The 449,992-nt window shown below is 41.0% G+C and overlaps 4 protein-coding genes across 16 annotated transcripts; 1 reads left to right on the top strand and 3 right to left on the bottom strand.

Annotated features, from left to right (window-relative positions):
• Positions 1-74,869: 74,869 nt before the first annotated feature.
• NOX3 (NADPH oxidase 3) lies at positions 74,870-106,102 on the bottom strand. The gene is made up of 13 exons (XM_072144096.1): positions 106,023-106,102; positions 105,471-105,600; positions 101,461-101,571; positions 101,292-101,376; positions 90,535-90,680; positions 87,561-87,742; positions 84,563-84,692; positions 83,218-83,310; positions 82,885-83,138; positions 80,237-80,399; positions 79,648-79,794; positions 76,468-76,592; positions 74,870-74,996 (listed from the first exon to the last, which is right to left on the bottom strand). Exons 1-13 carry the CDS (start codon positions 106,100-106,102, stop codon positions 74,870-74,872), a joined length of 1,773 nt encoding a protein of 590 aa, XP_072000197.1.
• Positions 106,103-186,920: 80,818 nt separating this feature from the next.
• TFB1M (transcription factor B1, mitochondrial) lies at positions 186,921-256,952 on the top strand. Of its 4 annotated transcripts, none has more exons than XM_072141088.1 (8): positions 186,921-186,950; positions 191,714-191,846; positions 196,853-197,004; positions 202,831-202,939; positions 206,569-206,720; positions 236,606-236,725; positions 250,297-250,424; positions 256,620-256,952. In XM_072141088.1, the coding sequence occupies exons 2-8, from the start codon at positions 191,732-191,734 to the stop codon at positions 256,861-256,863; spliced, it is 1,020 nt and encodes a 339-aa protein (XP_071997189.1). In that variant the 5' UTR covers positions 186,921-186,950; positions 191,714-191,731; the 3' UTR covers positions 256,864-256,952. The 4 variants fall into 4 exon arrangements, with proteins under 4 accessions (XP_071997189.1, XP_071997190.1, XP_071997187.1 ...); XM_072141089.1 differs by lacking the exon at positions 186,921-186,950 and adding an exon at positions 190,586-190,704; XM_072141086.1 differs by lacking the exon at positions 186,921-186,950 and adding an exon at positions 190,733-190,822.
• Positions 243,563-246,233, bottom strand: CLDN20 (claudin 20). Its single transcript, XM_072141090.1, has 2 exons — positions 246,055-246,233; positions 243,563-245,079 (listed from the first exon to the last, which is right to left on the bottom strand). Exon 2 carries the CDS (start codon positions 245,011-245,013, stop codon positions 244,348-244,350), a length of 666 nt encoding a protein of 221 aa, XP_071997191.1. The 5' UTR covers positions 245,014-245,079; positions 246,055-246,233; the 3' UTR covers positions 243,563-244,347.
• A 997-nt stretch (positions 256,953-257,949) lies between the features above and the next one.
• TIAM2 (TIAM Rac1 associated GEF 2) lies at positions 257,950-442,998 on the bottom strand. Of its 10 annotated transcripts, XM_072141076.1 has the most exons (29): positions 442,804-442,996; positions 409,278-409,356; positions 372,505-372,590; positions 371,553-371,673; positions 369,623-370,808; positions 368,398-368,833; positions 365,274-365,446; positions 363,397-363,621; positions 352,508-352,693; positions 351,866-352,012; positions 348,873-348,944; positions 331,360-331,524; positions 326,165-326,269; positions 324,303-324,381; positions 322,079-322,171; positions 319,996-320,256; positions 299,758-299,864; positions 286,957-287,136; positions 286,241-286,309; positions 279,942-280,067; positions 277,419-277,527; positions 277,089-277,268; positions 275,115-275,233; positions 274,925-275,033; positions 271,369-271,427; positions 270,308-270,413; positions 263,198-263,285; positions 261,252-261,406; positions 257,950-259,272 (listed from the first exon to the last, which is right to left on the bottom strand). In XM_072141076.1, the coding sequence occupies exons 5-29, from the start codon at positions 370,802-370,804 to the stop codon at positions 258,602-258,604; spliced, it is 5,202 nt and encodes a 1,733-aa protein (XP_071997177.1). In that variant the 5' UTR covers positions 370,805-370,808; positions 371,553-371,673; positions 372,505-372,590; positions 409,278-409,356; positions 442,804-442,996; the 3' UTR covers positions 257,950-258,601. The 10 variants fall into 10 exon arrangements, 9 of the variants coding, with proteins under 9 accessions (XP_071997177.1, XP_071997176.1, XP_071997178.1 ...); XM_072141075.1 differs by lacking the exon at positions 371,553-371,673; XR_011854100.1 differs by lacking the exons at positions 257,950-259,272; positions 261,252-261,406; positions 263,198-263,285; positions 371,553-371,673 and adding an exon at positions 263,300-263,435 and having other exon boundaries at positions 270,203-270,413; positions 442,804-442,998.
• Between the last annotated feature and the right edge of the window lie 6,994 nt (positions 442,999-449,992).

Here is a 449,992-nt window from a genome sequence, read left to right on the forward strand (position 1 = left end):
CAAAGACATAATATTTTCAGGGAAATTATAATGAGTGATGCATGTGGTGTCTCTAATCTTCAAATTCAAAATTAAATTAAAAATTTCAGACTTCAAATTCATTTCAAACTTCAAACTCTATCATTGTGCCACACTGTGGCCTGCCATGTTGCTACCAGATCCAGCATTTGTCATTGTGTCACTCTCTGACCTCCTGCTCCTTTTGCTGCTGCCGCCTCCACGATCTATCATTGTGCCACACTGTGGCCTACCATGTTGCTCCCACACAGCATTGTTTGAAGATCAAACCTTGCTCCCTATGTATATTTGAGCATGGAACAACGTTCTAAAACACCCTACAGGTTCTGTGCACCCATGAATTACCTGCTTTTAAACAAGATTCGACATGATTTGATTTGTGCCGAATCAGATTTTTTTGAAAAATTTGGAAATTGGAACTTTTTTTTCATACTTTCTAGGGTATTTTTTTACCATAGGTTGTCTGATTAATCCTACCATATACTGCCACAATAAGGTATGATAGTATGTGGGGATTTTCCACATCATCTATTACAATGTGCAAATCACACATTGTAATAGATAAGCTAAACCTAGACAGACCCAAGGCTGTCATAGCAACAGATCATAGCAATGACATCACAGGGAGCAATGATGAAAACAAAGATGTGGCGGCCTATCCCGCAGTTTTTTAAATGCCACTGGAAGCTTCAAAAGCGCCAATTGAAGGGTTAACACCCACAATTAATTGCAGGTGTTAGTGGTGGATGTTATCTATGTGGATGTAAAGAGGTTATCAGGAGATATCGAGTTATGCCGTCTCCATGGGGCCTAACTTGCTGATCCGTTGGGGTGCCAGTGATGGGACCCCATAGATCATAAGAGTGGGGGTCCATCTGATGGAGATTTTGGGATGAATAAACAGTTGCTCCGAAACTCGGTGATATGAAGGCCAGGAGGGTTACTCTGTGTGTAAAGGATGTTTGTGAGTGGAAAAGCCGGATATGTGTGCAAAGGGGTATGGATATGCTGCTTATATATTTTTAATATTTGCAGGACGTATTTATCACTCTGTAAGAGACAATGCTGAGTAGAAAAGAGAAACCATAAAGCTTATAAAGTGTCTTGCACAATTACAAATTTACATGTGGGGTGATTTGGTAGCTGATAGACTATTTCTGCTGGCTCTGTTTCTCTCCTTGCATAATATTTCTCTTAGTCTCTATCATTTCTTCTCCTTTTTAACTGGTTTGCGGCGGCGGTCGTGTCCCGCTGCATGGAGAGGGCTCACGGGCTGTGCCCTCTCCATAGCCAATAAGTCTTTGCTGCATATTGCTAACACCGATCGCGGGTGTTATCACAGCGATGGCTGCCAGCAAAGCCGGCTGCCTATGATCGTCGCTCCCCGTGACGACATCGGCAAGCGGCGATCCATCTCCATTTTCTCCATCTTCAGAAGACCCGAGGCTATTTCGTTTTAACCCCTTCATAACAATGTGCTGATAGCACATTGTAATGAATGAGGAGGAAAATCCCCATATACTGCCATACTGCAGTATGGCAGTATATGATAGGATGGATCAGACAACCTAGGGTTAAAGTACCCTAGGGAGTCTGAAAAATAGTAAAGTTTAAAAAAAAATTATAATAAAAAAACCTAAAAATTCAAATCACCCCCCTTTCCCTAGAACTGACATAAATATAAATAAACAGTAAAAATCATAAACACATTAGATATCAACGCGTCTGAAAATATATTAACGGTTTTCAATGCGTTTAACCCCGTAACGGAAAATAGCGCCCAAAGTCAAAAATGGCACTTTTTTGCCATTTTGAAAAATATAAAAAAATCTATAAAAAGTGATCAAAAGGTTGTACAGTCCTAAAAATGATATCATTGAAAGTATTATCAAATGTCGCAAAAAATGGCACCACCCACAGCTCCGTACACCAAAGTATAAAAAAGTTATCAGCGCCAGAATATGGCAAAATCAAAAAAATTATTTTTGTACAGGAGGTTTTAATTTTTGTAAATGTATGAAAACATTATAAAACCTATACAAATTTGGTATCCCCGTAATCATACCAACCCAAAGAATAAAGTAGACATGTCATTTTGGGCGCTCAGTGAAAGACATATCCAAGCCCACAAGAAAATGGCACAAATGCGTTTTTTCACCATTTTCACTGCATTTGGAATTTTTTTCCCGCTTCTGAGTACATGGCATGGAATATATATTTAATACCATTACTATGAAGTGCAATCTGTTATGTAGAAAACAAGCCGTCACACAGCTCTTTACGTGTAAAAAAAAAAAAAAAGTTATAGATTTTTGAAGGTGGGAAGTAAAAAATGGACATGAAAAAACAGGAAAGGGCCCGGTCCTTAACCGGTTAATAATACTATTACACTTACCCCATCAAAGACAAGCTCTTATCAAATGAGCTGAGCAACATGACAACAGCTATAGACAGACAATCCTTTCTTCAGTAGAAAATTCATACAAAATGGTGGTGGTCCCTTTAAGCAAAATCATTTTATCTACTAGTTTGTACTGACACAAAAAACTATAGACCCTTTGGAATGGCTGGATTGGAGATATACTTACTTGAAGTTTTGTAATCCAACTTTTCCTGAACAGAACAAGTCTATATTTGGATTGTTAAAAGTAAAGTACAAGATAGCTACAACATGAAAAACATGTCTATAAAGGCAGACTTTATGGCTAGGGCCTTGATTTTATTGGCAATGTCAATTGGCCTTAATGAAACACCCAAACAGGTTGTGGACCCACTGTTCTATACAGCGAGTTTGACTTTGGACTTCCACTAGTTCCATTATCCTGGACATCTCTGGAATTCTCACTTTCACCTCTGTATAGGCAATCCAGCCAAGGTACTGGTAAGAGGTTGGATCTGCAGATATGGATCAGTCAGATCAAGTCAGAGTCATCAACGAAGCAGAACACAGAGCCACAATTTGAGTAAAGGAATAGAGGCAGTATCAAACACAGAGAATCTAAACAGATATGTTCACCTTTGCAAAAATCCAAAAAATTGCATCCTCAAGTACCTCCCAGGGGGGCGGGTTCCTTTTTATCACCAAAATAATAAAGAAACACGTCAGTTAAAGCTGATTTATTGAATAATGCGGGGTGCAGGGCCTAAAGGGAGAAGCTTGACTCATTTTCTTTCTATTCCTAGAACCTCGAATGAAGCTTCTCCCTTCAGGCCCTTTACCATGCATTATTTAATGAATCAGCTTTAACTGAAGTTTATTTAATAGGCGGGTGACAAAATAAAAGTGTGCCACTTGTGTTTTAATTTTCATTGACTGTCACAGATCTGGCCCAGAAGTCGACAACCAAGAGGATGGTGTCTGAGGACCCAAGCATGCTGAGGAGCAGCAGCTATAGCTGGTAACAAGGCAGTGGGTATTGACTGCCACTGTTACATATTACACTCTTGCCAATGTTTGCACATATTGGGGCAGATTTTCTTACCCGGTCCTTTCGCGATCCCCAATCTGGACGGTCCGACGAAGATGAAGTCCGGCGCGATTCACCAGTCCGCCCAAGATCCTGCATCTGTCGCTTCCCCGCTGAGGTCCGCCGGAGTTCACCTTCTTCTTCCCGGTGCTCGTAAGTGCATGTCTTGTGACACGATTTCCGATGTTAAATCCTGCGCGTTGTCCGAATCCGTCGGATAGTCGGACGGCCTGTCCCCCGATTTGTGTTGCATTAAAGCCGGTAATAATGCGCCAAAAAACCCTGTTAAATGCCGCGCTAATTGTAAATTGTTGGGAAACCCGACGAAAATGCGGTCCACGGACCCTTAGTAACTGAGTCCCATCGGGTTCAATTAATATTAGGAAAACCTGCTTGTAGACAGAGATTGTATGGTTGTGATCACAGCATTGCCCTGCAGTAGTTTAAGTAGCGTCTGTATCCTTCCCAGCAGTATAAATAGTATTATTATTATATATTATTATTTCTCCAGTAATTAGTTTCAGGCTTTGTCGAAAGTGGTCACAGAAGTGTACAGGTCCTTCAACTAAAATCAACATGCCATATTTCCTTCAGTAGTTGTTAAGGACTTGCTTATATATTCAAGTCTCTGTTGTTAAGAAGTTTCTTCCAATGATGGCTGATAAAGAACTTTTGCAACTGCTCGGACTGAGAGGGGAAATCTTTTTTTTACTTTAGCTGCTGCCCTAGCAATATTCTGTAATGATACATTTCCAATATATGGAGGTTCAGTGCTTCCAACAGCTTTAGCATAGTCTTTTAAAATGCCACTCTTGTATGCAAAAAAATTACCTGCTCTACCTTTCGTCCTTTTAAATTATTTGGTGGAACATTTTCTGTGTCTGTTTATGTTATACCAAAAAAAAGTAACATTATCAAACTGTATTGCCACTTTTCAATCTGGTATTGAAATATATTGGGATAAACAGAAAACAATTGCTTCTCTTATTTGAAGATCTGTTAAAAGTAAAAATGCTGACTAAAATCTCATGATAATTAAAATATATTTCTCTTTCTGAAGCAGAACCTTCATTTCTGAACTGTGACATTCAATATAGTTTTATCACAGCAACTAAAATGCGCTCAATTATTTGCACTGCAGGAGAGTTCTATTAAATTGTTATTGTGTTCATGTGATCAAATAAAAATAAAAACAGTGAATTTATCAAATTGGAAAATAAATTAAAGGAATAGAAACTCAAGACAAGCCAGCTATTTTCACAATTTAAATCCACAGAAACCTTAAAGAAATGAATTGTGATAGATCTGAGTGTAATAAAAGAATATTGCTTGTCTTTTAAAGCTCCAAATAAGGAAAACAATTATAGTGACAAATCAGAAAAAATCTGAGTAGAAATGATACACATAGATTATATTAAAGATATTGGATTTGACAGTATCTTGCTGAAGCCCATATGACATATGCAAAGCCCATGAGATATGGACTGCATCAACTATTCTTCTCATCACAGTTCTGTTGAATATTTCCTACCTAGTTCCTGCAATTGCCTTGCAGACCCAAGTTGCTTTTTATTATAATGCGCTACCACAGTAAAGATTTGGTACTATAACTAAGAAAGAGTATTAAACACTATCAATCCAAACAACATCTTAGATGGATATTCCCTTTTCATCAAATGAATGTTATTATTTTATGATAAAAAGTTATAAAATTTTCCAATATACTTTCTGTATCAATATCTACTTCCGGTGGACAGAAATCTATCCACGGTCACACAGGTGCACAGATATTTATGTCACAGAGAATAATCAGAGCTGTGTGATGTAACGAGCTGTACTTCTGTCCACTGGATGTAGAAGCTTTCTATAGAAGGACAACAATCAGGGATCTAAAAAACAATGAGTAATTGATACAGAAAGTATATTGTAAAATTGTATAACAATAACATTAATTTACTGTAATGGGAATACCCCTTGTGTTGCAACAATGTCTAAAACAGAACTAATGTCTTAAACATTTGTGTATAAATCTCTATAACAAAAACTGATGCCGCTAAAAATACCATGGCCATCATAATAATCCGACAGCCTCAAAATCTCTGATATCGTGTTTGCCAACGAACATTAGTGGGGGACATTATTATGTAGGTTTGGCTGTCCTTTAACTAGGAGCTTATGGATTACTAACTTGACACACCATAAAGAGCATTCCCCAAACATTAATCCCCCAATAATTATTAACTCCCAATACAAGACAAACTGGTCCTATCCAACACTGGATTGAAACGTTCCTACAATGGCACCATGTTACACAAATAAAGAGTTGCTTCAAAGTTTTTGGATAGCCCAGTAATTTAAGTTGTTATCCACAGGCAGTAGATGTAAAATAACAAAAGATAGTTTACTTACGGTTGAAAAAAAAATATTTCCATCTAGTTCAACCAAAAGAATGAAGCATAAGAGATTCAGTAAATTTGCAACTCAATAATGTATCATTAGAAAATGAGCTGTCGAGTTCTATAGCACTGCTGACATATGCACATCCTCAATACTCTAGTCTCATTAAAACACATATGATTTAATATGCTGCAATGAGCTGCTATTCTTTTGGATTTTGCATAAAGCCTTTAACAACACATGAGGATGTATGCAAAGTGATCACTGACTGAGTCATCTCCATACAGGGCAGGTGTGTGCTGTATTTTACATCAGACACCTGCCACTTACCCTAGGGAGCCTATTATTATTTATTTAATTCATGGTACTATACAATCAGTAAGTGATTTGAATACATTACATTAATACAAGAACAAATGTAAATACTACAGAGATTTGGAAGAAGTAGGATGGGGAACCTGCCAATGAGAGCTCACAATCTATATGGGAGGGTAGATGGAGACATGAGATGATGGAGCAGAGCCATGCAGCTATTGTGTGTTGTAGGCTATGATAAACAGGAGGGTTTTCAGGTAACGTTTGAAAGGTGAGGGACAGACTTACACATTCTGGTACAGAGTTTACAGAGTAAAGATGGTTATAAGAAGAGAAAATCGTAATAGAGAGAAGCAGATGGTCCTGTGAGGAATGGAGATTACCTGTGGGACAGTAGTAGCTGATTAGTTCAGAGATTTATGGAGGGGACAGATTGTTGACGGATTTTTAAGTCATGGTTAGTATTTTAAACTGAATTTGTTGTACAATAGATAATCAGTGGAGAGACTGGAAAAGAGCAGAGGCAGACCAGAAGCAAAGAGACCAATGGATTAGCCGGGCAGTATAGTTAAGGATAGATTGGAGGGATTTTAGAGATTTAGCTGGGAGACCACAGAGAAGAATATTCCAGTAGTCCAAGTGGGAGGTGATAAGAGGAGAGCAGGTTAGTGGTTTTGAGCTGCATAGGGGTTAATTCCCCATATGGTTTTAATTGTAATCCCACCCACCATGTTACATGGTCATGGAGAGGGTATTTTTAATAATTTGACTTTTTTTTTCATATGAAATCAAGAGTAAGACATAAATTGCCGAAACACGTCTACCTTATATGCGAGTTATCTTTTGAAGCTGATTTTTGGAGTGCTGGATTCCTTTATCTTGTAGTGCAATTGCCTGTGAAACCTCAAGCCATTCCATGCAGCAAAGTCTTCTAAGTCTTATAACCATTTTAGTACCAATAAATTCAGTTTTAACCTTACTACATATATACATATAAAAAAATATAATTTGGTAGAACAAAACTACCTAGAAATTAGCACTCATTGTAATAAATAATACATGTTAATAGTACCCTAATTCACTGCTGCTCTTTGTACAGCATAGCCATCTGTGACGCTATGCAAAGATCTGGGACTTAACGATTATCCTGGATGCAGTTCAATGAGAATTAGTTATACTTTCCTCAGCAAGACAGCACTTAGTTCATGCTGTTCTCCAGAATCATGTTATTAAGAATGGAAGTTTATTAACCAAGGCGGCCTATTCGTTAATACACTGTGTTCCTTTTCATCAAGATTTTCTTAATTGGGACACCCACTCAACAGAGGTGCATCTCTGGAAACAGATTTTATATAATGGAATCTCAAGCTGTTTAAATAGAGTGCTAATTCCTTTAGTATTATTTAAGTGTGCCATTTCCCTATCGTTTCAATATATTTTTATGTTGAAGGAACACTGCAGAACTATACATTTTCAAGTATAATTTCTTCTTCAATTTCAAATATCTTTTTTACTTTGGGATAAAAAGCATTTATCTTAAGTTCAATTAAAGGGAATGTGTCACCAGAATTACCTACATGAACTAACTTCTAGGTTATGTAGGGCTTTGCCTGCACATACTACCAATTTAGTTGCTTTTATTGTCTAGCTATTACTTCCATGTCAAAACCATACTTTAGAAATATGTAAATTAGGCTGAAGTGCTTTGTGGGATGTGAGCAGAGTGCCCCATATCACTGGGCCTAGAAATGACAAAGCTGAATGATGGATGCCCGACTGGGGCGTTTTTATTGGAAAATTTGATTCTAGCTCATACATAACTTAGCTCCTTTCCTTTCATCTGTTATTGGCTAATATTTTCTGTCTCTAATGCAGTAGTTGATCTGTAGTTGTGTCCTGTCCTTTCCTGACGAGGCACTTGTGCATGACATTGATTTACTTCTTATATGCATAATAGTTTTTTAAATTCTTCATCCCCTCACTTATGCTTTTTTTTCTGACCAGTTACAAGCTTACATATTCCATACTGTTGTTCAAATGACCTGCAAAACCATGACAAAACTTTTCAACAGTAGTAGACTACAGTAGGGTCAGTACTAGTAACAAAACAATTCAGCAAAATGTCTAACCTACCTCTACAGTATAAAGCCCAAAGACCCATTGCTAGGTTTAAAATTATTTCAATTTACTCTTCATTCCTTTTAAACTGAACCTATTCTCTACCTTTGAACCTTACATTTTTATGTCCACTAAATCCTCACATAAAGATTACTGGGAATTGTTACTTAGAGATTACTTTGGGCAAGAATACATGAAACAGTATGTAAAAGACAGTCAAATAAATTATAGTTCATTGAGTGAAAGTGAAATTTTTAATAATTCTCAGTTATTGAGGGAATGACTAGAAACTGTGGCTGTAATAACCAAGTACTCCATCAACACAGGTCTCAGTGACACCTAGAAATATCAGATGCCGCTTTCAGTAGATTATTGTAGCAGTTAGAACATTCATCATTTGCCATATTATGCGTCTTTCAGGGTTGAAAGAAATTGCAAATGTTCTACTGCTACATAATGATAATGATGATGAACCCATTGGCGCTACTACATTCATTTTAAGATCAAGAGACCTTGGGCTGACAAGTGATGTGCTGGTGTTAGCAAACTTAAAGGAAAGTAATATTTTGTGTAGCAAATCATACTCAGCAAAAGCATGTGTCACATAAAATTATGCCTGTTTAAAAAGTTAAACCTTTTAAACTTTTACACAAGCAGCTTAAGTTGAATATGACCTTTAAATAATGCATTCTAAAATCTTTTAGGATTTTTACACTTATTTTTATGTGTGGATTAGTATTTTATGGTGACAACCTTTTCATAGGGATAATGGGCCACATTTATCAAAAAGTGTGAAAACTGATCTATGTGCAGTTTGCCTGTGAAGTTTGCAGAGTGCGCCAGATTCATGATTTGTTACAACCTTCTTCAAGTATCTGGCACCCCCTGCACTACTCCTTTTTGGTGCACGTATAACATGGGGGCGTGCGACACACTTCTGTCTGACTCTGCATGATAAATGAGTTGTACGGTCTGACTATGCATCGGAACGCCCCTTTCAGTGCAGAAGTTTGTGTTGGGTTATTGTTAAATTCATTAAAAATTCAAATTCATTATTGAATTTCTTACATGTAGTAATACTACGGTTTATGTTGAGTCACATATTTAAAAAAAAAAGTATAGTTTTATGACCAAAACACTATTCACAGATACATACACTACTTGGCAGCGCCACCTCGCATTGGTAAGACAAACTGATACTTTGTGAATAAGAGATCATCACACATGCTGACAGTTCTCTAACTGACAAGAAGGGTGGTCAGGAGGTCTTGAAAAGGTTTGTGAGGCATATGATTTTCAATTGATAACCAGACCTTCCCTTATGAACATAATCCAAAGAATTTTATTATGAAAAGTATATTTTTCACAAAAAAGTCCATAAATCAAATAACAGAATCAATAGAAATCAGGCTCTTGTAGTTCCACAAGCCAGCAGAACGCAATACAGATTGGTGGTTACAATGGGAGTGTATACAGTCGGTATAGGATTTCTGTGGTGCTCTATTTTTCTTTAAAAGTAAGCCTAGAACATATAAGATGCAGACATAGAAAAAGAGGAAGAAATGGCACTCACCACCTTGGAATCACCACCTTGTGCTGGTTAGTACAAAGGGAATGAGGGAGGACAGGTGCAGTACAACACAAAAAACAAAATCGACAGCCGTTTTGCGCTGGAGTGCGCTTCATCTGGAGTGTTTGTGTGTAAGCTCAGCTATTTATGGCTTCGTTCAACCCACCTCATGTGACTTGTGTTACCAGTGGTCAAAACGGAACTTATTCATCCGCAGACATACCTATCAATCATGAACTGTTGGGTAATGCACGCAGACTGCAGAAGTGGAGGCCTCATCCACCTACCTGACGTACGTCTTGACCTGGCCAGAGGCATGGCCCAACAGTGGGGGTGGCACCCGGAGTGCAGCTCGCACGTCACGCGAACTGAGCATGCGCACTCGGCGCTGCTCCATGCACAATGATGTAGGCGGGACTCCCTGGGGACCTCCTACAAGGCGAACCCTGTTAGGACCAAAGTAGGTGTATACCAGTCAGGAAGGTATGGGTGGGCACTGAACAACAAATAAGGACACGCAGTAAGGACACGCATGTAAGGCAGGAATGAGCTTCAATGAAGTATGCAAATATTATGCGAAAATCAATGTATCTGTTTAATACCATCAGAGCTAGAAGCTGAGCAAAGCTTATAGTAAGGATGTGGACTAAGTACGCATCAAGGTATTTTAGGGACCATTTAACCCCTTAGAGCACAGTGACTTAGCGCTCAGTGGCATATATATCCGCCACTGAACTGATGCCGGCTCGGCTCTGGAACGCAGCCGAACCGGCATCGGGAAACAGAGGGTGCTGGCTGTAACTAATAGCCGCCACCCCAGTGTAACACCCGCAATCAGAGTGAGCTGAACGCTGACCGTGGCCTCTAACAAGCCTCTGGGGGATCTTTCCCCTACAATCGCCCCCCCCCGAACCGATCAGGCCCCAGAAATGCCGGAAGGCAGTGCCTGAAAGATGGCGTCTGTGATGTCATCTTTCAGGCACAGTGCCAGTTTATGCATGTGCATAGGCTGACACTGCTAATACCCTGCAATACATGAGTATACATGAGTAAAAATGTTATTCAATAAAAGTAATAAATCAATAAAAATGCCCATAAGCCCCATAACATATAAAGAAACATACACTCACCGGCCACTTTATTAGGTACACCATGCTAGTAACGGGTTGGACCCCCTTTTGCCTTCAGAACTGCCTCAATTCTTCGTGGCAAAGATTCAACAAGGTGCTGGAAGCATTCCTCAGAGATTTTGGTCCATATTGGCATGATGGCATCACACAGTTGCCGCAGATTTGTCTGGTGACTGTGGAGGCCATTTGAGTACAGTGAACTCATTGTCATGTTCAAGAAACCAGTCTGAGATTATTCCAGCTTTATGACATGGCGCATTATTCTGCTGAAAGTAGCCATCAGATGTTGGGTACATTGTGGTCATAAAGGGATGGACATGGTCAGCAACAATACTCAGGTAGGCTGTGACATTGCAACGATGCTCAATTGGTACCAAGGGGCCCAAAGAGTGCAAAGAAAATATTCCCCACACGTTGACACCGCCACCACCAGCCTGAACCATTGATACAAGGCAGGATGGATCCATGCTTTCATGTTGTTGACACCAAATTCTGACCCTACCATCCGAATGTCGCAGCAGAAATCGAGACTCATCAGACCAGGCAACGTTTTTCCAATCTTCTAATGTTCAATTTCGATGAGCTTGTGCAAATTGTAGCCTCGGATTCCTGTTCTTAGCTGAAAGGAGTGGCACCCGGTGTGGTCTTCTGCTGCTGTAGCCCATCTGCCTCAAAGTTCGACAGACTGTGCGTTCAGAGATGCTCTTCTGCCTACCTTGGTTGTAACGGGTGGCGATTTGAGTCACTGTTGCCTTTCTATCAGCTCGAACCAGTCTGCCCATTCTCCTCTGACCTCTGGCATCAACAAGGCATTTCCGCCCACAGAACTGCCGCTCACTGGATGTTTTTTCTTTTTCGGACCATTCTCTGTAAACCCTAGAGATGGTTGTGCGTGAAAATCCCAGTAGATCAGCAGTTTCTGAAATACTCAGACCAGCCCTTCTGGCACCAACAACCATGCCACGTTCAAAGGCACTCAAATCACCTTTCTTCCCCATACTGATGCTCGGTTTGAACTGCAGGAGATTGTCTTAAAGTGGCCGGTGAGTGTATAACCCAAAAAAGTCTAAATCATAACAAAACCCCCACATATATAGTATCACCGCGTCCATAACAACCCGTAGAATAAAAGTAAATAATTATTGAACCCGTACAATGAATGCCGTTAAAAAAAACTGTTGAAAACCCACCAAAATGATTATTTTTACCTAATCAATCTTACAAAAAATGCAATAAAAAGTGATCAAACAAACATGTACTCCAGAATGATACTGCTGCAAAGAACAACATGTACAACAAAAAACAAGCTATCAACCAGCTCCGTAGCCAAAAAAGTAAAAATGTTATGCCACTTGGAAGACGGCAATGCAAAAATGATTTTTCCTCACATTACAATTTTATTTGACAAATTTTGTAAAATGTAAGAAAATATATTCAAGCCTGGTATCCCCTTAATCGTATCGACCCATAGAATAAAGATAACATGATTATTAGGCTAAATGGTGAACGCGGAAAAAAAACCCCTTAAAAAATCCAGTACAGAATTGATGCTTTTCTACTCCTGCCCTCAAAAAAGAGTTCCTAAAATTTTCAACAAAAGGTGATACCAAAATGGCAACACTGGAAAAACCATCTCATCCCGCAAAAAAAATGCTGTCACATGGCCCCAATAACGAAAAAGAGAAAATTTTATAGCCTACAAAAGGAGGCAACGAGAAAACTATAATCCTGGCAGCTGCAGGGCGCTCCTTCCGTTCTGCGCCCCACTGTGCACCCATAAAACAAGTCACGGCCACACGTGGGGGGTCTCTGTACTTGGGAGAAATTGCAGATTGTATTGTGGGATTTCTGTTTTTATCTTTTGGAAATGTGTAAATTTAGGGCTAAATGAACGTATACAATTTGACCATTCTAAATTTCACCTCCATGTGATTCAATTACTATTAAGATCTCATGGGGTTAACAATCTTCCTAAAAGCTGTTTCTGATAGTTTGAGGGATGCAGATTTGAAAATGGGTTGGTTATATAGGGGGTTTTGATGCTAAATATGTAAAATTTCATTCAAAACAGTATTTATCCGCAAAAGAGTAAATTCTGAAAATACGGAAAATCGCTATTCAATTTGTAAGCCGCGCGACATCAAAATATATTATCCAGACATTTCAAAAATTATGAAAATGTAAAGTATACATATGAGAAATGTTATTCAGCAACTTATTTAAGTGGTAAATCTATCTGCCTGAAAATGTAATGATTTCAAATTTCCAAAAAGTGAAATTTTTCAAAAAATTCATCATTTTTTTCTTTTTTTGGAAAATAATCGCAAAACTTATCAGCCAACATTTGCCACTAAAATAAAGTACAACATGTGATGAAAAAAAACAATCTCAGAATTGCTTTGATAAGTAACAGTGTTCAAAAGTTATAACCATATAAATTGACGTCAGAATCCAAAAAATGGGGCTGAGCCTTCAGCTGTAAAATGGCTGCGTCCTTAAGGGGTTAATATGTGAACAGGGAGCCTATTTTGCTAATAAAATATCATATGTGGTGTTTTTACAGACTCGCCACATAGGCACAAAAAACTTATGTTTTACAGACTTATGTTCAGTGCAATAAATAAGTAGATTATTTAGTCTGTTGCAGACATTTTGCCAAAGTAGGTTACTACATAGTAGGTTATTCTTCGGCATATGAAATGGTGTGGTATACTTGTAGGGCATTATCATAGAAAAACACCCACATCTAATTTATCATTTAGGCCAGCTGGTCCCAACGCTCCTGTCTTAAGGATCCATCTGCCCTCTTTTTGTAGCCCTGTTGGTAAGATTGGTTCATGTTCTATTCCTACTAAAGAAAAGCAATTGGGATTTGAATTGTGACTTGTATGTATATGTTCTTTGAGTCTGAGTGCTCCACTGCCTGATCTTATTGATCTCATATGTTCGGCAAATGGTATGTTCAAATTAAGTATGGTTTTGCCTATATAGAATCTCTTACATGGACAGAAAATTACATACACCACATGATTTGTTCTGCATGTGAGGAAGTGTCTGAAATATCAAAACCCGCCATGTTATATGCTTTGTCTTCATGAGTTGTGCCCACTAATTGTGGCGGTAATTACAATTGCCGCATGTGAAGCAGCCTTGTGGTAGTGTGGATTTTAGCCAGTGATCCCTCTCGGAATTAAAACCACTGGTCACTAATTCTGATCGCAAGGTTTTGCTCCTGCAAAAGGTAATGAGGGGTCCTCGGTCTATCATTTCCTTTAAATCCTTATCCCCTTCCAGGATGTGCCAGTTCTTTTCAAAGGTCATTTTTATTTTTTTTTTGCCTGTGGAGAAAACTGAAAGGAAAAGACAAACCTTTTTTACAATCCTTTTTTCCTTGTTTTCCTTTTTTCCTTGTACTTGTTCTATTTTTGTTTTTACTAGGGAATTGGGACTTTTTAGTGCTCTCTTATAGGCTTCCTGTATAAGCATATCTGGGTAAGCCTTAGCTCTCAATCTTATTTTTAGGTCTTCTGCCTGTATGAGAAATCCCTCATGGCTACTGTAAGTGCGTCTCAGTCTGACAAATTGGACATATGGAAGAGGCTTTTTAATGTAATGAGGGTGGTAGCTTTGAAAATGGAGCAATGCTTTTTTAGAGGTCGTCTTTCTGAAGACCTTGGCCTCTAAAACATTTTGCTTGACTTGGACTAGTACATCTAGGAATTTGTGGGTGTTGTTTCCCATATTGTAAGTGAACAGCATGTTCATATCATTTGTTGAGGAAGTGGACCATTTCTTTAAATTTTTCGCTTGGCCCTCTCCAAATTATGAACACATTGTCCACATATCGTTTGTATATTATGATGTTCCTGACATATGGGTTATTTTCATAGCAGCCCCGTTTGCTCTCCCGCCGCATAGAACTGCTCCTTCAGAAACATTCTCTTATTATCCGCCTGTTCTAATAAGTGGGCCATAAATTGTTTTTACGCCTCCTTCTGTATCTTCTGATCCATTCAGTAAATGATTTTCCTCTGCTACTCTCACCTGGAGTTCTCTTCCCAGCTGCCTGGACTTATTCTGGACTTATTCTTTACTCTCATTATTTCCCCCATGTAAGTACATCTCAACAATACCTTCTCCCCATCCCAAAGAATGTCCCTAGGCACCCTGTCTCCATTCAAAATATTCAAAATATTCTGTCACACATCCTTTAACTTTTACTTTATCAATGAGCTGGAGCCAGAAAGTGTCCATGCGCCATTCACCCCTGCATCTAATATCCATCTCTCCACTTCTCAACTTTAGCAGCAGTGGCGAGTGGGCCAATATCATTTGTGGTTATTATGACACTTCCATAACCATGGGGATTACACTTCCGGAGCCTAAAACCATGTCTATACGCGACAGGGAGCCATACGCAGAAGACACACAAGAATATTTACGGACACTTACATTTTGTTTCCTCTACAAGTCATGCATTTCGAATTCCCCACACCACCACACAAAAGACGTTAGTCCCCCTATTCCTCTATAACCTCCCCTCAAATCCATACTCTCATCCAACACAGTATTAAAATCTCCTATTATGATTAGTGGGGCCTCTGGCATGGTAACTAACTGCTCCCACAGGGATCTAATCGGCATACTGGATCATGGTGGGGGGATATAAAGAACTGCTATAATACAATTCAATCTGTATATTTGACAGTCTTCTGTCAAACTGGAATACCATTTAAATGGCTCCATTCTACTAAGAAGCAGGCTGACTCCCCGTGAATATGAGTTATGATGGGAATTAAATTCATGGCTCATCCAGGCCCTATGAATTAAATCTCTCATAAGGTGCGGTTCCTGTAGTTTTATCACACCAATCATCTTATCTTTAACATAGTCCAATATCGCAATTCTTTTAGATGTATCTACTAGGCATCGGATATTCCAAGACTGGCAATTAAGTATCTCCGCCATATGAATCGCAGCTACTCACTCTCTCTCCCCCCATTCATTCCAAGCAGGACCCCCATACTTACCCATTCCTCCTAATATTCTTGGCCAGACCACTTCTACCCCCCCCAATCCTAAAAAAAACAGTAAACCTCCCCTCCTCAGAGGGTCAGGGCAAACATATATCCTCCCAGCCACACACGGTGACCTGTGTATCACAGCTGTTTTTGCCATGGCTTCACATGCAATAGGGCCCTCCCTTACACCAGAAGGCAACTATTTACTATGAGAAGTAGGGGATATCACACGCTAACTGTTCCTCCTCCGCCTGCCCTCAATCATCTTAGTAGTTTCAAATTGTCCATCTCTCTCTCATCTCTATCCCCAACGTTAGGAAAAACAGACAAGAGACAGCAACCAAAAAATTACCACTTATTAAATTGGCTGATGCACGCAGCTCAGGGTCCTGGTGTGTAGGATCCAAAATCCAATATAGAAAGGAAAAGGCCACAGCATCCAATATGATGAAAAAGTTAATAAACCTTTATTCACACAGGCATGAAAAAACTGCAATGTTTCGATTCGCCATTATCTTAGCAAATCTTGCCATTATCTTAGCATATAACTTAAGGTCTGTGTTGAGTAGGAAAATTTGGCCAAAAATTGGCTGGTCTATCCGGGGTTTTGCCTGGCTTTGGGAGAGTGACTATGGAGACAGATAATAACATTTTATTGGGGATATGTCCCATGGCCTGGATATTATTAAACAATGACTCCAGTTATGGAGTCAGCATAAGAGAGTAGATTTTATAATATTCGTTGCTTAGCCCTTCTGGGCCAAGAGCTTTGTTTAGTTTTAGGGACCTGATAGCACTCTTAATTTCTTCTGTGGTGAAGGGGGATGCCATTTTTTCCGCTTGTGCTAATGAGATTGTAGGAAGTTTTACTGATTTTAAGGATGACTTTATTTCAGATTCAGAAGGTTGGGTGGTAGAGTTATCTGTTTTAAGATTATATAAAGTCGAGTAATATTTAGCCATCTCTTCTGCTATCTGAGATACATCAAACACCTTTTCGCCCTGTGTGTTCAAGAGAAACAGACCGGAGGGTGCTCTGGCTATCAACAAGGGAATCTTCTTCCCCCGTCTCTTGTGACAAGCGCAAAGCTTCCGACTTCATGCTGACCAGACAGTTTTTCAACAGGCCAAGCAGCAGGATGGTGAGGCTGATGATGGCGGCATCGCCGGTGACCATCTGTGTTGATTCCTCAAAGTTACTCAGCACCTGACAGATATCAGACATCCACGTCCACTCCTCATTGTAGACCTGAGGAAGCTGACTAACCTGACTAGCAGTTCTGGTGGAAGTTGACATCTGGCAGTCTACAATCCCTCTGCGCTGCTGGTAAACTCTGGATAACATGGTAAATGTGGAATTCCATCTCGTGGGCACGTCGCACAACAGTCGGTGAGCGGGCAGTTGGAGGCGACGCTGCGCTGCCCTGAGAGTGGCAGCATCTGTGGTCAACTTTCTGAAATCCGCCACTACTTTTCCCGGTGTGCCGTCCCAGCCTTGCACCAGCACGTGTCAACATCATCTGTGCCATGACCAATGCCTTTTCTGACAAGGTCCACCGGACACGTGGATGAGCGCTGCCGGGCAGGGTCACTATATATCGCTGACAGCACATTGGGTTAACTTGGTGGAGACTGGGACCGAGTCTGACCCTGGGGCCGCTTATATACTGACGACACCGAGGATTGCGGGGCCTACCTCGGTCACGGTCTCTCAGGCCTACTATGCCTCCTCCTCCCACCCCTCCTCCACTTCCTCCTCCGAATTACCATCTGTGGGCATGGCGCCATCAGTCAGTAGCTCTAGGCGCAGCAGCAGTGCCGTCGTTAGCGACAGCAGGTGTTGTTCAAACTGCTGAGCCTAGGCGATAAAAGGAACAGCGCCCAAGAGCTATTACAGGGCATCACGGTGCAGACCAATCTGCGGCTGGCACTGCTGAACCTGAAGCCAGGCATGGTTGTGTATGACAACGGCCATAACCTGGTTGCGGCTCTGCAACTCGGCAGACTGACACATGTGCCATGTCTGACCCATGTGTTCAATCTGATAGTTCAGCGGTTCCTCAAGACATACCCCAATCTGTCTGATTTGTTCACGAAGGTGCGCGCGTCTGTACGCATTTCAGAAAGTCGACCACAGATGCTGCCATTCTCAGGGCAGCGCAGCACCGCCTCCAACTGCCCGCTCACCGACTGTTGTGCGACGTGCCCACGAGATGGAATTCCACATTTACCATGTTATCCAGAGTTTACCAGCAGCGCAGAGCAATTGTAGACTGCCAGATGTCAACTTCCTCAGGTCTACAATGAGGAGTGGACGTGGATGCCTGATATCTGTCAGGTGCTGAGTAACTTCGAGGAGTCAACACAGATGGTCAGCGGCGATGCCGCCATCATCAGCCTCACCATCCTGCTGCTTGGCCTGTTGAAAAACTCTCCGGTCAGCATGAAGTCGGAAGCTTTGCGCTTGTCACAAGAGACGGGGGAAGAAGATTCCCTTGTTGATAGCCAGAGCACCCTCCGGTCTGTTTCTCTTGAACACACAGGGCGAAAAGGTGTTTGATGCATCTAAGATAGCAGAAGAGATGGCTAAATATTACTCGACTTTATCCTGGTGTGGGACAGGTTGTACACCACATTCCGTCGGTCATCCGCTGTTTCTTTAAAGAACCTCCAGAGAAAATCTAGCCCTCGCCATGGGAGCTTCACTACGTGAAACATTTGGCGCTGATGCACCAGCACTGGCCCTGCCTCTCCGTCTGGTCCCACCACTGCCTCTTCCAACCTGTTCTGGTATAGGACTCGCCTCCGTCTCAGAAACACTGTCTTCACCTGGCCTATCAACCCAGCTTGGGTCTGTCATCTCATCATCCTCCGATCCCACAGTCTGCTTGCCCCTCGGACTTCTTGCCCTGACAACAACTTCACTACTGTCTGACAACCGTGTCTCCTCATCATCCGACACCGCTTTACACACTTCTTCCACTACGTCAATAATGTCATCATCACCCACAGACTGCGACTGGTGGAAAACCTGGGCATCGGGAAAGAGCTCAGCAGCAACCTGAGAAGGGGTTTGTGACTCTGGGAAGGGTCCAGAAAACAGTTCCTCAGAGTATGACGGAAGAAATTCCAAATTTTCCTGGGAGGGGGCAGACTGTGGGGAAGGAGGTTGAGCTGGAGGAGTGCTCACTTGGGTAACATGGGTGGACTGCATGGAAGACTGACTGGTGGACAAATGAGTTTGTCCGCAATCCACGACATCACCTGTTCCCATTGTTCTGGCCTCAACAGTGCTCTACCACGAGTCCCAGTAAGTTGAGACATGAAGCTAGGGAGTGCAGCTCTGCGGTGTTCCCTTGCTCCCTCATCAGCAGGTAGTGTCTCACCCCGCCCCGGACCACGACCTCTGACCCCTGCAATAATTGGATGCCCATGCCCTCGTCCTCTACCCTTAGCCCTCGGGTTCAACATTTTCCAAAATAAATGTCTATTTTATAGACAAAAGACAAAAAATTTTTTGGTCATGTTTTTTTTTAGGTTTGTTTTTTTTAGGAATTATAGAAGAACAAAGCATGCAGAAGAAATCAGACAGCAACCTCAGAAGAAGATTGCTATGGCTAGTTTCTAATCAACACAGTCAATTTTTTGGATTTCTGGAGACTAGCTTGCTAAACAGTAGCAGGCGGACTAAGCTAGATGAAATTGGATTTGCACCACTGACAGCACACAAAAGGATTTTGTGCTGTGACTTTCACTTTTGAAAAAAAAAAAATCGTCAGTCTGTGCTTAATCCAATCAAACCCCCAATAAATTGTCCCACTTAGCTGTTTGAAATGGATATGTGTGTCATTAAGAGCCAAAAATAACGTTCGCAAGTCTCCCTGCAAATTCGACACAATATGGTAGTAGCTGCACTACTAGTGCAAGCAAGCCCAGCCACAAGCAAATGAAAAAAAAAATGGAATTGTAGCCCTAAAAAGGGCTGTTGGGTTCTTGTAGAATAACTCCTGCCTAACACTACTCTAATAGAACACCCTAACCCTGACCAGCAGCAGCTCTATCCCTAATGACATCCAGATAGAGACTGATCCGAGCACCGCGGGCTGGAGCTAGTATATTCCAGGGTCACCTGATCAGGCCTGCCAACCACTGCTATCGACTTGTAAGTGTACCACGTGATGCTGGGTGTACTGCAGAGTCTCCTGGCTTGTGATTGGCTCTGTTTCTGGCCACCAAAAATCAAAAAGAGGATGCCATTTTCTCGAGCTGGCAAAATATTTGTCCGAGCCACGAGTAGTTTCAAGTATGCTAATGCTCGAACGAGCATCAAGCTCGGACGAGTATGTTCGCTCATCTCTACTTGTAGTGGGTGTAGGTTTCGCAGCATGTTATGTAATTTGGTTTTTACCCCGAAATCTGGCCACTTGGAGTCAGGTCGCACAGAGCTGAGAGAAACATGTCTCACTCCATGAGCTGCTGGCCACGCCCCGCAAAACTCCTTTGCTTGTAGCGCTAATACAGCTTGCCATTGATCTTGCCATTTTCGCCTCAATGGAGGAATGACTCTTTCCACCTCCTGTACTCTCTTTTCCACTGCAGTCGTCCTCTCAGCCTCTTTATGGACATCATGCCTCACGAGTAGGATCTCTTCTTTCAAACTCCCCACTTCGCCTGTCAGCTTTACTAGGGCTGAAATATTGTGCTGTACTGCCCTCAGCACGTCTGCTAGTGTGGGTTCTGGTGTGTCCTGCTCAGCATGATCCTCTGCTGGTGAGGAGTTCTCCACTGCCTTATCCTGCATGTCTTCCTCCTCCTCAGATAACATATCTCCCAGAGGGGCAAATCAGGAGCCACGGGTGGCCTGCACTGGCTTTTGTGGGTTATTTAGTACCTGGCTCTGGTCTCCTGATCCAGATCTTGCAAAGCTCCCCAGATGCACTGCAATCTCCGCTCTCAATGATTTAGGTGCCACTCTGTTGCTAGCGGGTGCCATCTTGGATTTGCTGCTCGATCAGCTTTTCGGAAGGTATTTGTCTTTTAGGACCCACATGTCGATCCCAAACCACTCCTCCATTTCCCTGACTCTTTTATATTAACAGTAAGTACCGTTTTTTAGCTGTAGGCAGGCAGGGGATAAGGATTCTGCAGGAGTTTGGCAGCGGAGCTCATCACTGCATTTCCTCATTAACCAAAACTCAGACACACTTGATAACACCAACTTTACACACTTCTATCTAACCCCCACTATTACTACAGGATGTCAACACAATATACACAACCACGGCTACATCAGAACAAGCAGGTGTTCATTCAGACATACAACCACATTTACCAATTCAATCTTATTCACAGAACATCATAACAGGAAAAGTTCACGTAAAGAAAAATAGAGTTCGAAGAGGTAGAAGTGATAGAGGAATGACTCATAACCCCAAAGAAAAAAATGGAAAAGTTCCATTAGTAAAAAAAATGATTTTTTAATCTCACTCTCAAAGGACCAAGTCAACCCATAAATAAATGTAATATGTATATTTGGGCAGAGAAATCTCTGCCTGACAAAAAACATTTATTAATTTTAAAAAACCAATGGAATTTGGTCAAAAGCTAGAAGGACCTTATTCACATAAAAATTGAAAGAAATGGTTTGTTTCCGGATATTTGTAGAATATGATCTGAGGAAAATAAATACAAAAACAAATTCATAAAATAATAATTTATCCTGAATAGAGTTACAGGCAATGAAAGAGTTAAAGTCCAAAGATAAAACAATACACCCGGCCAACAGCTCTATGGTGCAGAGGTGCAGGGAATGTATGAAGAGGGCTCACGGGGCTGAGTCCTCTTCATACAAGGGTGGGGGTTGTTGCATATTGCAGCAAACCCCCACCGCTAATAACCGTGGTCAGTGCTATTAACCCTTCCAATGCCGCCAGCAAAGTCGCCGGCGGCATTTAAAAGATGGTGCCGCATGGGTGTCGAACGTCATCGGGGGGCGGTGATCGGTTGCCACGACAGCCTTGGGTCTTCGTTTGGCAAAAATGCCATATACTGCAATACAGTTGTATTGCAGTATATGGTAGGAATGATCTGACCATCTAGGGTTAATGTACCCTAGATGGTCTAAGAATTAGTGAAAAAAAGGTTTAAAAAAATGTAAAAAATTTATAAAATATTAAAAATTTAAATCACCCCCCTTTCCCTAGCACTGATATAAAACATAATAAACAGTAAAAATCACAAACCTATTAGGTATCGCCGCGTCCCAAAATGCCCAATATATCAAAATATAAAAACAGTTATAACCGGCGGTGACCTACGAAACGGGAAATGGTGCCCAAATGTCCGAAATGTGACTTTTACACTATTTAACATCACATAAAAATAGAATAAAAATGATCAAAATGTTGCACAGTCCTCAAAATGGTAGCAATGAAAATGTTGGCTCATTTCGCAAAAAAATTACACCTCACACAGCTCCGTGCACTAAAGTATGAAAAAGTTATTAGCGTCAGAAGAAGGCATAAAAATTTTTTTTCTTTTTTGTACACATTCGTTTAATTTTTGAAAATGTATTAAAACACAATAAAACCTGTATAAATTTGGTATCACCACAATCATACTGAACCAAAGAATAAAGAAGAGGTGTTATGGAGTGAAGAGTGAAAGTCGTAAAAACTGAGCCCACAAGAAAAAAAAAATTTTTTCCACATTTAGAATTTTTTCCAAGCTTCCCAGTACACGGCATGTTAAAATAATTAACATTACGGGAAAGTAAAATTTGTTACGCACAAAATAAGCCCTCACACAGCTCTGTACACGAAAAAATTAAAAAGTTATGGATTTTCGAAGGTGGAGAGCGAGAAATGAGCAAAAAAGTCCTTAAGGGGTTGAGGATACAATTACAATTGTACAATATGATTATTAATATATTAGAAACAGTAAAATGAGAAAAGGATATTTACTAGTAAATTTAGATGCAAGTTCATTGTATAAATGTATAAGACATGAAGAGGAGGTAGAAGCAGTCAGATATATTTTAAAACAAAATAAAACATTATTGGTACCACTAGTGTCCTTTCTATTGTAATGCATAATGTTTATATTTACAACTATTTTATGTTTCAGTTTGATTTTTATTGTAAGTAGTCTGGTACGGCCATGGGCACCAGGTTTGCACCCAGCTATTCCAGTTTATTTATGGCTTATTGGAAAAAATTTACCATCGCCTTTTTCTAGAGCCTGGTGCTATGGAAGTGTTATATCGATGACATTGTTATGATTTGGAGGGTTACCAGGAGATCATTAGAAACATTTTGAGTGAACTAAAATCAAATAATTCATTCTTAAATTTACTCCTTTAAGATTGTGTTTCAAAAGCACTTAATGTCATTTGACCAGGGTGATGTCATCTAAGCTCCTTTAAACCAGTTACATTTGCAACGTCTACCCCATGTATTTATCTGATCACATAAAATCAGTCTGCCTCCATGGAGGCAGGGGGAGGACTAGGAGTTTATGGAGGCAGGCTATGATTTGATGTGATCAGATTCAAATATGGTATAGACATTACAAATGTAACTGGGTAAAGGACCTTAGATGACATCACCCTGGTCACATGACACATTAAGTGCTGAATGCTGAGTAAAGGTATTGGACATAGGGAGGAGTTGGTAGCAGGAGCTGGCTAACCAGGACATGCAAACCTCTGATGCCAAAAAGATGCCAGTAAAAGATAAAGTTCATTTAAAAGGATGTGAGGGAAACAACTTTTAGCTAAAGGAAGGGTGTCAGTTAGTTAATATGGCTCTATGGGAACCTGTCACAAGCTTTATTCGTGAAAATGTGGTGACTGGTTTCCTTTAAGATCATCCTGCCAAGACTTTACTTTGGAGGTGAATCAATACCATCTGCTGGTGACATAGATCCACACCAATGTGAGATGACCTCAATTGACATCTTTTCCAATTTTATTAACTAGATGATAGTTTGAATATATCAATGCACTGCATCAAATACACATAAAATAAATGTCCACCTTTTTATGTTTCTATATAAATTTATTAGCATGTTAACCGTAAAGTAAAGATATTACCTAGAGGTCCTCATCACAAAGGAAGCACCATAGTAATAAAATGTCTGTACTGTTTTATCATGTAGATGTTGTCTAATATTTGTGCATTTTATGATGATATTCTTGTGAGGAAGCTCATTATAGAGCTCTGTAACCTATATAAGAGGTATTTATAGAAAGCTGTTAGCAATCTCATTTCTCATTCATTTTTAATTGACCCAATTATCATACTTATTTTAAATGTGTAAAATTGAAATCATGATGCTGGGTATGTGTCACTTATAACCGTTAATGAGTGTAGTATAACCTCAAAGTGTACTACTAGATTCTAAAACAAGGTAGTGAGAGAGTTTAGGAAACAGAAACCTAAATCACAGTAGTAACAAAGACGTACATGTGACAAAAAATGTGACTTTACGGTGGCAATTTTGCAGTTTTTTTGATGCAGTGGCAGATTTGTTGTTTTTTTGCGCCCAAGACGCATTCCATGCAAAGTCCCCAATGTCTGAGTTACGTTGTGTTGCGCCTTATTTAACTAGAAAAACACAAAAAGCAATAATTAACACATGCTAAGATAAATGAAACAATCCCAAAACTCTGAAAAGAAATGCAGACACACTGTTCCAAAATAAAGATAAATACCCCCTACACATATTTTACTTTCTTATATTACATTTATCAAAAACATCATGCATATAATTTGTGCAGGAAGTGAAAAGGAAGTGCTGAGACTTGCATAGATGTACATTATAATGCATAGGGGTTAATACCCAGGCCTTTTCTTTGTTTTTTCTTTAACCCCTTAAAGAGAACCCGTCATGCAAAATAACCCCCTAAACTAAATATATTTTCATAAACTGCCATTAGAAAGCATTGCCTCTATCCCTTTATTGTCCCTCTACATGCCTGTAAACCTAAGCATTGAGGTCCTAAAGCTGTATGCAAATGACCTGTGAAATGTCCAATGAGTCATTAGCATATTCATGCTGTCCAACTTATTCATGAGTGGGAGGCACAGCCACACCCCCCAGTGCATGACTGACAGCTGCTCCATGTAATGGCTGCTCCATGTGCTTGCTGGTGGCCACACCCCCTGCAGTCTGTGTGTGCATGTCTGTGTGTGTATGTGAAAGATACAACAGCTCCAGGATGCAGCCATGTGATAGCAGAACATGTCAGCTGATGTTTGTGTCTCTGTATATTAGGAGGATGCAGCACGTCAGCAGATGCAGCACACACACTAGCAATGCTTTACTATACATTACACACAGACATGAGCAGGGGGAGGAGAGGGGAGGGGTAACAGGAGTGACATCACTGCCTCTAACCATGTGACCAGCCTCATTTACATAATAAAGAAAAGATAATTTTATGATGATTAATGTATGAAATGACTAGATAAAGGCTGGGATGGATCCTTGTGAGCTGCTCCAACAGGTAGAGGGGACAGGACTAGTGACAGAGACCTGATGACAGGTGTCCTTTAATGACCAGACCCTTTTTCGGCTTTTTTTGTTTTTATTTTTCACTCCCCACCTTCAAAAATCCATAACTTCTTTATTTTTCCATGTAAAGAGCATGTGAGGGCTTGTTTACTGTGTAGCAAATTGCACTTCACAGTGACTGTATTTAATATTCCATGCTGTGTTCTGGGAAGAAGAAAAAACAAATTCAAATTCAGTGATATTGGTGAAAATACATTTGCTCCATTTTCTTGTGGGTTTGGATTTTATTGTGCGCCCCAAATGACATATCTACTTTATTCTTTGGATCGGCACGATCACAGAGATACCAAATTTATATAGGTTTTATAATATTTTCATACAGTCACAAAAAGTAAAACCTCTAAAAAAAACTAATTCTTCATTTTGCCATGTTCTAATAACATTTTTATACTTTGGTGTACGGATCTGTGTGCAGTTATTTTTTGCGACTTGAGTACATTTTGAATGCTACCATTTTGAGGTCTGTAAGGCCTTTGATCACTTCATATTGAATTTTTAATATTTTGAAAAATGACAATAAAAGTGTAATTTTCTACTGAGCGCTATATTCCGTTACGGGGTTAAACGCCAGGAATTACCATTATTATGTTTTGATAGATCGGACGCGACAATACTTTTTTATGCCGCCGCCAGCTTTGCTTGTAGTATTAGTAGAAGTAATATGTCATGCGTTGGTAAGGGGTTAATGCTGCTTCAAAGCTACAACTTTTTTTATTTCCAGACTCAATAGCTGAATGGAGTCTTGGTTATTGGACTTTTATTAACCCTTTCTGTACCGTATATTCAAAAAAGAATGCAAATCCAGTGTTGGTTCTCTTAATGAAATTTTTCTGCATTTAAGAAACCTATATAAATACTGGGGCAATATACATACAACAATACCAAATGTATAGGGTTTTTATTTTTCACATGATTATCATCATGAAATCCTCTTGGGGAAATTAAAACCTTTTACATCATCATTTTCCAAGCGCAATAAGTTAGAGGACCTGTCACCCATATAAAAGGCACTAGGAGCTACTTATTAAAGTAAAGAGCTCCTAATTCTACAACAGATGCAGCAGTGTTACACTGTAACCACTGATAACGCTAGCAGACACTGCCGCGCTGTACAATTGGCACTGCTTCTGCCCCGGACCACTCCTCCCTCTCCATAGGCCAGCCGTGACTGCCGTGCTTCATGCCTCCTAGTCCCGCCCCTTTCTATTGTACAGCGCGGCAGTGTCTGTTGGCTTTATCAGAGGTTTCCGCTAACGCTAGCAGTGCAACACTGCTACATCTGTTGCAGCACTAGGAGCTGCCACACATATTGCACATATTTTGTGTGATGAATGCTTAAATGTAAATTTTTGCATTGTTTTCCTTTTTTTTTTTTTTGTCATATACTTATAGGATAAATACTATTATAGATTTTTAGACTAGATTGGTATGGGTGTGGAAATACAAAGGGGTGGGTTGATTTTTATGTACTTTTCTAACTTTTATACACTATACAGGCAGTCCCCGGGTTACATACAAGATAGGGTCCGGAGGTTTGTTCTTAAGTTGAATTTGTATGTAAGTCGAAACTGTATATTTTATAATGGTAGATCCAGACAAAAAATTTTTTTGCCCCAGTGACAATTGGAGTTTCAAAATTTTTTTCTGTAATTGGACCTAGGATTATCATTACAGACACCTTACAGCTGATCATTGCAGTCTGGGACTAAAGAAAAGCATCCAGAGAGCTTCACCAGAGGTCACAGTGGGCAGAGGGGCCCGTCTTTAACTATGGGTGGTCTGTAAGTCGGGTGTCCTTAAGTAGGGGACCGCCTGTATTTACCCATTTATACATTTTTTAAATTACTTTGTCCCACAAGGGGTAACTGACAGGAACAACTAGGAGTTTCAATCCCCTTACTGACAAATTTTGAGCGCCCCCACCCGTACACAATATTTTCCCACCTTATACTATTATATCACATCACAAACCTACTTTTAAGGTTATATTATAACTAGTGGTGCCCGCCACAACCATAATTTATATCCATAAATAACTGTGACCGTTAACACAGGCTGCAGCAAGATGTTTGCCATTATAAATAATGGAAACTTAGTGTCAAGGAAACTTGGATACATATAAGTAAATGGGAACAAATGGCAAATAGAAGTGCTTCAGTTTACCATAAGTTTAAGATGTCCTTTTTTTGTTCCTTGACTGAACGGACTAATGACACTATTAGTGGTGGTGTGAGCTTAGCCTTACTTTTGGACTGTACCAAAGCCAAGCTTACTACATAGATATATATGTTCGTACTTGTAGGACGTGAATGGCTGGATGGCACTACTGAAAGTACATCAAATCGACTAAGGTGCTGGTATATATATTTCTATATGATCTCTATCAAAGAGTCCCAGTTTAAGACAGATGGATATTGGAACGTGGAACAGTTGCTTGGAGTGCAGTGGTTCTCTAAATTCCTAGCGTGAGGGCATACAAATTGTAGAAAGATAAGAAAAGGAATGGCACTCACCGCGTTGTCTCCTTCCAATGCGAATTTATTTGTGCATACTCACAACAAGAAACAAGAAGTGTGGTTTACAGATCGAGGGGAGGGGAGGACGTAGGGACTCAACACATGACAAATAGGACAGCTGTTTCGCGCGCACGGCGCTTCATATGGCTTGTCTGTGAGTATGCACAAATAAATTCGCATTGGAAGGAGACAACGCGGTGAGTGCCATTCCTTTTCTTATCTTTCTACTACATAGATATATTACCAGGGACAAGAAAGATATATAAATACTGAAGTGGAACTAAGCTTTCTACTATATAAATACAGGACCAAAACCAAGCAGAGTAAGACGGACATCCTCATAATCCAATAGATTTATCACAGTGTCTGATGCTGGATGACAAATCTGATAATCTCATATTAAAAGATAATAGAAAGTCAAAGCACAAAGGAGTTGCTGACAATATGTGTGCTCATAATACCGATACTTATTTTAAAACTTTTGACTGCCAGATGATGGGGCTCATTTACTAAGGTTTTGTGCTGCTCACTTTTGTCGGACTGTTCGCCTTTTTCAGGGATTGAGCGGCCTGGACAGGTATTTAACCCCTTAAGGACGCAGGGTATTTTTTCTCATTTCTCGCTCTCCATCTTCAAAAATCCATAACTTCTTCATTTTTCCGTGTACAGAGCTGTGTGAGGGCTTATTTTGTGCGTAACAAATTTAACTTTTATTGTTACAATGTTATTTATTATTCCCTGCCATGTAGTGGGAATCCAGAAAAAATGTGGAAAAATTGAAAAAAAAACGCATGTGCGTCATGTTCTTGTGGGCTCAGTTTTTACGACTTTCACTCTTCGCTCCAAATAACACCTCTACTTTATTCTCTAGTTCAGTGCGATCGCGAATTTATTTGGTTTTATTACGTTTTAATACATTTTCAAAAATTAAACGAATGTGTAAAAAAAAGAAAAAAAAATCTTCTGACGCTAATAACTTTTTCATACTTTGGGGTACAGAGCTGTGTGAGGTGTCATTTTTTTGCGAAATGAGCCAATGTTTTCATTGCTGCCATTTTAAGGACTGTGTGACATTTTGATAATTTTTATTACATTTTTTATGTCATGTAAAAAGGTGTAAAAGTCGTGTTTCGGACATTTGGGCACCATTTGCCGTTCTGGAGGTCACCGCCAGCTGTAACCATTTTTATATTTTGGGAAGCGGCGATACCTAATGTGTCTGTGATTTTTACTGTTTATTAAAGTTTATATCAGTTCTAGGGAAAGGGGGGTGATTTGAACTTTTAATATTTTATTAATCTTTTACATATTTAAACTTTTTTTTGTTCTTTTTTTTCACAATTTCTTAGACCATCTAGGGTACAGTAACTCTAGATGGTCAGATCATTCCTACCATATACTGCAATACAACTGTATCGTAGTATATGGAGTTTTTGCAGGTCATTCATTACAATGAGCACTGGCTCATTGTAACAAATGTGCAAAAGCCATTCAGCCTCAGGTCTCACGAAGACCCGAGGCTACCATGGCAACCAATCGCCGCCCCCCGATGACGTTCGGGGCAGCGACGATCGCAGGTAACATGGCGGCGCCCATGCGCTGCCATGCGTTCAGTGCTGCTGGCGACTTTGCCAGCGGAAAACAACAGGTTAATACCCACGGTTGGTGCAAGCACTGACCGCGGGTGTTAGCGATGTGTCTTTGCCGCGATATGCAGCAAAGCCCATCTCTGTATGAAGAGGGCTCAGCCCGTGAGCCCCCTTCATAGCTCCGTGGAGGATATATCCGTACATGCACCACTTAAAAGATGGTGAACTCTGTTGGACCTGTACGGACGTTCTTAATGAGACGCGGCACAATGCATTATCGTCGGACAATGCACTTTTCGATGAACTCCAGCGGACGGGTAAGTAAATGTGCCCCAATGTCTTTAATTGCAAGATTTCTCTTCCATTTTCTACATCGAGATGGCACCATATCAGCTTCTTTCAGCCACAACTTGCTCCATCACTCACAAGCCTCACCTCCCCCAATGACAACACACAAGCCCTTCTGTGCCACTCACTAGAGACAAGACCTCCTTTTGCCCCTCAGAAGTTCCACTTCCCTCATCTTCTTCTAAGGCTGTACTCCTCCATGCTAGCTCTCACGTGCTATGCTGTGAGGGAGTGTCCACCTCTTGTACTAGAGGTGTAGCCTAGCTCCAGCAGCTCAAGAGATTGTAAGCTGTAGGAAGCAGCATGAAGGAGAGTGCAGAGCTGGCCCTGCTGCCAAATGCAATTTATTATATTCTCCAGGTGCATTCCATGTACAAATCTCTGCTTAAACAGGTCTTGACACCACCCTTGCTAGGTCTAGGACATAAATACTTGTACTTGTTTCTATCAAATAACAGTTCTGGAAAATCTTTGCCATTTATCACCATTCCATGCTTCTGACAAAGCTTGCAAAAATGTTGAGGTGAAGTACTCCTAACCACATACTCCTGAGTTTTGTTAGAGTTTTCTAGATCTAGATTTTTTTATGCACATCAATGCCTGGTGATCCAATCCAACAAAATATGTTACACTTTAAACAAATATTAGATCCTGTGTTATATAAGAACAAAACCTACAGTTTTGTAGGTAAAGTTTCCAGCAGCATAAGCATGTCTCTCTCAAGAAACTATGTGGGCTGAATGTAGAAAAATAAATACTTATTATTTTTACATGCAAATGAGAATTTTGGTGTACCTATGGGTGTGGTTTACAAGCACCCTTTTTTGCCCAGTTTCACAGAAGGGGCAGTGCACCATCTATTTGGGCTTAGTGGAAGGTGCTGGCACCCTCATGACATGGTGCATCAGCCTTTCTGGCCCCACTCAAACTGTATTCATAAGGAGATGGGCAACCAGTGCAGTGGCTGCTGCATTAAGAATAAATTGTAGAAGAGAGTTTAGTGAGTGGAAGACTGTTTAGTAGGGAGTTGCAGCAATCTAGTCAAGATTGAATAAGAGCAACAATTAGTATTTTAGAGGTTTCCTTTGTAAGAAATGGGTGGATTCTGGAGATGTTTCTGAGATGCATGCAGCAAGTATAAGCAATAGATTGAATACACGATGAAAAGGATAGATGGGAGTCCAGCACAACCCCAAGACAGTGGGCCTGCTGCCTCTGCGCTATATTGATCCCACAGACTGAGATGGTCAAGGTTGGATCGGTTAGTAGATGGTGGAAAGACAGGAAGTTCAGTCTTAGAAAGATTAAGTTTTAGAAAGACAGACAGTCACATAGAAGTCATCCAGTTAATTAGTTAAGTAGCTCAATAAAGTGACATTCCAATGGGTTGGGACCAGCTAGGGACATCATTTACATGCCTGCCTTCCTTTATTTTTTTTTTTTGTGGAACCACAATAAACAGATGACATACGAGTAATGTGCGCCCTTTTCCTTTGTAGACATATGGTTCATAAAATACTGAAAACACATTGGGGCACATATACTAAGGCCATTGCGCCAGTTTTCTGTTGGACTTTGCACGTTCTTTCTTGTGAAAACTGCTTGCACATGTATTTGAGAAGTGGCCAAGACACATATATGTTGCAAGTTACTCATTTGTCTTGGCTGCACTATACCCCTGACGCAACACAAATTTCTGCATTTAAAGGGGCATTCCAGTGCACAGTTGGACCGTGTGACACATTCATCCGGCAGAGTCTGATATAACTGTGTTGCACGCCCCATGTTAAAGCTGCGCCAAAAAACATATTTCAGTTATTGATAAATGTGGGCCATTGACCTCAGATACAGACAAGAGATTTGTGATTTGAGGTCAGAGGGAAATATTTTTGTGGGCCAAGTAAAACAACCTTCCCTTAACTGAGAAATCTTAGAATAACCAACAGTGGCCACCGGTGGTTTCAAAAGTAATCCCTTTGGGAGCCTTTTTATCTGGCTGTCAAAAGGTCTCAAGAAGAAAATTACTTGGGAGGACTTCCCTCTTTATTAGAAGTGGAGTAAAACAAACAATTCATTTTTATTATTCACCATGTATACTAATGTTTTTGTTCTCATGCTAACTCTTCAATTGAGAAATTGCCTGAATGAGATAAGGAGATTTTGTTCTCAAAGTGGTCATAAGAGCTGAACGAGGACAGGTCAGCTTTTTACATTAATTTATTTTTTTTACTACATTCGGACTTTAAATGAAAGGAAAAGTGAGCTAATGTCAGTGGAGTGATAAAATTAGCAGAACATGAGTCCTCGTTATTAACAGTACCTTATCTGTAATCAAACTTTCTCTTTTTTTCTGGGAGCCAGACATCTGAAATAAAAGACAGCCATTGGAATACATAACAGAGTTTGCAGACAAAAACAGATCTCATCAATGAACCCTAAATCAGGACAAGCTGATTTACTCACAAATACAGAGTTTATATACTGATCAAGGGGTCAACCAACTTGAGAGACAATTGTTCAATTTATGTTCAGGGAATATTTACAGTGTGTATGGAAATTATTCAGACCCCAAGAAACAAGAAAAACCGAAATTTCACATGGTCATAAGTATTCATAAGTATTTAGTACAATCAACTTTTGAGCTCGTACAGCCATGAGTCTCCTTGGTAGTGATGCAACAAGTTTTCCCCACCTGGATTTGGGGTTCCACTCCAATCTAATCCTCTCAAATTCCCTCAGGTTAGATGGTAAATGTTGGTGGACAGCCATTTTCAAGTCACTCCAGAGATGCTCATTTGGGTTTAGGTCTGGGCACTTGCTCAGCCAGTCAAAAACAGTCACAAAATTGTTCCGAGACCACTGCTTTGCTATTTTAGCTTAGGGTCATTGTCTTGTTGGAAGGTGAACTTTCAGTCCAGTCTGAAAGAGGTTTTCATTAAGTATATCTCTGTACTAGGCCACAAAAATCTTTCCTTCAACTGAAACCAGTTATCCTGTCCTTGCAGCTGAAAAACTACCCCATAGCATTATGCTGCCACCACCATGTTTCACTGTTGGGATTGTATCTGGCACGTGATGAGCAGTACCTCCACACATACCGCATACAATTAACACCAAAAAGTTCAATGTTCATCTCATCTTATTTCTGATAGTCTGGGGTCATATGTTATGCTTAGTTTAGCTGGATGGCCAGAGGAAGAGTTCCGGTTTCCCCAATTCTTCCATTTAAGGATTATTGAGGCCACTGTGCGGAACTGTGAGGAACCTTGAATGCTGCAGAAATTCTTTTGTAACCTTGAATAGGTCTGTTCCTTGCCACAATTCTGTTCCTTGCCACAATTCCTTGGGCATTTCCTTAAACCGCAAGATTCTCATATGCTCAGACATACACTGTGAGCTGTGAGTTTTTATATAGACAGATGTGTGCCTAATCAAGAAGATCGGTTTAATATAACACAGCTGGAGTCAAATAAAGGAGTAGAACCATCCTAAGGAGGATCAGAAGGAAATGGATAGAATGTGAGTTAATTATGAGTGTCACAGCAAAGGGACCAAATACTTCTGACCATGTGATAGTTCAGTTTTTCTTGTTTAATAAATTAGCAAAAATATGTACATTACATATGTGCTATTACCAAATAGCATATATCATATTTAACCCCTTAACGCTCTGCGCCGTAGCTCTACGGCGCAGAGGTATAAGGAGTGTATGAAGAGGGCTCACAGGCTGAGTCCTCTTCATACAAAGGTGGGGGTTTTTGCATTTTGCATAAAACCCCCACCGCTAATAACCGCGGTCGGTGCTTGCACCGATCGCGGCTATTAACCATGTAATTGCCGCCGGCAAAGTCGCCGGTGGCGTTTAAAAACGCCGCCATCTTTATTGCGATCACCGCACCCCAAACGTCATCGGGGGGCAGCAATCGGTTGCCATGGTAGACTCAGGTCTTCTTTTGACACGAGGCTACATGGCTTCTGCAGATTCGTTACAATGAGCCAGTGGCTCATTGTAATGAATGTGCTGCAAAAATGCCATATATTGCAATACAGTTGTATTGCAGTATATGGTAGGAGCAATCTGACCATCTAGGGTTAATGTACCCTAGATGGTCTAAAAAATAGTGAAAAAAAAAGAAAAAAAAAGTTTAAAAAATAAAAAAAATTAATAAAATATTAAAAGTTCAAATCACCCCCCTTTCCCTAGAACGGATATAAAACATAATAAACAGTAAAAATCACAAACATATTAGGTATCGCCGCATCCCAAAATGCCCGATCTATCAAAATATAAAAGCGGTTACGGCCGGCAGTGACCTCCGAGGCGGAAAATGGCGCCCAAATGTCCGAAATGCGACTTTTACACCTTTTTACATCACCTAAAAAATTAAATAAAAAATGATCAAAATGTCACACAGACCTCAAAATGGTAGCAATGAAAACGTCGCATCATTTCGCAAAAAATGACACCTCACACATCTCCGTGCACCAAAGTTTGAAAATGTATTAAAACACAATAAAACCTATATAAATTTGGTATCACCATGATCGCACCGAACCAAAGAATAAAGCTGAGTTGTTATTTTGAGTGCATAGTCAAAGTCGAAAAAACTGAGCCCACAAGAACGTGATGCACATGCGTTTTTTTTCCATTTTTCCACATTTGGAATTTTTTTTCAGCTTCGCAGTACACGGCATGTTAAAATAAATAACATTACAGGAAAGTAAAATTTGTTACGCACAAAATAAGCCCTCACACAGGTCTGTACATGTAAAAATGAAAAAGTTATGGATTTTTGAAGTTAGAGAGCAAGAAATGAGCGGAAAAACCCTGCGTCCTTAAGGGGTTAAAGTGGGGGTAATTTAAAGGAAACCTACCATTTGATTTGATGCATTATTTATAGTAACTAAATGTTTTCTCTTTTATTCAAACTCTGATATTCCATAAAACATTGTTGAGTCTGTGCTTTGGACATAATAATATATTTTAGTTGAAGTTTTTTAATGTTGAGCCAACAACTATTCTGTATTTTTTATTATTCAGAGCAGTCTTTTTTTTAATGAAATCTGAACCAATTAGCTAAAAGTAAAAGCTAAATAGCACATAGTTTGTATCAGCATGTGCCTCTTTACAAAATGACAATGTACTAAATTCAGATGTCAAATGAAATTTAATGATATCTTATTTGAGTGCTATAAATGGTTGTATATGTAAATTTTTATGTCCTGTGTTAAAGTACTGAATTGAATAGCTGGATTGCAATTTGACTATAGAAACCTGATGCTTAAATTAGTAGCTGAATTCATCAAAACTGAAAGTTATACTTTTACTGTCAAAAATATTTAAGAAAAAAGCTATTTCAGTGGGAAATCTACAATGTTTGTATTGTAAAATAAAATGTTCATGGAATCTGGTAAAATGACCATTTCGTATATAAAGCAATACAGCTTAAAATATACATGTTTATTGTGTTTCATAAGCTAAGTTCAGATATGCCTAAAATTCATTCACAGTTCTGATACCACAGAAAATAAAGTGCTCCAAAATTTCCAATCATTTCACTTATTCCTTGACTTTTAACTGTTTTACAACTGACAGTGAACACAGTGTAGATAAGCAACTGTAATTAAGGTGCAGCATTCATAGGGGCATAGAAAACTTTATTCACACTTAGTTATACAATGCGTTTCGACACTGAACTTGAGCAATAACAACCAGATTCACACTGAGACTTCCAGACCTGACATGTAGCGGAATTGATGTACAACAGTGCTATTGTGACTGTGGGGAACAACTGAAAAGTACAAGTAGATATGTGGATTCACAAATGGCTGACCATTGCCTTTTTTATAGCGGGTGGTCATGATCCCGAAAGCCCACACAATAGTATATTTTACTATATATATTGGGGAGCTGGACGAGCGATTGGGCAGCTGAATGTGATAAGAGAGTGTCCCAGCAGTAATGTGATAAAATATCTTTTAAGCTTAAATGTAGTTTAAAGTTAAAGTTCAGACCCAAGTTATAAAATAAGAATCTTCCAAAAAACACCTCAAAAATCATGTAGCTAGCCCAAAATAAGTTAGGGCCCTTAAAAGAACATGCACAAAAACATTTAAAATGTGTCTTGTCCTCAAGCCACTAATTACCCTGGTCTTAAAGTGGTAAAGTGGTACTATCACCACTAATAGGACTTTTGCTTTTAGAGAGAACCTGTCAGCAAGTAGAACATGCTGAATTACATGTGATTGCCAATGTGAATTATTTATAGCAATGTTTCAGTCTGTTTAAAAGATAAAGCCCCTGGAGTCTATATGTGATTTAGCTCATACTAGGCAAAGGGGCGTTAACCTTTCATTTTCTGCGAGCTTCTGTGTGCAGTGTTAAAATAAAAGGTTACTGTCACCATGTGTTATATGAGCTAATTCTGAGGTGAACTAATTTAGAAGAAAAAGCAAACCCCAAAACCGAAGAATATGTATTTTTGAATTCGGCATGATTCAAAAAGAAAAAAAGGTGTAAATGCTACTTACAATGTAATTCACACTATCTACATGAGGGGGAAAAGAACAATGGAATTGAAGTACAAGTGTATTAAAACTAATTGGATTTATTGAATAAAAAGCTAATAATGTAATATTAGAAAAGTAACTTACAAATTATTATTTTCTTATTGTACAGAAATGAAAGTGGTTTATTTCTCAATGCAGAGTTTATGTAGTAAATCATGTATATGCAGTAGGGATCATGTTTTCATTTTGATGTGTTTTCTTAGTTGGGCTGGTTTCTGTGTTTTGCAGAATTTTGAAAAATTGTACATAAAGCTGCAAAACCCCGCCGCAGAACACCTGGCTTTAAAAATAAAGACAAATCCATAATTAGTATGTCTGACTCCTGACTCGTTTGTTTAATGCGTTGGTTTGAAAAGAGGCCTTCACACTGCCATTGCCTGTCGTACCGTAGCACGGCGACGCCAGGGAGAGGAGGATGTGAGCACTGCCGCCCCCTCCTATAAGGATATATGGTGCACGGCGCCATATGCTGAGAAAAGATAGGACAGCTCCTATCGTTTCACGACTACAGAGCAGTACGGTTCCGCACATGGCCTATGTGGGACGTATATGCGACGTATATACGTCCCCTGAACGACCGTGTGAATTCAGCCTTAATCCTAAACTAAAGTCCTGAGATGTATTTAACAGCATTGCATTTTGAAAAAAAACAGAGGAAAAGCAGAACTGCCATGATACAAACACATAGAAAAATTACTTAAAAAAGTAGCCCCTGATGATACATCAGCCGTATTTTCATAATTTTGACCATAGAGTGTTTCTGAAGTAGTTTTAGGCCTTGATCTTACTGCAACAGGGGACAAGGCTTATCCATTGTATTGCATAGATTTAATCAACGGAAATCAATCTTGTTTATCGAACATGCCCTATCTAAAAAACTGCTAAACAAATGACTTTTGTCTTGTGAATTTTACAGCATTTTGAATTTTTGGGAGCTTACCAGTACATTGCAAGGAATCTTATATGGTGACGCAAAGTACAATTTGTTAAGCATAAAACATGCCCTCATACATCTCTTCAAAGTGGAAAATTTTAAATGTTCTGGATTTTCTGTTACAGCAAACAATAAAAATGCAAAGATACAGAGAAGCTGTGGCGGCAAGGGGTTAATACAGTTTCCACTTAAATAAAATAAAAACACAATTAAAAAGAAAAATTGGAAAAGCATGGACAGAATTCAATAGTATATATACTATTACTATAGGTTATACTCTCACCTTTTTTGGCTTGTGCAGACTCGTAGCATCATATGTAAGGTTTGTTTTATAAAGAATTGCAATAATAAAGTACCATATATGTAGAGGCTGTGACCAATGCATTTCCCATCCCAGGCTTATACTTGAGTCAATAGTTTTTCCCAGTATTTTGTGGTAAAATTAGGTGCCTTGGCTTTTCCTCGGGTTGACTTATACTCTAAAATATACAGTAGATGAAAAAACAACCGCCTTAGGAAACTAATATGTAAATAATTGTTTATTATATATACAAATACTTCCACGGGACACATTTTAATAATGGGAACCTAAGGGATTCCTGAAAATACTCACCGGGGTGTTGGAACACTGGCTGCAACTGTTTTTATGAACAAATCTAATAAATCATGTTTTTCACACCTCTGTATGTATAAAAGCACTAACCAAACCATCTCACATCAAATAACAAATGCGGACTTGAAATGTGTTTTGCATTTTATTACATTTAATTAATCAAATTGTGTTGTACTGTATAGTAAAGCATTTTAGGATTGACAAAAAAAAAGTTGCCGTTGCACATTTTTCTAGTTGGTTTCATTTTTGTGGATTTCTTCTATTGATCAATATGATCATAAAAATACCATGTTGATATAGTTCTGTTTTATCTGAGTACCTTTAAAAATGTAATAGAAATTGCATTGCCATATTCTGAAACCCATAGCATTTTTATACGTTGGCATCATTTTTGCAGGATGACATATGGGATTTTATTCATACTATTTTGAAAACTTTTGATCACTACCTACTGCAGAGGTAATAATTAAATGTCAAATTTTACCCTGATATGGTACCAGCTGTCATTGCAATTGATTGGTGCACCCTAATGTCACCCATGTACTTCTGTTTAGGGTCCATAGTCGGGCTATTACAAAAATAACTTGAAGTTGACACTCTCATTCAGTCCTAGAAGGAATGAAGTTATCAAAGAGACAATAAGAATATGAACCATCCTGGCTCTCAAAGGCATTATGTCAGTACCTGTCCAGCAACCGCGCAACCATAACCAGGAATTTTTAACAATTTCGTTATGGATTAGTTTTTATTATATTCAGTGAGTAAAAGCATGTTTTCTGGGAAAACTTTTGTGTTACTATATTTTGAGTCACATTTAGTTTTTAACATTGTAGCTGTATGAGAGCATGTTTTGGGATGAGATAAAGGTTTTATAAACGATATTATAATGTACATTTAATTGAGTGATTAGTAATGATTTTTTTCTATTTCTTGGCATCAGTATGCAAGGGAAAGCAAAGATTCAACCATTGTTTTTTGTATGTGTACACTGAGAGGCAACCTATATGGTTATATTCCTTCCATGGCCTAATGGGAAGATAACAAAGGCAGGACTTAGTTAAAACATTAACCCTATAATATATTGGAATGTTACTATGTTTTGGAGTTCCAATGGCAAAATGTAAGTAGAGTTTACTCCATTAAAAAGCTTATATTTTAAAGGACAATAATAACCATAACAAACACATGTTATGTTTGGATTAGGGTTATCTTTGATTTGTCAGCTTCTGCCCTTAGCTTATTGTTCCAGCCCTAGTCCTAGTTTTGATGGTGCTTTGCCATTGTCCTCTCTACATACAAAGATCCTTTCAGCAATCCTGTTTGCAGCATACTATTAGGACGCAGGCCTAAGAGGTTATAGGATATGCACATTTTGGGGGTCTAACACCAGATCTTGTTTAATATATTAAAGTATACCTTTCTTCCCTTCTAAATATATCTAATAAGCATACGTTATTCAGTATCTCCAAAACAACATAAAGATAACTGATTACTACTTCTGAAAAGCTGAACACACCAATTAAATACATCTGAAATTGCACAGGCATGATTTTCCAAAGGACTTCTGCGGCAAAAACACTTTTACACTCTATTAAAAACAACATCACTTTTATTAAGAAAAATCCCAGCACATGAAAACAACAGCAAAAAGAAACTGATGAGCTTTCAGATTACCCTCTTTTGCATGCAAATCATATCAGAGGTTCTCATTAGCATAAATGCATGAGAAATTCTAAATGCTTTTAATTTCCAATCTCAGCCAGCAGTCGAGTAATTTGTCACTGTCAGGGTGAAAATCTAAAAAGAAAAAAAAGTAGAGCAAATGCAGAGCTCTGTACTAAATTGGAATCATACGATTTTTTGATCTACTAATTGACTAATGCTGCCGTTCAATCAACTGCCTTGAAGGTGTAAATAATTCAATGTACATTTGGAAACATATTCCCCTTCTGCACATTGTATATCTATTATTAGAAAAATATCTTTTCATTTCTTAAAATAATATGGGGCACATTCAATCTATGGTTTACCAATTATATATAGAGAGAAATAATGGATCTAGAAATCCAATGCATAAATTACTTTTGCCCATAAATTGTTATTTCTCATATTAAGTAACTTCATTATGGGCTTGGGTAAAAAGCACAAAAAGAACAACTTTGAGAAATATGCACGAGTGAAAACAGAAAGACAAGTATAGTCCATGTATTTTCTAATGAAAATTTGAACCCAGCACTAGGTAGTAAATAGGATTTTATGAAATCTGAACTTCAGCATGCCCCATTAGCCCCAGCATTGAGCTGTTTCTCTTTTGAGAAAAATGAACTCTCCTGGTCTGTTTTTTGAGTTGCATCCAATGCAATACAGGCAGTCCCCGAGTTACATACAAGATAGGGTCCAGAGGTTTGTTCTTAAGTTGAATTTGTATGTAAGTTGAAACTGTATATTTTATAACTGAAGTTCTAGACAAATTTTTTTCTTTTGTCCCAGTGACAATTGGAGTTTCAAAACTTTTGCTGTAATTGGACCAAGGATTATCAATAAAGCTTCATTACAGACATCTTACAGCTGATCATTGCAGTCTGGGATTATAGTAAAGCATCCAGAGAGCTTCACCAGAGGTCACAGTGGGCAGAGGGGTCCGTCTGTAACTATGGGTTGTCTGTAAGTCGGGTGTCCTTAAGTAGGTTACCGCCTGTACATTCAATTGTAAATTTAGAATAAATACTTTTATTTTTAACAGAGTTTTGTTTAAAACTGAACCAAGAGAATTTTTTGATGTGTAGAGGAAAGGCCATGCAGACATCATTACAGATATTTGTTCTTTAACAGAGCCTTACCCCAGTAGATACTGTAGCAAAAGTTGTAAGGTGTAATAGGGATTTAGGTAGAACGACAGATATGACAGTGCACCCTAAAACTCTGAACCCCCAAAAGCCAGGCCTTTTTGCCTCTGCATAACCACAAAGACAGTCACTCTCTACACCAAAAATGGAGACACAAAGCAAGACAAACAGATAAACACCATAAGGGTGGTAAACAATATGGGTCACAAATGAGATAAAATATTATGTTCAGAATAACATACACAAATATGATCAAGTACAAGAGCCAAATATTGGAAATCAGTACTGGTTATGATAAAGTCCTCAAGGGAGGGAGGACTAGCAGGACATGGTGGCAAAGTCGCCGGCAGCACTTAAAACATGGCGGTGCATGAGCGCAGAGTGAAAGTCGTAAAAACTGAGCCCACAAGAACGTGACGCACATGCAGGTTGTTTTTTTCAATTTTTCACCATTTGGAATTTTTTTCCTGCTTCCCAGTACACGGCATGTTATAATAAATAACATCACAGGAAAATTAATTATATTACGCACAAAATAAGCTCTCACACAGCTCTGTATACTGAAAAATGAAAAAGCTATGGATTTTTGAAGGTGGAGAGCGAGAAATGAGAAAAAAAAACTCTGACGCTCTAAAGATGTAATTGCAAATTAGTCCCAATTTGTGGCCACAAATTTAAATACCCCTGGTGACATTTAAACTGTCAGCCATGGTCGGAGTTTGGGTACCCAAACCTGGGCAGAATTTTCTAATTTTCATAGTGGTATTAAACCTATTAACAGTAATTGAAGTCTGAACATCTAGGTGAAGCATTTGAAGGAAGGAGAAAAATATGTTTCTGATGCTCCTGTGCCTAATGGTAGTTTCTAAAAATTGCCACGATACTGTGTTAAATGCTTTCTCTGAGCTGAGAAGCATAATTGGTGGCAAACGTTTATCCTGAGCTTGTATAGTGGATGCTAGAGTTGTTCTAATGTCTTTAGCAGAGTTTCAGCAGACGATAAAACTGATTGAGTTGGGGTAAGCATCATAGGGAAAATGGGTTGAAGCATTTCTGCAATTAGCCATGATTTTATAATTCTGGTTGAGTAAGGAAATACGTCTTTATGATTGTACCAGTTGTATGGTTGGGCTTGAGAAGCAGGATCATGCAGGCTTTGTGGAACCGTAGGACAAATTGACCATCTGTGTATATGGAGTTGTACAAATGCATCAGGGTAGGTGCTAGGTGAGATTTAAGAACCCTGTAGTACTTCTCAGGCAGACTTTAACAGGCTAGGCGTCTTACCATTTGGTAGTGAGGATATATTAAATGTTATACTAACAGGGACCTCTGTTAGTTTTAACTGGTGTGGAAAATGCAATATTTGCATTGTTACTTAAGTGATTGGAGGTGCCAAGTAATATTTGGTTACATAACCTATTAAAATTGAGTTAATGAGGTATTGGGGATATATCATTACTGCATTATCATACTCATTTATCAGTGTCACACAGTCCTAAGGTAGCATTTTTTTTCACCCTATCTCACAATACACATTGAGAGCTGCAAATTCATGCTGTGCAGTATAGATGCCACAGCAACTGCAAGACAGCCAACAAGTATCATGCACAAGTCCTTTTTAAGTTAATAGGTTTCCATGCATTCCCTTGATCGTGCTCCATATTGAGCTTCAACAACTATACAATTGTCAGGATAGGAGGCACAAGCCGACACCTGGGACCGGAATCTAAGTGGCATCTGGTCTTCACCAGAGCCTGCCGCAAAGCAGGATGGTCTTGCTGCGGTGTGGTACCACCAGGTTGTTCCATGGGCGTGACTTTTCCGCGGTGGCAGCCAAGGTCGAGGTACAGGAATGACAGGCAATCTCATAGTTGGGGACAGAAAGGAGGTCAGTACGGGCAGAGTCGGGGACGAAGCAATAGGTCAAGGCAGGCAGTAGAGGAGGGTAGTCAGGAATGGAACCGGGGTCACAACTGGAAATCACAATAACAGCGCAGGGCATCAAACAAAGTTTTCTCTATGGTACAAGGCTCGAAGATCCGGCAGGGTGTGATGGGAGAAGCACGTTTAAATAGCTTTCTGGGAAATGGCCAGTGCCAATTAATGGTGCACTGGCCATTTAAATTTCCTGAAGCCAGCACACACATGCCCTAGGGGGCGGGGGACACACATGCATGGGCCATGGACGGGAATCCATAGCGGGAACAGTTGAACAGCACAGGCACCAAGACAGAGCGGGCACCAAGGGGTCGTGGGTGAGCCCGCGACCCGCGATATGGGTCGCTGTGTGTTGTTGCATCTCTCTATATGCATCTATAATCTACAATATACTCATTTTACAAGATGCTGCTCAGGAAGATTCATGACAAGTAGCGTCAGAAAATAAAATACCATAACTCCAGAAAAAATGGGGTGAATCACATAATATGGGCATAATTCTATTTGTTTACAAAGGGGGAATCACATATGTCAATTTGGTAAAAATCATTATGATCAGATTTACAATTTAATTCAATACAACCATGTAATTTAGTGTTGATGAAAAAAAAATTAATAATTAACTATTAGCAAATACAAATAGATGTAGTCAAATGTGCTTAGGCTCATACTATTCTTCCCCTTCCTTAAGTTTAATATCAAAAACTTCCTGTTCGCTTTCTGGCTTTAAAATCCCACCCTTGATAGATACCATTAAAACATTATTATTAATGCTACCCACATTATGTTTGCTTCTGCATTATAATCACAAAAAAAATTGCACCTGCCCATGTATATCACATTGTATGATGGTTCTGACTTTCGACTTTTAACCCATGATAGTTCTACTCATTCTTTATTTGAAACCTAATGCCTATTTTGCTCAGTGACCCGCAAATATATGCTACATTATATCGCCTCTATGAGGGCTTCCTTACATACTAGCTTGGGAGAGTGATTTCTCTGAAGACTTTATTGGAGTGGCAAGATAATACCACTTTAGTTGTGACCAACTTTTAAAGTCCTAGTGATGTGGTTCCCCTTCCCACTAGTGAGTATAATCTCCATGGCATCCTCGCAATGCTTTAGGGGTTTTGGTATGGAGGGCTCTCATGCACATCTATATTGGCACTGTCCAAAGAAGCTTTTAGAGACGCATTTTTAATATGCTATTTTCTATAACTCAAATTAATTTGAAACTGTTTATGTGTTGCTAAACGGGACAGTACCTAGCCTTACAAATCATCAACACAAATTTGTTTCTTACTTATTCATATTATTGGAAAAAGGTCACTACACAGCCACAACTAGTACAATGCAAGTTAAACTGGATGATGGTTAATGATAAATTATGTAGTATGTTAGATGATAAGGAAACTTTCATCAACAATGTTTGGTAGAATTGGGTTACATACTCTACCATGGATTAATGAAGTTCAACGCTCTCTCCCACTCCCTCCTTCCTACTCCCTACCCAGGCCAGGGTTCCCTTTCCCTCCATCCTTCTGTTTTCCATACTTTCCAGTTATACTCCAACTGTGGGGTCCAAAACTGCTTACCATTACTGCAATCATAATGTATCCCCCTTTCTCAATAATGAATCTTTTTTATTATTGTTAATGATTATCCTTGTCAAGTTATCATTTGCATTGAAAAAAGTTATAATAAAAATAATTTAAAACAATAATTTGAACCTAACACAGTGCTATGAAATGTATATGTGCTGTATATACAGCTTCTATATAAATTAAAACTTGTATATTGTAAAGAGGTCACCCCTCATATTTTTTCTTAACTGAATAATCCCAAATTTTGTAAACTGTCATTGTATTCTAGTCCCCACATTCCCCTTAGAACATAATTGTACTTTTTGTTTCCATGGTCCAACTTGATTGTGTAAAACATCTATAAGGTAATCAATAAAAAAATTAAAGAGAAGGGGGCCCAATACTGACTACTGGCCCCTTTGCACCCCACTGCTAACATCAACCCAAACTGATAACATGTAATTACTCTGGACTGTGTTAGATGGCATTGATATATATATATATATATATATATATTGATATATATATTCTTATAGCAAATGTTTTCAGCACTCAAAGTTCCGGTGAAAAAATCGTTAATTTTATTCCATTAAAATCCATATCATCATACATAAACAGAGGTGAAGTCACGATCCAGGTACAGGTAATCGACCTACGCGTTTCGCTTACAGAAGCTTAGACCATGACTAAGCTTCTGTAAGCGAAACGCGTAGGTCGATTACCTGTACCTGGATCGTGACTTCACCTCTGTTTATGTATGATGATATGGATTTTAATGGAATAAAATTAACGATTTTTTCAACGGAACTTTGAGTGCTGAAAACATTTGCTATAAGAATTTGCTGGCTGAAGGTTCTCGGAGTTTTGATTTTCCTGCACCAGGACCGGAGAGAGGTGAGCTGAACTTTCTACTTTACATCCTATAATTGATATATATATATATATATATATATATATATATATATATATATAAAATATATACATATACTGTCATAAAATTATAATTATAGTTTTGCAAATGAGAACATAAGAAAAAATTCTTCCAAGATTCTTGGAATGTATTAAGATTAAGTAAAATCATCTACAACTCTTTTCAAATCTTTTTACCATGATTTTAGAATAAGAATTACCTTACTCTTACTGCTTTCATGGGAATTAATGTTAACTAATCTATTAATTGCTAGACATGCTATATTGTGTGACATTTTGTCACTATAATGGAATCTGCATCAAATCTTGGATGTTGTATACAAAACAAACAAACTCACAAAAGAAGGCAACATCCAAGGTTCACTCTTTTATTTGAAACTTTCTGAAATTATGTATGAAACAAAGAAAAACATATCTGGTGCACATCTATTCATAAATTGCCCCTAAGTGAGCAAGTATCAGCAAAGTGCTGCAAATAACTGATTTCACTGATTGATCATCAACTATTGTGACTACCAGGGGCGTCGTTAGGTCAAAAGATCCGGGGCACGAGTCCCGGATCTTTTGACTGGTGCCCCGAATGTTGTCACCTGGCTCCCTCTACTTTCAGCTCTATTTGCATCCTCTGGATGCTTATAGAGATGATTACTGTAGTGGAGCAGGGTGCCGTCAGCATCCTGCTCCACTACAGAGCACATACAGCAGTTCTGTGCTGTAGTGAGAGCTGCAGGAGGCGATGACATTGCGTCTCCTGCTTCAAGCAGTTCCCTCTAGCAGCCTGGAGCCGGAGACGCGATGTAGTGACGTCACCGCATCCCGTCCTGGAGGTGGAGGGGAAGAGGAAATCAGGAGTTAAGAGAGGTAAGTTTAACTCTTCTTTTTTAATAATACAGTGTGCATATGGAGTTTTGGGGTCATTACTTTATGTAGAGGCTATTCCTGAGTAGTGGGAGGCTATAATATTACTAATAATATTACTGAGTGTGTTTGTGGCTATTAGTGTGAGGGGGATATGTGGGGTCTTTTAGTGAGTGTAAGGGGACTATTACTGAGTGTGGGAGTTATAAGTAAGTGTGGGGGGCTATTAGGGAGTGTGGGGGCTATTTACTGTGTGTATAGCAGCAATTAGCAAGTGGAGAGCTATTACTGAATGTGGGGATCTATTAGTGTGACAGGGCTATGAGAGTTTTTTAAGTTAGTGTAAGGGGACTATCACTAAATGTGGGGCCTATAAGAGAGTGTAGGAGGGCTATTAGAAAGTGGAGAGCTATGTTACTGAATGTGGGGGCTATTAGTGTGTATGGAGGCTATTTTTGAGTGTAGGGGGTTATTAGCAAGTGGAGGGCTACTACTAAGTGTGGGGAGTATTACTAAATATGGGGGCTTTTAGTAGTGGGGTTATAAGTGGCTGTTTCGCTATTAGTGTCTGGGGGGGCTAATAGTGAGGTGGCTGTTACTGGATGTGGGGGCTATGTGGGGGTTATGAGTGAGTATGTGGGGCACTTAGTGTGTGGGGTTCTTTTTTTTTTTAAAACACATTTTATTTGGTTTTAAATACACATTAAATACATAGTATATCAACAGTATGGAGTAATCGGATATACATGCCTTGAATGAAACAAAGTAACAAGAATTAGAAACAAGTTCCAACATTCCAGCAGATTTGATTCACTGTGTTAATATTCTCATGCAAGTAGACCTCTAGCTTTTAAGGGATGTACCCCAGGGGGAGGCGATCTTGTTAGTCGTGATTGGACCCGCTACTTGTTTCCTGAGAGGAGGGTGTCCTCATACCATGGATATTACCTCCTACTAGATTACACCTGCAGAGCTCCCAGGGAGCCTCTTAGTTGTTCTGTATTGTACCATTGTGTCAAGCGGAATGGTGAGACCAGCTCAACTATTTCTGCTCTATCCATATGTGTAACAATAAAAGTTTTCCATTTCTTAAAAAACCCTTTTGTCTGCTTGTCTTTGTGTCTCAAGGTTTCTAGTCTGTCCATACGTATCAGGTATCTCATCTGGGCTATAATTTCAGTAACTGTGGGCATTGACTGTTGTATCCAGTGTGCCATTATGCACCTTTTTGCTACCAAGAGAAATGCGTGCAGGTCTAAGCGTATGGTGAAAACCTCATCCCTGTCTTCCTCCCCTTCCTCGTCATGCAAGATAAGAAGTAGTGGGTCCATGGGTAAGTCAATTCTCCAGTGAATTTTGATGTGTTCCTTAACTGCCTTCCAAAATTGCTGCGCTTGTTCGCATTGCCACAGGCCATGCCATACATCAGTGTTTGGTGAGGCGCATTTTGGGCACTCTGTAATCCTGTCTGGTTTAGCAGGCGTTTTGGGTAGGTTGAAACCATAGTAAGCATGATGTAGGATTTTAAAGAAAGTTTCTCTCCACTGCTCGCTCTGTACACACTTGCGTATCTTAGCCCATCCCTTTAGACACCCTTCCAGTACTTCCCTATCTGGGAATTTTCGTGACCAACATCTACCCACTGTCAGTTGCGTTCCTCGGAGTAATTGACTTTTTATATCCCTATATAGAATGGAGATGGAGCGCGTACTCTGTGGGGTTCCCAGTAGCGTGGTAAAGGACGTTTCGGTAGTTTCCTTTGTGATGTCCGCCACCCTACTCCTTAAAAAATTGTGTATCTGGTGATATGTAAATGGTATGCAGCCAGTTAGAGCATATTTCTGTTGCAACTCTTGCTCGGTAAGCCAGCGTGGCTCTGTCTCATGAAACAGATCCCCTACCTTCTTTAGTCCCCTTTCTTTCCATGGACGGTATAGTACACTTTCCATGCCTGGCGTAAATTCCCTATGTTTCCATAGGGGCATGTGTTTGGAGAGTAGGAAGGGTAGTTTGTACAACTTTCTTACCTCTTTCCATGCTATCAGAGTGTCCCTCAACACTATTGATTTTTTTGCTATCGTGGGCCATCGGGTATATTTTGTGTGTAGAAGCGCCACTAGGTCGCTGGGTGCTGCTAGTTGCTGTTCTAGCTCAGTATTTGAGACCTGGTCTGTGCCATGAAGCCAGTCCCTCACATGACGGAATAGGCTTGCCAGGTTATATCCCCTTATGTTAGGTAGATTCACTCCACCCTCCCATTTACCCAACATCAGCTTTCGTGCTGCTATACGCGGTCTCTTCCCTCTCCAAATAAAGGATTGGAAAGCCTTCATTACTTTGTTTGCATCTACATGTTTTAAAAGCATTGGGATCGTCTGTAGTGGATATAGGAGTCTCGGGAATGGGATCATTTTGATTAGGTGGCATCTGCCCATCATTGTTAAAGGTAGCTGTTGCCATCGTGACAGTTCCGTTACAATTTTTTGTATGAGGGGGGGATAATTAAGCGCATAAACCGAATTTGGGTTCCGACCTATTCGAATTCCCAGATATGTCAAATGTGTGCTTGCTAGTTTGATACCTGGTCCCGGGTTGTGCCAGATTGCGCCCCTGCCGTGCGGGATCAAATCTAGTACCTCGCTTTTTGAGATGTTGATCTGAAAGCCTGCAAATTTTCCAAACTCTCCTATGTGATCCAGAACCACCTGCAAATGTTGTTTAGGGTTGGAGAGAAAGAGAATGACGTCGTCTGCAAACAATGCCACCTTTACCTCTTGCGTTCCGACCCTAATCCCTTCAAAGAGTTTGGAGTCCTCCAGAGCCCTAGCCAGTGGTTCCAAGGCCAGGTCAAATAGTAGCGGGGACATTGGGCATCCCTGGCGTGTACCCTTATGTATTTCAAAGGTGGGTCATAGAAAACCCCCTGTGTGTATGCGTGCCTTCGGCTTGTTATATATGTTTTTTAGATAGGTGTGAAACTTCCCCGTGATCCCAAATCTTTCCAGGACTGCCCACATCCAGGGCCATCTGATGTTGTCGAAGGCTTTTTCGGCATCTAGTGCCACTAGGACTGGATGTTCTCCTGGTTGTGGGCAGGTTTGTACCCTATCTAAGACTGTCAGGACTTTCCTTATGTTAGTCACTGCGGCTCTCCCTTTTATAAATCCCACCTGGGCTTTCCCTACCAATGCTGGCATGTAGTGCGAGAGTCTATCCGCCATGATTTTTGATAATAATTTTATATCTTGGTCTATCAACGATATTGGGCGGTATGACCCTGGGTTTAGTGGGTCCTTTCCTTCTTTGGGTAAAAGTTTTATGTACGCCGTCCTCGAGTGGGTCGGAAGAGTCTCTCCGCGCAACAAGTTATTAAAGTATGGGACTAGGATAGGGGTTATCTTATTTTTCAGGGCCTTGTAAAACTCCGCCGTGTACCCATCTGGCCCTGGTGCTTTCCCAGTTTTTAAATTTCCTATAATTTTTTCTATTTCTTCCTGTGTAATATCTGCATTTAAGGTTTCTAGTTGGGATTGTGTCAGTTTCGGGAGTTTGACCCCCTCCAGGTAGGATTTTGCAGCTCCCTCCCCATTGATTTTATCTGTATACAGTGATGAGTAAAAACTCCGGAAGATGTTATTTATCTCCTTTGGGGATGTGGTCTGTTGACCTTCTGGCGTGCGCAGTGCGTGTATGTGTGCGGATTTATATTGACCCCTGGCTAACCTAGCTAATAATCGCCCCGACTTATTTCCATAGCGGAAAAGTTCTGACTCAAAGGATTGACGGTAGATTTCCTCCTTCCTATCGAGCCATAAGTCATAGTCTGATTTCGCCTCCTCCCAAGCTGTTTTATGTGCCTCTGATGCGTCATTCAGAAAGGCCGTATAGGCGGTACGCAACGTCTTGCTGGCTTTTACATACTGTGTTTCTACCTTCTTTTTGAGGTTTGTCACATATGCCATGAGTCTACCTCTGATTACAGTTTTTGCCGATGTCCAAAATGCCCCGGGGTCTTCTATATGGTTCTCATTATCTAGGATGTGTTCGTCCCACCATCCTTCTAATATTTTACTAAATGAATCATCCTTCGTTAAGAAGGAGGGGAAGCGCCATAAGATGTCTGTGCCTTTAGGATATGTATTGTGGAGTTCTACCCGGACCGAGGAGTGATCTGAGATGACTAGTTCTCCTATCTCTGATAATATTAGCCGTTGACACACTTTATGTGATAGCAAGATGTAGTCAATTCTTGACCAGCTATCATGTGGGTGGGAGTAATGGGTGAATTCCCTGGCATCTGGATGAGTTAACCGCCATGCGTCATTTAGTCGAGTCTGTGTTATAAAGTCCGAAAAAGCATGATCGTTTGGCCGCGTCTGTGGTCTTGCTATGTGGGGTTGTGGCCTGTTTCGTTTGCGGTCTTCCTCCGGAGACAGGGCCGCGTTCATGTCCCCTCCCACTAATATTAGGTCGTTGCCGTCACTCGTAAGGGTGTTAGTCAGGTTTCCGTAGAACAGCCTATTTGTCTCGTTGGGTCCGTAAACACTGTATACTGACCAAGTCTCGCCCTGGTAGTCTACCTGAATTTGTACCCACCTGCCCTCTTCGTCATGGGTTTCTTTTATTACTTTGCCTGTGAACTTTTTGTGAATTAGGATGATTGTTCCCGCTTTTCCATTTAATGCTGGAGAGCCCACCACCTGTCCTACCCAAAATTTTTTGAGACGGAAGAAATCTTCATCTCCTAGATGTGTTTCCTGCAATAACACTAAGTCCGGCTGAGCCCGGCCTAGGTGTCTCAGAATTTTATTTCTTTTCTGTGGGGATTTTAGTCCCTTTACATTCCAAGTGATGACTTTCATCAATTGACTATCCTATCAGTAGTTGATTGAGATGAATGTGCAATGCGCGCTGTTTAGAGCGGACAGGTCATGGGCTCCCCTTCTCCACTGCTTCTGTCTTTGATTATTTAGTCTCCCCCTAGGGCTATAAGTGTTCAGTGAGTGCGTAAAGTTACGGAATATTTTAGCTTGGAATATGTTGGCAATGAAGAAATACAAAACAATACAATGCAAACTTAACAGAATGACAAAAAAATACAAACATTTTCTTTCCTCCTCGCCTGTACTGCGCTTATAAGGAAACTGTAAAAGTACCCCCATATGAGCTTCCTGACCTCTCTTTTTTCGAGGTGTAAGGAGCTGCTAGCGCTCCCTGCCCTGTTTTACCAGCCATCCCGGATTATGTTTCTGGTATCTAGCGACTTCTGTTTAATGTGCCCACTTCACCCCCGTGCCTTAACTGCCCTCATAACTAATTATGCAACTTTCCAATGTAGGTAAACCTTTTGTGTAACTCTAAACTGATTTGCCGCTGTTTATCTAGAGCAGACCTCTCTGCGTGTAGCCCTTTTCTGGGACACTGTGAGTCTTACCCCACCAAGACCGACAGTCCGGGATCAAAGTCTGCCCGACGAGCGGGGGATATTGTGGCTGGTCTCTGGGGAGGAAGCTCTGGAGTCCTGGCTTCGGAAGCGTTGTCTCGATGATCTGCGTGGCGAGGGTGACGTAGTTCTCTTCCCGCTTTCTCCTCTAAGCTGAGATTGGGAGAGGACACGATGTTTCAGGAGTGCTTCTTCTGCCGCTTTAGGTGTAATATATGTCCCCATAGCTCCATCATCATAAAAGATTCTCAAGGTTGCTGGGAAAGCTAGTTGAAATCGCACCCGCTGTTCCACCAGTGCTGTGCAGATAGTGCTGAAAGCTCTCCTTTTTTTTGTTACTTCAGCCGAATAATCCTCGAACAGGAGCAGCTTTGAATTTCTGAAGAGCAGGGGTCTTTTTCTTTGACGAAAGGCCCTAATGATGTCGGTCTTATCATTAAAGTCCAGATATCGCATTATGACTTGACGTGGGCGTATCTTATTCAAGTCTCTGTTAGAAAGCTGCGAGTTAGTGATTTTCGGATCCGGACCCAGTCTGTGCGCCCGTTCCACTCTGCACCTGCCTGTCACTCCCAATACTTTAGGCAGCTCTAACTCACAAAAGGCCTGGAGTTCTCCCGGTGGGACTGACTCCGGCAGCCCGACCAGACGCAAGTTGTTCCTCCTGGAGCGGTTTTCAACATCGTCTAATTTCTCCGTTAAGCGTTTCACCTCCAGTGTGACATCATCCAGGCGGTGTTTCATTTCGTCTTGAGAATCTTCCGTAATAGCCACTCTTTGCTCTATTTCTAGCAGTTGCGTAGCCTGCTGCGATATTTCCTTTTTAAGTGACTGTATTGCCGCCTGCATGGAAGTTTCCAGGGCTTTTTGAATATCCGGGGTCAATTTCGCCACCACCTCTGCCGCCAGCAGTTGATAATTCATTTGTGGAGTAATTGGTAGAGCATCTTCTGCGCTTGTCGCTACTGGAGCAGCCCCTTCTTCTTCAATGTTTCTTTCACTTACATTCTGTGAGCCTATTATGGTTTCTTGTGAAGACATCTTTTTCGCCCTCTGTCGTTTCTGTGGTTTATTTGTGTTTTTTTGGGAGTCACCTTTTTTGCTTTTCTGTGCGCTCCTTTGTAGGTATCTCTCCATGCACCGTGTCAGCAGTGAGTCAAGTCAGGTGAGCGTATGAGTCAGGCCTGCCTTGGTTTTTACGTGGCAGCCCGCCTCAGGCGCAGGGAAAGTTCAGATATCAGTTGTAGGCCCCTTCTTGTGCTATACGGTTAGACTGCCTTGATGGCTATGTAACAGCCTGTCCATGTATTAGAGTAAGGAGCTACTGGATGGGTTCAGAACTGGACTGCCCTGTTGTTTGTGTAGCAGCCAGTCTGGTTATCGAGTGAGGGAACTTGCTTGGTCTGACTCTGTTACAGTGCTAGGCTGCCCTGGTATCTGTGTAGCAGCCTGCTTCAGTGAGTCCCTTTTCTTTGGCTCAGCAGTGTGTGAGGGGGAAGGTGAGGAGAACCCGTTGTCTGTTAGTCGCGGTGCCCTTTGTCCCTTTGTACTCCTGTTTAACTCCTGGTTAGGAGATCTCTAGTGTGGCGCTTGGGGACACTTTTGTTCTGGCGCACTATGGCCGTTGCGCCTCGTGCCCACCGGTCTCAGCTATGGGTGCGCTGGGCTGCTGTTGCGCTGCCTCTTACCTCCCCCACTTCTGTGGCTGGCACGTCTTTCACCTCGTGTCGCTTTGTTCTCGGGGTCTCCGGTTGTTGGGTGAAGGCTCCGAGGTATTTGCTGGGCAGTTTAAGTGCCGGCTGTTCCGCTCTGCCCCCGCTGCTGGCGCCCTCTCTAATGGCGCTGGCGTCCCACGTGGCTTCCCTCCCCGTTCTGCTGCTACCGCCGGGTTCACCGTTGTGGCGCTTGTACTTCAGCGGTTCCGTGTTCCCCGTACCCTCCTCTTTCGGTGTCCGGTGTCTGCGCTGGGGTGAGTGCCGGGATGGCGGTTGTTTTGCGGGTTTTACTGCGGGCGGTGAGCGCGAGCTCCGAACCTGCTGCCTTACATCCCCGCGCCGGAACCGGAAGTGTGTGTGGGGTTCTATTACTGAATGTACTTGGCATTGTTACATATCAGGCCACATTTAGGGATAATTATTAGGTGGGTGGCACAATGTGGGTGCTTTAGTAAGTGTAAGGGCCACAAGATAGGGGTGTGGCGGCATACAGAGTGGGGCCATAATTGTGGCTTAATTGTAAAATGTGCGGCTTAGAAAGGTGGGCTTTATAATCTGTTACACTGGGGACATTACTAGTATTTTTAGGACTTTGTGTGCAGCTGTATTACATTATTTGGTTGAACAGTTTTAGGGGTAGAAGAATGATAACACTGTTATGGGGACAAAGATTTAGGGACGATAGAAAAGTGTAGAACATAAGATGTGGTAATCTCCATAGGCACAGCGCATGTCTGCATAAAGAGAAATGATGATGGGCGGCTTAATGGAGAACATGAAGAACAACTACTGCTCTGGATATAATAGGTAGCATTTCTACTGTGTTTTCTGTAGCTCTACAGTTGTTTTTAAGTACAGTTTTTCAGGTGGAAGCACATGAGGTGGGGGGGGGGGGGTACGAAAGGGGACACAACTGAGAATTTGGTACGTATGCATTGGGGCCCGTGCCCCAGACATTTTGTGACCCTAGCAACACCACTGGTGACTACCTCTATAAATGCAGCTCTTGTTGGCAGTTTACTGGTCTGAAGCATTCAAACATAAATGCCAAAAAGAGAACACATCAGCAAATATCTTAGAAATCCATATGCTGCTGCCCATGAACCTGAGAAGGGAAAACATTCAATGCAGTTGACAACATTCTGAGGGGTGAATGTCCCATCAAATTCGCTTTATGCAATGCGCACAGAAATTTCAAATAAAACTTAAAAGTTCTGACTTCTCAAACACTACAGGCCTCAGTTAGAAGTTAAAAGTTTAAGTTCATAACAACTAGAGCCTGTTTTGGTAGAATAAAGTCTGTCTCTTTATTTTCTCTAAAAAATTTAACATGGCATCCCAGCTTAAAGGAAACCTACCATCACGGATTTATGTAATAAGGTAGATCCGATGCTCCAACCTTCGTCCCCATAGTATTTTTGAGTACACAAATTGGTCTAAGCAGATAAAGTAGCAATTTTTTTCAAGACTATCTATGCATAGCTTTGTGGCCTAAGCTCCGAAGCCGGAGCTACTGCGCATGTGCAGATCTCCAACTTCGCAGGCGTGCTGTAGACGGGATGGTAAGTGGCATCGAGTCAGGCTACTGGGACATCAAGTAGCCTTTTTTCCCACTCCCCAGAGAGACTACTCCAGGGCCCAGTAGCCTCTGCCAATAATTTGCATCAAACAAAGATACCTTAACAGGAATATCTGTGATGGTAGGTTTACTTTAAGATTTCTATTTTACAACTGAACAAAACCATGATACTTATTTACTGTAGCCTACAGAGTGTAGTGATAGTAAATAGAAGGACCTTTGATAGGAATTACAGCCTCCAGACTCATTGAATATAATGGGGCAGATTTATCAAGTGTCTGAAAGTCAGAATATTTCCCATGGCAACCAATCACAACTCCCCTTTAAAATATTCATGAGCATTGGTAAAATAAAAGCTGAGCTGTGAATGGTTGCCATGGGCAACTGGAAATATTCTGACTTTCAGACACTTGATAAATCTGCCCTTAACCAAGGAGCACATGGTTCAGTCTAGTCAGAGTGAGAGATACCATCTTGGAGCACATGTCAGCTCCAGTAAGCAGAAGAAAGAACAGCACATTTCAGGTCACTGTGTAGCACCCAAGACAAGTCCAGAGACTTAAGCCCCAGAGCTGAGATCCGCCACCCGACTCCACCACTCTCCATGACTCTTCCAGCTCACCAGCTTGCTGAATCTGCTGCTACCGTTTGGCCGTTGCCTGCTGTTTAAAGTTGAATAAAGAATGGTAAGTTGATTTGAACAACGTTGCCTCAGTCTGATCCCTGGATAAGGCTTACCACCACGGGCTTCCCCATCTATCACCCAGGGATTCATCCTACAGACACCTCAGGGGTTGCCCCAGGGAGAAACCACTGCATTAGCCTCTCCCTCCATATTTCTTCTACACACCACCTGTGGGAGACCTACCAGGCTGTAGGTCAGCCCTCCGGTCCCAATACCAAGCACCATGGCCACACTGGACAACCACTACAGTATTCTGGGCCCCGTCTGCCTCCAGGCTGTCTCCAGGACACAAGAAAAAACTAGGCCTAGGTGGGGGATGTTGCACATGCATAAAACTGATTTATTGCAGATTTGTGTTAAAGTATTAAATTACATTTGTGCCTTGTGTTTAGAAGTAAGTGGTAGGCCATTGATTGGCTGCAGCAGTGACCTTCCCCCAAAAAACAAGTCACATGACTACAGTCAGATGGTCATTGTAGGACATGGCACCAGTGCTGGAGCTGGGGGGTCAAATAAGAGTATTTTAATTATTGTAAGATAAAGCCATGTTAATGCCAGAATTCTCCCTCAATAATAAAACAGCTTGTTGTTACTGGACAATAGTTACATCTGTCATAGTGGCAAACAAGGGCCATTAAAAATTAATAGGGCCATTAAAAAAAAATAGTGCCAAACACTGATCTCCAGATATATAACTAGATATATAATGCCCGTCAAAAAACAAGTGCTACACCCAAAGCTCCCAAATATTATGAGATTTAATGGAGTGTCTTTCCACTTTGACTTTCTCAAACTGTCTCATATCTGAAAACTACCGCTCTGTGAGCCTGCCCCCTTGACATTTCCAGCTAAGAGTTGGCAGGTTAATATTAATATAAAATACACATATCAAGTAAAGCTGACATGAAGTTGATGCCAGTCATTCTGATTAATGACTTAACAAATATGACGTGTTATATTAAATTAGAAAAAACATACAAGAAAAGATCCCACATAGATGACACAGGTTCCTGCAAAGGGATCCAGTATAATAGTGTTTGCATGATCATTCATTTGAACGCCTTAATAAAGGAGAATCAACAGAATTCTAGGCAAAGATTCTATCCAGAAATGTATTCATCATCATTTTCCTATGCTATACTGCCATCTAGTGAGCTGCTCTGTTAGTGAATTGTTAGTAACTATGCTTTCTATTGTCAAACTTTAAACAGATGACAATTTATAAAGGGTTATAGCCTTACATACTGACAGTGTCCAAACAATGTTCATTGTATCACACTGTGAACAATAAGGACTGCGATAAAAAAGATTTAGATATTTTAGCACGTGATTGATTGCATAAAGTTATATATGAGGGCAGCGCGGTGGCTGAGTTGGTAGCACTTATGCCTTCTAGTGCTGGAGTCCTGGGTTCTAGAACCACCCAGGAAACCATCTGTAAAGAGTTTGTATTTTCTCTCCATGTTTGCGTTCATTTCCCCTGGGTACTCCGGTTTCCTCCCACACTCCAAAACACACTGGTAGGTTGTTTAGATTGTGAGCCCCATTGGGGACAGGGACCAATTTCTCATGCTTTGTGCAGCGCTGCGTAATCTGTGTGTGCTATATAAATAAAGTTTATTATTATATATGATTTATGTAATATAAATCAGTTGGTTGCATCAAATATAATTCGTAAGTCACATCACATTAAGGCTAAAAACAACTGTTATTGGTCCATGAATCTTGAGTGTGCATGAGGGATTTCAGGGACCAACCAGTGCCAGGACGGGACTCTCCATCATCTCTTCTTTCCCCTTACCACCTCCTGTTATAGTATGCGCTATAACAGCTGTTACAAGAACCAGCAGCTTCCTTATAAATACAAAGGGGACATTTTTGTTAATATTTAAAAAACTTAAAGGGAATATGCCACCTACTTTTACACCACTATATAACCTTTAATAATAATAATAATCTTTATTTATATAGCGCCATCAAATTCCGTAGAGCTTTACAATTCATAGGGGACATATACAACTATTTTACATTACACAGAACAAACAGTCAAATGGAACAATAGGAGTGAGGGCCCTGCTCACAAGAGCTTACAGACTATGAGGATAAAGGGGATGGCACGAGAGTTAAAAGAGATTCTGTAATGGTCAGTATAATATAATTTAATAAATATAAAATCATCCGCCATCTTATTTACAATGTCCAAGATGAAAGTGACTGCAGAGAAGCCTGGAACCGGAAAACAGACATAGGACATGTCTGGATGTATTACTAAAGGGAGAGTTTACATTTCATAGCGTTAGCGAGTATGATAGGCTTGCCTAAAGAGAGAGGGGAATTCCAGAAAATTGGTGCAACTCGGGAGAAGTCCTGGAGATGTGCATGAGAGGTTCGAATTAAGGTAGAGATTAATCTAATATCACTGGCAGATCGAAGAGCACGGGTATGGCGATAGACTGAGATGAGAGAAAGGGAGGTGCAGCATAATTCAGAGATTTGTGGATGGGCGTTATTATTTTAAAGTGAATACAGAAGGAGACAGGCAGCCAGTGCAGTGACTGGCAAAGACTGGTGGCATCCGTGTAGCGTTTGGTCTGAAAGACAAGTATGGCTACTCTAATAAGAATAGATTGTAGAGAAGAGTTTAGTGAGTGGAAGACTGATTATTAGGGAGTTACAGTAGTCTAGTCAAGAGTGAATCAGAGCAACAATTAACATTTTAGAAGTTTAATTGTCAGAAATGGTAAGATTCTGGAGATGTTGCTGAGAAGGATGCGGCAAGAGCGAGCAAGAGATGGTTTGTACAATGGGGGCAGTATAGAGGGGAAAAAAAAGTGGACCTAGGACTGAGCCCTGAGGAACCCCAACACTGAGTGGAAGGTGAGAAGAGAAAGACCCAGAAAAAGAGACACTCAAAAGTGCGGTCAGAGAGATAGGAAGAAAACCAAGAAAGTGCAATGTCCTTTAAGCCAATGGAGCGAAGCATCCTGAGTAGGAGCTGGTGGTCCACAGTATCGAACACTGCCGATAGATCCAGAAGAATAAGAAGCGAATAGTCACCTTTGGATTAAGCGATGAGGAGATCTTTGGAGACTTTAGAAAGAGCAGTTTCAGAGTGCATAGAGGGGAAACCAGATTGCTGGGGGCCAAGGAGGGAGCTAGCTGAGAGATAGTGGGTTAGTCTAGAATAGACCAGGCATTCCCGGAGTTTAGAGATGAAAGGGAGGTTAGAACCTTGTCGGTAGTTGCACTGGATGGGTCCAGGGAAGGTTTGTTTAGTAATGGGGTAAAAATAGCATGCTTGAAAGAAGAGGGGACAACACCAGAAGAAAGAGAGAGGTTGAAGATTTTAGTGAGGTGAGAAGTTGGGGAGAGGGTACAAGGTGTGAGAGGATAGGGTCACTGATGCAGGTAGTGGGTCTAGCAGAGGAAAGAAGCCTGGACACTTCTTCCTCTGTGACTGGCTAAAGGAAAAGAGTGAAAAAGGTAAGGCACCAGAGGGAAGGGGATTAGTGGGTTGAGTGGCTTGAGCAATTATTTCTTGACAAATGCAATAAATTTTATCTTTAAAGTTGGTGGCCAGATCTTCAGCCCCAAGGTCTGTAACAGGTGGTTGCACTTTTGGTGTTAGTAAGGAGTGAAGCGTATCAAAGAGACTTTTGGGGTTGTTAGAGAGAGAGGATATTAGATTAGTAAAATAGACTTGCTTAGCAAGGTGAAGGGCAGAGTTATAGGTTTTTAGCATAGATTTGAAGTATAAAAAGTCTGCAGATGTGCACAATTTTCTCAATGTTCACGTGGGTTCCGGTATGAGCGATTGGTGATAGGATTCTGAGAAGTTGAAGGATTATTGAAAGTAAAAGAAAAGAGGTCTGAAAGTGGAAAAGAAGAATTGGTAAAATTAGATATTGAAGAAAGTTGGGACTGTATACAGTGAATGCTGGGGGAGAGCTATATATAGTGATGTCTGGGGCTGTATATAGTGAATACTGGGTGCTATATATAGTTATTGCTGGGGAATTGTATATAGCAATTGCTGTTCCCTCTATGGCCCCCACCAACCTTAATCTGGCCGAGCACAGGATGCTGCTTTGCCTAACTAGTGACAGCCGAATAGTCAACATACAGCATAGGGATAACTTTTGGCTCTGAATTCCTGGGAGTCATGGCTCACGTACTACTGCCACGGCTGCTGTGGGGAGATTGGGGGGTAGGAGCAGTAGCAGCTCCATCAGCAGCAGCTTAAAGGAAACCTATCACTTGAAGTGGCAGGTTTCAGATGGAAATACCGAGCACCAGCTATTTTTGTTAGTGTTTTAAACTTTACAGCCGGCGCAGGGAGGTACGCGCTCAGCGCTTACCATGCGCGCGGCTCTCCTTCACTTCCTATGTAGCCGTGCGCACGGTCGCGCGCATGGTAAGCGCCGAGCGCGTACCTCCCTGCGCCGGCTATAAAGTTTAAAAAGTGTTTTAAACCGCGATACCGCGGTTTAAAACACTAACAAAAATAAGCTCCGGCACCAGCTCACCCTGAGCTGGTGCCCGGTATTTCCATCAGAAACCTGCCACTTCAAGTGGTAGGTTTCCTTTAAGTCTGGAGTCCTCGATGAGCAGCTTCCTTCACCCATCTAGTGAGGAGGGCAGCCGCCACCAGCAGCAGCAGGACATAAAGCAGACCCTGCGCTAGCAGGTGGTGGCCTACTTGGACAGCACTCTACCACCCCAGGTAGAGGATCCACTGGACTACTGGACAGCCAAACTTGATGTGTGGCCGCAACTTGCAGAGTTTGCATTAGAGAAGCTGACCTGCCCGGCCAGTAGTGTGGCATCGCCGATGCAATGGCGAAGGAGTGTTTGCGAATACGTCCCACCTGCATGTAACCACATCACACTACATGGTCCTGATAGGACATAGGGGATATTGCAGTGGTGAATCCTGCCTGGCAAGGCAGGAGTTAATCTGTGTATGATGTAAAATCTATCATCCAATGTCTTGTGTTACATCCTGTCCTCTGTAAGCTGAGATGTGATTGGAGGAGCAGCCACCACCTGACCAGAGGGGAAGTAATAAAACCCCTGGCCAGGAATGTTCTAGGAAAGAATTCTAGCATGTCTTTCTAGGAGCTTAGAATCCTAGAGATTCAGTGAGTGAGTGAGCAATCTCTGTCTAGCCCATACCAGAGCAGGAAGAGCCTAGCCCCTGCCTCTGAAGAGTGGAGCAAGAAGACTAGAGTTAGTATAGTGAGGAAAGGGGTATCATCTTACCTTTAAAGGTGATACCTGAAGCCCTACAGGACAAGCTGAAGCTTCCTACCAGGACACAGCTGCCTCCCAGCCTGCCCTCTACATCCAGGCTGGTGAACTATCTCCTGAGGCTCCCTCCAAAAGCATCTCAGCACTCCACCTACTTGTTAAAAGGCACGTTGCTGCGGTTCCTGCCAGTTCAAATAAAGAACTGTAAGTTGTTTTCTTCAACTTCTGTCTCCGTCTGGTCCCTGCTAATACGGCTGCCTTCATCGCAGGCACCCTGTCCATCACACCGAGACTCACACTCGGGACATTAAGGGGTTGCCCCAGGGAGATCCGCTATAGCAGCCTCTCTCTCATCATTTCTTGCCAACACCACCCTGCTGGAGACCTGCCAGGCTGTAGGACAGCCCTCCGGTTCCCCCCGTACCAAGCACCGTGACAATAGCGTGCTTAGGCCGCAACCGCCAGCCACTCAGGTACTGCGGGCCTCGGCTGACTCCAGGCCCCGAGAAAAGGCTAGGCCCCGGTGGGGGATGTTGCAAATACCTTATGCATCAGATTAGATCAACCATGACACTTCCCCCAAATGTTGAGAAATGAGTCTGGATTCTACCTGCCTCAGCCACTATTCTGATGCTGCCACCCACCTGAGGCCACACATCTGCTGCCAGTTGCTCCATCTGCCTCCCACCATCTTTACCAGGGACTGGAATTATCACCCACTTCCACAATTTGTCATTGTACCAATTTCTGACCTCCTGCAGCTGCTGCTGACACCTCTTCGCTCTATCATTGTGCCACTCTGTGGCCTACCATGTTGCTGCCACCTCCCTAATTTGTCATTGTGCCCCTCCTTGACCTCCTGCTGCTGCTGCCACTGCCGCCTCCATGCTCTAACATTGTGCCACACTGTGGCCTACCATGTTGCTGCCACCTCCCGAGTTTTTCATTGTGCTACTCTCTGATCTCTTGCTGCTGCTGCTGCCACTGTCGCCTCCATGCTCTAACATTGTGCCACACTGTGGCCTACCATGTTGCTGCCACCTAAAGAATTTGCCATCATGCCACTCTCTGACCTCATGCTGCTGCTGCTGCTGCTGCCACTGCCACCTTTGAGGTTCTTTTTTGGCAAAGACATAATATTTTCAGGGAAATTGTAATGGATGTTGCATGTGGCATCTCTAATCTTCAAATTTAAATTAAAAATTTCAACTTTGAATTCATTTCAAACTTCGAATTCATTTCAAACTTCGATTTCATTTGAAACTTCGAATTCATTTGAAACTTCAAATTAATTGTGCCACTCTGTGGCCTACCATGTTGCTGCCAGCTCCAGAATTTGTCATTAAGCCACTCTTTGACCTCCTCCTACTGCTGCTGCCGCCACTGCCGCCTTCACGCTCTAACATTGTGCCACACTGTGGCCTACCATGTTGCTGCCACCTAAAGAATTTGTCATCGTGCCACTCCCGACCTCATGCTGCTGCTGTCACTGCCACCTTTGAATTTATTTTTTGGCAAAGACATAATATTTTCAGGGAAATTGTAATGAATGATGCATGTGGCGTCTCTAATCTTCAAATTTAAATTAAAAATTTCAGCTTCAAATTCATTTCAAACTTCAAATTCATTGTGCCTACTGTGGCCTACTCATGCTGCTGCCAACTGACCACTGTCTCCCTGGAACACTCTGTGATTTCCATAATACTGTTTTCATCCTCCACCATTCCATGACGTTGCCACTATGTTTGGTTTTCCCCTTCATTTCATCTGTCAGAAGGAATGAAAAGCTTCAGGATTGAAAGCCAAAGACAGGAGTGGATACAGAACACAGAGGACATGCAAATATCCCATTTACTGGTCATCTCTGTTCTGGATCCACTACTGTTTGTTTTTGGCTTTAGCAATACTGATAGATTAATGACCAATTGAAAGCAGACACTGACGGAAGGGCAAGAAGATCAGACATTGGTGCAAAATTACTGTCGACACCCTCTCCACTCTTTTGGAGGATTTCTACATGTATCCGCATTTAACAGAACAGATTCTGTCATAATCTATGGAATCATCTGATATCAGTGTAAAAAGAGTGCACTCTTTGATGTTATAGTGGGATCTTGACCCTCAGTTCAGTCCTTTCGAGCTGGAACAGACGTTACCTTGTCAGGCTGCATTCTAGCTTCACTTATTTGGTGAAGTTGGTCCCTGTAAGTGCCCATGGAATTGAAGAGTGAAGCGATTCTAACTGCGGCGGCTTTCATGTGCATGTCATACTAAAACACAGCATTGTTTGAAGACCAAATCACGCTCCCTATGCATATTTAAGCATGGCACAACGTTCTACAATGCCCTACAGGCTCTCTGCAGCCAGGAAATCCCTATTTTTTATCGTGATTCGTGATCATTCGATTCGGGTCGAATTGTATCCGCCAGTGAGGCATAAATGTCAGATGGTAACCACTATTGAAGTTTTATCTCACTGCCATAAAAGATAAAATGCGATAAAAGGGCCCTTCCGCTCACTACCATAAAAGACACATTGGGCATCCAGACACATTTTTGATCTGCTCCTCTCTAAACAGGGAAACTGCCCAGCAAAAAATGGGTTGAGTAAAATACTTTAAAAAATAATTAAAATAAAATATAAAATAAATAAGAAAAATTAAAAACAAATAAAATAATAATTTTAGATGAGCATCAGAGGTCCTAGCTGGATGAGGAGTTGGAGGTTGATAGGGCGGTGTACATTGGTGTAAGAGACGAAGGAGTAGGAAGTCGCCAATGCAGCAGGAACACTAGCAAAGTGAACATGGCCACAATGTGGAAAGCCCTGTTCACTTCTCTTCAGTCTCCAAGGCCATCGGATCGGGCAAGTAGTACCAAGAAGAATGTGACTCATTCTTTGTGACTTATGTGTCATCTCCATTCAATTTCTGGGTGGCAAAAATGGACACAAGGCCAGAGCTTGCCCTCTATGCCTTCCATTCCAGAATGTAACTTCAAATTCAAATTTTTCAATTCCAGATTATTGGAACTTCAAATTCAAATATTACAATCCCAGATTTATGGAAATTCAAAAAATTTTAAATTCCAGATTAATGGAACTTTAAATTCAAATTTAAAGATGTAAAGGTAGCCACCCCTTCTTCATCTACAAGAGACCCCGCACCCACAGCATGAGCTGCTCATCCGGGAGAAACAGCATGCAAGAACAGGAAATATAAGGAACTAACTTGTGTGTAGTCAGTGCGGAAGTTGGGGAGTTGTCAGTGGGGAATGTGCAGTGTCAGTGTTGTTAGCGTGGGAGGAGTGTGTGTTGTCCAAGGGGAAGGGGGAGCTTCAATGTAAGTGGGGAATACTATGTGAAATTGTGTAAGTTTAACTGTAAAAAAAACTCCAAATTAAGTGAAAATTAGTAAAAAAAAACTGCCTTTTTGGGCCAGAGATGAGTCAGGCCCAGAGGCTCATGGAGGGAGTGTCACTTTTGATGCCTATATTTTGGGTCCTACATCAGCTAGAACCATGGTTTCATTTCTTTTATAGGTAAATGAGTGAGATTTCACATAAACAAGGCAATTCTGAAAAGGATATTTTATATTCTACCTTAGGGAGATGATATCAAACTCAAGCATGATAAACAAGGGGCACTTACACACATAGGCACTGTGACTAGTAATCTTATTATGCTTGTTATCCATGATCTCCCTCCTTTTAACTAAAAGGGCTTTGGCGGATGTTTTTTTTCAGAGACCCTTAGTGCTGTAGATTCACAGGATGTTACAATGAGCACAACAAGTCTCCCCCTGCACTTCCTGCTATTGTTAGATTGCACAGAAAGGGGGAGAAAGGAGAGAGCTGGGAGTTGTTAGACAGGTTCTAGCTATAATACAAGTTTGCCTGGTCAAAGAAGGTCTGCAAGTGAAATTTTTAGAAGTTATAGAAATTTTTTTGGTGCTTTTAAGATTCTCTAGAGATGTTTTGCTCTTTCAAGTACTATCCTCACATATTTTCTATCTACATGCCTATGTATACTGCTTTTTAGCCTCCGTATACCTACAATTGTGTAAAAGTTTGTTCCCTTACCTGTGTCTATGGCCTCTCACTTAGCTAAACCAGTACCTTACTCTGTGCTCATGAGATGCAAATACATTGTAACAGATGAGCATCAGAGGTCCTAGCTGGATGAGGAGTTGGAGGTTGATAGGGCGGTGTACATTGGTGTAAGAGACGAAGGAGTAGGAAGTCGCCAATGCAGCAGGAACACTAGCAAAGTGAACATGGCCACAATGTGGAAAGCCCTGTTCACTTCTCTTCAGTCTCCAAGGCCATCGGATCGGGCAAGTAGTACCAAGAAGAATGTGACTCATTCTTTGTGACTTATGTGTCATCTCCATTCAATTTCTGGGTGGCAAAAATGGACACAAGGCCAGAGCTTGCCCTCTATGCCTTCCATTCCAGAATGTAACTTCAAATTCAAATTTTTCAATTCCAGATTATTGGAACTTCAAATTCAAATATTACAATCCCAGATTTATGGAAATTCAAAAAATTTTAAATTCCAGATTAATGGAACTTTAAATTCAAATTTAAAGATGTAAAGGTAGCCACCCCTTCTTCATCTACAAGAGACCCCGCACCCACAGCATGAGCTGCTCATCCGGGAGAAACAGCATGCAAGAACAGGAAATATAAGGAACTAACTTGTGTGTAGTCAGTGCGGAAGTTGGGGAGTTGTCAGTGGGGAATGTGCAGTGTCAGTGTTGTTAGCGTGGGAGGAGTGTGTGTTGTCCAAGGGGAAGGGGGAGCTTCAATGTAAGTGGGGAATACTATGTGAAATTGTGTAAGTTTAACTGTAAAAAAAACTCCAAATTAAGTGAAAATTAGTAAAAAAAAACTGCCTTTTTGGGCCAGAGATGAGTCAGGCCCAGAGGCTCATGGAGGGAGTGTCACTTTTGATGCCTATATTTTGGGTCCTACATCAGCTAGAACCATGGTTTCATTTCTTTTATAGGTAAATGAGTGAGATTTCACATAAACAAGGCAATTCTGAAAAGGATATTTTATATTCTACCTTAGGGAGATGATATCAAACTCAAGCATGATAAACAAGGGGCACTTACACACATAGGCACTGTGACTAGTAATCTTATTATGCTTGTTATCCATGATCTCCCTCCTTTTAACTAAAAGGGCTTTGGCGGATGTTTTTTTTCAGAGACCCTTAGTGCTGTAGATTCACAGGATGTTACAATGAGCACAACAAGTCTCCCCCTGCACTTCCTGCTATTGTTAGATTGCACAGAAAGGGGGAGGAAGGAGAGAGCTGGGAGTTGTTAGACAGGTTCTAGCTATAATACAAGTTTGCCTGGTCAAAGAAGGTCTGCAAGTGAAATTTTTAGAAGTTATAGAAATTTTTTTGGTGCTTTTAAGATTCTCTAGAGATGTTTTGCTCTTTCAAGTACTATCCTCACATATTTTCTATCTACATGCCTATGTATACTGCTTTTTAGCCTCCGTATACCTACAATTGTGTAAAAGTTTGTTCCCTTACCTGTGTCTATGGCCTCTCACTTAGCTAAACCAGTACCTTACTCTGTGCTCATGAGATGCAAATACATTGTAACAGATGAGCATCAGAGGTCCTAGCTGGATGAGGAGTTGGAGGTTGATAGGGCGGTGTACATTGGTGTAAGAGACGAAGGAGTAGGAAGTCGCCAATGCAGCAGGAACACTAGCAAAGTGAACATGGCCACAATGTGGAAAGCCCTGTTCACTTCTCTTCAGTCTCCAAGGCCATCGGATCGGGCAAGTAGTACCAAGAAGAATGTGACTCATTCTTTGTGACTTATGTGTCATCTCCATTCAATTTCTGGGTGGCAAAAATGGACACAAGGCCAGAGCTTGCCCTCTATGCCTTCCATTCCAGAATGTAACTTCAAATTCAAATTTTTCAATTCCAGATTATTGGAACTTCAAATTCAAATATTACAATCCCAGATTTATGGAAATTCAAAAAATTTTAAATTCCAGATTAATGGAACTTTAAATTCAAATTTAAAGATGTAAAGGTAGCCACCCCTTCTTCATCTACAAGAGACCCCGCACCCACAGCATGAGCTGCTCATCCGGGAGAAACAGCATGCAAGAACAGGAAATATAAGGAACTAACTTGTGTGTAGTCAGTGCGGAAGTTGGGGAGTTGTCAGTGGGGAATGTGCAGTGTCAGTGTTGTTAGCGTGGGAGGAGTGTGTGTTGTCCAAGGGGAAGGGGGAGCTTCAATGTAAGTGGGGAATACTATGTGAAATTGTGTAAGTTTAACTGTAAAAAAAACTCCAAATTAAGTGAAAATTAGTAAAAAAAAACTGCCTTTTTTTGGCCAGAGATGAGTCAGGCCCAGAGGCTCATGGAGGGAGTGTCACTTTTGATGCCTATATTTTGGGTCCTACATCAGCTAGAACCATGGTTTCATTTCTTTTATAGGTAAATGAGTGAGATTTCACATAAACAAGGCAATTCTGAAAAGGATATTTTATATTCTACCTTAGGGAGATGATATCAAACTCAAGCATGATAAACAAGGGGCACTTACACACATAGGCACTGTGACTAGTAATCTTATTATGCTTGTTATCCATGATCTCCCTCCTTTTAACTAAAAGGGCTTTGGCGGATGTTTTTTTTCAGAGACCCTTAGTGCTGTAGATTCACAGGATGTTACAATGAGCACAACAAGTCTCCCCCTGCACTTCCTGCTATTGTTAGATTGCACAGAAAGGGGGAGGAAGGAGAGAGCTGGGAGTTGTTAGACAGGTTCTAGCTATAATACAAGTTTGCCTGGTCAAAGAAGGTCTGCAAGTGAAATTTTTAGAAGTTATAGAAATTTTTTTGGTGCTTTTAAGATTCTCTAGAGATGTTTTGCTCTTTCAAGTACTATCCTCACATATTTTCTATCTACATGCCTATGTATACTGCTTTTTAGCCTCCGTATACCTACAATTGTGTAAAAGTTTGTTCCCTTACCTGTGTCTATGGCCTCTCACTTAGCTAAACCAGTACCTTACTCTGTGCTCATGAGATGCAAATACATTGTAACAGCACTTTCCACTTTGGGAGTCTGTTCCTTTGTTATAGAAATACCGCTTTGGCTATTACCCTGCATTATGTCACTAGGCTTCCTAAGTAAGACATGCTTGATGCAAAGTTTTGCCACAAAGTTTTCCTTATCTCATCCTGGAAACAGTATATACTGTACATAGGTCCTATACATAAAATGTACCCTGTTTCCAGAAAACCTCTCTAAGGACTTGTGAAGAACATATAAAACAAAAAGAAATCCAGTATCCCAGGCTCATTTGTGCTCATAAATGCAATATAATAACATTTTCTTTTTGAGCTGGTTGAAGAGGATGAGACATTCTTTGCCAGCCGGACAGTTTTCCAGCAGATGTGCACTCCCTTCTTCTTCTTCTTCATTCCTCAAAGATCAAAGAGTCTTTTTCAACAGATCAACAGTCATCAAATATGAGAGGAATGATTCAATGGACCTTAGAAATTGTTCTAACTAAGGCCTTTGTTTTGTATATGACACAGATAAATATGTGGTGTCAGCTATATCATTTACATTACTGCAAAGGAAATCACAGAGTGTCAAAGAAACCTTGTGAATAGTTCTGCAGGGCTTATAGGATGTCTATGATAGTTTCCACTGCTAGATGTATTCTTAATATATAAATGAGAAATTTCCTGATACTTTATTCTTTTTGTTCTCTTTAACAACAAAAGTATATAAAGGTGTGAAAGGTATTTTCACACATGGTGCCACAATTTACATGTATTGCATGGATTTTCAATCACAGAAATTTCTGCAATAAATCTGTTAAAAGTGAATTTACCTAAAAAGTATCTAATACATAATGCATCACACAGAAATGTTAAAACAAAAGCTGCAGGTTTCAAAGATCTTTCTAAACAGCTAAAGATCAAAGTGACCTTTACCGAATCAAACCTTCAGGATTTTCTCTAAAATGATAACTAATTGTATTATCTAAGTTTAATTAAATGGTTCAGCTACTGTAGTTTAAATAAAGGGAGTGATAGATAAGTCATTTCATTCTACTTAGCAATCACATTGCCTTTAATTAGCCACTAATTAAAATATAGTATGTGCTCAGCTGTGTTTAGAATTTATTGATTGCTAATTTCATACACAATGTATTTTCTATATTTTATTAGGATTGGATAGCAAGACTTGTCTGACTGGTAGTAGAAACAGTATAAAATGACTTCTCATCAGATATGGTTATCCACAGTATACATTATCACGAGGGCCAGTTTTAGACAAAGTGGGGCCCCAGACAAAACTAAAAGTGGCCCTAAAATAAAACAATTTTATGAACAGTCACATTCAGTAAGAGGCTCCCTTTATCCCTGCACAATAATAACATGTTGTAGTTTACAAACAGCAATAAGGCAATAAGGCAAATAATGTAATATGGGACTATAAGAGAATTGTATAGGAGATAAGTAGATTGATGATAGAAGATAAATATGAAAGATGATATAGATTGATAAATAGATTTATAGATGCATACATTTAAGTAGATTATATATTGATAGATGATAGAAGAAAGAGATAGATACAGATACAGTAGAAGAGAGAGAGAAGATTGATCAATTGATAGATGGATAGATAATAGATAGACAGATGTATAGATAGGAGATAGATAACTAGACAGGTAAATGATAGATATATAGACAGGAAATAGATAATAAGCCTCTTCACCTGGGAATTCAACCAAGGGGTATTAAAGGAGCAATATATCCACTGCCCACACATGCATGGCCAAAGATGTAAGCAGGTATATTTTATCCAGATGCTGAGGAGTAAAATACCATCTGAGAAGAAATTTGTAACACGCCTCCTCTAGAAATCTGAACCAAATCTTGGGATTTAGTTCCTTCCCCATGTCCACTTCTCAAGATTTCATATAGGATAAAGAAGGGGCGTATCTGGTTATACCAAAACTGTCCCCCAGGAGTTGTGTCATTAACCACTTTAAAGAAGTCCCTGGACTTCACCGAAGCAGCGACTCACCTCACCGGACTGTCTGAAGCTAAAAGTCCCCAAATCAGAAATAAACGTTTATTGTTCTAAGAAAAAAACCTTAATTTTAGCCCCAGGGTAAAGAATACAAAGCTGCTAGAATGTCCTAGCCAATCACCTGCCCGAATGCAATAGAATATCTATGAAAGAATTAAAGTGCTGAATTAATAGAAGAAGCCAACCAAACCTTTAGGTTTTTAAGACTATTTGTGTGGAAGAATGGGCCAATATCTCACCTGAGCAATGTAGTGATTAGTTCAATTTCAGTAATCATGTTCAATACTTTCTCATTTCTCATTTGTTTTCCCCTAGACGCACCAGGACGTTATATTACATCCCCGGGGCTAGATACTTAGCGCACGGGGACGTTCTATAACGTCCTGCTTCTGACACCGGCTCATGAACGGAGCCGGCACCAGAAGCAGCGGCTGTCAGCTGTCTATCACAGCTGACAGCCTGCGCTAACACCCGCGATCGGAGCCGATCGTGGGTGTTAACCCCTTACACGCCGTGGTCAAGCATGACCGCGGCGTGTAAGGGTGTTTGCGCTGTGGATCCTATCCACTTCTGGGCAGCTCCGAGGACTGGCATGTTCCCCGGAGCTGCCCGGTCTCCCTGGCAGTCAGATCCCTTCTGGGTCTGACTGCAAACTGTCTGAGCATGCGCCTGCCTGCTCAGACAGTTTACACTGCTCTTCAATAAAATAGTATTGTAGAGCAGTGTATTGAACTTGAACCAGTGATCAGAGCATCACTGGTTCAAGTTCAAGTATGTATAAGTAAAAAAAAAAGTCAAAAACACTAAAGTTAATACATTAGAATAAATAAAAAATAAATACATTAAAATATAAACCCCTAAAATGTCACTTTCCTATAAAAACACTTAATAAAGTATAAAAAACACAAAAACACAAAAAAAACCGCATATTTGGTATTGCCGCGTCTGTAACAATCTGTATAATAAAATAGAATCGTTACTGGACCCGCACATTAAACGCCGTAGAAAAAAAACTAATTAATTAATACCCTATAAAAAATGCTCTAAAAAGTGATTTAAAAAATGTTATGCACTCCAAAATAGGCCCACTCAAAAGAGCAACTCTTCTCGCAAAAAATAAGCCCCTAACTAGATGTGTTAGCCGAAAAATAAAAAAGTTATGCATATGAAAAGATTTTCTCCAAATTGGTTTTTATTCAGTACAATTGAATAAAATACACAAAACCCCCACATATTTGGTATCCCTGCGTCCGTAACAATCTGCATAATAAAACAGAATCGTTATTAGATCCGCAAAGTGAACCCTGTAAAAAAAAAAAAAATCTCCAAAAAAAAAGATCATTTTCAATTAATACCCTATAAAAATGCTCTAAAAATGATTTAAAAAATGTTATGCACTCTAAAATAAGACCACTAAAAAGAACAATCCTTCTCGCAAAAAATAAAAAATTAAAGAATAAACAGATTTGTGAGGCGAAAAATAAAAAAGTTATGCATATGAAAGACAGTGATGCTAAAATTAACAACATTTTTGCCAAATTACTTTTTATTCAGTAAAAATGGGAAAAAATAAAAAATCTGTATAATTGAGGTCTTTTTGTAATCGTGGTGACCCATAGAATAAAAATAATATACTATTTTTATGGTATGGTAAACGGCCAAAAAAAAAAAAATCTTCCTAAAAAGTGATGATTTTCATTTCCTCCACCAACAAAGAGTTAATAAAATCTCACCAATTAGCATATAGATTCCCCAAAATTACGTACCAGAAAAGTGCATCTCATGTGGCAAAAGAAATAAGCTGCTATAGGTCCACATTAAAAAAAAGAAAAAAATTATAGCCTGTACAATGTGACATAGCAGATCTGATCTGGATGGCGCCTCCTTCCCTTCTATGCCTGGCCGTGCGCCCATACAGCAGGTTACCACCACATATAGAGTATCCGTGTACTTGGGAGAGATTGGGTAACAAACTTTGTGGAGCCTTTATTCATTTAATCCATTATAAATGTTTAATTTTCCACCCAAAATGAGTGTATTGTGAAAAAATATTACAATTTGCAGACTGCACCTGCATTTTGTTTTAACCCCTATAAAACACCTAAAGGTTTAACAAACTTCTTAAAAGTGGTTTTTCATACGTTGAGGTGTGTAGTTTCCATAATGGGGTAATTTATGAGTCTCGCTATTATTTAGGCCTCTCAGTGTCAATTAGAATTTGAGCAGGTCCATCTAAAATACAGGTTTTGGTGATTTTACAAAAAATGTGAAAAAGGAAGCCTAAATTCTGAGCCTCATAACATTCTAGTAAAATATGTGGAATCTTAAAAAACCATGCCAACATAAAGCAGACATTTGGGAAATGTAAGTTATGAATTTATTTGGGTGCTATCACTATCTGCATCAAAAGTAGAGAATTTAGAATGTTGAAAATAAAGAATTTTTCCAACTAAACGTAAAAGATTTCATCCAAATTTTTAAACTAATTTGAAGTACAATGTGTCACAAGAAAACAATCTCAAAATCCCCTGGATATCTCATAGCGTTCCAAAGCTATATCCACTTATAGTGACACAGGGCAGATTTGAAAAATGGGGCCGCGTCCTTAAGGCCAAAAGAGGCTGAGTCCCATAGGGGTTAATGTGTTTGATACTTATTTCATTCGTTGTGTACACTGATTTTATCTATGAGATGGAGAGGGAGCAAAAAGAACTAAAGAGAGGTAGCAAAAAGAAATAATCTACTTTATTACATTTTACTGTATACTTTATTTACACATTTCTTTCAAATCTGTAGACATTTCACACAGCAGTATTTTTGTCAGTATTTGTAAGTAGGAATGAATATAAACAGAAAATGTTTTATCTCATCTGTGTTTAGAATTCATGTCTGATTTTGACCAGATTTTGATTGTCCTTTCCACAGCGTTTTGTTTTTCGGTTTATGTAAATATCTGAATATCGAAAACACTGTAACCCTATACCAGTGATGGCGAACCTTTCAGAGACCGAGTGCCCAAACTACAACCAAAATCCACTTATTTACCATGAAGTGCCAACATGGCATTTCTAGCAGTATCTTATTGTTACCTGTTCTTCCACATCATTCAATTGTATTGGCTCTCCTAAGGTCACCAATAGAGTTGAAAGAAGGTGGGCAAATAAATTCAGACCATCATTGTAGCTTCTCTCCAGGAAGAATGGTGAGTCCAGCAGGAGGACCTCCAAAGACAATGCAGTTCTGTCAACACCTTCTCACTTTTCCCGCAGTTTCAAACAGCCAGTGAATTGTCGCTTTAAAATAGCGCTGAGAGCAGCATCCCTTAAGTTGCTTGGGACTGCAGGAAGATTCGGTGGATTTTGTCCTGTTTGGTGAAATTGGGGGGATGGCCTGAGTGCCCACAGAAAGGGCTCTGAGTGCCACCTCTGGCACCCGTGCCATAGGTTCGCCATCACTGCCCTATACCAATATATATATATGTATATATATATATATATATATATATATATAGGATCTTGTGTTGCAGATTCAAATGAAAAGCACAACCTGAACTTTTTGTCCAGTAAATTAAAGGCCAATGGACCATTCCAGTTAATCTGTAGCACAACATTGGTATTATAATATCTGGGCTAGCATCATCCTGGGTCAACAAAGTGACGTGCTTGTAAACATTCTTCTGTCTTTACTAGAGTGAACACTGGTCTGTTTCTGCTTGTCTTCCTGGATATTCTTTTTGCCTATCACTTTGGTACTTCATTGGGATTTGACTTGCCCAGTTACTGGTCCAATGTGATTTTGAGTAAGTAGTAAGGGACTGTATGGTGGATTAAATTTTAGGCTCATAGTCTGTGTCCATCTTTTTGTTGTCGGTCTGCCACGTTATAGGTATATATTCCTTTATATTTTCCTTTCTGCTCCAAAGTAAAAAAAAAAAAACAACTGCCAATGTGAACTTAGCCTATTAAGAATCAGCTGTTTTTAAATAATGTGGACTATAGCTCCTATTAGGTTTCTTTTTATGAGAACAAGGTAAATCTCATATATTTACAGCTAGAATAGTTATTGAAGGGATTCATCTATTTTTTGTTAACTTGCCATGAAGGTGAGTTCCCAAAATGTGTGTGTTAAGAGCCACAAAAGTATAATTAAAGGTAATGTTTAAATATAGTAATTTAGAAATAATATGATTTAATTTAGCTAAATATTACATGTTTGCACATATTTTGCATCACAAGTATACCTATGTAGCTTTATATTAGGCGTCTTTCACATGTCAGTCATTTGCATTAGTCATTTTGAGCCAAAACCACCACTAGGTCAAAAACAAAGAAGAGGCACAAATCTTTCCATTATATCTATGTGTAGTCTTTACTCCTGGTTCTAGCTCACAATCAAAGATGCAATTGAATGTAATGGAAGTTTCTTTTATTATCTTAGTCCTATATTCCCCCAAAATGTCCATTGTGTAGAAAGAAAGATAGAAATTCTTCTGTTGTAAAGTACCCTGTTAATTGTAGGACCTGGTTTCATTGAGGTTACATTTAGGATGTATAATCTCAAATGTATATGAGCAGTTAATTAAAATATCAGATTAAAATACGAAACTATTGTGTGTTTCCAATTGCTATTTCCTTGTGTTTATGACTGTGTTTAATACATTTATGTGCTTACACATTAGTATATGACATTGTATTTGGGGGATTATGATATATTTGCTCAGAACATATTTTACTACAATATAAAGAATATTCATACAATTAAAAACTCTCCTTGTTATAATGGAAATGGACTCCTCTCGGATCTGATGATGAATGTAAGCGGCACATGCTGTTAAGTACTTTGGAAAGAGATTTAGGTCCACAGAAGAAAACCCCAATACTTGTTCTGTATAAAGAAAAATGTAGAAAGGATGAGTAAATGCATTTCAGTTCATATAATGTAATGTTAAGGAAGTCATTCAATCATTTAAAAGGTTTTTTGTTTTTTTTTAACTGTTACCATTCACCAATATTAGAAAAGGGTCTTGTCTTTCTACCCCTTATAGCCATGGAATACCAACGGGTAATCCAGAACATTTGCTTACAGCTCTGTGTAATACAGCTCACGCTTTAGGACTAAACATGGTGTTTTTCTTATTGTGTAAATGGCTCTTTATTCTAACTACTTTATTGGGGGGATTTAGCAAGACCTGGTGCATCTTATTGCCCCCACCCAGCATGTCGCACCAGATATACTAAGAGGCTCTGGCCAGAGAGCGCTAGGATCAATTTTAGGCCAGGCCAGGCTATCGCTAATTTGATATCAGAATACCCCTTTATATTTTCCTCATGAATGTAAAGCTACTTTTCTATGGAGATTTGGATTCTGTATATTGTTGTGGATATTAGCTTTTTTCATTTAAATATCCTATACTGTATTTGAGGTGACTAGATATGCTGGTAAAGCATATATTGCAATACGAATGATCACAAAGATATTTCTTACCCATAATTCTCTCTTCTATTTTTGAAACCAAAAAATAAAACATAAAAGTCCTCAGACTGTCAAGTCCAAGTTTAAATACCCCTAAGTTTACCTGCACACATGTGCTTGGTCCATGGAAAGGACCCATGTGCTGGTCAGATTGCACAGAGTGAGCACAGTGCAGTGGATGGGAGTCCTTGCATCATAGAGAAATATGATGAAAGGGCACCCTGGATGCCAAACGGCAGTGCAGACAGACTCTGTAGCAGTTGTTAGAGCACACAGGTCTTTTTCACAGACTGAACAGGGGGCTTCTGTGCTGAATAAAAATAAATGCCGTATGTGGTTGCCAGAGTTGTATGTAATTAGAAAATAAATTTAGGGGCTTATAGTGCCTTAATTAAATTAGGGGCTGAGGGCTATACATAGAAAAATAAGGGGGAAGTGTTTATAAATTAATGTTGATGCCATTTATAAGGGCATTTTTTAGGGTATAGTATATAAATGTATCAATTAGGGGGGTATAAATAAATAAGAGTTCACTGTATGTAAAACAATTAGGTAGAGGTATGTTTGTAATTCAGGTGGGAGTTAGTGTATAAATAAAACAAAGAGTTGGCGCTGTGTATAATTTTTGGGATGGATTGCTTTATATAATATACAGTAATTCAGGGAAACAGTCTACAGTCCTCTCTATCCATACAGATCAATACTTTCCTATGTATTTGTTTATTTTTCCATGCTTCATATTCTAAATAATTAAAACAAAGGAACATGTATTTTAAGTAGACCAATAGTTTAGTAGCCATGCCTCTTACAGTTACTTTTTAAGCATGCAAATATATAAACTAATGTGTGCGCACACATAAGTAGTTACATTTCTCTGTCCTACCCTGAATGTCTGTCTGCTATATATCTGAATTCTTTATTCCAGTTGGGTCTTCCAAAATTAGTTTTATGCCTTAGTCCTGTGATAACATCCAGGTCAGTATCATAATGGAAAGCTATATGTGCTGCCTAAAACAAAAGATAAATGATTTGTTATTAAAAATATATATATATATATATATATATATATATATATATATAAGTTAAATATAAATAAACCTAAACTACAAATAAAGGGTGTTTTATATTTACACACTTCTCCAAAGAGTAAAGATCCATCATCCAGGTATAAGCAAGTTTAAAAAAGGGAAAATTAGTTACATTAAAAACATGATTCCAAGAAGGTAAGCAAAGTGTGAGCAGAAGATGATAGCCTGGAAATGGTAGGGAAAATCAAGAAAAACAATCAAAGGTTATAAAAACTAATTGACAGTAACAACCTGTCCATGGTACCCCATCGGTTATAAGGCAGGCCAAATAAAAATGTTTCTATGTGTAACATAGGAAAAATAAAAAATGAATATCAGAAAACATACAGAGAGCTATCTCCACAACTGATACCATAAGCAACAACAACATTTCTGTACACTTTAAACAAGTTCATGTGGTATCTACCTTGTAGGTAACTAGGATAAATGCACTTCTAAATAAGGAGGCCTTTTGGATCAAGGAGTTAAGACACAAAGTACCCAAAAGGAGTAAATCTAAAATCTGATCTCATGTATTTCTATTAGGTCAAACGTCAAGTTATTTAACCCCTTATCACCGACACTAGTTTTCAGCTCAATGACCAGACTCGATTTTTCAAATCTGACATGTCTCACGATAATTGGTTATAACTTCAGAACGCTTTAACATATCCGGGTGATTTTGAGAATGTTTTCTCGTGACACATTGTACTTCATGATAGTTATAAAACTTAAGTGATAAGTTTTGCGTTTCGTTCTGAAAAAAAGTGAAAATTTGGCAAAAGTTTGTAAAAATTCTTCATTTTCCAAGTTTGAAATGTTCTGGTTTCCAGACAAGATGTAAAACTACCCAAAAAGTTTGATAATTAACATTTACAGAATATCTGCTTTATGTTGGGATGATATTTTATGCTTCCGGTAATTTTTCTAGGATGTTATGAGGTGCAGAACTTTAGGTGCGATTTTTCTTATTTTCATGAAAATTGCCAAAACTCACATTTTGAGGGACAACTCAGCTTTCAAGTGACTTTGAGAGGCCTAAATAATAGTAACACCCCATAAATTACCCCACTATAGAAAGTTCACCCCTCAACATATGTAAAACAACTTCTATTAAGTCTATTAACCCTTTAAGTGTTTCACATGGGTTAAAAAATATGGACCTGCGATTTAGAAACGATAGAATTTTTTTGGAAAATACATTTTCAGAATAAATTAAATGATGAAACGCACTGCAACGCTTGATGCCCAATTCCTCCCGAGTTTACTGATACCCCATATGTGGTGGTAAACTGCTGTACTGGTGCACGGCCGGGCATAGAATGAATGGAGACGCCATTCACAGCAGATTTGTATTGTCACATTGTACGACCTATACATTTTTTTTTTTTTGGTAATGCGAACATATGAGGGCTTATTATGTACGGCATGAGATACAATGTATAGATAATTTATTTTGGGAGTCTAAAGCTTATTCATGAGATTTTATTAACTATTTCAAGGGGGACACAAACAAAATCATCAATTTTTATTTTGGATTGTTAGCATTTTTTTCCCCCGCTCACCGTAATGTAAAAATAATATTTTATCTTTATTCTCTGGTTCACTACGATTGCGGTGATACCTCATTTATATAGTTTTTCTTATTTTTGCTCAATTTTCCTGAGCAAAACCAATATTGGAGAAAATCGCATTGTTTTTACTATTGACAACTTTTCAGGGCCATAACTTCTGTATTTTTCTGTTGTCAGATCTGGTTGAGGGCTTATTTTTTGCGAAAACAGTTGTTCTTTTCAGTCGTATCATATTAGGGAACGTAACTTTTTTTGATCACTTTTTAGAACATTTTTTGTGATGGTGTTTGATGGAAAATTGTATATTATGGGAAGTTTTTCGAGTTTTTTTTTACGTAGTTCACCGAGCGGGTTCATTATTGATTTAGATTTATTGTACAGATTAATACGGACGCGGTGATACCAAATATGTATGTGTTTTTGTATTTTATTAACTTTATTTGCATTTTATGTGTTACTGGGGAGATTATGGGACTTTTATTTTATTTATTTATTTAATTATATTATAAAAATATTTAATTTTTTTAAAACTTTTTTTACATTTTCTACTTCTTGGCTTGAATAAGCGATCATCCGATCGCTTATTCAAGCCTTTACACTGCAATACACTTGTATTGCAGTGTATAGTGTAAGTAACTGAGCATGCTGAGCATGTTCAGTTACACACAGCCGGGTCCTGCCAGGAGGTGGAACCCGGCACAGAGAGGAGCCGACAGCCCCGGGTCACTCGTCGGAACCCGGGGCTGAGGCAGGAGGGATCGGATCCCCCGGTAAGCTCACCGGGGGGGGGTCCGATCCACGGGGGACACACTTGCACGCCGCGGTCATGCTTGACCGCGGCGTGTAAGGGGTTAAACAACCGGGATCTGAGTTTTTCCGATCCCGGGTGTTAGTGCCGGGTCTGGACTGTGATATCACAGCCCGACACCGACACCAGCGAGACCCGGTGTCCTGAAATCTTCTTCTGACACGCCGCCGTAGAAAGCATCAGAAGAATGACCGCTTAATGACCGCTGTAAAAAGCCGATACGGAGGTCATTAAGGGGCTAAAGGGGTTTTCCCACGAACATAAGTTAGACCCCTTCCACAGGATAGGGCCTAACTTACTGATCAGTAAGGGTTTCAGTGCTGGGACCCCCACAGATCACGAAAGGAGGGGTCTGATGTGGTCCCACGTACCTCCATCGGACCCCTAGTCGCTCCATCAGACTAATGGAGCAGACAGCCGTGCATGACCGTTCTGCTCCATTAATCTCTATGGAGCTGATGGAAATTGCAGAGTACCATGATTGTACATATTGGACATATGTCCACCAGGTGAGACAGGAACTACTATGTAGGGTATGTAAGTGTAAAAAAGAATTACCACTGATAATACTAGTGATAAAAATAAATTATACCGTATATAAATTAGAATTTTACCTGGTTTTCATCCCAGCCAGTGAGAAAAAGATGATAACTAAGAAAGTCTGTTTTGCCTCGCACTGACATTTGTTCTTCCAAGGAGATGAGGAGATCAGCAAACCATTCAAATGAATGTGTGTCCCGACAAAGCCAATAGAAATATATCTAAAACAGATAATTGGATTATAATGGATATTCCTTTCTGTATTCATTCAGCTATTTATTAATGTGTAAGAGAAGTAGCAACTTATTTACAGCGCTGCTCATGTCATATTTTGTGAACTACACTGTGTAACATTTAACACACTGGAGCACATTTACTAAGGGCCACGCGTCAGTTTTCTGTCAAACTTTGCACATTATTGGTGATTGGTTTGGTTATGGATAATTAATGTTGTGAGTAGGCATTTCTTTGGGATGGCAACACAGCCAGGATGAGATCCTCAAACCAATTGTGAGATTATATGAAAGAGAGAAAGTAAACCATTAACCAAAAGGAACCAAAATATTCACCAATAAAATGATGATTTACTTAACTGCCAGCACACATCATAATATAAAGCATTTCAATCACATAGCTCTTTAATCTGTGTCTTGGCACTCTTACCTTTTTGAGTCCCATAGTATTACTTGGAGAGCAGTATTTATACCATACAGACTTTAAAACAGATGCAAACGGTGTCACTCCAATCCCTGCTGCAATGCACACACTAACATGATAGTGGAACACATTAGTTGCAGCTGATCCATAAGGTCCATCAACAGCCAATCTAGAATAAATATTATGAATGGCACAAGTTATCTTCTTCTCAATGCCTACGCCTCCCTCATCACCCTCCCTCAGCAGCATCACCCTGCTACCTTGCCCCACTTAAGTCAGCTGAACTGCACCATTGGGGACCCACCACACTCTGCTGGCAGGGAGCCAGGGAATGTTAGAGATGATTAAAAAGCCCTGCAATTATTCAGATGCATAACAAAGGCATTTTTAAAATCAATATGCCAGATGCCATTGGAACCTGTCATCATGTGACTTTCCTGATAGCAGGTTCCTTTTTTTTGCTTCATTTCCACTTATTAAAAATAGTAATAAATGCTTCTAAGAAAGCAATAGATAAACAGATTCAAAGCAGCCAAACGCATGGTAAATGTTAAAAAATGCATGCCTATCAATTATGTTACCCTACCATATGTTAGCCACCCCATATGAGTTCACAATGGGTTCAAGTGCCCTAGGGGGTCTGATCACTTACACAATATACAATGCAATTGCATTGCAGTATATTGTAGACATATTGCTTCACCTGAGGAGAGTCCAATCACAGCAAGTCCTGAATATTTATGTTTGGCTGCACAGCCCTGATTTACAGGTCTCACTGCTACCACCAATGCCGCTGGTATAGAACTTAGGGGCCGTCTGCCAATATTCAACCATAGACATATACATCTCCCTTTACTTTCCTCTGCTCACCTCTGTGAGGCTGAAGAAAATTCCTGTGGATGGGGTGACAAGTAGTTGAGAGAGACTGTGAATATGTGTGACTAGGTTTTGCTACCATTACCTCATTAACAACACCCTCAAGTAGGAGGGGCGAGAGAGACACTGAGTATATGAAGAGAAATCAACCTTTCTCCTTACCTCTCCCTCTCCAAGTTAGCATTGTCAGCCTCAGGGAGGAGGTCAGGGTAACATGACTGTATACTGTACATCCCGCCTCCATGACTGGAACAAGTGACATCAATATATGTGTGTTTTAGAAGAATCGCGGCTCTAATCCCATGGATAGAGGCATCGGTGGAACATGTATAAAGACATCTAAAAGGGGGACATTTTCAAATATGCTATATTGCATTAAATGCTCTGTTTCTGTCATAGGCTGAAGTATAAAAAGCTATCACCTCCAATCACCTCAAGGATAAGCTAGCAAGCTACAATCACCACAAGGAGTAGCTACCAAGTTACAATCACCACAAGGAGTAGCTAACAAGTTACGATCAGCAAAAGCAGTAGCTAGCAAGTGACAATGATCACAAGGAGTAGCTAGCAAGCTACAATCACCACAAGCAGTAGCTAGCAAGCTACAATCACCACAAGCAGTAGCTAGCAAGCTACAATCACCACAAGCAGTAGCTAGCAAGCTACAATCACCACAAGTAGTAGCTAGCAAGTTACAATCACCACAAGCAGTAGCTAGCAAGCTACAATCGCCACAAGCAGTAGCTAGCAAGCTACAATCGCCACAAGCAGTAGCTAGCAAGCTACGATCACCACAAGTAGTAGCTAGCAAGCTACAATCACCACAAGGAGAAGCTAGCAAGCTACAATCACCACAAGCAGTAGCTAGCAAGCTACAATCACCACAAGCAGTAGCTAGCAAGCTACAATCACCACAAGTAGTAGCTAGCAAGTTACGATCACCACAAGGAGTAGCTAGCAAGTTACAATCGCCACAAGGTGAAGCTAGCAAGCTACAATCACCACAAGGAGTAGCTAGCAAGCTACAATCACCACAAGGAGTAGCTAGCAAGTTACAATCACCACAAGGAGTAGCTAGCAAGCTACAATCACCACAAGCAGTAGCTAGCAAGCTACAATCACCACAAGGGGTAGCTAGCAAGCTACAATCACCACAAGGAGTAGCTAGCAGGTTACAATCGCCACAAGGAGTAGCTAGCAAGTTACAATCACCACAAGGAGTAGCTAGCAAGCTACAATCACCACAAGCAGTAGCTAGCAAGCTACAATCACCACAAGCAGTAGCTAGCAAGCTACAATCACCACAAGCAGTAGCTAGCAAGCTACAATCACCACAAGCACTAGCTAGCAAGCTACGATCACCACAAGGAGTAGCTAGCAAGCTACGATCACCACAAGGAGTAGCTAGCAAGCTACGATCACCACAAGGAGTAGCTAGCAAGTTACAATTACCATAAGCAGTAGCTAGCAAGCTACAATCACCACAAGCAGTAGCTAGCAAGCTACAATCACCACAAGGAGTAGCTAGCAAGCAGATATATGCAGAAAATTTTAAAATCAGCAAGAGCTCAAAGAAGGGAAGCACATCTATGCCGGGAGCAATGCCAGGTTTTTACTATTGTATGGTAAGCCACAGAAGACATTCTACCTCTTTCTTCACTGAAGCTGTTCTGCTATATTCCTGGTCTTTTAAATCAATTTGTGGCATCATTCTTGAAGAATCTAAATAAAATCTTAATAGAACATTGTAGGTATATAAAATAAAATATTTGTCATACCTTGGCAGCTGCCATGGCTCCAAAGACAGATTCTGGTTTACTCCACATGCTGCAAGGAGGCCTTGTGTCCAATCTCCAACAGCCCTGACATGCACGCTAAAAAATGGTTCTTCTGGTGCTGAAGTTAATGTGAATGGGTGCCATTCTAGCCTTGAAACAGAAGGACATTGCAGAAAAATATATTGGCCTGGTTCCATGACAAAAGCAATTTTCTTCATTTGAATTTCTAAAACCCCAGAAGAGTGAGTGACAACCTAAAACATAATAAGTTATATTTATTGAAAGTAAAGGATATTTAGAAATCAGGTAAAAGAAAAAAGAATCAATTGTTACCTTTGTTATGACAACTTCTTGCTGAGATCTCCAAAATCGAATTATCCTTTCAAATGTATATAATACCAATGGAAAGACAACCCATTTCCATGTCTAAGAAAGAAAAACATTACAACATCTGTCTGAAAATAATAACAGCATCATGCAGTCTGCTTATATTAAGAATGGGTCATTCTAAAATGATGCCTGAATTCCAGGATGGTTCAGTATCAGGATACCATATTCATTTGAAGTGGACAGAGCTCAGAAGCTTTTCAGATACCCTGATACTACATGCGACAGAACAGAAACAAGGCAAAGGGAATTGTTTTTTTTCCAATTAAGTATACTACAAAGTTTACTTTTATCTCTTGTACTACTCATTTCTGAAATAACAAAAATGCTTCAAAGGTTTATAGTAGCTACTCGGTAAAGGTATTCTCAGGGCTAGTGTGGAGAAGGCCCATAGGCAATAAATTGGTGGGGGTATCCCAATTTATTTTTGTTATAATTAAGTAAATATTGCCCCTCCAGAAATAATAGTGTTTCTGCAATATTAAGGTTACCATCCACCAATACCCCCAAGTCCTTTTCAGCTCCCTTTTTTTCCAAGTAATTGACTGTTTAAAACATAATATACTTTTTGTTTCCATGGCCCAAGTGCATAATTTTACATTTATCTACATTAAACCTCATCAACCATTTCTCTGCCCACTCCTCAAGCTTCCACAAATCCCTCTGTAATGCTAAACTATCGACCTCAGTATTTATTACTTTACACAGCTTAGTATCATCTGCAAATATTGAAACTTGACTGCGTAAACCCACTACAAGGTCATATTTTATATCACAAAGCCAATTACTTACCCAAATACACAGATTTTCCCCTAGTCCCAGCAGTCTCATTTTATGTACCTACAGTTTCTGTCTGTATACAGGGGCTCATCGGTTACATCACATCAGAAGCATGCTGCCTCTTCAGCTTGTGTCTGCAGCCTGTATTAAACATTAGTGCCAGCTCTCTGGTTATGCAATATTACAGAGGAGCTTATGCAGCCTATACAGAGACATTACCACGGGGTAATGTGACCATACCAATGCTGCTGATCCTGCGGTAGGATTTGGAGAAGGAAAGATGGTGGAGACCCCTCATCCTGCTCTATAGTCGGGGCTCTTGCCATTGGGACCCTTACTTTAATCTGGCCCTGGCCCATCTTTTTCTGGTGGCTAAAATATGGATGACTACTAGATATAGGCTTCTTTTATCAACAAATTGTCCCTACTACGTTAAACCTGCAAGTAAACAATTGTGTTTGATTTATTATGACACATTTCTGTATAAATTTTAATTTGAAGATTTTCTTACTGCTGGTTTGCTGCCAGAAAATTGTGGTACAGGGCATTGTGCAGCTTCACCCCATTCATAATAATGGTCTTTACAATATGAAGGATTATGTAATAACATACTTTGAGAGGTCTGTCCACGAACTACCTGTCTGGGAAGAAAAAGACAAACAGCAATAATTGCACTCTCATTGTAAAAGGTTTATTACATTAAATCTTCTTAATCATCTTTAAGTAAACTGGTCACAAATTTTTCACTAATATACCTAATTACATGTTCTATAGCATTGGGCTTACTATTGCCACCATATTGCCCATATTTGCTAAAAAAAAACATGCTTCCTATTCCCCAGAAAACAAACTTTGTAAGTGCACCTGATACCCTGCCAGGAGGAGCAGCGAGTCACAAGGGGAATGTGTTATTCATCTGAGTCACAGTGTGACTGCCAGGATCGGTGAACTTTGTCCACGGTGGCAACCAAGGCGTAGTACAGAATTGTCATGCAAACTCGTGGTCAGGGACAGGTAGGAGGTTGAGACAGACACCATGGGATCGAAGTCCGGAACATAGCAAGAAGTCAGGATAGGCAGCACAGGATCAGAGTCAGAAAAGGAATCGAGGTCACAACGGGAAATCAGGATAATCGCAGCAGGCTTGGAATACAGATTTCTCTCAGGCATGGAAGCACAAAGATACGGCAGGGGACATAGGAAGTAGCTGGAATTTATAACGGCAAGCAGCTGGCCAGCGTCAATTAGCGGTGCACTGACCCTTTAAATTTTTACTGCGCCACGCGCCCTGGGACGCGGGAGTGTGCGCGCTGCAGCGCAGACATGAAAGGAATCGCCGGTGCAGTCGGGAGAGGCAAGTGAGAGACCGGACCACACAGAGGCACACTGGTGCGCCTGACACCCGGGATATACATTTACTTAACCGATGCCTGCGCAATCCCCGATCTGGAATGCCCAATGAGGATAAACTCTGCCACGATTCACGTAGATCGTGCGCCCGATATTCTGAATGTGACGCTCCCCGTTCAGGTCCACTGGAGTTCACTATCTTCTTCCCGCTGCATGTAAGTACTTGGCTTGCGACACAATTTCAAAGTTGAATCCCCCGCTTAGTCTGAATCAGTTGGATCGTCCGATGCCCCCCCCCCCCATTTGTGTTGCTTGAAAGCTGGCGATGCGCCAAATCCGATCGCGTGCGAAATAATCCTCTTTGCAAAACGGAAATCGTCCGACTAAAGTGCTGCTACAGGACTCTTAGTAAATGGGGCACAGTGACTCCTATAAATAGCACATACCCCTTGGGACTCTCCGCTCCTTCTAGCAGGATGTCAGGTAGGCTAACAAAGTTAATTCTATGAGGATAAGAAGAATGCCTTTTTTCACCAAAAACAGTACGGACAACCTGTCATTAGGTTTATTATTATTGAAAATCTAGTGACTCACTCCCTTTAAGGATGATTCTCACAGCTGGAAGTTGTAGTTGATTTATTTGTTAGTTTTAGAGAATCCATTAGCAGTTTAGATCATGCAATGCTGCATACAGTGTTATGTAGAAGCCCAGTAGAGCTGTGCCTTTGTTTGTAGTAATAGTAGCAGCAGAGCTGTGAAAGTGAACATTTAATTCGGCTTTAGAACTGCACTAAATGCAGTTGCCTGTGTACAGTGCGCCAGATTCAGTTTTTCTGGTGCACGTCCTTCATGAATTTGGCACCTCCTGCACTGCTTCAATAGAGTGCACCCCTTTTTTTGGTGTACCTTTAACATAGGGCTTGCAACATAATTTTGTGTTGCATGATACCTGATGCAGCTGCACCACAAAAGAGTTGCATGCGACACGAACGTGGTGCAGACACTTCTTAAATACCTGTGCAAGCAGTTTGCACCTAAAGAACGTGCAAGGTCTGACATAAAACTGCCGCATGACCCTTACTAAATGTGCCCCATTGTTCTGTGAGCATTCCCCAGATGCTGATGACACACGCACCGCAAAAAAAAAACAGAACGACAGTACACACATTTGTGTGCAGATTAGAGGAAAATATTTTTATAATAATCTCATTGTGGTCAGTATGGTTACGGCGACATGCCATTTACATAGCTTTTTTATATTTGACTTTTTCTACAAAATAAAAACTAATTTGGAGAGAAAAATCCCTTGATTTTTGCATTGCCGTCTAGTAAGCGGCATACTATTTTTATTATTTTGTTGAGCTGTTTTAGGGCTTATTTTTTATGGGGCGAGTTGTACTTTATATTGGTATTTTGCAGAAGTATATGTGACTTTTTGATCAATTGTGTTTTTTGTTTGGTTGAATGTGCAAAAATCATAATTTTTGCTGAGTTTTTTAATTTATTTTTTTAAGGCGTTCACCATACAAGTTCAGTAATGATTTTATTGTATCGGTTGTTAAGCATGTGGCGATACCCTATATGTGCTGTTATTCACTTTTTTATTGTGTTTGGGAGTTTTACACTATGTGAGACTTTTATGTTGTATTAAAAAAATGTATTAATTTTTTTTTTTTTTTTAATTTCCACTCTTTTTTGTCCCCCTCTGGCATCTGAACAAGCGATCATCTGATCACTTGTTCAAATTAATACACTGCCATATTGATGTATGGCAGTGTATTTGAACAGTCAAACCTATGCAAATGCATAAGCTGAACGCTGCACTGCTGGGTCTGACCCAGCATGCAGTCATATAAGGCAGCCCTGGGGTCCTTCATCGGACTCCGGAGCTACCATGGAGACAATCCGCCCCCCATACTCAGCATGGAGGTGTCCGATCTCAGGGAGGAGAGATGGGACACCCCTTAGGTGCTGAGGTCACTGTGGCTTAAGGGTTAAAATACTGAAGAGGTTGCAATAAAGTACCCTTCTTCTGGTAAGGTCACTTTACAATCAGGTGTGGGGTAAATATAACAATAACAGTTTTTAGCACAGTTAATTTTATTATGTTGCACATCAAGATTAACCAAAAATTGGTATTATAACAGTGTTTGACTTACCCCGCACCATGTATAACAAGTCCAAAGAAGAAAATAATAAAAAGGTTATGGGTATACCAGAAGACTTCATAAAATGACCTTCTTAAAAGTTCTGTAGAGGATGTTACAATTAAGACAAGAGCCAACGTAATGGCAAAGCCAGTGATGCCAGGTATAGAGACAAACATTTCCTTTACAATATTCTACAAAACAACAAAAAAAGAAATGGAAACATCCATTATCAGTACATGTATGTTGACCTATAATGGACTCAAGACTTTCATTATGAGACAAACAATTGTACTCTTTAGTAACAGATGTACAGTATATTAAGTAATGTGACATTGTGTTGTCACCTTTTTATTTTTTTGTTTATTGCATTTTTTCTATCCCTCTACAGGAAAAAAGGGATCTGGTTTGGGATCTGTTATATTAAATATTATCTGGTATGGAGGTTTGATTATTTGTCACCTAGCCTATGGATCTACATTAGTTATCATTTCTGGGTGGGCATTCGGGTTGTACTTGTGCTTCTACATGCTGAGAGGAGGTTTTTTTGTCTTGAACTATGGTGATTGTCAGCACTCCTGATATTTCATTTTGTAAGGTATTTGCCATTTCAGTGGTTCTATTAAGTACTATACCATGGAATTCATACTCCGACGGAGGTGGAAACAAGTATGGCCCCTTAAAGTTGCACAGTAAGAGATGTGGCCCTTTTTAATTAGAGAACAATTTCCTAAATGTCAAGGTCATTGTGTAGTACTATGTGAATATATCCTTACATAAGTTAAATAGCACTATTTTAGCATTATTTCATACATTGTATATATTCTAGAGCACTTAATAAAAATGAATACGAACATTGATCAAAATTAGACACTTTGAGATACCTGCAAGTTATTTGTGTTTATTTTGAACTGCTGCCAATTTTCTTAATTTTCTGACAAACCCTCTGACAAACTGGTGGCTAACTTTCCAGTTTTCACTGACTTAGCAAAAATGGTGTGCTGTTCCAAACTGACTGAACCTTCGTCACCAGGTTGTCCAGATAAAGGCCAAAGGGATGACACCATCAGCCATAGCAAGAAAAGTTGGTTGTTCCAAGTCTTATTTCTAGAAGATGGCATCTTTACAACATCACAAACTTATATAAGTCACCAAAGAAGGCTGGTCGCCCTCAAAAGACAAATTCAAAAGAAGACAGGAAAATGCTGAAAATCTCCATGGGTAATGCTTGCAACAGTCCAGATGGAATAGCTCATTAGTTCAGCATTGAACAGGGTAAGGATATGTCTTGTCATTCAGTGTAACAACATTTAAGAGCATTTGGGCTTAAGCACACTTTCAGTTACCAAACCTCTCAATAGCAGAAAAAATGAAAAGGCTACTACACCTTTGCTGAGGAGCATGTTATATGGACAGAAGAGTGTTCCACAGTTCATATAAGTGATAGAAGAAAATTTTATTTATTTCTGATGGCAGACATTGGCCTAACTGCCTTAGTGCAGTTTGCTTCACTAAAGTGCACTTTGTACAACATTATTTAATGGTTTTAAAGGCTCTTAGTACATGTGGTCTGTTTTCAGGATGTGCAAAGTTTTCACATGGGATAGCATAAGCAAAACATGCCTCTTATATAGCTACATTGTAAGGCAGCTCCCTTGACATCAAGTGTAACCTTCAGGAAGCCTTATGACATGATGCCGGATTAAAACCAAACCATTATATCTATTCCAGAACGGACAGACTCCCAACTATATACAGCACTGTGTTGACCTGGTTGGATCTCTTCAGTACAGCGTAGTTAACTGTTTTGGCTGAGTGAGAGGCATGTGACTAGGGTCGGGAAGTAAGAGTTTCTCCTTAGGGACTGCCACTTAAGGCCGCCGTGTAGTCATGTGAAGTCTTATAGCCATGGATGCTCCATTAGGGGATTCTGAAAAATATGCAAAGTTTTCCAGAATGGGATAAGAAAAACCACGCCTTTTTTAGCTAGCTAGTAAGGAAGCTCCCTTGACATCAAGAATTACCTACAAGAGGCCTTATGACATAATGCGGGATTAAAACCAAACCAGTATATCTATTCCAGAAGGAACAGACTCCCAACCACAGACAGCGCTGTTTCAACCTGGTTGGGTCTCTTCAGTACAGCGTAGGGAACTGGTTTGACTGAGTAAGAGGCTTGTGACTAGGGTCAGGAAGTAAGAGTTCTCCTTACAGAGACTGACAGTCATACAGCTACATGGCAGAGTAAGTGCAAGTGCGTATTCATGCAGGACAATGTCACACAACAAAATGGGTAAAGCAGTTCCTTGAAACAGATACATTGAAACAATGTCTGAAACCAATAGAAAACCTCTGGAAAATCCTTGGGGACCCAATAAACCCACAACAGTCACAGAAATGTGAAAATTTGAAAGAGACTTGAAGAAGAGTGGACCAAAATCCCACCAGAGCAATGTGAGAGACTAGTAATGTTCTAGTGGCATGGTGTACCCCTTACTAAAAATCCTTCAAATGTCGGTCAATGTACATTACATAATTTATGAAAAATCAAGTGGTCATACATTGTTGATAATAATTTGGATTTCCAATATACATATACACAGAAAATGTAGCATAAAAGATTAACACCTACAGAGTAGAATACTGAAGTTAACGTTAAAAGAATGACTTTACCTTACATTTAGAAAATATATAATTTTAATTTGGCCCTTTTCTAGGAACACCCCAGGCAAAACTGTTACACTGAGTGATTCCTAATTCAAGGCCTGAGGGGACAGTGTGGGACACAGGGATTTTCTTTGGTGCTCTTTGAATTCTTTTGTCATGCATCATCCCCCTAGGCCCGCACTAGGCATCACACATTGTATATTTTAATCCTATGGTATTTCTTTAATACTATCCTTCGGTGTAAACTGAATAATACTGAATTTGTAATGTGCAATTTTAAAAACTAGCAATTGTTAGAAGTGTGTTAGGGAGAACTTACCTTATTGTAGCTTCTAATTGGATTTAAGAAGTTTTCATTTGACTGGTTGCCTATGTTTGCTAGTATGTTACACAATTCCCCAGCCTCTACCGACTGACTGATGCGGTAACGCTCTATATTAAAGAAATGTGCGATAATGTGGATGGCTGCAATATGAAAATTCAGACAGTTAGAGCTGTTATTGAAAAGAGAGTGAAGGTAAATGCAGAAATATAGTCTCAAGAAAGTCAGCATAAATAGAAAGAAAAAAGCTGCATATGCGGTACCCTCAAGACTGAATAATATTTATGTTGGCAAAATGTTTACCTTTCATGACTTAAGGTGTTGTCCCATCCCTGGATTCTGTTCACAAAGGAGTGATTGGATTTGTTGGAATGCAAATGCACATTCCATATTCGTCATCATTTGGGGTCAAAATTAAAGGTAATCTACTACTTTCAAATCAGCTTTTTAAACCAAACATACACTACAGCTCAAAGGTTTGGGATCAGCCAGAGAATTTTGTGTTTTCCATGAAAACTAAGAGTTGCAAAATGATTAGAAAATATAATCCAGACATTGGCAAGGCTTTTTTTTTTTCATTTCAAATAATAATTTTCTTTTTCAAACTTCGCTTTCATCAAAGAATTCTCCCTTTGCTGCAATTACAGCATTGCAGAAGTTTGGTATTCTAGCTGTTATTTTGCTGAGGTAATCCCCCCATTCTTCCAGAAGCCCCTTCCACAAGTGGGATTGGCTTGATGAGCACTTTTTGTGTACCATACAGTCAAGCTGCTCCCGCAACAGCTCAATGAGGTTGAGATCTGCTGACTGGGCTGCCCATTCAATTATAGCTAGAATACCAGCTTCTTCCCTAAATAGTTCATGCAAATTTTGTGTTCTTTGGGTGATTTTACTATTTACTGGGAGCAGGGGCTGGCTGACTATATACTGGGGGCATGGAGTATCTGGCTATATATTCAGAGAGCAGGGGATGGCCATGGGCTAGTTGGCTATATACAGGGGGCATAGACTGGCTGGCTATATACTGGGGGAATGGGCAGGCTATATACTGGGAGGCATGTGCTGGCTGGCTATATACTGGGGGGGCATTGGCTGGCTATATACTGGGGGGGCATTGGCTGGCTGATTATATACTGGGGACAGTGGCGGTTGGCTATATACTGGGGGCCAGGGACTGGATAGCAATATACTGGGTGAAGGCTGTGACCATTGCATTACCCACCCTAGGCAATGGGTTTTCCCAATATTTTGTGTTAAAATTTGATACCTTGGTTTATATTTGAGTCGATTTAAACTCATGTGTATATAGTAAATGAAATGTTTCACACATATCATTATTAAATCAAACCACTACACTTGGCATGGTGTGCTTTTGATAAAACAATTTAGTATTTTAAAGTGGTAGCCTTTCTTACTCCTGGATCCCTATAAATTGAGCACCATCACCTGATGCCAAATCTCACATTGTCCTTTGTGTTGGAATCTGAAAATGTTCCATTTATCTGCATCACAAGAAAACTTAAAGGGTTTTTTCCATGAAAGAAAGTTCTCAAATTTTAATCCTCTAGTCATGTTTATACAATAAAGGTAATTTTTTAACCCCTCAATTTACAAGTTTACTCAGTTTTATTGCTATTTTAGCTCCTATCACTCGGGTCTTCCGGCGATTCACAAAGGTCGTTCGCCCGATGTCCACCAGGTGTTGCTGCTGCTCTGAGGTCCGCCGGAGTTCACCTTCCTATCCTGGGTGCAGGTAAGTGTTTGTCAAGCGACACTTTAAAAAAAAAAAAAATACTGCGGTTTTTAAGTATCCGTCGGGTTTTCCGACCACCACGCCCCCCGATTTCCATCACATGCATGCCGGCGCCGATGCGCCACAATCTGGGGTAATTCAAAACCCGGGGTAATTCAGGGAAAAACAACGCAAATCGGTAATATTCGGGAAACCCGGTGAAAAATAGCGATTCGGCCCCTTAGTAAATGACCCCCATTATGATCCCTGTAGTGCTGTTAGATCAGGGTCCAGGTTTAGCTACACTTTCATTTAGCTTCTAAACATTCACTAGTATCTGACACATAGAAAAAGAGAGATGATACAGAAGAGAGATGATGAGATCCATGAGATGTGTATTATAGACAATAACATCTCTTTGCTCTGCTACATCTGACCTTTAACAAATACTGTCAGCTACATGCATATTTTCCCTGCTATATGGATCTTATCTGTCTGTAGTTTGCAGATTTAGTCTCATGATGCTGTTTGCCGGCAGGAAATGCTCATGTGAGCATCTGTATATATTGAGCACCTGAGTATATTTAAGAACCTTTTCTTTGTGGGAATACCCCTTTAACCCCTTAACACTCTGCGCCGTAGCTCTACGGCGCAGAGGTATAAGGGATGTATGAAGAGGGCTCACGGGCTGAGTCCTCTTCATACAGAGGTGGGGGTTTTTGCATTTTGCACAAAACCCCCACCGCTAATAACCGCGGTCGGTGCTTGCACCGATCGCGGCTATTAACCCTCTCAACGCCGGCGGCGTTTAAAAGACGGCGGCGCCATCTTTTTTCCGATCGCCGCGCCCCCGAACGTCATCGGGGGGCGGCGATCGATTACCATGGTAGCCTCGGGTCTTCTTTTGACATGAGGCTACATGGCTTATGCAGCTTCGTTACAATGAGCTAGTGTATGACCTGCAAAAATGCCATATATTGCAATACTGTAGTATTGCAGTGCAGTATATGGTAGGAGCGATCTGACCATCTAGGGTTAATGTACCCTAGATGGTCTAAAAAATAGTGAAAAAAAAAAGAAAAAAAAAAGTTTAAAAAATAAAAAAAATTAATAAAATATTAAAAGTTCATATCACCCCCCTTTCCCTAGAACGGATGTAAAACATAATAAACAGTAAAAATCACAAACATATTAGGTATCGCCGCGTCCCAAAATGCCCGATATATCAAAATATAAAAACGGTTACGGGCGGCGGTGACCTCCGAGGCGGGAAATGGCGCTCAAATGTCCGAAATGCGACTTTTACACCTTTTTACATAACATAAAAAATGAAATAAAAAATGATCAAAATGTCGCACAGATCTCAAAATGGTAGCAATGAAAACGTCACCTCATTTCGCAAAAAATGACCCCTCACACATCTCCGTGCGCCAAAGTATGAAAAAGTTATTAGCGTCAGAAGATGGGAAATTTTTTTTTTTCTTTTTTGTACACATTCGTTTAATTTTTTAAAATGTATTAAAACACAATAAAACCTGTATAAGTTTGGTATCACCGCGATCGCACCGAACCAAAGAATAAAGTAGGCATGTTATTTGGAGCGAAGAGTGAAAGTCGTAAAAACTGAGCCCACAAGAACGTCACGGTTTTTTTTCAATTTTTCCACATTTGGAATTTTTTTTCAGCTTCGCAGTACACGGCATGTTAAAATAAATAACATCACGGGAAAGTAAAATTTGTTACGCACAAAATAAGCCCTCACACAGGTCTGTACACGGAAAAATGAAAAAGTTATGGATTTTTGAAGTTGGAGAGCGAGAAATGAGCCGAAAAACCCTGCGACCTTAAGGGGTTAATGCTCTCTCTGTGTAATATGAGTTAGAAAATACATAAATGGCCCCAGAAGAACACCCAGTATAAACTCTGGAAAAAAATTGCCCTAAAGTAGTTGTTCCACAAATTTCATTTCACCATTAACAGAGTAGTGGCAAGTGTCTGAAAACAGGAGGCTCAACAATCAGAAGAAACCTATATGCATGGCGTAGGGGATAGAGGTGTATATACCTGACCACTATAGACTCCTCACCACTTCAGGCAGTAATGCTGCAAAAGACTGTAACTCATAATATCACTATTAGCTCCCTTTGATTTCTGTTCTTTTGCTTTTAGAAAGTGGGGGGGGGGGGGATTGCAAATGTTTTTGAAACATTTTTTGGAGTCATAAAATCTCAAGGGCCTTTTCCCACCACATAGAACTAGTGGCTATGCCGTGTGAAGCTGGATTCATGTTTATATTACTCTTCTTGCGATAATCTTTGGATAATTTTTAAAGGGTGAAAGCCATTTTAAAAAATCTGAAGAGCAGCAGAGCTCTATAGGCAGACACAAAACTATTTCAGGGAGCCTGCCTAATGATAAATAACTGTACTTAAATTAACTAAAGAAGCAAATATATGTAAATATTTTTATGACCATATGAGATACACACTATTAAGAATTCTGCACTTTGAAGTCAACAGAACTACTTCTTATCGGTATGTCTGCTGTCACTAGGCATGGCTTTTGCATGGGAGCACATCCGCTTTACATAACTTGATAACTAACTTATGTTACCTTAAAGGACATCTACCATCAGATTACCTGGTGGTAGATATCTTTTATGTACCTCCCCGTCCTATCCCACTGTGTCCCAAGCTTCATTTCTTATATTGTTGCATGGCTGCATTTCTTTAAAAAAATAAGTTTAAAAGATATACAAGTTAGCCTGTGGTGCTCTGCAGAGCACCATCAGGCTCTCACATAATATAATTTATGCTGGCCCAGGGGCTGTGCTAGCCACATTCTGGGAGCCGGTAAGATTTGAAAAGAGAGCCGATGAGGCTGGCATCTTATCATAGTGGAGCCTAATAGTCCTCTGCAGCACAGGCTAATTTGCATATATTATAAACTTATTTTTACAGAAATGCGGCCATTCAAAGATATAATAAAATGAAGCTGTGGATAGACAGGGAGGTTTGTAATAGTCATCTACCATCAGGTAATCTCATGGCAGATGTCCTTTAAAGGGGAAAGTTGATCTTGAGAACCATCTACCACCGCCTCACTGTCACATTCAGTGCAAAGGCTCCCACATAAAAATATCTTTCCATTCCCCTTAACGGTACTTCCAAGGATAGCTGAAAAGAAGCAGTTGGTGGGCATCTGAAGAAATCTACCAATTTGCAGACAGTGTTGAATGGGGTTTTCTAAGGTCAGTTTATGACAGTGCCCATGTCATGGCACCCCAACAATCAGCTGTTTTACAAGCAAGCCTATTGCATGTAGGCCTATTACACTGACCCCAGTCACAAAAAAAGCACTGTGAACAGTCATCAGCAGGGGTGTTAAGTCTCACAGCCACATTGATATCTTATTGTCATCCTAACAATAGATCCTAAATATGTTTGTGCTTAAAAGCCCCTATAACACCAACAATATATTTTCCATTCATATATTAGAGGATATGTGTCTGATGAGTGGAGTTCCATTACTGGGTCTCTCATTGATGATGAGAACAGGGACTTTATGCTTGTCTGCTGCTACTCTAATTCTTTGCTACCTTCAAAGATAGTCAAGTACAGCAGTTGTCCTATGGAGCCAAGTAGAGCAACAGTAGACCCGTGTAATCAATCTAATACAGTGCAGAGTAGATAAGTGGGGTTCATAAAAATATCTATTCTTCTTCACCACACAGGACAGAAATCAGGTAGATCTACTGATAAAATTAATTTACGGACCACACATTTTGGGAAACCATTTTCTTCTAGTGTGTATGAAACCTTAATACAGTGTCAATCGCACATTCTACAAGATGTATGTTCCTTGTGTAATTAATAGGATAAAAGTGAAATGTGCTGGAAAGCATTATCTTGGGTCAATAAAACCTTAAACTGAATATGCATGTTACTGCCCAGCTGCCTTGCAAGCTTATATTGCTGCCATTGTATAATTTAGCAAAAATCCTTGTGGACTCTTGGACATAGAAACCGCTTTTTCACTGCAACCGCTATTGGCAATGTACTTTATTTTTCGACGTGTATGCCCCGTTTTTTATTGAACAAAAAATAAACCTATTTACTCATTAATAAAAATACACCATAGAGGTAAAATGTTTCCATGACATACATATAACAGATTTTATATAAAACAATTTGCACTTAAAATGAGTCATTCTTTAATTATGTGCCTCATAATGTTGATGGTATCTTCTCCCGGAGATGAAGCAAGTATAAGAACAGTGATGTGGAGCCTGACTGACAGAACATTCTCTCTTAATGACTTTCATATATAAGATTTAGGGCCACAAGCATCACGTTATGTGAAAGATGTATCTGAGGGGAACTTATATTAATTAACCTAGGCAAGTGTGAAAATGAAAAATGTTGACGTATGTCTGCAAGGATGCTTTAATAATGGGATGCTGACAGCAAAGCTGTATTCATTATACAGAGGCATGTGTGAAGACGAGAAGCCAGCAGAAGCACAGATCCCTTGAGTGGATTTTCAATTGTGCTCTTGATTACAGATAACATTGTTGTGTATTCCTCTTTGAACACGCTCCGGCTCCGGCAGCCTCTAATTACATCCTTTCCAATTTCAGCAATTAAAGCTTGCATCTGAAGTAGTGTGAGAACCGATGAGAAATTAAAGGTTGGCATGTAAACATAGATCTAAATGCACTTCTTTCAAGGTTGCTCACCTCTATTAGAAAAACCTGTTATTGACGCAGCAACATAATGGCGGATGCTAATAAAGTAGGCTTTGTATATTTTAAGCTCAGAAGAAGCCGATTATATGAAACAATGGTTGAAAAGCAGCAGTGGTTACTTTTAACAGGGTAAAATAAGGCTCCTCTAGAGCTCCTTAGTGAAAGACGTATTTTCAGACTTGTTCATTTCCATTCAATCCTTTATGTTAGCATTAAGAGATAAGCTTCAATATGGAATAAGTTGAATTTATAGCTCATAGTTTATGTATAACTAGTGGATAACCTAAACTACTGGATATTGGGTATTAAATACAAAAACAATTAGGGGCTAATATATCACTAAGGGGCCTAGTGAGCAACCCCACATCAAAAATAAATCAATAAACAAAAATGTAAAATAAAAATATTCTTTATTAAGTATTATGCGATTAAAAATTATTAAAAACCCAAACCTTGGGTACAATACATCAAATCCACTCCTTTGCCTGAATAAAGTTAATAATACAAAGGCAAATACGTTGCTCACAAATATTCCAGGGAGGATAAGATAAGAAAATGGAACATCAATATCTGAAAGCATAAACCCACACACTATAAATAATGATGGCACACAGGCATAATACTTGAAGGGCTTGAAGCCCTGAAATAATCACAAATGCTAGCACTTTTAATTATTTCCCCCTTTTCACCACCTACGCTGTGAAGGCATTGAGGGGGGGCGTGGCTGGCCAGGGGGGCTGGTGGAGAGTGGGTTGAAGAGGGCATAGCTGTCCCCATGCCCAGTATTCACTGCAGACGGCAAATCTTCATACATGAAAATTCGCCGACTGTGTCTATTTCTATGGTAGGTAGGGCCTAGCGTAGAAATAAATGCTGCATGGGCCCCCCTAACAAATGCCAGTGCTCGGGCGCTCCCAGCCTACAATATAAGAGAAGCACATTACCTTAAAATAGTAAAACAAGGCCTTGGAGTGAGAAGGAAAAAAGCATCATGCGTATCACAGGGGATATTGGGTATTAGTTATAATCAGGGGTGAACCTAGCCTTTCTGCTGCCTGAGGCAAGCTATAAAAAGACGCCCCCCCACTCCATATATGTAATATATAAAGGAGTGTCAGGACCAGACCCAGTCATATTGGTTTAATGTGAAAATAAAGCAATGCAAAATACATAGAGCTTCCCATGTACTATATAATAAACACAGTGTGCTACCATAAAGAACAAAATACATACAACAATCCGGCATATAATATAAATCAATACAGCGTGCCGCCATATACCATATAATACATACAGCGTGCCGACATATACCATAAAATACATACAGCGTGCCGCCATATACCATATAATACCTACAGTGTGCCGCCATATACCATATAATGCATACAGTGTGCCGCCACATACCATAAAATACATACAGCGTGCCACCATATAGTATATAATACATACAGCGTGCCGCCATATACCATATAATATCTACAGTGTGCCGGCATATACCATACAATACATACAGCGTGCCTCCATATACCATATAATACATACAGCGTGCCCCCATATAGCATATAATACATACAGCGTGCCGCCATATACCATACAATACATACAGCGTGCCGCCATATACCATACAATACATACAGCATGCCGTCATATACCATATAATACATACAGCGTGCCGGCATATACCATATAATACATACAACGTGCCGGCATATACCATACAATACATACAGCGTGCCGCCATATAGTATATAATACATACAGCGTGCCGCCATATACCATAAAATACAGCGTGCCGCCATATAGTATATAATATATACAGCATGCCGCCATATACCATAAAATACATACAGCGTGCCACCATATACCATACAATACATACAGCGTGCCGCAATATAGTATATAATACATACAGCGTACTGCCATATACCATAAAATACAGCGTGCCGCCATATAGTATATAATATATACAGCGTGCCGCCATATACCATAAAATACATACAGCGTGCCGCCATATGTTATATTTTACATGGTGGCATGCTGAATGTACACACACACATACTGAGTATACATACAGCAAATACGCATTTATAAACAGTATATACACCAAATATACACACACACATACATATACCACATACAGAATATACTAATTTATATATACACACACACACACATCTATACATACATTCATACACACACACACATATAATACACATACATACATAGAAGTAACCTTACCTTTTTTCTTCTTCCATCGTCGGCCTTGTCCTCTAGTGGGCCAGCGGGAGTGTTCATGTAATGGGCTGGCCGCGTAGGGAAGTGCCAGCAGGCTGGTGGATGTGATTGGCGGGTTATGGTCGAGTCTGTCCATGTGCTGGCCGACGGGGGTGCAGGGGACGTGCCGGGCGGAGCACATGCCGGCGGGCGGGAGCCCGACGCCGCCCCTTGTCTAGCAGGAGGCGCACCGCCTGAGGCGAGAATCTCTACTCGCCTCATGGCAGGTGCGCCCCTGGTTATAATATATTACAGCAGTGGAACAAAACACAGAGGCCCACATCTATCAAAAACGTGGAGTGAGCAGAGTGTGCCAGATTTTTGAATTATGGTGAATGTGCTTCGTGAATCTGGCTCCCTCTGCACTGCTCAGATGGAGTGCACCAGAAGACCAAACAGGCAACTCAACACATGTATCACAAAGGGAAAAAACTAATGATACATTACAATAATTAAGTAGGCCAACTGCAGGAAAGTTGAAAAAGTGGCAGCCGAAAAACTATGATACTTGTTCCCCATAGATTTGCAAACACAGAAGGTTTTCCTCTATCATGCTTCAATGATAGCAAGTCTAGGGGATCTTATGGCAAACACAAAGTCTGCCATTCACTATACCCTGTCCAGCAGTGGGAAAGTAAATCATGAGTTCTTGAAATGGTATGTTGGAAAAGAAAAAATGCAAGTGTGAAGAATTTTTAAAGTATGATGACTCTATGGGACTACAACCGGATTAACAGAAACCAGAATATGGATGCCTAAAAATTAATTAGAAATGCAAACTGCAGTGTCTACCTTGGTCCTCTGCTGAACATTGTGGAGTTTGGGGGTAACTTAGCATCAAAGGTAGAAGCTTCTGGACCATACAGGCTACTTTTGTGGTGCTGAGTGCCAAAACAATAATGCAGGAGCTTGTAGCAATCAAACATAAATGGCTTTATTCAGCTTTAAAACTATTACAATAACAAAAAAAATAACAAACAGCTTAGCCTCTACTCAAGGCACTACCTCACTTCTTGAACCCTGGCTACCTTTTAGGTTCAAGGAGCACTGCTGAGCTTCCTCCTCAGCGGTCTGGCTCTCATTGAGCTCAAACAAACGATGTCCTTACTGGATTCCAGTCCTCTTGGGACAGACAGACTACCTGTCTGTCTCCAACTGGCACAAAGTCCTCCTGCTGACTGCAGGACACACAGCACTGGCTTGCTGTGAGCTCTCCCTCTGGAGTTGGCCAGTGATAGGAGTGGTCAAGGTCCTTTTCAACCCTGGTTGTGGGTCACTCTCCAGCGCCCTCTAGGTTCACACTCTTACAACATGCTTTGGGTTTTCTATTATTTTTTGTGTATGTATATGGTAGCAAAATAGTAAAAAAATCCTTGATTCAGACATTCACATGTATTTTTCTATTACAGTGTTCGCCAATTGAGATAATTATGGGGCATTATAATGGGATATCTAATGTCTTTATTATTCTATTGGTTTTGTTTTTGCAGTTTGTTGACAAAGTATTGATTTTTTATTACGTGATAGTGAATGTTGAATGACAATCGTGGGAGCCTCTAAGAAGCTTCTGGATGTTATAGCAACTTACTGCTGCTTGGTGGGGTTTCAGTAATTGAATCAAATAATATGACACAATTCCTCAAGTGCGCTTAAAATGTTGCCACCAATGCCAACAGTTAACCTGTGGCAGTTACTGCCAGGCGTCTAATCCAACAAATAATGTCCATCATTATATAGTAAAATATTAGACAAGTGGAAAACAATGAAGACTGTTCACAATCCTTACAGAAGTAGGCATCACTGCAAATTCACAGCAAGATCAGACCATAACATGCTGAGAAAAATTGCAAAAAAACAATAGAGGGTGTACTTTCTTGTTCTAATGCCATATTATCGAAAAATTTCCTTAGCATTTTAAAGACTAATTGAAAAGAAGTCACACAAGAACAGCCTTTTTTGTAAAGTAAAATAATTTTTAGATTAAAAAATATGCAACTTTACCTGCATGAAGTGTGATCATATAGCCAACAAGCCTATGAAACATGATGTTTTTGTCAAGCAGCCTTCTCAATGCTCCCCTGCAACACTATAGAAAAGTAAGCAATCATTAAATCATGTAGTATGTAGAGTGCTAAAACGAATTATTTTCTGTAAGTATTTTTCTACTTACCATACTGGTTCCTCTGAGCAAGGACACAAAGTTACGACAGACTGGTAGTATAATCAGCATGCAATTGAAGTTCAGACACATTGCAGAAGCTCTTGCCCATGCTAAAGTAGACTGTAGAGAATAGACCAACAAAATAAATGTGTAGAGTACAATGCTATTACTGAAAGAAATAGATATGTGCAATAGATGCACTAAACAAGACATATACCATGCCAATTCATACTTTCTATACGAGATGCCACCAAATGTATCTATACAAAGCTAACAAATAGACCGGCACTACCACATAGGACAAAGTCCCCGCATCCGAAATACAATGTACAACACCACAAGAAAAACACAGAGGATGCGTATAGTGGACAAAAATACAAAAATGAGTTTATTGAAGACATATGACTAAATACAACATAAGAGACAATAATAAACCACCTAAAAATACACCTAGAAGGGTGTATAATGCTATCTAGGGCCCAGAGGCATGCATGGACCCTAAACCACTACTGCCACAAAGCTTAAACAAAGGTAACAAGTGATCCAAAAGGCATAATGATTAGAGATGGGCGAATTTCTAAAAATTCGATTCTATCTGAATTTTCGCCGAATTTTCACAGAAAATTTGAATCGAGCCGAATCAAATCACACCATGTGACGTAACGGTACGTCACCTGCCGGTTGCGGGTGCATGGAGAGGGCTCACGGGCTGAGCCCCTCCATAGCTGGTAAGTCTTTGCTGCATATTGCAGCAGAGACTTACCAGTAATATCCGAAGTCGGTGGTAGCAACAATCGCGAGTGTTAACCCGCATGTAGCTGCCGGCAAAGCTGGCGCCGCCCAAGCCCATCTTGCCAAGGATCGTTGCTCCACAAGGCGTCATCAGGGAGCGTCGATCCGTCATCATGACAGCCTCGGGTTTTCCAAAGACCAGCACATTGTAATGAATGAGGGAAATCCCCACATACTGCCATACTGTAGTATAGCAGTATATGGTAGGATCGATCAGACAACCTAGGGTTAAAGTACCCTAGGGAGTCTGAAAAATAGTAAAAATAAAAAAAAGTTTTAAAAAAAATTATAATAAAAATCCTAAAGATTCAAATCACCCCCCTTTCCCTAGAACTGATATAATAATAAATAAACAGTAAAACTAAAAACATTAGCTATTGTCATGTCTGAAAATGCCTGTTCTTTCAAAATATAATAACGGTTTTTCACTGCACTTAATCCCGTAACAAAAAATAATGCCAAAGTCGAAAATGCCATTTTTTTGTCATTTTGAAAAATCTAGAACATTCAATAAACAGTGGTCAAAAGGTTGCACAGTCCTAAAAATGATAGCATTAAAAATGTCATACAGTGAGGGACACTACCGTCACACAGTGAGGGACACTACCTCCAAACAGTGAAGAATACAGCCATACAGTGAGGTACACTAACGCCATACAGTGAGGAACACTACCGCCATACAGTGAGGAACACTAACACCATACAGTAAGGAACACTACGGCCAAACAATGAGGAACACTACGGCCAAACAATGAGGAACACTACCTCCATACAGTGAGAGACACTACCGCCATACAGTGAGGGACACTACCTCCATACAGTGAAGAATACAGCCATACAGTGAGGAACACTACCGCCATACAGTGAGGAACACTACCTCCATACAGTGAGGGACACTACCGCCATACAGTGAGGAACACTACCTCCATACAGTGAGGGACACTACCGCCATACAGTGAGGAACACTACCGCCATACAGTGAGGAACACTAACTCCATACAGTGAGGGACACTACCGCCATACAGTGAGGAACACTACCTCCATACAGTGAGGGACACTACCGCCATACAGTGAGGGACACTATTTCCATACAGTGAGGAACACTACCTCCATACAGTGAGGAACACTACCGCCATACAGTGAGGAACACTACGGCCAAACAATGAGGAACACTACGGTCAAACAATGAGGAACACTACCGTCATACAGTGGGGAACACTACCCCCATACAGCGAGGAACACTACCTCCATACAGCGAGGAACACTACCCCCATACAGTGAGGAACACTACCCCCATACAGCGAGGAACACTACCTCCATACAGTGAGGAACACTACCTCCATACAGTGAGGAACACTACCTCCATACAGTGAGGAACACTACCTCCATACAGTGAGGAACACTACCCCCATACAGCGAGGAACACTACCTCCATACAGTGAGGAACGCTACCCCCATACAGTGATGGACACTACCCCCATATAGTGATGGACACCACCCCTATACAGTGAAGAATACAGCCATACAGTGAGGAACACTATCCCCATACAGTGAGGAACAGTAACGCCATGTTCCTTTCTTCTTCCCAGAGTTCTCTACCCCATGTAACACATAGTGCTTGTGCCCATTTTACTAAAAAAGGAAAAAAAAAATAAATACATTTTTTTAAAAAAATGAAATTTCAAAAATTAAATCGTAACTCGATCCCACAAATTACTGTAAACTTCGATTTGTGATGGATCGAATTTTTCTTGAAATTTTAAACAAATTTAGAATCGTTAGAATTGAGTCACCCATCTCTAATAATGATAATAAAGTCAATGCAAAGAAAACCATAATATGAATAAATGCAGTAAAAAGATCACCAAATGAGGCCTGCAACCATGTCCAAGAGCATCATACCCATATAAATGAGTATAGACAATGATGAAGAAGGAGCAAGGCATACACTGTGGGGAGGGGAGGCAGAGGTTTCTCTGTTTTTGCGTCAAGCATGTATCCCAATATTGTTTTGTGGGTGGTGATGAGTGAACTGAAACCGCAAAGTTCAGGATCATGCTGAATTTGGTGGGTTCGGGTTCACGCACCCAAACATGGTTACAGGCTGAGCCCTCTTCATAGCTGGTAAGTATTTGCTGCAACTGGTGCTAGCACCGATCTCAGGTGTTAACCCATCCATCTCCTGGCTTCAAAAAGATGGCAGTGCATAGGCCGCCATCTTGGCGAAGATCTTCGCTCCCCATGACATCATTGGGGGGTGGCGATTGTTCACTATGTTTCAGTTTAACCCATTGATTACAATGTGCGATTTGCACATGTTTTTTCACTGCGTTTAACCCAAAGTTGAAAATTACCCTTTTTTGCCACTCCGTACACCAAAGTATGAAAAAGTTATTAGCGACAGAAGATGACAAAATAAAAATTATTTTTTTTGTACAGGAGGTTTAATTCTTGTAAATGTATGAAAACATAAAAAAAAACATAAATATTTGGTATCCCCGTGATCGTACCGATCCAAATAATAAAGTAGATGGGGCATATTTATCAGGACCTCTGTGCAACGCCAGCGGCGCAGAGGCCCTGAAATAATCGCAAATGCTAGCTTATTGCTAGCTTTTGCGATTATTTGCCCCGATCCGCCACCTTCACGCCAGTGGGGCGTGAAGGGGGCGGGCGTGGCCGGCCGAGCGGAGGGAGTGGCCAGCCGGGAGTGGGCCGACGCAGGACGTTACTTTCCCCATGCCTGCGCACTCGCTGCTGCTGGCGGCTGTCCCTATAAATCAAGAGGCGGTAGCAGCAGAGGGGCTATCATACGCTGGCGCACAAGCGCCAGCATATGATAAATGTGTCCCGATATGTCCTTAGGGGCACACAAGAAAATGGCGCAAATGCGTTTTTTCACCAATTTTACAGCATTTGGAATTTTTCCCACTTCCCAGTATGCTGCATGAAATAATAAATACCATCACTATGAAGTGCAATTTGTTACGCAAAAAACAAGCCATCACACAGCTCTGTACATGGAAAAATAAAAAAGTTATAGATTTTTGAAGGTGGGGAGTGAAAAATGAAAACGCAAAAAACTAAAAAGGGCCTTGGCCGGAAGGGGTAAAAATAAATGGTCATCCATCTCATGTATGGGTCAGGTTTAACAGAGCTTCTGTTATAGTGTTGCCATTAATGCAGGCATTGTCATAGTAAGAATTTAAACATACCTTAATACTTACCCCTAGTATCACCCGTGTATAGTAATATGATTCTGCTTTATTATACCAGAGAAAGGTGTCAATGAACAAATAAGCATTCAGTCCCAGCCATGTGACCTGCAACAGATTAGGGATTTTTCTTATTATTTCTCTTTTATTTGGGAAGCAATAATACAATACCAGATACAGCCAATGATTCTGGGCCAACTCCAGGTTTACATGGGGTCCTTAAACACTTCCGTTTACTGCAGTCCAACCATGCCTAAAATTGTCTAGTTATTTCTCCAGTGATATTGTTTTTCTATGTTTTTGTTGCATTATTTCCATTAAATATTGCAAACTGAGCAGTGGGGGTCTATCTGCGGTGACCCCACTGATGAGAAGAATAAAAGGACCATTCCCTGAGAATGATGGAACAGCAAATCCAGCATGCTCCTGCTCAATCATGTAATGTCCGTGAAAGTACAGCTTTTAGCTTTCTAATAATCTCCAGCTTTCTAATAGACATTGAATAGAGTGGCATGGGACACTAAACTGCCCAACGTCCCTTATGGGGAATTGATACTTACTTACATGTACATCAGATCAGACACAGCTCTTGCTGCCTCTTCTCTTAATGCTTCAATGAAGCTGGAATAACAACCCTGCATCATAGTTCACATTGCGTACCAACATGTGCATGGAAGCCAGGCTGTACTACTCTGGTTTCATAGTACACGCCTACAGCGATTGTGCATGGAAGCCAGGCTGTACTACTCTGGTTTCATAGTACACGCCTACAGCGCTTGTGCATGGAAGCCAGGCTGTACTACACCGGTTTCATAGTACACGCCTACAGCGATTGTGCATGGAAGCCAGGCTGTACTATTCTGGTTTCATAGTACACGCCCACAGCCCTTTTCATGGAAGCCAGGCTGTACTACTCTGGTTTCATAGTACACGCCCACAGCGCTTGTGCATGGACGCCAGGCTGTACTACTCTGGTTTCATAGTACACGGCTACAGCGGTGGTGCATGGAAGCCAGTGAAGCTATTGCCTACTACTTCAGCTTAATTGTGCATACTGCATATCAACAGCGTTTGTGCAGTAAAGCCAGGCTGTACTAATCTGGCTTCATAGTACATACTGTGTACCTACAGCACTTGTGCAGTGAAGTCAGGTGTACTACTCTAGCTTCACTAGAAGTATGGCATGGATGCTGAATGCCCTGGACCAGGGTAATTAAAAACATAATTTTTTTTTATGCAGTCACGAAAATCATAAATAGCTATTTGGAACACTAAACCACCAGTCCATACGGACCTTTAGGGGGTTTAGTATCCTAAATCCCTTAGCATATTTGGTGAAAGCCCTCAGACTCTTTACACTTTCATGTTACGCTGTTCATTATATGAAAGGAGAGTCTTCAATTTATATCCATCAACCTCGCTTTTTCATTACTAGTACTGAGCTGTGTTCATATATACAGCTAAGGAGTAGAAGTATTATTGTTACTATTAAAATACACTTACAAGGAGGGGCCTTCCAGGTCAGAAGGAGGATGGCTTATGCTCTGCTCTAGGAAATCCCCGTATCCTAACAACTACTCCAGCTTTGCTGGAGAGCAGAGAAAAGTAATGAGCTCTTGGCTTACTCAAGTACTTCTATGGGCCTTTTTGGCAAAATAATCTTGGACAACACCTTTAATACAATTTTGTGTAATATTTTCCTACTCTCTCATGTGCTGTAGAGGATGTGAAGAAACAAGTTACTAACTTACTGATAGGTGGGGGCGGGGCCGCATCTGCCATGAGGCGAGATGAAAATCTTGCCTCAGGCGGCAGAATGCGGACCCCGTTAAAGAGTGGCATTTTGCCGTTGACGCCCGAATCGTCCACCAGATAAATAAATCGCGCCTGTCTCTTTAAGAGACAGGCACGATTTATATGCCGGGCCACGCAGCGCCTATCTGGCTGCTGGCGTCGCTCCGTTCTCCGCAGGGACAAGGGCGGCAGATGATGACGTCACGCCACCTGTGTCACTCAGCGGAGCCGCGGGAAGACGATGATGGAAGAGCTTCAGGAAGAAGGGAGCCGCTGTGGATGCACCTACCTCGAGGTAAGTATAAGTTTTATTATTTTTCATGGACAATTATTATTTAAATCTGGCTAATAACGCTAATACTTATATGATGGGGTAGATGTGGGGGCTTCTATATACATGTATATGCAGCCAGAATCGTTCTTTTATATAGAGCGAAGCTGTTTACATTTATATTGGGGCAGATTCGTTTTATACTGGGGGCTGTATACTTTTATATAGGGGCAGATTCTGATTATACAGGGGGGAGCTGTATATATTTATATGGAGGCAGATTGTGATTATACAGGGGGGAGCTGTATATATTTATATGGAGGCAGATTGTGATTATACAGGGGGGAAGCTGTATATATTTATATGGAGGCAGATTGTGATTATACAGGGGGGAGCTGTATATATTTATATGGAGGCAGATTGTGATTATACAAGGGGGAGCTGTATATATTTATATGGAGGCAGATTATGATTATACAGGGGGGAGCTGTATATATTTATATGGAGGCAGATTGTGATTATATAGGGGGAGCTGTATATATTTATATGGAGGCAGATTGTGATTATACAGGGGGGAGCTGTATATATTTATATGGAGGCAGATTGTGATTATACAGGGAGAGCTGTATATATTTATATGGAGGCAGATTCTGATTATACAGGGGGGAGCTGTATATATTTATATGGGGCCATATTCTGATTATACAGGGCGGAGCTGTATATATTTATATGGGGGCAGATTCTGATTATAGAGGTGAAGCTGTATATATTTATATGGAGGCAGATTGTGATTATACAGGGGTGCGCTGTATATATTTATATGGGGGCAGATTCTGATTATACAGGTGGAGCTGTATATATTTATATGGAGGCAGATTGTGATTATACAGGGGGGAGCTGTATATATTTATATGGGGCCAGAATCTGATTATACAGGGGGGAGCTGTATATATTTATATGGGGGCAGATTCTGATTATACAGGGGTGCGCTGTATATATTTATATGGGGGCAGATTCTGATTATAGAGGTGGAGCTGTATATATTTATATGGAGGCAGATTGTGATTATACAGGGGGGAGCTGTATATATTTATATGGGGCCAGATTCTGATTATACAGGGGTGCGCTGTATATATTTATATGGGGGCAGATTCTGATTATACAGGTGGAGCTGTATATATTTATATGGAGGCAGATTCTGATTATACAGGGGGGAGCTGTATATATTTATATGGGGCCAGATTCTGATTATACAGGGGGGAGCTGTATATATTTATATGGGGGCAGATTCTGATTATAGAGGTGGAGCTGTATATATTTATATGGAGGCAGATTGTGATTATACAGGGGGGAGCTGTATATATTTATATGGGGCCAGATTCTGATTATACAGGGGGGAGCTGTATATATTTATATGGGGGCAGATTCTGATTATACAGGTGGAGCTGTATATATTTATATGGAGGCAGATTGTGATTAAACAGGGGGGAGCTGTACATATTTATATTGGGGCAGATTCATATTATACAGGGGGGAGCTGTATATATTTATATGGGGGCAGATTCTGATTATACACGGAGGAGCTGTATATATTTATATGTGGGCAGATTCTGATTATACAGGGGGGAGCTGTATATATTTATGTATGTGTGGCTGTATAAAACTGGGGGACTTCTAAATATAATTAAACTGGGGTGGGGAAATCTGCCGTATATATGGGGCATGTAAATAATTAAACCAGGGGTTGTGCTATATGGGAGGCTGTATATAGTCAAACTAAGGGGATCTAAATATGGGGGCAAGATATTAATTAAACTGGGAGGAAATTTATGGGAACTGTATATTTAATTGGGGTGGGGGGTGAATAACGAGGCCTTTAAATATATGAGAGCAGGGCATTATAAAAATAAATTATATATACACTCACCGGCCACTTTATTATGTACACCATGCTAGTAATGGGTTGAACCCCCTTTTGCCTTCAGAACTGCCTCAATTCTTCGTGGCATAGATTCAACAAGGTGCTGGAAGCATTCCTCAGAGATTTTGGTCCATATTGACATGATGGCATCACACAGTTGCTGCAGATTTGTCGGCTGCACATCGATGATTCGAATCTCCCGTTCCACCACATCCCAAAGATGCTCTATTGGATTGAGATCTGGTGACTGTGGAGGCCATTGGAGTACAGTGAACTCATTGTCATGTTCAAGAAACAAGTCTAAGATGATTCCAGCTTTATGACATGGCGCATTATCCTGCTGAAAGTAGCCATCAGATGTTGGGTACATTGTGCTCATAAAGGGATGGACATGGTCAGCAACAATACTCAGGTAGGCTGTGGCGTTGCAACGATGCTCAATTGGTACCAAGGGGCCCAAAGAGTGCCAAGAAAATATTCCCCACACCATGACACCACCACCACCAGCCTGAACCGTTGATACAAGGCAGGATGGATCCATGCTTTCATGTTGTTGACGCCAAATTCTGACCCTACCATCCGAATGTTGCAGCAGAAATCAAGACTCATCAGACCAGGCAACGTTTTTCCAATCTTCTACTGTCCAATTTCGATGAGCTAGTGCAAATTGTAGCCTCAGTTTCCTGTTCTTAGCTGAAAGGAGTGGCACCCGGTGTGGTCTTCTGCTGCTGTAGCCCATCTGCCTCAAAGTTCGACGTACTGTGCGTTCAGAGATGCTCTTCTGCCTACCTTGGTTGTAACGGGTGGTGATTTGAGTTACTGTTGCCGTTCTATCAGCTCGAACCAGTCTGCCCATTCTCCTCTGACCTCTGGCATCAACAAGGCATTTCCGCCCACAGAACTGCCGCTCACTGGATGTTTTTTCTTTTTCGGACCATTCTCTGTAAACCCTAGAGATGGTTGTGCATGAAAATCCCAGTAGATCAGCAGTTTCTGAAATACTCAGACCAGCCCTTCTGGCACCAACAACCATGCCACGTTCAAAGGCACTCAAATCACCTTTCTTCCCTATACTGATGCTCGGTTTGAACTGCAGGAGATTGTCTTGACCATGTCTACATGCACTGAGTTGCAGCCATGTGATTGGCTGATTAGAAATTAAGTGTTAACGAGCAGTTGGACAGGTGTACCTAATAAAGTGGCCGGTGAGTGTATACAGTATGTATTCATTAATTAATATTCACATTGGTCAGGGGGCACTGTATATAAAATCATATGTAACATAACAGGGTGGGATATATTAGTTATAGGATACAATAGATTACTTTGCATCATGTAGACCAAATGTTGGGGTGTTTATTAATAAATTGGGGGTGTTGTATATTGATTGGTGCTGTGCATGCTATTATTCCAGTAGAATATTTATATATAATGAAGAGATGTTTTATATGTGTGGGGAGAGTGCGGTCAGTTCTGTTGTGACGGGTATATGTTATTTAGGAGCACAGTGTTGTTATCCAGGAGACTTTATACTGTAAGTGACTGTGGTATTTTTAGGGATGCCGGGTGGAGATGCTGCACGGAGCTGAAGATATCTGCCCATGAACTCAGCAGCGATACGTCATGGATTGGAGAACCCGGAAAAAAAGTCCTCCTGACGGAAGAGATTGTCATCTATAAGGTACTTGATGCCACTAATGACTCCCAGAACCTGCAGTCAGTCAAACAGTGTCAGGGAGCTGCCTGGGGGGATGTTACTTGTTAGTAAAGTTTTTATCATTTACTGAAAAGGGAGCGGGAAGGGGGGCAGCATTTTAATATTCGCCACAGGCAGCAAATATGCTAGAATCAGCCCTGGGTGGGGGTTTCAGTGATGAGACCCCCACAGATCACTAAAACGAGGTCGCTCCATGAGAGTGATGGAACAGACGGCCATGCATGACCGTTCTGCTCCATACTGTTAAATTACAATGTCTGACTATAATTTCTGTATTTTACTTTTTTTTGTTAAAAATGAAGAAAAAAGTTGAAAAACAAAACTATTTTGCCTTATATTCTCTAAATGCTAAATTTAAATTGCATGCTTCATTGATAATTCAGAATAACTGTTCCATAATTATTTCCATTTTTTTACAGCACAATATTGAAGTTTATTGTTATATTATTTTAACATAGTGATGCTCTAATTGACACCACACAATTATTGCTGTTAATAACTTTTAACTGTCGGTTTAAATTCCATATATAGTTCGACTAATGAAGTTGGTATATAGATAGAGAATGTCTAACTAAAGTCTACTTTATGTGTAGGGAGGGGCCTAGTTTGTTTCCGTGTATCCCATAAACTTCTTTTAAGTAGGCCTTATAAAAAGTTAAAAAAAAATATCAATCTCTGAATAAACATAGACACAATATTACCCTACTGATATTGTGGACGAGGAGAGTATAGACAGCAAACATCTGTGAATTACTATTTTGTCAGTGGTGGTCAACCTTTTTTCATGAAATACCTATATTTTCTATTATTATATATCTAGTGACACATGGACAATATATGGATGGTATCGATGTGCAGCCTGTGGGCCAGATGTATCACTCATTTTTTTCTGTTGTTTTTGTGACTTTTCATATTGTCACACAGTTTTTGCACCAATTTTGCAACTACACTAAAAGCCAAACTAGCCGTGCAGCAGAAATAACCATGTTTTCCTCATTTATCCTACCAATCCAGATGTTTTGATGTGCCTAATAATCATTCATCATTAGAAACTCATTTATTTGGGTGTAAAAACACTCCAGCCTGAAGGTGGTGTAAACGGAAAAGCAACACTGAGCTCTTGTGCAGAGCAGCTTATCCCCAGCAGCAGAGCTCAGCAGACACTACATACACTCACCGGCCACTTTATTAGGTACACCTGTCCAACTGCTCGTTAACACTTAATTTCTAATCAGCCAATCACATGGCGCCAACTTGACCATGTAGACATGGTCAAGACAATCTCCTGCAGTTCAAACCGAGCATCAGTATGGGGAAGAAAGGTGATTTGAGTGCCTTTGAACGTGGCATGGTTGTTGGTGCCAGAAGGGCTGGTCTGAGTATTTCAGAAACTGCTAATCTACTGGGATTTTCACGCCCAACCATCTCTAGGGTTTACAGAGAATGGTCCGAAAAAGAAAAAACATCCAGTGAGCGGCAGTTCCATGAGCGGAAATGCCTTGTTGATGCCAGAGGTCAGAGGAGAATGGGCAGACTGGTTCAAGCTGATAGAACGGCAACAGTAACTCAAATCGCCCCCCGTTACAACCAAGGTAGGCAGAAGAGCATCTCTGAACGCGCACAGTACGTCGAACTTTGAGACAGATGGGCTACAGCAGCAGAAGACCACACCGTGTGTCACTCCTTTCAGCTAAGAACAGGAAACTGAGGCTACAATTTGCACTAGCTCATCGAAATTGGACAGTAGAAGATTGGAAAAACGTTGCCTGGTCTGATGAGTCTCGATTTCTGCTGCGACATTCGGATGGTAGGGTCAGAATTTGGCGTCAACAACATGAAAGCATGGATCCATCCTGCCTTGTATAAACGGTTCAGGCTGGTGGTGGTGGTGTTATGGTGTGGGGAATATTTTCTTGGCACTCTTTGGGCTCCTTGGTACCAATTGAGCATCATTGCAATGCCACAGCCTACCTGAGTATTGTTGCTGACCATGTCCATCCCTTTATGACCACAATGTACCCAACATCTGATGGCTACTTTCAGCAGGATAATTCGCCATTGTCATAAAGCTGGAATCATCTCGGACTGGTTTCTTGAACATGACAATGAGTTCACTGTACTCAAATGGCCTCCACAGTCACCAGACCTCAATCCAATAGAGCATCTTTGGGATGTGGTGGAACGGGAGATTCACATCATGGATGTGCAGCCGACAAATCTGCGGCAACTGTGTGATGCCATCATGTCAATATGGACCAAAATCTCTGAGGAATGCTTCCAGTACCTTGTTGAATCTATGCAACGAAGAATTGAGGCAGTTCTGAAGGCAAAAGGGGGTCCAACCCGTTACTAGCATGGTGTACCTAATAAAGTGGCTGGCGAGTGTATACCATGTGCTGCCTCTGTTTATCCCCCTAATATTGCCCTATCAGGATTCTACGGCAGTCATTAAGGGTACTTCTTCTGACGCGACGCCTTTCTACGGCGGCGTGTCAGAAGAAGATTTCGGCACATCAAGTTTACCTGGTGTTATCACAGCCAAGATGCGGCACTAACACCCGGGATCAGAAAAACTCTGATCCTGGGTGTTTAACCCCTTACATGCGGCGGGGGTGCTTACCGGGGGATCCGATCCCTCTTGCCTCAGCCCCTGGGTTCGGCAAGTGCCCGAGGCCGTCGGCTTCTCTCCCCGACGGGTTCCACCTCCTGGCAGGACCCGGCTGTATATAACTGAGCATGCTCCAGCCTGCAGTTACTTACACTGTACACTGCAATACAAGTGTATTGCAGTGTAAAGGCTTTAACAAGCGATCGGATAAACGCTTGTTGAAACCAAGAAGTAGAAAATGTAAAACAAAAAAAGATTAAGTCATTTTATAATATGATTAAATAAATAAAATGAAAGTCCCAAACCTCCCCAGTTACACATAAAATGCAAATAAAGTATATAAAACACAAAAAGTACATATCTGGTATCACCGCATCCATATTAATCTGTACAATAAATCGAAATCAATATTGAACCCGCTAGGTGAACAACGTAAAAAAAAAAAAAAACATGAAAAACTTCCGTAGTATACATCTTCGGTGTGCGCAGCTGCTCGTAGCTGCGCACCCTCGTCCGACGATCCTGCAGTCTGCGCATGCGCAGAACAGCAGGCCCGTGCCTGTGCAGCCCCGGCTTCGGAGCAGTGACTGCGCAGGTGCAGGCCTGCTGTTCTTCGCATGCGCAGACTGCAGGATCGTCGGACGAGGGCACGCAGCTACAAGCAGCTGCGCGCCGAAAATGGTGAGTAGGAGGAGAAAAGAGGCTACCAGGGCGTGGAGTAGCCGCGCCATGTAACATCAGATGCGGCTCCTCCACGCCCCAGTAGCCGCATAATAAAATTTGCATAAAAGTCTAATAAAAGTTACTAAAAAAGTGCAGGGCTTTTAAAAAGGGCTATCCTCACGTCCCATTGATCCACCTACCACCCGATCTACCTTTATAGATAGATTTGTGGTGGTAGGTTCCCTTTAAAGGGTTAATAGACTTAATAGAAGTCGTTTTACATATGTTGAGGGGTGAACTTTTTATAATTATAATTTATGGGGTTTTGCTATTATTTAGGCCTTTCAAAGTCACTTGAAAGCTGAGTTGTCCCTCAAAATGTGAATTTTGGCAATTTTCATGAAAATGAGAAAAATCACACCTAATGTTCTGCGCCTTATAACATCCTAGAAAAATGAGATTATAAAATATAACCTCAACATAAAGCAGACATTCCGTAAATGTTAATTATCAAGCTTTTTGGGTAGTTTTACTTCCTGTCTGGAAAGCAGAACATTTCAACCTTGGAAAATGAAGAATTTTTACAAACTTTTGCACAATTTTCACTTTTTTGCAGAACGAAACGCGAAACTTATCACTTAAATTTTACAACTAACGTGAAGTACAATGTGTCACGAGAAAACACTCTCATAATCACCTGGATATGTTAAAGTGTTCTGAAGTTATAACCAATTATCGCGACACATGTCAGAATCGAAAAATCGAGTCTGGTCATTGAGCTGAAAACTCGTGTCGGTTAAAGTTCATGATCTTCTATTTAGAAACAATCAGCAAAAGCAGCAGCTCAGAGCAGGATAAAGGAGTAGTGTGTGGAGGAGCTGCAGGAGAAACCACTGCTGAGGAGATCACTGGGTGCAGCATGTCACATACCAGGGCTCTGCTATGACTTATTTTCATGCTGGGTAGTGGGAGAGAAGCAGAGAGGCACTTGTAGGAGGATCACATGTAAGTGCACAAATATATTGCACCTAAACTGCACCTAAATTGTGCTTAAAGAAAAATGATTAATAAGAGGCAAGAGGCAATAAGAGGCAAGAACTCAACTCATCACAGATGTTTGTAGCTTGTGATAATTCTGGTACAACAATGCACCAGAATTAAGGCCCAAGACTTGAGCGCAGAACAGTGATACATCTGGCCCTGTGATTTTGATGGACCCACTGGAGCACTTGTATCATTAGATTGTATGCTTGCTTTTTTTTTAGCTTTTCTGCTGGTCATAAGTATCTTAGTGTTTGACACATCTGGCCTCTGATGAGATAAGCATCTTTAGTCCCTTTATGTCTGCCATTTCAGGTTTTTACAGAGGTCATTTAGGGTACTTCTACTGACTCTCCGACGTAGTAGAAGTACCTGCTTGGGTCGGTGTTGCGTTATCACAGCCCAGACCCGGCACTAACAACGGGATCTGAAAAATACTCTGCTCCCAGGTGTTTAACCATTTATGCGGCATTAAAATGGATTCCACCCTGGATCAAAGCCTCAGTGAGCTTACTGGGAGATCCGATCTATCCTGCAGCAACCTGATGACTCCCCTGTATACTGGGTTTTGCCTCCTGGTAGAGCACAGCTGTACGTAACTGAGCATGCATTAGCATGCTTAGTTACTTACATTACACTCTGCAATACATGTATATTACAAAGTGCAGAGGGTTGAACAGGCGATCAGAAGAACCCAAGTCTGCTAAAAAGTAAAAAAGATTAAATAAAAGTTACTGTCATAGTTTTATAATTTTAAAAAATAAAGAAATAAAGAAAAAGTCCCTAATGCACCATATTTAAATTTAAATGAAATCCTGACACATAAAAATGCAATCAAAAAATGTTATATCCCTAACAAAATTACACCACTGAAAAGAAAATCTCTTTTCTCAAAAAATAGGCCCTTAACCAGCTGTCAACAGAAAAATACAGAAGTTATGCCTCGGAAAAGTTGTTGATACAAAAACAAATGTGATTTTCTCTAATATTGGTTAAGCAAATTTAAGAAAAACTGTATAAATGATGTATCAAGATAATTGCAGTGAAGCAGAGAATAAAGATAAAATATTACTTTTATGTTACGGTAAGCGGACAAAAACAAAAGTGCTAACATTCCAAAACAATGTGTCTCCCTTGAAATAGTTACTGTATATACTTAAGTATAAGCCAAGTTTTTCAGCACAAAAAATGCACGCTGCTTATCTATGAAAGAAAAAAACTCTGTACTCACCTTTCCGATGCCCCCAGCATAACCTCTTCTGTCTTCTGAAGCTCTGTCACACACACCATGGCGTCAGCCGCTTGCCAATATCATAGTGTGTATGCGGCCATTGGCATACACTATGATGTCAGCAAGTGGCTCACGTTATAGTATATGCGATGGCAGTGCACAGGGACCCAGAGCCGGAGCTTCAGAAGACAGAAGAGGACCTGCGGAGGGCATCAGATAGGGTTTTTTTATAGGCTGGGCAAAGGTTCTGCTAGGGGGCAGGCACTGGCTATATCCTCGGGGGCTGCTGGCTATATACTAGGTGGAAGGGGGCTGGCTATATACTCAATACTATCGAGTACCTTGGCTTATACTTGAGCCATATACGGTAATAAAATTTCATAAATAAGCTATAGACCCCCAAAATTAATCTATACAGTGTATCTCATCTCACAAATAATAAGCCCTCATATGTTTGAATTACCAAAAAAAAAAAAACAAATCTACTCTGAATGCCGCTGCTTTCTTTCAATGCCTGGCCGTGTGGCCTGGCCAAACAGCAGTTTACCACTACATATGTGGTATTGGAAGAAATTGGTTAGCAAACTTTGCAGAGCATTTAATCATTTAATCCAATGTGAATGTGTAATTTTTTTGGCCTCAATGAATGTATTTTTAAAAAAAATTAGTTTCTAAATCGCACTTCCATTTTATTTTAACCCATGTGAAACACATATATCATTAGACTGGCCGACAGTTCTTTGTCAGTCTTTGGCTTTGGCCATTGATAAATCTGCTTAAGCTCTTTGGGTTGTTTGTGACTGTTGCATGAAAAGTAACAAAAAAAACATCAAAAGTCGCAACAAGTGTGCCAAAACAACACCAAACATATATGAAAAAGACATTGATGAATTCCCCCAAAAGAATTTTTCCATATTTTTAAAGAATGAAACACAAAATTTATCAATAAAATGTTTCAACTAAAATGTACAAAGCCCCACATTTATTAAAAACTGTGCAGTCTGCCTGTGCGCTAGATTCATGAATTGTGCTGCACATTCTTCATGAATCTGGTGCCCCCAGAATTGTGGCACACGGTACTTACTCGCCCCTTTTGAGCACATTTGTCTGTTGTCAGACACTGTGCAGCCGCGACACAAAACTGGCGCAGACACATTATAAATACATGTGCAAGTAGTTCATTCTAGTGCAAAGTCAGAAAGCTGCCACAAACACTTTTTTGTTTAAAAATCAGACTTTTTTATATCAAATTGTGTCACATACATAGATATTTGCATGAATACATCAATTACAGTGTATGATTAGAACATTATATAAACAATGCCCCCCCCCTAAGGAAAAGAAAACTCCAGATACAAAAAGGAAACTACTTTCCCCTTTCCAGCGGTCCAGTCCACAAACACTTTTATAAATGTGGGCCAGTGGTCACGTGCAATTTCAAAATTACCTAGATATGTGAAAGCAGTCCGCATTAATAGCCAATTACCATGACACATGTCGTAGTCTGATCATTAAGCTGAAAACAAGTGTCGGTGATAAGGGGTTAAATTGCGACTTATTGTTTACAAAGACACAATCTATACTGGCTTTTTCCTATGCCTGGTGGGGACTGGGTGTGGCTTTGCACCAACATTTGACTTTTATGCAGCTTTTTTTTAGAGAAAACATCTGGAAACAGGTGGGAACATTGCAAATTCACCACTGCACCACAAAAATTTGCAAGAAAAAAAAATGCATGTGCCAGAATGTTGGTGTATAAGGTATGATGGGGGGATTGAATCTGGCATTTAAAATCTCAGACTTAACAGATTCCCCTCAGCTTGTTTGCTTATAATTGAAACCAGTAAAGTAAAAGTAAAGTATAATTTTCACATGAAAGAAATGTATGCACTTTGTAGTAAAAAAAACAACATTGTTGAAGCTTGGCTTGGTGTCTGCAACCTACATGTATATGCACTTGATGTCAACATATTTTGACTGTGCAAATGACTTTTTGGAATTCTCTACCAGCTGTCTCACATGTGTTTGAACAAATCCTTTAAATTGTGAATAATGTTCCCCTATTTCATTCACCAGTACAAACGTAACTCCTACTTGGGTCACACATCTCTACCCTTCCACAAGCCCTTTGTATGCCCCAATTTAAATTAACATTGAATATAATAAAGTGCAGTTTATCCATCCACTGCTAGACATTAAAAATTAGAAATTAATTCACTAGTATTTTTCCATGGCATTACCATCTAATGAGAAGAGAGTAAATTAATGAATATACAAGTTCTAAAGAGCCAGAAAGTTTTTCATCATTATTAAATAAAGATTTATGCTTATTATGCAGAAATGAAGTAAGTAGATCAGTGCAGCGTGTAGCTCCATGAATAACAGCCTCAGCAGTATCAGAGGAGGGAAAAAAGGAAGGTTTTTAATGAGGTTTGACAGAGCATTCAATCATGTACACTACCATGACTATGCACTTGAATCTCTTTAGAGGCTGAACCTAGGAGCCTATGATGGTCTGCTACTGCTGCTCATGTAATGAGACATAAACTCTGCAGCACAGAGACAGAAGAGTACGACCAGCACATTTTTATCTACATGATGAAATATTAGAAGTTTGCTTGGGTATCTTAATTCAGTAGCAGCCACTTAATGTTAAAATGATTTGTTGCTTGTAGAAGCCAATGAATTTGACAACATAAAAAGGAGCATAATAAATTTCACAAAGCAGTTATTTAGATTTCTTCTCACTATAAACAATGCAGTTTCTTTCATAAAGTACAGCAAGTTTAGCAATAATAAATATGGGAGCTATGCTAAGATGTATATGTCATTTTTAATGCAAATATGCTATATACATGTTAATTACAGAAATAACTAAAAATCCGCCTGTAGACAAAAAAAAACAAAAAAAAAAACAATTCAACAAAAAAGTTAGCTCTCACTTACCAGAATCAAGAACGTTGTTGTTTCATTTAGAATCCAGTAGCCCATCTCAAGCCGTAAATGTTGAACTAAAGCAGCAATACAAAGGTGAAAGACCTTTAGCACCTAATCTCTGTCCTGGCTCTATTCATCTGCTTTGAAATGAATCTTTTGTTCTTGGAATTTTCTAATTAAAATGTATCTGCCAAAAGGCCATCACCAACCTGTCAAGATCATGTGACTAAGATGCACATAAAGGTGGTCTATCTCCAGTGTCATTCCTTTGGGTAAATTAAGCGTATTAATGGGTGATCATAAGGAACTATTTTTGTAATTCATACTGATACTATTTATGCTACTTTTATTTTAGCTTTGATTGTATATATTAAATTGCTTCCTGGCTTATATACATTTTACCTTTTATGCATAAATGAAGCAGCACCTCTGTGGCAGGCTAAAACATTTGTAGGAAATGTGTAACATACTCAAAATATTATTGCTAAAATAATATAAAAATTAACTTTGAAAGTTCTCCTCCTGCCATTATGAACATGCTCCCTGAATATCAAAGGGCTTGATGACAGCCATATCAGATTTTAAATTAACAAGAGGGAGCTGCATAGACAAAGAGCAAAATTTAACTTATGGAAATCTAAAGAAACCGAATCATGGCTCTCCCAGGTGGTAGTTTTCCGGCAACACTTTTGGCAGAAATGTACCATTGTATTACTTCAGAGACTTAAAACACTGTGAAAAACTTAAAAGGGAACCTATCACCACGTACTTCATTTTCACTAAATGCAGATTGCAGAAGCCCACTACAGATGAATTGCAAAGGTGTCTTTCATGGGCATTTGCATTACAATATAATTGTGTGTTAACTTACCTTGTACCCTGACATAATCCTGTTCTGAGTCACAGGTATGCTTTGGTTTGGATGTATTTGAAAAAAAAACAAAAACATGTGACTGCTCACTCACTCCTCAGCTCTCAGACCCCACCTTTGAAGGGCTCTCCTAGGTCCAAGAAGCATCTTTATTGATTTAGAAGGATGATGTTCCTTTGAGACATCTTTAAATTGGGCTCCTAAGTTTGAATTTATGTTCATTATTAAGGGGAACCTTTCTGCATAAATGACCCTAATAAACCACTGCAGTATAAATACACACTGATATTGTCAAGGTTTCGTCCTTATGGATTAATTATCACATTTTCTGCCTGACTAGAACGTTTAAAATATGATTAATCTTTATTAGAATTAATTTAAAATTATATCAGACTAGTCTAACATGCAACACAATTTGTTTGTTGCTTTAGACCAGACATAACATAGACGGCACTGGTGATGGGCAGTAACCTATATGCTGTATTAATTTGCTTCGCACCTAACGCGTTTCTGCATCCCTAATTTCGTCTTAGGATGCGTCCTCAGAGGTGCTAACTTGGTGCTTTAAAGGTGCAACCTGGTTTTTGTTTACACCCGCAGCATTTCCCCCCCACGGCATTGTAGCAGGCCGTAACGCGGCCGTCTGATGCCGGGGGTTTTATGGGGTAGTCTCCACCCCTTCCCGAGGAACCACCGGGGGGCAGATCGAAAACCCGGCTCATGGTTAATGGACAAGCCATCAACCCGTTGCTACTATGTAGCTACTTACATGGAGACCTGGACCGGAGTCGCCCGGCTCCGCCCGGCAAACCAGGTTGCACCTTTAAAGGAAACCTACCACTTGTAGTGGCAGGTTTCCGATGGAAATACCGGGCACCAGCTCAGGGTGAGCTGTGCCGGAGCTTATTTTAGTTAGTGTTTTAAACCGCGGTATCGCGGTTTAAAACACTTTTTAAACGTTATAGCCGGCGCAGGCAGGTACGCGCTCGGCGCTTACCGTGCACGCAGCTCTCATTCACTTCCTATGTAGCCGCGTGCACGGTAAGCGCCGAGCGCATACCTGCCTGCGCCCGCTATAAAGTTTAAAAAGTGTTTTAAGCCGCGATACCGCGGTTTAAAACACTAACTAAAATAAGCTCCGGCACCAGCTCACCCTGAGCTGGTGCCCGGTATTGCCATCGGAAACCTGCCACTACAAGTGGTAGGTTTCCTTTAAAGCACCAAGTTAGCACCTCTGAGGACGCATCCTAAGACGAAATTAGGGATGCAGAAACGCGTTAGGTACGAAGCAAATTAATACAGCATATAGGTTACTGCCCATCACCAGTGCCGTCTATGTTATGTCTGGTCTAAAGCAACAAACAAATTGTGTTGCATGTTAGACCATTTGTGGCTCGCATACAGGGACAGTGTAAAATAATAAAACACTATCAAACACTGTACCTCTGTAGGACCATAATACTAGTCCAACTTGCTGGCCAACGCCTGAACAAAGTATATATTGAACAAGACTAGTCTGATATAATTTTAAATTAATTCTAATAAAGATTAATCATATTTTAAACGTTCTAGTCAGGCAGAAAATTTGATAAACCACTGCAGTATAAAGGTCAAACAAATCGAACATTCCAGATAATGTTTTCCTTTGAAATGTTTAAAGACTGTCATGTAGGTGGAGTCTGCTAGGGCGAGCGCGCCGACTCTCCAAGAAGTTAAAGGGCCAGCGTCCTCCTTATTGGCACTGGCATTCCCGGGTCTGCTATATAAATTACATGGGCTTTTTCCTGCTACTCAGAAATAGGGCTTAAACATAGAACCATTGCTAGTGCAATGTCGTGGCTTATGTGCTGTTGCAATTATTTTACTCAACTTGCAATTATTTTGCAATTATTTAAAAAAGATCCCAGAGAGATTTATTAAAGGGCCAAGACCACTTTAATAAATCTGAAAAGCAGCAATGCTCCAAAGGCAGTCATAGAACTCCCCCATCTCCCCCAATGAGTTTTGTGAGACATGCATTTTTTCATGCACATACAACTCTCATCTTGCTCTACTTTTTCATGCGCATAAAAAAACTTACTGCACTCTGAGACACATGCAAGTGCAATGTATTTTTTTTACTAATCAATTGCCATCCCAACCCTCAATAGAAATATGCATCATGTGCTTCTTTAAGGCTGACCTGCCTCCGGTTACAGGATGGATGCAGCGTGGTTACTCTGTATGACCCAGGTGATGCCGACATCATCGCTTATTTGAATTTTTTTTCTATGCTGCATATCTAATGAGGGCATGGACTGGATATATACTAGGGGCATGGGTGAGGTATATTCTGGGGGCATTTTCTGGCTATAATCTGGGGGCATGGGCTGGCATGAACCACTTATAAATTAGGAGCATGGACTACCTAAATACTGGAGGTGTGTGCTGGGCTATCTATATGCTGGGGCATTAGCTTGGCTACATATATACTGGAGGTATATACTGAGGTTGCTGTGCTATCTAATTTAATGCAGAGGTATCGGTGCTAAATATGAATAAATAAGTTGGAAACTATACTGTAGTATATTTTATAATAAATCAAGAAATCACAGTGTGTTATCTGTATATGTACACAGAACATTGTAATAATTTTGAGGAGCACATAGCCAGGGCCAACGTTAGGGGGCAGCAAACCGGGCCATGTGGACTTTTGTGGGCAGAGGTGAACTCTGTGGTTCTGAATGCCCAGGTGAAGATGTTTAACATGTATCTCCTGTCTATAAATCTACCCTCTATCTGTCTAGTTATCTCCTAAAATTTTTCTGTTTCATATCTATATATGTCTATATACACTCACCGGCTACTTTATTAGGTACACCATGTTAGTAACGGGTTGGACCCCCTTTTGCCTTCAGAACTCAATTCTTCGTGGCATAGATTCAACAAGGTGCTGGAAGCATTCCTTAGAGATTTTGGTCCATATTGACATGATAGCATCACACAGTTGCCGCAGATTTGTCGGCTGCACATCCATGATGCAAATCTCCCGTTCCACCACATCCCAAAGATGCTCTATTGGATTGAGATCTAGTGACTGTGGAGGCCATTTGAGTACAGTGAACTCATTGTCATGTTCAAGAAACCAGTCTAAGATGATTCCAGCTTTATGACATGGCGCATTATCCTGCTGAAAGTAGCCATCAGATGTTGGGCACATTGTGGTCATAAAGGGATGGACATGGTCAGCAACAATACTCAGGTAGGCGGTGGCGTTGCAACGATGCTCAATTGGTACCAAGGGGCCCAAAGAGTGCCAAGAAAATATTCCCCACACCATGACACCACCACCACCAGCCTGAACCGTTGATACAAGGCAGGATGGATCCATGCTTTCATGTTGTTGACGCCAAATTCTGACCCTACCATCCAAATGTCGCAGCAGAATTCGAGACTCATCAGACCAGGCAACGTTTTTCCAATCTTCTAATGTCCAATTTCTATGAGCTTGTGCAAATTGTAGCCTCAGTTTCCTGTTCTTAGCTGAAAGGAGTGGCACCCGGTGTGGTCTTCTACTGCTGTAGCCCATCTGCCTCAAAGTTCGACGTACTGTGCGTTCAGAGATGCTCTTCTGCCTACCTTGGTTGTAACGGGTGGCGATTTGAGTCACTGTTGCCTTTCTATCAGCTCGAACCAGTCTGCCCATTCTCCTCTGACCTCTGGCATCAACAAGGCATTTCCGCCCACAGAACTGCCGCCCACTGGATGTTTTTTCTTTTTCGGACCATTCTCTGTAAACCCTAGAGATGGTTGTGCGTGAAAATCCCAGTAGGTCAGCAGTTTCTGAAATACTCAGACCAGCCCTTCTGGCACCAATGACCATGCCACGTTCAAAGGCACTCAAATCACCTTTCTTCCCCATACTGATGCTCGGTTTGAACTGCAGGAAATTGTCTTGACCATGTCTACATGCCTAAATGCACTGAGTTGCCGCCATGGGATTGGCTGATTAGAAATTAAGTGTTAACAAGCAGTTGGACAGGTGTACCTAATAAAGTGGCCGGTGAGTGTATATCTTCTAGCTTCCTATCTATCTCCTATCTATCGCCTTTCTATTTATCATATTTATCTCCTGTTTGGCTATCATCTATCAATCGATCTTCTAATCCCTCTTCTGCAGTATCTCTCATATCTATCTTCTATTATCTAGGCGTAAAATATAAACAAAAGTCCTACCCATGACTGTTTATAAAATACTTTTATTTTGGGGCCCAACTTTTAGTTTTGCCCAGGGCCACACTTTGTCTAAAACCAGCGCTTTACGTAGGTGTTACCTAAGGTCGATTATATTGACTCAGATTTTTTTTAGTGACATGAGTATGGAGAGGTTGAGTCCAAACTCAGCAGGGTGGCGTCCATGATGTTCTCTACCTGATGGAGAAGGATTGCCAACAATGAGGAGACTACCAGGAAGAAGACTGGGTTGGACCAGACCAACACAGATGTAGAAGTAAGCAGCTGCAACCTAATTTGAATAGTAAGTGATGTCTGTGCCTGTATGAAGTCCAGATGTGCAGTACATTTAATGCTGGCATACATTTATGTGTGGTTATTTACTGCTGATATATTTATTTATGCTTGCAGTATATTCATTTTCAGTCAACTAGAGTATAAACCTAGGCCCCTAATTTTGCCACAAATAACTGGGAAAACTTATTTACTCAAGTATAAGCCTTAGGTGGAAAATGCAGTGGTCTCAGCCTCCCCTAGTAATAAAATGCCCCATGCAGCCCTCCCCAGTAAAGTAAAATACTGCATCAAACCCCTGGTAATGAAATGACCTGCAGCAGACCCCCAAATAATTAAATTCCCTGCATTGCCCCCCAGATAATATAATGCTCTTCAGCCACCAGATAATGTAATGTTGTATACAGGGGTGTACCAAGCCTGTCTGCTGCCTGAGGCGAGCCATAGAGAGACGCCCCCCCCCCCCATATATGTAATATATCAGGGAATGTCAGGACCAGATCCATCATATTGATTTGGTGTAAAAATAAAGAAATGCAAAATGCATACAGCGTGCCGCCATATAGTATAAGATAGATAAAGCATATTGTACCGCCATGCAATATAAAATGCATACAGCGTACCACCATGTAGTATAAAATGCATACAGCATATCGCCACATAGTATAAAATGCATACAGCATATCGCCATGTAGTATATAATGCATACAGAATATCGCCATGTAGTATAAAATTCATACAGCGTACCACCATGTAGTATTAAATGCATACAGCGTACCCCCATGTAGTATAAAATGTATACAGCGTACCCCCATGTAGAATAAAATGCATACAGCGTAACCCCATGTAGTATAAAATGTATACAGCGTACCCCCATGTAGAATAAAATGCATACAGCATGCTACTATGTAGAATAAGATAGATACAGCATACCGTTATATAGTATAAAATGCATACAGTGCCCCCCCTATTTAGTATAAAATGCATACAGCGTGCCGCCATGTAGTATAAAATAGAAGTCCTGATAAATATTACAAATACAGCATATACATACAGCATATATACACACATATACAAACAGTAGATACAGCACATGCACACACTGCACATACATATAGCAAATATACACACATATACATATATACACACACACACACGCATATACATATATACACACACGCATATACATATATACACACACGCATATACACATATACACACACACACGCATATACACATATACACACACACGCATATACACATATACACACACAAGCAAATACACATATACATACACACGCATATACACATATACACATACATATATACACACACAAACACATACATATATACAAACACACACATACATATACACACACACATACATATATACACACACACACACATACATATATACATACACACACACATACATATATATATATATATATATATATATATATATGCAAAGATAAAATACCATTACCTTTCTTTTATGGTCTTGGGGTCTTGGTAAGTTTGCTGCCTTGTCCAGCGACGGCGGTTTCAGGCCGGGAGCAAGGGTTGGGGGAGGGGGTCGGGAGTGGGGGTCGGAGCTAGGAGCCGGGAGCCAGCAGCCCAGCAGCGAGGGTTGGGGGGGGGGGAGAGCTGGGACCGCGGGGGAGGGGAGGGGGGTCAGAGGCGGGAGCCAGCAGCCCAGTAGCGAGGGTTTGGGGGGCTGAGAGCCGGGACCGCGGGAGGCGGGTCGAAGCCGAGAGCTTAGTTTGGGGAGGGTGGAGCCGTTACCGCGGGAGCGGAGTCGGGAGCTTGTGTTTGGGGATGTGGAGCCGGAACCGCGGGAGCAGGGTCGGAGCTGGGAGCTTGGGGGATTGCAGCCAGGACCGCGGCTGCGGAGTCGGAGCCGGGAGCTTAGGTTGGGTGGAGTGGAGCCGGGACCGTGGGAGCGAGAGTGTGGGGGGCAGGAGCGGAGGTATGCGGGGGTGGGAGTGTCGGCCGGCGGCCGGAAACACAGAGCTGGACAGAGCAATGGAGTTCCAGAAGCAGCGGGGAAAAGCGGGGGCGGGCGCACAGTGCCAGCAGGGAGCATGGTCCTGGAAGGAGGGCTGCAACGCGGTCCTGTCCAGCGGCAGCGGGGGTCAGGCACATGGTGGCGGCGGGGAACTCTGTGCCGGCTGGCGGGGAGTGGGAGCACGGTGCCGCCCCCTCGTCGAGCAGGAAGCACGCCGCCTGAGGCGAGATACTCAACTCGCCTCATGGCAGGTGCGCCCCTGGTTGTATAGCCCCCCAAATAATTAATTGCCCTACATTCCCACAGATGACATAATGCCTTTCAGTGCCCCTGATAATGTAATGCCCTGCAGCCCCCAGGTAATGAAATGCCCTACCCCACATTGTATAAAAAATAAACTTCAAGTTGGTCTCTTAGATTTCATTCTTATGATATTTATGATAGCAGGGGGAGCTATTTAATTTATCCTTTCAGGATACTCCCTGATTTTGCTTTGTTTTTGCTTGAATTTTACAAATGGTGGGGGTATATAGTCAATCTCTTGCATATACAAACCCAGTACATCTGCCACCTTCCCTTCAGCCATAAATAGAAAGTTCCTTATAGAGTAGAAATTGTGGATTTCCCTGTGTGCATGGAATCAGCTTGTTGGTTGGATTTTCATGCGATGGAATAAGTTCTGTAGAATAGTCCCAGAAAAGACAATTATATCATTACTGTCCAGAAGTGGTCTTTTGTTCCAGTGACCAGTTTCATGAAAATAAATTTTCTCACTGGCCATAACGGAGAGGGGGTGAGTGTTTGCATTCAACTGATCATATACAGCTCTAAGGCTGGTTCCCAACCATATGAGCCTTAAGTGTGACTCTGGAAGTTCAAAGTTTAAAAAAATGGGGCAAATGGTAAGGTCAGCATAAGTTACATTAATGTTCTTCTGCCTGTTGTCGTTTCCTCTCCAGAAGTTTTCGTAGGTGGGTACTGGGTAGTAGTATACAAGGAGAAACATCACTGCAGTAGCTCCCAATACCCAGCACCCAGTAGGAGCAAAAAAAAAAGCAGATGCACATGGACCCTTCTTTATGAGGTAAAATGCTCTAGTGAGCAGTTTAGCAGCCCTTTTCTTATACTGGTTGGTTAATGACCCTGTCCCAAATGACCCTGCAGTGTTCTTTTTTAGAAAAGAAGCAGATTTCTCCTGGCAACCTTTACAACCAAGCCATACTTGTTTATGCTATACAGTTGTGGATTAAGACTTTCGTGGACCCTTGACTATATGAATAGTATAGCCCCTACGAGTCAGGAATTCACTTCCTACATATGCTAATTGAATCAAGCTTCTTGAAGAATGGAGGATGCATCCCTCCTGCCTGCTTTCAATCTGCGGTTTCAGGACCTTTGTAGGACCTTCAATATCCTGAAATGGCTTTTGAGAGCAGGAACAGTTGTATGAGGATTTCATGGGTGAAGGTCCTTCTGAGTATAAAATTTGGTGGGTGGTTTGGACCCTTGGCTTCTGCCCAAACCGCCTAAGCATAATCTGCTACTGATGCTATCTAATCAATCTGTCAACTTGAACATTTAATATGTTAACTAAGACTAAGCGTTTTTACCAAAAGTTTTTTTACTTTAAAATTTTCTTCTTTACTACTTTTTCAAGCCTTTAGCAGGTTGTTAGAGGAAATTCTGAATGACCACCATTGGAGCCCCTCAGAGGCTCCTGGTTTTATTAGCAACTGAACAGCGTCAATATGGCTATACTTGAATTGCCCTTGTTTAGGTGCTGTTGCTGGTTTTGACCATGGCACCATAAGCCTTTTATTGCCAAGGACGTATCCCATACATCCTGGAATCTAGGAGCCATAACTTTGAATCCCTGACACATAGAATCTCAATTTTCCATTGGATCTAATATTATGTATCTAGGTGACAAATTCACATTTAAAGTCACAGTTGTGAGTCCAAATTTTATACACATAAATCACTCCTGTCACCGCATTTTGACGAGTCGGCTTATCACTACTTAACACCACAACACAGAATATTTTCAAAAAATTGCATGTAACATTATTTATATCTACATAAGTTATTCTTACTGAAGAATCGAACCTAGATATAGCACAGCTTTTGTTTTAGTGTTTTTGGGAGTGTACATTTTGGTTGATGTTCAGTGTTGTTGGTTTATACTGTATAAATCTGCTCACTTAATATTTTTACATCCCTACATGTGCACTCTGCTTTGATGTGAAAATGTAAGTTTCCATGCATTATTTTTAGTAATTTGTGTATGTCACAATGTTGCATTGTGGTGGTACAGACCGTCAACTGTTAATCAAGACAATGAATGAACAACCCAGGTAAGGGTACACAGCTGTATATAGAGTAGTGCAAAGATAGCGCCGCTCCTAATGGCAGTAATGTGTACTGCACCACATAACAAAAACTCATGCCCTAACACAGAAATTAACCCCTTAAGAACGCAGCCATTTTGTAGCTTAAGGCTCAGTCCTATTTTTTGGATTCTGACCTGCGTCTCTTTATATGGTTATAACTTTTGAACACTGTTACTTATCAAAGCGATTCTGAGATAGTTTTTTCCCCACATGTTGTACTTCATTTTAGTGGTAAATTTTGGCTGATAAGTTTTGTGTTTATTTACAAAAAAAAGAAAAAAAAATTGCCATTTTCGTAATTCGAAATCACCGCGTTTTCAGGCAGATCGATTTACCAAATAAATAAATTGCCGAATAACATTTCCCATATGTCTACTTTACTTTTTCATAATTTTTGAAATGTCTGGATAATTTATTTTACAGAATTGAAAACAAGGAAGCATGTGTAAAGTAGCAAAACAACACATAGTTACTTTATTAAAGAATAGCACAAAAAACAAACATCAGCAGGACAAAAAATTAATAAAACCATTTAAAAAAGGAATGCACCCCAGTGCACCCATAAATGCAAAAATCAACTGGAGCCCGACACCTGATAATGTCAGGTAATCCAGACCTGAGCCACGTGTTCCGCTTGAGGAAGCTGCGATACGCGGAGGACCTGTCCTGAGCCCTCACCTCCACCTCACATCCTCTGGTAAAAAATTATTTTTTAGCCTGGATTAGTGTTTTGCGGGTCTATCATAGCACACCAGCCATTCTGGTACAGAGGAATATTATGCACACTGGTGCATTCATTTCCACACATCCTCAGGCCAGGCTCATCATCATAACCCACATGTGAGTTATGTGAGTATGTGAGCCCTACCTCTATACTCATATATTCTGACATTTAGGTTGTGGGATGGGTCTGTGAGTGGCTCAGGTCTGGATTACCTGACATTATCAGGTGTCGGGCTCCAGTTGATTTTTGCATTTATGGGTGCACTGGGGTGCATTCCTTTTTTAAATGGTTTTATTCATTTTTTGTCCTGCTGATGTTTGTTTTTTGTGCTATTCTTTAACCCCTTAACGCTCTGCGCCGTAGCTCTACGGCGCAGAGGTATAAGGGATGTATGAAGAGGGCTCACGGGCTGAGTCCTCTTCATACAAAGGTGGGGGTTTTTGCATAATGCATAAAACCCCCACCGCTAATAACCGCGGTCGGTGCTAGCACCGATCGCGGCTATTAACCCCCCCTTTGCCGCCGGCAAAGTCGCCGGCGGCATTTAAAAGACGGTGGCGCGCGGGCGCCGCCATCTTTTTTTCGATCGCCACGCCCCCGCCGCCATCTTTTTTTCGATCGCCACGCCCCCGAACGTCATCGGGGGGCGGCGATCGGTTGCCATGGTAGCCTCGTGTCTTCTTTTGACACGAGGCTATCTGGCAGCTGCAGATTCGTTACATTGAGCCAGTGGCTCATTGTAATGAATGTGCTGCAAAAATGCCATATATTGCAATACAGAAGTATTGCAGTATATGGTAGCAGCGATCTGACCATCTAGGGTTAATGTACCCTAGATGGTCTAAAAGATAGTGAAAAAAAAAGAAAAAAAAAAGTTTAAAAAATAAAAAAAATTAATAAAATATTAAAAGTTCAAATCACCCCCCTTTCCCTAGAACGGATATAAAACATAATAAACAGTAAAAATCACAAACATATTAGGTATCGCCGCGTCCCAAAATGCCCGATCTATCAAAATATAAAAACGGTTACGGGCGGCGGTGACCTCCGAGACGGGAAATGGCGCCCAAACGTCCAAAATGCGACTTTTACACCTTTTTACATAACATAAAAAATGAAATAAAAAATGATCAAAATGTCGCACAGAACTCAAAATGGTAGCAATGAAAACGTCGCCTCATTTCGCAAAAAAATGACCCCTCATACAGCTCCGTGCGCCAAAGTATGAAAAAGTTATTAGCATCAGAAGATGGCAAAAAAATTTTTTTCTTTTTTGTACACATTCGTTTAATTTTTGAAAAAGTATTAAAACACAATAAAACCTATATAAATTTGGTATCACCGCGATCGCACCGAACCAAAGAATAAAGTAGGCGTGTTATTTGGAGCGAAGAGTGAAAGTCGTAAAAACTGAGCCCACAAGAACGTGATGCACGTGCGTTTTTTTTCAATTTTTCCACATTTGGAATTTTTTTTCAGCTTCGCGGTACACGGCATGTTAAATTAAATAACATTACGGGAAAGTAAAATTTGTTACGCACAAAATAAGCCCTCACACAGGTCTGTACACGGAAAAATGAAAAATTTATGGATTTTTGAAGTTGGAGAGCGAGAAATGAGCCGAAAAACCCTGCGTCCTTAAGGGGTTAATAAAGTAACTATGTGTTGTTTTGCTACTTTACACATGCTTCCTTGTTTTCAATTCTGTATAGTACATTTTGCATGTGTGTAGCCCTTGATTGGGTTTAATTTACGCGTATAGATCCCTATTCTGTCTACATGGATAATTTATTTTGACGTTACGCGGCTTACAAATCGAATAGCGATTTTCTGTATTTTCAGAATTGACTATTTTCGGGATAAATACTGTTTATTAAATTTTACATATTTAGCATTAAAACCACCCTATATAACCAACCCATTTTCAAATCTGCACCCCTCAAGCTATCAGAAACAGCATTTACGAAGATTGTTAACCCCTTGAGATCTTCATAGTAATTGAATCAAAATGGCGGTGAAATTTAGAATGGTCAATTTCTGTCGGGTATACGTTCATTTAGCCCTAAAATTTACACATTTCCAAAAGATAAAAAGAGAAAACCCACCATAAAATTTGTTCTACAATTTCTCCTGAGTGCAGAGACCCCCCACATGTGGCCGTGACTTGTTTTATGGGGGCACAGCGAAGCGCAGAAGGGAAGGAGCACCCTGCAGCTGCCAGGATTTTAATTTTCTCGTTGCCCCCTTTTTAAGGCTATAAAATTTTCGCTTTTCCGTTATTTGGGCCATGTGACGGCATTTTTTTTGCGGGATGAGATGCTTTTTCCATTGTTACCATTTTGGGGTTGGTATCACCTTTTGTTGAAAATTTAGGAACTTTTTTTGAGGTCATGAGTAGAAAAGCATCAATTCTGTCCTGGATTTTTAACTTTTTTTTTCGTGTCATATAGCCTAATAATCATGTTATCTTTATTCTATGGGTCGATACGATTACGGGGATACCAGACATGAATATTTTTTCTTATGTTTTACTAAATTTGCCAAATAAAACCCTAATGTGGGGAAAAAAATCTATCATTTTTGCATCGCCGTCTTCCAAGTGGCAAAACATTGTTACTAGAGATGAGCGAACACTAAAATGCTCGGGTACTCGTTATTCGAGACGAACTTTTCCCGATGCTCGAGTGCTCGTCTCGAATAACGAACCCCATTGAAGTCAATGGGAGGCTCGAGCATTTTTCAAGGGGACCAAGGCTCTGCACAGGGAAGCTTGGCCAAACACCTGGGAACCTCAGAAAAGGATGGAAACACCACGGAAATGGACAGGAAACAGCAGGGGCAGCATGCATGGATGCCTCTGAGGCTGCATAATCGCACCATTATGCCAAAATTATGGGCAACAGCATGGCCATGACAGAGTGACAGAATGAAGCTAGATAGCATCTAAAACATCCAATAATTGACCCTGACACTATAGGGGACGGCATGCAGAGGCAGCGGCAGCAGGCTAGAGAGTGTCATGGCGACATACCCTAAATGGACTCAGGCTTCAAACCAATGGGTGGCAGAGAGGAACCAAAGGAGGTGAGCAAGAAGCGCTCAAATAATATCGGTACATGATAAAAGTTTGCCAGTATATTTTGTGGATTACACAGCAGGGTGGCGACAAAGTTAACATGGAAGCCATGAAAACAACCCAAAATTCTGCCTGACACAGCTCGTTTGATAAGGGGACGATGTATGGAGGCAGTGAACTAGTAGTAGATTAAAGGTGCTGCAGTTAAAACTATGTTAGTTGGATCTTGGCATGGAGCTGGCGCTCCGCTGCCAGGCGAGCTTTCGCCAATCCAAGCCCCTGTCTATAGGCTACTCCCCAAACAGCACTTCTAAGAACCTTTTGTATAAGATCAAGTGTAGTAGCGTTCTTATAAGTTTAGGATATGCCGGGTGAGGGGAATGTAAACAGATGCGCAAGAAGCGCTGAAATAATATCCCTAAATGGTAAAAGTTTGCAAGTATATTTTGGGGATTACACAGCAGGGTGGCGACAAAGTTAACAACTTTGATGTGGAATGCCCTGTAATAGCTCTTGGGCGGTGTGCCTTTTATCGCCTAGGCTCAGCAGTTTCAGCACCGCCTGCTGTCGCTTAGCGACGGCACTGCTGCTGTGCCTAGAGCTACCGACTGATGGCGCCATGCCCACGGATGGTAATTCGGAGGAGGAGGAGGTGGAGGAGGGGTGGGAGGAGGTATAGTAGGCCTTTGAGACCTGGACCGAGGTAGGCCCCGCAATTCTCTGCGTCGGCAGTATATGACCAGCCCCAGGGTCAGACTCGGTCCCAGCCTGCACCAAGTTAAGTGTAGTAGCGTTCTTATAAGTTTGGGATATGGCGGGTGAGGGGAATGTAAACAGATGCGCAAGAAGCGCATGATGCGCATGGAGCTGGCGTTCCGCTGCCAGGCGAGCTTTCGCCAATCCAAGCCCCTGTCTCTAGGCTACTCCCCAAACAGCACTTCTAAGAACCTTTTGTATAAGATCAAGTGTAGTAGCGTTCTTATAAGTTTAGGATATGCCGGGTGAGGGGAATGTAAACAGATGCGCAAGAAGCGCTGAAATAATATCCCTAAATGGTAAAAGTTTGCAAGTATATTTTGGGGATTACACAGCAGGGTGGCGACAAAGTTAACAACTTTGATGTGGAATGCCCTGTAATAGCTCTTGGGCGGTGTGCCTTTTATCGCCTAGGCTCAGCAGTTTCAGCACCGCCTGCTGTCGCTTAGCGACGGCACTGCTGCTGTGCCTAGAGCTACCGACTGATGGCGCCATGCCCACGGATGGTAATTCGGAGGAGGAGGAGGTGGAGGAGGGGTGGGAGGAGGTATAGTAGGCCTTTGAGACCTGGACCGAGGTAGGCCCCGCAATTCTCTGCGTCGGCAGTATATGACCAGCCCCAGGGTCAGACTCGGTCCCAGCCTGCACCAAGTTAAGTGTAGTAGCGTTCTCATAAGTTTGGGATATGGCGGGTGAGGGGAATGTAAACAGATGCGCAAGAAGCGCATGATGCGCATGGAGCTGGCGTTCCGCTGCCAGGCGAGCTTTCGCCAATCCAAGCCCCTGTCTCTAGGCTACTCCCCAAACAGCACTTCTAAGAACCTTTTGTATAAGATCAAGTGTAGTAGCGTTCTTATAAGTTTAGGATATGCCGGGTGAGGGGAATGTAAACAGATGCGCAAGAAGCGCTGAAATAATATCCCTAAATGGTAAAAGTTTGCCAGTATATTTTGTGGATAACACAGCAGGGTGGCGACAAAGTTAACAACTTTGATGTGGAATCCATGAAAACAACCCAAATTTCTGCCTGACACACCTCGTTTGATAAAGGGACGATGTATGGAGGCAGCTATATGGACGACTTTTGGAGGTAGCAATGGAGACAACGTGTGGAGGCTGCTATGGAGACAATTTAATTTGGATAGTGCCTGTATGTGGCAGTCCCAAACATTTTTCAAACCAGAGGAGCAGGTAGGTGGCCCTCCAGTAAAATGGGATAGATTGAGTGCCTGTATGTGGCAGTCCCAAAAATGTTTCAAACCAGAGGAGCAGGTAGGTGGCCCTCCAGTAAAATGGGATAGATTGAGTGCCTGTATGTGGCAGTCCCAAAAATGTTTCAAACCAGAGGAGCAGGTAGGTGGCCCTCCAGTAAAATGGAATAGATTGAGTGCCTGTATGTGGCAGTCCCAAAAATTGTTCAAACCAGAGGAGCAGGTAGGTGGCCCTGCAGTAAAATGGAATAGATTGAGTGCCTGTATGTGGCAGTCCCAAAAATTGTTCAAACCAGAGGAGCAGGTAGGTGGCCCTGCAGTAAAATGGAATAGATTGAGTGCCTGTATGTGGCAGTCCCAAAAATTGTTCAAACCAGAGGAGCAGGTAGGTGGCCCTGCAGTAAAATGGAATAGATTGAGTGCCTGTATGTGGCAGTCCCAAAAATGTTTCAAACCAGAGGAGCAGGTAGGTGGCCCTCCAGTAAAATGGAATAGATTGAGTGCCTGTATGTGGCAGTCCCAAAAATTGTTCAAACCAGAGGAGCAGGTAGGTGGCCCTGCAGTAAAATGGAATAGATTGAGTGCCTGTATGTGGCAGTCCCAAAAATTGTTCAAACCAGAGGAGCAGGTAGGTGGCCCTGCAGTAAAATGGAATAGATTGAGTGCCTGTATGTGGCAGTCCCAAAAATGTTTCAAACCAGAGGAGCAGGTAGGTGGCCCTGCAGTAAAATGGAATAGATTGAGTGCCTGTATGTGGCAGTCCCAAAAATTGTTCAAACCAGAGGAGCAGGTAGGTGGCCCTGCAGTAAAATGGAATAGATTGAGTGCCTGTATGTGGCAGTCCCAAAAATTGTTCAAACCAGAGGAGCAGGTAGGTGGCCCTGCAGTAAAATGGAATAGATTGAGTGCCTGTATGTGGCAGTCCCAAAAATTTTTTAAAACAGAGGACCGGGTAGGTGGCCCTCCAGAAAAATGGAATAGATTGAGTGCCTGTATGTGGCACTCACAAAAATTGTTTCAAACAGAGGACCGGGTAGGTGGCCCTCCAGAAAAATTAAATGCATGAAGTACTATAGCAAGAGCCAGTGGGCCCTGTCAAAAAATAGCCAGTTTCCTCTGCTTTACTGTACAAAGAGGAGGAGAAGGAGGAAAATGAGGAGGAGGAGGAGGAGTGGATCAATTATTCAGGTTGAGCTTCCTTCACCTGGTGGAGATTGGAAATTCTGAGAAATCCAGCCTTTATTCATTTTAATAAGCGTCAGCCTGTCAGCGCTGTCAGTCGACAGGCGTGTACGCTTATCGGTGATGATGCCACCAGCTGCACTGAAAACCCGCTCGGACAAGACGCTAGCGGCAGGGCAGGCAAGAACCTCCAAGGCGTACAGCGCCAGTTCGTGCCACATGTCCAGCTTTGAAACCCAGTAGTTGTAGGGAGCTGTGTGATCATTTAGGACGATGGTATGGTCAGCTACGTACTCCCTCACCATCTTTCTGTAAAGATCAGCCCTACTCTGCCGAGACTGGGGACAGGTGACAGTGTCTTGCTGGGGTGACATAAAGCTGGCAAAAGCCTTGTAAAGCGTACCCTTGCCAGTGCTGGACAAGCTGCCTGCTCGCCTACTCTCCCTCGCTACTTGTCCCGCAGAACTACGCACTCTGCCGCTAGCGCTGTCAGAAGGGAAATACTGTTTCAGCTTGTGCACCAGGGCCTGCTGGTATTCATGCATTCTCACACTCCTTTCCTCTCCAGGGATGAGAGTGGGAAGATTTTGCTTGTACCGTGGGTCCAGGAGAGTGAACACCCAGTAATCGGTGCTGGAATAAATTCTTTGAACGCGAGGGTCACGGGATAGGCAGCCTAGCATGAAATCTGCCATATGCGCCAGAGTACCAACGCGTAAGAATTCACTCCCCTCACTGGCCTGACTGTCCATTTCCTCCTCCTCCAACTCCTCCAACTCCTCTTCTTCTGCCCATACACGCTGAACAGTGAAGGACTCAACAATGGTCCCCTCTTGTGTCTCGCCAACATTCTCCTCCTCTTCCTCCTCATCCTCCTCCACCTCCACCTCCTCCGATATGCGCTGAGAAACAGACCTCAGGGTGCTTTGGCTATCAACAAGGGAATATTCTTCCCCCGTCTCTTGTGACGAGCGCAAAGCTTCCGACTTCATGCTGACCAGAGAGTTTTTCAACAGGCCAAGCAGCGGGATGGTGAGGCTGATGATGGCGGCATCGCCACTGACCATCTGTGTTGACTCCTCAAAGTTACTCAGCACCTGACAGATATCAGACATCCACGTCCACTCCTCATTGTAGACTTGAGGAAGCTGACTGACCTGACTACCAGTTCTGGTGGAAGTTGACATCTGGCAGTCTACAATCGCTCTGCGCTGCTGGTAAACTCTGGATAACATGGTCAGTGTTGAATTCCACCTCGTGGGCACGTCGCACAACAGTCGGTGAGCGGGCAGTTGGAGGCGGCGCTGCGCTGCCCTGAGAGTGGCAGCATCTGGGCTGGACTTCCTGAAATGCGCACAGATGCGGCGCACCTTCGTGAGCAAATCAGACAGATTGGGGTATGTCTTGAGGAAACGCTGCACTATCAGATTTAACACATGGGCCAGGCATGGCACATGTGTCAGTCTGCCGAGTTGCAGAGCCGCCACCAGGTTACGGCCGTTGTCACACACAACCATTCCCGGCTTGAGGTTCAGCGGTGCCAGCCACAGATCAGTCTGCGCCGTGATGCCCTGTAATAGCTCTTGGGCGGTGTGCCTTTTGTCGCCTAGGCTCAGCAGTTTGAGCACCGCCTGCTGTCGCTTAGCGACGGCACTGCTGCTGTGCCTAGAGCTACCGACTGATGGCGCCGTGCCCACGGATGGTAGTTCGGAGGAGGAGGTGGAGGAGGGGTGGGAGGAGGAGGAGGCATAGTAGGCCTGAAACACCTGGACCGAGGTAGGCCCCGCAATCCTCGGCGTCGGCAGTATATGAGCAGCCCCAGGGTCAGACTCGGTCCCAGCCTCCACCAAGTTAACCCAATGTGCCGTCAGCGATATATAGTGGCCCTGCCCGGCAGCACTCGTCCACGTGTCCGTGGTCAGGTGGACCTTGTCAGAAACGGCGTTGGTCAGGGCACGGATGATGTTGTCTGACACGTGCTGGTGCAGGGCTGGGACGGCACATCGGGAAAAGTAGTGGCGGCTGGGGACCGAATACCGAGGGGCGGCCGCCGCCATGAGGTTGCGAAAGGCCTCGGTCTCTACTAGCCTATAGGGCAGCATCTCCAGGCTAAGCAATCTGGAGATGTGCACATTAAGGGCTTGGGCGTGCGGGTGGGTTGCACTATATTTGCGTTTCCGCTCCAGCGTCTGGGGTATGGAGAGCTGAACGCTGGTGGATGCTGTGGAGGATCGTGGAGGCGACGATGGGGTTTTTGTGCCAGGGTCCTGGGCAGGGGGCTGACTAGCAGCTGACACAGGGGAAGGAGCAGTGGTGTGCACGGCCGGAGGTGAACGGGCTTGTTGCCACTGAGTGGGGTGCTTAGCATTCATATGCCTGCGCATACTGGTGGTAGTTAAGCTAGTAGTGGTGGAACCCCTGCTGAGCCTGGTTTGGCAAATGTTGCACACCACAGTCCGTCGGTCATCCGGTGTTTCCTTAAAGAACCTCCACACTTCTGAAGATCTAGCCCTCGCCGCAAGAGCCCTCACCACGGGAGCTTCACTAGTTGACAGTGGCGCTGATGCACCAGCTCTGGCCCTGCCTCTCCGTCTGGCCCCACCACTGCCTCTTCCAACCTGTTCAGGTCGAGGACTCTCCTCCGTCTCAGAAGCACTGTGTTCACCCGGCCTCTCAACCCAGCTTGGGTCTGTCACCTCATCATCCTCCGATCCCTCAGTCTGCTCCCCCCTCGGACTTCCTGCCCTGACAACAACTTCCCCACTGTCTGACAACCGTGTCTCCTCATCGTCGGACACCTCTTTACACACTTCCACTACGTCAAGAAGGTCATCATCACCCACAGACTGTGACTGGTGGAAAACCTGGGCATCGGAAAATTGCTCAGCAGCAACCGGACAAGTGGTTTGTGACTGTGGGAAGGGTCCAGAAAACAGTTCCTCAGAGTATGCCGGTTCAAATGCCAAATTTTCCTGGGAGGGGGCAGACTGGGGGGGAGGAGGCTGAGGTGCAGGAGCTGGAGGAGTGGCGATTTCGGTGACATGGGTGGACTGCGTGGAAGACTGACTGGTGGTGGACAAATTGCTCGAAGCATTGTCAGCAATCCACGACATCACCTGTTCGCACTGTTCTGGCCTCAACAGTGCTCTACCACGAGTCCCAGTAACTTCAGACATGAACCTAGGGAGTGTAGCTCTGCGGCGTTCCCCTGCTCCCTCATCAGCAGGTGGTGTCTCACCCCGCCCAGGACCACGGCCTCTGACCCCTGCAGTAGTTGGACGCCCACGTCCCCGCCCTCGTCCTCTACCCCTAGCCCTCGGGTTAAACATTTTTAAAATGAGAGTTATAACTTTATTTTTTTTTTTACTTTTTTTTGTTTTTTTTTGTGTTTTTTTTTTTTTTTTGTGTTTTTTGTTTTTTTTTGAGTTTTTAAAACCAAACAATGCTATCCTATTGCTATGGCTATTTTCTAGCCAAGTATCAAAGCACACTACTATGCCAGATGAGATGACACTGAGTTATTGCCTAATAGAAATCCAACCCCTACTGAATTTTGCCACTTCGGCCTTTGCTATGGATATGTGCGCCACTAAGCGCAGAACACAGCGGTCGCAAGTCTCACTACAAATTGCTCAGAATTGGCAAGTACATGCACTGCAGAAACTACAGCCACCAGCAGATCAACCAGAAATCAAATATATAGAACGCTACTGTAGGCTTCAAGAAGCTGTTTGTATTCTCCTATGGCTATTTTCTAGCCAAGTATCAAAGGAAGCACACTACTATGCCAGATGAGATGACACTGAGTTATTGCCTAATAGAAATCCAACCCCTACTGAATTTTGCCACTTCGGCCTTTGCTATGGATATGTGCGCCACTAAGCGCAGAACACAGCGGTCGCAAGTCTCACTACAAATTGCTCAGAATTGGCAAGTACATGCACTGCAGAAACTACAGCCACCAGCAGATCAACCAGAAATCAAATATATAGAACGCTACTGTAGGCTTCAAGAAGCTGTTTGTATTCTCCTATGGCTATTTTCTAGCCAAGTATCAAAGGAAGCACACTACTATGCCAGATGAGATGACACTGAGTTATTGCCTAATAGAAATCCAACCCCTACTGAATTTTGCCACTTCGGCCTTTGCTATGGATATGTGCGCCACTAAGCGCAGAACACAGCGGTCGCAAGTCTCACTACAAATTGCTCAGAATTGGCAAGTACATGCACTGCAGAAACTACAGCCACCAGCAGATCAACCAGAAATCAAATATATAGAACGCTACTGTAGGCTTCAAGAAGCTGTTTGTATTCTCCTATGGCTATTTTCTAGCCAAGTATCAAAGGAAGCACACTACTATGCCAGATGAGATGACACTGAGTTATTGCCTAATAGAAATCCAACCCCTACTGAATTTTGCCACTTCGGCCTTTGCTATGGATATGTGCGCCACTAAGCGCAGAACACAGCGGTCGCAAGTCTCACTACAAATTGCTCAGAATTGGCAAGTACATGCACTGCAGAAACTACAGCCACCAGCAGATCAACCAGAAATCAAATATATAGAACGCTACTGTAGGCTTCAAGAAGCTGTTTGTATTCTCCTATGGCTATTTTCTAGCCAAGTATCAAAGGAAGCACACTACTATGCCAGATGAGATGACACTGAGTTATTGCCTAATAGAAATCCAACCCCTACTGAATTTTCCCACTTCGGTCTTTGCTATGGATATGTGTGCCACTAAGAGCTAAACACAACGGTAGCAAGTCCCCCTGCTAATTCCTCACAAAATGGTAAAATATGCAAATTAAAATAAAAAAAGTGGAACGTTATTGTAGCCCTAAGAAGGGCTGTTGGGTTCTTTGAGAATCACTCCTGCCTAACAGTAAGCTAATAGAACACCCTAACGCTTTCCCTGACCAGCAGCAGCTCTCTCCCTAGCGGCATCCAGAGACAGAATGATCCGAGCAGCGCGGCCAGCGGCTAGTCTATCCCAGGGTCACCTGATCTGGCCAGCCAACCACTGCTATCGACGTGTAAGGGTACCACGTCATGCTGGGTGGAGTGCAGAGTCTCCTGGCTTGTGATTGGCTCTGTTTCTGGCCGCCAAAAAGCAAAACGGCGGGAGCTGCCATTTTCTCGAGCGGGCGAAGTATTCGTCCGAGTAACGAGCAGTTTCGAGTACCCTAATGCTCGACCGAGCATCAAGCTCGGACGAGCATGTTCGCTCATCTCTAATTGTTACGTTTTTGGCTACAGAGCTGGTTGATGGCTAGTTTTTTGTGAGACATGTTGTACTTTGCAAGAGTATCATTCAGGAGTACATATGTTTTGTTGATCACTTTTTATTGCACTTTTAGTGGGATATAATAGGTAAAAATCATAATTTTTGGCTGGTTTTTAAAGTTTTTTTTTACGGCGTTCATCATAGTTCAATAGTTATTTAGTTTTATTCTATGGATTGTTACGGACGCGGTGATACTATATATGTGGGGTTTGTGTTATGATTTAGACTTTTTTGAGCATTATATGTCTCTTTATATGTTTTGGGGCTTATGGGCATTTTTAGCGGTTTATAAAGTAATTTTTATTGAAAAACATTTTTTTTTTACATTTTTTACTTGATCCACCAAGGGACATGAACAAGCAATCATCTGATTGCTTTTTCATGATAATACTCTGCAATACTCATGTATTGCAGGGTATTAGCAGTGTCAGCCTATGCAGTTGCATAGGCTGACACTTTGCCTTTAAGATGACGTCATCTTAAAGGCACTGCCTTCAGGCTTCTCTGGGGTCCCGATTGGACCCCAGAGGTGCCACAGCAGCGATCGGCGCCCCCGAAAACGGCGCGGGAGTGCCGATCGTGGGGTAAAGACGAATGCCGGAATGAAGGTGGAGGGGGTGGAGGGCTCCCCACGCGTTCCGTCTCCTACTAGGAGACTTCCTCAGGAGACTACCCCTGAGGAAGTCTCCTAGTAGGACACGGAACGTGTGGGGAGCCCTCCACCCGCTCCACCTTCATTCCGTTACCTCACCCAGTGATCTTTTCTCCACCGATTGGAACACCCTGGTTCCATGCGCAGCGTAATGTATCTAGGCCTCATGCAGGACCCATTCACTCTTGTATATCATGCACTTTAATTGTGTTTATCCTTTTGTCCATCATTGGGACTAGCTAGCACACAGTCAGGTGTTTACAAGTTACCTTTGGGAATACTATATTCAGTGTGTGAGGGGGTGTTGTTGGTGTATACTTACCTGTGTAACCAACGTGGCATTTTTTGTATGTACTTTGTACTTTTTAATTGATTTTAATTGTGAGTTTGTCTTGTATATCATTTGTGGTAACCCAATAAAGATTTTTTGTACTTTGCCCTATGACACACTGATTTTTGCTTGTGGTTGTACAGGCATATAAACTCCTCACCACCCATGGTTCTGGAGCAATAAATGTTGTGCGGGAAACACCTGTGTAACAGGCGCATGTTTGGACGCATGGAGTCGCCATGGACGGAGCAGCAGCGGCATACCGGACATGCGCACTAAGGTGCATCAATGCAAGATCGCAGCACATGAAAGAAGAAGACAAAAAAGACAAGGTATGTATGCATTTGAACAGTGTATAACAAAACACGAAACAATATAAACGTATTGGTTATGCCTCAGTATAAAGGCATAAATAAATAAATAACCATAGGATGACCCAACATGGACGATCATAAAAATTAAAAAAGGTGGTGAGAAAGAAAAATGGGAGAAGGTAAAGAATTAAGTGAATAACACCTAATGAATGAGCTGGTGTAACCATATACAATATGAAGAATAACATAAATTTAAAAACACTGAAAAATTGATAGGATAATGTAAGAAGGACAAGACCAGTGTGAAACAATATATATGTCAATGAAATAAATCCATAAAATAATGTAAACATTCCGTAAACATGCAAGTTAAAAAAAAAAGTGCAAAGTGAAAAAAGTGAAAAAAGTGACGCCTGTGCAAAGTGCTAATTATACTTATGAGGATCCAGGCTATACAAACATTTTATCGAGGAATCCAAGTGAACATACGGATTAGTCCAATATGAGGACCTATTTAGGGCTACAAAAGGGTCAAACAAAAAGCACACCACAAACATTCATAAAATATGAGCAGTCAAAAATCAGAGCAAATCAGAATAAGTGCAAAATGCATCAAATACCCAGCCGTCTTTTCTTCAGTGCACCTCCTCTCATGTTGAAATCGACATGGTCAATACCCCGGACACGAAGCAGATTAGGATTAGATGCGTGATGTTTTCTAAAGTGACGGGGGATGGGCTTCAATTTTTCAAATTGAGAACAATCCATAAGTGACGCGTTCGTGATGTCATTGACATGTACTCTTACCCTCAGACGTAATTCACGAGTCGTCATGCCAATATAAATTTTAGGACACGGGCAGTGGGCAAAGTACAAAGTAAACAATGCCCTTTGTATCACAGGAGATGGTCCAAGAAATGTTGTATTCATGGCCCCTTAGGAGATCAAAAAAGGTCGTTGCACATTCCATATTTGGACAAGATATGCAATGGCCGCATGGTTTGCTACCCCATCTAGGTCTTGCGGCTCCAAAAATACATGGTTGGGATTAAATCGGAGGAAAATAGCTTCTTACCAATAAATCACGAAAGTTCAGGGCTTTTTTCGGGGCAGTGGCTGGATATTCAGTAAGTATTTGTTTAAAGATTGGGTCCGATGTCAAAATTGGCCAATATTTCTTCAGGATGGCGGTCATCTCATCCCATTGGTTATGGAACGGAGTTACAAAACGTGGTGGTTGTACAGTAGAATCTTTTTGCCTTGGATAAAGGAGAGAAGAGCAATCTTTATATCTAGCCCTTCTATAAGCCTTTTTGATAGAGCGTCTACTGTAACCCCGATCGAGAAAACGTTGTTGTAGCTCCGCTGCTTGATTTTCAAATTCTACATCAGTGTAGCAGATCCTCCTTATCCTGAGAAATTGTCCAGTTGGAATGGCATTTAAGACACGTCGAGGATGAGCTGAGGAATAATGAAGATATGCATTAACAGATGTTTCCTTCCTAAATACATCTGTATGTAAAAGGCCATTTGTATCACGAGTAATCCGTCCATCCAAAAAAATAATGGAATGAGTGTTACATTCGAATGTTTAATATTCCGAGTGTTGTGATTCAACTTGTCAATGAAAGCTTTCAAATCCTGCTGACTCCCCCGCCATACAAAGACAATATCATCTATGTACCAGGCCCACAAAGGGATCCGGCACATAGAAGGATCATCAGATAAAAATAGCTCCCTCTCCCACAGCCCCAGGAACAAGTTGGCATATGAGGGAGCACAGGCTGCCCCCATAGCCATTCCCTGGAACTGTAGGTAGAAGGAGCCATTAAAAGTGAAGAAATTATGATGCAAGATAAACTCAAGAAGAGTCACAATGAATTTTTGTTCTTGACTTGTGTGATTCGTCATCTGTAAGAAAAAGGCAACTGCCTCTAGGCCGTCTTTATGTATGATCGAGGTGTACAGTGACTCTACGTCACACGTCACCAAGAGATCGTCGGGTTCTAAGAAGACCCCACCCAGTCTGTGGAATCTCTCAAGTATGACAGTAAACTCTGAACAATAGGTTGCAATAAAGAGTCAATGTACCTACAGATCTTATCCGTCAAGTTACCTTTTCCAGAAATAATTGATCTGCCCGAAGGGGTCGTCACATTCTTATGGATTTTGGGAAGTAGATAAAGCGTTGAAATCACAGGGTCCTTTGTACGTAATGCCTCAGCAACAGGTTTAGAAATCGTGTTCTCATCCACAGCTTGTTGTTCTGACACCCTCAATCCGTCCCTGTGAACGAGTTGTCAGACAGCTAAACTCTTTTCCTATCAATTCATTGAGCTGGACGCAGGGGGTCCTTTTCAACTTTTATTAATAGGATCAGTGTAAAACTACAAGAAAATAACAGTATTCAGTACACGATACACAGCATATATCAGTACATAACATTCTGTAAGATACATGAATTGCATATTAACTCACCGACTGTTCTATGATGAGGAAAATAACAGATATACTAACTGTCCAAGAGAGAGACATTAGCATGTGCTGCTTCTATGGAGCAAGATGGCTGCTGCAGAGGCATGGGGCCAGGCTAGAGAAAGGCATGATGGGAAACTAAGGAAGCCTAGGTAGGAAAAGTTTAGTCTGCAGGTAAACATGAGGCAGAATAAATGAGGCTGCAATACAACAACTTATCAACAGGTGGAGCAGCTGGCAAAATTAACTAGATATGTGCCTGAGAAGGCATGACACTCCCCGTCTGGTTTCCAAGGGAAACCACATGAACATTTTAACTAGAGAGAAATAAAACAAGTCCAAAACAGGTCTAAGAAACAGATTTCTATTTTGCTTGTCCCAAAATGTCCCATGTAAAGGACTGTGGCGGACAGGCAGGTGGTCATAGTGGCTGGGAATATTGCTGTTCCTTGGCAGGTCGCAAGGTTTCTTCGTGTAGTTTGGGATCTGGTGTTGGGTGTCCTGAAGAAGGCTGAGTGTCGGCTCCACGTAACCGCTCTCGTGTTTGGACTGCTGTGCCGGAGGGTCTGTAATGGTGGCATGAGGTTTCTCAGTGGTGTTCAGAGAGGAGATGCTGGAGTTGCAATCTGACTCTTTCATACAATCTTTGAAGCCATTTTCCATCGTGTGTCTGTTCTGTCTTCTTTCCACACAACATGCACCTGAGAGAAAGTAATCTGTATTTATCATGCACATTGCTGGGGTAATGATGTCATGATCTTTGTCCTTTTGCCTCTGTTGGTAGCACAAGAAAAGCCCCAGTAAAGTCATTATGATCAGTAGGACAATGACACCAATAATGGCACTTGCAGAGTGTCTCTCAGAGCCATGCACAGGGCTCATCTTGGTGTAAGGGTTTAGTTCCTCCATCTGTAGTGTAGCTTGATCACAGTGGATGCCCCTGAAACAAGGGTTGCAATAACAGGTTCCAGTAACATGGTCACTGGTTGCATTGTGTGGACACTCACACATCTGACGGCAATCATATCTGAAAGTCTCTGGCAGACATTTCTGTTTGCAATGTTTTCCTGTGAATCCTGTTCTTCGTGTGCACTGCTCAGTGATGTGGTCCCAGTTGGCTTCATTGTGGCGCTGACAGTCATTGGCAGAGTCCTTTCCATAAAATGAAGATGGGAACCCTTTGGTGATCACATCTCTATCACACAGGTAATTGGTGGCATGCTTGCCTGCTCTGGTATCCAGGAGTTCTGAGTTGGGGAGCTTCTCTCGGTGAACATCCCCTATGATGACCCATCCTAAGTCTAGTTTCTGAGCGTAGGGCGAGTTATGAGGACCATTTATCTGCTTCCTCACTTTGTGAACTCTGATAATGTCTCTACCCAGCAAAAGGACCAACTTGGCTTGAGGATCCAGGGTGGGGATAAGATGTGCTATGCTTCTCAAATGAGCATGCTGTAGAGCTGCTTCTGGTGTGGGGATTTCTTCCCTACTGTTCGGGATTGAATTACACTCTATTAGTGTAGGAAGGGGTAAGGATGTCTGACCATCTATAGACTCAATCTGGTAACCTGTGGCTCTTCTCCCAGTTTCTTTGCTCACTCCTGTACATGTTTTAAGAGAATAGGACGAACTAAGTCCTTTGATTTGAAAGATGTCAAAGAAAGCTGTGCTCGCAAGTGACCTGTTGCTGTGGTCATCCAGGATGGCATACAGTTTAACTGCTCTTTCTCTGTGACCTATGGGGTAAACTATAACAGGACAGATCTTTGAGCAAGATGTGTTACCTAGATCTTCTCCGCAAATCTGAGTACACAGGGGTGACACATCAGGAGGTGCACTGTCTATCCTCTCCCCGCCGTGCTCTGAAGTACTGTCTGATGGTGAGGGAATCTGTGGTGCTGGCCCTGGGTGTAGAGCCGTAATGTGTTCCTGGCTGTTGCACTCGGAGCAAGAAATACTGGCGTTGCAATCTCTGGCTAAGTGAGATGTAGATGCACAACACCTGTAGCATATGTCATTCTCCTTGAGGAACATTCTGCGGTCCTTAAGAGATTTGTTCCTAAAACTTCTACACTTCTGCAGTGAGTGAGGCTTTTTATGTAAGGGGCACTCAGTGTTTGGGTCTTTTGTTAGTGTCCCACTGGTTTCTGGTATACTATCAGTCTCATATGATAAATCGGCAGGAGATACATTTGTTTTGTGTACGGTGATAGGTGTGCCTCTGGGGTTACGCATTAAAGCAGGATTACCTGTACCTGGGTTGACGAGGTCTACGGTGGAAAAGTCAAAACTAGGATCATTCCTGATCTTCGCCTGCTGACGTACGAAATCTACAAAAAAGAAGAATGGTGGGAACTGCACGTTGTGTCTTTCTTTGTACTCTGAGCCCCGATTCATCCATTTCTCCTGTAAGCTGTAAGGTAGCTTCTGCACTATGGATTTGATGCCTCTAGCTGCATCTAAGGATGTGAGGCCTAGCAGGTCTCCTTCAGACTTGGCAACTTGTAGTTCTGTCAAGAGGTCACTCAATTCTCTTAGCTTGTGAAAGCTTTTGTTTGAGATTTTAGGAAAGTCCTCTAACCTTTTAAAGAGGGATTCCTCTATCATCTCTGAGGAGCCGTAGCACTCATTGAGCCTCTCCCATAACATGTCCAAGCCTCTGCTCGGGTAGTTGATGTTAATATCTCTGATGCGTTTTGCGTGCTCTGTCGACTCGTCTCCTAGCCACTTCACCAACAGGTCCATCTCTTCACTTGCAGAGAGGTCTAGGCCTGCTGTGGCATTCCTGAAAGAAGCTCTCCATGCTCTGTAACTTTCAGGCCGGTCGTTAAATTTTGAGAGACCTTTGGTGAGCAGCTCACGGCGTGCAAAGAACTTGAGGAAAGGTGGTAGCTCTTGGTCTCTGAGAGGGTGATCTGGATGAGCATTGCTGTGGTGAGGATTAGTTGAGTAATTGTCATAGAATGCATTGCTGTCAAAGTAGTCTTTGTCAGCACCTTCTTTCTTGAAAGCAGTCACTGAGTGGTAGGGACCCATAGGTCTGGATGCAGGTTGCATGCAGGGTGATTGGTAGACAGAATTACCTTCATGCTTAGGGTGGTGTGTGAGGGTTGTTGACTGAATGACAGGATGTTGTCTTAGATCAGTGATGGCGAACCTTTTAGAGGCCGAGTGCCCAAACTACAACAAAGACCCACTTATTTATCGCAAAGTGCCAACACAGAAATTTAATTTGTGATTTATACTCCCTTCTCTGTCACAGTTTTCATTGATACCAGCACCTGAGGACACCAATAAAGCAGAAAATAGTCCCAGGTAGAACTGTCACTTTAAAATAGCTCTGTGCACAGCAAGTCCTGGGCTGTATGGGACTGCAGGAAGATACCTGGACTCATCTATGGTGATGGCCTGAGTGCCCACAGAAAGGGCTCCGAGTGCCACCTCTGGCACCAGTGCCATAGGTTAGCCATCACTGTCTTAGATGATCAGCAGAGTTTGATCTCACTCTTTGAAGTGGATGTAGGTACTGGTCTTGCTGTAGCACATATTCTGAAGTGCGCTGAGAGACATCCTGATGACCAAGTTCAGGTTCGAGTTTTATGCTGGCTCCTTCACAAGTGCCGCATACTGCTGCTTCTAAAGCCTGCGCCTCGGCTTCTGCTGCTGCTGCTTCCATGTCCACAGCAAGTTTTGCAAGGTCGGCTTCTAGTTCTGCTTTTTCCTTCTTTAATTTCAATTCCTTTTCAGCAAAGGCAGCTCTCACTTTGGCGGCTTCTGCCTTTGCCCTGGCGGTTGCAGCTGCGAGACTGCTCTTAGAGGTCCTTGAAGCTGCTGAGCTGACATGGGACCGTGCAGCAGATCCTCTGTCTGACATTGTGGCTGTAAGCTGCTTGACTGCTTGCTGATAGAAGACAGTATCCGTGCTTCAACCCCGTTATATAGTAGTCGTTTTACTGTTCTGACACCCTCAATCCGTCCCTGTGAACGAGTTGTCAGACAGCTAAACTCTTTTCCTATCAATTCATTGAGCTGGACGCAGGGGGTCCTTTTCAACTTTTATTAATAGGATCAGTGTAAAACTACAAGAAAATAACAGTATTCAGTACACGATACACAGCATATATCAGTACATAACATTCTGTAAGATACATGAATTGCATATTAACTCACCGACTGTTCTATGATGAGGAAAATAACAGATAAACTAACTGTCCAAGAGAGAGACATTAGCATGTGCTGCTTCTATGGAGCAAGATGGCTGCTGCAGAGGCATGGGGCCAGGCTAGAGAAAGGCATGATGGGAAACTAAGGAAGCCTAGGTAGGAAAAGTTTAGTCTGCAGGTAAACATGAGGCAGAATAAATGAGGCTGCAATACAACAACTTATCAACAGGTGGAGCAGCTGGCAAAATTAACTAGATATGTGCCTGAGAAGGCATGACACTTGTTCCAATATGATCGATAATTGTGAGCTGTAAGAAGAGAGGGGATTAAAGGTGAGGTTCTTGTAGCAGTTTACATCGCGTAGCTGACGGTAAGCTTCTTTGAGATACATATTGGTAGGCCACAGAACCACATTTCCGCCCTTATCGGTTTTATCTGGATGTCACCTAATGATCTTAATTTCTTTAGGCTTGCCCTTTCTTGTTTAGACAAGTTACCATTGGTTATGGAGTGTGGTATATTGGCAAATTCCTGTGACACGGCTTTTACAAAGACATCCAAAACCGGACAACTAGTATAGGACGGAAATGTCTGTGATTTGGGTCTAATACAAGATGGAATAGTATTCACAGTGGCCTCACCTGTAGAGGTGGCTCCCAAAAGAGGCGAAGAAATTTCTGCTGCTACATCCGGTGTATTTTGTTCCATCAATAGATCTTCCAGGACTTGTAAGGCTGCTGCATCTTGTGTTGTAATAAGTTGGGATGACAATACGTCTTGTTCATTGGCATTGAAGAATAGACGTTTAAAAAAGAAGTTGCGGCCGAACAAATGTAAATCCTTCACTGCTATGAAGTGATTAAAAGGAGAGGATGGAGCAAAAGTTAGCCCTTTTGAGAGAACCTGTACATCAACAGGTGACAAAACATGAGAAAACAAATTGATTACCTTAAGACGATTGTGCTGGTCATGCAATCTATCCACTTTCCTCCACTTTCCAGCAACATGGAGGAACTCGGGTAACACGGCTACACAGGACTCAGGAGTGGAGACACACAGGAACGCAGGAATACACAGGAACGCAGGAATACACAGGAACGCAGGAATACACAGGAACACAGGAATAATCACCAGGAAGGTGATTAAAGGCGGTCGTCCACTTGTCACCCTTCCTGATACGGATGAGGTTGTAGGCCCCACGAAGATCCAATTTGGAAAAATTTCTTGCACCCCGCAGACGATCAAATAGCTCCGTGATAAGCGATTCTTAACAATGGCGACTTTGTTAAGACCTCGATAGTCTATACAGGGGCGGAGAGAGCCATCCTTTTTAGTGACAAAAAAGAAACCAGTGCCAGCTGGTAAGGAGGATTTGCGGATGAAACCTCTTTACTCGTGATACAAATGACCTATTACATACAGATGTATTTAGGAAGGAAACATCCGTTAATGCATATCTTCATTATTCCTCAGCTCATCCTTGACGTGTGGTAAATGCCATTCCAACTGGACAATTTCTCAGGATAAGGAGGATCTTCTACACTGATGTAGAATTTGAAAATCAAGCAGCGGAGCTACAACAACGTTTTCTCGATCGGGGTTACAGTAGACGCTCTATCAAAGAGGCTTATAGGAGGGCTAGATATACAGATCGCTCTTCTCTCCTTTATCCGAGACAAAAAGCTTCTACTGTACAACCACCACGTTTTGTAACTCCGTTCCATAACCAATGGGATGAGATGACCGCCATCCTGAAGAAATATTGGCCAATTTTGACATTGGACCCAATCTTTAAACAAATACTTACTGAATATCCAGACACTGCCCCGAAAAAAGCCCTGAACTTTCGGGATTTATTGGTAAGAAGCTATTTTCCACCGATTAAATCCCAACCATGTATTTTTGGAGCCGCAAGACCTAGATGGGGTAGCAAACCATGCGGCCATTGCATATTTTGTCCAAATATGGAATGTGCAACGACCTTTTCTGATCTCCTAAGGGGCCATGAATACAAAATTTCTTGGACAATCTCCTGTGATACAAAGGGCATCGTTTACTTTGCCCACTGCCCGTGTCCTAAAATTTATATTGGCATGACGACTCATGAATTACGTCTGAGGGTAAGAGAACATGTCAATGACATCACGAACGCGTCACTTATGGATTGTTCTCAATTTGAAAAATTGAAGCCAATCCCCCGTCACTTTAGAAAACATCACGCATCTAATCCTAATCTGCTTCGTGTCCGGGGTTTTGACCATGTCGATTTCAACATGAGAGGAGGTGCACTGAAGAAAAGACTGCTTCAGATTGAGTCCAAATGGATCTGGACTTTGAACACAATGCAACCCCTGGGATTGAATGAGAACTTTGGCTTCTCTGCATTTCTGTAACCTACATGCTCTGGTGTTCTTCTCTTGCCTAACAACTTTTTTACTTGCACCTACATATATTTTTCCATTATTGGTGTATGTTCAATGATATTGTGTCACTGTCCATGGAGCCTGTTCATACTGTTCAGCATTTTTCTTGTTATTTTTACAATATTCTAACTTACATGGTTTTTACTGATTTATCCTGCCAGGCATATCCTTCGTTCCCCCCCTTTTTTGTTTACAGGCTGGGTATTTGATGCATTTTGCACTTATTCTGATTCGCTCTGATATTTGACTGCTCATATTTTATGAATGTTGGTGGTGTGCTTTTTGTTTGACCTTTTTGTAGCCCTAAATAGGTCCTCATCTTGGACTAATCCGTATGTTCACTTGGATTCCTCGAAAAAATGTTTCTATAGCCTGGATCCTCATAAGTATAATTAGCACTTTACACAGGCGTCACTTTTTTCACTTTGCACTTTTTTCACTTGCACTTTTTGTTTGCATGCTTGTCAGTGTTCCATTTCACCACCTTGCAATATTATTCACGACTCAGACATGTTTACGGAATGTTTACGAAATGTTTGCAGAATGTTTACATTATTTTATGGATTTATTTCATTGACGTATATATTGTTTCACACTGGTCTTGTCCTTCTTACATTATCCTATCAATTTATCAGTGTTTTTAAATTTATGTTATTCTTCATATTGTATATGGTTACACCAGCCCTTTCATTAGGTGTTATTCACTTAATTCTTTACCTTCTCCCAATTTTCTTTCTCACCACCTTTTTCAATTTTTATGATCGTCCATGTTGGGTCATCCTATGGTTATTTATGCAACCCTGTTTGTACTTTGTACTTTATACTGAGGCATAACCAATACATTTATATTGTATCGTGTTTTGTTATACACTGTTCAAATGCACACATACCTTGTCTTTTTTTTCCTCTTTAATGTGCTGAGATCTTGCATTAATGCACCTTAGTGCGCATGTCTGGTATGCCGCTGCTGCTCCGTCCTTGGCGGGGGGCGTGTCTGGTCGGTCACATGGGACGGACTTTAGCTCCGCCTCCTGAGACGTCACGGGCCCGGCCCCGCTGCTGACGTGACTCCATGCGTCCAAACATGCGCCTGTTACACAGGTGTTTCCCGCATGACACTTATTGCTCCAGCACCTTTGGTGGGGAGGAGTTTATATGCCTGGCTTGTGTTAGTGAGCGTTACCCCTTGAGAAAGACCAGCGGGTTGAAACGCGCGTCGGGGGCTGAACACCAGGTACTGTGGTCCACGGGATCTCCCTTTCACAGATTTTTGTCCTTGTTTGGGTCTGATACTTTTTTCAAATAACTGCATGTTTATTTGTAGTATTCATTTGCTTAACTTTCTGGGTATGAGTTTTTGTTATGTGGTGCAGTACACATTACTTCCATTAGGAGCTGCGCTCCCTTTGCACTACTCCATATACAGCTGTGTACCCTTACCTGGGTTGTTCATGCATTGTCTCCCTGGAACTTTTTAGTACATTTTAAAGAATTAATTTGTTATCAATAAAGTTTCTCTATTTCATAAAATATAGTTTATAGGGTTTTGTATAAATTACATTACATATTATAAATATATGTCATTTTGGTTTGTACATGTCAAAATTGTAAAATTGTGTGGCCAATAATGCAACACAATTTTCAGAAAAGGCAGGTTAATGGTTAAAGGTGATCAGTGTTGGCCTGTAAGTACTGTTGAGCAGACCTGAACAGCAAAGCTTGGGAAACCGGGGAGAAGCTCTCAGCCTCTTAGCAACCATAGCCATGCACTTGTATATCAGGGTCATGTTTTCCTTTTCAGAGAAGAGACAGAGCTTGTGAGGGGCTACAGGTTGAGATAGGGTCAGTTAGACAAGCAGGTAGGGAGAAGAGGCTGCTGTGATAAGGGAGGGGTGGAAATCGGAAATAATTTCCCTTTTTAGGGCACTCTGAAGAACTCTATGTTGCTTTTCATGAGCTGCTATAGTGCAGGGCCAATCTTAGTGCTATTTGCATTTACAGAATCATACAGTGATACCTTAAAAGATTAGTCTTGGTACTATTTGCATTTACAGAATAAAGATACAAATGTGGTTATTGAGTATTAGTGAGTATTAAAATAATAAAATAGATATAAATGAGTCAATGTGAGCACTTGGTAATTAAGGTTTTGTTTGCTTAAGTGGTAGAATTGCCTAAATTGTCTAGGAGGTCCCAAACAGTAAATTGTGACTTGTCAGAGAATAAGCATCTAGGACATCAGAAGTTTGAGGTAAAATATATATGCAAATCAATAGTTTGCCATACCTTCACCTGCTGTCATGCAGGACTATGAATGGCGAGATTATGGAATAGGGAAGCTGAACAAATATGAAGGGATAGGATAAACAGAGAAGGCAACAAGGATGAAGAGACAGGTATAACCAGTGCTTTGGAAGTCACCATGGGACTGCGATGTATGTCCCTAGTATACTCTGGTTATGAAAATGATCTGTTATGAGCCCATCCATAAAAAGTCATGAGATGGGATAGCCATATGACCAAAAGTTTACACACTACAGCTTCAGTGGACTACCCGTATAATATGTTCCAATGTTGATCATCTGTATCATGAAGAGGTTGCAGTGACAAGTGTGTATGACGATGACACAGCAGTGTCATGGGTGACAGGTGGCATAGGAGGGTATGGGAACTATTGATTTAAGTATATATTTTATATCGAACTTGATGCTTATTCTCTGATAAGTCACAATTTACTGTATTGTATGTACTTTTTAGGCAATTCTGCTATTTAAGCATACAAAACATTAGCTACTGATTGCTCACATTGCATCACTGTTCTTTTACATTATTTTTAACCCCTTTGCGTTACAGCCTTTTTTGTTCATTTTTCGCTCCCCACCTTCAAAAATCTATAACTTTTTCAGTTTTCCATGTACATAACTTTGTTAGGGCTTATTGTCTGCATATCAAATTGTACTTCTTAGTAACGGTATTTATTATTTCATGTTGTGTACTGGAAGCTGGAAAAATGTGGTGAAATTGGCAATAAAGGCATTTGCACCATTTTCTTGTGGGCTCAGTTGTTACGGCTTTCACTGTGTGCTCCAAATAATACACCTACTTTATCCTTTGGCTTGGTATGATCACGTTGATACTAAATTTATATAGGTTTTAATGTGCTTTTAAAAATTTAAACATTGTATTCGAAAAATAAATTTGTTTCACATTTTTCTGACGCTAATAACTATTTCTATTATAAGTACTATTTGCACTTATAGCATCAAACAGTAATACCTTACAAGATCAGTCTTAGTACTATTTTCATTTTTATCATTATACAGTTACACATTACAGGACCAGTCTTAGTACCATTTGTATTTACAGCATCATATAATAATACTCTAAAGGGAAAGTCTTGGAACTATTTGCATTTACAGAATCATACAGGAAAAAGAACAAGCTTTCCTAATTGGGATGTGCCTCCTGCCCATTCTCATCCCCCCACATCCAGTGATGCACATGAGTTTCACTGGGCTTCATCCTTCCGTGTGGAAAATCACTCCTCCACCAAAACTGTCCTCTGGCTGGTATTTTTTTTTTATTAAACTTTATTTCATATAACGTTGCCAGCAACGTATGGAGAGACCCAGGGGAATGGGGTAGTTGCAGCCTGTGTGTGCCTATGTCAGTCTCCTCCACACTCCACCTCCCTAACCCTTCCCCAGTTCCTGTTATGTGCATTGAGTAGGTAGAGGAGGGAGGTGGATGGTGTGGTGGAGAAGAAGAATGCATGAGGAGACAAAGGCAAACAGGCTGCTGTAGTAGCAGAACTCACCACATGCTGCTGTCAATGAGCCAGGTAATGTGAAATAAAATTAAAATACTGATTCAGAATGCTGACAAAGGCATTTTTTTAAATCCTCATAGCATAGGTTATTGGAACTTGTTACCAGTTAAAATGAATATTCCTGTTGACAGGTTTACTTTAAGGTTCAATGATAAAACGTTTTGTAAATATATACTCGAGTATAAGCCTAGTTTTTCAGCACAAAAATGTGTTGAAAACCCCCAACTCGGCTTATACTCGAGTAAAAAAAAATATCAAAACTCACCTTTCTGGCTTCCACCGCTGCTGGCTTTATACTGGGGCAAAGGGCTGGTTACATCCTTGGGCATATGGGCTTGCAAGCTATACTGGGGGGCAAGTGCTGGCTATATACTATGGGGCAGGGTCCGGCAGGCTATATACTGGGGAGGCTGTGACAAATGCATTTCCCACCCTTGGCTTATACTCAAATCAATAGGTTTTCCCAGGTTTTTGTGGTAAAATTAGGGGCCTCGGCTTATACTTGGGTCGGCTTATACTCAAGTATATATGGTAGTTTCTGGTTTAGTAAAAAGTTTGTTTGTTTTTGTAAATACTTTCATTTGATCCATTGAATCCCTCTAGAGCTGAGGAAGGAATATTTGTCTACTTTAGAGTGCTGCTAAATTCTTTAAATCCATTCACATGGAGGATCCCTATAATACATTACTGTTTTGGCAACTGAAACTGATGGTGTAAACACTGTGATGACTGAATGAGGAGACAGAAGAGGAGGGAACAAGGTAGGTGGTAACAGGAGGCAATGGGTGATGACGATGTCCAGCAATCCTGTTGCGTGCCAAAGTGCTTCCTACCTTGACCCACTGGCCAGCTAAAAAAATGCAACGTCTCTGCCTATGCTAATGGGTTCACATGTCAATTGTGACGTGCACCTTGTAACTGATGGCATTGTGCAGTGCACACCTGATTTTCTCCACAGCCTGTTGGTGGGGATGGCTTGCCACGAAAATTAGTGGTGGCTGGGAATGATGTATTGTGAATGGTAGCTTTTCAAAGGCCATCAATTTCCAATGTCAGGGCCAGGGCTTGTGGGTGAGAGGCCAAAATTCTGCCTTTCCTCCATAGTTTGGGGAATAGAAAGCTGAACACTTTCCTGGGATTGTGTTGACAGGATTAGTTACTGTGGTACTGCTAGTGGTGGTAGTGTTACATCCTCCTGTTGTGGGAAGACAGGTGACCTCCTTGTGACTCTCAGGAGGCTGTGGTAGAGATTAGACAACCAAAGCAACAGAGGGAGCCTCAGGTATTTCCATGTTTATTGTGTGCCTTCCACTGTAGCTCATGTTTTGTTTTCAAGAGCCTGGTCATACTCAAACAGTGCAAATGCAAGTGTTTTGCCTTCTGCACATTGCTGGAAAAAAAGACTGTGCCATAGAGATCCTCTGGGGCCAGTATTTGTGTGCTCAGTCCTTGGGCATGGTGGGTGTTAGCAGGGGACATCGTGGCTATGGTTTGCCTAATGCACCTTTCCACCCTTCCACATCTTCTGCAGGCTACTTAGGGTTTCCTGTCCACCTCCTATTTCTCTAGCTATCTAACTATCATTGCCTTTCATCCATGTTGGGTTTAGGACATCATCATAACTCCCTTTTTAGATAGTCTTTCACCAAGTCATGCATTCCTTGTCAGTCTCCACCCTACAGAAAGCAGCAGAAGTTGCCACTTCATGCTCATAATGGTAAATATCCTGCATTGAACGGAGGTCCACATCCTCATCCCCACCCTCCAACATAAGATGTTGGTCATCTGGGAACTCTATGTCTGCAACTGGGGCAGGGGCAGTTGGATGGCCAACGGAATCCCAGGTAAGGAGAATTATCACAGAGCATTACTGACTGCTCCATTTTTTGGGTGTTAAAATTCAGGTCCCTATTGACTTCAATGTGGTTTGGGTCCAGAACCAAAATTTTTCATGTTCAAGTGAACTCGCCAAACCCAAATTTCCACCAACCTGCTCAACACTAATCCTCTCCATACATCCGTACCAGCACTTCACTGTATAAAGTCACTGGTTGGTAAGAAACAGGTCAAAGAAGAAATGAGATATTCTTTTTCCAGTGCACACAAAAAAATTGAAAAAAAATATTTGGCTTTCTTTGTTCTTCTCAAATCAGCGACACTTTTGAAAACATTGTACTTTCATCTGTAGGAGACAAAAAATCACAGCATAATCCATATTGCATTAATATCATCGGTTAAAAATAATGCATGAGCAGAGATTGAGGAAAAAACACTGGTTGTGACCTGATTAAATCACTGCAGGCTAATCAGCACATAAAGTGAGTGTTCTGGAATCTGAAAGGTGTTTAAATCCCCATTAAATGGTGGAATGTACTTGATTATCTAAAGAGAGGAGCAGGAGAAATGATTTTATTCCAAGCAGCTCATCACAGAAATTGAAAACAGTATGGGCCTGATGCTCTGCGAAGCTCTCAATTCTTTCCATATTAACGTTTCATGGCCAATGTGAAGTGACCATGGAAACTATTAATTAAAGTAGGCTTCTACCTGCTATCTGGCTGCAAAAGGTTTGAGAGAAGGTTATCAGTGGTCAGTCTCTATTAGCATTTGTTTCAGTTTAACAATCTGTCAAATTATCTAATCTAACAGAAACAATGTGAAGTATTACACTCATTTTGCACCTTTTAACGCCAGTGCATCTGGGTCATTTCTTCAATTTTGTACATCAATGGAAACAGTGAAAAGAGCGGTTTGGAGATATCATATTATGTGTTTTACAATGCACTTCATTCTTTGTTGAAAACTAATTTCAGCCAGATATAATAAGAATATCCCAGGAAACTAGTTATATCAGATGAAATCTGATCAGTCACAATAATAAAATGGTTGGGCTGGTGTTTACCCATTATTTATCCTCTTCTGTTCACGGTTTGATTGCATATATGCTATATCTCTCCAGTCTATAACTATTCATTTTCTAATTTTTCAGAGTTTCTCCACAGTCAGCTCATGCAGTTACACCTAAATGCTCATGTTAGACAAAGCCCGCAAAGGCAGTAAAACTACGATTCTGGCTGTGAAATTCATTGAGGCACATATACCGTTGTTTTGGTATTCCTGGCTTTTTTTTTCTTTTTTTGCTGGTCAGATGTATCTTTTGCCTTTTAATACATGTGAGTTAAAGTCTTTAGTGATATTGCAACTTTCCTACAGTTTCCCTAGAGCAGGTGTGGATTTTTTTCTGACTTTTTGCAAAACATCACAACTTAAACATCTGGAACCAGGTGATAACTCTGGGAACACTGCAGAAAACATGACAATGGCGAACTTTGTAGGGAAGTATTCTTAGGCGAAAAAAAAGGTGCAAAAGTGCACATGCGCCACACAAATTTAAAAAATGCACCAAGCCAAAACAAAGGTCCATGTGCCTGATTGGGTGACCAAAAATTCACCCTGCCACACTGAAACATAATGAGAGTGAAAGATTTATGTTATGACTTATGGGTTGCTACAACCAAGACTATCCAGTCAGAAGAAATCCAGCAGTATTGTGTTAAGCTTCAATTTGTCCCAATTCACTTTCATTATACCATACAGATGGCATCCTAAGGACCACTGCCAAAATACTGATGCAAAAATATACCCTTGATATGTACAAGACTTGCCGAAGCTTTGTGTAATATATCCTTTAACCATTCCATCCTGTATTCATAGTCAGCATCAAACACCTATTTATTTTTTAATGTCAAAATAATTGGTTACATCCGGAATTTAACCTCTTACATTGCTCGGCCTATTTCTGGTTTTGCATTTCAGTTTTTAACGACAAAATTTTTTTGATTTATTTGATTTAAATTTCAAATCTTTTGTACAAAAAACATTTTCCATATTCTGACACCAATAACTTTTTAATAATTCAGTATACAGAGCAGTGTTAGTTGTTGTTTCTGTGGGACAAGCTAAGGCTTTAATGTACTCATATATAAGCCGACCCCCCCCCCCTAATTTTGCCACAAATAACTGGGAAAACTTATTGACTCCAGTATAAGCCTAGGGTGGGAAACGCATTGGTCGATCTCTCCCCGAGTAATGAAATGTCCTGCAGCAGAACCCCAAGTCATGGAATGCCTCATCCAGCCCCCCCAAATAAAGAAACACCCTTTAGCTCCCCTAATGATGAAATGCCCTGCAGCCACTTCTCATGATGAAATGACCTACAGTCTCCCCTAAAGATGAAATACCCACCTGCATCCAGCTCCCCCCACCTATGAAATGCCCTGCAGCCAGCCACCCATTTATGAAATGCTCTGCAGCAAGCTCCCCCTATCTATGAAATGCTATTGCAGCCAGGTCCCCCCACCTATGAAATGTCCTGCAGCCAGCCCCCATCTATGGAATGCTATTGCAGCCAGTCCCCCCAACTATGAAATATCCTGAAGCCTGTTGGTGTATTAAAATAAAAACAAAAAACATCTATACTCACCTTCTGGCACTGCCCGGTGCTCCACGCTTCTCGTCACCCCACGGCTTCCATTCAGCGCTTCATCTGTAACTAAGCGGTAAGAGACGTGGCCATGAGACTTTGAAGATGCAGCACAGTGAATAGTCAGATGCCGGGGCTCATATGTCAGGAAGGACAGGAGGCTAGGAGGAAAATTCAAAGTGCCCCTGAATCAGGATGCAAGTGCTTACATGATGGTATGTTCACTTTACGATCTTTGGGGTGTTGAAATGTCCTCTTTACCGAAGTGCCTGTGTTGTCTGCTGTGTTATCTTTTTTTAAAAAAATGCCTTCCAAAATCATGTGAAATTGAGCAGAACTTTTTCCAGTGAGGAGTCATGCTCTGTGGCTGGAGGGAGAGCATTCATTCATTCTTGGGCTCTACAGCAGTGATAAATCCCCTCCTATGTCTTTAACTGCCTGTATTTTAGGTACTGTAGTTCAAAGAACCGTAAGACTTATATCATTTGAAAAATGCATAAATTGCATATATAATGTATATATGTGCTTCATATATATCAGTGATGGTGAAACTTTTAGAGACCGACTGTCCAAACTACAGCCAACGACCATTCTCACAAATTCCAGCAGTAAGTTACTAGTCCCTGCTCTGTCAAAGCTTTGAATCCTATCAGCAACCTACAGACACCAATACAGTACAAAGAAAGGGTAGAAATTCAGTGTATCATTGTAGCTTCCCTTTAGGGTGCCAGGAACAGGAAGAATTGCAAGACCCTAAGCAGGAGCTCCAATGAAAATCTCTAGGTCTGTCTAGGATCCTCCTGTAGTCAAAGACAGCCAGGATGATTTGTGCAAAATAGCAGTGAATGTGGCACATCTTGGGCTGCAACGCACTACAGGAGGAGGCCCAGAGTCCTGTCTGCAGTACTCTATGGTGGGGTATAACAGACTGGGTTCCCAAAGAGTGGGCCACCTTAGGTTCGCCACCACTGATATACATATCCATATACATTAGATATTTTTCTTTAAAAAATACAGGTCTTCGGGCGCTTCACTAAGGTAGTGCACCCGATGTCCACCAGGTGTCGCTGCTGCGCTGAAGTATGTCGGAGTTCACTGAAGCTCACCGTCCTACACTGGGTGCAGGTAAGCACGTGTCGACACTTTTTTAAAAAAGATACGGCGGTTTTTCCAAATCCAGTGGGGTCTCTTTCTCCATCCCCCCCCCCCCCCGATTTCCACCACATGCATTCCGGTGCGCCACAATCCAATCGCGTGTGCCAATTCAGGGAAAATCGGTGCAAAACTGTAAAATTCGAGTAACCCGATGGAAAAACGTGATTCGGGCCCTTAGTAAACAACCCCCATTGTGTCACTAAACGAGTTTGGCTTATGGCCATGTCTTTAATCCCTGACCTCTAGTTAACTGACCTCTATAGACTATGTTTAGTATGCCCATATCCATACAGTTGTATGCTTTTAACCTGATAAAACTATCAAGTTTAATTTTGCACGCCAAAGATCTAAATCCACACAGGGTTGTATACATTTGTATACATTTCTAGAATATCTTCAAAACTTGTTTTTACCGTCAAATAATTAAATATTTTAACAATATTTTGAAAGTCTCAATCTATGAAATAGATGCCCTTTTTGCATGGTCAACGTTGTAGCCGGTAAATCATTTTTTTCATATCGTATATAGCAGATTGTTGGTTTATAAACTGAAAAACAAACTGCAGCAAATAGAAATATAGTGTTTTGATACAATTATTAACCATAATTACTGCAGCTGCCAAAAATCTCTATAAAAAGTACACACATTAGTCCTCTGATAACAATGAATCAAAGTATACGAGAAAATGTAATTTTAAGCAAGAGCTTCATCTAGTGGCAACAGTTTGTAATTGCACTTACATTGGTGCATTGAAAACTTAAAATTTCATGTAAATTTTTTTCACTGAGGTTAATTGTGCACATAGTCTCAAATTATTACATAAAATAATCAATATTAAAAAAAAAGATCTGCACATAAAAATATGGCTATAATAACTGGAACCCAGAAAGTAGGATTCTTTTATTCACTAATTCTAGATGGTTCTTTGATCCTTGTCAGGGAAGTTCCTAGGTAATTTACTCTACAAAGCTCCCCCCACACACGTGAATAAATATATATGATATGAAATATGATATATAATCTAAAATTACATGTAATATAAAATGCCTCAAAATAATTATAGCAAATTTAGTAAAAATATTACGTGCAGTGCTTCCAATGTATGGATTGTAGTATAGGAATCACCATCCCACTATATTGGACAATGCCTCCCCAGCATTTATTTCAACATTTACAGTGACCTCCCCTTTAATTAAAACATGTACACTAGTACAGGAAGCACCATCCCACATGCCAGAGGCGGCACTCGAAGCCTTCTCTGTGGGCACCCAGGCCATCACCCCATAATAGAGCTTACCATACAGGGCTCAAAGAATGATGGCCCAACGATTCTTCCTGCACACAGGGACCCTGTAGAGAACCTGCAATAGTCCGAATTTGCCCTACTCCTTTCAACTGCGTTGGTGTCCTCAGCAATAAATTACTGCCTAAATTGCTGTGCTGGCACTTTCCCATAAAAAGGTGGCTTCTGGTTGAAGTTTGGGCACTCATGATCTAAAAGGTTTGCCATCACTGGCATAGTACATAAATACATCACCAGAACCACCATACAGAAATACAGCACCAGGACAGTACTCAATACATAAATATAGCACCAAACAACAAACAGAAATACAGCACCAGGACAGAGCTTAATACATAAATACAGCACCAGACAACGCATAGAAATATACATATTTACAGAACCCTCTAATTCACATTTGCATAGTATCCTCAATAATGACTGTGATCACATATACTGTGATCAGGCTGCTGAAGCACTATATAAATAAAGATTCGAATTATTATGATGATGATGATGAAGATAGCAGTGTCAGCCTAATACCCTGCAATACATCAGTATTGCAGAGTATTATCATGAACAAGCAATCAGATGATTCACAGATGTTCAATTAAAAAATAAAGCAATAAATCAATAAAAATGCATGCGTTTTTTAACGGACTGCTTAAAAACGGTCCAAAAACAGGTTCAAAATACATGTGCCGCCGGTCTAAGGGTGCTATCACATGAGTGCGTTTACGTGTGGCGTTTTGATTGTGTCAGTACACATGCGTTTTTAAATGTTACTATTCGATGGCTGCTTAAAAGTGTTTTTCTTCATTGCTGCAAGTGTGCGCTGCTGTGAAAATGTTTACACAGTTTTCTACATTTCAAACAATGAAGAAAAACACTTTCAAAGTAGCCAAATGCACAGTAACATTTGAAAACACATGCTTGTGAACGCACCCTCAGGTGCTCCATCAAAGTGATAGCAGCTCTTTGCAGGGAGCCATGGGCAGGGGTCTTAAAGTGGCAGAGATATTAGATGTGGCAAGTGGTGGCCAGGAAGAGAGGTGACTTGGGTTTTGTAAGAGAAAGGAGGAAGCATTTTTAGGGGTGGTGGGCACTGCAGAGCTAAAGATATAGTAAATAGGTGGCAAGACCTCTGTGCGGTGTAACTGAGAGACAGTATGGGGCCAATTCAGAAGCGTTTGACTAAGAAATACGGATAATGTGGTAGATTTAGCACACCAGATACTGTGCAGGGAGCAGGACTGACTGTATGGTAGCCATCTATAATGCTGTGTAGTTCCACAGGGACCCCTTCTTAGTGAGTGCCACAATGGGAGCCACAACAGTGGAGAAATGGGGAATAAACTATCTACAGTAATTCGCAAACCCCAGGAACCCCTGTATGGCTCTGAGACCTTCTGGGCGTGGCCGCTGAAGAACAGCAGACAGTTTTGCGGGATCCATCTCAAGGCCTCTGTCGGAAATGATGTACCCGAGAAATGGAAGACTGTGCTGGTGAAACTGGCATTTCGCCAGTTTGACATAGAGATGATTGGCACGAAGTCGACCAAGAACTTGACGTATGTGTGTCTGGTAGGATTCAAGGTATACCTACTATGGAGAGTATACCAAGATGTCATCCAGGTAGACCATGACACACGTATAGAGAAGGTCCCAGAAAATGTCATTAACAAATTCCTGAAAGACAGCAGGGGCATTACACAGTCCAAAAGGCATTACTAGATATTCAAAATGCCCGTCACAAGTATTAAACGCCGTCTTCCACTCGTCACCTTTGCGGATCCAGATGAGATTATAAGCAGAAGATCCAGCTTGGAGAATACCCTGGAACGCGTAGGCAATCAAAGAGTTCCGTAATCAATGGTAGAGGGTAGCGGTTTTTAACCGTGACCTTGATCAGCCCTCGATAGTTGATACAAGGACGTAAGGAGCCGTCCTTCTTGGTGACAAAGAAGAAACCTGCACCAGGCGGAGAGGAGGACTTACGTATAAAACCCCTCTCCAGGTTCTCTTTGATGTATTCAGAAATGGCAACCATCTCTGGAACAGAAAGCAGATAGACCCGACCTCTGGGAGGAGTGGCACCTGGAAGGAGATCCCTTGGGCAATCTACGGGACGATGTTGTGGCAAGGTCTCCGCTTGTTTCTTAGAGAACACATCTGCAAAGTCCTGGTAACAAGCTGGAAGACCCTTCAGGGATGTGGAAGACGCAGAAGAGGACAGGACCTGAAGTGGTGCCACCATGCATCAAGATTGGCATTCAGGGCGCCAACACAGGATCTCACCACTTTTCCAATTGAGGACAGCAGCATGGAGTTGAAGCCAAGGAAGACCCAGAAGAATAGCTGATGTGGAGCGAGGCAGGACATAGAAGACCAGGCTTTCTTGGTGAAGGACTCCAACTTGAAGATGGATGGGTTCTGTGCGGTAACGGACTGGATCGGAAAGAGGCTGTCCGCCTACAGAGGAAATGACCAGCGGAGACCTGAGGGGAACCACCGGAATGTGGTGCTGGGAGACCAGAGCGGCATCCACAAAGTTCCCTGTGGAACCAGAGTTCAGGAATGCTGAGACTTGCACGGGAGGACCGGTACCGACACTGAGGAGCATGGGAACAGTCAGGCGTGGAGAAGCTGAATTCACACCTCTAGGTGCTGGCGTTTCCTGGGGGTTGGGAAGGACTGGACAAGCCCCGATGAGATGTTTTGGGCTGGCACAGTACAGACAAAGGTTTTCTTGGAACCGTCTGGATCGTTCTGCAGGCGAAAGTCGAGCTCTGTCAACCTGCATAGGCTCCCCTGCAGACTGTACAACCGGAGGCTGGAACGGATTCTGGAATACCAGAGCCAACCGAGGCAGACGGGGAAGCCGGACAAGAGATCGCTCTTGCCGCAACTCTTCAGCTCGTTCTAAAAACCGCACGTCTATCCGGGTGGCCAAGGTGATAAGACCACTCAGTGTTGCTGGCAAGTCACGGGCAGCCAATGCATTTTTTACCTGAAAGGACAGTCCTTTCTTAAAAGTCGCACGTAAAGCGCCTCGTTCCAACTGAGTTCAGATGCCAAGGTGCGGAACTGAACAGAGTATTCACTCACAGTTGAGTCTCCTTGGAGTAGGTTCAGTAACGCTGCTTCCACTGAGGAGGCTCGTGCTGGTTCCTCAAACACCGACCGGAACTCTGCCAGGAAGTTGGTATGGGTAGCTGTAACTGGATCATTCCTGTCCCACAGAGGAGTAGCCCAGGCCAGGGCCTTCCCAGTGAGGAGGCTGATGATGAACGCCACCTTGGAGAACTCGCTGACCAACTGAGAAGACATTAACTCCATTTGCAGCGAGCACAGAGTGATGAATCCTCTGCACTGTTTGGGATTGCCATCGTATTTATTAGGCATTGAGAGTCGCGGGAGCAGGAGAGGACATCGCTGGAGCCAGGGGAGGTAAGATGAGGGGAGCTCCGGAGGGATGCTGAGGGCCACTGGTGCGCCCGCAATCCGAGACAGGGATCGTGGGAGCACCCGTGACAAACATCAATGAATATATCAACTTGAAAAATGAGTATGACACAAAATCCAATCTTATGTGTATTTTGTATTATATTTCTTTGTGTATAACGTGATTTGGTAATGCTTTATAGTTCTTACCAACAACACACAAATATATATGTATACATAACTCATAACGAACTGACGGGTGTTGATCATTGATGGTAGCAATGGATTCCGTATTTTTGGCATGAACACTCACATTACAATGGGAAGTGCCACAGCAAAAAAATACCTTTGTGGATAACCATGTGCTATTATCCATGGAATTATTCACAAAAAGGCTGGGGGAAAGGATGGTACCTAAAGTGATTCCTTTTTTGGATACAAAATGACATCCCTCTCTCAATATCTGGTTAATTTTGGCATCTTGATATAGAAATCGGTAAATTCCTTTTCAGGATATCCACGATTTGAAAATAGTCTGTACTATATTGTGTGGAAAAAGTAGTCTTGGATTTTTTAATATTATTGCCCACTATTTTAGAGTTGTTGAGTTCTAAGAATGTGCTACAATTTTTTGTTAGGGCAATGTTGAAGCCTCTGCTTATAGACCACGTGGGATAATTTCTTGCTTCTAATCTATCTTTGAGTTTCAAAGATTGTTCCTGAAAATCCTTTGTATCTGAGCAAGCTCATCTCAACCGGGTAAACTCCCCTACAGGGATAGCCTTCAAGGTATGTTCTGGGTGATGTTCTTTGCATTGAGTACTGTATTCCCTGATGTGGATTTTCTCTCCTTTATTACCAAAATGGGCGCGAGAACAACGTGTTCCATGGTGCAGAGAACTCTGGGAAGAAGAAAGGAACAATCTCGATCACATGTGCAGACCTGTAAGCCAATCAACGACTGGTAGGCTTATATGATGTCACAGCCCTATAAAAACAGGCAGCCATTTCCAATCGCGGCATTTGACACTGCATGTGCTGTCTCCAGCGTCTAGCTGCTTGTACTGTACTGTGCTGTAGCACCTATCCCAGTGTGTCCGTTTTTGGGGATCTGTATACCCCAAATAGCAGGGGGTTTTTTTTGCTGGAGTGAATAAGAAGAAATCTGTGTAAAATTCAGATATTTTCTGTAGTGATTTCTGCTCCTATTCCAGGGTGTCAGTACTTGTGCTTCTGCATTTCCCAAATTTCAAGTTTCTTTGGTAGATAAAGTAGATCCGTGTTAAATTAACATAGTTGATTAACCAATATGTCACAGAGAGAGGTGGCAGGTGGAGCAGGCATAGGTCACAGTAAGGGGACATAGCGGCAGGGGTGACTCTGTGAGGCCAGAGCTGCTGGTGTCATCTAGCAGCAGTGTGTTGATAAACAACCCAGAGGTTGTCGATTGGTTGACTAGGTCGTCCACCTCCTCCCAAATGACATCTGACAACCTCAGCCAAGAGTTAGTTGGTTTGTCAGATAACCCTTAGTTGGTCTGGCCCAGGAGCAGGTCAGCGGTGCTTACTTGTCCTTAACCAGCCTCTGTCCTGTTCATTTCCCCTCAGCCGCAGATCTACTAGGTGGTCTGGGCTCAGCGCCGCTATACAGCGCGGATGAATTCTTTGAGGACAGTCAGAAGCTGCTTGGCAGTGAGGAGGTGGGGCAGACATCCGCTGCTTTGTGCAGTAGGCGGGGAAGTAGAGATGTGAAGAGTGGCACGGGTGGTTATGTTGCACTTTCAAGTAGTCGGCTGTGCATACTGAGACCGTTAAGGAGAGGATGAGGATGCACTGAAAAGACAGTTGGCCGCTGCCTATGTGTGCCATTGTCCATCGTCTGTCAGGCTTGACTGGGGGATTCCTGGCCGTTGTCGCTCACGTACTACTGGCTGAGTACTGGCTTTCCAGAGGTGTCGCCTAGCAGTCTTGAGGAAATTTCAGCTCACCTTCCCATTCAATGTATTGCCGGATGTGAAAGGAAATGGCACAGGCCAGCTCGCTGCTCAGGCATAAAGTATTCCATGGAAAAAGGTCACGGTCCAGCCTTAGGGTCCAGTTTCACACATCTTTATTTAACAGTACACCATTAGACAATTCAGAAGTGTCTACGCGTTTCTGGGGGAGCGTCCGCCCTTAATCATGACAAACATATAACTGCATTACCAGTGCTACAAGTTTTAAAAGCCCGCGGGTCTGGATAACTCCGCCCATTAATCTTTTGTCATTTCCTGTGGGTCGTTGAATATTCATGAGTTGTGGAATGATCTTCAGTAAGAAAGCAAACTTCATCATGCGTATAGTACACACTATGTATACTTAGCGTTTTCTCTTATCGTATAAGCAGTCCATGATAAAATACATTTATAGAGTGTTAACTTTAGATGCCAGTGTCCCTCGACGGGATAACAGGTGCCTCCGGTGTGAAGAAGGTGGTATACACAATATACTGTGGCAAAAAAAGATATATCCATCACGGGGCAGTGCCCATCCGAGGAACACTAAAAACAATCAAAAGAGACATAAAGAATATTAACCCCTTAACGCTGAAGCCACTTTTCACCTTCCTGACACGGCCCATTTTTTCAAATCTGCCCTGTGTCACTATAAGTGGTTATAACTTCGGAACGCTTTAACATATCCAAGTGATTTTGAAATTGTTTTCTCGTGACACCTTGTACTTCATGTTAGTTGAAAAATTTTGGTGGTATGTTTTGCATTTATTTATGAGAAAATCAGATATTTGGTGAAAATTTGGAAAAATTCTTGATTTTCGAACTTCAAAATGTTCTACTTTTTCCATACATAGTCATAGCCGCAAAAATACTTAATAACTAACATTCACCGAATGTCTTCTTTATGCCTTCGTGGTTTTTTATGCATACTCTTATTTTTGTAGGATGAACTTTAGGTGTGATTTTTAACCTTTTCATAAAAAACGCAAAATCCTGCTATTGAGGGACCAGCTCAGGTTTCAAATCACTTTGAGAGGCCTAAATAAAAGTAATACCCCATAAATTACCCCATTATAGAAACTACACCCCTCAACGTACGTAAAACAACTTTTATGAAGTTTGTTAACCTTTTAATTGTTTTACAGGGGTTAAAACAAAATCGGATGCAATTTTGAAAGTGAAATTTTTTTGGCTAACTGAATGTGTTCTTCAAAAAATATACAAATTTTCAGTGGATAAAATACCAAAACACTCCATAAAATTTGATACCCAATCCCTTGTGCGTATAACAATACCCCATATGTGTTGGTAACCTGCTGTATGGGCACACGCCAGGGCATCAAAGAGAAGCTGCGCCATTCAGAACAGATTATGCATTGTCACTTTTTATTGGCTATACAATCTTAATTTTTTTGGCAATTTGGACATATAAGGGCTTATTTTTTGTGACATGAGATGCACTTTACAAATACTTCATTTTAGTGGGTCATTAGCTTATTGATGAGATTTTATTAACTCTTGAATGTATGGAGGAAAAGAAAATTGTCAATTTTGGTTTACTTTCTTTTTGTATTTTTTGGGGGGTCGTACACCGTACACTAAAAATACTATATTATCTTTATTCTACAGATCACTACGATTACGGTGATACCTTATTTATATAGTTTTTCATTTATTTTTACAATTTTACTGGATAAAAACTAATATAGAGGAAATCTCATTTGTTTTTGCATCGCCATCTTTTCAGAGAAGTAACTTTGATATTTTTTGGTTGACAGAGCTAGTTTAGGGCTTATTTTTTATGTGTTGAGTTGTTCTTTTCAGTGGCACCATTTTGGCGCGCATAACTTTTTTTGATCACTTTTTAGAACATTTTTGTGCAGAGATTTTATGAAAAATTTACATTTTTGGCGTGTTTTTCGGGTTTTGTTTTTACGGCATTCACCGAACGGGTCCAATAATGTTTCTGAGTTATTGTACGGATTGTTACGGTCGCAAAGATACCAAATATGTGGGGGTTTTTAGGCGATTTTGTGGTTTTTTTCACTTTATTGCATGTGTATAGGGAATATTTGTGTTTAGGGGACTTTAACTTTATTTAATTGATTCTTTTTATTAAAAAATGTTTTTATTTAATGTTTTTAACTTTTTTTAATTTACTTTTACAGGTAAGCTTGAACAAGCGATCCATTGATTGCTCGTTCAAGCTCTTCTTCACATTGCACAGTATAATACAGATGTATTACACTGTGTAATGTAACACACTGAGCATGCTCAGTGTGTTATAGCCGGGTCCTGCCAGAAGGCACGGACCCGGCTCCTGGAAGGAGGATCGCGCAGCCCCGGGTCTGGCAGTCCCGGGGCTGTGATCGGCGCAGCGGAACCCCCCCCCCCCTGGTAAGCGCCGCGGGGGGGGTCCGATTCCCTGTTAAATGCCCCTGACACGCCGCGGTGTGTTAGGAGTTAAATCTTTGATCGCCGGTGTTAAAGGCAGGTGTCGGCTATAACATATAGCCGACATCCGTTCAGGAGCCGGGGCCAGAAGTTTGACGTAATAGTACTGCATTTTGCGAGAATACACCTTCCCCGATGCAGTACTATTACGTCAAATGTCGGGAAGGGGTTAAAAACATGGTAACACATACACAACATACATAAGGTTACAACACACACAATAGATAATATACACTACGTTTTACAATTACAATTATACAAACCTCTTATATTGAATTTTTTGGTGCCATCACGATTCATAAATTGTTTCCTTTTATTTTCAGCAAATTTACAGGTAGTACAGTTTGTAGAGCCACATTTATAGAAACCTTGTAGATCAAGCCACGTTTTAGTATTTTTACGTTGTGAATTGAAGAGGGGAGGTGACAGAATATTCCCTAATGTTTTCCCTCTTCGGGATACTATGTATTTCTCCTTCTTCTTTGACAACCTTCAACCGTTCAGTCTCCTTAGGACACCAACGCAGTTGAAAGGAGGAGGGCAAATTTATCTAACATTGTAGGAAGATTCCGCAGGAAGATTCTTTTTAGTCCTGTCTGGTGAACTTCATGCTGGGGTGATGGCCTGGATGCCCACAGAGAGGGTTCCGAGTGCCGCCTCCGGCACCCGTGCTATAGGTTCGCCATCACTGCCTTAGTACATTAAAAATATACTATACGTCTCCAATAATCCACTATATATTATTAATATCTGAGCATCTCAATAATCAGAAATAACCATAACACTTTCACATATTTGATATCATAGTGCTATTCTTTATCCTCAGATTCCCACTTACTTTTTCTTTCTTCCTAATCTATTCCTTTCCCTCCCTCCCCACCCCTCCCAGTCAGCGGGGGGAAAAAAGAACAAAAAAATAAAAATAAATAAAGATAAAATAAATAAATAAAAAGTTTATAAAAAAATAAATCTATACAGGCGGTCCCCTACTTAAGAACACTCGACTTACATACGACCCCTAGTTACAAACGGACCACTAGATATTGGTAATTTATTGTACTTTACTCCTAGGCTACAATTAACAGCTGTAACAGTTATCACAGGTGTCTGTAATGAAGCTTTAGTGTTAATCCTGGTTCTTATGCCAAACCAACATTTTTAAAATCCAATTGTCACAGAGACCAAAAAAGTTCTGGCTGGGATTACAATGATAAAATATACAGTTCCGACTTACATACAAACTCAACTTAAGAACAAACCTACAGACCCTATCTTGTATGTAACCCGAGGACTGCCTGTAATATATATATAATTCCTCCTCACAGTTAGTTCTCTATATTATCGTCTAACCATTTTTTTGCCACCTTTTCTCCTTTCCTAATTCTATATATTTAATTTTTTCAAAAATTTTTATTCTATCTAGTCTCTTTTGCCATTCTGCCATGGATGGTCTTTTAGGGGATATCCAATTATAAATCAGTATACAGCGAGCCACCTGTAGTGCCATTCCCAGCCATCTAACCTGATGTGAGGTACCAGCGATATCACACATATTTCCCAAGACATCTGGTGTCTTAGGAACCGTCAGTCCTGATACACGGCTTACCTCTATATGTATATCCTCCCAGAATTCCAGTACCACATTACAGTTCCACATCATGTGGAGGAAATCTGCTTTTTGTTCCTGGCACTTCGGGCATTTTACATTCTTCGTTCTCTTAAACCAATTGATTATACCCAAGGAGAAGTACAAGCTATATATTATTTTGAACTGAATCAAACTAATTGCTTCTGAGCATACAATATTCATATTTTGGAAGATATTCGTCCAATGTTTATCCGATAGCTCTCCAATATCTCTTTCCCATTTTCTTTTACTTACATGTGTGTCTGGTTATATTGTTTATAATAAATTTATATATTTTAGATAATAATTTTCCCCCCCCCTCTAACTTTCCCCAAAAATTCTATTATATTGTGGTTCCCTATCCTTAACCTCTGCTTATCCCTCAACTTCCTTATTCTATGTGCTAACTGAACATAATAAAAATAGTTTGTATCATCAATATTATATAATTCTTTCACTGTGTCAAAGGGAATTAATCTTCCATCTACAAACATCTGTGAAATAAATTGGATTCCTTTATGCTCCCAAAAAGTCCTCCCGTGAAAATTCTCTAATTCCTTTAATCTTACGTTCTGCCATAATGGTGACAATTTTGTGCTATTATTTATTTCATATTTTTTTTTCCATTCCCAAGTTTTTCAAAAACAACCACATATTGGTAAAATTCTAATTCTAAAGTGTAGATTGATTCAAACGGCCTAATTCTAATAAAGCTATTCCATTCCTAGTGTCTATTCCCGCTGCTCGTGCTATTTCCCCAATAACTAATTCGTCAGCTCCACCCACCAAATATTGTAATATTGCCGATATAAAATACAAAAAGAAATTAGGCAGAAACCATTCCCCTTACCCTTTGGTTTGTAAAATACTTCAAGTTTAATTCTTATCCTCTTCCTTCCCCATATAAGATCATTCATTAAAGGAAACCTACCATTTCAAATGGTAGGTTTAAGCTGTAAACACCGAGCACCAGCTCAGGGTGAGCTGGTGCCGGTGCTTAGTTTCGTTAGTGTTAAAACCGCGGTATCGCGGTTTTCACACTTTTTAAACTTTATAGCAGAAGCCGCTTCGGCGCTGCGCGCGACCGTGCGCGCGCAACGCCTGCGGCATTTCCTATGTAGGCGCGCGCACGACCGTGCGCACGCAGCGCCGAAGCAGTTTATGCTATAAAGTTTAAAAAGTGTTAAAACCGCGATACCGCGGTTTTAACACTAACGAAACTAAGCACCGGCACCAGCTCACCCTGAGCTGGTGCTCGGTGTTTACAGCTTAAACCTACCATTTGAAATGGTAGGTTTCCTTTAACCTCTCAATGATTTTGAAAAATTTACTCTTTATCCAAATAGGAGTGACTGTGATGATATACAGCAACTGGGGAAGAATAATAATCTTTATAAGTGCCATTTTATCTACCTGTGATAATTTTATCCATATAGCAATTATAATTTTATCCATATAGCAATTTTTTTCCTCACCCGTTGTATTAAAGGGACCAGATTGTTATCTATATAAGTACTGGGGTTCTCTGATACTTTTATACCGAGATATTCTATACATTCTCCTCTCGCTTAAACATTCAATTCATTAGTGTCATCCACTTTGAAGTCATCCAAAGGGAGAATATGTGATTTTGACCAGTTGATCTTGAATCCCGAGTTCTCACTAAAGCTCTGGATGGTATCCATAATCGCCCGAACCGATCTCTCCGTCTGATTGACTGTGAAAACAACGTCATCAGCGTATAGTAAGATTTTATTCTTCGAGCCACCACAACCCCATCCAACTATATCCTGATTATTTCTACACCTAATTGCCAGTGGCTCCAAAAATAATACGAACAAAATGGGGGATACTGGGCATCCCTGCCTTGTCCCTCTTGATATTTTAATCTCCTCCGACAATCCCCAGCTTGTTCTAATCCTGGCCGTAGGTTCCGAGTATAATAATTGGATGTAACCTATAAATTCCTGTCCAAATCCAAAACCTTTCATAGCCTCCCAGAGGAAGACCCACTCCACCCTGTTGAATGCCTTTGCAGCATCTATCGACGGGATGGAGCGGGTCGACCCCCCCCCCCTCCCCGGCCCGTCTGAATCCCTGCGAAAATCCTTCTCAGGTTATTAGCCCCATGTCTCCCAGGGATGAAGCCTGACTGATCCAGATGTACTATATCCGCCACCACCGTCCTGAATCTCAATGCCAATGTTTTGGCCAACAATTTAACGTCGGTGTTTAATAATGAGATAGGGCGATATGACTCGTCCTCGAGCTCATTCTTATTTTTTTTTTATATTAGAGCAATCATGGCCTCTCTCATAGAATGGGCAGCAGAGCCTGCCTACATCTCTGATAAATTTTGAAGGGCAGTCCATCGGAACCTGGGGCAGTATTGCCCGAAATCGAATCCAGTGCTTCCCCTATCTCTTCTTCAGTAATCTGTTTATCAAGTTGTCCCTTCTGTTGGTTTGTTATTTGGGGAAGGTCTTAACTCTCTAAATAATTTCTAATTTCTTCTTGTCCTACCGAAATTTGGGAGGAATATAAATCTGAGAAGAAATTAACAAATTCCCCTTGTATCTCCCCCGGTTCATTAATAATTTGGCCACTTTTACTTCAAATTGTCCTTATCCCCGTGTTAGGTTCTTGACTTTTGATAACCCTTGCTAATGTCTTGCCTGTTTTCCCACCTTCATAGAATCTTTTATATCCTGCAAACATGATGTGCCTTATCCAGTAGGAAATTATTATACTCTTTATGGGCCTCTTTTAATTTTCCAAAGTTATCCTCAGAGGAGATTAAATTCAGTTCTACAGATTTGAATTCTCTGTTTATACATATCATCCTGCATCCTTTTAGTTTTTTTTGCCCATTGAATTTTATTATATAGGATGCCCCGGATATAGGTCTTCAATGTATCCCAAGCCAATCTAATATCCAATTCTTGTTTATTCCTATCCCAGAATTATTTGATTTCCTTCATTAACTCCTGATCCATGTCAAGTAAATGTGCATTTACTCTGAATGGAGAACTATATCCACTCCTATCTTTCTTTGTCTTAAGGTCGACCATCACAAGATAATGGTCTGATAAGCAGTTTGGCTCATATTTCATCCTATTTATATATTCCAAACAAGTATCATTGCACAGTGCCATATCAATCTCTGTATGATGTTTGATATATTTTTAAACTGGGGGCTAAATTGTAACACCAATGTCGGTAAAGATTTTTTAGTTACATTAATCTGTAAAGTAATGTCAGTGTTGGTTGATCTTTGTGTATTGAAGAGTTGTTTCCTATCTTTTCATGATATTCTCTTTTGTGCTTGTATGAGGATCCAGTCTGGATATCCTCTGTGATGGAGTCTATTACATATTTGCTGTTTTTCCTTATTGTATGTGGTGTCACTGCTGCAGTTTCTTCTACTTCTGGTTAATTCACCCACCGGAATAGCTTGTATGGTATGTCGGGGATGTTGTGACTTCGCATGAAGAATGGTGTTACCCGTGGTATCTTTACAGAATGTAAAAGTGATGATATGTGTATTAGGGATACAGAGAGGTTCATAAACGGGGTTCATAGTATATAAGGCTGGAAAAAGACGCAAGTCCATCAAGTCCAATTTTGAAGAATTAAATAAATGTTTTATCCCCATAACCTGTGATATTTTTTTCTCTCCAGAAAGGCATCCAGGCCTCTCTTGAACATGTACATAGAGTCCGCCATAACAACCTCCTGCAGCAGAGAGGATTTATTTTTCTCTCTATAATCCTGTAATGCCTCATCGCTACCTTCACGTTTTAGCACCTTAAACGCCTTATCTTTCTCGCTTATTCCTTTCCTTACAAGACTAGTTAGCCACATTGGCTGTTTCTTGTTCCTCTTATGCTTTTTCCCATAAGGTATGTGTTTCTCACAGGACTTTTTTAGAATATATGAAAAAAGTACCATTTTTGGGGGCAGGCTGGCTGTATACTGGTGGGGCAGGCTAGCTGTATACTGGGAGGCAGCTTTGCTGTATACTGAAGGGGGCTGGATGGCTGTATACTGAGGGGGGACTGGCTGGCTGTATACTGAGGGGTGCAGGATGGCTGTATATTGAGGGGGGGCTGGCTGGCTGTATACTGAGGGGGGCAGGCTGGCTGTATACTGAGGGGGGGCAGGCTGGCTGTATACTGAGGGGGGGCTGGCTGGCTGTATACTGAGGGGGGCTGGCTGGCTGTATACTGAGGGGTGCAGGATGGCTGTATACTGAGGGGACAGCCTGGCTTTATACTGAGTGGGCAGCTTGGCTGGCTGTATACCTAGGGGGGACTGGCTGGCTGTAAATTGAGGGGGTCAGACTGACTGTATACTGGGGGGACTGGCTGACTCTATACTGGGGGGGACTGGCTGTATACTGGGGGGAATAGCTGGCTGTATACTGGGGGGACTGACTGGCTGTATACTTGGGGGAGCTGGCTGGCTGTATACTGGGGTGACTGGCGGTGTTATAAGGCATAGTAGTGTTAAGGTAAACCTAGCTGATAGATCAAATCCTGCCCTTGCTACTTTTATTATTTTCCTAAAATGTACTGTTATAGAAACAATAAACTCAAGGTGGCACCGCGTTTTGAAGCTAAGGAATGTCAATATGAAGTCAATATGTGACAGCAGGGAAGTTCTCCAAGAGTTCTTCAAGAGACTACATGAGCTGGGAATTCTCCGTCCCATTCTACTTCTTTCCTAATTTCTATATAGACTTGTGGATCCAAATAAAGCTTGCGCAGTGCAGAATTGCCACAGACAATGATAGCATGAGTGAGACTTAAATCAGCAATTTGTCTGAATTATTCCTTACGATGTGCACACATGTTTATTATTTAGAAACACGCAGCCAACGCACACTACAAGAGGATATCTTAAATCCTACCCCAACAGTAGTAGTAGTAATAGTAGTTATATTCCTGTACATAGGGGGCAGTATTATAGTAGTTGTGTTCTTGTATATTTTTATTAGTATAAAGAAATAGAACATATTACAATACATTCTCATCAGAATGAACAGACAATTATTAAACAGATATCATACAGATCAGGAAATAATAAATTCATAATAATCTTGACTCAAAAAGTCTATCACTGGAAAAAATAAAAATTTGTAAAGTAATATAATTGCTTGGTCATTTACCTCAGATATACACTCACCAGCCACTTTATTAGGTACACCTGTCCAACTGCTCGTTAACACCTAATTTCTAATCAGCCAATCACATGGCGACAACTCAGTTCATTTAGGCATGTAGACATGATCAAGACAATCTCCTGCAGTTCAAACCCAGCATCAGTATGAGAAAGAAAGGTGATTTGAGTGCCTTTGAACATGGCATGGTTGTTGGTGCCAGAAGGGCTGGTCTGAGTATTTCAGAAACTGCTGATCTACTGGGATTTTCACACACAGCCATCTCTAGGGTTTACAGAGAATGGTCCGAAAAAGAAAAAACATCCAGTGAGCGGCAGTTCTGTGGGCGGAAATACCTTGTTGATGCCAGAGGTCAGAGGAGAATGGGCAGACTGGTTCGAGCTGATAGAAAGGCAACAGTGACTCAAATCGCCACCCGTTACAACCAAGGTAGGCATCTCTGAACGCACAGTACGTCGAACTTTGAGGCAGATGGGCAACAGCAGCAGAAGACCACACCGGGTGCCACTCCTTTCAGCTATGAACAGGAAACTGAGGCTACAATTTGCACAAGCTCATCGAAATTGGACAGTAGAAGATTGGAAAAACGTTGCCTGGTCTGATGAGTCTCGTTTCATGCTGCGACATTCGGATGGTAGGGTCAAAATTTGGCGTCAACAACATAAATGCATGGATCCATCCTGCCTTGTATCAACGGTTCAGGCTGGTGGTGGTGGTGTCATGGTGTGGGGAATATTTTCTTGGTACTCTTTGGGCCCCTTGGTACCAATTGAGCATAGTTGCAACGCCACGGCCTACCTGAGTATTGTTGCTGACCATGTCCATCCCTTTATGACCACAATGTACCCAACATCTGATGGCTACTTTCAGCAGGATAATGCGCCATGTCATGAAGCTGGAATCATCTCAGACTGGTTTCTTGAACATGACAATGAGTTCACTGTACTCAAATGACCTCCACAGTCACCAGATCTCAATCCAATAGAGCATCTTTGGGATGTGCTGGAACGGGAGATTCGCATCATGGATGTGCAGCCGACAAATCGTCGGCAACTGTGCGATGCCATCATGTCAATATGGACCAAAATCTTTGAGGAATGCTTCCAGCACCTTGTTGAATCTATGCCACGAAGAATTGAGGCAGTTCTGAAGGCAAAAGGGGTCCAACCCGTTACTAGCATGGTGTACCTAATAAAGTGGCCGGTGAGTGTATGTTCCTCCATAACTTAACATTATTACTCTTTTTCTAACCTCTATGGATCGTATCCTCCAGCTCTGATAATATTAGGGTGTACAGCGTTCATAGGCAGGAAGGAATCGCTATGTGCAGACACTCTGATCCTGGTGTGCCAGTGGTAGTATTTGATTATAGTGATGATCTGGTACATGGTCCCTTGGTCTATGCCAGCAACTTGTGGTGTCACCCGATAGATTATGTCAGGATAGGTCAGAGATTGTAGTCTTGATATAGTCTGCAGGACACCTCCTGCCATATCTGCCTCCCTCCCTAGCACTCGGTAATAAAGTGCCCCATAGTCTCCTCTTGTTAGGACTATTGAGGAACCTCAGGCTTTCCTGAGGGGGGAAGCAACCTGAGTTGGGGGCGGGGGTAGGGAGAGCGGTCGGAGTTCGGGCGGGGGAGTTGTAGTAGTGGGTGGAGGTTGGGCAAGGGTAGAGGGGGGAGTTTGGGCGGCATGGGGGGTTGCGGTAGCGATGGAGTTCGGGCGGAGGGGGTTGCGGTAGCTGGCGGAGTTCGGACAGAGGGGGTTGTGGTAGCGAGCTGAGTTTGGGCGGGGGTGGGGCTTGTGGAAGTAGGCGGAATTCGGCCGGGGGTGGGATTTGTGGTGGTGGGCGGTTTGCAATAGCGGGCGGAGTTCGGGCGGGGGCTTGTGGTAGCGGGCGGAGTTTGTGCTGTGAATTCTTTGCAGACTGAGTTTGGGCGGGTTTTAGGGGAGGGGCAGGAAACCAGCCCACCTGCTGATCTATTATGCCCTGTGGATGCCCTGAGTAAAAAAAATAAATAATAATAAACTCACCTCAGGCTCCGCATTCCTCCTGGCTTCTTCTCTTCACGGAGTAACGTGCCCAGCGCTGGCAGCGTAATGACATCATTAGGCTGTCAGTGCTGGGACGCTTACTTTCCATCCTGTGCGCCTCAGTGATCAGACAGAGCAGGCAGTGTCAGCGCCCTGCTCTGTCATGACTTTTAGCAGTATCAGAGCACAGCTCCCTCTTTTGACTGGATTCAACCTGTTCTCCCATAAAAGTTGGAACAGGCTAAAGAGCCTAGCAGGAGAAAGATTCTGGCAAAGGAAGAAAGGGACTAGCTAAGTCTTCAGCAGAGTAACCCTTTCTCCATAAAGTCAGCCTCCAGTTCTTCCATCACTGAACCTTTGCATTTCCGGTTTCAAACTTATCTTCCCAGTTTAGCTTGACATTATCTTCCCTCCTGAATTTCACCCCAAGTATTTTAATATGGGGGAGGCCTTGGCAAATTGTGGCAAATCAAAGCCAGAATCAGAACTCAAAGTCCAGAGAGCTTGACTCTTCTCAAAGTTGACCTGCAGCCTCTGAGTAACTTCTGAACATCTCCACCTCATAAGGCTGAGATATCACCAAAGTCACATCATCCACATAGGCAACTACCTTCAAAAGCAAGCAATGGGGGACTGGTACCCCCTTAAAATTACACCGCAGTAGTGATCGCAGAAACAAGTCTATGGCAAACACATACAGCAGAGGACTCAGGGGGCAGCCCTGTCTCTGCTTCAAAAGTTTCACCTTGCCAACCATTAATCAGAGGAAAGCTCTTCGCCTCTTTATCTATAAATTTTTCAGTCAATCTATAAATTGTCCCGGAATACCGCACTTTGACAAAGTGGCCCATAGATAATCATGGTCAACCCTGTCAAAGGCTTTAGCTTGGTCAAGACTCACAACATATCTCCCACACCTAAGAGCTTTACATCTCTAAAACAACTCCCTTATCAAGATTACTACTCCAGAGATGTTCTGCTCTTTTACTGTGCTGTACTGAGGGGCTACCATCAGTGTCGGGGACAGACTAACCTAGAAAACAGAATTTTTGACAAAATCTTCCTGTCGACATTCAAGAGGGCAATAGGCCTCCAGTTATTGATATCACAAGGCTCCTTACTTTTGGGAGAATAAGGGTGGACAGGTGATTTTCTAGACAGTTGGTATACACATACACAAGGATTGGGGCTAAGAGGTCTCTAAATTTCTTATAGAACTCAGCTGTTATCCCATCAAAACCTGGTGCCTTCTTCAGATGTAACTTATTAATGGCCTCTTTAACCTCCTCCTCTGTTATTCCTGCTGTCAGAGGAGAAAAATACAAATCTTTAGTGCCAGGACCTAGAGTTGCCTCCAAGAATTGAGCTATTTTGTCTTCATCCAAAACCTTTTTCTGAAATAATTCAGCATAGTACGATCCCACCATCCCAGGGATACCATCCCAAGATTCCTGCAAAACACCCTAGGAGTCAGTGAGACCCGTGATTGATTTCTTAGCCACAAATCCCCAGCAATCTTCATACAGATGGCCCCAGGGTCCCGTAATCCCAATCAACAACCTGGGATGTGTACATACTGTTCTGATACTGCCTTATTTCAGATTTCAGTTGGTCAATCGTTTGTTTGTCTTCCCCACCCACTGAATACAGTGACTCTAATTCTTTACACAGCTTGAGATACTGGCTGCACTTACTCTTACACTTCTTCATTGACAGTCTCTTTAACCCCTTAACGCTGAAGCCACTTTTCACCTTCCTGACACGGCCCATTTTTTAAAATCTGACATGTGTCTATTTAAGTGGTTATAACTTTGGAACGCTTTAACATATCCAGTTGATTTTGAGATTGTTTTTTCGTGACACATTGTACTTCATGCTGGTTGAGAAATGTAATAAATATATTTAGTATTTATTTATGAAATAAATGGAAATTTGGCAAAAATTTTGAAAAAAACAATGTTTTCCAAATTCAAAATTTTCTACTTTTTGTAAAGTTGGTCATATCACTAAAATAACTTGATAACTAACATTTTCCATATGTCTGCTTTAACTTGTTTTTCAAACATCTTTTCCTTTATTTTGGATGTTAGGAGGCTTATAACTTTAGGTGCAATTTTTCAGATTTTCACGAAAATCATCAAAACCTATTTTTGGAGGGTCAATTTAGTTAGAAGTGACTTTAAAAGGCCCACATGACAGAAAACCCCCACAAATGACACCATTTTAGAAACTACACCCCTCAAAATATTCAAAACAACCTTTGGGAATTTTGTTAACCCTTTGAGCGTTTCATGAGCGTGAAAGATAAATGAAAGTGAAATTAGAGAAATGTAATTTTATCTTACTATAGATTCATTGAACACTAAAATTTGCACCTTCACAATGGGTTAAAAAGGAAAATGCATTTTACAATGTTGAGGGCAATTCCTCTTGAGTATGCCAATACCCATTTTGTCACTGTACCCTGCTGTACGGGCACAGGGGGGCACTTGGAATGGAAAGAGCGTTGTTTCGTTTTTGCAGGGCAAATATGGCTGAAAAAATTTACATGTGTCAGGATGCATTTGGAGAGCCATAGTGGTACCAAAACAGAGGAAAGCCCCAACATGAGACACCATTTTGGAAAGTACACCCCTTGGAGAGTTTAGCAACGTGTAATTTGTGTATTTTCCCCAACAGGTGTTTGATTCAATTAGGCCCCAAAAGGGAAAAAAGGTGAAAATTTTCTCAAAAAAGTCACTTTTACCCCAAATTTTTGTAAGCCACAAGGGATAAAAGATGAAACAACCCCATAAATGTGTAAAACTATTTCTCCTAAGCACAGAACTGCACCACTTTTGCATATAAAGTGTTGTATGGGTGCACAGTAGGGCTCAGAAGGGAAAGGGGGGCTTTGGCCTTCTAGAAGCCAGATTTGACAATCATCCTTTACATGTGTCAGGATGCATTTGGAGAGCCCTAGTGGTACCAAAACAGAGGGGAACCCCAACAAGTGTCACCATTCTGGAAAGTGCACCCTTTGGAGAATTCAGCAAGGTGTAATATGTGTATTTACCCCTACAGGTGTTTGCTTCAATTAGGTCCCTAAAAGGAAAAAGGTGAACATTTTCCCAAAAAAGTCACTTTTACGGCTAATTTTTGTATCCCATAAGGCATTAAAGATGAAACAACCCCAAAAAATGTGTACTAGCATTTCTCCCGAGTATAAAATTGCCCCACACATGCAAATAAAATGTTGTATGGGTACACAGTGAAGCTCAGAAGGGAAAGAGGGGCGTTGGCCTTTTAGAAGCCAAATTTGACAGACATCCTTTACATGTGTCAGGATGCATTTAGAGAGCCCTAGTGGTACCAAAACAGAGCGGAACCCCAACAAGTGTCACCATTTTGGAAAGCATACCCCTTAGAGAATTTAGCAAGGTGTAATATGTGTATTTGTCCGTAAAGATGTTTGGTTTAATTAGGACTTAAATAGATAAAAGGTGAACATTTTCTTATAAAGGTCATTTTACTCCTAATTTTATATAGCCACAAGGGATAAAAAAATGTAATAACCCCTCAAAATGTGTAAACCTATTTCTCTCGAGTGTAGAAGTACCCCACATGTGTATATAAAATGTTGTATGGGCGCACAGTAAAAGGAAAGGGGAATGTTTGCCTTTTAGAAGCCAAATTTGACAGAAATGTTTGACATGCATTTGGAGAACCCGAGTGGTATAAAACAGATAAGAATCCGAAAAGTGACCCTAATCTTTGAATGCACACCCCTTAGAGAATTTTGCAATGTGTAATATATGTATTTGCCCCTACAGGTGAATGATCCAATTAGGCCAGAATCATTAAAAAGGTGAAAATTTTCCTATAAATGTCACTTTACCCCCAAGGGATAATATATTAAATAACCCCAAAAAAGGTGTAAAACTATTTCTCCCGAGTGTAGAAGTACCCCACATGTGCATATAAAATGCTTTATGGGCGCACAGTAGAGGAAAAGAGGGATGTTTGTCTTTTAGAGGCCAAATTTGTAAGAAATCCTTCACATGTGTCAGATACATTTGGAGAGCCGTAGTGGTACCAAAACAGAGGAAAACCCGAAAAGTGACCCTAATTGTTGAATGTACACCCCTTGGGGAATATAGCAAGGTGTAATATGTGGTGTAGTGTAATACACGTGGTGAAATGAGCATTTGAACATATAGGTGGTTTCCAAATACAATGTGCAATGGAGTCCAAGATGGAAATTGCAATTATTTCTGGAAAGTTCAGTGCCCGTTATGTGGCGCCCCTTATGAAATAATGGAGGGGTATAGGGAGCAACGGGACATAACAGTTGTTACAATTATTCATTTTACCGAAATTAATTCACAACAGGTTGGGCGTGAATTGTGAATGTCTAGTGTATAAGGAGGTAGAATATGCCAGGGGACCAACTAAACTTTTGTCACTCTAGAGTTGTCGCAGGTCTCTTAGTAGTATGTAGTGTCCATCCTAACTCCTCTTTTGGAACAGACTCTTTATTGAGTCCTACCTTTAGAAGCAGCAGAATTCACTGGGAAAATGCTGTCCTAGAACATCTAAACCAGAGGTACTGGGGCCCCGTCCTTCTTGTCCCAATATTAGTTTCCTAATATCTTCCTCTTGAAAAACGGAGAAATGATACGGCAGGACGTGCACATTGGAACAGCTCGTAAGAGTTGTACAGCGTAATCTGTACAATGTGCACGGCCAGCACTTTTGTACCATATCTTCGTTTTAGTAGGGAAATTATCGCCAAGTGTTGCTCTTATTCACCCTAGCGATGCCCATTGTGACGAATATTGCTGCCTTTGGCTCGACCAAATCGACCAGCCAATAGCGGCAAACATGGACAGAGGGGGGCAACAAAACCCCTCTGGACCGCAAGGCAAAATTGGTGGCTGTCAGGAACAGCCGCCACCCTACCCCGATCACCGTGTCTACAGACATGGTGACCGGTATTACTGACGTCATAAGTAAATTCGCTGCTATTGGCTGGTCTGAATTGATGAGCCAATAGCAGCGATCATAAACTGGGGGGGTGTGGGGGCGACGTAACCCTTCTGGTCCATGGGGCAGGATGGATAGCTGTCAGGAATAGCCGCCATCTTGCCCCGATCACTGTGTCTGAACCGTGTGGGCAAGTCACTACCAGCCGCACCGTTCTATAACAACGTGCGTTGGGTATAGGCTATACAATCTTTATTTATTTTTTAAGCAATTTAGACAAATAAGGGCTTATTTTTTGCGAGACGAGATGCACTGTAAAAAAACCTTTATGTTAGTGGGGTTTTAGCTTATTGAAGCAATTTTATTAACTTTTTACATGTGGAGGAAAATAAAATCATCAATTCTTGTTTTGGATTTTTAGCATTTTTTTTGGGGGGGTGTTCACTGTAGCATAACAATAATATATTATCTTTATTCTACGGATCACTACGATTACGGTGATACCTCATTTATATAGTTTTATTTATATTTGTCCAATTTTATTGAAGGAAAACTAGAATAGAAAAAAATTGCATTTGTTTTATCATTGCAATTTTTATAGCGGCATAACTATAGTATTTTTTGGTTTACGGAGCTGGTTGTAAGCTTATTTTTTGCGTGACAAGTTGCTCTTTTTATCGGTATCATTTTGGTGCTTGTAACTTTTTCGGATCACTTTTTAGAACATTTTTTGTAAAGAAATTTGATAAAAAGTTTCAGTTTTTGGCAAGTTTTTGGGTTTTTTTTTTACCACGTTCACCGAGCGGGTCCAATTATGATTAGGATTTATTGTACAGATTGTTACGGACGCAGCAATACCAAATAAGTGGGGTTTTTTCGTGATTTAGTGTTTTTTTTATACTTTATTACTTGTGTAAAGGGAAATGTGGTGTTTGGGGGGACTTTCACTTTCTTTTATTATTTATTTTAATTGTAAAAAACCTTTATTTATTTATTTTTACTTTTTTTACAGTTACTGTCATCTAAGCTTGAACAAGTGATCTTCTGATCACTGGTTCAAGCTTTTTTACAGGTTACACAGTGCAATACAGATGTATTGCACTGTGTAATGTAAGACACTGAGCATGCTGCGCATGCCCAGTGTCTTACAGCCGGGTCCTGTCAGAAGGCAGGGACCCGGCACCGGGAGGAGGATCGCGCAGCCCGGGGCACCGGCAGTCCCGGTAAGCGGTAAGCGCCGCGGGGGGTCAGATTCAGCTTAAATAAACTTTAAATGCCTCAGCGCGACCGCGGCGTGTTAGGGGTTAACACCCACGATCGGAAAAATCTCCGATCGCGGGTGTTAGTGGCGGGTGTCAGCTATACTATATAGTATATACTATATATATATATACTATACAGAAGCTTGACGTAATAGTACTGCATTTTGCGGGAACGCACCTCCCGCGATGCAGTACTATTACGTCAAATGTCGGGAAGGGGTTAAGAGGGGCCTAATCTCCTCCTTGACATCCTCCCACCATGTTGTAATACAAGTCCAGTCTCTGTAGCTGATTCTCAAAATAAGGAGTAGACAACTGTGGATGTATAGGTCATCCAGGATAGCAGAATTAAGCCTCCATAGTCCAAGACCAATATCAGAGCGTTTAGTGGCACCTAGGTGAAACAATAAGACTAGATAATCAGAATATGGGACAACCTTCTCGCTCATACCACTAATGGTCTCCGAGGGACTCATGAATATCCATATATCCATTCTGTTATGCCTGTCAGCACATGCATAGGTCTACCTAGGTTTCCTCCCGTCCAAGGTAAATACATCACAAAGGTTGGCTTCTGATATGATGCTCTGTAGGTCCCCGGAGTCTTTGACCACTGCTGTGCCCGATGACCTGTCACCTGATATCATGACAACATTAAAGTCAGCCGCCATTATTACAGGGATAGAGGTAAATAAATATTGCTTAAAGTCATTGAACAGCTGGCTTCTCTCTGTCACTGTCTGTGGGCCATAGATATTAATCAGCCAGAGCCGCCTACCCTGGATGGTAACTTCCAGCATCAGACACCTCCCTATAGTGAAGAAGGACTAGACCGCCACTCACGCTCACCCTCACGGAGATGCTCAAAGGTGGTCCGATGGGTCTCCTGCAGGAAGATAACATCAGCTTGCAGATATCTCAGGTGATCATACATACCTCCCAACCGTCCCGTTTTTGACGTGACAGTCCCGTTTTTTTGGGCTATGTACACACGTCACGGGCGATTGGGAGAATGTCACGGCTCCCCCCACTCTCCCCCGCTTTGTCCCACCTCCTCCTGGCCCCGTAGATAAGAGCTGCAGAGCAGTGGAAGCATCGGAGCCAGGAGGAGGCGGGACCAGCCCCTGCTACCTCCTCACATGATGAAGTCATGTGAGACGGTAGCTCCGCCCCGGCTGGCCCCGCCCCCTCCGTGAGTCAAGTCGGAGCCCGGGAGAAGGAGGTAAGAACCTGAGGGGACAGGGGGCCACAGGAAGAGGGGGCCAGGAGGAGGATACAGGACAGGGAGAGCTGGAGGACACAGGTGAAGGCTGCAGGGCACTGGTGAAGGCTGCTGGGGGACAGGAGGAGGCTACTGGGGGACAGGAGGAGGCTACTGGGGGACAGGAGGAGGCTACTGGGGGGCAGTGAAGGCTGCTGGGGGACAGGAGGAGGCTGCTGGGGGACAGTGAAGGCTACTGGGGGACAGGAGGAGGCTACTGGGGAACAGGAGGAGGCTACTGGGGGGCAGTGAAGGCTCCTGGGGGACAGGAGGAGGCTACTGGGGGACAGGAGGAGGCTACTGGGGGACAGTGAAGGCTACTGGGGGACAGGAGGAGGCTACTGGGGGACAGGAGGAGGCTACTGGGGGACAGTGAAGGCTACTGTGGGACAGGAGGAGGCTACTGGGGGACAGGAGGAGGCTACTGAGGGACAGTGAAGGCTACTGGGGGACAGGAGGAGGCTACTGGGGGACAGGAGGAGGCTACTGGGGAACAGGAGGAGGCTACTGGGGGACAGGAGGAGGCTTCTGGGGGACAGGAGGAGGCTACTGGGGGACAGGAGGAGGCTACTGGGGGACAGTGAAGGCTACTGGGGACAGGAGGATGCTACTGGGGGACAGTGAAGGCTACTGGGGGACAGTGAAGGCTACTGGGGGACAGGAGGAGGCTACTGGGGGACAGTGAAGGCTACTGGGGGACAGGAGGAGGCTGCTGTGGGACAGGAGGAGGCTGCTGTGGGACAGGAGGAGGCTACTGGGGGACAGTGAAGGCTGCTGGGGGACAGGAGGAGGCTAGTGGGGGACAGTGAAGGCTGCTGGGGGACAGGAGGAGGCTAATGGGGGGACAGGTGAAGGCTGCTGGGGGACACCGGAGGAGGCTGCTGGAGGACACCGGAAGAGGCTGGAGGACAGGAGCTGCAGGAGGAGGATGGAGGCCACAGGAGGAGGATGGAGGACAGGGGGGCACAGGAGGAGGATGGAGGACAGTAGGCTACAGGTTGAGGCTACAGGAGGAGGAGGGAGGAAAGGACACTACAGGAGGAGGATGGAGGGCAGGAGGAGGCTAGAGGACAGTGGGCTACAGGAGGAGGAGGATGGAGGACAGGAGGAGGATAGACAACAGGAGGATACAGGAGGAGGATGGAGGACAGGAGGAGGATGGAGGACAGGAAGAGGATGGAGGACAGGAGGATACAGGAGGAGGATAGAGGACAGGAGGAGGATACAGGAGGAGGATGGAGGACAGGCGGATACAGGAGGAGGATGGAGGACAGGAGGAGGATGGAGGATACTGGAGAAGGATGGAGGACAGGAGGCCACAGGAGGAGGATACTGGAGAAGGATGGAGGACAGGAGGATACAGGAGGAGGATGGAGGATACTGGAGAAAGATGGAGGACAGGAGGAGGATGGAGGACAGGAGGATACAGGAGGAGGATAGAGGACAGGAGGAGGATACAGGAGGAGGATGGAGGACAGGCGGATACAGGAGGAGGATGGAGGACAGGAGGAGGATGGAGGATACTGGAGAAGGATGGAGGACAGGAGGATACGGGAGGAGGATGGAGGATACTGGAGAAGGTTGGAGGACAGGAGGAGGATGGAGGATACTGGAGAAGAATGGAGGACAGGAGGAGGATACGGGAGGAGGATGGAGGATACTGGAGAAGGATGGAGGACAGGAGGAGGATACGGGAGGAGGATGGAGGATACTGGAGAAGGATGGAGGACAGGAGGAGGATACGGGAGTAGGATGGAGGATACTGGAGAAGGATGGAGGACAGGAGGAGGATACGGGAGGAGGATACTGGAGAAGGATGGAGGACAGGAGGAGGATGGAGGATACTGGAGAAGGATGGAGGACAGGAGGAGGATGGAGGATACTGGAGAAGGATGGAGGACAGGAGGATACAGGAGGAGGATGGAGGATACTGGAGAAGGATGGAGGACAGGAGGATACAGGAGGAGGATGGAGGATACTGGAGAAGGATGGAGGACAGGAGGAGGATGGAGGACAGGAGGAGGATGGAGGACAGGAGGAGGATGGAGGATACTGGAGAAGGATGGAGGAGGACAGGAGGAGGATGGAGGATACTGGAGAAGGATGGAGGACAGGAGGAGGATGGAGGATACTGGAGAAGGATGGAGGACAGGAGGATACTGGAGAAGGATGGAGGATACTGGAGAAGGATGGAGGACAGGAGGAGGATGGAGGATACTGGAGAAGGATGGAGGACAGGAGGATACAGGAGGAGGATGGAGGATACTGGAGAAGGATGGAGGACAGGAGGAGGATGGAGGACAGGAGGAGGATGGAGGATACTGGAGAAGGATGGAGGAGGATGGAGGATACTGGAGAAGGATGGAGGACAGGAGGCCACAGGAGGAAGATACTGGAGAAGGATGGAGGACAAGAGGATACAGGAGGAGGATGGAGGATACTGGAGAAAGATGGAGGACAGGAGGAGGATGGAGGCCACAGGAGGAGGATGGAGGACAGGAGGCCACAGGAGGAGGATGGAGGACAGGAGGCCACAGGAGGAGGATGGAGGACAGGAGGAGGATGGAGGACAGGAGGCCACAGGAGGAGGATGGAGGACAGGAGGAGGATGGATAACAGGAGGCCACAGAATGAGGAGGATAGAGAACTGGGACCACACCATGTGAGGAGGGGTGGGGGTAGGGGTACAGATAGGATTATGTATAAATTTAGGAGATTAAATAAAAGTGGAAAACCAAATATAAAGGGAGGATAAAATTAAACAGGGGTTTTATATGTTGCAGAGTTGCATTAAGTGTAATTATACGGGTCCACGGGGGGTGGGGGGCAAAGTAAGGGGCATTGTTCTATGTGGGGACCATCAAGGTCAATATTATACTATGCTTGTGGGTGTGGCAATGGGTGTGATTTAGAAAAAGGGGAGGGGCTTTTTGTCCCTCTTTCTCTCGCCCAAAAGTTGGGAGGTATGGATCATACAATTCATGTCTAGTCCTTCTTAGTCAACGCTGTTGACATTGCTGGAAGCAACTTTTAGAGAGAACCCAGCCATCACAATGAAAAAGAGCAGAGCAGGGACCCCAATCATCATATGACAGAGTCAGTGTCTCCTTGTCTACCTCGACTCGAAAGCGGTTTCTACAGGAGGGGGCTTCTTTTTAGTTGGAGGATCCCCTGTGTCCGCTAGCACATAGTGCAGAGCTGTGGACAGTCATGTAGAGTGCACAGTGCGGAGCTGTGGATAGTCATGTAGAGTACACAGTGCAGAGCTGTGGATAGTCATGTAGAGTACACAGTGCGGAGCTGTGGATAGTCATGTAGAGTACACAGTGCAGAGCTGTGGATAGTCATGTAGAGTACACAGTGCGGAGCTGTGGATAGTCATGTAGAGTACACAGTGCAGAGCTGTGGACAGTCATGTAGAGTACACAGTGCAGAGCTGTGGGCAGTCATGTAGAGTATAGCAGTCCAGTGTTTCTATTCTCTGCTACACAACCTGGAGCACAGCTCCTTTGCACACCCATAGATCACATGATCATAACATCCCATCAAACACTATCTGGCTACTGGGCTGTTCACATCTACAAATACTACACACATCTTCTAGATTGTGTTTGTAACTGATCACATGATCTCATCAATAATCCTGACGTTGATTACACATTCTAGTATTCCTCCCGCTCATGTGACTGATCACGTGGGTATGACATCATCAAAGGTCCTTTATCCTATTTCTGCAGTTGTCTTGTTAAGCGTGTTAGTCTGTGTTCATTTATTACTGATTAAAGTTGTAGTATATTGAAGTGGGCGCTTGGCTGCTGTGAGTGACCTGTCAGGTATGATGTACAATGTCACACTGGATGAGGAGCGCAGGCTCTCACGGGTGACATTGAGGCAGCGTGTGCTGGAGGCTGAACACTTGAACAATGTCACCTCCAGGCCCCTCTCTGTGAGCTGTCTATAGCAGCGTGCGGGGTCCTGGTGTCTCTTATGTGCTGCAGGTCCTTTACCTTATGTAGTGCTGATCATTCACGTTTTTTGCAAATTTTCTTATGGATTTTATGACTGATGTATTTTAGTAATTTGTGCTAGAAACCGGATCTAAAAATGTAGAATTAATAAGTGCTCATAAATTACCCGATATCCCATAATTGTATTATGTTCAAAAACAGAGCATAATGAAATCCTCCCTTTTGGCATTGCTGCATTCTTAATGCCTGAACTATGAATGCCAGACCCTATGGGGTTCACTACTGTGATCAGTGCCCGCGGCTATATGTTGTGTATGAAGGTATATCAAATATGTATATAGTTACCCCACTCCTATTCACCAACGAAGACCCAGCAGTGATGGACAGCACCGCAGGAAAAAAGCAAAGTATAAAGAGCCATATATAACATGTATTTGGCTGGAAACGGAAAGTGAGGGAACATCCAATGAAGGATTTTTTACAAAATTATTAACTGACCTATGCACGACGGGGAAATGAGGACGTGTGCTAGCTGTACTTTCCACTGCTATCACTTGTCCTCATTCACTTCTATAGACCCTTGGGCTGACTGCTTGTGTTTGCATCCCAGGCGTTTTCAATAGGCATTGGCGGATGACATCCGGAATGCAAACAAAGATCCACTGGTGCAGAGAGCTTTAGTTTTAGTTTTCTGACAGACCCCCCCCCCCCCTCCTCTTCCATTCAATTTTTCACATTATGTTTTTATTGTTTTAGGTTTCACATATTTAGAAGATGACGCTTTATCGTTTACCACCTTTGCCAACCATACGGGAAATTATAAAGCTTTACAATTTAAGAGCAGAAAAACAGCTTTCTCAGAATTTTTTGTTGGATTTGAAACTCACTGGTAAGTTTTTTTTTTTTTTTTTGAAACATGTAATCATTTTATTTCTAAAACTATTTCTCAGGCCAGGTGCAGATAAACGTTTTCAGCCCATGGAAACAGACCCATATTTTAGTCTGATCCCACAGATTGAACACATTGCACACGACTCCCTGTCTGACAGCAGCGCAAACACTGCAAGAACTGCTATCTCTAAGCTTTAAGACTGTTGTGTATTATTTATCCCCAATGTATAAACAGTAATAAAAAATATTAATATTTGAGCTAAACAAACTGTCTTCTATTCCCCAATTATACAATCAAAATTTTAGGTATGCTAGCAAGTATGGCAATATGTTTGGGTCAGACAGGCAAACCAGGCCTTAGAGTCTGCATCCTATATTACCTGAGATGAGTCAACTTTAGAGGCTGCATGTTAAAAAGAAAAGATTAGGACCTAATCTAAAACACACACACAAACATTCAGTCAAGTGGATAAAGAGGTTTTCTAGGTATCTAAATGTAAGTGTCAAATTGCTGGGGGTCCGTTGGTGACAAGCCATAGCACACATGGGCAACCTCTATATACTTCATTTACTACTATGGGGCTGACTGAGATCCCAAGTACAACTCTCAATCTTGCAGCGAGTAGACCATTGGGGACGCACGAACATTACTGCCCTATACACTAAAACGGGGTGTGCACTAATCTTCTCTGAATTACATGGGTAAGAAATAAAGGTTTAGTTCCAATCAAAAATTTGGGTCTAACATGTCTTGTATAGCAAGCAACATCTGTCCGGATTCCATTTAATGACAGACGTGGAAAAAGCCTCAGTATGCCTCCCATTGATTCACAGTAGTAGGGAATGGAAATGCCCTGTAATGACCAGCCCTAAGCAGTAATACTGGGAAACTCAATTGCTGCACCTAACAGTGATGCACATGGGCACTGTGACTTCATCGGGTGCAGATTGGTTGACTTGACAGCCGGGATCCTGTTAGAGGCTCCTATAGTGGTCATTTGGCATCCTGTACTATAGTAAATTCGCCCCCTCCTTTCTCTAGAAACTTTGTCCGACAAGTGATCTCATTATCATTGCTATATCACGTTGTAGGTTGTTTCTTCCATATAGTGAGGTTCTATTTATGGTTTATGGTATATACGTCCCCCAACGGTCCTGTTAATGTAGCCGATGGCTGTATTTGATACTAATTATGGATAAGGCTCTATATGTTTACTACTTTTCCATTATTTAACCTCTTAAGGACGCAGACATTTTACAGCTTAAGGCTCAGCCCCACTTTTTGGATTCTGACTTGTGTCGCTTTATATGGTTATAACTTTTGAACACTGTTGCTTTTTAAAGCAATTCTGAGGTTTTTTTCCTCATATGTTGTACTTAATTTTAGTGGTAAATGTTGGCTGATAAGTTTTGAGTTTATTTTCCCCCCCAAAAAAGAGATTCTTTTATTTAAAAATATTTGCCATTTTTGAAATTTGAAATCATTGCGTTTTCAGGCAGATTTACTGCCCCAATTAAGATGCTGAAGAACATTTCCCATATGTATACTGTACATTTTCATAATTTTAGAAATGTCTGGATAATTTATTTCAATGTTATGCGATGTACCGTATGTATGTTTTTTTTCCCCTTATTTTCTGAATTTACTATATTTGGGTTAAATACTGTTTTGAATAAAATGTTAAATATTTAAAGGGAACCTGTCACCAGGGACCTCATTTTCACTAAAGACAGTTTGTAAAAGCCCATGACACCTGCAGTGCAAAAATGCCCCTCTGCCTTTTCTAAGCACCTGCATTACAATATAATTGTGTGTTATAACTAACTCTTGCATCCTGACAAAATCCTGGGGTAGTCACAGGGGCTGGACTTTGATTTGCATGCATTTTAAAAAACAACATGTGACCTGTTTGAGCTCCATGTTTGTGCTCCTGTACAGCTTGTCCAGCCTCAATGATTTCAGGTTGACCAGGCTGTGGAGGTGGAGCTATACAGGATCACAAAGGTGGGGGCCAAGCTCTGAGGAGTGCATAACAGACAAGTCACATGTTGTTTTTTGAAATGCATCCAAACCAAAGTCCAGCCCTTGTGACTACCCCAGGATTTTGTCATGGAGCAAGGTAAGTTATAACTTACAATTATATTGTAATGCAAATGCTTATAAAAGGCAGAGAGGCAGATTTGCTTTGCAGGTGTGAAGGGCTTCTGCAACCTGTCTTTAGTTAAAAATGAGGTCCCTGGTGACAGGTTCCCTTTAACATAAAAAACCCTATATACCAGTAATCAACCCATTTTCAAATCTGCACCCCTCAAACTATCAGAAACAGCTTTTAAGAAGATTACCCCCTTGAGATCTTCATAGTAATTAAATCAAAACGGTAAAATTTTGTCGGTTATATGTTCGTTTAGCCCTAAAATTTACACATCCAAAAGATTAAAAGAGAGAACCCATCTTGCAATTTTGTTATGTAATTTCTCCCGAGCACAGAGACCCCCACATGTGGCAGTTACTTGTTTTATGGACGCATGGTGAGGCGCAGAAGGGAAGGAGGGACCTGCAGCTGCCAGGATTTTAGTTTCCTCATTGGCCCTTTTGTAAGCTAAAAAATTGTAACTTTTCTGTTACTGGGGCCATGTGACAGGATTTTTTTTCTGCAGGATGTGATGCTTTTTCTAGTGTTACCATTTTGGGGTTGGTTTTCGTGTTCACCGTATAGCCTAATAATCCTGTTATCTTTATTCTATGGGTCGATACGATTACGGGGATACCAGACCTAAATATTCTTTCTTACGTTTTACTAAATTTGCCAAATAAAACCCTGATGTGGGGAAAAATCTATCATTTGTGCATTGCCGCCGTCCAAGTGGCATAACATTTTTACTTTTTTAGCTACGGAGCTGGTTGATGGCTTGTTTTTTGTGGGACATGTTGTACTTTTCAACAAGTTTTTTGATCACTTTTTATTGCATTTTTTTGTGGGATTAAATAGGTAAATCATAAGGGGTTAAAGCAAAATAATTTGTTTTTGTACCTTTTAGATTTTTCTAGGACTAAAACTTTATCTAGCTGCTTGCCGGAATAAATCTAATAAAGGTCAGATTGCGTTTGTACAGGCGGTCCCCTACTTAAGGACACCCGACTTACAGACAACCCATAGTTACAGACGGACCCCTCTGCCCCATGTGACCTCTGGTGAAGCTCTCTGGATGCTTTACTATAGTCCCAGGATGCAATGATCAGCTGTAAGATGTCTATAATGAAGCTTTATTGATAATTCTTGGTCCAATTACACCAAAAATTTTGAAACTCCAATTGTCACTGGGGCAAAAGAAAAAAAAATTGCCTAGAACTTCCATTATAAAATATACAGTTTCGACTTACATACAAATTCAACTTAAGAACAAACCTCCAGACCCTATCTTGTATGTAACCCGGGGACTGCCTGTACATAGTTTTTCCCAAACCCTTGATGGCTCACGTGATAAAGTTTCTTAACTGATCTGTAAATGTGGATGACACAGGGGTTCACAGAGCGTCATATGCCATCTGTAATTTTCATTGAGGGTCTGCCTGAAAGTAGAGAAAAGCTGTGAATTATTTTTTTTTTTATCATAACTTAAATTTATCATAATCACGCCTGTGGCATGTGCAGAGTGCGCCAAATTCATCAAAACTAGCACACAGTGTTCATTAATTTCGCACCCCCCTGCACTGCTCTGGAAGTGTGCACCATTTTTTTTTTTTTTTTTTTTTGCACTTTATTTATGCTGCTAAATTGTGGAGCAGACAGAATTGTTACACACGTCACTAGTGAATGTTGCGCAAAAACCGACTAAGCACTAACACGCCCCTTGAGGTGCACATTTTTTCTGTTTTGCCGGACACAGTGCAGTCATGACACATGACAGGCGCGGACCCTTTATAAATACATGTGCAAGCAGTTTGCAGCTTCTTTTCAGTGCAAAATCAGAAAACTGGTGCAGCCACTTTAATAAATGCGGGCCATAGAATCGCTTGGTTACAGAAATTGTTCATGTAAATGACGTCCAAGGGTGAATATGATGCTTATATTTTGTACAAATGTTTTATTTTTGTGGGCCCCGGTTATACTACAACAGAACCAGAATATTTATAGATTTGTAAAAGGGAACTAATGTTTCCCTCTTTTTTTTTTTTTTTTTTTTTTTTTTTATATTGTAATGCTCTCAGTACAGTCCTTAGACGTTTGTCCATGGCTGGGTTTGTGACCATAACACCGGTGCCACACACGGTACATACACTGACCAATGTCCTGTAGGAAAGGACACATGCTTGCACCTTACATGGACCTCAGGTTGAGGCCATATGGCAGTGATGGCGAACCTTTTAGGCACTGAGTGCCAAGACTACAAACAAAAGCCAGATATTTTCACAAAGTGTCAATGCCAATTTAAAGTAATTCACAGGTTTCAAACATATTGGTGCCCTGATTACACCAATACAAGAGAAAGGAGAAATTTGGATAGTTATTGTAATTTCCCTCTAAAGTCCTCTTAACAGGATGAATTATGGGTCTGGAGAAGAGGCTACAATGTTAATCAAGCTCTGTCCACACATCCTTTATTCAGGTTTGGAGTCCTGAATGTTGACCTTTGTGCTGGGCAATGGCCTGAGTGCCCAAAGACAGGGCTCCGAGTGCCACCTCTGGCACCTGTGCCATAGGTTCGCCACCACTGCCATATGGTATATTTCCACATATACATTGAAATGAGTTGGGTATCCGCAAGTGTAAAGCAATGGGAGAGGAGAAATTTTCAGACTGACCTATGGAGCTTTGTTCTTATGGTCTCATATAGACAAGTTGTAAACCACAAGTGAAACCCACAGCAATAATTGATGATAATGTGGCCATTTACTTCTCTTCCACTAAAGGAGTATACAGAGGCATGTGTCTGGAAATAATCTAGGCCAGATGGTGTGATTCACATTTTTTTTCTGTCTCTTCTCCATTTCTTGTTTTTCAGATAAAATTGTACGGAAAGCTGGGAACTTGAAAAATGCGTATGTGTGTGAGGTTGGTCCTGGGCCAGGAGGAATCACTAGAGCGATACTAAATGCTAATGCTGAAGAGCTCCTAGTGGTTGAAAAGGACACCAGGTTCATTCCTGGACTCAAGGTATAAATATTCTTATGAAACTTCTATGTTCCAGAGAACAGACGAGGAGATTTATCACTGCTGCTACGCCATTTTTCTGGCATAGAAGCAGTGAAAGAATTGGGAATTTGTGTGAATTGCAATATTTAAATGCAATTGCAATGCAATTTTAACAGTGGCTGAAGCACCTCCTCTCCATGTAGGCATAGAGGAGGAGTAGAGTGGCATGGCAGACGGCAGAGTGGGTGGGCATTGGGGTGGCTGGCTTAGTTTTGTCCACTGGCCACATAAAGAGGCCTAAGCCTCTTGATGTATCTGGCATGGGAGGGGGAGGCAAGATGAGGCATGTGAAATTCACAGATATAATTGCAACCTGTCTCTAAGTCTTGGTGTAAACTATTTTGGTTGCCCTGGGATCCGACCAAAAATCGTCATGGCATGGCAGATTCTTTTCATGAATAGCTTCTTCTGTCTGCTTCTCCTCTCTGCCTCCAGCTGCTCTTTTATAAGACGAACTCACACACAGACACGACAAGTGGCATTGTGCAGAGGCCACTCTGTGTATTATAGCTCAGATGTAGCAGAGCTGAAGTGTTTCATTTTTTTTATTTGGATCTCATCTTTTTCATCTCTCTATTTCTCAGCGTCAGATATTAGTAGATTGTTCAGAAGCTAAATAAAAACGTAGATAAACCGGTGCTCTGATAATTTAAACATATTGTCGGCACACAGCATCTCACTGCACAAGAGGGATCATACAGTATCTGCTTAGAGAGTCCTTGGCCATGCTCAGAAATTTTACACTGACCATCAGTCATAGGAGCTAAAATGGCAATAAAACTTCAATGTAATGGGGTTAAAATTTAGCTTCATCGTGTAAACACCCCTATGGGTTTCAAACTTGAACCCATTACCTGCCAACGGCGTATCTTATACGTCCTCACAGGGTGTCATCTGTATGGTCAAGGACATTTATGATGCATCCTCTCTTTAGAAGGTTATAACTCCAGGTCTGTGGCACCTAGAATCTCTCTTCTTTTTTCCTCTGAATCTAGAATCTAGAATTGTGTTTCTAGGTGTCAGGAGAACGGAGATATTCCTCTCAAAGTGAACATTTCGGGGTGATTTTTTATATATTAAAATGAATACCAACAGCACTTAAACTTCTTAAAGGGAACCTATCACCAGGGACCTCATTTTCACTAAAGACAGGTTGTAGAAACCCATCACACCTGCAGTGCAAATATGCCTCTCTGCCTTTTATAAGCATTTACATTACAATATAATTGTGTGTTATAACTTGCCTTGCGCCCTTACAAAATCCTGGGTTAGTCACAGGGGATGGGCTTTGGTTTGGGTGCATTTAAAAAAACTTGTGACTTGTCTGTGTTACTCACTCCTCAGATTTTAGCCCCCATGTTTGTGGTCCTGTACAGCACCGTACCGTTCCAAAGCCGGGAGAATGATAGGACATACCCTATCTTTCTCCCGTAATACGGCGCCGCGACCATATATCACTATAGAGAGAGGTGAGCGGCGCTCATCCCCTCTTGCTCTCCCTGGCGCCAATATAGATCATGCAGAGTGCACAATATAGTAGGCTTTTTTTGTAGGCAGCTCTGGGGTCCTCCATTAAATGTGCTGCAATGCTGCATTATAATGCATTATATTTGTATCAGTTATACACTCCAAAAGAAGCTGGAGAGACCGTGCTGGATCAATCCATCGGGGAATAAATCTGCACTCCAGGTGAGCTCATTTACGCAGTGGTCACCATGACACTCGCTTGATCACCATAACATTACTCTAGGTTCAGGTGTGGGAACATGGTGATGCAAAAACATGCAAATTTGTCACAAAACGAGTTCTATATTCAGCAAAACAAGTTGACCATAAAAAAAGCTATATAAATGGGGTATCGCTGTAATCTTGATGACCCATAGAATAAAGATCCTAGGGGGTCTGAAAAATAGGAAAAAATTTTTTTTAAAAGTTTAAGAAAATGTAATTAAAAAAAAATTAAAAATTCAAATCACCTCCCTTTCCCTAGAAGTCATATACTGTATATACTGGCGTATAAGACTACTTTTTAACTCCTTAAAATAATGGCTACAGTGGGGGGTCGTCTTATACGCCGGATATACGGGGGCCGCACTGTGTGAGGTGTTTTTTTTTCCCCGTCAGCGCGCAGAGAGCCGCTTCCAGTCCGCCTCTCACAGTCATTAGAAGAGGCTTAGTACGCGCTGACGGGGTGGCGCGCTGTATGCTAATGCAGCCGCCCTGTCACAGCGGTCGGCGTCACAGAGCTGGGGGTCACAGACGGCACTTACAGAAGCATGTCGGATCTTCATTAATATCGCAGCTTACAGTTATGATCACCAGGCACTTGCTCTCTTGTTTGTTTTGCAAAGTTTTAAGCAGACTTTTTTTCATTTGGGAGAGGGGTAGTCTTATACAGTGAGTATATACCAAATTCTATATTTTTAGGGCAGAAGTTGGGGGTCGTCTTATACGCCCAGTCGTCTTATACGCCGGCATATACGGTAAATACAAATAAACCGTAAATATCATAAAGACATTTTTCACCAATTTCCCTGCATTTGGATTTTTTTCCCTGTACATGGCATTGAATATTAAATACTGTCCCTATGATGGACAGTTAGTTTCTTACGCAGAAAACAAGCCATCATACAGTTCCTTACATAAAAAAATTGGTGGAGAGTGGAAAATGGAAACGCCAAAACGATAAAGGGCCTGGTCGTTAAAAGAATAACTTTTTTGATCTAGGGTGATAGAGCCACATCATAATAGTCTGTCAACCTTCCTAAATACAACGTACTATAATGTCATGTGTCAGGAAGTAGATCTTTGTTATAAAATACACAATGCTTCCAATGGAAAGGAACAGATGAAAGAAAAAAGTTCTATAGATTTATCCTATATATTTGTGTCCTGTTAAAGGGGTTGTCCCGTGACTGCAAGTTTTCCCCCATCCACAGGATAGGAAATAATCTGCTGACCAGTTGTGGTGCCAGTAATGGGACTCCCACAAATCACAAGGACAACATCAGCTCTTCTATTCAGTTGGAGGTACAAAAGTGATCAGTGAGACCCCCGCAGCTTAGTAAGTTCAACCTACCAGTATGTTTTTTGGAGTGTGGGAGGAAACCCACGCAAACAAGGAGAGGACATACAAACTCTTTGCAGATGTTGACCTGGATGTGACTTAAACCCAGGGCCCCCGTTTTAAGTTGTAGCGAAAACTTGCAGTTATCATGATCATAAATAAAGAATATGATTTTTGGGGTTTTCAAAACTGGACATTTTTATGAAGCAGATTAGGAGGTTTCACATTTTTCAATTGCCCAACAACATTGCATAGTTACTAAGCTCTGCATCAAAGCAGTCAGAGACTAATACACCGGCAAGAACATGGGACTAGTTTACTAGGGGTTTGCCAAGATATTCGGATATGTGATATGTGCTGCCTTTCTGTTGTATATGTTCTAAAGAAATGTTATCAAGGAAAAACAATCGGCTGAATGATTCACCGTTTGCAAGCAAAATCCTTGTAGATTCCAAGTGTATAATGCACAGCACGACAAGACTAGGAATAGAAAAGCAATGTGCAGTGGAAAAGTAAATTACAATGGGAGATACCTTACAATTATCAGAGTTTTATGCTAAATTAGAATCATTTCCTTTGTGCAGTGAGGCAGCTTTTTGTATGCTAATAGTTATGTTTCAGCCATTGCACATTTCTCTTCTAGCTGGCTAAAACGATGAGATATTAATATGATAATCATTAGTGTTTACTTAATCACATCTGTCAGTGACATATGGTCTGGAGATGCATATGGTGAACCTGCAGCTCCACAAACAGACATATTAGGTGAAAAACCCAGTCTAGAGAAAGAAGCCATGCAGAATTTTCTATCCAGAATTGTGAGTGGAAAATCAATTGCCTATTATAGCAGCAAAGACATGGCATTTAATGTCTTCACTGTATGATGGTTATATTTCTCGTTGAGCAAGGGACAGATACTATTGCGGAGATTTATCAGAAGTGTCTGAGAGCTGAACCTTTCTAGTTGTCCATAACAACCAATCACAGCTCAGCTTTAATTTTCAGACCGCTTTTAATAAAATTAAGCTGTCCCAATTAGCTTTAGGCTACATTCACATGACCGTTGGAGGAGCGTATATACGTCCCCCATATGCCGGCTATCGGCACACATGCTGCTCTGTACACAGGGAAAAGATAGGACATGTCCTCTCTATCCCCGTGTATCTATAAGGAGATGGGCAGGGGCGAGCAGCGCTCACGCCCTCCTCCTCTCCCGTGCGCCAACGGCGGGTACACGTTCGTGAATGTAGCCTTAAATGGGTTTGCTTGACTTTTCTTTCCATGAAATGGCAGGAGATGGACCTTATGATGGTATTGATAAATAACAAGAGGTTCTGGAAGGTAAATTGGTTGTGGATAACATGACCCTTCATCTCTGGCCTATAATGGACAGAAATGACTGGATAATGAGGCAAGTTACCTAATATCCTGCCCCCCACAGATTGTCTGGGTGTGTTGCTCAGCTATGTCGTCTGGAAGTTCCCTCAAGGTAATGTCGGCATCAAAATAAATGTTCTTGAGAGTGGTGCACCAGCTGTAACCGCTAAAATAACTTATTATTTAAATAACAGACCCAATGTAAACTTCTGCTCATCTTTTTCTGTCTCATCAAAATGTGTCAGAGAGAAGCGTTTCCGACATTTTATTTCAAATAGCAAAGTGCCATGAAGCTGGTTTATGTACCATGGTGGTTAAAGGGAAGCTTTTTTAACTTTTTTAACATAACTTTCCTAACCGTACTTGAAAAATGTAACATGCATTCTGTTACTTTAAAGGGCACCTGCTACTATGAACAACATTCCACCTTTTAATGAATCTCTTAAACGGAAAGTTCCTCTCTGCAGAGGCTCTGCTGGACGTCCATGTGAGGGGGTGTAATCCATCTTTATTTTTTTTTTTTTTTGACTGACGACACATACTTTAAAACTGTCCAAAAATGTAACGTTTGGCATCACCCTCAGGGCGCATTCACAAAATGCATTGCGTTTTTTTTTTTATGGGTTTTTGACACATTCAAAAGGCTTCAGCCATGATCACATGCTGAGATTACATTGTGTTTCCACTGCATCTGATAAAACGCAGTGTAACCTCAGCATGTGATCAAGGCTAAAGCTGCCTGTGTCAAAAACGCCTCAAAAAATGCAACGCATCTTGTGAACGCGCCCTAGGGGGTATGGTCACACTTTGCAGTTAAAACTGTACAGGGTTCCCCTTCAAAATCAAATTCACCCATTTAGGAATGTCTTTCACTTGTTAAATTAATAAAACTGCACCTGGAACCACCTCAAAACGTATGACTGTCATCAGTTTTTTCTTTGCAGACCTAATAGACTTCTGTTGTTGTGAAAAAAGATAGGACAGGCTCTAATAATTTTTCTATGGATCGGTGGAAATAAACAAGAAAAAGCACATGGGAATGAATGCTTCAAAAAGGCATCAGTGAAAATCCCTGAAGCCAGGAGGGAAAAAAATCTGATGTGTAAATAAGCCCCAACTCTGACACTGTCAGAAACTGTCCAGTCAGTGATCAGATTGTCAGCCCTTGTACGGATGCACCCAATTGCCGGTTGGGTGCAACACTCTTTCTTGTGAAATTGAAATAGTCACTGAAAAAAGATATGCATGTAAGGGAAGTTTGTATATGTATTATACATTACATTTATGGTCTCATGAAAAAAGCAATGGAACCATTTGATTTGCTATATTTGCTTATTTTACAGATGTTAAATGAAGCATCTATGGGAAAAATGCGTGTAGTTCATGGCGATATTCTCACATACAGGATGGAGAGAGCATTTCCCAATCATTTACGGAAAGCATGGGAAGATGGTAAGCTTACATTCATTAATGCAAGTGAATGGAATAACGAATCTTATAGATTGAGTAACATAGAAATGGTATGCCGCGCACTCTTTATTCTGCTCCTTGTGCTGTAGAGCGTGAAGCGACATCTTTTGGTGAGCACCCTCTCTCTTAAGGGGCACCTGTCACCCAGAAATTCTAAAGTAAGCAGCTCCCAGTGCTAAAACAAATGCCGCAGTGTTAAAATGATAGCGTTATTGGAAACGCTATCACCACTGCACCAATAGCACCGCTGCGGAGTACAATAGAAACGCCGGACCACTCTCAAAGCGATCTGGCATATTCATGAGGGGGCGCTCCGAGGCACTGCCTCTTCCACAGACCGCCCCGCCCGCTCCATAGCTCGGCGGTGACTGCCTCACATCATGCGGCAGTCACCGCCCCTAATCCCGCCCCCTCATGAATACAAAGCGGTCCACAGTTTCTAGTGTACAGCGCAGCGGTGTTTGTTAGGGTTATTGGAGGTTTCCGATAACGCTATCATTGTAACACTGCTCAGACTGTTTTAGCAGTAGGAGCTATTACTTTAGTAAGCATCTGTAAGAGTAGAATTTCTGGGTGACAGGTCATTTTTAAGATTCCAGGTGAACCTTCAAAAACACTTTTACTATATGAGTTGCTGCACTTTTTCTTTTTCTTTTCAAAGTACAACTCCTATCAGATAGTCTAGGACAGCGGTCCCCAACATTTTTGTAACCAAAAAAGTGATTTTTTTTTTTGTTTTGTTATTTATTCCAGGGATCGGTGGTCTTAGGAATTTAAAGTTGTGTGCCCCGTCCCTACTGTGTCATCACACAAGGGGCAGGGTTAGGTACAAAGTACAAGTGACTGGTCCCCAAATATTTTAAAGCACTCATTCCTTCAGCCCCCCACTTATGCCACAATGTACAGTAGGAGTGGGGGACACTAATCAACCTGTCTACATCAGAATTCTACAGTAATTTCCGCCACAAATCTTGTGCGCCACATTTCTTGAGGGGTTTAGATAATTTCCGGCCGCCGGGAAAGGGCTGTGACCTATCCCGGGTGGCAGAAATTTTTTGTATGGTCTAAAGTACAACTCTATATCCATCTTACAGTATGATTTAACTGGTGCAGAATAATACAGTGCAATCTATTCACCAAAACTTTTTATACATCTCTCTCAATGTAACAATGTATACCACCAAGAAAAGGAGACATACATTGTAAAACAAAAGAGCCTGGGCCTGTGCAATATTTTATTTTTGCATTAAGCGTTTTTGTTATACTCTAACTGTACATACTTAATCAGTATGAACAATAATTCATGTGTGTATATATATATATGTATATGTGTATGTGTATGTATATGTGTGGCCAAAAGTATTGATACCCCTGCAATTCTGTCAGACAATACTTGTTTTCTTCCAGAAAATGATTACAATCACATCATCTTTGGTATTAGTATCTTCATTTATTTTGCTTGCAATGAAAAGAGAATGAAAAAAAAGTCAAATCATTGATCTTTTGCTCGGCCCATTTTTGGAGTTTTGTGTAAAAAATATTGGCACCCTCCGTCTCATACTTTGTATCACAACCTTTAGACAAATTATGCTTCCGGTAACCATCAATGAGTTTCTTACAATGCTCTGCTGGAATTTTAGACCATTCTTCTTTGGCAAACTGGGTGCCTTCTCCAAACTGCCATTTTGAGGGCTTTCCACAGGTGTTCTATGTGATTCAGGTCTGGACTTGTTTTTGACTGTAGGGACTGTGTTCTTTTTTTTTTTTTTTTTTCTCCTGTAAACGCTATGTTGATGCCTTTTCCCAAAAAACTTTTGTGTCATCTCCCCAGAGAACATTCTCCCAAAACGTTTTAGACTTTCTCAGGTAAGTTTTGGCAAACTGCAACCTGGCTTTTTTTATGTTTCTATGTAAGAAGTGGGGTCTTCCTGGGTATTCTACCATACAGTCCCTTTTCATTCAGATAGGGACGGATAGTACGGGTTGACACTGATGTACCCTCGGACTGCAGGGCAGCTTGAACTTGTTTGGATGTTAGTCGAGGTTCTTTATCCACCATCCATGTAGGTGCTGCTAATTACACAAATTAGAGAAGAATCACATGATTTTTCAAACTGTGCCAATACTTTTGTCCACCCCCTTTTTATGTTTGGTGTGGAATTACCATATATACTCGAGTATAAGCCTAGTTTTTCAGCACAAAAAATGTGCTGAAAACCCAAACTCGGCTTATACCCGAGTAAAAAAATATAGTTTTTAACAGGTTTTTGTGGTAACGTTAGGGGCCTCAGCTTATACTTGGGTCAGCTTATACTTGAGTATATATGGTATATCCAATTTGGCTTTTTGACAATTCTTTTTGTGGTTTTCCATTGAAGACAAATTAAATGAAGAAAATAATTCCAAAGAATTTCTGATTGCAATAATTTTTTGGAAAAAACTGAGTATTATCTGACAGAATTGCAGACATGCCAATACTTTTGGCTACCACTGTATATGTAATATTACCTTTGGGCAGTCTTTTATTTCAATGTATGTTGCCATTTTTATGTATATTTTAAAGATGAATTAATAAAGGAATATATTATCTTAATTTGGAATTGGTTTATTTTCATCTTTTCTTGGTGCTGTTGTTTAATAGTGGGGTGTAAGAGGGATATACATATATCTGGTTCCCTGAAATTTTGCATAGGTGTATATGTTCTTCAATGTGTTGTATTATGTTGCATGGTATTTTGAAACTTGCAGCACAGAGTGTTGTTATGTGCATTGGGGTCCTGTATACACAGAAATTCAGTTACTATTCAGATGTTGACACAGCTTTTACCATATATAATGCAGTAATGCCGCAGCAGGAACCAACTGTTTTCTATAAAAATAAACAATCTGGCTGGTAAGTACTATTGAAACCGACATTGTGCCATCACCATTCATGCATGTATGACCACTGAGACTAGCGTTTGAGATTTTCTTCAATTCTGGTCCAGGGGCAAAATAAATTGGGCATTGCTAATGGAATCGGGTGCTAGAGTTGGATGAGTATCTTTTTTTTTTTTTTTTTTTTTTTTTTTTACTTTTGACCCTTAAAATGAGATCAGTGGCTTTAGTGGAAGTACAGTATCAGGCCCCATGCACATTACCCTCGGGGAGGGGGGTGTTGTATATACGACAGCTAGATTGCGGCTGTACACACGACCCCCGAATAAGGCAATGATCGCACGGAGTGATACAGAGCAGCACACGTGTCCTATCTTGCACCGTGTAGCTCTATGGAGTGCGGAGGGGACCACCCCTACTCCTCTCCATGGCACCAGACATGTGCCCACCCGGCACGTTCGTGTGAATGTAGCTTAAGATCCAGTTCCCCAGCTTAGCTTTACACTTTTAATTAAGATCTTTATTATTTGTCAGCAATTAATCTTTTTCTATATTTATGTGCATCTGTTAAAATTTGTTGTGCGATAACTCAAAAGGACAAGTTAAAGTGACTAGCCTCAAGTGCAAATATAATAGACAAATACTGAAAAATAAAGCTGATTCAGCATACCATTGGAGAACTGAATGCCAAAAACCAATGAAAGTGTTTTTTATTCCTATTTTTCATTCTTCAGATCCACCAAATGTGCATATTATTGGGAATTTACCTTTTAATGTTTCAACCCCTCTGATCATCAAGTGGCTGGAGGACATGGCCAACAGAACCGGTCCATTCACATATGGAAGGACTCAAATGACTTTGACTTTCCAGCATGAAGTAGCTGAGGTAAGATCAACTTTGCCATAAAACAAATCCTGTAGTGTAAAAATGCTCTGTACTACCGTTACTAAGAGCCTCTGCATCACCTGCAGACAACAGTTGAGCAAAAATACAGATTCAGGTCTGTGTCGGTAGTTTGCAGCATGAGGAGTGTGGATCGAACTGATTCCGATGCCCCGCAATTCAATCACTCCGCTCCGTACAGGGGCACGGAGGCCTGCTGCATTCATCTGCCAGCCGGTACCCTCCGGCTGGCTTATACAATGTAGGGAATAGGGACGGATGGGCGTGGCCGGTCGGAAGCTGAATGCAGCGCGACTTCCGTGCACGTTTGTTTACTTGGGGCACGGACTGGTTTGGGCCTTGATGACCAAGGCCTATTTTTCATAACCAGCATGTGTCACTTTATCCGGATACAAACTTTTAGAAGGCTTTAATTTACCCAAGTGTGTTTGTTTATTTTTTTCTGTGACATTTTGTACTTCAAGTTAGTGGGAAAAGTTGGTTGATACATTTTAGCATTTACCATATATACTCAAGTATAAGGTGACCCGAGCCAAGGCCCCTAATTGTACCACCAAAAACTGGGAAAGCCCCCTGTAGTGCATGCCCGGTCCCCTCACACTATGACATAATCAGCGGCGACATTGCCGCATTGAAGCGTGCGCCGGCTGGCAGAGCGCATGACCACGTCTCTGCCGGCTGTTACAGCAGAGAGAAGACAGAAGAAGAGCATGGGGGAGCCGCGGCAAGCATTGGGAGTGCCGGAAGGTGAGTATGTAAGTTTATTTCATTTTTTTTATACACTCCTGTAGACGCCGAGGTAGGGGTTTTCAGCACATTTTTTAGGTGCTGCAAAACTCTCCTCATACACAAGTATATACAGTATTTATGACAAAAAGGTGCATTTGGTAAACATTTTGAAAAAATCTGCTATTTTCAAACTGGTAGTAACTAATTTGGGTAGTAAGGCTAACATTTACCATATTTCAGCTTTATGTTTGTGTCATTTTATAAGTGTCCTTTTGTTTTACGATACTAGAAAAAACACACATCAAACAACATTCTCCCAAAATTTCAAGAAAATTTTAGAATCAATTATTTTAGGTACCATTTTATTTTTATATGGGTTTTGAAAGTTCTCTTAATAGAAACCCCCACATATCACCTCGTTCTACTAACTTCACCCCTCAAACTATTCAAGACAGCAGGTAGGAAGCTTGTGTATTTTACAGAACTTCCAAATAAAACCTTCATTGTGTTTGAATTCATATTTTAGTTTTATTTAGCCCTAAAATTTACCCACCTTAACTGAATTAAAGTAGAAAATGCATCTACGAATATTTTGTCAAAATACCCCCTATGTGGATGTAACCTGCTGCCTGGTCACATGGCGGGAGGTGGAAGGGAAGGAGCCATTGAGGTTTTGTAGGGCAGAATAGTTTTCAGGTGCCATGACTTGTTTGTAGAGCCACATTCACCTGTGGCATTTTAGTTGCCTTTTGAAACACAATCCAAAGGCTCGCCCTGTGACTGCACGTTGAGGTAAGATTGCATCCACTTTGCGTTTAGTTAACATGTTGGAAACATAATCTTGCCAAAACATGTTATTGTGATTGTGGCCTTAGGTACCACAAACCTTTATCCCAGAGAATTGAAACTTACCACTGATTGGCTTTTTTTCATTTCACTTTATCGCTCTGCACTTTCAAAAATCAATAACTTTTTAATTTTTCAGTCTACAGAGCTGTATGAGGTCTTGTTTTGACAAGAACCCACATTTTACACCATTTTCTTGTGGGCTCTGTTTTTACATCTTTCACTGTATATTCCAAATGGCATCTCTAATATATTTTTTGGGTTGGTACGATAACAGGGATATCAAATTTTTATAAAATTTTTTTCGGTTTTACAAAAAATTAATCGCTTTTGTGCCATAACATTTTTAATTAATTTTACCATATTCTGTATAATAACTTTTTCATACTTGGGAGTATAGAGCTGGCTAAGGAGTAATTTTTGTTCTGGGAAGAGCTGACGTTTTCATTGCTACCATTTTCAGGACTGTGCGACCTTTAGATCACTTTTAATTACATTTTTTGTGCTGCGAAACAGCAAAAAGTGGTGATTTGGACATCTGAGCAGTTTTTTCCGTTATGGGGTTCAGTGGCGGGAATAACTTTTTTTTTTTATTATTGGGGCGGCACGGTGGCTGAGTGAGTAGCATTTCTGCCTTGCAGCACTGGAGTCCTGGGTTCGAATCCCACCCAGGTCAACATCTGCAAAGAGTCTGTATGTTCTCTCCGTGTTTGCGTGGGTTTCCTCCGGGTACTCCCGTTTCCTCCCACTTTCCAAAACATACTGTTAGGCTGTTTAGATTGTGAGCCCCATTGGGGACAGGGACTGATGCTGTCAGGGTCGGGCCAATCCCGCCTTACACTCTTCTCTCAGACACTCCAAATTATTTGAGCATGCGTGCACGTTTGGATAAGAAAAGACAGAAGACTGAAGTTCTGTTTTATCTTAGGTTCATGCTCTTAACTTGCCGAACAGAAAAGAGAGATGAACTGTGTTTATTTCCTGATTACATAGCTTCTTATACCCATAGGAAAAGGTGTGGTTACATACATTAAAATCATTATAATTGGTTATAGCTAAGCATATATGTCTGGCCCTCCGCTCTTGCTGATTGGTCTTCCAACTTAGATTATGGTTACCATGCAGGCGTCATCTTCTGCAGCCTGAAGATTAGGAAGTTAACCTTCACTCCAAAAACCTGGTACTATCTTTGGAGTAACATCTGCTCTTCCATCTTCTGCTTTCCATCACAAGACTTGAGTTTCGCTAATACAGGCAGTCCCCGGGTTACATACAAGATAGGGACTGTAGGTTTGTTCTTAAGTTGAATTTGTATGTAAGTCGAAACTGTATATTTTATCATTGTAGTTCCCGACAATTTTTTTTTTTTTGCCCCAGTGACAATTGGAGTTTCAAATTTTTTTGCTGTAATAGGACCAAAAATTATCAATAAAGCTTAATTGCAGACAATTTTAAGCTGATTATTGCAATCTGGGACTATTTTAAAGCATCCAGAGAGCTTCACCAGAGGTCACAGTGGTCAGAGGGGTCTGTCTGTAACTATGGGTTGTCTGTAAGTCGGGTGTCCTTAAGTAGGGGACCGCCTGTAGTTGCATGTCTGGTTAAAACTGATGTAAGGGAAAAGCTCTGTATTTCTCAACAGACAAAGTACAAACTATAGGGCAAAGGGCACATGTATACAATCATAAGGCATATAATCATTAGAAGCATAAAATCATTATTTCGGCCCTCACAATTCCCCCCTAAATACTGAGCTTTTCCCTACACTTCGCTGCGATTCGTTTTTCTTATAGGCTGTCCATGTGGTGGGAGAGGGGAGTGGATTGCTTCACTGAGTCATTGACCCAATGTGCCCTTGTGACACCTGGATCAATTTCCCAGCACTAACCTTGCTGACACATGGAGTCCTCCTTCTTTCCCTTACACTAAAGCTTCCATTATTGGGGAGGGGGCTAAGTATTCTGAGATCACAATGGCAGGTAGGTCATCTATCGGGAAAGAATTTGGGTGTTCCAGAACTGGAACATCAGGCTGTTCTGACAGAACTGAGATTTCAGGCAAATCGGGCAGATTTCTATTCCTCATGGACATATAACAAACAGACTGTTTATCAATATTTGGGAAAACTCCTTTAGCCTTGTTATTCGCAATTTTCTTGGCCAACCTCTTGTATAATGGTATACAACAACATAAGAGAAATAGAGCCAGGATGAACATCCCGAGTAGTACCAATCCTATCTGTTGGAAAAGGGCTTTCCACCCTCCTGCCCAGGTAGTAAACCATGCTGCCCAGGAGGTATCTACCCCTGCATTTTCCTTCATCTCGGTTGCCAATGCTGTAATTTTCTTTATTGCTATCAGTGTTTTACCACCAGCACCTGAATTCTGAGGGATGTAAGTGCAACAGTCTTCTCCTATCATTCCACACACTCCACCTTTTTCTGCGAGTATCATATCTAGAGTCATTCTATTTTGTAAAGTCATTCTAGTATTGGGGCCCAGTTCTTCCACAATACTAGTGAAAGCATCCCTACTATAATTTACAAACCTCTGTTCATTATAGTAAACGTAATTTATCCAGTCCACATTTTTGTTGATTTGCACTTGGGGGATTATGGAAGCAAATCCGGCTGCAATCTGATCCTGAGCCTTGTATCGGTCTGGGACCCCCCTTGGGACACCAATACTATCTATGTAAACATCAGGGTCTTGTCCATAATCAGTGTTACTTAGTGACCTTTTTATCTTTACCGGTTCATTTTTATAAGTCGGATCCCAGGGTAACATCAAGAAAGGCAGGACTAATTTAACCAGAGCACATTGACCCTTCCATGATTGGGGAAGGCGGTTCCTCAGCTTACCATTCCCACATAGGCAAAAGACATCATAAAGAAAAGAGGTATGGTCGGACAATAAACCTGAGTCTATGGTGACAATCTCTTGGCAGAAACCTTTTTCAAACACCCCCAGGGGAGTTTTGGCATTAGTGATGTCAGAGGATACACAGGTATAGTTCCCCTGCTCAACCCAGATTTCACCTGGGGGTCTTACCTTGGACTTATCATGAACTAAAGGTAGATATTCCAAACAGTCAGAAGTATTCTGGCCCTTTAAAAGTTTCATCAAACAGGCCAGTTTATCTATGTGTGGGATCACATAGGGGTGGGTGGTCAGATGAGGATTTGCCCCTGCACAAGCTATGCATCCGACTGATATGTTGTGTGCCTTTACAGTATACCTCACCCATTCTAACCATAAGTTCTTTCTTGGGACAACTTGAGTTTCCATAGAGAAAACTTCTTCCCATTTTAACCCGGGAACTGGTATTACCTCGCTTACTTCTTTCTGTAGTTCTTGATCTGCTCCTGCTATGTGATTTACTGGGGCACTTGTGGGTCTCAATTTGGCATCCCGCAATTCGAACATCCCAAGCTTCCCATTTAGCGTCCCCCTGTAGTATCCTAGCACATATTTACCTAAATCTCCTGGGGAAGGCATCGTAATGCTTATAAACAAAGGAAGACAGTTGCCGGGGTGTTTACATGATTTAGTCGGGACTCCCCCCAGATACAGAGACATCCGATCAAGAAGGGATTTGCCATGTTCGTCTGTCCTTGCCAACCCTTCTTGGGGTCTATATCCCCACTTTTTCCCTGTGTTCCACCCTACATCTGACCATGAGTTACAGTTCTCATTCCCGGGACGGGTTACACAGATGTAGAACTGTGCTTCGCCCTTGTACTGGTATGATGGATCCCATCTAATGTCCTCTGTCCCTCGACAATCTACGATATCACAAAAATCAAAGAAATACTCTTCATACGGGGCCGTGGTATGTACCCGAAAGGTTGTGATTTGGCAATTATCTGTGATTATTAGACAACTTAAACAGAAAAGGATATAGAGCTTCATTTTGTCTTCCCCTTGCAGTGTGACGCGTGCATCCAGGTGGGTTTCCCTTCAAGTTTCGCCGCTGTAGGCGTTACCAGGACCACTGCGTAAGGTCCCTCGAATCTGGGTTGGAAGCAATCTTTCCGGATATGCTTCTTCACATATACTTGATCACCTGGTTGGAAGTTGTGGACTACGTCACTTGATGACTCTGGAAGAGAAGCAACAACTGCAGCATGCAGATTAGTTAATTCCTTGGACAATTCAATTACATATTGTACAGTCTTATCATGACTTTCAGACAATTCCTGTTTACTTATCACGGGAAAAACTGGTGGTTTGCCAAACAAAATCTCATAGGGGGTGAGACCATGCTTGGCCTGGGCAGTGTGTCGGACATGGTACAGAGCAATGGGGAGCAATTCTGGCCAGGGGAGGGGACTATCCTGGGTCATTTTGAGCAATTTGTTCTTTAGGGTACCATTCATCCTCTCTACCTTCCCTGAGCTCTGTGGGTGGTATGGTGTGTGTAGGCCCAAATCTACTCCCAACATATTCCATAATTCTCTGAATATCTGAGAAGAAAAAGCAGGGCCCTGGTCAGACTCTATGACTTGCGGCACCCCAAATCTACAAACTGTCTCAGTGATCAGTTTCTTTGCTGTAGTTTTTGATGTCATGTTAGCTACTGGGTACGCCTCTGGCCATCCGGAGAACATGTCTACTACCACAAGTACATATTCGTGTTTTCCCTCCTTGGGTAGCTGGATGTGGTCCACTTGGATCCTTTGAAATGGGTATTCTGGTTTGGCAAGGTGTTGTTGGGGTACCTTTGCTGTAGGGGCGGGATTGCAGGTAGCGCATACAGTACAGGTTTGATTGTATGCAGCAATGGCAGGTGTGATTCCTGGGGCATAGTAGATTCTCTGGATGCAGGCGTAAGCTTGGTTCTTTCCCCGATGTGTGGCTCCCTTGGTGTATCTATATAAACGTTGTCATCTAGGTGCTTCTCTTAGACCTTCAGAATCCTTTGGGATTCTCTACCTTTTCTTATGTGTCTGATCAACCTTATCCCTGGGGATCACGAGGAAGGAATGCACAAGTTTTATCACCGTGCACTCACCTTCCCAGCCTCTAGGCCTGACCTGACTCTCCTATCCCCACAAATCATGTACACACCAGACACTGCTAATACAGGGCTACCTGTGCTGTCAATGTTAAAAAAGGTCATTGTCTTGTTGCACCAACCGTAGGTAAAGTCTCCTACCCTGGGGGCATCCTGGTCAGCCCTGTAGATACAGTGATAGTCATGGTTGGGGTGTCCCTGAACATACAGTCAGTCAGAAGAGACCAGCTAGCAGGAAGAATAAGTAAGTTTGCAATAAAAAAAACGTGGCAGCATGCTGGCTTCCCTCCTGCTTCACAGACGTGGCATTGGTCAGCAGGACTTGGAAAGGACCGTCGTAGCGAGGCTCCAGACTCTCTCTCTAGTGTCTCTTTACCATCACATAGTCTCCAGGCTCCAGGTTATGCATCCTGAGGTCTCTGTCTGGATCTGAAAAAGGAATCAGAAACACTTTTGCGGACCTTTTCCAAGGCCTGGCTCAACTGTGTGGCATATTCCACCTGGTTTCCTGCCATCAGCTATAGGGTCTGTGGGAAGTAGGGGCCTAGTCTGGGTGCGCAGCCAAAAAGTACTTCAAAGGGGGCAATCCCATCTTTCTGTTGGAGGTGGTCTTAACTGAATGGTGGGCAGCAGGAAAGCACTCGCCTGTTCTACACCCAGGAGGGACAAGGTTTCAGGTCTTTACCTGTCCAGTGATGTGGGTTCTGCGACCGGACTCTATGGTCTCTGGAAGTCCAAACCTGCAGAAAAATCTCACTCACCAACTTCTTGGCTGCGGCTCCAGCAATAGCCTTGGTCATGGCAGAAGCTTCTGGACACCCTGGAAAGAGATCAATGCACACAGGCACGTATTCCTACGTACCACTTTTTGATAGCTGGATAAAATCCATTTGCAGTCTTTGGAAGGGATACAGCAGCTTGGGTGTCACCTTCTGTGGGGTCTTTTCCACCTTACCCGGGTTGTGGCGGGCACAGACTATAAAGGCTTGCACTAGTCTAGTGACGGGTAGTAACGCCCGGGCAAACCACTTATGGTTTATGAGCACTAGCATGGCCATTTTGGATATGTGTGTGTGCTTCCGTGGGCTACTTGACTTACTGTCGGGTGCAGGGCTCCGGGCAGGCACACCCTCTCTCCCAGCATCCAGGTCCCATCGTCATCTGGGCTCCAGCTTTCCTCCACACTTCCTTCACTTCTGATGACTCCCGGGCCACCAGAGACTGGAACACCTGTGGATCAAACTTTTAGCTCAGAACTCACCGCTGAGACTTCAGGACGGTCTCCGGGCTCCATCTGTGCAGCTGCCTTCACCATCCCGTCAGTCACATCCTTGCCCTTGGCTTGTGGAGTTACCAAATTTTGTGTGCTTTTGCTTTTACTATCCCCACCTCTTTTGGAAGTAAGAGAGCATCCATAAGCTCTTTAATCAGTGTGCCATGCTTAAAGGGGGTCCCTGCAGAGGTGAGGAAATCTCCAGCCTTCCATATGGGTTCATAGTCGTGTTTAGACCCCAGGACTATACCTTGAGTATAGATGTTTGCCCTTTTACCTTCCACCAGCTGTAGCGCTTCCCTGAGTGCCGTCACTGCACCTCCTGCGCTGACCTGTGTGGAGGGAGTGGTTCTGCTTGTACTACCTCATGTGCGCCACTGACCACTGTATATCCAGTGTAGAACCGCCTGTCTTCTCCTGCAGACCTGGAGCCATCTATGAGAAAAAAACTCAACATCTGCATTAATCACCCTTCTCCCCCCCTCTCTGAATCCTGGAAGACTGGCGACAGAATGAAGGATTCAGAGCTGTGCACCTTATCAGTGTATCCTGGGGCATCAGGAGTGCACACTGGAGTCTGAGCTGTGATTCCTTTCTTCAGATGCTTGGGCTGTACTTGGGTGAGGACACTGTGCAAGTCATGTGGGGTTTGCACTGTAACTGAGTGATCTAGGATCTAGGATCAACTCACTGGCCTTGCTGAGCAGATTGCTGGCTGCAGCTACTGATACATGAGGGGCTCCCCTCACGACTGAGTCTAACCGGGCCTAATAGTGGGCCACTGGGGAGGCCACCATATTCCTGGGCTAAAACATCTATGGCATGGACTGGATACTCAGTGCAAAATAAAATAAAATGTCTGGTTCAGTGGCATGTGCCTAGGGCCGGGGCAGACAGGATTTGCCAGCTTAAGGATATGGAATGCATCAATTGCCTCCTGACTAAGGGCAAATGGGGAAGAGGCAATTCAGTTTATCAAGGGGCAACATCAGGCTGGAGGCAGCAGACCTTATCCCAGGCCTGCAGGAGCTGGCCAGTCCTAGAAACATGTGAAGAGGCTTAGGGCCTCAAGGCAGGGGCATATTCTGGACTGCCAGCTTTCTTGCCTCTGTCAGGTGTCTGCCTGTGGCTGAGAAGCAGTGGCCTAGGAAGACCACCTTCTCCTGGCAGTACCGGAGTTTGTCTCTGGGAACTTTTCAACCCTTCTGGAACAGAAAACACATAAGGTCAATAAATGCATCCTGGGAAACAAAAACAGTAGGTCCTCCGCATACTGAAAAGGAGAACATTCAGTAAGGGGCTAGTCTGTCAGTCTACTTCCTGTAGGGCCGTGGGGTATTTGCTGGGTGAGTTTTACCCCCCCTTGTGGGAGTCCACATCAGGTGTTCTGGAATACTGAACTGGTAAAGGCAAATAGGTCCTGGCAATCTTCATGCAGGGGCACAGAGAGGAGAACATTTGCCAAATCAATAACAGTGAATAATTTGTCACTCTCGGGGACTGCTGCCAGTGTGGGACACTCATTAGCAGCTTGGAGATCATAGACCATCCTACATGTATGTTGTTCTTTCTGGGTCTTTTTCTTGACTGTGAATGGGTTAAAATCATCACTGGGCTAGCAGGGGAGGGTTTGACAATAAGAGAAGCTGTCTGGGGGGAATGTACTTGCTGACGTCCTCGTTAGTTACCTATATTAGAATATAGCCACTCACTTTAGTCACTCCAGTAATGTCTCCTCCCAGCAAGTGGAAGCACGCCCCCTTGAACTGGGCTCCTCCGGAATCGAAACTTTTGTCAGTCATACTTTGGTGTGGCCTGTGAAACACTGGTCTCTGTTTCCCTCTGTCTTTCAGTCACAGTTCCCTCTATCGCCCCCCCTCCTTGTAAACTTGCACTTGCAAAGTCAAGTCACTGTCTGTTCTTCTCCCAAGCACAGCACAGATCGCTTCAAGACCAGTTCTCAAACACAGATTGCAAGCAGCTATGGAGAAATTTAGCCATCAAGAAATAAAATCTCTTTTTCTCAAATTCTCTACACATCAAAATCTCTGAAATGTCCCTTATCACCTGTCTCTTTCTCAATGGGCACTCTGAAGGATTCCTGTCACTCTGTCCTGGTGTCCGTCTGTCAAAGTCAGAGGCTCTAAGTGTCTATTTAAAAATCTGATCAAGTTTTTTTTTTTTTCTCACTTGTACATTCATCAGATCCTTTAACACATCCCAAAACTTTTCAGCACATATCGACTTGCACTTTTCCATCAGTCCTACTTAACTCAACAACCTTCTGTCTACTTACATCTTTCCCTTATGTGCACTGAACTATCGCTAGCGCACCAGTGGCTCCCTCCAAAAAAAACGTTCTTTTAATTCTAATTCTTCTAATTCTTATCATGACTCCGCCCATTCCAGGTTTTATAAACCACACACTCTACAGGTCCACCCTTCCGGACCGGGTTGGCCGCCATTATAGGGCTGTGGCTGGGCACATGGCACTGTCGCCATTTTGGTTCCGCATTTCACATCTCTATCTAAAAGCTTCACATATCCATATAGCACTTCCGCTTTTGCTGAACTACCATCTCCTCGCACTTCTGACCATCCTACAACTTGCAATGCTCTGACCACTCTGTAGTGAGCCTGAGCAGCTTCCAGTATGCCCTTATCTTCTAACACACCTCTACTTGTGGTTAGAATTTGCTTCCACACTGAAGGCTGCAGCCTTCCCTTTGAGGGCATATCAACATACTTGTACAACCTCACACAATTATTAACATACTTCTTTCCTTCCCTTTTTTCAACAAGCCTGACTGCAGTCTCTGCCCCCTCGGGGAGGGTATGCACTTTCTTAAACACACCTAACATCATGTTCTAACAAGGTACACGTTGGTGTAGCTATTCACTCAACGCAGGGGCCCCGGCTCACCGTCGTGTGTCAGCAAAATAACAAAGTCCCTAACCTACCCGACCTCTGATCACACATCCGTTAGAGCTATCAATTAGCTCATAAACCGTGCTTCCCTCGGTACCTCAATCAGCCGGTCTCCTAATGAGCCAATGCTATCTTCTTTCCGGTCTCTAACCCTAGACCACCTTAATTCCCTCCCCCCCGTATAAAATAATAAAAACAATGAAACAATGAAACAATAAAAACAATAAAAACAATCCGGACACGTAACCAGTGCCCAATATATCCCCAGAACAGAGGATGTCAATCTGTACTATTCTCAGTCCGCAAACTTCCTCCCCAGCTTCTACAGAAGGGGGGCAGAGACTCTATATGTCACAATGAAGCCTTTTACTTTCACTTTCCACCCAGAGGTCTGACTCAGTGCCTGAGAGAATGAGGCGTGGTGATTCAGTGACACACCATAGGGAAGTGTCACTATGTATCAGTTCTGAACCATCCCAGCGATCACCGTAAAGAAAATGAGTCTCACCACTCAGACAATCAGCCCTTAGACCCGAAAAGTATCAGAAGCTACTAACTTATTCCACACCAATGATCACAGGGAAGTCCAACACATATATAATATGCATCAACTTACCGTGACTCAGTGAGGCCGCGCGGTCCTCTATTGGTGTAGACAAGCGTTCGTCCCCCGTCCTCTGGTTCGGGTCCTCAGGTGTACGGTATCAGCAGGGATGGCCCCACGTTCGGGCGTCAGCTGTCAGGGTCGGGCCAATCCCGCCTTACACTCTTCTCTCAGACACTCCAAATTATTTGAGCATGCGTGCACGTTTGGATAAGAAAAGACAGAAGACTGAAGTTCTGTTTTATCTTAGGTTCATGCTCTTAACTTGCCGAACAGAAAAGAGAGATGAACTGTGTTTATTTCCTGATTACATAGCTTCTTATACCCATAGGAAAAGGTGTGGTTACATACATTAAAATCATTATAATTGGTTATAGCTAAGCATATATGTCTGGCCCTCCGCTCTTGCTGATTGGTCTTCCAACTTAGATTATGGTTACCATGCAGGCGTCATCTTCTGCAGCCTGAAGATTAGGAAGTTAACCTTCACTCCAAAAACCTGGTACTATCTTTGGAGTAACATCTGCTCTTCCATCTTCTGCTTTCCATCACAAGACTTGAGTTTCGCTAATAGTTGCATGTCTGGTTAAAACTGATGTAAGGGAAAAGCTCTGTATTTCTCAACAGACAAAGTACAAACTATAGGGCAAAGGGCACATGTATACAATCATAAGGCATATAATCATTAGAAGCATAAAATCATTATTTTGGCCCTCACAATGTGACAAGCTTTGTGTAGCGCTGCATAATCTGTATGCGCTATATAAATAAAGAATTATTATTTATTAATTATTGATTGGGAACTTTCGGTGATACCCAATATGTTGTGTGTTTTTTTTTTTTTTTACTTTTTTCCACTTGTTAAAAATTATTTGTTTTATGTGTTAGGGGTTTTAGGGACATTTTAATAAGTAGAATAATTAAAAAAAAAAAATTAGTATTGTAAAAATAATACAATCATATGAACTAGTGATCATGTAATCACAAGTCTATCGTAATGCACTGCAATAACCATGTATTGCAGTGCACTAGAAGTGTCAGCCTTTGCACTTGCCAGCGGCTGGACCAAGCAGGCACATGCCGATGAAAGACCCGGAGACCTTCATTTGGTGCCCGGCAGTGAAGGCGGCACCCCGTGATTTCATCATGGGGTGCTGGGAAGAGAGGTAGGGAGGCCCCTCCCTCTGCAGGTATGTAGATCCCTTGGTCACAACCTAAGGCTACATTCACACAGACGTATGGGGGACGTATATATGGCTGACGTATATATATACGTCCCCCATACACCGCAATGGGCACCCGGCGCGGTATGGTGCAGCACACGTGTGGCACCGTACCACTACTTATCCCGTAGAAAGATAGGACATGTGCACTGTGTATTTCTATGGAGAAGGGCAGGGGGTACGGCGGACACACGTGTGTGAATTTAGCCTTAGGCCGCTTAGTGACCGATGGAGAAATCCATGTGGGTGGTCGCTAAGGGGTTAATCTCACATCATAGCGAATGTTTACATACAAATAGGGATGTACAAATAAGTCAGAGTGAGCAGATTTATATATACCACAACACAGAACATCAAGAGGAACTTACACACCCAAAAAGGGTAAAACTTAAGCCATGCAATATTTGGTTGCAATCCACAATTGTGTTTAAAAATATATAACGCACAAAGTAAAAAGCTTCTGTCATGTTAAGATTTTTTTTTTTCTTTTGCTTTAAAAAAAAAAAAAAAAAAAAGAATACCATGTAAATGAACTAAAACAGAGGGATAACACCAGGACTGCATTTGAGGTTAAAAGTGTATAATGTTATTATTAAAAATCAAAAGTATATGAAAAAATTGGACAAGGCCTAATACAGGGCACAGCCAATGAAACTGCACCGCATGGATAGGACCCCATGTCTCCTAAAATATAACCGCTCTAAAATAGGATAAATCTGCCCCTATATACAGAGTTCCCCACAAGAATAGAGAAAACTTCAATATATATGTATAACACCCTCTATTGGTGCCACCACGTTCCTAAAGCCTATGCTATGCTGATTGCCTTTGTCAGCATTCTGAATTTTGTACTTTATTTACCGTATATTACTCGAGTATAAGCCGAGGCCCCTAATTTTAACACAAAAAACTGTGAAAAACTATTGACTCGAGTATAAGTCGAGTAAGGGAAATGCATTGGCCACACCCTCCCCCACTGTATAGCCAGTATTTATCCAGCCCCTGTACATAGCCTGCCTCTTTATATAGCCAGACCCCTGCCCCAGTATATAGCCAGCCAGCATTCCATCAGTAGCCAGCCAGCATTTCCCCATTTTATATAGCCAGACCCCTCCCCCCATTATATAGCCAGCCTTTAGTCCCAGTTTGCCCAGTTCATAAAAAGAAAGTCAATACTCACCTTTCAGATGCCCCCCCCCCCCCAGATCTTATCCATGATCCGCCTAGAAGCGACAGATTCATGCTGCCGTCACAGCTTGTGCGCCAGACTGTGACATGGACCTGCTGCTGCTGGACCAATCACAGAGAAGACCTGCAGGGGCGTTGGAAAGTTGTTTGATTTTTTTTTTTTTTTACTCAAGTTTAAGTCAAGTTTGGGTTTTTCAGCACTTTTTTTTTTTTTGCTGAAAAACTCGGCTTACACTCGAGTATATAGGGATAATATAGTCATTAAAATATTTTTTAGATTTTGATGAGAACCTATTTTGTTAAACCAACATGAATTTCTTCCACGTCATCACTTTTCTTTTCTCCATCTCTCAACTGCACCATAATGGTTGCATGATCAGAAAAGGATCAGCATTTAATACAGTGGAATTTATAATTTCTTCTAATCAGAATACAAACCCCCTTGAATATAACGAATGCCCTGCAATATAAACTTCTCTTAAGATATGTGTTCCCTGTAAACAAATAATTTCTGCATTATAGTAGGAAAGTGCTTTAAAAATTGCTTGTCTCTTAACTTTATCCCTCATTCCCCTTCAGAAAACCCCATACATTTTATATCTCCTCATCGCGATCAATTCTCTAGGTCCAAAAGTTTTTCCTTTTTTACCTTTACTATCAGTTTTTAATTGCTGCACTTCTAACTTTAAGGGTGCGGTCAAACGTTGCAGTTAAAACTGCATCACAATTAGTTTTGGGTTGGTTTTAGATGGTATTAGTTATTTTAACAAGTAAAAGACATCAAATCAACAGGTAAATGACATTTGTGGAGCAGCTTTCTCCTTCAAAATCAAATTCACCCATTTAGTTCATGTCTTTCACCTGTGATATTGACAAAACTGCACCTAAAACTGCATCGCAATTAGTTTTGAGGTGGTTTTAACTGCAATCTGTGACTGCACCCTAACAGTTTTAAAAAATTTCCTCAACTCGTTTCTCTGTATTGCCCAATCTTTCTTTCACCTTATGTACATCCTCCCTCAGGCATTTTATTTACTTTGTCAGCCCACCCACCTCTAACACCAGTTCCGCTATATTTTTATTACAGGTGTCCATATCCCTTAATATTTTATCTACCCCAGGTTCCAGGATTTCTATTTCTTTTATTTGTCCTTGTTTCCTGCTCCACCCCTCAGCATTCTCTTCTTTATCCATGATACCTGTCAGTATAAACCACTTTACCAACAGTTTACCATCACTCTTTCCTTTTTTACATTTTTAGTTTTTCCTTTTGGGTACCTTGATTTTGTAGCAAAGGAGCCCTATTTTCAACCCTCCTTTTGTGTGTTGGTGTGTTTCTGCATGTTAGCACCACATGTCATAATTTGACTGGCAAATCATAAAAAATAAAAGGGGATGTTTACCTCAATTCTAACAGCCTCCTTTACACACATTGTCTAGGTTTCAGTGAAAGAACCAAAAAGGGGAAAGTATTACACAGTCCACCCAGCACAAAGTCCATTTTTGCATACTCTTTTTCTCTCTCAAAAACAAAAACCACAGGGTATTCTTAGCATAACACAGGGTGCACTATCCAATCTGCCCAGTTCCCCAACATAGCGTAGGATATATTGCCCACTTTATTCGACTCCCAACAAGGCCGTAAATTTGGCCAATTCCCCAGACTGCCACAGACTATTTTGTATACCTGTCTCCCTGAGATAGCCCAGAATATATTTCGCCCATTATGTTTAGATCCTTGGGACGACACTAAGTCTATTACACAGTCTATCCAGATCACCGAAGTGACCCAGAGTAAATTACACAGACTATCCCGAGTCTATATAGAGTATCACAGGATTCGTTCCAGAGTCTATTCCGCTCTCTTGGATGGCACAATATATATTGCCTATAGTATCTGACTCTCTAGGATGGCACAGAGTATATTACACAGTCTATCTAGCCATCTGGTTCTCTGGTTCTATCTGGTTCTCTAAGGTGGCACAAAATATATTAGACAGTCTAACCGGCTCACTGAGATTGTGTTTGGTATATTACACTGTCTAGCCGAATCTTTGGAGCAACCCAGGATATATTGAACAATCTATCCGGTTCTCCAGGGTATCTCAGAGTATATTTCACAGTCTGTCCTATCCTCTGAGGTGTTGCAGGGTGTATTGCCCAATCTAAACTACTATCTAAAATGGCACAGATGTATTTCACCACCTATCCGGCTCTTTTGGTGGCCTAGAATGTATTGCACAACTTGTGCTCTCTAAAATAAAAGTTTTTATTGCACAATTGTAACCTGCTATCTAGAATGGCACATAATATATTATAGAGTAGTTCCTGCTCTCTGAAATGATGCCCAATATATTTCACTACCTGTCCAGCTCTTTGAAGTGGCCCAGAGCATACTGCACAGCCCATCCGGCTACCTAAAATGATACCTAATATATTGCAGAATCAATCTGGCTGACTGGAATGTACAGTCTATCCAATTCTCCAGAATGTCACAGGATATATTGAAAATCTGATGTAAATACTTTTGTGTAAAAACTACAAAAGCGCTTAAGGAATGATACCTTTACTGGCTAACCAGAAAAATTATATTTATATATTTTATATATATCAAGCTTTCAGGGCACACAGGCCCCTTCTTCAGGCATGGATACAAATGAAGCAGTAAGAAAAAAACGCACCATTTGAGGGATGTTACAATAAGATAATTGGTACACATGGTGAGACTCAATTAAGATAAGCTGGGAGGTTATGTTACACAGAGAAGGGTGATGGGGTTGGGTGGCCTAGGATGGCAGGGGTCTGGAGTTAGTCTCTTGTGGGGATTGAAGCGAGTCCATGTAATGGGCCATAAACCCAGGTGCAATATTGTGGCCTTGTGTCACTGACTGGAAGGTCATCATCAGTTTGAACTCCCAGGTTTTCCTTTCTCTCAGTGCTTCATTTGTTTCCATGCCTGGAGAAGGGGCATATGTGCCCTAAAAGCTTGCACCAAATATAATTTTTCTGGTTAGCCAATAAAGGTATCATTCCTTAAGCACTTTTGTAGTTTTTACACAAAAGTATTTACATCAGATTAATTATTTTTACTGGCTAACACGGTACGTCAACAATTTTCTCAACATACAGGATATATTGCACAGTCTATCCAGTCCATTGGAGTAGCTCAGAATATATTGCACAGTCTATCCGCTCTATTGGAGTAGCTCAGAATATATTGCACAGTCTATCCGCTCCACTGGAGTAGCTCAGAATATATTTCATAGTCTATCCGCTCCACCGGAGTAGCTCAGAATATATTGCACAGTCTATCGGCTCCACCAGAGTAGCTCAGAATATATTGCACAGTCTATCCGTTACACCAAAGTAGCTCAGAATATATTGCACAGTCTATCCGGTCCATTGGAGTAGCTCAGAATATATTGCACAGTCTATCCGCTCCACTGGAGTAGCTCAGAATATATTGCACAGTCTATCGACTCCACTGGAGTAGCTCAGAATATATTGCACAGTCTATCCGCTCCACTGGAGTAGCTCAGAATATATTGCACAGTCTATCCGGTCCATTGGAGTAGCTCAGAATATATTGCACAGTCTATCGGCTCCACTGGAGTAGCTCAGAATATATTGCACAGTCTATTCGCTCCACTGGAGTAGCTCAGAATATATTGCACAGTCTATTCGCTCCACTGGAGTAGCTCAGAATATATTGCACAGTCTATCCGGTCCATTGGAGTAGCTCAGAATATATTGCACAGTCTATCGGCTCCACTGGAGTAGCTCAGAATATATTGCACAGTCTATCCGCTCCACCGGAGTAGCTCAGAATATATTGCACAGTCTATCCGCTCCACTGGAGTAGCTCAGAATATATTGCACAGTCTATCCGCTCTATTGGAGTAGCTCAGAATATATTGCACAGTCTATCGGCTCCACCAGAGTAGCTCAGAATATATTGCACAGTCTATCCGGTCCATTGGAGTAGCTCAGAATATATTGCACAGTCTATCCGCTCCACTGGAGTAGCTCAGAATATATTGCACAGTCTATTCGCTCCACTGGAGTAGCTCAGAATATATTGCACAGTCTATTCGCTCCACTGGAGTAGCTCAGAATATATTGCACAGTCTATTCGCTCCACTGGAGTAGCTCAGAATATATTGCACAGTCTATCCGGTCCATTGGAGTAGCTCAGAATATATTGCACAGTCTATCCGCTCTATTGGAGTAGCTCAGAATACATTGCACAGTCTATTCGCTCCACTGGAGTAGCTCAGAATATATTGCACAGTCTATCCGCTCCACTGGAGTAGCTCAGAATATATTGCACAGTCTATCCGCTCTATTGGAGTAGCTCAGAATATATTGCACAGTCTATTCGCTCCACTGGAGTAGCTCAGAATATATTGCACAGTCTATTCGCTCCACTGGAGTAGCTCAGAATATATTGCACAGTCTATTCGCTCCACTGGAGTAGCTCAGAATATATTGCACAGTCTATCCGGTCCATTGGAGTAGCTCAGAATATATTGCACAGTCTATCCGCTCCACTGGAGTAGCTCAGAATATATTGCACAGTCTATTCGCTCCACTGGAGTAGCTCAGAATATATTGCACAGTCTATCCGCTCTATTGGAGTAGCTCAGAATATATTGCACAGTCTATCCGCTCTATTGGAGTAGCTCAGAATACATTGCACAGTCTATTCGCTCCACTGGAGTAGCTCAGAATATATTGCACAGTCTATCCGCTCCACTGGAGTAGCTCAGAATATATTGCACAGTCTATCCGCTCTATTGGAGTAGCTCAGAATATATTGCACAGTCTATCCGCTCCACTGGAGTAGCTCAGAATATATTGCACAGTCTATCCGCTCCACTGGAGTAGCTCAGAATATATTTCATAGTCTATCCGCTCCACTGGAGTAGCTCAGAATATATTGCACAGTCTATCCGCTCTATTGGAGTAGCTCAGAATATATTGCACAGTCTATCCGCTCTATTGGAGTAGCTCAGAATACATTGCACAGTCTATTCGCTCCACTGGAGTACCTCAGAATATATTGCACAGTCTATCCGCTCCACTGGAGTAGCTCAGAATATATTGCACAGTCTATCCGCTATATTGGAGTAGCTCAGAATATATTGCACAGTCTATCAGCTCCACTGTTCTAGGACGGGTTGGGCGCGAGGTTGTGGTCCTCTCCCTTAATGCAATAAGGGCCTTCAATAGGGTAGAATGGAGTTTTCTTTGGCAGACCCTTAAGGAAATGCGATTTGGTAGTAATTTCATAAAATGGATACGGCTTAAGAAATCTAGGGCTTGTGTGTGTTGAGGGGGAGAGATCATTACAATTTAACAAGTGGGACTTAACACAGGGATGTCTGCGCTCTCCTCTCCTCTCCACTTTGCTCTGGTTATTATAATTTTATCAGTGAGGATTCGAGGGGAGGAGAGAATAGAAGGCTTTAACGATATTTTAATTTATGTGCAGATGACGTCCTATTGTGTGTGGTGAACCCAGAAGCCTTGATAAACATTATACAAGAGAACTTCAGGGTTTATGGAAGAATGTCAGGGCTACAGTTTAATTGGTCGAAATCGGCTGCTATGTATACATAAAGTGTATCTGAATCCTCCATTGGAGAGTACTGTGAAAGAAAAATTTTGTGATATTTAGGAATTCTATTAGCAAATTCTTCTAACCGTTTTGTTGAACTTAACATTCTTCCTCTGATTAAAAAATGGAGAAAATTAAAATTTGGTCTAAGCTGAAGCTGTCCTTTGCGGCAAGGCTAAGCCTGATCAAGATGGTATTCCTCCCACAAGCTCCCTATCTTTTCGGGAATTTTCCTATGAAAATACCTGAACAGATTTTTGACATCCTGGACAAATTATCCATTAAATTCTTTTGGGGTGGGAAAAAAAGCTAGGGTTCGGAAGAAAGTTTTGCAATGTCCTAGAGAGATGGGTGGGCTGTTGGTGCCAAATTGAAGTTACTATTTCATAACAGGTAATGAGGTGGATGCCTCCTTAAAAGAAACATCTTGTGAAATAGCTAGCCCTTATACTGAGTCATTTATGTTTCAGGACTGGAACCTACACTTTATAAATGTCTTGGAGACAGGATATTCCCTAGTGCAAAATAATGTAGGAAGCGTTTCAATGCAGGAAACCTCCAGATTAAGTTGATCGAAAATGAAGAAAATATTAGGCAAGGATAGCTATATTGACGACACCCTGATCCGGGATAATATAAAATTAAAAGGAAATGCAATAATGGGATATAATAGGTGGATAATCAATGGAGTAAGATTTATATCTCAATTATTTCAGCATGGCCCATTTAAATCTTTGGAAGCATTAATATAGGAGTTTGATATTACACAGCGGGATAAATTTATGTATATAAAATTACTGTCCATTTTTAAACTTTTAAATCGCTCTCACTTAGAGACACAGGATTATGGGAAATGTAGGAATTTAACTGGTTCACGACCACCAGCGGTCGGGTCCCGCTGCACGGAGAGGGCGCACGGGCTGAGCCCTCTCCATAGACGGTAAGTCTGCTAGCACCGATCGCGGGTGTTGTCACAGCCTTCGCTGCCGGCAGCCTCAAAAAGAGGCGCCCTTGCGCCGCAATCTTGCCTAGGATTGTCGCTCCCCGTGACGTCATCGGGGGGCGGCGATCCGTCTCCATGGTAGCCTCGGGTCTTCCGAAGACCTAAGGCTATTTCGTTTTAACCCCTTCATTACATTTTTAAATCCCCATATAAAAATGTCGCAAAAAATGACACCATCCACAGCTCCGTACACCAAAGTATAAAAAAGTTATTAGTGCCAGAAGATGGCAAAATCAAAAAATATATATTTTGTACAGGAGGTTTTAATTTTTGTAAATGCAGGAAAACATTATAAAACCTATACAAATTTGGTATCCCCGTAATCGAGTAATATTCCGAGTACATGGCATGGAATATTTAATACCATCACTATGAAGTGCAATTTGTTATGCAGAAAACAAGCCGACACACAACTCTTTACGTGTAAAAATAAAAAAGTTATAGATTTTTGAAGGTGGGGAGTTAAAAATGGACATGAAAAAAACAGGAAAGGGTCCGGTCCTTAACTGGTTAATAAGGGGTACAAAAATCTCACTTCTATATGAAGGAAAAAGGAGAAGAAGATAGAGGAGAACGGGGGGCGCTCAATGTGTAGTGGTCCTCAATACATTCGGTTCAGTATATGTGCAAAATGTGCACTCACCTTTTTGTGTTGTGCTGATGGCACAACACATATACTCGCTTCTGACGTGGAACTGGATGCAGCCTTTGGGGTGTCGTAGCGGTAGGAGTACCGTTTGAAGAAAATTATGGTGGAAGGTATCTATTACTAGAATTCCTTACGAATATCCCCTGGATCTTTATACAAGACCCGGCGCGCTAAGTCCCAAAATCCGGTTTATTTATCCAATAAAACCATAAATAACAAATTAAAGATATAAAAATATACGTAAAAACAAGACGCGTTTCGGATCCGGAACGGATCCTTCCTCAGTTGCATTACTTACTTAGCGCGCCGGGTCTTGTTTAAAGATCCAGGGGATATTCGTAAGGAATTCTAGTAATAGATACCTTCCACCATAAACTTCTATATGAAGCACTATTACAGAAAGGTTCTACTAGGGCTCTCCAAATGCATCCTGACACATGTAAAGGATTTTTGTCAAATTTGGCTTCTAAAAATCAAACATCCCTCTTTAACTCCACTCTGCGCCCATACAACATTGGGGCTTACAAAGTCACTTCTAACTAAATTGGTCCCTCCAAAAATAGGTTTTGCCGATTTTAGTGAAAATCTGAAAAATGGCAGCTAAAGTTATAAGCCTCCTAACATCCTAAAAAAGGAAATTGTTTAACCCCTTCCTGGCGCACAGCATAATAGTACGGCACAGCGGTAAGTGACTCACATTCGGAGACGGCACCGTACAGAACGGGTGTAAGTTGCATATCACAGCTGACACCTGTCTGTAGCACCCGCGACCGGAGGTTCAAACATGACTGCAGCGTGTAAGGGGCTTTTGATGTGGATCGGACCCCCCGCGGCACTTACCGGGGGGACCGGATCCTCTGCAGACAGACCCCGGGGCTGCGCGATCTGTCCTTGGAGTCTGGTCCCTGCCTCCTTGCAGAACCCAGATGTAATACACTAAACATGCTCAGTGTCTTACATTATACAGTGCAATACATCTGTATTGCACTATGTAAGCTGTATAAGAGCTTGAACAAGTAATCAGAAGATCACTTGTTCAAGCTTAAATGTCAGTAAAAGTTTAAAAAAAAAAAAAACAATAAAAAACACTAACAAAAAACACTAAATCACAAAAAAAACCACTTATATGCTATCGCCGCATCTATAAAAATCTGTACAATAAATCATAATCATAATTGAACCCTGAAAAAAAAAAAACCAGAAAAACTTGCCAAAAATATTTATATATTTTTTTTTAACTCAAACTGCTCAAATCAAATCAGAAGCACCAAAATGATACCACTGAAAAGAACAACGGAAAAAAATAAGCCTAGCTCCGTCAACCAAAAAATACTAACATTATGCCGCTGTAAAAATGGCAATACTAAACAAATGCAATTTTTTTTCTATTTTAGTTTTTCTTCAATAAAATTGGATAAATATAAATAAAACTGTAGAATAAAGATAATATATTATTGTTATGCTACAGTGAAGCCCCCCCCCAAAAAAAGTTAAAAATCCGAAACAAGAATTGATGATTTTATTTTCCTCCACACGTAAAGAGTTAATAAAATTGCATAAATAAGCTAAAGACCCAACAAAAAAATTTTTTTTTACAGAGCTTCTCGTCTCGCAAAAAATAAGCCCTTATTTGTCCAAATTGCCAAAAAAATAAAGATTGTCTGACCTCTATAAACCCCTTCCGCGACCCCGACGCGCGCTGTAATAGAACGGCGCGACGGGAAGTGATTCGCCAACACGGTTCATAAAGTGATCGGGTCAAGATGGCGGCTGTTCCTGACGCCCATCCATCCTTCCCCATGGACCAGAGGGGTTTTGTCGCTTACTATACCCCTCAATTATTTCATTGCAGAATGTAGTTTGTAAACTAGGGTCACTTGTGGATTTTATGTTTTTTATTTATGTTTTCTAATTCCCCTGGATTTGTTAGCAGATCCTTTATAATTCTCCAAGTTCTTTATTTATTATAATTATTATTTATTTATATTCCAAGTGCTTTATCATTCCGGAGCCCTGGTGTATTTTATGGCTAGCGTTTAGGATCACATAAAGGGTCTTTCTCGCATCAGAAAACATGGCTTCCTAATCGGGGAGCTGACATTTCGCAGTGGCACAAACTGGGCGTCACATAATGGGCATTGAACTTTCCAGAAATAATTGCAATTTCCATCTTCATATTATACCTTGCTTAATTCTCCAAGGGGTGTTCATTCAACAATTAACCCCTTAAGGACCAGGCCCTTTTCGTTTTTGCGTTTTTATTTTTCACTCCCCACCTTCAAAAATCTATAACTTTTTTTTTTTCTGTGTACAGAGCTTTGTGATGGCTTATTTTCTGCGTAACAAATTGCACTTCGTAGTGATGGTATTAAATATTCCATGCCGTGTACTGGGAAGCGGGAAAAAAATTCTAAATGCAGTGAAAATGATGAAAAAACACATTTGCGCCATTTCTTGTGGGCTTGGTTTTTACAGCTTTCACTGTGCGCCCCAAATGACAGGTCTATTTCATTCATTGGGTCAATACGATCACGGGGATACCAAATTTGGATAGGTTTTATAATGTTTTCATACATTTACAAAAATTAAAACATCCTGTACAGAAAAAAAATTCTTCATTTTGCCGTGTTCTTACGCTAATAACTTTTTTATACTTTGGTGTATGGAGCTGTGGGTGGTGTCATTTTTTGCGACTTCTGATGACGTTTTCAATGCTTCTATTTTTAGGACTGTACGACCTTTTGATCACTTTTTATAGAATTTTTTCTATTTTTCAAAATGGCAAAAAAATGCCATTTGCCACTTCGGCGCTATTTTCCGCTACGGGGTTAAACGCAGTGAAAAACCGTTATCATATATTGATCGGGCATTTTCGGACGCGGCGATACCTAATGTGTTTATGATTTTTACGGTTTATTTATATTTATATCAGTTTTAGGGAAAGGGGGGTGATTTCAATTTTTATGTTTTTTTAATATAATTTTTTTTTTTTTTACTTTTTTTTTACTTTTTTTTTTATTTATTTTTTTTACTATTTTTCAGACTCCCTAGGGTACTTTAACCCTAGGTTGTCTGATTGATCCTACCATATACTGCCATACTACAGGATGGCAGTATATGGGGATTTTGCATACCATCTATTACAATGTGCAGATCGCACATTGTAATAGATAGCCTCGGATCTTTGTGTGATCCCAGGCTGTCATGGCAACGGATCGCCGCTCCCCGGTGACGTCATGGGGAGTGACGATCGGAGCCAAGATGGCGGCGCCCACGCGCCGCCGGCTCTTTAATGCCGCCGGCAGCTTTGCCGGCGGCGATCAAAGGGTTAACACCCGCGATCGGTGCAAGCACCGATCGCGGGTGTTAGCGACGGGCGTTTGCTTCATTATGAAGCAAATGCCCGGTGAGTATGAAGAGGGCTCAGCCCGTGAGCCCTCTTCATACTCCCCCATGCGCAGTAAGACATAAGGGTACGTCTTATTGCGCTATGGGGTTAAGGTCACTTTTCGGGATCCCCTATGTTTTGGTAACAATAGGACTCTACAAATGCATCCTGACACGTGAAATTTGGCTTTTAAAAGACAAGCGTCCCTCTTTCCTTCTACTGTGCGCCCATACATTTCATATACACATTTGGGGTGCTTCTACACTCAAGAGAAATAGGTTTACACATTTTGGGGGGTTATTACATTTTTTTATCACTTGTGGCTATGAGAAAATTAGGGGTAAAAATGACCTTTTATAGGAAAATTTTCACCTTTTTCCTTTTAAGGGCATAATTAAATCAAACGCCTTTTATGGGCAAATACACATATTACATCTTGCTACAATATCCAAGGGGTGTACTTTCCTAAATGGTGTCACTTGTTGGGGGTTCCCCTCTGTTTTGTACCACTAGGGCTCTCCAAATGCATGTAAAATATGTGTGTCAAATTCGACTTCTAAAACGCCAACATCCCTCTTTCCCTTCTGAGCCCTACTGTGTGCTCATGCAACTTTTGTATCTGCACCTGTGGGGCAATTTTATACTCAGAAGAAATAGTTCCCATGTGGTATACAGCCAGCCAGCCCGTTCCCATGTGGTATACAGTCAGCCCGCCCCCAGCACTATAAACTTATATACTCACCCTCCGATGTCGGCGCGTCCTGTCTTCTGTCATGTCTTCTGCTGACGTTGTCGTATGCGCCGGCCAGGAAGATAACATGGCCACGTCCATGACAGAAGAAAGAAGACGGAAAGCGCCAACATCGGGGAGCTGCGTGGAGCATTGGGACGCCGGAGGGTGAGTATATGAGGTTTTTTTTCTTTTTTTTTTTTTCTTTAAGTGCTCGTGTATAAGCCGAGGGGATACATCTGCATCAGAAAAGCTCACTCTACTCTCCGAACGTTTTCTCCTCCTTTTGGTTCTTATTTTTTCAAGATAGGTTTCACATTAATTGGAGCATTAAAGGTGCAGTTACATTCCCAAGTATAGACTTTGTTCAATGCATAAACATCTGTGTCCCTTTTTAAATTTGGATTTCTTTGTTTCTATAATGGCATTTTCTAACTTTGAGATGTTGTTTTTTATTTTATTATCCAGCTCTTGAAATTCTGGATGTATAACATGTATTTGTATATCTTTTATCAACGGCCGTGTAGATGCCAGTTCCTTTTCTTCATATTCAATGATCAATGCCATTAGCTTTAAAGTGTGTAACCGTCATTCTGAGCAAAAAAAAATACTAAAATACATAATTCTGCTCCAGGTGTCCCTGGGAATCATTCCTCAAAGTATTTTGCCTCTCTGTCCTCATTTAGTACCTCTTTTGTCCCATAGCAACCAGGGTTTCCAGCTCTCAAAAAAACTACAATAAGCAAGATGGAGGGGCGGAGCCTGCCTTCTGTCACCGCACCACAAGCGCACGCTGCTGACCAATGAGACCATAGCTAGCTGTCTCATATCTACATATCTATCTACACTATCTATATATTTATCCCATATCTATCTATCCATCCCATATCTATCTATCCATCCCATATCTATCTATCCATCCCATATCTATCTATCCATCCCATATCTATCTATCCATCCCATATCTATCTATCCATCCCATATCTATCTATCCATCCCATATCTATCTATCCATCCCATATCTATCCATCCATCCCATATCTATCGATCTCTATCTCTCTGAGGGAGAGATAAGTGTAGGTGTTTGGTGACTACATTAGTTAGGGCTCCTGGCAGCACATGACTGCAGGAGTAGTGAGACATGAGGTAATCAGCTGTGAGCAGAGCGATGCAAGGGGGAGTGTAGTCTCAGCTGCTTTCTGAAGACGGAATGTCCATAGTAACAGCCATATGAGAGATTACTGACATCTAGGGGAAGTCTGCAGAATACAAGAGGAAGGAGCAAGATTCGGGTAACTAATCCAATTGCAAAAGGGCTTAAAATCCCCTGCCCTACAACATATCAAAAGTTTTTTGAAAAGACGTTTACACTTTAACCCCATAGCGCAATAAGACGTACCCTTACGTCTTACTGCGCATGGGGGAGTATGAAGAGGGCTCACGGGCTTCTTCGCTAACACCCGCGTGGGCGCCGCCATCTTGGCTCCGATCGTCACTCCCCGTGACGTCACCGGGGAGCGGCGATCCGTTGCCATGACAGCCTGGGATCACACAAAGATCCGAGGCTGTCATGATCGAGGCTATCTATTACAATGTGCGATCTGCACATTGTAATAGATGGTATGCAAAATCCCCATATACTGCCATCCTGTAGTATGGCAGTATATGGTAGGATCAATCAGACAACCTAGGGTTAAAGTACCCTAGGGAGTCTGAAAAATAGTAAAAAAAATAAATAAAAAAAAGTAAAAAAAAAAAAAATTATATTAAAAAACATAAAAGTTGAAATCACCCCCCTTTCCCTAGAACTGATATAAATATAAATAAACCGTAAAAATCATAAACACATTAGGTATCGCCGCGTCCGAAAATGCCCGATCTATCAAAATATAATTTTTTTCACTGCGTTTAACCCCATAGCGGAAAATAGCGCCCGAAGTCGCAAATGGCATTTTTTTTGCCATTTTGAAAAATAGAAAAAATTCTATAAAAAGTGATCAAAAGGTCGCACAGTCCTAAAAATAGAAGCATTGAAAACGCCATCAGAAGTCGCAAAAAATGACACCACTCACAACTCCATACACCAAAGTATGAAAAAGTTATTAGCGCAAGAACACGGCAAAATGAAGAATTTTTTTTCTGTACTGGAGGTTTTAATTTTTGTAAATGTATGAAAACATTATAAAACCTATCCAAATTTGGTATCCCCGTGATCGTATTGACCCAATGAATGAAATAGACCTGTCATTTGGGGCGCACAGTGAAAGCTGTAAAAACCAAGCCCACAAGAAATGGCGCAAATGTGTTTTTTCATCATTTTCACTGCATTTAGAATTTTTTTCCCGCTTCCCAGTACACGGCATGGAATATTTAATACCATCACTACGAAGTGCAATTTGTTACGCAGAAAATAAGCCATCACATAGCTCTGTACACTGAAAAATAAAAAAGTTATAGATTTTTGAAAGTGGGGAGTGAAAAATAAAAATGCAAAAACGAAAAAGGGCCTGGTCCTTAAGGGGTTAAGGAACAATCTGAAAGTAAAGCATTCCAATGGTTTAGAAAGTCCGTAGTTGGCATTTTTTTCAGCCTCCATCCCCTTGGGATCATGGGTTTTATCTACATATGATTTCATAGTGACTGAATCCCACCAAACTTTCAGTTCTTTTATCAATAGATCTTCCAACTGATGCATGTATGTTCTCAAATTAAAAACAAGCTGTGACCCCAGGGCTGTAACATCAAAATCAAAAATACTTGCAGCTTTTGAAAGCCCATCTGTAATATTCTGTATTCTGTATAGCAACCAATACAAAGATGTTATTCTCATTATACAGAAATATTTACCACTACTACACACTGATAGCAAAGTGTCAAAAATTCTCAGGAATAGAGTCAACTTTGTTTCAAGGAGGGCTCCAACCCTGAATTTTATTCCCTCTCCGAAAAAACTGTCCAATACATGGTTGTCTATTAAAGGCTTCTATAAGTGTGGACATAACATTTGCTTGTGCTGCAAATTTGTAAATTCAGTTAAAATGTTTTCCTCTTGCAGTACAGGGGCACAGTATAATATTAGTAGCTTTATTAATTGTAACACCTCCAAGGTTATTTATGTCATTATGTGTAATATCCAATACGTGGGGTGTATGGGAGCTCCCCTAAAAACTTGCATTAGAAAACACTTACTGGACGCGTGCAATGTGTCCATGGCATCCCGTCATTTTCAGGTGATGCATAATGGGGATTGTAGTTCCTTTGTTTTCACTGGCATCAAATGTATGTGGAGACCTATCCGAGGTGGAGATCACAGGCGGAAGTTGCTTAATGGCGAGACCTTCCGGATCTTCACCTTGGACACTAGGGTTCCTAATAGTATGAATATGATCTGGATATGATCTGTCATTATTAAGTATCCAGGCATAATCAGAATATATAATGTTTGTTCTCTTGTATTTATGTATATACCGTGTATAGTTATATATGTTGTTCTGATTGGTGCAGCAAACACCATGTGACGCTATCCAATCAGTATATATTGTTGGAGGTATATGCTAGAGGTAGTCATGAATAAGGATATGTGGTATCCGAAACGGGTAGACTGTTTCTGCTGTTGTATCCCTTGGCAAGTACTTTTACTATATTCAATAAAGTCATTAATTTTTCCTGGTGTATCCTTGGAAGCTGGATCGGCCTTTTTTGTATTTTCCAAATGTAAAATGTAGCTGATTTTTTTATTTATTTTTTTTAATATTTGGGCATGGACTTTAACCAATGGAGGAAAAGAAGCATTGCCCTTTAAGAAGACTCTATGGCAGCTGTGCGACCCATGCCCAGCAATCTATATCTAGGAAATGGGTCAATGCCACATCTTAATGTAAACTTACAACTTAAAGAGAACCCGTCATGCAAAATAACCCCCCTAAACTAAATATATTTTCATAAACTGCCATTAGAGAGCTTTGCCTCTATCCCTTCATTGTCCCTCTACATGCCTGTAAACCTAAGCAATGAGGTCCTAAAACTGTATGCAAATGACCTGTGAAATGTCCAATGAAGCATTAGCATATTCAAGCAGTCCACTCTATTCATGAGTGGGAGGCACAGCCACACCCCCAGTGCATGACTGACAGCCTGTATAATGATGTGAGGCTGTATAATGATGTGTTTGCTGGTGGCCACGCCCCCTGCAGCCTGTGTGTGCATGTGTGTGTGTTTAGGAGAGATACAGCAGCTCCAGGTAGCCATGTTACAGCAGAACATGTCAGATTCATGTGTAGCTGATGTCTGTGTCTCTCACCTGTATATTAGGAGGATGCAGCATGTCAGCAGATGCAGCACACACACACTAGCCATGCTTTACTATACATTACACACAGACATGAGCAGGGGGAGGAGAGGGGAGGGGTAACAGGGGTGACATCACTGCCTCTGACCATGTGACCAGCCTCACTTATATGATAAAGAATAGATGATTTTACAATGAATAATGTATGAAATAACTAGATAAAGGCTGGGATGGGATCCTTGTGAGCTGCTCCAACAGGTAGTAGTGACAGGACAAGTGACACAGACCTGATGACAGCTGTCCTTTAATGTTGTAAAACAAAGTACCCATCATATGGCACAATGTTGACAGTAATTCTTTGCTATTTTGATTCTTTGCAGAGGATGGTGGCACCCACAGGTGGTAGACAGAGGAGTAGACTGTCTATCATGACTCAGTATCTCTGCAATGTCAAACATTGTTTTTCGATTCCGGGTCGAGCCTTTGTTCCAAAACCTGAGGTAAGATGGTGTATACAAAGGGTTAAGTTTTCAATGTCATTCTAATGAATAACCTAGAAGACCATTAACCTGAATATTTACTGTTGCATTTTATTATGTATGACATTTATTTTAATGCTGATACTTTTCTGAAGCCATAATCTAAGGTCTCACTAGATCTGATGGCGGTGTCGCTGCTCTTACAGTGAAGAATTCCGTCTATATTACGGTAATTGGAAAGTAGATGTCCCCTTGTCATGGTTGTAGGCGTAGATGTAAAAAGAATCTTGTAAAGATCTCTGTACTATCCATACAGGTATTTTTACATTGTAAGTACATCAACTGTAGCCATCTTTATTTCTAACCTGAATTTCCCCAATAAAGCCTCTAGCTTCCGCAAATCCTTCTACACAATGTTTCTATGTCATCCCTTAACCTCTTGGCCCTTTTTTGTTTTCTAATTTTCCCACCTTTAAAAATGTACATAAAGAACAAAGAAAAAGAGGATGCGTACAAGTAATCAAGTAATTTTATTGAGCAACCAAAAATAGAATATTAAAAACAATTAAAAACAAATCGTGGTAAAAATACCCACTGTGCATGGACGAGTGTACATGATAGAAAAAGCCAATATAAAATGTGTGCTCCATGTACAAAAGCAAGGTAACAGGTATAAAAATTGAAATTGTGTGAGCGGAAAGACCTTGTAAGTGTATAAATGGTAAATATTATATAGGGATAAATGCCAAACAGTACATTAGAGGTGACCCCACACAATTTCAGTAACACACTGAAATGGATGGAAACAACACATAGACAATAAAACTTTGCTATAAAGCTTAGTACATAAAAGATATTACCAGTGATCGTCCAGCACAGAGAAAACCGCCCCACGCGTATCGCCTAACTTGTAGGCTTCATCAGGGGTATCCAACAGAGTAAATGTGCTCACCTTAAATGCGTGCGGCAGCCATGATGTGGAGCCACGGACCAATCAAGAAACAGCTGTGTATGTCATGTGATGACCCGGAAGTGAAATCTGAAATGGGGAGGTGTATCCGGCCCACAGCATACCAAGTGATGGTTATGCAGGAAGTTATACGTGTCACTTAGTAGTGAGCTCCGCGTCTCATAATGATAAAGCTTGCGTTCCAAATGACACTAAGTGGTGCCGACTAATGGCGCAAGTAAGTGGAAGGTGATAATAGTGTAATTGAAATAGAAAAAAATAGAAGATAACGATCATATGTGCTTAAAAAAAAAATAAAAATCAATCTCTAAAAAAAAAAGATTAAAAAAAAAAAAATTCCCCCCCTTAGATTTTTTTTTTCTTTTTTTTTCTTTCTTTCCTTTTTTTTTTTTTTCTTTTTCCCCTTCTCTTCCTTTCACTTTTTCCCTCCCCCCCCCCCTTTCTTTTCTTTTTCTTTCTCCTTTTTGGGGGGGGGGGAGTATTCTTGTGCAAATAAGCAAAACAATACAAGTATGGTCGGCGACATTGATGTTGGCACAGCGAATGCAGCCACATAAATTACGGTGACTAAACCATATATGTAGTGAAAAAGTGCTAAGGTGCTGAAAAGACAGGCAAGTATCCTGTATGTATAGGTAATATCATGGAACCTAATTATCCACTGGTGAGTCGCGGGGTTAAACAGGAAATATATACTAATAAGTAACAGTAGAATAATCTGCAGCATTGTCTAATCAAGTAAAATAAAAAATTTATTACTTTTACAGATGTACAGATCTGTTTGAGGGCTTGTCTTGTGCATAACAAATTATACTTGATAGTGATGGTATTTAACCCCTTAACGCCGAAGCCACTTTTCACCTTCCTGACAAGGCCCATTTTTACAAATCTGCCCTGTGTCACTATAAATGGTTATAACTATGAAACGCTTTAACATATCCAAGTGATATTGAAATTGTTTTCTCGTGACACATTGTACTTCATGTTAGTTTAAAAATTTTGGTGGTATGTTTTGCATTTATTTATGAGAAAATTTGGAAAAATTCTCAATTTTTGAAATTCAAAACTATCATTTTTGTAAGATGTTATGGGGCTTTGAACGTCAGGTTCAATTTTTCACATTTTCATTAAAAAAAGCAAAATTCTGCTATTGATGGACCTGCTCAGGTTTGAAGTCGCTTTGAGAAGCCTAAATAAAAGTAAAACCCATAAATTACCCCATTATAGAAACTACACCCCTCAACGTACGTAAAACAACTTTTATGAAGTTTGTTAACCCTTTAATTGTTTTACAGGGGTTAAAACAAAATCGGATGCAATTTCGAAATAAATTTTTTTTTGGCTAAATGAATGTGTTTTTCATAAAATGTAAAAATTCTCAGTTGATAAAATACCAAAACGTTCCACAAAATTTGATACCCAATCCCTCCCGCGTATAACAATACCCCATATGTGGTGGTAACCTGCTGTATGGGCACACGCCAGGGCATCGAAGAGAAGATGCGCCATTCAGAGCAGATTATTCATTGTCACTTTATAACGGCTATACAATCTTTATTTTTTTGGCAATTTGGACAAATAAGGGCTTATTTTTTGCGACATGAGATGCACTTTACAAATACTTCATTTTAGTGGGTCATTAGCTTATTGATGAGATTTTATTAACTCTTGAATGTATGGAGGAAAAGAAAATTAGTATATTTTGGGGGTCTTACACCGTACGCTAAAAATACTATAATATTTTTATTCTATAGATCACTACGATTACGGTGATACCTTATTTATATAGTTTTTTTAATATACCGTATATACTCGTGTATAAGCCGAGTTTTTCAGCAAAAAAAAAATGTGCTGAAAAAACTCGCTTCGGCTTATACACGAGTCAATGATAAAAAATTATTACTCACCCTCCGGTATCCCCGATGTTCGTCACGGCTCCCGATCCCTGTCGCAGCTCCCGGCGGCTCCCCGTGTCTCCTCTTCTATCTTCTCTAGCCGGCAAAGTCGCGTCCATTCGATCTGCCGGCCGTCGCACACTGTGATGCAGCACTGACGCTGCTGATGACGTCATCCGCGGCGACAGCGTTGCATCACAGTGTGCGCCGGCCAGTAGATCGCATGGACGCGACTTTGCCGGCCAGAGAAGATAGAAGAGTATAGAAGCCGCCGGGAGCCGCGATGAACATCGGGGACAACGGAGGGTGAGTATTAAGTTTATTTTTTTAGCTGTATGCTACATGGGGGCAGGCTGTATGCTACATGGGGGCTGGTTGGCTGTATACTACACCCTCGGCTTATACTCGAGTCAATAGGTTTTCCCAGTTTTCGGTGGTGAAATTAGGGGTCTCGGCTTATACTCGAGTATATACGGTATTTTACAGGAAAATTTGTTTTATCTGTATGCTACACAGGCGGTATCCTGCCTGGGGGCAGGCGGTATCCTGCCTGGGGGCAGGCGGTATCCTGCCTGGGGGCAGGCGGTATGCTACATGGTCGATAGGTTTTCCCAGTTTTCGGTGGTAAAATTAGGGGTCTGCCAGAAGGCAGGACCCTGCTCCCCAGAAAAAGATCGCACAGTCCCGGGGCTGCGATCTGAGCCACGGACCCCCTGGTAAGCGCCGTTGGGGTGTCCGATTCTAGCTAAATGCTCCTGACCCAATTGCGGGTGTTAGAGGTATGCTACATGGTCGATAGGTTTTCCCAGTTTTCGGTGGTAAAATTAGGGGTCTGCCAGAAGGCAGGACCCTGCTCCCCAGAAAAAGATCGCACAGCCCCGGGCACTGGCAGTCCCGGGGCTGCGATCTGAGCCACTGACCCCCTGGTAAGCGCCGTTGGGGTGTCCGATTCTAGCTAAATGCTCCTGACCCGATTGCGGGTGTTAGAGGTGGGTGTCGGCTATAATATTTAGCAGACACCCGCAGCTTCTGGTGCCGGCTCCGTTTAGGAGCCAGTGCCAGAACTTTGACGTACTATTACTGCATTTTGCGGGAACACCCCTCCCGCCATGCAGTAATAGTACTTCAAATGTCGGGAAGGGGTTAATACTCCATGTCGTGTGCTGGGAAGTGGGGTAAAAAAAAATTCCAAATGTCTCCTTTATTCTTTTGGTTGGTACAATCATGTGGTTACCAAATTTATATAGGTTTTTTTTGTGTGTTTTGATACATTGAAAAAAATTAAAACCTTCTCTACAAAAATTCTTTGTTTTGCCATCTTCTGACACGAAGAACTTGGTGTACAGAGCTGTGCGAGGTGTAATTTTTTGCAGTGCGAGCTGACATTTTCTTTGTTAACATTTTGGGGACTGTATAACCTTTTGACCTCCCAAAATGGTGAAAAAGTATTGCAGACATTTGAACGCTATTTTCTGTTATAGGGTTCAACACCAGGAATAATCGTTAATATATTTTGAGAGATCAGGACTTTTGGGACGTGGCGTTTCCTAACACATTTATGATTTTATTTGTTTACTTTCCCTTCCCTTTTTTCTAGGGAAAGGGGGTGATTTGAACTTTTTATTTTTTTTACTCTTTTTTTCAGACCCCCCTAGGATACATTAACCCTAGTTTGTCTGAACTATCCTACCATATACTGCCATACTGCCACTGATACATTATAGCAGATCTTCATCAATGACACCGCTTCGGGGAGCAACAATCAAAGCCAGTATAGCGGCACCCACGCGCCTCCAGCTTTTGACTGCCGACGTTGGTTTTGCCAGCGGCAATCGAAGGGTTACCACCAGCGATCGGGGCTAGCCCCAATTGCGCGTGTTAACGTGGGTGTTTGCTGCAGTTTACAGCAAACACCCGGCTTGCATGAAGAGGGCTCGGCCTGATATCATTCAAACTACTCCTTTTCTTCAGAATGCATATGAACCTTATTAATGCATTTAAATAAAATCTTATCAACATGTCAGGATTCCCTTAAAAATGAAAAGTGATCAAAAGGTTGTAAAAATGTATCAATGAAAATATAATCCCCCCCCCCCCCCCCAGAAATTATAAATTGTCCAGCAAAGTTCACTGAAGTATGAAGAATTTAAAGGTGTGAGAATAATATATCCGTTCAAGGTCTTGTGTTTTTATATTTTGTTTTTTTACCAAACTACATAAATTCAGTATGTGAATGATTGTACTGATCAAAAGAATAAATGTGATGTGTCAATTGTTACAGCTTTCACTGCATGGTCCAAAGTCCATAAAAAAATTGGGCAACACTGATTTCTTTTTCTTGCCAATTCCACCATATTTGGATTTTTTTCTTAGTACATGACACAGTGATTTTACGCGTGGATTTTGTTTTGGAAAATTTGCAGGATAATGCAGTAGCATTAAAGTGAATATGATTTGGAAAAAAATATTGTAGATAAAATCCACATTCAATCCCCCATTATGATACGTGCAAAATTGATGCAGATTTTTCAACTGCAAATCTGAAACGTGAAAATAGCCTAGATCGATCTAATTCTAAAATACGTGCAAAGTAGGGAGTGATAATAGTGCACTTGTGTGTGGGTAATGTGAATACATCCCTAGGATAGGATAGGTTACTGATATAGATTTTGAGTTGGAATGTCCTTTAAAAGAATATTAAGATAAAACACATCCACTTTGGGAGTATTGTGTCATATACCCCCACATTTGAATTATAATGCACATTAGTGGCTGTATGATGATATATAATAAGGTAGTAAAGTTAAGAAATATAGAAATTATAATCACAAAAGGGTGTGTAATAATGTGAACAAGGCTTTATAGTAGATAGGTCACTTCACTATCACTATCAGGTGCAAAACAGGGAGTGATAATAGTGCACTTGTGAGAGGGTAATGTGAATATATCCCTAGGATTACAAAGGTCAAGGATACTTTTAGTTGGATACCATGAAAATATGGGGTTAGATTGAAATGGATTATCTATATGTTAGTGATACCAGCGTTATGGTTGTGACAGGGTTAAAACTCCAATGCTAGTATCTCTGAGAGTGAACAGTATGTGGGAAGGGGAAGTTAATAGTTGAAGGGGGAGTCTACAGGGGTTAGGAAGAATGAAATCATGTGCTATATGATTAGTTGATATAAAAGAGAATATATTTAGGAGCCAAGTGAGATATACCTTGGGGATATATATTTCGTGAATGTATATAATATAAGGCACAAAGGTCGCATAGTGGAATTATTGTGCATTTTTAAGATATATTTGTAATTTTATGGTGTTGTGAATGATATAAAAGAGGCAGGACATGAGATGCCAGCAACGCCCCAGAAGAAGCTGTGTAGGCGAAACCCAGGGTCGGGTGGACATGTGTGACTGGCGTTCTGCTTATTTCTAGATAAGCGCATTTTTACAAACGTTTTGTGAGTATATTTTTTATTAAAATTTTAAACTACAAAGAATATACTACACTATCCGTATGCGTATTTCTTCTAGTGAAATTGTCTTAAAGAGAGATGCAATGAAGGAGGATTAGGAAACGCGATGGAGTTGGTCTGAATGGTGACCTATTCTTGTCAGAAAGCTGTGGAGACGTGCAATTATAAAGGATTGTTGGAGCTCCGGTCAGAGTTATCACATGTCTGTAATGAAGCTTTAGTGTTAATATTGATTCTTATGACAACCCAACATTTTTAAAATCCAATTGTCACAGAGACCAAAAAAGTTCTGGCTGCAATTACAATAATAAAATGTACAGTTCTGACTTACATACAAATTCAACTTAAGAACAAACCTACAGACCCTATCTTGTATGTAACCCGGGGACTGCCTGTAATCCTATCTCAAATCCCAGACTACATGGACTTGACTGTGATGCCCTCTAGAATGGATTGCGGGATCACAGAGGTGTGTGTCCACACATACTGATGGCAACGAAACCGCTAGATACATTAGGGTCTCTGAGGGTACAGCCACATGCTTTAGCTACCTTGTACGGCCGTTTTTACACACAGGCACCTCATATGTATTCTCTGAGACTGCCCCGTTTCCATTATTTATTTAATATTTACCAATGAATCAGAAAAATCCTGTGCCAACAAAAGGAAAACATCTTACTCCAAAAAAGTAAGAACGTGAAACAACTTCAGTAATGTGACATACTCCTGGTTACTTGTCCTGCTCTAATCACGGAGCGAGAGCATATGTGGGGTCATCCATTGGTCATTTTAGCACTGTGTCTGATCCCTCTTCTTTTCCTCATGCTGGTGGGGTATTGTTTTTTTTTACATAGTATTAATAATGTATTATATTATGTATACATAATAGTAACTCAAGCAGCTTAAGCCATGACCTACCACCACAGAGAAGAATAATGCTGCAGTTGGAGAAGGTGCGGTGCCCCCTACCATTTAGCCATGTATCATAATGGGTATACAAGAGGTTACAGCCCAATCCTTTGTTCCCAGTGAATGACCTCAAGCTATGGTACAGCTGTACAAAGTAGCTTTTTGTGTAAGCAGTATACAGTAGTTTCTATGGAAACCATGAGCTGAATACAAAACTTTAAACTATTATTCACTTAGAACATTTTATTGTTAGGGATGTACAGCTGCCTATAAAATTTAAGTCAATATCTATTAATTGCAAAACTATTTTCCTGTTAGAAAAAGACATAGCAAATATATATGTGTCACTATTATACAAGCAAATTGAATAGTAAATAAATAGTTAATGTTTTACACATAGTCTTGGAGGTTGTACCCGGCACTGCTATTTTCTGCTTGCTGTGTTGCCGGCTCCGGTGTTTTCGCCAGAGGAGAGTCCCGTTCTTCTCGCTGCTTCTTAGCACACGATGCACAGAAGACTGCACCTGCCAAAATGTGCATCCCGGCCGAGATGAAGCCTACATACACAGCTCCTCCTGGCTCGTGTTTGCTACCCTCTGGCATGGAGGGATCCAAAAAACTGGAAATGATCTCTTTCATGTACCAGCTGACAGAAATCATGGCAAGCAGACCAGCTAGCAAAAAGCACGTTCCTCCAGCAAAAGCAATATTGCTTTTAGTTTGGCGAGACCCTCCTAGCTTTGTACATTTCATTCCTGCTATGGAGACACATATTCCCAAACATGATATTATACAGCACAGTATCATTGTGGTCCGTGCCGTCTGAATATACAAAGGCAGCGATAGAATGGAATACTTGACTGTGCAGCTGAACATACCAGTACTGTACCACGTGCAGTCCATCCACAGGCCCTGCATCTGAATGACTGCCGTGACAATGTTTGCCCCAGTGTCTGCATTGACCTTCCAGTTTGGTAGTAGAGTAGCTGCAATGGCTCCACACTCTGCCATCAAGGCTATAAAAAATGCAGTGATTTGTAACCCCACTGATGCCATGGTCTGTTATCCAGTTCACTTTTCCTTGCTGGTGTCTGGATTCTTCGGTCACCGACAGTGAGTGTTCTGTAGCGAAATAGAAAGTACAGATTGTGTGGTAGATGAGGCAAGCAAGCAGGCAACCCGAGTATTACCTTAGTGCTTCAATGCAGAGCTCTTGGAGCTCATAAGTATGAGCCCTTCAGGAGAATCAGAGCCTGAGCTGACAGGCACACGGCTCACAAGCATTTGTTACTCTGGTAAATGTAGAATTCGGAAAGGCTCCTGAACCCTTTGCCCTTCTAGTCACAAATGACACCTGCGTAACCCCACATCTCTGATTATGAAGATGATGGTAGCAATAGAAAAATATCTGGTATTCAGAGATGTACTAAGCCGACATACGCAGCCTTTTCAATTACACAGAAAACTACTTGTAAAGCTTTCTCGTCCATTTACAAATAGAGGTTTTGTTCTGTAGATCATTAGAAATGGAGGTGCAGCTGCCGAGTGTAGAAACATCATTAGTCTGGAGGGGAATTAGCAAATAATAGCATAATGATGTATTTGTATTATATTAGATTTATTCTGTTTTTCTAATCTATTTATATTCTGTTTTATAAATGCTCAAACACCTATACATATCCTCTATCCTTGTGGAGAAGGGCATATTACCTCATGTAATACCTGCAGAATAGACTTGGACACGTCAATTATCCTGTCCATCGTATTAGATCCTTATTAGATCTTGGAAGACAGACCTCGGGATAAAGGGCTGCCGTGCTTTTGTCTTCAAAACATAACATTAAAGGTTAAGCCATTCAGCAATATTACAATACAGTGTTAACATTATTATTACTTGCTACAGAATGAGCCTTTGTGTCGGCAATAGCAGCATATTAGTGTAAAAATAGTACAGTAATAGCGCATTTTAGTAATGAGCGGGCGTTGTAGTGACTCATCAACGCTTGCCTTGAAGTCACGCTGAGCTGCAGAGCATTGCACCATCCGCAGAAGAGCGCTAGTTATCTGAATATTTACCTGTAATTGGAAAGCACTTACTAGTAAATAAGTGGTGATGTTCTACATCTTCCTTGCTGCTAGAGGCAAACCAGTCCTGGATGAGAAAATCCTATTTCTTCCAAGGGTAGTGGATAGGGAGAAACTGGTTATTTAATACTAAGCAGTTTTTCTTTTAAGGGTTTTAATGCAATAAAAGCAAGTCAGTGATGTTGTTTGCCTGCTGTCTGAATCTCGTATGAAGAACAGTTTGTACATGATGGAGTTTTCACTGGAGGAATATGCACAAGCCAGCAAAACTTACAAAACATGACAAGGAAGGGAAATTGTGGCACTGCGGATGCTGAGACAATACCAACCTTTAACCGAGCAAACAAGTGACTGTTGTGTTGTGTTTGTCTGAATGTTTCATAGAATAAATATGAATTAAGATGCACTGATAAAATATGTTTCAGATTCAAGGCAGACTTTGTTGCTACTCTATCTGGTTTATCGTGGGGTTCTACTTTGTGTTCCTAAATGTACGGATTGTGTGTTTATGTACGGATTTATGTATTATTTCAATAAATTACATGACAAAGGGGTATTTACACATCATTTTGTCATGATCGTTAGATAAGTGATCCATTCTAGATTGAAGGGGACACTTCAAGCAATCACTAAAATGCTAAATCTCAATCCCATGTTTTTTCCCTTCCACTGGAAAGACTGTGGTCAGAATAGGTTTGGCACTCAGAAAAAAAATGTTATTCAGACTCTGTATGGAGTGACAAGGTACATGCTCCACCATAGGGGTGTCAAACTCATTCTCATTAAGGCCACTTCAGCCTCGTGGTTTCCTGCAAAGGGAAATGGAAGGCTTCTGTATGGCGATACCAGAGCCCCTGTATGCTCTGCCTTCACAGGCTGTTACACTGTGCCCCTGCACAGTGTAACAACCTCTAAAGCTGCAGCATGGAGGGGCTATGAAGAGCCTTCTAACAAATATAAGAAGATTGATGAAGCAACAGTGCCTGGATCTATGAATATATGTCCCTGGTTTACCATGTTTGATTTTGATGGTAAATTTAAAGTATAACTGTAAGTCTGAGCATATTGTTAAGCAAAATGTGACCTACTGGTGTCTCAGATTATTTATTTCACCATTTACTGCCATGTGTATCCCCCATCTCCAGAACATTTACTTTATCCCACCATTTATTGAAGCCATCTCTCCCCCAATTCCACTCATCAGCACCTTCTCCAACTGCCTTTCCTAATAGATACCGTTGTCCACAAGTCTTCCTATTCCCTTCTTATGCCACATATTTATCTTTCTCCTGGAACAATCTGTTCTATTCTGCAGCTGCTATCTCCATTCTCCTCCTATTAGTAGCTCTGTCTTGTTGTACACCTGCCTGTGGTGTGTTGCCACCTGGTCAGCTGCCCTCCCGGGCCTTTATCTTGCCGCCTTTCTTTTCCCGTTCCTACTAGGCAGAGGTCTTGTGACTTGGAGCTTGGGTCCTTTGAAATAGCATTCATCACCTACCAAATACAGAATCGCTAGAGTTACAGAATTGAAGTACTAAATCTTTGCATATCTACATTGGAAATCAACCTAAAAGATTTTCCATTCTTCTATTTCTTATCAGCATTCCTTTCCTCCTCTTCTTATCCCACCCTCAGACTTTACTAAAGGGCAAAACCAACAATGCAGCAGTAACTGCACTGTTTACATATGATTTATTTGGTTTGTAGACCAGTTTGACCTAAAAAAAATCAACTGGACAACATTCATATGTCTCACATTGAAGTTTATGCTCTTACAAGCTGCAGCATTTGTAGGTTTTGGCAAATAATTATTATAACTATATGTTGAATTACATCCAGACCAACATCCTTCATTACAGAGTGTTCAACGTACCTCTTCTCATAAATTTATGCTGATATCTCTGAGTTGTTTTGTTTAAAGGGCATTTACCACCAGGATGAAGGACTACTGTATGCAATTGATCCTGAGAGGCTCCAGGCTCTATAGGTGTTAATGGAGCCTGGAGCCCCTTTGGCTCATTTCATCCTGATAATAGATATTCATCTCATTAGGCTTTTATTTTTATAAATGTATTTAATTTTTGTATACTCAATGTATGCAACTCTGAATAAATGCACATGTCACATCAAGTCACTGCAGATTAGCTTCCAATGAAATTAATTTTGAGCTGCTGAGAACAGATGAACAACCCAATTTTTTTTTAAACATGTAAAATAATCAAAAACCTCAGCTTCCACTGTCATTGTCAACCAAATTTACAAGATTATAGAGACCCTCTGGAGATGTCCCCCCTTTATTATCTCCCTATTCCCCCAGTTCATACAGTTGGTATTATTGCCTGGTAAAAATGCCATGCAGAATATATATATATATATCTGTAGCAAAGAGCAGAGCACATGTATAGCTACTGCTAATTCTGAGGTTTTCTTCTGTTTACTGTTATTACTGTATAACATTCTCTCCTCCTGAACTCCCCTGGTCTCTTAGGAGAATATTGTGAGAAGGGCCACTACCATCATTACCAGCTGAGGGACAGAGTGTCTAGATGGTGATGTGATACTCTTCTGATTCATCATAGAGAAATCTAATAGGGTCCAGGCAAATCCTGGCGACCTACTGTGCAGTTTTGCTTTCCTGCGACCAAGGACCTAAGTGGTCTTTTAGAGTAGCACATTGTATGACCAGCTTCTCTTAGTGAAATAACTTCATTGGTTTTTACAATATAATGTAGTAACAAATCAATCATTTCCCTTGAGTGTCCTTTCTCAGATAAAATAGCTCAGTTGCCATAGAGATTCTCTTTGTAGTGCGTAACATTATGGCAAAACACTTTTATACTGCTAATTGATTTCAGAACATTTTATCTTTCAGTTCTCATCATCCCTACTCATTTCTTTGTTTTATGACGTGAATTCCAGCAGAATTAAATAACCGTATTCTTTTTCTTATCCATCACATTTGGTGTCTTACTGATGGAGCTTCAGTAACTAGAAAGTTGTTGAAAATGTATGTTGGCAAGAACTATAGACATATATATTTGGTTTCACCTACCTTTTGTTTGTTGGCTTTCAAAAAAATCTTACTAAAACAAATCTGCCCCACTGTGTGTATTTTATATATTATCAGAAGTCTGAGGTTAAACTGTTCCAGTTGCCCATGGAAACTCTTGGAAGCCCATGGAAGCTCTGATTGGTTGCCATGGGCAACTAGAACAGTTCTGTTGTCAGACATGTTGGATAAATCTCCCTCAGTATGTTAAATATCACTTTACAGACCGTCCCCTACTTAACACCCGTTACACCTAGTTACAAACTGAGCGTGAATGCGGCCGTTGTTAAAGTGACTCTACATGACTACAGTTTGACTATACAGAGTACATACACAGTGCCCTCTGGGGACCTCTTTGCATGTTACAAAATGGCTGCTATATTCAGTGTCTGCTTTGAAAGTCCAAGTCAGTCGTCCTGGGTAGGTTCTCGATCTTTGAGGGACATTTAATGATATCATAACCAGATATATCTTGGCTAGCTGATCGCATGTTCATGAGAACATCGGGAAGGGGTGCCATGGACATAAAATTGCTGTGATAAGCTATGATAAGTGTTGGGGGGCTCCCAACCTCTTTGAGGACACAGCTTGACAGTCTTTCCCTCTAGTTCTTTGATGTCATCTGTAAGCAACTGCAGGTAATAGTTTATATTGCCAATATTATTAATATTATTAGATGATGCTGGTAGAACACTGTTTGCTTGCTACTCTGTTTACTTTGGCAGTAACTAGGGCCTGTTCTTGTTGATATGTTACAAGGCCACTTTTCAGCATCTAGTCTTAATTTCCTAAAAATGCTGATTAATGCTAGTGTCTATTAGCTATACAGTGTGGTAGGTTGACAATGTTGGATCCAACACAACGTTGGTTTGATTTGTGTACTTATCTACTGTATTAATTGTTTTTATTTCTATGTTTTGTTTGTCTGCTCTTTACAAAGTAAGCGCTTTGTACACTCTTAGGGGCAAAGTTCTCATGCAATGGTGCACGATGCATATGAAACCCCTGTCCTTCTGCCAGATCCTGATGTATCTGGTGACCAGTTGCGCTGTTGTACAATTCAACACTAGGCCCAGCATGGAGTAGAATTCGCTATTAGCTGCTCGCGTTCAGTGGTGACATGCCATCTCTTCACACGCCTAACATTAAGAACCTTATTCTTCCATTGTCGTATCGGCTAATTTTTTTGTACTTTGACATTTCAGGTAGATGTCGGTGTCGTGCATTTCACACCATTAATACAGCCGAAAATAAATCAACCCTTCAAACTGATAGAAAAAGTAGTGCGGAGTGTCTTTCAGCTCAGACGGAAATACTGTTACAGAGGAATTTCGTAAGTGAAATATTCTAATTGTTATTGCAACATTGTCCAGTAATTTAAAGGGATTTTGTATTCTTTTTAAATCGGTTTTGTTCTCCTGAAATCCCTGTCTAGCTTCAAAGATAGATTCTTCAGAGTGCAAAGAAAGTTGCTTCAGGGTAGGGTTCAGATAATCGGGCAGATTTAGCAAATGTGTGCAGAGTAGAACTAGTCAGTCTTCTTCTGCACCAGGTTCATCACTTTGATACTATTCCAGAACTTTTTTTTGTGCACCTTTAATATTGATGTGTTCAGTGTGCCATCAGGTAAAAAAAAAAAAAAAATACAAACAAAAACAACATGTACATGTAGCCTAATAATGAGTGGTCTGAAATATGAGAACATAATTATCGAAACATCAGGACTTTGTGTACATGACTAAAGAATTTAAAGATTCAACACAAAATAGCGAAATAATTACAGTTGAAATTTAAAATTTTCAAATTTTGTCCACTATATATTGATAAAAAGTATTCAAACCTATATAATGGCCATGTAACAGTTCAGTTTTGTACAAATTTTTTTGGAAATTCCCATGGGTCCGTAATACAGATTTTAAAGAGGACCTGTCACCGCGGAAAACCCACCCACCAAATGTGCCCCCCATATTCCTTCCCCCATTGATTTAAAACTATCCAACCTCTTACCAAATAATCCTTCCCCCATCGATTTAAAACTATCCAACCTCTTACCAAATAAGAGGTCGGATCGTGTATCTGGCGTCCCTGCCAGCGGTCACATTGTAGGAGAAGCCGTCAGCATCCCATTTTTAAATGGCTAGGGAGAAAGGGGCTGGGGGGAGGATTATGGGGGGCACATTTGGTGGGTGGGTGTTCTGCAGTGACAGGTCCTCTTTTAAGTTTGATTCTGGTGCATTTTCTATCTTTTCTTTAGGTTTTCACTGCCCATGGCTAAAAATATCAAATAACCAAATAAGGTTATAACCGGGGGAAGGGGAAGCAAATTTTAAAGGCATTTACCACTAGTTTGATGTATAATTCTATTATTAATAGCAAAGGAAGGGAAATGTAAAAGGTTTAGTAAATTGCCAAGTGGATGTCATCATTATTGTAGTTCGACTGACAACACTAATAATGCATATAGATGTAGCTAGAGTTAGCCTGACTCAGGTGTAAACAGGGCTTTCTAAGTTTGTGTCAGGGGTTTGTGTTTTTAGTTTTTGCGCTCTTAAAGTCTACAGTGCAAGAATTTTTGTTACTCTCATGGATTTAACCACCAAGGAACGCTGGAAGGTGAGAACAATTTTAGTTTATCTGTAACTGTATATAGTTAATTATAGGGGGATTGTCTGTATATATTATGTGGGGAGGGTGTTGTATATAGTTGTTATGGGGGATTGTATGTAGTTAGTTATTATAGGGGGTCTGTATTTAGTTATAGGGGTTGTATATAGTTTAAGGGGGGTGTATAGTTATTATAGGAGGACTGTATACAGTTATAGGAGTGTATAGTTATTATAGGGAGACTATATTGTTATAGGGGGGCAGTATATAGTAATTATAGGAGGTGTGTATATAGTTATAGGGGGACAGTACATAGTTATAGGGGTATATAATTACTATAGGGCGCTGTATATAGTTATAGGGGTCTATAGTTATTATAGGGGACTGTATATAGTTATGGGGGCAGTATATAGTTATTATAGGGGTGTATAGTTATTTTAGGGGGACTGTATATAGTTATTATAGGGGGACAGTATATAGGGGGAGCTGTATATAGTGGTTGCTTGGGGAGCTGTATACAGTGATTGCTGGGGGAGCTGTATATAGTGATTACTGGGGGAGCTGTATATAGTGATTATTGGGGAGCTGTATACAGTGATTGCTGGGGGAGCTGTATATAGTGATTGCTGGGGGAGCTGTATATAGTGATTGCTGGGGGAGCTGTATATAGTGATTGCTGGGGGAGCTGTATATAGTGATTGCTGGGGGAGCTGTATATAGTGATTGCTGGGGGAGCTGTATATAGTGATTGCTGGGGGAGCTGTATATAGTGATTGCTGGGGGAGCTGTATATAGTGATTGCTGAGGGAGCTGTATATAGTGATTGCTGGGGGAGCTGTATATAGTGATTGCTGGGGGAGCTGTATATAGTGATTGCTGGGGGAGCTGTATATAGTGATTGCTGGGGGAGCTGTATATAGTGATTGCTGGGGGAGCTGTATATAGTGATTGCTGGGGGAGCTGTATATAGTGATTGCTGGGGGAGCTGTTTACAGTGATTGCTGGGGGAGCTGTATACAGTGATTGCTGGGGGAGCTGTATACAGTGATTGCTGGGGGAGCTGTATACAGTGATTGCTGGGGGAGCTGTATACAGTGATTGCTGGGGGAGCTGTATACAGTGATTGCTGGGGGAGCTGTATACAGTGATTGCTGGGGGAGCTGTATACAGTGATTGCTGGGGGAGCTGTATACAGTGATTGCTGGGGGAGCTGTATACAGTGATTGCTGGGGGAGCTGTATACAGTGATTGCTGGGGGAGCTGTATACAGTGATTGCTGGGGGAGCTGTATACAGTGATTGCTGGGGGAGCTGTATACAGTGATTGCTGGGGGAGCTGTATACAGTGATTGCTGGGGGAGCTGTATACAGTGATTGCTGGGGGAGCTGTATACAGTGATTGCTGGGGGAGCTGTATACAGTGATTGCTGGGGGAGCTGTATACAGTGATTGCTGGGGGAGCTGTATACAGTGATTGCTGGGGGAGCTGTATACAGTGATTGCTGGGGGAGCTGTATACAGTGATTGCTGGGGGAGCTGTATACAGTGATTGCTGGGGGAGCTGTATACAGTGATTGCTGGGGGAGCTGTATACAGTGATTGCTGGGGGAGCTGTATACAGTGATTGCTGGGGGAGCTGTATACAGTGATTGCTGGGGGAGCTGTATACAGTGATTGCTGGGGGAGCTGTATACAGTGATTGCTGGGGGAGCTGTATACAGTGATTGCTGGGGGAGCTGTATACAGTGATTGCTGGGGGAGCTGTATACAGTGGTTGCTGGGGGAGCTGTATACAGTGGTTGCTGGGGGAGCTGTATACAGTGGTTGCTGGGGGAGCTGTATACAGTGGTTGCTGAGGGAGCTGGATACAGTGATTGCTGGGGGAGCTGTATACAGTGATTGCTGGGGGAGCTGTATACAGTGATTGCTGGGGGAGCTGTATACAGTGATTGCTGGGGGAGCTGTATACAGTGATTGCTGGGGGAGCTGTATACAGTGATTGCTGGGGGAGCTGTATACAGTGATTGCTGGGGGAGCTGTATACAGTGATTGCTGGGGGAGCTGTATACAGTGGTTGCTGGGGGAGCTGTATACAGTGGTTGCTGGGGGAGCTGGATACAGTGATTACTGGGGGAGCTGTATATAGTGATTATTGGGGAGCTGTATATAGTGATTATTGGGGAGCTGTATACAGTGGTTGCTGGGGGAGCTGTATACAGTGGTTGCTGGGGGAGCTGTATACAGTGGTTGCTGAGGGAGCTGGATACAGTGATTACTGGGGGAGCTGTATATAGTGATTATTGGGGAGCTGTATATAGTGATTATTGGGGAGCTGTATACAGTGGTTGCTGGGGGAGCTGTATACAGTGGTTGCTGGGGGAGCTGTATACAGTGGTTGCTGAGGGAGCTGGATACAGTGATTACTGGGGGAGCTGTATATAGTGATTATTGGGGAGCTGTATATAGTGATTATTGGGGAGCTGTATACAGTGGTTGCTGGGGGAGCTGTATACAGTGGTTGCTGGGGGAGCTGGATACAACGGTTGCTGGGGGAGCTGGATACAACGGTTGCTGGGGGAGCTGGATACAACGGTTGCTGGGGGAGCTGGATACAACGGTTGCTGGGGGAGCTGGATACAACGGTTGCTGGGGGAGCTGGATACAACGGTTGCTGGGGGAGCTGGATACAACGGTTGCTGGGGGAGCTGGATACAACGGTTGCTGGGGGAGCTGGATACAACGGTTGCTGGGGGAGCTGGATACAACGGTTGCTGGGGGAGCTGGATACAACGGTTGCTGGGGGAGCTGGATACAACGGTTGCTGGGGGAGCTGGATACAACGGTTGCTGGGGGAGCTGGATACAACGGTTGCTGGGGGAGCTGGATACAACGGTTGCTGGGGGAGCTGGATACAACGGTTGCTGGGGGAGCTGGATACAACGGTTGCTGGGGGAGCTGGATACAACGGTTGCTGGGGGAGCTGGATACAACGGTTGCTGGGGGAGCTGGATACAACGGTTGCTGGGGGAGCTGGATACAACGGTTGCTGGGGAGTGGTATGTAGCGATTGCTGTTCCTTGTCTGGACTACATTTGATGGGGGCCCCCACCATATTTTACGCCCAGAGGCCCCCACCAACCTTGATCCGGCCCTGCATATAAAACATAATAAACAGTAAATATCACAGACACATTAGGTATCGTCGTGTCCCAAAATGCCCGATCTATCAAAATTTAAAAACTGTTACCGCCGGCGTCTCTTACACCTTTTTTTACATGAAATAAAAAATTTAATAAAAATTATCAAAATGTCGCACAGTCCTCAAAATGGAAGCAATGAAAACTTTGGCTCATTTTGCAAAAAATGACACCACCCCCAGCTCCGTACACCAAAGTATGAGTATGCGTCAGAAGATGGCAAAAAAAAATAATTTTTTTTTTAAATGTATTAAAACGCTATAAAACCTGTATAAATTTGGTATCACAGAGACAAAGAATAAAGTAGACGTGTTATTTTGAGCGAAGAGTGAAAGTCGTAAAAACGGAGCCCACAAGAATGTGACACACATGCAGGTTTTTTTGGGGGGGTTTTTTTCCACATTTTGGAATTTTTTTTCTGGCTTCTCACTACATGGCAGGGAATAATAAATAGCATCACGGGAAAGTAAAATTTGTTACACACACTTGGCCAGTGATGGCAAACCTTTTAGATACAGAGTTCCCAAACTAACCCACTTTTATGTCGCAAAGTGCCAACATGACAATATGAGCAGTAACCTAATATTCTCTGCTGTATTACAAGTTTAAACCGTATTGGTGTCCTGAAGACGCCAATACAATAGAAAGCAGGAGACATTTGGATTTTAGCTTCCCTCCAGGGTGCCCTGAAGAGGAAGAATCAGGGGAACAAAAGCAAGAGCTCCAAAGATAATCCATCTCTGTCCACACCTTCTCGCTCCTCCTGTAGTCCTGGCAGCCAAGTAGGTGCCACTTTAAAATAGCGCTGGCTCGTCCTGGGCTGTCTTGGACTGCAGGAGGAAGCCCTGAGTTGTATCTGGTAAATTCTGTGCTGGGTGCCCATAGAAAGGGTTCGGAGTGCTACAGGTTTGCCACCACTGCACTAAGCCCTCACACGGCTCTGTACACAGAAAAATGAAAAAGTTATGGCTTTTTGAAGATGGAGAGCGAGAAATGAGCGAAAATACCCCGTGTCCTTCAGGGGTTAAAAAAAACACAAGACTTGTCTATTTTGCTCACTCACTCCTCCGCTCTCAGCTCACACCTTTGTGGTCCTATACAGCTCCTTCACTTGCACAAGGACAAAGCTCTCCGTGTGGTGAGCTGACATCATCGGGGTTGGGAGGAGCTGTACAGGAGCTCAAAGGTGGGGGGCTGAGAACTAAGGAGTGAGTGAGCAATACAGACAAATCACATTTTTTTTTAATTTTAAACGCAGCTAATATAAAACAAACCTGGGACTCGGAACAGGCTTCAGTCACAGTGCAAGGTAAGTACTTAACACACACACACACACACTATATCCTGCAGAACATGTGACAGAAGGAGAAGAAGCTCACCAAAGGCTTTATGTGAATCATTCCGCCAAAAAGAGGAGGAGGAAGTATACCAATTTGGCACAGGGTTAAGAGATTCATATTTGTGGCTAACTCCTTTCAGCGGCATTTGTTTCGTGAAGAAGAAGTAAACTATATACACACACAAATGTTATTTCTGACAGTGGTGTCTACATCATGCATGAAAAATTCTCCTCCGTGTGTCAATGTAGCCTTAGCAAATCAGTAGTAGAAGCACCTGTTTGCTCTACTGAATAATGTAACTAATAAACATGGATATTTAACTTACCAAAGAATAGTTTGGTGGTGTTTGCAATAAATTGATTTTTTTCTAAAAATCTTTGTTTTGTAGACTGTTATTCCCTGAAGAGCAACGTACAGCGCTTACGGATCGAATTCTGACTTTAGCTGATATAGAACCAACATTGAGACCTTCTGAGCTTTCAATGAAGCATTTTCAAGGTTTATGTACTGCTTATAGAGAACTGTGTGATCAGGATCCACATTTATTCTCATATAACTTCAGAGAAGAACTTCGTTTGAAAAAAGTGAAGAGGCAGGATACCCAGGACAGTGTAAAAAGTGAAATGCTATGAGCAGATGCTATTTTTCTTGTGTTAACATGTATACGGTAATACCTATATTTTTGCAATGCACAATCCTGATTTTTCATATTTAATTTTTGCTATTTTTTTTCTATTTCTAATAAAATCATTTGTTTGAAAAAAAATATGGCCTCAAAAGTATAAATTTATAATCCAGTTACTGAAACACTCAATGACATGTAACTTCTTTGAGAACATAGAAAGGGTGAATTAAAGAAAAAAAGAGGGGTTTATTGTATTCTACTACTTAAGTTACCAAAATATATGGAAAAAAATTAAGCATCAATCAGTCACCCTTCCCTAGGCTTAGCTACAGAGTGTGCATGTAAGTCAGACTAAGATTTGTCTGCCTAAAGCTCTCTCCATGCTGCCTTCAGCTGACAGACTGGATTGGGGCATTGTTCAAATGGCTATATCTTCTGAAACGTGTCACATTTCATTGTTTAAAGAGAATCTCTCCTTAAAAATCGCACTAGGATTGGTTCTGTGGCATCTAGAAACAAAGATATCTTTTAAAGTGACTGACTATTTAATCAGGGAGCTAACTCTCCCTTTTGCAGTTTTGGAATGTGGAAGACGTCCATTTTTGTTTATTGGATTTGTTTGTACAGGTTTTGAAAATTAAAAAGATTAAAAACATTTACCTATAAACATTTCCTCCAAAATGCACAAAACTTGTATCTTGGGCTTTACAGCTCTACAGATAAAAAATCTCACGATATGGTTCCTGTATGTCAAAAAAAGAGAGACAGTTAAAGATCCGGTTCCCAATGTGATTTTCTGTGTCTTGCATTCCCTCTAACTGGAAAATAAAATTCTCATCTTTACAATGACAACAGAACCTTGCTGTTTATAGAGCCCAATATGGAAGCGATTTCCCCCCCTCCAACTCTAAAAGTTGCTCATCTCAGCCTAAAAATGGCTAGCTCATTTCATATGGCCCATTTTCAATCCATTAAAATTGTAAATTTTAGTAATTGTAATAACTTTTATCTCGCCCTCTGCTTTTCTTAAACATGCAGGTTAACAACAAAACAATATAATTAGACGGGACCAATTAAAAACATTCCACAAAAATTTAGGGCAACAACTTTACTGTACAAGATAGAGAAAATAATACAGCCAACAAAAATATTACAGTACAATTATCTTTTTATACATGTATATTTATAACTTTTAAATTTTTTTTAATAAACCATATGTGTGTACAAAATGAAATTACTGCACGGTGGTGCTCTAAACACAAAAATAACTTAAGTGACCTTAAAAAAAAAAATGCCCAAAGCTTCCGATTCGCTGAACACCGTTCAGAGTGCAATTTATCCACAATGTAAGTGACATAACCGATAGCTTTATTAACAAATATTATGCATGCCGTCTGAGATGGTAATTATGTATTATACGTTGTATACCATTGTACACATGGAAGAATCAAATGACAACATTTTAATACCCTTTCAAAAAGTTTTGAATTTGGTCAGTTTTATTTTTCCAATTCACAATAAATAAAAAATAACTTAAACAATATGTGGCAACATGAAGTAGTGCACAAGAAAAAAAAAATTAGATACAGTAAGTAGTTTTTCATCAATGTTGTAGTTCATATGTAGCTTCCGAATAAACAAGAAAATCCCAGATTTCATCAGCTCATTGTCGAGTCTCAAGTCCATGTCATTACTATATTACATCAATTTCATACACACTTGGATTATCTCCCTAAAGTGAGGAGCTAGGACTTTCCACAGTTCCCAACAGTTTCGTAAAAACAGTCTTCATTTACTGCAGATGATAAGCTCTGAATGCTGAATTCCCTTTCTAGAATGGCGTTCAGGTCAATATTTGCTGCATCAGGATGGCTGTCGAGAGATTGTTGATGGTCCTTCATTGCTTGTATAATCCCCTTTTCCCGCTTTGTACTTGTGACCTTGCGTTTAATTGGACAGAAATGTCCCCGTACTAGTTTTGGGTGTTCCTCATGTTGGAAGTTACCCTCCGCATCAACCATTTTTGACTCCTTGTATTTTAACTCACTTTTGGAATGTTCAGAAATATTTAGGTTCTGAAAGTGGACTTCAATTCCTTGATTTGGGCTGTTCCTCAAACTTGCTGAGCTGCTTGTAACATTTGACAGCCTGTAATCTTCATCATCATCACTGAGAATGTCAGATTCTTTCACTGCTGTGTTTGGTAGCGTGGAAACATTCTTCTTCAGGTTCTGGATTGGAGATTTATTTTTGGACTCCTGTAAGCTTTCTATTGTTGGGCAACCGCTACTCTGTGTCCCGCTGCTTAAACTGCCATCATCCGAATCTAGTGCATTTCCATTCCCCTTGTCTCTTGGGCTGTTGCTCCAGTCTGTGCTAGAGCTGTGTTTCAGCACTTTTAAAGACCTTGTCGATGCTGTTGAAAGGAAGAGGGTTTTTTTTAATTGTAAAGGAAAGGATTACATTAAAAAAAACACTACATTAGACACAAAATGTGTAGAAAACAAACTTCAAAACTAAAGTTAGAGTTTTGTGTCCTGCACTTCCATTATGGTAGAACATAACAGGGGGAAAAATGAAGGCTAATTGAAAGTCTTCTGTTCACCTACAGTGGGTATGAAAAGTATTCAGACCCCTTAAAAATTTTTACTATTTGTTTCATTTCAGCCAATTGGCACGATCAAATTTTTTTTTTTTTTTTTGCTCATCAATGTACATATTCTGTACCCCATCTTGACAGAAAGAAACAGAAATGTAGAGATTTTTGCTGATTTATTAAACCAGAGAAACTAAAATATCATGTGGTGAAAAGTATTCAGACCGTTTGCTGTAACACTCATTTCAAGGGCATCTACCACCAGGATGAAGGACTGTATGCAAATGAGACAGAGGGGCTCCAGGCTCCATTACCTCACATGCTGTCCATTTCCTTCTGGTCCTTCTTGAGATGGTTCGATTACTTAATTGGACTCCAACTGTGTTTAATTAAACACAGCTGGACTTGATTAGGAAAGGCACACATGTGTCTCTATAAGACCTTAAGACCTCATGTGCTCTGACATGCATTGATGGTCTTTGAGAACTGCCCAAGGAGCTGAGAGACAAAAGGACAGGTACAGATCTGGCCAAGGTTATAAAAGAATTTCTGCAGCACTCAAGGTTCCTAAAAGTACAGTGGCCTCCATAATCCTTAAATGGAAGAAATTTGGGACGACCACAATTCTTCTTTGACTAAACTAAACTAAACTAAGAAATCATGGGAGAAGAGCCTTGGTGACAGAGGTAAAGAAGAACCCCAAGATCTCTGTGGCTGAGCTGTATAGATGTCACTGCAGGCAGAGAGAAGCTTCTCCTCTGTGCAAGACATATGAAAACCTGCATAAAATTTGCAAAAAATACATGGACTCCCATACAGACAATGAGAGATAAAATTCTCTGGTCTGATGAGATGAATATTGAACTTTTTTGTGTTAATTCTAAGCGGTATGTGTGGAGAAAACCAGGCACTGCTCATCACCTGTCTGTCTAACACAACCCCAACAGTTTTTCAGCTACAGGGATAGGAGGACTGGTTGTAATTGAAGGACAGATGCATGCAGACAAGTCAAAGCCCTGACCTAAACCCTATTGAGTATCTCTGGAGAGACTTGAAAATGGCTTCCACCAATGTTCACCATCCAACCTAAGGGAACTGGAGAGGATCTGCAAGGAAGAGACAGATCATCCCCAAATCCAGGTGTGAAAACTTGTTGCATCGTTCCCAAGAAGACTCATGTCTGTACTAGCTCAAAAGGTGCTGCTACACAATACTGACCAAAGGGTCTGAGTACTTATGAACATGTGATATCAGTTTTTCTTAGAAAAATAAACAGAAATGTAGATATTTTTGCCAATTTATTTGTCAAGATGGGGTGCAGTATATACTTTAATGGGCAACAAAAAGATTTTACCAATTGGCAGCAATGAACAAAGTGAAAAATGTAAAGGGTCCTGAATACTTTCTGTTCCCCATTGTACATTTACCCATAGGGCTACATGTACATCTAGATTTCTTCCATCATGTTTCAGTTATTTACAGCTGCAAAAATTATGCAGTGCACTGCTCTATTTTTGACATTACTAGAAAAGGAACAGCATGATGGAAGGGAAATAACAAAATAAAACATTAAGCATTAAAGCACAAAACAATACACAATATATATATGTATTTTGGCATGTTAATAAAAATGTTCCAGAAAAAAAAAAATTTACATTTTTTGGTATGCTGCATTTCAAAAAAATTCTTAAAAATCTTTAGCTACTGGTATTTTTTTTTCAATAATATTTTTGTGCGTTGTAATAGAGAAAATAAAGATGTAGTTGCTAATGGTTTACTAAATATTATGTATACCATACCTAATTTTGCAGACATTGGAACTCTATTCCGTAAGGGGCCCAGGCGATCTTTATTGGTCTTCTCCAGAGGCAAGTCGCACTTAATGTTCCGCCTTAGGTTTTCTCTCAGTATAGAACGGATCACTTTAATTGTGCTAGTCTTACTTTCACAATCACTAGAGAATTAAAAACAGTTTACACTGTTATTTGTGGGTGATGTGTATAAAACTAATATTTTTTTTAATCTAAGCATTTTATTCCAAATATTTTCTGTTACACATTACCCAACTGAAGAGAAGATAGAAAAAATGTACGCTTAAAATCGAACAACTTTAACGTAACAAAGGCTTAGTTATTTATATAGGGGGTATAGGAACATGATGAAAGAGTCAAACTTTTTTCCAGAGTGCTTCTATAACACTTAGGGCATCTACCAACAGGATGATGGATTGTATGCAAATGAGCCTGGGGGCACTTACACTTATGGAGTCTGGAGCCCCTCAGGCTCATTTGCATACAGTCCTTCGTCCTGGTGGTAGATGCCATTTAATGCTATACTACAGCCTGGAAGCTTCATGAGTCCAATTCACTTAAAGAGAACCCGTCATGCAAAATAACCCCCCTAAACTAAATAGATTTTCATAAACTGCCATTAGAGAGCATTGCCTCTATCCCTTCATTGTCCCTCTACATGCCTGTAAACCTAAGCAATGAGGTCCTAAAGCTGTATGCAATATTGCATTAGCATATTCAAGCTGTCCACTCTATTCATGAGTGGGAGGCACAGCCACACCCCCAGTGCTTGACTGACAGCCTGTATAATGATGTGAGGCTGTATAATGATGTGCTTCCTGGTGCTGGTGGCCACTCCCCCTGCAGCCTGTGTGTGCATGTGTGTGTGCTTAGGAGAGAGACAGCAGCTCCAGGCAGCCATGTTACAGCAGAACATGTCAGGTACTTGTGTAGCTGATGTCTGTGTCTCTCACCTGTATATTAGGAGGATGCAGCACACACTAGCCATGCTTTATTATACATTACACACAGACATGAGCAGGGTGAGGGGAGGGGTAACAGGGGTGACATCACTGCCTCTGACCATGTGACCAGCCTCATTTACATGATAAAAAATAGATAATTTTACAATGAATAATGTATGAAATAACTAGATAAAGGCTGGGATGGGATCCTTGTGATCTGCTCCAACAGGTAGTAGTGACAGGACAAGTGACACAGACCTGATGACAGGTGTCCTTTAACGGGGAAGACTATACTAATCCTTGTAAAAGTTTGTTTTTCTAGACAAGAGGAAACTGAAATTATATTATATATATATATATATATAATTTCAGTTTCCTCTTGTCTAGAAAAACAAACTGGATATATATATCCAGGAAATGGCCAAAATTTTAATCTATACACCACATAAAGTTTTGGCATGACCTTTTGTGCAATAAGGTTGTTTCACTTGCATATCCACTCATGGCTTTGGTTTAATTATTTTCCTTCCTGGAGCTTACATGTGTGTGTGAAGGACACGCTTCTTTGTGTCAGACCACATAGTTAGTCCTATAAATTCTGTTCTCAGTGAGAGTGGTGGCTAGTTTAGGAAGTGCACCTATCCCAAAGCCTAAGCAAGGACATCTAGTTGTAAAATAGCCCTGTATATATACGCCATTTAGGTCCCTAGTAGAGCGGTGTGTGATGGCCGTATATTTGGGTGTTAAGCTTGATCAGAGGATGACCCAAAGTGTGTAACAGTTTACGTGGATTCTGATAAAAGAAAACTCTGCATGTAATTTGAGATGTCAGGAGAGGAACTAAGCTGCACAATTGTTATTGCCCCATACAAAACATATGCTTATGAGCCTTAACGATGGAAAGATTAGGCAATTTAGGGTATTTCTGCAGTGCATCACAAATTAATGGATAATGAGGAGGATTCCTTATAAAACCATATTTGTACTTACCTACTACAAAGCTGAAAAAGTGTTTCTGGCCTCCCTTGGAGTTCAGATTTTGTATGGATGAGTTCCCACAAACAGTTATTTTCTGTTCCTGTCCAGAATAAAATAAAACAAAACAAAGTCCAGTGTTGTGTTGCTATAGGAATGTTCATATGACTTAAGGCCCGTTACCCACAATTAGATGCGTTATTCCTCAACAATATATAAATACTCAGTGAGCTGGTGTACTGTCAAAAGGTACCTACTAGAGATGAGCGAACATACTCGTCCGAGCTTGATGCTCGATCGAGCATTAGCGTACTCGTAACTGCTCGTTGCTCGGACGAGTATTTCGCCCGCTCGAGAAAATGGCAGCTCCCGCCGTTTTGCTTTTTGGCGGCCAGAAACAGAGCCAATCACAAGCCAGGAGACTCTGCACTCCACCCAGCATGACGTGGTACCCTTACACGTAGATAGCAGTGGTTGGCTGGCCAGATCAGGTGACCCTGGGATAGACTAGCCGCTGCCCGCGCTGCTCGGATCATTCTCTGTCTGGATGCCGCTAGGGAGAGAGCTGCTGCTGCTCAGGGAAAGCGTTAGGGTGTTCTATTAGCTTACTGTTAGGCAGGAGTGATTCTTAAAGAACCCAACAGCCCTTCTTAGGGCTACAATAACGTTATAATTTTTTTTTTTTTTTATTTGCAGCTAGTACCATATTGTGAGGAATTAGCAGGGGGACTTGCTACCGTTGTGTTTAGCTCTTAGTGACACACATATCCACCTCAAACACCAAAGTGGGAAAATTTATTAGGGGTTTGAGTAGAATTAGGCACAGTCTGCCAGTTTCTTTTTATTTTACGTTTATTTTTTTCATAACTCAGCGTCATCTCATCTGGCATAGTAGTGTGCTGTAATACTTGGCTAGAAAATAGCCATAGGAGAATACAAACGTCTTAATTACGCCTGCAGTAGCGTTATATATATTTGATTTCTGGTTGATCTGCTGGTGGCTGTACTTGCTGCAGTGCATCTACTATCAAATTGGGAGCAATTTGGAGTCAGACTTGCGACCACTGTGTTTTAGTGACGCACATATCCATTGCAAAGACCGAAGTGGGAAAATTTATTAGGGCCCGGGGTTGTATTTCAACTAGGCACAGTCTGCCATTTCCTTTTTTATTTTACGTTTATTTTTTTCATAACTCAGCGTCATCTCATCTGGCATAGTAGTGTGCTGTAATACTTGGCTAGAAAATAGCCATAGCAATAGGATAGCATCGTTTGGTTTTAAAAACTAAAAAACACAAAAAAAAAAAAAAAAAAAAAGTTAAAAAAAAATACAAGTTATAACTCTCATTTTCAAAATGTTTAACCCGAGGGCTAGGGGTAGAGGACGAGGGCGGGGACGTGGGCGTCCAACTACTGCAGGGGTCAGAGGCCGTGGTCCTGGGCGGGGTGAGACACCACCTGCTTATGAGGGAGCAGGGGAACGCCGCAGAGCTACACTCCCTAGGTTCATGTCTGAAGTTACTGGGACTCGTGGTAGAGCACTGTTGAGGCCAGAACAGTGCGAACAGGTGATGTCGTGGATTGCCGACAATGCTTCGAGCAATTTGTCCACCAGTCAGTCTTCCACGCAGTCCACCCATGTCACCGAAATCGGCACTCCTCCAGCTCCTGCACCTCAGCCTCCTCCCCCCCAGTCTGCCCCCTCCCAGCAAAATTTGCCATTTGAACCGGCATACTCTGAGGAACTGTTTTCTGGACCCTTCCCACAGTCACAAACCACTTGTCCGGTTGCTGATGAGCAATTTTCCGATGCCCAGGTTTTCCACCAGTCGCAGTCTGTGGGTGATGATGACCTTGTTGACGTAGTGGAAGAAGTGTGTAAAGAGGTGTCCGACGATGAGGAGACACGGTTGTCAGACAGTGGGGAAGTTGTTGTCAGGGCAGGAAGTCCGAGGGGGGAGCAGACTGAGGGATCGGAGGATGATGAGGTGACAGACCCAAGCTGGGTTGAGAGGCCGGGTGAACACAGTGCTTCTGAGACGGAGGAGAGTCCTCGACCAGAACAGGTTGGAAGAGGCAGTGGTGGGGCCAGACGGAGAGGCAGGGCCAGAGCTGGTGCATCAGCGCCAAATGTGTCAACTAGTGAAGCTCCCGTGGCGAGGGCTCCTGCGGCGAGGGCTAGATTTTCAGAAGTCTGGAGGTTCTTTAAGGAAACACCGGATGACCGACGGACTGTGGTGTGCCACATTTGCCAAACCAGGATCAGCAGGGGTTCCACCACTACTAGCTTAACTACCACCAGTATGCGCAGGCATATGAATGCTAAACACCCCACTCAGTGGCAACAAGCGCGTTCACCTCCGGCCGTGCACACCACTGCTCCTTCCCCTGTGTCAGCTGATAGTCAGCCCCCTGCCCAGGACCCTGCCACAAAAACCCCATCGTCACCTCCACGATCCTCCACAGCATCCACCAGCGTTCAGCTCTCCATACCCCAGACGCTGGAGCGGAAACGCAAATATAGTGCAACCCACCCGCACGCCCAAGCCCTTAATGTGCACATTTCCAGATTGCTAAGCCTGGAGATGCTGCCCTATAGGCTAGTAGAGACCGAGGCCTTTCGCAGCCTCATGGCGGCGGCCGCCCCTCGGTATTCGGTCCCCAGCCGCCACTACTTTTCCCGATGTGCCGTCCCAGCCCTGCACCAGCACGTGTCAGACAACATAATCCGTGCCCTGACCAACGCCGTTTCTGACAAGGTCCACCTGACCACGGACACGTGGACGAGTGCTGCCGGGCAGGGCCACTATATATCTCTGACGGCACATTGGGTTAACTTGGTGGAGGCTGGGACCGAGTGTGACCCTGCGGCTGGTCATATACTGCCGACGCCGAGGATTGCGGGGCCTACCTCGGTCCAGGTGTTTGAGGCCTACTATGCCTCCTCCTCCTCCCACCCCTCCTCCACCTCCTCCTCCGAACGACCATCCGTGGGCATGGCGCCATCAGTCGGTAGCTCTAGGCACAGCAGCAGTGCCGTCGCTAAGCGACAGCAGGCGGTGCTCAAACTGCTGAGCCTAGGCGATAAAAGGCACACCGCCCAAGAACTATTACAGGGCATCACGGCGCAGACTGATCTGTGGCTGGCACCGCTGAACCTGAAGCCAGGCATGGTTGTGTGTGACAACGGCCGTAACCTGGTGGCGGCTCTGCAACTCGGCAGACTGACATGTGCCATGCCTGGCCCATGTGTTAAATCTGATAGTTCAGCGTTTCCTCAAGACATACCCCAATCTGTCTGATTTGCTCACGAAGGTGCACCGCATCTGTGCGCATTTCAGGAAGTCCAGCACAGATGCTGCCACTCTCAGGGCAGCGCAGCGCCGCCTCCAACTGCCCGCTCACCGACTGTTGTGCGACGTGCCCACGAGGTGGAATTCAACACTGACCATGTTATCCAGAGTTTACCAGCAGCGCCGAGCGATTGTAGACTGCCAGATGTCAACTTCCACCAGAACTGGTAGTCAGGTCAGTCAGCTTCCTCAAGTCTACAATGAGGAGTGGACGTGGATGTCTGATATCTGTCAGGTGCTGAGTAACTTTGAGGAGTCAACACAGATGGTCAGTGGCGATGCCGCCATCATCAGCCTCACCATCCCGCTGCTTGGCCTGTTGAAAAACTCTCTGGTCAGCATGAAGTCGGAAGCTTTGCGCTCCTCACAAGAGACAGGGGAAGAAGATTCCCTTGTTGATAGCCAAAGCACCCTTAGGTCTGTTTCTCAGCGCATATCGGAGGAGGTGGAGGTGGAGGAGGATGAGGAGGAAGAGGAGGAGAATGTTGGCGAGACACAAGAGGGGACCATTGTTGAGTCCTACACTGTTGAGCGTGTATGGGCAGAAGAAGAGGAGTTGGAGGAGTTGGAGGAGGAGGAAATGGACAGTCAGGCCAGTGAGGGGAGTGAATTCTTACGCGTTGGTACTCTGGCGCATATGGCAGATTTCATGCTAGGCTGCCTATCCCGTGACCCTCGCGTTCAAAGAATTTATTCCAGCACCGATTACTGGGTGTTCACTCTCCTGGACCCACGGTACAAGCAAAATCTTTCCACTCTCATCCCTGGAGAGGAAAGGAGTGTGAGAATGCATGAATACCAGCAGGCCCTGGTGCACAAGCTGAAACACTATTTCCCTTCTGACAGCGCTAGCGGCAGAGTGCGTAGCTCTGCGGGACAAGTAGCGAGGGAGAGTAGGCGAGCAGGCAGCTTGTCCAGCACTGGCAAGGGTACGCTTTACAAGGCTTTTGCCAGCTTTATGTCACCCCAGCAAGACACTGTCACCTGTCCCCAGTCTCGGCAGAGTAGGGCTGATCTTTACAGAAAGATGGTGAGGGAGTACGTAGCTGACCATACCATCGTCCTAAATGATCACACAGCTCCCTACAACTACTGGGTTTCAAAGCTGGACATGTGGCACGAACTGGCGCTCTACGCCTTGGAGGTTCTTGCCTGCCCTGCCGCTAGCGTCTTGTCAGAGCGGGTTTTCAGTGCAGCTGGTGGCATCATCACCGATAAGCGTACACGCCTGTCGACTGACAGCGCTGACAGGCTGACGCTTATCAAGATGAATAAAGCATGGATTTCTCCTAATTTCAAATCTCCAGCAGGTGAAGGAAGCTCAACCTGAATAATTTATCCACTCCTCCTCCTCCTCATTTTCCTCCTTCTCCTCCTCTTTCTACAGTAAAGCAGAGGAAACTGGCTGTTTTTTGACAGGGCCCACTGGCTCTAGGTATAGTACTTTATGCATTTAATTTTTCTGGAGGGCCACCGACACGGTCCTCTGTTTTAAACAATTTTTGGGACTGCCACATACAGGCACTCAATCTATTCAATTTTTCTGGAGGGCCACCTTTCCGGTCCTCTGGTTTAAAAACTTTTTTGGACTGCCACATACAGGCACTCAATCTATTCCATTTTTCTGGAGGGCCACCTACCTGCTCCTCTGGTTTAAAAACTTTTTTGGACTGCCACATACAGGCACTCAATCTATTCCATTTTTCTGGAGGGCCACCTACCTGCTCCTCTGGTTTGAAAAATTTTTTGGACTGCCACATACAGGCACTCAATCTATTCCATTTTTCTGGAGGGCCACCTACCTGCTCCTCTGGTTTGAAAAATTTTTTGGACTGCCACATACAGGCACTCAATCTATTCCATTTTTCTGGAGGGCCACCTACCTGCTCCTCTGGTTTGAAAAATTTTTTGGACTGCCACATACAGGCACTATCCAAATTGAATTGTCTCCATAGCAGCCTCCACACGTTGTCTCCATTGCTACCTCCAAAAGTCGTCCATATAGCTGCCTCCATACATCGTCCCTTTATCAAACGAGGTTTGTCAGGCCGAAATTTGGGTTGTTTTCATGGATTCCACATCAAAGTTGTTAACTTTGTCGCCACCCTGCTGTGTTATCCACAAAATACACTGGCAAACTTTTATCATTTACGGATATTATTTCAGCGCTTCTTGCGCATCTGTTTACATTCCCCTCACCCGCCATATCCTAAACTTATAAGAACGCTACTACACTTGATCTTATACAAAAGGTTCTTAGAAGTGCTGTTTGGGGAGTAGCCTAGAGACAGGGGCTTGGATTGGCGAAAGCTCGCCTGGCAGCGGAGCGCCAGCTCCATGCGCATCATGCGCTTCTTGCGCATCTGTTTACATTCCCCTCACCCGCCATATCCCAAACTTATAAGAACGCTACTACACTTAACTTGGTGCAGGCTGGGACCGAGTCTGACCCTGGGGCTGGTCATATACTGCCGACGCAGAGGATTGCGGGGCCTACCTCGGTCCAGGTCTCAAAGGCCTACTATACCTCCAAATCCTCCCACCCCTCCTCCACCTCCTCCGAATTACCATCCGTGGGCATGGCGCCATCAGTCGGTAGCTCTAGGCACAGCAGCAGTGCCGTTGCTAAGCGACAGCAGGCGGTGCTCAAACTGCTGAGCCTAGGTGATAAAAGGCACACCGCCCAAGAGCTATTGCAGGGCATTCCACATCAAACTTGTTAACTTTGTCACCACCCTGCTGTGTAAGCCACAAAATATACGGGAAAACTTTTTTCATTTACGGATATTATTTCAGCGCTTCTTGCGCAGATGTTTACATTCCCCTCACCCGCCATATCCCAAACTTATAAGAACGCTACTACACTTGATCTTATCCGAAAGGTTCTTAGAAGTGCTGTTTGGGGAGTAGCCTAGAGACAGGGGCTTGGATTGGCGAAAGCTCGCCTGGCAGCGGAGCGCCAGCTCCATGCCAAGAACCAACTAACATAGTTTTAACTGCAGCACCTTTAATCTACTACTAGTTCACTGCCTCCATACATGGTCCCCTTATCAAACGAGCTGTCAGGCAGAATTTTGGATTGTTTTCATGGCTTCCATGTTAACTTTGTCGCCACCCTGCTGTGTAATCCACAAAATATACTGGCAAACTTTTATCATGTACCAATATTATTTGAGCGCTTCTTGCTCACCTCCTTTGGTTCCTCTCTGCTACCCATTGGTTTGAAGCCTGAGTCCATTTAGGGTATGTCGCCATGCCACTCTCTAGTCTTCCGCTGCTGCCGCTGCCTCTGCATGCCGTCCCCTATAGTGTCAGGGTCAATTATTGGATGTTTTAGATGCTATCTAGCTTCATTCTGTCACTCTGTCATGGCCATGCTGTTGCCCATAATTTTGGCATAATGGTGCGATTAAGCAGCCTCAGAGGCATCCATGCATGCTGCCCCTGCTGTTTCCTGTCCATTTCCATGGTGTTTCCATCCTTTTCTGAGGTTCCCAGGTGTTTGGCCAAGCTTCCCTGTGCAGAGCCTTGGTCCCCTTGAAAAATGCTCGAGTCTCCCATTGACTTCAATGGGGCTCGTTACTCGAAACGAGCACTCGAGCATCGGGAAAAGTTCGTCTCGAATAACGAGTACCCGAGCATTTTAGTGCTCGCTCATCTCTAGTACCTACCAAAGCCAGCATCATATTGCTCTTCATTTCAGGCCGGTGGCATTTCCCAGTGCTGTAAAGAAGGCACAGCTATATATCTATCCACAGATTGAGTTTCTTACCTGCAGCATTTCCCATCCTGACCTGAACAGCAGATAAAGGAATCAGCCAGCGGAATTTAAACTGATCAATATCAGAATAAGTCTGAGAACTTCGTGTATTCTGACTCTGAAAAAGACAGAAATATTGTGTGTATAAACTGATAAAGTTCAAAATAATAAAATGTAACTTCTTGGACATATGTTAGCATGACAATAATAAAAATGGTTTCCTAGGTATTAGAAATTAATGTGGACTGTAAAACAGAACATAAAACCTATCTATGCCCACATGTATCAGGGCTTCTATGCCACACTATGTGGCGCCTGTGGAGAGGGCTGGCATTCCTGCCCATTGCCTGCATGCTTTTTACACAAAGCTACATCAGGGCAGACCTGGCCAGTGCCAGTGTATGATAAATTACCCCCATAGAATTTATTGGTGTGTTATGCGTCAATAATTCAACTGTAAATTTATTGACTTGGGAGGACTACTACTCCTAATATGTTATCAGAGTCAATGCTTTGAAGTTCTGACAGTCTGGAACTTTACTTTTAAGAACTTTGCATACAATAATGGAGCAATTGATTGAACATTAAATAAGTGTGTCGGTAAAATGCTGTCATCATCTTAATCTGCAGCCTATTTTTCCTACAGGGCCTAATTACAAATGGTACATTTGTTCGTGCCGCCTACACACAGTACTGCGTGTTTTGATTTTCTTCCCATGACTTACCCTTTTAAGAGGATTCCGCGCCTCCCCCTCCTCTCCGCTTCCCCTTCACCTTCCAGACTGAGCTTTTAGACTATTGGGAGCAGGCATACTAATCCAGTACATTTAAAGGACAATCGTAGCCTTTCTTCCATGTGTTATTGCCATGGACTTGTCAGAAGAATGGAAGGAAAACATTTCCTATTCTATACAGATTTCTGTTTTAATACACCAATCTTTGGCAAGACGCTTATCACATTCGGTGCAGGTTTTTTAGAGCAACAATACATACAGGAGGCTATGAATGGAGCAAAGTTACAAGCACTGACAATGAAAATGAAGGCCTGCACTGCGATCTCTTACAATACTTACGGTTTTCTTTTTAAGCTTGAAATTTTCTTTGTGCACGAGAATGATCGCCCTTCTAAACACTGAAAGAAATATAAAAATAGAGCATAAAAAGGATATTTAAACAAGTTACTACACTTCACTTCAGTTTCTGATCCCACCTACCTGTGTTTATCACAAGGTATAAAACAAGTAATATCTTACCAGATACGCCTTATTAGTCACTATTCTAGAGACTAGCTGTGCCCTTTGATTGTAATACCATGTACTGTATTTGTGCTATAAGTGGTGCCAATTTCCATACTAGAAGCATTGGATTATTGCTTCTGAGGGAAAAACATCCGATGTATGGCTTTCAATGGAACACTGAACACAGCTAGATCCCCGGAAGAATGGCAAGTCACCCACTCTCTGTGCATTCTGTTTTGCTAAACATTGCTTACGTATATACGGGCTGTTGCTTGGCAACAGACATTTCAAGTAAAAATCATTAGGTTGTCTTAAGAAACTCCGATTTTTTTTTTTTTTTTAATACTGAGTTTATTTGGCATGGAGGTGGCCAAAGGGGGGAAATGGTTGTGCCAGGAATAGAGACCCTTACAGGGCTCGAATGTCATAAAGCTGGCGTACAACCTCTGATGAATCATCCATTGGTTTAATTGCCTTAACTATTAAGCACTATAGAATTTGAAGACGCTATATAAATAAAGATTATTATTATTTGGAAGTTAAATATCCTGTCTTATCGGACATTTTTAGGCTGTAGAGAAAAGTTTAATGATATTTTGTTGTAGGTAAAAGGTTTTTTAGTATTACTATTTATTTTTTTTAAGTGTATTAATTTAATTATTTGCCTATTCTGTGCTCAGGAGTCAAGTGGATGGGCTTGCCGACTGATCTCAATGTACTCTTACATAAGGAAAGTCATCAGAAACAGAGTAGCACTAAACCCAGAATAAGAAAAAAGATTTAAACTAATAATTAGTTTCTTACACCCAAAACTATATACTGTATTTTGCGTATCCCCCATCTTCCCCCTGAACTATATTATCTTTCTTTGACTGCATTTACAATTTAGCTGGCCCTCTTTAAAGAATTTCAGTTGGATGCCCAATTTTATCACAATATAGGCAGTCTAGGGTTATGTATAAGGTTCTTTATGTTAGGTTTGTTCTTAAAGGAAATCTACCATTTGATTTCATGCATTATGAACCAACCTTGAGAATGCTGTAGCTACACTGATGCAGGCACAGATCTTGTTTATTCTCTGTGCTGATTAGTTTTGCTGAAAAAACAATTATAAAATTCAGGATAATGAGGCTCTGTCTATCCTTTGCCTCACTTGGTGCTTATCCTTTTGCATTGCTTCAGAGAATGATGTAATCAGTGTGTTGTGCCTGACAGGCAGAAGTAATCAATCTGAACCATCCCCCAGTTGCTGTGTATGAGTGATCTAGTTTAGGCTGATTAGTCCTATTTGGACAGTTCAGAAAACTCTGTGTAATGTTTTCATCAATGGCAGGTTAAAGCAATCCAGCTTTCCCAAGGTCCTGAAATGTTATAATTGTATTTTCAGAAAAAACACTCAGCTCAGGGATTAAACAAGATATGTTTCTGCATCAGTATAGCTACAGCATTCTCAAGGTATTGTTTGGTTCATAATGCATGAAATCAAATAGTAGATTTCCTTTAAGTGGAATTTGCATGTAAGTTGGATCAGGTATATTTTATAATTGTAACTCCAGACAATTTGTTTTGTCCCAGCGACAATTGGATTTTCTAAATTTTTTGCGGTCATGGGAACAAGGACCATCAATAAAACTTAAGTAAAGACACTTTACAGCTAATCATTGCAGCCTGGGACTAAAGTTAAGCATCCAGAAAGATCATAGTGAGCAGAGAGGTGCATCTATAACTAGGGGTCATATGCAAGTCAGGTAGGTGTCCTTAAGTCGGGGACTATCTGTCAAAAATAAAAATGAAGGTTTTATGTAAAATATCTAGATGTGGACTGCTTATTCTCCAATGCCAATCTCTTTAAAAATAACCCAACTATGTAACAGCAGTGACACATCAAGCATATACCTTGGATTGTACTGCACTCCCCTATGATGATTGCAGGCATTATTCAGGCAATTTATAGTTGCAATCAGTCACCTTGCACTTATGTCAATATGTAAAGATTGTCAGCAAATCACAGCCTACTTTATATTCCATATAATTCATGTGATGTATTTTTAGAATGTTATTTTATTTGAATTTCCAAAGTTTAGAAAAAAGAAAAAAGGATTTCAGTATAGTTTCATGAGCTGGAAACCTTACAGAGTATAATTATTCTGGTAATTAAGCACAATAAACGTGTAAATAATCATCTTGGCCTCAATCCTACATATGCAAATTAAGCTGTAAACACACATTGCATTGCAATAGATATCTGAGAACATGGTCACTCGCACTACACATCAGAGCGACTACTTTTTGTTCATACAAGTTACTAACACTGAACTGGTGCCAAAATTACTGCTCTAATGTTGGTGGTAGAGAAAGCTTAGTAATCACGTCATGATAAATTGCTTTACTTTTAACATCTCATAAGATATTGCCAGATTTATATCTATTTAGACATAAGAGGCTCCATCTTTTCGGGTAAATAAGATATTCATGCAATAAAATTTCAAACAACTTGTATTGATGGACATCCCCTTCATTGGGATTGGACACCTCTGGATTATCAATTCTCCTGACCACATTGTGCACATAGTATCATGCTCAATTGAAATAAAAATGACCAATACCACAAATAAAATATCACAATTAACCTGTGAAGAGGTTTGGCACTTTTCCAGGAAGAAGCAGTCATGCTTTTTTCCTAATCCCAACACTTTTAAAAGGAATTTTACTACAAAGTCAAATGTTGGCACTTGATGGAGACATTTAAAAAAAAAAAAATGTAAAAAAGTTCTGATATGGGGCAGTAATCTCCCATCAGGCATAAAAAAGTAAATATGCACTCACCTCTTTTGGTTGTGTTTAAGCCACAACCACTTATAGTGTTTCTAGTATTGCCTTAATCCACCGGTTAGCCTAGGATAACCCAAGTCAATGGGTATTACACTGTATCTAAAACAGGGACTTGGGGCTGAAACTTTTCCACAAATTGGAGCGCCCAATCTGAGATTTTTTGGAGCAAAGTTATAGGAGTTTATTTATAAAGTACTTAAAATACACGTAAATAAAATGCGTTTTTCTTGAAATCCATATATACAAAATGAAACGCAACTCATTTTGTATATATGGATTAAGAAAAACATGTTTTATGTGTATTTTAAGTATTTTATAAATAAAAGCAAAGTTTCTGCCCCAAGTCCCTGTTTTAGATACATTTTTTGAAATTTGTAATGTAATAAATATACATTTTTTCTATCCATAGAAGTTATAACATAATGTACTTGTGTATTGCATGTTTTGCATTGTTTGGGTCCAACTGTTTAATTTACATGTCTGCATATTCACACCCACTGTACAATAATGTACAACCAAATGTCTTCAATGGCCCGGTATCTGTGAAAAGAGCACTTACCAAACACAGTCAGCTCAAGTTCTTTTCTTGTTTTGCCAAGAGAAGGGAAGATATTAAGCCAGTTGACAGTGGAATATACCAACAATTCCCCCATTGAGAGTTCCGTTACCTGAGGATAAAACACACCAACAGTAAGTAGATCTTTTTACAATAGGTTGTATACATGGAGAGCTACGGATTTCTGCTTTACCTCTCTCTCTGTACCACTTTGCTCGGCTACCAGCTGATCAAACACGGTTCCGTAGTCTTCATAAATTTTCTGCATTTCATTGATATGACTAGCCACTTTCTCCATGGCCTTTAGTGCTTCTGTAAATTGGAAAAATGTTATAATTTATCTCAGCCTTGGTCCATGTGATCATTGCCAAGAAATGTATTGCATCTCTCATTCTTACAAATCAAGGATGGTTTCACATTGGCCTTATTTTTCACATCAGTGATTTTTGACTGAACCCATGTTGTCCTATGGACACATACAGATTGGTTTTCTCTTCCTGGTTTCAGCGATTTTTCCACTGATGCCTTACTGACCCATTCTTTTCAATGGCCTTTTTATACTTCTTTTTGTGTTCACTGACAACATTTGATCAGTGAAAAATCTGAACAGGGTTAAACTGATCAGTGAAAAAAACTGAAGTGTGAAAAAGCCCATTGAAAAGAATGGGTCAGAAAGGCATCAGTGAAAAATCACTGACGCCAGGAAGATAAAACCAATCAGTGTGTGTCCATAAACCAAAATGGGTTCAGTTAGAAATCAGTGGTGTGAAACCACTGTAACAGAGATCATGAGTAGGCTACAGCTGGGATTGATCAGGAGCGTCACTTGTACCCCCAGTGAATGGTGGGGAAACATGTTTGCACTAATATCTCTCCATTTAAGCAAGTGGAGGTCTGATTGATATGGGAAAACCCCTTTTAATAAAATGCAGGCTTTCATTACTGAATTTTATGCTAATAATTTATACAGAACATTTGATTAAAACAGCACAACTTGTACAGGTTCATTGCTCATTTCCATTCCCACATCTATAAATGCCCAAATGTTCGTTTTTTATTACAACTGACACCATAGGAACATGCAATGCTGCTAGCTATAAATGCTCAGCAGGAACAGATGGACCAACACTTTTTTTTTAAGCTGGGATCATAACTACATTTTTATTCAGTCTGTCATAAATCAATCAGATATACTCCACGCTATGCTGAGCTGTATCAGAGTCTGTGCCGTTCAATAACACAAGGTTAGAGAAAAGATCAGCACCGTTGTTTGAATTGGCATGAAATACTTCTTACAACAGTATATAGAACATGTCCTTTGTTGCCTTACAGTATTTATGCCATCCGATGTATGTTACCCACTGAAAAGGGAAAATTCTGTAAAAATTACCCTTTCATACATCAGTGTTAGGTCAATGTTTTCCAAAATAAGGACTCAAATAGCTGTAGAACTGCTGTGTGATTTCTGATACTAGAAACCCAACAACCTTAACACCAAATGGATACTTTGAGGAGAACATAACGCTACATGCACATTGTATTTTGCTTTCTACATAGTAATGGGTTACAATATTTAAACTATAGAAGCCCTATGCCAAGAGATCGTAAGGAGAGGCTAGATATTTTTCTGATGACAAATGCCATTTAAAGTTATACCCGGTTTCCCTGAAAATAAGACACCCCATGAAATTAAGAACTAGTGCAATTTTTTTCCAGCTTAGAAATACAAGGCCTCCCCTGAAAATAAAACCTAGCGGCAGCCATTGCTACAGCTCCCCCCACGCCATATATTAGTAGATCATTTAGATGCTGCAAGAGGTCGTTACATGGAAGAATTCATGAGATAAAATGACTGACAGTTACCATATTCGGATTTAAGAATTTGTCCCCTAATATTATTGTTGTCAGTCCTATAGGGGTTTTGTTGTCCCCTAGATCAACAATGTCATAATTCTATGTTGTCAATATGTATCTCAAGTTTTTAGTCTAAAAGGTCTTCCTGGGAGAATATTGCTTTAAATCACTTTAATGTTAAACCAGAAAGTACCAGACCTAGGGGCTCAGAACACTGTTGTACTGTATGCGCAATATGACAGAACAACAAAAGTTTTCACAAGTTACATGTTACAGTACTACACTGTTTCAACACAACATTTATAAAATGTACCTGTCAAATGATAATGCTCTTCACTTTCATTGTCTGTCAAGGACACCAGTTCCTTCAGCAACAGTGGGTATTTCAGAACCCTCTGGACTGGTTTAATCAGATACGATTCCAAGGTAGAAGAATGCTGCTTTGTGGGGTTTCTGGCATCTAAAAATTCCTTAAAAGCAGGGTCTGTTCTAGCTGTAAAAAGAACATAATACATTATAGTATACAGAGACCACTCCCAACATCTACAATGCCTACCACTGTTCCATATTACAACTGGGTTATGCTACATTGGGGCAGATAGTGGAGTCATAGATGAAGAGTCATGCAAAATAGAATAGTCACCTCTTTCTAGAACCTTTTGCACTTTTATATGGTTTGCACAAAAGCCACTGTACAATTTGAAGTGATCTGCATAATAAAGAAAAGATCCTCCCAGAGAAAACAGCAATTTCTGAAAGATAAAAAACATCTTATTGAGTTATATACTTAATGAGGTTGAAAAATGACACAGGTCCAACCTATATTCCTGCAGCATTGATCCAGAAGAAAGCACAAACCCTTATTGGAAAGCAGTCACCCAAACATTAGAAAATATATTCCTCTGTCTCCTGATACCAGAATTATTAGCCATTAAAAATGTAGTACATATATCCAGGGATAGGAGAAGGCAGACAAGAGAAATTGCACCACCTCCACATACCTTAGAATCAATTTCTAATTATAACATTGTTAGTAGAAGAAGTTATAGGAAATTAATTGGATTGATGTTGATCTGAAGGCAGGCAGAATATATTGGGGTAGAACTCTACAGTGTTTGACAGATTTAGAACAACAGAATGGAAGAGAGTCTGCAGACTAGCACCCCCACACTGCTCCCTGCCCGGCCCAAAAATAGGAAGAGACCTGTCATATCAGCAAATAGGGGAACATCTGCTGACAGGTTGGGTTTAATGTGACCACCACATGAAGTGTTTTTTGTAAAAAAAATGGCCATATTTCTCCTCAGGCTCCAGCAACATCTGTGAGCCAATTACAGGCCCACAAGTATGTGCCAGGAGCTGAATGCTGGGATTCTCTATATTTAGGGGATTTGATGTAGGGATTGCACAAGCATATCCCTCTCCTTTTCACACAGCTTGTACCCCAATGCCCCCTTTGCTTCCTTTTTTACAAAGTGATCCCCTTTGTTGCACACCCAATGTTAATCTTTTTTACAGACTTCAGCCCCCACGCTTCCCTCCCTCTTGTGTACAGACTGCATCCTCCATGTCCCCCTCTTATTCACAGGCGGCACCCTCCATGTCTCCAGCTTAGTCACAGACGACGCCCCCCCCCCCCCCCCCGTCTCCCCATTCACAGGTGGATATATATACACTCACCGGCCACTTCATTAGGTACACCATGCTAGTAACGGGTTGGACCCCCTTTTGCCTTCAGAACTGCCTCAATTCTTCGTGGCATAGATTCAACAAGGTGCTGGAAGCATTCCTCAGAGATTTTGGTCCATATTGACATGATGGCATCACACAGTTGCCGCAGATTTGTCGGCTGCACATCCATGATGCGAATCTCCCGTTCCGCCACATCCCAAAGATGCTCTACTGGATTGAGATCTGGTGACTGTTGAGGCCATTTGAGTACAGTTAACTCATTGTCATGTTCAAGAAACCAGTCTGAGAGGATTCCAGCTTTATGACATGGCGCATTATCCGGCTGAAAGTAGCCATCAGATGTTGGGTACATTGTGGTCATAAAGGGATGGACATGGTCAGCAACAATACTCAGGTAGGCTGTGGCGTTGCAACGATGCTCAATTGGTACCAAGGGGCCCAAAGAGTGCCAAGAAAATATTCCCCACACCATGACACCACCACCACCAGCCTGAACCGTTGATACAAGGCAGGATGGATCCATGCTTTCAAGTTGTTGACGCCAAATTCTGACCCTACCATCCGAATGTCGCAACAGAAATCGAGACTCATCAGACCAGGCAACGTTTTTCCAATCTTCTACTGTCCAATTTCGATGAGCTTGTGCAAATTGCAGCCTCAGTTTCCTGTTCTTAGCTGAAAGGAGTGGCACCCGGTGTGGTCTTCTGCTGCGGTAGCCCATCTGCCTCAAAGTTCGAAGTACTGTGCGTTCAGAGATGCTCTTCTGTCTACCTTGGTTGTAACGGGTGGCGATTTGAGTCACTGTTGCCTTTCTGTCAGGTCGAACCAGTCTGCACATTCTCCTCTAACCTCTGGCATCAAAAAGGCATTTCCGCCCACAGAACTGCCGCTCACTGGATGTTTTTTCTTTTTCGGACCATTCTCTGTAAACCCTAGAGATGGTTGTGTGTGAAAATCCCAGTAGATCAGCAGTTTCTGAAATACTCAGACCAGCCCTTCTGGCACCAACAACCATGCCACGTTCAAAGGCACTCAAATCACCTTTCTTCCCATACTGATGCTCGGTTTGAACTGCGGGAGATTGTCTTGACCATGTCTACATGCCTAAATGCACTGAGTTGCCGCCATGTGATTGGCTGATTAGAAATTAAGTGTTAACGAGCAGTTGGACAGGTGTACCTAATAAAGTGGCCAGTGAGTATTTATATATATACACACACACACACACACACACACACACATATCCACCATTTACATTAGTATGACATATCACTGCCATACCAGTCCATCCTCCTGCATGATGCACATGCTATAGTAATAAACATGGGAAACAGATGAGCTCAAGATTTTTAAACCAGATCACTTCTTGTCCATTCGTAGTCATACCTAATAGCCATGAGTAATCCAGCCAACAGTTGACCAGGTACATACTTTATCCTACTGTGAATACTGTGAGTCCCATTTAATGACTTACCCGAAACTGCGACGGAGTCTCAAGAATGTTAAAGTCAGTGGAACTTGAAATGCCATCTTCCAGTGTTTGGAGGAAAATCTTCTGGAAATCAAGCATTTCGGGCAGACTGCCAAACAAAGAATCCATCTAAAAGCGACACAAAATAAAGTTTAAGCATTAAGAAATGACAGACAGTTATTGCAGCCAGCTGGAAGCAAATATTATGGTAATTGGCATGATCCATCATTCCTACTTGTGTACATTTCCATCTAAAGAAAGCCGTATTGGAATCATTGGGAACTCCGGTCAGAGTTTTTTATACTCCTTTTTTTATTGCTTACCCAAAATGGTAACGTGCATATGCCACATTGAATGCTGGACACCACAAGGGGGTAAATTGTCGAAATGACATCATCAGGGAGTGCTGATCCTCCCTCACAGTGCATGGCATTGATTTCAATGCAGTTGGGTGCATTCAAACAGTTAACAGTAACTATTTTGGGAGTTACTGGGGGTTTCGGGTTCAGGGCCTGAACAGATTTTTTTCTGGGCTTGGCCGCAGACAAACTTTAATAACCATAATGACTAGTAATGAGCAGATCCATTAAGTTGTAGTTACCTAGATTTATCGTACTTGTTGTACTGGTTAAAGTTAATTATTGAAGCCTACTGCAGCTAACATAGAAAAAAGTGAATTAGTCTCACCGGTAATTCTGTTTCCATAAGTCCACCATGACGGCACCTGGAGGTTGCACCTTGACCTTTGGTAGGGACAGGAAGTTGCGAAAGATATAAGGCCCCTCCTCTGCCGCTGTTCCCCAGTGTCTTCCAAATAACCACCGGGGTTCCAGTAGAGAGCTAGAAGATATTAGCCAGACATCATTAATAACACAGGGCAGGGTAAATATAGCCGTCATGGTGGACTTATGGAAACAGAATTACCGGTGAGACTAATTCACTTTTTCCATTACGTCCCCCATGACGGCACCTGGAGACTTACCAGATAAATAGATTAGGGAGGGACCACAGCCTGGAGAACTTTCCGTCCAAAACTCAAATCATGGCTAGAAGGTAGATCCAGGCGGTAATGTTTTGGAAATGTCGATGTACTTGACCACGTAGCTGCCTTGCAGATCTGGGAGATGGATGCTCCCCGTTTCTCTGCCCAGGAAGTAGCCATAGCTCTGGTAGAGTGGGCTGTTATGTTTTTTGAGAGACTCACATCTTGTAGCTGGTAGGATTTAGAGATGGTCTGTTTTATCCACCTAGCAATGGTGGAACTTGATGATTTCTCTCCTTTATTTTTTCCCCCAAACTGAATAAAGAGGTTTCTGCACTTTCTGAAAGATTTGGTTCTGTCTAGATAGATTATGACAGCTCTTCTGACATCAAGGGTATGCCAGAGTGCTTCCTTCTCATTCTTTGGGTTGTTACAGAAAGATGGTAAAACGATTTCCTGACTTCTATGGAAGTCTGAGACTACTTTTGGGAGGAAAGACGTATCTAATTTTAGTACTATCTTGTCTTCCGAGATGATCAGGAAGGGTTCCTTGGAGGATAGGGCCTGCAGTTCTCCAATTCTCCTGGCGGATGTTATGGCCACAAGGAAGGAGGTTTTGAGAGATAGGTCTTTCAGGCTGCATTCCGAGAGTGGTTCGAACGGAGGCTTCATAAGGGAGTCTAGGACTAGTGATAAGTTCCATTTTGGTATCTCTGATCGGATTGTAGGTCGCAGTCTTAAGACTGCTTTCATGAACATCTTCACCCACTTGTGCTCTGCTAATGGGAAGTCAAAACAGGCGCTTAAGGCCGAAATTTGGACCTTAAGGGTGTTAGGTCTTAATCCTTTAGAAAACCCATCCTGTAAAAAATCCAGAATTTTAATGATATCCGGTTTGCCCGGAATCGGGGAAAGGTCCCCGCACCAGGATATATACTTTTTCCAGATCTTGTAGTATATTTTGTTGGTGATTGGTTTCCTGCTTGCTATTAGGGTCTGTATGACCTGGTGAGAAATTCCCTTAGCTAGGAGCAATTCCCTTTCAGGAGCCAGGCCGCTAGGTTCAGAAACTTCGGGTCTGGGTAAAGAAGAGGGCCCTGGTGTAGCAGGTCCCTTCTGTAGGGAAGGAAGATGGGTCCTGAGATTGCTAGTTTCAAGAGAAGTGGGAACCAAGGTTTCTTCGGCCAGAATGGTGCTACTAGGATCACTGTTGTCCGACTCGATAGAATTTTTTGTAAGGTTCTGGAGATTAGGGGAAATGGAGGAAAAGCATGTGCTAGATTTGTCCCCCATGATTGGCTTAGGGCATCCAGTCCCATAGGGTTGTCCTTGGGTGAGATGGAAAAAAATACCTCTGTTTGAGTATTCTTTTTTGAGGCAAACAGATCTACCAACGGAGAGCCCCATTTCTGGGTTAGAGAAAGAAAAACTTCCCTGTTCAGGGACCATTCGTGTGGGTCCATCTTTTCTCTGCTCAAGAAGTCCGCTGACTGATTCTCTGACCCTTTTAGGAATACCGCTGTTAAGGAATCTAGGTGATTTTCTGCCCAGGAGAAGATCTTCTTGGTGACCTCCATCAGGTCCGAGGATCTTGTGCCCCCTTGACGACGTAGATAGGCCACAGTGGTCACATTGTCTGAGAGGATCCTGATATTCTTTACCTGGGTTTTGGGTAGCCTTTTTAGTGTTTCCCATACTGCCGATAATTCCCTTAGGTTTGAGGATTGTCTTCTCATCCAAGGGGACCATGACCCCTGAAGGTAACGGTCTGGAAGAACAGCTCCCCATCCTGAGGAACTGGCGTCTGTTTGGATGATCAGGACTGGAGTCGGATTCCATGGTATTCCCTTTTCTAGATGCTGTTGGTATTTCCACCAGTTTAGAGAATTTTTGACTTCCAGGGGAATGACCTTCTTGAAGTCTAAATGATCCAGGTTCTTGTCCCAAATTTTTAGTGTCCACGCCTGTAGTGTTCTTACATGGAACTGGCTCCATGATACACAATTTATGCAAGCTGTTAAGTGACCTAGCAGTCTCATGGCTGAACGGACGCTGCATGATTTTTTCCCCTGGAATTTGTCTATGAAGGAGGTAAGGGATTCTCTCTTGTCTTGTGGAAGAAAAGAAGTTTGGCGTCTGGAATCTAACATTACTCCTAAAAATCTTGTCTCCCTCTGGGGGTCTAGATGGGACTTTTGGAAATTTATAATCCAGCCCAGATTCTGCAGGGTTCGTATCGTCCGATCTCTGTGATTGAGAAGAGTCGGGGTCGAGTCTGCCACTATGAGGAGGTCGTCCAGATATGGAATAATTGAGATTCCTTCTTTCCTCAAAAATGCCGTCACTTCTGCCATGACCTTTGTGAAGGTCCTGGGAGCTGATGAAATTCCGAAGGGCAAGGCTCTGAATTGGAAGTGGCAGACCTTCCCTTGAGGTGATTCCACTGCGAATCTTAGGAATTTCTGATGATTCTTGTGTATGGGGACATGACAGTAGGCGTCCTTTAGGTCGATAGTGCACATTTGTGCGCCTGGAGGAATTAGTGGGGTGGCTGTCCTTACTGATTCCATCTTGAAATATTTGTATTTTATGTTCTTGTTTAGCCGCCTGAGGTTTATAATAAGTCGAAGGGTCCCATTTGGCTTTTTCACAAGAAATAAGGGGGAGTAGAAGCCCTTCTTTTCTTCTTCTTTGGGAACTGTAACAATTACCTTCATTGTTAACAATTCTTGAAGATTCTTCCATAGCTGTATTGTCATTCTCCGAGATGTTAGGTTGGAGACAAGAAATTTTTGTTGTGGAGGGGAGCTGAATTCTATCTGGTAACCTGATTTGATGATACTCAGGATCCACTTGTTTGATGTGATCGTTTCCCATCTGTGGAAAAAGAAAAGAAGACGCCCCCCTACCTGGTAGTCACTGTTTTTTTGATTGATGTGGAAGGTTGGAGAATAGATATCCTCGGCCTCTTCCACCTTTGTTGAAGGACCAGCGGCCCTGTTTTCCTCTGCCTCTGGAGTCTTTAGGATCCTTGGGATTCCGAAAGGAATAGTTTTTCTGGGGTTTCTTAATTTCCGGAAAACCTTTCTTTTTATCAGAGGCTTTTTCCAGAAGAGTATCAAGTTCAGCGCCGAACATGAAGTCTCCTGTGAATGGGATGTTGCAGAGCTTTGTCTTGGATTTTACATCCCCTCCCCACTGTCTAAGCCAAATAGCCCTACGGACTGAATTAGATAGAGCCCCTTCTTTTGCTGACAGTCTGATGTTTTCAGCTGAAGCATCAGCAAGAAAACCTGTCGCTGAACGCAGCAGCGGTATTGTTTGTAGAAGGAGATCCTTGTCCGCATCTGTTTTAAGGTGGTCTTCCAATTCTCCTAACCAAAAGAACAGAGTTCTTGCTACCGAGGTAGCAGCTATGTTAGACTTGAGGCCGAGCATGGAAGATTCCCAAACTCTACGGAGTAGGGCATCAGCCTTTCTGTCCATGGGGTCTCTTAGTTGGGAAGAGTCCTCAAATGGCAGGTCCGTTTTTTTCACCACCTTAGACACTTGGATGTCTACCTTGGGGGGGCTGTCCCAGGTTTCTGTCTCTTTGGGGTCAAAGAGTAACCTGTTCCTGAACTCTTTAGTGATGTTTGCCCGCCCCTCAGGATTCTTCCATTCCTCCTGGACAATATCTTTTAGGGTCTGATTTATGGGGAAAACCCTTTTCCTTTTGGATTTTAACCCTCCAAACAATTCGTCTTGGATGGATTTTGGCTCTACCACCTCTTCTACGTTAAGCGTATTACGTACAGCTTTAAGGAGGTTATCCAGTTCCTCATTAGAAAAAAGGTATTTTGAGGTTCCTTTATCCTCGGACACCGAGGAGACATCATCAAGCGAGTCCTTCCAAGAATAGGTAGGAGCCGCAGAGTATTTATCATAGTCCGAATCAGTGTCCTGGGATCTAAGTTTTTTAGGAGCTGGCTCTTGATATAAATCCGGATCCTGGACAAGTTCAGGCTCGGGATTTGGCTCAGGGCCCAGTCCCGGTACCGGTCGGTTTAAATTGGTAAACATCATAAGAGAGGATTGGAATTCCTCCCGCATGGCCGCTTTAAGCTCATTTAACATTGATTCCTTTTCCTGTTGTAGGGCCCTGGCTAGGCATTCAGAGCATAGTGATTTTGGATACAAATCTGATAATCTTATGTTACAGGAAAGACATCTTTTTGATTTAGTAACACATTTTCCTTTTTTGGGATCTTTGTCTTTCTTCTCCTTGTCCTTAGGTCTAGAAGAGTCGTCCTAGGACAAGGAGACAGACTATATTAGAATCTAAACAATAATGCACACCAAATTTTTATCCCTTTTAAGTAAAGTTTTTTGGTTGTACTCACGGTACCCGGGACAATGGGGGAAGAACCAAGGTCGTCCGCCATAGTAAAGGATATTTTCCACAGCTTCAGTAGTGAACTCGTTGGTGGTATAGAGGCTGACACAAAGCAGGAAGCACTTTTAAACTTCCCGCCACCTTCTAAGCCAATCAGATGGCTTCTTTAAGAGTCACGTGACCCAACCCGGAAGTCGGGCGTACTGCGCATGCGCGAATCGGCCGGCGATACACGGCCGTCGCGCAGTACGCACCGGCGTACAGGAGGCAGTAGCTGTGGGAGGTAGCGCCCGGAAGCCGGGGGGCACCTCATCCAGGGTCCGGAGACCCATGCTCCCCTCGGCTTCAGCTCCAGGCCGCAGGAGGAGGGGAGCCAGGACACGTCCCGCAAGACGTCCAGCCAGGAAGGGAGGTACAGCCCCCGCTCGCGGCCCGTCCTGGGGGGGTTTCTAATTTCATCCCTCCCCCCCCCCCCAAGGGGAGAGACGAGGTCTCGCAACCCTGACCCTTGGTAGGGACAGGAATACACTGGGGAACAGCGGCAGAGGAGGGGCCTTATATCTTTCGCAACTTCCTGTCCCTACCAAAGGTCAAGGTGCAACCTCCAGGTGCCGTCATGGGGGACGTAATGGAAAGAAAGTATTGCTTTGTGTTAGAGGGGTTTCCAAATTAAGCATATTTATAACAATTTTTTAGAACAGATACGCAAAGTAAGAAGGGTGAGAGTCGAACAACTAGCATTCCACAGATCCACTCTTCTTAGCAGCCACTATACAGAGATTTAAGTATAAAGCAACAATCTTTGTTCTTAGAATAGTGATTTAACAAATTCACTGCAGCACAGAGCTCCACCAATATGATATCAAAACTATGCTTAGGATGGACCATCAATATTTTCAACCCACAAAACTCTTCTTACTAAAGAGAATGTTGATGGTACATTACCTCATCTTGGGTGAGGAAGGTTTCACTCTGCAGTGGTTCCAAGTACAATTCGAAAAGACAACTTAAATCCTGCAGAAAGAAATAAAGCTTATAATAAAGCTGTAATTTCCAGGCTGCCATAACCCATACATGTAAAATACACAGACATTACTAGGCACACTAAATAACTCTGCATGAAAAAGGTGTATAAACGTGATATTTTTCTCTATTGATCTGCTAATGGAAATCCGAAGGCAGGCAAACCATGCCACAAATTTTATACATTGAGTGGACAAACAGATCCATTCCCCTCTTCCATTAAGGTTTATAGTGTATAAAGTTTGCTTTTTATACAGAATATACTGAAAATATAGATCCATTACTTCCATTAACCAAAGTCAAGACATTAACCATATAAAAAGTGAACATTATGTACGGAGACAGAACAAGCATAGTCACTAGGGCGACAGCTAGGAAATTTAGAGCCCATGACTGGCATATTTTGTGCCCCCACCCACACAGAATGAGTATCCAACTCTGTGTGTACAATGAGTTCCCTGCACCCAGGAAGGGAGGAGGTTTTTCTGTGACATGGGGGCCCCCCCATCTTTTTTTTGTGGCCCTCTGAACACAGTCAGACTGTGTGCATATATTTACACAGCTCAAAGGAACATGCATGTGCATTAAAATGTGTTGAACATAATAAAAACTATATTGACAATAGCTACAGGTTTTACCTTAACATAGGATTTTTCTGTATCAACCAATTCTTGTATGACCTTCCGAAGTCTATCTGCATCTGATAAGTGCCGAGCCAAGGGTCTTCTTGGGGGGTCTGGGCTGTCATTTTGCCCATCCATCATGTCTTGGTTAACCTCCTGCATACTTCGACACAACGCTGAAATCTGATCAGCGCTCTAGTGGGAAAAAAAAAAAAAGATTTATTTGAAGGGTTGTAAAATAGTTACTTATAAGACTAAATTGGGGCAAAAATAGACGGAGAACAATGGTTATTCATTGCAATCATTTTAACATTACTTGGCCAACTGCTACCAACAAATTATAGTTCTCATTAGCAGAGTATATGCATGTCAGAATCCATTCTACAGCTGAATTAATGATGGTTCCAATGTATCCTAGACCAGTTATGGTCATGTCGTAAATCCATGTCTTTTAACAGTCCATAGATAAACCAAAAGTCTACCTACTTTATTCTGTACCTGAAATGGATTATGGATCATGTCCAAATTTTTTATAAAACAGATTTAAAATTGGTACTAATGTATCAGTACAGTAATACAGTCTTCAGTTGTTGGGGGCTCTAAAATTAATTGAAAAAGTGTAACATACAAAACAAATTGAATAATAGTTCTGCATATTTTGCTAAAGTAGCACCAGCCAATGCTTAAAAGGGGTATTTTCATCTTGGCATGTCTATTTAATACTAGAATATACTGTATATACATTTCTACAGTTGCATGTTATTAAAATTTCCCGTGGATGTAGTTGTGTTGTTCTTAAGAAACGAGATAGCTTTCCTTGGATACGACCACCCTGCACCCTTACAGCTGTGGCAATGCATGCAATATTGAGCCATGCCTGATTACCCGGATTTAGCATTCATTACCACAGACAGACATTCAGTATCTTCTGGCCACTTCATATGCCAAAACTATTTTTTTCTTTGTACAAATCACTCCAGCAGTCCTGGTCATATCCAAGGACAACTATGTAGTCTCTAAGGGACAACATTCACATAGGAATGGTTTTTATTCTTAACATCCAGTTGAAGAAATATATAAGGCAGAATAAATTAAATGTAAATGACCACATGAGAAGGCAGTCCCATGGTTCTTTGTATGGTCTCCTCTGATCACAATCCTGATGCACAATTCTCTTGGTCCAGTAACTGGCCAAGTCAAATGACTGCCTAAGTGGTTTGCCGATTTGAAAAGAATGTTACTGTATTTATAAACAATTTCTCCATTCACTCCTATGAGACGGTGATAACATTCTGTGAACAAAGCACCCCACGTATTATGAGTTTAACACAACTTTTCTGATTCATTTAACAGAACAATTGGAGTGGTTATCCAAAAAGGAACATAGTTCAAGACACAACAAAGTACATAAAAGGTAGCCAACTAATAACAGCCATCTAATAACAAATTTATCCTTGGCCAATGGGATCTCTGTGTTATACCTTGTAAACTTGAAGGTTTTTTCTACAGTAGTCTATTGTAAATGAAATCTTAAAACTTCCTCAGTGTCTCAGTACTAAGCATGCTAATTTGCATTTTGCCACCATATGACCTATGAAGACACACTTTTCACAGCTTTTTTCTTCAAATTTAAAAATGAGGTAAAAGGGGTTGTGTCAATAACTATATCTATCACTTACCTATCCACAGGATAGGGGATAAATATATGATTGCAAAGGGTCACGGATGTTGGACCCCTGCAATCATCAGAATGAGAGACCACATGTTCCACATGACTTCTTTGGACTTCCAGGTTTTGTCCATACTATTAACCAAATGGAAGTCCCATAGAAATCAATGGGGGACATGCATCTTTATTTTGACTTGTTTTTCTTTTTTATTTTAGCAAGTTTTGACTTTTTATGCCTTTTGGGAATATTTTTTTTGTGCCTACGCCAGGCTGTTAAGAAGTTTACTGATGTGTGCGTCTGTTGCGGTGTTCCTCATATATTTTTGTGTGCCGACAGCGGAAATCTTTGAAAAGAGACAGCAGAATGACAATGATACATGTGCCCCAATGAATACCATGATACATGTGCCCCAATGAATACAATGATACATGTGCCCCATTGACTTCTATGGGATTTCTTGATCAGCAAAAAACATCGCCGAAGCCGGTCCCTCTGCTATGGAGATGATAAGGGGATCTTGTGACTCTCGATTTCGCTGATTGGGGCGGGAGAGATAATCCAACAAATGAGACCTATACAGGCCATTCCTTACTTAAGAACACCCAACCTCTAGTTACAAATGGACCTCTGGTAATTTAGCCTTGGGCTACAATAAACAGCTATAACAGTTACTAAAGGTGTCTCCAATTAAGATTTATTGTAAATCCAGGTTCTCATGACAATTTAACATTTTTAAAATCCAATTGTCACATGGACCAAAAAATTATTTGTCTGGACTTACAATTCTAAAATATACAGTTCCGACTTACATACAAATTCAATTTACGAACAAACCTACAGAACCTATCTTGTATGTAACCCGGGACTAACTATATTTATCCCCATAAATATACAGCCAATGACACAACCCCCTTCAAATAAAGTTGGTTACACGTCACAAGTTTGGCCAAACAATTCAGAATAGTCACTAGATCATCTGCAACTCTAATACACATCTAATATGCATTCTTGTAGTCACTTACTTAGTCTTAAAAAATGGAGTTTTAAACATTCTTTCAGCAACGGAATCTTTAGATGACCAACTAAGTATTTTACCAATAGTTATTTATATACTCCTATACATTGCAGATTATATTTCTGGTCTACATACTTTAAATACATACTAAAATAAATAGTGGCAAGAAACAAAGTCAAATTACAGCAGTGAGTTAAGAGCAATGTAATAAAGCTAAAAAGACAATAATAGTGATGATCAACTTAAATACACCTGATGTCAGCAAGCATTAATACATAAGCCTTCTACACCTCCACATTAAAATCAATAGATAGTACCATACCAAAGCACGTATGTACATAAAAGAGAGGTGTTATAATTATAAGTGGTATGTTTAGGTCTATAGTACTTATATATAAATCTATAAGTTTAGGATGCAGTGGAGGCAGAACCCAGAGCAGACAGCAGGTTCACTCTGTGCTGGCCAGTCTGGAGTACTGTCGCTGAGCTCCTATATACACCAAAGTGCTGTCAAGAGGATATACAGAGGATACTTCAACAAAAACAAGTTATGGAATACCCCGTAATACGGATCCAGAGCGAAGATTTACTGTAAGACCATAGTCGCAGGTAACATTTGATACAGATTTTATTTACAAGACAGAGGGTCTAAAAATATAATTCTAAGGTATAAGCTTATTTTGTATTAAGCTTCTTCTCCGTTTTAGAGTCCTTTGCTGAATTTTGTGTGAGCTAAAAACACACATCTCTTACCATACCGGAAAACATGAATCTGAATCTTCTGAACAGCTGAGGCACGAACTAAGATCTTTCAGAGTGGTCTTCAAAGCAAACTTCATTGCCAAAATAGCCAATTGTAAAGGAAGGATTTTTTCTTCCATTTTGTCTTCAGATAAATACAAGTACGGTTTGCTTCTGAAGTCTTCTCACATAGTAAGAAATTATCTTATTTACTCTTCCACAGAGCTAATCCAGATTAGGATGAAACACAGCATGTAAGAACATGGCCCTGCACCACTTCCTATTGGGAGCACTAAGCAACTAGGATTATTCAGGATTACTTCTTTGACGTTGTCCATATGTCACTTAAAGTTGTTTGCAGACATCCTGTTTGTCATCATCTTTAACATGTCCTGGCAATTAAGTCATATATACATATGCAGTGGTGTTTGTACAAATACACAAAAATTCTTTTGCCTCTAAAATATTGCAAATAACCAAGATTTGGTTATCAAAAATGCAAGAAGCTTTTAAATGCAGTTGCCCCATTGTGTATTTGGGTTTGTTTTTACAGCTTTCATTGTGCACTCCAAATGACACATCCCCTTTATAGTCCTTGGATCAGTAAGATTATGGATAGAGCAAGTTTATACAGCTTTGATACCTTCCACACCCCCCAAAAAAATGAATTAAATATTTTCTAATTTATTTTTATTTTTCTTATGTCCACCTTTATTGCTAGTTTGTCACAATGAGAAATCCCATCTACACAATGAACTGATTCTTGTAACATATTTAATCATAGGAAAGGAAAAAACAAAACTCCGAAACACGTGAAAACAATGTAACAAAAAGCCTACTGGTGCCTTTCTGGTGCTCAATGCACCCTTAGTCATGGCTCAGCACGGGTGGGGGAAAATGCTTGCCATGTTTTACTGGACATAATCTACATACAGGCTCTTCAGAGGAAGGCAAGATTTTAACTTGCACTGTTGTGGAGTTTCGTTTTTTCCTTTCCTATGTTTCAAGTGTAGCACCAGCACAGGTGTGGATCTCCAGCACGTGCGAAAGTCAACAAACTGTGAGCTGTACATCTACTTTTCTTTTTTGTCTGAGCATATTTAATCAACCGCAGGCCATTACTAATTTGGGACTGTGTTATTTTTACAGGCTGCCCTAACTGAGAGTCCAGGTGTGTGACTAGTGAAATAATGTGCTAAGTGATTTTTGAGGTCATAGCTTGAAAAAAAGCCCACACCATTTCTGTGACTGTCATTGGGTTCAGTTCTGCTCCACTAAAACTACCACCAACAACAACCCACACAAGTGCTGCACCCTCATCACTGACACTTGCACCCAGGGGTTGTCAAAGAGTTTGGCAGGGACCCAGGTGCAGTCACCAGAACAAAAATAATCTTTTATAATTGCACTAGGAATTTCTGGGCCCCAAACTGACAGCCCTGGCTTCTCATAATAACTGGGTAATTGCATTTTATACCAAATATGAGGCAAGGAGGTGTGAAGTGTGTGTCTGAGGGTCAGATGGGTAGCACATTTTTCATGGCTGTATTGCCCACCATACTGTGAGCAGATGTAAAAAGAAATAAAAAATAGAGTATGTCCTATCTTCACCAGAATTTCCACTCCGTATTCCCCATTGAAATCTATAGGAATGTTTAAAATATATTCTACATTAAGTTGTGCACCAAACCACCCTATTTTATACAGATGGGGAACAAATAAAGTAACATACAGTTAAAAAATGCAATGTGTATAAGGTACAAAAATACATGACAAAAAGAAAAAAAGAAAGATACATTAGTGTGAAAGGTGCCTTATTTCCACAAAGTAAAAAATTCTATATATGTAAAAAACCTATTTGAGTGATAAAGAGTACACAAAACTCTAAAAAAAAAAAAAAAAAGTTCCAGGCCTCATGCACACGTCATGCGATTTTTGCCGTCACAAAACCGGGCTGTATGTCACCCACATGCCCTGGTAAAAGAGCTGTATCAACAAGAACATTTGGTGGGCCAGCACCCATATGACCTGGTCTCCTGGGAAACTCATCCGCAAAAACAGACCGTATATGGTAGACAACATTAACTGCAGCCCGTTTTTTGGGGGGTGGGGAGGGGGTTGCACTTCCATAGACTTCTATGGAAAAAATTCAATCTGACTGGAGCTCACAACCAATTCTTCGATTTTTCTTCTATTTCAATATACATATAAAACTTCTTATACCTGGTGAAAGTATTCTGTCCAAAGACTTCATTGAGAATAAGACGCCATTCATAAACCAAACCGTTGCAGTTTTTTTCTCCTCAAATATCCTCCATAGCTCAGCTTGCTATATAGAAAAGATGTGTGGACATAGTGTAGACGGTTTCAACAAATATAAAATTTTTACTTCTTGGTTCTACTCACATAAAATAGGGTAAAAATGCACATATAATAAATCAATCCACAAGGGCGCCAGTCATTGCCCGACCCAGGGTTTCGACTCTCAGCTTCTTCCAGGGCAAGATATTGGAGGAGAAAAAACTGCAGCGGTTTCGTGTCTGAATGGCATCTTATTCCCAATTAAGTCATTGGTTGGAATACTTTCACCAGGTAAAAGAATTTTTATATTTCTGCATATCGGAATAGAAGGAAAATCGAAGAAGTAGTTGTGAGTTCCGGTCAAATTGACTTTTCTTTTCTTTTGAACATTGTATATTGGATGATTGTCGAATCCCTCCAGGACCGTATTTGCAGCTCTTGCCTTAGAAGGTGCGGCATCTATATTTTATTTTTACTACTTCTATAGAGAAACTTTACCTTAAAATGTAAAAAAATAGCGTATAAGCACACTGGAAGATGAACGGAGACTACCCCCCGTTACTGACAACCCCTTTTATCAATTACTTCCTTTGTTTCTGCCACTGATACAAAGTCACATTTTCAGTTTAGGATAAGTTTATTGAGAGTCGGAAAAAATGATGTGCACATAAGACGTTATAAACTGAGCATCTTATCTTCACTTAAACTCTTAAATTTAGGACAACCGTTATCCATCACATTTGTTAAATAAAAAAAACAAAAAAAAACAAAAAACAATGGCTCGGTTTTTTGGACTCAAAAAAAAAAAAAAAATAAAACAAGGTGGCTGTTTTTACATCAATGCAATTATGTACAGGGTCTCAAATGCTGTAGCAGAACAACAAATGCCACAAATGGGCCTCACCCATTAGTAAGGTACGGTGATGTCAATCAGGGCCTAAGTCTCTATGCAGTGACACATCGCACAAGTCACTTGATTCAGATTTCTTCATGGTTTCCTTGTACCAAAATAGGAGTGGACGGCAAGGCATTGTAGATTAAAGTTTGACAAGCAACCCACATTAAAGGTATTGTCCAGAGGATGAAAGGATGAAAAACATGGCTACTATCTTCCAAAGATAGATATGAAAAGTAGCAGAAAACTTCAATAAACTGCAGCATATTTTATCATATTCATGGGACTGACATATATTATTGTGTGCCATTAATCTCATTATTGGCAGAAACATACCATAACTTATGTGCGGCAATCATTTGGAACACTTTTTCCCAGCAGAAAACCTGACATCATTTGCCATCATTAAGAAGGGCTGTACATCATTGTTGTGAAGAGTCTAACCTGTCAAGTGACAGAAACAGAAGACTAACCCTGTAGACAGCTGGAGAAGGAGCCAATTAGAGTCAACTGTCACCAGCCAACAAAGGTTCCCAGCTCCAGCAATGGGAAAATGAGTCACAGTTTACAAGTCAAGTCTCTAATAAAAGCCCCTTTACAGTTTAGCACAGATACACAGATACCCCAGATACACTGGCTATTCCACAGGCTAATGGTTATAAGCATACATTGCAGCTACCGTATTAAAAAGTTGAAAAAAATAAAATCAATACTGTTAAGAAATAAAAGCCTAAAAATACAGAATTTTTATGTTTAAAGAATGTATTTTCTGTTAATATCTCCATTTGCTTATATGATCTGAGCATACAGTATGTACTTAGGGCTCTCAAAGAATTACTGGAGACATCTCATTCCTGAATTTTGTGAGTACTGATAATAATTATTCATACAGTATTCAAGCTAAATGAGGAGATTGTAGCACAGTAAAAATCATTTCCACAATGCACATAAAATAATTCACACAATGAATTTCCATTGTTGGGAACTTTACACACAACGCAGGTACAATAAGTAGGGGAACTTGACCTTTAGCTCCTATTAATACTATATAAACTGCCCAATTTAGATCTCCGTGCTGGAGCACCGGATCACATCAATATTTAACAAGCTAAAAAATATGGTTACCCCTAGCAGCAGGGTTAACTCTTTCCATGCAGAAATCTCAATCACTGCATTAGCCCCATCCTATGACCGGTAACAATTACAGACCCCTTGCTCCAAAAACATTTATCAGTAAACGGACCACCTACAGAATCCTATACTTACTCCTCCATTTCATTGCAAAATCATTAGATTTCCACTTGCTCAAAAACAAGGCAATTAAATAATCTTTGTAGCCAAAAACAGACAACAAGAACGCAAGAAACAATCTTCAGAATTAAAAAGGTTACATTCAATAATAATATGCTGCAATGTATAACAAACATCAATGCAACAGTATAAGTAATATATAAAATATTTATATGTATAGTCAACGATTCATTAAGACTCAGTCACTCGCATGGTATTACAATAGTTAAATAAATGGATATGAATAAGAACTCAATATATTAGACACAAACACAATGATGAGAGATGTAGTCCATGTAACATGTTCTGCTCATTCTCACTTACTTGGTAAAGGAGGCAAACTAAGTCGGATTCCATGGAGCCAATATAAGTGATCAGGTAAACAGCTGTTGCCTGTAGGAGAATGAGCAATGCTCTCACAGTGCTCCGAAATCATCCCAACTGGCTGCTTCGCCTAGCGCCACCAACCTCTCGTTCATGAAAGAGCTCCTGACAGAGACTTGGGATCCTCACCCCCTTCCTCCTCCATCCCTCGCTTCCTAGCTGTGCCTCTTGTACACTAGTATACAATACAGTCAGCTAATATTCGCCAGAGAAAAGTACATTACATAACTGCAGAGCAGAATTCATACGTGTGGCTCTAGAGCAGCGAGAATCAATATGTTTGCAGCAACAGTGTTACTGGGCATCAGAGGGTTAAACCAAGGAGCATTTATACAAGCAGCAAGGTCTCCACCAGTGCCTATATCAGCCCTGGATCATGCCAGCAACACACTTGGTTAAAATAAATTATCTGGAAAGAGAACATTGACAGTAATAGGCACCTCCGGCAGAAAGCTCCCCATTATTCACGGTTTTGTTAAATTGCAGAGCTGTCGATGGCTGAGATACAGCTGCTCAGTCCACTAAACCAAAGTTTCATCTACAATTTCAAACATAGAACAATGACATCTCATGACAACTGGGCTCCTACAACATATAACTATTTCTGAGTGACAAAGTGTTAACGACACAGACCTTTTTCATGTAATTTCTAGAAGATCAAATAGGCATGAACGTTCCCCTCTCCCGATTACTACTCTATTTAACCCCTTTAGGTTCACGATTTGGGCCTCTGAGGCCAAACCTTTTTGTACCCACGTAAATGGAGGGTTTGTTTTTGCAGGATGAGTTCTGGTTTCCAGTGCCACTATATACATTTTTAAAGCCCATGTAGTGTATGACAATACAATAGATACACATAGTCAGGATCTCTATGATGATAGCGGCCTAAAAACGCCATGTGTGTCATCACCCTTAGGGTGCGGTCACACGTGACGTTTACTGCATGCGTTTAAAACGCATTGCTACAGCTGAAGGGAGATTTGCCTAATTAAACAGCTGTTAACGCTTGCGTTTACAAAACGCAAGTGTTAACACATTGTAAACGCAGGTGTTAACAGCTGTTTAATTAGGCAAATCTCCCTTCAGTTGTAGCAATGCGTTTTTAAACGCATGCAATAAACACGACTACCTGCACCCCCAGAGTTCTGCTCTTTTGATGCTGAAAAGTCAAGGGGAGGTCCTATTAGTGATTATTAGTTCATGTAGAGAAAGCTGATGAAGTGAAGGCTATTAATAGACAGGAGAGACTGTCAAACTGATAGGACCACCTTCTAGAATTCTCCAAAAATGGAATTGTCACTTACAATATGTACTAAACAGTAAATTATTCTGAAATTCTTATTCTGGACAGTAAGCTTATTAATAGACTAACAGTTTTATTCTGAAGCTAATGTTAGAGAGGATTTTTATGCAACAGTCACTTAATTTTCAGGACTACAATAGATAACATTTCCATAGAAAATACAATCATTGCCTGCAATACTGACAATAGATGTATCCACCTCCTCTCTGCACAGATCATGCCTAGAAAACACTTCACAAAGCTCAATGGTGGAATTTTAACTTAATTTTAAATTACACGGTTAGTATAACCCCCCCCCCCCCACCCCCCGTTTCGTTTAACCCCTTAAGTACGTAGCCAGTTTATAGCTTAAGGCTCAGCCCGATTTTTTGGGATTCTGACTTCCGTCGCTTTATATGGTTATAACTTTTGAACACTGTTACTTATCAAAATGATTCTGAGATTGTTTTTTCTCCACATGTTGTACTTCATTTTAGTGGTAAATGTTGGCTGATAAGTTTTTCATTTATTTACAAAAAAAAAAGAAAAAATTATGATTTTTTTGAAAAATTTGCCATTGTCGAATTTTGACATCATTGTGTTTTCAGGCAGATAGATTTACCACCTAAATAAGTTGCTGAATTTTTGAAATGTCTGTATACGCGGCTTACAAATTGAATAGCGATTTTCCGTATTTTCAGAATTGACTATTTTGGAGAGAAATACCATTTTGAATGAAATTTTACATATGTAGCATCAAAACCCCCCTATATAATGAACCTATTTTCAAATATGCACCCCTCAAACTATCAGAAACAGCTTTTAGGAAGATTGTTAACACCTTGAGATCTTCATAGTAATGAAATCAAAATGGAGGTGAAATTTAGGATGGTCAGATTTAGAATTGTGTCGGTTATACGCTCATTTAGCCCTAAAATTTACAGATTTCTAAAAGATAAAATACACCATAAAATTTGTTCTGCAATTTCTCCCGAGTACAGAGACCCCAACATGTGGCCGTTTCTTGTTTTATAGGGCCACAGCGAGGTGCAGAAGGGAAGGAGGGACCTGCAGCTGCCAGGATTTTAGTTTCCTCATTGGCCCCTTTTGTAGGCTATAAAATTTTTGCTTTTTCCTTATTGGGGCCATGTGACGGCATTTTTTTGCGGGATGAGATGCTTTTTCCAGCGTTACCATTTTGGAAATGGTATTCCCTATTGTTGAAAATTTAGAACTTTTTTTTTTTTAAGGCAGGGGTAGAAAATAATCAATTCTGTACTGGATTTCTTCCTTTTTTTTTTTTTTTTTTTTCGTGTTCACCGTATAGCCTAATAATCATGTTATCTTTATTCCATGGGTCAATACGATTACGGGGATACCATACATGAATATTTTTTCTTACGTTTTACTAAATTTGCCAAATAAAACCCTAATGTGGGAAAAATCTATCATTTTTGCATTGCCGTCTTCCACGTGGCATAACATTTTTCCTTTTTTGGCTATGGAGCAGGTTAATGGCTTGTTTTTTGTTGGAGATGTTGTACTTTGCACCAGTATCATTCTGGAGTACATATGTTTTTTGATCATTTTTATTGCATTTTTTGTGGGATTCAAAAGGTAAAAATAATAATTTTTGGCAGGTTTTTAACAGTGCGGCTTCAATAATTATTTAGTTTTATTCTAAGCGTTGTTACGGATGCGGTGATACTATTTGTGTAAGGTTTGTGTTATGATTTAGACTTTTTTTTTGCATTATATGTCTCTTTATATGTTATGGCATTTTTAGTGAAAAACATTTTTTTAAAACTTTTTTTAACTATTTACATCATGGGACATGAACAAGCAATCATCTGATTGCTTGTTTATGGTAATACGCATATGCTGACACTCTGCCTGTAAGATGACGCCTGAGACGCCATCTTTAAGGCACTGCTTTCAGGCATGACATAGCAACGATCCGTGCCCCCCCGAAAACGGTGCGGGGGGGGGGGGGGCGATCGGAGCCCCGTTGTTACACTGGGGCGTCGGCTACTAGTTATAGCTGACACCCCGTGTGTCCCGATGCCGGTTTGGCTCAGATCTTCAGCTGAGCTTGCAACAGCTCAGCGTCCGATATATCGGAGGTTGAACGCTAAGTCACCGAGGTCAAGAGGTTAAAGATGCAGGGTATTTTCGCTCATTTCTTGCTTTCCATCTTCAAAAATCCATAACTTTTTCAGTTTTCTGTGTACAGAGCTGTGTGAGGGTTTATTTCGAAAAGTGGAAAAAAACGCATTTGTGTCACTTTCTTGTGGGCTCACTTTTTACAGCTTTCAGTGTGCACCCCAACTAACTGTGTGTGAAGTGCAAAGCGTTTTCATTGCTACCATTTTGAGGACTGTGTGACTTTTTGATCACTTTTTATAACATTTTTTATGTGATGTCAAATGGTAGTAAAGTCTTGTTTGAGACATTTGGTCTCTATTTTCAGTTATGTGGTTCACCACCGGCAATAACCGTTTTGATACATCGGGAATTTTGGGACACAGTGATACCTATTGTGTTAACAGTTTTTTTTAATTTTGTTATCATATATAAGGAAAGGGGGGGTGATTTGAATTTTTTTCATATTTTATTCATTTTTTTTATTTTTTAAACTTATTTTTTTACTATTTCTTAGATTTCTTACTTTAACCCTAGATGGTCTGATCGTTCCTACCATTTACTGCAATACTACTGTATTGCAGTATATGGCATTTTTACATAGGACTCATTGGAACAAATCTACTAAAAGCACGAAGACTCTTCATTGCTCTGCAGTGGATATATCTGTCGCAGAGCGTGAAGGGGTTAATAAAGAGTATTCTAGGCATAATCTGTGCAGAGAGGAAGTGTCAACATTATTTATTGTCAGTAGTGGATGGCTAAGAATTGTGACTTTTTTCTGCCATGCCACCCTCATGCCAAGTGGATGGAGGAGTTGGTGAGTTTACTATAGCCAGGAGCAGGTCATTAGAATTCTATGCCAGGTTCTTACCTGGCCAATCCAGGAGCATATAAAATTCACAAAGAAGAAGAATAAAGGTTATATACAAAAAACCAAAAGGTTTTTTTTTTCTTTTACATGCGACCACATGCTCTGTAACATATACAAATGCTCTGCTTGGCTATAGCAATACACATAATACATATAAAAGGAGAAAATGGCAAGAAATTAGATGCTGTGGCCCAAATTTACTTCTAGGCTTAAAACGCTTACCTTGTAAGTTTGATCAATCCTTGGTCTGCACTGTACCTGATCCAAAGCATCATCTGTACTGCTCCTTTTCAGAGTACCAATGGTGACATCTGGTACATTGCTTAAATCTGAAATATTAAAGAAATAACCATTAATGGAAATTTCATTTGTTTATTAATATATGTGCCACACTCTCATCACACACAATAAATCTCTATTAAAACATTAAAATATATATGCACATATATCCCCCCACTAATTCTATATAAATTTAAATAAGTTAGATGAATAAGTGTGTATTACAACTAAAACAACTATAAAGACCACTGTTAAAAGCAGATGATGGAGCAATGTTACCAATATATACAGGTATTCTTATCACCATCATGCATGGAGTAACCAGGGACACTTACTCATAGATCCAGGCACCGTGACTATGGTAATCTTGTAATATCTGTAAACCATGGCCCCCTTCCTACTAAAATAAACTTTTAAAATGATGCCAATGAGCCCTTCCAGTGCCCCTCTGTGCTATAGAGATTCACAAGCTGTTAGAATGAGCAAGGAAGTTCTCCCCTCCACATCCCCTAAACAGGCAAAGGGAGGAGGGAGATGCACGAGACATGTTCTGCACATTGTAACAGCCTGTGAAGCAACCACAGGGGTTTTTAAGTTGAGTTTAGAAGGAAGGAGGCCATGGATAACAAATACAAGAAGATTACCACAGTCACAGTGCCTGGATCTACAAGTAAATGTCTCTGGTTTATTATGAGGGATTTTGATGGTAGATTTTCTTTAAACAATTATTATACAAGAGGAAGAACCGAGGTTACTGAAGGTGCATTCACATGATGTGTTTGCATTGGGTTTTAAAGTCCTTGGGCCACATTTATCAGGGCCTGTATGTCTGAAATCTGGTGTACAAGCACCGAAATAACTGCAGTTCCTGGTTACGCCAAATCCACGACAGGTGGATGCGGAGAGGTGTGAAGGGGGGCATGCCAAGCAGCTCAGTGGTCCGAGGCGGGGGGGTTCCTTACCCCACATCTGCACACTGCCTTAAGTCTGCACAACAGTCCCTGGCTGTGGTATGTATTAGGCCGTAGTGGGCGCACTCTGTCAACATGAAACAAAACCGCCAAACCTCTGTATGCAAAATAGAGGTCAATGGTGATGGGAGATGACACCATTGTAAATAAAAATGTATTAACCTGAACAACTCCTCTGTATAAATATGAAATAAGGATTACGTGAATAAAATATAAAATATAATGAGAAAGCACACACTAAATTACAAACTATGTACAGAGTTATAAATATTTTACACAACTGTATTGAAAATAAAATATATTAAATCCTTATTCTGATAAAATATCTCCAGCTTAACCCCTTAACGACTTGGCCTTTTTTAGTTTTTTCACTTCCATTTTTCACTCACCAACTTCAAAAATCTATAACTTTTTTATTTTTCCACATAAAGAGCTGTGTTATGGCTTATTTTCTGCGTAACAAATTGCACTTCATAGTGACGGTATTTAATATTCCATGGCATGTACTGGGAAGTGGGAAAAAAATTCCAAATGCAGTGAAAATGGTGAAAAACCACATTTGTGACGTTTTCTTGTGGGCTTGGATTTTACAGCTTTCACTCTGCATCCCAAATGACATGTCTACTTTATTCTTTGGGTCGGTACGATCATGTGGATACCAAATTTGTATAGGTTTTATAATGTTTTCATACATTTACAAAAATTAAAACCTCCTGTACAAAATATTTTTTTTTTATTTTGCCATCTTCTGGGGCCAATAACTTTTTCATACTTTGGTGTACAGAGCTGTGGATAGTGTCATTTTTGGCGAATTTTGATGCCGTTTTCATTACTATAATTTTTGGGACTGTGCGACCTTTTGATGGATCGGGCATTTTCGGACGCGGCAATACCTAATGTGGGACCTGCATGTAGCTGTGTTACTGGGGGAGAGGGACCTGCATGTAGCTGTGTTACTGGGGGAGAGGGACCTGCATGTAGCTGTGTTACTGGGGGAGAGGGACCTGCATGTAGCTGTGTTACTGGGGGAGAGGGACCTGCATGTAGCTGTGTTACTGGGGGAGAGGGACCTGCATGTAGCTGTGTTACTGGGGGAGAGGGACCTGCATGTAGCTGTGTTACTGGGGGAGAGGGACCTGCATGTAGCTGTGTTACTGGGGGAGAGGGACCTGCATGTAGCTGTGTTACTGGGGGAGAGGGACCTGCATGTAGCTGTGTTACTGGGGGAGAGGGACCTGCATGTAGCTGTGTTACTGGGGGAGAGGGACCTGCATGTAGCTGTGTTACTGGGGGAGAGGGACCTGCATGTAGCTGTGTTACTGGGGGAGAGGGACCTGCATGTAGCTGTGTTACTGGGGGAGAGGGACCTGCATGTAGCTGTGTTACTGGGGGAGAGGGACCTGCATGTAGCTGTGTTACTGGGGGAGAGGGACCTGCATGTAGCTGTGTTACTGGGGGAGAGGGACCTGCATGTAGCTGTGTTACTGGGGGAGAGGGACCTGTCTGACTTTGTATGTTCTTTTTAGTGCAAACTGCTTTTTTGTATGTATTTAAGAAGTGTCCATGCCACATATGTATTCTCCACGCAACACAAATTTCATTACTGAAGTGGTTGTTCCATGGACCACATTTATCATGTAAAATAATTTGGTGCTCTTTGTCATTATAGTGCAGAGATTCATGAAGAGTGGGCACCACAATTTTCTAAGTCAATAGCATGGATAGGGCATCCATAGGATATAGAGCGGCAACTCCTCTTTTTCTCCTCTGGTTCTGAAAATCTAAACGTTCAAATGCACCCTCAACCATTCATGGTCAACTGGGGGATTCTGAGAAATATGCAAATACGTTTTCCAGGATGGGGCCAGTTCCCTTCACTGTATTTAAATGATGCCAACTTTGGCTTTTATCCTGGGACATCATTATATTTCTTCTGCCTCTTTTCAAAGTTGTCTGCTGTTGCCACACTTATGTATCTCAGTCCGAGATACATGAAAACATTGGGAGAGATTTATCAGCCCTTCTATGCCAGTTTTCTGGCATACAAACACTAAAATATTTGTAATTCATTGTGCACTGCAAGAAGTTGCGATAATTATGGTGACTACATCATGTCAGTGTGAAGAGGGCATCAATGGGGCGTAGCCGCTGGAGTGGTCCGGCGTTCCTTCCTTGTGCCTGCTCACTTTTTTAAAATCTGCAAATGTTTAGAGCTGAATTTTTGCAGACTTTTACTGAAAACTCCCCCAGGTTGGCAGTGCCCCGGCAGATACATCATGAGGTCTGAGGCACCCAAATACGTTAGGAATAGAGATGAGTGAGCACTAAAATGCTCGGGTACTCGTTATTCGAGACGAACTTTTCCCGATGCTCGAGTGCTCGTCTCGAATAACGAGCCCCATTGAAGTCAATGGGAGACTCGAGCATTTTTCAAGGGGACCAAGGCTCTGCACAGGGAAGCTTGGCCAAACACCTGGGAACCTCAGAAAAGGATGGAAACACCACGGAAATGGACAGGAAACAGCAGGGGCAGCATGCATGGATGCCGCTGAGGCTGCTTAAACGCACCATTATGCCAAAATTATGGGCAACAGCATGGCCATGACAGAGTGACAGAATGAAGCTAGATAGCATCTAAAACATCCAATAATTGACCCTGACACTATAGGGGACGGCATGCAGAGGCAGCGGCAGCAGCGGCAGGCTAGAGAGTGGCATGGCGACATACCCTAAATGGACTCAGGCTTCAAACCAATGGGTGGCAGAGAGGAACCAAAGGAGGTGAGCAAGAAGCGTTCAAATAATATCGGTACATGATAAAAGTTTGCCAGTATATTTTGTGGATTACACAGCAGGGTGGCGACAAAGTAAACAAGTTTGATGTGGAAGCCATGAAAACAACCCAAAATTCTGCCTGACACAGCTCGTTTGATAAGGGGACCATGTATGGAGGCAGTGAACTAGTAGTAGATTAAAGGTGCTGCAGTTAAAACTATGTTAGTTGGTTCTTGGCATGGAGCTGGCGCTCCGCTGCCAGGCGAGCTTTCGCCAATCCAAGCCCCTGTCTCTAGGCTACTCCCCAAACAGCACTTCTAAGAACCTTTTGTATAAGATCAAGTGTAGTAGCGTTCTTATAAGTTTAGGATATGGCGGGTGAGGGGAATGTAAACAGATGCGCAAGAAGCGCTGAAATAATATCCGTAAATGGTAAAAGTTTGCCAGTATATTTTGTGGATTACACAGCAGGGTGGCGACAAAGATAACAAGTTTGATGTGGAATGCCCTGTAATAGCTCTTGGGCGGTGTGCCTTTTATCGCCTAGGCTCAGCAGTTTGAGCACCGCCTGCTGTCGCTTAGCGACGGCACTGCTGCTGTGCCTAGAGCTACCGACTGATGGCGCCATGCCCACGGATGGTAATTCGGAGGAGGAGGAGGGGTGGGAGGAGGAGGATGTATAGTAGGCCTTTGAGACCTGGACCGAAGTAGGCCCCGCAATCCTCTGCGTCGGCAGTATATGACCAGCCCCAGGGTCAGACTCGGTCCCAGCCTGCACCAAGTTAAGTGTAGTAGCGTTCTTATAAGTTTGGGATATGGCGGGTGAGGGGAATGTAAACAGATGCGCAAGAAGCGCTGAAATAATATCCGTAAATGGTAAAAGTTTGCCAGTATATTTTGTGGATAACACAGCAGGGTGGCGACAAAGTTAACAACTTTGATGTGGAATCCATGAAAACAACCCAAATTTCTGCCTGACACACCTCGTTTGATAAGGGGACGATGTATGGAGGCAGCTATATGGACGACTTTTGGAGGTAGCAATGGAGACATCGTGTGGAGGCTGCTATGGAGACAATTTAATTTGGATAGTGCCTGTATGTGGCAGTCCAAAAAAGTTTTCAAACCAGAGGAGCAGGTAGGTGGCCCTCCAGAAAAATGAAATAGATTGAGTGCCTGTATGTGGCACTCCCAAAAATTGTTTAAAACAGAGGACCGGGTAGGTGGCCCTCCAGAAAAATTAAATGCATAAAGTACTATAGCTAGAGCCAGTGGGCCCTGTCAAAAAATAGCCAGTTTCCTCTGCTTTAGTGTACAAAGAGGAGGAGAAGGAGGAAAATGAGGAGGAGGAGGAGTGCATAAATTATTCAGGTTGAGCTTCCTTCACCTGGTGGAGATTGGAAATTATGAGAAATCCAGGCTTTATTCATCTTAATAAGCGTCAGCCTGTCAGTCGACAGGCGTGTACGCTAATCGGTGATAATGCCACCAGCTGCACTGAAAACCCGCTTGGACAAGACGCTAGCGGCAGGGCAGGCAAGAACCTCCAAGGCGTAGAGCGCCAGTTCGTGCCACATGTCCAGCTTTGAAACCCAGTAGTTGTAGGGAGCTGTGTGATCATTTAGGACGATGGTATGGTCAGCTACGTACTCCCTCACCATCTTTCTGTAAAGATCAGCACTACTCTGCCGAGACTGGGGACAGGTGACAGTGTCTTGCTGGGGTGACATAAAGCTGGCAAAAGCCTTGTAAAGCGTACCCTTGCCAGTGCTGGACAAGCTGCCTGCTCGCCTACTCTCCCTCGCTACTTGTCCCGCAGAACTACACACTCTGCCGCTAGCGCTGTCAGAAGGGAAATAGTGTTTCAGCTTGTGCACCAGGGCCTGCTGGTATTCGTGCATTCTCACACTCCTTTCCTCTCCAGGGATGAGAGTGGAAAGATTTTGCTTGTACCGTGGGTCCAGGAGAGTGAATACCCAGTAATCGGTGCTGGAATAAATTCTTTGAACGCGAGGGTCACGGGATAGGCAGCCTAGCATGAAATCTGCCATATGCGCCAGAGTACCAACGCGTAAGAATTCACTCCCCTCACTGGCCTGACTGTCCATTTCCTCCTCCTCCAACTCCTCCAACTTCTCTTCTTCTGCCCATACACGCTGAACAGTGAAGGACTCAACAATGGTCCCCTCTTGTGTCTCGCCAACATTCTCCTCCTCTTCCTCCTCATCCTCCTCCACCTCCACCTCCTCCGATATGCGCTGAGAAACAGACCTAAGGGTGCTTTGGCTATCAACAAGGGAATCTTCTTCCCCCGTCTCTTGTGACGAGCGCAAAGCTTCCGAGTTTTTCAACAGGCCAAGCAGCGGGATGGTGAGGCTGATGATGGCGGCATCGCCACTGACCATCTGTGTTGACTTCTCGAAGTTACTCAGCACCTGACAGATATCAGACATCCACGTCCACTCCTCATTGTAGACTTGAGGAAGCTGACTGACCTGACTACCAGTTCTGGTGGAAGCTGACATCTGGCAGTCTACAATCGCTCTGCGCTGCTGGTAAACTCTGGATAACATGGTTAATGTTGAATTCCACCTCGTGGGCACGTCGCACAACAGTCGGTGAGCGGGCAGTTAGAGGCGGCGCTGCGCTGCCCTGAGAGTGGCAGCATCTGTGCTGGACTTCCTGAAATGCGCACAGATGCGGCGCACCTTCGTGAGCAAATCAGACAGATTGGGGTATGTCTTGAGGAAACGCTGAACTATCAGATTTAACACATGGGCCAGGCATGGCACATGTGTCAGTCTGCCGAGTTGCAGAGCCGCCACCAGGTTACGGTCGTTGTCACACACAACCATGCCTGGCTTCAGGTTCAGCGGTGCCAGCCACAGATCAGTCTGCGCCGTGATGCCCTGTAATAGTTCTTGGGCGGTGTGCCTTTTATCGCCTAGGCTCAGCAGTGTGAGCACCGCCTGCTGTCGTTTAGCGACGGCACTGCTGCTGTGCCTAGAGCTACCGATTGATGGCGCCATGCCCACGGATGGTAGTTCGGAGGAGGAGGTGGAGGAGGGGTGGGAGGAGGAGGCATAGTATGCCTGAAAGACCTGGACCGAGGTAGGCCCCGCAATCCTCGGCGTCGGCAGTATATGACCAGCCGCAGGGTCAGACTCGGTCCCAGCCTCCACCAAGTTAACTCAATGTGCCGTCAGCGATATATAGTGGCCCTGCCCGGCAGCACTCGTCCACGTGTCCGTGGTCAGGTGGACCTTGTCAGAAACGGCGTTGGTCAGGGCACGGATGATGTTGTCTGACACGTGCTGGTGCAGGGCTGGGACGGCACATCGGGAAAAGAAGTGGCGGCTGGGGACCGAATACCGAGGGGCGGCCGCCGCCATGAGGTTGCGAAAGGCCTCGGTCTCTACTAGCCTATAGGGCAGCATCTCCAGGCTAAGCAATCTGGAGATGTGGACATTAAGGGCTTGGGCGTGCGGGTGGGTTGCACTATATTTCCTTTTGCGCTCCAGCGTCTGGGGTATGGAGAGCTGAACGCTGGTGGATGCTGTGGAGGATCGTGGAGGCGACAATGGGGTTTTTGTGCCAGGGTCCTGGGCAGGGGGCTGACTATCAGCTGACACAGGGGAAGGAGCAGTGGTGTGCAAGGCCGGAGGTGAACGGGCTTGGTGCCACTGAGTGGGGTGTTTAGCATTCATATGCCTGCGCATACTGGTGGTAGTTAAGCTAGTAGTGGTGGAACCCCTGCTGATCCTGGTTTGGCAAAGGTTGCACACCACAGTCCGTCGGTCATCCGGTGTTTCTTTAAAGAACCTCCAGACTTCTGAAAATCTAGCCCTCGCCACGGGAGCTTGACTACGGGCAACATTTGGCGCTGATGCACCTGCTCTGGCCCTGCCTCTCCGTCTGGCCCCACCACTGCCTCTTCCAACCTGTTCTGGTTGAGGACTCTCCTCCGTCTCAGAAGCACTGTGTTCACCCGGCCTCTCAACCCAGCTTGGGTCTGTCACCTCATCATCCTCCGATCCCTCAGTCTGCTCCCCCCTCGGACTTCCTGCCCTGACAACAACTTCACCACTGTCTGACAACCGTGTCTCCTCATCGTCGGACACCTCTTTACACACTTCTTCCACTACGTCAAGAAGGTCATCATCACCCACAGACTGCGACTGGTGGAAAACCTGGGCATCGGAAAATTGCTCAGCAGCAACCGGACAAGTGGTTTGTGACTGTGGGAAGGGTCCAGAAAACAGTTCCTCAGAGTATGCCGGTTCAAATGCCAAATTTTCCTGGGAGGGGGTAGACTGGGGGGGAGGAGGCTGAGGTGCAGGAGCTGGAGGAGTGCCGATTTCGGTGACATGGGTGGACTGCGTGGAAGACTGACTGGTGGACAAATTGCTCGAAGCATTGTCGGCAATCCACAACATCACCTGTTCGCACTGTTCTGGCCTCAACAGTGCTCTACCACGAGTCCCAGTAACTTCAGACATGAACCTAGGGAGTGTAGCTCTGCGGCGTTCCCTTGCTCCCTCATCAGCAGGTGGTGTCTCACCCCGCCCAGGACCACGGCCTCTGACCCCTGCAGTAGTTGGACGCCCACGTCCCCGCCCTCGTCCTCTACCCCTAGCCCTCGGGTTAAACATTTTGAAAATGAAAGTTATAACTTTAATTTTTTTAACTTTTTTTTGTGTTTTTTAGTTTTTAAAACCAAACGATGCTATCCTATTGCTATGGCTATTTTCTAGCCAAGTATGAAAGCACACTGCTATGCCAGATGAGATGACACTGAGTTATTAAAAAAATAAACGTAAAATAAAAAGAAACTGGCACACTGTGCCTAATTGAAATCAAACCCCTAATAAATTTTCCCACTTCGGTCTTTGCGATGGATATGTGCGTCACTAAGCGCTAAACACAACGGTCGCAAGTCTCACTACAAATTCCTCACAATTTTGTAGTAGATGCACTGCAGCAAGGACAGCCACCAGCAGATCAACCAGAAATAAAATATATATAACGCTATTGTAGGCGTAAGTAAGCCGTTTGGATTCTCCTATGGCTATTTTCTAGCCAAGTATGAAAGCACACTGCTATGCCACATGAGATGACGCTGAGTTATGAAAAAATAAACGTAAAATAAAAAGTAAATGGCAGACTGTGCCTAATTGAAATCAAACCCCTAATAAATTTTCCCACTTTGGTGTTTGAGGTGGATATGTGTGTCACTAAGAGCTAAACACAACGGTAGCAAGTCCCCCTGCAAATTCCTCACAATATGGTACAAGCTGCAAATAAAAAAAAAAAAAAAAAAAAAAAAAAAGTATAACGTTATTGTAGCCCTAAGAAGGGCTGTTGGGTTCTTGTAGAATCACTCCTGCCTAACACTATTCTAATTGAACAGCCTAACGCTTTCCCTGACCAGCAGCAGCTCTCTCCCTAGCGGCATCCAGACACAGAATGATCCGAGCAGCGCAGGCAGGGGCTAGTCTATTCCAGGGTCACCTGATCTGGCCAGCCAACCACTGCTATCGACGTATAAGGGTACCACGTCATGCTGGGTGGAGTGCAGAGTCTCCTGGCTTGTGATTGGCTCTGTTTCTGGCCGCCAAAAAGCAAAACGGCGGGAGCTGCTTGAGGGGGCGAAGTATTCGTCCGAGCAACGAGCAGTTTCGAGTACGCTAATGCTCGAACGAGCATCAAGCTCGGACGAGTATGTTCGCTCATCTCTAGTTAGGAACACTACAACAAACACATACACACAGCAAATTTCTTAAAACCGTGGTACAGCCACAAAAAAGTTGCACAAATGCTCACAAAAAGGTGCATAAAATCAGAAAATGTGCAACAGTAAAGAAAACAAAAAAAGACATGTCTCCCAATAGGTTACATGTATCTTAATTTTGTATTTGTGCTCAAAAAGTTGCTACTTTTTGGTGACCTTTTAAAATAGTTGCGGCTTCCACATTGGGAATTGGGTGATAACTATGGGAACACTGCAGTAAACTCGACGATGGCGAGCTTTGAAGGGAGAATGGCTTAAACACAAAGTAGCAAAAGTGCTAAAAAAAAAAAAAAAAAAAACACACAAAAATTGAAAAAGCCATGCAAAACAAAAAAGATACATGTGCGCTAATGAATACACAAAATTTCCAAAATATAGAGGCTGACTGGAAAGTTAAATGGGTCACTTATATTTCTCACCAAATTCTTAGAAAGCCTCTGTAGATACCAATGCTGAGTTCTACGAGATGCTCTTTGAGGAGAAGTTTTCCAATTCTACTAACAGGACTTTTTATATATGGATTCCTATCTATAAAATGTTATAAGTTCACAGTATGAGACCTCTTTTAATATAGCGTTGGAAATTATCTACTCTATGAATATTTTATTTCAGCTTAATTTCCTATTTGCAGATTGTGCCTTAGCTAAGTTTTCAAGAGAATAAGGCACAGATTTAAGGATGTTTCAGAGGAACTTGTGGAGCCCGTGTAAGCTTGCCGTATAATGGCAAGATCCTGCAGGCTGCCCAGGCATAGGAATTATATTTATATTAATTATATCCTTGAATTATATTTCTATATAATGCAGGGACACCCGTCCTCGCTTCCTGTGCAGCCTGTGGGATCGTGTCACCATACGGCAAGTTTACACAGGCTGCACACGTTCCTGTGAAACAGCCATTAAATATACTGTGATACAAATCCTTTGTGTTGCTGTTGCCCGTGGAGACTGCAGAGATGAAATAGACACCTTAGTAGTGCAATAGAGATATTCCACTGTGTTGTACACATTGAAACCTACATTGTAGCTTTGATACACATAACATCCATAATCTCCAAACTTTGTAATCATTCAAAAAAGGAGCCTAAATCTTATGACCATTCAATACAATACAGAGACTGAGTCATAAGAAGCAGCAGAAAGAATGAGTAGGAATATGTCACTATCACCCACCAGGAAAGGCATTCATCCATAAGAGTAGGAAAATGCAAAAACCTCTGCTATTGTTCGGTCATTTAACACATTCCAAACCTATAATTACCTTGCCGTCAGCTCCGCTCACTGCATTTCAAAATATCAGGAATAATGACAAGTGGATTACCATGAGAACAATCCAAGGCTGCCATTATGTCTTTATTGTGCTTTCATCCAGACCTAAATGTTCTGGTGCATGGGGCTGCACAGAATTAAATAATGTTTATCACTTCTACTAAAACTGTCTATGCATGGGATAGGAGGGTACATGCACAATACCCCTTTACTATGGGGTCAACATTGACCATGTTACATTAGAACTATACTCTGCATATGAAGAGAAAACATTACTAAGAGTGACATACAATATCAACATGGAGCTGCACTTTAGGGAACCATGCTATATTTTTCAGTGCAATGTAAGTTTGTGGTGCGAGGAATTCATGAATTGGCACACGGACTAAAAGGTTTAGAACTCCTTAGACCAGCTTTTAGCTGCTCTCTTTTTGCACCACAAATTGAGCCAAAAAATGAGTCAAAAATTAGAACAAGTCGATAGTGTTGGAAACACCAACACTTAATAAATTAAGGCGTAACAGGCATAGAAAGAAAAAAAGAACACCACCACTTCCACTTTAAAGGCCACAATAAAAAGTTTTTGAATTGCGCTACAAAATGGGAGGAGCTTTGCCTGATCGCAGATGCGTTTCCACTGAAATAGCAACAAGCACCACGGGGAACATTTGTCATAGTTTTCTTTATTCTGGTGCTTATTTGCGCCTGTTTATGTATTTTTTCCCAGTCACATTATTGTCAAATGTCGCAAAAATGTCTCAAGCTACTGCAAGTAGATGCGAAGCAGACTCCAGAATGCAAGGGCAAGAAAATTAAAATAAGATTCCGATGTGAAAAACATATCAATAATTCTGCACAGATACATAAAATGACAATGCTACAAACAGTCCAGGCTCAATACACAGACCTTGACAAAATGTCTAAGGGCGCGTTCACACGTTGCGTTTTGACCTGCGTTTTCATTGCGTTTGAAACGCATATACAACAGCTGAGGAGAGGTGATTTGCCTAATTTCATCACTGTTAACGCATGTGTTAACAAAACGCATCATAAACGCGATGTTAACGCATGCGTTAACAAAGCATTAACGCATGCGTTTTGTTAACGCATGCGTTAACATTGCGTTTCCAAACATAAACGGTAATGTAATTAGGCAAATTACCTCACATCAGCTGTTGTATATGCGTTCCAAACGCAATGAAAACGCAACCAAAACGCAACGTGTGAACGCGCCCTCAGCCAGCCAAGGAAATTCAAACAAGAAATGTTATCATACAAGAGATCCAGCCAGCAGCACTGCCTAATGCTCCTGAATGTGCAGAGTCATCACCTAATACCAAATATTAGGAACCTTTTTAATAACTTTTTAGTTACAACTGAAAAACAGCACTGGAAGTGACGCTTGTCATCATTTGCCATAAAAGAAGTCAGTTGTGAGCTGGAGTGTTTCTGTGACTTTTTGTGCAACGTTTAATGGATCTGCACCAAAATTGCAATATTTTCATACATCAAAAACCTGGAAACTAACGACAAATTAGGCACAATACTGAAAAAAACCTAACAATAGCGAACTTTGCAAAAAGAAAAAAGTTTTGCATGATTTACTACGCTGCATGTGAACATTAATAGATTTTTCCCATGTACATTTGAGACATTTATTGTATATCCTGTGGCTATGTCAGAATGTTTCTCAGAATGTTGGGAATGCTTCTTTTAATTATTCCTTTAAGCTTTTTAAAACTTTTTCATAACTCACAAACAATTAACATGAGCCATGGAAACAGCATAGTACAGTGTTGTTACTGTAACTCAAATATTATGCTGTGCTGTCTACAATAGATATAGAGGTTTAGCATGCAGTAATGGAGAAGGTGTAAAACAGCCAGTTTGGTTATTTCCATAACTTCCATGCATTCAACCTTTTTTCCCATTGGAACTGGAATACATGGAAATAACCATTTAACATAAAAGAAAAAAGAATATACAAAGGTATTTTCCATTTTTTGCTTACCCCTTTAGCATATATCACCTTTCCACTCACAAGTCCTTCACACCTTCAAACATCTACATTTTCTACCCTTCATAACTCCACCTGAGTCTTTAACCAGACACACCCAAATGTGATCCAACAGCTCCTTAGGTTATGGTCACACAGTGCATTTTGGTGCAATTTTAAACACATCGCAAACCGCTTGCATTTTTTGAAGGTTACCATGAAATTGGCTGGTTGGACTCCATGTTTATTCATTTCTGGAAGTGTTAGCAACTGTGTTAAAATTTTCAAAAATGAAGAAAAAGGGTGATGGCACACGTTCAGTTTTTCAGATGCAGTTTTTGAAGCCAAAAGAAGGTGTGGATGATAATGGGTGAGACAAATAATTGAAAGGTGCTGCTCCTCCTCCTACTTTTACTCCATTCCTGGTTTGGTCATCAAAACCTGCATCTGAAAAACTGAATGTGTGACACCCAAAAGCTTAGTAACATGCAAAAACACACGTGTGAGCGCTCCATTAAACCACTTTCACCCAGTAGTATTTTGGTCAGTATTCTAAGGGCACACAGTGCTTTTGGTTGCGTTTTCATTGTGTTTTGAAACACAATACAACAGAGGTGATTACATTACTGTTAACATTTGCATTCACAAAACACAATGTAAACGGGATGTTAATGCATGCAGTTCATTAGATTGTGAGCTCCATGGGTGACAGGGACTGATTTGGCAAGCTCTGTGCAGTGCTGTGTAATCTGTGAGCGCTATATAAAGAATTATTATTATTTCAATGCAGGAGTGGAGTGAAAAAAAGGAGGAGGAGTATAACCTCTAAATGATATCTCCATATCCATATTCACCACCTGCTTTTGGTTTTAAAAAACTGCATCAGAAAAACTGAATGTGTGAACGTGCATTTATGCTTTGGAGTAAATGCTGCCTCAATTCTGTCAAATTCAGGGATGAAACATATACAAAGAAAAAGTATAAGTTTGAAGTCAAATACTGAGCACAATATTTCCCTGTAAAAACCATGGAAAATCAAGAGCAGGTTAAAAACAGAACAGCTTCAAATCTTAATATTTTACCTCATCTAAATCACAGGGCGTGAAGTTAAGAGGGTCATGTCATGGGCTGACCACACTGCCGGGTATGGAACTCCTTGCACGATATTGATAAATAATGCACAGAGTTCCTGCTTCCCAAATATGCAGCAGATCCAACGCTGTAGTCATTGCAGTCTTGGCTCTGCTGCATTTGGGGAAGCAGGAACTCCATTCATTAGATATCAATATGACTCAAGCAATTCCATCTACGGCAGGGTCAGGATCCTAATAAAATTAACTGTGATTCTTACCATATCTCCATTATCTAGCCTCACAACATCATAGGCTTTACCTTTACCCCTACATCAGCCGAGACCCACCATACACATTGGGAATGCCCAAGGGGGAACCTAATCTCTAAGCAGCCCTCACCCTTCTTCCTTCACCCTGTAGGCCCTGACAGGTGTTGAAGAGGCCCAAGACCGGAAGAGAGCTAACATAATCAATCAAAAAACCACTCATCTCCTGGGAGATATTTGCAAATGGAGCAATTGACCACAGGACAGAGATGCGCACCACTACTGCATTCATATGCTGAGAGGCCATAGTTCTTATGCTGAGGCATAGCCAATCTTTGTGACCTTCCAGGACCTGTGACAGTGTTTCAAAGGTCCTGTCTGAGCATAATAAAGGAGAGACAGAGCACATGTGTGAGGCAAGTATGTGTTTTATCTCTCTGTCTTCTGGTCTGAGTATTTTCTGTCTTATGAATTAAGTAGTGGCAAAAGAGTATGGCCATCTCTGTTAAGTTAATCCGATCCTGCACTGCTGGCCACAACCTTCTGCCTCTTCCTGACTTTGCTAGTAGACTGCTTGCTACCACCCCAGACCGACCTTGACTACCTGCTCTGCCTGACCCCTTGGTACCACGTACTGGTGTCTGTGTGCCCCCCTTGGCCAGCTGCTACCTATACCACAAAAAATCTTCGTCAGGAGCCCCAAAATTCCTAGTGGCGGCCCTGCCAGTATATAATGGGACTGCACAGTACTCTATTCCTATCCTGTATACTGTATATTGGCACAGCACATTCTACTATTATCCTGTAGATATGTAGTTCATTACTACTTCTCCTATCATGTGTATATGGGCACAGAACACTTCTACTACTTCTATCCTGTATACATGGGCACAGCACAATACTACTACAGGCGGTCCTCTACTTAAGTACACCCAACTCAAGATGGACCCCTCTGCCCACTCTGACCTCTGGTGAAGCTCTCTGAATGCTTTAAGGTGAAAGGTGTCTGTTATGAAGCTTTATTGATTATCCTTTGTCCAATTACAGCAAAAAATGTTGAAACTCCAATTGTCGCTGGGGCAAAAAAAAATTTTGTCTGGAACTACAATTATGAAATATACAGTTCCGACTTACATACAAATTCAACTTAAGAACAAACCTAAGGAACCTATTTTGTACGTAACCCGGGGACTGCCTGTACTTCTATCCTGTATATATGGGCACAGCAGAGTACTACTCCTATCCTGTATATATGAATAAACAAAAGTACTAGTAATAAGAATGCCAAGTTGATGGATAAATATTTAAGACACTTCTTTCAAAGTTTTCAACATGCACAGTCATTTTAACATAAAAGTGTAAAGTGACCCTGACAGCTTTCTGCCTTTTGTTGTGTGAATCTAAATACTTTGCCAAATATATGTTGTGGTCATTGTGGTCCTGGTCAGGTGGAAGATACAGGAAATGTGGATGACTATAGTCAGAGAAGTCAGTACATTGTTATTGTGGAGACTTATAACCAGTGACACTCCACTACAGGATTATGGGAAAATATGCAAATAAGTTTACCAGGATGGGATACAGAAAACCACGCCTCTTTTAGCTACATTATAAGGCAGCTCCCTTGACATCAAGCATGACCTTCAGGAAACCTTATGACATGATGCAGGATTAAAACCAAACCAGCATATCTATTCCAGAAGTATTTATATTCTACTTCCAACTGTAGACAGCGTTGTTTCGACCTGACTGGGTCTCTTCAGTACAGCGTAGGGAACTGGTTTGGCTGAGCAAGAGGCTTGTGACTAAGGTCGGGAAGTAAGAGTTCCCCTTACGGAGACTACCAATTGAGGCCGCTGTGTAGGCGTGTGGAGTCTTATAGCCAGACCGTGACTCAAAGACCCAAAATGGTTGTCTGTTTAAGCCCCAACATACAAATATCAGCTAGTTATTGCTAGATAACCCATAAACAATGCACTTTTCTAAAGCAGTATTATGGTTAGCATGTTGCATCAATATGTCTCCTACAGAACCTAACATAGAACCTACACAAAAAAAGCTACAAATCTTATCATTATAGTCTCTGTGTAGGTTCTGGTCCATTTTGCCTTATTAACCTTGTTACAGCCCATACTAATAACTAATAACAAGGATTAAGAACACATTTTCTCTGAGCAAAGAGAGACATATTTTTAATTACAGACTTTGTTAAAAACAAATGTTTTGCTAAGACAGCAGCTTGTTTTGTTCTTTCTGACATCATCCATCCCACACCACCCACTAACTAATGATGCAACATTAAGCATGTTCCAGATATCCTCGTATTCACATTGTAATGTGCAAGGACAAAAACTCATACTTCCTTAGACACAACACTAAATGGATACCGTAAAAATATCCCATTATTGCTACCCAGGAGAAGCATGAATTGGAAATATCATTCAAATTTAATATTCATTATAAGAGATGCAGTAAGGACTTAATTAGAAGAAATGATTCATCTAATATACACTAAACAAATGGAAGAAGCTGTAGCTAAGAAAATGGAAGCTTCATTTTCTTAACATATTTTATGACACAAGTAAAACCACTGCAACTTAAATTTGCATGTTTTCTCTAGCTCAACAGTAGTGTCCCATTGCTTTTTAAAGGAGAACTGCAAGGGATTCATAGGCCAGCTTCATACCCATGTTCTCTATATGATCAACTATGAAGCAGGATAGTGGCAGAGTAATCACTAGACAGACAGAATCAAGACAGAATCCATTGTCAGTTTCCACAGAAATATTGGGGCACATTTACTAACAGTACAAACTTCACTAAATGCAGTTTGCCTGTGTAGAGTGTGCCAGATTCAGGATTTCTGGTGCACTTTCTTCATGAATCTGGTGCTCCATTCACTGCTCCATCACACTGCACCACTTTTATTTGGTGCACATTCACAATGGGGTGTGCAACACAAATTAAGACTTTGCATGTTAAATCTAGCGCACAGTCCAACTGAGCGCCCACCCCTCCCATTTTGTCCCTAGCGTACCTGTGTCACAAAATGGTCACATGAGACATAAATGTGGCACAGGCACTTCTTAAATACCTGTGCAAGCAGAACATGCAAAATCCACCAGAAAATGGGTTCAAGGGACTTAGTAAGTGTGCCCCAAGGAGCATGCACACTTGTCCTTGAAGCCGCTGGGTAACATGTAGAAGGTGGAGTAGAAGGAAGAGTTGCAAGTAGCCTAGTCCTGATCTGGTGCATCCCAATAGGTTTGGGATGCTGGTGGATGAGGTGACTATCAGCACAGAGGTAGCAATGCTGCAGCAAGACATGGCCTCTAGCGACCAGGGGACTGTCTGCTCCATTAAGAAGGGGAGCACAGACAAAGTCAGACTATGCATACCAAACAGTGTGTTGTTTTCCAGGTATTTGGGCTCGGCATGTTGCGGATCAGGTTTACAGATTACTGGGAGGGGCTGGTGAGGAACTAGCGGTTCCAATGACAAAGTAAGAGAAGCCGGCAGCATCACATCGCGGCCGGCAATGTGAATAAACCATGTTGTGGCCGCAGCCACTGTTAGTGTGGTGCGGCCGCGAAGCGGAGAGCCGGCAGCGATGCGATGCTGCCGACTTCTCCTACATTGTGACCGCTGGCGGGGACGTGCTGGGGGTGTGTCGGCACGTCCCCTAATGAATAACGCTGACTGCCAGCAGGCCAGATACACGATCCGACCTCTTATTTGGTAACTGAGCTGACTTTGCTCTTGGCTACAGGCTCTACAGTAGGGAAAGGCTGCATGGGTTGTATGTGTGAGTGCAGCCTTAAGAAGGGGATCCATCAAGATTGGAATCCGCATTTAAACTAATTCAACTGCAGTTCACACAGAAAGTCAGCATCAGGATAGGTAAATCGAAATATCTTTAATTACCTCCATTAAACAAAATGTCTGTCTTGCATATAAAATAGGTGGCTGCTGGTGGACAATGCACTAAAAATCTATTAGGCAGATTAAAGATTGATTTTAAGATTGCATTACACTTTCAGATGTCTAAAAGAGATTGAACTGTTTATCAAACACGAATGTGGAGAAAACATAGGCTCAGAAAAGGTTTCTAGTATTAATGTAAAATGAATCTTCTCAATAAAATGAATATGAAGTACAGAGCTAGTGATGTAATCCAGTGAGGACATAAATGTGATAGAAGTAGAACATACTGTGGTACCACCTGGGTCTACTTCTGCCCATCCATAAGCAAAGATATAGGAAGAAGTTGATCTGTTATCAACAGGTGCTATCTATCTCCTATCTATCCATATATCTTTACATACAGTATATCTTTATATGTATTTAGATAAATAGTTGGATCCATGTGAAATAGATACATGTAGGATAGTGGTATTTATAAATTTATAGCAGACAGGTTTGGAAGGCGTTATTGAGGACCATCATTTAGCACGACAGTCTCATCATAAATTATATGCATGCTCCGGGATCATAGAGGGAAGTCAAGAGCCGCCTTGCAAAAGAGTCCACACCAAGATCTTTCTGCAGCTGTCTGGAATATTAAAGGGAACCGGTTACCTCTATTAACCCAAAATCCTTAAACAGTACCTTGTTCACCACTTTTTAATTGTTCAAAAGATGTTTTTATATCTTTATATCCATGCATTCTTCTAAAAACCACTTTCATTCATGCTCACACATAAATCCCTAATTAGAAGAACTGCTTTGCCCAGCTTTGATTTTCCCCCAAAAAAAGATTGTTTGCCATGGGCAACTGGAGCAGGTCTTTTCTTAGACACCCTAGAGTCAAGGAAGCTCCACTATTTAGACAAGCTGCCTTGCTTGCTCACAGTTATTTGGACAGTTAACTCCGCCCACTAAAGCAGACATCACATCTTCTTTCTGCGTGTCTCCATGGCCGGCTTCCTCCCTCATATTCACTCCTGCAGTGCACCGACGCGCAGTGGGTCTGCAAAGCTGTCCAGTGACACACAAGGGAAGATCGCCGAAAGAAGAAGTGATGTAGGCACTAGGGGTCAGAGTTAACTGTCCAAACAACAATGAGGAGGCGGAGTAGCTTGACCGCTACTTGAACAATTGAAATGTTACTATTTGGGGATTTTGGGGGGAAGTGGAGGCTACATATCATTTACTAGAGAGATACAAGTAACTTATATCCAGAAAAACCAAAAAAAATTAAATTATGATTCAAAGATTACTGGTGATGGATCAACGTTGAAAAGTAATAATAAACTGCATGGAAATATCATGCCGTTTATAGTAATCTTTGTTTAATATATTCCAGAATTTAGGAGCTCACTTTTGATTTTGCTGAGGGCCTCTTTTTGTTTAAAACCGATCCTGCCCCTTGCAAATGCACTGTGTTCAAATATATAAAGAGGTCATGCTCCCAGGAAATAAATTTGCTTTTACCTGTGCCCTGATCTGGTACAGCCTATAAGAGATTAGCTGTACTTGTGCAGCCAACCCTGCTCCCCCTCTCATCAAGGACACTTAGCTTGAAGGTGATGTAAGAAGGGAAGGGGGGAGTCACGTCAACTGTTTCATGCCTTGTACACAGGAAAACTGGCATACAAGGCATGAAAACTGTCAACTAAGAAGACTAAGCTTAGGAAGAGGAGAAGTGAGCAGGTGCTGAGTGAGAGTCTCCATGCCACTGTGAGAGCTCATGCCACTCATGGGAGCCCTAGTGTGATAAGGCTACAAGCTAATCATAGCTGGGCCCAAAGACGTGGCCATGTACCAAAAGCCAAGAATTGAAGTGCCAGGGCTTCTGGCTTTAAAGTGTTCCCTTACACTTACTCACCTAGTAAGGATGTGCCATATTTCTGTTCTTTATGTTTTCCCAATGTAAACAGTTAAAGGAGTCCATTTTGTATCTGTTTTTGTTTAGAGATCAGAAACTATTCAGTGTGACATAAATATAAAAGGGAATAAATGGGGGTTTGCATAATTCTTTTAGTTGACCTCCAAAATAAAATCAGAATTGCACAATATTATGTGTATAATCATTTTTTCACCTTTCATGGAATTCCTACGGAAAGTATTCAAAAATTCTTCCAGGAGCTGAGACTGGTTCACTGGAGGTAAAGGTCTCATCTGATCTTTGAAAATGTAATTTTCTGGCCATGATGAGGTTAGTGATGGTTTGACATCAGCGTGACAAGATCTCAATGAGAGCAAGACTCTCCTCTCTGAGAACAAAAACTCCATTTTCCTTAGGTCAAGGTGTGTAACGGCTTCTCCATTAATGAAGAGGATTTCATTTTTTGTGCGAAGGCCTGATAAAGAAATGTATAAGATGTTGGTTAGAACTTGTGATTTTAATAACTTTGAATATCGTATTACATCTGAGTTCTGTTTTTCTGGTTATGTCCTCAACTTCCAACAGGAGGTTGCCTTGAATGACATGCCATATATTCCATGTGGGTTCTGCTAAAAATATTGAGCATGCAGAACAAACTCTACATAAAAAAGCCTGACAAGGGATTTTGACAGTCAAATTCAGTCTTGTAAATATAAGTTTTCTGGCAGTGTGTATAAAAATAGAGATAAAATCACCTCCCAAATTCCCTATTAAGTTCCTCCACTCCTCTGCGGATGTGCCCTTCCTTGCCCAATGGCGGCATCCTGACATAGAAGCTTTTATTGGCCACAGCTTGTCACTAACTGTAGTGGGTCATCATTACAGTCAATGGGGGTCATCTTTTATTAAGCACGCTCCTTGTCATAGTTCCATGACTGCCCTTGGAGCACAACAGCCCATTAGATTTCATAAAGTGGTGTAGGTTCTTTACTAAATTCTTCAGCAGTGTCAGGGATTTTTTTCTAAATAATCACAAGATGTGCAAATAAAATTGCAGCAGGACATACACCCCATTGTAATTTTTTACCACTTTTTAATGCCAAGAAAATTTTATGATTTTATGACTGGCTGTAACATTGGCAAAACCCCATGTCATGACATCAACCATGTAACAAAAGTCTAGCGTACAGAAGACCAGACAGCAGCAGCAATGCAGCAATTAGGGGAATCCAAAGTTATATACTATTTATACAGAAATGTATAAATGGCATTGAACTTAGTATTCAGGTGAAATTCAGATGTGACAATTGAGTTTCTGTTAACAAATTACCTCTAGTCTTCATTCCAAATATATACACACTATCAATTCAGTTTTTGGGCTTTCCTGATGCATTTTAACCATACCATAAGCACACCTTAACCCCTATACCCTGTTCATTCTTTTCCTTAGAGCCGGTCACTGAGGAAGAAGTGTCCAGGCTCCTTTCCTTTGCTCACCCCACTACCTGCATCAGTGACCCCATCCCCTCACATCTGGTGCAGTCTCTCTCCCCAATAGTCACTTCTTACCTCACTAAAATCTTTGACCCTCTCTCTATTCTGGTATTGCTTCCTCTTCTGGATCTCTGGGCAGCTTTTGATACTGTTGCTGCATCTTCCCATCTCTCTTCTCAGTCTTTCGCCCAACTGGAGCTCTCCTATCTGCCAATTATGTTAGCTTAATATCTACCTTACTTTGAACCTCTCATGCCAGTCTTCAGGACTTCTGTCGAGCCGCATCAATTCTCTGGAATGCACTTTCCTAAACTATCAGACCTAACCTCCAAAGTTTCAAACATGCTCTTAAAACCTATCTCTGTCGCTAACTGCAACTCTTTGCTAATCCATTTACTAATCAGTTATCCGGCAAACACCAGATAGACACCACACTCCAGGCTTCTCTGCAGCCCCATTGACCTTGGACTTTATATACAAGATGGCGGCTGATACCGGGTTCAAGCAGAAGCATTTTAATTTATTAAATTATTTTGTTTTGTTTCCTGGCTGGACCATTATACAAGCTCTTATACCTCTTTTGTCAGCCCCTCATCCTCATGGACTTTAGCTCTTGCGAGCAGGGCTGTTACTCCTACGGTACTGTTCTATAAAACTGTTTGAACTCAGTAATGTAATATTTTATTTGTATATGTTCCCAATGATTTATAAAGCGCTATGGAATTTGATGCCACTATATAAATAATGATTATGATTATTATTATTAGCTAGATGAGCACAAAACAACACAGATTAATTCCTACCTTCTCTGTAGGCCAGTCCATCAGGATGGACATAACTTACGTAGATGTGAGTAAGACTGTTGTGATCATCAACCTGAGCAGCAACTGCAAATCCTAAAAAAGCGACATATGAGTTGTATGTTATTAGTGAAAAGGGTTTTTTACCAACTTGAAAATTAACCAGTAAATTCCTAATCATTTTTAAGATGATTTCTGTTTTCTGAATTTAAATACTGTGTGCCCAAACATTTCCAGTGTAGAAGAAATCCTTTCAAAATCGACTTTTAGATATTGGAACTCAGGCAAGAATTTGTTTATTTTCATGACTGTAAAAGCACATTGGGGCTCATTTACTAAGGGCTTTGCGCCAGTTTTCTGTCAGACTTTGCACGTTCTTTCTAGTATAAACTGCTTGCACAGGTAATTAAGAAGTGTCCGCACCACTACTGTGTCACACACGACTGTTTTGTGGCACAGCTTCACAAGCCACCATGCGACACAAATTAGGGGACGTTCCGGTGCTCAGTCGGACCGTGCTCCAGATTTAACATACTGGGGCAGATTTACTTACCCGGTTCCTTCGCGATCCAGCGGCGCGTTCTCCGCGGTGGATTAGGGTTGGGCCGGGATTCACTAAGGTAGTTTCTTCGACGTCCACCAGGTGTCGCTGCTGCGCTGAAGTCAGCAGAGGCCCGCCGGAATGCACTGGAGTTCACCAGCCTATTCCTGGCAAAGGTAACCACGAGACCAGCGACACTTTTTTTTTAAAAAAATGCGGCGGTTTTTCCAAATCCGTCAGGTTTTCGTTCGGCCACGCCCCCCGATTTCCGTCGCGTGCAATCCGGCGCTGATGCGACACAATCCGATGGTGTGCACCAAAATCCCGGGGCAAGTCAGGGAAAATCGGCGCAAATCGGAAATATTCGGGTAACACATCGGGAAAACGCAAATCGGGCCCTTAGTAAATGACCCCCACAAAGTCTATCATACGCCCTATGTTAAAGGTGCACCACAAAAAAGTTGGTGAACTCTGTCCGGCCAGTGCGGGGAAGAGCCAGATTCATGATTTCTGGCGCATGTTTTTAATAAATCTGTCGCACCGAGCATTATACACAGGGAGAGCACTTTTAGTGCAGTTTCTTACATTCTTAGTAAATGTGCCCTATTATCTGCAAGAGACTCTATAAACAAATAATAATTAACTCCTTAAGCATGCTGCCTTATTTTGTTTATTTTTCATTCCCCTCCTCCAAAAATCTATAACTTTTTCATTTTTCCATGTACAGAGGAGTATCAGGGCTTATTCTGCATAACAAATTGCACTTCACAAAAATGGTATTTGTTATTCCATGCCTTGTACTGGAAAACGGGAGAAAAGCGGATTTACACAGTTTTCTTGTGGCCTCGGTTTTTACGAATTCACAGTTCGCTCAAAATTACATCTCTATTTTATTCATTGGTTTGGTATGATCATGGGGATACTTAATTCATACAGGTTTTATTGTGTTTTATTACATTTTAAAAGATTAAAACCTTGTGTACTAAAAAAATAATAATTTTTCTTTATGACGCTAATAACTTTTTCATACTTCCATGTACAGAGCTGTATAAGGTGCCATTTTTTGCGAGATGAGCTGACGTTTTTATTGCTACCATTTTGAAGACTGTACGATTTTTTGATCACTTTTTGTTACATTTTTTTATATATTGCAAAATGGCAAAAAGTAGCGTTTTGGACATTTGGATGCTATTTTCCGTTACACATTTCAATGCTGAGAAAGAGCGGTGATTTAAACTTTTAGGTTTTATTAATTTTTATCTATTATCTACTATTTAACTATTATCCAGACCCCTAGAGTACTTTAACCTACGGTAGGTTGTCTTATTGATCCTACAATCTACTACCATTTGTTGCAAATTGCACATTGTAATATATCTGCCTGAATAAGACCCGAGGCTGTCATCACAGGAGCCACAATAAAAACAAAGATTTAAAGGGCTAGCACTGATCATGACTGTTAGTGGTGGGTGTTTGCTGCAATATGCAGCACACCCCATGTCTGTATGACGAGGACTCACCCCTGTGAGACTTCTTCATACATCTTTAACAGCTCCATGACGTACAAGTAGGTCATGAATCATTAAGGATTTTTCTTTTGCATGATGGAAACATATATGTATTCAGTCTCAGGCAGTTGGTACTGTGTTTTCTGTTTTGCTGTACATTCACCTTAGCTTAACTTACCAAAATCAGTTTCCCCTCCTGACTTGACCAAGTGCACATTGTAGATTCCTATAGGAAATATTTCTAGTTCATCAAATACCTGCAAAAAATACAGTTTATTTAACATGGATATTGTGTACCTTTAATTATAACAAAAGAAGCAAAAAAACAAATAAATACACAAATTGGCAAATTTCTCTTTAGAAAATGTAACAGTTTTCTTGGTTGATACTGTAGATTTACATGTTGATTCTCCTGATTAATGGGGTTATCGCTGTGTGGCCAAACAGCAAGGTTTCAGCTGTGATTACACCCCTGATACTTAGGCAAGGTAGGGCAGAATACTTATTTTTGAGGATGCAACCACACGTGATATATTACTATTGTGTTTACAAATGCAGTGCAAAAGCCAAGGCCTGGGGTTCGGCCCGATCGAAAATACATTTCTGTGAAAATGCATGCGATCGATAATCAGCACCCTGTGTTTTGCATTGTTTAAATGCAAGACACCGGGTGCTGCTACCAATCACATGGATATGCACAAGTGACCGGGTCGAGCCGCTCGCCTAGGAATAAGCATTGCTTTTTAAAATGCAAAATAAAGGCCAAGTGTGGCCGCATCCTCACTGTTTTCAATAAAGACGAGTACAAATAAGTGAAAATAACTTTTGGATTAGATTTTAAGCTGTTTGCGGTGCTCCATGCACTATGCATGAGGAGAAGTAATAAAATGTAGACTACAAATACTGGTATGATTCAGCCTATTACATATGGGTTTTCCGTGCTTTATGTTTTAATTTTTGTTCAAAAAGCTATTTGAAATCACCATGTACAAGGCTTAGTACACACATTAAAATTTTCCGAGCATTACATAAAAATGACATGCATAGCTTTGCCTATGCAGTACTAAAAATGGATTACTTTTTAACATACTTGTTCATTCCCCAAACAGCTATACCTGCCAACTCCATACATATTCACATTAATTTCAATGAGGGAATAAAGATAAGTCCCTCCTGAACACTTATCTTATATAGCAAACAAACCAGCATGTTTCTTTTCTCTCACAACAGCTGGTTGTCGTACCAACAAAGCCATAGCCAGTGTCAGCTGATCCCACTTCTAATTTGTGTGAATAGTTTTAGTGCTATTTTTTAACCTAAGCATTGGTCATCTATATCTGAATCATGAAAAATGTCTAACAACACTAGAATATATGCATTCCATAAGGCCATACTATCCAGTGTCATAGAGGAGAAGCGGGAAGCTGCTATGCCCCAATACAAATTCCATGCCATCCCGCCAAATATAAAATATTGTTATATAGATACTATATGGGCCTTCTCAGATTGCTAGGCCTGGGTGTGTCCAAACCTTCTACACTTCTTCAAGTTGCACCACTGCCTATAGATGACAAACTATTTCATCCGGCCCACGGCCTTGTGTTATCTGGCTCATCTCCCTTCCTCTATGCTGCGCTAGGCAGAGAGCAACATAGGAGCTTTCTCTGCTCACCTAGAGCTGCAGCAGTCTTCACTTTACTCCTCTCTGTGGGAACTATATTTAATAATTTTAATATTTAATAATTTGTGCCCTTAAATTGTTGATAGTAATGGTAATGCTGTATAAATGTAACTTTCAAGCAGCTCAAATAGATACCTTTATGCAGTAATAAAATTACTTTTGGCCCCATTAAGGCAACATGAGGCTGATGTGGACCCCGTTGAAAATGCATTTGACACCCCTGGCATAAACTTTGCAGAATCACCACAAAGGCAAATTCAGCGTAGAAACTTTCCTGGATGAGTGTAGAACATGGTGATTTTAGATTTTATCTATGGAAGAAAATAGTTTACATTTTCAGCAGTAATAAAAATGAATACCTGATCATGTATATAGTCCATCGGTGAAGGAACATAATACTCAACATTTTCACCCACATTTCTTCTTAAGTGTAATCCAAAAAAGCCAGGGTCCAATTGACGAACCTGAGAAAAATGCATACATCACTTTAAAAAAGTCCAACAATGGCCAGCAATTATGTATCACACCCCAGCCAAAGTCTACAGTTTTTTTTAAAGAAATCTCAGGTTTTTTTTTTATATTTATGAGAAATATCTTGTGCAGGGGGTGGGGGGGTGGGGGTTGCAGAAAGCACAATAATAATACACACAAAAAGCATGACAACAATGTACTGAGCCAAAACACATACACAATATAAGTACAAAGCAAACACACGTTACAAGTTTTAGTGTTCATTTGCCTAGTTTCCTAAAAATATTAATACCACATGCAAGGTATATGGTTTGTGGTATTAAATGCAACAATTGAAAATTCATTGAGGAAATATCTTCTAAATAATGAATTGGCAACTACAACAAAAAAGCTGAAGGATGCTAAACTTTTTTTTTTAATCCTTAAAACATTGATATATGTTGGCTGGAAAATCAGAGGAATTTTATGCAGCAAGACATATGTGTCACAGGTAGATCTACAGTTTATGTTTTGTGTCTTATTGCAATTATTTGGTTTATTCAGTTTGCAATAAACTGATTTATTCAACCATACCCAAGAGACGTTTATGATGGATGAGAACCTGAGCTCTGTGATATAATACAATTTGGGGCTGGATTTTGGAATAAAAAGCAGGACAAATGTCATTATTTCAATGTATAGCAAAAAAAACAGCTCCAACAAACCATCTCACTGCCGCTTGGAGACAGCAGGGTAAGTACAAACTATATATAGAAAAGTGGTCTGGTCAGGGTCTTATTTATATTAGGTTCTGTATTTTTGTGTATTCTTTTTTATTGTAGGTTGTGATTTGGGGTCCTTTTAATTGTAGAAACTGTTGTGTGTGGGGCCTGATAAACTGCAGCAGCTGGTCTTATTAATTGTAGGAGCTGGTCTCGGGTCTTATTAACAGCAGGAACCAATTGTGGAACATGGTCTGTGGATTAAATTATTGTGGGCATTTGCCTTTGTACCTATTAATTGTAGGAGTTATTCTGGGCTCAGATGAAGCAAAATTACCTGAATTATAAGGTCTGAATTCATTTTAGTGGTCTGATCTAGGGTCTGAATTAATATTGGAAATCTCGTATCTCAATTATTATCGTGGTGTTGGCTCTGAATTGATCTTAATGGTGTGTAGTCTGAAATAATTTTAGGAGTCTGAGCTCTTAATTAAATCCTGTAATCTAGATTCATAGTGGTCTGGACTGTAAATTGAGTTTAAATATCTGATTTGGAGTCTAGAATCAGTATAGGGGTCTGGTATAGGATGTAAATTACTCCAGTGGTCAGATAAATTAAGTTAAATGAAGTTTAGAGGTCCGAATGGAATTTTCAATAACTATAGGGATCTGATCTGGGGTCTGAATCAGTTGAGGGCTTCAGTGTCTTAAAGGGACAATTTTTTTTACTATTGACAGTTGGTTTAAAAATAATAAAGAAATAATATATACTTTGATCCTTGCCTATGATCCTCCAGTCACCGCCTGCATCTGCTAGTATACATATACTCAACAGTGACATCATTGTCAGGAACCAGGGTTAGGGGACCCACTGGACCATCGCGGAGGATGGCGTAAGCTGACACCTGGGAGAGGAGTCTAAGTGGTACCCGGTTTTGACCAGAGCCCGCGGCAAAGCGAGATGGACTTGCTGCGGCGTGGTACCACCAGGTTGCTCCACAGGCACACTTTATCCACGGTGGAGGCCAAGGCGAAGTACATAGTCGTAATGCACAATCGTAGTTGGGGACAGGCAGGAGGTCAGGACAGGCAGCACACTGAGTAAATAGAAGAACTAGAGCTCATTGGACAAAACGCCTGTTCACTATAGTCATTCTTGTGACCTATTCTTGTGACTATTTATATGACCAGTACTGAACACAGAAACCAAGTGTAAAATTAATTTGCAGAAGATAAGAACATTATTTATTATGAGGATAAGTCATGCAAAAAGTGGAAAATGAATTTTGACCAGACATTCATTCTTTTGATTCCACCTTCCAAGGTGGAAGAATGAACTCTGCTTGGTAGTCCTACCAATACCCCTACAGGGACTAGACAAAATTATTTGTGATGGAAGATTTCCTTGATGTGCATTAAATGTGACATTAACCATGTATTGTGTGCACCAGGTACTCACCTACCTTGAGACACCTGCATTATGGAATACATACTCTACATGTTAGGTCTGGTGTTGTGTATTAACATCTAGACATGTCTGGTCTAAGCATGTCTCGTTTTCTTGGCTTCATGCATCAACTGATACAGACAGGAGAATAAACTTCCCTAAATCAAAGCTGATAAGTTTTTTTAAGCGTGTAAAGAACTACTGTACAGTGTGCAAAACGAATTAAGATTCCTTGCACTCACCAGAGCAGTAAGAAAATGTAAGGAGGAAAAAGAACCAGGAAAGATGTAGAAAGGAGTCAGCACTACACACGGCTATGATAAACTTTTAAGCACAAAAACAAAAGACAGAAAAAAAGAAAATATTTAAATCAGACAGTTGCTGCTACATTTGCGCACAGATGTAACACAGACACAGTCGCTGACTGATAACAATTCTTTAGCTACATTGCTGCTTTCTTCTGATTTGCAATGGGATTTTTGGTAAGCATGAGCCGAGAAGAGCCTTGGAATTCACTAGACATAGATAGCAGACATAATAAGTCACTGCACAGACTTGCTGAATAAGATGATGCTCTAAATGAAAAGCAGAAATTTTGCTCTCTGGGGAGTTGACAAAAATTCATTACATGGTTATTTTCCTATTTAGTATTTTTAAGAGGGGTAACTTTCACTCAATGTCTATACAGAAGTGTCTAAACACAAGAGTTCAAATGCCTTCACACATTTTCAGCAATTATACCCATTATCAGACATTTACCTTATTAAAAAAAAAATCTCATGTCATATTTATATTTTAATCATCTTCTTTTTCAGAAATTTTATCACAATTTTTTATTTGTTTATTAGAGAACTTAGAAAAGAAGGCTTAATCAGTTAATGAATATCAGCTATAGTATATGCACATTCACAGATATGCCCTTAGAAACAAGAAGACAGTTAACTCTTCATCATGAGTTTAGTCATGTACTAGACATTTAGGTTCTATCTCATTTCACCTTTGCACGCATGAATTTAAAGCCATAATTGCAAAGTTATCGTCTGCACAGGCAATTATTTTATTAATTAATGTATAATTGCAATTCAAGCAATAGATGTCCCAGGGAACAGAACAAATTGAATTTTGTCTGCCATCTTGTGGATATAAAAGTATACAAATATAAAATGAGATGGCTTCTTTTTTTACTAAATAGTGGTTTTGAAGAAATTGACCTTAAATAACTGCAGTGTATATACACCCAAATGGGCCAGTGAAATATGCAGTATACATATTTCTAAAGCTTTAAAAACGTTAGCATTTGATTTGGCAATTTACATAAGAGCAATTTTTCTATTGTGTATTTACTGTACATTCAGGTATGCTTTAAAGTAGACAACTGAAGAAGAACGGTTTCAGTTCATAAAAAAGCCAGTCATATTCCATCCCACACCAACTCTACTACTTTACATGACTCTATAGCACAGTGCTTAAAGGGAACCTGTCAGCTCTCCAGACATGTCTGTTTAACCTAAATAATTGGTATTCAGCTTCCTAATTCATACATTTGTTAGGGGAATCCAGGTGGAAAGGCAAAATAAGGAATGTTTCTCCAGAATCATTTCGCAGGGAATATAATTACTTTTTAAGTTCACATGACAGACCCTCATTAAACAGATTAATCTTTTAGAGTACATACACTACTCACAAAAAGTTAGGGATATTTGGGTTTTATCTTTTGGGGTGATACTGTATCTTTTGAATGCACATGTCCAACTATTCAGGGTTTCAACTTTTTTCATTTCTTGGACTAGCTTTAGTCACATCCACCACCGATGACCTCGGGGAACAATGCCCTCTGGATTCAGACAATAAATACCATACACAACTCAAGGCACATTTTATTGAGATGAGAGGTACCAAAGTGTAAAACCAGACCATTTCACACTGTTTATATCCAGAAAGTCTATATGTCAGATGAAATGGAAGATTACCTGTCCACAACACCATCGAATTGCATGAGTAAGGGAGCAGCTGTACTGGACCATGGACCAGTGGGTTTCAGTGCTGTTCACTGATGAACAACAATACACCAGCTTATAGAGGTCGCATTACTAGGGTCAGATTTACTGCCTTGCACTTACTCCAGACCTGAATTCCAGTGAAAACCTATACGATCAGCTATCATCTAGTGTTCACTAGAAGTGCATTGTACACAGGCACAGTACAGTGAGCACAATGTCATAGCTGCAAAAAAGATAGGAGCATGCTCTATGGCGTGGCTGCGCTGCTCCCTGTGGAGAGGAGGCGGGTGAGGAGCACTCCCCTTCTCCAACTGGTGGTGTGCTAAGCCTGGGTCCCAGCCCGGGTATAGCATAAGTGTGTATGAAGAGAGTCTTAGTCGACTTGTAAAGAGCATGAACAGTACCGTAATTAATGCTGAAAGCCACATGAGACATTGACATTTTTGGTGGGAATATACTTTTTTTTTCAATACATTGTTTCAGATGATGAAATCACCATTGCATGCTTGATTACATCAGCAGCAAACTTTTTATGTTTTCCATGAAATTTGCTCAAAAGCCAAATATCCTTAACGTTTGCTGAGAGGTGTATATTCATAAAGTACAATTACTAAGCAGAGAACAGGTGCAACATAGACCACAAACATTAGAGCTGTTTTCTTCTTTGACTCTTCCATACATGTTTCTACAGGGAGAGCAGATAGAAATAGTATCCAGAAACCTATTAGCAGCTTATTAGCAGACGTTTGGGGACATTGAAGTTTGTTGGTGATGAACGAATAATTATTGTTATATACAAAAATTAGACATCTTTACCTTTACTAAATAATGTCCCCCAATCATCTATGCTACTTATTTTTCATTCTTAAACAACCAGATATTTAAAACTGTATGTTTTCCGAATTGTTAGGCCAAATTGTACATAAAAGACTTACTTTACAAGCCGAGTTCAAGATGTCTTCTACTCTGTGTTCTGGCCTAAGATTCACTGTGACACCATGACCATCATAGAATTGGACAAAGATTGGGATTTCCCAAGAACTTTCTTTTGGAGGGACTTCTGGAACTGAGTTATAGATATTCACCAATTCCTCAACATGCTGCAAGGAACAAGATAATACAAATCAGTGAAGACACTCATTTTTATAACTTCTTAACAACCATGCCATAACATTGCTACCATTAGGCAGTGACTGAGACCTTGTCTACAATTAAAAAAAAAATCACTCTTAACATGCCTGTATGTACTGACCACTAAAAAGTGGATGAGTCACCAGGAAGCTCTGAGATCTTCATGTTTTCAGTTTTTAACATATATTATTTTGGTAAAATCCTCCCCATATTTATGCAAGAAACTAAATTCCACATCATTAAGCATACTTGATGGTTGTTCAGCAACATTAGAATAAGCTAATGAAATACCAAGAGAGGATAGTCAGGTCAGATGACACCAAAATGTCACATTTTGGATGCCATAATACACATCATGTTTGGAGGCCAAAAGGCACTCTATGTCACCCCAAAACATATATACTGTCATACCAACAGTGACATTGTGAGGTGTGAACATTATACCGTGAGTTTTTAAACATACTGCACTGGCAACCTTCATGTTGACAGAAGGATAAATGGACAAATGTACAGGGACATTATTGATAAAAATCTGCTACCATCTACATCAATGATGAAGATGAAACAAGGGTGGACATCTCAGCAAGGGTGATGGGGGAGGTGTTTTAGTATGTCAGTCTTTAGACCAGTGCAGAGTAGAACTAGACAGTTTTCTGAAGTGCCAGATTTATTAATCTGGTGATGATTAATCTGGTGCAGTATAAGGCCCCTTCCACACTAGCGTTGCATTTCACATCAGGGTGCAATGCGTGAAAAACTGACGTTTTTGGCTGCGTTTTTGTTCCATTTTTCCTTGGAGTCATTAGCGTTTTTGCGTTTTTCACGCGCGTGTTGTTCAAGTTTTTTTGCATTTTCGGTGCGTTTTCCACGCACGTTTTTTAAGTCAATGGGACTTTTTCAAAGGGACCATGGTTCGGGAATAAAATGTTTTATTTAATTGAAAAAGAATGTCTTCAGATAAGTTAGCAGATGTATGCAAACATCTACAATCTTTTCTTCACTGTTCCGCGCGCGTATATATTATCTCCCGACAAGTTAGCAGATGTGAAGAACAGTGAAGAATAGAATAAAAACAGTGAACACAGTGAACACAGGATCATTTAAGTGAAAAACACAGTAAAGAACACAGTGAAGAATAGATTACTGATGTTCGGCACATCTGCTTACTTGTCGGGAGATACGCGCGGAGCGGTGCGAACAAAATAGCATGTGAAGAACAATATATATGTGTGAAGAAGACATTGCAGATGTATGGAAACATCTGCAATGTGTTCTTTACACACATATATATTGTTCTTTTTCACTTAAATGATCCTGTGTTCACTGTTTTTATTCTATTCTTCATTGTTCTTCACTGTGTTTTTTTAATTAAATGCTAGATCTCGAGCAGGGGAATTATTCATGTCACCTAGCAACCAATCCATTTAAATGCTTAAATCCATTTAAATGCATTAAATGCTTGCGATGATGCGTCTCAATGCATTTTTGATGCGTCTCCATAGACTTGAATGGGGCGGGAAAAAGCAAATGCAAGCACGCGCGTGAAAAACAACGCAAATGAGGAAAGACCCATTGGAAACAATGGGACAGAGTGCAATGCAAGTTCTGCGCGTCAAAAGCACGCGCAGAACTCACGCGTGAAAAACGCTAGTGTGGAAGGGGCCTAAGATTGGCAAGTTTTACTTTGCACCTCCTATTAGTTGATCTAATTTGCTGCACCTTAATATATATTTTTTCTGAGGCAACACAGCTAAAGCCAGTAATATATATGCCACAAGGCAATTCAGACAGTTTTTTACTCCATAATTCTGGCGCAGACAGCTTGGTACATCTCCCCAATGATCCCAAGCACATAGCCCAATAAACACTATTGGTTTCAAGAAATCAAATAAAGCTGCTAGAATGGCCCGCCAATTATGTGACTTGAATCCATTAGAAAATCTATTGAAGCTCAGTGTTCATAAAATTGAGCCCATAGAACCTTTGGTATTTGAAAAGTGTTTCAGAGGAAGAATGGGTCAAAATTGCAACTGAGAAATGCATGTGACTAGTTTCTTCACAAGTTTCTCCTGCTGTCCCAAAGGCTATAGTACATAGTATTTCAGTAAGCTGGGTCATCACACAACTAAATTTATGACCGTCTAGTATTAGACGGGCCAGCCGGCCCTATAATTATATATGTAGAATTTAATTGTCCAAATTTCATATTTTTCCTTTATAAGGGAATAAGTTTTGGTTTATAAATTATCTGTGATCACATATTAATGGCAACACTACCATAAAAAAAAAAATTAGCTACATTGTGGCATGACAAAAAAAATCCACAAGGAAATTAAAAAAAAAAAGAAGACTAAAAATAGACAATGACTACTCGAAGGTTGATGCTTCCTTTCCAGATACACATTCATCTGTCACTGGATATGTTTGTTTTCAAACTTAAATAAATTGAATATCTTAAATTGTTTTTTATCCAATAAGAATAGCCTCACATCAAAATAAATGTTACCATACATATTTTAGGAGATTCATCGAGATCTTACAGAAAATAGTCTGAAGCTGCACATTTTTTTTGTCCACTAGAGGTCACTGTGGTTTAACTGGCGGATAGAGTTTATGTAACTAAAAATATAACAAAAAAAAAAACATTTTCATGCTAAAATAAAAAATGAGATATTGTTTTGTAGGTTTTGGTGCAGGATGGAATCAAAAATCTCTACCTGTACTACCATGTCAAAGCCAAATATTCTTATCCAGTTAGCACAAATGTGCTGCACTGGTGTATATCTAAATAAATTTCTATATGTAAAACTTGGAGCCAATCTCCAAAATATGATCTTTCTCACATATCTATTGTCTATTATGAAATTAAACTTATAGTATGTGAATGATTTTCATGCAGTATAGATATATATGCCTCTATAGATACAGATGCGGAATAAATAAATGAATGTAGGGTATATGTATTAAGTATACCTCATAATATGATATATCAATATAGAATAAAACAATTCTAAGAGTCTAACATCATAAAATAAATCTTTTTTTGTGTCATATAAATCCCATCAAAATAAACTGACAATGAAATCTGAGGAGACACATAGATGTGACGCACACAATGTGCCGCTGCATTGTCCTTTCATAGCTTCCCAGCAATGACACAAGCCATTCAGAACATTGTGCCCGATGAGAAGCTGCGTCTCTTTTTTTCCAAGGAGAACTAGGCTGTTTTTATCGAAACGACCCACACACCAGAATTACTTGATAATGCTGCTCATCTGGGGGCGGAAAAACAAGAGGAAGTCAACAGCACAGGCTGCCAATGATGAACGCAAGTGAATGTACCACGGCTGTTTCATCTGTTAGCTGGTGCCCATATCATTGCTGTATTCATCTTTTATATAGTGCCAACATATTCCACAGTGCTGCACACAAATCATCTCTTTGCTACTGATTCCTCTTAGTTTCACACTTACTGTATGAAAGCACTAAGGAAAATCGCAGTGAGAACAAAGCATCTGAATTCTCTTTGTGGACTGTGGGAGTAAAGTGGAGCAGCAGGAGGAAAGCTCACATAAGCGTTAGAACTGATTGTCCAAATCTAATGGACCTATTCTATGGATAATAGCCATGGCCATAATGGCCGCACAGTGATGTCGCCACCACCACAGCATATGTGGATCATGGATCTCTGCAGTTCACTATTAAGGGGTTGGTCGCAAAACAGGATTTTTCTGTGCAGACAATTACTTTAAGCTCTGCATGCAAGTCTTGAAACTAGAATAGAACAGCAAATTATTAGGCCCTTAATGTATGTTTCTACCAATTTATTAACTTGAACAGTTGTTAGCACAGTCCTGTCAGACTGAATATAAACCCAGGAATATATGTGATTGTTAGCTATTCCTTAGAACACGCCCATGACACTGATCTTACTAGTTGACAATAAGCACTTTTATTCATACAATTGCACAGGAAACATATTATTATAGTGTTCCTGACATTATTTTGAAACTGTGGTTAAAAAGCCCATCATTTTATGCAATCTTTCCTTCTGCAGAAACCAAACCACATGAGGTAAAGTATTTATAGCATAGCCACTATGACTAATATCACAAGCCTTTCCCGCCCATTTTATATGAACATCCCAAATTCAGCTCTAAGCAGTATCAAGTCTTCCCCAAATGTCACTGCCCCAACATCACCTCTCAGCCACAAACTCCCCTCTGTAAATGACCTCCATTGACAAGCAGTGTCTTCTCCATTTATTTTATTTTTTTACATTTCTGTAGGTGAAAGAGAAGTAAGTCTGTATTTGACATCATTTTCGTCCCAAGGTATGTTTTAAAAGGTTGTCCAGAAGTGGAAAAGCAGGACTGCTTTAGAACAAAAAAAGTGCCTGGCCATGGTTTATTATAGCTCAGTTGTATACAGATGTATACAACGTGAGGCTGTTTTTGGAAGAAAGCAGCCATGTTTTTCCACCTCTGGACAGCTCCATTAACATATGCTGTTCTAATTATTGTCATGCTACAGTGGCCTAGCAGTAGTCGCTATGTGGTAATAGTGCAGGTAGGAGGTGGGGTTGTTTGCCAGATGGACACAGTGGTGTTAAAGGGTTTGTACTAATTATTATTTTCATCCCCTATTTAAAGGGCAGTGGAGTCTCTCTGTCAGTGGGAGTCTCCACTAATCAGGAATCACTAATCTGTAATTAAACTGAAGTTAAAGGTCAAGCATGCGTCTTTGCTGCTTCATTGAATACTACGGGAGTGGTCGTCTATCTCTGGCATTCTAATAGACAGTGAATGAAAATGCAAGAGATAGCTCTGTGCTCTGCAATTCCCTAAACTCTCATGGAATTGAATTCAGGAACAGGACGCATGCTCAACTTATTGCTTCATGCAATTACAGAGAACCGGACGCCCATTCTCATCACTACAGAGGCATAACAATAATACTTAAATGGGTCGTCACCCCTGCAATGTGGAGCAGTTAAAGAGGACCTGTCACCCTTAAAAACAACAGTAGGAGATGCTTACTCAAGTAAGCAGCTCCTAGTGCCAAAACAAACACAGCAGTGTCACAATGATAGCGTTAACGGAAACCTCTGATAAACCTAACAAACACCGCTGCGCTTTACACTAGAAAAGTCGGACTGCCGCATGACACGCGGCAGTCACCTCTGGCCTATGGAGAGGGCAGGGCTGTCCGGGGAAGAGGCAGCATCTCAGACCGCCCCCTCATGAATATGCTGGACCGCTTTGAGAGTGGTCTGGCATTTCCAGTGTACAGCACAGCGGTGTTTGTTAATGTTATCAGAAGTTTCCGATAACACTAGAAGCTATTATTTTAGTAAGCAGCTGCTAGTGCCGTTTTTGAGGGTGACAGGTCCTCTTTAAGAGAACTGTTCCTAAAGCCAGTCAAGAACAGAACATAACGACAGCACAAAATGAGTCCTAGAAAAAGAGTTGCCATCCAGACTTATCCAAGCTGGAGTTATTTAGACCTAAAGGCCATGAGTAGTGACCCTTCAGCGGGTGGAGAGACAGCTATAGTAAGTTAAATCTACTACTGTGGTAGTCAAAAAGTCCGTAAGCACATGGAGAGAAGAGGCATATAGAGAATTAGATTATTCCCATGAAGACAAGTTTCTTAAATATACTCAGGATAACAAAATAACACATTCTCTAATGCATGGTTATTAACAAAAATACAGTATTGCACAGATATAATTCCAACCAGATATACATCCAACCAATTCCACAGATATAATTCCAGTCCTGGTTTACACAATTTCTGTTGTCCCTTGTTTTACGACCCTAGATCTTCTGACTTTAGGGTCGGCAGCCATCTTGCGTGACGCTGTGGAGCTGAGCTTCTCTCTATCTCTGCTCCCTGCAGCGGCCCCTCTCCCCTGCATTCCAGGATGAGCTCACACTGATACACACACACTGACTTCCTGCCGGCAAACAATAGCAGCAGTTAGAGGAGAGCTACAAGCTACTGGCAGATAAGTTCTTTATCCACGGAGGAGGAGGCACATAAAATCTAACAGTGTGTGTGTGAATATGAAATGTAGCAAAGCTGACTGTGTCATTGTGTGTAATATGCATCTCATGGTGCTCATCATCTCAGCTGTCTCATTTCTCTTTCTATGTGTCAGATACTATGTTCAGAAGGTTAATGAAAGTGTATATAAACTTTGTACCCTGATAATCTAACCCATTGTCAGCACGCTGTATCTCACAGCACTACAGGGATCATAATGTGTCTGCTTAGAGAGTCCCCGCCCACACTCTGGAATCACTGAGTTATAGGAGCTAAAACAGCAATAAAAACAAGTAAAATTGTAAAGTAAGGGGTTAAAAATTATCCTTATTGTGTAAACATCACTAGGGGATTGAAATTTGAGAATATTTTTTCGTGGGCAAACCTCTTTAATGTTCATGCTTTGTACCACAAGAAGTGATAAAACTGCATGTAGAACAACAAAATACAATAATATCAGTGATCACCCCAAGTAAATCACAGAATGAAACAATGTATTATATTTACTCCTGTATGCTAGTTTCTATGTTCCAAGATATTAAGGTGCTTCCAAAAGCGTATAATAATAGATCACACAACAAATAAAACAAACCCAGATCTGCAGCAGGCGTGGTTTACAAGCCTTTTACAAGCTCCACTCCGTTATGACAGCTGCTTTAGTACTAATCCCCACTATCACAGACACAAGTTTGCGCAGAGAATAGTTCTCTTTTGCCGACTAGCAATCCAGAACAAATGCGGTATGCTGGTTATTTCTGGCAGCTATGAGTACAAAGCCACCCTTTTAGTCTAGGGGGATCTCACTGTCTACTTGTGGTAATCAGAATAGCTTACGTTAACTCACAGTGTCAAGCCAAACCCAAGCTGCTAAAAAATGTTGGCCTGGTCTAACAGCTTGCTTCCAAGGAATTTTGGAAAGGAAGACCCTCTATAATAGCATTAGTTTCACAGGCTAATAAGCAGTATCAGCCAGGCTTTGGCTTTGAACTCCATTGCCTTTACTGATCTATACACATATATGCACAAGTTCTCATCCTGAAACCCATTGCAAAGCATACATTGCTTTATTTATTCATTAATTGAAATTATACAAGGTATGAGAAAGGGGCTAATGGTTTGTATTTATTACAGTGAGTGGCAGCCTATGTGATATTTGAATATGGGTTAATGATATAATGTAATGTCATTTTGCACAATGTATACTTTTGGATTTAAGTTCCCCATTCTGTTGACCATTTACTATGATTGTATTATATTGTATGGATTGTGTTATTTCCCCTAAAGTAGTCCAAACTGCCCTTTTACATTTCCTTTGGTTTTATGTGTATTTATTTTAATGGGGTGATTTCAATATTTACAATGTATGTACTTATAATATGAAATATAATAGTATGATATGAAATCATATTTTGTGGTTGGAGAAAGCACAATTCAGGTTTATAATGTATGAGAGATGTTTACAATAACTAATGAGTGGATAGGTCATAGGCATTAGACCTTTAAAGGTTTTTTTTTTTATTAATACTTATTCATTAGACGCTGGATATTGGTAAAAGTCTGCTGCTATTGCAGTGCAATTAATAGAGACTCTGTCTACACCTCTTGAAAAGGGAATTCCTACAAAAAAATAATGTGATTCTGATGAATAAAATAGTTTTCCTTAAAAAAGCAAAGAGCAGGCTCTTAATTTGAGTGGGGGCCTTGGTTGGATACACAAATAGTGGCCTCTCTTGGAAAAGACTTTGGTGAGATGGTGGGTCTTCCCTCTTAAATGGTTGGGCATGTAGATGGCATCCCCAGCTATACGTACAGATCTCTATTAGTCCCACAGAAAGTTAATGGTAGGGAGGTCACACATGCCTCCTCATGCTCCTATTACAGATTTGGACAAGGACATACAATCTATAATCCTGTAAATTTATTTAAGCCAAGCTGAGGTTAAGTTAAATACATCCAGTTGACAGATGGACCAAATGTTCCATCCTGGACAAAGTTATCATCTGTGCCTTGAGTATTAATAATTATTCTGTATTTCTTAATAATAATTCTTTATTTATATAGCGAGTGCTCACAATCAGATAGACAATGGTCTTTAAAAGGGTTTTTAAGCATAGGCATAGGCATCCAATTTGTGGTTCACTGAGCTACAGAACACAAGATACAAACAGTTACAAAACGAACATCGGAAATCCAAGCTGCAAATAAAATTCCAATTTCTGATGTTTTTAACTGTCTGTATCTCCAGTTCTGTAGCTCACAGAACCATGCAATATAAAATATGATTCTTATCTAAGATATGACACCAAATGCATGTTTCTAGGTACTGTTGAACTGAAGATAGTGTCAGAAGTGACACAACCCCTGCAGCCACTGAACGTGACTAAGTCGTCATTTTCACATGTTGTCCACCGTTGTCCAGGATAGTAAATAACTGCTCTTAGCTATAACAAAATAGAATGGGTTAGCAAAAATTATTTTATATGTATCTATACACTGACTCTGACTGTCTTTGTCTCGGACACTCTCATGCCGGTGACTGTCTCGGACACTCTCATGCCGGTGACTGTCTCGGACACTCTCATGCCGGTGACTGTCTCGGACACTCTCATGCCGGTGACTGTCTCGGACACTCTCATGCCGGTGACTGTCTCGGACACTCTCATGCCGGTGACTGTCTCGGACACTCTCATGCCGGTGACTGTCTCGGACACTCTCATGCCGGTGACTGTCTCGGACACTCTCATGCCGGTGACTGTCTCGGACACTCTCATGCCGGTGACTGTCTCGGACACTCTCATGCCGGTGACTGTCTCGGACACTCTCATGCCGGTGACTGTCTCGGACACTCTCATGCCGGTGACTGTCTCGGACACTCTCATGCCGGTGACTGTCTCGGACACTCTCATGCCGGTGACTGTCTCGGACACTCTCATGCCGGTGACTGTCTCGGACACTCTCATGCCGGTGACTGTCTCGGACACTCTCATGCCGGTGACTGTCTCGGACACTCTCATGCCGGTGACTGTCTCGGACACTCTCATGCCGGTGACTGTCTCGGACACTCTCATGCCGGTGACTGTCTCGGACACTCTCATTCCGGTGACTGTCTCGGACACTCTCATTCCGGTGACTGTCTCGGACACTCTCATTCCGGTGACTGTCTCGGACACTCTCAGTCCGGTGACTGTCTCGGACACTCTCATTCCGGTGACTGTCTCGGACACTCTCATTCCAGTGACTGTCTCTGTCTTTAACTGTCACTTTCTCTATGGGGAGATTTGTCAGAAGTGTCTGATAGCAGAACTGCTCTAGTTGGCCATGGCAACCAATCAGAGCTCAAGTTTAATTTTTGCACAGCTGTTTATAAAATTACAGTTGATCTCTGATTGGTTTCCATGGGCAACTGGAACAGTTTCACCTTAGACATTTCTCGTAAATCTGCCCCTATCACTGTATCCTTATCCCTCTTACCTCACACATAAGCGTGTTATACTCATTGCCTTTAGTAACCAATCAAGCTCAGAGCTCATATAAATGACCTGTGGTAGAGTAGCAACCAATCACAGCTCAGTTTCCAACTGCCACAACAGCAGACAATGGCTTCTGTATATGGTGGTTAAAAAGTGGATTTTGGAAAATCCAGGTTGAAAATTGTGGGTAAAAACCTATTCTATGACTTTCCCTGAGTCACAGAGTATGGCTGTGCAAAATCCGGTGGCCACTTTCCTTTAAACAGAAGGCCTTTTTCTTCATGTTCCCACAGACACAGTAATGTACATGGGAAACATTTTCTATTAATTTTGTGTGAAATGGTTGTAAAAATAAACTATATTAAACCATATCCCCTGTCTAACTGCTATGGCCCCCAACAAAAACAAAGGAATGAAGTTCCTTAAGACACCCTAAGATCTCTGAAGGTCCCAATGGTCACCACAATAGTCACACCCCTAATAGGAGGCTATTATAGGCTAGATGTAAAATATCTGTGTCTTTTGGCTTCTATGACATGCAATCACATAAGTGAGAATGAATTAACCTAACCTAGTCATGTCAAACAAGTTTACTTAATGTAGGCCCTTACTAGAACAAGGCTAGATGAATCTTCTATTAGCATTAAATATGTGATGAAACATCCTTACAGTCCAATAAGCAGAAACTATTTTCTAATACCTGAACAGATTAAAAGCGTAATAAAGCCCTTAGGTAGACTCTAGCTCACAACATTGTTATAAAGCCGCCAACAAGCTTGAACTGTTTTACATCATTGCCCAAAAAGAGAATGAACAGAAAATGATAACCAGAGAACGTGACCAGCAAATAGAGGCTGTTCAGACAAGGTTTGTTTCTCAGACGTCCTATAAAAGGCTTCTGACTCTAACACTGAACACATGGTGCTTTCAGTTACATGATGTAATGATGTAATGGACATTCCTGACAAAACACTGATGGTTTTTGTGCCCTGAAAGCACAAATATGTCTCTTGTCTATTTTATCCCAAACTGGAATATAAATATACCTATGTTTTGACGAATCTCAATTAAAGAGCTGTGACTGTGCAACCTTTGTGTAACTACAACTTCCAGTACAACTTGACAGCCTGCAGCTGGGTAAGAGTTGTGGTCTCACAACAGCTGGAAAGCACCAATTAGGCTCAGTTCCCACTACCGTCTAAACCTCCACTCCTTGCCTCCATTAAAAAAATAAGAACAGAGCTTTCACAATCAGTTATACAATCCCTTCCCACTGATGCCCTTTTCCGGGTTTGTGTGTCTATTTTTTGTTCCCGGTCTTTAAAAATCCCCTTGCAAAGGCTTATTCTCTGTGTAAGAAATTATACTTCCTTGTGGCAGCATTTCATTTTCTGTGCCATGTACTGGGAAGCGGGGAAAAAATTGGTAATGCAGTGACTGACAAGAAAAACGTTGTCATGCTGCATTCACGCGGCCGAATGGGGAACGTATATATGGCTGACGTATAAACGTCAGATATACATCCCCCACAGACGGCAATAGGAGCACGGCAGCGGTACGGTGCAGCACAAGTGTAGCACCCTACCATTCCGTACCCCGTGAAAAGTCATGTTCTATCCTTTCCCAGAATACGGTGCCAACGTGTGCCCACCATGCTACGGTATGGCAGGTACACTTTAGTGTGAATGTAGCCTTAAGCCATTTTCTAGTGGGCTCCGTTTTTATGGCTTTTATTTTGCGCTCCACATGACCTCACCTTGATCCTTTCAGTCGGTGCGATTACGGGGATAATACATTTATACAGGTTTTATACAGTGTTACATAACACAGTGTAATAATGAATCTCTACTGCAATGTGTTAGGTGAATAAGAGCTTGAACAAGCGATCAGAGGATCGCTTGTTCAAGCCAACCTATAGGGAAAAAAAAGTTGAAAATAATTAATAAAGTTTTTTAAATAAAAATAATTAATTAAAGTAAAGTACTAAAGTTATATCTCTGAAAACATGGTGATACAAAAGCAAATGAGATTCTCTATATTACCGTAGGTTTTCTTCAGAAAAATTGTAAATATATATATATATGTTTTAAGTGCCGCCAGTGACAGCGGCAGAGAAAAGGTTGACACCCGACCGCGGGTGATAGCTATGGGTCTTTGCTGCAATATGCAGCAAAGTCCATCTCTGTATGAAGAGGGCTCAGCCAGTGAGCCCTCCTCATACACCCTTCATAGCTCTGCAGCGGATGTATCCGCCACAGAGCGTGATGGGGTTAATGGAGTGTTTATTTTGGGTGGGTTAATTTCAATGGCAGGTTCTCTTTAAAGAACTAAGGAAGCATATATAAAAATCAGATACATATTGTTTACAATATTTTGAATATATCTATATACTTTCCCCCATACTAATATCAAAAATCAATTATTGCATATTATTTTTAATCTGCATACAGTAGACTTCAACCTCCAGTTCTATTCCATTCCACATTGTGTCAGCTGCTCAAAATCTGGACCCAACTGTCGTTCTGAACACTGTGTACAATACAATTTATTCCATCGGAATATTTTACTCAACAGATTTCTTGGAACAACATTACTCACAGATTTCATTATGATTCCTGAGGATGAAATTTACGAATTTTGCCATGGGAATAAAAGCTGCCTTATATTTGCAATTACAAAAATATGCAGAATTAGTATTATCTTCATGATATCTCTTCTAAGAGATTTATAAAATCAGCTCTATTTTGTGATACAAAAGCGAATAATGAGAAATCTGTACTATAGACAAGGTGTACAATATTGGTATTTAAGACTTAAGTGAAACAAATCCTCACTTACTTAGATATTTAGAGACTACTTCTAATTGTAGGATTATAAATAATAACATGAATATAATGATTTTACAACAGAGAATAATGTGGGTAAATGGCTAAATGTAAACCCCGGGTCAAATCAATTAAAGGCTCTACTAGGAGCCTCCATTGTATATCCCCCAAGGTTTTATGGAAAAATGTATTCATTTCAGTTGAGTCTTTCAGGGTGGTTTGCACTCAAGTTGTAACAGATCTGGTATAAAGTTGTGACCAAGGTTAAACACACAGATGTATACCCTGAAAAGGAATTGAGCATTATCTCTTTAATGTCTATGTAAGGAGGAATTGCAAAATATTGCCCTAATAGATTGCCTAAAAAATAAAAAAAAACTTCAAAGAACAAAATAAATATTTGGGAATTCAACCTGCAAAGGCAGATTTATTTGATTATTTTCCACAGATACCCTGCATTACATACCAATCTGGCAGTCAGTTCAGCTGACAAGACAATTATTAGGGTCAGTTCACACAGTCTTTTTGCCATGTGGAAATCAGTGCCCATTATTTGCACAAAACCAATAGCTCGGAATAGAAGGAATGACGGTCAAAATCAAGATTTTCTGGCAGAAAGTAATTAAAGGGGTTTGCCCATGAAAGAAAATTCTCAAATTTCAATCCCCTAGTGATGTTTACAAAATAAAGATCATTTTTAACCCCTGACTTACAATTTTACTCAGTTTTATTGCTGTTTTAGCTCCTATAACGCATTGAAGGTCAGAGTAAGATTCTAGAGTGTGAGTGGGGTCTCCATAACCAGACACTTCATGATTCCTCTAGTTCTGCATGCTGACAATGTGGATATATTATCAGGGTACAAGGTTTATATACACTTTCATTTAGCTTCTGAACATTGTGCTAGTATCTGACATATAGAAAGAGAGATGAGACAGATCAGAGATGTGAGATGATGAGATCCAAGAGATGCATACTACACATGACATTCTCCCCTCTGCTATTACAGTCATAACATACTGTCAGCTCTACTACATACTCCCTCCCTCTGCCCAGGATAAAGATGATATCTGCCTGTAACTTGTAACTTTTCTCTCTTCACACACCGGCAGGAAGTCAATGTGTGTGTGAGCTCATTCTGGAATGCAAGGTGGAGGCTAGAGGAAGAGAGCAGCTCATCTCAGTGCAGCGTCACACAGAAGAACAATATGCCTGCCAACCCTAAAGTCAGAAGATCCAGGGTTGTGTCAAGAGGCAACCAAAATTGTGTACACCAGAACTGATAGACAGGTTGGAATTGTGTCTGTGAAATGCTGTACTTTTGTTAATAACACTGAATTAGAGAATGTATTATTTGGTTATCCTGATTTAAGAATCTTGTCTTTGTGGGATTACCCCTTTAAAGGATAAGTTGCATTTTTGACTGATACGCATGTAATATTTATATAGTCAGCTTGCAAGAGTATACTCATCTGGGCATACAAATTTTATCTAATTTAATTTATCTGCCATATTTATACATTTCTTCGATTGCCTGTTGTGATAATAGTATAAATGTAGCCATGATGTCCCTTAGAAACTGCTCTTGGATGCAATCACTGGCCTTTTTCTGCATTTTTCCACAGACACAGTAAAGTATATGGGAAACCTGTTTTTCAATGAATTTTGAGTGCAATGGTTGTGAAAATAAACTACACTACAACTATACACAGTCAATAAAGGAGTGGCTCTGCAGGTGGTGACCACAGACCACTTCCCAGTACCAATGCTTTCTGGCTGATGTTTTGGTCAGCTGTGAATGTTGGTGGTGATTGTGAGCTGTGGCAAGAAGGTTTGCTGTGTTTGTTTTGGTAGTGTCCAGGGACTGGAGGCACAACCAGGAGGCAGGCCAGTACTCCAAGAGACGTAGAGGGGGCCGTATGAGGGCAACAACACAGCAGCAGGATAGGACCTCTACCTCTGCCTTTGTGCAAGGAGGAACAGGAGTAGCACTGCAAAATGCATATGCAACATCCCGCATGGGGGTATAGCCTTTTTCTGGCTTGGGGGCAGCTGGATCCCTGAGTTACCGGAGTGGATGGTGGACCATGGCCTAGCACTGGTTTACGGTCATGGTGCTTGGTATCAGGGAACAGAGGCCTCGTCCACAGCCTGGCAAGTCTCTGGCAGGTGAAACCACAAGAAAGGAGGGAGAGGCTGAAGGAATTGGATGTTTCTCACTGATGTAGATGTAGGGATCCCTGGTGGTGCATGGGGCTCCCTTGGTGGTATCAGCCTTACACAGGTATCACTCAGAGACAGAGAATGTCAAGCATTCAAATTAACAGTTAACAGTTGTTAGCAGTGAGATAAACTGGGTCTAGATGACTGGTTGGATAGTGTCCCACCGGAGATTCTCACAGCCTGGTATAGGTAGCTTGAGGCTGGAGATGGATATTTGGCTGCTTCAGCAGCAGGAGGATGCAGACAACTAAAGGTGGATGCCTGGTTGGGCCTGGTCTTCAAACAGGTCAGGTGTGCCACAGACAAGTGTGCTTCTATGAAGCTCTCTCGCATTACAAGTCTCATGGACTGACCTCTTCTCCTGGAACTTTTCAGCCACAAAGGGTTTTATTAATTCCCCTTGTGAAGTGGCAAGCTTCTCATCCAATCAGAATTTTCTTCACCACGTAAGAACAGTGTATCTGATTGGTCACAAGAATTATACATTCCCTCTCAGGCAGAAACTTAACTACATTGCCATTTCCAGACACTTGAGGTCTCTCTAGGTTGATAAAGCCGACAGAAACACTATTGAATGGAGGGAGGTTTTGATTTTGCAAGACTGCATTGGCAGGGGTGTTGCACAAGTGCATAAACGGTTAGAAACGATGCCCAAGGATAAGGGTTGTGTTCACAGCCCAACACCGTGCAGAACGCTTGGCATTTGCCAGGATTGGCAAATTAACCACTGGCGCCCTGTGCTCTTCACAAATGTAAGCAGGTTTACACTGAGCACATGTGACAAACCTGAAAGAGTCTGAGGACGCTTCAGGATCCTTCAGCATTACTGCTTTGGCAGTGGGTCAGTAATGGTGTGGGGTGTCATTTCTTTGGAGGGCCGCACAGCCCTCCATGTTCTTGCCAGAGATAGCTTGAATGCCACAAGGTACCATGATGAGATCATCTACCCCTTGTGAGACCATATGCTGAGGCAGTTGGCCCTAGGTTTCTCCTAATCAGGACAATGCTAGACCTCATGTGGCTGGAGTGTGTCAACAGTTCCTGCAAAATGAAGATTGCACAACAGACTGTCCAGATGCTTTAGTTCAGGTCTGGATGGAGATCCCTTAGGAGACCATCCACAACCTCATCAGGAAGTGTGCAAAAACGTTTAAAAAAAAGGTGTAAAAAGGTGTTAAATGGAAAACAATGCCTCCTTTTGCTACCTTGAAAGGCAGCCCCCTCAACACCAAGTATGACCTACAAGAAGTCTAAAGACATGGTGTGGGATTAAGCCAAACCAGTATATCTATTCCAGAATGAACAGACTCCCAACTGTAGACAACACTGTTTCGACCTGGTTGGGTCTCCTCAGTACAGTGTGGGGAACTGGATTGGCTGAGTGAGAGGCTATTGACTAGGGTCAGACAGTAGGTGTTCTCCTTGTGGAAAGATTGCCAATTAAGGCCACCATAAAGGCATGTGGAGACTTAGAGCTACAGATGCTCCACTAGGGAATTCTGGGAAGTATGCAAAAACGTTTTCCAAGGGGTTAAGTGGAAAACAATGCATCCTTTTGCTACCTTGAAAGGCAGCCCCCTTAACACCAAGTGTGATCAACAAGAAGTCTAAAGATATGGGGGAAGATTTATCAAGTGTCTGAAAGTCAAAATATTTCTAGTTACCCATGGCAACTAATCATTGGCCATTGGCTTGACCCCCAACATCATTAGGAGCATGCTGAGGCATTGTAGGGAGGTCATACAGGCATGTGGAGGCCACACACAATACGGAATCTCATTTTGTCTTGTTTTAAGCACATTCCATCAAAGTTGGATCAGCTTGTAGTGTGTTTTTCCACTTTAATTTTGTGGTTGACTACAAATCCAGGCCTCCATTGGTTAATAAATTTGATTTCTACTGATGATTTATTGTGATTTTGTTGTCAGCACATTCAACTTTGTACAGAACAAAGTATTCAATGAGAACATTTCATTAATTCAGATCTAGTATGTGTTATTTGATTTTCCCCTTCAGTTTTTTGAGCAGTGTATATTAAACTTTCCTTGTCAGTTTTGACAAGTTAGTCCCGGGACATGTGGGTAAATGAGCCCCCATTCTCCTGTTGTTACGCTTTAATTTTCTCATTGTTCACACACAACAAGCTCCTCCCTCCACCTCCTTTCTACTCACCCTAACCCCCATCTGCCTAATCTCGCTCAACTAATCTTGTGCTTGTGCGGTCAGTTGATTCTAGTTGCCATGTGCATGGAGCGAGTTGCCAGCCGCGATAAGTATAACAAAAAATTGACTAGAGAGGACATTAAAATCCAACTGTCCGAGATTCTGACGGCGGCACGGTGGCTGAGTGAGTAGCACATCTGCCTTGCAGCACTGGGGTCCTGGGTTCGAATCCCACCCAGGTCAACATCTGCAAAGAGTTTGTATGTTCTCTCCGTGTTTGCGTGGGTTTCCTCCGGGTACTCCGGTTTCCTCCCACACTTCAAAACATACTGTTAGGTTGTTTAGATTGTAAGCCCCATGGGGACAGGGACCAATTTGACATGCTTGTGCAGCGCTGCGTAATCTGTGTGCGCTATATAAATAAAGAATTATTATTATTATTATGATTCTGGGTAGTGATGACATGATATTCATATTTCTCTGCCAGGGCTACTTATACTACTTGTGATTAGCATATATTAAATGCCATGACCATAGTTATCAGAAAGTATACTGCTGTATTTCAAGTAATTGTTTGCATAGGCTTACCTCATTGGAGCCACTCAGATTAGGTGGAATCTGTGTCCCAGGACCTGACTGGCTCCCGTTAGTGTCAAAAACCTAAACATAAGAATAAAGATATAATTAAAGGAAGTAAAAGCATAATGTCATAGCATTATACACAATATCCAACATCTGCAACAACAGCATCCTCCATATCTCACCCTCCACTACAGCTTTGAATATGAGACTACCATAATTTCATAGACGCTTATCTCATACATAAATTTGACTATTTAGCATATGTCTAGTTATGCAGATCCTTTTCATGTAATTGCATAGTTACTGCTTTGTTTCTGGTGGTGGTATAATCTTTTTCTTGTATACTAAAAATTGCTCATTTTTCGAGTTGAATTGAGGAGCCGCCATAAAGAAGTCTTTCCAAGAAAAGAGAAGCTGAGTCATCCAGATCATCAATATTGGTCTCTTGGCCATGAAAATTGTTCAAACTACATCATGTGAGTACCATAACATTAAGAAAAATGAAGTGTCTCCATCCATCCAAGCCAAGAGGTAGACATCCAGGAAAAATATCAGTTCTGGCACGACAAAAATATAGTGGAAATAGTTTGTACACTTTGTAATAGTAAGATCTTAAATGTCCATGCAAGCACTGAGTGATGGGTATTATTGTCTAGAATGATGGTCTTAAAACTGGTGAGAAAGCCTTGACTTATCATAAAAAGCACTTGTCAGGACTCAGGATCAGTGGATCCTCTGCGGGAGGTGGTACTAGCCGACACCTGGGACTGGAATCTAGGTGGTACCTGGTCTTCACCAGAGCCCGCCGCAAAGCGGGATGGTCTTGCTGTGGTGGAGTACCACAAGGTTGTTCCACAGGTGCAACAAGCCAACGGTGGCAGCCAAGGTTGAGGTACCTTAGCAGGACACAGTCTCGTGGTCAGGTTCAGGCACAGGGTCAGGGCATGCGGCAGAGATGCAAGGTCAAGTCCAATACGGAGTCAGCAACGGGAAGTCCGGGCAGATGGGGATGGGAACACAGGAACATAGAACACAGGAACGCGGGAACGCAGGAACAAGGGAACACGGGAACTCAGGAGCAGGTACACACAGGAATGCAGGAATTTTGCTGGGGAGCTTTCTCAATGGAAGAGTCTCAAAGATCCGGCAGGGTTTGCAGGAAGAGGCAGGCTTAAATAGATTCCCTGAAAATGGCCAGCGCCAATTAGCTCTGTCCCTTTAAATCTTTTGAAGCCCAAGGAAGATGGAGCAGGAGCCAGGACAGGTAAGGTGCGCGGGCGCCACGCCAGTGGGGAAATAGAAGCACGGGTGAGCCCGCAACCCGCATTATGGATCACCCATGACAGCACTGACTCGACTTCTATAAAAAAGTATGAAAAGTGGACAGAGAAAGACTGGAAACATTTGATTTGGAGCAATGAGACATAATTCAATAGACTGGACTCTAATGAACTGACAAGAAGTTGAAGAAGCTGTCAAGTTCATAGGAGAAAGTCTGATGATATTTTGTTATTTACAGCCAATGGTGTTGAAGACTTGACCAGACTATAATAATGAAAAGGATAACATAGTATTCCAGCAGTATAACAACCCAAAGCAAACATCAACCTGAACATATGTTGAGATCAACGTCAGTCAATAATATAGGGTTCCTGGTTTGGCATCCAAGGTACTTAGGCATCAACCCAAAAGAACACTTGTAGGTAGAGTGAAAGAAAAATCTTTATTTGTACCAAAATGATTCAATCAGTATGCAACCACGTTGGGAAAGTGTAGAAAAAACCTTGGATCAGATTACAGTTAAGACTTGCTTGAATCTGATGTCCAGAACGATTCAAGCAATGTTGAAAGACAAAGGTGGATTTACACAACAGTAACAAAATCTGCAAAACTAAGAATACGCTAAATAGCTGTAAATCAACGTTATGTATGAAATGGCTGAAGCTAATGCCACACGTCACATTTTTGGTCCGTTTTAAAGCTGTTTCACAGCTAAAAAACACATGCGTTTTTAAATGGACGGAAAACGTATGCTTTAAAATGGTCCAAAAACGTAATGCGTGGCATCATCCTAAGATGGTTTTTAAAATGATGGTAGGCTCATGTTCGGAGCTGTTTTGGATCTTGGAGCTTGAAAGTAAAAAAAAAAAACACATTGTCGCCATTTTGCTCATAAATGTATATAACAATACTCATTTTGGATAGATATGGATACTTACCTATTTAATATGGTATGGGCAGCACTTTATTTCGCATAATGACATCAAATAATATATCAAGAAATATCTATCTAAAAGCATTAAGTTCTATTCACAAAACTTGTCTCTTGTCCTTTTTTATGATGGGATGAAAAAAAAACTGAAAAAAATTCTGAATCTTTTGGGGACAAAAAGAACAGAAAAGACAACAGTAGTATGAAATAAGCCTCATAATCCTGGAACCTAACCTAACTATAAAGAAAAACTCTACCATCATAATCAAGTATTATAAGTCAGGGACACTTAAGCATAGATCCAGGCCCTGTGACTGGATTTGTTATCTATGGCCTCCTTCAACTTTTATAATTAAGTAAATGGCCTGAATGGCTCCTGAGGGTGTTACCAGAGCCCCTCCAGGTTGCAGCAGCACAGGCTGTTAGATTCCACCAACATTTCAGCTCCCTCAGCACTTCCCCTCCCTCTGCCTGACATAATCTCACTGCAGCACAGAAATTTTCAGTACACAATGGAAAGGAGATGTGTTTCTTGCACACTGTAACAGCCTGTAAATCTTCAGCATGGAAGGGCTCTGGTAACATGCCCATAGCCCTTCAGGCTCATTTGCATAATTTTAAACATTGATTTTAGAAGGATATGGATAACAAATATAAGAAGATCTATGTCTAGCTTATGACAGTAGATTTATTTTAATGATTTTGTCTTTCCCCTTCCTTTTTGTTTATATCTATCCAGAAGTATTTTTTGTGTAGCCTAGAACTATGTTCTGTCTGAATATTTTACCTGGGTTATTGAAGGCCTTTTTTCTTTTCCCCTTCTTGCCAGGGTATCCAGTCCTTTAAGTGAAGAAAATAAGCTTTTTTTAATCTGTACTTTATGCGACAGAGAAAATGTCCTTTTCCGGAAAGCAGACTCATCTCGAGAGCAAATCTAAAAAAAAACGTAAATCAAAATACAGGTCAGTTTTCATTTCTATTTTGAAAACAATGACTAGCATCAAACTGACAGAAGTGAAGTCAGAAAACTTCTATCACTCATATAATAACTGGTTTACAAGCTGTTACTGTAGTTACCCTAACAGACATGAATCTCTATTATCATTGGGACCAATGTTTTTGCACTCAGCTGAGTACTTAGTACTATAATTTTATCACTCTGGTAACCTGTTAAATACTAATACAAAAAAAAGTCAAACAAATTGAGGATGACCTTTAAGTGTTTATTCCATGCAGACTAATGAAAAGCTGACATAGTGATAAAGCCTGTATTCTACAACAATAGTGGACCTGCTGAATGGAGGATGTTTCATCTCTTTGTGTTGTATATAATACATCCCCTTCACTATAGAAGTCACAAAACTAATCCCTGCATCTGGACCCTGGATTCTTTTGGCAATAAGCAATAAGTGTTAACTCATCAACCTACCAAAGCGTGGAATGAAGATACTGAAAATATACCAAGCCTTCCCAGCGCCAGTTTTGATGGTCTTCCAGCAGCTGCCAGTAAACTTTTAGGATTTGGCAGCTCACCACCTTGCAGACTGGATAAATAGCAGCGCATACGGAAGAGATCCATATTAAACTTTTCCAAGTTCTGTTCCCACTGTTGAATCTGTAGAAAAGGTTTTAGCTTAGTCAGCAAAGATGTGTTTCTAAATATTCATAAAATCACATGTAGCTGAAAACAACTTCTTATAAAACAATGTTAACCCATACAATTTGTTTCCGATGTTCTGTAGATTGGATAATATATCCAGTACAGTGGTGTAACTAGGAGTGGGAGGACCCAATAGCAGGCTTTGGCATGGGCCCCCCCTTTCCCACTTAAAAATGATACGTATTTGTATACTCACACATGCAAGCTACAATCACACTCATCTAGAGCAGGGGTCTCAAACTCAATTTACCTGGGGGCCGCTGGAGGTAGATTCTGGGTAAGGCTGGGCCGCATCAAGTTTTCCACACAAAATGCGCTTACAAAATATCATTATTCAGATTCAAATGTCATGGCGTCTCCCAGCGCAAGGAAAGCCCCGAGCTGGGAGACGTGTTCTCTCTATGAACGCGTCCTGTGCACCGAGGGGTCCCAAGCTCCTACCGCACTGAGCCCAGGACACTCCATCCCCCCCTCCCCCCCGGTACTTGCCTCCCATCGAAGAAGATGAAGTCGCCGCTCTGACCTGCACCAAGTGCGTTCAGAGCGGCGACTTCATCTTCTTCAAGTACCGGAGGGAAGGGGATTAACCGGTTACAGGCCCTTTCCTGTTTTTTCATGTCCATTTTTCACTCCCCACCTTCAAAAATCTATAACTTTTTTATTTTTACACGTAAAGAGCTGTGTGACGGCTTGTTTTCTGCGTAACAAATTGCACTTCATAGTGATGGTATTTAATATTCCATGCCATGTACTTGGAAGCGGGAAAAAAATTCCAAATGCAATGAAAATGATGAAAAAAACGCATTTGCGCCATTTTCTTGTGGGCTTGGATATTACGTCTTTCACTGAGCGCCCCAAATGACATGTCTACTTTATTCTTTGGGTCGGTACGATTAAGGGGATACCAAATTTGTTATAGGTTTATAATGTTTTTTACAAAAATTAAAACCTCCTGTACAAAAATTATTTTTTTGATTTTGCCAACTTCTGGCGCTAATAACTTTTTCATACTTTGGTGTACGGAGCTGAGGGTAGTGTCATTTTTTGCGAAATTTGATAATATTTTCAATGATATCATTTTTAGGACTGTACGACCTTTTGATCACTTTTTATAGATTTTTTATATTTTTCAAAATGGCAAAAAAGTGCCATTTTCGACTTTGGGCGCTATTTTCCGTTACGGGGTTAAACGCATTGAAAAAACGTTATCATATTTTGATAGATCGGGCATTTTCGGACGCGTCGATACCTGATGTGTTTATGATTTTTACTGTTTATTTATATTTATGTCAGTTCTAGGGAAAGGGGGGTGATTTGAAATTTTAGGGTTTTTTATTATCATTTTTTTTTTTTTTAACTTTTTTGTATTTTTATTTATACTATTTTTCAGACTCCCTAGGGTACTTTAACCCTAGGTTGTCTGATCGATCCTATCATATACTGCCATACTACAGTATGGCAATATATGGGGATTTTCCTCCTCATTCATTACAATGTGCTATCAGCACATTGTAATGAAGGGGTTAAAACGAAATAGCCTCGGGTCTTCGGAAGACCCGAGGCTACCATGGAGATGGATCGCCGCCCCCCGATGACGTCACGGGGAGCGGCGATCCCAGGTAAGATGGCGGCGCCCATGCGCCGCTATCTTTTTGAGGCTGCCGACAGCTTTGCCGGCAGCCATCGCTGTGAAAACACCAGCGATCGGTACTAGCACCGATCGCGGGTGTTACCGGTAAGCCTTTGCTGCAATATGCAGCAAAGACTTACCGGCTATGGAGAGGGCTCGGCCCGTGAGCCCTCTCCATGCAGCGCGACCTGCCCTCTCCATGCAGGTGGGGGCCGCAAAATATTGTCCCGCGGGCCGCAGTTGGCCCGCGGGCCGCGAGTTTGAGACCCCTGATCTAGAGCATATACACACACATACAGTGACATTTACAAACACACAGCATATATACACACATATAGTATATGCAGACGCCATACACCGTATACACAGATGCAGCATATATACATCACATATATGTTATATACATATTATGATGTACAATGTGCAGCATAATATGGATATAATGATGCACATACTCCACTGTTTAGTGTGTCAGGTCGGATGCTGGGGCCCCCTGACACTGTGGGCCCCATAGTGGTTGCTATGGCTGCTACCACTGTAGTTATGTCTATTAGGTCAAAAATAAGCGAGATTAGCAATCAGAACATCTCACTACTAGTGAAGAGCTGCTTTAAAGGGAAAGTCTCCCTCTAGAGCAGTGTTCCCCAACCTTTTTGTATCCAGGGACCGGCTACACCCCAAATATTTTAACCATATTACCATGGTCCCGGGAAAAAAAAATTGTATACCCTGCAATACTCCATATCTAACCACAACCCATATAATGTCCCATTTCCTGCAGCCCCTGCTCTAAAATGCCCCCTTTTCTGTATCACCCCTCTATAAGGCCCTGTTTTCTCCAGCCCACTTTTAATGTTTGATAAGAAGGGGCTGCAGAAATGGGCACAATATAATACCCCTTTTTCTATAGCCCCCACACATCTATAATATCCCCTTGTCTTTAGCCTTTTCATTGTTAGGGACAAAAATATAGATACCACACATACGCAAGTATAAGATGACCTAAGTGTAAACCAAGATTTACCAGTAAAAACTGGGAAAACTTAGCCTCGAGTATAAGCCTAGAGTTGGAAAACCAGCCGCTATTCTTTAATAAAATGTCCAGCAGTCTCCCCTCATCAATAAAATGTCCCCAACAGAGCTCCCCCAATGCAATTTCCCGAGCAGCGTCCCCCCAATAAAATGTCCCAAGCAGTGCTCCTCTCCCATAAAATGTCCCTAGCAGTGTGCCCCATTAATATTATGTGCCCAGCAGTGCCCCCCATAAAATGTCCCCAGCAGTGCTCCTCCCCCATAAAATGTCCCCAGCAGTATTTCCCATTCATATAATGTCCACAGCAGTGTTCCCCATTCATATAATGTCCCCAGAAGTGCTCCCCCCATAAATAATAGTTTAGAGTATCACTAAACAAGAAAAAATTCCAAAAAGTATCCACAGCACCAGCGTTCAGCACATCCTATTGGAGCTATATACAATATAAGGAAAGATATGTCTAAAATACTTTATCTTTAATACAAATCATAAAAAACATAAACAAAACCAGTATATGTAGCTATATACAGATGATAAATTAATTATCCAATCCACAATAAAAAGGAATATGCGGTATAAGATATTGCTTATGAGATCTTATTCCGTTGTAGGTAACTGTTCACATTCCAACCATCAAAAATTCATAGCGATCTTAAAAGTCACATAAAATAAAAGCATACAATAAACAATGTTCTCCACTTATTGCACTGATAGTGTTTTCAAGTAATTTGCACACTGGATCTTAAAATTTTAAAATTTGTTATACAAATTTCTCTCAAGTTCAGAGACCCCCCACATGTGGCAATTACTTGCTTTATGGCCGCACGTAGAGGCACAGAAGGGAAGGAGCGCCCTGCAGATGCCAGGATTTTAGTTTTCTCATTGACTACTTTTGTAGGCTATAAAATTGTAGCTTTTTCGTTACTGGGGCCATGTGCCTGCATTTTTTTTGCGGGATTAGAGGGTTTTTCCAGTGTTACCATTTTGGGGTTGGGTTTCCCTTTTTGTTGAAAATTAAGGAGCCTTTTTTTAGGGCAGGAATAGAAAAGCATCAATTCTGTACTGGATTTTTTAATAGGTTTTTTTTTGGTGTTCACCATATAGCCTAATAATCATGTTATCTTTATTCTATGGGTCAATATGATTACGGGGATACCATACTTGAATATTTTTTTCTCACGTTTTACTAAATTTGCCAAAAATTTCTTATTACTTCCACCATGGAACATAAACAAGCAATCATTTGATTGCTTATTCATGATAATACTCTGAAAAACTGATGTACATGCATAGGCTGACACTGTGCCTTTAAGATGATGTCATAGACGTCATTACACAGGCACTGTCCTCAGGGCTGCCAGGGGAACAATCGGCGACCCCTGAAGATGGCTCGGGGGTGCCGATCGTTGGAGAAAGACCCTCAGAAGGCAGTTTAAATGCCGGGGTCATGCTGACTGCGACCTTTAACGGGTTAAACACCTGCAATCGGAGCCCACTCCAAGAAGTGTCACAGTGGGGTGACGGCTGTCAGTTACAGCCGGCACCCCGTGTATCCCTATGCCACTTCGGCTCAGATCTCGAGCTTAACCGGCATCAGCTCTGCTTTCGATATATCAGACACTGAGCATTAAGTCACTGCACTCAGCGACACTGAGTGCTAAGGGGTTAAATTCCACTTAGTAAGTCTGGAACCGTAATGACTTGAGTTGTTCAAAACAAAAAAAAAAAACATATTCTGTGGTAGACATATAAAATACAGTAATTCCGCACAATTCTGTTAAATGTCAGGTTGTAGAGCTACAGGATAGAATATTGCATAAATACCCTGCTTATTTAATGGTGGGGAAATAATTGATTTTGGAATACAAAAATAAGGTGAAGTTTTCGCTGCCAACATACAATAAGAATATCACCTGTAAATTGTACTGTGACCATTCATAGTACATGCCCCAAATATCTCCTGCCACATGCATCCAAGATGTCACAGCCATTGAAAGCCAAGGTGTGCCAATGTTAAGATACAGTTGTATTATAAATGCAGTCAGAAATACTTTAATATAACTGTTGGTAACACAAACTATAATATTGGCCATTAAAACTCAACTTAAATTTTTTAACCTATACTAACAAAAACGTGTGGGAAGATATGGGAGGGAGGGTTTGGCCAACTCCTAATGGAGCTATAAGGATAACTATATTGGTTATAACCCAGCTGTTCCAGCAAGTAATACAATCTGAAACAAGTTTCTTGGATCTTGATAACATTACAGTGTCAGATATACGGTATATTGTAAAAAAAAATATATTGCATTTTGGTTGTTTTTCTTTAAATTAAATATGACCTGAAATAGAAACCTCCTTAAGTAACAAACAAATAATATTTTAACTTAGAAACATGGAAATATTGTTGCTTTGTGCTATGGGTTATCACAAAGGAACAGTCTGGAACCAATCAATGGATCTCAATCTATGCCAGATGTTCCTCTTGAGAGTTTCCTGATCAGACCCTGAATCCTTTAATCTATAGTAAATTCTAGCATGTGTTTTACCTTATTTTAACTTTACAACTAATGAAGCTGTCCACGTAATACCAGCATTTGTGTCTAATCATTGGTAAATAATAGTTAATGGCACCAGGGGGTAATTACAAAATGTATAAAACCATATGCAAAACCTACACATGATATCCACCACCAAAAAGAGACAGACAGCAAGCCTTAGATAACCTTAGATCCTGTAGCCAGACACAAACTGACATAAATGCAGCTTAATGCTACTGTATCAGACAGACACTGGGATAAGTAGCTAAAAACCTTGTGGGATCTGAGGAGAACGTCCATATGCCAACATCTTCTAGCATAGTGTTACATTTACACAAAATATAATCATATATAGTGAGACTAAAAATCTAATTTTAATGGGAAACTGGAAAACAGATACACCAAAAGATAATCAGAAGCCATAGACTTTCAACCATGAAGGTGGGTTGACTTCTACATTCTTTTTTATGAACCAAGTATATTTTTTGACTTGTTCTGTAATGGCAAGATACAGGCAAGGACAGTGAGCGCTAAAAATGAGCCCCAAACTGTCCCTCCCTACTTACTGGATCCACTATAACCAGGATCCAGTAACTAGACAACTTTCCTTCCTCGCGCCAAAATGAAAACATTAAACCGGACAAACAAAACAACACAGAAGAAATGTCAGCAACCAAGTTACCAAAGAGATAATGATGCAGTACAGAATCAGAGATACAGGAGAATTGTCAAATGGAAACCCAGATCAAAATATTGGAATATAGCAAACAGAGGCACTCTTTCACAGCATACGGAGCAGGCAAAGAAAAACTTTAACCAGCACCTGACAAACTGTGGACAGAATATTTATGTGCAACCAAAAACTCTGATCCAGATGATTGGGGCGTAGTTTTGTCAATCTCAGCGGGTTAACTAATGCTGTTCCAGAGGTGAGCTGCAGAGGAGAGGTGTGGTGCAATCAATCAGAACTGCCCAGCAACTAGAACGATATTCACACAATAGAAAGTGTCCTCAGTCTCCCAGCACAGACTGAGGAAAATGCCAGCACAGATGAAGCAACTGGGTGCAATCCATTGGCTTAACAATCTTCCAACATCATTTACTTAGCCTGTCTGATATTTGGGTGATAATGTTCAGTGTGTTTATGATCACTCGGCCATTTTGATATTTGGGTGGCAATGCTCAGTGTGTCTTCACTGAATGTATACATATAAAACATTCCAGTATTACAGTATTAGAGTAGATTAGTGGCCTGTAATTATAGTCACTTTATTTAAAATATAAAAATATCATATTCTTGATTATAACCTTCCATATTTCATATGTCTTTTCAATTAAAGGAGTTGCACCATAACCAACAACAGGATATAAGATTAAAATTCATGAGTTCCTTGCATGTGTAAAACAGTAAACAACTACTTCAACCTAATATAAATGAGTGGAGAAGAGCTAATCCTTGAGGGAGATTTCAGCTCCATTCACACAGGAGACCCCTCGCTTTCACAACAGTCAGTGGGACCCCTGCAATCATACATTTCTTCACCCATGTCTTTGGCCTCTCACTTAGCCAGCCAAACTAGCGCTCTACACTGCACTAACCAGAAACAATTTCCTATTTCTTGTGCTATGGCTTTGGCTAAAAAAAAATACATTTTACTAGTAAATTTAATAAGCTTAAACATCATACAATGTGATTTTCTGGATGCTATTTAGATTCCGTACCTATAATAAAATTACAGACCTCTACATTTTTTGTAGGTGGGAAAACTTGCACAAGCGACAATGTATCAAGCACTTATTTTTCCCACTGATTGACTAACCTGTCCTCATTAAAATCCATATGAGGTATTGCATTATGTTAATAGAAAATTGCCCATGTGGTTCTGCACGGTGAAAGGATTTAAAGAAAATTATGACACAACTTACCCGATTAAAAGTAACAACATTGCATGACTTTTCCCTTTAAGTCACCACTACCAAAGCCTTAACAGATAAAACACAATCTACAGATCAAAGAGGTAAGAGAAACATAATAGGGTAATAATGCAGTAATTGTACTGAGACACTGAGCTGCTGTTCCCTGAGAATGTGAAAATGTGACGCCTTAGTCTTATGACCGAGCACAGAAAATCCTAATGCAGCAGATTATCCCGGATAAATGGCTGCTGAGAACATGTTTAGCATTTTGACTTCAAAAGTAATAGATCATAGAAGAATGAGCCACTAGTATCTATTGTGGAGGGTGTGTTAGGGAAGAAATGCTGCAGGTCCTTTTGTAGTATTCCTGGGAAAATGTACTTTATTATTATAATAATTATTTAATTATGTGTCAAGAAAATCATTTATAAACACTAGAATGTGGATGACAAGGAAAATAGCACAATGACAAACATACTGCACTACAACCAAAAATAATCTTCAATACCAAGGAAGGGGATAATGCTGGATCACCATCTCCTCATCATCATTATATCATCATGTTCCTTACAGTCAATGTTAAATATATAGAGATAGATAGATTGATAGAAAATATTTATTGGCTTAACCCATTCTATTTTGTTATAGCTAAGAACAGTCATTTATTATCCCAGGTAAGGCTCCAAAAACATACTGCTAGGTTGATTAGATTGTGAGCCCCATTGGTGACAGGGACTGATTTGGCAAGCTCTCTGCAGGGCTACAGAATCTGTGTGCGCTATATAAATAAAGGAATTATTATTATAAAGCTAGTTAGTTATATATCAGCCAAACCCCTAGATTTCAGAGGGAATTGCTCGCCATCTAATACAAGTGGAGGCTCCCAAAATTGATGAGCATAAGGAAGTTGGGGTTCAACTTCTTGAACTTTTTGTTCTTGCAGAGATAAGCCACTGCCAAATACATGTTTTGGATCACATTTTTCTATATTTAATTCTATGAAGCTCACATTGAACCTCTAATACAGTTGAATAAGAAAAATATGGGGCGTTTATCAAGCGCTTTTCTGGCATACAAGCCATAAAATCCAATTCCAGGAGTATGGACAGGAAATGCGACCCCCCCCCCCCCCTTTCACCAACTGCACGCCAATTGAATGGGTGTGAGGGTGACACTATGTGATATGGAAAGTCTGATTGCTTGACACATGACACAGATGCAGAGTTGAAGGAGTAAGATGACTTACAAATACAACCACCAGTAAGAATCATGTCCCCACAGTTTACACAATGCTGGGTGCACATCACGTTTTTTGTATACGCTATTGACAAATAGTGGCAGATGAAGGCATAGTTGTTGCCTTCCTCTGACCACTACCCATTCTGTCTGAGCGACATATGCGCTTTAGCATTTTGACTTCAAAAGTCCATACAGTCGAATAAGAAAAATATGGGGCGTTTATCAAGCGCTTTTCTGGCATACAAGCCATAAAATCCAATTCCAGGAGTATGGACAGGAAATGCGACCCCCCCCCCCTTTCACCAACTGCACGCCAATTGAATGGGTGTGAGGGTGACACTATGTGATATGGAAAGTCTGATTGCTTGACACATGACACAGATGCAGAGTTGAAGGAGTAAGATGACTTACAAATACAACCACCAGTAAGAATCATGTCACCACAGTTTACACAATGCTGGGTGCACATCACGTTTTTTGTATACGCTATTGACAAATAGTGGCCTCTGACCACTACCCATTCTGTCTGAGCGACATATGCGCTAAGCAGAGGCAGTGGACTGCTATGGGGAGAGGATGCATCTCTCCCTGCAACCCTGCCAAGCGTATCCGTCACTCAGCAGGAGGGAGGACCTGTTGATGTCGCTGTCCATATTAGGACAGTGGCATCCCTGGGGGAATGACGACTCGTTAATTGGCAGTAGCACCATGTGGCACAAAACGTGATGTGAACCCAGCCTTACTGGTCAGAGAATATACATTTTTAGGAGGTGCTCAGCGTACCAGACTGGGTTCCTTCTGTACAGTATCCAAACCAAGCCATGACACTCTGTTCCCCACCACACAGTAGATAGTGGTTCAGGGTCCATGAGTGATTTCAATGGAGTGCCCACTATTATAGGATCATTCATAGTGTATATAAATTGATTATTGTTATATCTAAATCTAGAGTATGCAATGTTACCAAGAGATTTTAAAGGCACAAAACAGACATATCAGGTCATATTTACATGGCTGTTTTTCATGCAAGTGCTCTAGTTTGGTTTATTTTGCTGAACAATGATGGCCATTACAGTCTCTTGGTATATGAAAATCCCAGACAGAACATATATACCATCTGTTAGCTTTCCATTTTTCGCCAAATTAACCTCGGACTAAACATGTTCGTAAAATTAATAGGACCATGTGCTGTCCTAAAAGAATGTTTGTGCAAATATATATTCAGCATACAACCAGGATCATTAAACTGGAAGTGTCCGTAAAATACAGGGCGATCCATGTAACACTCAGAAAAGTGCCTCTACCAATAAAGCCTGAGGCTGTTTGTGGACAAGTCGGAAACATTCCAAATGATTAGGTGATTAATGATATTTAATTAATGGCAAAGTAATTATTTCCAATATACTTATAATCTGTTATGCAGACGTATGGACATATAGCTTCAATATCTAATAGCAGAAAATAGCAACAACTGTACAAGACCTATATTATCTAATGCCAGCGTGTGTTCTCTGTATTCATATACCCATATTACGCAACCCTAGTGTGAATTCTGCTGGACATTCACAGTCATGTGGCTCTGCCTTCTTTGTATATGAGAGAATCGCCCAACAGTCATACTATAAAATACATGTCACACCATACACAGAACATTTTTATGGATCACTTTGAGAAGATTGTAAAGGGACACAAGGACCACGGTGAGTCATATATAATGCAAAAACTTGTATTTAAGTAACAATGGTCTTTACACCCCCATAGGCTTTTGTAACCTTAGCAGATCATTTTCCAGTATGTATTGCTGCCCTTTAGCACAGAACATAACTATTTTACATAAAAAAGCATACAAAACAATATATCCACAGGTAGGAAGAAAGTGAATAAGATGGATTTCTTTGGTTGTTATCTCAGCAGGTCTCCACTTTGAAGCCTCGCAGCTGTGAAGTGTGCAGTTTGTGCATAAGACTTTTCTAAATATGTTCATAATTTTATATAGTATGTTATAATGTTAAAGTTAGAAAAACTGTGAAAACTTCTCAAATGCAAACAGTAACTATACATAAATTACTCTTACAGTAACATATGTCCATGCACAGGATTGAGCGCATCCCATTCATAAAGTTATCATTCTGCTCAGCTTATCCTGCTCTATAACATACTTCCAGCTTAGTGAATCACTTTTTCATGACAGGTTCTTATTACAATATAGTCTATTAGGTAGGCAGAGGAATACCCAAGACCCTACTTTACAAGAATGTAATGAACATAGCCAAATATTACTGAAAAGTGCTGAACATACCTGGTTTTCTATGGCTTTTCTATTCTTGGGGTCACTAACAATAGAGAGTTGTAACTCTGCCATTTTCTTCATTTTGCTATCCATATCAATCTTTTGCATGAGGCTTCTGGTTTGACTTTTTAGCAACCTGACAGTGTCTTCTTTCCCATATTTCTTCGCAAAAAGTGAGGCACATGCAGAATGAATAGCTGTAATCCAGTTTTCTAGATCTGTCTGACTGGTGGCCTACAGAATAAATGAAAAGCTATTAATGGTGTACATGTCAATGACAAGAAAGTCATTGTCTAATTTATACAATTATGTAGTTTCCATAATGGTTTTATGGAGCTGAATTCAAACATACTATCCCAGACTATACAATAACATAAAAGGGGATTTCAGTTGATGTTTTATTCAGTTTAATGGTAAATATTATAGTGATGTTATTCACATTTCTTTACTTCTGAAACATATATTTGGTAGAGACTGTTTGCTATCAATCCCATGATGCCTTAGCCCAGCATCATGTGACCAGACAGAGACAGAACCATCTTTAACACCCAGTCAACTAGTGCTGTGCTGCAATTGTTCTTAAGACTACACTGAGCTGAGCTGTTTGCTCCTTACTTATAACTGTATAAAGTTTGTCATTGGTTGAAAGCTGAAGGGGGAGCAGCATTTTAGATGTGCCTATCACGTGCACATGAACTATATTTTATAATTGCAACTCAAGACAGAATTTTTTTGGTCTCTGTGACAATTGTATTTGAAAAATGTTGTGTTGTCACAAGAACCAGGATTAACATTAAATCTTAATTGCAGACACCTATGATAACTGTTACAGCTGATCATTGTAATCTACAGCTAAAGTAGAGTAAATAACCAACATCCAGAAGTCCGTTTGTAACCAGGGGTCGTCTGTAAGACGGGTGTTCTTAAGTCGGGGACCGCCTGTATTGTGATTCTGTATGCTTTAAAAACACTCCCATTGCCAACTATAACTTTAACTGCCTGTATCTCCTGTTCTGTAGCACACAGAAACATAATCATAATGTATTTTGAAAGATGAGATTCTTATTTTTATAATTAAAAAGGTTATAGTTGCTGTATAGTGCAAAATAGGGGTCTTTGAAGAAAAGCTGCTCCTCCAGCCTCTGAAATTTATTAATATCAGACAAAAAAAATATGTACTCTTTTCAGCACATGAATTTGTAAGAAATATTTATTGGTAAATGAGTGAGAATTGATTTGGCAAGCTCTGTGCAACACTGCGTAATCTGTGTGCGCTATATAAATAAAGGAATTATTATTAATGTAAAGGAGGGATATTTCTACTATTCCTGAGGGTGACAGTAGTTTGTGCAAAAAAATTAAAGAATGATTATCTACATGCCATTTATTTTTTTCATAATATTTATTACATTGAATGGTTAGATTTCGATAACTTCTATTAAATTGAAGCAGCAGCTGCACGTGCATGGCTACATGGTATCCTGTGAGGGCTCATTCACACTGCCGTCTGCAGGACCGTACATGCGGCCGCATGTACGTCCCCACAGACGGCAATAGCGGCATGGCGCGGCGGGGAGCATGCTCTATCTTTCGTCGGATGTGCGGCCGTGTGCCGCTATTTCCTATGGAGGGAGGAGGGGCCACCTCCTCCTCACCTCGAGCACACGGCGGTATGCCCGCACGGCGGGCATAGCGCGTGTGAATGTACCCTTAGACAGAACTCTTGGACTCTAACCAATGCAACCTTCAGGCATGGAAAAAAAATTTGAAAATCACTTCTTTATATAGCCCATTGATGCTAGAAGAATGGTTTAATATACCTTCATGAACTCCCAAGCTACTGTATATGATACCTACAGATCCAAGGAAAGTTATTAGAGGCCCACCTGAAATAGGTATACGTCTCCAAAGGAATTGCTGAGACAGAAGACATTTTCCTTCTTCGGGTGCTCGGGAACTGATTGCACGATGCTGTCCTCGGCAAACAGAGCATATCTTGGTGAAGTACTCTGTTCTGTGGAATTTCCCTCATAGGTCTCATAAAACATCAGGGTGCAACCTTTGTTCAATCAGAGAAATTATGGACATGATTATTCATCATAACCTTAAAATGTCATTGTTGATAATAATCTCAGTAACCCTCACTAATACTTTTGTAAATACAGCATACATAACCAGGGAGAAACATGAAAAACACATACCAAATGATTTATTTAGTTGTCCTTCAACTAAACCTACCCTGAGGAATCTACCATTAGAAGTAGATCTAATGGTAAATTCCTCCTGCCTGCCTCTGCCCTAATCTGTAATTTGATAACACTGAAATTTAAATAACATTTTTAACAAGTTTTTAACAAGCAGAGGCTACTGTGGCGTGGAGAAGCCTTAGCACCCCAAGTTTTTAACAAGCAGAGGCTACTGTGGCGTGGAGAAGCCTTAGCACCCCAAGTTTTTATCAAGCAGAGGCTACTGTGGCGTGGAGAAGCCTTAGCACCCCAAGTTTTTAACAAGCAGAGGCTACTGTGGTGTGGAGAAGCCTTAGCTCCCCAATTTAAATATTACTAAAATAACGTTTTTAACAAGTTAGGTTATAGGTTCCAGGATTATTAAATTACAAATTAGGGCCGAGGCAGGAGGAATCTACCATCACTTCTACTTCTGTTGGTAGATTCCTCATGGTAGGTTTCCTTTGAAAAATAAAAGTATTCTTATTTCTATAAACACATGACATGCAATGCTTCTAAGCACAACAGATGACACATTTCCTTTAAGTTGTACTGAATAAAGAATTGACACCTGCAATTGCTTGTAGAATCACACAACTCCACATTGGGGCCGATCTATTATTACTGTCAGTTTTTGCACCGGTCTTAATCATCTGATACAGGATGTGCCATATTTATTAGGCATCTCCAAACTTTTAGATATTCTGGCAGAAACAATCCAGGGGCTGACAAGCATTTCATATATAACTATAATGAATTTCTCACAGTCCTTAAAAATAATTAAATGATTATAGCTATGATAAGTGCTTCATGTATTTGAGGTAATCTTCTTGTCAGGGATTATACTATGTTATTGTCTATACAATCGGTAGCATATCCACAGGGAGAGCTTCAGGGCAGGGGTAGGTTTACGCATATAACACTTAATATATAGTAGTTACCATTGTATGACATGATTCACTAATTGGTAAAGACAAAATGGGATTTAGATTGCCGATAATGTGTAAATATTGAATATTCCCTATGAAATAACAATTCTATAATATTTTTTCTTTAAAAGGAAACCGACCATGAGGAATCTACCATCAGAAGTAGAACTGATGGTAGATTCCTCCAGCCTGTCTCTGCTATAATCTGCAATTTAATAATCCTGGAAACTAATCTTACTTGTTAAAAACTTTTTTTTAGTAATAAGTAAATTAACTGCAGAGGTTCCTGGGGCATGTACTTGTCTGGCCAGGCACTTGGAGCCAAGGCTACTCCACGCCCCAGGAGCCTCTGAAGATAATTTACATATTACTAAAATACATTTTTATCTAGTTAGGTTAGGTTCCAGGATTATTAAATTACAGATTAGGGCAAAGGCAGACAGGAGGAATCTACCATCAGATCTACTTCTGATGGTAGATTCCTCGTGGTAGGTTTCCTTTAAAAATCTACCATCAAAATCAAGGGACACTTACTTAAAGATTCAAACACTGACTGTGGTAATCTTTTTATATTTGTTATCCATAGCCTCCTTCATTCCAAAATAAACTTTTAAAATTATGCTTATGACCCTGAAAGGATATGGATATGTTATCAGAGCCCCTCATAGATTAATGGCCTGTTACCTTCTGAATGAGCACTTCCTCCCATCCACTGTCTGCTGCTGAGATTAAAGGAAGTGCAGGGGTGCGGGTGAGACCTGCTGCAGTGTAACAACAATTTGTGAAGAAAGAGCACAGAGGGCTTCAGTACCACATCCATAGCTCTTCAGGCTCATTAGCATAATTAGTCGTTGTGCTACTCCACTATTAGGGTATCTTCACACAGCAGTATACATCACACATTATATGTCATTTGACAGACCTGCCTAAGACTTAGTGGCCCCTGTTGAATAGTGGGAAGGTTATTTGGGGATTTTACAGACCCAAAATCCGTGTCAAGATCTGTTGTGTAAACTAGCCTTTACTCCTTCTAAAAATGTATTTTTGAAAAATTGATAACTGTGTGTTACTGCTTGTCTCCCAGTCCTACACATCATAATAAGAAGATGCTATATTAAAGATGGAGGATAATCACGTTTTACTAAACCAGACATACCTGGAGAGGGGACAGGTCCCTCTTCAATATCTGAAATATATTTGTCACAGGCACACAGGAACACGCACCATAAAAGTGTTTCCACAAACCAGTTAAGGAGACCCTTTCTCCTTTGTATAAGTAAACATGAATTCTCTTTGTATATATGTAAATGTATAGCTGTGGGGTTTGGCTTGTTTGTTTATATCATGTTTTCAGAGCTAAAATCTAATATAAAAGACCCCTAGAGGATCTTGGACTGATATTGTATATCACCTAAAGCATAGTGAATATTTGAGAGCCTGACAAAGCTTGTTGGAGGCTTGGGGCAATAATGTTATTGACACTATTCATTATACTCCTTGCTCTGCCATGCAAAATCTTTAGTGATATGGATATTTTACCACCACACCCTACAAACAGTATTACAGCTCCTGGGTTTTATTATTTGCCACAAAAGTATGTGAAAAACTTGGAACTGGGAATCATTCCCAATCCAAAAATGCTAGGATTGGGAATTGTTGCAGAAAACTTGACGTATTTTCCTATGAGCAGAACTATATTACACCAGGTCAAAGATCAAGATCATCAATCATGTTTCATAAAAAAAAGTATTTTTTCACAGTATTTTTCCTAACCTCTCATTGCAAATAAAATCTAGATATACCATATTAAATCTACAGTCATAATCAAGTCCACCAGATTTTTCTGTATATTTTACCTTTAAGTGTCACCCAGTATTGCTTCCATTTTCTGCGGTTTACAAGCTCCAGTTTCTTCTCCTTCTGAAGGGTAATAAGGGGTTTGAAGAATAGCCATCCAGCCTTACGCACAACTCCTTGTTCCTTCTCAAACAGTAAGTCAAGTTGTTCCAGTGAACTAAGAGAGTCATTACTTGAGTCCTCTGTACCTGTTGATGTAGCAGTTTCCTCCACATTGGTTTTCTCTAATTCCAGCTCCCTCATAAAATTTTCATAGATGTTCTGCCTCACAGCATCACTGCCTACAATGCTGGTATGTTCATTTCTAGGCTGTGCAAGGGGTCCAGAACCCCCAGACCACAAAATGCTAGAGAGATGTGGGGGTGAGCTTGTTTCTGCAGTAAAGCCATCAATTCCACTGTCAAAACAGTCACTGGCATCCTTACATTTTGGTTCCTAATGAGAAAAATAAGCAAGAAATACAAATTAATGTATCTCAGCCGACAAATATAGAAAGAGTTACATATTAAGGAGCTATTCACATCTCGGTTATTTCATCAGTTATTCTAAGCCTAAGGATGTGGCCACATACAGTGTTTGTACTGCGTTTACAAACACAATGTCGACTCCTAGGGGTAAAACTTTTCTTGTATTTAAACAGTAGGTGCTGGTTACCGATCTCACAAGTTTGCATGGAAATTCATATGAACCCTGCCCCCTGGTATTTAAATTACCTTTGTAAATGCAATACAAATGCCACATGTGGGCACACATACATCTTGAGCAGATTGAATACACAGAACAAATATTTCGTTCATACTGTATCTGTGTAGTCTCCACATCTGATTGAAATGCTGAATGATTGATGAAATGATGAAATGCACACAAAGGTGAATTTTGGAAGTGAGCTAGCCTATGTTTTAACAGCTAGAAAAAGTCCCCATTCACTTCTATGGGTTCATGCACAAGGAACTGAATTCCACAATCCCGTGTATAAGCAGACTGCCCAAGTCGCAAAAGATAGAGCAGTTTCTATTGTTGCCTAAGTTTGTGGCTTGGGCGGTGTTTTTCAATTGTCACTTCTGCCAAGAAGACACAGGACGCAAACAATGGTCCACCAACTATGCCTCGGTGTATTTGTTTGGTAGACAAACAAACAGCAAACATTTTTGGTTTATTAATTAATAATTAGTAAGGCCTTGCACATGTGGGTTTACTTACAGATGTGCATTGCATTTTACATACCTGCAGTTTTCTTTTCTTCCTTGAAAGGCTACCTGTCCAGTCACTTATGCGCCGCATTCGACTTTTTATTGTGTCTTTTTTAGATGCATCCTCAGTTAAGGGTTTTGATTTTCTGCAGGGAAGGGTGTATGAAGAATAATGAGTGGGTCCTCTGAGCTCTACTCTTGATGTTACATCAATATCGGAGGCAAAGGAAACTCTGTTACTCAGGGATTGATGGCTCTCTATGTATTCATCTGATAGTCGACCTGGGTTTAATCCACTTTGCAAATCAGTGTTGTATAGTTCACGCAGTGAAGAAAGAGAAGATCTCGGGTTAAAAAGTATACTAGTCTCATTTGGGGTAAGTCCTCCATGTACACTTGTGTCTATGGAACTCCTAGTTAGATATGAACCATCTAAGTCATTAATGTCTCTATTGTTTCCCCAAGGGCAATCATACCATGATGAATCAGAACTAAGTGAACTTCCTTTGCTTGATCTTAGCCCAGAGTCACTTGCTGACAGACCGTGACTTGCACTATACTCCATGCCAGAATTTCTACGTGGGTCATGGTGGGTCATATCCTTCATTTCCATTGCAGGCGAGTACCTAAGTAACTGAACTGGTCCATCAGATTCTTCAGATGGTACACCATTTCCACTGTTATGGAATTCAACCCTGAGGCAACCATCCAACTTACCAAGTGTTTTTATCAACACTTTTGGGCTTTTTCTTTCTTCAGCTTGCAGAGCTGCAGACATGCTATTACGAATATCATAGCAGCTTAAAATATGTCCATTGCACCCCCTGTGGTCAACTGGGGTGTCAACACCAACATAATTATAACCATTGTCCGGTAAATACGAGTTGTTATTTGCCTGGCAGCATTCACTAGCCAGGTTAGTTCTTTGCTTATGATGGCTGCAACTTTTAGAACCTTTTAGCACAACATCACCATGTCTTGATGAATATGGTGGATTACTCTTACACTGCGAGAGACAGGTTTTGGCGAGGGAGCGGGATTTGTAGCTAGTACTGCTACTTGTCCGCCCCCACCCAGGGGAAGGCCAATCCTTTCCTTCATTTCCATGAATGCCATGAATTTTCAAAGAGCAGCTCTTCTGATTGCCATCTGATAACGGACTTCCTCCCGGACTTCGCGACCCCTGAAGACTGTACTGACTTTCCGAGTTTCCCATTTCACTGTGAAATAAAAGGCAATTTTATTCTTTTTAATAATGATAATAGTGAAATAAACAGGAAACATGTTCAGGTGTGGCCGAGAAAATAAAGATATAAAAACATGTGTGCCCGTTGTCAAGGTTCACTCTTTACAGACAGGGGAAGTCTATGGTATGAGCCATGGACGGGAATGGTACTAAACATGTACATAATTTCAATTGCAGAGAAGATTAAGAAGTCCTTAAATAAGGTTCAGTACATGGTACACACAAAAATACTTTTTATGATTTTAAGCCACAGTACATTTTTCATTCATTGGTTGTAAACATTTTTGTCATGTAGATTACGGTAAAGCTGTTACATAGTCTCGACTCAGGTTATCCCATCATGGAAGCAATACTAAGGGAAGGATTAGCAGTCCTCTACTTACAAATACTGTCAGCAGATGTTTTTAATTGCACAAACCTTTCAGACAAATTAGTTGTCTTACTATCAATGCACACATTCAGCAAAACATACTTAATCTTTTACTGTTGAAAGCTCTGAACAATAATGAAAAGGAGGTGTTTATGATGTAAAACCTGATTTACATGTCACTGGAGATTATTGTAGAAGCAGGGAAGAAATAACATTTTCACAAATAGCACTTTAAATTAAAAAAAACAATTTCTACTTCTATGAGGTCAACTTCGATATCTATAATAGATTTAGAAAGATCAGATTTTTGGGAGTCTTCACTTATACAACTCAGCTAAAAGAAGTTACCTTATAATTAAGACTATCGGAATCACTTTTTCACCAGCTAGGTGGCTGGGGGAGGTTTCTTTTCCAAATAGTTTCTGTTGCTCTTGATGAACAGAAACGTGTATTAAGCTTTCCCAGATTCCTGTAGGTAGAATATGTTTATTTTGCAGTTAGACAGTGGATAATATACCTTGGTATTAGCACCCAGCTATTGTAGATTTGCTACTTAGGCTGCATTCACATGAACCAGTTAAATTGAATTTTGAAATGCAATTCAATTGCATGAGCTCACATGAGACTGTTAACAAGAACCATTTCAGATGAAGTACATATGCGATCAGGACAAAACCCTTCCCATTGTGATTAAATTGTATTTCAAAACACAATTTAACGGAATGTGTGAATACAGCCTTAGAGTTCTGGAAAAGCTTGATGGCAGTTCCTTCAGGAGAGGAAAGCTTGCATACTGTTTCCTTACTTCACTATAGATTTATGTTCTTTGTCCTAAGGAAACAACTACAAAACATGAATATACTACGCCTAGGAGCAATATCTGTGCCAGGCCCCCAACTAAAATGTATGGTTTAAAGTACTAGTCTCATTGTATGGGGAAGAAGCACCTTATGTGAAGACGAATACTCCTAGTAAGAGTGAAGAAAGTACATTTGATGGTGAACTTTCGTGAATACTAGTTCTCTTCGTCAGACATGATGTTATGCATGAAACAGAAAATTCAGAGCATTTTATACACACTAGGTAGTGTTCATCAAAGGATATTAAACAAATGGTGTGAGCCATGGGTCCTTACTAAAGTTAATCTGGTCATATGGTGAATCTAATGATGAATTTCTGTAATTCTTTTAAACACTGTGTCATCACTGACTTCAAAATACCTAATTGTAAACATGATAAAACAGTATATTTTGATGGTGGTGATTCATGACAAATACTTGTAAGCAATTAAATTACATACCGTTTCATTTAGAAGCTATATGCAAATATTATTCACAGTTGAAAAAGATGCCATCAGTATTGCTAGTATAAAATAGATGAAATATCCTAAAAAAGAAATAAAATTATGGTAAGGCACACATGTAAGAAACCTAGTTTATGCATTGTGGACATACATACTGTAGGAATATGGCTAATAGACAATGTATAGTATAATTTTCTGTATCGTATTTGTAACTTTCAATAGCTTAAGAAAGCAAAGATGTAGAAAGAAGAGGGCGGTTGTTGCAAGTTTACATTGATGAACCTTTCTGGCCGATCAAGTCAAAAAGACATTTGCAAAATAAGAATTGAATTTAGTCAATTAAATGCAGTATTTCAAACTTACACTTAGAATCATAGGAATGATTTGTAATCTAATAGAGAAACTTTCAGTGCTACCTAGGTCATAAAGGAAACACATATCCTGTTTATAAAAAAACAGGAAAGTCAGTCCATGGTGATAAAAATCCTACACTATTCTACATTTCACATAACAAACAATCTGCTGTACAGCATTATTAGACTGTAGACACATAAGTACCCTTAAATCATGCAGAGAATTCCCTACATAAACTAGTATAATATAATAATCCCACTAATAATATTTTTACTACAGTATATGACATTATGGATTATGATTGGGGGTAAAGATGTAGCATTGGTTAACGTGACTAAAGGGTTGTACAGTCCCAACTATTTGGCCTCTATCCACAGGATAGGGTTAGAATACTAATTGATCCCAAAAGAATGGAGTGGCAAGACAAACAGTTTACTCAATGCCATAGAGATGAATAGAGTATCATGATGCATGTGCGACTGGCTGCTCTGTTCATTTGGGTTCAATGGACCCAAATCCTCAAGATCAGTAGTGGTCCCACCACTAAGACTTCCACTGATCAGCAAGTTAACCCTTATCAGAGAGGGTGCATTCTGATAAAGGGGGCGTTCCTCCAAAACGTCACAGGATACGACTCACACCGCTAGACCACGTGTCTCCTCTTGGGTATACAAGTGAAAGAGGCCCGTGATCTTTAAGGACTTAAAAGACTAACATGATAATCCACCTTGTAAACACAGCAATATATTTTACCTCAATACTGTATGATGAACAAAAAGTGTAGTGATGTAGTTTTGTTTTGATTCACTAAACTGCGAAAAACATACTTAAAGTGCATGGACTATGCTTTTCTATGTGATTGCTTTTGGAACCAAGAGATTATGAATTCATGCAGTTAAATTACCTTGTGTGCCTCCATATTAACCCAATACCTTTTTTTCTATGGTGACTAAGCCATTACACTTCTATAGTGTATAATGTTCAATTCACAACTGGCTCTGTTCATAAATGTATAGGAAAAAAGTGAGTCGATGTGCTGCCTTGGAATTAGAATATTCTTTATTTGGATAAATACATGGTGGAGCGAACCACTCCCTTCATCATGTCCGAAAAATGGGCATACACTAAGATAGAAGCCCTAAAGCTACTTCCTCATTATCAAGCTGATTAGTTCTCATGGTTCTCCTAGAAGGAGTAGTTTCCGTCATAAGGTATCCTAGAGCAATACTGACTGCAATATGATGCACAAAATGTTGCAGACTGAAATTCACTGCCATTGGTTTTCATGACAAGGTTGTCTGGTGGATAAATTGTGGAGAAAGGCTCAGATTTAAGAAAATATAAAAATGCAATACTTCTCAATAATCCCTCTTTGCAGGTTTCTGAATGTTTTCTCAAATCTGGGTTCTGTGTTGATATTCAATCATTTCTAAGTTACCATAGTCTTTAACATACAGGGCCAGGTTTATCAAGCTGTCTGAAAGTCAGAATATTTCTAGTTGCCCATGGCAACCAATCACAGCTCCCCTTTAAAATATTCATGAGCACTGGTAAAATGAAAACTGAGCTGTGATTGGTTGCCATGGGCAACTAGAAATATTCTGACTTTCAGACAGCTTGATAAAGCTGCCCCACAGTAAGTAAAATGCTGAGTGACAACCCATAGTATAAGTTAACACAGCACCAAAGAAGATTATGGCAGGGTTCCCATGGGACATACCAGCAATGGGTTGGCTCAGGCAGACTCACAGATGTCTATCCTGCAATATGCAGTGCCACCATTAATATTAATAATATTAATTCCTTTATTTATATAGTGCACACAGATTACGTAGTGCTATACAGAACTTGCCAAATCGGTTCGGGTCCTCAATGGGGCTAACCATTTAATCAATCTACCAGTATGTTTTGGAGTGTGGGAGGAAAGTGAAGGACCCAGAGGAAACGCACGCAAACACGGAGAGAACATACAAATACTTGACACATGTTGGCCATAGGACTTGAACCCAGGTCCCCAGCGCTGTATTGTGGATGCATTGTACACTCTCCGCTACCTTGGTGGCATAGCTCAGAGTCGACAGTGGGCTTTCACAAGGACAGGAAGCAGTGTTACCAGTGTCAAACAGCGAGGAGCGGTAAGTCCAGTCTTATTACGGTATGTTACTGACTCCTAGTCACCAACAATCTTAAACTACAATTTGAAGTCACTGGAAAACCTTCTTTACAGTTGAACAATGCTGTGGGATAGCTGCTGCTTGTTCTACTTGATCGACAAACCTTTTTTTGGAATAAAGTGCACAGTTATTATCAGTAAGCAATGTTTCATTGTTGGTCTCAATCTATGGGGCTTCCTGAAGGATTTTCAGAAAGGAACCAACATAAAAGTCTCCAATATTAACATTCGATTCAAAGCGATAACAAGATTTCCTATTTCTGCGCGGGGTTTTAATGCATTTTATGGATGAAACATCCTTTAAAAAACAACATCTGTATACATTTTCCAAAAATAGGTCCAAACAGAACTTTCACTGCCAATATACAACCACCAAGACTGAAACAGCAGCTTTATACTTCAACACAGTTTATAACTTCTCTGTGAGAGAAGGCTTATTCTAGACTTCACATTAACTGCCATGTATCTATTTTAGGTTACTTACTAGTTTTCATCCTTTTAAACATAAAAAAACAATGTATTTCATCAATACAATATATTTATTGTTAAAATTCTTAGTTTGCACTGGTTTTAGATCGATGGATTTACTGTCATTTAAACAATCCCTATTAAGCTCCATTTTTTCACCTAAGGCTAAAACAAAAATAGCTAGCAAGAAAAGGTGACATACATCAACGCTGAATTATTAATTATGCACACAAAATATGTGTTAATGGATGGTTTGGATGGTATATACTGGGTATTACTGCACATTGTAACACATTATGTGGTGCTATGCCAAACAGTTAAAAAAAACACTTCAAGCTACAGTATGCATTTGTTGTAAAGTGATTACCCGATTGTATATAATATATATATTTTTTGCATTATGTATAATAAAACACTACTATTCAAACATTCTGAAAGAGTCTTAAGATACTACTTGAAAAAAAAAAATCACTAAAATGTGCTTCACATCTGCCTTCTGGTTGTCATTAAAACCTGGGTGGTTATATGCCAGATGGGGAATGGCAGGAAGATGGTACGGGTGAATGCAAAAGTAATAGGCAAGGAAATAACACTTCAGTTTATATTTAGTGCAAGTGTGCTGCTCCATTGCACACCTTCTGTCTCAAGAACACACCTTGAAGATTCTTTGGATCGTTCACATGAAATGCATGATGGGCCTTTAAGTATCTGGCTGACACATATTTATACAGTACAGGTTTAATGTTCAATATGTTTCCATTTAATGGCCATGACTTTTTACCCATAATGACTAGACACTATTCACTTTTTTTCTTTTAGTACTAGTTTGCTATATATGTTTTGGTTCAATATGGAAAGGGAAAAGGAAATTTGAGTCTACTACAGATTACAGAAAAGGCACTGCCTAATTTTCTTTATACATCAAGATCTTTTTCATAGAATTAAAACCGTTGTAAGAATAGATTACAATAGATTATCAATTTTAGAATGATGAGTAACAACAGCCGGCACCCCTACTAGTCTGCTGTTTGCAGAGGTCACTTTCCAGACCAGTGACATCATTAACTGGTCACATGGTCTTTCTGCTGTTCAGTGAAGCCCTACCATGTATGGTGCTTAATATATAGTGAAATCCAGGATTTGGAGCCCTATTAATCTAAAATATATGGCGCCATAAAATTACTACTGTAGTTTGAGGGTATATCAGGTGTATTTTAACAGCCTATTAACACCTTTGGGACCGAGGACGAACTATATCCTCGTGCTGCGAAGGGTGTATGGAGAGAGCTCACGAGTCGAAAGTGCCACTTTTTTGCCATTTTGAAAAACATAAAACATTGTATAAAAAGTGATCAAAAGGCCGTACAGTGGTCAAAATGATAGCATTAAAAAATGTCATCAAAAGTCACAAAAAATGACACCACACAGCTCTGTGCACTGAAATATAAAAAAGTTATTAGCGCCAGAACATGGCAAAATGAAGATTTTTTTTTTTTGTACAGAAGGTTTTAATTTTTGTAAATGTATGAAAACATTATAAAACCTATACAAATTTGGTATCCTCGTGATCGTACCGACCCAAAGAATAAAGTAGCCATGTCATTTGGGGCGCTCAGTGAAAGCTGTTAAATCCAAGCCCACAAGAATATGGTGCAAATGCATTTTCACTGCATTCAGAATTTTTTTTCCGCTTTCCAGTTCACGGTGTGTAATAATAAATACCGCACTATGAAGTGAAATTTGTTACGCAGAAAACAAGCCCAAACACAGCTCTTTACATGGAAAAATAAAACAGTTATAGATTTTTGAAGGTGGGGAATGAAAAATGAAAGTGCAAAAGCAAAAAAAAGGGCCACGTCCTTAAGGGGTTAAAATAGAAGATTACTTACTAATAAACTTATTATCATTTGTTCTTTCACATTTTTTTTTTCTTTAAAGGAAATCGACCTCATGCAGTATTGTACACCAAGCACACTTACACACACTTGTGTGTCCCTTGAAACAGGATCCTAACGGCCTAGGTTTTGAAAAGATTGTCTATTTAAAATGTGAAATTATGCAAATGAGTCCCAGGGGCTCCTATCTACATCACTGAAGCGACTTCTCGGTCACATGCCCTCTGGTTGGGGAGAGTGGGGAAGAGGCAGGCAGTAACATCTTACAGAGGTGTGCATAATTTAGCTGAAGATGGTGCCAGAAGGGTCTTTCATTTACTGGAGCACTCATGTGTGAAGCAAGACAGGGAATAAGCAATGATCTCAGAGAAGCAATGGTTGCTTTTATCTGAGTAAATATCTCTCACTGTACAACTGACATTTTATATTAAAACCACCTCTCTCATGTTCCTAACACCTTTGAAGTATTTTTAGTTCAACTTTTTTTAAACTAAAATCTGCATTATTTCATGCAGTTCACACATCAGGATTAGAGGACTGTTTATACATCAGTAATGTGCTAATGATATGTAAATCATGTAAATTACAAGCATTTGTTGACTTTCTCATTAAAGGACCAGTGTCTTTTTAAAGTCATATTAATAATAGAAAGATTAAAGAAAAACCCCAATAATTACATAAGAAATAAACAGATTCTAAATACTGAAGGAGAGGGGCTGCTGTTCCCTGCTCACTCTGGAGAGAGGCGGAGGTCATGTGATGCTCTCTTTGTGAAGCTATCAGGGGAGCCTTGTATCTTCAGTTACTGAAGTCTCCTACAAAGAATATTGAGGTAGAAGCACTCATATGTTCCCTATTGTTCCCTCCATTGCAGACTGTGATTCTACAGAACTATCTGTCACCTCAAGCTGTGTCATATATTCCTCTGTTGCAATACTCCCCTAGACTCTGCTCTCTTGTCACCATCTTCACAGTAGGGAAGCTGTTAACTTTAATACTCACACAGCACAGACTGTACACTTCATGTAGCTGTTTCACTGCTGCTTTCTACAACCTATTACTAGTGCTGCATGCAGGTTAAAAGCTACCAGTTTCACTGCTGTTGAGGAAGATTTCTGATGAGCAGCTTAGAACAGGTGGTACAGGTAAGCAGCACAATATGGACACCATTCTGTTTGTTTGGAAAGGGTGAATTACATATGGTAAAATCATTATATAATCAGAGAGTCATTTTAAATTAAACACTATACCTATGCAGGAAACATTTAATCAATATAACCAGTGTAGCAGCTCACATGGAGACACATACACCTGAGTCTTGTATCCCAAGACTATAACCCTTTGCACTTTGCTTACTTTATTCACACTTTCAGTGTCCAGGGATGGTTAGACAAGTAAAGCATGCCAGCTGTCCTGATGTGCACTTCATTGCAGTCAGACATAAATAAAAGGCTAAGCCTTTTGTAAGTTTTTTTAAGAGCCCCCTATACTAAGAAATTTATCTTGTCAAGGACAAAAAGCCACAATACCTATTATCCCTTCACACAAAGGATGTCTCAAGCATAAAGGTCACATAAAGGGACCAGCCTGAAGATTTATTCTCAGTGCTTGCTGGTACACATATATAATACCTGATCTCTCTGCAAAATTAAGTCAGTCACATTATTTATATGATCCTGATACACATTTCTGGCATGTTATTTTATCTATATCATATGGATTTTATAATAGTCTAAATTTGCAACTTAGCATATTCAGTAAAATGTACAATCACTGAATATTTAAAACAGAGGGGCTAAAAATAAGTTTTATTCCTACTGCAATTAGATCTTACAGTGAGGACATAGTGAGTAGGTCTAAATGATTGTGGCACATTAATGTTTTTATTAGGATTTTATTAATTTTTTGCATATGGGGAGTGTTTATTATGGTTATGTGGTGTTGTAGTATGTCATGTTGTATATTTTATTCCTGTATGTACCATATGTAAGATATGTGGAGTAGTATGAGAAACCTGTATCACCAGTATTATCATTATTATTATAAATAATTATAGTCTCTCTCCAGTCCCGTATGCACACTGGACTCATCACTCAAATCATTCCACATTACGCGACATGCAATAGGCAATACAGGCGGTCCCCTACTTAAGAACACCTGACTTACAGACGACTCCTAGTTAGAAACGGACCTCTGGATGTTGGTAATTTACTGTACTTTATTTAGCCCAGGGCTACATTGATCAGCCATAACAGTTATCACAAGTGTCTGCAATGAAGCTTTATTGTTAATCCTTGTTTTTATGATAATCCAAGATTTTTAAAATCCAATTGTCACAGAGACCAAAAAAATTTTGTCTGGAGCTACAATTATAAAATATACAGTTCCGACTTACATACAAATTCAACTTAAGAACAAACCTATCTTGTATGTAACCCGGGGACTGCCTGTAGACCTATCAGTATATAAAAAAGGTTGTAGGAATAGACCTGACAGGTAAGAAGAAGCCCATGTAAATATAGAAGGAAAAGACTCTAAACAGATGTTTTTATAAAGTTACCCTAGTAACATTGATCTGCTGTGCGCCTATAAGAAATAAGTTACCGTATGACATTAAACGTTAGTAGTGAAGTGAATTGCGAATATAAAAGGCTGGGTCTCTGTATAAATTATTCTACAATCTGAATATTAATGGAGTTTAGGTAATTTAGTAAAGTAATAGTGGTTGTAAATTGTACTTTTTAGGCCCTTAAACTGTGGCCACACAGAATAAACACAAATCTGTAATGCTACATGCTCATTTAATACATGGCAATGTCTTCCTGTTTCTGTGATACATATGAAGTTTGAATTTATTTTCGCCCCATCATTAAAATGTGCCACCAGTGACATCATAGCTGCTTTTTTTTCCACTGCATTGTACTGGGATTATTGTGTTTGTATGTGGTTTGTTTTCCTGGTTAAGCTTCTCCCTTTGATGACACAGCTAGTGATGAACATGTAGTACCACTTTGGCTCACGTGTTACTCAGTCCAAAGAAGTGTGGAAGCGCCAAAAGTGATTAAAACCATGTAAAGGTGACATGGTACCATGCTGTGGAAAGGGAGCTTAAACCCAGCCTATTAGTTTACAACTAATGGGCTGGAGAGCAGAAATTCTCATTGCTTAGGCAACTATTCAATGTCAGCAGCCTCTGCAAAGGATCTGTGTGTGACCAGGGGGTAATGAAAGACATATGGAATCTCCTTTTAGTGATCTTTAGATCTTCAGTGAACTGGTCACTACAACTGGTCACTTGTGTACATACAATATCTAAAGGACCCTAGGCTGTGTATCCCTTTAGAAACAACAATATAAGTTAGCTCTTTGATGAAAGTTTATTCATCTATATTCACAGTTTGTCTTTTGGCAAAAAAATCTGTTGTCATATTCGCATTCAGGCTTTCTGATTTGGATTTTGACTGATATACACTCACCGGCCACTTTATTAGGTACACCATGCTAGTAACGGGTTGGACCCCCTTTTGCCTTCAGTACTGCCTCAATTCTTCGTGGCATAGATTCAACAAGGTGGCGATTTGAGTCACTGTTGCCTTTCTATCAGCTCGAACCAGTCTGCCCATTCTCCTCTAACCTCTGGCATCAACAAGGCATTTCCGCCCACAGAACTGCCGCTCACTGGACGTTTTTTCTTTTTCGGACCATTCTCTGTAAACCCTAGAGATGGTTGTGCGTGAAAATCCCAGTAGATCAGCAGTTTCTGAAATACTCAGACCAGCCCTTCTGGCACCAACAACCATGCCACGTTCAAAGGCACTCAAATCACCTTTCTTCCCCATACTGATGCTCGGTTTGAACTGCAGGAGATTGTCTTGACCATGTCTACATGCTTAAATGCACTCAGTTGCCGCCATGTGATTGGCTGATTAGAAATTAAGTGTTAACGAGCAGTTGGACAGGTGTACCTAATAAAGTGGCCGGTGAGTGTACTCTATAATTGTAGGTGAATCTTTGTGAATTTATGGCATGTTGATTCTTTTTGTCTGGGAGTTTATAAGAAAGACGCTGATAGAAAAGAAGACCTGACAACCTTCTGTTAATTTCAATGGGTAGGGTTTCTTGGCACAGATTTTCACATCAGAAATTTTATGTCAATATCCCCCATCTGCCCTTAGGGCATACAGAGCTGGTGTCCCTGCAATGTAAGTATAAAGAATCAGTAATGATTTTAATGTTTCTTGCAATGGTGTCTTCATGTGTTCTAAAAGATAGGAAATACAGTTTAGCATTCAGATTCCGCCTAGATTTCTATTTTATGGTCTGTTACACAGCAATGAAACTGTTATATGATGCACTTCAAGTACACTGCCATTGGCTTATTGTTCAATGTTATGGTGTCTGATATTCTGCTGAATGCAATAGTACATAATGCTTCTGTGAACAGATGCTCTAACATTGATGTAGTATAAGACCAATTTGGCTATCTTTGTGCCGCACTGCGTAATCTGTAGGCGATATATACATAAAGAATTATTATTCTTATTATTACTAAAGTGAACAGATAATACAAACTTTGAATACAGAATTGCACTAAACAACTAGAAAAGGACTGACTAAACTTTCAAGAAGAAAGAATTACAGATTTTTTCCCTTAAACCATGACTAATGAAACGGTCAGAGAAGTAAACTAGGACAACCCTTCAAAATGTGATACATTCTGACCAGAAGCAAAGTTCCAGCATCTAAAGAAAAAACAGAGCTCCACTTTTAGTTATTTGCACATGTGGTGGCAGTCAGTGAGGAGAACATTAGTAACCGTTTTCTTATGGTCTAACCTAGCAACACTATTCATCTGAGTCAGTGTTTGCAACACATCACCAAGTGCTGACAAAATTTTAACAAGCAAGAAGAACGAGAGCTGGAAAATCCAGTAGCTAGGTCTAAAAAATCAAATAAAACTTATTGTTATAAAAATCTAATGGGAATTTGATGAAAAGCTTTAGATGAATGACAACTGAGACCATGTAGCGACATGTAGCTATGAAGGATATATATCATCATGGGGGATTTGTAAGGGATATTGACCCTCACTTTTTCATCCAGCCCATAGAAATTACAGAATTATTCTGTATTATTACAAATAGTGACTATGTTAATCATTTTTACGCTGTCTTGCAGCAGGTGCAGCTATAAAGGATGTTACATCAAGCTTTGTCAAACAGGGGGAAGGGAACAGCTAGCTTGCACCCACGGAGACGAACATTTGGCACATCTGTATGTGTAGCCAACCCCCTAGCAACAAGAAATTAGAATCTAGCCTTCAGTAGGGAAAGAAAGCATTGCACCTTTCTACAGGCAGCTAGGTTTTTACAAGATAGAATAAAGGATTAATCATATATGGAATATAGAACAAACATTTAAAAAAAATAAGGTTCAAAACATAAAGTGACATCAGCAAAAGAAACCTCAAAGTCTGCTCAACATACCTTATATACTGCAGTCATCTGTAACTCAAGAACAGCAAGACTAAGTAGTCTTCAAGTAAGTTATCCTAAGAGTCCACGCTGCTTTACAGAAAAGTGAACGCTACTCACACTTTCAAGTGTAGAAAGCTAAAAAGAGAACATAGTCTGCTAAGGAGATATTTCTGTCTGCTAACTACACCCCTCATCGTGCTCATGTTTTTCCACTAGTGGAACAGTATCATGCAGACCTAAGCAAAAGCAGTTTTTCCACAAAGCACTTGAAGTGATTAGCCTAGATGGCCTGGCACACAATCTGGGAGTCACCGGGGAATACTCCAATGACTGAGCTTGTTGTTTGACCCTGCATTCCAAAATTACCATGAGGCTGCTGGAGGAAAGCTACTACTGTACTGAATCCTCAGAATGAACAGTCGCTTGCTTCCAGCCAGCCCCTGCATCTGTTTAAAAGGTAATAAAGACTAACACAAGCGCTGTGTCCTGGTAGCAATCCATGGGATGTTTGGCAAGAAGACACTTATTCTTCACTGGTCTAGGAACAGAACCCTCTTTAAGACACCTCCTCTACAAATTACATAAGGGTAGAGGAACCAACCAACCAATGAAAACATATACAGTCAAGCAATTTTCTAAACTGAATGTTGGCTTCGAAGTATGAAACTATTTTTAGGATCTGGTTTAAATAGCTGTAAATAGTATCTAGTAGGGAATGGTTGACTTCACATCAGAGCAATGATGATTTCTGAGGTCTAAATGGCTGATATTCAGTCATTACAGATGAGACAGACATGAAAGCCTCAGCATGGCGCCCTCCCACAGGGTCATAATTGCATCTTTTCTCGGCTGTGGTGAATTGCTAATATGAAAAGCTGGGTCTCTTGATAAATTATTCTAGAATCTCAATATGAATAGACATTAGGGAATTTAGTAACAGTGATTGCAGATTGCACATATTAAGCCCTTACACTTTGGCCACACTGAATAACCACTCAATACATGGCTTAAGCAACTACACATCTGCTTGTTGCTCCCATAGACAGAAAACATAATCATAAACAAGTATATTCACCCCAGATTAATGTTCAGAAGTTTCATGTAGAATGACCTGCCAGCTGAAGGATTAGGGACTTCCCATGTTGCCTCTTTTCTTGCTGGCCTTCAGCAGATGGAGGGGGCCATTCTCTCATTACTGTATGAAAACCTATTCCAGTGGTGGCAAACCTATGGCACTAGTGCCAGAAGTGGCACTCGGAGCCCTATCTGTGGGCACCCAAGCAGTCACCCCAACACAGAGTTCTTTAGACAGGACCTACGCCTACAGTCCTAGGCAGCCCAGGATGTGTGGTTTTTAGCGCTATTTTAAAGCGACTCATCCTTGGATACCCGTGACTACAGAAGGTGTGGATAGAGCTGGGTTATCATTAGAGCCCCTGCTTTGGGCTCTTCATTCTACCTGTTAAAATAACTCTAGACTGAAGCTACAATAATAATCCAAATGTCTCTTTCTTTGTACTGTATTGGCGTCCTCTGGCCACCAATATTATTGAAAGCTGTGACAGAGCAAGGAGCTCCTACTTAAATTGTCGTGTTGACACTTTGAGAAAAATAAGTGGGCTTTGATTGTAGTTTGGGCACTCAGTGTGTAAAAGGTTCACCATCACTGATCTATTCAATGATAATAACTCCCTTATCAGTGGTTGCAGAAGCATATGGATGTCACGTCCTTCCAACCACTCATATGCGAGTGTTTAGTAATGACTGCATGGCACCCTCTGAATGCCATAAGCTACTGACAAGCTTTACCGGGCAAAGTACAATATATAAACCTATCCTGTAACGTTTATTAGTGGCCAACCCCCTAGAAAATGATGAGCAATAGAATTTATCCAAAATATACTGGTAGGTTGTTAAGATTGTGAGCCCCATGGGGACAGGGAACAATTTGAGATGCTTTCTGCAGTGCTGCGTAATCTGTGTGCACTATATAAATAAAGGAATTCTTATTATTATTAATTTACAGTAACTAAATCCTAAAATTCTGGCTATGTAATAAGTAATATGTCAGATTATAGTAAAGCTTCTATAATGTATGTAAGTACCCTCTAAAGCATTATCATGGTAAAATACAAATAAGCAAGGTGAACAGCTCAAGTATGTAGGCCAGCCAACACTTGAAGCTGTCGCCATGGTAATCTGAACAAAAACTTTACCTGTACATACCATAGACATTTTAGAGATCAACTGCGAAAGTGCTGGTTAAATAAGTAGAATTTAAAAAAAAACCCCTGACAGCAACACAAAATGCCACTTGTCAGCGCCCACATATTCACACCAAGATCAAGATCTAACCTTTAAATGCAATACTTGCTCACAACATAATTTCTGGAGAAGGCAAAACTTTTCATTACTTAATAACTCTGATTAATTACATGATACAGGAAAAACGTCATCTTTACATACACAATGGATGAAAATACGTGATTTTAACTGGTCAAACGTTAAGAATTTACCACTTAAAAAAAGTCTCAAAAATCAACATATATTCCTGTGTGTTTCTACCTTTACCATATGGCATATTTAGCACAATAGAAAAATTTGCAACAATGGCCATTTCTCATTTATGTCATAGTTAGATCCTTTCTGGATCTAAAATTAGAATTGATAGGTGATAGTGAGCCGTATCTGTCCTTATGTGCAGACCTGCCCAATTTGGAAATAGTGGCTTCCTGCTGAAGATTTGACTCCCTAAATTAACACAGTGCAGCATAAAAAATTAGAAAGATGAAGCAATGAACCACTATAAGCCCTAACTTTACACTCTGCTAAGGCTCTTCACTAGAACATGCAGAGACATATGTATTGAATGTCCCAACATGTAAACCTGTCATGCAAAAAACAAAGGGAATATCTATTTAGCCTTCAGTCAAAATCATTCTCTAGCTAAACACCTGACTTTCTGATTATAACTTCAGAAAACAGCCCCAAGAAGAGTTCACAAGCAAAGAAAAATATTATTAATTTAGAAAACTGAAATCTTATATCTTGGTTGGGAATTGGTTCAGCGTATGTAGACAAATACTGTGAGGCATTGGCCAAAAGAGTATTCTTTTGACCTACGTCTGATTGGAATACATAGACTACACTCTATGTAGACGTAGGTACCGGGGGGTAGGGGGAGCGGTGGTAACAGAATCCGTAACTTTCGGCTTTCTATCTATGTCTCTAGGACGAAGATAGAGCTGAATGTTGTGTCTGTAGTACAGGGAGTGGGCCCTCCACCTCTCCCTGCACGAATGCATAGAAGCTGTGTAATGCACTGGGTGACTCCCCCCCCCCTTATATCTGTGTCATGTACTAGGCAACCACCTTTATATTTGTGTCAAGTGCTTGCCCACCCCCTTTATATTTGTGTCAGGTGTTGGTCGATACCCTTATATCTGTGTCATGCACTCATCAATATTTGTGTGAGGCATTTTCTTCATAAACATTTGAGTTGTTGCAGTGATTACACTAGGCGGCAGAATGACACTGAATAGTAATTACATTAGTGAGATTGTGGACTGGCAGGTGGTAGCCATTACCCTAGATTGCAGGCTGAAGGTGCTGTCACACACCGTGCTTGCATTGAGTTCATAAAACGCAATGCAAGTGCATGGAGGTGGGCCTCATCCAGATCACATATATGTTTAAAGGAAACCTAACATGAGGAATCTACCATCAGAAGTAGATCTGATGGTAGATTCATCCTGCCTGCCTCTGCCCAAATCTGTAATTTAATCCTGTTACCTAACTTGTTAAAAAACCCTATTTTAGTAAATGTAAATTAAGTGCAGAGGCTACTGGGGAGTGGAGCAGCCTTATCTCCCACAGCAAGTCCAGGCTAGTACACGCCCCAGTCTGTCGTTAATTTACATATTACTAAAATAAAGTTTTTAACAAGTAAGGTTAGGTTCCAGGATAATAAAATTACAGATTAGAAAATAGGCAGGCAGGAGGAATCTACCATCAATTCTACTTCTGATTCCATGAAGATTCCTCACGGTAGATTTCATTTAAAAATGCAAAACACCCGATGCTGGTTACCAATCACGTGCATTTCAATGGAAGTGCATATGTGATTTGGCCGAGCCCCACCCCCAGATGTTTGCATTGCGGTCGTAAATACAAACGTCACGTGATCCACACCCTAACTGATGTTCTACAAGGCATGACAAAGATGACAAAGTTTCTGACTGTATATTAATGTATATATTAAAGTATATGTTGGAAATCCAGCCTACTACAGAGGAAAAAACTTAATATGAATGTAACCTTAAAGGGGTTGTACAGAGTTCAATTGTTATTCCATATCCAATGACTATGATCAAGCAGGTCCTGTTCTAACAGATTTAATTAATCGAAAGAAGGGGCAAGTTGACCAGAATGCTTCTATTGCTCCATTCAATACTATGGGAGCAACAGAAATTCCAGAATTCTCATTCACTGTTTATGAAAGCACTGTGCTCGGCAATTTTCAAAACTACCATAGTATTTAATACTGCAGAAGGAGCAGCAGCTTGAGACAAATAGTGAGAACAAGACCCCCGTTTTCATGCCCGGTGGGGGCCCCATCAATCAAATCCAAACCAATCATATTGTTATTCCTCTATCCTATTATTAAGGGCTAACAATCAAATTTGATATAATTCCTTTCATGCTGTCAGAAGAAAGTATAGAGTTCCTTTTTACCCTGGTTCCTGTTGGCCTTGGTTAAGGCTTCATGCATACAAATGCATTTTTCACTTTTGAGAACAAGCCTGTGAGTGGTTCCTTTTTTCACTGATCCATTCACTATTGCACCCATGCACTATTATTTTCTAAACAAGTACACAGCATATGCCGTGTTTTAACCAATAGTTCCTTTTCTTAAGGGCTTGGCTACACTAGAGCACAAAAGGAGCATGAATGCTTGCCCCTATTATATACATGTACTGGGGAGGTGTATCAAAGGCTTGTACCACACATGTGATACAACAAGATACCTTACACGTGTTTATGTGATATGTGATCGGCTGCCTCTCAAACTGGTTTGACAGCTAGCAGCCACCTCTTTGTTTAGCTTGTAATATGGAATGATGCTGTGGAACTTCAGTAGCTAAAAAGGTGATCTGCCTGCGGCAGAATGAACAACAAGAGAGGCTCTAACATCTGCCAGGGTGTCTCTGTGCCCCGATGCATTCTCTGGATTGATGCACCATTGTTTAAGCTGTCAGGTCTCCAATGGCTTGAATTATGCATCAATTCTGCAGGGAGGTTTTCCACCCATTAGGAACAATGTGAAAGAACACACAGCGTACAATCACTGAGCAATGCCTCTAAGTAACCAGACACATACCTCATGCTTCCTCTTTCAGTCAGATAAAAAATGTGCAGGAGATCTGACACCTACTTTGCTCAGACTAAGTGAAATGTATTCAAGTCCAAGTGGTCCCTTAAATTATAATTTTATAGGGGTTTTATAGGATGTCGATTAATCATGTGCAACAACTTAGACCCTCAACAACCAACAGATATCAACAGTGTCAGACCATTAAAATCTTTTCATGGGGCTCACTGGACAGAAAATATTATCTGATATCCATTCACAGATTCCTAACATAGATTGTATTCTAGCGGTTGCCTTGTACTTTTATCTCTCTAGGAGCCCTCTCAGTAACCTGCTGATCCACCTTTGCTCTCAATTTAGGCCCTCTTAACGGTGTGACCCAGGAATAAAGGCCCTGGCCCAAGGTAAAAAGATGCTACGATGTTAGAAAGGATAGTTGTTGGCTAGATATTATATTTATATGTCATCCCAGTCATCAAATGCATCTACCGTATCTAAAAATAAGCTTGGGTGTTTGGTAGATAATCTATCTATACCATTATAAGGGGCTGGACACTCTGTGAGGGTTCTGCCCAACTCATGCATGGTCTGACGGCCCACCTGTGGATTTAACTGTTCATCTGTGGACACTAATGGCCATTTACTATGGCTATTTACTGCAGTCCAGCTACCATTCAAGCTTTGCTGCAACAAATACAGTGTTTCTAGAAGATAGCTTACATTTAATTAAAAAGATATTTGTATATCACAGTCCTACTAATGGTGGGGTACCTTGGAAGGGATTTTACCCATTGATGTAAAAGAATAAATCCACCTACTCTGTTACTGAAGTTCAAATGTGTTAGAAATTTTGACAAAAAAAATTTTTTTTCAAAGGCAAGTGCCGCTGTAAGTTTCAAAGAGGAAGGTATCAGGTAGTCAGAGGCAGCACTGTGAGTATACCATGTCTTTGCTCAAGGATAGAGCTATTTCACAAATACATTTTTGCAGGTTCTGGGTCATATATGTGCTTGTGGAACATTACACCATCACAGGCAGAAAAAGGAAACCTACTGTGAAAGGAGCTGTGGTAATAAATCAGAGTGTAAGGAAAGCAATTCTTATGTTTATAGAGTTCTCATTGCTCTCCTGCAATGGGTGTGGGAGTCTTGATTATTTTGTTCAACAATCCATATGAGCAAAGAATTGTGGAAGCTGAAACTCGTTCTTTCTATACATTTTTTCCACTAGTTGCTGCCTACACCCAGGCAGTTTCCTGACTGGATGTGATTTTTTTATGTTATACCCCAGTTCACACTGCTCACTGCCTGCTCTTTTACTTTTACAAAACATACATTTCACATTATACCTATATAAGATATTTGTTATAATCTAGAAACATTTCAATTATGTAAGTGTGAAATATCTCAATAATCTAATATAAAAGTATTATTCTAGGAGTTAAAGATGCCCTGTATACTACATGGTAGATTTGAAAATCTGTCCCAGGAAAACAGGCCTAGATAAGGCAGTGGTCTTCTCATAGAGATTGTCTTTTGGACAAGTTTTACTGGAATACATTCAGAATTCAAAAAGTATAAAGATAGAGAAAACAAGCGGCACTCACCCAGGTACTCTTTGTTTTATTTGCATTTCGTAGGACAGGGAGGTTTTAGCAGGACATATCACGGCAACGGGCCGTTTCGCGCACTCCTGCGCTTTGTCGAGCCGTATGAAAGACACCAGCGGCTGTGGGAAATTAAATGCCCAGACCACTGACGTCAACCAATACACAGTGTCATGTGACTGAAAGCGGTGGGTGTATGCGCGGTATCACGTGATCGGATCAGCCGGGAATGGTATTAACCACCTCCCCAGTCGCTCGAAACCACTGCGACCCTCGTCCACACAAGATAAGTGCAAACCCAATCACCCAAATAAAAACAACCATTATTTCTAATGTACACTGTAAAGAACAATGAAGAAGAATGTAGTTTAACATCAAGGTACATATAAAGCAATTGTCAAATATATTTCATATTTCATAGCTAAAGGAAAACTGTCATATCGTTTTTATCATTTATGGTGAGTGCCGCTTGTTTTCTCTGTCTTTATACTTTTTGAAGACGCTGCTTTTGGCATTGCCTACTTGCCTGGCAAGTGTCATTGCCTACTTGCTATAGCGCACAGGTCCGGTAGTGCCGACGCATTCTACGGATAGTGTGAACACTGTCCTATATAGACTCTTTTTTTTGTATATTTGACATTCAGAATTCAGTTTGCCTATTGTAACATATTATGTAGTTTAGGAAGAGTAGCTTATTGGGGCCATTCGTGGCATCTCACATTCAGAGGCCGTGCTTCCTCAAGCGCTTCCCATTCACCGTATCCTTCAATTTAATATCTTCTGTAACAAAAATTGTGCTATGGTTTTATTAAAAAAAAAACTGTTTTTGCTTTACCAGTACTTTGTTTTTGTTGGTTTCATCTGGACAAATGGATGGTTTAGATTTGGAACTTTCGGTTTCCTTTGAGGAAAATGGTTTATGTGAGCCTTTTTTAGCTCTAAGGAGTCACATATTTAAAAGGTTTTCTATCATCTAGAGTTAAGACACAGAAATAGTTAACTTAATAAACTAATTACCTTCAAAGTATCATCAGTTGGAAACAACACTACAAAAGAAAAAATTATGTCTGTCATGAAGAACAACAACTTTGAAGTCCCGTGCTGCATCAATACATGTAACTATGTAGGGGTTTTATGTCAACAGCCAAATCACATAAATATAATAGGTCATATTATTACAGACATAAGAAAAGAAAGTACATTCTATTTAAATTTTATGGTTGTAAGTATTAGGATATAAGAAAATTTTACAATCATACAAGTAGTTAAATACAATCTAATATGAATAAGAATACATGACAAATATACCTTACTACTTCCATAGGAATTAAAAGGATAAATAGCAGCCAATTGCTGATGATCAAATACCCTTTATTGACAGCAATTGAGACCCCTCAATTCTACATCTAAAAGCTAGACTCTAAAGGCATCGGTGTCATGTCCCAGGCAGGGGCGCACCTGCCATGAGGCGAGTTGAGATTCTCGCCTCAGGCGGCGCGCCTCCTGCTAGACAAGGGGGCGGCGTCGGGCTCCCGCCCGCCGGCATGTGCTCCGGCCAGCACGTCCCCCGCTCCTCCGTCGGCCAGCACATGGACCTGCCCTTTACATCAACCCGCCCGCTGGCGGGCAGACTCGCCCATAACCCGCCAATCACACCCACCAGCCTGCTGTCACTTCCCTACGCGGCCAGCCCATCACATGAACACGCCCGCTGGCCGGCACACTCCCCCACGGCACGCCTATCACAACCACCCAACGGCACTTCGCCCTGCATCCCGCCCATCGCTTCCACCCGCTCACCGGCACTTCCACTCGCAGCCAGCCCATCACATCAACACGCCCACTGGCCGGCACACTCCCCAGCGGACCGCCCATCACATCCACCCGTCAGCACTTCCCATCGCTGCCCGCCCTTATTATCCACGATCCCGCCAGCCTGCACTTCCCCACGTGGTCCCCTCATCACAACCACCGGCCGCCCGCCGGCCTGCACATCCACCCGCCCGGCAAAGGTACCTGCCCCAGTCCAAAGTGCACACCATTTCCCCACCCCCCGCACTGATCCCCCCCCGGCTCCGATTCCCCCCTTTCCCCCGGGACTGATTCCCACCTCCCCGGCAAAGCCCCCCCCCCCCCCCCCCACACCGTCAGACAAGCCCGACGATGGAAGAAGAAAAAAGGTAAGGTAACTTCTATGTATGTATGTGTATTATATGTGTATGTATGAATGTATGTATAGATGTGTGTGTGTGTATATATAAATTTGTATGTGGTATATGTATGTGTGTGTATATTTGGTGTATATACTGTTTATAAATGTGTATTTGCTGTATGTATACTCAGTATGTGTGTGTGTACATTCAGCATGCCACCATGTAAAATATACTATATAGCGGCACGCTGTATGTATTATATGGTATACGGCGGCCCTCTGTATGTATTATATGGTATATGGGGGCACCCTGTATGTATTATATGGTATATGGCGGCACCCTGTATGTATTATATGGTATATGACAGCACGCTGTATGTATTATATGGTATATTCCATAAAAGTAGAAAACGAAGTGGCACTCACCAAGCGTGAAAGTAAACTTCTTTAATCAAAGTTCATGTGGAAGGTACACAGGGGGGACACACAGTGCCGCAAAGCCCTATGGATTATGCTGATTTATCTTTGGAAGTTCGTGCACAACCACAGTGATACAAGCGACTACCTCCGCTTACACCCACCTACTGTTCCCTCTGACTGACAGCCACCCGCTGACTTTGCTGGCTGTGCCCGCAGCATCCTTCCTCTATATGAGACTATTATATGGTATATGGCTGCACGCTGTATGTATTATATGGTATATGGCTGCACGCTGTATGTATTATATGGTATATGGCGGCACGCTGTATATATTATATGGTATTAATTTTATATTATATGGCGGATTGTTGTATGTATTTTGTTCTTTTTGTTAGCTTATTGTGTTTATTATATAGTACATGGCAGCGCACTCTTATGTATTTTGCATTGCTTTATTTTCACATTAAACCAATATGATTCGGTCTTGTCCTGACACTCCTTGATATATTACATATATGGAGTGGGGGGGGGGCGTCTTTTTATAGCTCGCCTCAGGCAGCAGAAAGGCTAGGTTCACCCCTGGTCCCAGGACTTGTTTCTATTCATTGACATGTATGTGTGTTATACTGCTTTGCCTTTTGACCCTCCTGTCTTCCTGTCCCCTAGCTGCAGTATTGTAACTCCTCCCCTCTCCCTCATGTATGCAGCCATCTTTGTCAGGAAAAGTGTATATCTGAATGTCTCTGCTACCCTGGCAAATTATATCCTTTTCACACCGTTGTAACCAGCATTTCTTCAAGATTTCTGCACTAAATAAAGCTGGAATCTTCCCACATGCTTCTTTCGATGGAGTTGACACTATCTGACAAAAAGTGATTTCGGTGTAAGTACTGGTTAAAACAAAGATATAAGACTATCTATAAACACCTGCTTACAGCCAGGTCATTGAGTCAGAATAGTGAAAAGGATCATAGACTGCCAGTCCCAGCCGTGGAGACAGAGACTCAGCTACAGCTACAGTCATAGCAGCCATCCCTCCTCAGTGTAATCCATCCTGTGTGTATTCCATCATCATGGCTGAGGGACACTCAGTACAGGGAGGCATGGATCCCAGTCTGCTGTCCAGTGATAAGGACAAACGCTCTGTTAAGCCTACATGGAAGGTTAGAGAGAACCTTGAAAGCCTGCAGCATGAACTTTCATCAGACATTATGAAACTGTGGAAAAATTTACAGGCACATGTCTTCACCATTTCCTTGCCTGAACATAATGTATTGCCTCTAGAGGGAGCCCTAGAGACACTGTCCACTATGCATGAGCATTACATGCTGAAATGTCAAGAATATGAAAGCATTCTGAAAAGAATCAATACACAAGATAGTCTAGAAGAACTGCAAAACTTCCAGCATCTTAATGCTGAACGAGACGGCTTAATAAATGAAACTTTGTCAAAAACAAGGGCAAGAATTGTGCGACTTCAAGAAACAACATCTTGTACTTCTGAGTCCACAAGACGTTCTAAACGCACGTCTAGGTCGCAATCTTCAAAATATTCAACACTCAGTGAGCAGCTTATAAAGGCGCGTGCAGAAGCCGAGGCGACTAAGGTTCAGGCCGCCTTTGCGCAAAAGAAAGCTGAAATGGAAGCAGAGGCAGCGCAAAGGAAAGCTGAAATGGAAGCAGAGGCAGCAGCCAGAGAAGCAGATGCAGCAAAAAGAAAGGCAGAAATAGAAGCTCTTCAGAAACAATGTGAGCATGCTACAGCCATGGCAAGGGTGAAGGTTCTGGAAGAAGCAGCCAGTGGGAGTGAAAGAGACAGTGTTGCCTTGAGCGGAATGGATGCAGAGGATCCTCTCAAGCGTACTAGAGACTATGTGTTAAGCCAAAGCAGTGAACCCCAGATTGCTACTACCATTCCTGACAAAGCAGATTTGTCTTCACAGCGACAACACATAATTCCTCCTGCAATATCCCAAAGTCAAGGTCAGTACAACACTCTGCCTGTTCATCATCCTGATTCTTCACTCTACATAAATCACCACGGCCCTACACCCCAGCACGTTCAACAAGCTAAAACGCCAAACCCTAACAATGGCCTAGTATCATACCAAGCCACAGCTAAGCTTATGGACAGTAAGCCACCTCCTGGGCTAAACGCCTATGCAACCTCATTTACACCTGTGTTTCTTAGCCAGAACACCGAGAACAACGTGACCAACTTTACTCAGCCAGCATTTCCTTGTCTAAGCTCAGAACGAACAGACATGTCAGAGTTTGCAAGATACATGTTACGCCGTGAACTTACTAAAACCGGACCCACAAGGTTTGATGACCAGCCTGAGAACTACAGAGGCTGGAAATGTGCCTTCAGAACCGCAATTAGTGACCTCGGCATCACTGCTGCTGAAGAGCTAGATCTGTTGATCCGATGGCTAGGCCCACAGTCCACAGAACGTATTAAGAGACTCAGGTCTGTCCACATTGGTAATCCTGCAGCAGGTCTTACAGCTGCCTGGCAGAGACTAGAGCGAACCTATGGCAGTCCTGAAGCAATTGAGAGTGCTCTCTTCAAACGGTTGCAAGGTTTCCCAAGGCTATCTGGCAAGGACAACCAAAAATTTCAAGAGCTTAGTGACCTACTTTCAGAGCTCCAACTAGCCAAGACAGACCCTCACCTACCTGGTCTCAGCTACCTGGATACTTCTCGTGGGGTAAACCAAATAGTTGCTAAACTGCCACTTAACATTCAAGAAAAATGGGCTACTGTTGGGTCAAGATACAAAAGAGAGAATGAAGTCTGTTTTCCTCCATTTGACTACTTCTGTCAGTTTGTCAGCAACATTGCAGAGTCCAAGAATGACCCAAGCTTTTTCTACGGTGAGTCCAGCGGCCTCAGTTCACCACCTTCTAAATATGACAGCCCACACTCCGAGTACAGAAAACACAGAGGTCCAGTGTCAGTAAAAAAGACTGATGTTCTTCCCACTACCTCATCAGCTTCTGAGGAGCTCAGTTGTAAGATCAACCAAGGTGAAAAGATTGAGAACCCCAATCGCCTATGCCCTATTCATAAGAAGCCGCATCCTCTCAAGAAGTGTATTGGCTTCAGAGAAGCCACTTCAAGAGCGCAAGGAGCTGCTAAAGAAGTTTGGAATATGTTACCGATGTTGTGCTTCCACTGAACATGTTGCTAAGGACTGTAAATCCACTATAAAGTGCATAGAATGTGACAGTGAGAACCACGTACAAGCTCTTCACCCCTCTCAGTCCAGCCCTACACCATCTACAGATCTCCCTCCTCCGGCAAAGCATGGCGGGGAGAACACAGATCAAGCAGCAAAGCCCATCACAGTATCCTCTTCATGTACAGAAGTCTGCGGAGAAGATCTTTGTGACAAGTCCTGTGCAAGAATATGCCTGGTCAAGGTGTACCCAAATGGTCAGCCAGAAAAGACTTTAAAGGTGTATGCCATCCTGGACGACCAGAGCAACTGATCACTTGCAAGGTCAGAACTTTTCGATCTGTTTAACCTAAAGGGGGATGCTTACCCATATACCTTGGGCACTTGTAGTGGCATTACAGAGGTTTCAGGGAGAAGAGCCAGTGGACTTGTAGTAGCTTCTCTAATGGGAAATCTAGAGGTACCTTTGCCCACACTTGTTGAATGCAACCAGATACCATCAAACAGACAGGAGATCCCTACACCAGAAGCTGCTCTCCATCATCCTCATCTAAGGACCATAGCCAGTGAAATACCTGCTCTGGATAAGAATGCAGAGATCCTGCTTTTACTGGGAAGGGACATTCTCAGAGTCCACAAAATACGTCAGCAAATCAATGGGCCACATGATGCACCATTTGCCCAGCGCCTTGACTTAGGCTGGGTTATTATAGGCAACGTCTGCATTGACCGAATGAAAAGGCCTACCAAGATATCCTCATTTAAGACTCATATATTGCCAAATGGTCGCAGCACTTATTTTCAGCCATGCCCATGTCATTACCAGGTGAAAGAAAAGATGAGTAACTGTAAGGGGCAGCATGACCAGCAAGATGACATGAACATTTGCCTTCCATGGGATGATAGCCTTGGATCTACAGTGTTCAACACCACAAGTGATGACAACAAGTTGGCACCTGCTAGAGAAGATAAAGAATTTCTCAAAGTAATGGATAAGGAATTCACTCAAAATGATTCCAACAGCTGGGTAGCACCTTTACCTTTCCGTACTCCAAGAACAAAACTACCAAACAATCTGCAGCAAGCAGCCTCAAGATTTTCATCTTTAAAGCGTACCTTAAAGAGAAAGCCAGAGATGGAAAAGCACTTTGTAGACTTTATGCAGAAGGTGTTTGATAGAGACCATGCAGAACCTGCACCGCCACTAAAGGAAGGAGAAGAATGTTGGTACCTGCCATCATTTGGTGTGTATCACCCTCGGAAACCAGACCAAATCAGAGTGGTGTTTGATTCTAGCGCACAGTTTGAGGGAGTTTCTCTCAACAATATGCTCCTCACTGGTCCTAACCTCAACAACAGTCTTCTAGGGGTCCTAATGCGCTTCAGACAAGAACCTGTTGCAATAATGGCTGACATTCAACAGATGTTCCATTGCTTCATTGTTAAAGAAGACAACAGAAACTATCTTCGGTTTCTTTGGCACAAGGACAACGACGTCAACAAGGAAGTCATAGATTATCGAATGAAGGTGCATGTCTTCGGCAACAGCCCATCTCCTGCTGTAGCAATCTATGGACTCAGAAGGACAGCCCAACAAGGTGAGGAGGAGTATGGTTCTGATGCTCGTCAGTTTGTTGAGAGAAATTTCTATGTTGATGATGGACTTAAGTCTTTACCCACAAGTGAAGAGGCAGTTGATCTTCTTACCAGAACACAAGAGATGCTGTCTGCAGCGAATCTCAGACTTCACAAGATCATCTCCACTAACCATGAGGTAATGAAAGCCTTTCCCTCAGAAGATCATGCCATCAACTTGAAGAGTCTTGATCTTGGTTCTGACGCTCCTCCTGTGCGCAGCCTAGGGTTGCTCTGGAACATTGAACAAGATACTTTTACTTTCCAAGTGTCTGCTTGTGATAAACCCTTCACCAAGCGAGGAGTTTTATCTGTTGTGAACAGTATTTATGATCCTCTTGGGTTCATTGCGCCCATCACCATCCAAGGCAAGATACTGCTAAGACAAATTACCACTGAAAATACGGACTGGGACTCTCCGCTACCTATTGAGAAACAACTAAGGTGGGAAAAATGGAAAAGGTCTCTGGAAGTGTTAGAGCAACTCCAAGTTCCACGTTGTTATTCAACCAGCTCCCTTTCAACAGCCATCAGAAGGGAAGTCCACATCTTCTCTGATGCATCAGTGGAAGCCATAGCTGCAGTAGCCTATCTGAAGACCACAGGAGCCAGCAATGAGACACATTGCGGATTTGTCTTAGGTAAGGCAAAACTTACTCCAAAACCCGCACACTCTGTACCGAGACTTGAGCTTTGCGCAGCCGTGCTAGCAGTTGAAATTGCTGAAGTAATACGAGACAAAATAGACATTTCAATTGATTCGTTTACATTTTACACTGACAGCAAAGTTGTGCTCGGTTATATACATAACCAGACTAAACAGTTTTACATGTATGTCAGCAACCGAGTAGAACGCATCAGGAGCTTTTCTATGCCTGAACAGTGGCAGTATATCTCCACGGAACTTAACCCTGCTGATCGAGGAACAAGACCTGCACCAATTGCACGTCTTTTAGATCACATGTGGTTATCTCCTCCAAAGTTTCTGTGTGAGGAAACTTGTCTGACTCCATCCAATGATGTCTTTGAGCTAATTGATCCTGAGTCTGATAAGGAAATCAGGCCCACAGCCTCCACGTTGTACACTTCTGTAACTTCAAAGGTCAAGCTGAAGTCACATCGCTTCGAGCGTTTCTCAACTTGGTCATCCATTGTGCGAGCTATTGCCAGATTGGTTCACATCTCTCGCTGCTTTGCTAAGGACACACCATCACAGTGTCATGGGTGGCATACGTGTAAGGAACACCCTACTGCTTCAGACCTTGAACATGCTGAACAAGTCATCATCTGTTGTGTTCAACAAGAAGTGTATCATCAGGAGATAAATTTTATCTCAAAAAACATCAGTTTGTCCAAGAGTAGTGCACTCTACAAACTCAATCCAGTGCTCGATCACCACCAGTTACTGAGAGTGGGCGGCCGGATAGAGAGATCTGACCTGTGTAACAAGGAACAAAATCCTATCATCATACCAGGTGGACATTACATTGCTACTTTGCTGATCAGACACCATCATGAGTTAGTACAGCACCAAGGCAGACAGTTTACTGAAGGTGTCATCAGGTCAGCTGGTTTCTGGATTGTGGGCATGAAGAGATGTATTTCCTCTGTACTCCACAAATGTGTTAAGTGTCACAAGTTAAGAGGAAGACAGCAACAGCAGCAAATGGCAAACCTACCAGCAGACCGTCTAAGTGCTGATCCACCATTTACTTATGTTGGGGTCGATGTCTTTGGTCCATGGCCAGTAGTTACTCATAGAACCCGTGGTGGAGCTGCAAATAGCAAGCGATGGGCAGTACTGTTTACTTGTCTCAGCATTCGAGCAGTACACATTGAAGTAATTGAATGCATGGATGCCTCTTGCTTCATCAATGCTCTTAGAAGATTCTTCTCCATTCGTGGACCTGTCAAACAGTTGAGGTCCGACTGCGGTTCCAACTTTGTGGGAGCTTGCAAGGAACTACAATTGGAAAACTTCTTGACCAACAATAGATGTACTTGGGTGTTTAACCCTCCACATTCATCCCATATGGGAGGATCCTGGGAACGCATGATTGGAATTGCACGCAGGATACTTGAATCAATGCTAATGGACAGCAAGTCTTCTTTGCTTACTCATGAGACATTGGTCACTTTCCTTGCTGAAGTATCTGCCATAATCAATGCAAGGCCTTTAGTTCCAGTTTCCTCAGACCCTGATTCTCCAATCATTCTTACTCCTGCAACACTTCTTACTCAGAAGATCGGAACTGCTGATATTCCTCCAGGCACCTTTGACCACAGTGACATCTACAGACGCCAGTGGAAACAGGTCCAACATCTGTCTAATGTGTTTTGGCATAGGTGGAAGAGAGAGTATCTACATATGCTTCAAAGCCGTCAAAAGTGGCAGACTTCAAAACCTAACCTCCAGGAAGGCGATCTTGTTCTATTAAAGGATAAAGAAGCTCATCGTAATGAATGGCCCATGGGTCTCATCACTAAAGTCATGCCTAGCGACGATGGAAAGATTCGCAAAGTGGAAGTCAAGGTAACGAAGGGAGGTTCCGCAAAGGTTTTCTTCCGTCCTATCCATGAGCTAGTGCTTCTGCTACCAAAAGAAGAAGCTACATGAGTGACTTGGATACCCACTCAGCTTATGGTGGGGAGCATACCACCATAGACTATGATATCACCTGTGGATTACAGTGTGGGTTGGTAGAAGTTTTGCTGATTGCGTCTTCCCCAATCCGAAGATGGGTTTACTTGAACTTCTTCACAGTTTCGCATCAGGATTTCAAATCTTCAACCCCAAGATTTGGACTTATTGTTATTGTTTGCATGTTGTTTTTTCTCTTGTTTACAGGTTTTAAGAACAACCTTTGGACTCATACGACATTCTTTCAATTTTGGTATATTATGAAATCTTAAGATTTCAGACGGGGAGTGTCATGTCCCAGGACTTGTTTCTATTCATTGACATGTATGTGTGTTATACTGCTTTGCCTTTTGACCCTCCTGTCTTCCTGTCCCCTAGCTGCAGTATTGTAACTCCTCCCCTCTCCCTCATGTATGCAGCCATCTTTGTCAGGAAAAGTGTATATCTGAATGTCTCTGCTACCCTGGCAAATTATATCCTTTTCACACCGTTGTAACCAGCATTTCTTCAAGATTTCTGCACTAAATAAAGCTGGAATCTTCCCACATGCTTCTTTCGATGGAGTTGACACTATCTGACAAAAAGTGATTTCGGTGTAAGTACTGGTTAAAACAAAGATATAAGACTATCTATAAACACCTGCTTACAGCCAGGTTATTGAGTCAGAATAATCGGTATGACTTATGTATGACTTCATTACAGTACAATTAGAAAAAGACTTTCTACTTATGCATCAGTCTTCCTCCACCAGCGTACGGCTTTGGCCTCATGCGGTCTCTTATATCTGGTGTTAGGATATCATTGTAAAGAATTCAGCTTCAACTTGTGCTAGGTTATAGAAATATACCCAATTTGTTAGAATGATAAAGATTTTATTAACAGTTGTTTTCAGGGTCGGCTCCAGGGCTCAATGGGCCCATGGGCGACAGAGACTCAGTAGGCCCCTTTGCATTGAACTCTCGTGGCTGCATTAAAAATTCAGAAACTGAAACAGTCTGCTGTTCCCCAAAATATTCCCTAGTTTATCATACCAAACAGCGCCCTTTATGTTGCAATGGGAGGAGGAGTTACAGATAACCATGCCAGCCAATAGATGGTTCACTTGTTGCGATCTTTTTAGCAGAGGTAGCTGGTAGGTTTCTCTTACTGAGACAGCTCTTAAAGTTTTGCATAGAGCCTATACGGTACCTACTCATGTTAATGCCTTCTACCCTTTGGTCTCACACAATGTTTTCAAGTCTGTGAAGAAGAGAGTTCCACCCTTCATATTTGGTGCTCCTATCTAGATGTGGCCCACTTTTGGACTATGATTGTGCAAATTACGGGCTGCACTGCTCCTAGACAACCCACCATCAAGTGACAAGCGCAACACAGTAACCTTAAATTAAAATTATGAGAATTTGTTTTATTTGCCGCTCACATTAAAATAGCAGCCCAGTTGCAGATTTGGTCGTTTCTAGAGTAATTGAGAGACTTAACTATATTGTACTATTCTATCTACAAGCTTTATTAAGTTATTTACAAGGTGAGCAACCTGTTTTAGTTGGATTGAATTGGGTTTATCCCCCAATTTGTATCACACAAAATAATGTCCTCCTGATGTGTTTTCTTGCTCTTGTCTACTGCTTCTGCATTTTGGTTTTATTATTGTAAGTTTAATAATAACATGGGGGAATCTGTTGTGTGGTGGTGTTCTGATCCTGTTACCTTATGTTAAGACATTCTAAGATCCAGTGATTTATTATCTCCTCATACATAAAACCATAGCATTCAAATTTTCAATTTGTAACTAACTTGACCATAATTTTCACACTATTGTACTAGGAGGTACAAGAGCATAATTGATGGAATTTAACAAGCGCACCACTTGCTGGATATTTATGTTTTATACACAAGATTTTTTTATGTTTTGTACGCCAGAAAACTGGAGAACCAGGCATGATAAATCCCCAATATGTCTGAATTCATCTCAATACTTATGTACCTTTAAATTAATTGTTACTAAAAGGAAATACTAAAATATTTACTATGCACACTTCCAAAAGATAGTCATTACTTCCTGGACTTGAATTCAAGCATGATGCATGACTAAGATGTATAGCCTAGGAGGGCAAAGGACTGACATCATGTCCATAGCAGTTTAACCCAATGTGATCAATAATGTTTCATCTCATTCCACCACAGTAAAGAGTTTTTGAAGCCTTCTGATCTTAAGGTGAGTTTAAATAACAGCAGCAGATGCAAGTACTTCTAAGGTTGTGTTTACCATAACCTGCCAAAGACTGTTTCCTAAGTCTTTTATTAAAATATACCAAGTACATAATTAAAGAAGCTGAATATTACACAAGGGGTTCCAGCAAATATATTGGTAATTGCAATAATATTAAGAACACCTAACAACACATATGAATGCTAGTTCACATAATATGACAGCATTATATGGCTGTAAAATAAAATTGAAGCCTGCAAGTGCTCCTAAGTTTAATTTTCTTCTAGTAGACTGTAGTTGGTAGTCATCCTGAAAGTTCTAACAAAGTGAATGGAGCACCGGCTGAGAATGTGCAGAAGAGCACTATTCACACAGGCATTAGGGGGGCACTTGTAGACGCTCTATCACGATTCCTGGGGCTTCTGGCAGTAGAACAATGATCTGACACTTCTCCACAATCATGTAAATAGAGAAAAGGTAAACAAGCTTAATCATATTCAATCAGTGGGCTCTTTTGTTCTTCGGATCACTGGATGTTTCACCATTAAAACCTGCTATCATTAGACACTAATCTTCTATCTCCTAATAAACCTTCAAAATTCCACATCACCTTAATGTTTTATGGCTGTAGATATAGATCTATAATTTTATCTATCACTCCTAAATAGCACTACTGGGAGGCTCAGACTACTTGGGAACAGTTACAAGATTTCCCAGTGAGAGAACGGTTTCATTCAATTCCTGTAATACTACGAGGGTGCATTTACATGTTGTGTTTCCAGTGCATTTTCATTGTGTTAATGACATGTTAACAATGTTTAGAGATGTCATAGAGAACGGTAGAACTTCCCTTTCACTGTTTAGGCTACTTATTAAATGGGGCACATTTATTAACAACAGTGCAGTCTGTACTATGTGCAGTTTGCCTGTGCAGCGTGCGCCAGATTCACGATTTCTGGTGCACAGTCTTCATGAATCTGGCCCCCTCTGCACAGCTCCGACAGAGTGCACCTTTAAAATGGGGCGTACAACACACTTCTGTTGGACTTTGCATGTTAAATCTGTCACACGGCCCAACTGAGCACTTGAACACCCCCTAATTTGTGTCGCATGATGACTAGTGCAGAAAAGGGTCAAGTGCGAAATCCGACAGAATGTACCCCATTCTGTTACTAAAGAAGGATGACCAAGAAACAGCAACCCACATACAGTAGAATTACTCTAAAAGACCTCTCCTTAAAAGGGAGACCACCCCTGATATGGACCATGAGTTTCTGTTATTACATTGCTTACAATCTGTTTATATTGGAAGATCTCCGTCTAAAGCTGTGTTCACACATTGGCCCACATTTAATAAAGTGTTTGCACCAGTTTTCTGTCTGACTTTGCACTAGAAAGAATGTGCAAACTGCTTGCACATGTATTTATAAAGTGTTTGCGTCAGTATTGTGTCACAGCTGAACAAAATGAACCAGGGGGACATCAGATTCATGAAGAACGTTCACCACAATTCATGAATCTGGCGCACCCTGCACACTTCTCAGGCAAATTGCAAGTAGTGCAGTTTAAACAGTTTTTGATAGATGTGGGCCATTGCATTTTGAAACACAATTCAAATGCAACAGGGAGGCCTGATTGCATATGGCCTGTTTCCAATGAATCACATGCAATCGGGATTGAGCACCATGTGTTTTGCATGAAATCAAAGCAAAACAACTGGTGTTTGTTACCGATTGCATAAATTCAAGTTTAAACACAAATGTGATTGTGCCAACCCACTCCCCACTGCATTTGAATTGCATTTTAAAACCCTATTGAAACATAATTTGGGAACCCAGCCTAATGGATCTAAATGTTGCTTTCAAATGATTTTGCAGTGTATATACAGTAGCAAAGATAATTAAGGTCATAATATCCCTAAGAAATAATATATAAACAGCAATATAAAAAATAATAAAATGGATTAAATCTATGTGCAAGTACAGTACACTGGTGCCCTACGATGTACCTATAACCCTGCTAGAGAGACACCTAATGCGACAGATATTGTCACAAAAATAAACCTGAGAAAATGTATTTTTATTCTATTACTCCAACACAAATATAGAAAATTAAAAAAACATATCAAAGTGACTCATTCTGCCCATGAGTCAAGCCACAACATTTTTCTTTGAGGAACAAATGTCCCACTTTGTGACGCAGCCTTGCCGCTAAATGCGGTGTAATGAACCTACAACATTCAAAGACTAAATAGGATGCCTAGCAACACGCTTAATGGCACAATTGCTGTCACTGCAGAACTGTGCCAAAGTGAATTTCACTTGTCAAGGATAGTGGAATAAAGTAGAGCACTGGCAGTTCTACACAATTATCCTTCCTCTCTTTATCGTGTAACAATATAAATTCTGTTCTAAAAGCAACACCATGTGACCTGATGGATGTGGCCAGATGTACAAGCCATAGATATCACAAGAAATTTAAAAGAATGGCATCTCTTTATTTTACTTGAAACCATCCCAAGCTGTCAAAATCATATGCAGTCTCTTAGATTATACCATCAGATCGGCGTACAATCAGGTGCCTTATTGAAAGAACTAACACATTCAGCTGTCACCAATACAAGATGGTTCAAATAAATTTAGATTATCTAAAACAATAATGTGTCACGTCCTACAACAAGCTGTAATCCATGATGGAAGAAAGAAGGTGCTCATTCCACTTCCATCTGCTGCAACATTTCTTTCATAATTGCTTAATTAGACAATTAGAAATTCAGAAGGGTTAAAGAGGACCCCGAATCACAGCTGCTTTGGCAAAATTCAGAATGTAAATCTGACAGTAAAGAGATTGAAGATGTTTGGAAAACAGGTTAAGTTTGAAATAAATGTGACTATAAAATCTATTTAGGTAGTATACATCTGTTAACATTTTTTAGGCCATTAAGGTCACTATAAAGCTGACCAGGATGGTGACTGTTATTTTCTGATGCACACATGTCATTTATGTATGGAAGTACCAATCTATTGCTATGCTACCAATCTATTTCTAAACATACATGTAGTTATATCTTTATTCTTATGCAGATGAAGAAGCATCACGATTCCTGCGTAGATATGGAGGACAGGGTAGTGCTTTATTATTATGCAGATATTGAAGTACCAATATTTACTTATACAGGCACGGTCTATTCTTATGCAGTTATCTGAGCACCAGACTGTTACTATGCAGCTATGGATGTCCTGATTGGCCACTTCTGTACCTCCTGTAGAAATAAATCAATATAGCCAACCACATTATGGCCCACATTTATTAAAGTGTTTGCTCCAGTTTTTTGTCTGACTTTGCGCTGAAAAGAACGTGCAAACTGCTTGTATATGTATTTATAAAGTGTGTGCCCAGGGGTGAACCTAGCCTTTCTGCTGCCTGAGGCGAGCTATAAAAAGACGCCCCCCCCCCACTCCATATATGTAATATATCAAGGAGTGTCAGGACAAGACCGAATCATATTGGTTTAATGTGAAAATAAAGCAATGCAAAATACATAAGAGTGCGCTGCCATGTACTATATAATAAACACAATAAGCTAACAAAAAGAACAAAATACATACAACAATCCGCCATATAATATAAAATTAATACCATATAATATATACAGCGTGCCGCCATATACCATATAATACATACAGCGTGCAGCCATATACCATATAATACATACAGCGTGCAGCCATATACCATATAATAGTCTCATATAGAGGAAGGATGCTGCGGGCACAGCCAGCAAAGTCAGCGGGTGGCTGTCAGTCAGAGGGAACAGTAGGTGGGTATAAGCGGAGGTAGTCGCTTGTATCACTGTGGTTGTGCACGAACTTCCAAAGATAAATCAGCATAATCCATAGGGCTTTGCGGCACTGTGTGTCCCCCCTGTGTACCTTCCACATGAACTTTGATTAAAGAAGTTTACTTTCACGCTTGGTGAGTGCCACTTCGTTTTCTACTTTTATGGAATATACCATATAATACATACAGCGTGCTGTCATATACCATATAATACATACAGGGTGCCGCCATATACCATATAATACATACAGGGTGCCCCCATATACCATATAATACATACAGAGGGCCGCCGTATACCATATAATACATACAGCGTGCCGCTATATAGTATATTTTACATGGTGGCATGCTGAATGTACACACACACATACTGAGTATACATACAGCAAATACACATTTATAAACAGTATATACACCAAATATACACACACATACATATACCACATACAAATTTATATATACACACACACACACACATCTATACATACATTCATACATACACATATAATACACATACATACATAGAAGTTACCTTACCTTTTTTCTTCTTCCATCGTCGGGCTTGTCTGACGGTGTGGGGGGGGGGGCTTTGCCGGGGAGGTGGGAATCAGTCCCGGGGGAAAGGGGGGAATCGGAGCCGGGGGGGATCAGTGCGGGGGGTGGGGAAATGGTGTGCACTTTGGACTGGGGCAGGTACCTTTGCCGGGCGGGTGGATGTGCAGGCCGGCGGGCCGCGAGAGAAAGTGCCGGGCGGCCGGTGGTTGTGATGAGGGGACCACGTGGGGAAGTGCAGGCTGGCGGGATCGTGGATAATAAGGGCGGGCAGCGATGGGAAGTGCTGACGGGTGGATGTGATGGGCAGTCCGCTGGGGAGTGTGCCGGCCAGTGGGCGTGTTGATGTGATGGGCTGGCTGCGAGTGGAAGTGCCGGTGAGCGGGTGGAAGCGATGGGCGGGATGCAGGGCGAAGTGCCGTCGGGTGGTTGTGATAGGCGTGCCGTGGGGGAGTGTGCCGGCCAGCGGGCGTGTTCATGTGATGGGCTGGCCGCGTAGGGAAGTGACAGCAGGCTGGTGGGTGTGATTGGCGGGTTATGGGCGAGTCTGCCCGCCAGCGGGCGGGTTGATGTAAGGGGCAGGTCCATGTGCTGGCCGACGGAGGAGCGGGGGACGTGCTGGCCGGAGCACATGCCGGCGGGCGGGAGCCCGACGCCGCCCCCTTGTCTAGCAGGAGGCGCGCCGCCTGAGGCGAGAATCTCAACTCGCCTCATGGCAGGTGCGCCCCTGTGTGTGCCCCAGTTTTGTGTCGCGGCTGCACTGTGTCTGACAAGACAGAAAAAATCTTCACCAAAAGGGGCATCTTTCTGCTTAGTCGGAGTTTGCACCACATTCTGCAGCATGAACTAAGTGCACCAATAAGTGTGTAGAGGGCACCAGATTAATGAAGAACATGCGCCAAATTTTGATTAACCTGTTGCACTGTGTACACTTCACAGGCAAACTGCACATAGTACATTGCACTAGTTTTGATAATTGTGGTCCATTATGTCTAGAAGACTTCATCAATGACCAATTATGTAAATGCATATGCCATAAATGTCTCTTAAAAAAGTATAAATTCCTCATAGTTATTTCTTTTCCATTTGCCAAAACCACTATGGAGGAGTTTCTCATACTCTGACTACTGCTGCTAATGTGAGCTGCACCAGCTTCATGTCTGACTTTGCACATTTTTTTTAGCGCACACTGCTTGCACATGTATTTATAAAGCTGCACTATACCCGATGTGACACAAAATTCTGCACTGAAAGGGCAGTGTCATGCAGTGTCCAACAGAATTGTGTTGAATGCTCTATGTTAACAGTGCAGCAGAAAAAATTTGGTGCACACTGTCAGAGCAGTGCAGGGAGCGCCAGATTCATGGTGAACGTGCGCCACAATTCGTGAATCTGGCAAACTGTTTTTGCTAAATGTGGGCCATTGTGTTTTGCAATAGAGAAATTAATAAACTTATGATGGCATTTTAGTTTTTCCTATGAGCAAGATTTAGCCATTTCTCAAAAAAAAAAAAAAAAAAAGACAATAGGAGCAGTACCCCTATAAAGTGGCAACCTGACTCTGAGGAGAAGAATTCCAGGACCACCACTTGTGTCTAGCATACAGCTTTATTGCCTACAACAGGAAGGGTTAGCCCCTTATTGTTTGACATGTCTGTAACTTGTGCTCACACATTGCCCGGCTTTGTATATAGAACATAATACACACATTCCTTCCACAACTCAGCTACATTGGGGGTTTCTTCTCATTTATTTTTTGCTGCAAAAGTCTCATGTCTTGCACTTATCACTGTACTGCAGATACAGCGTTAGCATAGATATAATAAAGCATCTCTGAACGTAGCCTCCCTTAAATTTTAATGTACACAGAATGTCTATATCATAGTTAATACTACAGGGTTAATAAAATGTTTTACTAAATAAATTGTTGATTGTTTCAGATTTTGTACTCCCTTTAGAACACCATTGGCACGGCAATTATTATTTATATAAACTACAGCTAGATACTGACAGATGCCCAGTCACACAATGCTCGCCTCTGGATATCTAGTGGTATTACCGGAGGTGAAATGATATTCTATCTATCCAAGTCACAGAGCAGCTACTGCTGGTAATGCCATCAACAACTCCCAGCATCTCATAGCTCATGCTGAAAACACATTCAGCTCACATGGGAAAAACAGCAAGTCCTGACTTTACTGCCCAAGCTATATTTTATTGCCTGTACATGTACAAGCGAAAGGGGCGCAAACTCTATGCTTTATTCTTTCACCGAGGACACTAGCATGTTCATCAGGTCCTCTTTAACTACAAAATCTCTTAAGGGGACTACAAAATTTCTTAAGGGGACTATGTTGAAGCAGTAGACTGTCTTGGCTTGAGAAGACCAGTGTTATTCAAAACAATATGCATGACTACTATCATTAGACAAATCTTATAATTTTCTCAATTTTTATTATCTTTCTTTTAAAACTTTGCTTTTCTTCCCATAAGAGAGCTATAAATGGAGACAAAACTCCAAAAACTCAATCAATCTGGTCAATTACAACCTGAAGTTTGCAAGGTGTCAATGTATATTTTCCACCCCAGGAATGCCTTCACCTAACCTGCTAAATTCCTTCATATGCATCAGGACCTTACAACGTATGAAATATGATTTCAATCAGTAAAACATTGAATATTTTCTAGTCTCATTACTATCCTCACAGCAGTACTAACCTCACACCACAATAAACTATGCAAAATAAGTTAAAATAAGTTAAAAGCAACTATTGAGAATAAAAATCATGTATACTTACAGGCTGTAGCCTCCTCTTCCAAAGGGCACAGCATGTTGAATTTCAGCATGTAGTCTCCACAAGCTCTTCACGTCTAAGCCTGGAAAACAAGGAGATGCCTTTCATAATAAAGAAAGAGGGAAGCACATTAGTAGCAGATGCTGATTCAAAGGAGGTCACTAAGGGTCTCCAGGGTTTTTAAGCTTCAATTGGAAAGTTTGAGGACCACAGAATTTGGTGGAGCCAAAAACAAAACAATGTTCAACCAATTCATTTAACCCTTTAAAGTTAGAACTCAATGTTAATAGTAAACTATTTTCATTGACCCCAATATCCAACAGTATTGACAAAGTATTTATCGATGCTCATAGAGACATAGAAACACATGATTATTATATTCAATCATGTAATTTAAAAAAAGGGATTTACACTCTCATTTTAAATCAAATATGTTTGTTAAGGCTTTTTTTATGAATAAGTATGTACAAAAAATATACTGTACACAACCAGTAAATTTCTATGCCCAGCTAGGCTTGAATGATAGACAGAAGAAGGAAAAATATACATGTGTCACGGGTGCCCCTCCGACCCATGTCCCGGGTCGCAGGCACACCCGTGTGCCTCCATGTGCCCTAGCCTCACACTCACCTCTCCTGGCTCCAGTGGCGATCCCCGCAATGTGGTGTGGACATTCCTGTGTCCTAGGGCGCGTGCTGGCTCTGGAAAAATTTAAAGGGCTCTGGTGAAAGCCGGGTACCACTTAGACTCCAGTCCCAGGTGTCGGCTTACGTCATCGCCCGTGGTTTTACAGAGGATCCACTACCATCGATCCTGACAGCCTGCAAGGCTGTTTCTATAATACTTTTAGTGAGTTTTAAACATCTGAATACTAAAACATAAGAAACTAGTTGTTTTTAATCAAAAAAGCTACAATAGAAGACAGAGCTTTCCAAGTGGTTAAGAGGAGGAATGTGCAGTGGGCGACACCTCAACAACCTAAAGAGGAATTTCATACAGTAAGTTAAAATGGCCATAATTTAGGAGGTAGAACAGCAGTCAAGTTAGCTAATACAAATTGGGGCACATTTACTAAGAACAGTGTAGTCTGTACTATGTGTAGTTTGCCTGTGAAGTATGCAGGGTGCGCCAGATTCAGGATTTCTGGCACACGTTCTTCGTGAATCTGGCGCCCCCTACAATGCTCTGTGCGGTACATTTTTTTTGGCACACCTTTAACATTGGGCATTCAACACTATTTTTTTTGGACTTTGCATGTTAAATCTGGTGCACGGTCTGACTGAGCACTGGAACGTCCCCCTAATTTGTGTAGCACAGTGCCTAGTGCAACCGCAACAAAAATGTGGTGCAGTTTGCACCTAAAAGAACGTGCAAAGTCCGACAGAAAACTGTCACACAGCCCTTAGTAAATGTGCCCCATTGAATTGTGGTAGCTTGCATTTTTGTGCAATATACCTCATTCATAGAAGCTCCTCTTGATGTCACTCAGCAACAAAAATCCAAAGTTAACCTTACATGGAGTCCACCAGCTTCCAAATCACCCACAGATATAAAACACTATTGTATAAGATTTCCAGATAGCTTTCTTGAAAAAATTCAGTTTTCTGTCTTTATGTAACTTAACGTCTTAAGCTGCTGCTTATATAGTACATGACCAACAAAATAATTGTTATTTCTTGAAATATAATGGTGCAATTGTTTATTTTGGTTCAGCGATGACTAGGGTCATTCTTCCCTCATGTGGAGCCATCTATGAAATGTACCATCCTTTATGGACTGAAGTGTGGCGAGTGTACGTCTGCCCAGGACACCAACATTCCAATACAATGGTCAATTTATCCTCCATTCACTGAAGAAAGAAGAAAAAAGACTTGCCAGAACTGAAAACAACAGGCTTGGCATGCAAGCAGTCGAGAGACAAAGCCAAGCTATCCAGATGGCCAATGCAAAGATTGTTTATTGTTGATAACTATTCAGCACCTGCAAGTGGTTGCTATTTCTTATTTATGCTTTGGATGAAGAACCTTAGCACTGAGATAATCAACGTGGAGTTCTCTGTACTGTACTTGGTATGCCTCATTCAGCACGCCTCTCAGATTATATACTGTTATACATGAGCAATCCCAAATGCTTGTCCATTTATTCTGACATCATAGCTCAGTGAGTCATGGTAAATGACTGCAGTGTGACATCCAATTCATTCTACCCCACGCTAATGGCTGGAGAACTGACAAGCATCTAAGTCCTGGACCCCCCCACCGCTTTGTCTGGATATTTTTATGTATGTCTAGGATCTATTTTGAGGACAACAGAGAATGTTAACAATGTGCTTGAAGGATTTGTCCAGAAACCTAAGTTGTTTCTGTTTTTTTAATAAAAGCAATAATAAGGCCTCTAATGGAAGTCTGTGAAGCGCATCATTTATGGGATTATGAGCTTTTTAATAAGGACTAGTATATATGACAGTGGTATGAAAGTGGTGGGGGCGCCACATAGTCATCATGTGGTGCCCCCTTAGTCATCAAGCTGTGGCACCTACTCATCTTTCCATCTTACACTTCTATTCCTAGCAATGGAGATCTGGCTCAGCCGGGCTAAACACTGATATTCCTCCCACTCTCCCACTAACACCCAGTTGTTAATTGTTACATTACAATGGTAGATTGCATTTCCATGAGGATTAACAGAGTAAGGGGATAATGCTGCACAACATGTGTTTCCTCATTATTATCTTATGACAAATCCTAGAACCTCTACAATCGACATGACAAGATGGTGGCATATCTCTAAAATGTTAACAGATCATCAGGATGTTTGCAGCAGGAGAAGTTGTTTGAGGTGACGTTTTCCAAAACAAATCTTTAATAGTAGATGTTATACGGGGATTCTGAACATTTAGAAATAAAGCTTTTGAGTCAGGAAATAATAAAAAGGAATTTAGCAATTTAGACCTTGTTTCTATTGTGCTTCACATTTTCGTTCTCAGCATAAAGTCAGCCATGGAAATAAAAGACGTGTTCATGTTTGTTGCCATGGCTATGGCCAAGGACAAAAGTATGTTACTGCTGCAACTGTATTTGTTATATAGGTTTCTTACTAAAATATCTACAGCTTAGGTCAAAAGTGAGGAAGAAGCAACAGCTTCACACGACCGCAGTGAGGGCCATGATCTGGCCATACCATTTTTGGCCAGATCACGGCTCCCATTGAGGTCTATAGCATCCGGTTATGGTGAATGAGCCTGGCAGCCGCTCGTATTTCAACGGAAAGCAGCCCTCTCTACCCCTCCCTTCTTTATCCCACCTTACACGGGATCCGGGATTAATACATTTTATCAATAAGAGTTTCTCCTCAATGTGAAAGTCATTTGAGTCAATCACATGTGAATCTTTTTACAGATCAGTATTGTAGAGTTATCAGTGCACCAGTTTATTGACATACAATATATGAAGTAATCGCAATTACTTGCAAAACGCATCAATGGGACACAACCAGTTGCAGAGTGGCATTCCTTCTCCACACCCGAACGAGCCATGGCACTATGATAAATTCCCCCTCGTGTTTGATTCTTTAATGTCCTATTCTTGGAATGCACATGCTATTTATATAAATCTGACCAGATTTTATTTGACTGAAAAATCTGAGACGGTCCTGTAAAAAGTTTTTTAAGCAAAATATACATTAAAATATTTACCATTTTCTACAGTTGGGGTGGGGAATTAATTTTCCCATGGGGCCACAGGAGACAGTGGAATGATTTGAGAGGGCCAGACTAATATACTATTATAGTTCTACTCAATACCTAATGCCCCCCCATTATGCCCCCATTCATAATGCCCCCTCTCATTATGCCCCCTTTTATAATGCTTCTATTTATAGTGCCCTTTTATAACACCCTTTCATTATGTCCCCTTTTATAATAATTGCACCCTCTCCTGATGCCCTCCGTTTGCAAAAAACCCACAATACTTAGCTTTTTGGTGGCAGCTCTCCATGATGCCGAAGTAAGGCGCCCATCGCTGGTGATGTAGTGGCATCATTACGTTGCCGGCGCTGGGAGTGGTGTTGTCCTAAGTGGCAGAACAGGAAGTATATTACTCCCTGCTCTGCCACTTCATGAACAGCAGTCAGCTGCACTTCCACTGCCCCATGCACTGCCACTGGCCCTACTATTTCCGCCTGAATGCCCGTGTAGGCTGCTCCAAAATACTCAGTGGCTATTTTTAATATTTTGGTCAATATTTGGCATCGTCAAAACCATAAATGTAGCTGCTGCAAAATAGTGAAAGTGAACTTCACATTAATTTAGTGACGTCTGAAAACAAGATGTACAGGAAAGTGGTGTCAGCTCTGTACTGTATGTGTGCTGATCTCTCCATTTATTCTGCATTTTCAGCTCAGCAAGCTTCTAATCTGAAGGAGGAAGGTTAATCACTTGCTTTTATCCAAAGGCACCTCAGACGTTTAGTTAATAATAGGACCAGCTAGGAACACTAATGTGTGCTCAGACATAAAAGAAAAATGAATAACAGAGTTCAGGGAAGGAACTGTACTTGTTCTGAGCAACAGCTGGGAAACTTCAAATGTATTTTGTATGCTCAGCCTCTTCTCTTTTTCGCCGAAAAACAAAGCAATTTTCCATCTTGCTATGCCATAAACACTGTACCCAGTATGCCGCCTTTCATTCACTGGCAATCATGTATGCATGAAAAGCAGTATACATCAGGGCAACTTGACATACGGAACAAAGGGATCCCTGGACACATTGATCTCAGTGAGATTTCAAGGACAACAATCAACTGTACATTAAGGATGACATTTTCGTAAATGTGTTAAATGCCACCGTGTTAAAGTCCTTTAAGCATGTACTTCATAAGCTTTACTGGTGGCAGCGGTAGCAGTCTCAACATCAAAGCACTTATGTGTTAAGAACAAGATGATTATGACTGGTCTGAAGGTACATCATTTTAAATATCCGTCTATAAATGCTGGGATTACACAGGACTAATATTGTCACTTTATATAAATGATGCCTATTGATTATTATAATTAAAAGCATAAGCATTAAAGAAGTTCTTTACCTAAATATATTTCTTAAAGAGTAGAATTTAGTACAACTTAAACCGTTACTGTTAACATATTTTTTAAGTGTATTGTTCAGTTTAATATATGAAACTTATTATATGACCGTAATTAATCTTTTCGGTTGAAAATTCCTCCACTTACCAGCCCCTTTGCATAAAGCGGTTTTCTCAAGAACAAAAGTTAGGCCCTATCCACAAATATTTAGGACACATTTAAACGACCTTGCCCCTTTTTGGTTTTTCATTTCCATTTTTTACTCCCCACCTTCAAAAATCTATAACTTTTTTATTTTTACATGTTAAGAGCTCTGTGAGGACTTGTTTTCTGCGTAATAAATTGCACTTCATAGTGACGATATTTATTATTCCATGCCGTGTACTGGGAAGCAGGAAAATAATTCCAAATGCAGTGAAAATGCATTTGCAGCGTTTTATGGGCTTGGATTTTACTACAGTATGACAGTACACTCACCGGCCACTTTATTAGGTACACCATGCTAGTAACGGGTTGGACCCCCTTTTGCCTTCAGAACTGCCTCAATTCTTCGTGGCATAGATTCAACAAGGTGCTGGAACCATTCCTCAGAGATTTTGGTCCATATTGACATGATGGCAACACACAGTTGCCGCAGATTTGTCGGCTGCACATCCATGATGCGAATCTCCCGTTCCACTGCAGGAGATTGTCTTGACCATGTCTACATACCTAAATGCCCGCCATGTGATTGGCTGATTAGAAATTAAGTGTTAACGAGCAGTTGGACAGGTGTACCTAATAAAGTGGCCGATGAGTGTATATGCGGATTTTCCAACTCAATCATTACTCATTCATGTGAAAATCGCACATTGTAATGAAATGGATAAAACGAGACAGCCTCGTTCATGGCGACTGATTGCCGCTCCCCGATAACATCACGCCGATGCTCTGCCATCTTTTTAAAGCCGTAGGCAGCTAGCACCGATCGTGGGTGTTACCGGTAAGTCTTTGCTGCAATATGCAACCAGGCGCGCCCTCTCCATAGCCGGTAAGGGGTTAAGGGGCCAAAGCTATAGCCTCACAGTTGTCCCCTGTGACGTGATGCTCATAGCAATTTACTTTGCAGAAAACTGCAGCTCTTATTGGGACTCTAACAGCAGGGTTTGCATACCACTATTACCATACAAGTGCATACAAGTATTTCAACATTGGTGTAAAGAGCCAATATTTTGGGGTTTCTAAGCCTGCTTTCTGGCACAAAGTACCTGAAAAAAGTCCCTATAGTTTAAATGTGACCTGCAGATATATATCCTGTGCACAATGCCTTTTATCCCATATTAGGCATGCCGTAACATTTGGTGACAGACTCCTTTTTAGAGGCATTGGCCTTTAATTCAACTGGTACAATTAATGACAATAGTTTTAGACAATATGAAACAGGCTTTATAATAAATTTGACATTTTATGACTAAAGGTTATGTGAAGGGTAGTGACAGCAAAAAGCTGCTGACTTCAAATAAGCATTATGTTAGGCAATTGCTATCTTATGTATTTTTAGTATTGTATAGAGTTTGATTTATATTGTTTCTCTCCAAATTAAAACCAGATACATGGATACTGTACACTCTTCAGATACAGAAAGACTGGTACTCTATGTGCATTCCTGATCCTCCCCATGGAACAAATTAACATGCAGCACACTTTCTGCACCCTTTAGGTCATATATTCTCTTTATAACAAGAGAGTCTATATCCAGCACAGACTGATTCTGTTTTGGTTTCCATAGATAGTTCTTAGTCTACCAAAATAACAGTTTACAGTAGGAGTCTATGTCAATGGGTGGAGATTTGTAGGCTACATTCATTCACGCAGCAGCTATGGAAGAAGGATGATTTCTTCAAGTTATTCAAAGTGTTTGACTCTCCCAGTAAATCAATGTGATTTATTTAACCCTTTGTCATAAACCCCTGGAAATTCTGTAGTTTATGTGCTATTGATATATTTCTGTTTATATTTAGTTTTGCTCTAAGAGGCATTTATTTTTCACACTTTCCTTGCATACATCAGGATCATATGGTTTCCCATCTACATGCATATAAGCTATCATCATTAACAGATGAGGAAGCAAAATGATCAAAAGATTTAAGAATACAGTTAGCTATCACCACATTCAAGTACTTTGAGAATGAAAGAGAAGTGACATTCTAGTGAAATAAAACCAGAAATTTCTGAGTACAAACATAGGTGTCACCAAGAAAAGCTTTTGCACTGAGGAGACTCATAATGAGCACCAATCTTTCTGTAGATTCAGTCTCATGGAACAATAAGAGTTTGATGATCAGCTGCTGATGATACCATGCTGTGACTTCCTGCTGGGTTAGAGGTAGACAGAGCTGCTACATTTATTTTCTGTGCTGTGTGGCAAGGAACGCTGTGAAGTATCATAATGAAGTATCATAAAGCAAAATTTGAGACCTGTTTAAGAGTACAATAAATTATTTTCTGGCAGCACTGTTCTTTGCTTACAACCCATTTGATAATGCTAAAAGAGGAGTGGAAATTGAATTAATATAATTTAATTAGAATCAAAAAATAAATGCACAAAGCAAGTCCATAGATAACTAAGATATAATACAGATCATGGGATATTTATTATGTTAAATGTACCAGACTTCCGTCTTAATTTACACACAAAGCTATCATACGTACAGTGTGCCTCGTGTGTTTTAGACATTGTGGGAGGTAGGAAATTTTTCCAGCAGTGGTGCAAAGCACGAGCATGTGATGTCATCCCAGCCCCTCCCACATTCAATATATCTAGAGGTTCCAGCCACCGGATAGATCTAGCAGCCAGCGTGCGATGGAACAGTCCTACACCAGGTCCTGTCTAGCATAGAATTGCGCTATAACCTGCGGCAGTTTCTGTTAGTATACAGGCATGTGGCAAGAACATTGCCTGGTAAGGTCCCCTTCATGCAAATCCTTGCTTACTTGGCATAAAGGTGAAAATAGTAGATAATAGAAAATTGGCATACAATCTGCGATAATTCAGGACCTCCCTCCCTGTTTGTATGTCTCACTAGACAAAGCATGTGGCTTAGAGTAAAAGGTATGTGGCTTAAAATATGACAAATTGTGACACCAGTAAGTCAGAAAAGGGCTCAATAATAGCAAGATATGCCATCATCATGTGAACCAGTTACTTAGCAAGGTCCATGTTGTCTGGTAAATGTTGTGCATCTTTCTACATCTTTGATTAAAAATATCTTTTATGGAAGCCTGTATTTTGACAGTGCAATGTGTTGTGCCAGCATTTCATACTTTGCTATGTCCGTTCCAAATCTAGATTTTAGTTAGCCAATTTTAACAATTGCATAATAAATTTGTAAAATTATATAAGATAAACTATGAAAACCATATACTGTATATATCATACCTCAATAAGGGTTTTCACTGCTATTGAGATGGATTTATCCGTGGCAAAAGGAAATACTGGAATTTCTCCATGTTTAGCATGAGATCATAGCTATTTGAGCACTTCCAGCTTCAAGGAATGCGACAGCAAATACTACTTCTGCTTGATATGTTTCAGGCAACCTTCCATATAAGGTGAAAAACTTGAAATGTGGCCTATGAAATATTATTGTTTCTTAGTCTCTGGTTAAGAAAAAATGATAGAAACTGTGTATAAAAATAACAACAAGCTTTTATAATGTGCTTTTCCAAATAAAAACACCTTTATAATTTCATAGATTGTAAACTCTTATGAGTAGAGACCTCATTCCTATTGTTCCATCTGATTATGTTATTGCTCTGTAATGTCTTATTTTGTCTGTGTATGTATACGCCATGATCTATAAAGGTTTTTAATGGAAACCTGATATTATTAAAACAAGGTTCTCTATTAGATACTGTGGGCACATGCTATCTGAAGTAGTAACAGAGCACAACAATGCTTCGATGTTTCCACAAATTATTCTTTTTCCAGTAATTTTATATTCATATTTTTTTTTGTTCAAAAGATGTGTATGTACATGAATTTAAAAATTGGGCAATTGGATGTTTGTGTTTACTGCATTAAAATAATACATTTGAGACCATGCTCCCTTTTACCAAGGCCATTCCCTTTTCATACAAGTTGGAAAACCCTTATTAAATGTGTCCCAAGACATGGGAACCAAAGGCTAGTTCTCACTTCTGCTTCTCCACCCCTATATACATCTACTCTTGCTAGAATGCATATGGTTGTTAGTCCTATATTTATTCTCACTGACATCACTTTTATGAAATGAAAATAAGACTAAAATGGAAACATGAGCAGATCATTTATTTATACCTCTCCCTAATGTATACAAACACATATGCAAAGCATTACATGTACATATACTTGTAGAATGCATATATTTATACATCTCCCCCGTGAGTTCTGTTTCATCTGTTCTCCAGCCTGCTCATAAGAACAGGACCATGTGGCTCTTCTCCATTAGTGTATGACCATTATTGTTGCAGTCAGGGCTTGTCTTGTGTTATTTATATTCAGTCCTTTAGTAAACCTCCCACCCATTCTGGATTTAGCAGAACAGTACCAGAATTTAGGGTCTGTCCTGGATATCAATTCTGTGTGATGTGTAACACACCACCTCTCCATCATTCTGCTTCTGCCAGTGCTGTGTACTCTGTACATTATATACTATATCCACATATTAGAGTAGCTAGTTATGTCCAGATATTGTCCAGAGTTAAAATGGTCTTAAAAGATATAAGAACCTTAGATATTCTCAATTGTTAGTTAAAGTTGTAAACGTTAGTTAAAGTTGTAAAGGTTTTAGCACTCAAGTCTGGATGAGAACAAAATAACTCACCACTCGTGACATAATATTTGGCAGTATTCTGTACAAAGAAAGCAATGCGCATGTAAGGGACTTATGACCCAAGATAAATATAGAACCTCAATGCCACTAGGATTTCTTTATGTTTTGCACTATAGACACATTTTTATGTATGTGCTTACATTTTTTTATTGTTATTGATTAATTAAATCTAACATCACATGGTTTGAAATATGTTGATCAGTTACAGTTAGATTAATATTTTGTATTTGCTTGATACCTTCTACATTTTGCTTGTGCAGGTAGCGTGCTGCTTCTCAGGTCATTCATAGATCTGACTACAGTTATAAATATTCCACTTTCACACATCCAGTATTTGAAAACCAACACTGGAAATGGAACATAAACATAGTAAAGTTATAAAGGAAAGATCAGAATCTCTTCCATGATTTAGATCTACTAATGGTTTTGGATGATGTTGCTAAAACTGTGCCATTCCTGATCACGTGAAAGTGGCTTTAAAGGGCTTTGCCCATGCAAGAAAGTTCTCAAATGTTAATCCCCTAGTGATGTTTACACAATAAATATCATTTTTAACCGCTTCCTTTAAAATTTTACTCCGTTTTATTGCTGTTTTAGCTTCTATCACTCAGTGATGGCAGTGTAAAATTCAAAAGTTTAGGCGAGGACTCTCTAAGCAGACACCTATGTGCTATGAAATGCTTTGTGCTGACACTGTGCTGAGATGATCAGGGTACAGGTTTATCTACACTTTTATTTAGTTTCTGAACATCCTACTAGTATGTTCATCTTACTAGACATAGAAAAAGAGACATTTGTGCGAGTCTTTTCATGTTTTAACGGACTTTTGGACTTGTTTGAATTATGTTAGAGGTTGATATATCAGGGTTTTTGTGGCTTTTTATTAAAATAGTTGGACTGGAGTTTATTTGTGACTTTTTATGGCTTTGCACCATAATTGCAACTTTTCATAAGTTCACGTCAGGATTTGAAAGATATATCAGGCACAACTCTGAAGAATTCTTGTGCTGCTAGTTTTGCTAGCCAAGTGCAAAAGTCACAAATTTAGGTGGAAATATATCAAATGTGCCCAAAAAAGTCACAAAAATAAAAGAAATAAAGGAGAAAATTCTAAGATAAATGATGCTCAATGACACACTGAGCTCTGCTACCTCACCTAATCAATAAAACACAGAGTCAACTCTGCTTATCTTGTTTGCAGCTTGTAGAGGAAGTCTCTACACATTGCTGCTTGCTGGTGGATGGACACATAAAAGCAGAATTAATTACAAGGGACAAGAGAAGCGATAACAATGCTCATCACAAGCACTTATGCCGATTGCAAAAGACAAAAATGATGTAATTGACAACGTTAACAGAGCATTACTTTATATGCAATTTTTAAAGTATGTTTTAAGTATGTGTAGTCAAAGACAAAGCTCTAGCCCTAGGGGGTGAGATATAGCAGAACAGGTAAAAAAATATTTCCTCTGTTCATAAAACAAATGGGGAAATTCATAAAACCATCTAAAAGAAAATCAGTATTTCTTGCTTAATACAACAAATTACAGCCCAGCTTTCACATTTGAGCTGCACTTAAAGAACTGAAAATGGTGCTATGATTGGTTCCTTTGGGAAAGAAAGTTTCAGAAATCTGCCCCAAGAAAAACACCTGAATCTTATAATAAATTGTATGTAAGCCGATTACCAGACTAGGACATAGATCTTATTGTATAGCTAATATTTTGTGCCAAAACATGTCACTGGTCACAGGAACAATAGAATTCACAGAAAGCCAATATGATTAGACATCCTTTCCCCACCATACTGTCTTTCCTTTATATCACATTCCAAGGAAATACATTTTCCCCACAACTTCCCTTGTGTCTGCAGGCTCTACCTGCACTGATATGCTACTAAATATCTGTTCACACCATAATTTGCCCAATATATATGCAACTTTATTCCCATGTTGTTGCAAGTGTCTGCAAGTCTGCTAAAATCCTCTTATAAGAGAAAAGTGGCTCTAAGTTTTCTATACAGATAAAGAAACACATACTGGCATGGTAAATTTTCTCAGCATGGCCTTTGCCAATAGAAATTAATAGGCACATCAGCCATAACCAGAGCTGAGCCAAACTCTGATGTGAACAGAGCCTATCCATGCCAATCATTGTTGTAAAATGGAAAGACAAAAACAGCATCCAAAGCAGTGTTTCATGTGTTTTAATGTAAAAAATATCAAAGTTATTTGTATGCCGTTCTTATTTGGTTAAAATGAGACTTGTCTTGCTATTGTATCATTTTTGCTTCAAAGCAATTTAGCAAATTCCTCTGTGAGTCTGTTGTGTTCACGATTTCCATCTAAAATATTTATTGGACAACTCATTTAAAATTCTGTTCAATTCTGCCAAGATTCAGATAGTTTAGCATGTTAATCACACTCTGTCTGGCAGGAGGAACAAAATTATATAGAATTTAGTCAGGCCGTTTTAGGTGCCTGTTTGGCTTTTTCAGAGAGCAGGGAGGTTCAGAGGTCGCACTAACATTTTTCCCAAAGGGTAAAAATACTCCTCTTACTATTTTTGAGGAGTATTTTTAGCCGAGGAGGAGTATGAAAATTTCGGTAATGCATATAACTAAATAATATATAATAGCCGTATATAATGTTAATAGACGCTATTTATATATACATTAAAAAAAGTCTCTGCACGCGCACAATGGCAACGCATAGCACACACTCACCCAGCACACACTCAGACAGCGCAGAGCGCACACTCAGACAGCGCATAGCACGCACTCACACACACTCAGACAGCGCACACTCACACAGCGCACACTCACACAGCGCACACTCACACAGCACACACTCACACAGCACACACTCACACAGCACACACTCACACAGCGCACACTCACACAGCGCACACTCACACAGCGCACACTCACACAGCGCACACTCACACAGCGCACACTCACACAGCGCACATTCACACAGCGCACAGCGCGCACACACACTCAGACAACGCACAGCGCACACTCACACACTCAGACAGCGCACACTCACACAGTGCACACTCACCCGGCACTTCTCTCAGGTCCCGCCGTGATCACATAACCGCTGGCCGCTGCTGCGGGCATTGAGAGCTGGAGCAGCAGCATCGCGGCCCACATGTCTCCCCCGGGGTGGGCGCTCACATATCCCACAGATCTCCGCATCCTGCTGAGTGGCCCGGCTTAGCAGGCTGAGCGCGGAATAATTGCCAAGCATTAAACAAATCATAAACACATAAGGGATCGCCGCGTCCAAAAATGCCCGATCTATCAAAATATAATAACGGTTTTTCACTGCGTTTAACCCCGTAGTGGAAATAGCGGCCAAAGTCGAAAATGGCACTTTTTTGCCATTTAAAAATTTTTTTAAATTCTATAAAAAGTGATCAAAAGGTCATACAGTCCTAAAAATGATAACATTGTAAACGTCATCAAAAGCCACAAAAAAAGACACCTCCCAAAGCTCCGTACACCAAAGTATAAAAATGTTATTAGCGCCAGAAGATGGCAAAATAAAAAATAAAAATTTGTACAGGAGGTTTTAATTTTTGTAAATGTATGAAAACATTATAAAACCTATACAAATTTGGTATCTCCGTAATCATACCGACCCAAAGAATAAAGTAGACATGTCATTTGGGGCATACAGTGAAATGCGTTTTTTTTACCAATTTCACTGCATTTGGAATTTTTTTCCCTCTTCCCAGAACATGGCATGGAATATTAAATACCCCATTTTGAAGTATAATTTGTTACGCAGAAAATAAGACATAACACAGCTCTGTACATGGAAAAATAAAAAAATTATAGATCTTTGAAGGTGGGGAAGGAAAAATGAAAACGCAAAAACGAGGGCTGTGGCGGGAAGTGGTTAAGCTTCTTATGCCCTTGTTTTTAAGAAAAAACACATGGGTTTATGGCATAACGCCACTTCAGATTTTGGTGCAATTTCTTGAACCTGAAGCGGCTCCAGCTGGAAGGATACTTTAAATCCTTGCTTTATGTTTCCCCTTTCTTTTGAATCCACTTCTTGCTTTGGATTTTTTTAAAATGTAGCCGTTTACTTTATTGATAGACATTTTCTTCTCAGTGAATAGATGATTAACATTGTAAAATGGAGTACAAATCAAATGCATGTACAACTTAAAGTGGCTTAAGTAAATGCAAAGGAATTAGTCAAGGGATAATGACAGACAGCAATTAGCCAAAAAGATTGATGTTAATGAAAGATGAAAAATTTACATATGAAATACAAATTATTAGTCTTCTATAGTACAGCATTTACAATCAAGATGTATGTCATTAGACAGATTTGTCAGAAGCACTGCTTGAAAATACTAAGAAAGATAGCACTCAGTACAGTAAATATCCTTTCAGAGGGGAACAATACGGTAGCCGTATTCATTCTCTTAAATGTTTGCTCTTAAATGTTGATATAAATTTGTTGAAAATTTTTTAATTGATTTTGAATCTCAAAAAGACTGAAAGATAAATCTAGAGTTAGTTCCAAGATCATATTGCATCTGTATTACCTTAAAAGTTGTAAGGGGGCTATAAATACCAGCTACAACAAAAATAAAAAATACTGTTAGGTGGCCGAGGAGTATGCAGGTATTAATATAGATGCAAACAATTACTTTAAGGTAACATTGTTCTGGTTGGCTGAATGAGAGGTTTCTTTGGTGGCTTTTTAATATTTATTCATTTTTTAAACACTGAAATCTTGCAGTTTTTATACTGATCATCCACAACTATGCTTATGCACACCTATAGTTCTGGGGTTCTAAGCTTCTAAAATTCTAAGCTGTTTTTCAATATTTCGAAAGTAGCAGCTCAGATAAAATAGCTAACTTCATAATTATGGAAAACAAATATAAACAAAAAGAACATACAATAATTATACATATTTACAAGGAATCTGCCAACAAAATCAAGCATGATAAACCAGGGACACTTACTCATAGAAGCAGACATGAGGACTGTGGTAATCCTCTTATATGTGTTACCCACAGGCTCCTTCTGGAATCAACTTTTAAGATGTTAGCAGAGCTCCTCCATGTTGCAGATGCAAAGGCTGTTACACTTTGCAGGAGCACTTCCCCCTCCCACTGTGTGCTGAAACTTCCTGTGCGGCAGTGAGATTACATCAGGCAGAGGGAAAGTGAGACAGGGAAACAGCCTGTGAAGCCAGAGCATGGCTCATTTTAAAAGTTTAGAACATTTTAGATGGACAGAGTCTATGGGTAACAAATATAAGAAGATTACCACAGTCGTGGTGCCTAGACCTATGAGTAAGTGTCCCTGGATTATCATGTTTGATTTTGATGGTGAATGTAGTTTTTAAAATGTAATTATTTGCCTTTGATTAACCCCTTCCTGCATTTGAACACTCCTGAATGTCCTGTATCAGTAGAGGGTGCATGAAGAGAGCTCACAGGCTGAGCCCTCTTCTTGCTCACCATGTTTTTGCTGCATAATGCTGTTTTGTCGCCAATACCATTTAAATGCAGCCGGCAAAGGTGCCCAGGACATTTATCTTGGTTGTGATCATTGCACCCTGTGAGGTCATCAGGGTTTGATGATCGATCTCCATGACAGCAGGGTATTTGTGTTAAATAGTGCAGTGATGCACTGCATAATATTAAACATATATTTGAGCTTGGAACTTAAAATATCTGAAATGGTAACTAGCCCTAAATAAAACTTCCCATGACTTATTTTTATTTTTTCGGTAACTTCAAGAATATGAAGCGGTTTGATTTATATTTAAGCCTTTCAGGTCAAAATAAGCTCTATGTGACCATGATATGTTTAACCCAATGGATATGCATTTCTAGATGAGGTGGGTATATCTGTATAAATGAGCAGGGTGATAAACCTCTCAGTTGCATTTTCCATTAAACAATAAAATGACCTTCCTAGCAGTTAAAGGGAACCTGTCATCAGAAATTGGCCTTATAAACCACTACCAGTATGTTGTCAAGCCGCTGAACAGCTTCTATATGATGTTTCTTTCATGGTCTGGTGTTGTGGCATCACCCATAAAATCAACTTTGAGATGTAAATTGGTTTTATGGTTTTATGAAGCCGGAGGTTTGTTCTTAAGTTGAATTTGTATGTAAGTCGAAACTGTATATTTTATAATTGATATTTTATAATAGATTCAGACAAAAACATTTTTGGCCCCAGTGACATTTGGAGTTTAAACATTTTTTGCTGTAATGGGACCAAGGATTATCAATAAATCTTCATTACAGACATCTTACAGATGATTATTGCAATGTGGGACTATAGTAAAGCATTCAGAGAGCTTCACCAGAGGTTAGAGGGGTCTGTCTGTAACTATGGGTTGTCTGTAAGTCGGGTGTCCTTAATTAGGGGGGAACGCCTGTAATTATGGTGCTGCATCCAGTGACATCACTGATCAAATGTCCTGAAGTCTGAAGTATGATGTCAGTCAAATGAGAAGTGGTGTGCAGAGGCAGGGAGGCCCGTTAAACTCTCCGCCTCCCTGACTTTATGCAAGCAATTTCTGATGACAGGTTTCCTTTAAACAAATGGTTGTACTATTTATACAGTATTTATAAGGTTATGTATTATATACACATGTTATCTATTTGTTTTTGGCTAATAAAGGCTGCTATGGCCAATTTAAGTCATGTAGCTTTTGTCTTTATTTGGGGTACGAGTTATAAAAGGTATGGTGGTAGATATTCAGATATTCTCAGATCATGAGGAATAGCACTGGGTTCTGGTGGTGTGATATAGAGGAAAAGTATGCAAGGGGGTCCATGAATTTTACAAGAACCACCTTAACTGCATGGAAATGCTTAGAGTTTAGCCATCCCAATGTGCTATACACTGTAACGTATGACTTAATGACTAATAGAACTGTTTAAGGACTATTTTATCACAATACTGGTAGTCAGTGGTAAAATTCACATTGACAGGCCTACAGAAAACAACACAATCTACTTGCAGAGTGTGGAAGTTATGTTGGTTGTGAGGGATGCTGTTTGGTTGACATAAATGGCAGTCAAAGTGGAAAATACCCCTCATATGCCATGATCACATTTAATAATGGTCTGTTTTCATAGTTTTCTCTATTGTGTAAATCGGTAGAGACCCAATGCTTATGACTCCCATTTACTAAGCAGGTTTATTGTACCCAAATCTACCATAAAGGCTCTGTCATCTCTTCTGACATTTATGTTTTAGCAAATTCCTGCGTTGTGCTATTCCTCCATTTTCATACTACAAATGTATGAACTTATTAACAACTTGTTTTATTCTTTCCTCATCCAGTTGTTACCATATTAATAATAATAATATTATAATAATATTTCCAAACTCACCCTTAGACACAAGAGCGTGGAAGCAAAATGGTAGTGCATAGTTTAGGGCTTTGTATAAATCTCAAGTTATTGCATTACCAGCCGGGCTAGAAAGGATTAATATAAATAACTAATAATGCTCTAGCATGTGGGAGTCTGAACATAATCTCAGGTAGTCAAGGAGATGAAGGTCTACCATTCAGAGATTTTACCGGTACACTTCCAGTTAAATGTATGTACACTATAGAAATCAATGAAAAGAAAGCTTCATATACAGGGTGTAACAAAAAGGTTGGGACAGTGGAATATCTTGCCACTATGTAAAACATGCCACCGTCTATTCAAAGCAATTAAAGCCAAAAAGAGAACCAGGACTATACACTTGGTACTCCCATGAGCAGCAAACTCTGAATTGAGCCCCAATTAGGGAAAGGACGTCACCTTACCTCTGTTTGTGAGATAGGGGCGGGTACCAGAAGTGAGACAGCATCCGTCATCTATTCATGATATACCCAAATGACAGGAACATGTAAGATGAGAATACACCTTTAAACTTAAAAGTGTCTAAAACGGCTGATAAATGTGGCACAAAGACATGTTAGCCAATTTTCTGGTGTAAAAAACCCTGAGTACTATGGGAGCCAAATTCCTTTTGAGCAGTGATGGTGAACCTTTTGAGCTCGGTGTGTCAAAATCCATTAAAAAAAAAAAGCATAACTTGGGTGGTCTAAAGGCAAGTATTAAAACCTAACGTTTAATGGATTGATACAAAAGTACAGATTACTCAACCCCAAAAAGGCAAGCAAATATATCCATGAGTGGAAATTGCCCGGGATATCCAGGTCATCACACCAATCTCTGTACCCACTGATTTTTATAATAGCATTTTAGTTATAGCCATAAATAAATCTTATTTTCAGACACAACTGCAGCAATAATAAAACAACTGCGGTCAACTACAACCACCTGGAGCCTAAAAGGGCAACCAGTTTAGCCAAAAGCAGTAAGTTCTGATAATGACAGTAATGTGGTATAACCAACCAGCAGAGTGAGAAAATAAGTAAAAAACAGGGTAGGTTTCACCTATTGTTGCTTGGATGTAGTCTGGGTTGCTACCCACAGGACCTTTCATCACCTCACTTATATGGAGATTCTGGAGCCATACTACACAAATTTAGGGTTACTTTTTTCTATCCGCCACAGTTGCGGAAATATCAGTCCCAGTATCTGTCTATTCAAATCTGTGTTCTGTCGGAGGGGAGGTGCTGCGCCTGGATCTGCAGGCGTGTGTAATGCCAATATTCTCTCATACTGTCCAATAAGCAGCAGGCAATGACAGCAGTTACTATGAACAATAGTGAGCGGTGATTTCTGTATGCTCATCTAGAGGCTGTGTCCACACACATTCCACTAATATTCTGTTCACATTGCGTTTACACCACAATGTTACGAAATAGTGATGTAAATTGAATGTACACGCAATGTGAATGCAAACGCATTGTGATGCAATGTAAATGCAAATATGATAACAAGAAGTATATGTGATCTGAACGCAGATGAAATATAAACTCAAACCCCCTGTTACTGTAAACAAAAAACTTGATGTAAACATATTTAGATTACATTTATGCAAACATGTCATTTACATGGTGTTGCCACTTATATCACTTTGCATTTACGGTTGCGGTTATGTGGTGTTTTCTTTTTCATGGAGCTTGTGTTTATGAGCTGTTTGTGTTGTGTTTATGTGATGCTTGTGTTTACGCGGCGGTTGCATCGTGTTTACACTTACTCGGTACTTGCATCTCCTTTACACTTCTCAGTCACGTGGCGCTGGCATTTTTTGTGGCATTTGGGTTGCATTTGCGCTTACGTGGCATTTCCTTGGCTGTGCATTGCATTGCATTAGTGGCGTTTGCATCGCATTTAAATTTATGTGGCATTTTTGGCACGCTTATCTGGTGTTTGCATCGCTTTTATATTGCATTAGCATTTACATTTTGTGTGCTTTTTATGTGGCACTTGCGTCACGTTAACGTTGAATTTGCATCACGCTTATGTTGCATTTTCATGGCATTTGCGCTTACATGTTATCATAGCGTTTACATGGCTTTTAAGCGGCATTTACATGGCGTTTCGTGTGGTTTCTTTATACATTTACATGATGTTTATACTGCATATGCGTTTATATTGCACTTGCATCATGTTTGAGTTTATATTTACATTTACGTGGCATTTGCACCACGTTTGTGTTTACATTGTGTTTACATGCCATATACAATGCGGTTTCATTTACATGGAGCTTCCACTGCACTCACGTTTCCATAGCATTTGCATTGTAATTTGTAACATTGTGTAAAAAAGGTGTTAACTCAATGTTAACTGGATATTAGTAGGATGTTGACACAATGTATAAACACAACATCTAGATGACACTGCCACTGATTGGGAAGTATGATAGAAGATTAGCATAACACACGCCTCCATCTCCAGCCCCAACTCCTCGTCTCACGACAGAACGCAGATCACAATGGTCAAAAACCAATACATGTGCGAGGTGATGAAAGGTTCCCTTTAAGTGTTGAAACTTTGAATTTACAGTATGTCAAAGTAGTGTCTTGTTTTCAGTTTAGAAACCTGAGCAGCATTTTGCAGTTGTGAAAAGATCTATTTTCTTTTGCTATTCTTTTAGGTCTCATTTCCCCTACTTAATATAGCAGCACTTATTACTCTGCTTCTTGGAATTCGAGAGACTATTTAGGATTATTCTGACACTTTATGCTAACATTGTTGCTATGCAACCCTGTAGCAAGTAGACTGGATTGTAACACTATCACTTTTCTTACAAAGATCTGTAATTAAAACACGTTAGGTATTTAGTAGACAAAACTTGATGAATGCTTTAATTTAGCCTCGGCATTGTCCAGACGCACCATGGGCGCGCACCATGTGATTCTCATTTAAACTTTGTCAGAGAAAAGAAAGTCTGCAGGGCTTTGACTAGCAAGTCAGGATTTCAGGCTGGCCAACATATTTTGCCTTAAAAAAACATTCTTGATAAATCCTGGAACATTGCAGTAAGTAACAGTGTAAGACCTTGCAGAAACACGTGATTCATGTTATAATAATATACATATGTTCAGCTCTGGGTTGAAGCTTTGGCTGATAGATGTTATGGAATTTTAATAACAGGCACACTTTTCCAGAGCTATTTTACACGCCCAGTAGTGATGTTTCTCTGTGTGGTTAGGCTAAGTTACTTTTCAGTCTGACTCTTTTTGCTATGAACTGAAAAAAAAAGAATGCAAAAATTAGACAAAGTTGTCAAAATATTTGCAAGGGATACCTAAAATACCATCAATAGAAGCTTAACTGTTTTTTCCTCTCTTGTTAGTTCTAATTCACATGACTATAATGGGGGCCGTGATCTGACCGCACATTGATGTTTATGGTACCCAGTCGGTGAGTAGACAGAGTTGCACCTTTTTTAATGGAGAGGGGAGGGGCAGAAGAGCGCTCACTCCCCTTCCCTTCTCCACCAGGCCCTGTTCTCTGCTAGAATACAGTCCGGGCAAGCAAACGACCATGTAAACATAGGCTTGTAAGTTTTAAATTGGAACTAATTTATGCAGGAAAAATCTGCAGGATCAAAAACCTGGTGAATATATTTAGTATACAGGGAACTAGATTTGAGCAAATATCTCTGCACAGGAGCTCATTAAATAGGGCTTTGGTATTCCTGGTCAATTCAAAAGACCCACACATTTCTTCAAGTAAACCATTCATCATCTTTTGCCTTGCCCAATGTGAAAAAAGGTCAAAATCATAACACAATCCCGACACATATAGTATCACCGCATCCATAATTACCTGTAGAATAAAAACAAATCTTTATTGAACCCGCACGATGAACGCCGTAAAAAAAAAAAAACACCAACAATTTTGATTTTTATCGCACAAAAATGCAATAAAAACTGATCAAAAAAACACATCTGCTCCAGAGTGATATTGGTGCAAAGTACTACAAGTTCACAAAAAAACAAGCCACCAACATGCTCCGTAGACAAAAAAATAAAAGTGTTATGCCACCTGGAAGACGGTGATGCAAAACTATTTTTCCCCATATTAAGTTTTATGTATAATAAATTTAGTAAAACGTCAAAAGAACATCTAAGTATGGTATCCACATCATCGTACTGACGCATAGAATTGAAATAAAATGTTTAATAGGCCATATAGTGAACACAAAAAAAAATAAAGTAAAATAATCAATTACTAATTACATAATTGATGCTTTTCTACTTTTCCAGCCCCAGAAATAGTTAGTATGTTACCAATAATAGGGCATACCAACCCCAAAATGATATCACTAGAAAATACATCTCAACCCGCAAAAAAAATTGCCCACACATGGCCCCACTAATAGAAAAACTTAAATTGTGTAGCCTACAAAATGGCGGCAATGTCTATAGGACAAAATTGGAAGCTGCATGGCGCTCCTTCCCTTCTGCGTCTCACTGTGTGCCCATACACCAAGTAATGTCCACATGTAGGGGGTCTCTGTACTCAGAAGAAATTGTATAACAATTTTTTTTATTGGTTTTCTCTTTTTATATTTTTGAAATGTTTGAATTTTCAAAAATGATCCCAAAAATTTCAATTTAAAAATTTTGGAAAAAAAAAAGGATAAAATCTGTTCTATATGTAAGCTGTTTAACGTCATATAAGAATAAAAGGTCTTGAAAAAAATAATGAAAAAATGAAGTTGAAGAATGGGAAATGTTAGTAAGTAACTTTGAATGGTAAAACTATTCGTCTTAAAAGCAGATAATTTCACATTTTGAAAATAACAAATTTCTCAAAAAATGTAGCAAATTTTTACATACATAACATACAGGCACTTATTTACTAACGGTCCAGCAGATCACACTTTTGACGGCTTTTAGAAATTTTGGGGATTTTCGCCGCATGGTCTGATTCGGACTGAGAGCAAGACATGCATTTACATATACCGGGAACAAGAAGGTGAACTGAGCGGGGAAGGGACAGATGCAGGAAATCAGGCACGCAATCTTTGTGAATCACGGCAAAGTTCATTCTCGACGGACAACGCACAGCGGGGATATCGCGCAGGAGCGGGTAAGTAAATGTGCCCCACAAACTGGCTACATCTTGTAGGGGTTAATGAACAGTCAAAAATCCTTAAAGCGTTACTCATAATGATTTTTTACCAATTTGTAATATGTGTTTCTCCTTTAAAAAAAAAATAAAAAGAACAATGCCCATATTGTGTTCCTAGTCCCTTTCTTTCCAAAGTTATAACATTTTCTGTTCTGAAGTTGCTTGTCAAAAACTTTCTTAAAGGCAAATTAAAGAAAGCTCTCTAATTTAATCCCTTAGTCATGTTTACACAATAAAGATAATTTTAACCCCCTTACTTTGCAATTTTACTGTTTTATTGCTGTTTTAGCTCCTATGATGGTTATTGTAAAATTCCAGTGTGTGGATGGGGACTCTCTAGGCAGACACTTCATGATTACTCTAGTGCTATGAGATGCTGTGAGCTGACAATATGTTTAGATTACCAGGGTACAGGGTTTATCTACAATTTCATTTAGCATCTGAACATGGTACTAGTTAGTATCTGACACATAGAAAAAGAGATGAGACAGATGAGAGATGATGAGATCCATGAGATGGATGTAAACACAATGGCAATCTCTGCTCTGCTAACTTACCTACAAGGCACACAGAGTCAGCACTGCTATATTCCTCTCTTCCAGATAAAAGCCTTAACTGTCTGTAGCTTGTACAGTAAGTTTCTGCACACAACTGCTTGCCAGCAGGAAGTGTCTGTGTCTGAGCTGGTCTTGTAATGCAGCGGGTAGGGGCAGGAGGCAGAGTGTACTGCAGTGTGCAGACAATAGAAGCCATCTATGAGAAGAATCTGACCATAGATTTATGGTTGTATCAAAATTGTATACATCAGGACTTATAGAGACAGGTTGTAATTATATCTGTGAAATGCTGGATTTTTGTAAATAACCATAAATTAGAGAATGTGGTAATTTGTTATCCTGAGTACAGTTAAGAATCTTGTCTTCAAGGGATTAAACTATTTAAGCAGCATTGAATCTGGATCAATTTTAGGCTGCCCACAGTTCCCATGATGCCTTGCATTTTCTTATTAAGTAATTTAACATTAAATCCAGTGAGATTCAAGTAAATCCACTGTACACTGCATAGTGGACATACAGAATGTATATAGAGGCTAGCCTGGCAGCTTTCATCACATAGAGAAGCATGGAGAATGTAATAAATAGTACAAACAAAAAGTGAAATACTAAGGGTTGATAACTTCTCTGTTGCACAGAAAGTGTCCCAGTAGGTGTGGAGGGGTGATGCAGATGACTGTAGTTCTGTAGCATCACAGACTGGAATGGAGGGACTCATAGGTAACACGGGAGACATTTTACCTCACTATTCTGTGTAAGAGACTTCTGCATCTACAGATCTGTACACATTCACATGATCATCCCCACCTTCTTCCAGAGAGAGAGCATGGGGCAGCAGCCTCTCCCCTCTTTAAGTCTGTTGTTGTTAACAAGACAGTTTCACAGAGCCTTTTGGCACAGTTTGGAGGAAGCAGCTACTTCAGGAATAGGCTAACTGAGGAGGATAGCAAAGAAACTACTGGATATAAATAATCAAATTAATAAGCAAAGTTGTTCTACATCTCAAGAGCTATTGATTTGTAGGGAAAGAACAGTGTTGTGCTTTGATAAAAAGAGATTTGAATTTAAAAAAAAGGATATAAAGCATGTCAGCAAAGGTTGGTTCACACCGCTGCTAAGCAACCATCTCAATGGCATATATAGAGGTAGGAACAGCAAGGAAAGCAACATAATAGAAACTGGCACATGGAAAATGAATATCTTTATTTTTGACTGCAGTGCCCCTTAAAATTTATATTTACTGCCACTAAAATGTTTAAAATAGTACACATATTCTATATTTAGAATGTAACAAATATTAACCTGGTCTAGTTCACACAAAATACTAAATTAGAGAGACTACTGATATGGTTTGCACTTTGTAAAGGTAATGCCAAGTAATATTTGGGACACTGCGCACTTAGCTGGAACCCGGTAGCTTAAATGATGCACTAGGAGACAATAGACTATACAGCTATTTCCCCATTTCTGGGTGCTGATAGTGCCTTATACCCGCATAATTGGGCTGGACTGCTCTAGTTATCTATTACCAGCATTTTGTGAAGATGGAATTTCCTTTGTACAGACTCTCAGAACAGCTCAAGTTGTTACTGCTGACTCTTAAGAATGTAGTCTTATTTCCCATTCCCGCAATCAGCCGAGGAGCCTGCTGCCTATGCTGACGTGTTTCCTCCAGTCGAGTGGAGCTTTTCTTTTATACGGTCAGTGGCAACACTGAAACACAGCTAGTGCCTTCCTAGTTCAGCGCAGACTTACAATTTTGAGGTTAGAATTGTTATTGCTCACATTTTTCTTTAACCCATATTGAGGCATTAGCCTTTACTAACTACCAACTAGAAGAAGAAAAAATGATTTGTGCTGTAAAAACAGTAAATATATAGTTTACTCCTATATGGCAAATGGCTGGGGGGCACCTGCTATATTGCTTGCAAGAAGGCCACATTTACAACAAACTCAAGGGGACCTTTATCTCATCTCTGTTTGTTTTGGCTAGTTTTTTCCAGTAGTCTTTCTGTCTGCTTCTTTGGTAATTTATCAATCTCACTTTTTCCTTGTGTTAAATAGGGGATCTTTTAAAGATCATTTTTGAGACATTTGTTAAAAATGTCAGTTTTCCTTAAGTATGGTTTAGTCTGGAGTTTTTTGCGGCAAAAATCTGGAATAGAAGATAAATGTATCTTACTGATGAAAAAAACAAATGCCCGGCGGACATTTCTAAATGTCCCCAAAAAGGAGCAAAAAATGCAATGCCAAAAAATGTCTAAAAAAAAAAAAAACAGGAATAATGATAAATGACCCCCAACGTGTTAGGTAGCAGCTATTGTGAGCGTTGTATATGTTCATTTTATATTCCAGGATTCAGGAATCTCCAAATATACTGTTGCTATTCAGTTGCTTTGTAGCCTCTCCTTTCTGCACTCAATAAAAGTCGTAGCTTGTGGCTGAATATTACAGCAGTCACTCAGAGTAGGGGGCTGAAATCACAAAAATCCTGGAATATGAAATAATCTTTAGGGGCAGCACAGTGGACAGTGGGTAGCACTACAGCCTTGCAGTGCTGGTGTCCTGGGTTCAAGTTCCATCCAGGTCAATATCTGCAAAAAGTTTGTATGTTCTCTCCCTGTTTCCGTGGGTTTACTCTGGGTCCTCTGGTTTCTTCCCAAATTACAAAACATATTGGTAGGTTGATTAGATTGTTAGCCCCATTGGGGACATGGACTGATTTGGCAAGCTCTGTGCAGCGCTGCGTTATCTGTGTGCGCTATATAAATAAAGGAATTATTATTATTATCATCATCTTTCACTAATATGCTTCTGTCCAGAAACACAGATAGGAATAAACATGCTTCCCAAGAGTGTGTGTAGTTTTGTATTGTCCAAACTGTTGACATATTTCCTTTAGACAAATCCCATCTACAGACTGAGGGAAAAACTAAAAGCAGAAAGTCATTCCTAATACCAATATTTGTGCCTTTAGAGAAGAACATTACTTTTGAGGCATTTAGATATTCTTTTGTCTAACAAGTGGGTTGCGACTATTAGCAGAACTACCAATAGTAGCACATTTCAACAAGGAAGAGTAAATAATGACGCTGATGGACAAAACTTTACATAGCTCCTGTATGTTTTATTATGGAGCATCAATCATCCCTTCACTGCACCATTAATTTTGCATTATTCTTGGGTTATGCTATAACTATGATTTAGCCATTGAAGGTAAAGTTAAAGTTTGGAATTGATGGACCTGAGTCATTTATCAATCTTATGCATTATGACACTATTATACCCGTAGTGTTAACAATAACGATACTGAGCAATCATTGTATTGTGACATCACTGTGTTTATATACTGTTCTATCATTGTGCGGATTTATTCTGTTCTCTGACACCAGTGTTTATTATGTACTGGAACATCCCTGTGGTCATTACAGCATTTCAAGAGTAATGTTAGAATGTGATAAAGGTGACTGTTCATTCCTCCAATAGAGGAGGTGCGAAATAGAGGAACAAAAAAAAAAAAAAAAAGAGCATTAACATTTTAAACTTAGATCATTGGGGGTTCAGACACTAGGCACCCCTACTTACTAGCTGCTGAGTGATATCATGTCCATTGACTACAGCTCAGTCAGATTCTAGTGAATGGGAACCAAGACTGGGCAGCTGACAAGTTTTGGGCATTTTCCTACTGACCAAGGCATTAGGGGGGTTCAATATTGAAGGTCTGAATTACCCCTAATCATACATGTTGCTACATAATTGTTTCTCTGCCAATTTTACACATGGCAATGTGCTGCATTACAATCTAGCATACGGCAATGTGCTGCATGACAATCTAGCACCTTTGATGTTCGACAAAAGATGTGATCAACCAACAAACAAACATTTGTCAAGTGATTGTTTGCACATTCACACTCGGCTAAGAATTATTGATTGTGATTATTGCAAATTATAAACAGTCCTTGAGATATTATTCACACATCAGAGTTTTGGTCAGTGTTTGTAAGCCAAAATAAGAGTGACTTAAAAAAAAACACAGAACAGGTACAAATCTTCCCATTGTAATCTATGGCTGTATAGTCTCTGTTCATGGATTTGGCTTATATGTAAATAAGGCATGGTTGTGACATCAGCCACATAGCAGACAGCCTTTATTGTGTATATGTCAGGACACTGGGGGTGCGTTTAATAAATTTTACACCAGTGACCACAAAACTGTATTATTGCCCCTGACATTTGTTGAAAAAAAACCAGCTCTTTGTGAAGAGCTTCTGTCACGTTAACAACAATGCATTGATAATTCTTTGTCTTGTGCCGGGAAAATTGGGGGACAGAGTCCTTGAAATATTGTAATGTATTATGCAAAGAGTCTACAAAAAAAGCAACGCGCACTTGAAATCATGATAACAATAGTAGACAGGGTATCCTGGGGGTGATTTAATTGTATATGGCTATTGGTTTTCTCTCTTTTTTTCTACACCTTGTTTAAGGGAAATGGCACCTCTTTTTGTTGCAATAGTGGATTTGTGAAGGTGTAGGTTAAACTTCTGCAATGGGTTACAAAAGTCTCCATAAAACTACAGACTCATGCCAGATTTAATACCCTCTATGATAAATCTTAAAGCCCAAATCCCCTCTCCAAAAAAAGCCCAGCCTAATAATAAATGACAACCTTGACGTCATATTTCAGGATGATGCAAGGACTTCCACCTGTTGTATTCTGCTGGGATGTGACCAGCACACTGTTCCGTTTCCACGGACTGAGCACCTTTGTTTGCAGCCGCCCTAAGACAAAGAATTATCACCTCACTTCTGTCAAGTGTGACACAAGCTCTTCACAAGGCAGAGTTACACATGGAATAATAATGAAAAGAAATTATTATAAAATATGCTTGAATCCAATTGGCTGCTCTTATTTTATAAAAGATATAAAATACAGACATTGAAGCCTTTTACTAATAATTCTGTTGTTTCTGCACAACACATTATAATAGATTCACACTCTATGATGTCCTTGTCAACACCCAGTAATAAGTGTTTATTTGAATAGCTCTCTGCCAACAGATCAGAAAAATAAAGACATTGTCAAATGCTTGTCCAGCTGTAACTATTATAGGAAGATAGTACTAGGTTTTCAGATATTTTGGTATTAAATGATCTTAAATATAAGATTGTATAGATATTTTAAATTAAATATAATTACAGTAAAATATTTTCATGTAAATGCACATTTTCGAAGAGCCAAGTGGATTTTTAAAGAAAATCCACCATTAAAATCAGGCATGACAAACCAGTGAGGCTCACTCATAAATCCAGGAACATGAATGTGAAAATCTACTTATATTTGTTATAAATGGGCCATTTCCTTTTAGAAATCAACTCTTAAAAGAGACAGAAGGGCTTCTGGGTATCTATCAGAGCCCCTCTATGATGTAGTTTCACAAGCTATGAGACTATCTTCCCCTCCACTCCTTCAGCACTTCCCCCTTCTCGATGTAATCTCACAGCAGCAGAGAAAGTTTCAAATTACAGTGGGAGTGGGAGGTGCTCCTTGCACACTGTAACAGTATGTGAATCTGCAGCACGAAGGGGCTCTGGTAACACCCCCTACCATCATTTTATTAGTTGATTTTAAAAGGAAGAGACCATGGATCACAAATATAAGAAGATTACCACAGTCATGGTGCCTAGATCTATGAGTAATTGGCCCTGGTTTATCATGCTCAGTTTTGATGGTAGTTTTCCTTTAAAACAATTCATATATTTATTGATGTAAGGAAATTTTACAAAACGTTAGACAAAATTGCAATAATGCATTATTAGTACTGAACCATTGTGAAGCCATCATTTTTTCAATAAGCTTGGCCCACAACCTGTGGTAACCAAAATACTTCTAGATATACACCGCCATATCAAGAGTGGCAACATGTGCACTATAGGACCTGTGAGATTGTCTTATAAGACTGCTTTAAAAATATATATATATATATATATATTTTTATGTCCCCTATATAGTGCAGTATAGACCATTATTAAAGAGTAAAAACTTGAGTATAACTTGTGTATAAGTTGTCTGACATATAAATTCCTTATTCCATTCCTAGTTTACCAGATACCGTCTACATCTCCTATTATTCCTTGGGTAGTTTTTACTGCAGCTCCTCTGCATGTTTCGAAGGTCCTTTCATTGTATAGGTTGAAAGGTAAAATCTGCAGCAATAAAAAAATACTGCAGATTTTAGCTGCAGCATGTAGAAGATACTTCAGTATTACTGACAGAATGCTGTCATCTGAATGTAGACATCAGTATTTGACGGTTTGGGTTCTATTCCAGGTTCTGATGTACAAATGCTGAAGGGAAATACTTTTATGATCGTGGTGCCTAAATCTCATTCACAAAGCTACTAGTGTACAGTATAGTGAGTTAGTCAGCAGTCTGAAAATCTAGACCTATTCTTAACCAATAATATAAAAGGCATGCAATAGTGATAGCACAATAAACAATCATTGTTTAATACGACATTTAACTCCTTAACGCTCTGCGCCGTAGCTCTACGGCGCAGAGGTATAAGGAGTGTATGAAGAGGGCTCACGGGCTGAGTCCTCTTCATACAAAGGTGGGGGTTTTTGCAAAATGCATAAAACCCCCACCGCTAATAACCGCGGTCGGTGCTTGCACCGATCGCGGCTATTAACCCCCTAAACGCCGCCTGCAAAGTCGCAGGCGGCGTTTAAAAGACGGCGGCGCGTGGGCGCCGCCATCTTTTTTTTGATCGCCACGCCCCCGAACGTCATCGGGGGGTGGCGATCAGTTGCCATGGTAGCCTCGTGTCTTCTCTTGACACGAGGCTATCTGGCAGCTGCATATTCGTTACAATGAGCCAGTGGCTCATTGTAATGAATGTGCTGCAAAAATGCCATATATTGCAATACAGAAGTATTGCAGTATATGGTAGCAGCGATCTGACCATCTAGGGTTAATGTACCCTAGATGGTCTAAAAGATAGTGAAAAAAAAAAGAAAAAAAAAAGTTTAAAAAATAAAAAAAATTAATAAAATATTAAAAGTTCAAATCACCCCCCTTTCCCTAGAACGGATATAAAACATAACAAACAGTAAAAATCACAGACATATTAGGTATCGCCGCGTCCCAAAATGCCCGATCTATCAAAATATAAAAACGGTTACGGCCGGCGGTGACCTCCGAGGCGGGAAATGGCGCCCAAATGTCCGAAATGCGACTTTTACACCTTTTTACATAACATAAAAAATGAAATAAAAAATGATCAAAATGTCGCACAGACCTCAAAACGGTAGCAATGAAAACGTCGCCTCATTTCGCAAAAAATGACCCCTCACACATTTCCGTGCGCCAAAGTATGAAAAAGTTATTAGCGTCAGAAGATGGCAAAAAATTTTTTTTCTTTTTTGTACACATTCGTTTAATTTTTGAAAATGTATTAAAACACAATAAAACCTGTATAAATTTGGTATCACCGCGATCGCACCGAACCAAAGAATAAAGTAGGCGTGTTATTTGGAGCGAAGAGTGAAAGTCGTAAAAACTGAGCCCACAAGAACGTGACGCACGTGCGTTTTTTTTTCAATTTTTCCACATTTGGAATTTTTTTTCAGCTTCGCAGTACACGGCATGTTAAAATAAATAACATTACGGGAAAGTAAAATTTGTTACGCACAAAATAAGCCCTCACACAGGTCTGTACACGGAAAAATGAAAAAGTTATGGATTTTTGAAGTTGGAGAGCGAGAAATGAGGCGAAAAACCCTGCGTCCTTAAGGGGTTAAGAGGGTCCCAAAAACTCAAACTTTTAGCAACCGTGTTTTAGAAGATATAAGGACACGTGTTGCACATTCCCGGGCGCAAGCGTATCGCTGTAAACAAAGATTCGATTGTATGAAACTCCTCCCCACTATGCTGGAATTGCCTTCCTAAACGCAGCCGGATGCCACATTCTGTCGATGCGTTTGCAATTCAAATCATTGGGCTAAACGCATTAAACACATAAGTGCTACTAATAAAATGTATTTACATGTGATGAAGCATTTTGCCAATGCATTTCAAAACACAATGCAAACACCTTGTGTGATCACAGCCTAAAGCAGTTTTTTAATCTAATGCTAGCGGTGGATGATTGGAGAAACTCCTCCTTGGTCCACCGCTGATCTCAGAGAATCCTCAGGGCGCGGTCCCACGTTGCGTTTGCAAACGCAGACGCAGACCAAACCGCGCCCACCGGGCGGTCCTCGGTCCAATCGCATCGGCGTTTTCAATAGAAACATAGAGAAACGCCGATGCGATTGGACCGCGGACCGCCCGGTGGGCGCGGTTTGGTCTGCGTCTGCGTTTGCAAACGCAACGTGGGACTGCGCCCTCAGTGTGTGCTCATGGCTTTATATAACTTCATGCCTAGTAACCCACATGAATCTCATTCATATAAATTGTTGGAAGAAGTTGCCTATGGCAATCGATCAGATCAATTGAATGGTATTGGTTGTAATGGTAACTCCGGCACATTTTGATATTACACATAATGCATGAGGTCTCTTATCGATAAGCAGATAACAATCCTCCAGTCTTGTTGTATTAAAGGTTATTACCAAGTATATCTGAAACATTCATATTAAGAAGAGGTCACAGTTGGTCTAATTAAGTTTTGTAGTTTTATGCCCATTATGTCTTTATGCACATGACTGTATGAACTGGCGTTTTAAACAAAAAGCCATAGTTTTCTAAAAGATGAGCGATTGGTATTTTCTGAAATCCTAGTCTATTACTTACATGTGAATATACACACTTTAACTATACCACACTGGCATGCTGTTGTAGTTAGGCCAAGACAGAGGCCAACAAACAGAGGATAGTTCTTGGCTTGATTTCTACCCTGAGGGTGCATTCACATGATGCGTTACGTCGTGTGTCGCGTTTGGGACGCATTCCACTGGCTTCAGCCTAGATTACATGCTAAGGTTACATTGCGTTTTAGCAGATGCAGTGGAAACGCAATGTAACCTTAGCATGTAATCAAGGCTAAAGCCAGTGGAATTCATCAAAAACGCGATGCACAACATCGTGTGAATGCGCCATGATGGTACATTCACTCAAATGTGACTGAGCAAGGGAATACATCATAGTGATTTAAAGAGGGAGCTAAAGAATTAAAGTATCTATACTTTCCAGTACTCGCAGTGTTATTTGGATGGGTAATGTGTCCTACACGTGGGACCACACTGGACCAAATTCATGTCAAAGGGTACTTTTACATCTCGATGGGTTGTTCAGTAAGGTTTATATACATATAAGATAGTTATTGCTCCTTTAGTCATGTTTTCATTAAAACTACCCACATCCCTAAGAATAATATTTAGAGTTATTAGAATCAGTGTTATTATAGATTACATTATTGTTATTTATTACCATTTTGAATTGCAGATTCCAATTTATTATTCACAATTACTGTGTGACATTCCATAGTAAATCATCAATACTAAAGGTATTTAGGTAACCGGCTCATCCATGCTCCAAAGCAAATAAAATGCTGCGTATGTTGCGGTTGTGAATCAGAAACATAAATGCAATGGAATAAATGATTCATATTTACTCAACAGAAATAAGAAAACAAAATGATAGAACACTGGTGTTATTGAACACTAAATGGGTGCACCAGGTCCATATAGAATAGCTATAAGAGAATACATTCTATCTGCATTGTCCAGTTTTTTATAGATCATAGAAATACGACGCTACATATATCCAAAAGAAACACAAAAAACGCAGGCAAACAATATCTTTGTAACCTAAGTACTCTGCAGCTCTCCAGAGGTCAGCAAACTCTCTGAAATGGGAATCATTGTTAGCTCAGATCTGCAACAGCTGTAATTTATTGAGAAGCCAAATAATGAGCAGACTCCAGGCACCATAGCAGGCAGTAAAAAAAAAATCTAATCCAAATAAATTGTAACTCTGCTCCTCCCTGCTGGATCCGCAGCCTAAATTTAGAGGCAGGCTAGGAACTCTTAAAACAAAATGAGGTGGACGCAGTTGCAGAAACCGTTCAGACAATAAATCCCATAATATACACACATGCCACCGCCAAGTCCACAGCTCATTCCAGAAATGCATCAAGACTGTCATACTACCAAGAACAAGTTATAGAGCAGAAATCACAACTGCATCTATGTACTCAGATCTGAATCTGAATGGGTCTCTGAAATATTTGCATCAGAACTTTGTGTTTACCTGCAATCCTATACAAAACCTAGAGATGACACATAAAGATATCCCCACAAATTCTGCAAAAAGACAAACTGATATCACATTGAATTGCGTCAAAGGAAAATTGATCTCTACCCCATATATATGCGATACATCTGAATATCCAAAGCTGCTGTACATTGCCCCCTCCTGTATGGAGTCTATGAGGTGGAATGCTGCGAGTATTGGGTGGGATCTTTGTGTTCAGAGTAAATCTCCACTTACCTCTTACTTTAGGCAATCCCTTAGATCTGGACAGCTCTCTTACTGTCACCGAGACTTTCCTGGGGTGATGTGCAGATGTGGTGGCTGGCACACAGTGCAGCTATGTACATATAGGCTTTCTAGGAGATTATTCTGCCATATACTGTACTGAGTCTTATCCGTCTCCCTCTCTTCTCAGTGTCTGGGCAATGTCTAGGAGACATTGTACACCTCCAGCAAGACCACACCCCTACTAAGCCCATTCACCAATCCCCAGCCACAGAGTCCTCAGTAATTTGCATACAGTGTGGAGCTGCAGCTGGGATGAGGGGGCAGCGTGTGTCACATATAGGCTGCTATATCCTTTACATATGGAGCTCTTTAACAATGGCATGAATAGGCCTCCCTGCTTGTGCCTAGACATACACACAGCTCCTGCATGTAGGACACGGTTTGCTTTTTCTTTCTCTCACAGTTTAGGTTTCATTTAAAGGACATCATAAGTCAAATTATATGTTTTACCTGTTAAAACTCGAGGGGGAAAAATTAAAATGAGTTATTTCCTCTTGTGAACCACTGCAGGGGGAAACGTATTGTCATGAGACTAGTGGAGAATGTGATAGAGAATAGAATAAAACTTTATTAAACCCGTTGGGAAATTGTTTTGTGCATCATTACTCCAGGCAAGGCATGAACAGTGTTTCACATAATAAACAACACAAATAACAATACAATTACTGCCTTAATTTTTGGAGGGGGGGAGAGGGTTTGGGGGGGGGGGCTGAAGGTGTGACTCACTCTGACCACCGTATGGTTAAATAGTTCTATTGCCTTCGGGATGAAGGAGTTGTAGAACCTTGTGACACCCCTGGGGGTAGTCATGACTTATGTTGCTCCGTTGCTGCAGTAGTGTGTCGTGTAGTGGGTGGCTGCCATTTTCCGCAATGGCATCAAATTTCCTAAGGCATCTGGTTTTCCAGACTTCCTCAGACACAGCTTCTCCCCAATAGTGTTCTGGGCTCTCGCAACCTGGTCATGGCCTTTCCGCATACCCAGTCAATATTGGTCCTCCACTCAAGCCTGTCATGAATGTACATCCACAGGTACTTGTAGGTATTGTACCTGATTTATTTCTCGGACGTTGATCCTAATTGGTACTGCGGCCGTTTTGTTCCTTTTTAGGTTGAAGACCATCTCCTTTAGTTTTTCGACATTAAACAATAGGTTGTTGCCTTCACTCCACTTAACAATGTTGTTGATGGTATTTCTGTACTCCTCATCGTTGCCCTCATTGATGCAACCGACAATAACCTAGTCGTCCGTAAATTTTTGCAGGTGACAGGAGACAAAGTTATATCTGAAGTCCAGAGTGTAGAGGATGAAGATAAAGGGGGATAGTACGGCCTTGTGGTGCTCCGCTGTTGCTGATGACTGTATCGGAGGGGAGGTTTCCTATTTGGATGTAATGCAGTCATTTTGCCATTTGCAGTGACCTTATTTTTTCTCTCAGGGTGCCAGGTTCTATTCAAAGTACATAATTCTGACTGAGGTTCCCCTGTGCTTTATATTCATTATAGTTTATTGAGAAGAAAGGCAAAGTGCAAACAAACTGCAACAACATGTACATACCAGTTCCAAGACACACATGTACTCGGATCCTGCATGATCCTTGACAACGCAACTTCACAAGTGTACATGGTTGATAGGTAACAGTCCCACATAAAAATATAATACCGTTCTAGTGCTTAGTAGCTCTTGATTCTGCCTAGAGAAAATGGAGATCCGAGGAAAGTCCAACCATTCTATCGAAGTGAAAGAAACAAGCCTTGTAGATACAAGGCAATAAAACATAACATAGGTTAAAAGTACTGCTTTGTCAAACGGATTTGCCCATCATATTGTTGCATAACCTCGGCTAAGAGGCAATGTTCAGTTCTGGAATAATAGGTAAAGAAGAAGAAGAGAGAGAAGAGTAGAGAAAAAAAAGGGGGGAGTACGGGACCGGAAACATGAGGGAAGGGGGAGTGAGAGACTAACCAATGAGTAGATAGAAAAATAAAATTTCCCACCAAGGTCCCTAAATAGTCGGGATCAAGTAAACAGTGCAGTGTATGCAGGTGTCCCTTTAAAAAGGAACCAGGGTTGTCATATTTGGGTAAACTTTTCGGTGGTCAGATTCACTTCTGACGTGAGCTCCTCCATTCTACATATATTTATTAATTCTTGTACCCATTCTGCAAAAGCAGGGGGGGGGGATTGGGGTTCTCCAATGGGGGGGGATCACTGATCGTGCAGCAGTGAGAAAGAAGCGAGAATTGAGAGTAATCCGATTTTAGCTGAGGGATCCATGCGGCGGCCAGTCACCAGGTGATAAGTGGAGAATACTTTATTACAGAAGGGGCATAGGTTAGCGCATTCCCACCAAATGTGTGTTCCCCTGTGCGTTAGGTGAGAGTATGTCCTGAGCAGCAGAAACAGCACTGCATCGTCTATGCCTATTCCGTCATTGAAGGTGAATTGGAGCGGGGTTCAGACGCCCCCTTATAGGTGCTTAATCAGGAGTATTTCGAATGACTTAATTATATGTGATGTCACAGGCCAAAATTCAGATTATACATGAACACCTTTAAGTCTGTCCTGGGATGTTGCACCACTTTCTATGCCACTACTTTTACTGCTACTCCTATCCTGTGTATATGGGCACTGCAAGGTATTTCCCATATCCTGTGTATCTGGGTGCCAGACCAAATTACTCCTGTCCTGTGTATATGGGAACTGCACCGTATTACTCCTATACTGTGTATATGGGCACAGTACCATATTACTCCTATCCTGTGTATATGGGCACTGCACTATATTACTCCTATCCTGTGTATATGGGGACTGCACCATATTACGCCTATCCTGTGTATATGGGCACTGGACCATATTACTCCTATCCTGTGTATATGGGCAGTGCAAGGTATTTCCAATATCATGTGTATATGGTCATTGGACCATATTACTCCTGTCCTGTGTATATGGGAACTGCACCGTATTACTCCTATCCTGTGTATATGGGCACTGCACCATATTATTCCTATCCGGTGTATATGGGCACTGCACCATATTACTCCTATCCTGTGTATATGGGCACTGCACCATATTACTCCTATCCTGTGTATATGGGCACTGCACCATATTACTCCTATCCTGTGTATTTGGGCACTGTACCATATTACTCCTATCCTGTGTATATGGGCACTGCACCGTATTACTCCTATCCTGTGTATATGGGCACTGCAACATGTTTCTCCTATCCTGTGTATATGGGCACAGTACCATATTACTCCTATCCTGTGTATATGGGCACTGCACCGTATTATTCATATCCTGTGTATATGGGGACTGCACCATATTACTCCTATCCAGTGTATATGGGCAATGAACCTTATTACTCCTTTCCTGTGTATATGGGCAATGAACCTTATTGCTCCTTTCCTGTGTATATGGGCACTGCACCATATTACTCCTATCCGGTGTGTATGGGCACTGCACCTTATTACTCCTATCCTTTGTATATGGGCACTGCACCATATTACTCCTATCTTGTGTATATGGACACTGCATCATATTACTCCTATCTTGTGTATATGGGCATTGCACCATATTACTCCTATTCTGTGTATATAGGCACTGCACCATATTACTCCTATCCTGTGTATATGGGCACTGCAAGGTATTTCCCATATCCTGTGTAAATGGCACTACATCATATTACTCCTATCCCGTGTATATGGACACTACACCATATAACTCCTATCCTGTGTATATAGGCACTGCACCATATTACTCCTATCCCGTGTATATAGGCACTGCACCATATTACTCCTATCCTGTGTATATGGGCACTGCACCGTATTATTCATATCCTGTGTATATGGGGACTGCACCATATTACTCCTATCCAGTGTATATGGGCAATGAACCTTATTACTCCTTTCCTGTGTATATGGGCAATGAACCTTATTGCTCCTTTCCTGTGTATATGGGCACTGCACCATATTACTCCTATCCGGTGTGTATGGGCACTGCACCTTATTACTCCTATCCTGTGTATATGGACACTGCACCATATTACTCCTATCTTGTGTATATGGACACTGCATCATATTACTCCTATCTTGTGTATATGGACACTGCATCATATTACTCCTATCCTGTGTATATGGACACTGCATCATATTACTCCTATCCAGTGTATATGGACACTGCATCATACTACTCCTATCCCGTGTCTATAGGCACTGCACCATATTACTCCTATCCTGTGTATATGGGCACTGTACTATATAACTCCTTTTCCGTGTATATAGGCACTGCACCATATTACTCCTATCCTGTGTATATGGGGACTGCACCATATTACTCCTATCCTGTGTATATGGGGACTGCACCATATTACTCCTATCCGATGCATATGGGCACTGCACCATATTACTCCTATCCTGTGTATATGGGCACTGCAAGGTATTTCCCATATCCTGTGTATATGGGCACTACATTATATTATTCCTATCCCGTGTATATGGACACTACACCATATAACCCCTATCCTGTGTATATAGGCACTGCACCATATTACTCCTATCCTGTGTATATGGGCACTGCACCATATTACTCCTATCCTGTGTATATGGGTACTGCGCCGTATTACTCCTATCCTGTGTATATGGGCACTGCACCATATTACTCCTATCCTGTGTATATGGGCACTGCACTATATTACTCCTATTCTGTGTATATAGGCACTGCACCATATTACTCCTATCCTGTGTATATGGGCACTGCAAGGTATTTCCCATATCCTGTGTAAATGAACACTACATCATATTACTCCTATCCCATGTATATGGACACTACACCATATTACTCCTTTCCTGTGTATATGGGCACTGCACCATATTACTCCTTTTCTGTGTATGTAGGCACTGCACCATATTACTCCTATCCTGTGTATATGGGCACTGCAAGGTATTTCCCATATCCTGTGTAAATGAACACTACATCATATTACTCCTATCCCATGTATATGGACACTACACCATATTACTCCTTTCCTGTGTATATGGGCAATGAACCTTATTGCTCCTTTCCTGTGTATATGGGCACTGCACCATATTACTCCTATCCGGTGTGTATGGGCACTGCACCTTATTACTCCTATCCTGTGTATATGGGCACTGCACCATATTACTCCTATCTTGTGTATATGGACACTGCATCATATTACTCCTATCTTGTGTATATGGACACTGCATCATATTACTCCTATCTTGTGTATATGGACACTGCATCATATTACTCCTATCCTGTGTATATGGACACCGCATCATATTACTCCTATCCTGTGTATATGGACACTGCATCATATTACTCCTATCCCGTGTATATAGGCACTGCACCATATTAATCCTATCCTGTGTATATGGGGACTGCACCATATTACTCCTATCCTGTGTATATGGGGACTGCACCATATTACTCCTATCCGATGCATATGGGCACTGCAACTTATTACTCCTTTCCTGTATATATGGGAACTGCAAGGTATTTCCCATATCCTGTGTAAATGGGCACTACATCATATTACTCCTATCCCGTGTATATGGACACTACATCATATTACTCCTATCCCATGTATATGGACACTACACCATATTACTCCTTTCCTGTGTATATGGGCAATGAACCTTATTGCTCCTTTCCTGTGTATATGGGCACTGCACCATATTACTCCTATCCGGTGTGTATGGGCACTGCACCTTATTACTCCTATCCTGTGTATATGGGCACTGCACCATATTACTCCTATCTTGTGTATATGGACACTGCATCATATTACTCCTATCTTGTGTATATGGACACTGCATCATATTACTCCTATCTTGTGTATATGGACACTGCATCATATTACTCCTATCCTATGTATATGGACACCGCATCATATTACTCCTATCCTGTGTATATGGACACTGCATCATATTACTCCTATCCCGTGTATATAGGCACTGCACCATATTACTCCTATCCTGTGTATATGGGGACTGCACCATATTACTCCTATCCTGTGTATATGGGGACTGCACCATATTACTCCTATCCGATGCATATGGGCACTGCAACTTATTACTCCTTTCCTGTATATATGGGAACTGCAAGGTATTTCCCATATCCTGTGTAAATGGGCACTACATCATATTACTCCTATCCCGTGTATATGGACACTACACCATATAACTCCTATCCTGTGTATATAGGCACTGCACCATATTACTCCTATCCTGTGTATATGGGCACTTTACCATATCACTCCTATCCCGTGTATATAGGCACTGCACCATATTACTCCTATCCTGTGTATATGGGCACTGCACCGTATTATTCATATCCTGTGTATATGGGGACTGCACCATATTACTCCTATCCAGTGTATATGGGCAATGAACCTTATTGCTCCTTTCCTGTGTATATGGGCACTGCACCATATTACTCCTATCCGGTGTGTATGGGCACTGCACCTTATTACTCCTATCCTGTGTATATGGGCACTGCACCATATTACTCCTATCTTGTGTATATGGACACTGCATCATATTACTCCTATCTTGTGTATATGGACACTGCATCATATTACTCCTATCCTGTGTGTATGGACACTGCATCATATTACTCCTATCCTGTGTATATGGGCACTTTACCATATCACTCCTATCCCGTGTATATAGGCACTGCACCATATTACTCCTATCCTGTGTATATGGGGACTGCACCATATTACTCCTATCCGATGCATATGGGCACTGCAACTTATTACTCCTTTCCTGTATATATGGGAACTGCAAGGTATTTCCCATATCCTGTGTAAATGGGCACTACATCATATTACTCCTATCCCGTGTATATGGACACTACACCATATAACTCCTATCCTGTGTATATAGGCACTGCACCATATTACTCCTATCCTGTGTATATGGGCACTTTACCATATCACTCCTATCCCGTGTATATAGGCACTGCACCATATTACTCCTATCCTGTGTATATGGGCACTGCACCGTATTATTCATATCCTGTGTATATGGGGACTGCACCATATTACTCCTATCCAGTGTATATGGGCAATGAACCTTATTGCTCCTTTCCTGTGTATATGGGCACTGCACCA

This window comes from Engystomops pustulosus, chromosome 3 (assembly GCF_040894005.1).
Source record: "Engystomops pustulosus chromosome 3, aEngPut4.maternal, whole genome shotgun sequence".
NCBI lineage: Eukaryota > Metazoa > Chordata > Amphibia > Anura > Leptodactylidae > Engystomops > Engystomops pustulosus.

Excerpts from the sequence above, each read along its gene's own strand:
- NOX3 (XM_072144096.1), bottom strand. The coding sequence starts at position 106,102 with ATGATGCAGGGTTGTTATTCCAGCTTCATTGAAGCATTAAGAGAAGAG. Across the intron at positions 80,400-82,884 it reads GAGCCATGGCAGCTGCCAAG|ATTGGCTGTTGATGGACCTT; the intron begins GTATGACAAATA and ends TATTTATTCTAG. Across the intron at positions 76,593-79,647 it reads CTGGCTGGGATGAAAACCAG|GCAGCACATATAGCTTTCCA; the intron begins GTAAAATTCTAA and ends CTTTTGTTTTAG.
- TFB1M (XM_072141088.1), top strand. The coding sequence starts at position 191,732 with ATGACGCTTTATCGTTTACCACCTTTGCCAACCATACGGGAAATTATA. Across the intron at positions 202,940-206,568 it reads ACGGAAAGCATGGGAAGATG|ATCCACCAAATGTGCATATT; the intron begins GTAAGCTTACAT and ends TTCATTCTTCAG. Across the intron at positions 236,726-250,296 it reads CCTTTGTTCCAAAACCTGAG|GTAGATGTCGGTGTCGTGCA; the intron begins GTAAGATGGTGT and ends TTGACATTTCAG.
- CLDN20 (XM_072141090.1), bottom strand. The coding sequence starts at position 245,013 with ATGGCATCAGTGGGGTTACAAATCACTGCATTTTTTATAGCCTTGATG.
- TIAM2 (XM_072141075.1), bottom strand. Across the intron at positions 322,172-324,302 it reads AGGAGGGGAAACTGATTTTG|GATTTGCAGTTGCTGCTCAG; the intron begins GTAAGTTAAGCT and ends TCGCTTTTTTAG. Across the intron at positions 270,414-271,368 it reads TCAAGCTTAAAAAGAAAACC|AGTCAGAATACACGAAGTTC; the intron begins GTAAGTATTGTA and ends TGTCTTTTTCAG.